Genomic DNA, 576716 nt, shown 5'->3' with positions numbered 1-576716 from the left:
CACAGCAACAGGGGTGCAGAGGGCAAAGTGGAGAGATTCCCACACAGAGGATCGGTACTGACCAGCACTCACCAGCCCGAGAGGCTTTTCTGCTCACCTGTCAGGGCGGGCGGGGGCTGGGAGCTGAGGCTCAGACTTCAGAGGTCAGATCCCAGGGAGAGAACTGGGGTTGGCTGCATGAACACAGCCTGAAGGGGGCTAGTGTGCCACAGCTAGCCTGGAGGGAGTCCGGGAAAAAGTCTTGACCTGCCTAAGAGGGAAGAGACCATTGTTTCCAGGTGCGCGAGGAGAGGGGATTCAGAACACGGCCTAAACAAGCTCCAGAGACGGACCCGAGCTGCGGCTAGCAGGGCGGACCCCAGAGACGGGCATGAGACGCAAAGGCTCCTACTGCAGCCACCAAGAAGCCTGTGTGCAAGCACAGGTCACTATCCACACCTCCCTTCCTGGGAGTCTGTGCAGCCCACCACTGCCAGGGTCCCGTGATCCAGGGACAACTTCCCCGGGAGAACGCACGGCGCGCCTCAGGCTGGTGCAACGTCATGCTAGCCTCTGCCGCCGCAGGCTCGCCTCGCATTCCGCACCCCTCCCTCCCCGTGGCCTGAGTGAGCCAGAGCCCCCTAGTCAGCTGTTCCTTTAACCCTGTCCTGTCTGAGCGAAGAACACATGCCCTCAGGCGACCAACACGCAGAGATGGGGCCAAATCCAAAGCTGAACCCCAGGAGCTGCGCGAACAAAGAAGAGAAAGGGAAATCTCTCCCAGCAGCCTCAGGAGCAGTGGATTAAATCTCCACAATCAACTTGATGTACCTGCATCTGTGGAATACATGAATAGACAACGAATCATCCCAAGATTGAGGCGGTGGACTTTGGGAGCAAAGATAATTTTTTTTTTCTTTTTCTATTTTTGTGAGTGTGTATGTGTATGCTTCTTTGTGTGATTTCGTCTATACGACTTGGCTATTACCACTTGTCCTAGGGTTCTGTCTGTCCGTTCTTCTTGTTGTTGTTGTTGTTTTAAGTATAATTTTTAGCGCTTGTTATCATTAGTGGCTTTGTTTTTTGGTTCGGTTGCTCTCTTTCTTCCTTTTTTTTTTTGCCTTTTTTAATAATACTTTTTAATTTTTTTCACTTTTCAAAATTATTTTTTATATTAATAACTTTATTTTTTTATCCTTTCTATTTTTCTCCCTTTTCTTCTGAGTCGTATGGTAGACAGGGTCTTAGTGCTCTGGCCAGGTGTCAGACCCGTACCCCTGAGGTGGGAGAGCCGAGTTCAGGACATAGGTCCGCCAGAAACCTCCCAGCTCCATGTAATATCAAATGGTGAAAGCTCCCCAGAGACTTCCATCTCAACACTAAGACCCAGCTCCACTCAACAAGCAGCAAGCTACAGTGCTGGACGCCCTATGCCAAACAACTAGCAAGACAGCAACACAACCACACCCATTAGAAGAGAGGCTGCCTAAAATCATAATAAGGTCACAGGCACCCCAAAACACACCACCCGACGTGGTTCTGCCCATCAGAAAGACAAGATCCAGCCTCAATCACCAGAACACAGGCACTAGTCCCCTCCACCAGGAAGCCTACACAACCCACTGAACCAACCTTAGGCACTGGGGACAGACACCAAGATCAAAGGGAACTACAAACCTGCAACCTGCGAAAAGGAGACCCCAAACACAGTAAGTTAAGCAAAATGAGAAGACAGAGAAGCACACAGCAGATGAAGGAGCAAGGTAAAAACCCACCAGAACAAACAGAAGAAAAAATAGGCAGTCTACTTGAAAAATAATTCAGAATAATGATAGTAAAGATGATCCAAATCTTGGAAATAGAATGGAGAAAATACAAGAAACGTTTAACAAGGACCTAGAAGAACTAAAGAGCAAACAAACAATGAGGAAAAACAAAATAAATGACATTAAATATTCTCTAGAAGAGATCAATAGCAGAATAACTGAGGCAGAAGAACGGATAAGTGACCTGGAAGACAAAATAGTGTAAATAACTACTACAGAGCAGAATAAAGAAAAAAGAATGAAAAGAATTGAGGACAGTCTCAGAGACCTCTGGGACAATATTAAACACACCAACATTCGAATTATAGCGGTTCCAGAAGAAGAAGAGAAAAAGAAAGGAACTGAGAAAATATTTGAAGAGATTATATTTGAAAACGTCCCTAATATGGCAAAGGAAATAGTCAATCAAGTCCAGGAAGCTCAGAGAGTCCCATAAAGGATAAATCCAAGGAGAAACATGCCAAGACACATATTAATCAAACTACCAAAAATTAAATACAAAGAAAATATATTAAAAGAAGCAAGGGAAAAACAACAAATAACACACAAGGGAATCCCCATAAGGTTAACAGCTGATCTTTCAGCAGAAACACTGCAAGCCAGAAGGGAGTGGCAAGACATATTTTAAGTGATGAAAGGGAGAAACCTCCAACCAAGATTACTCTACCCAGCAAGGATCTCATTCAGATTCGACAGAGAAATTAAAAACTTTACAGACAAGCAAAAGCTAAGAGAATTCAGCACCACCAAACAAGTTTCACAACAACTGCTAAAGGAACTCTTCTATGCAGGAAACACAAGAAAAGCAAAAGACCAGCAATAAAAAACCCAAAACATTTAAGAAAATGGTAATAAGAACATACATATTGATAATTACCTTCGATGTAAATGGATTAAATGCTCCAACCAAAAGATTCAGACTGCTGAATCGATACATAAACAAGACCCATATATATTGCTGTCTACAAGAGACCCACTTCAGACCTAGGAACACACAGACTGAAAGTGAGGGGATGGAAAAAGATATTCCATGCAAATGGAAATCAAAAGAAAGATGGAGTAGCAATTCTCATATCAGACAAAATAGACATTAAAATAAAGACTATTACAAGAGAAAAAGAAGAACACTACATAGTGATCAAGGGATCAATCCAAGAAGAAGATATAACAATTCTAAATATTTATGCACCCAACATAACAGCACCTCAATACATAAGGCAAATGATAACAGCCATAAAAGGGGAAATCGACAGTAACACAATCATAGTAGGGGACTTTAACACAAAAGATCCCGAATAGCCAAAGCAATCTTGAGAAAGAAAAATGGAGCTGGAGGAATCAGGCAACCTGACTTCAGACTATACTACAAAGCTACAGTAATCAAGACAGTATGGTACTGGCATAAAAACAGAAATATAGATCAATGGAACAGGATAGAAAGCCCAGAGATAAACCCAGGCACATATGGTCACCTTATCTTTGATAAAGGAGGCAAGAATATACAGTGGACAAAAGACAGCCTCTTCAATAAGTGGTGCTGGGAAACCTGGACAGCTACATGTAAAAGAATGAAATTAGAACACTCCCTAACACCATACACAAAAATAAACTCAAAATGGATTAAAGACCAGACACTATCAAACTCTTAGAGGAAAACATAGGCAGAACACTCTATGACATAAATCACAGCAAGATCCTTTTGGACCCACCTTCTAGAGAAATGGAAATAAAACCAAAAAATAAACAATGGGACCTAATGAAACTTAAAAGCTTTTGAACAGCAAAGGAAACCATAAACAAGATGAAAAGACAACCCTCAGAAGGGGAGAAAATATTTGCAAATGAAGCAACTGACAAAGGATTAATCTCCAAAATTTACAAGCAGCTCATGCAGCTCAATATCAAAAAAGCAAACAACCCAATCCAAAAATGGACAGAAGACCTAAATAGACATCTCTCCAAAGAATATATACAGATTGCCCACAAACACATGAAAGAATGCTCAACATCACTAACCATTAGAGAAATGCAAATCAAAACTACAATGAGGTATCACCTCACACCAGTCAGAATAACCATCTTCAAATAATGTATAAACAATAAATGCTGGAGAAGGTGTGGAGAAAAGGGAACCCTCTTGCCCTGTTGGTGGGAATGTAAATTGATACAGCCACTATGGAGAACATATGCAGGTTCTTTAAAAAACTAAAAATAGAACTACCATACAACCCAGCAATCCCACTACTGGGCATATACCCTGAGAAAACTATAATTCAAAAAGAGTCATGTACCACAATATTCATTGCAGCTCTATTTACAATAGCCAGGACATGGAAGCAACCTAAGTGTCCATCAACAGATGAATGAATAAGGAAGATGTGGCACATATATACAATGGAATATTACTCAGCCATAAAAAGAAATGAAGTTGAGTTATTTGTAGTGAGGTGGATGGACCTAGAGACTGTCATACAGAGTGAAGTAAGTCAGAAAGAGAAAAACAAATACTGTATGCTAACACATATATATGGAATCTAAAAAAAAAAAGTGGTTATGAAGAACCTAGGGGCATAACAGGAATAAAGACGCAGACATAGAGAATGGAGTTGAGGACACCAGGAGAAGTAAGGGTAAGCTGGGACGAAGTAAGAGACTGGTATGGATTTATATATACTACCAAACGTAAAATAGCTAGCTAGTGGGAAGCAGCTGCATAGCACAGGGAGATCAGCTCGGTGCTTTGTGACCACATAGAAGGGTGTGATAGGAAGGATGGGAGGGAGACTCAATAGGAAGGAGATATGGGGATATATGTATATGTATAGCTGATTCACTCTGTTATAAACCAGAAACTAACACACCATTGTAAAGCAATTATACTCCAATAAAGATGTTTAAAAAAAAAAAAGAACATCATATGTTTGCACCAAGGCGGGTAGCAAATTTATGAAAACAATATGGGTGAAATGACAGGTTTGCAGGATGATTTTGGTTCATCTGCATGTGAACTCTCACTTGGCAGGAACTGTGAGGACAAAGTGAGAAGAGAAAAGTAAAAATTCAGTTCTTACCCAGAAAGCTGAAACTGCTGTAAAAGCCGAAAGAAATTTGGAATTGAGTGTAGGGTGTGTATGTGTGTGTGTGTGCATTTTCTCCCCCAAAACAAATCAAGTACAAAAAATTACTTTGTTCTTACTTGTGTTCAAAATTGACACTGGAGTAACTGTTGCTAATCATGTGTGGCTGCAGTTTTGAAATAAGCACCTACAGAAGTTTACTTGATAAAAATAAACTTACGTGTTGACCTCTTTTTTCTTTTTAAAAATTTATTTATTTATTTTGGTTGCGCTGGGTCTTAGTTGCAGCACATGGGATCTTTAGTTGCAGCATGCGGGCTCTTAGTTGCGGCATGCATGCAGGATCTAGTTCCCCAACCAGGGAGCGAACCCAGGCCCCCTGCATTGGGAGCACAGAGTCTTACCCGCTGGACCACGAGGGAAGTGTCTTGACTTTCGAATATTGAAAGAATTTCGTCAGATAGATGAATTACTAGTGAGTTTTACAAAAATGATTTCAGCTAACAATATATTCTAATATACAGACAGTCTGTTTCTTTGGATCCTTCTCCTTGTGTCTGGGCATTCAAAAACTTAGGATTAGAGTAAAAATAAAGCTATCCTATCTAAAATTTCTGGCAATGTTATTTTTCTAGTCTACAGCTACCATCCCCTCCCTCCCTTAAAAACCATTCTATAGATGTGCCACTTATCTTAAACCTTTTAGTGGTACTGCAGCATTCCTTACAACTGAATTTTTGCAACTGTGGTTCCACTATATAGCAAGAACTTAATCCAGTCTTTCAACACACACATTCCAACCAGCAATGCTCAGTTACAGGAGAGTATCTGGTCCCATAATCTTCTTAACAGAAGTTGTAGTTCAGTCAGGTTGATAGTATGCAGTGTGGATGAAGGAATAGGAAGAAGATTCTGTCATAATCTGCTCTACCGTTTTAAGGGCAATGTAGCAGTAATTTAAAAACCGATATTACTGAAATGTTCCCATTTTGGCCTTGTGATTCCATTTCTATGTATTTATACAAAAGTCCACATTTTGTACAAAGATGGGTTTAAGCAGGTTCATAGTAGATATGCTCAACACAGTGAACCATGGAGGTATTCCAAATGTCTAGTAATTGGGAAGCAGATAAATATGTGATTATTCTACCAATCATTCTGTGAAATACTATGCAGTCTTTAAGAAAAATATGCTCATGTGCCTGACATTGAAAAATCTGTAAGATTTAACTTAAGAGTAAATTGTGTGGTAAAATATGTACCTTATAACAGGTATATATCTATGTTTAAATGCAAAGAAAAATGTCAAGAGTGCACACCAGGTTAACAGTGGTAGAGATTACCCTGGGAAGTGAGCTGAGACAGCACAAATGCGCATGTGTGTGCATGTATGAGAATTCTTTATCCTGTATTCTTCCATTTTATTTGTTTTCTTCAGTAGGAGTATATTCCTTTAATTTTCGTGTACTTGGAAATAAAATGTTATGTGTTTGTAATGAGACACTTCATATACACAAGCAACTACTAGAAAACAATACATAACAAAGAACACTGACGCCAAACAAACAGAATGTGAACAATTACTGTGCTAACATTCAGTAACAGGTTTTCAGAGAGTAAAGAGATCATTTACAGTGGAAAAAAATACTTCCTAATGTCAAAACTATAAGGAAATTGGAAATAATTCAAAACTAAATAGAAACAATTAAAATTCCTAATATCTAGCACAGTGCCTGGCACATAGTAGCTATTCAATAATCATTTGTTAAATGCCAGTAATTGTCATGAGATCCTGGATAGATTACATCTCTGCAGCAGAGTTCTTGTGTTTTTCAAATAAACTGGTTTTCCTAGATTATCTTAAAGATCCCATTAAGGTATAAAAATCTTCACTGATGAATTGTATCATTTCTATGCCAATCTATTACATTCTGAATTTGTAAGAGATTTTCTGTGACTTTCAATTTTTAAAAAAATCCATCCCGTGGTCTGCAGAAGTAGAGATAAAGGAGTTCGATTTCTTGTAATATTTAATTTACAAAAATCTGACCAATGTATGTATGCCTTCTACTGACAAGGTACATAATTTCACTGACAAGGCATCCACTTCAGGCCTGCAAACTTAAAAAAACAATTCTCACCAGCTACCACCAGACATAGGCCTAGGAATTACCACTCTAGAATTGATTCTAGGTTTTTTTTGCGGTACGCGGGCCTCTCACTGCTGTGGCCTCTCCCGTTGCGGAGCACAGGCTCCGGACGCGCAGGCTCAGCGGCCATGGCTCACGGGCCTAGCCGCTCCACGGCATGTGGGATCTTCCCGGACCGGGCAGGAATCCGTGTCCCCTGCATCGGCAGGGGGACTCTCAACCACTGCGCCACCAAGGAAGCCCTGATTCTAGTTTTAATAAGGCAAAAAATCTCAGTAAATCAATAGAAAACTTAAAAACCAGTATTTGTCTACATTAAAATATTAAGAGAAAGTAATGCTTCCCAGAAGAGAAGTATTTCTTTGAAAACGGACTAGATATAAAGAACACAGCAATAAATATTGGAGGGGGTGTTAGGATTATATATGAGAATCTATCAAACGAAAGCAAGATGCTATACAAGGTAATTGCTAAATTTGTGAATTGTAACTGATTTTTTCCCCAAGTGGAAATCAGTTGTAACTGCAAGAAAAGAAATACATGTACTTTGCTTTTTAATAAATAATAAATCACAGAAAAACAAAGGAAAGTAGATATTACACATAAAATGCATAATCCCACCATCCACAACAGATGATCATTGCTAACATTTTGTTCAATATCCTTCCAATAATTTTTTTCCCAAAGCACACACATCATACACTTTACATGATTGAATTTATAACATTTTATAATCTTCTCTTTCACTATAAAATATAGCATTATACACATATACACTATTGATACCATGTATAAAACAGACAACAAATGAGAACATATCATATAACACAGAGAACTCTACTTAATGCACCGTGGTGACATAAATAGAAAGGAAATCCAAAAAAGAGGGGATATATGTATATGCATGGCTGATTCATTTTGCTTCAGAGTAGAAACTAACACAACACTGTAAAGCAACTATACTCCAAAAAAAATTAACTAAAGGAGGGACTTCCCTGGTGGCGCAGGGGTTAAGAATCCGCCTGCCAATGCAGGGGACACGGGTTCGAGCCCTGGTCCAGGAAGATCCCACATGCTGCAGAACAACTAAGTCCGTGTGCCACAACTACTGAGCCTGCACTCTAGAGCCCGCGAATCACAACTACTGAGCCCATGTGCCACAACTACTGAAGCCCATGTGCCTAGAGCCCATGCTCCACAACAAAAGAAGCCACCACAATGAAAAGACTGCGCACCGCAACGAAGAGTAGCCCTCGCTCGCCGCAACTAGAGAAAGCCCGCGTACAGCAATGAAGACCCAATGCAGCCAAAAATAAATTTATAAAAAAAGAAATTAACTAAAAAATAAAATAATTACAAAGATGAAAAATACAGCATTATAAAAATAACATAACCTGTCATAATATAATAATCTTCTATCGGTGAATGCTTAAATTCTCTCCAACTTTTCACTAGTGAAATATGTTACAATGAAATATCTAGAAAACACCTTTTTACGACCGTTCTAAATTCCAAGTTAAGAATCTAAAAAGTAAGATAGAAAGTACTTCTCTAAGGATGAGATTGTTGAATTTCCTGTAGAAAAATTAAAGGAAATAGAAACAGAGCAAAGCAGAGAGCTTCTGTGGAACATTCCATTTGGCCATTCCTCCAGAAGAGGGGTGGATGTAGAGAGAAGCAAATAAGCACACATAATCCCTGCTTTACTGCAAAACACTTGTGCAGTCAACTAATCAACACAGCTCTGGAGATGTATCTGGAGGTACAAAGGATTTCAAGGAAGAAGGTAAAAAAGATTGGCAAGTCTCTATAGGCATAAATAAAATGCTGATTAACATTTATTGAGGTATAACTGATAAAAAATTGCACATATTTAAGGTATACATCATGATGAGTTTGGACATATGCATACACCCATGATACCATCACTACGGTCGAAGTACTAAACATATCCATCACCTCCAAAAATGTCCTTACGTTCTTTTGTGGGCTTGTTTCATTGTGTTTTGGGGTTAAGAAAACTTAACATGAAATCCGTCCTCTTAACCTGTATTAAAGTACACAATACCATACTGTTAACAAATGCTGTACAGCAGATCTCTGGACGTATTCATCTTCCATAACTGGAAATTTCTCCTCCTTGAATGACACCTCCCTCCTCCCAGCAACCACCATTCTATTCTCCGCTTCTATGTGTTTGACTATTTTAGATACTGAATTTACGTAGAATGATGCAGTATTGTCCTACTGTGACTGGCTTATTTCACATCATATAATGTCTTCTAGGTTCATCCATATTGTTGTATATGGCAGGATTCTTTCTTTTTTAAGGCTGAATAATATTCCATTGTGTGTATATGCCATATTTTCTTCATACAGTCACCTGTTAAGACATATGAATTATTTCCATATCATCGTTATTGTGAATATTGCTGCAATGAACATGCGGATGCAGGTATCTCTTCAAACTCCTGATTTCAACTCTTTTGGATATATACCAGAGGTGGGATTCTTGGATCAAATGGAGTTCTATTTTTAATTTTATAAAACAGAAAAAAATTAAGAACAAAAAGAAATTGTTTCAAGGGTAACTAAAATGGGAATGCTTATAAACATGTAAATGAAACATATTCCCAGGGGGATAAACCACGTCATGCAAGAGGGTAATAAAAGAGTTGATAAAGGAAAAATGAAAATTTCAAAGCAATGAATTCATGGAAAATCGATTTGCAGTCTGTGAAGATATACCTTTGCTTTATTTGGTGAAGAAAGAAGACTAAAACCATAACTGTGTAATCATATTCTGTAATTAAAAATCATTTAATGTCAAATGAATTTGGGTGAAGGCCTCTTGTGAAGTGTTAATAGTAAATATGTCACATTTTCCTTATTTCTATGGGAAATATCATAGGCCCACAGGGCTCCTTTCTTGAAGAAGAATTAGGACCAAGCACACATAAATAAAAAATTTGTGTCTGGATGAAACTGAAAAATAGAGAGCAAAGAACATATGAAATTTAGAAAGCCATGAAAGCTTTCTTCCACATGTTGCCACCTCAGCCACTTCTACACCCATCAAAATAAAACATCCTGTACTCTAACTGTGAACCTCATCAAAGAAAATGCCCTCACATAAAATTATTGATACCATCAGGTAGAAAAAACATACAATGGAATTAAGCGTAGAAAAAACTTTTAAGTGTCTGACCTAACATCTTTTACTGCATCTTTCTTCCACGGTCTTTAGAAGAATAAAAACTTCCAAAACAATGACAGTTCAGAACACCTCTTTGAATTGTCTGTGTAGTGCCAACTCTACTCATCGTTTGGAGACAAAAGACAGGTGGACACAAAAGCTCTGATGAGCAGTGATAAGATCTAAATTAAAACGTATTCTATAAGGAGGGCTTCTGAAGTGTATTCCAGTGATTTTGAAGAAGCAGTGCTTCAATTGTTCCTGTGCCTAGAAATAATCTTATTGAAGGTGAAGTTTCCCTGTGTCCGACAGCTCTTCACAAAAATGAAACATTTTCTCTTTGAGTACATCCAAAGCAAGGTAGTGAGATTTAGGCTGGGTGCCAGAGTGACTATAATAGACCTCAAAGAGAAAGCATCTATTACCCAGTTTTCTTTCATCCAAATTCTTCATTATCCCAAATTTGTTTTAAAGAATTTTTCTTAAAGTCCTGCAAACAATGTCAGCAATGACTAAACTTCCACGTCACCAGATAAGCTTGGACAGTTATATGAAAACTATGCAAAAAATAACCAGGCTGCTAGCAATAGTCTGATCCCTGGTAATACTGCATTTTTAAATTATCAGCTTCATCCTCTTGTTGCTTCACTTGTTACTAATCATATTAGTTGGTACAGAAAATTCTTGTTATTTTCTTTTCCTTTTTATTAAAAACATTTTTCCTTATGGGAAATACAAAAAAAAAAAAAAAGTTTCCATGAACAGACACCCATGAAAATGAATTAAAACCATTTACACTCAGATTGACTTCATGCTTACTTTGCCATCTTTTACTCAGATTAATACATTTTTTAAAAAAAATCTGTGGTAGGGTAGAGGTACTCTTGCCTTTGTGGAGTAGAATGGATTTGAGTACATTATGCTCAGAAAAATGGAAATGGCTCCATTTCAAGTCCTTTAAATATGCTTATTTCTAAAAAGTTTGTGAATGGATTTTCCATTAGGCAATTATGTATCAAAGAAAAAATATGCAATTAGTTCTTCAGTTAAACCTCTTTCTCAAGAATGCTTCTGTTTCACCAAGTCATTTCATATTTATACAAGATATTGTTAAAAAATTAATATTTAGCAAATTTAGAGTCATTCCATCATGAGGGTCTTCAATTAATTTGCATGTTCGTTTTTATTAATTTCTTCATCCTTTACAACAATGTATTTGTTTCCTATTGTTGCTAGAGCCAATTACCACAAAATTAGTGGCTTAAAACAACATAAGTTGGGCTTCCCTGGTGGCGCAGTGGTTGAGAGTCCCCCTGCCGATGCAGGGGACACGGGTTCGTGCCCCGGTCCGGGAGGATTCCACATGCCGTGGAGCGGCTGGGCCCATGAGCCATGGCCGCTGAGCCTGCGCGTCCGGAGCCTGTGCTCCGCAACGGGAGAGGCCGCAGCAGTGAGAGGCCCGCGTACCGCAAAAAAAAAAAAAAAACAACAACATAAGTTTATTATCTTATGGTTCTGGAGGTCATAAGTTTAAAAAGAATCTCACTGAGCTAAAATCAAGGTATCCACACAGCTGCCTTCCTTTCTGGAGGATCTAGTGGAGAGTCCATTTCCTTAATTTTTTCAACTTCTAGAGGAGGCCTGCATTCCTTTGTTGGTGGTTGCCTTCCTCCATCTTCAAAGCCAACAACATCTGGCTGAGCTCATCTCATGCTGCCATCTCTTTGGTTCTCTTTTCAGATTCCTTCTTCCACCTTAGAAGACCCTTGTGATTATAATCTAGGATAATCTATTTTACGATTACTTGATTAGCAACCTAATTCCATCTGCAACCTTAATTCCCCTTTGCCATGTAACTGAGCATGGAAGTTACTAAAAGAAAAACTACTTGTAGATCAAAACTGCCTTTCTATCAACTGTTCATCCTAAAAGCTGAGAGAGTTAGGTTCATTTAAAATCCCCCAAACAGTAAAAATGGCAAATTCAACAATAATCAGAGGACTTCCTAAATTCTATACTACTTCAGAAGCCCCCACTCCTTCCAAGGAGAATAGATACTTGTACTAGAGAGATGATCTGCTTACTAGGCATGGTGAATATTGGGGGCAGGCAAATTTGCAAGGACAGTAGTCGTCAACCCAGAGTAAATTCTTCTGTACAATAAGTTGTAAGAACTTTGAATGCCCTTGCCTACTGGGGATATCAATATGAAAATGAACAGGAACTAAGTGGGCTATTGCCAAGTGCTGTGACGATGTGGTGAAGAGAATCACCATCAGTAACAAGAGAGAAGGGAAACTTGGAAGAAAAGATATATTAATAAGCAATGGTGAAATCCATGACATCTATAAGAAAGTTGCTCTAGAATGCAGAACTCATTAATCGGTGAATATCTAGTTCCCAAGGTCGAGGCTAGGCATTATCTTTCCTATTAAGTCACCTTCTGAATGGAATTCTGGGAAGCTGTTTTTTGCGTTATCCCTCCCCTACTTCCTCTTTATCTAAACCTTTGGCATCCCATCAGTGCGAAGCTTCAAGTCCTGTTCTCAGTGCTATCTATGTGTAAGAGTGACCTCGAAAACTTTAAAACGTATCTGTGTCCTGGGCCCACACAAGACCAATTAAAGCCAGGGTTTTTGGTCATGAGGCTGGGCATCACTGTTTATTTTTTACAGCTGCTCAGATGTTTCTAGTACACAGTCAGCGTTGAGACCTATAACCCAAGGGGCAGCAGCAGGTCCTTGCTGCTCCTCATGGGAAGGGTGGCAGGTCTTTCAGATTCTTCAAAGCAAAGCATCAACAAAGAAGACAAGGTGTAACTGGCAACCAAGTCTCCTAGTATAACTGAATATTCTACTTCTTTTTTTCTGTTTTCACGAAGAGTGGAACTGGAAAGAGGGAAGTCAAGAAGAAGGTGAGATAGAAGACACCTGCTCCTATAACACCTCCCCTTGTTGGATATGAATTGCCCCCAAGAGGGAAGGAGAGCTCTCTCCCTAATTAGTGTGCTGGGAGAAATTGGAGGCTACCCCTGCAACCTATGTCAAAGGAGAAATTTGACTGCTCTCTCAGACAACCCTAAGAACCCAGGAAGTTTGATGACTCTCTCAAGCCTTCTCAGCCTAGACACCCCACTTAGTGCTACATCTGTGTCTTATGATGGAGGAAACTCTTTCAGGCAGACCCATCCCACACTCTGAACCTCAGCAAGGCACAGTGTCTTCTCTGGGATGATCCAGAGGTTGTCTCAGTCTCCTCCAGTTGGCCAGCAGAAAGTAAGAACAAGAAAAAAGAACATCAGTGGTCTCACTTTGATTTCAATCTCTGATTTCTGGATTTGGAACCTGGTCAAGACATGGAAATGAAGAGGGACTTTCCCTGTCCTAATACATAATCTCCCCAGAGCAAATGATTATATCAAATATGTATTCACAGCCTTAGTTTTTGATTCACAAGTCTTTTCTATCAAAATATAGGAGCCCATTCTATGAGTTTCAACAAGAGAGCTGAGAGAAAAGGGCAAGGAGGGGATCATAAAAGAAATAACACTTTTGCCTCTATGGGGACCTAGCAGAGGCCACTGGATTTGTCTCTGTGGAGAAACTACAGAATGAAAAGACAGCATGGATTTGAAGAAATACAAAATAACTATGAGACGTTCCTGAGGAGATCAGAGATTGCTGTGGGTCGTACTGTATCTCTATATGAGGGTATGTGTGGTATGGGTAGGTATGGGGGCTTTGATAGATACAGCCTGGGCAGAAGACCATGAGACTAGAGCTTGTAGGAGAACTTTGGAAGCTCTGTTTTAGTCTCCATCCATCTTCACCTCCTCCCCTACACATGGTGCTTTGGAACCACCTTTACCCGACATTGCTATCAGGAATCCCAGTGTTATCAGAACACTATGAGAGCAGAGCACCAATGAAAATACATATGGGGTACTGTGCTGCCATCTCCCATTGATTCGTCCATTCTCTAGTCTAAAACCCTAAACTCCAAACCAAAGGAGGTTCCTACTCCCTAACTTGAGGGTTCACCTTGGGGAGAGAGCCTTTCAGAGTTGGGGACAACGGTTCTATGGTGCCTGCAGCTGTCCATCGGGGAGCTCATCCATTCCCTTATGTCCAAACACACTGGTATAGGCACAGGCCAGGACCTGCTCCAGCCCTTCCTACCAGACAGGGTGGCTAATAATCGGGGGGGGGGCACATAAGCAACCCACAGGCCATAAAACTGGGGTGGGGGAGAGCAATGTAAACACAGTAAGAAACACAAAAGCTGAAAAATACATATTATCTGAATTATTGAAACATATGGACCAAGAATTTTAAGTAAATACAATAAATACCCTCAAAGACAAAACAGAGAATGGTAGTAACATGAAAGAGGAACAAGAAAAAAAGTCCCAAGAAGGGGTTAAATGGGGTTAAACTCATAAAATAATTGCATCATTTTGGAAATCTAAAAGGTATTCATTTAAAATAAATGTTAATAAGTCAAGGATAAATATTGCAATCAACTTAGTAACTACTAAAAATGAGAAAAGAATGGGAATAACAAAAACACTTGATTAATCCAAAGATATGCAAGCAAGCGGAGAAAAAGAAACAAGGAAAGAGAAGAGGGAAACAGAGAAAAAGCAAGGTAGACTTAGTAATAAATAATTACAGTAATAACTAAATTAAATGTTAATGGAAAAAACATTCTATAAAAGGCAAAGATTTTCAGGTTGGATAGAAATAAAACCTTACTATATGCTGTTTACAGGTATATGTTTTAAATGACAAAAACTGTCTAAAACGAAGGGATGAGGAAAGATACACCAAAAGATCACTAACTAAAATAAAGCTGGTGTAACTATATTAATAACAGAAAAGAAGACTTTTAAGCAACCAACAGCACTTTATAATAAAAAGACATCTCTTAAGGACAGAAAGGTCATAAGGATAGAGTTTAACTGAACTTAGTCACAGTAAATTTATTTTTAATACACTGCCAATTTCTAATGTTCTCTTTAGAACTTATATATGCATAGTCATATGAGAAACTGGGCTGTTGAATAGTTTTCTTTATTTTTTTCTTTTTGTCAATTAGTCAAGCTTCACAATGGCATAAACAGGGAGGCCTGTAGCAGCCTTCTCTGGAATAGTATTAAAGAGCACTAGGATAATAAAAACTAACATTAAGCTCCTTTGGTATGCTTGCCAAGGCAATGAATGTTACATGTACTGTCTCATATAATGGGGGAAAATATTGCTATTCACACCTGGAATCTGAAACTGAATTGAGCTTCACACTCTGTTCCTGACTAATTTTTGTTTCATTATTAATCCATGGATCCCAGAGGAGCTACAGGCATTCCTTGCTTGTTTTCCTTACAAATATGCAGGTGTTAAAGCTATGCATCAGGCCATTTACAGTGCTGAATGTCAGCAAAACAGTAAAATGTAACAGTTGTAATAATAATAAATATGAATATTTTCTGAGTTATCATCAATAAGTAGAATTATCAAGCCAATACGATCCTCATTGTTTTTAACTAATAATCTTGAAAGGAAAAAAAGGACTATTTATCTGACTTGAAGAATTATTTCAAAGGATTTTACTGTACTAAGAACCAATTTTAATGGATTGAAAAATCTTAAACTCTTTGTTTTGAAAAATATACATTAAACCAGTGGTTCTTAAATTCATGCATTCCCCAGACTCCCCTGGTAGGCTTGTGAGAACAAATTTCTGGGAGCCATGGAGGAGTTTTTGAATCAGTAGGTCTGGAGTGGGAGTCGATAACTTGCATTTTTAACAAATTTCCAGGTTATGCTGATGCTACTGGTCCCCAGAACACACTCTGAAAGAGCCACTGCTTCAAACAAATGAAGAGACCCACCTGGGACTTCAAACAAATGAATAGACCCACCTGGGAATTATCTAATCTCCAGTACCTGAGTGACTTTTTTTTCTCCTCTAAAACACTGAATTAGTTTAATGTGCATGAGATTTCTTCCACACGAAAAGTTAACAATCACTTAATTGGACATTTTCCATAAAACGATGGCTGGTACTGATCCAATATCCAGAGACCTTCCATGTTTCTCTACTTCACACCTGCTCAGGGACCTGCAGTGCTTCAACACAACAGTGTTCCATAACGCTCCTTCAAAGTTCTAGAAGTCCCAAAGGCAAATTTTATTGTGGTGTTTGGCCTTTCAAATTTGTTCGCATCATTGCATTTTATGCTGCGCCCTAGTCCCATGAACACTGGGTCTCATTAAAGTAGGAAAACACTGCAATTGAAATCACCCAAAGAAACCAAGGGTATCCACGAGACACTAGTATTTGTCTTCTCCCTTTTTATCCGATGTTTAGTGCGTCTAACTTACAACAAGGAATGGATGTAAACAAAAACCTTAAAAGCAGCAATAAGCTGGGAAGGAAATCAAGTGGGACATCAGACACAGTCTCTTGAGTTAGGCTGGCATTCAGGGCAGCAGAACAGAAAGAGATGAGTTCCTGTAGAGGTGTATCTGATAGGTCATGTGCCGTACAAAGAAGTGTCCGTAACAAGAGAGGAATCAGAACAATCAGCAACACTGCTCCTAGATCACTAGAGGGCATAATTATAACAGCACTGACCAGGACAAATTAAATACGTTCTAGAGATCTGCTGTACAACATTGTACCTGGAGGCAATGATATTTTATTGTATACTTAAAATTTTGCTAAGAGGTTGATCTCATATTAAGCGTTCTTACCAAAACAAAATTTATTTAAAATATATATATATGTGTATGTATAAATATAAGACATCAGCATGAAACATCACGAATTCTGTTTTGTAGATGAAATCTTAGCAATGGCAAATGTAGTTGTTTCACTTACAGAAAGTTTGTGTTCTGTGGGGCTGAGAAGGTGGAGAAATGATAAAGACAGGAAGAAAGAAAGGGCGCCATGTGAATTTGATTGCTTTGGGGAGAATCTGTGAAGAGGATATGTGTGGCTAAACTTTTGTGCTACAGGGTAGGCCCTCTGCACATGCACACACTAGGGACTGCCTTATTTAAATTCAAGTTGTCTTGCTTTTCAGCACCTTTGAAATGATGCAGGTCTTAAATATTATTAGCTCAGTTTCCCCAATTTCACACTGGTGCCTTTTCAGGTGCTTCGCTGAACAAAATCACATATGATATAATTGTTTTAACGGCACTTTGTAAGGTTTGCTTAAAATAAACTAAATCAGGGGCTTCCCTGGTGGTGCAGTGGTTGAGAATCTGCCTGCCAATGCAGGGGACACGGGTTCGAGCCCTGGTCTGGGAAGATCCCACATGCCGTGGAGCAGCCTGCCCCGTGAGCCACAATTACTGAGCCTGCGTGTCTGGAGCCTGTGCTCCGCAACAAGAGAGGCCGCAATAGTGAGAGGCCCACGCACCGTGATGAAGAGTGGCCCCCGCTCGCCGCAACTAGAGAGAGCCCTCGCACAGAAACGAAGCGCCAACACAGCCATAAATAAATAAATAAAAATTTTTTAAAAAAAGCAAAATCCCTTTAAAAAATAAATAAATAAAATAAAATAAATCACTCTGTGTATCTACAACCTCTGAGTGAGGGATGAGAAAATATTTTCAAAATAAATAGGTATAACAAATATGATCATTTTACTTGTCATTACAAGTTATTTAAATAAAGAATTTGGAAACTACCACTTGCAAAAGGAGGTGGGATCATTTTTTCCCTCAGCATTGCTAAAAAAGTTTTAGAAAACTTGGTATTTTGACAATATTAAAACCATCAGACAAATCCCACTACTGGGCATATACCCTGAGAAAACCAAAATTCAAAAAGAGTCATGTACCAAAATGTTCATTGCAGCTCTATTTACAATAGCCCGGAGATGGAAACAACCTAAGTGCCCATCATCGGATGAATGGATAAAGAAGATGTGGCACATATATACAATGGAATATTACTCAGCCATAAAAAGAAACGAAATTGAGCTATTTGTAATGAGGTGGATAGACCTAGAGTCTGTCATACAGAGTGAAGTAAGTCAGAAAGAAAAAGACAAATACCGTATGCTAACACATATATATGGAATTTAAGAAAAAAAATGTCATGAAGAACCTAGGGGTAAAGCAGGAATAAAGACGCAGACCTCCTAGAGAACGGACTTGAGGTTATGGGGAGGGGGAAGGGTGAGCTGTGACAGGGCGAGAGAGAGTCATGGGCATATACACACTAACAAACGTAGTAAGGTAGATAGCTAGTGGGAAGCAGCCGCATGGCACGGGGATATTGGCTCGGTGCTTTGTGACGGCCTGGAGGGGTGGGATGGGGAGGGTGGGAGGGAGGGAGACGCAAGAGGGAGGACATATGGGAACATATGTTTATGTATGACTGATTGACTTTATTATAAAGCAGAAACTAACACACCATTGTAAAGCAATTATACCCCAATAAAGATGTTAAAAAAAAAAAATCATCAGACAGATGGACCTAGAGATTATCATACTAAGTGAAGTCAGACAGAGAAAGACAAATATCTTTTGATATCTTACTTGTGGAATCTAAAAAAAAAGATACAAATGAAGTTATTTACAAGACAGAAACAGACTCACAGACTTTGAAAACAAACTTATGGTTACCAAAGGGGAAAGGTGGTGGGGAGGGACAAATCAAGAGCTGGGGATTAACATATACACACTACTATATATAAAATAGATAATCAACAAGGACCTACTGTATAGCACAGGGAACTCTACTCAATATACTGTAATAACCTATATGGGAAAAGAATCTGAAAAAGAATGGATATATGTACATGTATAGTTATTCAGTTGAATCCCTTTGCTGTACACCTGAAACTAACATAATAGTGTAAATCAACTATACTCCAATATAAAATAACACTTAAATTTAAAAACAATCAGAACCAATAAAATTCTTAGTTTGCTTAAATTAGTAGAGCAACTATAAGTAATATGTTTTGGAAATTGTATTATGTACATCTCACAGGTAGGTAAAATTCACAAAGAGTGAGATACATTTACCAGAATGGTACTTTAACACAAAATTGAAGCACTCCTCTTTTCTTGTCATTGTATCTGAACAATGTCTAAAAATTTTATATGGGCTCCAAACGACACCCAGACTTGATGTGATTATGTCACCATGTCTTCAAGTCCTCAGACATAAAAAGTACAACTCTTTCACTTATCATCTTTGTGTCTATCGTGAAATACTCATGTTCTCCTTTTCACTATGCAAATTTTCAAACATAGCAAGAAGTACAGAAAACACTCTAATCAGCCCTCATATACCATTACCCAGCTTTAACATATGGCCAGCCTTAATTCAACTACTGCCCGCATATTTTAGCCAGAATATTTTAAAGGAAATTCCATACATCATGGCATTTCAACTATAAATACTTAGTATGCTTCTCTAAGACTATTTTTAAACAATCAACATACTTTAAAAGTCAATAATTTCTTAATACCATGAACATTTCCTGTGTACTTGATTTATCTGAATCAAGATCCTTCAATGTCCACATATTGTATTAAGTTGCCATAACCCTTAAGTTTTATTTACTCCATTAATATGCACTATCAAATGTCCCACATTCTGCACTGGATTGATTACTTCCTCATAACATGTATACTAACTTTCCTCTCTCTCCTTTATTTCCTATAAATTGACAGGAAGACTTTGGAGGACTTAAGATAGTCAGGCTCAAGTATTTTGACAAACCTACTTCATATGTGGTGCTTTGTACTTCCTGTTACTTCACATCACTGAGACTCCATGATATCTGGCTGCCCCATATATAATGATGTTAAGATTTATCTGTGAATTCAGATGATGTTAGCCTGTCCTCATAAAATTTCCAGTCAAGTTTTCCCCTAATTTTAAGATTTACTGTGCTTGTTGCCTAGAATTGCAAAATGCAGCTTTAGAATTCTATCACTCTTTCATCCATGTACTTACTAGCTGAATTTTTATAGAGAAGACCTTTCCTTCTCCCAACTTGTTGTTATGTTCCCTTTCAAGATCATTTTCCTTCTTCTAACTTGAAGAATATTTTTTTATCTATAGGAGTCAAAAATATTTTCTTGTCCTATTTTTGGATGTATAGCCATGATCTACTTGAGAGCCTGGGGAATGTTAAATAATGCCAATAATGAGCTAGATCATCCCAGTGCATAAATTATCCTCAGGCTTACATCCCTTACTTTAGAAGCTTCATTAATTGCTCTAGTTGCATTAACTTTTAAAGGCCACTGGGGTCCCATTAAGTTACAATTATCTTATGACTCCATCTGAGATGCTATCCCCAGGGAGTAGTTTGTATGTTAAAAGAACTTGGGGTGACAAAAGAGAGAAAGCATTACATTTAGCTGCAAGTTAACTCAAAAAGAATAAGCTCTGCAATAATAACCATAAAATCCATTTATTTAAAGCGTCATAAAATTTGACTGAAGTACTCTTAATAGGCTAGCCACACTCTTTTAAAAATGTGGCCCTTTTTTGCAGCTTGATGAATCACAGTGCTTGTGAGGCCCAGGTTTGCTCCCAATTAGATGGGCTGGTTAATATCGTGAGAAAAGAACAAACAACTCTGGAACTTCTGCATCTTGACTCTGGTGCCTATCTTGAAAAATGCATATCATTAAACTTGGAACAGTAGAGAAAGACAGTGCATATTTCAGCAAAATAACTGCTTGAAAGAGATCTGACTATTGGAGAAAAGAAATGCACATATTTAAACAACAACAGCAAAGATCTGAAGGCACAACAGTAAGTAAAATACATTCAGTGTAACAGAATGTGCCTTTAGCTCCCATGAAGCTACACCTCTGGAGGATTCATATTTCTTTCAAATATTTCCATATACATCTTCCCTCTCTAAAAAAATATACTCCCTCCAACTCACAGTATAACTTTAACATCACACCACCTCAAAACGCAATTTACACAAACACATGGAGGCTAAACAATACACTACTTAATAACCAAGTGATCACTGGAGAAATCAAAGAGGAAATCCAAAAATATCTAGAAACAAATGACAATGGAGACACGATGACCCAAAACCGATGGGATGCAGCAAAAGCAGTTCTAAGAAGAAAGTTTATAGCTATACAATCCTACCTTAAGAAACAAGAAACATATCAAATAAACAGCCTAAACTTACACCTAAAGCAATTAGAGAAAGAAGAACAAAAAAATCCCAAAGTTAGCAGAAGGAAAGAAATCATAAAATCAGATCAGAAATAAATGAAAAAGAAATGAAGGAAACAATAGCAAAGATCAATAAAACTAAAAGCTGATTCTTTGAGAAGATAAACAAAATTGATAAACCATTAGCCAAACTCATCAAGGAAAAAAGGGAGAAGACTCAAATTAATAGAATTAGAAATGAAAAAGGTGAAGTAACATGAAGTAACAACTGAAACTGCAGAAATACAAAGGATCATGAGAGATCACTACAAGCAACACTACGCCAATAAAATAGACAACCTGGAAGAAATGGACAAATTCTTAGAAATGCACAACCCTCCGAGACTGTACCAGGAAGAAATAGAAAATATAAACAGACCCATCACAAGAACTGAAATTGAAACTAATTAAAAATCTTCCAACAAACAAAAGCCCAGGACCAGTGGCTTCACAGGTGAATTTTATCAAACATTTATAGAGCTAACACCTATCCTTCTCAAACTCCCAAAATATAGCAGAGGGAGGAACACTCCTAAACTCATTCTACAAGGCCAACATCACCCTGATACCGAAACCAGATAAAGATGTCACAAAGAAAGAAAACTACAGGCCAATATCCCTGATGAACATAGATGCAAAAATCCTCAACAAAATCCTAGCAAACAGAACCCAACAGCACATTAAAAGGATCATACACTATGATCAAGTGGGGTTTATCCCAGGAATGCAAGGATTCTTCAATATATGCAAATCAATCAACGTGACACAGCATATTAACATATTTAAGGAGAAAAACCATATGATCATCTCAATAGATGCAGAGAAAGGTTTTGACAAAATTCAACACCCATTTATGATTAAAACCCTGCAGAAAGTAGGCATAGAGGGAACTTTCCTCAACATAATAAAGGCCATATATGACAAACCCACAGCAACATCATCCTCAATGGTGAAAAACTGAAACCATTTCCACTAAGATCAGGAACAAGACAAGGTTGCCCACTCTCACCACTATTGTTCAACATAGTTTTGGAAGTTTTAGCCACAGCAATCAGAGAAGAAAAAGAAATAAAAGGAATCCAAATCAGAAAAGAAGAAGTAAAGCTGTCACTGTTTGCAGATGACATGACCCTATACATAGAGAATCCTGAAGATGCTACCAGAAAACTACTAGAGCTAATCAATGAATTTGGTAAAGTAGCAGGATACAAAATTAATGCACAGAAATCTCTTCCATTCCTATACACTAATGATGAAAAATCTCCAAGTGAAATTAAGAAAACACTCCCTTTTACCATTGCAACCGAAGAATAAAATATCTAGGATAAACCTACCTAAGGAGACAAAAGACCTGTATGCAGAAAATTATAAGACACTGATGAAAGAAATGAAAGATGATACAAATGGAGAGATATACCAGGTTCTTGGATTGGAAAAATCAACATTGTGAAAATGACTCTACTACCCAAAGCAATCTACAGATTCAATGCAATCCCTATCAAACTACCACTGGCATTTTTCACAGAACTAGAACAAAAAATTTCACAATTTGTATGGAAACACAAAAGACCCTGAATAGCCAAAGCAATCTTGAGAAAGAAAAATGGAGCTGGAGGAATCAGGCAACCTGACTTCAGACTATACTACAAAGCTACAGTAATCAAGACAGTATGGTACTGGCATAAAAACAGAAATATAGATCAATGGAACAGGATAGAAAGCCCAGAGATAAACCCAGGCACATATGGTCACCTTATCTTTGATAAAGGAGGCAAAAATGTACAATGGACAAAAGACAGCCTCTTCAATAAGTGGTGCTGGGAAACCTGGACAGCTACATGTAATAGAATGAAATTAGAACACTCCCTAACACCATACACAAAAATAAACTCAAAATGGATTAAAGACCTAAATGTAAGGCCAGACACCATCAAACTCTTAGAGGAAAACATAGGCAGAACACTCTATGACATAAATCACAGCAAGATCCTTTTGGACCCACCTCCTAGAGAAATGGAAATAAAAACAAAATAAACAAATGGGACCTAATGAAACTTAAAAGCTTTTGCACAGCAAAGGAAACCATAAACCAGACAAAAATACAACCCTCAGAAGGGGAGAAAATATTTGCAAATGAAGCAACTGACAAAGGATTAATCTCCAAAACATACAAGCAACTCATGTAGCTCAATATCAAAAAGAAACAAACAACCCAATCCAAAAATGGACAGAAGACCTAAACAGACATTTCTCCAAAGAAGATATACAGATTGCCAACAAACACATGAAAGAATGCTCAACATCATTAATCATCAGAGAAATGCAAATCAAGACTACAATGAGATATCTCACACCGGTCAGAATGGCCATCATCAAAAAATCTACAAACAATAAATTCTGGAGAGGGTATAGAGAAAAGAGAACCCTCTTGCACTGTTGGTGGGAATGTAAACTGATACAGACACCATGGAGAACAGTATGGAGGTTCCTTAAAAAACTAAAAATAGAACTACCATATGATCCAGCAATCCCACTACTGGGCATATACCCTGAGAAAACCATAATTTAAAAACAGTCATGTACTAAAATGTTCATTGCAGCTCTTTCCACAGTAGCCAGGACATGGAAGCAACCTAAGTGTCCATCAACAGATGAATGGATAAAGAAGATGTGTCACATATATACAATGGAATATTACTCAGCCATAGAAAGGAAGAAAACTGAGTTATTTGTAGTGAGGTGGATGGACCTAGAGACTGTCATACAGAGTGAAGTAAGTCAGAAAGAGAAAAACAAATAATGTATGCCAACACATGTATATGCAATCTAAAAGAGAAAAAAAATGATCAGAAGAACCTAGGGCCAAGACAGGAATAAAGATGCAGACCTACTAGAGAATGGACTTGAGGCTACGGGGAGGGGGAAGGGTAAGCTGGGACAAAGTGAGAGAGTGGCATGGACATACATATACTACCAAACGTAAAATAGATAGCCATTGGGAAGCAGCCACATAGCACAGGGAGATCAGCTCAGTGCTTTGTGACCACCTAGAGGGGTGGGATAGGGAGGGTGGGAGGGAGGGAGATGCAAGAAGGAAGAGATATGGGGACATATGTATATGTATAACTGATTCACTTTGTTATAAAGCAGAAACTAACACACCATTTTAAAGCAATTATACTCCTAATAAAGATGTTTAAAACAATTGTAAAATTTAAATAGTAATATATTTTATATTTATAATTAAACAACTATCCATGTGTCAAGATTTCCACTGAGGGCTTCCCTGGTGGCACAGTGGTTGAGAGTCTGCCTGCCGATGCAGGGGACACAGGTTCGTGACCCGGTCTGGGAAGATCCCACATGCCGCAGAGTGGCTGGGCCCGTGAGCCATGGCCGCTGAGCCAGCGCGTCCAGAGCCTGTGCTCCGCAACGAGAGAGGCCACAACAGTGAGAGACCCACGTACCGCAAAAAAAAAAAAAAAAAAAAAGATTTCCACTGAGAATGAGGATGTTCCTTAGCCCAGTAACTAGGAATTTCAAAGAGGAAGGACACCCAGGCAGACAGGGTTTGACCTCATATGTTCATCAGCTTTATATTTCAGGAATTATAGAAGCTAAAGAGTTTCACATCAGTATGCATTTAGGATATCCATCTTCAGTTTACATTATGCAAATGCATGTTAAAGAGAGTGAGGGCAGGTTTTATAGAAGTATACTCTGAAGAAAGAGGTAAATCAAGGTATTAAAGTAATATTTGCAAAATGTCACTGCTAGTAGAAAATCCTAGGAATTTCAGCTCAGATATGAATTCAGAGAAGACATTTGTCAGTGGATTATCTGCAAAGATCAGTAGTCTGGTTCTCATTATGGGCTTGAGTGAGTCACAGGGAAATGTTCGCTACAGCATCAGGATATAGCCATTGCTATGCTCTAAAGAGGGCCCTCACCCATTCATGCTGGTACCTCAATCTCAGACTTCCACCTTCCCAGACTGTGAGAAATGTTTCTGATTTTTTTAAGCAACCCAGACTGTGGTATTTTGCTATAGCAGCACAAACAGACTAAGACAGCCACTATAAACTTCAGCATCACCATCTACCTGAGATCTGCCCACTCAAGATAGGACCATGTATTAGAAACAGTAAATTTTCTCTGACAAACTAATGCCTTCAAATGCTTCCACTGACTTAGATCCTTCTGATGAGTTAGATTTTAGTTATTTTGACTCAGTGCAAAATGGAGTTGACACGGCACAACACAATAATGCTAATTAAAATCGTAATTATTACCAGAATATGTGTAAACAATCTTACATGCAGACTCTCTTCTGAGTTGTTTTATCTGTGTTTATTAGGTTATACTTTCTCTTTAAGAAAGTGATCGTTAACTGGAAATAGACGGACTTCTTGTTTCTCTGCATTAGTTTGTCATCGAAATTGAAGTTTTAAAGAGAAATTGTGGCTATTATTTTAGAGATCTGTTCAAGTTGAACACAGACAACTTCCAGAAACCGTCTGCTTGCATATTTCCCTTTATGGTTCTCCCTCTCTTCCCACCAACCAACCTGATCCGTTTAACAGGACCCAGCCTCAACCTTCAGGACAAAGAGTCTCATTACACTTGCAACGGCTAATCCCAAACTTTCCTGTTCTGCGGTAGCTGTGATCACCACTTCTAGAGTGTGTCTGTCTGTAAGTGTCCTCCATTAAGTTATCTTTACCCATTGAAAAACCTAAACTTCTATCTTTGAATAATTTCTAGGTTATTGTCACCTTGTCTCTTATCTTCTCAGACTGTGAACAATTCCCCCTCCATCTATATGTGTTTCCCCTGAGCTTTCTTCTTTGTACCTGATGATTGCCTTGCTGGAGGGAGGCGGATGGAAAGGAATCATGTATTCTTCACCCTTTAAAAAGTAAAGCAACTCAGATTTAAGATGTCACACTGTTTTATTGGAAAGTATAAAAAGAAACTGTTTTACGGTGTCATTACAATGACACAGTGCAAGGGCTGGCTCTAAAAAATACCTCTGCCTTGAGAGACCAAATAGTTTCAGGTAGAAACTATCAAACGATCTCATGCTAAACTGTTTATCCATCAATGGAGAACAGAATTGTTTTCTCTAATGGAGCATATTGTCTTGTTATACATTTATTGAATATTGAGATCACCACTGTGGAAACTAATACTGAGGGGAAAATTCGTGTGTCATTTGATAATCTAGTTAAGGACACATGTTCCAGATTGAACAAAGTTTAATCTCAACAGTGAGAGACAAAAACATTATTGAAAGATTTTATCTCTATGCTAAGGGTTTAGCTGCCCCCAAATGCAAAAAATTAATAAAATATGTTTTACTTACTTCTGTTTTACTTAATAATTACTCTCTTGGACTGACCAATCAAAAATCCAAACAAACAAAAACTCTTAATTCCCAATAGTTTTTACCTAAAAAAAAAAGACATTTTCTTGGCTTTTTTTTTAACACTACCTTGATTCATCATATACAACTAGATCCTTAGAAACACCTTTTATACATGTGTCTTTACATAGTGTATACCATGCACTGAAGTGTGGTAAACACATCCTTTCACTGAAATAACACAGCACTTATTCACATAGATAACCAGCATTCTAAAAGCAAAAATAGACAAGTGAGAGCACATCAAACTAAAAAGTTTCTGGACAACAAAGGAAACAATCAACAGACTGAAACAACCTAAAAAATGGGGAAAATATCTGCAAACAATATATCTGATACGGGGTTAACTTCTAAAATATACAAGAAAGTCCTACAACAACACAGCAAAAACAGAAAAAAAAACTTAAGTGGACAGACGACCTCAATAGACATTTCTCCAAAGAAGACACAGAAATGGCCAACAAGTATATGAAAAGATGTTCAACATTAATCATCTCACACTCGATAGGATGGCTATTATCAAAATTGGAACCCTTGTACACTGTTGGTAGGAATGTAAAATTGTGCAGCCACTATGTAAAATAGCATGGAGGGTCCTCAAAAAATTTAAAAAAGAACTACGGTATGATCTGGCACTCCCACTTACTGAAAGAATTGAAATCAGGATCTCAAGGAAGTATCTTCACTCCCATGTTCACAGCAGCATTGTTCACAATAGCCAAGATCGGGAAACAACCTAAATGTCCATCAATGGACGAGTGGATAAAGAAAATGTGGTATATACACACAATGGAATATTTTTTAGCCTTAAAAAACAAGTGAATCCTGGGCTTCCCTGGTGGCGCAGTGGTTGAGAGTCTGCCTGCCAATGCAGGGAACACGGGTTCGAGCCCTGGTCTGGGAAGATCCCACATGCCGTGGAGCGACTAGGCCCATGAGCCACAACTACTGAGCCTGCGCGTCTGGAGCTTGTGCTCCGCAACGAGAGGCCGCAACAGTGAGAGGCCCGCGCACCACGATGAAGAGTGGCCCCCGCTCGCCGCAACTAGAGAAAGCCCACGCACAGAAAAGACCCAGCACAGCCAAAAATAAATAAATAAATGAAATTAAAAAAAAAAAAAAAACAAGTGAATCCTGCTATATGTGACAACGTAGATGAACCTGGAAGACATTATGCTAAGTGAAATAAGCCAGTCGCAGAAGGACAAATACTGCATGATTCCACTCATATGAGGTATGTAGAAGAGTTAAACTCATAAAAACAGAGAGAAAAGGGATGTTTGCTAGAGGCTGGAGGGAGGGGGAAGTCACTATTCAACAAAATGAATACATTTAGTTATACAAAATGAATACATTCTAGAGATCTGTTGTACAACATTGTGTATAGTTAACAATACTATAGTTAACAATACTGTATTACACTCTTAAGAATTTGTTAAGAGGGTAGAACTCATATTGTGTTCATACCACAATAAAAAATTTTCACTTTTATTTAAATTTTTAAAAATGTTTCTAAGAATGCTCGTTGTATATATGAATAAGGACAGTGTTAGTTCAGTGAAAAAATGTGTTCAACATGTTGCAGTGCATGGAATAATAGACATTTCTGAAGCAATATGAAAAATGAAGATAGTTTTTTTTATTGACATTTTCATGGTCAATAATCAGGGAACATGATATTCTTAGAATCCAAACTGGATCACTGCTAGAAATTCTTCGGTGGTTTCTAATGCACTCAGAACAAAATTCATCTTTCTACCATGGTTTATGTTTTTTGCATTGTGTGGGTTCAAGTCACTTTTCCAGCTTCCTCTGTTGGGCCTACTCCATCCCACCCCACCCAAGCACACAGTGCCCTTATGACACTACTCCTCTCTCAGCTGCTTCCAGATATCAAGCTCTTCTTCCACCTCCAGGCACTGGCACATGCTGTTCCCTTTGCCTGGAGTGCTTCCCCTCTCCACTCTTCCAAAGGATTGGCACTTTTCTCTGAGCCCTTAATTAATCTGTCCATAGCTTTTAAAATTTGTATTTAACTTTACTTTTTAATTTTATCTTATCTTATTTAATCTCTTATATCTTATATGTGCCCCTGATACACAAGTACAGGAGCTCTGTGTGTTCCCAATTATTTCAACACCACCCAGGACAGTATGTGTAGGCACACAAGATACATATAAAGAATGAATTAATTAATTATTTTAGGGAAATTTTTAAGGGTGAGTCTTATTCTTTTCCTCAGTATATAAACTCACAAGACCATGTGTAAAATTGTATGTTCTAATAAGTATTCAGTTTCCATCCATAAAAACCAATAACCACGTACTGTTCTTTTCCATAAAATAAACATGCAATCCCCTCTTTCCCTCCTCCTCCTCCATCTCCTCTTTCTTCTTCCACTTCTTCTTTGAGCAGCAGGAAAATCTTAAAGTTTGTGAAGGGAAACAATCATTTCATGAGCATGTGATAGGCATATTTACATTACATATCACTTTATTCCACAAATGAGGTTTTTTCTACAGTCTGTCCCATAATAGCAGGTTTTGCCTAATGCCAAATATTTGGATCACGATCCTCACAAGGGGGACTAGATAGAGGCGTGAAGGAGATTGTGCAAATCAGTCCTTAACACTAGCAGCACAAAGGAGTGTGCTTGCTCATTGATTTGATAGAGAGCCAATAATTATCCTAAGGTAGGTCAGGTCTGTAATCAGAAATCAGAAATTTTATCTTTAGAAATCTTCAATTCAGTCTTCTAAACTTCAAATGGCATTCTACTTCAGCAAACTACTTCAGTGAAGCTGAAGAATGTTTTTACATTGATCTAAAAAGATGTATCCTAGCTTATAAGCCCTATTCAAAGCTGTATCTTTTTGATTCCAGACTACTAGACACTTTAGTAGATTCCTTTTAATAATAAGTGCTTAATTACACAGCTAATAACTTAATAAATTTCTGTAACAATATTTAAGTTAAAATAGGTGAACCAAATTAATTCGTTTTCTCCAACCCACAACCTCAGTCTCCCCTGTCTCAGAAACCATTGTTATCCCTTATCCCTGCGATGTGTGTCCTACAAGACATTCTATACTATTTAGGAATGCACACATCATCCTATACTAAAACAGAATTCATTTGTCCATTTTAATGCAATACTTTGCATATTTTCACCTTGCTTTTCTCCTATCATAATATATCTTGCAAATCAGTCTGCAACAAATGTCATATTTGTAACTCTTCCTAGTCATAGCAATATGGTTGCTCCTTAATTACTTTTTTATGCCCTGCTGCTGGACATACAAGTTAATATCAGAAAGAAGAATGGCAGTGTCATAAAGCATGCATATTTAAAACTTAAATGCTACCAAACTTCCCTCCATAGTGTCTATACCAATTAATAACCCCACTAGGATTCAAAATATCTGATATATACCTTTACCCTACTTGATATTAGCAGTATGTTTTAAATTGTCATTCTATATAAAAATTTGTCATCCTATTTAGGGAAAATTTTTCAATTAATTTTTATTATAAAATATATGACTGAAATATATATTTACTATACATATGTATTTACTGAACTTCAGTGTTTCATCTTTTGTGAACTATCTTTTTCTATTCTTTGTCCATTTTTATTGTGTTATGGATATTCTTCTTAAATTTTCGAAATGTTTCTTTTTGGAAATTCTAGATGTTACTCTTTTATCTGTTAACACAGTAAAGGATATCTCCCCCACCCTCTGCTGTCACTTACATTTAACTCTGTTGACCACATTTTCATATATTATTTATCTTAACAGAATCAAATTTACCAGTGGTTCTTCTCATAAAGGAACGTGCCAAATTCTATTTAAAAATCTATTAGGTGTTTTGTTGGGACCACACTGAAATTATCCTTTAATTTATAGATATATAATGCATCTTCAAAATACTGAGTCTTCAATTCAGGCAAAATGACATATCTTTACATTATTTGGCATGTTTCTATGTCCTTCAGAAATTTTTTTAAATCACAACAATGTCTATGTGACTTTGTACAATAAAAAAAATACAATATATGAATACAGGTAAGTGCAGAATAGTTATTTTTTTTCTTCAAGAGGTTATGATTCTCATTTTTAGTAAAAATAGACATGAGCTGCACACACAGAGGAAACAGCTTGGTCAATAGCTTAATAATTTTGACTCCAAATGACCAACAGGTGCATTCTTTTCTGATCTTTCATAAAGTCCGAAAAGATAGCTAAAGGAAAACTTTACTCTCTGGTTCCAACTATCTGAAATATGTTATAGTCTACTGTAGTACAGCCAATATATGGGAAAATGCCTATATTAAACATTATTTCAAAAATGAAGCAGTAATGATCATCTTCCTGTTAAAGAGGTCACTGCATGAGAATAATATATTTTTTATAAATTCAAAATGATAAAATGCTGTTATAAAAACCCTCTGGGTACATTTTATGCATATAAATGCTTCCTTTATTGTGTATATTTTTAAACAGTAGAAGTCTCAAAAAATAGACGCAACTGTTGCAGACTAAACTACATTATTTTATATATTGCAATGAATAGAATATTTGAATTGTAATTATCCTACAAAATATCAAATTACATCATAGTAGGGAACTACATCCCAATTAAAATATTCTAGTATATTTCTGTTTTGGAATATCATGTAAACAACCAATTACCCAAAACACACAAGTTTAAGTTATAGAGTAAAATGTGCTTTTGCATTAAATTGAAGACATTAATTTAATTAAAAAAATAAAAAGAAAGGAAAAGTAGAAATGGTATTTTGAGTGTCACTTTCTAAGTTCACAACACCAGAAAATTCAAGGTTTCTATTTTCCTTATGAACAACATCAAAAGCAATAATATCAATAAATTCAGCCCTAAAAAAGAAAAAAGAAAGAAATCTTGCCACATGTGATTACACAGATGGACCTGAAAGACATTATGCTAAGTGAGATAAGTCCATCACAGAAGGACAAACACCGTATGATTCCACTTATATGAGATATATAAAATAGTTATAGAAACAGAGAGCATAATTGTGGTTGCCAGGGACTGACTGGAGGAGAAAATGAGGTTTCTGTTCAACAGGTATAAAATTTTAGTTAGGCAATATGGATAAATTCTGAAGATCTGCTGCTATACAACCTTGTGCCTATAGTTAACAATACTGCATTGTGCACTTAAAAATTAGTTAAGAGGATAGATCTCAAGTTAGGTGTTCTTACTACAATTTTTAAAAAAACAATGATTACAAATTTTAAAGGTGCAGATCTTCCTCAACTAATGATGAGGTTACATCCCAATAAACCTCTCATAAGTTGAAAATATTTTAAGTCTAAAACACATTAAATACACCTAACATACCAAACATCAAAGCTTAGCCTAGCCTACCTTAAACATGCTGAGAACACTTACATTAGCCTACCGTTAGGTAGAATCATGTAATACAAAGGCTATTTTATAATAAAGTATTGAATGTCTCATGTAATTTACTGAATACTGTACTAAAAATGAAAAACAGAATGGTTGTCTGGGTACAGCATAGTTGTAAGTGTATCACATGTTCACCCTCATGATTGTGTGACTGACTAGGAGCTGTGGCCCGCAGCTGCCTCTGCCCAGTGTCACAAGAGAGGATCAGACTGCACATCACTATCTCAGAAAAAGATCAAAATTCAAAACTGCAAGTACCATTTCTACTAACTGCTGCCACTGTAACACAATCCTAAAGTCAAAAGTTCGCTAAGTCCAACCACGGTAAGTCAGGGACCATCTGATATAATAACCTATTTTTTAACCCATTAGATAAGCACAAACTTTACAAGGCAATAACACTCATAGCTAATGAGGATAAGTCATCCTCCGACTTTGTTTACTTGAGTGTGAGCTGCTACAAACTGAGGGAATTAATCTAGAAATATGTATTAAAATGTAAAATATGCCCATTTTTAAACTAGCAATACTACTTTGGGGATTCTTATTGTGATTTTAAAAAACACATATATAAGATAAACGTATAAAGGTGTTTGTTACCACATTGTTTGCCATAGTAAAAATACAGAACTTTTTTAAAAAAGTCTTGAGATTCACTGTGATTAGATTGCCTTGGGTTGTATTTTTATTCCTTTATCAAGACATCATTTATCTTGAGATCAGCTTCTCAAGAAACAGATAATCTGGGGGCCAGTATAGATGCCTAGAGAAAAAGTCTGGGTACCATTAGAAAGTGAAGACACGGTTGGATAGACAAACAACAAATACACAACAACAGCACCAACTGGCCCTTTGAAAACAGTAAGAGCAGAGGGAAAGCACTACGTATACTATAGCTGAGCCCTGAGAATCTGACAGGATCTTTTCAGTGGAGAGCTTAGAAATGCTTTCTCTCGGGGAGCCCAGTAGATATCTGCAGAATAATGGAAAAGTGGGAAGGACATTCAACTTTATTAAGTAACTCCTATGTACCTAAATATTTAACATACATTTTTCAACTTAATATATGAAAAACTCTATGCAGATATTACTATTAGGTCCTCCATTAAAATTATTAGATTGAGAAACTTAAGTTTGGAGATCTGGCCTAAGGTCACATGGCTTGCTAAGGGCAGAGCTGAGATTTAGAAGTTGTGAGGCAGGTCAAGGGAGGGGGAGACTTCAGGGTAATTCCACTTGCTGCGTGAGTCCAGATCACAAGCACTGCTCCTGCACATCAGGCATGGCTATGCCTTCTACAATGCACAGCTTTCCTGAAACAACAAGCTCACACAGAACAGCACTGGCAATGTGGAATTTATTACATATCTAGACAGGGAGATGAGGAGAGAATATTCACAGAAAATAATTTGAAATCCCCTCAGGTAATTCTCCAAATCCCCTTCAGCCAAGTGTCCAAAAGCCTTCCTCTCTCCTTTTTTTCCATCTGAGCTCTATTTCATTAGCTCCACCTGGCTTCCTCCAGGATTTCCTCACTGAAAACCATATTTCTTTACAATTATTCATGCAAAATGGCATCCCTCCATCTGGGAGACCTGGGTATGGGTGGATCTCAGCCCTAGAAGCTCAGGCTCTGCCTCTGAGGATCCTAGCCGAAGCCACTCTGAACATAGGAACAGCTCTCCTACAAGGAACTCTCATGCTAGCTGGCAGGAGAATAAACCTGTCTCTATAGGTTGCTTTCATGCTATGTTCTCTAAAGAGAAATTTTACAAGAAACATTGTGACCTTAGAAGGGCGTGGAGGGGACCTGAATGTGAAGGAGGGGTATAGCAATTATTGAAAACCAGTCTCTTCTCCTAGACCATAACAAAGACATAAAAATAAAACAAAACATCTCAAAACCCCATGTGAGACAGAAAAGTTAAACCCGCCACAATGGGGCTGTTAAAATTGGTTCATTATTTCACCTAGGATAAGCTTTACTGTTCAAGTATTTCAGTCAGTATTTCAGCTTTTTCCCACTAGATTGTTTCAGGTATCTTTTATAGAAAAATTATTAAATGCAAAACAATCCAATGTCTGAGTGGAACAACTAATCCCATGAAAGTTACAGTCCACTTTTATGGTAAGTCAAGCTCACTAAGAGATAATTCCAAAATGGATACTGAGGGTAGAAAGCACTCAGCAAATTTTAGCAACTACTACTATTATCCTTAGTAGCATTATTCTTATTGTCCTTAGCCTTCATATTGCAGATTTAATACTTTAGTGGTGCTTTGACGTGCTAGGATATAGACTAATAATATGTAAGTATTATAATCACTCCTACAAGTGAAAAGTAATATAGTTTTGGAAATTTTAGAGGCATTTCTTAATCATTTGATAAATGTTTACAGACATGATATGTCTTCTGTGGTCAGAAAGACATTTGATCTTGTCTCAAATTGTGAATTATTTTTAATAGGAATTAAGCATGGCATGTGTGCTTTATAGTTATATCTGAACTCCCCCATTCTCTTATTCATTCTATCACCTACACATACTGTCTCAATACAAGTTCTTTTGGGGACCTTGTTTTTCAGTTTATTACTGAAAGCACATAGAACTCTGTTTTCAATATCGTGGACATCCTCTATTTCCCAGGGAATATGAAATCCTCTGAGAAACCTTTGAACCTCCCATCTGATTTAGATGCTTTTCTTTGTTGCTCTCATGGTAACCTGTGGATACAATGGTGTTGTTTTCCAAACCGTGGATTGTGACTAATTAATGGGTTATGAAAACAACTTAGTGGGTTATAACCAGAATTCAATTTTCAATGGAAACAGAATATTGTAGAAAATATCAAATAATATCACATACTCTAAGGGTAAGTGTAGGTTGTGTGAAATTTTTGTTTCAATTGCATATGCCTATTTATGTATATAAATATGATTGGACCAGATGTACATCTTATAGTATGTCATGGTCAAAAAAAGACTTTTAAAAATACTAATGTATGTATAATAAGTTTTATTTTTCCCTGCTGGTAAGGCTTCTTCAAAAAGCAGGCCTCTGGGGCTTCCCTGGTGGCACAGTGGTTGAGAGTCCGCCTGCCGATGCAGGGGACACGGGTTTGTGCCCCGGTCCGGGAAGATCCCACATGCCGCGGAGCGGCTGGGCCCGTGAGCCATGGCCGCTGAGCCTGCGCGTCCGGAGCCTGTGCTCCGCAACGGGAGAGGCCACAACAGTGAGAGGACCGCGTACCGCAAAAAAAAAAAGCAGGCCTCTGGTTCTCATAACCAACAACGAATGACATCTGCCTTCTACTGACTTCTATGGACTTCTATATGTACGATGATATGTGTTCTAATTTACAACACAGATAATTCACAGATAACCCCAAACTGACCACATCCCTCCCAAACTCCATTTTCCCCCAAAGGAGGAGGAATAGTGCTATATATCGGTTAGCTTCAAGGAAATTATGAACAGTCCTACAATATGGAGCTTTCATCATTCTGGCAGAATGGGAGATAACGACTCAGAGTTCAAATAGCGATGACCTCTTGTGGCATTCTTCCTTCAATGTGGGAGAAAGACAAAGTTTTCTCTTGAGTGTTTGAGAAACAGAAAGTAGGCCAATGTGCCTGGAGAACAGAATAATGGGAAGAGTGAAAAGAAAGAAAAGATGTAGATAAGAGCTAGATCATCTAAAGCTTGGAATGGGAAGTGCTTAAATGGTTTTAAGCAAGAGAGTAATATAATGTAAGACTATCTTTAGAAAACTCTCTCTGGCTGCTGGTTGAAAACTAAGTTGCAGGAAAGCAAGATTGGAGAGTATTCAGAAGACTGGTACAGTGGTCCAGGTGATTGACAATGGTGGCTTAGACTAGAGTTATTATACATAAGATGGTAAAAGTTATATCTTAAATTTATTTTGAAGATTGTGATGTCTGAGCTTACTGTTAATAATCAAGGATGATTTGTAAGTGTTTGTACCAAGCAACAGATGAATGATGGTACCATTTGCTAAGACAGGGCAGACACAGTGATTGAGAATGTCAGTTTGGAGGAGGGCAACGCAATAGTTCATTGTGAGCAATATGAAATACAGCATAGCTATATAAAGACTCCCTAACCTACAGATGGGATTGGGTGAGATAATCTACAAAAAGCGAGTAGATGAGAGGAACCCTGAGGACAGAGACTAGAAGTCCTCCAAAGCTCAGACTGGATGAGTAAGAGCAGATTAAGAAGGAGCAGCAGGTGAAATAGGAAGAAAACTACTAGGTGAGTGTGATGTTACAGAAGTCATTCAGAATAGGGTTTCAAGGGGGAAGATGAAGTCATCTATGTAGGACCTTGAACAGATTCATTACAGTGAGAACTCAAAACTGACTACACATTTTGTCAAGACTTAATTTACTAATGATCTTAAAAAGATGATTTTATTGTATTTGTGGGGGGTAGAGAGCTTGATAAGAGTGGGCTAATCAATGTACAATCAGAGTCCATTGGATCCAATTTTCACTTTTAAGTTCCTCTTTTGAACAGTTCTGTTTGTGAAGATTAACATTTCATTACTTTTAGTCTTAGAGATTTTCCAAAAATAAACAAAAAGTTCATGTTTAATAGAATAAACCCATTCCATTTTAATTACCGTACTGAATTTGACCTTTTATAAATCTAAGGTATATGATGGGATCTTAGTGATCTTATGTTTCCTATATCTAGGAACATTTTGATACTTCATAATCCTAGAATTTATTTCTTTACTATTTATCAATTATTCCCATGTATGCTAAGAAAAAGAATAAAATAGAAAGATGGGAGAATATTAAACTCACCTAAAAGGATAATGCGATAGTAAAATAAATTATCATCCAATTTTTTATTCTGTTACCCAAAGTACTACATCATCTTTCAAAAAGGTACTTTTTAGAAAACTGGACAATCTCTGTAGCCTGTTTTTACTTTTCATTGAACACAGCTGAGAATTCAGATTTTTTTTTCTTGCCTATAATGGCAAAGAAAATATACAAGACATTTCACAATTATTAGAAAGATGAGTACAAAGGAACAGCAGCACTCTGGACACTAATGATGATGAAATTGATCATATAAGTGAAATATATCATATATGAATCTTCAGATGATGTAGATGATTTTCTCAAACTCAAGAATCATTGTGTGAACAATGTACTTCTAAGGACAAAAAGAAATACAGTATTTTCATCCAATTAGTTATTTAATAAGGAAGAACGCCATCATACAATTTTTTATGACAAAAACCGGACCATGCCTTTTTGCTAAGAGAACATATGACAATATTCTTTAGTCCTTAATAAGGTGCAGGTATCAGAAATTACTTGATATAGAGAGGTTTGCTATGTTTAACACTTATTACAATTTTGAATAGTAATTTTCACTATCCCTTTCTTCTTCTTTAAATTATTTGCAAAAAACTAATACATATTTTAAATAGATGATAGCCCATTAGACCCCAATGATAAATGACGATGACTGTTTTTCCTGGTATACTAAGAGTTAAGAAGAAATGTGAGATGAGTAAATGAAGACTATATGTTTTAAGCAATATTTTTAGGACTATTGCTGTCAGGAGGAGCAGAGAAATGGGCAGTAGCTGGAGAGAGATGTGTGTTTAAGGGATATTAAAGTGGATGCTGTTACTCAACAAACAATGCTGGGTGATACTAGAACTCAGCATTGGGAAAAAGCCTGTACTTTGACCTAGCAAGGCCTCTTGACTATTATAATACAAATGTAGGCTTAAGTGGCCATGGGGTAATGGCCCTCAATCCTAGCTGCTGAGGCTCAAGGGGAACACCTATGGGAATCAAGGCCCTCCAAGCTTAAGGAAATTCTCTGGGAAATTACTATAATTTACATCAATACGCTATGATTGCTCTTGCCCCCAGAACAGGTCAAAATCAAATCCTGGGATATAGTTAGTAGGAATAGAAACTATTCTAAACACCACTGTGTCTTCCCCATAGGCGGGAGTTAAGCCCTACTATGTAACAACACAAAATGGAAACCAGTCTCAGTACAAGCCTGTGCAATGAGGTTGTCCTCAATTAACTGGGAACCCAGACATAAATGAGTCATGGCCAATTGTAATGGTGCTTGTTTTTAATAATATCTTGTATACGGGCAATGGTAGATTCTGTTGGGAAGGAAAAGCAGACACCTTACTGATTCTTACATATTCTTACTGATTTGCTCTGTAATGAAACTGAATGATGTCATGATCATACCATTATGGTATAATAGTGGTGGTGTTGGTAAGACTCAACTACCTCAGGTATCAATAAATATATCTTATGATAATACTGACCTCAGTGGTCAAATGTATTGGGAGAATGAGTTAAAGCTTCCTCAGTATGTAATACTCATGGAAAATGACTGGCCTGAGGAAGAACTGCATCAAGCTAACCATTATCTGATTTCTGCACTAAATAGTTCTGTACAAGCTTATCATAAGGTACAAACAGCAGTCTATCAAGGGGTGGGGGGAGAATAATTAAATTGTACAAGAATGTAAAAATGTCTGTAATGCTTTTGTAAGACAAATTAGTTGTTTCTTTAAATCTATCCCTATCTCAAACAGGATTCTCCAGACCTTAGGCACATTCACGTTGGTACTACTGCTACATCTGTTCTATAAATACTACACCAAATGTAAAAGCTCTGAAAGATAAGATCATTCTGCTGTAAGGGGTCCATGGCCTGAGACTAGAGGGTAGACTATGACATAATAGGAAATATATATTTGGTCTCTGTCCCTGGCTCCAGACACATTTTGTACAGAGCTCTTAAATCCTTTGGAATTTTCTGGGTGACAGGACCATCCTTTGTTCTAATAAGGCAACTCTTGATGGGCTTCTGAGTGGGGGCTGGTCACCAGAAAGATCAAGCATGATTAGAAGCTTGGAACTTTCAGCTCCATTCCCCATCCTACCAGGAGGGAAGAGGTGCCAGAGACTGAGCTAATAAGCAATCATGCCTACATGAGGAAGCCCCCATTAAAATCCCTCAACCAGGATGCTAGGAGAATTTTGGGTTGGTGAACACACCCATGTGCCAGGAGGGTGGAGCACCCCGACTCCACAGGACAGAAGTTCCTTTACTCAGGACCCTTCCAGACCTTGCCCTATGTACCTTTCTCTGGCTGTTCATCTGTATCCTTTTTTATATCATTTCTAATAAAACAGTAAATGTAAATAAATGTTTCCCTGAGTTCTGTGAGCCATTATAGCAAATTATGAAGCCTGAGGCAGGGATTGTGGGAACCCATGATTTATAGCTGGGTGGTGAGAAGTACAGGTACAACCTGGGACTTGTGACTGGCATCTGAAGTGGGGACACTCTTGTGGGACTTAGTTCTTAATCTGCGTGGTCTGCAGTAACTCAAGCTTGTTATTGTCATAACTGAATTGTGGGACACCCAACTGGTGTCCAGAGAGTGGAAGAATCAGTTGGTGTGGGGGAAAAAAATCCATCACATGTGGTGTCACAGCGCTATGAGTATAGGAAAATGTTTTTTTCCTTTAGGTAGATAGACATTCCCATGGATTTATAAATAGGGAGAAGAGGTAGTGCTTGTCTGATTGCATCTCCCTTCTCTAGGAATTATGAAGCAATCCACATAAAGGAAGTTATTAAAGGTCACACAGCTAATCAGTGGTTGAGAAGACTTGAAAGTAAACCTGATTGCATAGTTCAGATGCTTAACTACTGTACCATGAAGGCAACTACTTATCTTACAGTAATCCAGTCACCTATGCTCAAGGTTTCCTTCATATTTTTGTTATAGCACTCACCATATTGTTTTGTGACTTATTTGTTTATTGTGTTTTTAAACTAGATCTCAGTTCCCTCTGTGGCAAGCAATGTGCCTGTCAAATGGATGTGCTTATCCAATATTTGGTGAATGAAGTCAAGGAAGGAAGGGAAGGAGAGAAAAGCAAGAAGCAGGGATAAAGAGAAAGGAGAGAGGCAAAGATGGATAAAGGATATACATAAATACATGGTCCTGATTCTGCCATGGACTGGCTTGTAACTGGGGAGAGAGAGATAGATAATAGATAGATAGATAGATAGATAGATAGATAGATAGATAGATAGATAGATAGATAGATGATAGAAAGATATAAATGTTCCATGTGTCCTAGTTTCAGCATAAGTTGAATGTTTTGTACCAAGTCAACAGTTTTCAAACTATTTTTCTGTGAAAAATTTCTTTAGATAATACCTGATCCAGACTGTAAACAAATGAATTATTTAAATGCTGTTGTGGTTGATAAGGTATGAGGAAAATCTAGTCATTTCCCTCTGCCCTCAGCTCACCAGAGTGACTCTGTAGAGCCACATATCTCTAGAATTCTGACAAGAGCATTGGGGAAACACTGAATAAGGTGGGTTCCATCTTTAAAGATTGGTCAAATCCCCACAGATGAGTTTGGCAAACCTCAGAGTTATGGGGAGAGGAGGTGTTTCTTCTGTAAACTGTTCATTTCTCCAGGCCCAACACTATCAACGCTTTCCTGAATGATACATTATTTTAAAGGGCAACAAAAAGAAATGACACGGCGAGCCCCAACTAAGGAGCCCACATGCTGCAACTAAGATCTAGTGCAACTAAGTAAATAAATATTTTTTTAGAAGTTCATAAGCCATGTGATTATATTTTTCAGAGAATATAAAGTATGCTATACTTGATTATTACTGTTATTGGGGTTTTTACCTTTTTGTTTATTTCCATATTCCTATATGTTTTCTATATACAGATAACTTTATGAGTAAATAAAATTTCACAACAGGGGATATGGGGAAATATGTATACATACAGCTGATTCACTTTGTTGTACTGCAGAAACTAACACAACATTGTAAAGCAGCTATACTCCAATAAAGATATTTAAAAAAAGATGCGTGCACCCAAAAAAATAAAGATAAATAAAATTTATCATTCTTTACTCTTTAAAAATGAGAAAATAAAGAGCAATTTTTCATTATCTTTCCTTTTTTCTGTTATCAGTTTTTACTCTGTTAAGAGTTCTGAGTATAACTTTCTGTTAAAGCATCAAATCAAACTAATTACTCAGAGACAGTTTAAAGATAAACTGAATAATTCCAAAGATAAAAAGCACACCCACATTCTCTCAAGAAACCTCTGTTGATCAGATTTGGACTGACTCTTAGCAATAACAAAACAACATCCTGAAACAGCAACAGACAAGAATATAAAAGAGAGCAGGTCATTCATGGTAGGGCCTTCCTGTGAGGCCACTCTCAATTTACTTCCAAAGCTTTAGGCAACAATAAACCTCTTTCTCCCCACATTTGCAGTAGCATTAGCTCCAAGTCCCCATCACAATAGGATGCTCTTACAACCATAAATTCTTTTCATTAAAAAGCTCTGATTCTGCTCTGTGGGGGAACACACTGTAGATATAAGCTCAGTTCTCAATTCTCTCTCAAAAGAAATATAGCAGGTTCCAAGGGCTTTTCCTGGAATCATTAGCTGAATAGTTACAAAATCTGCTCTATTCACCATCTTAAGATATAGGTAAAAAGCAAATAGTATTCATGATAAACCTCTACTTATGGGTGAGACACAGGACCATGACTGGCAGTGATGTGTGATTTTGTTGAGGTATATACCATTCAAGTACAAAGGAATGGGTCATTCTCCATCCATCACTGGACCCATAAGTTGTCATATGAAGTGATTAAAAGTTTGTTACTTCATCTGAAAAGTGACTCCATGGGAAGAGAGAGAACCAAAATAAACATTTTGAAGCAGCTATTTGTGAAGTAAAGATTATAGAGAGGTGGGCTTCCCTGGTGGCACAGTGGTTGAGAGTCTGCCTGCCGATGCAGGGGACACGGGTTCGTGCCCCGGTCTGGGAAGATCCCACACGCCGCAGAGCGGCTGGGCCCGTGAGCCATGGCCGCTGAGCCTGCGCGTCCGGAGCCTGTGCTCTGCAACAGGAGAGAGGCCACAACAGTGAGAGGCCCGCGTACCGCAAAAAAAAAAAAAAAAAGACATGCTTGGAACCGAAAAGCATAAAAATACAAACTCGCCAAAGACAGGGAAGAACTTTTTAGTCAGAGTTTAGAACATCAAGATGTGGAACTGTAAAATTATGTCATCTATATAAAGACATAGTTTGTTGTGGCAGGAAAAATATGCATTGACTTCAGATACACAGACCTGGTTCAAATCCTGACTTTCCAAATCTTACACTGTGACTACTTTCTGAACTGTGACTATATACAAGTCAATAACTACGTTTTTTAATGGAATTTCATCTTTCATGTGACATACTTGCGGCATGAGAGAAGACGGGTGGAAAACATTCAAAATTTTTGCAGCTTTACAAAATGCCTGTCCACTAACCCGAAGCAAATGTGATCTTTATTTTTTAAATCTATTGGGAAAGTGACCTTTTCTAATGAAGTAAATACATTTAAAAGTAATTTAAAGATATCAATTCCTTCAAATGCCTCTCCCCACTTTATACACAAATCTTGGAATTTTCCTTGCTTGACACAGTATCAGTACTAACTTCCTCCCCTAGATTAGTTTAGAAAGCTATGAAAAAAGTGTGAAAATTATAATAATACATTTAGTTTTAATTTACTATTCAGTGATCAGATACATAGTGCAAACATAGGGTGATATGCAACTACACGATTGATAAGAAAATGCTAAAAAAATAGGTCTGTCTTTAATTTAAATAAAATCAAAACTGAGCCTTGGCTACTTTGTTCATTTTTTTTTAATCCTACTGCTTTGTTTCACCAAAAGAAATGTAATTACAAAATGTTGATTGAAACATTAATGTTGATCTAACCATTAAAAAATAATGCATTTTCTATCGCTAGCACAGTGATCTAAACCATCTTTAAATTATTCTGCCCTCCCCATTATTTTCTGAAGTATTTATGTTACAAGTGTCTCAATGAATCCTTATCATGCCATTGCCCTATAGTTGAAGACAAGTATTTCAGGCTTGAATCCATTTCCAATTAGTGAAACAGAGACAGTGAGCAAGATTGAGGATAGTTTTGCGCGATGAGTATTTAGAACCATTTAATGGACAGTGGCTGTTTACAGAAGTTGTTGATCTCAGTGTAGGATGGTAGTTGTTCTGAGCTGATTTTCCAAGGAGTTCAGGAAAGTTTGTTTTCTAATAGATATATTAACAATACACCCAACTTTCTATAAAGGAGCTAGAGTCCAGCTTAGAAACAGCACTGTCCTTTGCTTACCACGCAGCTAATTTGTCTACAACTTCGTGGACAAACATTGTTGAGAGAGGATGCAATGTGCTGACCTCTCCCTAATCTAGTTCTCAATTGACCTATTCCTGCAAAACTTTCCATAATGCACTGCTCTCCACATCCTCTCTGTGATCAGTAACTTTCTTCAACCTTGAAATATTTATAGAGTGTTTTTAACCTGCTTTCTCTTACTGAAACCCAGCTCCTCCCTGGGACTCCTCTGCAACACTCTCTACCAGGAACTGGTTTTTGTCACATGCTCTGCATAGCTCAGTCCAGTCCAGTCTTCATTCAGGTGTCCTCCTAGCTGCCCAGACTTTTTTCACCCCACACTTTGCTTTCCTCTCGTTCCTAGCATTCATCTTTGCAGCTACAGCATCCTCTCTATTCCCACCACACCCTCTTCTCATTGCACTTCCTTGCTAATCTCCTAGACATTCTTCATTAACTAAAGAAGGAAGGTCCTAACTCAGGCAGAGTCTTCTTCATTCCCCCAACTTCTTGCCAATATTCCCAATGACTATAGGTGTCCACATTGATGGGCTAACATCTTACTTTTGGTACTTTGATCTCCTTCTCCCCGAACTTCCATCTCCCACACTACCTCCTCGCATCTTGTCTTCACCAGACTTGACACCATTTCTGAAAAGTGGATTTTAAGCATCCAGTTTCTGATCACACCAGTTCACTTGCTCAAGTATGCCTCCACCACTGGCCCATCCCACGAGCACCTGAGACCTCCAGTCCATTGACGTGGCATTCCCACTGCCATTAGTCCCACCCTAACACTGCTCCTTGGTCCGTCATTTTAATCACTCCTTTAAAATGCCCTTGACTTGATTCCCTTCACTCTCTTTCACTCTCCCTGGGAATAATCACAGCTTATTTGCTGAACCTTAATATCAATCCACACAGCACCTCAACCAACAACCCAGCTGATTGCATTCCCTTTACAGTCATGATTGCAAGCTGCAAACTGGCACTTGTTACTTCTCACTAATCCTATTATTTTCTAGTAAGCTTACTTTCCCACCCGAGAGGAATATTTCATACATTTTCCTATCCGGCAAAACCCTTTCACTTTTCCTCCTCACAACTGATTTTTCTTGCCTCATATTTCCTTGAGAAAATGAAAGTAAACGTACATGAGTATACTGATTTTTCACCAACAAATTTATATACCTATCCTTGAATACGTTTCCTTCTTCCTTCCTGTCACAAGGCAGTAAGTACCCCATACCCCCACAGAATTCTTAATACCTCCCCCTACTTAGTACCTAGATTCCACCTCCTGGACCCAACTTAAACCCTTTACTCATGTGGTTATTCACTCCCTATCTTTCTTTAAACTGGATTATTTATTTCAGCAAACTCATGTAACTTTCTATTACCTAAAAAGAAATAAGGGACTTCCCTAGCAGTCCAGTGGTTAAGATTTCACCATCCAATGCAGGGGGTGCAGGTTTGATCCCTGGTCAGGGAGCTAAGATCCCACATGCCTCATGGCCAAAAAACCAAAATGTAAAACAGAAGCAATACTGTAACAAATTCAATGAAGACTTTAAAGATGGTCCACATCAAAAAAAAAAATCTTAAAGAAAAAATGAAACTAAACTAAAATAGCATAATATAAAATTATATATACACATATATATAACACACATATACTCATACTCCTATAGCTTATGCCTCATTTTTTTGTTCCCCTTTACAACAAGACACCTCAATAGAGTTATCTCTAGAACTTCCCCAATTCCTAACCTCTAATCCACCCCAGTCAAGCTTGAATCCCCACTTCTCAACAGACACCACTCTTGTTAGGATCATCAGTGACCTAACTGCCAAACCCAACCTAACAAGCAACAAGTGTTACTGGAAATCTTCTCATGCCTTAGTTGCCAAGTTGACCATTCACAGTGATCCTCCAAAGAATAGGGAATGGACAATAGTACAGAGTCACAAGTTACTCTGCAACAGAGTTGAGACAGACAGTGGCTCAGAGTCAGAGAAAGAGTTAGGAGGAAGTAAATAGAAAATGGAGGTCAACACAAGGCCCCAGTCAAAGCCAGGAACATGGTCAGGAAGACATAAAGGTAAAGAGTGGGCCAAAGACAAGCAGGTTTGCAATGATAACAAGACTAAATCCACTGACTGGTTCTGCAGAGTCCAGGGGCACACTGGACATGGACATAGAAGTCAGTTGCCATTAAGGTATAAGAATACATATATTTGTGACCTTTTGAAAGGATACAATCTTTTATAAATTTATCAACTCTTCTGTAATAATTACTTGCTATATTTATATAAAATTCTATGTTTATAAAAGTGCTTCTTTTCAAACACACATACAAGTTAGGTCACTGCAAGTACAGTATTGAAAAAAATGAACTTTGGTGCACTTGTATCTCTCTATATATAAATGGAATGTTTTGGATAAATAAATACAGTTCTATCTACTGTTTGTGAAAATGTAGCAGTCTCTACACTGGCACTGTTGTGTTTTGTGTCAAGCCCATCTGTTGTAATTATCCAAATGTCTATTTTTATTATTCAATTTCCCAATAACATGTGTCTGCCTTCCTTGTCCCATTAACTTTCTATTCTTTTATGTGCTTCCTATAAAATAATCAGCTCTATTCACTATATTCCACTGGCAAAAAATATTTTAGGAAAGAAGAGGATATGAACAAAGGGCAACTTTACATAGTGCTGATAATTTGATACACAACACCTATTTACCCTATAAACAAGACTGACCCAGACAGAATAATCTTTTCCTAAATTTGTATGTAGTAGTAATAGGAATATTAAAAGTAACTATATTGATCACTGTATCTAATTGGGTTAAATTATATTGTACAATATAACACCCCCCAAATTAAAATGCAGATGAATAGAAAGACCATTACCGAAATGTGGGACTGCTGGTGGTTGTCACAGATTTCTCTTCTAGATAGAACTCATGCTTCCTCTTCCTTGGGAAAGCTATCTTGGTGTATGTAATAAAGTCCCCACACCAGGTAATGAGCAAGCTCTTGCATACTTTCCTGGGTTCTTCCTTATATTCTGAGTAGGAGACAAAGAGGTATATTAACCATCAGCCACTCTGCCCACCCAGTGATCCCAGACTCATTGCTAGTTTCAGGAAACAATGCTGAGGAATCTCACAACTGGATCTAGCCTCAAGTCAAAACTGACTTGTAACCTAGTGCTGCATTTGCCAATCCTGTGTGCTTGTAGAGCCCTATAACCAGAGCAGAGTCTTTGATCTGACTTACAAAGTGCGTCAGCAGAACACTAAGGATCCAAGGACCACTTTTAAATAATTTCACTAAAGAACAAGTGTTCCTTTAGCCAAGCATCAACCATAAATAACATTCTATAGAGCATAAAAGCAACATCTCTTAAGCTACATGTTATTTTTCTAATAGACAAAAAATAGTTTCATTTCCCATAGGAGCAGAGATTATGGTTTTAGGTCTCCTTAGCACTTGTTTAAAAAATTTTGCAAGTTTTTTTTTTCAAACTGTACTGAAAAGATATCATAATGTCCCTCTTTGGAACAAGCTACCCACAAGCAGAAATTAGGGCTTGTTTTCCATCGATACAGAAATACTTTCACAGGAGAAAACTTCTCTCAAAATAAATCAAAGAGTTTACCACCAGATCATATCAGTGCTAAGGAAAGCATAATAAAGACATATAACTAATATCATCTGGTTTTCTAGTTGGCAAATATATTGCCTCTCAAGAATATAACCTATCCCTTCAGCCAATTATCCTGGCTCAGTGACCAAGGATGATTTGATAAGCTAAAGAAATCTTTATTCTCATTCCATTAAACATAATTTTAAACCACTTTATTAAGGTATAACTGACATACAAAAAGCTGTGCATATTTAATGTATACAACTTACTGAGTTTGAAGTATACGCCCATAAAACCACCGTGAAACATGACTGTGAAAACAACTGTTTCCTGGATCTTGAACCATCTCCTCATCTTTTATCTTAGAATGGGGTAGCTTAGAAAAGAAAGTGCAAATTCTAAGTCATAAAATATAAATATCTGCATCAAAAGGGCTAATAATTCCCCTATAAATGTATTTTGATGTCAATTCTTGAATTATTTGCATAAGTATAGAAATGATGCTCTTCAAGTTAGCAGTTAGCAAATAAATCTCCCAAATTACATGATGATGTAGAAATGATATACAGAACACACCCACTCTGGGCAGGTAATGCTCATGGCATTTGGAACAAAGACTTTCTAAGCCACATGCCAAGAGGAATAATAACAAGGCAAATTAATAACAAGGTAATAATTCTTCCAACTTTGTTCTTCTTCAAGACTCTTGGCTATTCATGTTCCTTTGCAATTCTGGCTATATTTTAAAATCAACTTGTCAAATTCTATCAATAATTTTGAGGGTAGGTTGATTAAATCTATAATTTTTTTTAGAAAATACCACTTTATAATATTGAATCTTCCAATCCCATCATTTATTTCAGCTTTCTTTAATTATTCTTGTAAATGTTTTATAATTTTCTTTTAGATGTTCTATGCATGCTTTAGCAGATTTATTCTGGCACTTAGTGTATTTATTTTGTTCTCAATAGTATTTTTTACCATGAGAGTTAACATTTAATTTACAACTTATATTCTAACTCATCTACATTTGTGAATCATAAAATAGTCCCTATTTTTGCACTAACATTTTTTCTAATATATGTACTAAGCAGAAAAGATCATAGCTATGAGCACAAACACATTTACCATAAAATTGTTTTGTTATTTTGGGTTTATCAGTCCATGTCTGACTATGATGGAGGAACAAAAGAAAGTTGGGATTAATCCACAAGACAGATACTCAGGGAGGCTTGATCACCATTACTTGGACTTGAAGGGGAAAAGAATGGGCACGGTAGCTCAGAAGCTGAAATTTTGGTAAATGTAAAGATATAACTTTCATCACTAATGTCATAAAAGGAAATTTTCCAAAATCCACATCCTGGAAAATTCTCACTCAGTGTAACTGGAGATTTACCCAGAGGGCAGTCCATGCTCAGTGCTGGCCAAAAAATAGCTTTGTTGAGGGGGGACCTTGAAGATGGCGGAAGAGTAAGACGCGGAGATCACCTTCCTCCCCACAGATACACCAGAAACACATCTACACGTGGAACAACTCCTACAGAACACCTACTAAAGGCTGGCAGAAGACCTCAGACCTCCCAAAAGGCAAGAAACTCCCCACGTACCTGGGTAGGGCAAAAGAAAAAAACAGAGACAAAATAGGGACAGCACCTGCACCAGTGGGAGGGAGCTGTGAAGGAGGAAAAGTTTCCACACACTAAGAAGCCCCTTCGCGGGCGGAGACTGCGGGAGGCGCAGGGGGGAGCTTCGAAGCCGCGGAGGCGAGCACAGCAACGGGTGCGGAGGGCAAAGCGGGGAGATTCCCGAACAGAGGATCGGTGCCGACCGGCACTCACCAGCCCGAGAGGCTTGTCTGCTCACCCGCCGGGGCGGGCGGGGCTGCGAGCTGAGGCTCGGGTTTCGGTTTCCGACGGGGCGCAGGGAGAGGACTGGGGTTGGCGGCTTGAACATAGCCTGAAGGGGTTAGTGCACCATGGCTAGCCGGGAGGGAGTCCGGGGAAAAGCCTGCACCTGCCGAAGAGGCAAGAGACTTTTTCTTCCCTCTTTGTTTCCTGGTGCGCGAGGACAGGGGTTTAAGAGCGCTGTTTAAAGGAACTCCAGAGACAGGCGCGAGCCGCGGCTAAAAGCGCGAACCCCAGGGTTGGGCGCGAGCCGCGGCTAAAAGCACGGACCCCAGAGACGGGCGGGAGACGAAAAGGCTGCTGCTGCCGCCACCGAGGGGCCTGTGTGCGAGCACAGGTCACTCTCCACACCCCTCTTCCTCGGAGCCTGTGCAGCCCGCCACTGCCAGGTTCCCGGGATCCAGGGACAACTTCCCCGGGAGAACGCACGGCGGGCCTCAGGCTGCTGCAACGTCACGCCGGCCTCTGCCGCCACAGGCCCGCCCCGCACGCAGTGCCCCTCCCTCCCCACCCGCCCGGCCTGAGTGCGCCAGAGCCCCCGAATCAGCGGCTCCTTTAACCCCGTCCTGTCTGAGCAAAAAACAGACGCCCTAGAGCGACCTACACGCAGAGGCAGGGCCAAATCCAAAGCTGAGCCCCTGTGAGCTCTGAGAACAAAGAAGAGAAAGGGAAATCTCTCCCAGCAGCCTCAGAAGCAGCGGATTAAAGCTCCACAATCAACTTGAGGTACCTGCATCTGTGGAATACATGAATAGACAAGGAATCATCCCAAATTGAGGAGGTGGGCTTCGAGAGCAAGATCTATGATTTTTTCCCCTTTTCCTCTTTTTGTGAATGTGCATGTATATGCTTCTATGTGAGATCTTGTCTGTATAGTTTTGCTTCCACCATTTGTCCTAGGGTTCTATCTGTCCATGGTTTTTTTTAAAATTTTTTTCTTAATAATTAATTTTAATAATTTTATTATACTTTTCTTTCTTTCTTTCTTTCTTTCTTTCTTTCTTTCTTTCTTTCCTTCCTTCCTTCCTTCCTTCCCTCCTTTAGACAACGAATCATCCCAAATTGAGGAGGTGGTCTCTGAGAGTAAGATTTATGATTTTTTCCCCTTTACCTCTTTTTGTGAGGGTGTATGTGTATGCTTCTGTGTAAGATTTTGTCTGTATAGCTTTGCTTCCAACATTTGTCCTAAGGTTCTATCCGTCCCTTTTTTTTTCTAAATATTTTTTAATTCAATAACTTTATTATACTTTATTTTATTTTACTGCATCTTCTTTCTTTCTGTCTTTTTTCCTTCTTTCCCTCCTTCCTTCCTCCCTCCCTCCCTCCTTTCTTTCCTTCTTGCCTTCTTTCCTTCTTTGCTTCTTTCTTTCTTCCTTCCTTCCTTCCTTCCCTCCTTTCCTTATTTCTTTCTTCATACTTCTACTAATTCTCTCTACTTTTTCTCCCTTTTATTCTGAGCCGTGTGGATGAAAGGCTCTTGGTGCTCCAGCCAGGAGTCAGGGCTCTGCCTCTGAGGTAGGAGAGCCAACTTCAGGACACTGGTCAACAAGAGACCTCCCAGCTCCACATAATATCAAACAGTGAAAATCTCCCAGAGACCTCCATCTTAACACCAGCACCCAGCTTCACTTAACGACCAGCAAGCTACAGTGCTGGGCAACCTATGCCAAACAACTAGCAAAACAGGAACACAACCCCACCCATTAGCAGAGAGGCTGCCTAAAATCATAATAAGGCCACAGACACCCCAAAACACACCACCAGACGTGAACCTGCCCACTAGAGAGACAAGATCCAGCCTCATCCACCAGAACACAGGCACTAGTCCCCTCCACCAGGAAGCCTACACAACCCACTGAACCAACCTTAGCCACTGGGGACAGACATCAAAAACAGCGGGAACTACGAACCTGCAGCCTGCAAAAAGGAGACCCCAAACACAGTAAGATAAGCAAAATGAGAAGACAGAAAAACACACAGCAGATACAGGAGCAAGATAAAAATGCACCAGACCTAACAAATGAAGAGGAAATAGGCAGTCTACCTGAAAAAGAATTCAGAATAATGATAGTAAGGATGATCCGAAATCTTGGAAATAGAATGCACAAAATGCAAGAAACAGTTAACAAGGACCTAGAAGAAATAAAGATGAAACAAGCAACGATGAACAACACAATAAATAAAATTAGAAGTACTCTAGATGGGATCAATAGCAGAATAACTGAGGCAGAAGAACGGATACGTGACCTGGAAGACAAAATAACTACTGCAGAGCAGAATAAAGAAAAAAGAATGAAAAGAACTGAGGACAGTCTCAGAGACCTCTGGGACAACACTAAACGCACCAACATTCAAATTATAGGGGTTCCAGAAGAAGAAGAGAAAAAGAAAGGGACTGAGAAAATATTTGAAGAGATTATAGTTGAAAACTTCCCTAATATGGGGAAGGAAATAGTTAATCAAGTCCAGGAAGCACAGAGAGTCCCATACAGGGTAAATCCAAGAAGAAATACGCCAAGACACATATTAATCAAACTGTCAAAAATTACATACAAAGAAAGCATATTAAAAGCAGCAAGGGAAAAACAACAAATAACACACAAGGGAATCCCCATAAGGTTAACAGCTGATCTCTCAGCAGAAACCCTACAAGCCAGAAGGGAGTGGCAGGACATACTGAAAGTGATGAAGGAGAAAAACCTGCAACCAAGACTACTCTACCCAGCAAGGATCTCATTCAGATTTGATGGAGAAATTAAAACCTTTACAGACAAGCAAAAGCTGAGAGAGGTCAGCACCACCAAACCAGCTTTACAACAAACGCTAAAGGAACTTCTCTGGACAAAAAACACAAGAGAAGGAAAAGACCTATAATAACGAACCCAAAACAATTTAGAAAATGGGAACAGGAACATACATATCGATAATTACCTTAAATGTAAATGGACTAAATGCTCCCACCAAAAGACACAGATTCGCTGAATGGATACAAAAACAAGACCCTTATATACTGCTGTCTACAAGAGACCCACTTCAGACCTAGAGACACATACAGACTGAAAGTGAGGGGATGGAAAAAGATATTCCATGCAAATGGAAACCAAAAGAAAGCTGGAGTAGCAATTCTCATATCAGACAAAATAGACTTTAAAATAAGGATGATTACAAGAGACAAAGAAGGACACTACATAATGATCAAGGGATCGATCCAAGAAGAAGATATAACAATTGTAAATATTTATGCACCCAACATAGGAGCACCTCAATAAGGCAACTACTAACAGCCATAAAAGGGGAAATCGACAGTAACACATTCATAGTAGGGGACTTTAACACCCCACTTTCACCCATGGACAGATCATCCAAAATGAAAATAAATAAGGAAACACAAGCTTTAAATGACACATTAAACAAGATGGACTTAATTGATATTTATAGGACACTCCATCCAAAAACAACAGAATACACATTTTTCTCAAGTTGTCATGGAACATTCTCCAGGATAGATCATATCTTGGGTCACAAATCAAGCCTTGGTAAATTTAAGAAAATTGAAATTGTATCAAGTAACTTTTCCGACCACAACGCCATGAGACTAGATATCAATTACAGGAAAAGATCTGTAAAAAATACAAACATATAGAGGCTAAACAATACACTACTTAATAATGAAGTGATCATTGAGGAAATAAAAAAATACCTAGAAACAAATGACAATGGAGACAACGACCCAAAACCTATGGGATGCAGCAAAAGCAGTTCTAAGGGGGAAGTTTATAGCAATACAAACCCACCTTAAGAAGCCGGAAACATCTCGAATAAACAACCTAACCCCGCACCTCAAGCAATTAGAGAAAGAGGAACAAAAAAACCCCAAAGCTAGCAGAAGGAAAGAAATCATAAAAATCAGATCAGAAATAAATGAAAAAGAAATGAAGGAAACAATAGCAAAGATCAATAAAACTAAAAGCTGGTTCTTTGAGAAGATAAACAAAATAGATAAACCACTAGCCAGACTCATCAAGAAAAAAAGGGAGAAGACTCAAATCAATAGAATTAGAAATGAAAAAGGAGAAGTAACAACTGACACTGCAGAAATAAAGAGGATCATGAGAGATTACTACAAGCAACTCTATGCCAATAAAATGGACAACCTGGAAGAAATGGACAAATTCTTAGAAATGCACAACCTGCCAAGACTGAATCAGGAAGAAATAGAAAATATGAACAGACCAATCACAAGCACTGAAATGGAAACTGTGATTAAAAATCCTCCAACAAACAAAAGCCCAGGACCAGATGGCTTCACAGGCGAATTCTATCAAACATTTAGAGAAGAGCTAACACCTATCCTTCTCAAACTCTTCCAAAATATAGCAGAGGGAGGAACACTCCCAAATTCCTTCTACGAGGCCACCATCATCTTGATACCAAAACCAGACAAGGATGTCACAAAGAAAGAAAACTACAGGCCAATATCACTGATGAACATAGATGCAAAAATCCTCAACAAAATACTAGCAAACAGAATCCAACAGCACATTAAAAGGATCATACACCATGATCAAGTGGGGTTTATTCCAGGAATGCAAGGATTCTTCAATATACGCAAATCTATCAATGTGATAAACCATATTAACAAATTGAAGGAGAAAAACCATATGATCATCTCAATAGATGCAGAGAAAGCTTTTGACAAAATTCAACACCGATTTATGATAAAAACCCTGCAGAAAGTAGGCATAGAGGGAACTTTCCTCAACATAATAAAGGCCATATATGACAAGCCCACAGCCAACATCATCCTCAATGGTGAAAAACTGAAAGCATTTCTACTAAAATCAGGAATAAGACAAGGTTGCCCACTCTCACCACTGTTATTTAACATAGTTTTGGAAGTTTTAGCCACAGCAATCAGAGAGGAAAATGAAATAAAAGGAATCCAAATCGGAAAAGAAGAAGTAAAGCTGTCACTGTTTGCAGATGACATGAAACTATACATAGAGAATCCTAAAGATGCTACCAGAAAACTACTAGAGCTATTCAATGAATTTGGTAAAGTAGCAGGATACAAAATTAATGCACAGAAATCTGTGGCATTTCTATATACTAATGATGAAAAATCTGAAATTGAAATCAAGGAAACACTCCCATTTACCATTGCAACAAAAAGAATAAAATATCTAGGAATAAACCTACCTAAGAAGACAAAAGTCCTGTATGCAGAAAATTATAAGACACTGATGAAAGAAATTAAAGATAATACAAATAGATGGAGAGACATACCATGTCCTTGGATTGGAAGAATCAACATTGTGAAAATGACTCTACTACCCAAAGCAATCTATAGATTCAATGCAATCTCTATCAAACTACCACTGGCATTTTTCACAGAACTAGAACAAAAAATTTCGCAATTTGTATGGAAACACAAAAGACCCCGAATAGCCAAAGCAATCTTGAGAAAGAAAAATGGAGCTGGAGAAATCAGGCTCCCCGACTTCAAACTATACTCCAAAGCTACAGTAATCAAGACAGTATGATACTGGCACAAAAACAGAAATATAGATCAATGGCACAGGATAGAAAGCCCAGAGATAAACCCAGGCACATATGGTCACCTAATTTACGACAAAGGAGGCAAGAACATACAATGGAGAAAAGACAGCCTCTTCAATAAGTGGTTCTGGGAAAACTGGCAGCTACAGGTAAAAGAATGAACTTAGAACATTATCTAACACCATACACAAAAACAAACTCCAAATGGATTAAAGACCTAAATGTAAGACCAGACACTTAGAGGAAAACATAGGAAAAACACTCTTTGACATAAACCACAGCAAGACCTTTTTTGTGGGTTTTTTTTTTAATACCCATCCTAACAGGTATGCAGTAATATATCATTCTGGTTTTGAGTTGCATTTCTCTGATGACTAGAGATGCTGAACATCTTTTCATATACCTATTGGCCATTTGCATGTCTTCTTTGGAAAAATGTCTATTCAAACCTTAGCCCATTTTTTAAACAGGGTTTTTTTGTTTGTTTGTTTGGGTTTTTTTTTTTTCTTTTTTGGAATCAAGTTCTAGAAGTTTCTTACCTATTTTGGAGATTAGCTCTTTAACAGATAAATGGTTTGCAAATATTTCCTCCCATTCTGTAGTTTGCCTTTCCACTCTGTTTATTGTTTCCTTTGCTGGGCAGAAGTTTCTTAGTTTGATGTTGTCTATTCTTACTTTTGTTGCTTGTGCTTTTGATATCATATCCAAGAAACCAATAACAAGACCAATGTCATGAAGCTTTTCCCCTATGTTTTCTTCTAGGAGTTTTACAGTTTCAGGTCTTATATTTAAATCTTTAATACATTTTGAGTTGTTTTTGTGTGTGTGTTACGAGATAAGCGTCCAATTTCATTCTCCTACACGTGGATATCCAGTTTTCCCAACACCATTTACTGAAGAGACTATCCTTTCCTCATTGTATATCTTGGCACCCTTGTAGAAGATAAGTTGACCATATATGTGTGGGTTTATTTGGGGGCTTTCTATTCTGCTCTACTGTTCTATATGTCCTTTTTTATACCAGTACCAATAAATTGCTGTAGTTTTGCAATACAGAACTATGATGCTATCAGCTTTGTTCTTCTTTCTCAAGATTGCTTAGGCTATTCTGGGTCTTGTGTGGATCCATATGAATTTTAGGGTTGTTTTTTCTATTTCTGTAAAAATGCCACTAGGACTTTGATAGGGATTGTATTGATTCTATAGATTGTGTTGAATAGTGTAGACATTTTTACAGTATTAAGTCTTATAATCCATGACAACGGAATGTCTTTCAATTTATTTGTGTCCACTTTAATCATCAATGTTTTATAGTTTTAAGTGTACAAGTATTTTACCTTCCTAGTTAAGTTTATTTTGTATAATATCTATAACCCATTTTGAGTTAATTTTTGTGTATGATGTGAAGTAGGGGTCCAAATTCTTTCTTTTCCATATGGATATCCAGTTGTTGAAAAGATTATTATTTCCCCCATTGAATTTTCTTGGCATCTCTCAAAAATCAACTGACCGTAGATGTACAGATTTCTTTCTTCCTTCTCGATTTTATTCCATTGTTCTATATGTCTATCTTTATGCCAGTATCACAATGTCAATCACTGTAGCTTTGTGGTAAGTTTTGAAATTACAAAGTGTGAGTCCTCCAACTTTGTTTTTCTTTTTCAAGATTGTTTCGGCTATCAGGGTCCCTTGCATTTCCATATGAATTATAGGATCTGTTTGTCCATTTCTGCAAAACACCAGCTGGGATTTTGATAGACATTGTGTTGAATCTGTAGATCAATTTGGATAGCATTACTATCTTAAAAACGTTAAATCTTCCAAGCCATGAACATGAAATAGCTTTCCATTTATTTGGGTATTCTTTAATTTCTTTCACCAGTGTTCTATAGTTTTTAGTGTATAAGTCTCGTAATTCATTTTTAAAATTTATTCTTGAGTATTTATTCTTTTTGATACTATTGGAAATGGAAATTTTTCTTCATTCCCATTTCAAATTATTGATTGCTAGTGTAAAAAACTACAGCTGATTTTTCTTATTGATCTTATATCTTGCAACCTTTATGAACTTGTTTATTACTAGATGCTATATAATTTTATCTCTGTTTTCACAACAGTGGTTATTACTTTCACAAAGGGTTATTATGCCATCTTTACAGATGCTCCTGGGAATAGGAAAGAGGAATTCTGAGACTCAGAGAACTTAAGAAAAATGCATGATAAACAAAGATAGGAAGTTGTAAAGGCTGTAAGCCAATCCTATAGGTTCAAATGACCTCTAATATCATCTATTTTCTAATATGTCATGCACCTTCCAATAAGCCTGTTCTCTTTACCCTTAACAAATTATTCTTAACATCACCTTACAAGCAAATAGTTTTGTCTATTTGTGCACCTCAAGTGTGCCACATCTCTTTGTTTTACTAAGTATATATCTGCAAAATAATAACCACTTGGATTATCCTAAAATGACCTCATCCTTAGTAAAATGTCCTATATGATAGTTCTTACTCTTGAATAATGAATCAATTACTTTATAAGAAAGACATTTTCTCTTTTTCCAATTATTTAATTCTCTTTGAAGGTCTAAATATACATAATGCTTGAAAATTAGGGAAAAAAAGAGGGAAGGAATTATTTTACAATGTTTACAGTCTTTTTAATCTGTTATTGATTTCATTTGCTCCACATTAAATAGAATTCTGGACACCAGGGAAGCTTATAGAATTGTGGGAGTGTGGCACACCAGAAACATGAAAATTAATGAAAGTCCAAATGATAACCTTCATAGGAACTAAATACAACTTTTGTTTTCTCAGTTTTTATTGCAGGCAACTGGTTGTCTCAGACTCTAAAGTCTAAATAGTATTATAGACTCAATAAACTAGTGAAATCAGTTTTCAAATACTTTTTTTATTTCATTGGATTTCAACAGCTCTTTAAAGCAGCCCCTTTTATCTGGAGTTCACGTGGGAAAGATGGTGCGCCACCACTCAGAATAACAAATCTCTTGGCTATATTCACTTCTACATTGTATTCTGACTAAAGTCCTCTGGAAAAGGAAATGTGCTGCATTACAATTTCAAAAATAGCCAGAGATTGAAAATTAATGCACCACAGAGCACGCTGTTTTGGCCTTTTGTCTAAAGGGCAAATGCAGACAAACCAGAGTCTAGAGCTGTGTGCCATATATAGGGATTTGTTTCCTGCACAAAACTCCAGAGAAAACAGTGCATTCAAATGGTAATGAAAAGAGGGCCTGCGTGCAGATAATGGTATATTAAACTTGGATGAGCTAACTGTGCATTTTCATGTGAATCAGCCTCCTGGTAAGACTCATTAGGAATGCACATTAAAGATATAGACAAGTGTGCCGCCTTTTAATCAAGTGTCTTATTTCTAACAACACTATTAGTATTGTGAACATTCTGGTAAGTGGAATTTTTGACTGAAATTTAATTGTACCGCCTGGAAATGTGATTCCATTTCAAAGCTGCATGTGAGGGTAGAATGAGAAGAAGTGGGGAGGAAAAAGAGAATGAACTACAATAGGAATTGATCGATTACTTTCTTTTCTCTTAAAAACTAAATACGCTAGCCTGCTGAGCTTGATTCTTACTCGGAATCCATACAGATCCTCGCAAAATATCAATATACAGATGGAGCTAAGGAAATGATACTCAAGACCATAGCAGCAATGCTTAGGAAAAGTGAGAAGCATTTCGGCAAGAGGATGATAGAACACATGTGGAGCCTCAGAGGGAGAGATGCTACGTACAGGGCAATCTGCATCTAGAAAAGCAGAAAAATACTAATATGATTATGATTAGACATGTAGCAGGAGAGAAAAACATGATTTAGCTTATTAAGAAACAAATTCAAGTGGGTCAGCCTTGAAATTCTGAAGTTCCTTATAGAAGAATGTTCACTTTTCTCTCAATTGACATTTACCACACTTGTAGGAGGCAAACACTTAAAATCTGGTTGCATTTGATTCCAAAGCGTGTTAAAGGGAGAAAAATAAAGAAAAAAGACCACTACATAAGATTTCTTTTCTTACCAAGATACATCTAAACGCTGAGGTCATTTCTGTGGGATTCTGGGATAATGGAATGCTAGTCACTGTACTTTCCTTCCCAATACCCTCTCTAGAGAAGGTGACAGACCCAGGAAAGCATGCTTCTGGTAGACTTTGGAGGATGCATCAGAGGCCACAAGTCCTGCTGGGATCTCTAAGGAAGGGAATGGGCTTCCCTCTCCAAGGAGCCTGGAGTGAAAGATAAAGGTTTGCCTCTCCTCAATCTTGGGAAAATGTTCATGAGTGGTCCCAAGTGGCTGAAGCTTTGTGATCTCTGGAGGATGAGCAGCAGATGTCTGTCTACTTCTTGTGTTCCTTAGAACGGCTACTGGTAAACCCTAGTGGTCCCTGGTGGAAGGAAGTAGCACTTATAGTCAAGGCCTGCATCTGGGACATAGCAGTGGCCCCTTAGAAAAAGAGAGCAGAGAGGCATCCTCCCCAAACCATAGCAGAAGGGTTAGAGTCTACAAGCTTACCCACTCTGAGCACACAAGGAGAACTGCCATGCCTTCCAACACCTGTTAATTTGCCACAGTAGAATATGACATGTCAAGGTATACAGTTAATGGGATACACAATCATGACTAGGTTTAGGAAATGCGTAGATAGTCTTTTATCATATGACTTAAGAAAAAGAAAGAAACTGAAGATATATAAAGTTGAGTTTATGAAAAATATACAATCTCATAAGGAATTTAAAATGTAAGAGCAACAGTGAGACACTAATTAAAATCCTGAGGAAAACTATGAAATTTGATTCAAGAGACAAATAATCTCCACAGACACACAGTCATAAAGTAAACCATTAATTAAACTACCTTTAAGATGACCTCACTCCAGATTGTTTTATAGCTGAATTCTACTGAATTTTAAGTAACACAATACTATTTCTTTCCAGGTCACAGGAAAATATGGAAAGAATTTCAAAGCATCATATAAAGCTAGCATTTTTTTTTTGCAAATGAAATTAAAGAAAACTTAACCCCAATCTCATATAAAGTATAAAAATAAATCTCCTGGTAAAAATTATGAAAATTTTTCTGGAGAAAAATTTTATAACATGCTATATTAGTCAATGTTCTCCAGAAAAACAGAACAAATAGGATAGATAGAGAGAGATATATAAGAAGAGACTTAGGATAGGAATTTGTTTATGCTGCTGTGGAGGCCAAGAAGCCCACAGTCTGCTAGCTGGAGAACCAGGAAAGCTGGTAGTGTAATTCAGTCTCAATCTGAAGGCCTGAGAATCAGGGGGCTGATGGTATAAGTCCCAGTGGAATCTAAATGCTTGAGAAAGTCTAAGGACAGAAGAAGGTGGATATCTCAGCTCAAGCAGAGAAAGCAAATTCACCCTTCTATCTTTTTGTTCTATTCAGGTCCTCAACAGATTGGATAATGCCCACCTGCACTGGTGAGGGTAATCTTTAGTCAGTCTACTAATTCAAATGCTAATGTCCTCCAGAGACACCCTCACAGGCACACCCAGAAATAATGCTGTACCAGTTATCTGGACATCCATTAGCCCTGCCAAGCTGACACATAAAACTAACCATCACATGTACCTGAGGGGATTTTCTTAAGATAACCCTATTTTAGGACATAAAAATAACCATTTGCCAAAACCTCTATAAACAAAAGCAAAGGATAAACAACAGACTAGGAACATGACAAACAAAAAGATAGTATCTTTAATGTACACAAAGTTCTTTCTAACTAATAAGAGTAAACTAAATAAAAAGCAATAGAAAATTTAGCAATGCACATTAGCAGGCAAGCCACAAAAAAGGACACACAAATGGTCATTAAACACGAAAAGATTTTCAGTATCACTAGGCATCCAAATTATACATAATGAATGAGACATACTTTTTCACTCAACAGATTAGCCAAAGTTTAAAATATTTATGGTATGGGGGCTTCCCTGGTGGCGCAGTGGTTGAGAGTCCGCCTGCCGTTGCAGGGGACACGGGTTCATGCCCCGGTTCGGGAAGATCCCACATGCCGCGGAGCGGCTAGGCCCGTGAGCCATGGCCGCTGAGCCTGTGCGTCTGGAGCCTGTGCTCCGCAACGGGAGAGGCCACAACAGTGAGAGGCCCACGTACCGCAAAAATATATATATATATTTATGGTATTCTGTGATAGAGAGAATTTGGGGGGAAAGGGCATGTCCACGATTATTTTGAAAGTGTGGCTTGCAAAATTTTTTTGCAAAATAATTTCCATAAATTCAAAACTAACACACCATTGTAAAGCAATTATACTGCAATAAAGATGTAAAAAAAAAAAGCAACTGTTACTTGAACAAGCTATCATACAAGCTATCAATGGAACTGTAGAAATCAACTCCAGGAGTTTCAGACTTTAAACTTTTTTGTTGAAAAATAAAAGAATGAAAGACAGAATAGGAAAAGAATATGTGTAAACACAGAGAATGGTTTAGAGAAATATTCTTACAAATTGTTAAAAGGCTGTGTTGGGTGAGGGGGTACTGAAAAGATGATATTAAATGTATATATATTTTTTATTTTTATTTTTATTTATTTTTGGTTGCATCAGGTCTTAGTTGTGGCACATGGGCTCTTCGTTGTGGTGCACGGGCTTCTCTATAGTTGCGGCGAGCAGCCTCCAGGGCACATGGCCTCTGTAGTTTGCAGCACACGCACTCTAGCTGAGGCACACGAGCTCAGTAGTTGTGGCACGCAGGCTTTGTTGTTCCACGGCATGTGGGATCTTAGTTCCCTGACCAGGGATCGAACCTGCATCCCCTACATTGTAAGGTGGATTCTTTACCACTGGACTACTAGGGAAGTCCCTAAATTTATTTTTAAACATTTCTGTATTTTTTATTTATAATTATAAATTTGTACTTTTTTTCTTTGTGGTTAAAAATATATTACATATACATACACATATGTATCTTGTGTAGATTGCATATATCATGTATGTCATACATATATATTGTATATATCATTCATATATACATATATACACTTGAAAAGTACTAAATCTCTACCATTAGCTCATTAGTTTACAGTTTTTTTTGTTTTTTTGGCTGCATTGAGTCTTCATCGTTGCATGTGGACTTTCTCTAATTGCAGTGAATGGGGGCTACTCTTTGCTGTGGTACGTGGGCTTCTCATTGCCGTGACTTCTCTGTTGGCAGCACACGGGCTCTAGGTGTGCAGGCTTCAGTAGTTGTAGCACGCGGGCTCAGCAGTTAAGGCATGCAGGCTCTAGGGCGTGTGGACTTCAGTAGTTGTAGCTTGCAGGCTCTAGAGCAGTGGCCCCCAAACTTTTTGGCACCAGGGACCGGTTTCCTGGAAGACAATTTTTCCACTGACAGGGGGAGGGTGCGGGATGTTTCAGGCAGTAATGCAAGCAATGGGGAGCAGATGAAGCTTCACTCGCCTGCCTGCTGCTCACCTGCTGCTGTGCGGCCCAGTTCCTAACAGACCATGGAATGGTATTGGTCTGCAGCCCGGTGGTTGGGGACCCCTGCTCTTGGCACAGGCTCAGTAGTTGTGGTGCACGGACTTAGTTGCTCCATGGCATGTGGGATCTTCCCTGACCAGGGTTCGAACCCATGTCCCCTGCCTTGGCAGGCGGATCCTTAACCACTGCGCCACCAGGGAGGTCCCTAGTTTACAGTTCTTGAATTACAGAAATATATGGTCATAAGAAACTTTATAATTAAACATTCCTTAGACTCAACTGAAGATCTGGGGAGTATGAAGATGCATCAGTGCATTCTTTCTTGAGTGCTGACAAGGCCACTCTGCCCCATGCTAGATGAGATTTAGAGAGGCCTGCCTCTTCTAGCAATCTGACTCTTAAATCTGATTTCAAACTGTTCCCCAAAATTACATTCTCCAAAGGAGGATTGTACTGGTTATTTCCACAACCCCCAAAATCAACTGCTTTAAAAGGACAAACAGATTTGAATAGTGCAATTTACTCAGAATAATATAGCTAATAATAAGGCATGTGCTTGCAATTTATATAAAAGAGTGTGGAACGAAGGATTTATAGTCAGACCTGAATCTGGGTCAGCTTGTGCTCCTTAAATAAGGTGACAGCTCCTGTCAACTGCCAAACTTGGAAAACAACAGTAATAATCTTGTTGGCTGCAGATATATATTACCCTTGTATGCATTAGAAATAATGTACATAAAATCCATAGTTCATGATTTTGTGATTATTTATTCAATATAGGGTAGTTACTACTATTAAGGCAATAACTATTCATGTATGGGATGGTGTCTAATAATGTCGCCCCATCTAGGTAAAAACTGATGATATTTTATGGTATTTGTATTAAATATTTAAGAAATGTTGAGCAGAAGAAAGATTAGACATGTCCAACAGTATGGAGATTCCTTAAAAAACTAAAATTAGAACTATCATACGATCCAGCAATCCCACTCCTGGGCATAAATCCAGAGAAAACCATAATTCAAAAGGATACATGCACCCCTATGTTCATTGCAGCATTATTTACAATACCAGGACATGGAAGCAACCTAAATGTCATTGGAGGAATGGATAAAGAAGATGTGGTACATATATACAATGCAATATTATTTGGACATAAAGAAGAATGACATAATACCATTTGCAGTGACATGGATGGACTTAGAGATTGTCATACTGAGTTAAGTAAGACAAAGACAAATATCATGATATTGCTTATATGTGGAATCTAAAAAAAAAAACAGTACAAATGAACCTATTTACAAAACAGAAATTGAGTCACAGATGTAGAAAATAAACTTATGGTTACCAAGGGGGAACGGGTGAGAGAGATAAATTGGGAGATCGGGATTGACATACACACAATACTATATATATAATAGATAACTAATAAGAACCTACTGTACAGCACAGGGAACTCTATTCAATATGGCCTATATGGGAATAGAATCTAAAAACAGCAGATACATGTGTATATATATAACTGACTCACCTTGCTGTACAGCAGAAACTAACACAACATTTTAAATCAACTATACTCCAATAAAAAAACTTAATTAAAAAAAAAGAAAGACTAGACATGTCCCACAATGGCTCTGGAGGACAACATTAGGAACACTGTTAATGAACTGATTCTAACTTAGTAAAAGAAAACTTTGTATTTGCCTAAGGATGGAATGAATGATTCTAGAACTCAACGGTTTTCTTTAATGGAAGGTATGGCACCAGATGATGTAAGCCTTAGCTTATTTCTCTTCCTGAGATTCTGATTCTCCGCCTTTGCACTCTGCTGGCAGCGAGTCAAGGAGACAGCTAAGGCCAAGGGTGTAGTGTACGGGTAAGACAGCCATAAAACAATGCTCCTAAATCAGAATAAGATTACTGTCACAGAGAAAATCTGGACAACAATTAAATACAGTAGCTGGCTATTAGCTACCATATTGGATAACACAGCTTTCATGTGTTTAGATCTAGTTAAATCCCATAGTCCCGTATAAATCTTTATCTTTTACAGATTTTGTTTACACTTTCTTTAGCAGTTTTGTCACTTTCACCAGGATTTACTAAAAGCAGCTCAGCCATTTGTTTTTCCAAATCCCTCTGTCTTAGTCTAGACTTTTATGGACATTTATTTCATAATGCTTACAACCATAAAAGCTAAAATTATGGCTTATCTCCTGTCTTGAGATATAGATTTACCTACACATTTTTAGCTAGACTTTCACATTTTCAAAAACTCCAAGTCTGGGCTTCCCTGGTGGCTTAGTGGTTGAGAGTCCGCCTGCCGATGCAGGGGACACGGGTTTGTGCCCCGGTCCGGGAAGATCCCACATGCCGCGGAGCGGCTGGGCCCGTGAGCCATGGCCGCTGAGCCTGCGCGTCCGGAGCCTGTGCTCCGCAACGGGAGAGGCCGCAACAGTGAGAGGCCTGCGTACCGCAAAAAAAAAAAAAAAACTCCAAGTCTGCTTTACTGATTCTTCCCAGAAGACACTTGTGATTTGATAGAAAATATAAACAGCAAGAATGAGATTGGAATGCTCATTGTTCTTCATGATAAATTTCATTTCCATAAAGCTTGTTCATGCTATGGCCTGTTTAGTAAAGAGGAAACAAGGCTAACATCTTTGCTTAATCCACACAGTGTCAGATTCAAGTATCATACAGAGACTCAAGTAACTAGATACTAAGAAAGGGAAATGTCTGATTAATCATAATGACTCATTAACTTAGAAGTTCTCTATCTGAAGCAGCAAACTGAATGAGACATGGATACAATATGATCAATAAAATAGAAGAAAATTAGGACCTCTAATCCAAGGAAACAAGTATAACTAATTATGCTTTATCATCAAAATTGTTCCTTAACTTCTTTGAATTCAGGATAGAAGTCTCAATTTTAAAACTGAGAAACCACTGGAAATATTCACATAGGACCTAAAGGTATTGGAGAATAAGTAACATTCCTGACAATATCTTCAATAGCAGATTCATGATAACCACTTAAACATTTTAAAAATTACGTTTCTTTCATTTTAGTTTCTCTTCATTTATTTTTATTTAATTTGAGGTCCAGGAGTAGTTTTGCTTCTTTGTCAACTAGGAGAAATTCACTCAGGCATGCCTGGGTAGAGTCTGTTTTACAGTAACAATGGAATGTAGACAGAGTAGATAAATGCAGCAATTATACAGGTACAACCTACAAAGAGGAAAAATCCTGTTTGTGTTTATACCCTTATGCAAAGATCATTACAATTTTCGGGCTTCCCTGGTGGTGCAGTGGTTAAGAATCCACCTGCCAATGCAGGGGACACAGGTTTGAGCCCTGATCTGGGAAGATCCCACATGCCGGGAAGCAACTAAGCCTGTGCGCCACAACTACTGAGCCTGAGCTCTGGAGCCCGCGAGCCACAACTACTGAGCCCACGTGTCACAACTACTGAAGCCCACACGCCTAGAACCCGTGCTTTGCAACAAGAGAAGCCACCTCAATGAGAAGCCCGTGCACCACAATGAAGAGTAGCCCCCACTCGCCGCAACTAGAGAAAGCCCGTGAGGAGCAACAAAGACCCAACTCAGCCAAAAATAAATAAATATATAAATATTTTTTAAATCATTACAATTTTCACAAAAGTATTCTTTAGTAAGGATTGGAATGAAAGAATAAAGCAATGGCTTTAATGACCATTGGACATAGGTTACGAGATTATAATTTTAGTTCCCGATTTAAAATATCCATTAGTCTCCCACTAATGATAAAATAAATTCCAAACTGACCATATACAAAAAAGCATCATTCTATTATACTGTTATCCACTCCTCCCAAGTACGTAAACACTGCTAGAGTAGACTTTATGTCTCTGTTATATGTACTGAGAAACTTCCCTTCTTTTAGCACTTATCTGTTAAGAATTTACATGGATTTGTACTCATTTGCTTAATGTCTGACTCCCCATTAGGTGGTAATGGCTAGATCTATTTCTAGTCATCATAGTAGCCACAATACCTGACATCCAGTAGGTATCTAATATATCTTTGCTTTAAATGAATGAAGTAATAAATCTTTTGCATCATCACCTTTTTGTTTGTTTTAATTTTTTTGGCTGTGTTGGGTCTTCGTTGCTATGTGCGGACTTTCTCTAGTTGCAGTGAGCCAGGGCTACTCTTCGTTGCGGTGCACAGGCTTCTCACTGTGGTGGCTTCTCTTGTTGCGGAGCACGGGATCTAGGTGCACAGGCTTCAGTAGCTGTGGCTCGCGCGCTCTAGAGCGCAGGCTCAGTCATTGTGGCACACGGGCTTAGTTGCTCCGTGACATGTGGGATCTTCCCGGGCCAGGGATTGAACCCATGTTCCCTGCATTGGCAGGCAGATTCTTAACCACTGCACCACCAGGGAAGCCCTCATCACCTTTTTTTGATTACTATATTCATTTCTTCCATTATTTTTCATGTTACATAAACTCCAATAATATTTAGTTTCACATTCCTCAAACTATTCTGAATACTATTGTCAGTTAAGTTTTCCCAAAATACAGCTGTATCAAGACACAGTTTTAACTCACATATTTTCCATGTTTCCTTATTATTTAGAGTCTAGACGAGCCTTTCTCAGTGGAGGTTCCCAGAGAGAATTAAACCTAAATGTTCTGGGCACCAATTCTATGTAATGAATTAACTTCCCTCCTATGCATTTAGACTGGTGATAGCTATGTAGTAACTTTGGGAGGATTGAGAAAATAATCACTCAATTTATTTTATGTAAGGCCTAATTCTCTTGTGGAACTCCAGTTGGGAAAGACTAATTCCAGGAAAACAATATGGACCTGCCTTACTTTTCTGGTCTATTCTTCTGTAACTCGTCTTCACATTCCCTTGACATTATTCAAATTGGATGCAATAATCATCAGGCATTTCTGTCTCCACCAATTAGCATTTCCACTTCCTTGAGTATCCATTGTGCATTTCTTTGCATGAAATCTCACCCAGTCCTTAAGATTAATCACAAATAATCCATGAAGATTTCTTTTACTTGCATCAGTAGATTTTTTATTTCTTCTTTGGCCTTCCTGGATTCTGTTGCACTTACTACATTTAATTTACCATTACAGATAATTTTTGTGTATTTTTTTTAACCTCTCCTATGAGTTCTTTGAAAGCTGAACTTTTGTCCATAAAAAAGAGCCTCATGGCTTTTGCAGATTAGATGCTAGGTTCAGAGGGCAAACCATCATGCTACTGGGGGAAAAGATCTAAGCAGAGCTACAGAATTATGGAAAGATGTAGGAGAACATGAAAAAGACCTCTGATAGGAAATGTCAGCTTTTCACCACTGCCTGGCATAAAGAACCAGTGCTCATAATGATCAGCAGCATGGCAAGGAGTTAAACATCAGAAGAAAGTATCAAGGAATTATTATTCATACTTCCTTTGCATATTTGTGTTCTTAATTAAAACACAGGACCACACACACATACACACACCCATGAACTTTCTATGTTATGGAGAGAATAAGTTCTACACTTAATCACTATCTATTCCTGGGAAAGTGACTGGCATAATTGAAAAGAAGGTGAGAAGCTTCCTTTCAAGATCTGATAGTAACACTGTCCTTCAAAATTCAGGATGTTCTCTCTGACTTTGGTTGAGACTCACTTTCTTGAGCACATTATCTTTCCCTTTATTATGCAAATATTAGTCTTTTGAGCAACTATTTACTACTATTATATGATCATATAATAATTTCCACATTATTATAATGTCCACATACACTCTTGTTCTAAACATATTATATATGTATATATGCATACACAAAACATATATACATATACATACATACACACACATACGTATATATGTACCTTTGAATTTAAAGCCAATTTCCACATCCTATATTAAATTGCCAACTTTCACAAAATTCACTGCAGTATATACATCCTGTGTCTCTGCAAAGGTGACTGTGATACTATTTTATTACAAATGTCTTTCTGGCACATTCTCATTTATAATATTTAATACACTATTGCTGCAATATGCTAAATAGCCCCCCCACGGTTACTGTAAAAAGGTGAATATGCACTTTTAAGTACTTAGAGAATCAGAGTGTAAATTAATTACTGAAAGTACATAACAGTCAATGTTTTATTATAAAATTGTGCTGTTGGCTTAGAGGTTGTTTACTAACCATATTTAGAAAAGTGTCTATTATTTGGAAATCAATTCAATTAAAAGCTGTCTACTTTTAAGCCTGAGACTAACAGAAATCAAAATAAACATGAAAATTTGAAAAGTGTGTTTTAAAAGGTCATTATGAAAATCAACTCTGTTGGTGCCAGTTATTCTGGTAGAGAGTAGCTGTTAGTCTTCAGTTTGCCAAGAGTAACTTGTCTACCTATAAAATGATAAATTGGAAGCCATCATGTAATTTCTGCCATATAACTTCTTTAAATTTAAAGTTAAAACAAACATCAATAAAGATATAGAGATAAGTGTATAAGTATGTGTGATCATAATTTAACATTACAACAATTAACATTGAAATAATTTGTTTTTAAAGGTCATGTGAAGACCCCAACTTTTTTTTTTTTCATTTTTCTGGCTGCGTTGGGTCTTCGTTGCTGCACACAGGCTTTCTCTTTCTCTAGTTGCAACAAGAGGGGACTACTCTTCGTTGCGGTGCGAGGGCTTCTCATTGCGGTGGCTTCTCTTGTTGCAGAGCACAGGCTCTAGGTGTGCAGGCTTCAGTAGTTGTGGCACATGGGTTTCAAGAGTTGTAGCACACGGGCTTCAGTAGTTGTGGCTCACGGGCTCTAGAGCGCAGGCTCAGTAGTTGTGGTGCATGGGCTTAGTTGCCCCGCAGCATGTAGGATCTTCCCGGACCAGGGCTCGAACCAGTGTCCCCTGCATTGGCAGGTGGATTCTTAACCACTGAGCCACCAGGGAAGCCCCAACATCAAAATAATTTAAAACATATTCCCTAAATCTTCAAAATTATTATAAATGGATGAACACAACAAAGACAACAAAAACCATATAGCATAAGATATCAGAGAAATATTAAAACAGAAATTATACAGTTTATAAAATTAAAAAGCAGAATAAGTGATTTATCACAGTAAGTGGAAATAAGATAAATTCTCTATTAAACCCCTGACTAAGAAATAGGTAACACCAAGTGTCACTCTGCCCATCCAGGCAGCTTAAAACTAAGATCTTTATTGAAAGAAACCCATTAAAATTATACCAAGAGCAACTCATATTAGCCCCAACAACAACAAAAGAAAAAACCTTTTTTTTGCAAGGGGAAATGGTATTGCACTAGAAAATGGGTAAATCTTCAAGATACTATGTGAAGGTCCCAAGATGGCAAGTACCAACCACCTAGTTTTAAAAAACAGCTAAAGGACTTCCCAGGTGGTCCAGTGGTTAAGAATCCATCTTGCAATGCAGGGGACACCGCTTCAATCCCTGGTCAGGGAACTAAGATCCCACATGCTACGGGGCAACTAAGCCCATGCACACTGGAGCCTGCATGCCACAACTAGAGAGAAGCCCGCGCAGCTCAACGAAGAGCCTGCATGCCACAACAAAAGATCCCACGTGCCGCAACTAAGACCCAACACCAAAATAATAAATAAACTAATAATAAATAAACTAAGACCCAACAGCCAAAAAAATAAATAAATAGTAAATAAATAAAAATCGTAAATAAATAAAATAAATAGTAAATAAAAACCAGCTCAGAAACCAAGCAGCTACAGGAAGAAAGCATGTAATGTAACAATACCTTGCAGTTCACAATATTACCAAAGTCCTAGCTCTTGAGAAAGCTGGAAAAATAGAAAATAGATGACAGAAACAAGTAAAAAAAGAATACTCTTCATACAAAGAACGAGAAGCAATATGGCTCAAAATGCTGTCTGCTTGTAAAGATTTGTTAACCCTCCAATCTTCAGTCATTTCATTGTAAATATAATAGAAAACCATTTTTATTACTTTCTCAACTTCCATCTTTTTAAAATGTTACATTCTGTAGGCTGGCATACAAGACACACTTTGCAAATACTCAGTAAATGGTGGTCATTACTTTCACCATTGGCTCCTAATGCCATGAGCAGCCATGTGAAATGCAGAGGGTAAGGCTCCAGCTGTGCAAAAGAACAGTGGATTGTTGTCATTTGTACATTTGACTTATTCAAATTCAAGTGAGCTGTTTGAAGAAAAGAACAGGAGCAAGTGTTGGCAATCCACTCTCCATTCCTCTCACTGAACAGATGCCACAGAGCAAGTGGGACCCCAAGAACAGAAGCTGCTGTTTCTTCAGTCAGCCCATCTGCCTCCAATACTGTGAATATCTCAGCTCAGAAGCATGATTCTGGGGTTAAATATACATATTTTCCCACATAGCATGATGTCAAAACATAAGCGAAAACATTATCTGAAACTCAGTTGAAGAAATGATGGTTGGCTCAATGCTTCAAGGAAAGCTGCCTGAATTTGTTGGTCTTACTGAGGCTCTCCATGTCCATATATTGTACACTTTGATTCATTTGTGGAAATTTTAAGGGGAATAATTTACTAGATTTCTGTTCTGTCTTACAAGAAGACCCTAAACGCCTCCTCTTTGTAGGATGTAGCTCCCCTTTATAAATATGAGAGGGGAAAAAAAACCCACAGGGAAAAAGATGAGAAATATTTTTAATGATCCCACCAAATCTGAGGTTTGCAACAAAACTCAAATCCAATCCAGAAACATAAACCCTGAAGATGGCTGGATCAGAGTGAGCCAGATGAAAGTTTACGTAGTTAATTTTTACCACATATTTCACGAGTATGGAGCAGAGCTGTTGCAGGCATCAAAACCAAACTTGATCCCTAACCAGAGGATGGTTCAGAGTGGAGTCCTGGGAAATGCTAACAACATCAACCCATGGACTAGAGACCTGGCTAAAGACTCAGGAGACAGGAAAAACCTAAGAAGTAGTGGTGGTTATTTTGCAGACAAATGTCTCTTCGTGTGTGTTTATGAAGGATGTGTGGGAGTTGGTGTGAGTGTACACACATGTACTAGCTCATAAGAGAAGGAGAGCGATTGAAGTGGCAGGTAGTAGGGAGACTTAAAAAGAATACCAGAACCTGCTGCTGCCAGAGGATGCAGCACCGAACATGTAAGGGTTCTGCTGCCTGGGGATGACAGCCTGGGCTATATGGTCTCCTGTTACAGGAAAGGAATCATAAGCACCTCTTTGGCTGGACTCCACTGGTCTTGGTTAGGGGGTCACTTGGATAATTACTGCAGACATTTAGGATTCATCGGTGTTGTGACCATTAAATTAACATTTGTTAAGTAGAGCCCTGGGATATCAGATACTGAACTGAACTGAGAGTCTTAACAAAAGACTATAACGGGATTGAAACAGAGGAATTTACTACTCACAGGTCCTGGAGGAAGTACAGATAGGTCTTAAGGGGCCACAGGCGGAGGTCAAGGCAGGATGCAGGCAGAGAGTCCTGCAGGACCTAGGACACATGCCTTTATTAGGGTCCACAGGTGGAGTGCTTTGGGGTTCCTGGGCTAAGGCCAGATTAGTCAATTCAAACCAAAAAGAGAAAAGTTTTGGTAAGCTTCTCAGGGGGGTTTATCTAGGGGGCCACACAAGGGCAAGGCCGTGGGAGGCAGGGGAGAATGTTTATTACAAGGGCCACTGAAGGAGTCTTATCAGGAATTCACATTTACTTGTGACTCTGCAAGCTGTTATCTGCTTGGGGGAGGGACGAGAGTCAGTCCAAAGCCCTCGCAGGTCACTTGGCCACACAGAACGGATGCCAAGGCAGGGATGTATGGAATAGTTTAAACTCTCAACAATGAGGCAAGACTAATCTGTCAAGAATGGAAAAGTAGGAAACCAAACGAATGCAATCCTTCTTCCCCAGTCATCTATCAATAGTTTAAAAGTTTGCCTTGCTCTCAGTGACACACATGATGTGTGTCAGATAGTCATGAGAAGAAGTGACGGGGCACCCTGGACGCCTGAGATGTTCCTTTACAGGAATCTGTGATGACTACCAGCCCTGGGCTATACTGTTAAATATAGGTTTAAACTCTCTCTGGAATATTCCTCTGCCTGATAGTTGCTGTTGCTCTATTGGGGCTAGGGTAGGAAGAAGATGAATGTGAGGCCCCTTGAGTGACACTGGCTGTGAGGGTAAAGAACTTGACAGAGGCAGAGACGTTTGATAAGCATCCATTGTTCCTCCATCAACAAAGGCTTCAGGCTCAAAGCAAGAGAGAAAGAGTTACAAAATCAATGTGGTGAAACTGGCTGCATCTTCATGAAAAGGATTGAGGATGTGACTTTTTATCATCTTCAGTTTTTGCAAATACCGAGGTAGTGAACACTGCCAATAGCCCTCATACTCTATTAAAGGAACACCAATTATGTCAAAACAAAAATATATTATCTATTCTCAACTAATGTTATCTACTTGATATCCATTGCTGGCAAAAAGATACAGCAGAAAATATTCAATAAGAGAACTGCAAAGCAGCTGGCCAATCATGGACTATGCAATTATTATATTTTCATTCTGGCTCTGAAAAAGAAAAAGCTGAAAATGAATGAAATATGCATCAGTGCTTCTAGCAATGAAATTAAGCCACCTAATTAACTGTGCAATTTTTACAAAGGTTTTGAGAAACATTCATTAGGACTTTTGTTTGAAGTGAACTTCATCTCCTGCCTCATCTTAATTCCTAGAATATAAAGCAAGTCTACTTAAACACCTTGGTTTTTACTGAAAGATGATAAATAAAATACTCTGAAATTTTGGAAATAGAAACATATTTTTAAAAGGACAATATTAGCTGTTTCATACTGTATTTAGTTTGTTCATTATAGTGATGAACTTATTGTTACTATTATTATTCATTATTATTATCACTACAAACTATTATGCTATGCGCTTATACAATATACCATTAATACTTTAAAAAATTAGGCAAGACAGGAATTACCATGATCATTTCCTAGGTAAGGAAAAAGTTTCTGAGTATAATTAACTTTCTGAAGCTCTCATTGCTAATAAGTCCCAAAGCCTCTATTAAATCTCATACTAGAACAATTCCAAAGTCTATAAATATCCATCCCATCAGTCATGTTTCTATACAAAAACTTGTCAAGGATCGATGAGAAAATGCATAATTGATATTTTACTACTATATCAGTCAATCTAATAATACTAACATAATGAGATAGTTTCATTAAATATTAGCTATGTTACCCATAAAGTTTTATAAATATTAATATCAAATTATTGAAGTCTAAATACTTAATATTAAATGCTCACACATTATTATTGCTTCTTCATCTTTAGGAATTCATCCAAGGAAATAGTCATAAAATGAGAACTTTATTGGAATTTTTATCACCCAGTTTTTAATCACTTTAAAATGATATTTGGCATTCTCAACTAGGAGAATGGTGCTATATATTCAATTGAAGAGATTATGACTAAGAGGATTAACAGTAAGTCCACAGGAAAGGAATAAGCCACCTAGAAATTGTGTTTGATTGCAGGAATTTTTTCAACTCCCTCTCACATCCTATATTAACAACCAGGAAAAAAAAGGAAGGAAAACTAAAATAGGTATAAAAGAGCTACCTACACAATTAAATTAAAACCAAAACTCCTACTCTGAATAATAAGTATTAATTAATTCATCTACTTCATACTATACATATCTTCATAAAAATCTTCTAAACCACCAACACCCTCCATGCCTATAAACAAAGAGTCTTCAAGTAGAACAAAAGATCAAATCAAGGCTACTTAATTGCTCTACCACTGAATGGGTTGGATTCCAGTCAGCTAACAGGTTGACAACATCCTCACCATGGATGCTAATACCTGCTCAAATAATCCTTTTGGTTGAAAATCTCAACCTACATAATCCCATAAAGTTACTTACAGAACTCATACAAATTATTAAAACATTGAGCATATACTCTCTTCTACAAATATACAGTGTGAACCAGGTTCTCATGTCGTATTCATTTGGGGTCAATATTATCATTTGCATACTTTTGAAACTGGAGGGTTCCTTTCCACGATGTCCACTTTTTGCTTCTGGACACAATTTCAAAGGCTATTTCTAACAGAGGTGAATCACTAGTAATTAAAAATAATAGGAATCTGATATGATTACTTCAGGCCTGGGCATTGACAAATCACTCACATTCAGGCACAAGCTAAAAAACAAGAGACAAGAGCTTGGAAGAAAGAAAAATGCAGGTCTATAGAATGTGCTTGATTGAATTCACCCTATTCAGGTACTCATAACTTAGTAGAAAAGAAGCAACAGCAGGCGAATTACCCAAGTAATGGGTGATCAGAAATCCTCAAGGGGTAATGGAAGACACTGGATTAGGAACTAGATTTTTTTTATAGTCTTGGCTTTGACACAAACTATTTTTGTGAGCTTAGGCAGGTTGTGTCCTATCTTTAGGCTTCAATTTTCTCATCTGTAAAGGGACATTCAGAGAAAGTTGGTCTGATAAATCTGGTTTAGGTTCCAAGAAGCTCAAGTTCTGAAATTCTCAAATGTCAGAGAGCACAATAGGTAGTTTCCTTGAGCTCTCTGCTTCAGCCCAAGTTTCAGTGGCCTGGGTGCAAAGCATGGCAGAATATCAGAAAACCACCCCTCATTACAGTTTGCTGGACCTGTTCAGACCTCTATTTCTTAACAAAGAGGCCAAGGGGGGGCTGATGTGATTTCTACACATTCCTTCACATATGGACTGGTTTCCCCAAAATGAAGATGGTAGGGTTATACAAGGTTATGCAGGCATAGCTACCACACACCTGTTCAGTTGTTCAGTTGCCCTGGGCTGGATGCAATTGGAACATGCCATATACTTGTCTAAATTAGATGTGGAACAAATGTTCATGAAATAAAAACCTACTACATAAGGACCAGTAAAAGGAAAAGCATCACGTGGAACCATTGTGACTTTAGCTATAATCTTAATGGGAGTTATATTTCACTGATGACTATTAACTCTTTTTTTTTTTGAAATTTATGAATTACCATGTCTTGAAGGGAAAGGTTAAATTTATAACTTTATATGTGCATTGCTGCCCCAAATGCTTTTAAGTTTAATCAAACACCTAAAGAGAAAATTAAGGGTTGGTATGAATAGGAGCATTTAGTATATTTCAAAATTAAATGCATAAAATTTAATTTTATAAATTCCTAGAAACATATAGTTTTCCAAGACCAAATCAGCAAGAAACAGAAAATCTGAACAGACCAATTACTAGTAGTAAAATTGAATCAGTAATCAAAAAACTCCCAACAAACAAAAGACCAGGACCAGACCACTCTACAGGTGAATTCTACCAAATATTTAAAGAAGACTGAATACCTATCTTCCTCAAACTACTCCAAAAAATTGAAGAGGAAGGATCACTACCAAATTTGTTCTATGAGGCCAACATTACCCTGATACCAAAACCAGACAAGTATATCACAAGAAAAGAAAATTATAGGCCAATATCCCTGATAAAGATAGATGCAAAAATCCTCAAAAAATACTAGCAAACCAAATTCAACAATATATTAAAAGGATCATACACCATGATCAAGTGAGACTTATCCCAGGGATGCAGGGACTTTTTAACACCTGCAAATCAATCCATGTGATACACCACAATCACAAATTGAAGAATAAAAGCCATATGATCATCTCAACAGATACAGAAACAGCATTTTACAAAAACCAGTATCAATTTATGATAAAAACTCTCAACACAGTGGCTACAGAGGGGACATAGCTCAACATAATAAAGACCATACATGACAAAACCACAGCTAACATAATATTCAATGGTAAAAAGCTAAAAGCTTTTCCTCTAAGTTTAGGAACAAAATAAGGATATCCATTCTTGCCATTTTTACTCAACATAGTATTGGAAGACTAGCCACAGCAATCATACAGAAAAACAAATAAATAAAAGGCATCCAAATTGGAAAGGAAAAAACTAAAACAGTCACTATTTGCAGATGACATGATACTATATAGAGAAAAACCCTAAAACCTCCACCAGACGTCCCTGGTGGTGCAGTGCTTAAGAATCCGCCTGCCAATACAGGGGACACGGGTTTGAGCCCTGGTCCAGGAATACACCACATGCCACGGAGCAGCTAAGCCCGTGCACCACAACTACTGAGCCTGCGCTCTAGAGCCCACAGGCCACAACTACTGAAGCCCGCACACCTAGAGCGCATGCTCCACAACAAGAAAAGCCACCGCAATGAGAAGCCCATGCACTGCAACAAAGAGTAGACCCCACTCGCCACAACTAGAGAAAGCCCGCACACAGCAAGAAGATCCAACACAGCCAAAAATAAATAAATTAAAAAAAAAAAACTCCACCAAAAAACTATTAGAATTAATAAATGAACTCAGTAAAGTTACAGGATACAAAAATAACATACAGAAATTCATTGTGTTTCTATATATTAATAACAAAGTATCAGAAAGAGAAATTAAAAACACAAGGTCATTTACAATTGCATCAAAAATAATAAAATTCCTAGGAATAAATTTAATCAAGGAGATGAAAAACCTGTACTCTTAAAACTGTAAGACATTGATCAAAGAAATAGAAAATGACATTAAAAAATGGAAAGATATACCATGCTCATGGACTGGAAGAATCAGTATTGTTAAAATGTTCATACAACCCAAAGCATCTACAGATTCAATGCAATTCCTATCAAAATACCAACAGCATTTTTCACAGAGCTAGAATAAATAATTCTAAAATTTGTATGGAACCACAAAAGACCTCAAAGAGCCAAAGCAATCTTGAGAAAGAAGAACAAAGCTGAAGGTATCATGCTTTCTGATTTCAAACTATAGTACAAAACTATAGTAATCAAAACAGTATGGTACTGGATAACACACAGATAAAAACCATGCTTATATGCCCAATTAATCTATGAAAAAAGAGGCAATAATATAAAATGGGGGATAGAAAGTCTTTTCAATAAATAGTGTTAAGAAAACTGGACAGACACACACAAAAAATTGTCTGTCTCACATCATATACAAAAATAAACTCAGAATGGATAAAGACTTAAATGTAACACCTGAAACCATAAAATCCTTGAAGAAAACATAAGCACTAAACTCTGTGACATCAATCTTAGCAATACATTTTTGGATCTGTCTCCTCAGGCAAAGAAAACAAAAGAAAAAGAAAAAATAAATAAATGGGACTACATCAAACTTAAAAGATTTGCACAGCAACGGAAACCATCAGTAAAACAAAAAGGCAACCTACTGAATGGGAAAAGATATTTGCAACTGATATACCCAATAAGGGGTTAATATCCAAAGTATACAAAGAACTCATACAACTCAATATCAAAAAAACAAACAAACAAGCAATCCTATTAAAAAAATGTAGAGGACATGAATACACATTTCTCAAAAGAAGATATAGATGGCCAAAAGGCACATGAAAAGATGCTCAATACCACTTACTATTGGGGAAATGCAAATCAAAACCACAATGAGATATAATCTCACACTTGTAAGAATGGCTATTATCAAAAAGACAACAAATAACAAGTGTTCGCAAGATTGTGGAGAAAAAGGAACACTTGTACACTGTTGGCAATGTAAACTGGTGCAGCCACTTGGAAAATGGTATGGAGGTTCCTCAAAAAATTAAAAATAGAACTACAATATGATTCAGCGATTCCAATCCTGGGTATCTAGCCAAAGAAAATGAAAACATTAATTCAAGAAGATATACACACCTCTGTGTTCACTGCAGCATTATTTACAATAGCCAAGATATGGAAGCAACCTAAGCATCCAGTGATAGGTAAATGGATAAAGAAGATGTGGTGTGATGGCATATTACTCAGCAATAAAAAGGAATAAAATCTTGCCATTCGCTACAACATGGATGGATCTAGAGAGTTTTATGCTAAGTGAAATATGTCATACAGAGAAAGACAAATACCTTATGATCTCACTTATATGTGAAATTTAAAAAAACAACAAATGCACAAACAAAACAAAGCAAAAACAGACTCAAAGATATACAGAACAAATGGGTAGTGGCCAGGGGGAGAGGAGTGGAGAGTTGGGTGAAATAGGTGAATTAAGAGGTACAAACTTCCAGTCATACAATGAATGAGTCATGGGAATAAAAAGTACAACATAGGGAATCTAGTCACAATATTGTAATAACTTTGTATGATGACAAATGGTTACTAGACTTATTGCGGTGATCATTTCACAGTGTACATAAACGTTGAACTAATATGATGTATGTCAACTATACTTCAGTTAAGAAAACAAAAACTAAATAAAAATTAAATACATAAATAGTTCTATTTATTCGCATCCATGTTCAAAGGGAGCTAAATCGCAGAAGTTTTACCCCTCAATATTACTGAAAATAATACAGTGTAAAAAGAAAAGTTCTCCATACGCCAAATAAAATAGAAAAATTTCACAATGCATTTTAAATAACTAACTATACCTCCATATGCATCTGGGAGTGTGAATACTGTGTGTGGATGTGTGCAGTCGAGTGTGAATGCATGTGAGTTTGTGGACTAATGTGTATGTGTGAGTGTATGAGAAAGAGAGACAGAGAATAGATGATTTTGCATGTTACTATGAATGTGTGTGCATTTCCTAATGTGTTTTTATTCAAGGTGGATATCACTCAAAGATCATATATCCTTCTATAATCAGAAGCACACAAAAATCTTCAGTTTCATAGGAATTTTTCCCACTGAATAATGAATTATGCCTGTGCACACAGTAAGAATTTATTCTTGGTGATTTATGGAAGCAATTTAAACAAAGCATGGAAAGATTTAGGTATTTTACCATATACATGTAGATGGTAATTCCTTAAAAGCTTTGATATGAACCTAGAAATACAAAGGGCAAATAGAGGCCACCACCACCCTGATACCAAAACCAGACAAAGATACTACAAAAAAAGAAAATTACAGACCAATATCACTGATGAAAATAGATGCAAAACTCCTCAACAAAATACTAGCAAACAGAATCCAACAACACATTAAAAGGATCATACACCATGATCAAGTGGAATTTATCCCAGGGATGTGATGATTCTTCAATATATGCAAATCAATCAATGTGATACACCGTATTAACAAATTGAAGAAGAAAAACCATATGATCATCTCAATAGATGCAGAAAAAGGTTTTGACTAAATTCAACACCCATTTATGGTAAAAACTCTCCAGAAAGTGGGCATAGAGGGAACCTACTTCATCATAATAAAGGCCATATATGACAAACCCACAGCAAACATCATTCGCAATGGTGAAAAACTGAAAGCATTTCCTCTAAGATCAGGAACAAGACAAGGATGTCCACTCTCACCACTATTATTCAACATAGTTTTGGAAGTTCTAGCCTTGGCAATCAGAGAAGAAAAAGAAATGAAAGGAATACAAATTGGAAAAGAAGAAGTAAAACTGTCACTGTATGCAGATGACATGATACTACACATAAAGAATCCTAAAGATGCCACCAGAAAACTACTCGAGCTAATCAATGAATTTGGTAAAGTTGCAGGATACAAAATTAATGCACAGAAATCTCTTGCATTCCTATACACTAATGATGAAAAATCTGAAAGAAAAATTAAGGAAATACTCCCATTTACCATTGCAACAAAAAGAATAAAATACCTAGGAATAAACCTACCTAGGGAGACAAAAGACCTGTATGCAGAAAACTATAAGACACTGATGAAAGAAATTAAAGATGATACCAACAGATGGAGAGATATACCATGTTCTTGGATTGGAAGAATCAATATTGTGAATATGACTATACTACCCAAAGCAATCTACAGATTCAATGCAATCCCTATCAAATTACCAATGGCATTTTTTATGGAACTAGAACAAAAAATCTTAAAATTTGTATGGGGACACAAAAGACCCCAAATAGCCAAAGCAGTCTTTAGGGAAAAAAACGGAGCTGGAGGAATCAGGCTCCCTGACTTCAGACTATACTACAAAGCTATAGTAATCAAGACAATGTGGTACTGACACAAAAACAGAAACACACATCAATGGAACAAGATAGGAAGCCCAGAGATAAACCCACACACCTATGGTCAACTAATCTATGGCAATGGAGGCAAGGATATACAATGGAGAAGAGACAGCCTCTTCAATAAGTGTTGCTGGGAAAACTGGACAGCTACATGTAAAAGAATGAAATTAGAACACTCCCTAACACCATACACAAAAATAAACTCAAAATGGATTAGAGACCTAAATGTAAGACCGGACACTGTAAAACTCTTAGAGGAAAACATAGGAAGAACACTCTTTGACATAAATCACAGCAAGATCTTTTTTGATCCACTTCCTACAGTAATGAAAGTAAAAACAAAAATAAACAAATGGGACCTAATGAAACTTAAAAGCTTTTGCACAGCAAAGGAAACCATAAACAAGACGAAAAGACAACCCTCAGGATGGGAGAAAATATTTGCAAATGAATCAATGGACAAAGGATTAATCTCCAAAATATATAAACAGCTCATGCAGCTCAATATTAAAAAAACAAACAACGCAATCCAAAAATGGGCAGAAGACCTAAATAGACATTTCTCCAAAGAAGACATACAGATGGCCAAGAAGCACATGAAAAGCTGTTCAACATCACTAATTATTAGAGAAATGCAAATCAAAACTACAATGAGGTATCATCTCACACCAGTTAGAATGGGCATCATCAGAAAATCTACAAACAACAAATGCTGGAGAGGGTGTGGAGAAAAGGGAACCCTCTTGCACTGCTGGTGGGAATGTAAATTGATACAGCCACTATGGAGAACAGTATGGAGGTTCCTTAAAAAACTAAAAACAGAATTACCATATGATCCAGCAATCCCACTACTGGGCATATACCCAGAGAAAACCATAATTCAAAAAGACACATGCATCCCAATATTCATTGCAGCACTATTTACAATAGCCAGGTCATGGAAGCAACCTAGATGCCTATCGACAGATGAATGGATGAAGAAGATGCAGTACATATATACAATGGAATATTACTCAGCCATAAAAAGGAAAGAAATTGGGTCATTTGTTGAGACGTGGATGGATCTAGAGACTGTCATACAGAGTGAAGTCAGAAGGAGTAAAACAAATACCGTATATTAACGCATATATGTGGAACCTAGAAAAATGGTACAGATGAACCAGTTTGCAGGGCAGAATTTGAGACATAGATATAGAGAACAAACGTATGGACACCAAGGGGGGAAAGCGGTGGGGGGGTGCTGAATTGGGCAATTGGGACTGACATGTATACACTGATGTGTATAAAATTGATGACTAATAAGAACCTGCTGCATAAAAAAATAAAATTTTAAAAAAAAATTTAAAAAGGGCAATTAAACACAATCTCATAAAGGAAAAAAATCCTAAAAATTAGATAATATAACTTTATTTTTATGTAAAGCATTGTTAACTGTGTGATTTTTATTTTATAGAGACACTTAGCTCACAAATAAATCATATAAGTATAGGCCAAAAGTCATAGTAATACAAAAGGCAAGTGATTTGCATCATTTTGTAAAGATTAAATGCTTTTAGAAATGACAAAATTATTATTGTGAGTAGTAGGGTGGCAATGATGCAGCTCTAATTTTTCAATGGTGATTGAGAAATTAGGCAGTTAAATGTTAATGGTCATACTAAATTCGTATTGAGGAGGCAAACGACACATTAACGCATACCGTATGTTTACAATAGTTTTGCTACAGTTACTCTGCCATCTCTAAAGGCAAAGAAAAAGTTCAATTTAAATTGAGGGGAGAAATAAGAGTATATTCAACGCTGAAGCCAAAAATACAAGAGATTCTATCTTCTCCTTTCCACCAGGAACCTCAACGTCTCCCTCCTTTGCTTCTTATTTTCTTAATGAGCCATTAAATTCTCTTTACTTCTTTAGTTTATCCGCTCTTCCCTGTCTCCTCCTACATATGATCAGCTCTCTTCTCTCACCCTTGTCATTCTTCTCTCCTTGTCCTCACTTCACCTGTCCCATATCTGCCTTTTCCTCTTTGTGGCTTAGCTTAACCAGTTTAAATCCCTGGGCCCCACCATTCTTCTCCTGTACGTTGGGATGCATGGACTCATTCACAATGTCACTCACAAGTCACACCTACCCTCCCTATTCACCCACACTCATGTGTTTAAATTCAAAATAGTACCTTCATGAAGCAGTTTTCTTCCATTTAATTACCACCCCCCAACATGAACTCCCAGAACTCTACACAATCTACACACATGTTGAAGGACAAAACTTATAAGCATCTTTTGAGTTTTTTAATCTAGTTTGGAAAAGTGCTCAGTCATGTCTCTATAACCATGACATAAAAATGACGTAAGAACAGTAGTTATTATTAATTAGTATCCTTTCTGTTGATGACAGCTTCTTTTGACTGAATCCCTGTCATGTGACACACAGACTTACGCTGTACCTAATACTCAGAGCAGCCCTGGGAGGTCTATGGTATCACTTTACAGATTAGGAAACACAGAATCAGGCAAAGGAAACAACTGCAAACCTGGAATTCCCACTCAGGGATGCCTGATATTGACACCAGTGCTTTATTCACTATGGCACCAACTATGTAAAGCCATTTTTAAAAGTCTACAGAGGACTTCCCTGGTGGCGCAGTGGTTAAGAATCCATCTGCCAATGCAGGGGACACGGGTTCGAGCCCTGGTCCGGGAAGATCCCACATGCTGCGGTGCAACTAAGCCCATGCACCACAACTACTGAGCCTGCGCTCTAGAGCCTGTGAGCCACAACTACTGAAGCCCACACACCTAGAGCCTGTGCTCCACAACAAGAGAAGCCACTGCAATGAGGAGCCTGTGCACCACAACAAAAAGTAGCCCCCACTCGCCGCAACTAGAGAAAGTCTGCGCACAGCAATGAAGACCCAACACAGCCAAAAATACATACATCAAATAAATAAATAAAAAGTCTACAGACTAGCCACATTTGATTTTAACCCTCCTCTGTTTTCAGTCATTGTTGCCATTTATTTCTTTGTTGCCCTTTTGTTTTTAATAACAATAACCAACTGATATGGTATAAAGCTACCATGGGCATGTCCTCAGTGAAAAATATGTGCACATATTAGGGAATAAAAGAGGGGCAGTGCCCCTTTTACCAGCGTCTAACTGGTACATTTTTAATACTGTTAATATAGCCATCTCACTTTGATCAAAATAAATATCAAAGAGGAACTGAAAAGGTGACATCAGTGAAAATGACAGAGTAAAACCCTCCAAAAATCCTCTCCTCCATAGAAGACTACCTTTTTTTTAATGGTCAGAATCAACAGTTCGGAACCCTGGAATTAACCAATGGCATGCAGCCATCTGGAGAGTGTTATTTCAAGGAAAATTGCTAAATCTCAATAACAGGAGCTTTGTGGCATTTTTAACTTGCCCTATTCCCATTCCCTCGTACCAGCACAAGATAGTCTTGAAAACTATTACATGAAAATCAACAGCTTGGCAGCAACTGGAAGGAGAATGGAGCTCCTTCAAAGCCCCATTCAAGACAGTTTTTATTATTTAATGAGTCTGCTAGTTCCCTGGAAGACTCCACTTGCAAAGTTGTCTTTTAAGTGACTTTCTTAGTCTACTCAGGGTGCTGTAACAAAAATGCAATAGGCTTGGTGGCTTCAACAACAAATATCTACTTCCCAGAGTTCTAGAGGCTGGGAAGTCCAAGATCAAGGCACAAGCAGATTCAGTGTGCAGAGAGAGCCTGCCTCCAAGTTCAAAAAACAGCAGTCTTCTCGCTGTCTTCACACAACAGGAGTGAGGGAGCTCTCTAGAGCAGGGGTTCCCAACCCCAGGGCCGTGGACCGGTACCGGTCCGAAGCCTGTTAGGAACCGGGCCGCACAGCAGGAGGTGAGCGGCGGGCAAGTGAGCAGTGGGCAAGCAAGTGAAGCTTCATCTGCCGCTCTCCATCACTCCCCATCCCTCCCATCGCCTGAACCATTCCCCCCCCCCCGCCCCCATCCATGGAAAACTTGTCTTCCACGAAACCGGTCCCAGGTGCCAAAAAGGTTGGGGACTCCTGCTCTAGAGTCTCTTTTATAGGGGCACAAATCCCATTCATGAGGACTTTGCTCTCATAATTATCCCCCAAAGACCCCACTTCCAAATATCATCACTTTGGGGATTAGGCTTCAACATACAAATTTGGGTGTTGGGGGAGGGGACACAGACATTCAGTCTATAGCACTGACTCAGAGCTCACTCAGTGCAAATAGACTGGGAGGGGGACTTGGGAGTAGAAATATTTGTCAAAAACAATTAGAGGCAACTGTTTAATAGCATGAATGCCTGAGGTAGTAGATAAAATTCACACAAACAATAGGCTAATCATTAAGCTTAAAAGGAAAAGCTGAGGGTGACCTCCCTGGTGGTCCAGTGGTAAAGAATCTACCTTCCAATGCAGGGGACGCAGGCTCGATCATTGGTCGGGGAACTAAGATCTCACATGCCATGGTGCAACTAAGCCCACATGCCACAACTACTGACCTCACACGCATCAACTAGAGAGCCCATGTGCTCTGGAGCCCACGCACCACAACTAGAGAGAAGCCCGTGTGCAACAACGAAGACCTGAAGCAGCCAATAAATAAATAAATAATTGAAAAAAAGGAAAAGCTAAGAATGAAATGTCCACAGGAGTGATGGGTTGAAAAGCTCCAACACATTTCTGGAAATCTAGAAAGCCATATCCGTAGATAGGGCTATGCACACGCTCAAGAAAGAACTGACGACATCCTAAGTTTTCACTTCTGGTTAACCTGGAGGCTACACACAAGCAAGCAGTGAAGGCTAGGTAGCGTTACAAAATGCCTACTGAGTGTTGATGTTATGCCTTAAGACACTCCCTTATAAACAAAACTGAGAGAGTTCATGCTAGCAGATCTGTCCTATAAGAAATACTGAATGGAGTTCTTCAGACTGAAATGAAAAAACACTAGGCCATAATTCAAATCCATATGAAAAACTAAAGAGCAGAGGTAAAGGTAATTACCAGTGACGCTTTAAATCTACACAAGAGTCTCAGTCACCTGCCATTTGACACCTCACAGCTGAGATAAGGATATTTACAATATGTTTTAAACCAATTCAGATGCATTTTCTCTTTTTTTTTTTTTTTTTTTTGCAGTACGCGGGCCTCTTGCTGTTGTGGCCTCTCCCATTGCGGAGCACAGGCTCCAGACGCGCAGGCTCAGCGGCCATGGCTCAAGGGCCCAGCCGCTCCGCGGCACGTGGGATCCTCCCGGACCAGGGCACGAACCCATGTCCCCTGCATCGGCAGGTGGACTCTCAACCACTGTGCCACCAGGGAAGCCCCTCTCTTTTATTTTTTATTAAGGTATAGTTGATGTATAATATTATATAAGTTTCAGGTGTACAACAGAGTGATTCACAATTTTTAAAGGTTAAACTCCATTTATAATTATAAAAAGTTGGCTATATTCCCTGTGCTATACAATATATCCTTGTGGCTTCTTTATTTTATACGTAGTAGTTTGCACCTCTTAATCCCCTATCCCTGTCTTGACCCTCCCTCCTTCCTTCTCCCCACTGCTAACCACTAGTTCGTTCTGTGAGTCTGTTTCTGCTTTGTTATATTCACTAGTTTTATTTTTTAGATTCCAATTACAAGTGATATCATACGGTATTTGTTTCTCTGACTGACTTATTTCACTTAGCAATATACCATCCAAGTCCATCCATGTTGTTGCAAATGACAAAATTTCACTATTATTTTATGGCTGAGTAGTATTCTATTTTATATATATACATATATATACCATATCTCTATCCATTCATCTGTTGATGGAGACTTAGGTTGTTTCCACATCCTGGCTATTGCAAATAATGCACTATGAACATTGGGGTGCATATCTTTGGATATATACCCAGGAGTGGAATTGCTGAATTATATGGTAGTTCTATTTTTAGCTTTTTTTTTTTTTTTTTTCAGTACGCAGGCCTCTCACTGTTGTGGCCTCTCCCGTTGCAGAGCACAGGCTCCGGACATGCAGGCTCAGTGGCCATGGCTCACGGGCCCAGCAGCTCCGCGCATGTGGGATCTTCCCGGACTGGGGCACGAACCCGTGTCCCCTGCATCGGCAGGTGGACTCTCAACCACTGCGCCACCAGGGAAGCCCTATTTTTAGCTTTTTAAGAAATCTCCATACTGTTTTCTACAGTGGCTACACCAATTTACATTCCCAACAACACTGTACCAGGCTTCCCATTTCTTCACATCCTTGCCAACATTTGCCTTCTGTGGTCTTTTTGTTGATAGCCATCTTGACACGTGTGAGGTGATATTGTGGTTTTGACTTGCATTTCTCTGATAATTAGTGATGTTAGCATCTTTTCATATGCCCGTTGGCGATCTGTATGTCTTCTTTGGAAAAATGTTTATTCAGGTCTCCTGCCCATTTTTAACTGAGTTTCTGATGTTGAGTTGTATAAGCTGTTTATATTTTTTGGATATTAACCATTTATCAGTCATATCATTTGCAAATATTATCATCCATTTAGTAGGTTGCCTTTTCATTTTGTCAGTGGTTTGCTTTAAAAAGCTTTTAAGTGGAATTAAGGTCCCATTTGTTTATTTTTGCTTCTGTATCCTTTGCCTTAGGAGATAAATTCAAAAAAAAATTGTTAAAATTTATGTCAAAGAGTGATCTGCCTATTTTCTTCTAGGATTTTTATGTTTTCTGGTCTTACATTTAATTCTTTAATCTATTTTTCAGTTGATTTTGTATATGGTATTAGAAAATGTTCTAGTTTCATTCTTTTACATATAGCTCTCCAATTTTCCCAGAACCACGTATTGAAGACTGCCTCTTCACCACTGTATATTCTTGCCTCCTTTGCCATTGATTAATTGACCATAAATGTCTGGCTTTATTTCAGCTCTCTATCCTGTTCCATTGATCCATGTGACTGCTTTTGTGGAAGTACAATACTGTTGTTATGGTTTTTTACTATTTTTTTGATGTGGACCATTTTTAAAGTCTTTATTGAATTTGCTACAATATTGCTTCTGTTTTACGTTTTGGTTTTTTGGCTGTGAGGCACGTGGGATCTTAGCTCCCTGACCAGGGATCGAACCCACACCCCCGGCATTGGAAGGCGAAGTCTTAACCACTGGATCTCCAGGGAAGTTGCCACCATACTGTTTTGATGACTGTAGCTTTGTAGTATAGTCTGAGGTCAGTGAGCATGACTTCTCCAGCTCTGTTCTTTCTCAAGATGGTTTTGGCTATTCGGGGTCATTTGTCCTCCCATACAAATTTTAAAATTATTTTTCCTACTTCTGTGAAAAATGCCATTAGTGTTTTTTCATAGGGATTGCACTGAATCTGTAGATCACTCTGGGCAGTATGGTTATTTTTTTTTAACATCTTTATTTGATTATAGTTGTTTTACAATGGTGTGTTAGTTTCTGCTGTATAACAAAGTGAATCAGCTATACATATACATATATCCCCATATCTCCTCCCTTTTGCATCTCCCCACCCATCCTCCCTATCCCACTCCACTAGGGAGACACAAAGCACCAAGCTGATCTCCCTGTGCTATGCATCTGCTTCCCATTAGCTATCTATTTTACATTTGGTAGTGTATATATGTCAATGCCACTCTCTCACTTTGTCCCAGCTTACCCTTCCCCCTCCCATGTCCTCAAATCCATTTTCTATGTCTGCGTCTTTATTCCTGCCCAGCCCCTAGGTTCTTAAGAACCTTTTTTGTTTTTTAGATTCCATATATATGTGTTAGCATACAGTGTTTGTTTTTCTCTTTCTGACCTACTTCACTCTGTATGACAGTCTCTAGGTCCACAAACCTCACTACAAATAACTCAATTTTGTTTCCTTTTATGGCTGAGTAATATTCCATTGTATATATGTGCCACATCTTCTTTATCCATTCATCTGTCGATGGACACTTAGTTGCTTCCATGTCCTGGCTATTGTAAATGGAGCTGCAATGAACATTGTGGTACATGACTCTTTTTGAATTATGAGTTTCTCAGGGTATATGCCCAGTACTGGGATTGCTGGGTCATATGGTACTCCTATCTTAGTTTTTCAAGGAACCTCCATACTGTTCCCATAGTGGCTGTATCAATTTACATTTCCAACAACAGTGCAAGAGGGTTTCCTTTTCTCCACCCACTCTCCAGCATTTACTGTTTGTACATTTTTTGTTGATGGCCATTCTGACCAGTGTGAGGTGATACCTCATTGCAGTTTAGATTTGCATTTCTCTAATGATTACTAGTGCTGAGCATCCTTTCATGGGTTTGTCGGCAATATGTGTATCTTCTTCGGAGAAACGTCTGTTTAGGTCTTCTGCCCATTTTTGGATTGGGTTGTTCGTTTTTTTGATATTAGCTGCATGAGCTGCTTGTATATTTTGGAGATTAATCCTTTGCCAGTTGCTTAGTTTGCAAGTATTTTCTCCCATTGTAAGGGTTGTGTTTTCATCTTGTTTATGGTTTCCTTTGCTGGGCAAAAGCTTTTAAGTTTCATTAAGTCCCAATTGTTTGTTTTTCTTTCCATTTTTCTAGGAGGTGGGTCCAAAAGGATCTTGCTGTGATTTATGTCATAGAGCGTTCTGCCTATGTTTTCCTCTAAGAGTTTTATAGTAACTCACCTTACATTTAGGTCTTTAATCCATTTTCAGTTTATTTTTGTATATGGTGTTAGGGATTGTTCTAATTTCATTCTTTTACATTTAGCTGTCCAGATTTCCCAGCACCACTTATTGAAGAGGCTGTCTTTTCTCCACTGTATATTCTTGCCTCCTTTATCAAAGATAAGGTGGCCTTATGTGAGTGGGTTTATCTCTGGGCTTCCGTCCTGTTCCATTGATCTATATTTCTGTTTTTGTGCCAGTGCCATACTGTCTTGATTACTGTAGCTTTGTAGAATAGTTTGAAGTCAGGAAGCCTGATTCCTCCAGCTCCGTTTTTCTTTCTCAAGATTGCTTTGGCTACTCGGGGTCTTTTGTGTTTCCATACAAATTGTGAAATTTTTTGTTCTAGTTCTGTGAAACATGCCATTGGTAGTTTGATAGGGATTGCATTAAATGTGTAGATTGCTTTGGGTAGTATAGTCATTTTCACAATGTTGATTCTTCCAATCCAAGGACATGGTATATCTCTCCATCTGTTTGTATCATCTTTAATTTCTTTCATCAGTGTCTTATAGTTTTCTGCATACAGGTCTTTTGTCTCCCTAGGTAGGTTTATTCCTAGATATTTTATTCTTTTTGTTGCAATGGTAAATGGGAGTGTTTCCTTAATTTCTCTTTCAGACTTTCCATCATTAGTGTATAGGAATGCAAGAGATTTCTGTGCATTAATTTTGTATCCTGCTACTTTACCAAATTCATTGATTAGCTCTATTAGTTTTCTGGTAGCATCTTTAGGATTCCCTATGTATAGTATCATGTCACCTGTGAACAATAACACCTTTACTTCTTCTTTTCTGATTTGGATTCCTTTTATTTCTTTTTCTTCTCTGACTGCTGTGGCTAAAAATTTCAAAACTATATTGAATAATAGTGGTGAGAGTGGGAAACCTTGTCTTCTTCCTGATCTTAGTGGAAATACTTTCAGTTTTTCACCACTGAGTATGATACTGGCTGTGGGTTTGTCATACATGGCCTTTATTATGTTGAGGTAAGTTCCCTCTATGCCTCTAAACCCCACTTGATCATGGTGTATGAACCTTTTAATGTGCTGTTGGATTCTGTTTGCTGGTATTCTGCTGAGGATTTTTGCATCTATGTTCATCAGTGATATTGGCCTGTAGTTTTCTTTCTTTGTGACATCTTTGTCTGGTTTTGGTATCAGGGTGATGGTGGCCTCATACAATGAGTTTGGGAGTGTTCCTCCCTCTGCTATATTTTGCAAGAGTTTGAGAAGGGTAGGTCTTAGCTCTTCTCTAAATGTGTGATTGAATTCGCCTGTGAAGCCATCTGGTCCTGGGCTTCTGTTTGTTAGAAGATTTTTAATCACAATTTCAATTTCAGTGCCTGTGATTGGTCTCTTTATATTTTCTACTTCTTCCTGGTTCACTCTCAGAAGGTTGTGCTTTTCTAAGAATTTGTCCATTTCTTCCAGGTTGTCCATTTTATTGGCATATAGTTGCTTGTAGTAATCTCTCAGGATCCTTTGTATTTCTGCAGTGTCAGCTGTTACTTCTTTTTCATTTCTAATTTTATCAATTTGAGTCTTTTCCCTTTTTTTCTTGATGAGTTTGGCTAATGGTTTATCAATTTTGTTTATCTTCTCAAAGAACCAGCTTTTAGTTTTATTGATCTTTGCTATTGTTTCCTTCATTTCTTTTTCATTTATTTCTGATCTGATCTTTATGATTTCTTTCCTTCTGCTAACGTTGGGGGTTTTTTGGTCTTCTTTCTCTAATTGCTTTAGGTGTAAGGTTAGGTTGTTTATTTGATGTGTTTCTTGTTTCTTGAGGTAGGATTGTATTGCTATAACCTTCCCTCTTAGAACTGCTTTTGTGCATCCCATAGGTTTTGGGTCATCATGTTTTCATTGTCATTTGTTTCTAGGTATTTTTTGATTTCCTCTTTGATTTCTTCAGTGATCTCTTGGTTATTTTGTAGTGCATTGTTTAGCCTCCATGTGTTTGTATATTTTACAGATTTTTTTCCTGTAATTCATATCTAGTCTCATAGTGTTGTGGTTGGAAATGATACTTGATACGATTTCAGTATTCTTAAATTTACCAAGCTTGATTTGTGACCCAAGATACAGTCTATCCTGGAGAATGTTCCATGAGCACTTGAGAAGAAAGTGTATTCTGTTGTTTTGGGATGGAATGTCCTATAAATGTCAATTAAGTCTATCTTGTTTAATGTATCATTTAAAGCTTGTGTTTCCTTGTTTATTTTCATTTTGGATGATCTGTCCATTGGTGAAAGTAGGGTGTTAAAGTCCCCTAGTACGACTGTGTTACTGTCAATTTCCCCTTTTATAGCTGTTAGCATTTGCCTTATGTATTGAGGTGCTCCTATGTTGGGTGCATAAATATTTACAACTGTTATATCTTCTTCTTGGATTGATCCCTTGATCATTATGTAGTGTCCTTTTTTGTCTCTTGTAATTTTCTTTATCTTAAAATCTATTTTGTCTGATATGAGAATTGCTACTCCATCTTTCTTTTGATTTCCATTTGCGTGGAATATCTTTTTCCATCCCCTCACTTTCAGTCTGTATGTGTCCCTAGGTCTGAAGTAGGTCCCTTGTAGACAGCATATATACGGGTGTTTTTGTATCCATTCAGCCAGTCTATGTCTTTTGGTTGGAGCATTTAATCCATTTACTTTTAAGGTAGTTATCAATATGTGTGTTCCTGTTACCGTTTTCTCAATTGTTTTGGGTTTTTTTATTGTAGGTCTTTTCCTTCTCTTGTGTTTCCTGACTAGAGAAGTTCCTTTAGCATTTGTTTTAATGCTGGTTTGGTGGTGCTGAATTTTCTTAGCTTTTGCTTGTCTCCAAAGGTTTTAAATTCTCTGTCGAATCTGAATGAGATCCTTCCTGGGTAGAGTAATCTTGGTTGTAGGTTTTTCCCTTTCATCATTTTAAATATGTCCTGCCACTCCCTTCTGGCTTGCAGAGTTTCTGCTGAAAGATCAGCCATTAACCTTATGGGGATACCCTTGTATGCTATTTGTTGCTTTTCCCTTGCTGCTTTTAATATTTTTCCTTTGAATTTAGTTTTTGATAGTTTGATTAATATGTGTCTTGGCATATTCCTCCTTGGATTTATCTTATATGGGACTCTGTGCTTCCTGGATTTGATTGACTATTTCCTTTCTCATACTGCAGAAATTTTCAACTATAATCTCTTCAAATATTTTCTCAGTCCCTTTCTTTTTCTCTTCTTCTGAGACCCCCATAATTCGAATGTTGTTGCATTTAATGTTGTCCCAGAGGTCTCTGAAACTGTCCTCAATTGTTTTCATTCTTTTATCTTTATTCTGCTCTGTGGGAGTTATTTCCACTATTTTATCTACCAGACCACTTATCCATTTTTCTGCCTCAGTTATTCTGCTATTGATTCCTTCTAGAGAATTTTTAATTTCACCTATTGTGTTGTTCATCATTTTTTGTTTGGTCTTTAATTGTTTGGCATAGGGTGTTCAGCACTGTAGCTTGCTGGTCATTGAGTAGAGCTGGGTCTTAGCATTGAGATGGAGATCTCTGGGAGAGCTTTCGCCGTTCGCTATTACATGGGGCCAGGAAGTCTCTGGTGGACCAATGTCCTGAACTCGGGCCTTCCACCTCAGAGACAGGCCTGACACCCGGCTGGAGCACCAAGACCCTGTCAGCCACACAGCTCAGAAAAAAACGGGAGAGAAAAAAAGAAAGAAAATAAATAAATAAAATAAAATAAGTTGTTAAAATTAAAAAATATTATTAAAACTTAAAAAATTAAAAAGTAATAAAAAATAAAGAAGAGAGCAACCAAACAAAAAAACAAATCCTCCAATGATAGCAAGCCCTAAAAACTATACTAAGAAAAAACAAAACAATGGACAGACAGAACCCTAGGACAAATGGTAAAAGCAAAGCTATATAGACAAAATCACACAAAGAAGCATACGCCTACACACTCACAAAAAGAGAAAAAGGATAAATATATATACATTAAAAAAAAGAGAGCAACCAAATCAATAAACAAATCTACCAATGGTAATAAGTTCTAAATACTAAACTAAGATAAACATAAAACCAGAGACAAATTACATGCAGAAAGCAAATCCCAAGTCTACAGTTGCTCCCGAAGTCCATCATCTCAATTTTGGGATGATTCGTTGTCAATTCAGATATTCCACAGAGGCAGTGTACATCAAGTTGATTGTGGAGATTTAATCTGCTGCTCCTGAGGCTGCTGGGAGAAATTTCCCTTTCTCTTCTTTGTTTGCACTGCTTCTGGGGTTCACCTATGGATTTGGCTTGGCCTCTGCATGTAGGTTGCCTGAGGGTGTCTTTTGGGAAATCTGGGGTCTTCTGCCAGTGTTCAGTAGGTGTTCTGCAGGAGTTGTTCCACATGTAGATGTATTTGTTGGGAGGAAGGTGACCTCCACGTCTTTCTCCTCCGCCATCTTCCAGGAGCCACAGTATCTCCTTGGGGAGGGTGGCAGCGGCTTGTGTTTGGCAGGCGGCAGGCAGCCAGACAGGCTGCAGCAGCACCTGACCCTCTGTCACTGGCACCGCAGGACTCAGTATGGTCATTTTAATAATATTAACTCTTCCAATACATGAACACAGAGTATCTTTACATCTGTTTGTGTCATCTTCAATTTTTTTCATCAGTGTCTTATAGTTTTCTGAGTACAGGTATTTTACCAACTTAGGTAGGTTTATTCTTAGGTATTTTATTCTTTTTGATGCAATTGTAAATGGGATTATTTCCTTAATTTCTCTTTCTGATAATAGCTCATTGTTCGTGTATAGAAATGCAACAGATTTCTGTATATTGATTTTTGTATCCTGAACTTTACCAAATTCATTAGTGAGCTCTAGTATTTTTTGGTGGTGTCTTTAGGATTTTCTAAATGCATATTCTCTTCATTTTGTAGAAGTAATTACACTACCTTTACAACATTTGGCAGGTACACTAGTCGCAGCTTTTTTTAAGAAAATTGAAAACATATTTATAAAAATATAATAAGTTTAGTAAATCATACTGCATAATGAGTTTAGCAAATCATATATATACAAATGTATTTATATTTAAATTGGTGAGTATATATTTGCTTAAATTATCAGATAAATTGATGAGATGATTTTAAATAGTTGACTTTCTTTCTAATTTCCATCTGATGGGAATCAATGAATTTCCATTTTATAAAAATATACTCAAGTAATCAAACATCTGGCACTTTAGAATATTTCTCTAGGCAGTAATGTTCAGGAACATAGTCTGTGAAACTATTTCATTTGTCAATTTAGAGATAAGTTGATTTGTGTTCTATATTATTTAGTGATAGAAGCTTTACATAATAATATATTTTATTTGTATTCTGTAGAAAGTGTGTACTTTTCAAATTATTAGCTCCAAGATTAGGTTAAAGATATATTATATGTTTAAATTAAAATACTTTCCTAGGTTTATGTCATGCTAATATCAAATGCTGAAAAACAAGGAGGTATGAGTGGAAATCAACAGTCAGGGAAGAGAGAAAAGGCACCCATAGTATTTCCATGATACAATTCTTCACCCTTGGTAAGGACAGAGATTATGAATTGGTAGGTACTAACATCTGTGGCCAGCAGTGGTAGGCAACCTAGCAGTAAGTAGGTTTAAATAAGATAGACAATTATATTGAAGCATGGTTGGGATTTTGCCAGGTAAACATGATGAAAGGACAACCAATCAAAAAGTGAACAGCAGGCTTCCCTGGTGGCACAGTGGTTGAGAGTCCGTCTGCCGATGCAGGGGATGCGGGTCCGTGCCCCGGTCCGGGAAGATCCCACATGCCGCGGAGCGGCTGGGCCCATGAGCCATAGCCGCTGAGCCTGCGCGTCCGGAGCCTGTGCTTCGCAACGGGAGAGGCCACAACAGTGAGAGGCCCGCGTACCGGAAAAAAAAATAAAAAAGTGAACAGTACTTCTAAGAAGAACTGAAGTTGAACTGAAGAAGAAGTTGGAGCTGGGTATGAAAGGCAGTAAAGCAATAAGGGCCTGATGATTCCCATATGTGCATAATCACTCTTGTGACAGCTTATCTAATTTATTCATGAAAATATGAAATTATAAACACTTTGTATCCTAAATCCCAAAGCAGTTCCTCAGAAGTTCCAGCTCTGTTACTAGATAGATGTATGTTCTTATCAAGTCATTAAATCAGAATAATCCTCAGGATTATGTGTACATGAAAGCATTCTATAAACTATCATTGCTATTACTTTGAAGGAAAAATATATAAATGTATGACAATTTTATAAAGATACTAAAGAACCTAATTTCCTTTCCTTGGGAAGGATCAAGATGACACAAGAACAGCTTAAAGGATTACAAACCTTTCCACAAAATTTAAGATCATGCTACATGAACTTTAGTGATGTAAAGTAGGAGTAAAGCCTATGACATTAAATATATTCATTATAAATTGCTTCTGGGACTATCAAACATTTCAGCTTAGTATTTGTTTTTTATTTAAGCACCTGAAAATATATGTATTTGTTTAAATATTTTTTGGCTTGCTACATCATCTCTAAATAATAAATATCATTTTGTATCATCTCCATCCTGCTGCACAGAGAAACAGAGCTTTGTGATAAGTGCATTACAGCAATTCAGATAATTTTATCTGTCATAATTCAAGGTTTAAGTTACAAATTCAAGGATTTTCAACAGAACAAACTTTGTCTCTTTGTATATACATAAGGATATACAAACAGTAATACAAAATTCAAACACATAACTTAGAATAAGATGACAGCAGATGAACTAAAATCATACACTCTGTCACTCATTTTACCTAGGTTGTTTTAATTCCTTGTTTTGGAGGAATAGAAAAAAGAAAAACACAAAGTAAGATCCATTGGACATAGGTTGCAGAATAGAAGTATTAAAATTCACAATCTTAAAAGTTATTTCTGTGTTTTGTGGTTTCTAGCCTGAGAAGCAGTATACCTGAAACTAACATAGTATTGTACATCAACCATATTTCAACTAAAAAAAAAGTTTGAGGGCTTCCCTGGTGGCACAGTGGTTGAGAGTCCGCCTGACAATGCAGGGGACACGGGTTCGTGCCCCGGTCCGGGAAGATCCCACATGCCGCGGAGCGGCTGGGCCCATGAGCCATGGCCGCTGAGCCTGCGCGTCCGGAGCCTGTGCTCCGCAACGGGAGAGGCCACAGCAGTGAGAGGCCCGTGTACCGCAAAAAAAAAAAGTTTGAGTTACAATATTTCTGTAAACAAAGTCAGTATTATAATCTTAATATAATACTAAGATATTATAATATCTGTTCGTCAAACTGTAGAGAGTAGTGGAAGTAAATCACACTTCAGTTAGAAAGTGTTGAAGCTCTCAGCCATTTTCTTTCTCTTATTTGACACAAGCCAAAGCATATTATCAAAGCTTGCTTTGGGTGTTCATATAAAGCTCTGTGTGGGCAAGCCAATGGAAAGGAGGTTTGTACAACACCTATTTAAACCAAAGGACCTGGTTCCAGCATTGGAGGCCTAGAGAGTTGTAGTAAGCGGGGAAAATGTAGGGGGGAAAATGGAAAAAGAAAATTTTTTTCAAATATAACAAAACCGCAATTTTTTATTGAAGTATAGTTGATGTATAATATATATAAATTATATATGTACAATATAGTGATTCACAATTTTTAAAGGTTATACTCCATTTATAGTTATTATAAAATATTGGCTATATTCCCCATGTTGAACAATATATCCTTGTAACTTATTTTATACATAATAGTCTGTACCTCTTAATCCCCTACCCTAATATTGCCCCTTCCCCCTTCCTTCTCCCCACTGGTAACCACTAGTTTGTTCTATCTGTGAATCTGCTTCTTTTTTGTTATATTCACTAGTTTGTTACATTTTTTTAAATTCCATTATAAGTGACATCATACAGTATTTGTCTTTGTCTGACTTATTTCACTTAGCATAATGCCATCCAAGTTCATACATGTTGCTGCAAATGGCAATTTTTCGTTGTTTTTATAGCTGAGTAGTATTCCACTGTGTATGTATACCACATCTTCTTTATCTGTTCAACTGCTGATGGACACTTAGGTTGCTTCCATATCTTGGCAGTTGTAAAGAATGCTGCTATAAACATTGGGATGCATGTATGTTTTTGAATTAATGTTTTTGTATTTTTTGGATATATATGCAGGAATGGAATTGCTGGGTCACATGGTGGTCTGTTTTTAGTTTTTTTGAGAAACCTCCATATTGTTTTCCATAGCGGCTGCATCAATTTACATTCCCACCAACAGTGTACAAGGGTTCCCTTTTCTCCACATCCTCACCAACATTTGTTCTTTGTGTTCTTTTCAATGATAGTCATTCTGATGGGATTGAGGTGTTATCTCATTGTGGGTTTGATTTGCATTTCTCTGATGATTAGCAATGTTGAGCATCTTTTCATATGCCTATTGGCCATCTGTATTTCCTCTTTGGAAAAATGTCTATTCAGTTCTTCTGCAAAGTGGCAACTTTTAAATGATAATACCCAATGTTGTGCGTTTTTATCGGCAGTTGTTTTTACCCAGTTTAATTCAGAGGTTCTGCGCTTTGACTCTAGACACTTTCTATGTCAATTTTCAAGTCATGTCCCACCAGGAGTTACTATTACCACTTCTAATCACTTCCCAGGAGGCTTAATGTTGAGACATTGGTTTTTATACACAAGAGGTAGTACATTTATATGCATTTGTTGTTAAAGATGAAGTGACTAAGTTGAAGATCCTTTACTGCATTTTCATGGATAATACAATAGCATAGTGAAATTCATTCCTAATATAATAAAATACATTTCAACCAGCTCAATAAAACCAGTTCAATGGCAATGGTCTAAAAACTTGATACTGAACTGCCAGACAATGCTGAGTTTCAGGAACAAAAGCTGACAATAGGGAGGGCCCTTCTTGTGTCTAGCTGGTGCAACAGAAGTCATGGGGAGTCTCTCAATGCATGTAGTGTTGGTTCAGGAAAACAAATAAACAAACAAGCCACCTCTGCTAGGTGAATTTCTCCTTACTAGACATTGACTGGAGGTGGTCATGATAAACAACCCTCCCCTACTGACAAAAAGCAGTACTGTTTGAAAAATGGAAGAGTTATAAACACTATGTGAGTACCTTGGTACTATAAAGAAACTTATCAGACTTAAATGGACACGCCAACAGTGATGAGGGTTGAGTTCTGGCCAAATGGGAAAGACTGTTGGTGAAACAAATACAATCAGAATACTGAAATAACCAAGAAACCAGTTATCAAGAAAATATGATCCTCAGAAAAAATACAAATAGTATTCTCTTATAAATTGTTTATTTTTTCAGTGTCTGTGGTATTGTCAGTTATGCTTTATATTGTGTATTTACAATTATCTAATTATTGAATATATATTTTAATTATTATATCTTTTCATATTTTCCATAATCAAACATGCCAGCAGTTTGCTTTTTCTAAAGGCCCATATTTTGGCATATATTTATTCTTTCAACTATATGTTTCTTCTATTTCTTTTTTTAATTCACTCACAATATTATATTAGTTTGGGGTATACAGCATAGTAACTCGTTATTTTTCTGGAATACACTCTATACAAAGTTATTATAAAATACTGATTATATTCCCTGTATTATACATTATATCCTTGTAACATTTATTTTATACCTAGTTGTTTGTACCTCTTACACCCCTCTGCCTATTTTGCCCCTCCCCAACCACTCTCCCCTCTGGTAACCACTAGTTTATTCTCTGTATCTGTGAGTCTATTTCTGTTTTGTTATATTTGTTCATTTATTTTATTTTTTAGATTCCACATATAAGTGAAAATATACAGTATTTATCTTTCTCTATCTGACTTATTTCACCAAGCATAAAAATTCTCCAGGTCCATCCATGTTGTCACAAATGGCAAATGTTCATCCTTTTTTATGGCTAAGTAATATTCCATTGCATATATATTCCATTGTACATATATTCCATTGTTTATTGTAAGTGTATGTATATACTTCTTCTGTTTCTCTAATTTTATCCTTTATATCAGTAATTATTGCTACCTTCATCCTTTCATATATTATACCATGCTTTTTTCTAGTTTCTTAACTTAGTCATATTTTCATGTGGCTTTCTTTTAACATTAATAATAACTGTTTCTGAATAAAGCAATGGCCATGTCACATAAGCTATGATATAAACTGATATTTTGGTATTTACTTATCTAGATAATTTGTGATATTCTAAATTTCTTCTTTAATTGAGGGCTTGTTTTAATTTTAAGTAATTAAGAATTGTACAGTAATTGTAGTGTTGGTTTCTAGTTTTATTGGCCATAATTAGAAACGTGACCTGAAAAATCTCTACATTTTTATTATTTTATGGTCTTATTCATGCCTGTTAATCAAAAAATAATGCTTGCTTTTGCACATAGCTAAAATGTTTCTTTAGAACACATTGCTTTGAGCTTTTAAGTACATGAGTGAAATGGAAGGTAGCCTGTTTTTTATTGCACTGATCACTAAAATTTTTCTAACGGGTTATATCAAAACCTACTGCTACTATCATTTTATTTGGTCCAAGTCATTCTTGTTTTTTAGAGCTTCATCACAGGTTCAGTGCATTCAAGTAAATACCGTCTTGACTGTACCAATAGTTACTCGATCTTCTTTGTGCACTTTGCATTTTAACCTCCTACAAGAGCTTCTGACTTGTGTTATGCAAATTATTTCAGTATTATGAAATAATTATTATTATGTCAGTATTTCTCATGTACTGTGATAATGTATATATTTGGTTTTATTCTTATACTTTAATCTCATTTGATTTATTTATCATTTCATTTTTATCTTTGTTGTTCTCATTTTTACTCTTTCTGGCAACTTTTTTTTTTTTTGTATTATTCCTCATACCCTCCATCCATATGCCTGATTACTTTGGAAAGATAACCATAGTTTTCAACACTGATTATATATCCATTCCTAATAGTTATGATGAAACCTACATTCCTCTATTGATAATGCTAGATTAAGCAGTCACGCAGCCAACCAAGGCAGTTTCCTTGCCCACTGCATTTCCCTGGCACCAAGTGAAAATATTAGAATGCTTTTACTCCCAGTCTGTCTCCACTTAGCCAACCACCCCCATCATATATTCATACTATATTACCCTCAACACTTTTCTATTATACTTGAATAATTTCTTATCCAAAATGGATGGGTAGCATGCATATTGAATCCTGCATTCTCCCAAAAAAAATATTTTTCCTAAGAGGAAAATGATCCTTAGAGTTCTGACCTTAAAATATATAATCAATTATATGTTCCTATATCCCCACTTGACATTTGAGGCCTTTATTTTCAAAGCTATTTGGGAGCCATTGAGCCTTTCTAAATTTTACATTTAAGTCATTCTCCCACTCAGGAAAAGGTTCTATTATTTCTTTCATTATTATCTATCCGCTATTTATTCTTCTTCCCTCTTAGTCATCAGTTAATTATCTTTCACTTCTGACTTCCATTTCTTTTTATCTGTCTTGTAAGCTACTTATTCCATTAGATTTTCAAAGAGAATAATTAAGTTCTCACCCAGTGATGTATTTTTTAAATTCTTTAACTGTACTGTGAAATTCAGAATTTTTTCTTTCAGAAAGTAGTTTTTTGTTGTTGTTCCATTTCAACTACTTGAAAGTTTAATTCTGTGTTAAGGCCCCATGTTATTTCTCCATTGGTTTTCCCTCAAGGTTAATCACCTTTTTTAACTAGTGAGTGTGCTCATCCTGAGTCATATTAAATTAGTCATTTGCAATCTAATGTAGCCATACCTTAGAAGCGCTTGAGAACATTTTAAGATATACTGGTACCTGAGCCACAGTCACAGCTATTCTCATTTCATGGTCTGCATAGCATCCAGGCATAGGTATTTTTGGAAATTTTAATGTGTATCCAAAGACAGAAAGACTCCCTGGAGCTGTTAGGACACAAGATGGCCCCTCCAGGCAGGGGGAAATGTTGTGATTCAGGCCCCTGGGCCAGGTGCTCTGTACCTCTGTGCAGATTTAAACAATGAGAAAGCCCATCCCAAGGACCAGAGGCCACAGGGAGCAGACAGTGGCAGCTCTTTCTAAGAAGATCTGACCTATCTGTTGGCAGAGCAGAGGCCTGGGCCATCACTCCAGATAATCAAGTCCCCTGCACCTGCCCTCTTTCAGAAACATCTCAGGAAATCTCACCACCAGAAACACACCCTCGAGGCACCATCTGCGTGCACTGGGTGGATCCCGCATGGGAGCTGTGAGGAAAAGAGAGTCGGGTACGCACGTGCAGGCCATCATCTTCCAGATCCCTCTCCTTGGGCTTGGCTGTGCACTCCACATGCTGTAGCACAACGCCTTGCCCAAGTGCCAAATCTCTGGTAGTAAATGAGGTTTGAGTCATCCCTGCCCTACAATCCTTAAACCCTGGGAAATCTTCCAACTCTAAAGTGATATAGTGACTGTTTTAAGAATGCCTATCTACAAATCAGTTATGCCTAGAAATCAACACTGATACTTCTTTGTTTATACTTACTCTCCCTACTTATTACAAACACTATTTTTTCCATGTACAGGTTGGTGATCCACCCTCTCTGTGAGATTGCAGAAAACATGTCTTAGCCATTGGTGAAGTCCCAATGTCCTGCACAATGTCTGGCACATAAGTGGTCAATAAATGCTTGATGAAAAAATATGGTGTTTTCCATAAAGCACCTCCTCACAGGGGCATCGAAGGATTAAATCTGAGAATATATGTAAAACACTTAGTTTCCTGCACAGATTAAATAATAATAAATAAACCATAGCCCTTGTTTCACTTGAATCAAATTCCTGCTTCTTTCAAATAGACCTATATAATTCATACCATTTTCTCTTTGTCACTCCATCTTCTCTCTCACCGATGATAATAGTAGGAAGTTAATCACAAATATATATTAATCATTTTATTATTTGACAATAGTCCCCTGTACTCTCTTCCCAGCTCCTTCCCAATCTACACTGTGTAAGTGCAATATTGTTATTTAAGAAGAGAAAAATGCTTTCCACTTCCAAGTCAATTATTTGTACAATGGGCCCTAAATTCCCGATTCATTAAGAAAAATGACTGTGTCAGATTAAACTATAGGGTACACATGCCACACATGAACTGTTCTACAGTGATTGTGCAGAATGTCAAGAGCACCAAGGTTGAGTGTAATTAGGTAATTCACAAAGCTCTTATTCTAAAAGCTAATGAACTATGCCGAAACTCTCTTACAGTCACATCCTCCTGTGCTAAGCGACATGGGATTTGAAAAAATTAAAACAAAAATAAATTTCATACAGTATTTTTACTGGCTTTCTGTCTGTTAACATCTTGGTAGAAATCTTGAAGAGAACAAAATAGCCAACTCAATTTATTTATTTTCCAAATATCACTCCGGCACTCTGTGATAATTACATAAAGTACTAAGAGCATTTAAATTTTATTTAGTCATTAGACCTCTTTAGAGTTTTAGCTCCAGAATCCAAAGTGCCTTATGAAGAACTGATAAGCCCCATTATCCAGAAAGTAAGGAGCAAAAGAACTCATTAATTATACATAACTGTGTGATGTTTTTGCCTATATTTATAGAGGGAAGAGGTCAGAATACCACTAAATTTAATGTCAGCAGAAGCAGCAGCATTATCATCATCATGAAATAATAATACAATTGTTGGGACTTCCCTGGTGGTCCAGTGGTTAAGACTCTGTGCTCCCAATGCAGGGGGCCCGGGTTCGATCCCTGGTCAGGGAACTAGATCCCACATACCGCAACTAAGAGTTGGCATGCCACAACTATAAAGATTCTGCATGCCGCAACAAAGATCCCATGTGCCGCAACTAAGACCGGGCGCAGCCAAATAAATAAATATTTTTTTAAATACCATTGTTTATTGAGCCCTTACAATATGCCAGACACCATTCTAGATGTTTAACCTCAGAATAATCCTATGAGACAATGATCATTAATTGCATTTTACAGACAAGGAAACTGAAACTCAGAGAGTTTTAGTAACTTGCCTAACATTGCACAGCTACTGAGTACCAAAGCCACTGCTTAAACTGAGGTCTGACTCCTACACTTCTTATACTAGCACATGCTATTCTAACACAGGTCCATGTATATGACACTTACTTGATGTCCCTAAAGCTATGGCACCCTGGGAAAATCACAATGCCCGATCCCTTTCTATCAAAAGTTTTTATGCAAGGCTGCCCAAGCATGTCTGGGCTCGTGTGAAGAGATGTTTCCTACTGCAATAACAGGGAGGGAAGTCAGGAAGAGGCAGCTAATGGAAGGAAAGATATGAAAAGTAGGAAATGCTTTCAAAGACAAACATTTTTTCACAAGTTCACAAGAACTTCAACTGGCCAAACAGTTTTGCCCATCGAAGGCCACATTTCAAAGATTAATCAGTATATCAGTTTATGGTAAGTGCTTCTAAAAGAGTTCTAAACAATTTGTATTTTTAGGTCAATCAAAAGGTCTCATTGCAGGACTGATTCAATCAGTAATCTCCTCAAGAAAATCTCTTTGTATAGTTGGTACAAGGACCACCTGTTTGCAAGCTTCTTTCCAAGGGAGCACAAAGTTCAAGTCATCAGATTTGGCAATAATGCATTGGGGGAGGGGTGGAGATGACCTACCAGTTCTACTTTTGGGGATCATCTCCTAGGAATGTTGATTGGAAAACCAAGGTCCTTATGACTCATATCGTTTATACAGTTGGTTTTATGGGGTGAAGGCTGGGCCTCTTGAACCAGACCAGTCAGTTGTTTTGAAGTGGCCTTAACTCCCACCTGTATAAGACATATGTTGTCAGCATGTAGAATGTTCCCATGTGTCCTTCCCAGGCAATATCTACCATACCAAGAAGTAACAGCTACTCCAACTCTTCTGCCTCCTATAACTGTTGATTAGTTTTGCCTGTTCTTGAACTTCACATAAATGAAATCATACATTATTGACTAGATTTACAACTGGATTCTTGAGCTTTTCATCACATCTGTAAGACTCATCCATATTGTCCTGTGTAGCAAAAGTTCATTTTTCTTTCTGTTACATTCTTTTATATGAAGATACCACAATGTCTCCATTCTCCTGTGGATGGGCATTTAGCTGCTTTTTAGGACTGGGATATTTTGAATAACACTGCTGTGGATAATCCTGTACTTGTCTTTTGGTGGATTCAGTTCTCTGTGGTATGCACTACGAATAGGTATACTGGTCCACAGGGTAGATGTAAGTTTAGCTTTAATAGGTACTTCCAAATAGGGATGCCGATTTACGCTTCTTGAGATTTATTTTATGGCTCAGTATATTATATATCTTGAAAGTTCCATGCCACTTGAAAAGAATGTGTATTCTAGTTATAGAACATTGTGTTTTATTAAGCATCAGTTAGATCAAGGAGGTTGCTAGTGCTGATCATGTCATCCATTCTATTGATTTTTTTTGGTCTAAGTGTATTAATTATTAAGATGACGTGAATATCTCCAACTATGATTGTGCAATTATCTATTTTCCCTTTAATCTTAACTATTTTTGCTTCATGTATTTTGAAGTTCTATTATTAGGCACATATGTATTAATAATTGTTATGTCTTTGTGATGAGCTGGCATTTTTTCATGAAAAAATGTCCCTCTTTATCAATATTCTTGTCTTGAGGTGTATCTTGTCTAATATTAATATAGCTATTGCATCTTTCTCATGTTTATTGTCTGCATGGCATATCTTTTCCCATCCTTTTGCTGTCACTCTTTATTAGTTTTTATAATTAAAGTATGTTTTTGTAGATAGGATTTAATTGGATCTTGCTTCTTTTTTTTCCTCCTGCTTGACAATCTCTGTCATTTAACTGGCATATTCATTCCACTTACATTGAATATAACTTTAGATATAGCTTGATTTTTGGTTTACCATTTTGCTGTTTGATTTCTAATTGTCTCATCTGTTTTTCTTTTCTCTATACCTTCTTTTCTGCCTCATTTTGAGCTAATGAAATACCCTTAGTATTTCATTTAAGTTACTTTATTGGCTTTTTAGCTATTATCTTTGCACCTTTTTCATGTTAACTTAGAGGTTACATTATGAATAATAAAATTATCACAATCAATTCAGTGTTAATAGTGTACCATCTGGCATGAAATGTATAAATTTTCAAGTGTAAGTCTATTAACCTTAAATCCCCACTCTTTGGCTATTGTTGTGATACATATTCTATCTTCATGTGTTATAAATTGCACAAGTAGGATATGTTATAAATGGCACAATTTAGAGTTGTCATTTTTGCTTTACATCGTCAAATCTTAAAGAATGTCATTGCCTCTTGCGTGGACCAGTACAGTAGCCTCTCAGCTAACTTTCCACTTCCATTCTTTCCTTCCTTTTTCATGTCATTTTTTACACAAGAGCCAGAGATATTTGCTTTCAAAGGTAAAATGGACGATGCCACATGTCCCAGGCTTAATTTGCCTCAAGGACTTCCCAGGATGAAATGCAGACTCCTGAAGTGGTCTTGTGTTAATCTGCCGAGGCTTCTATGACAAAATACCAGAGGCTGGAGGGCTTAAACAACAGAAATTTATTTTCTCACAATTCTGGAGGCTAGAAGTCCATGATCAAGGTGCCGGTAAATTGGGATTCTAGTGAGATCACTCTTCCTGACTTATAAAATCCTCATTCTTGCTGTGTCATCATTTGGTCTTTCCTCTGTGAGTGCTGGGAGAGAGAGAGAGAACTCTAGTATCTCTTCTTCTTATAAGGACATTAGTCCTATCATATAGAACCCTACTCTTATGAGCTCATTTAACCTTAATTACCCCCTTAGAGACCCTATCTTCAAATATAGTCTCATTGGGGATTAGGGCTTCAATATAAGAATTGGGGGGCAGGGGCACGACTCAGTCCACAACAGGTCTGAAATGCTCTGCCTGGGGCTAAGGAGGAAAAGATCTGACTGGCTTGTACACAACCCAAAACAACACACAGGCACAAACACAACAGTTTAACCCTATTAAGGAGTCTATATCAATGCAGGATGGACCTCACAAGGCCTGTCTGCATATGTATAATTTTTATGGACTCAGACCCTGCCTCTCTGAGCAATTTGAATTCTGAAAAAAGGAAATCATATTTTGAACTAGTGAAATTTCAATACAATTTAAACCTAGGTATGATCCAGGCATGGTCCATCAGAACGCCCCTGTGCCTCCATGTTACATCTCTATGTGAGTCCTGAGTACACATGGATAGAGTTCTCCATGCTCAGGAGGATCCCCAACATAGGGTCCTAGTAACAAGTAGCTGGTGCTCAAGGAGCCCTAAGAAGGCGGCCAGGGAGAAGGAGAGAAGTTGAACCAAAAGTAAGTGAGCTAAAAAGATAAGAGTTGACCCTGAACAACACAGGTTTGAACTGCACAGGTCCACTTACACGTGGATTGTTTTCAATAGTAAGTCCTACAGTACTACACCACCTGAGTTGGTTGAATCAGAAGGTGCGAAACCATATATACAGAGAAGCTGTGTGTGTGAAGGAACCATGAATTTGAAGGGTTGACTATAAATTATACACAGATTTTCAACTACACAGAAGGTTGGTGCCCCCGATTCCCCCAGGCTGCTCAAGGGTCAACTATATACTCAAGCACTGATATTGTAAAAGATTCAATTAATTGCAGAGAAAAAGCAAAGAAGTTGGTATAAAACTTGACCTAATTGCTGGCTACATCATTTTTCCATGACAAATGATTGATTGTTATAAGAAGCTTGAGCAATTTCAGTTGACCCTTTACCCAGAAACAAAAAGAGAAATAGTTCACCAAAATAATTTGGAAATTATTTTTTAAGACCTCAACAAAAAAGCTATGTCTCCTATCTCCTAAGCCTGTGTGAAAATGAAGTTATCTTCTGTGGTAACATATAACAAGTCTGACTCTTGTGTAGATGTGCCCTTTATTCATTATTTTAACTGACCTGAATGTTTGCCTGAGCTGTCAATAATGGGTGCTTTCAAATGTAAGAGCAAATACAGCTTCGCCTATTCCACGTGGCAGCTCGTTCCAAGTGCTGAAACTGATGGACCCAAAGAAGACTCCACTCTTAATGTTTTTCATTCATTCGCCAATATTTATATTAGTTTCCTATCACCACTCTAACAAATAACCACAAACATAGTGGCCTACAGTTTTGTAGGTCAGACAACTGATATGGGTCTCATCCAGCTACAATTAAGGTATTGGAAGGACTGTGTTCCTTTCTGGAGGCTCTAGGGGAAGATCCTTTTCCATGGTCATACAGGTTACCAGTGTTTCGGTTCCTGTATTTGTAGAACCAAGATCTCTGTTTCCCTCCTGGCAATCAACTGAGGGCCATTTCCAGCCTCATAGGAGGTCCACACTCCTTGGCTCATTGCCCCCTTCCTCCATCTTTAAAGGCAGCAATGGTGAGTCCTCCTCATACTCTGAATCTTTCCCTCTTCTTCCATTGCTTCTCTCTGTGACCAAGCCAGATTAGATTGGGTCCACCTGAATAATCCAGAATAAGGTCCACATCTCAAGGTACATACCCTTAATCACATCTTTGAAGTTCCTTTTGCCATGGAAGGTAATATATTCACAGGCTCCAGGGATTAGAGCATGGGCATCTTTAAGAGGGCCATTATTCTGCCTACTACACCATTGCAAGAAGGTCTTTAGGTCCATATATTGAATGTCTTATTGCTGCAGTATTTTTAGGCTCTCTCCTCTTCTTCCCCATTATCATGCAGAGAAAGTCACTGTCACATGCACAAAGGTTATCATTTCCACTTGCACTGGATTTTTAGCCTCTCAGATTTGGTGGACACCTGAATGGTGTCACTTAGACTCTGTTCCTCAGTGAAGACCAGCCTTGTCATCCCTCCAGCTGCAGAGTCTCTGCAAAGCATCCAATTCTATATTTATATTCTCCAATATTCATGCCCAACACTTGCAAAATACAGCCCTTTTGTGAACCATTAATGTTATCATAAAATGAAAAAGGTGAGAGAACATAGCAATAACTCTTAGTATTGATCACGTCCAGGAAAGGTGCTTCAAAATGACTTCAATTTAAGACCAAAAAAATATATTAATGACTAAATGAACAAAAACAAGGGGAAGGAAGGATTCCTCTTTAAAGTTAAATAGATTTAAATTAAACAATTTGTTAATTGATCTACCACTTGAATCTATTAAAATCACGTACAACGATTTGGCTTTTGTATTGAAAAATAAAGCTAATAGATATTCTTTCTTATGTCTGAATCCTTTCTAGATACTAATAAAAATAAATGATAATTCAGTTAAAGAAAATGGGGTCTGATTATGTATTCATTTATTTTTGCACAATCTGCATTAAGACCAAGTGCATGTAAAAGGGGCGAATGTCTCGTCTCCATAGCTGTGACCCCATTTTCTTAATGCTGGTGGCTTTGCCTGCATCTGTTCCGTACGCTGCTGTTTAGGACGTAACTTGCAAACCTGGAAAGTGTATTTAAAATAAATCCCTATGGCTGTCTAAGGCTACTCACCTATCATCAAGATTACCTCTCCTCCTTTCCTCCCTTATTTTTCTTCTTTGCGCTTATCACTTATACTATATAATAAGCTCATTCATTTGTGTATAAATAAAATGGCTATATTGACATATAACAGTAGCTGTGAGGCACCCCACCCTTTGAAGCAGCATCAGCAGTGCGGGTTGCACAGTCCAGAATATTATATAAATAATAGTAATGACATCATAGAGCCAAGGCAAGGGATATGACATTTATTATAAATGAATCATTATTCTTAGAAGGTTTTATTTGAATCCTTCTCTTTCCTTTTAGCCTTAGGGGAGGAAAATGTTTATTTGATTTTTTTTTTTTATTGTCCACGTATCTTCTGTTGCTCAGTTCAATTTTTCCCCCCTCAGGTGAACTAAAAACAGCAACAGCAAAGACCTGGGTGATGGTAGGACAATTCTGAGTACCAACAGCCATGAGAAAGTGATTCAGCATGTGTTCTGCAGAAACCAAACTCACAGACTAACTTCCCTGCCTGGCTGGCTTCAGTGGCAGCATCTAGTCATCTCTGAAAAAGAATGCAGGCTTTGTTCAGAATGTTCTGCCTTAGATAAATGCCCAGGAAATCAAGTAACTACCTCCAAATCAAGGTCTAATATCATGGTAGAGCACAGGAGCTATGAATTTCCTTCCCACATGAGCTGACAGCTCTGAGGTCTGAAGTAAGTCCCTAAATTCTCAGTCCCCACTACTTATCTATATAATGAACATTCTCTAGCAGAATTAGAGGCTTCCTTCCAGCTAGAACGGATGTTCTATAATTTTAGTCATTCAGTGGAATAACCATCCTCCAATGACATAAAACATGCTTAGAATTCAGAGGCACAAAAGGATCGTAACCTAGTTCAGAAACGGGTTTTTTTCCTTGAGGTCCAGTCTACATCCACTTTCAAGGACAAAGAGAATAGCTGATGAGGAGTCCTATTTCAGCCTATCATTCATTCTATAGATAAAAGGGAAATCTGAAAGCAGCACAATGGCAATGCCCCTTCCCATGCAGCCTCAGGAATTAATATTTAACTCACTTCAACCATCATTTGTTGAACTCCAACTATGTGCCATGATGTGCTGGCTGGTACAATCACAATGAGAAACGAGACAACAGCTATAATATTAAGATTAATTTAAAAATATTTTGTAAGACTACCTGCAATACAATATGCTAAGGGTGATAGTAAGTGCTGGCACAAGAAGTGTAAGGTCAAATGAAATTTATTTTGACACAATGCCTGTTTGTCCAAGGAAACAGTATCTGTGTACTAAAACCATGCACTAAGAGAAGATAAAATTAACTGCCTCTGAAAAGCTGACATTAAAACAGGACCGATGCTTTTGTGCTAAATAAAGACATCCATTTGTCCACTCTTCATACGTAGGGTAAAATCACAATGGAATGTAAAGGGAAACAGAAGTTAATGAATTTGGAAGAAAGTTGCGTGATGCAAATGCTCCCTTGGGAATAAACAGATGCGGAGCAAGTTAGAGTGTTCTGTGAGATGATGGTCAGTTTCCAGCCCATTCTACAGAATCAATACAGTGTCTTGGACTTACAATAAGACTCACAAGTCATAGATTGACTTGGTCATGTATCAACTTCCACTCAGCACGGCTCTCAATGCCTCTCATCGACAAGCATTGCTGAGCAAAAACCTGTGATCAGAATCTGCAACTGGAGTGTATTACTGCCCACACTTAGACTGGCAGGGAAACGGAGCAGACAGCCAACAGCAAAAAAGCGTCATCACTTTCAGGAGACTATATGTCAATTCCAGAATTGATTTCCAAAGTCAAAACTGAAACTGCCATCAGAGGCTTCCTCTGAAATTCCATTTCATAGATGAGGTTTGTTTCAATGAAAATTAACATTCTGCACGAATCATAAAGGTCCAGAGAATCATGTTAATGTGCAACCTTCTTTTTGATGTGCCTTTCTCATGGGAAAATATGTGAAGAAATAGAATAAGAAACAAAGGGAACGATAAGCACTAGGAAATATCATTCACTCCTCCTGTATTGACTGAGCTAGGCACTCTTCCAGGTGAACAAAAATGGTCAAAAATCCCGGCCCTCCTAGAGCTTACATTCTACCAAGAGGAGACAGAAAATAAGCAAATAAGTGTGACATGTACAGTATATAAGAAGGTGTGATATGCAATGGAGAAAGAAAGCATAGAAGGCAAGGAGGTATTTGGGGGAAGTGGGGCTGCATCAGACAAGCTGATGTTGCAATCAGGTAGAAAAGTGTGCTTTATTAAAGCACAGTTTTCTGATGTCATCATTCCAGAAGCGCTTGCCATCCGGGCAAAGGGAAGACAAACAATTGGCATCCAATTCCTGTTTGTGTTTTGACCTCTTTGAGCTAGTAATCAAAAACTATACAAAGCAGGATGCTTGGGAGACATTCCCCAGGCCCCTGCCTCAATCTAGGAACTTATTTGATGAGCCAGAAAGATAATACTCTGACTATAAGAATAGCTAACATTTACATAACTTTTTCTGTGATCATCAGGCACATTCTAATAGCTTACACATGTTGATTAATCTAATCCTCATGTCACATCAGTAATGTATGTCTATCATCCCATTTTTAAGATTAAAAGACCAAGACAGTGAGGTTCACATTCTGGCTCCACAGACTGTGCTCTTAACTACCACTGTACAGTACAGCAGCATATGCCTGCATCTAATGCTCTAACTGATGTTTCCATTTGGACAGCAAACAGGCAACATGAAATTAATGTGCTCAAAATAAAACTCTGGATCCTTAATACATCTTCCCTCCCCTCCTTTTCCACCTCTGCACACCTGTTCCTTATCCAGGCTTCCAGAACTATCTTTATAAATAGCACACCCTTCACACAGTTGCTCAGACCCAACACGTAAGCCTTGATTTATCTGTTTCTTTCACACCCTTCATCTGATCTGTTTAAAAAGCCTGCAAAATATTTTTCAAAACCAGCGACCTCTAATCACTTCCAGGCCGCTGTCAGGTCTCACCTACAGGACCAGAACAGCCTTCTAGCTAGTCTCTCTGCTTCCCTCTTGCTGCCAAGAGTCAGTCTCCCTCCCTGAAGTAACAGTGATTTTTGAAATGTAAATCAGACCATACCATGCCCTTGCTCAAGTAAGTCAGATGGCTTCTATATTAGTCAGGGTTCTCCAGAGAAACAGAACCAAAATGATGTATGTATGTATGTATGTGTATGTGTATGTGTGTGTATGTGTGTGTATGTGTGTGTGTGTGTGTGTATGTGTATGTGTGTGTATTTATATATATATGAAGAGAGAGAGATGAGAGAAAGATTTATTTTAAGGAATGTACTGATCAAGTTGTGGAAGGTGGCAAGTCCAGAACCTGCAGGGTAGGCTAGCAGGCTGGAATTTCCAGCAAGAACTGATGTTGTAGTCTTGAGTCTGAAGGCTGGAAGCTCAGGCAAATTTCTATGTTTCAGTGTGGAGGAAGAACCCCTTCCTCTTCAGGGAATCTCCATCTTTTCTCTTAAAGCTTTCAACTGATTGGACGAGGCCCACCTGCATTATGGAGAACAATCTGTTTTACTCAAAGTCTACTGATTTAAATGTTAATCCCATCTAAAAGATACCTTCACAGCAACATCTAGACTAGTGTTTGGCCAAACAATTCGGCACCACAGACTAGCAAAGTTGACACATAAAATTAACCATCACAGCTTCCCATTACATTCAGAACAAAACCCATGGCCTACAGTTTTTTTCCTATCCTTACTCTCTCACCTTCTCCATTTTTTGGATCACCTGGCCTTCTTTCTATTCTGGGTACCTGACGTGCTCCTTCATATCTGCAAAATAAATGCTTCCTTTTGTTGTCACTGTTGTTCCTTGTACATGGAATGCTCTTCCCCTAGAACTCCAGGTGGCTCCCTCCTTCACTTAATTTAGGCCTCTGCCCCAACGTCACCTCCTCAGGGAGGCCTTTGCTGACCTGCTTATCTCAAACAGACCAGGGCTCCTCTCTCTATCTGCCTTCATAATACTTCTCAGTGCCTGGAAGCATGTTATGTGCTTGTTTACTGTCTCCCTCTAACCTACCAGCGTGTTTTACTTAAACATTTAAAGTGCTCATTTTATTCATCATATGGTCAAATAGTTTCTGCCATATTGTAGGTGTTCAATGAATGAAGCTGAATGAATGATGAACATCGTGAAAGTACATTTTTTTATCCTTTGGTAGAAAGGAACTGTGGAAATATCAAGAAACATTAATATCACTTTTTAAACATTTATAATGTAAATAAAACTATAAAAGATATTACTTTTTCGCTGTAATTTATACGCTATGTAACATTCTTTTTTTTGTTATAGTTGTTTTTATCTAAGGTTCTTGCCAATTTTTTGTTAGTGATTTTTTTTTTTTTGAATTTGAGGCCACAACACTCAATGTTCTTTTCCTCCTAGAACGTTATGCTTGGATCAACCCACCTAATCAAAACACCCTGTACTGAAAAATCACACTTTTAAAAATCATACAACACTAAGTTATACAGCAGCTCTCTAGAACTTATTCATCTTATATAAAACTCTAGAGTATATAGTTAACAATACAGTACTATGCACTTAAAAACTTGTCAACAGGGTAGATCTCACACAAAGTGTTCTTACCACAAAGAATAATAAAGCAAGGGAATACAAGAGTGCTTTTGGAACTAATAGATATGTTTATTACCTTGTTTATGGTGATGGTTATCACAGGTGTATGCATATGTCCAAACTCATCAAATGTATACATTTAAATTCATGCAACTCTTTGCATATTAAGTATATCTCCATAAAATTTTTTTAAAAATCAGTAACCTCCATTCCTCCACAGAACCTTGACCTCCACGCTGGCTGAATTGCAGCTCTGCCTGTGTACCACCCACCCCTTTCTTTGTCTGAGTATTGTCAATTGTTGTAGCCCATTATATACCTTAAAAACAGCATTCAAGCCAGGATTGGTATTTAGAAAGAAGGATGGGAAGATCAGTGGAGTCAATATTTAAAACTTATTTATATAGTGACTAATAGTTAATGTTTTCAAGGAAATTGCTATCATCTCATTATGTGAGTCATCCAAGAGGATTTTGAGTGTCCTTACTCCCAAGTCTGCAAATTAGATAACAAAGAAAAAGTTAGTGCTATCACTTTCTGCACTGAGTCAAAGAAATATCTTCAGAAATTCGGAGGGAAATATTTAAATTTACTGTTTGATTCCTCATTGTTTGGCAGAGAAGGCCATTACTGGGAATTTTATAAGCCAGATGTCTTTTCCCTCACAATAAATAGAGATACAGAGACTTCAGTGTCTGTTTATGGTCACAAAGATGGTCCCTTTGTAGAGTCAAAATTCAAATTCAGGATGTTCTGACTCCAAGCCTGTGTTCTTCTCAGTGACTCAGCCACCCCGGGGAAAGAAGCCCCACAACTCCAGGGACTCAATCCAAGTTCCACAAGTGGATGCTGAACACCTAGTCAGAATCTGCAACCTCTCACTCTCAAGAACATTTTCAGAAGGGTTTCTACCACCAGCTTATACTGCAAGAATCTCCAGCATCCCAGGGAGGCCCTTAGATTCTATGCCTGTAAGATGACGGAGGAGTAAGATAGGGAAGTCTTTGGGGAGCCCAGCAGTTTCCCATGTCCCTGCTACCAGGGCTGTGGCCACAGGACAGAGCCCTCTCCCCACAGGGCCTAAGGATTGGAGCCTCAGTGTGCACTTAGACAAACCACTTGTTGCTCAAGGAAGAGCTCTGATTTCCAGCATGTCACTCATCCAAAATCACTCGAACATTTTGTGAATATTATGCTTTCATGTTTCCTCCAGGAATAGAAAAAAATACGTATATAAATAAATGAAGTGGGCATTTTATTTATAAGTGGGCATTTAGTTTATAAAATAAATTACAGTTCCAGAAAGAATTCCACCAGCAATCATGTGAACCATGTGAATTTCAGGCACCAACCTCTCTGAGCCTTACTTTCCTTAGTTATAAAATGACAAGATTGGGATTCTATAAAATCCACACCAGCTCTAAGAGTCTGTGAACTAAAATCAATTAAAGCCCTTTTGTTTTCCTCTCAAATTTCACTTCACCTTGTTCACTTCAATTGTTTCTCAGTTAAATACAATAATATTCTACTGAAAATAAGATCTTACCCCACCTTTAAAAAAAATGCATCTTGTCTTCCCATTTTGTGTCTCCTCTTTGTACATCCCAGCAGTTGCCATTCAAGTGCTGCTCTATTTTGTGCTGAGTTTTATTTCCTTCAGCTTTCCTCTTTCTTGGAACAGCAGGTGCCAGAATAACAAGGCAGTGTGAAATTTATGGAAACAATGTGTTTATACACTAGGCTACCTTGTCTAAAATGTAACACTCTTGGACTCTAAATCAGATGTCTTGCCATATGTTACAAGGTACAAAGAATACTGTACAGGCTAGTACCTACCATTTTTTGCACAAAGGTATGGGGTCCCAAAATTACTCTTGTGAAATACAAAAATTTCTATGAATCCTTTTGCTGTACCTTTATGGCAACCAAAACACTCAAACTGAGATTATTCCCTGTTTACATTACAGAGTATTTAATAAAGTCCCAAATAAAAACTGGTCACAGCAATAAGAATCCTTTAATTTAAGCATATTAAAACATTTGAATCATACTGTAATTTCTCATAGAGGTGGACTATAAATTTCAATTCTTTTTTGAACAAATAAGACATTTCAAGATTACCACATTTCCTTGAGAAATTTACTTTGTGATTGTTTCTGTGAGAGCCCTCTCTCAGATAAATTTGTTTTATTTTAATTAAAGTTGAACAGAAAATTTTTTGTTTTAAGCTACATATCTGACCATATAGATATCTCCTGTTTGATTCTACTGAAAGATATGGTTTAATTTCTCCTGGATTTGAGATATTAGCCATTGTTTGCTACCCACCCACAATCAGTATTAGGAAAGCTGACAAGGTAATTGTATTTTCCTGTTTTCCTACATTTGACATTTCCACTTCTCCCTTCCTTGTGAAACCATTAAGTTTGCATGTTCCAGTGAGGGCATAATAGAAATAGTCACTCCCTTCAACCAATGCTCTTACAGTGTAGATGGATTTATTTTAAATCTAATTCCTGGACTTCCCTGGTGGCACTGTGGTTAAGAATCCGCCTGCCAATGCAGGGGACACGGGTTTGAGCCCTGGTCCAGGATGATTCCACATGCCATAGAGCAACTAAGCCCGTGTGCCACAACTACTGAGCCTGCGCTCTAGAGTCCACGAGCCACAACTACTGAGCCCACATGCCACAACTACTGAAGCTCACGTGCCTAGAGCCCATACTCTGCAACAAGAGAAGCCACTGCAATGAGAAGCCCATGCACCACAACAAAAAGTAGCCCCTGTTCGTCGCAACTAGAGAAAGCTCGAGCGCAACAACAAAGACCCAACACAGCCATAAATAAATAAATAAGTAATCTTTAACAAATAAATAATTCTAATTCCTGCATCATGGGCTTCTTATTGGCAATGGTAACATAACGAATCAAGTTCTCTACAAGAACTTAGCCTTGGGTGCCACCCACAAAGCCTGCATAATGCATCAAAATCAGTACATTTACTATCAGGTATTTCACACTAGGCACACTGGTGAACACCAGAGGTAAAGCTGGAAAAGACACATTTCTTGTTCTCCATGAGTTTGTTATAATTGTAGGACCTGAAGAAGCCGTCTCTATTCCAAAATATTCCTCCAAATGTCCTGACCGTGGGTCTGAGATTCCCATGCTCCTCGTTCTTCTGGAGTGAGGCATGGAAAGCACTGTGGGGGACACCAGTACACAATCTCCTTAACACTTGATATGACCCTTGTAGACTAGGGCCCAGGAGGATCAACCTATGGACAATCTCAGTATTCTCTAACCCAGTTATCCCCAACTCTGCTAATGATTAGAACCACCAAAAAGATTTTTATTAACTCAGGAAGCTGGACGTGGAGCCCAGGGATCTACACTTTTCAACCAGATCTGACTATAGCTCTCTTGCTGTTCTCTGGCTTTCCCTCCCCCACTTCTCCTCCTCCTCCTCCTCCTCCTCTTCCTCCTCCTCCTTTCTCTTCCTTCTTCAAATAAATAACAGAAAGAAAATATGAAAAAAGTGTTCTCCTAAAATATCTTACAGGTGAAGATTCTGAATGTGATAGCCAGAACTGTCCTGCACTTATACAGTTTAACTAATTCATTCATACACATCTTAGTCACTGGGAATATTCAGATTAAATGTGTAAAAGGCTCAAGAAAACCTGGTAATTTTATTTTATAGAGATGCTAAGCAAAAGCCTTGACTGTCTTCATGTGAATGCCTTATCACAAGCAGACACAGGGGATGTGGAGTGCTTAGGTAGTCCTACACACGGGTAACTTGAGATATTTGTAATACTCGTTACATTTACATTCTAACAAATAGTTATGGCCCTTTAAATATCTTCTCTGTTATTTCAGACACAATTCACTTACATATATATGTGTGTGTGTGTGTGTATGTGTGTGTATGTGTGTGTGTGTGTGTGTGTGTGTGTGTATGCTTGTGTATTTCTGAGAGGTCTAAAGGGATTTCTCAAGGATTTTTTTTTAATTTCCATATAATTCTTTCAGCAACTGCTTGGTTTTTAATAACATTTCTTAAGTCACACTTTACAAAGGTTTATGACCTTTAACCCAGATTTTAAGGTTTTATGACTTGAATATACATTGAATGAAGGCATCTGGGATTTTGTTTTATTTGCTTTGTCTCTCCAGAAAGCAATATATGCAGGTAATTATTTTAGGAAACATTCTACTGTCATTTATTTTATTGCTTACTTATTTCGGCTTTGTCATATTGCTTCCATATCTTCAAGTCTAACTGCTAATGATCCTTTCCTCAAATATCTTAGGATTAATTTAAAACAAAGTTGATACCTCATTCCCTTCCATTTCATGTACTTTCTTTTGCATAGCAAATATTTATTCCATTGATAAGTATTATACTCAATCTAAATCAAATTGCCATTACAAACTAGGTATGCAAGTCTACTATCTTAAGATTACTCTGAATTATTTTTCTCTTTTATAAAAGAATGTTTTTCATCTCTCCAAAACCTGTCAAATCATATTGTCTTAAACACTTTGGAATTTTTTTTTTGGTAGTCATTAACACTTTGCAGGAATCTTATCATGAAAAGAGCTCTCTCCTGATCTGGGAATAATCTTAATCAATTACTTTGATTAAAAGGTAATTTAATCAATTACTTTGATTAAAAGGTAATTAAATCAAATTATATTGCTTTTTGCCCCCTTCAATTTCTTTCAAATATTTTTTCTCATCCAATTACTAAAAGTAATGTAATGTAAGTATAAGGAATTGTAAACTATTTTGTCCCATTATTTTGAGATCAATAACAATAGGCTAGACATAGCAACAGGTTCATATTTGTTTCTTTTAAGTGAAATGCTCTATTGAAGTATAACATATATAGAAATGTCAACAAATATAAAGTGTATTGGGACACTGATCAAAAAATATAAAACAAGAGGGCTTCCCTGGTGGCGCAGTGGTTGAGAATCCGCCTGCCGACGCAGGGGACGCAGGTTCGTGCCCTGGTCCGGAAAGATCCCACATGCTGCGGAGCGGCTGGTCCCATGAGCCATGGCCGCTGAGTCTGTGCGTCTGGAGCCTGTGCTCCACAACAGGAGAGGCCACAACAGTGAGAGGCCCGCGCACCGCAAAAAAAAAAAAAAAAAACTATATATATATATATATATATATATAAAACAAGAAAGGAACTACAAAATAAAAAACAAAATGTGTACTGGTTGATGGATTTTCAATCTCAAATGTAGTGTTCAGTACACTATCAGGTCCTCAACAAACACTGGCAACTCCCTGTCCTTTAGCCACACATTTTCTCTGAACTTTACATTAACCCAGTAAAGACATGCTTTCTACTTGGGAGAGCCATGTGCAGAGACTGAAAACGTGAAAGAGTGTCTTCCTGAATTAGGCACTATGGTCATGTTGCCCAAGTGTGAAAATCACTTTTTTAAAAACCCTTTTGGGGACTTCCCTGGTGGTGCAGTGGTTAAAAATCTGCCTGCCAATGGAGGGATACGTGTTCGAGCCCTGGTCCGGGAAGATCCCACATGCCATGGAGCAACTAAGCCCATGCGCCACAACTACTGGGCCTGCGCTCTAGAGCCCACGAGCCGCAACTACTGAAGCCTGTGCACCTAGAGCCCGGGCTCCGCAACAAGAGAATCCCGAGCACCACAACAAAGAGCAGCCTCCACTCGCCGCAACTAGAGAAAAGCCAGCGCGCAGCAACGAAGACCCGACACAGCCAAAAAATTAATTAATTAATTATTTTTAAAAATCCTTTTGTACAGCTCCTGGCTGTGAGAAGACAACAGCTATAAGAGCTGGAATCCGGGTCTTGAATCCTCTATAGGAGTCCCCCCTGAAATTCACTGAGTTTAGAAGAAATGGTATTGGAGTACCTACTGGAAGCCAGGTCCAGTGCTAGATAATGGGAATACATTTCCCTTGGGGCCTTTTAGAGTTAGAAGGAATCCAAACCACATGGGGGTAGGAGGGATACTCCACAGCAGTGTTCAAGTTATGCATGGAGCAGAGAAAAGGGCACTTATGCTTGACTGGAGAAGTCAGAAAGATTTGCTGAGGGAGGAAACTTGTAGGGGGCCTACAGCGTCATCCACCCCACCAGTGATAACTCCTGAAAGGCTTGCAGCCTCTCAAGCGAGGCCTACCTTGCTCACCAAACCACAACGGACCTCTAGATTAAAAAACCCAAATTCTTCCAATGGTAACTGAACACCCTAGTTAGCATTCAATGTGGTTCTGATGATCTTTCCTTCAAGCAACACTAGTTTTCATCTCCTCTGCTTATTCTTTCTTCTGTGTTGCCACCTAAAATACCTTCCTTTCCACTAGCCACTTACTCAAACCCTCTATTTTTTATCACAGTCCGGCTCTAAACTTACTTCCTCCAAGAAGCATCTGTCTACATACAAATACTTCCTTCCCTATGATTTTCTCGTCTGTGACACTGTCATAAATGTGTTCAGATGTTATCTTGAAAGTCTCTGTTGTCTAAGAGCACCTTATCTCTCTACAGGGATTAAATTTCAAAAGGCAATGAAAGTAGGGTTCTAGAAGACTGTTCAAAAAGCAGGAGGTTGTGAGAGCAGTACTTCCCCTCCCTTACCCTCAACTTTCCCTGGGTAGTGTAGCAGCTACTGGTTTCTTGTTTTAAGTGAAGATACGTTCCCTCTATCCCCAGAATCTATGCTGGGGAGGAGCCCTCCAGCCTGAGGCTGTGAAGCATTTAATAAAAGAACATCAGGAAGTCAGTGGCTCCATTTAACAGCCCAGGTTCTCCAGATACAGGGAGGGTGGTCTCTGGGGGACTGTCCAGAGCTAAGCTGTATTAGTTTCCTAGGGCAGTAGCAACAAATTACTACAAACCTGGTAGCTTAACGGAAATATCCTCTCTCACAGTTTTACAGCCCAAAAGTCTGAAATCAAGGTGGACTCCCTCCAGAGGCTCCAGGTTGATAATCCATTCCATGTCTCTCCTAGCTTCTGATGACTGCCAACAATGTACAGCTTGTGGCTGTATCACTCTAGTCCCTGTCTTCGTGGTCACATTGCCTCCTCCCCTCCTCCCTGTTTCTCTGTCGAATCTCTCTCACAGGTGTTTCTTACAAGAAATTTATCACTGCATTTAGAGACCACTTGGATAATCCAGAATGACCTCTTCATCTCATGATCCTTAGCTTAATTACATCTGCAAAGACTCTTTTTCCAAATAGGACTACATTCACAGTTTCTGGGAATTAGTTCTCGGACAGCTTTTTGCAGGCCACCATTCAACCCACTGAGAGTATCAGGATAACCTAATTATCTAGATGATTACCATGATAACCTAATGTTGTCACTAACAGCGGTGGTTTACAAAGCATGCTCATCATTTAGATGAAGTATAGCAAATCATTAAGTTACCTCCTGCTCCTGAGCTATTGAAATTGTTCAAGGAGAACTGCTAAGTGCTTTGAGGAAAAAAGATGAATTAAGTCTTCTTTCAAGGATATTATAATTCAGTAGGAAAAACAAACATGTACACAAGTGCAGGGAAGTTGAACGAAGGTGAAAATGCAATGCTTTGCAAAGAAGAGTAGGGGGAGAGTAAAGACCACTCGTTCCTTTTTCCTCTATTTCTTCCTCAACATTACTCCTTCTCACAAGCACTCAACACCTTATGTATATCACAAATGCCCCATTAGCTGATGTTTTGGTTCATTTCTTTCATGGACACCAAAGGCAAGTGGACACCTTTGCTAAATGTAATATTATGGAGTTCTCATGAACCCAAAATCTGTCATATTTAAAATAGAGATTACATTAAAAAAATACAGTAACTGCCCGATAAACTCGCAAATGAAAGCTATATATACGCTTTAGTATTGTTTCAAACTTATTTTCTTTAATAACGTGAGAATCTACAGACTATATACAGTTGACCCTTGAACAACACAGGGATTAGGGGCACTGACCTACCATGAAGTCAATGCAAAGAGAATATCTATCCATTCTATACCTTGCCCCCCCCCCGGCTCCCCATATACAGAGAGCACTTCCTAAGTGGAAAAATGAGCACTTCCTAAGTGGACATTAGCGAAATTCCAGGAATTCACCATGAAGTAGGGGGTCACCAAAAGTCTAAGTCAAGCAAAGGCTTATTAGCAGAGATGAGGTCTAATTAAAGTGAAAAAGACAAATGAAATTGTGAGATATATATAAACCATTTCTATAAATTTCTTACAGCAATTTATCTAGACTCCCTGAGAATAAATATTTACATACTCTATGGTTGCTACGAAGTCTTTTCCTGAAGTTATTTTTTCCTATCACCACTAAGAGGACGTGACGTGTTCCAGAGAAATAAACTCGAGAATCAGGCATAGTTCTCTTGTATCAGGCATCTAATTTAATGCTATCAGGAAAATCTAAGAAATATGAGGTTCTCTTGAAACATTAGGGATACAGAAGAGAAGATGCCTGTTTCTCTTCACTTCTGTGTTTAAACACAAACCAGTGGACGAAACTGTCCTCCTTAAAGTGATCAAAACACCAGCAGGATGGGACGCTGGCTTGTCAATCAAGATGCCAATATCTTGATACCAATGCCCCTATCTTGTACTACAATCTTTTGGCCCACTTTTGGTTTCAGTTTCCTACTAAAAGAAATAACCACAGTGGAACACAGAACGTTCAGGAAAATCTTACTAAGGAGATTCCAGTCCAAGCCGGTGACCTACACACCAAACCTGCAGCTACATATGGAACAATTTCCTCTTGGAAAAAAAAAAAAAAAAACCTGAAACCTGGCTGAGCAGCGCCTACGCCGCAGGCGAAGGAGAAAAGGAGCAGGTGGGAGAGGCCAGACGCGGATGGCCATAAGGACCGCCCCTGGGCGGCAACCCACAGTCACAGGAGGGAGCTCAAACCCTGAGCTTCTCCCTGAGGAGTGAAGGCTCTGAACCCCACATGGGACACCCCCAACCTTTAAGACCTGCACCTGAGACATGAGCCCCCAAAACATCTAGCTTTGAAAACCAGTCACTTCACGATACCTGCCCTACAGTCCGAGAGACAGCTGTGGAAGGCCCGCGCTCAGACTCACCAGCCCTGGGTCCAGCGCGGAAGCCGCCTCCAGGGATGCCCCAACGGCTGGGGGAGAGGCTCTGTTTGCTGGTCCTGAAGCACCGGCCTGAAGGGCAGGCCTCTGATTTAACACATTTGGGAGACTGCTGGTGTTCTCTGCGAAGGAGGCTGGCAGGCAGCATCTCTGTGCCCTCCTTCCAGGGCCAGGATCTCTCAGGAGGGAGTTTTCACACGTGTCAGGTACCCGGTTTTACGTCAAGGGCCCCAGTTTTATGTCAGACGCCCGGTTTTACCTCTGGTGCCCCAGCATTATGTCAGGCGCCTGGGGAGTCTGGTGCCCAGGTTTACATCGGGTGCCCGGTTTGACACAAGGTGCTGGGTTTTACATCCGGTCCCCCCGCTTTACAACTGTTGCCCCTGCTTCTCGTCAGGTGCCGTGGATTTACGTCAAGTGCCCCAGTTTTACGACAGGTGCCGGGTTTTATACCAGGCACCCGGTTTTTACCTCAGACGCCAGCTTTACGTCAGGCACTGGTTTTACGTCAGGCGCCCGGTTTTACGTCAGGCGCAGAGCTTACGTCAGGCGTAGGGCTTATGAGAGGCGCCCGGTTTTATGTCAGGCTCCCAGTTTAACGTCGAGTGCCCGGGGTTTACATCAAGTGCCCCAGTTTTATTGCAGGTCCCAGGTTTACGTCAGGCACTCAGTAATACGTTAGGTGTCGTGGTTTTACATCAGGCGCCCGGGCTTACGTCAGGCGCCAGTTTTACGTCAGACGCCCGGTTTTACGTCAGGCGCCGGCTTTACGCGAGGCACCGGGCTTACGTGACGCACCGGTTTTACGTCACGTGCCCCTGGGGTTTACAACAAGTGCCCCAGTTTTACGACAGGTCACAGGTTTACAGAAGTAACACGTCAGGTGTCATGGATTACATCAGGTGCCTGGTTTTAGGTCAGGTGCCCCAGCTTTACATCTGATGCTCCGTTTGTTTGGGGTTTCTTTCTTTTTTTTTTTTTTGAAGTAAAACTTTTATTATTTGCAGTTTACGAGAATATTTAAAAATAGTCAAAAGAATCTACATACAAACTAATAGAATTAGTAAATTATTTTAGCTAGGTAGGTCTCTGGATAGATGAAGAGACAAAAATTGTATTTTCATACACCAACACCAAAAAATTTGCAAGTGCAGTTTAAAATGAATTCCATTACAGAGCATGAAAAAATATTGGATATCTAAGGAAATAAGTAGATCCCCCTTATTTGTGGAGAATATGTTTTAAGACAGCAGTCCCCAGCCTTCTTGGCACCAGGGACTGGTTTTGTGGAAAACAATTTTTCCACAGATTCGGGGGGAGGATTCGTTCAGGCAGTAATGCCAGCAATGGGGAGCCATGGCGAGTGGCAGATGAACCTTCACCCACTCACTCACCCGTTGCTCACCTCCTGCTGTGCGGCCCAGTTTGTAATAGGCTGTGGACCTGTATCACAGCCCGGGGGTTGGGGACCCCTGGTTTAAGACCTCCCCCCTCCAGTGGATGCCTGAAATCAAGGATAGTTCGAGACACTATGTATAAAGTTTTTCCTACACATATGTACCTCTGATAAAGTTTAACTTATAGTTACAGTAAGAGGTTAACAACAGTAACTAATAATAAAATACAACAGTTATAACAATATACCATAATAAAAGTTATATAAATGTGGTCTCTCTCTCTCTCTCTCTCTCTAAATATTTTGTTGTACAAATTTAATACCTTTTCTGTCTTTTAACTAAGCACTTACACACTGTGGCTGTATCTTTTGCAGTTTGAGGTGTGACAGCAAAACTAGCACAAATTTCTTTTTCCTTCACAACTTCTTAGACAGAACATTTGTTCTTACTAGATCTTAGCAACCTCAGCACTTAACTTATTTTTTCCTTTATTAAGTCAAGAGCTTTCACCTTTTCACTTAAAGGAAGAACTTTATGGCTTCTCTTTGGTATATCCGAATTGCCAGCATCTCTACTCGTGCGCTTTGGGGCCATTGATAAGTAAAATAAGGTTTTCCTGAACACAAGCACTGTGATGCTGTGGTAACCAAGCAGGACCTACGGGGCCTTCCTGGGAAAGACCCCTACCCCTACCCCCAAGTCCCCTGCTTTGGGTCCTCTGTGAAGTACCTAATAACAGTATCAGATGAACATTTCCTGAGTTGTTTTACAGATGCTAAAACCACCACCAAGTGGAAGAGGTTAACTACTTGATGACCATGATGAGCATGTAGCCCCCAGACCTACTGGAGCCTCGGGATTAACAACGTTAACCCCTGTGACATCACCTTCTTACCTCACCATCAACCTTTCAGAGAATTGTGCCTGAGCTGATCACATACCCTGAGTGTCCTCTCCTTCACCTTGCCTTTAAAAATGCGCCCCTGAAACTCATCAGGGAGTTCAGGTGTTTTCGAACATTAGCTGTCCTGGACTCCTTGTCTGGTTCTTTACAGTAAACAGGGCACTTTCCTTCACCATAACCCGGTATCAGTAGATTGGCTTTACTGTGCATGGGCTAGCGGACCCAAATGTGGTTCAGTAACATAGTAACAGTTGATTTGATAACCAAGAGGGCTACTAGGTAAATAACAGGTGGGACAGAGCAGGAGGGCATGAGATTTCATCATGCTACTCAGAAAGGCATGCAATTTAAAATTTATGAATTATGTCTGAAATTTTTCATTTAATATTTTCAGACTCTGGATTGGTGCCCCAGTTTTACATCTGGTGCCCTGGGTTTTGTTTTGTTTTGTTAAGATCTTTATTGGAGTATAACTGCTTCACAATACTGTGTTAGTTTCTGTTGCACAACAAAGTGAATCAGCTGTATGTATACATATATCCCCATATGCCCTCCCTCTGGAGCCTCCCTCCCACCCGCCCTATCCCACCCCTCTAGGTCATCGCAAAGTGTGCCCTGATTTTTGAGGCTGCCTCCAGGGGACACCTCTACATCACCTGGCTCTGGTGGCCATGGGGCCTATGCTTTCGGCCCCACAGCACTGTTGATATTTGCATATTTTAAAATCTACTGCCTGAGGGTCTGGCTTCCAATCAGCCTGAATCTAGGTACTGACTGAGATTCCCCCACTTTGTAACACAGACTGGTCTTGGCAAACCCTCATCTACTAGGAGCCATTAAAAATAAAATAGGCTGTTTGGACAATCACTAAGGTTTGAGAGACAAGGGTGAGGCAGGATTGAACGATCAGGCTCATCTCCTGCAGGAGGCCACTCCTTTAAGTCTGGCTGCTTTATCTAATGCAACAGAGAGTCAAGCAAAAGGAAGAAACAAAAGAATATGTTCCCATCAAAAGAACAAGATAAAACCTCAGAACCAAACCTTAATGAAACAGAGATAAGTACATTATCTGATAAGGAAAATCTTCCTGAGCACTGGTCAGTGGGATGAAGAAATGGGGGTGGCCAACACAGGCAAGATGGAGAAACACACCAGGAAAAATAAATAAACAAGAAAAATATTAGATACTGAAAAGTACTATGAAGAGTACTACTTATAATAGCATAATAAAATAGTAGTATTAAAAAAGAGCTGATATGCAAGGTTTCTAAACCTTGGAACTTGATACTTTGGACTGGATAACTCTCTGTTGGGGGGGTGGGTTTCTTGTGCATGGAGGGATGTTCTCCAGTGTCCCTGGCTTCTACCTATTAGATGCCAGTAATATGACCCCTTCAGTTGTGACTCAAGACATTGCCAAGTGTCCCAGAGGGAGAGAGAAATCGCCCCCAGTTGAGCACCACTGCAATGGAGCCACTAGATGATACCTTTCAGCTCCAAACGTTTATCCTCATAATGAAACCAGAATACTGTACATAATGAACCTGCCCCATCCTCTCTTTTCAACCAACCTTTGTAATGATAGATGCCATCCTCTTCTGTACCTAACTGTAAAGCTTGCAGAACCGTTTGCCTCAATAACATTCCAAACCTGTATTGTAGGAACTGAAAACACCATCAGACCCTGTAAAAAAGATGACAAGGTGTCCTGCACTATTGACATAGTTAAGAACCTCCATGAATAGCGCTTCTAAGCTATTATCTGGAGACCAACAGGAATGTTGAAGAGTTTCTCCACATGAAAGCACTTATCTGCACAGTCATAAAAGATATCCCATTACCATGGAAGGAAATTAAAACTGCAATAAATTTCAAAAGAGAAGAATGAAGAAGAGTAGGTATAAAGGACCAGTAGAAAATCTCAAGTGAGAACATGCTCAACACAGAAAGGGGAGGAGGGCTGTGGAGGCCATGACTGCATTGTATAGAGAGTGACCTGGCACTGCCGGTGAACATGGACACACTTAGAAAACAGATGCAAATACATCAAGAGGGTCTAGAGAGTACTGTTTAGAGAAGGCCTTCTCTCCGTCATCCAAATCATATTCAAATTAAGTTGAAACCATGACAAAGAAAACCTTTGTATTTGATTCTGGCCACTGAGAAATTCCATTTGGAAGATGTTAAATAGCTCATGAAATTAAAACACACACCTGAACTAAAAGTCTCCATCTTCCTTTGTTTGTGCTAAAATTTTAGGGCCGATCCCATAATATATTTTTAGGACAGAAACTTCAAAAACTCTAGGAAACATGTTTAGTGAGCATAAGAAGAAATCATTGAGCTATAGATATTTATGGCAAGTAAAAATTGGTTTTCATTAGTTACCTTTTCTAAATAATACTCTTACAGATTAAACTAATTTTTAATAGAGAATTGACATGACTCTACTTATCTTACAAGTTTCTCTATTTTACTTCTCTATTATATTAATACAATTTAAAGAAATAAAACACAGGAATCTTGAATTTTTTTAAATTTTATTTAATTTTTGGCTTGTTGGGTCTTCACTGCGGCACGCAGGCTTTCTGGCTTTCTCTAGTTGTGACAGCAGGGGCTACTCTTCCGGGGGCTACTCTCTGTTGTGGTGCACGGGCTTCTCATTGCGGTGGCTTCTCTTGTTGCGGAGCACGGGCTCTAGGCACGCGGGCTTCAGTAGTTGTGGTGCACAGGCTTAGTTGCTCCACGGCATGTGGGATCTTCCTGGACCAGGGATCGAACCTGTGTCCCCTGCATTGGCAGGCAGATTCTTAACCACCGCACCACCAGGGAAGTCCCAGAAATCTTGAATTTAAAAAAATATATAATGTTAGACCAACTGCTTCCTCTGTTTTTCAGAAGAGCACAGATTTTATCACAGATTTTATCACAGATTTCCCTTAAATAAGAAGTATGAGTTGGAAAGGGCACAGGAGTCAGATGCTTTAAAACACCTCTTCTACCCTTCGCCAGCTACATGATTCTGTTAATTCATTTAATATTGCTGAGAACCAAGTTTCTCATATAGAGATTGGATATAACAATTATATACTATTCATGGGGTGGCTGTGAAAATAAAAAGAAATGGCCTATGAGAAAAGGCTTTGCAAACCGTAAAGTTCTATCAAGTGCTGTTTTGTTATCATCTTATCATTGAATTAACATAAAATGTGGCCACAGTGTGGTTTACATAAAACATTCAAGCCTGCAGATGACCAAGAGGTCCAGCTTGAAGAAACTTTAGTCAGGCTTCTTCCAGACTACAGACCCTGACCTCCCTTTCCTCAGAGGATTTTCTTTAGAAAACTTATAAATTCTTTCTTTGCCTATTTGATATGTAAATCCTTTTAAAAGCCTCTAACTCCTTGTACCTTCAAGGAATATCTTCCTCCAGGAGCTGGGAGCCATCATTTTGAAACAATAACATCAAGCCCCCCAATCTCCCAGTTTCTGTGGTAGGGTAGGAGCCCAACTTCCATGAGCACTTTGCTCCAAGTTGTAAAACTACCTTCTGTCATGAAGATAAGAGAAAGTTTACTTTTCCTTTGGGAAAGACCCATTAGCAAATACAGACAGCCTATGATCCCCCCATTCCCCAGCTATTCAAAACTCACCCACCCTTTGTTTCAGCAGAGTTAAGTTCAGACTTTAGTTCTGGCCCTTCTCCTCTTTGCAACAGCCTTGAATAAAGTCTTCCTTGCCTGTTAAATTTTGTCCTGTACAATTTTGGTTTTGACGCGTTTGCAAAAGAATGAAGATATACCCTAGGATTCATTTGCAGCAAAACTTAACAGCCCCCAACTCCACTTGTGACTCACCCAGGTTATAGCTCGCATTAGTCTCTTACAGACTGAAACCTCCTGGAGGTGAGGAACTAACCAAGTAACTGACCGCGTCTAACAATGTCCTCTCTATATAACCATGTATTTATGTATGTGGATCAACATGTAGTTATTACTGTTTTCAGTCCCTGAATTAGTATACATATCAGAGTTTAACTTCTCAGAAGCCAGAGCACTTGAAATACTTCCACAGGTGGTAGATCTGGTGATGCTGCAAAGCAGATTGCAAGAGAAACACATTTTTAAACCACTTTATTGAGGTATGATTGACATACAAAAAGCTGTACGTATTTAATGCACATGACTTGATGAGTTTGAAGATAAGTATACACCCATGAAACCATCACCACAATCTATGCCATAAACCTATCCATCACCTCCAAAAGTTTCCTCACACCCTCCTTACTTATCATTATTTGGGGATAAGAACATTTAACATAAGATCTATCCTCTTACCAAATTTTTAAGTATATAATACAGTGTTGTTAACTATAGGCACTATGTTATACAGTAGATTTCTAGGACTCATTCATCTTGTATAACTGAAACTTTGTACCCTTTGACTAATACCTCCGCATTTTCCCTAACCCCAGTCCCTAGCAACCACAGTTCCAACTCACTGCTTCTATGATTTACTTTCCTCTTGCAAGTGGTATCATGCAGTATTTCTCCTGCTGTCTGGCTTATTTCACTTAGCATAATGCCCTCCAGGTTCATCCATATTGTCACAAATGGCAGGATCTCCTTCTTTTTTAAGCTTGAATAACATTTCATTTCATGTGTTTGCCATATTTTCTTTAGCTATACATCTTTTGATTGCATTTAGGTTGCTTCCATGTCTTGGCTATCGTGAATAATGCTACAATGAACGTAAGAGTGAAGATCTCTATTCGAAATACTGATTTAATTTCCTTTTAACATATACCCAGAGTGATATTGCTGGATCATAGGGTAGTTCTAATTTATTTTGAGAAACTGCATACTGTTTTCCACAGTGGCTGCACCAACTTACATTCCCAGCAGTAGTGCACAAATCTTCCCTCTTTTCATTCTCCCAACACATATCTTTTGTTTTTTGGTTTGTTTTTCTTTTTTTTAATTTTTTTTAATATTTCTTAAAATATTTATTTATTTACTTGGTAGCATCGGGTCTTAGTCGGGCACCCGGGATTTTCATTGCCATGTGCAGCATCTTCCTTCTGGCATGTGGCATCTTTCGTTGCGGCATGCAGAATCTTTAGTTGCAGCATGTGGGATCTTTTTTAGTTGCGGCATGGGAACTCTTAGTTGTGACGTGTGGGACCTAATTCCCTGACCAGGGATCGAACCCTGGGCCCCTGTGTTGGGAGCACAGTCTTAGCCACTGGACCACCAGGGAAGTCCCCCGTCTTTTTTTTTTTTTTTTTTTTAGTTAAGAGATTTTATTCTAATAGCTTGTAATTACAGTGCTTGTTTGTCAAAATGAAAACTGAAAACAAGTATACAAAACACTTGATTACTAACTGTGTTTTGAAAGCAGTAAGAGGCTCCACAACACCAAATAAACCAGTTCTGAGGTTTTCCCCAAGATAAAGTTTAACAGCTCCAGCTTCTTCAGTGTTTATCAAAATACAAAAGATAAAAGTAGAGGTTATCATTTTTCGATGGCAAATCTGACCGTTGCAGGCTGAGGGAGTGAAAGCACATGTAGACAGGGGCTCCGAAGGGCTGGGGCTCAAGGATGACCACCCGCGCTCCTGCTGGTGAGACCCCAGAGAGCCCAGAGCAGGCAAGCAAGGGGACTGCAGGGCTCCCGCTCAAACCAGAGCATTCCAACCTAAGTGCCCATGCTGACCCAAGAAAAGGCTGGGGATCCTCCAAGGGGTCTGAGAGCGGCTGCTGCAGCCTCCAGCCCATCTCCTGGGCGGCCATGTAAGAAGCACAGATGCAAGCACAAACGCTATGGGGTGTGGGATGACCCAAGACAGAGCAAATCACATGGACCCTATTGTGACCATGCAGAATGGATCATGGCTGGTTCTGCCCCGTTTCATGTTCCCAATGGGAAACAGACCACTAGTGGACTGGACTCAGGCCATTACAGCAGAACCTACACTAGGCACATTTCTCCCTTCTGTGTGTTCAAGTGTTCTCCTTATCTTGTACTTGTAACTTTTTTTTTTTCTTTTGTGCTACGTGGGCCTCCCACTGCTGCGGCCTCTCCCGTTGCGGAGCACAGGTTCCGGACGCACAGGCCCAGCGGCCATGGCTCACGGGCCCAGCCGCTCCGCGGCATGTGGGATCCTCCCGGACCGGGGCACGAACCCGTGTCCCCTGCATCGGCAGGCGGACTCTCAACCACTGCACCACCAGGGAAGCCCTACTTGTAACTTTTTTTAAATGCACTGAGTTTGGGTTAAAAACCAACCACCAAAATGGATCTCAACACAGATCTAAAGCCCGGAGGAGAAGCATCGGGCTTGTCTGACACGGCGACTCCTGGATGACCCGTGTGCCTAAAATCCCCTCTCAGTACTAAACAATGGGTTGGTTTTCTTTTTATAATAAAAAAAAAAGCTGAGTAATATTGCATAGGAGTACCAGAAACTGCCTCATTGGAAACAAAAGCTATTTACATTAAATAAAAACCCAGGTGCAGGCCGCGTCTGCACGTTTACAGCGCGGTGAAGCACACGGTGACCGACCATGGAGACAGCTTCTGGCAGTCACACCCCAGGGGCACGTTTGCCACATGAGAGTAAAGCGAGGGTAGAAGGAGGGAGTGAGAGGGGAGGAGAGAGGAGTACAGCTCACTTCTGGTTCTGGAGCTGATTGGACAGCCAGTCCAGTCCCTCATAGAGCCCATCCCTGCTGGTGGCACAGGTGGCCTGAATGTACCAGTTCCTGTGGCACAGAGAGTGCAGACCCAGCTTGTCTGTGATCTCAGCTGCATTCATGGCATTGGGGAGGTCCTGTTTGTTAGCAAACTCTGAGCAGAACGGCATCCCTGAGCGCGTCTTCTGCCAGCATCCTCATAAGCTCCTCTCGGGCCTCATTCACAGGCTCTCTGTCCTTGCTGTCAACCATGAAGATGAGACCTTGTGTGTTCTGGAAGAAGTGGTACCACAGAGGCCGGATCTTGTCCTGGCCTCCCATGTCCCACACAGTGAAGCTGATGTTCTTGTATTCCACGGTTTCCACGTTGAAGCCTAGAGTGGGAATCGTGGTCACGATTTCACGCAGCTTCAGTTTGTACAGGATAGTGGTCTTTCCCACAGCATCTAGGCCCACCATGAGAACGCACATTTCTTTTTTGCCAGAAAGGCCCTTGAAGAGGTTTGCAAAGATATGCCCCACGCTGTAGACCCATGGGAGCAACACGGGCCAGAGAAACCCTCGGCGGCGGCGCAGCTGCTACCCCGACGCAGGCGCTGGTTTCACTCCCACAAGATGGCGGCTCTGACGGCGGCCCCCCTGTTTTTTTTTAATTATAGCCATCCTGACAGGTGTGAGGTGATATCTCATTGTGGTTTTGATTTGCATTTCCCTGATTACTGGTGATGTTGAGCACCTTTTCATATACCATTTGGCTATTTGTATGTCTTCCTTCAAAACCGATGCATTTCAATGCAACTTTAGAAAATAACGATTTGAAGACGGATTATAGATGTGTAAATATACAAATCTCAAGCAATATCAAACATTTGTCAATATTAAACATAATTTAAACCTAGCTAATTTAGCTCTAAAATGTTCTACTGAAAGATGCAGAAAGAATAGATGTGGCACAGGTACAAGACAAATGAGAAGAGTACAGTCTCAGGAAAAAATAGAGAAAATAAAGCTCCGCTCTTAAAATCCTTCTATAGTTTCCAATTACTTAAAGCATAAAGTAAAACACCATAATACATCAGAAACTTTGGCCAAATCTGGACCAAATCAAATTTCTCCCCTTTCTCTCTTTGCATTTGCTTCTCCATCCCTTATACTCAGTGTCTCCTTGTGAATGGAGAGGAACTTCCCCCTACATCTCAGAAGCTGAAACAGCCAAATCTATTACTACAATCACCTAAAACCTTTTTTTACCTAAGAGGGTTTGCAAATGGGTCACACAATCACTGTGTCACACCCAAATCCAAAAGCCCTATGAAATCTCCTCCCATCTCAATATGACTAGGCCTCTACATTTTTCAAGGCAAGTTCGTCTATTACCTTTACCATCACTAGCAGTGAGTTTATTATTATTAAGTGCACTTTATTTGTGAGAAATCTGATGTTGATAGAATTTATTTCTTGCAGCTTTATGACGTATACAAAAACTTCACGTATTTGATATGTACAATTAGATGCTGAGAGACTGTAAATTTCTTACTTGTGTCAAGATACGACTTAAGAAAGTCCTTCAGCCCATTTCTATGTGGGATAATCAGATCCCAGGAGTTATAAAAATCAATCTCTAATTCCATACAGCCTGCTGTATGTTCCCAGAAGGGTGCTAGGACTGAAATGCACCCAAAGTGATAAAAGATGGACATAACATCCCCAGGACAACCAACAGGGTTAACTTAAGTTTCTCCTGATTCCCCAGAGCAGCAGGTAAACACACAACACAGACTTAGAATGACAGGTGCTTCTCTGTATAGTCACAGGAACATAAAGGCCAGAGGGGCAGAATGGCCTTCCTCCCGGACCCAGGTTGCGCTTCCTGAAAAATCCTGCCTGCCTATGGAGCGCCTCTCCACATACAGGCTGTGTCATTATTGTCTAAGGCTGTGGAAACTGCCCCTCCAAAGGGAAGAATACTCCTGAGTCTCCAACTTGGTATAGCCATCACCATGCTGTTAAATCCTTTATCCTTTACCTACTTTAAAGGGATTTGTGGGGCTTCCCTGGTGGCGCAGTGGTTGAGGGTCCGCCTGCCAATACAGAGGACACGGGTTCGTGCCCCGGTCCAGGAAGATCCCACATGCCGCGGAGCGGCTGGGCCCGTGAGCCATGGCCGCTGAGCCTGTGCATCTGGAGCCTGTGCTCCGCAGTGGGAGAGGCCCCAACAGTGAGAGGCCCGCGTACTGTAAAAAAAAAAAAAAAAAGGGGATTTGTGCCTTTTGCGTGTGTCTCTTGATACCTCACTATCAATCACTTTCTCCCTTGTGAAAAACATGCAGAGAATCACAAAATAAATAAATAGATTTGGTAGTTCAGAAATTCCAATTACATGCCCAATACCCTTCTACTTTCTGCTTAATATGTAAAGGAATCCTGTAATACAAACCTTATAAATCACAGAACTGATCCCAAAGTCTAAAATCAGAAAATAATAAAGGTTTTACTAGTGGGAAGCAGCCACATAGGACAGGGAGATCAGCTCGGTGCTTTGTGTCCACCTAGAGGGGTGGGATAGGGAGGGTGGGAGGGACACACAAGAGGGAGGGGATATGGGGATATATGTTTATGTATAGCCAATTCACTTTCTTATACAGCAGAAACTAACACACCATTGTAAAGTAATTATACTCCAATAAAGATGTTAAAAAAAAAAACCCTATCAGTGAGTGTCAAGTGACAATTAAGCTGCATCTGTTGGCAGGCTTTATAGTGGCAAGTGAGTTGATGTACTTCAATAGTACAGCTGCATCTGGTGGCAGGCTTTAAGTCAGAATCGGACACTTATTTTAGTCCATGCATAGCCCGCCCATTATTTTATTTACCACCTCCGTCCGCGCCTCTTTCCCACACTGTGCACTTGTCTCAGTCAGTTTTGGTAAGCCCACGAGCTAACCCTAGCCAAAATGAGTAAAAAACAAATGTCTCTGGAGAGCTTCTTTGAAAAGGGGGAAAGACCCAATGATGAGACAGCAGAAGACTCTAAGACTGCATTTATAAGAAATCTGCATTTACAAGAAAATACCAAAAGTCCTACTTAAATTCATTGCAACAGGTGATTCACATTACCCAAGCCCACTTTGTATAAAATGTGGCTACCGGCTATCCAACAAAGCCATGAAACCTTCAAAACTACTCACCTATCTCAGCTTTCAAAAGAGTTTGAGCATTACTTCCCAATCACAAAAGACCCCTGAACTGGGAAGGAATGGATCCATGACCCATTTGTGAATAAGCCAGGTGAATCGATTTTGTCTGTGCTAGAAGAGGATCAACTGCTTGAGATCCCAAATGACGGTGGCCTTAAAAGTATCTTTGAGACAACTTCAAATCTCCATACGTTCTGGATTAAAGTCCAGGCAGAATATCCTGAGATTGCCACAAAAGCACTGAAAAGCCTGCTTGCATTTCCAACGTCCTATCCTTGTGAAGCAGGGTTTTCTGCAGTGACAGCGACCAAAACGAGATCACAGAGTAGACTGGACGTAAGCAACACACGTCAGGTATCACTGTCTCCCATCGCCCCCAGATGGGACCATCTAGTAGCAGGAAAACAAGCTCAGGGCTCCCACTGATTCTGCATTATGGTGAATTGTATAATTATTTCATTATATATTACAATGTAATAATAATAGAAATAAAGTGCACAATAAATGTAAAAAAAAGAAAAGAAAAAAAGCTGTAAAGTTGTTGACGGAGTTCTGTTTCTGATTAGGATGTAGAACAGTGCAAAAGACCATCATCTCCATGGTAACAACAAGAAAAACAAAATTACTTTTCTATAAAGCTATCAAAGAGCCGTGACAAAAAAGCAAAGAAGGCTTAATGAACTATGTTACAGAGAGACAAGCAAAGAGCCGCAGATGCTTCCACACTTAGCAGCAAATTCCAATCTGACTTTGCAAATTCCAAGCAAAGTTGCCAGAGATGGAAGGGAGAGGGATTAGGAGAAACCAGCAGGTTTTAACAGTGAGGACAGGCAAAAGACAGAATCTATGATAGCTCAAATACAAAAAGAACTGTTCAGGCCAACATATCTCCAATCTCCCACACACTAGGAATTTTTCTGAGAAAGGAGCAGAAATAATTATGAGGACAGGGCTAGCTAAAAGACAGAAAATTTTTTGGCCATTTCATGGCGCTCAGATCCCAGGACCCTGTAAAACTTGAATCCATAAGTAAATCATAAGCAACTAAGCTAAAAATCAAACGCTTTCAAGTTCAAACTTGGGAAAATCAAAAGGATTAATTTGTCCCTTAGTTGTAGCAACAGTAGTAAAGAACATCGGGGGTTTCCCTATCTTGGCTATTGTAAATAATGCTGTGATTAACATAGGAGTGCACATATCTTATCAAATAGGAGTTTTCATATTCTTTGGATAAATATTCAGAAGTACAATAGCTGGACCAATGATACTTCTATCCTTAATTTTTTGAGGACTCTCCATACTGTTTTCCATAGTGGCTACACCAATTTACATTACCACCAACAGTGTAGGAGGGTTTCCTTTTTTCCACATCCTCTCCAACACTTGTCATTTCTTTCCTTTTTGATGATAGCCATTCTAAGGGGTGTGAGGTGATATCTCATTGTGGTTTTGATTTGCATTTCCTTTATAATTAGTGATGTTGAACATCTTTTCATGTGCCTGTTGGCCATCTGCACGTTTTCTTTGAAAAAGTGTTTGTTCAGCTCCTCTGCCCATTTTTTAATTGGATTGTTTGGTTTTTTGTCATCGTATTGTATGAGTTCTTTACATATTTTAGAATACTAACCCCTTATCTGAGATATGATTTGCAAATATATTCTCCCATTCAGTAGGTTGTCTTTTCACCTTGTCAGTGGTTTCCTTTGCTGTGCAGAAGCTTTTTCGTTTGATTAGGTCTCACTTGTTTATTTTTTATTTTGTTTCCCTTGACTGAGGAGACATGCAACAAACATATTGCTAAGACCCATGTCAAAGAGCGTACTGCTTCTAGGAGCTTTATGGTAAGCATACAACCTAAGTGTCTATCAATGAATGAATGGATAAAGAAGATGTGATACATATATATACAATGGAATACTCCTCAGCCACAAAAAAAAAAAAAAAAAAAGATGAGATTTTGCCATTTGTGACAACATGGCTGGACCTTAAAGGTATTATCTTAAGTGAAATAAGTCAGATGGAGAAAGACAAATATAATATGATTTCACTCATATGTGGGCTATAAAAAAATTAAAGTTTTTGATTAATTTTTATTGGCGTATAGTTGATTTACAATGTTGTGTTAGTTTCTGCTGTACAGCAAAGTGAATCAGTTATACATACACATATATCCACTCTTTTTTAGATTCTTTTCCCATATAGGTCATTACAGAGTACTGAGTAGAGTTCCCTGTGCTATAGAGTAGGTTCTTATTAGTTATCTATTTTATATATAGTAGTGTGTATGTCAATCCCAATTCCCAATTTATCCTTCCCCCCTTTCCCCCTTGGTAACCATAAGTTTGTTTTCTCCCTCTGTGACTCTAATTCTGTTTTGTAAATAAGTTCATTTGTACTGTTTTTTTAGATTCCACATATAAGTAATATCATATGATATTTGTCTTTCTCTGTCTCACTTACTTCACTCAGTATGACAATCTCTAGGTCCATCCATGTCGCTGCAAAAAGAAATAAATGAACAAACCAAACCAAACCAACAAACCAAAAAATAACAACCACATAGAGTTGTGGTTACCAGAGGGGAAGGGTGGAGTGGGCGAAATGGGTGAAGGGAATCAACTGCATGTTGATGGATGGATTTTTGGTGGTGAGCACACTATAGTGTACACAAAAGTACTGGAGTCAGACAAGTACAACAGTCAGACAAGAAAAAGAAATAAAAGGTATTTAAATTGGAAGGGGGGACTTCCCTGGTGGTCCAGTGGATGGGACACCATGCTCCCAGTCCAGGAGGCCCAGGTTCGATCCCTGGTCAGGGAGCTGGATCTCACATGCATGCCGCAAGTAGGAAATCCACATGCCACAACTGAGAAGTCCACATGTCACAATTAAAGATCCCACATGCCGCAACTAAGAAGTCCACATGCTGCCACGAAGATTCTGCGTGCTGCAACAGAGACCTGGTGCAGCCAATAAATAAATAAATAAATTGGAAGGGAAGAGGTAAAATTGTCATTATATGCAGATGACATGATACTATATATAGAAAACCCCAGACTCCACACAAAAACTACTAGAACTGATAGATGAATTCAGCAAGGTAGCAGGATACAAGATTAACATTCAGGAATCAGTTGCATTTCTTTACACTAACAATGAAATATAAGAAAGGGAATGTAAAGAAAATACCTTTTAAAATCACATCCCCCAAAATAAAATACTTAGGAATAAACCTGACCAAGGAGGTAAAAGACTTATTTGCTGAGAACTATAAAACATTAATAAAGGAAAATGAAGATGACTCAAAGAAATGGAAAGATATCCCATGCTCTTGGATTTGAAGAATCAATATTGTTAAAATGACCACACTACTGAAAGCAATCTACAGATTTAATGTAATCCCTATCAAATTACCTATGACATTTTTCACAGAACTAGAACAAATAATCTTAAAATTTATATGGAACCATAAAAGACCCAGAATTGCCAAAGCAATCCTGAGGAAAAAAGAACAAAGCAGGAGGCATAACTCTCCCAGACTTCAGATAATACTACAAAGCTACAGTAATCAAAACAGCATGGTATTGGCACAAAAACAGATATATGGATCAATGGAACAGAATAGAGAGCCCAGAAATAAACCCACACACCTACGGTCAATTAATCTTCAACAAAGGAGGCAAGAATATACAATGGGAAAAAGTCTCTTCAGCAAGTAGTGTCAGGAAAGTTGGACAGTCTCATGTAAACCAATGAGGTTAGAACACACCATCTCACCATACACAAAAATAAATTCAAAATGGCTTAAAGACTTAAACATAAGACCTGACACCATAAAGCTCCTAGAAGAGAACATAGGCAAAACATTCTCTGACATAAATCATACCAATTGTTTCTTAGGTCAGTCTCCCAAGGCAATAGAAATAAAAACAAAAATAAACAAATGGGACCTAACCAAACTTACAAGCTTTCACCCAGCAAAGGAAACCATAAACAAAACGAAAAGACAACCAACTGAAGGGGAGAAAATATTTGCAAATGATGCGACCAAAAAGGGCTTAATTTCCAAAATATACAAACAGCTCATACAACTCAGCAACAACAAAGCAAACAACCCAATCAAAAAATGGGCAGAAGACCTAAATAGATATTTCTCCAAAGAAGAAATACAAATGGCCAATAGGCACATGAAAAGATGCTCAACATTATTAAAGAAATGCAAATCAAAACTACAATGAGGGACCACCTCATACCAGTCAGAATAGCCATCATTAAAAACTCTACAAATAACAAATGCTGCAGAGGATGTGGAGAAAAGGGAACCATCCTACACTGTTGGTGGGAATGTAAGTTGGTGCAGCCACTATGAAAAACAGTATGAAGATTCCTCAGAAAACTAAAAATAGAATTACCATATGATCCAGCAATTCCATTCCTGGGCATATATCCAGACAAAACTCTAATTCAAAAAGATACATGCAGCCCTATGTTCATAGCAGCACTATTCACAATAGCTAAGACATGGAAACAACCTAAATGTCCATCAACAGATGAATGGATAAAGAAGATATGGTACATATTTACAATGGAATACTACTCAGCCATAAAAAAGAATGAAATAATGCCTTTTGCAGCAACATTGATACAACTAGAGATTATCATACTAAGTGAAGTAAGTCAGAAAGAGAAAGACGTATTATATCACTTATACGTGGAATCTAAAATATGACACAAAGGAACCTATCGATGAAACAGATTCACGGACATAGAGAACAGACTTGTGGTTGCCAAGGGGGAAGGGGTTGGAGGAGGGATGGAGTGGGAGGTTAACAACAAGGTCCTACTGTATAGTACAGAGAGCTGTATTCAATATCTTATGATAAACCATAATGGAAAAGAATATTAAAAAAAGAATATATATATATATGTATAACTGAATCACTTTGCTGTACAGCAGAAATTAACACTATATTGTAAATCCACTATATTTCAATAAAAAAATTAAATTAAAAATTTGGGGTGGTGAGCACACTATAGTGTATACAGAAGTAGAAATATAATGTTGTACATGTGAAACATAATGTTATAATATATACAATGTTATACATATAAATTTATATAATGTTACTACAATAAAATTTTAATTAAAATTAATTAATAATAAAGTAAGTTGGTGGTTGAGCTGAAGGACAAAGTGAGATCTCCTAAATTATAATTGAATCAGCTATAAACTAAAACTAACTGCAATTGTAATCCAGCTCTGACCCAGATTGAAGTAAGTGGAATCTAAAAGAATAGACCTAGGGGCTTTCCTGGTGGCGCAGTGATTGAGAGTCCGCCTGCCGATGCAGGAGACACGGGTTCGTGCCCTGGTCCAGGAAGATCCCACATGCCGCGGAGCGGCTGGGCCCGTGAGCCATGGCCGCTGAGCCTGCGCGTCCGGAGCCTGTGCTCTGCAACGGGAGAGGCCACAACAGTGAGAGGCCCACGTACCGCAAAAAAAAAAAAAAAAAGAATAGACCTGGTATTGGCTGCCTGGTTGAAGGAAGTTCTTGCACTCTCTGAGAATAGAGAAAAGAAGTAAAATCATCATATTTCACTTATGACTGTTCTTTAATGACTGGTATACAATAAAAGTTTATAAGACATGTAAAGAAGCAGGTGAATTGACCCATAATCAAGAGAAGGAAATTCAATAAAGAAAGACTTACTGGGACTTCCCTGGTGGCACAGTGGTTAAGACTCTGCACTCCCAATGCAGGGGACCCAGGTTCAACCCCTGGCCAGGGAACTAGATACCACATGCATGCCACAACTAAGAGTTCGTATGCCACAACTAAGGAGCCCACATGCCACAACTAAGGAGCCCACCTGCCGCAACTAAGACCTGGCACGACCAAATAAAAATAAATAATTTTTTTAAAGACTTACTAATGACTCTGAAATCTACAAAGACTTTAAAACAAGTGCTATAAATATGTTAAATAATTGAAAGAAAAAGATTAATCGAATGAGTTTAGAGATAGTGGATTTTATGAGGGACCTGTAAACTTAAAATAAATAAAATTCAAATTATTGAGTTAAAAAAAACAATTGTTTTAATAACTGAATACCGCTGGAGGCTGCAGTCCCTCTCTGCCTGGGCTGCATGTGCTTTTGCACAGTATGGTCATCATATTCCAAGAGTAAGTGCCCCAAGAAACAGGCAGTAGAAGCTTCCAGTTTCTATTGTCAACAAGCACAGAACCCAGATTCAAGGATGGAGACACAGACCTCAGTTCTCAGTGGGAGGAATGTCACAGAATTTGGGGGCCATTATTGAACCCACCACAACAAGAGAATGGATAAACAAACCACGGTCTATTGATGTGAAGTATTTCTACTCAGCAATTAAAAAAGGATGGACTATTAATTCACACAACGTGGATGTATTTCAAAAACATTATGCTTAGTGAAAGAATCCAGACTCATAAGGAATAAATACCAAATCATTCCATTTACATAAAGTTCAAAAACAATCAAAACTAACTTACAATGAGAGATATCAGAAGAGTACTTGCCTCTTGGGGAGCAATGGACTGAAACAGGGTACTCAGAAGCTTTGAAGGTGATGAAATATTCTATATCTTTATTCCCACGTTGGCTTCATAGGTTTATAGGGGTGTCAAAGCTCACTGAACTGTACACTTAAGACCTTTGCATTTTACTGTATATAAATTAGACTGAAATAGAGCTATTCAAAACTCAAATAAAAAATTATTGAATGGACATATATACACTACCAAACGTAAAATAGATAGCTAGTGGGAAAGAGCCTCATAGTACAGGGAGATCAGCTCGGTGCTTTGTTACCACCTAGAGGGGTGGGATAGGGAGGGTGGGAGGGAGGGAGACGCAAGAGGGAAGAGATATGGGAACATATGTATATGTATAACTGATTCACTTTGTTATAAAGCAGAAACTAACACACCATTGTAAAGCAATTATACTCCAATAAAGATGTTTAAAAAAAAAAAGAAATTTTCATGGCAAAAAAAAACAATTATTGAAACACAAGCACTTAGTGGTTCTGGATTGGATAGTGATTTGTACAAACCAGCTATAAAAAATATAACTGGAACACTTGGAAATAGTTTATCATGTTTCAGATACTAGGTGAGATAAAATTTACTCATCTGTAGAGACCAAGATAGTTAACTGAAAAAAACATATCATAAAACAATGTGTACAGTATCACTATGGTTAAAAATACTATAGAGGTTTATTAGGGAAGTGAAAATGCTCTCTATCATACTGTCATGGTGGATACGTCATTATACAGTTGTCTAAACACATAGAATGTACAACACCCAGAACAAACTCTAATGTAAACTATGGACTTTGGTTGATAATGATGTGTCAATATAGGTTCATCAGTTGTAACATATGTACACACTCTGGTGGGGGATCTTGATAGTGAGGTAGGCTATGCCTGTGTTGGGAGAGGGGGCGTATGGGAAGTCTCTATATCTTAATTTTCTGTGACCCTAAAACTGCTCAAAAATGTCTTAAAAATATAGATAGACACATAATATTACTCCCATATATTCTTAGGGAAAATGCAGGTGGAGTGTTACTAGAGTGTTACTGTGGTAATCTCTGTGCCGTGGGAATGTATGTTTTTATTTTATATTTTTGTTTGCATGGCATTTCTTCTAGAAGTACTGCTTCTATAATAATAAAGGTTTACATAATTAACTTGCATTTTGTTTGTGAAAACAATGTTGAAAATTCTTTTCTAAAACTCTGTTCCCAAAACACGTCATTTTTACCTAGTATAATTTCAATTAGACTATAGTATGTGCAGTATTTAGTATAAGATTGAGTAAAGCATAACAGGTAACCTTTATGAAACCCTTAATGTATGCCAATCACCATGTTTTGCTCTTGCATTTAAACCTTGCAACAGCTGTGTGAGAAAGGTGCTATTACTTTTCCCATTTGCAGATGAGGAGCCTGAGGCCCAACACAGTCACCAAACTAAGAGAAGTCAGAGTCCCCCCTGTCATCACGCCTATGCAATCAGTCACAGTGTCCATGCTACACGTGCATAATCGCCTTCATTCTCAAAGCACTATTTTGAGATTGCAATGGCTCATCTGGTGAAACCAAGGATCCTAAGAAGTGGAATAACTTGCCCGAGGTCACAAGCCAGCCACTGGCATAGCCAGTGATATGAAAGCAGGTGTGTCTGCTATTGACCAGCAACTGCTACACTGAATCCCTGGCTTTATCAGCAGGACACAGTGTTTTCATGTGAAGCCCTAGCAGAGACTATAATGCCATGCTTCCACTGCACAACTTGTAAAATGCCCAGAGAAGAGAAGATTTTTTTTTTTTTTGGCGGTACGCGGGCCGCTCACTGTTGTGGCCTCTTCCGTTGTGTAGCACAGGCCCCGGACGCGCAGGCTCAGCGGCCATGGCTCACGGGCCTAGCCGCTCCGCGGCATGTGGGATCTTCCCGGACCGGGGCACGAACCCATGTCCCCTGCATCGGCAGGCGGACTCTCAACCACTGCACCGCCAGGGAAGCCCAGAAAAGAGATATTTATAAATGGTTGTTGGAAGCAAATGCGTCCATCCATTTCTTTATAATCTAGAGCTAAAGCCCGATCATCAGAACATTGCATGTTCAGAACATATTATCCTGGCCTGCTGCAAAATTGCCTTCCCTGATTTCAACGTTCTGTCCTCAGCACCTACTGAGGGATGAGTCAAGAAAACATTCCACAAATCCCACAAACGTGTTTGCGACAAAGAAGTCATAAGTGAACATTGTTACCTTGTCTCTCTTACTCTCCTGTTGATAAGGCGAAGCTCCCAACGAGAACTAGCCTTTAAAATTAGGTACTGGGTGAAACTTTACATTCCTTGAGAATTTTCCTTAGCATTTATTTTATTGTTTTATTTTAAAGACACTCAAACAGCGCTTACGTGGGCCAGCCACTGCTCTAAATGCTTTACTATACTGGCACGTTTGATTTAATCCTCATCACATGCCTCTATAACGAAGTTACTTCTATCATTCTTATTAAGCTTATGAAGAAACGGAGGCACAGGGTGATTACTTAATTTGCCTAAGGTCATACGGTTAAAAAACATTTTTTTTTCCTTACTTACAATTTGAAAACAAATGTGTTTTCTTTCTCACTGGGCTTGCTAAGAGGCTTGGAAGAGAATTTTTACTGAACCCTAGAATTTTTGGAGGATTCTTTACCTGTAAACATGCATTTTGTTTTCCTTTGAAGTTCTAATACTGCATTGTATGTTGCATTTTCTTTGTTCCTGGATGGATAGATACAGAAATAAGAATGGAGCCAAAGACTGAGATCTAGATAAAACTACAATTATGTGTGCAATTCCTATATGCTAAGACAAGTACTTTGTAACATTAAGTCAAGGGGAAGGAATCATTTCTGTATTTGATTAAAGGTTTAATATAAGTTCAAGTTAAATTCTGAAACAAAGATATAAAGGTAATTCAAATAAGAGACTAAATATGTTTAGGCAAAAGGGAGGAGAATGGTAATTTTTAATATAATTTTTAACAAATAATGGTAATTTTTTAATGCACAAATTCAATGAGTTCAGAAGAAAAGGTAAAAGTGTATACAGGAGTTTGTCATACTGCCCAGAGCTTATCGTTTTTTAAAGCAATTTTTCTTGTACAAGGTCCAGAAAAGCAATAAATTTAACAAGGCACAGGAAAGCAATCGGGAGCCCAGGTATAAAGACCACATACTAGAACACAGTGACACTACGAAATACCTGTTCTTGTCTTTTGTTGCAAATAAGATCCTTCAGCAACAACAGATTTTCATTTGTAATCATTCATAGCCAATTCCAATTTAGTGCAGATGTGAGTTTAACTCTGCAGCTGAACCAAAGCTCCTTCACATGGGGAAGTATTTTTCAATTTTGTCTCTATGATATTCCTTTGTCAGAAAAGGGATGAGAAGAACTGTTCCCATGGGCAGTGGAAGGCGTCTGTGAAAAGAAACACCCGTTTATTTGGATGCTATTTCTTTATCAAGTTACTTATTCATTGCTCATCCCCTCTAGGAAACGTGCTAAAGATATTGCCAATATTATTACATCAGCATAGGAGTTGAGAAACCAGGTGAACATTTCTCTGACCAAAAGTATTACATTTTCCAGGCAACAATCTCACCTGTGTATGGGAAGTGGTGAGAGTCTGCTTCCAGGGATACCTGTGTGTTTTAGCCTCCTCAGGCTGCATTAACAAATACCACAGGCTTGGTGGCTTCAACAAAGCAGTTTTTCTCACAATTCTGGAGGCTAGAAGTCTGAGATCAAGGTGTCAGCAGGGTTGATTTCTTCTGAGGCCCCTCTCCTTGGCTTGTAGATGGCCACCTTCTCCCTGTGTCCTCACATGGTCTTCCCTCTATATGTGCCTCTGTCCTAATTTCTGCTTCTTATATTGGGTTAGGACCCATCCTAATGACCTCATTTTAACTTAATTGCCTCTTTTAAAACCCCATCTCCAAATACAGTCACATTCTTAGGTACGGTTAAGACTTAAACATGTGAATTTGAGGAGATCTAATTCAGCTCATAAGACAATGTGGACACACGTGCTTCCTCATCTCTCTACCATGTTTTAAACAGACTAGGTATTTTGCGGCCGAGACATCAATCACAGCAGCCCCATTTCTCAGAAGCCACATGAGTAACTTAAAAAGCTGATGATTTTCTGCCAAAAGCCAGAAGACTTAAGATTTTGACTATAAAATAAAGAGCTCAGTTTTTTAAACTCATATGTGACATAAATATGAATTGAGAAAATATCCCAAATTAGAAAATCAGAATAATAGTAATAAAAGTGACATTTTAATTTCTGAGGCCCCAGCGAGGCATTAAGAGAGCACTCAAAGGAGAACAGACCAGGAGTTGAGAGGTGAAAAAAGGGAGGCACTACTCCTTCAGAAAACTTAAATTGTGTTCTCTCTCTGTTTTAACACAAAACTTCCCGTTACAACACCCTCGTCAAATCAAATCAAATCAAATCAAAATAAAATTGAAAAGGGAAGATTACACCTGAATAAATGCAGCCTTCCTAAAAGCCAAAGAAGATGCTGGCGATGGTGTCGATGTTGTCTATAAATAAAACAAAAGGACCGTGAGCCACAACTACTGAAGCCCTCGCGCCTAGAGCCTGTGCTCTACAACAAGAGAAGCGACCACAACGAGAAGCCCACGCACCGCAACGAAGAGTAGGCCCCGCTCGCCACAACTAGAAAAAGCCCATGCACAGCAACAAAGACCCAACACAGCCAAAAATAAATTAATTTTTAAAAAAAATTTTTAATTAAAAATTTTAAAATAGAGGCTCACCAGCCTCCCTATCGTCACTGCGTACTGTGAATATTCCAGGTCTCCTCACTGTTTGCACAGTTTGAGCCAAAGCACCTCAGCCTCCTGAAAGATGAGCCATTATTGCATTTCACCAAAGCCAGATCTTTCTAAGGATATCTATAGCATGTTGGAGCTGAAGAGGATATTATACTCATCAAATCCAGTATCCTCCAGGTGGCCCATATGACGCTAACAGCTTTCTCAGAAGAGGCTTTGTAGTCAAAAAGTTTGCAGAATGCAAACTTTGTATTGTCTGTGGTTTGTTGTTCTTTTGACCCCACATGCTTCTCAGAGCTTCGTGGTTGCTAAAATGTATACTTTTATAAATTTATAATATTAATAGAATATATATTTAATATAATATATAATAAATATTATATATAAACTTTAATATTATAATATTAGATTTTATATGCATCATATAACATATGTAATATCTAATGTTGATATATTACTTATATTAGGTATTATATATATATAAACTTTAATATTATAGTTTGAATACCCCATGGAGTATTCAGTTTTTTTAACAATTTTCCTGACCCCAGAAGCACTGTTACAAAGACAGTTCTTAGAGCACTTTGTGAAATGCAGATGTAGTCCAATTGCCTCGTTTAACAGATTGAGAAACAGAGACACAAGATTGATGCTACTTTCCCAGGGGCAATGCCAAGATCAGGATATAAATATCCTAATTCTCAGTGCCCTTTCTTCTATGCCATTGAACTTCTCCCTAATGAATACTGATCTCTGGACTTGGTCAGAAGGCCTGTGCAGATATCCATTCAGGAAATCTGAATCTTCAGGTTGGAATGTAACGTCTGACATAAATGATGTATTTAATCCTCATAAAATATATACCAAATACTATGTAAAATTTTGGATTTTAGGGGGCTTCCCTGGTGGCGCAGTGGTTGAGAGTCTGCCTGCCGATGCAGGGGACACGGGTTCGTGCCCTGGTCTGGGAAGATCCCACATGCCACGGAGCTGGCCGCTGAGCCTGCGCGTCCGGAGCCTGTGCTCCGCAACGGGAGAGGCCACAACAGTGAGAGGCCCGTGTACCACAAAAAAAAAAAAAAAAAAAAAAAAAAATTTGGATTTGGCCTATAATTGGGGTATTCAAATAAAGAAAAGAAGTCTGTCTTATCATGCAACTCTATTTGGTCACTTGTTAGCTATAGATTGGTCCAGACCACACAGAAGGAATGTGGCAGTGTATGAGCAACAGTCTAGAATAAATTTTTGATTTGTTCATTTGGAAAAAAAAAGAGAAAAGAAGTCTTATAAATTGAACATGTTTAAATTCTCACATTGACAAAATTCTTCCACAAATTAAAAGAGTCTGGTTAGTACAGATTATCATGAAGAGTAGCTCACAAAAGTGTGAGCGAGGGCATGGACAAAGAAAATCTATAGAAAACACCAAATTCTCAGCCAGAATATCTGTCTCCTTGTTTTCTGACTACTTATGAAAAATGCAATTTCAACTTTATTTTTTTCTTGCCCTAAGAATAGGATTGCCAGCTAAATACAGGATGCCCCATTAAGTCTGAATCTTAGATAAACAACAGATTTTTAATATAAGTAGCTCTCAAATATTGCATAAGATATACTTACACTTTATTTTTATTTTCTAAATCTGGCAATTTTGCTTATGAAGGATACTCACACTTATTGAAAAGGCCTTCAGTAAAGCAACAGATTAAAATGTCAATAGAAAGTAGAAGTTGACAGTAAGGAAAAGCCAGAAAGGCTGATTATCATTCAATAACTGAAGTTCGATTCTGAGATTTAAACTCAAGTATCAAAGATGAGAGATTAAGGGATACATTTATGCCTTAAATTACATTTCCTACATTCCTGATTTGAGCCTCAGTGAAAACTACAAAAAGCCAACCTGTGTTTTATTTTTTTAAATGTAATACAATTTACTTCAAAATGTTTTTTTAATAGATCTTTATTGGAGTATGATTGCTTCACAATGCTGTGTTTCTGTTGTACAACAAAGTGAATCAGTCATATGCATACATACATATATCCCCATATGCCCTCCCTCGTGAGCCTCCCTCCCACACTCCCTATCCCACCCCTCTAGGTCATCGCAAAGCACGGAGCTGATCTCCCTGTGCTATGCGGCTGCTTACCACTAGCTATCTATTTTACATTTGGCAGTGTATATATGTCGATGCTACTCTCACTTCACCCCAGCTTCCCCGTCCCCCTCCTCCATGTCCTCAAGTCCACTCTCTATGTCTATGTCTTTATTCCTGCCCTGCCACTAGGTTCATCAGTACCATTTTTTAAGATTCCATATATATGTGTTAGCATACAGTATTTGTTTTTCTCTTTCTGACTTACTTCACTCTGTATGACAGACTCTAGGTCCATCCACCTCACCACAAATAACCCAATCTCATTTTTTTATGGCTGAGTAATATTCCATTGTATATATGTGTCACATCTTCTCTATCTATTCATCTGTGGATGCACATTCAGGTTGCTTCCACGTCCTGGCTACTGTAAATAGTGCTGCAATGAACATTGTGGTACATGTCTCTTTTTTCTTTTGATTTTTTTTTGAACTTCTGAATTTTATTTTATTTTTTTACACAGGAGGTTCTTATTAGTCATCCATTTTATACACAGCAGTGTATACAGGTCGATCCCAATCACCCAGTTCATCACATCACCACTCCCACCCCCTGCCTCTTTCCCCCCTTGGTGTCCACACATTTGTTCTCTAAATCTGTGTCTCAATTTCTGCCCTGCAAACCAGTTCATCTGTACCATTTTTCTAGGTTCCACATATATGCATTAATATACAATATTTGTTTTTCTCTTTCTGACCTCACTCTGTGTGACAGTTTCTAGATCCATCCACGTCTCAACAAATGACCCAATTTCGTTCATTTTTATGGCTGAGTAATGTTCCATTGTATATATGTACCACATCTTCTTTATCTATTCGTCTGTCGATGGGCATTTAGGTTGCTTCCATGTCCTGGCTATTGCAAATAGTGCTGCAATGAACATTGGGGTGCATGCGTCTTTTTGAATTATGGTTTTCTCTGGGTATATGTCCAGTAGTGGGATTGCTGGATCATATGGTAATTCTATTTTTAGTCGTTTAAGGAACCTCCATAGTGGTTGTATCAATTTACATTCCCACCAACAGTGCAGGAGGGTTCCTTTTTCACCACACCCTTTCCAGCATTTATTCTTTCTAGATTTTTTGATAATGGCCATTCTGAACGGCATGCGGTGGTAACCTCATTGTAGTTTTGATTTGCATTTCTCTAGTAATTAGTGGTGTTGAACATCTTTTCATGTGCCTCTTGGCCATCTGTATCTCTTCTTTAGTGAAATGTCTATTTAGGTCTTCTGCCCTTTTTTTTTTTTTTTGCGCCATACGCGGGCCTCTCACTGTTGTGGCCTCTCCCATTGCGGACCACAGGCTCCGGAGGCGCAGGCTCAGCGGCCATGGCTCACGGGCCTAGCCACTCTGCAGCATGTGGGATCTTCCCGGACCGGAGCACGAATCCGTTTTCCCTGCATCGGCAGGCGGACTCTCAACCACTGCGCCACCAGGGAAGCCCTTCTGCCCATTTTTTAATTGAGTTGTTTGTTTTTTTGATATTGAGCTCCGTGAGCTGTTTGTATATTTTGGAGATTAACCCTTTGTCCATTGTTTCATTTACAAATATTTTCTCCCATTCTGAGGGTTGTCTTTTTATCGTGTTTATGATTTTCTTTGCTGTGCAAAAGCTTTTGTTTCATTAGGTCCCATTTATTTATTTTTGTTTTTATTTTCATTACTCTAGGAGGTGGGTCAAAAAGGATCTTGCTGTGGTTTATGTCAAAGAGTGTTTTTCCTATGTTTTCCTCTAAGAGTTTGGTTTTTGTTTATTTTTTTAAGTATTTCTTTTTTAAAAAAATTTATTTATTTTATTTTTGACTGCGCTGGGTCTTCATTTTTGTGCATGGGCTTTTCTCTCATTGCGGTGAGCAGGGGTTACTCTTTGTTGTGGTGCGTGGGCTTCTCATTGCGGTGGCTTCTCTTGTTGCAGAGCACAGGCTCTCGGCACATGGGCTTCAGTAGTTGTGGCATGTGGGCTCAGTGGTTGTGGCTCGTGAACTCTAGAGCACAGGCTCAGTAGTTGTGGCACACGGGCTTAGTTGCTTCGCGGCATGTGGGATCTTCCCAGACCAGGGCTTGAACCCGTGTCCCCTGCATTGGCAGGTGGATTCTTAACCACTGCGCCACCAGGGAAGCCCCCTCTGAGAGTTTTATAGTGTCTGGTCTTACATTTAGGTCTTTAATCCATTTGGAGTTTATTTTTGTATATGGTGTTAGGAAGTGTTCTAATACCATTCTTTTACATGTAGCTGTCCAGTTTTCCCAACACCATGTATTGAAGAGACTATCCTTCCTCCACTGAGTATTCTTGGCTCCCTTGTCAATTATGAATTAACTGTGTACATGTGGGTTTATTTCTGAGCTGTCGATTCTGTTCCATTAGTATATACCTGAGGCACAGGCAGGCATCACTCCTGCTGGATTCTGTAACAAATTTGTGCTGGTGGCAGGACCACGGCCAAAACGAGATATAATATCCACAGGGGAAGGAGCTGTTTCTGGGTCTAGCTGGGACCACAGTTGGCAATTCAGCAGCCTGGGCATGGATCTGCCTTCTCAAAACAGCCCTCACTGGGCTTGGGCTCTAGTAGGATTTAACAATCTCCTACCTGGATTCCAAATCTCCCACTAAGGCACTTCTGTCCAAGATGGCTGCCAACTTATTATTGCTGAGTAGGGATACAAACAGGAGACTCCTATTCTGCCATCTTGCTGACATCATTCCCTGTGAAAATATTATTTGTTAAAATTTGATTTCACCTTTTAGAATTAGTTTGTGTGTGTCTGTGCCTTTCTGCCTGATTTAACATCTAACCAGATTTTACCCAAAGAAATCCCTCCAGGGCAGGTTTATAAGAGATTCTAATCAAGATTAAAATAAGCATTCTTCACTATGAAGAACATGTTTCTTAACTTTTCTAAGACTTCTAAAACAACTAAAACTTGTATATACCAGAAAACAGAAACCTCTGCAGACTAGCATCATCTAAAGCAAATCTTTAAAGATGAGGGTAGGGCAGCAAAGGGGTAATGAACCATGCAGAGCTTGCTTTGAGAGGCACCCAGTTTGAAAAGAGCATTGTCAAGCTGACAGAAGCATTTGTCTCAGTAAATATTCTTCTTCATTCCTAAAGCATTCAACCATGAGAAGGTGAGCACAGACAGCAGTCTACAAGTCTCTAATGAATACTTGTAACACACAAGCTGAAAAATTCTTGATTTGTCTGCCCTTTGTGAAAAATAGCAAGAACTGGAGATGGGGGTTAAAAATGAGGGAGGCTTTCACTTCCCATGGTAGGCCAGCCTGTGGCAAAAGGAACCTCTCACCAAGAAAATCTTTAAAAGATGAATAAAATACAGAAAACTTCAGGTTGAAGATATCAGAGAGCTACCAAGGCAGCCAGGACTCAAGGAACACATTACTGGAGAGGAATGAAGCCCAGAGAAGTGAACTTAACATTCTGGGCCCCTTTTCCTTCAGGCATTTGATAGTTCATGTGATACACAGGTCAGAAGGATTTTTTTAATCCAAAATAAGGAGGACATATACCCCCAATTTATGCAATGAGGCCAACCTAACTTTCATATTAAAATCTGGAAAGGACATTGCAAGAAAAGTGAATTACAGACTAATAACCATCATGAGCATAGTTGCAAAATTGATTTCAATATAAGCCATCGATATATTAAAAAGGTAATAAATACATCACAATCCATTGAATTGGATCCAGGAATGCATCACAATCCATGAATGCAACGTTGTTCCCACAGTTGAAAGAAAGAAAGAAAGAAAGAGAGAGAGAGAGAAAGAGAGAGGGAGAGAAAGAGAGAGGGAGGAAGGGAGGAAGGGAGGAAGGGAGGAAGGGAGGAAGGGAGGAAGGCAGGGAGGAAGGGAGGAAGAGAGGGAGGAAGGAAAGAAGGAAGGAAGGGAGAGGGAGAGGAAGAAACAGAGGGTGGGAGGGAGGGAGGAAAGAGAAAGGAAGGAAGAAAGAAAGAAAGAAAGAAGAAAAGGCGGGAGGGAGGGAGAAAGAAAAGCCAAACAATTCACCACACTGGAAGAAGAAAAGAAAAAAAAAAGGTCTTTTCAATAGATGCCAGAAAAAGCACTTGAAAAAGTTCATTACAGAAACTTAGCAAACTAGAAATAAAAGAATCTAACATTAGTTTGATATTGAGGCTCATCTACAAAACACCTACAGCAAACATCATACTTAACGGTAAAATATTGAAATCTCACCTCCTACGATCAGGAACATGACAAAACACCCTCTATCACCTCTTCTCTTCCACATTGTAATAGTTTAGGTCCTTGGCTACGCATGTGGGTAAGTAAAAGAACTACCAAAGCATAAAGAATGGAAAAGTAAATATCCCTATGATTGGTCACAGACCACACAGTTGTTCATCTGGCATATCCAAAAACATTCCACAGAAAAACTATTAAAATGAATAAGTGAACCTAGCAAAATTGCTCATTAAAGTCAGAATGAAAAAGTTTCATTATTATCTACCGGGAAGAGGTAGAAAATGAGTTTTTTAAGTGATAGTTACAAAAGCATAAAGAATACTTAAGGATTACCCTAACAGAATACATACAACACTTCTTCACAGAAAACTAAAGACATTATTGAGAGAAAATATAAAAGAGTGAAACAAACAGGACAAATGTCTATGAATTTCAAGACAATATATTATAGAGATAATACTTCCTTCTAAACTGATATATTCATTCAACACAATCCAAAGGAAAATCCCAGCTGTATTTTTATATTGTGGAAATTGAAAAGTTGATATTAAAATATGTATGTGAATTAAAAGTCCACAGATACCTAAGATAATTTTGAAAACAAAGTTGAAGGGTTCACATTACTAGTTATTAAGACTCATTATAAAACTATATTAATTATGACAATGTGACATGGCACAAAGATGGAAAAATATTCCAGTTAAACAGAATAGAGGGCTTCCCTGGTGGCACAGTAGTTAAGAATCTGCGTGGCAATGCAGGGGACACGGGTTCAAGTGCTGGTCCGGGAAGACCCCACATGCAGCGGAGCAATTAAGCCCGGCGCCACAACTAGCCTGCACTCTAGAGCCTGTGAGCCACAACTACTGAGCCCACGTGCCACAACTACTGAAGCCCGGGCACCTAGAGCCCGTGCTCCACAATGAGAAGCCACCGCAATGAGAAGCCCGCGCACCGCAACGAAGAGTAGCCCCCGCTTGTCGCAACTAGAGAAAGCCCGCACGCAGCCAAATATTAATTAATTAATTAATTAAATGCAATGGCAAGTCACCAGAGGCTCTTAGTGGAAAATGCTATGAACAAATTTATATTATAAATTTATAATTTACAACAAGAGTGACAACTGGGTGGAGCAGGGAGGAGGCAGTAACCCAAAGTTGTTGGTGTCTCCAATCAAGATGATAGCTGTGGAGCTAGAATAAAATGGGATGTTGTCAAACTGGTGTGGTGCCATGGATGCCAGAAGGAGAGATCGCTTTAAGTGAGGAAATTGCTTTAAGTGGCAGGTGTTCCCTGAAGATGGAGGGAGGTGTAGACTAAAGAAGTATCATTGCATTTAATGGCATGGAAGTCCCCACTAACGGCAGAGAAGGAGAAACTTTGAGGCAACTCACAGAAGACATGGTCTCAGGAAACCAACCTGACAATACCTGGGAAATCAATACTGTAGATAACTTGGCTTTGAGAAGAGATGGCGAGGGTTTTTAAATCAAAGGTATATTGATCTCACATGGAGTTTGGGGGAAATGGCTGACATATCAAACCCTGTTCCCTTCTCATGCCATCTTACAAACAACCCTCAGTCCAATTCCACTCTTATTCTCAGCAAAGTGACCTTGAGAAATAGGAAGTAGATTAACCTTCCCTAGGCAACTCATTCTACTGTTTAACCCTAGCTTTCCACACTAATGCCCTTAAATCCTAGGTAAATCCTCCAGACGGGCAGGCTATTTTGGAACCATAATCTCTTCTCACCACTGGATCAAACTAACTACCTCTTCAAATACAGCCAGGTTTTGTTTTGCCTTTTTAGTACACTGAATGTAAAAGTTGACATCAGAGTCTGAAAGGGTAATTGTACGTGATTATATTTCTTTATCACTAATTTTAAAAGCCTGCATAGACCATAATTTGCTGTGTCTTTGCAGATGTTATCTTGTATGGCTTATAATCCATTAATTGCTATGTTGCTCAAATGTTCTTGTGAATTTTCTGGGTCTGCCTACTTATCTCATTTGAAAGTTACTCTCAGGTACACTTTTTTATAACCTTCAGTCATCTTCTTGAGTTTTGATGTTATTAAATAATAGCTTTTCAGAAAATGAAAGAAGAAAATCAATAAGCAATGGTAGAGGTGCTCTGACATCACTGATCACTATACTTTCCTATTTTACATTCCTTGCCCATATTTTATGCTGTATTTGTTACTTCCCAATTGTGCCATGTTAGGAAGCTGAACATTAATTAATTTGCTCCCCAGTAGAAGGCTTAATCATTGGAATACCTAAATTGTTTTAACAATACCTAACAATACCTAAATTGTTTTAATTAAATGAGAATAACATGCATGTCCTTTTTCTATCTTCTTCATTCCTGTGTCTGGCACATATTAGGTACTTAATGAATATGTGCTGTATGAGTAAATGAGTGAATGAAAACATTTCACAGACTCTTGGCAGAATGTGCAATGGTCTAAACATGCTGCTATTAAAGGGGAAAGGAAATTACTATGTGCATTTAGAGGTATGGGATTCGTCAAATCAGTGCTCTCCTAGAGAAACTTCTAAGATGAAGAAAATGTTCCACGTGGTGTTGTTCAATTTGGTGTCCGTCAGCCACATTCAGCTACTGAGCACTTGAGATGTGACTAGTACACCTGAGGAACTGAACTCTTAATCTGATTTAATTTTCACTAACTTAAATTAAATAGCCACATGTGGCTACTGTAGTGGACAGTGCAGCTTTAAATGAATCATACATGCCCAGTCCCGTCCTTTTGAAAACTAGAGGCATTTTCCTGATACGCCCATACAATGTTAGAAACAAACTAATTCAAACGCCAGTGTGAGGTGTTTATACCAGTTTGAAACATCAGCATCAAAGACTAAGGCAGGGATGTAGTGGAGCTGGCTGGAGAAGTACAGCCGTTGACGGCATCTGCCCCCAGCACACACACGCTCCTCCACCTCAGTCATCTGTACCTATCCCTCAGGATTTACCACGTTCACAAGATACGGTTTCTGCAAGCCCTGGGGCTGAGTCTCATTGAACTCAGTATATCCATTTCCCAGTGTGCCTGGCACAGAGTAGCCACTGAAGTGAATGCATATACAGAAAGGCATATATGTTGATTTTTTCACTTAGGTACAAGTAGGTCTATGTAGCACAAAGCCATATATTACACATACATAGACATAACCATGATTAGGGTTACCACATATCCCAGTTTAACCTGGGCAACGCTAAAACTTACTATCCCAATGTCCCCATTTAGGTTCTCATCCTCTTAGATTCTCAAAAGTGCCACTGTTTGAACTCTATCAAATCTCTACTCTTTATCAACTCTCCAGAGCTCTATTTATGTGGATTGCTACATTTTGGAATAACCAATTTATTATTGTTATTATTATTATTATTAATAAATTCTCCTTCTTGGTCTGATCATTGTAAATGTACATTAGAGGTATTTCTTGATTAACTACAGTATGTTCTTTTTTTTTTTACGTCTTTATTGGAGTATAATTGCTCTACAATGGTGTGTTAGTTTCTGCTTTATAACAAAGTGAATCAGTTATACATATACATATGTTCCCATATCTCTTCCCTCTTAGTATGTTCTTATTAAGTAAAAGAAAATAATATTGAAATAGAGCCACTTGGTTTCCATAAAAATTAAAGACTTAAGTCATAATTAAAAGGGAATTATGTACAAAATTAAGACTGAACAGTGAAATTAAACCCCTGCTGCCACCCCACGTGTTGCAAAGAACACTAGAACGAGTTGAGAAACCACTCAACCAGCCAGGGGTGGCTATGGCTCACCGTGGGGACGAGGAACAGTGTGCTTATTCTTCAGGACACCCATAAATCTGCCCATGCCAAAGTTACCTGGCAGACCAGAACGGAATTAGAATTCCTGTGTTGAACATTATTCAAGCTAATTTGAAATGTAATTGCATAATCACATCAATATAGTCAAAGAAATGTGGCTTTTACTGAAAAGGTATAATCATTTTCTAATTACCAATTAAGAACTCTCCACAGTTTATTAGAATTGGAGAATTACAGTATGTGAATTAACCCAATTGCCCTCTGGAAGTCCTCAGGTGACAGAAATATAAATAATTCACTGTGAAACTCTGGCTGTAATTGGTATCCTGAAACCAAAATTCATGCCCCCATGCTTTTTACCTTCTCATCTTCAATACCAGTTTATTTAATCCAAGTTCCAAGGGAGAATAATATTGATCCCAGTGGCTCTGAACAGTTTGTTTGTTGTAACTGCCAGTGAAGGATCAACTTTTGTAAATACCAGTTATTCAAAAATGGTCCATTTGCACAATGAAATTTAAAGTACAGCTAAGAGGGACTTCCCTGGTGGCCCAGCGGTTAAGACTCTGTGCTTCCACTTCAGGGGGCACGGGTTCAATTCCTGGTCGGGGAACTAAGATCCCACATACCACGCAGTGCAGCCAAAAGCTAAAAAAAAAAAATATATATATATATATATATATATATATATATATAAAGTACAGCTAAGAGTTCCTGAGTAACCGGTTAAAATAGTTGCCTAGATGTCTATAATGCATGGCCACTGGATGAGCAGTCAAAACACCTGCATTCTACCCCAGCTCTCATTCTTATTACTGAGCCTCCCTCTTAAACTGTCTGAACCCCAGGTTCCTCCTGTACGGAATCAGCATAATTACCCCACAACTACATATCAGACAAGGTTAGAAGGGCTCAAACAAAAGAAATAAAGTATGTGGAAGTTCTCTATAAAATTAGTCTCACTATGCACATGCAATCAAATATTTTAAGGTATGCTTTAAGTAGAATTATAATGATAGAAGTCCTTTCTCTAGGAATCAAAATGCTCAATGAAACTAATAAATATCACTTGCTAGCCTGAAGGGTCTCTGTTTCCTCAGCCCTGGAAAGCTCTGTGAGAGACCCATCTCTGCTTTCAGAGTTTCCAGTCCAGCCCTCTACCTCCCACCTCTACTAGTTTCAAAATCTGCCCCCAAAAATCTTACTGGAAAGACCAATTTTGTGTTTTCTCCCAGATGGATCTTTATTCCCTACGTACCTCAAGGCTGCAGGATGTTTCATTCTACCTCTCAAAACATTTTGACCAAGACCCCTAGCTGCCATTATATACAAGGATCAGTGCAAATTTTCCATGGAAAAAATGCCTGACATTGTTATTGTTATATCAGCCCTGCATGACCAGGAAAATCATTGTTGTTTATTCTCTCCCCCAAGATAGGATTTCTGTCTGTGTAAGCTCCTAGTTCACACCCAGAATCAGGAAATGCCCCTCCCCCAACTTAAAAAAAAAAAAAAAGCTGGAGATCACTACCTCACCTCTGATACTTTCTCTCCTCCATGGAATTTTGGTTCATCTAATCCCTGTGCCTCCACAGCTCTCTGATATTTTCAAAAAAATTTTTTTATTTTATTAGGCATTTCTTTTTGCAATGGACACACTTGCCTGCTGTGTCTATTACATCATTCCTGGGAGTAGAAGTCATAACAACATCTTTTTAATTCTGAACTAATATATTTTGCACATATCCTTTAAGTAAGTTTTAAAATTAAACCTTGAGGTCCAATTTTCTAATGAATGGTATATTTAACCTTGAATCCTAATTGATGTTTTTTTTCAGAAAATGTTATCATTTGAGCAGATTCTCTAGCACAGGTACAAGGAAACTGACACCAGAAGTGTTTGGCTTTGTTCTTACACCTCGCAGAATGGCCACTCATGGGATCACCTACAAGCTTCTTTTTGACCTTGCCTTAGAAAAGATATTAATCATAGGATTATCTTAAGATTATATGATACCTTTTCCATAGAAGTGAAAATAAAATTGAACATATTGCTTATGCATTAAGTATTGTGTGGTATAACACTCCATGCATCTAATAAAGATATATATACACAAAGGTAAAGTAAATTGCCCAAGAGTACAGAATTACCTGGTGGAAAAGTTTCAAAATAAATTAACCTGAATTTCAAGGATTGTCCTTCTTAGAGAATTGACTCCTACCTCTATTTGATACAATAAAAAAATTAATAATTCCCTCACAAAAAAATTAATAATTCAATCCTTCTAGTGTGAATAAGTAGTGGCTTTTGGTCAGTTCTGTCAAATTATTAATTTTAAAACTGCAAGTATGGTTTGCTGAACCAAGATGGCTAAGTAGAAGGAAGTGCTTTCACTCCCTCTTGTGAGAACACCAGAATCACAACTAGCTGCTGAACAATCATCAACAGGAAGACACTGGAACTCACCAAATAAGATACCCCACATCCAAAGACAAAGGAGAAGCCACTATGAAACGGTGGCAGGGGCACAATCACAGTAAAATCAAATCCCATAACTGCTGGGTGGGTGACTCACAGACTGGAGAACACTTATACCACAGAAGTCCACCCACTGGAGTGAAGGTTCTGAGCCCCACATCAGGCTTCCCAACCTGGGGGTTCAGCAATGGGAGGAGGAATTCCTAGAGAATCAGACTTAGAAGCCTAGTGGGATTTGATGGCAGGACTTTGACAGGACTGGGGGAACCAGAGACTCCATTCTTGGAGGGCACACACAAAGTAGTGTGCACATCAGGACCCAGGGGAAGGAGCAGTGAACCCAGGGGAGACTGAACCAGACCTACCTGCTAGTGTTGGCAGGTCTCCTGCGGAGGCGGGGGTGGCTCTGGCTCACCGTGGGGACGAGGACACTGGCAGCAGAAGTTCTGGGAAATACTCCTTGGAGTGAGCCTTCCCAGAGTCTGCCATTAGCCCCACCAAAGAGCCCAGGTAGGCTTCAGTGTTGGGTTGCCTCAGGCCAAACAACCAACTGGGAGGGAACACAGCCCCACCCATCAGCAGTCAAGCAGATTAAAGTTTTACTGAGCTCTGCCAACCAGAGCAACACCCAGCTCTACCCACCACCAGTCCCTCCCGTCAGGAAACCTGCACAAGCCTCTTAGATAGCCTCGTCCACCAGAGGACAGAGAGTGGAAGCAAGAAGAACTACAATCCTGAAGCCTGTGGAACAAAAACCACATTCACAGAAAGATAGACAAGATGAAAAGGCAGAGGGCTATGTACCAGATGAAGGAACAAGATAAAACCCAGAAAAACAACTAAATGAACAACCTTCATAGGCAACCTTCCAGAAAAATAATTCAGAATAATGATAGTGAAGATGATCCAGGATCTCGAAAAAAGAATGGAGGCAAAGATCGAGAAGATGCAAGAAATGTTTAACAAAGACCTAGAAGAATTAAAGAACAAACAGACAGAGATGAACAGCACAATAACTGAAATGAAAACTAAACTAGAAGAAATCAATAGCAGAGTAACTGAGGCAGAAGAACGGATAAGTGACCTGGAAGACAGAATGGTGGAATTCACTGCTACAGAACAGAATAAAGAAAAAAGAATGAAAAGAAATGAAGACAGCCTAAGAGACCTCTGGGACAACATTAAATGCAACAACATTCGCATTATAGGGGTCCCAGAGGAGAAGAGAGAGAGAAAGGACCTGAGAAAATATATGAAGAGATTATAGTCAAAAGCTTCCCTAACACGGGAAAGGAAATAGCCACCCAAGTCCAGGAAGCACAGCGAGTTCCATACAGGATAAACCCAAGGAGAAGCATGCCCAGACACATACTAATCAAATTGGCAAAAATTACAGACAAAGAAAAATTATTGAAAGCAGCAAGGGAAAAATGACAAATAACATACAAGGGAACTCCCATAAGGTTAACAGCTGATTTCTCAGCAGAAACTTTACAAGCCAGAAGGGAGTGGCATGATATACTTAAAGTGATGAAAGGGAAGAACCTACAACCAAGATTACTCTACCCAGCAAGGATCTCATTCACATTCGACAGGGAAATCAAAAGCTTTAGAGACAAGCAAAAGCAAAGAGAATTCAGCACCACCAAACCAGCTCTACAACAAATGCTAAAGGAACTTCTCTAAGTGGGAAACACAAGAGAAGAAAAGGAACTACAAAAACAAACCCAAAACGATTAAGAAAATGGTCATAGGAACATACATATCAATAATTACCTTAAACGTGAATGGATTAAATGCTCCAACCAAAAAACAGACACTGGCTGAATGGATACAAACACAAGACCCATATATATACTGTCTACAAGAGACCCACTTCAGACCTAGGGACACATTCAGACTGAAAGTGAGGGGATGGAAAAAGATATTCCATGCAAATGGAAATCAAAAGAAAGCTGGAGTAGCAATACTCATATCAGATAAAATAGACTTTAAAATAAAGAATGTTACAAGAGACAAGGAAGGACACTACATAATGATCAAGGGATCAATCCAAGAAGAAGATATAACAATTATAAATATATATGCACCCAACATAGGAGCATCTCAATACATAAGGCAACGCTAACAGCTGTAAAAGAGGAAATTGACAGTAACACAATAATAGTGGGGGACTTTAACACCTCACTTACACCAATGGACAGATCATCCAAAATGAAAATAGATAAGAAAACAGAAGCTTTAAATGACACAACAGACCAGATAGATTTAATTGATATTTATAGGACATTTCACCCATAAACAGCAGATTACCCTTCCTTCTCAAGTGTACACGGAACATTCTCCAGGATAGATCACATCTTGGGTCATAAATCAAGCCTCAGTAAATTTAAGAAAATTGAAACCATATCAAGCAACTTTTCTGACCACAACACTATGAGATTAGAAATGAATTATAGGGGAAAAAATGTAAAAAACACAAACACATGGAGGCTAAACACTACATTACTAAATAACCAAGAGTTCACTGAAGAAATCAAAGAGGAAATCAAGAAATACCTAGAGACAAATGACAATGAAAACACGACAATCCAAAACCTATGGGATGCAGCAAAAGCAGTTCTAAGAGGGAAGTTTATAGCTATATAAGCCTACCTCAAAAAACAAGAAAAATCTCAAATAAATAATCTAATCTTACACCTACAGGAACTAGAGAAAGAAGAACAAACAAAACCCAAAGTTAGCAGAAGGAAAGAAATCATAAAGATCAGAGCAGAAATAAATGACATAGAAACAAAGAAAACAATAGCAAAGATCAATAAAACTAAAAGCTGGTTCTTTGAGAATATAAACAAAATTGATAAACCATTAGCCAAGGCTCATCAAGAAAAAGAGGGACAGGGCTCAAATTGATAAAATTAGAAATGAAAAAGGAGAAGTTACAACAGACACCACAGAAATACAAAGCATTCTAAGCGACTACTACAAGCAACTCTATGCCAATAAAATGGACAACCTGGAAGAAATGGACAACTTCTTACAAAGATATAACCTTCCAAGACTGAACCAAGAAGAAATAGAAAATATGAACAGACCAATCACAAATCATGAAATTGAAACTGTGATTAAAAATCTTCCAACAAACAAAAGTCCAGGACCAGATGGCTTCACAGGCGACTTCTATCAAACATTTAGAGAAGAGCTAACACCCATCCTTCTCAAACTCTTCCAAAAAATTGCGGAGGAAGGAACACTCCCAAACTCATTCTATGAGGCCACCATCACCCTGATACCAAAACCAGACAAAGATACTACAAAAAAAGAAAATTACAGACCAATATCACTGATGAATATAGATGCAAAACTCCTCAACAAAATACCAGCAAACAGAATCCAACAACACTTTAAAAGGATCATACACCATGATCAAGTGGGATTTATCCCAGGAATGCAAGGATTCTTCAGTATACACAAATCAATCAATGTGATACACCATATTAACAAACTGAAGAAGAAAAACCACATGACCATCTCAATAGATGCAGAAAAAGCTTTTGACAAAATTCAACACCTATTTATGATAAAAACTCTCCAGAAAGTGGGCATAGAGGGAACCTACCTCAACATAATAAGGCCATATACAACAAACCCACAGGAAACATCATTCTCAATGGTGAAAAACTGAAAGCATTTCCTCTAAGATCAGGAACAAGACAAGGATGTCCACTCTCACCACTATTATTCAACATAGTTTTGGAAGTTCTAGCCTTGGCAATCAGAGAAGAAAAAGAAATAAAAGGAATACAAATTGGAAAAGAAGAAGTAAAACTGTCACTGTATGCAGATGACATGATACTATACATAAAGAATCCTAAAGATGCCACCAGAAAACTGCTAGAGCTAAACAATGAATTAGGTAAAGTTGCAGGACACAAAACTATTGCACAGAAATCTCTTGCATTCCTATATACTAATGATGAAATATCTGAAAGAGAAATTAAGGAAACACTCCCATTTACCATTGCAACAAAAAGAATAAAATATCTAGGAATAAACCTACCTAGGGAGACAAAAGACCTGTATGCAGAAAACTATAAGACACTGATGAAAGAAATTAAAGATGATACCAACAGATGGAGAGATATACCATGTTCTTGGATTGGAAAAATAAATATTGTGAAAATGACTATACTACCCAAAGCAATCTACAGATTCAATGCAATCCCTATCAAATTACCAATGGCATTTTTTATGGAACTAGAACAAAAAATCTTAAAATTTGTATGGAGACACAAAAGACCCCGAATAGCCAAGGAGTCTTGAGGGAAAAAAACGGAGCTGGAGGAATCAGACTCCCTGACTTCAGACTATACTACAAAGCTACAGTAATCAAGACAATATGGTACTGGCACCAAAACAGAAACATAGATCAATGGAACAAGATAGAAAGCCCAGATATAAACCCATGCATCTATGGTCAACTAATCTATGACAAAGGAGGCAAAGATATACAATGGAGAAAAGACAGTCTCTTCAATAAGTGGTGCTGGGAAAACTGGACAGCTACATGTAAAAGAATGAAATTAGAACACTCCTTAACACCACACACAAAAATAAACTCAAAATGGATTAGAGACCTAAATGTAAGACTGGACATTGTAAAACTCCTAGAGGAAAACATAGGAAGAACACTCTCTGACATAAATCACAGCAAGATCGTTTTTGATCCACCTCCTAGAGTAATGGAAATAAAAAGAAAAATAAACAGATGGAACCTAATGAAACTTAAAAGCTTTTGCACAGCAAAGGAAACCATAAACAAGACGAAAAGACAGCCCTCAGAATGGGAGAAAATATTCGCAAGTGAATCAACGGACAAAGGATTAATCTCCTAAATATATAAACGGCTCATGCAGCTCAATATTAAAAAAACAAACAACCCAATCCAAAAATGGGCAGAAGACCTAAATAGACAAATCTCCAAAGAAGACATACAGATGGCCAAGAAGCACATGAAAAACTGCTCAACATCACTAATTATTAGAGAAATGCAAATCAAAACTACAATGAGGTTACCACCTCACGCCAGTCAGAATGGCCATTATCAAAAAATCTAGAAAGAATAAGTGCTGGGAAGTGTGTGGTGAAAAAGGAACCCTCTTGCACTGTTGGTGGGAATGTAAATTGATACAAGCACTATGGAGAACAGTATGGAGGTTCATTAAAAAACTAAAATTAGAATTACCATATGGTCCAGCAATCCCACTACTGGGCATATACCCAGAGAAAACCATAATTCAAAAAGATGCATGCACCCCAATGTTCATTGCAGCACTATTTACAATAGCCAGGACATGGAATCAACCTAAATGCCCATCGACAGCGAATGGATAAAGAAGATGTGGTACATATATACGATGGAATATTATTCAGCCATAAAAAGGAACGAAATTGAGTCATTTGTAGAGACATGGATGCACCTAGAGACTGTCATACAGAGTGAAGTAAGTCAGAAAGAGAAAAACAAATATCGTATATTAACGCATATATGTGGAACCTAGAAAAATGGTACAGATGAACCGGTTTGCAGGGCAGAAATTGAGACACAGATATAGAGAACAAATGTATGGACACCAAGGGGGGAAAGCTGCGGGGGTGTGGGGGTGGTGGTGTGATGAATTGGGCGATTGGGATTGACATGTATACACTGATGTGTATAAGACTGATGAATAATAAGAACCTGCTGTAAAAAAAAAGATAACATTATTTTCTCCCAGTTTAAAATATATATATATATATATATAAACAGTCTGGAAAAGGCAAAAAACAAAAAATCTGCGAGTATGATCAGCAAAAGAGAAAGGTAAGAAAGACCAGTTGATGCTTGAACTTAGTAGGAAGTCAGATGAGTAAAATCCTGAAACCACAAGAACACTCACTATCCAAGGTGCTAAAGCATTTCCCACCAATTGAGAATAATGGAAAATTTACCAATTCATAAAGAGTTACTTGTACAAAGAATCCCTCCTCTTTAATGTTGGGAGTATATTTGAAGAGTCCACAGATGAATCCATGTGCGATGCCCCATGGGCAGGGACACAAAAGGAACCTCAAGTAGCTACAGACATGCGGGGAACCAAGGGCACCACTTAGCCTCAAATACAGCTATTTATTTAATGAGACAAAATAAATACCAGATCATGATAAAAAAAGATAATGCTCTTCACTTTGTATTATCTAGGAAATTGCTTGGGGAAATAGCACAAAAGAAAGCCAGATAACACAGTTTTTAATTCCAGCTTTGTCGATGTTACCAATCTGAAACAACTTGTGAACTCTGTACCACTACACGTAAATAACATGTAAATATAGGAGAAATCCATTATTTTAATAGAATTGAGAACCAGTCCAAAACCAAGTCACTTTCATTTGTGTTGATTTTTCCTCCTCTGTACTACAAATGTATTGGGTTGGCCCAAAATTTCGTTCGGGTTTTTCCGTAAGATACAGAAAAACCTGAATGAACTTTTGGGCCGACCCAATACAAGTAGGAATAAAATCAAAGGGAATACAGAGATTTTTAAAGGGGTTGGTCGCTCCGGCCAGTTCCTCTTTTCCTGGCAAAGAGAGTTCCCTTGACTAACACCTGGATTTAAACATTTCACTAACGGCAAAATAACTTGTTTGCAGGTAATGCTAGATCAACTATGTATAAATACATACATTGAGAGGGACATGGCTGCTTTATGGTATCAAATGTAACTAAAGTTCTTATAGAAACCATAGTTAGTCTTTGTTGGAATAACAAAAGGACAGCAGGACATTAAGAAGATAAGAGAGGTGAGGTAGTTGGCAGCTAAAAATAGATGCTGTTTCCTTTCAAAAAAGCAAAACAAAGGTAAGAATGGAGAAAGATACTGCAGCAGTAACAGCCTAGGGGTTCGGGTGAGGGGCAGACAGTAGTCTTACTTTTAGGTTCTGCTAACAACCGGCATGAATTACCTTGGAGTAGAGTTCAAACCATAATAACCTAGCACATTTTCCCTCTAAGAGGATTATTGAAGTTTTACTGAAAACCTTACCTGTTCATAGCATGCTGGCTATTCTGTCTTTAGAGTCTCAGACCCAAAAATGAGGCAAAAAGAATTTTTTTTTCAAGAAAATCACTTTGATATTAGGCAGGAAGATAAAAAGTCAATTCATACGGCTTTACACTCGTTTGTGATTATCAAAATAAAGTGAAAACAGTTGATTTCTGAGGCAGGCATTCTCTGATACCTTATTCTCCAAGCCTTAGAAATTAGAACCAGCTGTCTGGGTTTGGTTTGGGAGCTTGTTTGTGTAACTTCTTGGTGGAAGAACTTAATTTCTGAAGCTCATCTTTCCAACAGTTTTTGCTGCCTACAGGGCTTGTGAAGGTGCCAGGCTGAGCCGTGACATGGAGGCCAGTCGCTCTGGAGCGTTCCAAACTTGCAGTGGGAGTTTGTGTGAATGAAAAATAAATGCTTGCTCTTTTAGGCCATTGGAATTTGGGGGTTGCTTAGCTTTTCATCTGGTTCTTCAGGGGTCACAGCTAAAATCCTTAAAATCTAAATCTTAGTAGAGCCTTGGTTTAGAGAATAAGCAGTAAGGAAAATTATATTACAAACTGGAAAGATGGCAAGCCATATTATGAAATAGCAAATTATTTGGTAAACAATCATGTCTCACAATTTTTGAGACAATTCATGTACCTCATCATATTGTAGCTCTACAGAAAGTAATTGGAAAACAGAATGTTAAGAGCATGAGTTGGTTATTATTGGATGCATTTCACAAAGTGCTTTAAGAGATTAAATGCTCAGAAAAGAATTTACATTTGTAAGAAGGAAAAAAAGGGAATAGAAAGAGTCCAAAAGTTCTAAGATTTGCAAAGTCAGAAGAGGCAACAGCCCCTCATACCCAGCTGTGTTTTAAACGCATCTGTATGCTATGATCAGAATAGATACTAGGTGGCTGGTAAGCCAGGAAGGAGGGAGAAAAATCAGGAGCCAGTGGGAGTAATTCTGGAAACAGATGAGGGTACTCACACTGAGGTGTTAATGGAAGAGGTACTGAGAAGAGGTCAGATTCTTGATGTAGTTGGAAAAATAGAGCTAATTGGGTTGCTAATGGATTGCATGTGTGCTGTGAGGGAGAGGAGACAAGCAGGGCAGCAAGGTTTACAGCACTGAAACTGGAAGGATGGGATTTCCATATGCTAAAATGAGAAGCCTGTTGAAAGAGCAGGTTTGGGGGACTAGATATTTGTTTGTTTGTTTGTGGAGGATGAATTCAGTTTCTGACCGAAAGGTTAAGATGTCTATTTGCCATCCAAGTAGAAACGTCAAGAAGACCTAGAATTTGGGGCAGAAGTTGGGAATTGTCAGTTTACGTGTGGTGTTGGAAAGCCTTGAGGTCTCCAAGGAGTGAGTGTACACACGGATGTGGAAGATGCCCATGGACAAGGTACGGTGGCCCTAAACTGTTAGCAGAGAAGATATCAGAGACTGAGTTCAGGTTCCTCACAACTAGATGATATCCCGAGGCAAGCGAGCTTGCCCAAGATTGCACAATGTCTGTGGGCTAAAGCACAGAGACTGCCTTTGAAGCCATAACTCCAGGGCTTTTTTACTTCATTCAAAGCACTACATACACACACACACACACACACACACACACACAACATACACACGTGCATACATACACACATATGTGTATACACACATATATGTATATGCATATATTCATGTGTGTGTGCACACGTGTATGTGTGTGTATCTAACTGGTTTCTAAATACCTTAAGAATCAACTTGCCCTGAGTGACCCTGCAACAACAGGCTGCAGACTCTCAGGTCCTTGATTTCTTTATAAACTCAATATAGAGGCTAGAATCAATAATACCTAAAAATACCGAATTTTCCTTCCAGGACTAAAGAATAAGATATCTATTTTATATTCCAGCACTGGCTTCAGAGTTCAATACAAGGATAGGATTTGCACCCTTAGCAAATAACACTCTTTGGATCACCATAAACATGTGACGAAGCTTGATTTGGCTCAGCAAATCAGCTACTAATGACCCTGCTTTTCCTGCAGTGTTTTTTCCTGATACCAGGAAAAGCATTCTTCCTAACGTTTCAAGATTCCCCACACTCATGTTTTAAGATGTTTTTGCAAATTGTCCTGTACTAGTTTTAAGATTAGATTTCCATTTCAGTACTCATGTTGCAGTTTAATGAAAACTAAATCCTCTTACAAATCATGTGTCAACAGTCCAAATACCACCATGGCTGCACGTAACCAACCCAGAAAGATACGTAAAGTATATGCTCCTACAACTCAGTCAAACCGCTAACAGCACCTCGTAGATGATACGCTCTGATAGGTAACTAACGTTACTTGGAAGATCTCAATCTTAAAGCTTATCTTTTTGCTAACAGACTCCCTCACAATAAAATTGGAAACAGAATTCAGAACTAAAGGAGACATTTTAGTCACTCCTTCTCTTGCTGTTCATAAGAGATGTGTTTTTCTGTGTGCCAGTTCAGTATATGTTTGGCTTAATGTACCTGGATATCAGTAAATCCAAACACAAGCGTAGTTTTCATTAGCCAGGACGCTACCTGGAGATGCCCAGGCTTCATTTACAGTTACCCACCCAAGCAGACCAAGGCAGAGTCTATCCAGTTATGTTGGCTGTCCTGTATTTAAATCCCCCTTTATACACTGTTTGCCATGAACACTGCTGTGCTGGAATCAGTGGCCTAGAAATGCACATCCATTACAAGCAAGCTGAAATAAGCAAACCTCACTTGTACCCTGTACAGTAGTTGTTGGTGGTATGTGCCCAATGTACTCATGTCCTAAGAAGAAAATGGGATGTGAACATCCATTTATCTCAATTCCAGGCTCCATCAAGGTAATTATAAATCAGTTCCCCTGGTGTGAATGGAATACACGATGCTCAAAATGATGCTCATTTTGGGGAGACATTATATTCATTTATAACCGCCCCATCCACATAAAGAAAACATCCTTCCTCTCATTAGTCTGAGAAAAAAAGCTGTCAAACTCTCCCTCAGTTGAACTAGTGGAAACATTTTACTCTAATACACTGTCTTGGTGTTTCCACCTTTAAAGCTTAAATATTTTCCTGCTATGTGCATTCATGCACTGCTGGCATCCACATCCTTGTGTATCTCTTTGTCATATCGGGGTCATGGCCGCTCACCTTTTAAACAATCTACAGAGATGCAGCAAGTTTGGAGAAACAAACGGATACAGCAGGTAAACAGGAACTGAGAAGTTCATTTTCTGGGAGCTAGTGAAATCCATGTAATGCTTCATTTCCCTTTTACTATTCTCAATCATGTATTTTACATATCAAACACAAACTGGTTTGCTGCATTTCTCTGGTAGCTGGAAAGAAGTTAATATACAAATTACTCCATTATTTCACTGCCTTCGCCTATGTCTCTAGGGATTGATCCCAGGAGATTCAATTCTGGGAATGTTACTAGATGTGGTCCTAAGAGGAACAATCACCCACGGTCTCACTTTGTGTGTTTGCCTTTTTTCATTTTATAGACAAGCTAATCCACAAAGAAAAACTCCTTCAGAAATGAGTGAGCTTTTTCCATGGACCCAGTAGTGTCCTGCAGCATTTTAAAGACATTAAACCCTTGGCTTCTTTTTATTATGATTTAATCTTATACATATGGAATTAGTACCTCCATTTAATTCTAGTGTCTTAAAGATATTTGGTCATTTTGTTCCCATAATGTCTTCTTCAGTGCAGAGCGTTGAGTAGGGGTTACATAAATATTGAAAGAATGAAGGAATGAGAGAGCAAATGAGTGAACAAATTGTGTCTTTGTTGACTTCTGGGATGTTCTATTTCTCGTTTTCTTCAGAGAATACTCTGCTTTATTCACTGGTTTTGTATGTGTGTGTGTCTGTCTGTGTGACTGTGTGCATGCGCACACACATATATATGTAAATTATTTCACATTTTTGCCTCCTGCTGTAGTCTGTTTCTAATCTGCAAGACTCCGTGCATCTTCTCTTGAGTGGCAGCTTGCCAGCGTCCTCATCCTCAGCCCTGGTTCCAACCAGCCCCTTCTAGAGTCACTACTCATCTTCTGCACAGGTTCCAAAAGCAGAGGAAGCCAAGTCCTGGATAACTGGAGATTCAAGTACAGTATGACATGAACTCTTAGATAAGGAGAATGAAAGCACTGGAAAGAGCAAAAGATGGCTATAAAAATAGTTTCTATATGACTTTTATTAGTAGAGCAGTCATCACTATACTAATACTTTTCCATTGTATAGCCTTTTTATCTCCAAATTATTTTTGTAGACCATCCATTAATTAACACTCACAGTGTTTTGAGTCATATCACTTGATTAATTTTGTGCTGCCTTGAAAATTGTCATATAAACTAAATACTGGAGTTTCACCAGCCATATTTCTGAAGCAATTTGAGCCAAGTCTCAAGTTCTCACTTCCAGAATTTCATCGCTATTAATAGAAGACATGCATCACAAGAGTGGAGTCGGGAGAGAAGACACACTTCTATTCTGCATGTGTCAAAACCGGATCCAGAGTCCTTTAAAGCAATGAAAAAGGACAAAATGCTCAGGTGTGAAAATTTAAAACATTTTTATTCTCAAACAAATACGAAAGGCTCTTTTCCTTAAAATGTAAGGAAAGGAATATAAATTTTTAATCTTATTTTCAGATAACTATTCCATAATAACAATTATACATTAACTTCCAAATGTCTTGCCCGCCCCCTACCATGTAATAACCACATTTAATTAAAGTTGTTATTTATTTTTAAATACTTTTTTTAAGAAATAGAAACATGAACCCAACAAATAAATAGCCAAATTTGGATGATTCGAATGTGTTTGGGATGTTGACAATCTATTTACATTTTAATAAGATATTTCCTCAGTGCAGGTATTAGATAAATCTCCACAGAGCTGGGGCTAGGACACAGAATTAAGAAGAAAGAAGCGCCCTTGACAATTTGGAGAAAAGGAAAGATAAGCAGAATGGTGTTTAATAGAAACAGATGTGGATGTAATCTCTTTAGGAAGAAAAAAAGCTGTACAAATATAACGTAAGAGATGGGGAAATGGCTTTAGACACAAAGAATGGAAAAACCTGGGGAGTTCTGAGAAACGCAAGCTCAGAATGACTTCATGACTCAGACTCTCTTCCAATTCACAGCCTAACAACGGGTGTGATATGCGGATAACTTAAAGAAAGACATGGTGTTAAGCGCAAGATGTTATTTATAAGAAAGATTAACACGCGTTTCTGAAGTGGCAATGGAGGGCTGAAAAAAGGAGGATTAATCAGCCTAAAATGTATACATCATATATATAGTCACAGATATATATGCTGGTTGGCACGTCTCTAATCTATGACCAGTGACAATTGTTTTCTATTCCAGCAAGAAGAATTTGAGTCAACCTTAAGGAAAACCTATTGACCAAAGGTAGAACATTAAAATATGTTAATGGAGGCTTCCCTGGTGGCGCAGTGGTTATGCAGGGCACATATGCAGGGACATTTCCTGGTCCGGGAAGATCCCACATGCCACAGAGCAACTAAGCCCGTGCACCACAACTACTGAAGCCTGTGCACCTAGAGCCCGTGCTCCACAACAAGAGAAGCCACTGCAAGGAGAAGCCTGCGCACCACAACGAAGAGTAGCCCCCGCTCGCCGCAACTAGAGAAAGCCTGCGCACGGCAATGAAGACCCAATGCAGCCAAAAATAAATAAATAAATGTATAAAATATGTTAATGGGAGTCAAGAATTCTATTAACTCCTTTTTCTTTTAAAAATGACCACCTGTACTTGTGCAATGCTTTGCATAGCTTGCAGGAGTATAAAATAGGTTTAGACTTACAATCCCACCATCAGCTGATAAACGGTTAACAGTTAAGTGATAAGGAGAATTTTGTGGCAAGTTGGGTAGGAGAAAATGTCTCCCGGTACACATTGAGTCAGAACAGCACTCCCTCACTCTTCAAAGATATTCTCTCCACCTCTGAGAAAATATTTCCATTCCTTATGTTTTATGTTGTCCTCAATTTTAAGGAATTGAGACTCTGTGACTCCTCCACCTTCCTCCTTAAAGAAAATGAAATGAACAGAGATGCTGTCACGGAAAACCTTTACTGGGGAGGACTCAGAGACACAGGTATCCAAATCTGCCTTCCTAAAAACAAAAAATAAAAAGTAGCAATTCTGACTCCTCTAAACCTTGATCCTTCACCCCTACATCTCAAGCTGGAACTTGGACAGAACTCTAAACACACTTCTCAAAGCCACACCACATCACTGATAGTCATTACAAAATACTGTGAACAGTATTACAGTGAATCAACTAATCTAAGGCTGTGATTGCTTTAAATAATTCTCCATAAATGTTAAGTAAAATTTCTCCACCAATAAATGTGTTGTGCATAGTTGTGGCTATAACGTGATACAAAAAAGCAGCATCCTTCAGCTAGTAGAGTCACAGGGAGAGTAGCAAAGCAGCACAATGTAGGATACGTTCTCCATCTGAATCCACCAGTAAGCTACGCTTTCTGCCTCTTAATGCAAGAAAAGAGTCTTTAGAAGAGGAAGACAGAAGCAGGGCCAAGCCAAACTGAAACGTTTCCTGAGCTAACAAGTAAAGGATCAGCATTTTGTGATGCATATTATAGATCAGCAAAGACATTGGTATAAACAAATTTTTTTTAAATATTTATTTATTTGGCTGCGCCGGGTCTTAGTTGTGGCGCGCGGGATCTTCGCTGAGGCATTTGGGAGCTTTTAGTTGCAGCATGCGGGATCTTTAGTTGCAGCATTGGAACTCTTAGTTGTGGCATGCATGTGGGGTCTAGCTCCCTGAGCAGGGATTGAACCCGGGCCCCCTGCATTGGGAGCGCGGAGCCTTAACCACTGGACCACCAGGGAGTCCCGACAAATTTTTTTAATCATTCATCAAGTTAACTTTAAGTATAAGTAGATTCAGAATAAATTCTCTACACATGATAATTATTACTATGATTAGTATTGTAAGAAGGTTCACAAACTCTAAAGAAATTATTTCAACATCATCATAAAATCTTGCATTAAAAACATCCTCCATGCTTTTTAAAATAGACAGTGGATGTTATCTATGATAAAGTGAGATACGGGTACCCAGGGTGGACCAAACTAGGCAAAGAGCACCTTTTCTAAGATCTGTATTAACAGCAATTCTCTCTCTCATATAATTTTTTTACTTAAATATTCTGAGATGCTTTGAGCAGGTCTTCATATTTCCATGGCAGTTTATTTAATTCATGGTATTGTATATCTGCTGTGCCTAGCACTTCCTACCTACGCCTAAGCTAGGTAGGAAAAGCAAAGGGCATTTCAGAGTCTACCCACAAGAGCCTAGATGGAGACACCTCAAACACACACAAACACACACCAGTGGTGTGCGTGGCTGTAATAATCCAAGTGTAAGGACACTACTTATGCCTTGGGGGATAGAAGTAGGAATGGGAAGCGTTCCTTGGGTAAGGCACATTGTAAAACAAAAGGCAGGAGGTGGGGCAAGAGGAAACAGAGAGATCAAAGGAGACTTCTGTGACCCCTGTGACCGGAAACAGGAGCCGCCGCACTGGGGGAAGAGGTAACAAGGTTGGTTTTGGACATCATTAGTTAGTGGCTGGACAAGGAGCTACCACCCAGGGGCCTTGTGCTGCCGTTCTCTGATCAACGGTAAGCTCTGAGCTGGGAGCTGAGAGGCGCCTGCAAACAGAGGAGGAGTGCTTGAAGCCATGAGTGTGTCAGCCCAGTGGGTTTGTTATGTCACAAAACGAGACATCACGGCATCATCGTTGCTACCACATAAAGAGATTTTCCTTCGTGTTTACACAGTAGGGAAATCTAAACATTTAACGCTTGACTGCATATGTGCGACATCATGCACCTTGGATTAGCCTATTCAAGAAACTATCATTTCCAGTTGCAGCTCTTTTCCACTCCTTCCTCTCTGTTTGCAATAATAATCTCATTCTGAAGCTCACCCCCAGAACAAGAGCTGTGCCCAGCAGACTCGCCTGATTCATATTCTCCACGTAGCTTGTGGGAAAGTGTCTGGAATGATTGAAGCTTATTAAATACCTGTTGTGGTCTTTAGAAATCACCAGGAAAATATCACATCTAGAACTACCACCAAATATTTCAATTTAGTATTTATAAATACAGGCTTCTTATCAAAATGGATTTTCTCTTCCTAGAGAGATAGTTAAGCCAGTATTCCTAATTCATATTCATCTTTCCTCGAAAATTAGTTGCTCTTAGGGCTTCCCTGGTGTCACAGTGGTTAAGAATCCGCCTGCCACCGCAGGGGACACGGGTTTGGGCCCCGGTCTGGGAAGATCCCACATGCCGCTGAGCAACTAAGCCCGTGTGCCACAACTACTGAGCCAGCACTCTAGAGCCCGGGAGCCACAACTACTGAGCCCACATGCTGCAGCTACTGAAACCCACGCACCTAGAGCCCGTGGTCCTTAACAAGAGAAGCCACCACAATAAGAAGCCTGTGCACTGCAACAAAGTGTAGCCCCAGCTCGCTGCAACTAGAGAAAGCTCGCGCGCAGCAATGAAGACCCAGCACAGCCAAAAATAAATAAAAATAAAATAAATGAATTTATATTAAAAAAAATTAGTTGCCCTTAATAAGCGGTGCTGATCAAGAGGGAAAGGACCTTGTATGTGGGCTAGCTCCTTCCTGCCCTTGCCACCTCTTGCCCAGGTCAGTGGAGAGCTGAGTGAGTGCTATGTTGCTAGGCAACTCTGAAAAGATTTATGAATCTTGTTAATTAATTAAAGAGCTCTGAAGGGCTCTTGGACAACATGGACGTATCCTGTCCAGACAGGACAGGGGAAATACTTACAAACAACAGCAAGACACAGTGTGAAAACCAATCACAGAAGGAGCTTGATGGACACAGTTTACACAAGCAAGATTTCCTGCCATTTTTGACAACATGGATGGAATGTGAGGGCATTATGCGTAAGTCAGACAGAAAAAGATAAACACTGTATGATATCACTTAGATGTGGAATTTTAAAAAGCCGACCTTGTTAAAAACAGAGAGTAAGATGGTCGTTTCCAGCAGCTGGGTTGTGGGGGTTAGGGGGTGGGGGGGATTGGGGAGAGTTGTTTGAGGGTACAAACTTGCAACTAGTAGATGAATAAATCCTGGAGATTTAATGCACAGCATGGAGATTAGAGTCAACTATACTGTATCATAAACTTCATAGTTTCTGAGAGACTAGATCTCAATTGTTCTCACCACAAAAAAAGAAATGGTAATTATGTGATGTGATAGGGATGTTAGCTAATGTTGTGGTAGTGATCACATTGCTATACATAAATGTATCAAATCAACACGTGGTACTCAAACTTACACAATGTTATATGTCAAGTATATCTCAATTTTAAATTTTTTAAATAAAAAATTAAAAGAGATATTGAACCAAAGGAGTAAGAAAAAGTCAAAGCATACATAGATACCGCATACCACATACCCTGTAGAGAGAGCATAGTAGCAACTGAATTCTCCTGAAAATGTCTCATCTCGGGGGGGAGTAAAAACTCAGATATCCCATTTATTTCTGAAACTTTCCAAGCTTTGTCATTTTTCAGCAAATACTTTGAGTAGATGAGTAGACTGAACTGGCAGAAGGAGTGTCCTGTAGGTAGGCTCTCTCTCCAGTCATTTTTTTTTTTTTTTTTTTTTTTTTGTGGTACGCGGGCCTCTCACTGCTGTGGCCTCTCCCGTTGCGGAGCACAGGCTCCGGACGCGCAGGCTCAGCGGCTATGGCTCACGGGCCCAGCCGCTCCGCGGCATGTGGGATCCTCCCGGACCAGGGCACGAACCCGTGTCCCCTGCATCGGCAGGCAGACTCTCAACCACTGCGCCACCAGGGAAGCCCTCCAGTCACTTTTCACTCTCCTCATGCTGTCTGAATTCAGTGAGTGCATGCTTACTCTTTTTGTTGTTGTTTCGTTTTCGTGGGTACCTATTTTGTGCTTTACTCAATTAGAGTAAATGTATATCACAATACTTCACTGATAAAAGTAGAATCAGTTGTTTTAGTTTCCGCTTCTGTCACTGTTAGTGAGGAATCACCATCATTTTGTGCGTCAATTTCACTCATTTTTTTTTGGCATCTTTGTGTGGATACAGTTCTCCGTCTGCTCTTGTTTCTATTATACTTGAAGAACTTCCTTTAATATTCCTTGTAGTACAGGTCTGCTGGTGACAAATCCTATACATATTTGTCTTTAAAAAGGATTTTGCCTTCATTTTTTACTTTTGGCCAACTTAACATTCTAAGTTAACAATTCCATTGTCCTTTGACTTATATAGTTATTGAGTAGACATCTGAAATTATTCTTATCTTCTCTGCCCAATATGTGATGTATCTTTTATTTCTGATTGCTTTTAAGACATTTTTTTAAGCACTGGTTTCCAGAAATTTTATTATGATGTGGCTCCGTTTGTTTTCTTTTTCTGTATTTACCTAGCTTGGCTGGGTTCATTGAAAACTTTTAGATCTGTGGGTTTATAGAGTTCATTAATTTTGGAAATTTTTCTGTCATTGTTTGTTTAGAAATTTTTCTGATTCCATATTTTCCACAACAGCAATTAAATGTAATTTAGAACATTTGATATTGTCCCACAAATCACTAAGACCAATCACTGTTCTTTTCTTATGTGTTTACTTTTCTCTGTGCTTCATTTTATACAATTTCTTTTTGTACATCTTCAGGTTCACTGATCTTTCCCTTTTCAATGGCTGCTCTTGGTTCCATCCAGTAAAATTTTCATTTTGTATACTGTCTTTTTATGTTCATCAGTTCATGGTTTATTTTTATATCTTCCATTCCTTTCCTAATTATGTCTAAAGGGAAGATTTTAAACATAATGATTTAAAATAACTGTTTTAGGGCTTCCCTGGTGGTGCAGTGGTCGAGAATCTGCCTGCCGATGCAGGGGACATGGGTTCGAGCCCTGGTCTGGGAAGATCCCACATGCCACGGAGCAACTAGACCCGTGAGCCACAACTACTGAGCCTGTGAGTCTGGAGCCTGTGTTCCGCAACAAGAGAGGCCGCGACAGTGAGAGGCCCGTGCACCGCGATGAAGAGTGGCCCCCATTTGCTGCAACTAGAGAAAGCCCTCACACAGAAACGAAGACCCAACACACTCAAAAATAATAAATAAATAAATAAATAAAATAACTGTTTTAAAGCCCTTGAGCTAATTTCATCACCTGTGCTATTTCTAAGTACATATCTATTGCCTGATTTTCTCTTAGTTAACCATAATGTTTTATATATAAAATATATATACACACATATACATGTATGTATATATGTTTATATACACATCCATATAAAATATATATAACTGTACATTTTATTATGGATAATATGATCATATATTGATTTTAATATGTATACATTTCTTTGCATGTTTCATAATGTTTTATTAGATTTTAAGTGATATGTTGTTGAGTGTCAGATTGAGCGTTGAAATTTGGGCAAGCTGTTGAGTAACTTTCAGATCAGTTTATTTTTAAGCTTTATTAGGGCTGAATTAGCCTTTATTCTAGGACTAAGTTAGCCTCACTATTAAGGCCTAATCTTTCAGCCATCTCTATTGAATAATCACCCAGGTTTCAAAGAGATTTCTCTACTCTGGCTGGATGGAACTTGTCTCCCAGCACTGCGTGAGTTCTAAAGTTGTTCTTTGTGTTGCCTCATGGAGTTTCATCCTACATATACATATTCATCCTGCATAGTACTCAGCAACAGATTCAAGAGGACTCCTCTTCTGATTTCTGGAACCATTTTCTATAGGATTCCCTCTTCTCTAGTACTCTGCCCTGCAAATTCCACCCACTTCATTCTCCCAAAACTCTAATCTCTGTCTTCTCAACTCAGTGAGAATGCTGAACTCTGCCTGGGTTAGCCTTTCCTATGCCATGGTCCACTAAGGATTTCCAGGTGATTGTAGCCAGAGCAACTGTAGTGTTCACATCATTTATTTTCCATTTCCCTGGATTACAGTCCTTCACTGCCTATTGCCCAATTTACGAAAACTGTTATTTCATACGTTTTTCCAGTTTTTAAATTCTTTACAGCAAGAGGACAAATCTAGTACCGCTTACTTCAACATGACAAGAAGTGGAAAATCTACAATTTTAGTGGGTAAGGTATTCAGAACAACCTGAATGGGTATTTCTGACACAGGGTCCCTCATAAGGTTGCAGATGACTTGTTGGCCAGGACTACAATAATATGAAGGCTTAAATGGGGCTGGAGAACCAATTCCAAGGTGACTCGCTAACATGGATGGTAAGTGCTACTGCTGTTTGCAGGAAGTCTAGTACCTCACCTCCTGTACTCTGCTTGAGTGTCCTCCTAGTACAGCAGCTGGCTTCTCTCAGGGCAAGTGATTCTAGAACAACCTATGCTTTCTATGGCCACCAAAACACATAAAGCACAGGGATAAAGCACCTTTGATTCTTAGGAAATGACCAACCATTGATATTCTCTTTATTTTTTTAATAAATGTATTTATTTATTTTTGGTTGCATTGGGTCTTCATTGCTGTGCGCAGGCTTTCTCTAGTTGCAGCAAGCAGGGCTACTCTTCGTTGCAGTGCGCGGGCTTCTCACTGTGGTGGCTTCTCTTGTGGAGCACGGGCTCTAGGCATGCAGGCTTCAGTAGTTGTGGCACACAAGCTCTATAGTCGTGGCTCGTGTGCTCTAGAGCACAGGCTCAGTAGTTGTGGTGCACGGGCTTAGCTGCTCCGCGGCATGTGGGATCTTCCTGGACCAGGGCTCGAACCCGTGTCTCCTGCATTGGCAGGCGGATTCTTAACCACTGCACCACCAGGGAAGTCCCTGACATTCTCTTTAAATCAAACCACTCTGGATTGCATTCAGCACACAGAAGAACCATAGCTCTCAAATTCTTCAAAGAATTACTTATGAAAAAACCAACCAAAGTTCAACTTGGTTAAAATGAGTGCAACCCGCAAGGAAGCTGAGCAGCCGCTCAACAGTCACTGTCCTCCCTTCCTTTCACAAGAAGGTCTTCCTGTTATTTCAGAGATTCTAGAGTAGAATGCCCCCCAAGAGCCCCAAGAGGGCATGAGGGAATTTTGCGTGACACACAAGGTGAGGATCCCCCACATAACTAGAGCCCTGACACAACATTCCGTTGGCACATCTCAGTGTACTGGGCCACCCTCGCTGCTCATTTCTACAAGGCTAAAGCCAGCAAGTTCTGAGAGTTCTGCCGGTCCATGCCACCACCTCAAAAAATATAATAAGAAAAGAAGAGAAAGCCCTTTCTAGTGAGAGGTATGCCAAGGACTAAGGAAAAGATGACCAAGCAGATGCTGCTTCACTATAAAGGGTCAATTCAATGATGGGCAAGGCTGCTTTTCCTTCTAACTGGAGGCAACTTGCAAGTCACATTTTTAAAGGTATGCATTTCCTTAGACTTTATGTATTCATTCCAGAAAATCCACTTTTCTTCCAAGCGCATAAGACTCATAGCTCTTAGCAATAAATTTAGCATTTAACATGCAGAAGACTAAGCCGGGAAGTCAACAGAGGGGAGAGATTCCAACTGAACTTTTCTGGCTCACACAAAAGTGAAAGCATTTTTATATATATTCATATTCGTATCATACATATAATTTCCATTTAGCTTTTCTAGATAAGAATTAAAGGAATAAACAGGTACAAAGTCTAGCAGTCAGTTCACAAGCATTTACTGCTACCTGCTCTGTACCATTCACTGTGCTAGAGACAGATGTTGAGGGGCTTGCCTTGAAGAACCATAGACTGGGCAACACACAGACAACTAACACACTTTCAACTATTCAGTATATATAAATCTGGTATATATAAATTCCAGCCCCTACGTGATAGACCTTCTGTCAGACTCTGAGGGTTCAAAGAACAAAAAGAGAAAGATTCTGACATTAACATGGTCCAAAAAGAATAAGCCAGAATTGGAAAGGGGACATTGGGCGAGACACTGATACCATTTCTATGACTGTCCAAAATTTTAAATTAATTAATTAATTTAAAATAAAAATAAAATGTTTGTATAGCATGTTTCTTGGTTGATGGTCTGAGATTTGATAATCATGAAATACCATACAGATTCTATGCTAAGATGTTTTAAAAAGAAAAAAAGAATGTCATCATTTCTCAGCCTTATTTGTACTCTCATTAATGCACTCTGGCATTTTCTAATGGCAATTTGTAAATAATCTTCTAAACATCTAATGATCCAACCTTCTTTTAGTGTCTTAATTTTCACCGTCCATAGCTGTGTTCTCTAATATGGCAGCCATATGTGGCTATTTAAATTCAAATTTATATTAATTAAAAGTGAAAAATAAAATTCACTTCTTCAGTCATACTATTCTCATTTTAAGTATTCAGTAGCCACTGTATTATAGAATATTTCCATCATTGTAGAAAGTTCTACTGGACAGAACTAGTTTATTGATTTCTAACATAAGAAAATAGTCTTCCAACTCAAATCATATTGTTTGCCAAACAAGTTTCCTTTTTTTTTGGCGGTATATGGGCCTCACTGTTGTGGCCTCTCCCGTTGCGGAGCACAGGCTCCGGACGCGCAGGCTCAGCGGCCATGGCTCACAGGCCTAGTCGCTCCACGGCATGTGGGGTCTCCCCGGACCAGTGCACAAACTCGTGTCCCCTGCATCGGCAGGCGGACTCTCAACCACTGCGCCACCAGGAAAGCCCCATTTGTTTATTTTTTATTAATAAGTTAACTTTTTTCACTCCAGTGGATGACCTCAATGCTATTCATCTTATTATTATTAAAATAGTAATTGATTAATAAATGTTTCCTATGCTAAGTCTATTCTCTACCCAATGTCATCGCCATTTGAAGACATCATATTAAAAGTAACAATTTTGTATAAAAAATAAATTAAATTCAAAAATTCAAAAAAAAAAAAGGGCTTGCTTTTTTGTCCACCTGTTCTCCACTCAGCCAAATCTCTTGAAAGAGTCTTATCTCCATGTCCTCTTTTGTCCCCATTCCCCATTCATTATTCAACCAACAATCAGGTTTTCAGCACAACACTGAAAAATAATAATAAAAATTTTTTAATAAATAAAAGTAACAATTTTATGTCCATTAACAGATGAATGGATAAAGAAGATGTGATATATAAAGAGATATACACACACGCACACACACACACACATACACACAATGGAATACTACTCAGCCATAAAAAAGAATAACATTTTGCCATTTGCAGCAACATGGATGGACTTGGAGGGCATTACACTAAGTGAAATAAGTCAGACAGAGAAAGACAAATACTGTATGGTATCACATATGTGGAATCTAAAAAATACAACAAATTAGTGAATATAACAAAAAAGAAGACTCTCAGAGATACAGAGAACAAACTAGTGGTTTCCAGGGGGGAGAGGGAAGTGGGGAGGCGCAATACAGGGGTAAGGGATTAAGAGGTACAAGCTATTAGGTATAAAATAAGCTACAGGGATATATTGTACAAAACAGGGAATATAGCAAATATTTTATAATAACTATAAATGGAGTGTAACCTTTAAAAATTGTGAATCACTCTATTGTACACCTGTAACATAATATTATACATCAACTATATTTCAATTTTTTTTAAGTAACACTTCTAAACTTTTAACATCAAATTTGAAAATACCATTAAAAATTAAACATCAAGGACTTCCCTGGTGATGCAGTGGTTAAGAATCTGCCTGCCAAATAGAGACACAGATGTAGAGAACAAACGTATGGACACCAAGGGGGGAAAGTGGGGGGTGGGGGGGGGTGGGATGAATTGGGAGAGTGGGATTGACATATATACACTAATTTGTATAAAATAGATAACCAATAAGAACCTGCTGTATAAAGTAAATTAAATTAAAAAAAAAAAGGAATCCACTTGCCAGTGCAGGGGACACGGGTTTGAGCCCTGGTCCAGGAAGATCCCACGTGCCACAAAGCAACTAAGCCCGTGCACCACAACTACTGAGCCGGCACTCTAGAGCCCACGAGCCACAACTACTGAGCCCGTGCACCATAACTACTTAAGCCCACGCACCCTAGAGCCCACACGCCACAACTACTGAGCCCATGCACCACAACTACTGAAGCCCATGCCTCTACGGCCCATGTGCTGCAACTACTGAGCCCGCGTGCTGCAACTACTGAAGCCCGGGCGCCTAGAGTCCGCGCTCCGCAACAAGAGAAGCCACTGCAATGAGAAGCCTGTGCACTGCAACAAAGAGTAGCCCCCACTCACTGCAACTACAGAAAGCCCGCGTGCAGCAATGACCCAACACAGCCAAAACTAAATAAATAAATAAATTTATATTTTATAAAATTAAAAATTGAATACATTAAAAATTAAATCAACTACTTATTTTCTTGATGAAACTCTCTGTGGAGGACACACTGAAAATACATCCCCCTTCCTTCTTGGAAACTTGCAAACTACTTGCTAATGAAAATTATGCAAATTCTGAATCTTGTACAATATGCTTCTAGATTTTGTTTTCCACAGTGAGACTGGAAGAAATGGATCTGCATATACTTCTTCAATTAAAGGAACTTTCAGATTGCTTTTTTTTTTGCAGTAAGCAGGCCTCTCACTGCCGTGGCCTCTCCCGCCACGGAGCACAGGCTCCGGATGCACAGGCCCAGCCGCCATGGCTCACGGGCCCAGCCGCCCCGCGGCACGCGGGATTCCCCCAGATCGGGGCACGAACCCGCGTCCCCCGCATCAGCAGGTGGACTCTCAACCACTGCGCCACCAGGGAAGCCCTCAGATTGCTTTTTAAAACTCAAACTGATATAACATTAAATACAGTGATAATTTACTTGTTATTGGACAAAGACTTATTAAACAATGATATTTGGACTCAGAGCTCCTCCTTGGAAATTTTATTATAATTGTTCATATTAGATAAGGGAAAATTCAACATGATAAATTCAAATATTCCACCAGACAAGGAGAGCTAAATAATACTGCATGCCATGGCCTTTTTTTGTGAATAGGCTTTTTCTCTAGCTTTACCCACAAGAACATCTTTCTGTCAAGGATTTAAGATGACCTCACCTAATTTCCTTGGCAGATAAAGGCAGTTTTTCTGTCTTGTGTTGGATCTCATGTTTGCTTAGATATTATTCTACATTTCCAAGTTCCTCAGTTAAGTTTGGTGATATATCTGCTCTTTGGGGATATTGCAAAATATTTTCCCTAGTATGGAAGACTACCCATTCTCCCCAAATTCTATAACCCACAATTAGATTAAAAATTTAAATAAACTATCAGTATAACTAACTCTAAGAGGAAAAGACCCTCACTACTCAATATGGGACACCTCAGAGTTAATTGTGGCTCAGCTGAACACAAAAATCTTGGAAAGAGACATGTTTCTTGCCTGGGGATTTATTTCTTTATGATTACACTATTCTAATTTTCAGTAAAAATTAGTTTACTAATATCTGAAGAAGTCTGTCTACAATCCTGGGACCTTTGCTTTCCCAACATTCTCATCATACACTTTCTCCTCTTCAGATCCAAGCAGATACATGCAGAGATCAAACACCAAACCCCTTGATCAAAATAGCTGTCATTCTCTTGGTAGAATGACTTTCCCCTTCTCTCTACCAAAGGGCTGGTATGATTTTCCTGTCAAATATGTCAAGGGAGTCTTTAAGGTGTCCGTCAGTTGCCAACATGTGTTCTGCTCAGACAAGAGTGCTGCCTTCAGGAAGGAAGCAGAAACTTTCAGAGTTACACTGTAAAAGGCGGTGAGTCTCTGGGTATCCAGGGAAGAAACACTTCTATTTGAATCTCAGATCTGGATTTTCATAATATGTGGACACATAGGAAAACAGTTTTCTACAAAAGCTTTGTAAGGGAGAGATATTCCTTTATTTCCAAAACAAGACTAATGGCTCATTAAACTCAATGTTCTATATGGGGTAGATAAATTCAATGAATTTAAATGTTATTTCTTATAGATTTTCAGGGAACTGGAGACTTCTACTAGGATAACCTATTGATATCCTTTTTTATAACCTACTGAAGTCAAAGCTATAAGAACCTCCTTTTCTTTTCTCATCTCAACTAGATAGAAGGCAAGCCTATATTTAGGATGAGTCACTGAATATGGGAAGGGAGTTTCTGAAGTGGTCTAGAGACTTCTCGACAGCTAGATGTCCCATACTATCATTTCTTAACAGGGAGGGCTAATAAACAGTTACCTCAAGTAGTTGGTCTATTCAAGCCTCATTTCAGCTCAGCTGCTGATTCATCAGATACATCTCTTGCTGTGTACAAGGGCTTTCCATCTGACAGAGTTTGGCTTAGAAACCAGAGTTCTGGTTGCTGTGTTTTCTGCCTTTCATAATATGCTCTCCTAAAGATCCTGCAATAAATAAACCAACTCTTCTTGCTGTCATCCTCTTATACTTTCTAGCAGAAACTAGAGAGGCACATAGCTGAGCTCTGTATCAACTTGATAAAAAGCTGAGAAAAAGAATGCAATGAATTTAATTTTAAAATAACAGATAAATGATAATTTCCAAATGGTCTAGAGTATGATTAATAAAAACTGACAATAATAGAATATGTGGGAGAAGTATTACTGGTTTCTTTTGAGATGATAATGGGATAGATAGATTACTTACTCAGAAAGTGTTCAAGGATTTTTGGTTGCTTAAGAATCAATTAAGGTAGAATGCATCCTTTATGAAGTAAAAATTCAGATGATTATCTGAAAAGTATTATGTACTTGAATAAGTGAAAAGAAACTGTATATTGAAGAAGAAGAATATAAAGTCACATCACTCTGTTTATATAACATTACTCTTAATAATAAATATATTTAAATCAAACTAATGCCTAATAACAGAAGAAGAAAGTGATTTTATATATATAACAGAAGAAGAAAGTGATTTTATATATATACATACACATGATTCTCTATACACAAATATGCACGTATGAATATATTCCAATTATATATACATAGTCTATATTTATAAACATATATATTCCATGGATGTATGTATAATTTATTTGGAATTAAACTATAAATCTAAAATACTACATTGGAATATTTTTTTATGATATCACAAAACATCAATATATTAAGTAATAAAGGTATAAAAATATTTTTAAGTCACTCAATAGAATAAAAAGTATTAAAACTCATATATATCATACATATTTGTGATTATATAATATATAAATGTATTATGAAAGCAAAACTGGAAATGACACTTCAGCACAGATTTCAAAAGCCTTCTGTAACTTTTGTCCCTCATTATGAAAATTTTTAAATGTCCGTCTTAACAAAGATAAAAGTAAGTTTTTCTCTTAGAGGAAAACATAGGTAGAACGCTCTATGACATAAATCACAGCAAGATCCGTTTAGACCCACCTCCTAGAGAAATGGAAATAAAAACAAAAGTAAACAAATGGGACCTAATGAAATTTAAAAGCTTTTGTACAGCAAAGAAAACCATAAACAAGACAGAAAGACAACCCTCAGAATGGGAGAAAATATTTGCAAACGAAGCAACTGACAAAGGATTAATCTCCAAAATATACAGGCAGTTCATCCAGCTCAATATCATAAAAACAACCCAATCCAAAAATGGGCAGAAGATATACAGATGGCCAACAAACACATGAAAGGATGCTCAACATCACTAATCATTAGAGAAATGCAAATCAAAACTACAAGGAGGTATCACCTCACACCGGTCAGAATGGCCATCATCAAAAAATCTACAAATAATAAATGCTGGAGAGGGTGTGGAGAGAAGGGAACTCTCTTGCACTGTTGGTGGGAATGTAAATTGATACAGCCACTATGGAGAACAGTATGGAGGTTCCTCAAAAAACTAAAAATAGAACTACCATACTACCCAGCAATCCCACTACTGGGCATATACCCTGAGAAACTCATAATTCAAAAAGAGTCATGTACCACAATGTTCACTGCAGCTCTATTTACAATAGCCAGGACATGGACGCAACCTAAGTGTCCATCGACAGATGAATGGATAAAGAAGATGTGGCACATATATACAATGGAATATTACCCAGCCATAAAAAGAAACAAAATTGAGTTATTTGTAGTGAGGTGGATGGACCGAGAGACTGTCAAACAGAGTGAAGTAAGTCAGAAAGAGAAAAACAAATACCGTATGCTAACACATATATATGGAATCTAAAAAAGAAAAAAAAAAGGTTCTGAAAAACCTAGGGGCAGGACAGGAATAAAGACGCAGATGTAGAGAATGGACGTGAGGACAGGGGGAAGGGGATGGAGAAGCTAGGACGAAGTGAGAGTGGCATGGACATATATACACTACCAAATGCAAAATAGATAGCTAGTGGGAAGCAGCCACATAGCACAGGAATATGAGCTTGGTGCTTTGTGTCCACCTAGAAGGGTGGGATAGGGAGGGTGGGAGGGAGACGCAAGAGGGAAGAGATATGGGAACATATGTATATGTATAGCTGATTCACTTTGTTATACAGCAGAAACTAACACACCATTGTAAAGCAATTATACTCCAATAAAGAAGTTTTTAAAAATCATAAAAATTAAAGCCAAAAAATAAATAAATAAATAAAAGTAAGTTTTTAATTAAGTTTTATAAAGTAGATTACAATAAATTATTTTAAAGAAAACAGCTACCACCCAAAGACCATGAGCATAATTTGATATACAATCTTCCAGTCTTGGTTTCAAAATGTACCCTAATGTGTTCCTATTTTCTGAAGGGTTTGTTTATTCACTGTGGTTCAAATTCAGATAAGTAATCACTTGCATGTTTAGAATATTCTCTTTCAATATTTCACATTGTATTAGTTTGGTTTTTTTTAATTTTGTATTGTGTTATCTCCTATTCCACTCTCCACAAACTACTTACGTCCACATGAAGGAAGAGGAAGAGAAGAAAGAGCAGAAACTGCTACAGAAGATCAACTTTGAAACCACCGTTCTGTATACACTTGTGGTTTATAAGAAGTAGTTCATAGAGTCTCTATAATCAGAGGTCAGTGTGTTTTATTTCCATGTTGCCCATTTCAATAGGCCTATTACTTAGCAATCAAGGCACATTATACATATGATTACAAACACATCTGGAGACTATGAGGTTCCAGGTAACCCAACATCTACAGCATGCGGAGAGGTTTCCCCAGGCTGGATTTTTTTTTCATGAAATAACGCATGTTTATTTACATTTATGCTGCTGCTGTGTTCCTGTGTTCTATGTTTTGGTTCCCCTGTAAGGAGAGGATGTAAACAACATTTAACATATACGAACACGATGGAAAAGTGAAGGTATAGTTAGTATGCACGTTAGTAGCACAACGCCAAACCACTCTGTTTGAAGTCAGCACTTCTTTTTCAATAACTGAGCATCAAATTTTTTTTATCATAGAAAAATGGAAACTGTTCTTGGATGCTTTTCAAATCAGTCAATACCACACACACTGATTGAATAGCATCTATATATGTGCCAAGCTACTGTTGCTGGTACAGGCGCTTATGGTAAATTATTCTATCTCTGCAACATGTTATTTGGAGGAAAATTGGCACTATTTGCAAGGAACTTTGGGTTTAATTTGCATCTAAAAATTTTAAATACCCGTAATTGTATATGGGCAGGAACATTACCCATGGTTAATTTGCATATTGTTCCTATTGTCCCTAAGATGCAGGACATTTAACAATGACTACTTTATGCCACATGACGTTGCACACCAAAGTGAGAGCAAAGATCACTCAGGGCTGATGAAACTTGGCATTGAGGACTTTTGGGGTCATGATGAACCACCAAACTCTTTAACACCCTTTCATCTCATGCCCACTGAATTTCCCTTTCGAGCATACCTTCTGCCCAGGCTTTTGCAGACTCATCCCAGGACTGTCTGGCTCAATTATCTTGGTCCTAGGTGTCTGTAAGCAAAATCATACTTCAGAGGTTCAAAGGGCTCAGGGGCTATCCATCAGGCCAGTTCCATTTCAAATATAAAAAAATCTTGTGCACTCTGATCAAATTGATGTTTCTCCTTCCTTACGTATCAGTAGCACAAAAGCTGACGCTCCCTTCCATCTTGAGAGTCTGAACTTCATTCTCCTTTAATGTAACAGTCCTTTCACTAAATCCTTTCTCAGGCTCATTGGCTGCTTCTGTTGAAAATACTCTAACCTTGTATCCCTTTCTTGTTATGAATAAAACAGTTATCCAAACCCTAATGCTGAGAAATTTTCACAGTTCTCCAGCACTTTCATACTGCAGCTCTGTCAACAGTGGAAAATGAATCAAGGCTCTGGAGGGGAAATTTTGTGCTTCAAAGGAAAAACTATGTGTTATCTATAGCATGTCTCCATATTATCTGTTTATGATTCTATGGCAGCTATTCTATATCTCTTTAAATTACAGATAACTGATAGCAGTGAAAAATAATTCTTATCTATAGTTATACAAATCTGCGCTGTCCATAGAGAGTTAATTGACCTCCCTCCGTCACTGTGGAGAAGCCAGGATTTTCTTTTGAACTGTTAAACATCTACTTGATTTCCTCATTGATTCACGAGTTAAATAAAATCTTTAATAATTATTCATTTTATATCTGCATGGAAGTCACATATTTATCTTTTTCTAATTACCATTTAACAGCTGAAAATGAGGAAAAATAAGCATAATGAGGTTACTGATCAGGGAATTTATAAAAATGAGTTGGTAAAAGAGGACATATCCAGCAAGAGGGGATCAAGAGTCATATTCTCTCATGCTTTTCTTAGCATTAACATCCCATAATTTAGGGGGGATGAAAATAAAGTGTTATTTAATAAGTTTCTCTAAAAGTAATGTCACATTTGCATTCATATTGGAGAGTCTTGATGGAAATGATTAAAGGGTGATGTTTAGTATCTGAAACCACTGTCAAGGCAAAAATTGCATCAGACAAAGTTAAGCAGGTAAGGAAGGCTTTATTCAAGGCTATTGAAATAGGGAAGAGAGACAGTCTGAACTCAACTCCACCGAAACAATGGGCATGAGAGTTTAAAAGCTGGGTCGGTAGATATCATAGATCATCTGTGTTTGCTAATTGGCCTTACCCAAGGAAAAGGGAGGCAGAGGGAGATTCAACACACAGAGAGGAGAAGGCAGTGTAAAGACAGAGCAGCGAGAGATTTGAAGATCCTGGCCTTGAGGCCTAGTGTGATGCAGCCACAAGCCAAGGATTGCCCAGAATCCACTAGGAGTTGGAAGAGACAAGGAAATTATTCTCCCCTAGGGCCTCCAGGGTGAGAACAACCCTGCCCACACCTTGATTTTGACCCAGTGATACTTATTTCTGACTCCCGGCCTCCAGAACTACAAGAGAATAAATTTCTATTATTTTAAGCCACCAAGATTGTGGTAACTTCTTACAGCAGCCAAGGGAAACCAGTACTGATTTTGGTACCAAGGAGTGGGGTACTGCTGTAACAAATACCTAAAAATGTGGAAGTGGCTTCGGAGTTGGTAATGGACAAAGGATAGAAGAATTTTGAGGCACATGATAGATAAAACCTAAATTGCTTTAAACAAACTACTGACAGAAATATAAGCATTAAGGACAATGCTGCTGTGAGCTCAGGAAGAAGGGAGAAGCACAAAAGAGGAAACCTGTATCATCTTGGAGAATAAGTATATTGTCACAAACAGAATACTGGTAGAATGTGAACATTAAAGGTGCTGCTCAAGGGTCTCAAAAGGAAATGAGAAACATCCTAGTGGAAAATGGAAGAAAGGCAATCCTTGTTATACAGCGGCAGAGAAATTCACTGAATTGTGACCTACAGTTCTGTGGGAAACAAGAACTTATAAGCGATGAATGCAGATATTAGCTGAGGAGATTCCCAAGCATAGCCTTGAGATACAGTCTGGTTTCTCCTTGCTGCTTGTACTAAAATGCTAGAGGAAAGAGACATATTGAGGAAAGAATCACTAAGCCAAAAGGAACAGGACTTGTTGATCTGGGAAATTCCCAGACTGCCCAGATTGCAAAAGATGTTAAAATTAGGAGACTCACTGTTACAAAAGCGTACTCTGGAAAGAAGTCCAGCAGTCTGGCTGGAGAACCTTTCGTTAGTGGGGAAGGGATTAAGCATGAGTGAAGGGGAGCACAGTTGGGGGACTGGACAATCTGGGTGAGAGATAATGGTGCATTGATCTGCGAAGTACATGTGGCGGTCTGGCACTACAAGTGATGAAAAGTGGTTGGATTAGAAGTGTATGCTGAAGACAGAAACGATGATATTTTCTGACTGACTGTATACACTTTGTGAGAGAGAGGGTTGAGGATTATTCCAAAGCATTGGGTCTCGGTAACTGGAAGGATAAAGTTGACATTTCCTGAGATGTAGGAAAATACCAGGAGCCCAGTTTTTAGCATAATAGGTTGATATTTCCATTGGGAAAAGCAAGTGGAGATTCTGGGAAGGTAATTGAATATAGGACTCCAGAGATCAGCACCTAGATCCAGCCTACAGCTATAAGTTTGGGGTCATCCAAAATATACAAACAACTCATACAACTCAACAACAAAAAAACAAATAACCCATTGAAAAATGGGCAGAAGACCTTAATAGACATTTCTCCAAAGAAAACATACAAATGGCAAGTAGGCACGTGAAAAAATGTTCAGCATCACTAATTATTAGAGAAATGCAAATCAAAACTACAAAGAGGGGCTTCCCTGGTGGGACAGTGGTTGAGAGTCCGCCTGCCGATGCAGGGGACACGGGTTCGTGCCCCGGTCCGGGAAGATCCCACATGCTGCAGAGCGGCTGGGCCCGTGAGCCATGGCCGCTGAGCCTGCGCGTCCAGAGCCTGTGCTCCGCAACAGGAGAGGCCAGAACAGTGAGAGGCCCACATACCCCAAAAAAAAAAAGAATCCGCCTGCCGATGCAGGGGACATGGGTTCAAGCCCTGGTCCAGGAAGATCCCACATGCTGTGGAGCAATTAAGCCCATGCGCCACAACTACTGAGCCTGCGCTCTAGAGCCCATGAGCCACAACTACTGAGGCCACGTGCCACAACTACTGAAGCCCACATGCCTAGAGCCCGTGCTCTGCAACTAGAGAAGTCACCGCAATGAGAAGCCGGCGCTCCGCAATGAAGAGCAGCCCCTGCTCGCCTCAACTAGAGAAAGCCCGCATGAAGCAACAAAGACCCAATGCGGCCAAAATTAATTAATTAATTTTAAAAACTACAATGAGGGGCTTCCCTGGTGGCACAGTGGTTGAGAGTCCGCCTGCCAATGCAGGGGACACAGGTTCGTGCCCCGGTCCGGGAAGATCCCACATGCCGCAGAGCGGCTGGGCCCGTGAGCCATGGCCGCTGAGCCTGCGTGTCCGGAGCCCGTGCTCTGTGACGGGAGAGGCCATGACAGTGAGAGGCCCGCGTACCCCAAAAAACAAAACAAACAAATAAACAAAAAACTACAATGAGGTACCACCTCACACCAGTCAGAAGGGCCATCATTAAAAAGTCTACAATTAACAAATGCTGGAGAGGATGTGGAGAAAATGGAACCCTCCTACACTGTTAGTGGGAATGTAAATTGGTACAGCCACTATGGAAAACAGTAAGGAGATTCCTCAGAAAACTAAAAATAAAATTACCGTATGATCCAGCAATCCCACTCTTGGGAATATACCCAGACAAAACTATAATTCAAAAAGATACATGCACCCCTATGTTCATAGCAGCACTGTTCACAATAGCTAAGACATGGAAACAACCTAAATGTCCATCGACAGAGGAATGGATAAAGAAGACGTGGTACATATATACAATGGAATACTACTCAACCATAAAAAAGAATGAAATAATGCCATTTGCAGCAACATGATGCAAATAGAGATTATCATACTAAGTGAAGTAAGTCAGAAAGAGAAAGACAAATGCCGTATGATATCACTTATATGTGGAATCTAAAATATGGCACAAATGAACCAATCTACAAAACAGAAACAGACTCATAGACATAGAGAACAGACTTGTGGTTGCCAAGGGGGAGGGAGAAAGGGAGAGGGATGGACTGGGAGTTTGGGGTTGGTAGATGCAAACTATTACATACAAAATGGATAAACAACAAGGTCCTAATGTATAGCACAGGGAACGATATTGAATATCCTGTGATAAACCATAATGGAAAAGAATATTAAAGAAGAATGTAGGGCTTCCCTGGTGGTGCAGTGGTTAAGAATCTGCCTGTCAATGCAGGGGAAACAGGTTCGGGCCCTGGTCCAGGAAGATCCCACGTGCTGTGGAGCAAATAAGCCCATGCGCCACAACTACTGAGCCTGTGCTCTAGAGCCTGCAAACCACAACTACTGAAGCCTACATACCACAACTACTGAAGCCCGTGTGCCTAGAGCCCATGCTCCGCAACAAGAGAAGCTACTGCAATTAGAAGCCTGCGCACCGAAACAAAGACTAGCCCCCGCTCGCCGCAGCTAGAGAAAGCCTGCCTCAGAAATGGAAATAAAAACAAAAAGAAACAAATGGGGCCTAATGAAACTTAAAAGCTTTTGCACAGCAAAGGAAACCATAAACAAGACAGAAAGACAACACTCAGAATGGGAGAAAATATTTGCAAATGAAGCAACTGACAAAGGATTAATCTCCAAAATATACAAGCAGCTCATGCAGCTCAATGTCAAAAAAGCAAACAACTCAATCCAAAAATGGGCAGAAGACCTAAACAAACGTTTCTCCAAAGAAGATATACAGATTGCCAACAAACACATGAAAGGACGCTCAACTTCACTAATCATTATAGAAATGCAAATCAAAACTACAAGGAGGTATCACCTCACGCCAGTCAGAACGTCCATCATCAAAAAATCTACAAACAATAAATACTGGAGAAGGTGTGGAGAAAAGGAAACCCTCTTGCACTGTTGGTGGGAATGTAAATTGATACAGCCACTATGGAGAACAGTATGGAGGTTCCTCGAAAAACTAAAAATAGAACTACCATATGACCCAGCAATCCCACTAGGCATATACCCTGAGAAAACCATAATTCAAAAAGAGCCATGTACCAAAATGTTCATTGCAGCTCTATTTACATTAGGCAGGTCATGGAAGCAACCTAAGTGTCCATCAACAGATGAATGGATAAAGAAGATGTGGCACATATATACAATAGAATATTACTCAGCCATAAAAAGAAATGAAGTTGAGTTATTTGTAGTGAGGTGGATTGACCTAGAGACTATCACACAGAGTGAAAAGTCAGAAAGAGAAAAACAAATACCGTATGCTAACACATATATATGGAATATTAAAAAAAAAATGGTTCTGAAGAACCTAGGGGCAGGACAGGAATAAAGAAGCAGATCTAGAGAATGGACTTGAGGACACGGGGAAGGGGAAGGGTAAGCTGGGATGAAGTGAGAGAGTGGCATGGACATATATATACTACCAAATGTAAAATAGCTAGTGGGAAGCAGTCGCATAGCACAGGGAGATCAGCTCGGTGCTTTGTGACCACCTAGAGGGGTGGGAGGCAGGGTGGGAGGGAGGGAGAGGCAAGAGGGAGGAGATATGGGGATATATGTATATGTATAGCTGATGCACTTTGTTATAAAGCAGAAAGTAACACACCATTGTAAAGCAATTATACTCCAATAAAGACCTTTAAAAAAAAAAGACCCAACTCAGCCAAAAATAAAAATAAATGAATAAAAAATTTTAAAAAAAGAAAGCCTGTATGTGTATAACGGAGTCACTTTGCTGTAGAGCAGAGATTGGCACAACATTGTAAATCAACTACACTTCAACAAAAAAAAATTTTTGATAAAATAAAATAAATTTGGGGTCATCAATATACAGATAATATCTAAAGCCATGAAGCTGGAGGAAGTCATCAGGAAGGGACTGTAGATACAAAATAGAAGAGGTTTCAACAGTGAGTCATGGGAGCCTCCAAAATTATAAGGTCAAGAAGAGGAGAAGAGAGCAGCAGAGGAGACTGAGAAGGAGTGTGATAGGAGAAAAACCAGGAGAGTGTGGACTTCTGCTGAGTCAAGTGAAGAAAGCGCTTCAAAAAAGGAATGATCAAAAGTGTCAAGTACTGGGACTTCCCTGGTGGTCCAGTGGTTAAGACTTTGCGCTTCCACTGCAAGGGGCACGGGTTCGATCCGGGGCTGGGAAACTAAGATCCCACGTGCCACGTGGCCAAAAAAAAAAAAAGCGTCAAGTACTGCTAAGAAGGTAAGTAAGAAGAGGATGAGAAGTGTCCATGGTACTTACCAGCCTGGAAGTCATTGGAGATGTTGACTACAGACGTTTTGTTATGATATTGACATGATGATTTCAGTGGGGGATAAGAGAGAGAATTTAAGGACAGTATATATAGGAAATGAAACGAAATGAACTGCAAAGTCAATTAATTTTGCTTTTTAAAAAATCCACAAATTTGGCCAGAATAAGCTCATTACTAACTTAAAAGAGTTTTTGCTGAGAGGTACCAGGTGGCTAGAGGTACGGAGGAAATGAGTAACCAACATGGATCCTTCAGTTAGAGAGTTCGCTAATTAAAGAAGGAGGTAGTAAATGCATGGTAATTTCCAAGAGCTAAGGGGAAAAGCAAATGTGATTGTTTTAATCTGTTAAATCTGTTAAGCCTGTGAAGTTAAAAACAGAGAGAGAAGAGACTGAAGGGGGTTCTTGAAGAGTCGATGGCAATAAAAAAAGCAAAGGTGAAGGAACTCACTTTAGAAGTGAGTAATTTCTTCCTGAGACATATTAGGGACAGATGAGAAGGGAACTGCACACCAGGCTTTCTCAATCTCAGCACTATTGACATTTTGACCTGGATAATTCTTTGTTGTGGGACGGCCTCTCTGTGCATTATTGGACACTTAGCAACCCTGATCTCTACCAACTAGATGCCAGCAGCACTTTTCACCTGTCATGACAGCCCCAAATTGTCTCCAGACATTGCCAATGTCCCCTCAGGGCGAAATCACCTTGGTTGAGAACCACTGATAGAGAGATAAATTGAAGGGCAGAGATTGCACTGTGGGCGTTCTGAGTACTATGAGAAATTGGAATGGTAACTGCATACAAGGTATTAGAATGAGCTGAGTGATTAAGAGAATTTCTGGGAAGAATTCTTAATAACAATAGATACTATGGTGGCTTTGTTTTGTGTCAGCTCGGCTCACTGGAACTGTGTCTGCCAGAATGCCCGTCCCTATATAGTTCTAGACTCATGTGGGCCACAAGAGACATTTTACATGAGATTTGAAGGTGGAAGGAAACAGCCACTACATTCGTTTCATAGTCAGAAGGCTACTGTAAGGCACCAGGCATGACTGCAGCTCACACACATTGTCACTAATCTGCTGGCTCACCTTGGAATGAAGCAACAACCAGGCCACGGCTCCTCCAGCCCCTCCCACTCCTGTACTAGGTGCCTCTTTAGCTCTGTGCTGAAGGGTGCCAGCTGCCCCAGCAAGTCATCCATCTCATCGAAGTGGGAGGCCTGGAAGCAGTGAGACACCCCTGTGGGTTCCGTTTCATCTCTGAGGGCTCCAGGCCATCCCTCTAGTTTCCAGTTTGTGCTTACTCTCCCCTACTTCTTGTCCATCTTTCTTCCCAATTGCCAGTCCTGCTGACTTGAAGCTGCAGCGTCCCACACAGAAGCAATAGCTGTATATAAACTCTTCAATGCAATCTCTCAATTGTCTAAGGTCAAATCCCTACAACAAATCCCACATTCCATACCATTTATTTACTACTGCCTGTATGTCAAGTATAACAACACCATAAACTACATTGTAGTATCCTTATTTTATAGGTGAGGAAACAGGAGTCAGAAAGACTAACTCTATCAAGGTCCCACATTTAGTAAGCGATAGACATGGAGTCTGAACAGCATCCACCTTCCTTTAAAATGCTCTCTCTTTCCATTCTCCCAGTCTACAGTGCTGGCAGTTAGCGATTTTAAGAAATAAGGAGGCGTAGAACTTTTTAAAATTAATGACCTTGGCCTATTGGTAAATGATTCTACACTGTGTTCTAATAATAGTGGGAAATAAATAAAAGCCCTTTTCAAGATAGCACTTAATGACGTTTTAGAGGTAGGAGGCACAAAAGTTAAAGATAAAATCTACTTGCTCTTCCCGGATATGAAATAAGAAGAGTTTCAGTTTTCCATTTTCTATTACTGCATAATGCTTCTGAGACACTAACATTTGGCGGCAGCAGATGTCCTGAAAGTTTAGAAGGAACCTTAATCAATCTATCAACACTCAGTTTAATCAAAACTAGCAGAGAGTGATCAGGGAGTTTATGACTATTACTTGTGCCACGGCCAATGTCCTGGCTTCTCCTTTCCTGTCTCTCACCTCCAAGGCAGAGCGTCTAGGCCTTCCCACACCAGCTGACACTGACAGTAACAACAGCAGCCATGTTCGCAGTACACATGGACTGTGGCAACAGACCAAGATAGAATAAGTCTGGCTTTTTACTTGCTGGTATTTTTAAAAGCAGCATCATAACCACAAAGGCATTGATGAAAATGTATTAGGTTCGCTGGGTGAACAATCTTATGTGTACATATCTCCGTGTCTACTATAGCATATAAAGTCCTGAGGTACCGGGATCAAATCTATGAATTACTTTCCAAAAAGGCTAGAATGATAGAATATCAACATCTGAAGGGATTTTTTTTTCTTCAAGTCACCTAATCCATTCCCCTTCCAAGTGGATGAATCCATTCTAAAACTAACCAAGTAGTCATCCATGCTCTTCTTTCACTCTCCAAATACCATGCCATTAACCAATTCAAAAGGGAGCCCATGTTATCCTCTGATAGTTAAAAGCTAGACTATGCCTGCCTGTGATTATGACCCAAGGGTGTTGGAAGAGTCATTTTGCATCATCCAGAGAATGTCTCCTCCACCTATCATGTGCCATATTTATTAGTTAATGCATGTTCTATTGTTATAATAATGGCAATAATAATGAGATTGATATTAAAGCAGCTACTTTCTAAATCATTTTGTTCCATTAGTAAAATCTTTGTTAGATCGATTATTGGAAGCACAAATGATTATTGCTTTTGCCACAATTTTTTTTCATTTTATACCATAGTAGCACTATGATTATATTAGCTCAAAAGGTAATAATTATTTTAGTAGTCATTTTGAAAAGCCTCTTTTTCGTGATTTCCACAGAAAATTATTCACTTGAACAAAGTTTTATTTTTAAAGTTATATTAAATGTAGGCTATGTGGGAGTTTATCTTATAAAAATAAGCTTTGTATTGAAGCTCACTTTAAGATCACAGTTTTATTATCTGAGAAAAGGATAAAATTTTGAAATAGAATATCTTCTTCAAAACTTGGGAACAATTTCTACAGAAATTGTCAATTAACTCTTGCATATTGTCTGCAGGTTTCTATCAGCACAAGATGGATCTTGATACATGTTATACCCGTTTTAAGAGCTGGAGAAATCAAGTCACAGGTAGTTCTTACTGTTTATGAGATCTCACAGCCATCTGCCAGAAATAGAAGGAAGGGCTTGCGGTGATCATTCTTCTGCTTTGTAACTAGAGCGTAGACTCTCCAGGAACACCTTATATTTCACCTCATCAGAGTCTATCTCCACTAAGAGAAAACAGATAGCGCAGATATTGACAATATGAACGACCTCAAGAAAAAAATTACAGACACTGCCGACATGTGTTAAAGAGTTTATCAGGATTAAAAACTGATTCATCAGGGAGTTCCCCGGTGGTCCATGGCTAGAACTCCACACTCTCATTGCCGAGGGCCCTAGTCAGGCAACTAAGATCCCACAAGATGCGCGGTGCAGCCAAAAAAAATACTGATTCAACAGTTTAATTTCTCAGTAACTGGATTAGTATCTGTCCTCTAAATAAATCTGCTTCTAGGGTGACTGTGCTCTGATCAGTTATAGGTAAAATATGTTCAATAAAAAAATTGAGGTGGGATTGTTTCTTTCAGATAAAAGAGTGGAAAAGTCCTAGAGGCAAAAGGCTAGATATAATAGGAAGCTAAGTTTGATCATTCAACTTTATATGGCAGTACTCTATGGGAAAAAATACAATTTAGTAGGATTCAATAAATAGTCTTCTTAAATTAAATTATTTGTTAGAATTAAGCTGTGTTCTGGGTTTTTAAATCAAAATGAATATGCTGTAGTAATTGGGGATATGAGAAAAAATACATTAACACTACTTGGAACATAGTTAACGTGTCTGAATTTGTGCCAATACCTGTTTGTAAGAGAGAACAATTTCTAGTAGATGAAAGTTGCCAATTATGTTTTAATAGGTTCATATACAATGATAGTAGAATTGTAATACTGATTTTCTTCTGAATACTCCAATTTGCACTGTTTTCCTCCAATAATTTCTGCTTCAATGACTGTATATTGATCTCCACTATGTATTATTTTTCCTTAAATTAAATACTCTGTTTCTAAGTTGCAGGGGAGGGGGAGCACACACACAGAGACTGATCCAAATTCTGGTGAAACCACCTGATCTTTCATCAGTTTGCCACTTCATTTTCAAACTAATTCCCGTGACTTTTTTGCCTTGAATGTTCAAGAATTGGCTATCCAATGTATTTGTATTTATTCACCTTGCTTTCCTTCATATTTGATCTTTGTTTCTTGCTTTGAGTCATTTCACGACTAATGAATTCCTCTACCTTCTATGTGAGACAAAGAAAGACAAAATAACATAAGTTACTGTAGTAGTGTCAAAGGAGAAAAAAAATAGAAAGGTACTAAACTGTTGCTCCAAAGGTCAGTGCCAGCTAACCCCAGGTCCGTCGACTTCCTTCAGCACTGCCCCGGGTATGAAGAACCCTTGACACGCAGCTCTACCCCTGCCCGACTCAGAGATGGAGCCACTTCTGCCAAGCCTGGCTGTATATGTGGAAATAAACGCAGGCGCACCATGCCTGTGAGGTTGCAGGTAGTCTTGCTTCCCCAGGACAGGAAAGCCTTGGACACAGCCTGATTACTGAGCATTCCCTTCATTCCCTCCAAATCAATTTCTTCTAAGAAATACAGCTCTGCCTTCTTTTCCTCACTCATAATCTGTCCCAAGAGGGTCTAGATTCTTCCTCCCTTCCTGCTCTCAAATGGATAGATTTCCAACAACATACCCAGCCAGCTCCCACTGCCACTCTTGCCTGCTCCCGTCTCCCAGGGCCTAGAATTTACACGTGTACCATCAGGCACTGTTTCAGAGAAGACATACCGGTGGGAAATCTGCACCATCCACTCACTACAACTATTTCCACCACCTAGAAATCCCGAGAAGGCACCCTGTGGAACGCCATTGCTGGCTGGTGTTACCAAACCAGGTTTGTTTGCCCTGCTCGCAGCAAGCTGAGTGCTGAGATGCCGAGCTTTGCAGCAGAGAAAAGGTTTTCTCACAAGGCAGCCAAGCGAGCAGATGGGAGAACAAATCTCAAATCTGCCCCCCCCAAGGTGAGGGGCTCGGGATATTTATGGGATATAGCTGAGGTGTGGAGAATGTGGGGAACGGTGATTGGAGATAAGAAAAAGATGAGGCACTCCTGTGCAGGCACCACTAAGCTACGTGTTTCTTCATGGGACACGTGTTCAGAAAATAGCAGAGTTAGCATGCTCTGAGGGTGGAGTTTTGGGCCCTCTGATGTCAAAAGGTCACCAATCAGACACTCACGAATGCCCAGTTGGAGGGTTGGTGGTCCCAACTAGTCTTAACCATCTCGAGCTCAAACTGGACACAGCTGACTCCAAGTTCCCAAAAAACAACTGGGGCAAGCATCTTATTATTTAAGCTACATGAGGCTTGGAGGACATGCAAGCTTTTTGTGGCAACGATTAAAGCCAGCTTGATCAGTGACGGCAGCTTACACGTTTAGTGGATCTAACTGATGACTATCCTCAGTTTCACTAGAATACTCTTCTCTTCAGTCGTTCCCTCAAGGACAATACTCTGGAGACGTAGCCACTTCATTGAAGGCAACACAGCCTTGGGTTTGTCCTACTAATTACCCCCTGTCCATTCCTGGTGCTCTCTGCACCCCTCAGCAGCCAACTTTCACAGTCCCGTAACAGCTTATACATTTTAGGTTGATTTAATTTCACCTTTTTTGTTGCTGTTTCTTATTATTCCAGATAATCAAAATGTGTCAGCAATTATAGTAGTCGCTGAGAACTGATGTTAGGTTTCTCTACAGTAAGTTTCTTTTTAGCAAGGTTGATAAAATATGCAATAAAACTGTGTACAAAATATTGATCCAGCCTCTCTATGGGTCTACGAATGCTTTGATGAATATGAAGAAGGCCTGGAGGGATTGCAACTATCAGAAAGAATTAACCATGCATTGATGTCTTACTTGGTCCTGTGATAAGGAAATTGGGGATCCAAAAAGAATGCATAAGGTCACTCTGTCTTAATCGTTGCTGCATCCCAAGTACCTGTCACAGTACCTTGCCATAGTGGGTTTCCATAAACATTAGTTGAATAAAAAATGAATGGATAAATACAGGATCTCATGCCTGAATTGAAGTTATCAAAAATAACTGAATAAACATCAGTTATGGGAGAATAATGAAAAAATAGTGAGGTGATGCCTAAACAAGTACTATAAAAGTGAAAAGAGAGAATACGGTATAGTGAAGAAGTTAGAAAAGAGTACATTGAGAATTTAGAACTTATTCAGCCTTAAATTTGGGACAAGGTTTAGCATCAGGGAAGAGAATACATGCATATGTGCAGGTGCATAGGAGCATGGATCAATGAGAAGAAATGCTCTGTTGGAGTAGAAAATGTGTGGGAAATACGGATAGATGGGTGGATTGAAGCCAGAACATGGAGATCATTAAAACTCAGTCTGACGAGGACTTGGAAAAGCACCAGAGAAGTCTGAGTCTGGTCAAGCAAGATGTTTTTTGTATGTCAGGACATTAACTTCCTCTCTATTTCACTAAGTCCATTTTTCCAAAAGACGCGTATTTCTTTCTCATGCTCTGAGTTTGACAGAAGACCCCATGATAGGTGGGGCAGGGCAGGGGGTAAAGAGCTCATGGTAAACCAGGAAAAGAGAGGCACAATCAAGTAGAAGACACAGTAACTTGGACAATGATGCTGTCAAATCCTGGTTCCCCAAACTATCACCAAAGTATCTACTAACAAAACAGCACAGTTAATTTCTTACCATGGTAAGGGAGGACACTAGGTCAGCAGGGTCTTAATAATGTCCTGGAGAGGGAAGGACAAAGTCGGTATATTTATTGAAATTTTGAAGTCTGGTTTAAAGCAGGTCTTACAATGTGGAGGCTTGATTACTACTGGGCAGGAATCATGACATAAGAGTTTAGGATTAGTAATAGTTAAGGACGTAGCAATGCAAGACTTTCGAGGCAGGGATTCAAAGAGTCTAGTGTAAACTGTCCATGGATGCTTTCTATTAATGAGTTGATGGAACTCTCTGGGAGTCCTTGGAATGAAAAGTAAACTTATTTACAGCTTGTATCCTCCAGGGAAAGAGTCTCATGAAATACTAAAGTTAAGTCAAAGACAGTGGGATAATAAAGTCATGTTAATGTACATGGTAGGGTGCATAGATGGCTTCTATTCTGAGTGTACATGCATGCAAAGAACACAGGAAGCAGAACCAAGGGAAGAGGGCTGAGACCTGCTCAGTAGATTCAGAAAAGTCTTCAAAGAAGAGGTGGCCTCTGTGCCATGAGCTAAAAAATGAGCAGAGTTTGATCTGTGTACAGAAGGGAGAAGGGATTCAAGGAAAGGGCATAATGTAGTGTAAGAAAAGGGGTGAAAGAATGTGTCCGGTCTGAGGGACTATCTATAGATTCCACAAGCAGAACCCTTCACTATTGTTCTAAGTTAGAAATTGATGCACTTCTACTGTGTTCATTTTAATGATTCAGAGTATTTTGTTGGGAAAGAACTTTTTGTATAAGTTAAGGATGTTTTAAATTTTCCTGAAACTACTCTTGTGTTTTGAGATGAGCTTAAAAACAAATAATGATTTGGGGATGTAAACTTAAAATCATGTGGGATTTTTTAAATATACTTTTTTAATAAACAAATTGTTGAAACACATAGAAACTCATTCCTATCTAGAGAGAGTGAAAAAGAAAGGAAGCACGGAGCTTCCAGCAGTGTTTGTAGTTTCTCTGAGGTAGTGTAATAGCATTCAAATCCTCCAGGAAAAGAAAGGAAATTTTCTATATTACCAAAAGCCAGAGTCGAGACCATTTAGCTCTCTCTTGCATGTCAGGGAAATTTTGGTAAATTAACCTAGAAATAAATCCAAAGGGATTATGATTGCTGTGCTTTATAATAAAAGAGATGGCCTTAAGGAGATTTAATCAGAAAATAAATTTCAAAATCTAAAGCATGCTTTGATGCAAGAACACCGGGAAACCAATCAGCATTTGATGCTGTTGTGTAGCCTTTCCTAGAAAGCACCTTATCCCTTTGGTGCCTTTGTCTGATAAAGGTCAGGACACCCCTATGTGGCCCTTTCGTGAGTTGGTCAGACCCAGGTCCCCCAGTCAGTGATGAGCACAGCTCAGATTCAACAAGCTGCAAGCCTGCTAACCCCACACCTGAGAGCCCAGACAGATTCAAAACAACCAGCTAATTAAACCTGGAGCACCAAGCTATCATCATCCAAGATTCATGGGCATCCAACAAGCAGAAGAACTAGCAACACGGCATTCGGCAACAGCTGTCACCTGCTATAATATTCTTTAATTATCTTCAAATCTCTAAGAACTGACAAATGGGTGACAAAATGCAATTTTCTGTGTCAGGAAGCGAGAGACAAGCCTGTGTTACTTTGATGAGAGGAAATACTGTAAAATCATCACTCTCAGCTCTTCTTATTGGGGAGAAGGGGACTGTTGTCACTCAATTCTTGTCTGTAAACACGCTCATTACAGGACTCCTGGAGGGACACGTTTTCTTCTTTACAAAGATTGAAGAAGAGGAGCCAGAATGGGTTCTGGGCTATGCTGAGCTGTCCCCCATAGGTTTAGCACATCTTTCAAATTCAGCCCCAGCTCCAGCGCTAGCCCCACCATGGTGCTTATGTCCTGTGGACATGCATTCCTAGTGTGGACCCCTAGCAAAGCCAATCCAAGTTCCCTGGAATCAAGTCATGCCTCTTCCCACAGATTCCTCCCGGTGCCTGTCCAAATTGTGACCCAATCCCTCTACATTGCAGTGATGTTTATTTCCATTAGTCGCTAACTTCTGGTCATTACATTCTACTAAATGTTTGTGATAACATCCTTTGTCCCCTTGAGGCACGTTTGCTTCTATCACCTACACAGCTTTGCCAGCCTTTGTGTGTCACAAATGTCCATGAGGACACAAAATAAATTGCAGAAAGAAGGTCACTATGCAGTAAATAGCTCTTAACAACATCAGCTAGAAAAACTACATCATCTGTATAGAGTAGTAGGGCACTCATAAGCTAAGAGCACTGTACCACTCATGGTTCTAGAACATAAAAATAGAGAAAAATATGGGCTAGCTCACATTGGCTGAAAGTATAAGACAGCCCCTAGAGTTTGAGGAAAACGTACATTAACAGTGTGCTACAACAAACTGTTATATACAATTAAAACTGATACATATATATAGGGTTTTTTTTAGTATTTGAGAGACAAATGACCACTCAACATGCTGTTACCAGGTGCTGACAATCTAAAAGGATAATAATTCTCAAAACATAAAGTGTTTGTGACTTGTTCTTAAAATGTGCATAAATATATTAACACAGGGAGAAATGATTGAAAGCTCTGGTTACATTTCTGAACCATCCAAACAAAATTTTTATATTAAGATTTAAATTAGAGTGTCAAAAGCTGATCAGTGAACGTTCCTGTCTACTAGTTATAGTATAATCATTTAAATTTTGTATTTAAAATTATTTTATGCAATTAGCATATTATTTTAAATGTCAATTAATACAATAGTTAAATTAGTCTGTTTTTATGATCTGTGAGATGTAAGTTCTCTGGGGATAAGGACAAGATCTTGTTCATGGTACTCTGATAACCAACATTTGGTATTTGATCATTTTAATAATAAAGTCAAGTGTTTTCTCCAAGGCCATGAAGTCAAATTAATTTTTTTCTTCTTTATTTTCAATCTTATTATCCACACCATCAATGCTTCTCACCTTATCACTTCAGAGCCCACAGGTCAAGGAATCTTAGTGTCCAGTACATGATTAAACCCATTAACTGAAATGGCACCTGAAATGGACATGCCACTAACCTAAAGAGATAACAGGGGGCTTCCCTGGTGGTTCAGTGGTTAGGAATCTGACTGCCAATGCAGGGGACATGGGTTCGAGCCCTGGTCTGGAAAGATCCCACATCTTCATTGCCATGGAGCAACGAAGCCCTTGTGCCACAACTACTGAGCCCACTTGCCACAGCTACTGAAGCCCGCGCACCTAGAGTCCATGCTCTGCAACAAGAGAGGCCACCACAGTGGGAGGCCCGCGCACCGCAACGAAGAGTAGCCCCCGCTCGCCACAACTGGAGAAAGCCCATGCACAGCAACGAAGACCCAAGGCAGCCAAAAAGAAATAAATAATTTTTAAAAAAAAAAAAAGATAAAAGGAGATCATTATTTTCTCCAATCAACTTCCACTGAAAATGCAGGGCAAGGCAGGAAGTTGATCTAGAAGAAGGTACAACATCAGAATGCTGCCCAAGCTACCACCCAAAAAAAATCTATATTCCCAATTTACCTATTTTACTTAAGGCAGAAAAAACTTCTGGGGATTAACATACCCATTTTATACATTTAATGTAATTGGAGAATATTAAAGCTAGAAGAAACCATCGTTTCATCTCTAAAAACAAGAGCGAAAGTATAAGAACCCTGATTCCCAAAGAAACAAATTGCAGCTTCTAAAACATGGACATTTAAATTACATATCACAGCCCCTTTGGTTCCTTTCAAAATAGACTAAATAAGAGGAATGTGACAAGGGTCATATACCTCCCCTCTCCCCATCTCTGCAAGGGTGGCCTTCAGTGGAACTTGGCCATAGACAGGGAGCCCAGACAATGCTGATAATCTAACAAGACTGAAGAAAGATTAGGGACTTCCCTGGCAGTCCAGTGGTTAAGACTCCACACTTCCACTGCAGGGGGCATGGGTTCAATCCCTGGTTGGGCAAATGAGAACCCACATGCCCCACGGCTCAGCAAAAAAAAAAAAAAAAGAAGAAGAAGAAGAAGAAGGATTAGATGGTACAAAAGATATTCTTTCACCATGTGTCAAGTCAGTCTCAATAAATTTATGTTGTTTTCCATTGTAATTCATTCATATTTGTGAAATAACAATGTCAAATATTGAAAACAACTTCACAATTTACTAAACATTTCCATAGACATTCTTCAGCACTGACAGCAATTGAACAGAGGTAATGGGCTGACCAACAGAGATCCACGTTCCTCATTCATAGTGCAAAGTTGGTGGAAAGAGGTGGCCCAGCTAGGGACCATGTGATGGAATGTGAGCCAAAGTGATGTGTGCCATTTCTGGGCTCAGATGTTAAGTACTAGGTGCTCAATCCTCTACACTCTCACTCTTCACTACCTAGCCAACTAAATGCAAAGGATCCAGTAAAAGACACCAAGGAGGTCTTAAGAGATAGAAAGAGTCACAGCTTAAGAGGAGATTCACAGATCTGGGATGTGAGCAGGAAATTACAGAGATCTGAAGATTTTTTGTTTTATTAGCTAGTGAAAACAACAGTGCAAAAAGAAGTGACAATGCAGGTACCAGTCAGTGCCTAACTCACATCAGGCACTCAACAAATGTTGGGTGGACGGATGGATGGATGGATGGGCAGGTGGATGGACAAATGGCAGAAGCATTGTAGTCTAACCTATTAAATCTGAAAATCATAAAGTCCTGCCACAAATATAACACTAGGTAGTGATGTTAATTTCTAACGCATGTGAACTGGGCCAATGATTATTTTTAAAGAAATATGGATGACCTCTAAAATAGTAATGTACTTTCCAGAGGAATATCAGAAAATTTGTAAATGGCACTAATTAGAGACTAAACTAAATAATGTGATTGTCTCAAATCATCTGAAGACTAGTAACCATGACTTTGCCAAATAATTCAGAATAAATGGGGATTGGAGTACTATTACATAGGTTTAAGAGCATTGGGCTTTGAGATTAGGGAGATGTTAATTCAGATGAAGGCCACAGCGCATACTAGCTGTGTAACTCGAAATGAGCAGTATCCTCCGTAAGCTTCACTTCCCACATCTGTAAAATGTGAAAATGGAAGTAGAAACCTTAGCACAGTGTCTGGCACATAGAAGACGCTCAATACATGCTAGGCTATTATTCTTGAGAGTGAATCTACATGCTGTTTTTGTTAATTAAAATATATTCAAGTTACTCTGTCACATGGCATGTAATTTCAAAGATACTAAACCATAGAAATCTTTAAAAGATTCCTCCAATTTTCAAGCATGGTTAAAAGACAGTCAATAACTAACTCTCATATTGCAGAACTGGAAGCTTTTCAAGGGTGGCTATCAGTGGCTGGAGTATGATTTTATAACTGCTGGGCTATTCTTTCTAAAATACAAATTTAACTTGTCCATCCAGTGGTTGCTAGCCTCTACTGGATATCAAGGTCCATATTCATGACATTTTCATTCTCACTCATTTGTTTCTTTTCTCTCCAAATGTGCTTCCCAGTGCTCCTACCACCATCTTCCAGACAAGCCACAATTTCTGCTTTTGAGCCTCCCCAGTTCTGTGAACCACTTTCCTCCTATTCTTTAATCTCCTGAGCAAATATCAGACTCAAGGTCACACTGATAAAGCCTCTTGCAAACTTTATATACTCAGCAAATGTCAAGGCTCTTAGCTCTCTCCATCTACTTCTATCACAATGGATCTCTCCTCTCTTTGGATTCCTAGAGCATATATAATCCACATAAAATAGAGTATTGGATCCTATACTCTTGTATATTGATATTTAATTATTTCAAGTTTTTTTTTAGTCCTCTTAAATAAATAAGATTGTCAATTTCTTGGGGGCCTTAGTATCCTCATCTATGAAATGCGGGTATTGTATTAAAGATGTCTTGGCTTCTTCTTACTCTCAAATTCTTATGATCTCTCGGGTCATCTTGTCTGTGAAGCCCAAAGCACTGAGCACAAATATGGGTACATCTTAGCTCAGTCACTACAAAAAGAGTTAAGAGAAAAGATAAGCCATACTTAACAAAATTCAATCAAGGTCAGATCTAAAGTGAACCTTTTTTTGTATACATCGGCATATAGAATAACATGCACAAAGATTTTCTCTTGACAGGTTTAGCTCTAAGGTAAGAAAATTCATGGGATTTCTTTTCTTTATTTTTGCGAAATTGAGAGGCAACACAGGGCCAGGCAGCCTGGTAGAAACTTTCTTGTGCCTCCGGAGGAAGTACCCTATTTTCAAAGGCTTCCTCGAATGCTCCGGGATTTCTGCTGCCCTCACAAAAACCGACTCAGACAGAATTCCGCTTTCTTCTACTTTCCTCATGCTCAAAATTGATTTACCGCGAAACGAATAAGACTGAGCTTTCAGGGGCCCTTATTTGAGAGAATTCTAGCAATGTGTCCACGTGGTCCAATGTTGTACAGTTTGCAAATGTAAGATATTTTATTCATAATTAAATGACTGCTGTCTCTTTCTACCCTGATTTTTCCCCCTTTTAGTTCCCTTTGCTGAAGTGGTAGTGTTGTGCCCGTGGGCACATATGAAGTCCAGGTAAAAAGATGTAAGTTTGTGATAGGTAGTTGGGAACACCGTCAACTTTTGTTTAGTCAAATGTTTTCACGTGGTTCACCATCACTTCCATAAAGTTAAGCTCTAGCTTGTCAAGTAAGTGGCAAAGCTAAGATTCAAACCTAAGTTTGTCTGATTCTAACGCTACCATATCATATTATTTACTCCTTTCATATTCTTTGGGATGTATTAACAAGTCTTTGATTCCGTAATTTAAGATATGATGCTCTATGCTGAGCAACTTAGCAGCATCTGGCACTTCCTCCCATCTCTCAACCTGGCGCCAACAGACTTTCCTAGCCCTAACATCCACCACTGTCCTACCTGTACAAACAATTCTATCCACGTGGGATTCTTCGTTTACAGACCGTGCTTTTGTTCATGATCTTTCCTTAGGCTAAAATGGTCTTGACCAATCGCATTTATGTAAATTCTTATTAATTTTTCCCTAAATTGACATAAACCACTGACATCAATGAAAAGAATATATAACTCATATTATGCCACTACTATAAAGGCATCAATGAAAAACTGGGTCATGATTGTTGTCAAATTTAAGAGCTGTCCATTGAAAGAATCTGGAGACAAAGATCAAGCCGGTAGTACTAAACACCTCTAGCACCCAGGTTTTGCTCTCTAAATGTAAGTAAATGTTATTTTTTAATTTAAAAATTAAAGCACCTTGGAAAAAATTACTAATTACAGGTCAGGGCAGGAAATATACAAAACTAGATAATCTTTTGTCATAGCTGCAAGCAAAAAAGATTTCTAACACTGCAGTTGTCCCCCCTTATCCAAGGTGTCACTTTCTGTGATTTCAGTTACTCCCATGGTCAACCACAGTCCAAAAATATTAAATGGAAAATTCCAGAAATAAACAATTCATAAGTTTTAAATTGTGCAACGTTCTGAGTAGCATGATGAAATATCGCACCATCCCGCTCCATCCTACCTGGAATGTGAATCCACCCCCATTGTCCAGCATATTCTCCCCTATGCTGGTCACTTAGTAGCCATCTGGGTTATCAGATCGACTGCCCCAGTATTGCTTGTATTCAAATAACCTGTATTTTACTTAATAATGGCCCAAAAGCACAATAGGTAGTGGTGCTGGCAATTCAGATATGCCAAAGAGATGCTGCAAAGTGCTTCCTTTAAGTGAAAAGGTGTCTCAAGTTAATGAGGAAAGAAAAAAATCCTATGCTGAGGTTGCTAAGATCTACGGTAAGAATGAATCTTATATCTGTGAAACTGTGAAGAGGAAAAAGAAATTCGTGCTAGTTTTGCAGTCGCACCTCAAACTGCAAAAGTTATGGCCACAGTGTGTGATAAGTGCTTAGTTAAGATGGAAAAGGCATTAAATTTGTGCACTAAGATATTCTGAGGGACTTCCCTGGCAGCGCAGTGGTTAAGAATCCGCCTGCCGGGCTTCCCTGGTAGCTCAGTGGTTGAGAGTCCGCCTGCCGATACAGGGGACGCGGGTTCGTGCACCCGTCCTGGGGGATCCCACATGCCGCAGAGCGGCTAAGCCCGTGAGCCATGGCCGCTGAGCCTGCGCGTGCTGAGCCTGCGCGTCCGGAGCCTGTGCTCCGCAACGGGAGAGGCCACAACAGTGAGAGGTCCGCGTACCGCAAAAAAAAAGAATCCGCCTGCCAATGCAGGGGACACGAGTTCGAGCCCTGGTCCGGGAAGATCCCACATGCTGCAGAGCAAATAAGTCCGTGCACCACAACTACCAAACCTGCGCTCTAGAGCCCGCGAACAACAACTACGGAGCCTGCATGTCACAACTACTGAAGTCTGTGCACATGCTAGAGCCCGTGCTCTGCAACAAAAGAAGCCACTGCAATGAGAAGTCTATGAACCGCAATGAAGACTAACCCCCGCTCCCCACACCTAGAGAAAGCCGGCGTGCAGCAACGAAGACCCAACACAGCCATAAATAAATAAATAATAAAAAGGAAAAAAAGATATTTTGAGAGAGAAACCATATTCACATAACTTTATTACACTATATTGTTGTAATTGTTCTATTTATTAGTTATTGTTGTTAATCTCTTACTGTGCCTAATTAATCAATTAAACTTTATCATAGGTATGTATGTATAGGAAAAAACATAGTATAATATATGTGACCAAAAGTGGGGGTCTGGCTGCTTGCCACTCAAAAGCCAATAAAGAGGCAAGTTTGGTGGAAAGGAAAGTTTGCTTTATTTTGGATGCCAGCAACTGGTGGGGGAAGGGCAGATCCCTGTCCAAAGGCCAATTCCCCCCAACTACAACCAGTGGGCAAGAGCATTTATAGGTTGAGGGAGGGGGCTACATGCAGAAACATCACAGTCAGCTCTGACAATCATATTGAAATTGGTCATGCAGGGGTCTGACCAGCGTCATCTTGATTGTTTTAAGTACTGATACTATTAATCTTCAGTTCCAGGGTCGGTTTGTTCCCATTTTCTTGAGGCCAATTCTCAGAATTGTGGCAGCTTATGTCATGGCTACAGTCTGGTCATCATGTAGTTAACCTCTTCCACCTGGTGGGGGTGTCAGTATCTACAGGACACATCCCAGGATGTGGCTCAGAATATTATCTATAGCCCTTGAGGAGGAACTAAAGGTCCTTAAATGTGCTTAATGACTAAAGTATTCTTATTTAGTTTTGTTGGACTGTTTTCCTTTGTTTCTGCATTTTCCCACTTCTCTGATTAAACTTATTCTTTGGCTAAAGTTTTTCCACAGACAAAAGGCAAGCAGAGCACATGGGGGTGGGGAGAAGGACCATAGGGTCCTGCTCCATTTCATATATATACAGAGAGTTTGGTACTATTCGTGTTTTCAAGTAAACACTGGCGGCCTTGGAATGTATTCCCCATGGATAAGGAGGGATTTCTGTATTGAGGTTATATCACAAGAACAGAGGAGTCAATTTGAAGAGGCTCCAATTGACCAAACAAAGTACTGATAAAAATAAAAATACATCAGATATGTTAAACTGCAAAGAATAAAAACACTCCAAAAATGTTAAAAATTCATAAGTTTGAAATGTTACTAAAACAGAAAAAAGTAAAACCTTCATTAGTCACCTTTAAAAAATGCTAAGGAATCAACTCTTTTTTCTGAAAACTGGTAAATAAAGCAAATAAATTAAATATTGAATCTGCTTTTCTTTTTTTTTCTTTTTTTAACTTTTTATTTTATATTGGAGTATAGTTGATTAACAATGTTGTGATTGTTTCAGGTGTACAGCAAAGTGATTCAGTTTTATATATACATGTATCTATTCTTTTTCAAATTCTTTTCCCATTTAGGTTGTTACATAATATTGAGCAGAGTTCCCTGTGCTATACAGTAGGTCCTTGCTGGTTATCTTCTTTTTTTTTTTTGGCTGTGTTGGGTCTTCGTTGCTGCACACGAGCTTTATCTAGGTATGGCGAGCGGGAGCTACTCTTCGTTGCGGTGCGCGGGCTTCTCATTGTGGTTGCTTCTCTTGTTGCGGAGCACGGGCTCTAGGCACACAGGCTCCAGTAGTTGTGGCATGCAGGCTCAGTAGTTGTGGCTCCCAGGCTCTAGAGTGCAGGTTCAGTAGTTGTGGCGCATGGGCTTAGTTGCTCCGTAGCATGTGGGATCTCCCCGGACCAGAGATCGAACCCGTGTCCCCTGCATTGGCAGGTGGACTCTCAACCACTGCGCCACCAGGGAAGCCCACCAGATACTTTATTAGGAAATTTTTCTCTCTATGGAATCACTCCAAGTACTATAGGAAGAGGAAATGATTGAATAGGAACATTTGCAAACTCCTAACGAAGACAGGCAATGGTCATGAATGACTTCAAGCAGTCCCAAAGAGAAGACAACCAGACACCTTGTACCTGATGACAAAAATACATAACACCATTTACGAAATACTTTTGCCAATAATATCAAACCTAAATCAAATCAAGCTTCTCAATATAATTATTAATGTTCTGGAAAAAGAGTAGACAGAAGAAGACACTGTGTGACATCATTAAAATGCAATTTGTAAAATCCAAACAATAATAAGGACAATAGATAAGTGTATTTTTACACCATTTTTTTACACTTGTATAACCAACAAAAAATAAAGATGTTTTGAAAATATAAAAAGGTAATATAACAAAAAAGAACCTTGGTTTACGTGTGATATTATTATCACCTTAACAAAGAGATTCTCTCCTTGAAAGATTATTCACCAAAAAATATCTTGAAGAATGAATTGTATTGGTGCATTTATACTTAGTCACAGATTATATGCTCCTTGACTTAGGGTCCTACGAACGGAGAAATTCAAGAATGAAGTCTTAAAGGCTATTGTCAATGGAAGACCTGATAGTAATAAGTAAAAAGTGTCTTTAAATTTATATCTGAAAATGTTACACACTGAAAAAAACTTATAAATTTGCAAAACTCTCATTTAAATTTGATATATACATGTTTAAAATCAGGTCCAAATGTATTTGTGCTAGCCCAGCTTCCTGCAGGTCTCTATGGAGTGCAAGTCACTGCTGAGCATTGTCAGGGCAAATTCACCTTCGTATACAGCAAGGAAGCAGCACCAAAGAGCAAAGGCAATGGATCTGAGTCCTAAAGCAGGAGGCTAAAAGTCGTTGGCAAGATGTAAATAAGTGTCATGCATGCTGACTCATGTTAGGACCTTCTGGTTTTTTATTCTATTAATTCTATTTCATTATTTAACTCTTTTGCATAACCAAAAAAAGATATCTTTGTAAGTCTTTGGCACCATCTTTTGGACAACGTGATTATTTCAAAACTGAAATTTGTTTCAATGAAAAGGATTTCTGAGTACTTTATAGGCAAATTGAAATCAGACATATTTTTATGCATTTTTGGCTTTTTCTATAATTAATAGACTTTACTTTTAGAGCAGTTTTAGATTTGCAGAAAAATCCACCAGATAATACAAAGTCCCCATATACTCCCCTCCCACACTTAGGTGGTGCAGTGGTTAAAAATCCGCCTGCCAATGCAGGGGGACACGGGTTCAATCCCTGGTCCAGGAAGATCCCACATGCCACAGAGCAACTAAGCCCATGTGCCACAACTACTGAGCCTGCACTCTACAGCCCACAAGCCACAACTACTGAGCCCGTGCACCACAGCTACTGAAGCCCACGCACCTAGAGCCCGTGCTCCACAACAAGAGAAGCCATCACAATGAGAAACCTGTGCACCACAACGAAGAGCAGCCCCTGCTCGCCTCAACTAGAGAAAGCCTGCGCACAGCAACGAAGACCCAATGCAACCAAAAATAAATAAATTTTTAAAAATCCCTTGTGCTTCATCCTTCCTCCCTTCCCCCCAACCCCTGTAACCACTAATCTTTCTACTGTCTCTATAGTTTTTTGTGTCTCTGTAGTTTTTCACAGTGACAAATAGTGGATAATAAAATATGTATCCTTTTCAGACTGCCTTCTTTCACATAGCAATATGCATTTAAGAGTCTTCCGTAACTTTTTGCGGTTTGATAGTTCATTTCTTCTTGTCACTGAATAATACGGATTCCATTGTATGGATGTGCCAACGTTTATCCCTTTCCTATTGGTGAACATCTTGATTGCCTCCAGCTTTGGTAATTATGAATAAAACTGCCATAAACATTTCTGTGCAGGTTTTGTGTGTGTGTTTATGGAGTTTTCATTTGGGTAAATGCCAAGGAGTTTGATTGCTGGATTATATGGTAAGATAACGTTTAACTTTGTAAGAAACTGTCAAATTGTCTTCCAAAGTGATTGTACCATTTTGCATTCATACTAGCAATGAATGAGAGTTTCTGTTGTCTTCATTCTCACCAGCTTTGTATTGTAAATTTTTGGGATTTTAACCATGCATATTTGGGACAAATCCTACTTGGTCATGATGTATAATTTTTTATTCATTGTTGGATTCAATTTGCTAATATTTTGTTGAGGACTTTTGCATGTTTGTTCAGAAGTGATACTGGTCTCTGGTTTTCCTTTCTTATAATGTTGTTACCTGGTTTGGGGGATTAGTGTAATGCTACCTTCACAGGATATATTAGAAAGTATTCCCTCTGCTTCTATTTCCTGGATGAGGTTGCAGAGAATTGGTGTCATTTCTTCTTTAAATGTTTTGTAAAATTCACCAGTGAAATCATTTAGAACTATTGCTTTCATTTTTGGAATTTTATTTATTAGTAATTCAAAATCCTTAATATATATAGTCCTATTCAGACTATCTATTTCTTTTTGAGTTTCAGTAGTTTCTGTCCAATTGGTCCATTTTATCTAAGTTATCAAATTTGTGGGCATAGAGTTATATATAATATTCCTTTATTATTCTTTTATTGTCCATGAGATCAGTAGTGATCAGTTTTATCCATTTTTTACTTCATGTATTCTGATGCTCTATTGTTAGGAACATGCATATTAAGGATTGTTAATGACTTCTTGGAGAATCAACCGTGTTTGAATTATGTAATACCTCTTTTTATCCCTGATAACTTTCCTTGTTCTGAAGTCTGCTTTGCTTAAAAGTAACATAGTTATTCCAGTTTTGTTTTGATTGATGTTAAGATGGTATAACTTTCTATACCCCTTTACTCTTCATTTATCTGCATCTTTATATTTTAAAGGGCTTACTTATAGACAATAGGTAGATGGGCCTTGTTTTTTTATCCACTTTGACAATTCCTGTTATTTTAATTGGTATATGTAGACCATTCACATTTAAAGTGATTATTGATATAGGTGGATTAAAATCTACCATATTTCTATTTGTTGCACTTTTTATTGCTCCTTTGTTTTAATCTTCCCCTCTTTTTCTGCCCCTCTTGTTTTTGGGGGGTTTTTTTAATTTATTTACTTATTTTATTTACTTATTTTTGGCTGTGTTGGGTCTTCACTGCTGCATGCAGGCTTTCTCTAGTTACGGCAAGCAGAGGCTACTCTGTTGCAGTGTGCAGGCTTCTCACTGCGGTGGCTTCTCATTGCGGAGCACGGGCTCTAGGTGCGCAGGCTTCAGTAGTTGCGGCACACAGGCTCGGTAGTTGTGGCTCACGGGCTGTAGACCACAGGCTCAGTAGTTGTGGTGCACAGGCTTAGTTGCTCCACAGCATGTGGGATCTTCCCAGACCAGGGATCAAACCCGTGTCCCCTGCATTGGCAGGCGGATTCTCAACCACTGCACCACCAGGGAAGCCCCTGCCTCTCTGGTTTTAATTGAGCATTTTATATGATTCCATTTTCTCTGCCCTCCTAACATATTATACTTCTTTTTAAAAAATTTTTTCTGGTTGCCATAAAATTTACAGTATTCATTTACAACTAATCCAAATCCACTTTCAAGTGACACTATACCACTTCATGAGTACTGCAGGTATCTTGTAACAGAATATTCTCAATTCCCCCTCCCGTCCCTTATAACACTGCTATCACTTCACTTATCCCTATCTACAATCGCCCAATATGTTGCTATTACTTGAACAGCTATTTATCTATTGGATCAATTAAGAATAACAAAAACAAAAGATCCTATTTCACCCTCATATATTCCTTCCCTGATCCAATTCCTTTCCTTATGTACATCTGAGTGCCTGACCTACATCATTTTCCTTCTCAGAACTTCCCTTTAACATTTCTTGTAAGGCAGGTCTACTGTCAACAATTTTCATCAGCTTTCTTTATCTGAGAAAGTCTATATTTCTCTTTCACTTTTGAAGGATGATTTGTCTAGATACAAAATTCTAGGTTGGTGGATATTTTTTTTAACACTTTAAACAATTTCACTACATTCTCTTCTTGTGTGCATGGTTTCTGAACAAGGAGTCCGATGTAATCCTTATACAGCTTCCTCTATAGATTAGTCCCCCATCCTCCTGACTTTGATTTTCTGTCGTTTGAATATGATATGAACAGGTATAAACTTTTTGATATTTATCCTGCTTGGTGCTATCTGGGCTTGTTGATTCTGTCATTTGGTGCCTGTCATTAATTTGAAATATTATCAGCATTATTACTTCAAATATTTCTTCTACTCCTTTCTCATTTTCTTTTCTATCCGTTACTCCCATTACATATGTGCAGCTGTCCCCACAGTCCTTGGATATTCTCCTCCATTTTTTTCCTTTTTTTTTTTTTTTTTTGGTTTTTTCAGTTTAAGAATGGTGAGTATGTTGTTTGCTAGTATCCTATTCTTTTTTTTTTTTTGAAAAGAAAATGATTCATAGATTTCAAATTCATAGTCCTAATCCCCAGTATCTCAGAAGGTGACTCTATTTGGAGATAGGGTTTTTAAAGAGATAATTAAGTTGAGGTCATTATGGTGGTCCCTAATCCAATGTGATGGGTGTCCTTATTATAATAAGAAGTTACAGAGGGAAAGCAATGTGAAGACACAGGGAGAAGAAAGTCATGTACAAGTCAAGGAGAGAAGTCTTGGAAGAAACCAATCCTGCAGACACACTGATCTCAGATTTTTAGCCTCCAAGACTGTGAGAAAATAAATTTCTATTGCTTAAGCCACCCAGTCTGTGGTACTTTGTATGGCCAACCTAGCAAACTAATATAAACACCAATCAGTATTAAGGCTTTAAGGACCTTAAAAACAAGTGCTTTCAATGTACATTCATATAACTACACTTCAGCCCAAAACTTTTATTTTGAAACCAGTGTTTTCTCTTTGACTATACAGAAGCCATTCTTGAGGTTATTTGATGCAGTAATGAACAGGGAAATTTAGACAGAAATGTATCCCCTATCACACAGGTTTCACATAGCTCAAACTGCTGGCTGCTTCTTGGTGACTAAGAATTTTTATAATCCCCAAATAATACCAAGGTTAAAACAAGTCCATGAGAATAGCTGTGGGGCTATGCATGGGCCTTATGGTATCTCAATATTTTCAAAGTCTCCCAGGGACTGGGCCGAATGCCCACACAAAAGGGAAATAATGTAGAGAAGCCTGGGTGATAAGACTCAGGAGAATTGCAAACAAGGATTTTACTGAGTATTTCTGTTATAGCTCTATCCTGCAGTTTAAAGACTTCAGTTCTCCTCTAGACTCAACTACCAACTAGAGGAAGAAGCCAGGCAATTCCCTTCTCTTTACAAGGGGTGCTCATGTGTTTTCTCGTGTGTGAAACAAAAGGATCAATCCACTAGCCAATCTCTAAGGCTGTTTATAGCTCCCAAAATTTATAAATCATAAAAGTTTAAGAGGATGATATTCAACGAGGAGTTCCATGGTGATGGACTTAGAAGAAGCCTGAGTCAATCTCTCCATGGCATCCATATGACTAGACAAGTGTGTATGAAAAAACCAAAGGCAAAGCAGTCATCCCACTGTAATACAAGTCATGCAATTGAGGTGATATCAGTGAAAATGTCAGAATGAGAGCCTCTGAAAATGTATCCCTTCATAAAAGTAATGAAAAAAACTGGAAAAATTTGTCAGAATCAACTTTTTCAGACCTATGGATACTAACCAAAGAATTGTAGTAACCCAAAGAGCATTTGTTCAAGAAAAATGGCTAAGGACTTCCCTGGTGGCACAGTGGTTAAGAATCCACTTGCGGGCTTCCCTGGTGGCGCAGTGGTTGAGAGTCCGCCTGCCGATGCAGGGGACACGGGTTCGTGCCCCGGTCCGGGAAGATCCCACATGTTCCAGAGCGGTTGGGCCCGTGAGACATGGTCGCTGGGCCTGCGCGTCCAGAGGCTGTGCTCTGCAACGGGAGAGGCCACAGCAGTGAGACGCCAGCGGACCGCAAAAGAAAAAAAAAAAAAAAGAATCCGCTCGCCAATGCAGGAGACACGGGTTCAAGCCCTGGTTCGGGAAGATTCCACATGCCACGGAGCAACTAAGCCTGTGTGCCACAACTACTGAGCCTGTGCTCTAGAGCCCATGAGCCACAACTACTGAAGCCCACGCACCTAGAGCCTGTGCTCCGCAACAAGAGAAGTTACTGCAGTAAGAAGTCCATGCACCGCAATGAGAAGCCCGTGCACTGTAATGAAGACCCAACACAGCCAAAAATAAAAATAAATAAATCTATTAAAAAAAAAGAAAAATGGCTAAATAGTCATGAAAGCAGTCATGAAAGCTTATTTTGTGGTGTTTTAACTTGCCCTAGTACCATCCTCCACTGCCCATCTCAACAGTAGCCTTGGAAACCAACAGTCTGCATTCCTATTGCCGGATGGAGCAAAAGACACCATCATGAAATACAACCCACAGTAGAAAATATCCACAAATCATATATCTAATAAGGATATAGTATCCAGAATATATAAAGAACTCTTACAATTCATAATGAAGGACAAATAAACCAAACAAAAAATGGGAAAATGTTCAAATAGACATTTCTCTAGATAGATACATAGGTAGGATGGATAGATAGATAAATAGATAAGCAGATAGATAGATAGGGCAAATAAGCATGAGTGCTCATCATTCATTAGAGAAATAAAAATCAAAACCATAATGAAATACCACTTCATACCCATTAAAATGGATATATATATATATTTTTTTAATGGGAAATAACAAGTGTTGACAAGGATGTGGGGAAATTGGATTCTTATATATTGCTGATGGGGATGAAAAATTGCACAGCTGTTGTGGGAAACAGTTTGTCTATTCCTCAGAAGGTTACCTGAAGCTACCATATGACAGCAATTCCACTCCTGGGAGAATATACTCAAGAGAAATGAAAACAAATGTTCACACAAAAACTTGTGCACAAATGTTCACAGCAGCATTATTCATAATAGCCAAGAAACGGAAACAAAGCAAATGGTCATCAACTTACGGATAAATAAAATGTGGTATAACTACCTATACAGTGGAATACAATTCAATGAAAGGGATTGAAGTACTGATACTTGCTGCTGAATCTTGAGAAAGTTTTTGCTAAATGAAAGTAGTCAGACACAAAAGAGCACACATTATATATCATTTTATGTGAAATGTCCAGAATAAGCAAATCCATAGAGACAAAAAGTACATTAGTAGTTTCATCTTTTCTGGATTAATGAAATATTCTGGAGTTAGTCATGATAGTGGCACAACCTTATCAATGTACTCAAAACCACTGAAATGTACACTTTAAAATGATAAATTGTGGGACTTCCCTTGTGGTGCAGTAGTTAAGACTCCACACTCTCAATGCAGAGGGCCCAGGTTCCATCCCTGGTCAGGGAACTAGATCCCACATGCATGCTGCAACTAAGAGTTCACATGCCACAACTAAGAGGCCTGAAAGCTGCAACTAAGGAGCCCGCCTGCCACAGCTAAGGAGCCATCGAGCCGCAACTAAGGAGCCCACGTGCCACAACTAAGGAGCCAGCAAGCTGCAGCTAAGGAACCCATGAGCTGCAACTAAGGAGCCCATGAGCCACAACAACTAAGACCCGGTGCAACCAAATAAATAAATAAATAAATTTTTTTAAAAGATAAATTTTATGGTATGTTAATTACATATCAACAACAACGAAACAAGACACACAATTAAACCAAATATTGCTACTGATTCCAAAAGATTGGCCTTAAACATGGGGCAAACAAGCTACATCAATAAGAATGAATAAGGACACCAGCACTGTGGCTTCTCTGGTTTTGACACATATTCCCAATCTTTCCAAAGTCCAATAGTGTTGCCAATAAAGCATTTTCATTTTAAGCTTCATAATAAGCTGGTCCATTGTTATCATTATTCCTTTCCTGACATGTGATTTTATTTTATTTCCAAAACATAGTAACTTTTGATACATCACAGTAATTTCAAACCATGAGGATCTTTCAATGTAGGAGTGAATTAGAAAGATATTTTTTGTCTATTTGAGATAACAGGTCCTGGCACCATGCTTTGGGCAAAATACATCAAAAGAATGAACTGAAGTTTAAGGTTCCTTTTAGATCACAACTTTTATAACATCAGAAAAATTCTTGCCTAAAAACAATCCGAATTATTCAACTGTAAGATATTCCACATTCACCTCATTCAGCCTGAGGGAAAGAACAAAGTCAGTAGCTGGAGAAACTTCTAAGTTTGAGGCACATTCATCTTCTCATTATGCCCTTCTAAGTCACCAACGCCTGAATTCAACATCAACACACTCAGAGAGAAAACGCAAGTAAAAGGTTTCTGAAAACCTTTCTATTATGTCGTATTTGCAAAGGTAATTCTCACGTGGAAAGAAGCCATTAAAAATTCAAGTCATGAAATTTAAATACCGTGTCCAATAATTACTACCATTCTATCCTACGCGTATCAGTCAATTAAATTTAACTAACTCTCCAAATTAGCGTTAGATAACACTTAATCCCAATTTGATAAAAAAAAATTTTACTTTGTGTATATCCTTGTTTCTATGGAAAAAAAGTTTCTTGCTCTGATTACGAATCTTAGAGAATCAAAAGATTCAAAGCTCTTTGCCTCCAAAGCTGTTTATTATAGAGCAAGGTTTGTATTCAGTTTAAGGTGGCTCCATGGGAGTATTTACCCAAAGGGGTTTATTTACTGAACTATCCAGAGATTTTCATTATGAGATGACTTCAAATATGGAGGAAACCACTGACATTATCCATGAGCAACGTTGGTAACAAGTTTATATTTAATCAGGTCTTTCTTGGCTTCAGTCTCTTTTGTGCAAGGCCTGACCCTTGACACACACACAGAGCCCACTGGGATTTTGCAACACTGTGGTCCTGCTTAATAAATGATTCTTTTCTTAGTCTTTATTGAGATATAATTAATATACAAAAAAATCACTTCATTAATATTTATATCTTGATAAGCTCAGACATATACTTACACCTGTGATACTCACTACAACCAAGGCTTTAAACATATCTTTCACCTTCCAAATTTTCTTTGTGTTCTTTTGTGAGTTTCTTGTTTATTTGTTTGTTATCAATTTAGGGAGTTAGGAGATCTACCCTCTTAACATATTTTAACGTACATGCACAATAATGTATTGTTAACCATAGGTACTATATGAATAAATGCTTTTTTATATTGATGATGACAATGTACATGACATCAGGTACTATTACCCACATTCATGCATTCACATAACCAATGGTTTTGTATCGATCACTCAATTTGTGCCAGGCCCTGTCTTGGCACTGGTGACAGGATGATAAAGAAGGAAAACACAGCCCCTGACCTCATGCAGTTTTTTGTTTGTTTGTTTGTTTTCTCATGCAGTTTTATACTTTAGTGAGAGGAGAGAGAAAATACACATAGCTTGAGTGAGTAAGATGACTTCAAATACTGCTAAGTGCTATGGAGAAAATACAGTTGAATAATGAGACAGGAAGTGACAGGGCAGGACAATTCACAAAGGTTCACTGAAGTGAAGAGAGAGTGCTCAGCTCATCAGGCCGTCCTGCCCCTGCAAAAACCAGTGGAGCTCCTACACAGAGAACACTGTGGGAACATGAAATACTCAAGTAGCAGAGGCCTGAAGACCAGGTAAGGAATCAGTGCCCCAATAAAAACATTCAACTCACATCAGGTTTACGCCGGGATCTGCTTCCAAAAGTCTCCCATTAGATTTGGTACACACGTAGCTCTATCTTGTTTCAGCTTTCAGAAGGTATCCGCCTAGGGCTTCCCTGGTGGCGCAGTGGTTGAGAGTCCGCCTGCCAATGCAGGGGACATGGGTTCGTGCCCTGGTCCGGGAAGATCCCACATGCCGCGGAGCGGCTGGGCCCGTGAGCCATGGCCACTGAGCCTGCGCGTCCGGAGCCTGTGCTCCGCAATGGGAGAGGCCACAACAGTGAGAGGCCCGCATACCACAAACATAAAAAAGATTAAAAAAAAAAAGAAGGTATCCGCCTACAGACTAGCCCCTATTCTGATATCTCACACTGAGAAAAACCACACTTGCTATTTTATCTGGAAGACAGAATTCAAGAACTGTGAATTCTGAAGTATCCCACTGAACTGTTGAGATCACCATCATACTCAGAAGTAAAAAGTGGAATGCAATTTTTTTTTGGTAGAAATTTACTTATTTTAGGGGCTTCCCTGGTGGCACAGCGATTAAGAATCCTCCTACCAATGCAGAGGACACAGGTTCAAGCCCTGGTCCGGGAAGATCCCACATGCTGTGGAGCAACTAGGCCCGAGCACCACAACTACTGAGCCTGTGCTCTAGAGCCCGTGAGCCACAACTACTGAGGCCCGCACGTCTAGAGCCCGTGCTCTGCAACAAGAGAAGCCACCATAATGAGAAGCCCGTGCACCGCAACGAAGAGTGGCCCCTGCTCACTGCAACTAGAGAAAGCCTGCACGCAGCAACAAAGACCCAACTCAGCCAAAAATAAATAAATTAAATAAATAATTTTTTTTTAAAAAAAGAAATTTATTTATTTTTTATTTATTTACTTTTGGCTTTTTTTTTTAACATCTTTATTGGAGTGTAGTTGCTTTACAATGTTGTGTTAGTTTCTGCTATATAACAAAGTGAATCAGCTATACATATACATATATCCCCATATCTCCTCCCTCTTGCGTCTGCCTCCCACCCTCCCTATCCCACCCCTCTAGGTGCACACAAAGCACCGAGCTGATCTCCCTGTGCTATGTAACTTCTTCCCACTAGCTATCTATTTTACATTTGGTAGTGTATATATGTCAATGCTATTCTCTCACTTTGTCCCAGTTTACCCTTCCCCCTCCCCCATGTCCTCAAGTCCATTCTCTACATCTGCATCTTTGTTCCTGTCCTGCCCCTAGGTTCATCAGAATCTCTTTTTTTTTTTAATTTCATATATATGTGTTAGCATACGGTATTCATTTTTCTCTTTCTGACTTACTTCACTCTGTACGACAGACTCTAGGTCCATCCACCTCACTACAAATAACTCAATTTCGTTTCTTTTTATGGCTGCGTAATATTCTGTTGTATATATGTGCCACATCTTCTTTATCCATTCATCCGTCGATGGACACCTAGGGTGTTTCCATGTCCTGGTTATTGTGAATAGTGCTGCAATGAACATTGTGGTACATCACTCTTTTTGAATTATGGTTTTCTCAAGGTATATGCCCAGTAGTGGGATTGCTGGGTGAGATGGTAGTTCCATTTTTAGTTTTTTAAAGAAACTCCATACTGTTCTCCATAGTGGCTGTAACAATTTACATTCCCACCAACAGTGCGAGAGGGTTCCCTTCTCTCCACAACCTCTCCAGCATTTATTATTTGTACTTTTTTTTTTTTTTTTTTTTTTGCGGTACGTGGGCCTCTCACTGTTGTGGCCTCTCCCGTTGCAGAGCACAGGCTCCGGACACGCAGGCTCAGCGGCCATGGCTCACGGGCCTAGCCGCTCCGCGGCATGTGGGATCTTCCCAGACCAGGGCACGAACCCGTGTCCCCTGAAACAGCAGGCAGACTCTCAACCACTGCGCCACCAGGGAAGCCCTGTACATTTTTTGATGATGGCCATTCTGACCAGTGTGAGGTGATACCTCATTGTAGTTTTGATTTGCATTTCTCTAATTATTAGTGATGTTGAGCATCCTTTCATGGGTTTGTTGGCAATCTGTATATCTTCTTTGGAGAAATGTCTATTGAGATCTTCTGCCCATTTTTGGATTGGGTTGTTTGTTTTTTTTTGATATTGAGCTGCATGAGCTGCTTGTATATTTTGGAGATTAATCCTTTGTCAGTTGCTTCACTTGCAAATATTTTCTCCCCTTCTGAGGGTTGTCTTTTCGTCTTGTTTATGGTTTCCTTTGCTGTGCAAAAGTTGTTAAGTTTCATTAGGTCCCATTTGTTTATTTTTGTTTTTATTTCCATTTCTCTAGGGGGTGGGTCAAAAAGGATCTTGCTGTGATTTATGTCATAGAGTGTTGCAATTTTCCAATCAACAAATTAACAAGGTCAAAATGCAATTTGTAAGGGGAAAATTAGCTGCAAATTGTCTAGGTATAAATTATTTATAATCATTACTTTAAAGACATCTATTTTAATACTTCACATGATATTGAGATGAAACTTCTCTGAATTTATGTAATATCTTCCATGTAGTTGATGCAATTTACCAACAGTAGTTTATAAATTCAAACAAGAAAGGTATCTGCAGAAATGGAGCAGAAGATTTCCCTGGTGGTGCAGTGGTTAAGAGTCTGCCTGCCAATGCAAGGGGACACAGGTTCGATCCCTGATCCAGGAAGATCCCACATGCCGCAGAGCAACTAAGCCCATGCACCACAACTACTGAGCATGCACTCTAGAGCCCATGAGCCACAACTACTGAGTCCGCGTGCCACAACTACTGAAGCCCGCGTACCTAAAGCCCATGCTCCACAACAAGAGAAGCCACCACAATTAGAAGCCCGCACACCGCAACGAAGAGTAGCCCCCACTTGCCACAACTAGAGAAAGCCCATGCATAGCAATGAAGACCCAACACAGCCAAATAAATAAATAAATAAAACCTTCATTAAAAAAGAAAAAAGTGAAGCAGAACGTGTGATACTCCTTGCTACACTTGGAAAACTCAGTATCTTGAGTTAAGAAGCCACATTCATCTGAAGGACTAGTGGATGGCAAAGAAATGGAGAGACGGGTGCCAACTCAAGTCTTCTCAGGCATCTTCGACAACGCAGTGGCAGATAACACAGGTCAAATACTCCAGTTTATCTTTGTTCTTTGTCCTTACTCCTTTTGAGCTGCTATAACAACAATACCACAGACTGAGTGGCTTATCGCTAACAGAAATTCATTTCCCACAGTTCTAGAAGCTGGAAGTCTAAGATCAGGGTGCCCCAGTGGTTGGGTTCTGGTAAAGGCCCTCTTCTGGGTTGAAGACTGCCAACTTCTAGCTGTGTCCTCATAGTTAAAGCACCTTGTCCTTTCTCAGGTGTTGGGCTGAGAATCAGTCCCAAAGTTTTCTTTCTGAGATAATTCTAATCCATCTTCACTTGTGATACCAGAACTTTTTAGAACATAATTGCTCTTTTTTTAAAAAAAAGATTGATCCATTGATTGATTGATTTGGCTGCGCCGGGTCTTGCAGCACGTGGGATCTTCGCTGCAGCGTGCGGGATCTAGTTCCCTGACCAGGGATGGAACCCGGGCCCCCTGCATTGGCAGCGTGGTGTCTTAACCACTGGACCACCAGGGAAGTCCCCATAATTGCTCTTTTTAATGTCTTTGCTTTGTTCATTTACAAGAGGTCGAAATGAAATACATATTTTTTTAACTGGACTGTAACTATTTATCTCAGTCTTAATTGAGTCTAATTCATTATCAACAGACAAGGTCAGGTATGGTGTCTGTGTGTTGGGCTCCTGCCTACACTCTGTTATCTCTTCATGCTGCAGTCTTAGCCACCCAACCCAGAAAGCCTATGAAAGGGCACATGAATCCCAGCGTGCATAGAATGGTCCATGGGGAGCAAATAAAATAGCATATCTCCATTAGCATTTGTTTTATACTAATAAATAAGACAGAAATTAGACCTTTAATATTTACTTGGGAGAGTAATCTTGCTCAGTTTATATATAAGATGGTCGTGCTGCATGTGCAGTGTGCCAGGCTCAAAGAAATAGTGGACGTTCACCAAGATGTTCGCATTTTCTGAAGTGAACAAGAGAACGCCAAGACTAAAATGTCTTCGATTCCACTTAAATTAGCCTCATTATGACAGAAAACAGTGATCTAATCAGACCTGACATTATCTGCAAAAATTTCTAAGTTGCCAATGCAATTTCATTATTAGCACAAGTGTCACAGTTTTGTGTATATTTTGTAATCTATACAATTGCATGGAATGTATGACATAGGTATAATTCATAAATAACTAGATATAAATATATTGGATGTTTACTAAACCAATATTTTATTATAAAGTCTGTTCATTCAAAAGAGTTTGGAGACTCTAGTCTAAAACACCCTTTTAATCATATCAATCACTTAATCGAAAATTGTCATTTAATCTCCACCGGCTAAAAGGTATAGTCCAAATTCTTATTGTAGTAAATTTAGCGCTTCACAAAGTGGCCCCAAGCCCATTTTTAATTCTTGCTTCCTGCCACTCTTCTCATGGATTCACTCAGTGTTCCCTGATCTTGTCATGATATTCTGAGCACCTCTCTCCTTCTACTTTACGTCACATTTGCACTGTTGGGGATAGACAGTTATTTGCCCCTTTCTCAAGTGGAAAGCTTACACATCTTTTGAACACTGATGGATGGTCAGCTACTCTGTGAAGCTTCTCAGACTCCCCCTGACAGGGTTACAAAGCACGTTGCCTTGTGCTGTCATTAGGGGTCTACATCTGTGTCTCCCACCCCCGCAAAGACAGGAGCCCTCTGAGGCAGAGTATAGTTGCTTTACAATGTTGTGTTAGCTTCTACTGCACAGCAAAATGAATCAGCCATACCTATACATATATCCCCTCCATTTAGGACACTACAGTGCATTAAGTATAGTTCCCTGTGCTATACCGTATTAAAAGAACCTAGAAATGCTTTGGGCTCTGCTGATTCTGAAAAGCATCTCAGCTGTATAACATTGCCACCTAGTGGTAGACTTCAAAACATTAACTCAAAATAATTCTGTTTCACTGTTTCAAAGCTAAGTACAGTAAATCCCTTACATGCGAACGCGTTCTGTTCCAAGAGCGCGTTCATAAGTCCAATTTGTTTGGAAGTCCAACAAAGTTAGCCTAGGTACCCAACTAACATTGGCTATATAGTACTGCACTGCAATAGGTTTAAAACACTTTTCACACAAATAATACATCTTAAAAAATACAAAAAGGGCTTCCCTGGTGGCGCAGTGGTTGGGAGTCCGCCTGCTGATGCAGGGGACGCGGGTTCGTGCCCCAGTCCGGGAGGATCCCGTGTGCCGCGGAGCGGCTGGGCCCGTGAGCCATGGCCGCTGGGCCTGTGCGTCCGGAGCCAGTGCATCCAGAGCCTGTGCTCCACAACGGGAGAGGCCACAGCAGTGGGAGGCCCGCATACCGCAAAAAAAAAAAAAAAGAAAGAAAACATTTTTTGTCTTATAGTAATCTTACAGACACATGAACTAACTTACGTGGTTGGACATGCGAACACAGGTTAGCATCTTTGAAAGTTTGCAACGTGAAAGTTCGTATGTAGGGGATTTACTGTACATAAATAGGAGGTTAGCTTCTGGCCATGATGGAATAATAGGGAACATATTTTCCCTTCTACCAAGAAAAAAAGGAAGACAAAATATATCACATAATGGTTTGCAAGACACTGAACAACAGGCAATAGAGGAGAGTGGCTCTGTGAAACCAGAGACAAGGTCAGCCCTACAATCTCCCCAGATTGCTGCCTTGAAAGAGATCGCAGACCACAGAGCAAGTATGGGGTGGGGGTGGGTAGTGGACTCATTACTTCTTTTTAAGTTAACCACTTTATTTATTTATTTTTGGCTGTGTTGGGTCTTTGTTGCTGCACGCGGGCTTCCTCCAGTTGCGGCGAGCAGGGGCTATGCTTTGTTGCGGTGCGCAGGCTTCTCATTGCGGTGGCTTCTCTTGTTGCGGAGCACAGGCTCTAGGCACGCGGGCTTCAGTAGTTGTGGCATGCGGGCTCAGTAGTTGTGGCTCACGGGCTCTAGAGCGCAGGCTCAGTAGTTGTGGTGCACGGGCTTAGTTACTCCATGGCACATGGGATCTTCCCGGACCAGGGATCGAACACGTGTCCCCTCCATTGGCAGGCAGATTCTTAACCACTGCGCCACCAGGGAAGTCCCTGGACTCATTATTGATCATGTATCAATATTTGTTCATCAATTGTAGGAAACGTGCAGCACTAACGCAAGATGTTAATTATAGAAGAAACTATATGTTATAAATTGCATCTTTATAAGAACTCTTTGTGCTCAATTTTTCTGTAAACCTGAAACTGCTCTTCAGAGTGTGTGTGGGCAAGGCACGCAGAGCGCTGGGGGTGCCATGGGCCAGTTGGGGGTATCCGCGGGTGAGGCGTTCACAGCAGCTCATGAGCTGTCTTCTTGACGGAGTCTACGATGCAGTTGGTACGATCCGCCTCCCTTAATGCCCTCTGAGAGTCCTCTCTGCCACTCTCCCAGCCTCTTCCACACCCAGTCACGTAGCCCATATTCAGCCTTCTTGATGAGGTGAAAGAGGACTCTTCGGCAGTGTCCTGTGTTCCTCCGCGGGAGATCACAGGCCAAGAAACTTTCTCGTGGCCCTAAGCTGTGCTGTTCTGGGGAAGGAAAGATGTAGGCAGAGTCAAGCTATTCCTCTTATCCACTCCAATGCATCCAAACTTGTTTCCCCTCCAACAGTGTGCTGGAACTTCTCCTCTGGAAACTCAGACTTCCACAAAGGCTCTCTTTTCAATGTCTTTTAGAGGCTCCCTGGTCTGAATCACAGATGGGCTGGAGCTGGTTCACAGGCCACTGCAGGGTCCATGACCAGGACTAAGGTGTGTGTGCCTATTACCCAATGCACAGGTGGGTGAGACGCCTCCTGGGTCACTTGGCATATGGTGCTGGATCCCACAGATCCCACAAAGGCAAGTTGTCTGTGGATGAATGCCAAACCTTTGTTGTTGGGGGGGAGGCGGTGACAAAAACGAGTGACATCTTACTCTGCCATGATGCTGACATCCTGGAGACATGTTGATTGTCATGGTGGGGAAGGATGCCACTGACATCTAGTGGGTAGAGAAACCACTAAACATCCTACACTAAGACGCCTCCCACAGAGAATGATCCTATATAAAAATGCCAATAGAGACAAGGTTGAGAAATGCCGATGAATAATATCCAGTTTTGAAAAGGAAGAACAAAGTCAGAGGACTTAAACCACATGATTTCAAGATGTAATATAAAGCCACAGTGACCAAAACCATGCAATTGGTGTACAGATAGACAAATAGATCAATGGGACAGATTAGTGAGTGCAGAAATAGACTCATACATATAAACTGATTTTCCACCAAGGTCCCAAGGCCATTTGATGGGGAAAGGATAATCTTTCAACAAATGGTATTGAAATAATAAAATATATGTGTAAACCTCTACCCTTAATCTCACACCATATACAAAAATTATGTTGTGTCATAAACCAATTTTAGGAGCTTAATCTATAAAATTCTAGGAGAAAACATAAGCAGGGCTTCCCTGGTGGCACAGTGGTTAAGAATCCACCTGTCAATGCAGAGGACACAGACTCGAGCCCTGGTCCGGGAGGATACCACATGCCGCGGAGCAACTAAGCCCAAGCGCCACACCTACTGAGCCTGCGCTCTAGAGCCCGCGAGCCACAACTACTGAGCCCACATGTTACAACTACTGAAGCCCGCATGCCTAGAGCCCATGCTCCTCAACAAGAGAAGCCACCGCAGGGAGAAGCCCGTGCACTGCAACGAAGAGTAGCCCCCGCTCGCCGCAACTAGAGGAAGCCCGTGCGCAGCAATGCAGACCCACTGCAGCCATAAATAAATAAATAAATAAATAAATTTATCTTTAAAAAAATAAGCAAAAATCTTAGTGATCCTGGGGTTGGCAAGGTTGCTTAAATACAACACAAAGAGCACAAAGGTTTTTTTAATGTAAAAAATTGGACTTCATCTATATATATTTTGCCTTCCCAGGAAAAGGTCTCCAGGAAAATGTTATATGCATTGTCTGAAGTCAGGATACCCAGTGAGGGGAGAAGCCAGGGGCTGTCAGGTAGGTCCCCACCAGCCCAGGACCCTGAAAGCCCCACGTTCAGACTGCACAGGGGCAGCCTCACTCTGCCACCAGCGTCCCCCCAGTGCAGCAGAGGGTGGAGTCCACGCTTCCACCTCCCACAACCAGGGCCTGTGTTTGTTCATCTTTGGAATGGGGGGAGTGTGAGCCAGGCTAGTGTCCATGGCACTCTCATTCACGGTGTGATGGTGCAGCTGTGTCCTTGGTGCAGGGTCACTCACCCTTGGCTAAGCTGTTGGGTGCACGTGGATTTCCACCTCCCCTGCCTGGAACCAGCTCAGTCCAAGCAGCCAGATCAGGCTCCTGGCTTGAGTGCTGTGACCAGCCCTGGCTCCAAACAAAGCCATGTCCCACATAAAGACAAAGCATATTTCTGTGTGGAGATGGCGAGTGTGGAAACAACAGGCACTAGGGGATGGCAAGAGAGCTTGAGTTTGTGATCTGTCCTGGGCCAGGTCCTGACTGTGCTCCCACCTCCCTCATTCCCACCTCAGCCTGAAGCCCCCTCTCCCAAGGAGGGACAGGATCAGAAATGAAAGGAGGGGCTTCCCTGATGGTGCAGTGGTTAAGAATCCACCTGCCAGGGCCTTCCCTGGTGGCACAGTGGTTAAGAATCCGCCTGCCGGGCTTCCCTGGTGGCGCAGTGGTTGAGAGTCCGCCTACCGATGCAGGGGACACGGGTTCGTGCCCTCGTCCGGGAAGATCCCACATGCCGCGGAGCGGCTGGGCCCGTGAGCCATGGCCACTGAGCCTGTGCATCTGGAGCCTGTGCTCTGCAAAGGGAGAGGCCACAACAGTGAGAGGCCCGCGTACCACAAAAAAAAAAAAAAAGGATCCGCCTGCCAGTTAAGGGGACAGGGGTTCGAGCCCTGCATGTGCCGCGGAGCAACTAAGCCCGTGCGCCACAACTACTGAGCCTGAGCTCTAGAGTCTGCAAGCCACAACTACTGAAGCCCGCACACCTAGAGCCCGTGCTCCATAACAAGAGAAGCCACCGCAATGAGAAACCCGCACACCACAAGGAAGAGTAGCCCCCACTCGCCGCAACTAGAGAAAGCCCGCGCACAGCCACAAAGACCCAACACAGCCAAAATAAATAAATAAATAAATTTATTTTAAAAAAAAAAAGAATCCGCCTGCCAATGCAGGGCACACGGGTTCGAGCCCTGGTCCAGGAAGATCCCACATGCTGCAGAGCAACTAAGTCCGTGCACCACAACTACTAAGCCTGTGCTCTAGAGCCCACAAGCCACAACTACTGAGCCCATGCACCACAACTACTGAAGCCCACGTGCCTAGAGCCCGTGCTCCACAAGAGAAGCCACCGCAATGAGAAGCCCGCTCACCGCAACAAAGAGTAGCCCCCACTCGCCGCAACTAGAGAAAGCTCACATGCAGCAACGAAGACCCAACGCAGCCAATAAATTAATTAATTAATTTTTTTAAAAAAAGAAATGAAAGGAGATGAAGAACAAGTGTCAGGAAATATTGGACATGAGGGTTCTTAGTGCAGTGATTGAAAGGTTCTAAAGCACATTAATGCTGATTGTTGCACCAGTCAGTAAATTTACTTAAATCATTGAATCATACATTTGGTAGGGGCAAATTTCTTATCTGTAAAATGTACCTAAATAAAGCTGTTTGAAAAAAGAGCATTGGCCAGGGATTACTGTATTTGTCCCTCTCCCTCAGCTCAGCTGAGGTCTGCCTGGTTGCCAGGCACTGGTGTGGTTCCAGACACGATGCTCTCAACATTCTCTGAAGTCTGTTGTGAGCAGCAGCGTTCTGGACGTGAGGTAGCGCTGCAGTATCTGTGATGCTCTGTGTCCTGCTGCTCCAGGAGATGTGGAGCTGGGCAGTGGCGACACTATCAGGGGACCTCAGACCAGGCCTAGCTCTCCGCTCATTGCTGTATTTGATGGCAGTCGAGATGGTCATGGTCGCAATGATCAAGGTCTGACTTCTTCATTCAAATAGAGACAAACTAGACACTGGAGACTCTGCCCCTCTGGAGGAACGACAACATATCTTTACGCTTTGCCTAACTGAAAATGAATTTGAAGGGCATGAGTCAACTTCAGAGGAACCCCTTTGGGAGACCACAGCATCAGTAATAAGAAAATTAGAAGCCATGAATAAAGACCTAGAAACATCTAACCCTTTTCTTAGGTGTAAAGTGGACATTCCAAAAACTACCAAAAGAGGACAAATCTCAAAATGTAAAACAAGTTGAGCTAATGGCTGGCATTACCAGAAAAATCTGGTCCTTAACAAGGCACAGCAGAGGACACACAAAATTCAAGTAGTTGCTACTGTTACATCCTTCAAAATCCATCAGGCAAATGAAGAAGAAATTCAGGTATCTCTATAAGGAAAAGTCTCATCTTCAAGGAAGCCTAACACTGTTTTCAAGAGAAGCTGAATGAGTGAAAAGAGTGAGCACATTTACTCTACAGAATAAAAAGATATTACAAAACTTTTTTTAAAAAGCCAGATCAAGCTTCTGGGTGAACTTCAGGGAAGAAGGAGGACTGGGCTTCTGCTCCTGGAGAAGGCACATGGATGGTGGGAGCTTGCAGTTGGATGTAACAAGTTCACCAGAAAACAGAGACCACATGGATGACAAATCAAAGGGAGTTTTGAAGACTATGACTGATGTGACTGAGTTAAATACTTATTTTAAAACTCTTGAAGAAAAAAGAAACCAACTGCATACTAACTGAACTGAGGAATATGAAATAATTGATGCCCTTAAATTTCATATGAAATGTCTCCAAACTGGGAAAGCTTCACTGCAGTCAGAAAAACAGCACAGTTAGAAAGGGACATGTCACAGTTCCAGTGGAAACTTAAAGTCCTCCTTGAACCATATCAGGAAAAAAATAATGTTCACCAGACACCTGATTTAGAGGGAACATACCTGCAAAGAAAGGTACGGTGAAATCTTTCAAAAGCAGACGACAAAACCAGCCATTAATGTGAAGAGATGGACATCTACAGAATACAAGCCAGAATTCTCTTTTTTTGGGGGGGGGAGTGGTGGGCACAGCGCTGCGCAGCATGTGGGATCTTACTTCCCCGACCAGGGACTGAACCGGGGATCGAACCCAGGCCCTTGGTAGTGAGAGCGAGGAGTCCTAACCACTGGACCGCCGGGGAATTCCCAAACCAGAATTCTTTCAGGAAAATGTGGAAAAATCACACATTATCATCAAAGCCTATTTAGAGAAAAGTTCATGACAATGAGTTGAAACCTCTACTGGCTGAATTCTGTGTAGTGTCCCTCCATAGCTTAAGAAAATGTACACCTGAGACAAATAAACTGAGGAAGAATGTAAGGTTTTGTAAAAGATCCTTATGCCCCTGATGTTTCAAATAGGACAGGGGAAGAGGACGGAGAGGGCTATCAGGCATCCTCTGGATGTCCAGATCCTGAAGGAAGGAGCAGCCCCAGGCTGAGGCTGGTTGAGGATCCAACGTCCCTCCAAGGACCAGGACCCCAGGGCACAGATGCCTCCAGGAGGGCAGCTTCATCCTGACAGAGCAGATCTTTCTCAAGATCAAAAGAAAGTGTGCCCTGGTGCAGACAGCAGCTATAGGGACTTTCTTTTGATTCAACAAATCATGGGATCGGAATTGAACTGGTCCGTGCTCTGATTCTACACCTTATCCCTTGTCAAACTTCAGATGTTTTAGAAAGGCTTAAAGGAGCAGCTCAGGAGAAGAGAACTCTCTGGTCTTCCCCCTGTTCCAGAAATTCAGGAAGAAATTGCCTGGGAATCTTCTCCATGGAGGGACTTCCCTGGCCCTGCACATCTCGCCATCTTCCATCAGCCACAAGAAATGATTTTATACCAAAGGCTGTCTACACAGCCTGAAAGCAGAAGTGAGTCACCTTGGAATTGATCCCACTTTCTATTGAGCCTGCAACTGTAGAACCAGAACCACAACCAGACGCTCTTTCTCTCTCTGCTAAAATAATTTTCTTTTTCTCTATTTTAGTTTTATTGCTATTAAGCGATTATATAATGTTTAAAATGAAAACCACATGGGATTATGCTTCTATGCCTGTATATTATTTCAGTGTGACACTAAATTAATTGCTTCCGTTTTATTTTATTTGCAAGCAGTGTAATTACAGTTGTTGTTGTTTTTAACAGGTGTTCTAAAATAATCTAGGAAACCAGCAAATATTTTATTTTGACTTCCTTTTAAAATAATTTATGCTTCTTCTCTACTGGGTTTTTTTGGGGGTTTGTTTTTTTTTGTTTTTTTTTTTGGCTGCCTTGGGTTTCTGTTGCCATGTGTGGGCTTTCTCTAGTTGCGGTGAGCAGGGGTTACTCTTCGTTGCAGTGCACGGGCTTCTCTTGTTGCAGAGCACGGGCTCCAGGTGCACAGGCCTCAATAGTTGCAGCACACGTGCTCAGCAGTTGTGGCCCACGGGCTCCAGAGCACAGGCTCAGTAGCTGTGGTGCATGGGCCTAGTTGCTCCACGGCATGTGGGATCCTCCCGGACCAGGGATCAAACCCGTGTCCCCCACACCAGCAGGCGGATTCTTAACCACTGAGCCACCACGGAAGCCCTCTCTATTGGTTTATTGCCATTATATAAAGTGACACACACATCTCAAAAGGAGACCTGATAGGTTTATAATGTTTAGGATTGTGTTGTACCTGATGTGAAAGTGAATCACATTTAACACTGAAACCACAGCTGCTTTAAACTCCACAACCTAAACTCCTTAGGGTGTTGACTACAAGCAACCTTAACCTTGACCCTGAAAGCTGCCCTCGGGGAAAGGGAGGACTGACTGAGTTCACAGGTCAAACCCAGCCACTCTTCACCCAGCCCTGCCCCAGACAAAATTATGAAGATGACAAGCTTTTTTCGGGACCCCTGATTCCCTTGCCTGTCCCTGTCCTGTGTGCTATACCACTCCGCCCCATCATAAGCCTGGATTTGGGATTGGGAAGGACCTCAGAAGCCAGAGTCAACCCTCACCACTCCCTCCCTGAGCTTTCTCACCTTCACAACTGTGCAGTCAGTGGAACATTTAAACACCCTAAATGAGGGCTTCCCTGGTGGCACAGTGCTTAAGAACCCGCCCACCAATGCAGGGGACACTGGTTCAAGCCCTGGTCCGGGAAGATCCCACATGCCGTGGAGCAACTAAGCCCATGTGCCACAACTACTGAGCCTGCGCTCTAGAGCCCACGAGCCACAACTACTGAGGCCACATGCCACAACTACTGAAGCCCACATGCCTAGAGCCCGTGCTCCACAACAAGAGAAGCCACCACAGTGAGAAGCCTGCATACCACAATGAAGACCCAATACAGCCATAAATAAATAAATAAATAAATAAGACCCTAAATGAGACCATGAGGCCACCCTGCTGAAAGCCCATCAATGCCTCCAAGTCACACTGAGACTCAAATCCATGTTTCCATGACCCCCCACCAAGGTGGTGCATGTCCTGGTCCAGGCATGTACACGCCCAAGCCTCTCCTAACAGCCACTGGCCATCCTTCTGTTCCATTAGCATCTCAAGTTCACTTGTGTCATTCCCTCTATCAGAAGCACCTTTCCACTGATAAGTGGGTGCTCCCTCCTTCATTTAGGTACCAATTCTGATCCTGTCTTCTTAAGGTGGCCTTTCCCAGCCACTGTAGCTTAGTGATGGCATTTCATCCGCCCCTCTCTATTCCTTTGCCCTATTTACTGCCTCCTAGCAGTCATCCTTCCTGAAATCGTTTTATTTCCATGTTTATTCACGTCTACTTTCTGCATCACCCTCTGCACTATAAACAGCCAATAGGACAGAGAGATTATCTTACTTCCGCTGAGTCCTCTCCTGTCTGGCACATGACAGGAGCTCATTAAGGATTTGAGAAACTGAGCAAGAAATTAATGAGTCCAGTGGGAAGACCCATGAGATCTCAGACCTGCCCAAACATCAGAGTAAGGCCATTCTGGGCCTCCAGTACAGGACCTCCTTGGAGCCTGACCTGGGACCCAGCTGCTCCCACTACCTGAATGTTCCCAGAGGAACAAAGCTTATGTCCCAGAAACTGCTCCTCTCTCACGAGTGGGTTTCAGGCCAAAGACTGTGCATTCACACGGTCCATGTGGAGGGCAGGGGAAGCTCCAGGTTGCAGGGAAACAGGGAGGTGGTATTAAGGAAAGAGACATGGTGGGGTGGCCACTGCCTCCTGTACCGCAGTGTTGAGCAGGAAAGAGCTGGGGTGCCTTTGTGGTAAAGGAAAAGCCACTGGGCCTCAGGGGCCCAGATTACTTCACTGGTTCGGACAGTCAGTCCCTAGCGAGGAGGGACCTGCAAGCATTTAACACCCAGGTCCTCCTGGGAGTCATGACTAATATCTGCGAGGCGAGAAGTCACAAAGCACAGACCTTCATCAGAGCTCCATGCTGTCTTCTACTTCATCACCTGTAAGCCCCCCTGATGGCTCCCCTCCAGTGCAAGGGTTACATACAGAGATGAGGAAACAGGTTCAAACAAGCTCCAAATTATGAAACACTGAGAGGTGGTTATCAGCTCAGAAACTTAAACCCGCTCCCTGGAATCCCTCAACTCTAACACAGAGACATGCAGGTTAAATGAGATGAATTTAGGCAAAACTCTTAGCACATGGTAAAATAAGTTGCTACTTTTATCATCACACTCATAACTGGCATTGAATCTGGGACTTCCACCCCCAAATCCCATTCATTTTCCACTCTCTGAAAAGCTGTTTTGCCTCTGTTTACGCTTTTTTTTTCCCAATTATTTTTTTTTAATTGAAGTACAGCTGATTTACAATGTTGTGTTAGTTTCCAGTGTATAACAAGGTGATTCAGATATAGATATTCTTTTCAGATTATTTTCCATTATAGGTTATTACAAGATATTGAGTACAGTTCCCTGTGCTATACAGTAGGACCTTGTTGTTTATGTATTTTATATATAGTAGTGTGTATCTGTTAATCCCAAACTCCTAATTTATCCCTCCCCCACCTTTCTCCTTTGGTAACCATAAGTTTGTTTTCTGTGTCTGTGAGTCTATTTCTGTTCTGTAAATAAGTTCATTTGTATCATTTTTTTAGATTCCACATATAAGTGATGTTATATGATATTTGTCTTTGTCTGGCTTACTTCACTTAGTATGATCATCTCTAGATCCATCCATGTTGCTGCAAATAGCATTATTTCATTATTTTCTATGGCTCAATAATATTCCACTGTATATATGTACCACATCTTCTTTATCCATTCATCTGTCAATGGACATTTACATTGTTTCCATGTCGGCTATTGTGAATAGTGCTGCTATAAACATAGGGGTGCATGTATCTTTTTGAATTACAGTTTTGTCTGGATATATGCCCAGGAGTGGGATTGCTGGATCATATGGCAACTCTATTTTTAGTTTTTTGAGAAACCTCCATACTGTTTTCCATAGTGGCTGCACCAACTTACATTCCCACCAACAGTGTAAGAGGGCTTGCTTTTCTCCACATCCTCTCCAGGATTTATTATTTGTAAACATTTTATGATGGCCATTCTGACCAGTGTGAGGTGATAGCTCAAAGTAGTTTTGATTTGTATTTCTCTAACAATGAGCGATGTTGAGCATCTTTTCACGTGCCTGTTGGCCATCTGGATGTCTTCTTTGGAGAAATGTCTATTTAGAGCTTATGCCCATATTTTGATTCGGTTGTTTGTTTGATATTGAGCTGTATGAGCTGTTTATGCAGTTTGGAAATTAAGCCCTTGTCAGTCACATCATTTGCAAATATTTTCTCCCATTCCATAGGTTGTCTTATTTTGGTTTTGGTTTCCTATGCTGTGCAAGAGCTTGTAAGTTTGATTAAGTCCCATTTGCTTATCATTTAAACTTTTACGGGCTGGCGAACTGCATCAAAATGTTTAGGGTGAGAGGACCTCTCATGGAGGGAAATGGTCATTTACTCAGGAGGAGGGCCCCCAGAGATTGTGAGCATGCGCATGCTTGGGCCAGGTCTGTGCAGCTTGGAAGCGTAAGAGCACATCTTTCCAGAGGCAGATCCAAACATCAGTGGGCGCAGGTGGGAAAGGGGTTCAGCCTTGAGTTCAGATCACAAGAACAAGGGAAACCAAGGGTAAAGGGGGTCATTTCAGGCTCACTGTGAGTGGGGAAGAAACAATGGGAGCAGAATTAGCAAATTCAATCCTAATTAGAACCACAGTGGGGATTCTTTCTGGAACTGGGCAAAACCTTTTGGAGGGAACTATGGGAATAAATGTGAGAGGGTAGTAAAGTCAGTAGTATAACACTGGAAATAAACGTGTGTGCTTCTCTGCAACATAACAGCTGAAGCCTAGTGAGTGCTCGCTCTGCCTTGCTCCAAGCCCTGACATCCACCAACCCGTGTCACCATCTGGTATCACCATCATTTGAGTATGTGCCTCTTTTCAAGTTCAGAGTGTGGAGTTGTTCCTGCCTCATTCTCAGCCATCGGTGACCTGCAGAGCTTTCCACAGACCACTAACTGCTTCATGTGGGAACTTAATAGGATTGTAATTCTTAGATAATGCTCCATAACTGTAGATTATTTCCATGTGACTCTTGGATGTCCGTCCTTGTTATTCTATTTGTAGGTGGTATAATGACAGTATTTTGTGGCTACCAAAAGACCACTAAAATCATCAGAAACACAGAATTTTCTTTTTTCTAAAATGATTTAGCTCTTTTTCTCTTCTATTTTTATTGCTAGTATTTAAGTAAGGGCAAAATTTTGGTTGTTTCTGTTTAACAGGGCCTCGTAACGTGAACACTAAGGGAGGATTTTACATGAGTGGACTCACAACTAGAAAGATGTAGAAGGCAAAGTTTATTTCAATGTAACAAGAGCTGAGTTACTCTAGTTACAGCACTAATATGTTTAACAAAACTGATTTTTGATTTAAGAAAAAGTAGGTCGTGAAACATTTTATATGGCCCAGCATCCCTTTCTTCAGCATTTATCACATGTAGTTTTGTTTGGGTTTTTTTACTTTTTATTGGGGTAGAGCTGATCCACCATGTTGTCATCATATATAGTTTTGTACTAATGGCCCCTGTGAGCTGTGCCACCTTCCCCCTTCCCCCTCAGAATGGAGCTCTGGCCCTGGATTAGCAGCCCAGAGTGGGTGCTTTCCTCCAGAGGCAGCCCAGTTTCTCACTCTCAGGAGGCAATGCTCTCCACCCACCCCCTAGCAGCACCATAACCCTGATTAACATCTCCAACCAGCCTTTCAAAAAACACGTTTCAGTTAAGTTTCGTGTAGAAGAAATAGCGTTATCCAAATATGTAAGAGGGACACTGAACTTAGATTTAATCCTAAGGCTCAAGCTGAACTCCCCAGGACGATCCTTAAGACATAACCTTAATCCTAACTCTGAAATGTGCCCCAGTTGGGCCCCTACCCAGTTCACAGGTCAAACCCAGCACTTTTCAGCCAGGCCAGCCCATGGCAAGAATATGACTGTAACAAAGATTTTTTTCAGGACGCTGATCCCCTTCTCTTTTCTTTGTCCGTCACCGCCTGTCCTCACCACAAGTCTGGACCTGGGGTTGGAAAGGACCTCAGAGGTCAAGGTGCCAATCCTGCTCCTCCAGGATTGTCACCTGCATCCTCTCAGTGGCTGCCTAGCCAACCCAGTGACAGTTAGAACCGATGTCCATGGACAGTTTACAACTGTGCCTTCCATCAGGGAAGGGCTTCCTAATGTTCCGTTAATACGTCAAGATCAATTTTTTCCTCAGAGCCTTGCACTGGCTATTTCCTCTGCCAAGAACGCCCTTCCCCAGACAGGTGGGTGGCTGCCTCCTCCATATAGAAACCAGTTCTTCTCCTGTCTTCTTAAGGTGCCATTTCCCAACCACCAAGGGCTAGTGACTGTGCTTACTGCATCCCTCTCTACTCCTCTGCCCTATACATGGCCTCATAGCACTCATCCTCCCTGAAATCATTTTACTTCCATGTTTGTTCCTTGTCTGCATTTTCCTCTGAATTGTAAAGGTTGTTAAGACAGATATCTTACTCCTGCTGAGCCCTCTCTCCTGTCTGGCACATGTGAGGCATTCATTAAGGCCCTGGGGAATTGAGTAAGAAATGAAAAAAGTGAATCCAGTGAGAAGACCTGAGACCTCAGATCTGTCTAAACTTCAGAGTAAGGCCATTCTGGGCCTCCCAGTGCAGGACCCACACACCTGCAGATGCCTCCTTAGAGCCTTACCTGGGACCCTGTTGTTCCCCGCTGCCCACACATCCCCTGAGGAACCCTGGCTTTGCCTTACAGACTGCCCCACCTTCATGTACAGGTGATGGGCCAGCCTCTTTGAGGTCCACCCCTAACAGTGAGTTCTATGACTCCACATTAACGTAGGTCATGGAGATGGCTGGGAATCCCAAGGTTGTGGGAAAAGAGGACAGAGATGCTAAGGAAAAAGTCATGGTGGGGTGGCCACTGGACTCCTAAACCACAGTTGAGCAGCAAAGAGCTTGGGTGCTTTTATGGTAAAGGAAAAACCACAGGACCTTGGGGACCTAGACGGTTTCACTGGCTTGGAGAGTCCCTAGCGAGGAGGCAGGAAAGTACCAGCACTCACCAGGTCTTCCCTGAGTGTGGTAACTAATGTTTGTGGGCGAACAACTCAACGAAGCACAGAGCGACATATAACCCCTCATGGCTATCTTCGAGAAAGGGAATTGTATTGTACGCAGAGGTGAGGAAACCGAGGTTCAAACAAGCTCCAGATCACACAGTATTCACAGTTGGTGTACAGCTCAGGCTCTAAAACCAGACTGGGGACCAGTCTCACCTCTGCACCTTCCTAGCTGGGTACTCAGGACATATTCTTGTAACTCTTCATCCCCTCGACTTCCTTAACTCTTAGCTTAGCTGAGGGTTGTTGTACAGGTTAAATAAGATGAAGTTATGTAAAACTCTTGGCACATGGTAAACCCTCGTGTAAGCTGCTCTTTTTATCATCACAAACTAAGCTAATGACATACCTGGCATTGAATCTGGGACCTCTACCACCAAATCCTATTCACTTCCCACACTCAAAAACATTTTGCCTGTGTTTAAACTGTGTTTGCCTTATAGACTGCTTTAAAGTGTTGAGAGTATGAGGATCTTTCCTGGAGGGAAATGGTAAGCATCATTCACTCAGGAGGAGGGACGGAGAATAAATCAGCTGGGGCCAGGTGTGTGCAGGTGGGAAGCACAGGAGCGCACTCTTCAGGGGCAGATTCAGCCATCAATGGGGACATGGTAGGAGAGAGGTTCAGCAGGAAGCTTTGAGTGCAGATGGCAAGAACTGCCCCTGGGGTGAGGGATACCAGGGGTGGAGGGGGCATTTCTGGCTCAGCATGAGAGGTAGAGAAATGTTGGAAAATTCACTAACACATGTGATCCCAACTAGTCCCCTAGGAGATACTTTCTGTACATGGACAAAACTAGTCCCCTAGGAGATACTTTCTGTACATTTGAAGCTTACTATTGAAACAAATGTGAGTGGATACCTTAGGTAGTATTAGAATAAAACACTTGGGGACTTCTCTAAAATGATAGCAGATAAATGTCAGTGAGTGATTCCCCCACCACTGCGCTGCCCTGAACACTCACATTCACTAATTTGTGGCACCATCTGATGTCACCACATTTGAGTTTGAGCCTCTTTTCAAGTTCAGAGTGTGGAGATGTTTCTGTCTCACTTCCAGCCATTGGTGACCTGCAGAACACCCACTGCTCCATGTGGGAACTTGATAGGATTATGATCCTCAGTACTCTAAAACCATAGATTACTCAACATGAGCCTCAAAATTAAGTGTTCTCTTGGCACTCTATTTGTAGGTGGTATAATGACAGCATCTTTGTTCTTGTTAACAAGGCCACGAAAGTAATCAGAAACACAGCAAGAACTTTGTCTTTCTTCTGAAATAATTTTTCTTTGCTTTCCTGCTATTATTTAAGTGATCACACAATGTCTCAAATGGAGAAGTAATACGATTATAACGTATAGGGTAGAGTTTTGTAAATGTTCATTATATAAAATATGAATTATACGGGTAATTTGTCCTCATATTATCTGCTTTCTGGGCAGCACAGAGAGAATATTTTTGTCAGTACTATTTAGTCTAGAGACACATTTTTTTCTCTCTTTTGATGTAATTTTGGACTTTCTTACCATTGTTTTCACTACTGTTGCTAAGTAACTGTACATTTGCTCAAGTTGAAGCTTGAGAGAATTATAATTTCTAAGATGGTGCTTCAAAAATGGATTTCATTAGGGAGTAAATTTGGTGAGTGCCTTGTTTTCTTTTCCTCTATAGCTAGACTGTGTAAGGACAGTATTTTGCTGATGGATATTTATTAATGTCCCGTAACTAGTGAGAGTTTATCGTGAGTGGCCTTACGACGACTAGAGAGATTTGAAAGACAATGTTTACTTCTGTGTCCCAAGAACTGGACTGACTCTAGTTATAAGACTAATATAGTTAACTAAGTTATTTTTGGTTGAAAAAGAAAGTAGTCTGTGAAAACTTTTAGAGGCCAAGCCTTACTTCCTTCCGTACCCATCTATCCATCCTGTGTTTAGTGTATAAACAGCATTGAGGAGACCTGCTCTGTGGATTCAGCCACCTTCATCCTTCAGCCTCAGAATCCAGCTCTGCACAAAGATTACCAATATGGAATGGGAGGTCTCACCCAGTTTCACAATTTTTTTCCTACGTCACCCTATTCCATGCCCCCCACCCACTGCTGACCCACCGTAACCCTGATGAACATCTCTCAAAACCAGCCTTTCAGGGTGCACACTTTAGTGAATGAGAATGTAGGTGAAACAGAGTCACTGTGATGCATAAGAAGGACTCTGAACTCAGATTCAACCTTGAGATTCTTCACCCTCCAAACCCAGCCAGCCCAAGGCCAAATTATGATGATGAAAATACTTTTTTAGGCCCGCTGATTCCCATCTCTGTTCTAATGCCCTTCACCTCTCCTTCGCCACCCCAAGTCTTGTCTTGGGAATGGAAAGGACCTCAGCCAAGCTGTCGACCCTCCCCCACTTCCCAGTGGCCATCTCCATCCTCAGCCACTGATTGGCCAACCCAGTGACAGTTGGAGCTGATGTTCACAGACAGTTTAGAACTCTGCCTTCCACCAGGACAGAGCAAGGGCACATGGTCCAGGAGGCACAAGCCCCCGCTGAGGACCAGCCTGCCATGACTGGGCCTTGGGAACCCCTACCTCTCTCGGGATCATTTTCCACTCGCCACAGCAGACTGCCATGAGACGTAAGCAAGGTTGTGTGCAGCCAGCTGCCCTTCAAACCTCACAGCATTGTCGGTGCCCAGGTCATCCATGTCACAGGCAGAGACAACCATGTACACCAGCTGGGCTATAGCAGGCCCCCTTCCCAACGACCTGAGGTCCTTCAGAATGGCTGATCTGAATGAGGTGGTGGAATCTAGGAATAAATGTATTTTGTTGTTCAAATTAACAGAATACAGACCACTTCCTGGTCTTGTGGAGAAGAGCATAAAGCATGCAGTAGTGCATGTCTCTGACCTTGGCCACGGGTGAGTGAGACTACTATCAATTCTACTTTAAAAAATAAAATTTCGAAGTGTCTCTTATTTGGTTTTGATGGAAAAAATTTTCATATATTGAGGTATGGGGAAGTCATTCTGTCTTTCACATGATTTAACTTGAACCTTATGCTAACTAGAGTAGCTTGTTTTGTGGCCCATCGAACATGTACGGTACATCTGCTTTAACCATTAAAGAAAAAAATGCATTCAAAAATCAGAATGGAGTAAGTGTGGTTCAGGCGTCCAAACTAGAGCCAGGTGGCCATTGTGGATGTAGTTTCAGACAAGTTCCTGCATCACTGAGAACTCGAAATTTCTGAACTGGATGAATTCAAGGACACCACCAGCCGTTCTCAAAACAGTATCTGCTAGCAGCTGCCGGCTGCAACCTTGTGGTCTCAAGGTCTTCACTTGTACGTATACAACTATTTCAGACCCCAACCAATCCTTACTTGACGAGCACCCTTACTTCTTGCCAGCTTCAGTCCTAATTCTTGACAAACAACTTATGTAGTTTTGTGAGTTTTGCCTTTATAAGCCTCCCCCATTCTGTAGTCCAGCAGAGCACAATTCAAGTGCTTCTGGAATCTGTATCTCCCAGATTATAGTCCTCAGTTTGGCTCAAATAAAACTCTTTTCTATTCCCTTTATAGATTGTTTGTTGATTATTTCAGTCAACAGTTTATTATTTTTTGTCACACGGTTATTATTTGGGGTGGGGGTGGGAATAGTAGACCAAAGAAAGCACCCTCCCCCCACAGCCAAAGAAGCATTGTTAGTTTTTAGTTGTATCATGACATTTTGCCTGATCATACAACTGAAGTTTTTCTTTGATCACATTGAATCATGAATGCTTCTGAGTTTGGCAGATATGTCCCCAACTAACCCAAGTATATGGGGTCTCCATCAGTTGATGCATTTTCATCCTAGGTGATGTTCTAGGATGTCTCTGCCTAGAGGCTTCCTGATGCAGCCCGCACCTAAACGGGTTTCCCATATAGGCTGGCCCTGGCCCTCTGCTCCCCTGACATGACCCAAGATGAGATCTGACCCCTGGACACATCGCTGAGTATTGATTTACCTGAAGTGTCCCTCAATGTTGAATGTGCCTGGGTGACTTCATGGTGTCCAGGACAAGCCCAACTCGGGTCCAGGCAAATTACCTCCCAGCAAAGATCTGTCTCTCAGCACACTGTTCTGGGCACCATGTCCACCATTCTCTTTTTTATCCTATTTGCAATTTTGTCTTTCCTTATAACTGTGGTTTTTATTCCTCTTGATGTAATAGGCATAAGTTTATGAATTTTGAATTATGGTTGACTCCAACTTAGGGATGTCTTAGAATTGGATCTTGTGGGGGAAAGGCATGTAGCAAATGAATATACATTCCATAGTAAACTGAAAGCTATTCAGCATGATTTCATGGTTTGTTCTAAAAACACACAAAAAAATCTTTTTTCTGTTAAATAAATAATTGTGCTAACCATGGAACCTTAAAACAAAATCTGGAATCTGAGTTTCAGCGACAGCCTTTTTTTTTTTTTTTTTTTTTTTGGCTGCGCCAAGCGGCTTGTGGGATCTTAGTTCCCTGACTAGGGATTGAATGTGCCACGGCAGTGGAAGCACTGAGTCCTAATCACTGGACTGCCAGGGAATTCTCCAGACAGACTTCTCTTTAATGACACTTTTGTACTTCCTCAGTAAAATGGAAGATGTGTGAATAATTAAGAAAAATAAAATTAGAAAAGAGGAGAGAGTTTAGAATTGAAGGTAGATTATTTGGATAGACTATTTGTTTTGTATTCCTTCCAACTGATAGAATATTTAGGACACATCAGGTTTCAGAAAGGCAAGTGGTATTTTTCTTAGACAAAATAACAGAAGAATATTATCAGGATATATAAGTGTTCTGTAAATAAATATACATGCATCTATATTCATATTCATATACATAATGTGTTATATCCTTAGGAATATTAAGAAAGTGCTACACTTGATTATTTCTCAATGTGAAGTGTGTGCTATAATGAATACAAGGTTAGAGATAAGAATATGTGATCTGACATAAAAGTTGGTAGTAAAGGAAATCTTAAGGTCTAAATACCATTACGAAGGTTTTGGCTACATATGTCAAGTTTTCTAGGTTTTAGCCTAAAGTAATATTACCCAAGGATCTGAAATTGTCTCCCAGGTCATTAGCATCCCAGCCATGGCAGCTTAACCAATTTATTCCTGGGAAAATGCTGCTAGTGTGTCATGATTATATGCATATGAAACAGTTCTGAAAAGGATCCCAGGACTGAATGAGAAGAAATATATTTCACGTGTACTCAGTTTCATTGTATTAAAGTCTCTATTCTTGGGGATTTCACATTATATTTGAACTTCTTAATTTGAATGTTAGAAATAAAATATAGGGAAGGATAAATTAGGAGTTTGGTATTAACATATACACATTCCTATATATAAAATGGGTAACCAACAAGGACCTACTGCATAGCACAGGGAACTATACTCAGTATTTTGCAATAACCTATAAGGGAAAACAATCTGAAAAAATATATATATAATATATATATAAAATATATATAACCTACTGTAACCCTGATGAACATCTACATTCTCATTCCCTACATGTACATATATAAAATATATATATATAACTGAATCACTGTGCTGCACACCTGAAACTAACACAACATTGTAAATCAACTATACTTCAATTTTTTAAAGTAATAATTTTTTGAATAAAATATAATTAATATATTAAAACCTACTTACATGTCTTCCTGAAGCACCCAGACAGCAAGAGGCCTCAGATTTTAGAACAGCAGAATTCAGGGGTATGTTGATTTTTATCAAGTCTGGGAGTCAAGAGGAAAGTAGCATGAAGATCTTGGAAAACCAGAATGATGTTAAAGCATTAGAAGAATAGAAGGGTAGATTTAAATGATATAATAATTATAATTTTAATGAGTAAATAATTAACTAAAGTTAAACATGAATTATAATTTAATGTTCTAATGGTAAACATACAGTAAATTTCAATTTTCTTAACATTATATCATCTGGGCTTATAATATTGATATTGGGTTATGAAATAATTATTATTTCTCTAATCATAAAATCTATTTTATGAATATAATAAATATGTAGTACTATTAAAATATTAACAGAAACTTAATTTTGAATATAAAATGTTTTATTAACACCAATATTACATTAGTGATTGATAAAATATTATATTTTCATATTCTTTTAGGGCAATACTTTCCAAGTTTATAATTAATACTTATATAGAATCATATATAGTATCTGTTGGCCAATAAATAAAGTGATGTTCCTTATACTGATGTCATTTTCCATTTGACTGAACAAAGAAATTTAATGTACTCCCTCTGGTGAGAGCACCAGAATCACAACTAACTGCTGAACAATCATCGACAGGAAGACGCTGGAACTCACCAAAAAAGATACCCCACATCCAAAGACAAAGGAGAAGCCACAATGAGACAGTAGGAGGGGCGCAATCACAATAAAATCATATCCCATAACTGCCAGGTGGGTGACTCACAGACTGGAGAACACTTATACCACAGAAGTCCACCCACTGGAGTAAAGGTTCTGAGCCCCACGTCACGCTTCCCAACCCGGGGGTCAGGCAATGGGAGGAGGAATTCCTAGAGAATCAGACTTAGAAGGCTAGTGGGATTTGATGGCAGGACTTTGACAGGACTCGGAGAAACAGAGACTCCACTCTTGGAGGGCACACACAAAGTAGTGTGCGCATCGGGACCCAGGGGAAGGAGCAGTGACCCCATAGGAGACTGAACCAGACCTCACTGCTGGTGTTGGAGGGTCTCCTGCAGAGGCGGGGAGTGGCTGTGTCTCACTGTGAGGACGGGGACACTGGTGGGAGAGGTTCTGGGAAGTACTCCTTGGTGTGAGCCATCCCAGAGTCTGCCATTGGTCCCACAAAAGAGCCTGGGTAGGCTCCACTGTTGGGTCACCTCAGGTCAAACAACCAACAGGGAGGGAACCCAGCCCCACCCATCAGCAGACAAGTGGATTAAAGTTTTACTGAGCTCTGCCAACCAGAGCAACAGCCACCTCTATCCACCACCAGTCCCTCCCATCAGGAAACTTGCACAAGTCTCTTAGATAGCCTCATCCATCAGAGGGCAGACAGCAAAAGCAAGGAGAACTACAATTCTGCAGCCTGTGGAAGGAAAACCACATTCACAGAAAGACAGACAAAATGAAAAGGCAAAGGACTTTGTACCAGATGAAGGAACAAGATGAAACCCCAGAAAAACAACTAAATGAACAACCTTCATAGGCAACCTTCCAGAAAAATAATTCAGAATAATCATAGTGAAGATGATCCAGGACTTTGGAAAAAGAATGGAGGCAAAGATCGAGAAGATGCAAGAAATGTTTAACCTAGAAGAATTAAAGAACAAACAAACACAGATGAACAGTACAATAACTGAAATGAAAAATGCACTAGAAGGAATCAATAGCAGAATAACTGAGGCAGAAGAATGGATAAGTGACCTGGAAGACAGAATGGTGGAATTCACTGTGGCAGAACAGAATAAAGAAAAAAGAATGAAAAGAAATGAAGACAGCCTAAGAGACCTCTGGGACAACATTAAACACAACAACATTCACATTATAGGGGTCCACAAGGAGAAGAGAGAGAGAAAGGACCCGAGAAAATATTTGAAGAGATTATAGTCGAAAAGTTACCTAACATGGAAAAGGAAACAGCCACCCAAGTCCAGGAAGCACAGAGAGTCCCATACAGGATAAACCCAAGGAGAAATACGACGAGACACATGGTAATCAAATTGACAAAAATTAAACACAAAGGAAAAATTGAAAGCAGCAAGGGAAAAACGACAAATAACATACAAGGGAACTCCCATAAGGTTAACAGCTGATTTCTCAGCAGAAACTCTACAAGCCAGAAGGGAGTGCCATGACATATTTAAAGTGATGAAAGGGAGGAACCTACAACCAAGATTACTCTACGCTGCAAGGATCTCATTCACATTTGATAGAGAAATCAAGAGCTTTACAGACAAGCAAAAGCTAAGAGAATTCACCACCACCAAACCAGCTCTAAAATAAATGCTAAAGGAACTTCTCTAAGTGGGAAACACAAGGGAAGAAAAGGACCTACAAAAACAAACACAAAACAATTAAGAAAATGGTAATAGGAACATACGTATCAATAATTACCTTAAACATAAATGGATTAAATACTCCAACCAAAAAACACAGGCTCGCTGAATGGATACAAAAACAAGACCCATACATATGCTGTCTAAAAGAGACCCACTTCAGACCTAGGGACACATACAGACTGAAAGTGAGGGGATGTAAAAAGATATTCAATGCAAATCAAAAGAAAGCTGCAGGGGCTTCCCTGGTGGCACAGTGATTGAGAGTCTGCCTGCCAATGCAGGGGACACAGGTTCATGCCCTGGTCTGGGAAGATCCCACATGCCGTGGAGCGGCTGGGCCCGTGAGCCATGGCCGCTGAGCCTGTGCGTCCGGAGCCTGTGCTCTGCAACAGGAGAGGCCACAACAGTGAGAGGCACGCGTACCGGAAAAAAAGAAAGCTGCAGTAGCAATACTCATATCAGATAAAATAGACTTTAAAATAAAGAATGTTAGAAGAGACGAGGAGGGACACTACATAATGATCAAAGGATCAATCCAAGAAGAAGATATAACAATTATAAATATATATGTACCCAACATAGGAGCACCTCAATACCTAAGGCAACTGCTAACAGCTATAAAAGAGGAAATTGAGAGTAACACAATAATAGTGGGGGATTTTAACACCTCACTTACACCAATGGACAGATCATCCAAACAGAAAATTAATAAGGAAACACAAGCTTTAAATGACACAATAGACCAGATAGATTTCATTGATATTTATAGGACATTCCACCCAAAAACAGCAGATTACACTTTCTTCTCAAGTGCCCATGGAACATTCTCCAGGATTGATCACATCACGGGTCACAAATCAAGTAGCTTCAAGATGGTGGAAGAGGGCTTCCCTGGTGGTGCAGTGGTTGAGAGTCCTCCTGCCGATGCAGGGGACACAGGTTCGTGCCCCGGTCCAGGAAGATCCCACATGCCGCGGAGCGGCTGGGCCTGTGAGCCATGGCCTCTGAGCCTGTGCGTCTGGAACCTGTGCTCCACAACGGGAGAGGCCACAACAGTGAGAAGCCCGCGTACCATAAAAAAAAAAACAAAAAAACAAAAAAATATATATGCAAATCAATCAATGTGATACACCATATTAACAAATTGAAGGAGAAAAAGCACATGATCATCTCAATAGATGCAGAGAATGGTTTTGACAAAATTCAACACCCATTTATGATTAAAACCCTCCAGAAAGTAGGCATACAGGGAACTTTCCTCAACATAATAAAGGCCATATATGACAAACCCACAGCCAACATTGTCCTCAATGGTGAAAAATTGAAACCATTTCCACTAAGATCAGGAACAAGACAAGGTTGCCCACTCTCACCACTCTTATTCAACATAGTTTTGGAAGTTTTAGTCACAGCAATCAGAAAAGAAAAAGAAATAAAAGGAATCCAAATCGGAAAAGAAGAAGTGAAGCTGTCACTGTTTGCAGATGACATGATACTATACATAGAGAATCCTAAAGATGCTACAAGAAAACTACTAGAGCTAATCAATGAATTTGGTAAAGTAGCAGGATACAAAATTAATGCACAGAAATCTCTAGCACTCCTATAAACTAATGATGAAAAATCTGAAAGTGAAATTAAGAAAACACTCCCATTTACCATTGCAACAAAAAGGATAAAATATCTAGGAATAAACCTACTAAGGAGACAAAAGATCTGTATGCAGAAAATTATAAGACACTGATGAAAGAAATTAAAAATGATACAAATAGATGGAGAGATATACCATGTTCTTGGATTGTAAACATTGTAAAAATGACTCTACTACCCAAAGCAATCTACAGATTCAATGCAATCCCTATCAAACTACCACTGGCATTTTGCACAGAACTAGAAGAAAAAATTTCACAATTTCTATGGAAACACAAAAGACCCCGAAGAGCCAAAGCAATCTTGAGAAAGAAAAATGGAGCTGGAGGAATCAGGCTCCCTGACTTCAGACTATACTACAAAGCTACAGTAATCAAGACAGTATGGTACTGGCACAAAAACAGAAATATAGATCAATGGAACAGGATAGAAAGCCCAGAGATAAACCCACGCACATATGGTCACCTTATCTTGGTGAAGGAGGCAAGAATATACAGTGGAGAAAAGACAGCCACTTCAATAAGTGGTGCTGGGAAAACTGGACAGGTACATGTAAAAGTATGAAATTAGAACACTCCCTAACACCATACTCAACAATAAACTCAAAATAGATTAAAGATCTAAATGTAAGATCAGACACTATCAAACTCTTAGAGTAAAACATAGGCAGAACACTCTATGACATAAATCACAGCAAGATCCTTTTCGACGCACCTGCTAGAGAAATGGAAATAAAACCAAAAAATAAACAATGGGACCTAATGAAACTTAAAAGCTTTTGAACAGCAAAGGAAACCATAAACAAGATGAAAAGACAACCCTCAGAAGGGGAGAAAATATTTGCAAATGAAGCAACTGACAAAGGATTAATCTCCAAAATTTACAAGCAGCTCATGCAGCTCAATAACAAAACAACAAACAACCCAATCCAAAAATGGGCAGAAGACCTAAACAGACATTCCTCCAAAGAAGATATACAGATGGCCAAGAAGCACATGAAAAGCTGCTGAACATCACTAATTATTAGAGAAATGCAAATCAAAACTACAATGAGATATCATCTCACACCAGTTAGAATGGGCATTATCAGAAAATCTACAAACAACAAATGCTGGAGAGGGTATGGCGAAAAAGGAACCCTCTTGCACTGTTGGTGGGAATGTAAATTGATACAGCCACTATGGAGAACAGGTTGGAGGTTCCTCAAAAAACTAAAAATAGAATTACCACATGATCCAGCAATCCAACTACTGGGCATATACTCAGAGAAAACCATAATTCAAAAAGACACATGCGCCCCAATGTTCACTGCAGCACTATTTACAATAGCCAGGACATGGAAGCAACCTAAGTGCCCATCGACAGATGAATGGATAAAGAAGATGCAGTAAATATATACAATGGAATATCACTCAGCCATAAAAAGGAACGAAATTGGGTCATTTGTAGAGACATGGATGGATCTAGAGACTGCCATACAGAAGGAAGTAAGTCAGAAAGAGAAAAACAAATATCATACATTAACACATATATGTGGAACCTAGAAAAATGGTGCAGATGAACCAGTGTGCAGGGCAGAAACTGAGACACAGATGCAGAGAACAAATGAATGGACACCTAGCGGGGAAAGTGGCGGAGGGGGGAGGGTGTGATGAATTGGGAGATTGGGATTGACATATATATACCAATATGTATAAAATGGATAACTAATAAGAACCTGCTGCTTTTTAAAAATTAAATAAAATTCAAAAAAAGAAAAGAAAGTGAATAACTTGGAAATGAATGGATGTTTTTGAGATATTTTTTGTTTTGTTTTGTTTTTTGTTTTTGCGGGACGCGGGCCTCTCACTGCTGTGGCCTCTCCCACCACGGAGCACAGGCCCCGGACGTGCAGGCCCAGTGGCCATGGCCCACGGGCCCAGCCGCTCCGCGGCATGCAGGATCCTCCCGGACCGGGGCACAAACCCGCGTCCCCTGCGCCGGCAGGAGGACTCCCAACCACTGCGCCACCAGGGAAGCCCTGGTCTTCACGTTTTAATAAACAAATAGATTAGAATCTGGGTAACTAAATCCAGAAAGGTCATTGTTTTACTTTCTTCCTAAAGTACAAATAAACATCTTCTCCAGGATTAAGGAAACACTTGGACAGATTCACTCTTTTCTCCCACACGCAGGCAACATCCCAAGTCTCTATCCCCTAAATCCAAGAGATTCCTTCATTTTCTGCACATCAGATGACCACATGAGCAAACAGCTTCCCATGATTTTCATCATGGTGGGTCCTGTCCTATGTACGGTACCTCCTTAGGCTTCACACCTGACACATGGACAAGTCCCTTGGAATTCTTCATTTAGAAAATGGATTTCATGCCCTTCTAAATTTCACAAAAATTTACTGCAGTTGAAAAAAACAGGGTTGGGGGAGGCTATTAAACAAAATTATAACAAATGGGTTTCTGGAGATGTTCAGATAATTGTTTTTTTTAAAAAAAAGACAACTCTGGTCATAGAACTTAAAGATACAAAAAGCAAATTTGTATATCCATCACCTTAGTCTCAATTATGTCATTGTAATACGTGACCTTAAACACTAATGACCCACCTATTTCTCACTCATCCTTCTGGGATTCAGGTTAATGGTATCATTATCTAGGACCAAGAAGGCGCATGGTAGTGAGAAGAGAACGATGGCCCCAAAGATGGAGGATTCTGCTCAGAGATGGCACAGGCTGCCTCATTAAATCCATTCATATTTCACTGGCTGAAAGAAATCACAAGGCAAAGACTGAAATCAACAATTTGGAAAGTATAAGCCTTTTGGAAGACATGGCCTGATTGGGCTGGTGCCATGAAATATTCAGTCCCTATAAAATATATTGCAAGGGGGCTTCCCTGGTGGCGCAGTGGTTAAGAATCCGCCTGCCAATGCAGGGGACATGGGTTCAAGCCCTGGTCCGGGAAGATCCCACATGCCACGGGGCAACTAAGCCCGTGAGCCACAACTACTGAGCCGGCGTGCCTGAAGCCCGTGCTCCACAACAAGAGAAGCCACCGCAGTGAGAAGCCCCTGCTCCCGCAACTATAGAAAGCCCGTGGGCAGCAACGAGGATCCAACGCAGCCAAAATAAATAAATAAAATTTATTTAAATAAATAAAATATATTGCACGGGACTTTCCTGGTGGCACACTGGTTAAGAATCCACCTGCCAATGGAGGGGGCACGGGTTCGATCCCTGGTCCAGGAAGATTCCACATGCCGCGGAGCAACTAAGCCCATGAGCCACAAATACTGAGCCTGCACTCTAGAGCCTGTGAGCCACAGCTACTGAGCCCACATGCTGCAATTACTGAAGCCCATGTGCCTAGAGCCCGTGCTCTGCAGCAAGAGAAGCCACAGTAATAAGAAGCCCACGCACCGCAACAAAGTGTAGCCCCCGCTCACCACAACTAGAGAAGGCCCGCACGGAGCAACAAAGACCCAACACAGCCAAAAATCAATCAATCAATAAATAAAATTTTTAAAAAAAGAAATGACTTTTTAAATTTTTTTTTATTTATTTATATTGCAGTCCATCTATTTGGTCAAAATTATTGGCTTCTATCCCTAAAGTACACAGAATAATCTTACCCTTCTCCACCAGGCACAGTATGAAAGATTTTTCCAAACACAGTTAGGACTCAAAGCCCAACACCTCCATTCACACTCAAAGCAGCTGAAAGATCCAGATATAACTCTTCCTCATCAAAATATCAAAGAACAAAAGCCCATGCTATGAGCTAGTTGGAACATGGACTGGATCAACGTAATATCCTGCCATGATATGGAAGAAGAGGAGGGACACTGCACCCATTGAAACGTAGCAACAGCAAGATTCAGATGGGGGGATGTTTTGAGGAAGAGCTCCCTTTAGCTGAGAATGCTTTTCCCCCTAGTTAGGTCAATGTCTGATCCTAGATGAAGTCCTTACACCAGATACTTGGATGTCTTCTATGTTGCCTGGCCTCATTTGTAGGGGCATTAGAGGCTATAGCTCTTTGAGGGTTTTACCATCTGGATATAATATGAGGGGGTGCAGTTCACAAAATATTGTTTTTATCCAAGCTAAGTTTCTTTTAGTTAAAGCATGTGAATTTTCTGGTAATCCCACACATATATGTCAACAAAGAAAAACACACACAATTAAAGATGAATTAACCTATCTAATTATATCTATTTCCAGGTGCAATTAGCCCATCCCCCAATTCATTGTGCCTAATATTTCTGTTTCTCATCTTAAATATCTTGAGCTTATCAGTGTCTGTGGCAAAAGCACATACCATTTTTTTTCTGGTGGCAGTTTACAGTAATGCTGTCTTAAATAATAGAATGATTGGTAGAAGTTATAATGCAATCACTGCTTTAAACCAAAGGTTTTAAGCCACAACCCAGGTTTTATTTTTGCTTTTTTTTCAACTGTGTAAACTTTTTGTTAGAAAATATGTCTCCAAGTTCGTATTTCCTCATATAAATGATACAAAGTCTGCCTGTGCACGTTATCTTGCAGTTCATACAATCTTTCTATCCCCTTCCATTTTTCCTGTTAAGGAACACATTTCTTTCTGAGCTCATTTCTCTCTAGCTGTTCCCAAGGCAATAGTAGCCAAGAGCACATGAGTCTTGACAGAGATATTCTGTTGTCTTTAAGTCAAGGCATAGAGTATTTGTCGCATTTCCTGCCTTCCAGTTTTTCACAGCTGACGTTTACCAGAAAAAAATTACAGCAGCAAAATTTACAGTTGCCATCTTTTCAGGATTCAATAAATTTTTCCATCACCCACGGTCTAGCCCCATGACAAATCCACATATATATTTTTTTCTTGTTAAAGTCATCACTTCAAAGTAAATAATTTAATAATTGTATCAGATGATTGTATTCAACCAGAGAAGCAGAATCAGTGTGTATGTGGAGATTTATTGCAAGGAACTGGCTTACGTGACTTGGCAAGTCTAAAATCCGTAAGGCAGATTAGAACTCTTGGGCAAGAGCTGATGCATCTATCAATAGGCAGAATTTCTTCCTCTCAGTGAAGCCTTCACTCAGTCCTTCTGGCCTCTCAGATGATTTGACTTAGGCCCACCCAGATTATATAGGATAATCTCCCTTAGTCAAGTGATTATGAACTTTAATCACATCTACAAAATACCTTCACAGAAACTCCGAGTAGGTGAGTGTTTGAATTACTAGGGTCTGTAGCCTAGCCATACTGACACAAAACTGACCAGCTCTGTCCATACCTTGTCAACCTGGAAACCATACACATCTCCTGAAACAATAAATAATTTCCAAATAAAGATAATAACAAAGTGGTATTTCTGCCTAATATGGTGCAACTATCATGCCTACAAGAGAAACATGCTAATCTTTTCCCCAAAGAGGATGCAACATCCTTGGCTGATGTGAATACTTCTCTTTTGATGCCCCTTAAATACGGTGATTTAATGTTAACTATTATTAACACATCTTATATTGGATCATCAGGGAATAAGAGCAGGAAGAAAGCAAAATATTTTGTTAATATTTATACAAACATATTCATAATGCAATCCTCATAATTAGTATAACCTCATTTATGCAAATGGTCACATGGTAATAGCTGGTATTTGTAACTTTTCTTCTGTTAGGGAACCGTTGACCAAAACTGCCCGCCTTGGCCAGGTATGATAACCGCTTACCTGAGTTGTCTCACAATAGGAGGTCCTGATAAAGAATGAAGTGCAACTAACCAGAATTCAGGCGGGGCCAAAAGGAGGAGGGAGGAGACGATGTGTCCTGCCAACCTCCCAGAAGCCCTCACGCTGAAATCCATCTTGACTGAGAGATGGGTGCGCCACCAGGAAGGACCCTGAGTCAGACGAAACATGGGCCAATCAAGATGACTGGCCAGAGATAACCTGGAAACTAACCCCATTACCATAAAACCTGAGACAGTGAGCCCCACAGGGTCCTGTTCAGTTTCAGTACCAACATCTGTATCATTTAGTGTTCAATCAGAGAAACAGAATCAGTAGCATTCTGAACTCAAGTCACACAGGGAACTTGTGAAATTATATACATACTTGTGTGTGTACATACATGCATACACATACACAAATAAAGACATTTATTAAATGGAAATGGCTTATACAATTGTGGGGACTGGCTAGGCAAGAATGAGATTTCTAGGGTAGGCCCTTTGGAAGGGCAGGCTGAAAGTCTCTGGCAGGAGATGAAGCTGCTGTCCATAGGCGTGATTTCTTTTCCTTTACGAATGCACCCAGATTCGCTCTTAAGACTTTTCGCTGATTGCATCAGCCCCACCCAGATTATCGAGGATAATCTCCTTTACTTAAATCCAACTGATTATATAATTCAATTTATAGAATACCTTCACAGCAACACCTAGATCAGTGTTTTTTTTTAATAACTGTGGAATATAGAATAGCCAAGGTAACACATAAACCCTACTAACAATAATGGAAAGAAATTTGTTTCAGTAAGGGCTAAGGAAAACAGGGAGCCTACAAAGTGAATAGGAATATCGATCTAATATTAAAATAATATCATCAAGCCAAAATAACTAAGAAACAGGAGTACTAAAAATTATAGAGAACAAAGCATATATTATAATATATATTGATACATACATATGTACTATGTAAAGTAGAAAGCACAGATTCTAAGTCATATTTGGGGAGATATAATAGATGCAAAATTAGAATCTGGTAGAATCTGTATTTCCTCTTAACCTGATTACTTCAACCCTCTTCTGAAAAGTGTTATTTAATGAAGGGATTAAATAGGAGGGTATTTAAGAATTGGGTGGGTCGCTCTGGGTGTTTTATAAATCCTGTGTCTTGCTTAGTTGTCCACTCATCTCTGCAGAATCTGGATACCTCTTCCCAAGATGGATTTGAACAGCACTGCAAGTGGTAAATTCCCATCTGTGTTTTGCTCTCTTCTTTGATAATGCCACATGCTATGTTTATTTTCCAGAGTTTATAAAAAGTAAAATCCCAATTATGATTAGAGGAATAGGTTGTTGAAGCAGGGGCTGTTTTGCAGTGATAAGTTGTATCAGGGGATTGATGGGTGCTTTGAAGTGAGAGAATGCAATTTCAAATTTAAGATACAGCTGTGAGTCCCATATGTGGGTTTTCAAAAGTCTTAAAGTTAACACTTTAAATGGAGAAAAATATATATGGAATACATAATATTTTACATTTAGTTTATATCTAATAATTTAACATTTTATATTTATTTAAATGTATTTTATCATAAAGTATCAGTTTTGTGTATTGTATTTAATTTATCCTTTTAATGTTTTTCTTGTTTTTGTTTTAATGTTTTACTTGTTTCATTTATTTCCATTTATTTTCCTAACTCCTATTTTCTTTGCATGTAATTTTGTGGATTTCTAGTAACTTCTTCGTTTGGTAACTCAGAGATGACAGACTGTCATTTTTTCTATTATATATATATTTGACCTGTATGTCTCCAATTTTTTCTTTTGGCCACGCCGGGCTGCTTGTGGGATCTTAGTTCCCCAACCAAGGATTGAACCCAGGCCCTTGGCAGTGAGAGCATGGAGTCCAAACCACTGGACCACCAGGGAATTCCCATGTCTCCAATTTAGAATGACTTTAGGTATATCCCTAAAGTAAAAATACAGAATAATCATTGGATTTACAGACTTTCAACCTGAAGTAAGATATATGCTCACCCAGTTTTTAATCCATAAACATATCTTTCATAATTCTCCCCATTTTCTCTTCATCAGACATACTATTACAAAAAGAAACCTGGCAAGGCAAGATTATTTACAACCAGAGTCAAAAGAATATCCTCCAAGCATGGTTTGAACATGACCCTTACCCTGAAAAAGCTAACAGGAAACAACTGGCCAAGGAAATTGGCATTCCAGAATCTAAAATTCAGGATAGTATCAGGTTTCTATTTCATTATCTGTCAGGTTCAAGGTAAAGAGAAAGGCCAAGCTTAGCACTGGCAGGTGATTCTCTTATGTTGGGTATGTTTCCTAAAGGTTTTTCCTGTTAAATAATATTTAAAAAAAAATAAAAACAAGAATTACCTCTTTTACCAATGGTAGAAAACTGTTACTTCTTTTACCAATTGGTTGGGGGCATTCACTCTTGGAGAAAAGAATATACTGGTTGAGGCTCTCCAATAGGAGATAATTAAATCAACTTCTGAGATTTAGAGATTATAGGAAATTGGATCACTATGATAATGATATGGTATCAAGTACTGGAATATATACTGCAGAATAATGATTAATATATAATTATGAGGAAACTGTGGGGTAAGCACTCATGTAAATTCCCAATTCTCAAGCTAGTTTTTTTTCACTAATATCTGAAATGTGATTCATACACCAGAGTGTATGAAATAAAATCCCATATTGTATCATTTTGAATAGAACTACTGATGTAAAAATAAAAATAAACTGGATTTCTTCAGTCAGCAAAAAGATAGCTGTAAATAATACAATTATACCAACTGAAACAGTATTGAAATCAATAAAGGTCAATAAAAAAGGTGCTTTCAGAGGAGAATAATGAGTTCAGATTTTTGTTATCAAAAAGTCTCCAGGGGCTTCCCTGGTGGCACAGTGGTTGAGAGTCCGCCTGCCGATGCAGGGGACACAGGTTCGTACCCCGGTCCGGGAGGATCCCACATGCCGCGGAGCGGCTGGGCTCGTGTGCCATGGCCGCTGAGCCTGCGCGTCCGGAGCCTGTGCTCGGCAATGGGAGAGGCCACAACAGTGAGAGGCCCGCGTACCGCAAAAAAAAAAAAAAAAAAAATAGTCTCCAATAAGTCACTATATATAAGGGCAGCAGTCTGAGGGGACGCTGGGGAGAAGAAAAGTTCCCCTTTTCTTAATGCATTTGTTTTAGGTGTAGGAAACAGTTTTCCCAAATCCCAGAATAAAGTGCACTTTGGGGGACTATCTAGTGATTAGCTGCATGAGAGGTACTAGGCCCATTTGAACTGAGGTGGAGGATGGCAAGTCCAGGAAACAATGTAGGATGAGGTTGGTTCTGCAACTGTGTTCAGTAACTTACTCATTAGTTTCCAGTTTCCACTTGGGCTTAAGACTTCTTATTGGAAAATATTTTTATTAATTAATTTAAAGAATAGATATAACCTTTTAGCACAATGCCTGGGATATGAGTGCTACATCAGATATTGGTTATAACTGACACCCTAATCTTACCATGAATTATCAAATTATCAAAATAAAACACTCAGAAATACTTAGAAAGCATCTTGCAATGTCAACTCCAGTAATGAGGAAACAAGCAGAATACAATTGGCTATGTTAGTGATAATAGTTTTAAAGCAAGATATATGGGGTCCCTAGGAGTTTCATTATCTATTGCTGACTATGGGATGAAATAAGTAAAAGTGTAGGTGAGTTAGCCCTGCTCTTGACTATGGCTAATTCTACTGCCCTACATAAAGAAATTCTTTTCTAAGATCAATCCCATATGTATTGTGTATTATGAAATGGTATTCTAATGAAAAGTTGATATAACACAAGGGGGGAGAGAGAGAGAGACAGAGACAGAGAGAGAGAGAGAGAGAGAGAGAGAGAGAGAGAGAGAGAGAGAGAGAGAGAGATTGATTGACTTCCTTTGAGAGAACTACACTGTTTTTCTTAAATCAGGGAAATTTATTTTGGATACCCTGAGGATGACCATACAAGAAATGCTAACTTGAGTTGAGAGCAGATTGTATACCATCCTGAATTGTATGCTAATAATAGCATCAATCCCAGGATAATACATCGTCTTTCTCTTAGGGATATTATCCCAAGAGCAGTTGATCAATTCATTTTGTTTAACTGCATTGATATTTGGAATGACACAGACTGAGTTACATGACTTTCACATCGTCTTTTCCCACTCAGATTTGGTTTAAAAACCACAGAGCAAGACAGAGCCGATTGGGGTTCAGCTCCTCCTAGGAGAAGACCAAACCCATGGACAGAACCAGCCTCAGCCTTATACTCAAGGTAAGAACCCACCAGTCCAAATGCAGTTCATCAGTGGGTCCCATTGAGAGGGGAATCAATTCTGCATGTTGTGCCCAAATTCTCCACAAAGAATCCTTAGTTTTGGAGCCAGTTACAGCTTGTTTTGAGTAACCTAAAGTCATCAATATAAGCATGGTCCCACAGTGGCTGGGACAGACAGGTTCTGAGCAAGAAAGGCTTTGGACTTTTTGGTCCTGCTGCTCTGAGCAGGGCAACATCCTCCTCTTCTGTCATCTCAGGGGGATTCAGAGGGAGTAAGAGGTCAGCACTATCTTCCCAAGTTTGAGTTTCCAGCTTGAATGCAAAAATGTCCTAAAAACCCTATTGTCCCTGCGTTCTCTTTTAGAATACTTACCAAAAGGAGCCACACAAGACCACACATCGGTTCCAAGATCTCAATCAAACATTCTAGTTCAAGCCTTCAAGAGGAACCAATTCTTTGATATTGCAAACAGGAAAACACTAGCCAAACAGGCATTCCAGAATCGAGAATTCAAGTAAGTTTTATGTCTATGGCAGCAAATATCCCTAACCCATTAAACGATGTTACCCCGAGTGGTTGCTGGAAAACCTTGACTAACCTAGATTACCACAGCAATCAAGGACAAAGGCCTGGGATAGTAAACACCTGGCATTGCAAGTCACATTCCTGCAAAAGGAAGAATTTTCTAATCAAATTGTCAGTGGTGCATCTATTCAGAATCACCAGCAGCAAAACTGTGGGAAAATGTGAAAATTAATGCCTATTTTGAGAACACTCTCGTTAGGTTTTCTAAAGCTTGGCACTGCTGTCATTTTGGGCCAGACAATTCTTTCTTGGGAGGGGCAGTCCATGCCAGGTATAGTGTTTTTCAGCATTCCTGGCCTCTACCAACTAGATATCCTGCCCATCTCTCCTTCCCCCACTTTTAACACCCCCAAAAAATCTACAAGCATAGTCAAATAGGGGAACAAAAGCACCCTCATTAGTACCTTCTTCTACCTAAGCTATGGGGATAGTGGTTCCGTACACATTCAACGCTCATGACTAGGAAGCATGTTCATAGGTCTATCAGCACAATGACCCTCATAAACACTTATCTGTGTTTATTAATCCTTATTCAGATTTATACACGTTTACAAGGTATGTATTCCTATGCAAACACTGATTAATAGGAGGAAAATGTCAACCTCGTCAAGAGACCTTGTTTCCTGATCCATCATTGAAATTGAAGGGTGGATCCTAAAGCATATGCCTTTTTAGCCAGTTTCAATTCATCTACAGTTGATTGCTGAATGTGCTATGACCTAAATCTATGTGTTTGTATGTATGTATATGTATACATATACACACATAAACACACATATATATACACACATACTTATGCATATGCACATATATACGTGTCCACACACATATGTACATATATACACATACTGAACACATGAACAAGGGCAATTAATTTCATATATATGTATATATATATGTATAGACACACACACACACACACACCTCTTGAGATTTGGGCCTATATAATAGGCCCTTTGCTTTACACAGTTTGAGAACAGCCAGAATCGCTTGTCTTATGATATCCATGTCTCTGTTTTTCTCACGGAGATGTGGTTTCAGGACCCAAGATCTCTGTACCCTGGGCAGAGCACAAGTGAGCCTGTGAATTCCTTGGTATATGGCCCAAATGGGAGACCTGGTATGACTGCTCAGCAGCACGAAATTGACCTATGTACTCTCCCAGGCAGATCTCATCATTTTGCTTCCTCCAGTTCTTTCAGGAGGAACCAACCATTTCTACCTGTTCTTCTCCCATCCCACGTATTCTCTGTCCCTTGTGTGATCCAAGGACAAAGTGTCATGATGCAGCCCATGCAGGCTGTGCAGAGAGGAGAGAACTCTCCCGCTATTCTAACACTTGGGAATTACGTGCCAGCACTGCTGACTATGGGAGGAGACCCAGATACTCAGTACCCCTTCTGGCCCCAATACCAAGAACGCCAGGATCACCAAGAACAGGCTGACATGGGAGTACTGCAGTTGGAAGACTATTCTCAGCCTCAAGCTGAGCACAAAAAACCACCACCACAGGATCTGAGCCAGGTGGACATATCTTACTTTCTGCAGTGATGGGATGAGTGCTGCCAGGCTCTGACTGCAGAGCGGGATCCTCAAAAAGGGACCCACTGAGACAGACTGGTGGCCACACCACACAGAGTCAGCTGGAGAACCATCTCATGCCCTCAGCCAACCGCACCAGCAATATATAGAAACCTCAAGAAGCCTTTAGGTCAACTCCTGCCATCCACAGATTGTCAGTAAAAGGTACAAACTTTTTTGAATCCTGATCCACAGGAAGAGGACCCTCCAGGATTTTCAGGTTCTTCTGAACACTTTGCAAAGCTCACCAGGGCTTGAGCTTCAGGAGGAAGAAGATAGCATTCTGAACCTGATCCAGTCCTCCTTTCTTTTGATGCAGATCACAGCAATTTAAAGAACAATGAATAAGGAGGTCATCCTGTCAGAGGCAAAACTAAAGCAGGGGGAAGGAAAAACCACTTGGAAACCCACATGGAGGTTGTTTTTCTTGTGGGCAGTGGTTATCTTCTATACTCCACTAAGTGAAGGATTGTTTCCAAGCTCCACACTGCCTATGGAAGCACCATGGGCACTAGGTGGTGGACATGTCTACTGAATGCTTCCAGAAAAAAAGTATTTTACTCAAGAATATGACCTTCTCTCTGTAATCACCATGTCCTCCACGGTCTGGAAAACCCACAAACTGTAACCTAACTCAGGTGAGAATAGATCTCTGAGGGACATATTAGAACTTCTTTCCCTCCTGGCATCATGAGAGGGCAAACTTGAAATTAGTTGACTGTGTAGAAAACGAAGGGATGCTGTACTTCTTGATGATGTGAGCTCATAAAAGTGAGCTTTTCCCCAAAGCTCCGAGGGTTTAAACTGGGAACTAGATACTACCTCAGCATCCATCATTACGGGAATGATTAAATGGATTTGGACAAATCCATAATACTGAGTAATCTTCACTTAGAAGTGTATTTCTACTTTGACTATTTAAAACATACAAAAAATTACAAGGAAATTATAATAGCAATACCATATCATCACTGAACATAGTCTAATGATGCTAATATTTCCACTTTTTTAGTTTTTTGTATATATTTGCATATATGTATATATATATGTCCATAATATTTCTCCTCTTATTATAAATACATTATACGTTCATCTAAAACCTGGGATAACCATTCTCATTCTCAGTCTTCCCCCCTCTTTTGAAAAGGTAAATTCTGAAAACAGATTTTGGTATATGTGGGTTTACCTTGGCAATAAAAATGTCTTTAAAAAATATCACTTCTGGGCTTCCCTGGTGGCACAGTGGTTGAAAGTCCGCCTGCCGATGCAGGGGACACGAGTTCGTGCCCCAGTCTGGGAAGATCCCACATGCCGCGGAGCGGCTGGGCCCGTGAGCCATGGCCACTGAGCCTGCGCGTCCAGAGCCTGTCCTCCACAACGGGAGAGGCCACAACAGTGAGAGGCCCGCATACCGCAAAAAAAAAAAGAAAAAAAAATCACTTCTTTGTTCATTTTATCAATTTGCTTTCTGTTTTGTCATATTTGCTTTGTTTACTTTCCATATGAAGGTGTTGAAAGAAGATCAGTACGCATACCATCTAGTTCTACAAAGATACCAGTTTTGCACAAATATAGTCGTGAGGTGGACATCCTTCTGGTATCTGGGTGCGTTACATGCAGGAGTTCTCTAGATGTTTATACACTGAAGCACAAGTGCCAGAATATTCCAACATCAGTATTTATGGCCAAATAACACTTAGCACAAGTTATTTTTCCTAATATGAGCTGTATCTTCATTAACCACTTAGGGAAATAAAAGTCACATGCGTATGTGCAGTTATTAGTGGCACAAATCTACAAAAAGAACCTGATATATTTAACAGTGTTGATACCATGCCTAGTTTGATTTTTAAATTTCTCCCCCACATGATTCTCATGTGGTCAGAGATGAGAGGTCCTAGTATCTTTCCTGTACTTCAAACACATACGTGGACAGAATTCTCCAACTTATGAAAACAAGTCTGATTATTTGTGAAGGGAAAACTATACATTTGTGTCTATAATCTACTTCTTCATTTATATGCATATCTGTACCTCCATGTTTATATGTATGGATCTATGTAAATATATTATCTATTGTTCATCTACATTGTCTCTACAGCTCCCCTCCATACTCTTTATGCCTATCTCTATATCTACACGTCTAACTATAGCCTCTGGAGGGAGACAGATGGGATGACCTTCTCTAGAGAAATAGGTAAATTTTCACTTCTGAAGCAAGCAGTGGGATTAAGTCTCTAGAGAAAAAGGTAAGGAACAGTATCTGACCAAGAGAAACACGTTGACCAGTTCAGAATCTCCTGCAAGTCAAATGTCCCTTTCATGGACTGGGTGACCAGACATCCTATTCTTATAACAGATTGAGGTGACCATGAATGTGCACTGGGCTTACAGCCAGTGGAGGCCTTAAAGGTTGTCATGGTTGAGGCCTCTACAGCCTGAAAGCAGGGCTGAGAACATGGATCCTGCAGGGTGGCAAGTCCAGTGGACCTTGCTTGGTGCCCACGGCTAGAGCATCTGATTGCCCCATCCCAGCTCTGCCTCCGATAAAAGGCACCTGCCCTCTTCCTAGAGGCCCCTTGGGTCCCAACAACCTGGTCCCTTAGTTCTTGGACCCCTTGGGGCTGAAAACCTTTGGACGGGAGGGGCCGTGGATGAGGTCATGCATCTCGCAGGCCAGTCCTGGTCCAGGTTGTGTCCACTGTTTGGGTGATGGCCAAAGTGCAGACTTCACCTCTGGAGCAGAAATCACTGTATATCCTCTGGAGGGGGCATTGGGGATTTAGTCACTAGCTGTGCTGCCTGCTCCTGGGTAGAATATTCTTGCCCCTGAAGAAGGTGACTCGTCCGTACAATGGAAGTTCTTAGCAGACCCTAAACTCCCTGACTTTTATTTGGGTATACACCCTCCCCTTTCAGGCCACATTCCCAGGGAAGGATACACAATCCGCAGCCCAAGGAGTATAGATCTTAATCACTCTCAGTCAATTTCATTTACCCTGCAGAGACGTGGAGTTAGGAAGGGGCACGTGTCACAATTCTGGCCAGTGAGATGTCTATGAGGGGCTTCTGAGAAAGGCTGCCCACCAATAAAGGAGACACTTAGGAGGAAACCCTCCCTCTTCAGCTGCTGGAGCTGTAGCTGCCACCTTTCAACCACAAGGGGAGAAGCTGACAGAACACGTTAAGGATGGCAGAGCAGAAAAGTAGAACCTTAAAGCCACCCAACCTCAGGGCTTCTTGTTATATATACAAAATATAAATCCCCTTATTTATTAAAGTCCTTTAGAGTTAGGTTTTCTGTTACGTTCAATGAAATACACCTTATTGCTATAGCCAGGTAGGCATATGATTCAGCCAAAAGCATTAGTCCAAAAGCAAGAGGATCAGAACAATTCAAACAGCAGCTTCAATTTTTAAAACTCAACTGCACCCACTTAAATGGAATAGGGAACAGAGGAAAATAATGAATAGCCTCATTGTTGCAGAGAAAGAGAAGACAGAATGTTTCTGCCACTAATGAAGTTATGGAGGTTATTTAAGGTCTAGAAAAATTTCAAAAGCTGGAGTAAGGGGGAGCCAAGAGGGAATAGTGAGGAAGGCCTAGAACTCAAGAGCTAAAATGAGTATGAAATAACATTATCCCACATCATAAGCAGAAAAGCCAAACTCACGAAGTCAAGGAAAGAAAACCCAAAGAACAAGAATCTGGCAGCACAAAGTAGAAGTATCTCAATTCAAGACTTGAACTGCTGGTCTCTGGAGTAGATACAGCCATAGCTCAATGCCATTAACCATTAAGATCCAACTCATTTTCCTTGCTTAGTTTTGTGCTCCCCAAAATATTTCTGATAATTTGTTTCCCCACATATATCCCAGCCCAAGAGATGAAATGACCAGAGAAATTACAAAACCAGATATTTGAAAATTACTGGTTTATAATGAGCACTAGAAGTTGGTGTGTGTTTAGATTTAAACATGTCTTCTGGGAGTCTGGGTATAATAAATCAGACCCTTTTGCACATGACTGACAAAACTGGAACTTCTAGCTCTGTAAAGCCAATAGGCTGTGGTAACTTTATTGAGATACAGACATGCTAGATGACATTTCCATTTCATATCTAAAGCAATGATTTTCAACCACTCTAGGGTCACATCACAATGGAGGAGAACCCATTTTAAACAAATATCCACCACCCAACCCCTCCCAAGCCCCATTTAAGAATCACTACTGTGGGGACCTCCCTCGTGGTCCAGAGGTTAAGACTCCATGCTTCCACTGCAGGGGGCGTGGGTTCAATCCCTGGTCAAGGAACTAAGATCCCACATGCCGTGCACCACAGCCAAAAAAAAAAGAAACACTACTGTAGTGAGCTACGTTTACTGCTGGGTGTGTGTTGTATCCTTTCAACATTCTAAGGAGGAGTAAAAGGTTAAATGCATTGCTTTAGGCTGGGTTCTCCCAGAAGCAGACTCTAAGGAAAAAATGTGAATTTAACTGATGATTCCAGGATGCACTAGTAGGGAAGTGGGTATGTAAAATAAGAGGAGGTCTATGCAGGTGCGTTCATACCACTGTGGGCAACTATGCTTTCTTCTACTGGCGGCCTCGGATGGTATGGGGTAACTCCACTCGAGGGGTAACTCAAATATTCAGCTGTCAGTTCTCTGGTGAGCAAGGAAGCTGGGATGCATCCTCTGATTCCTATTCACCATTAGCTGAAAGCTGCTCTCAGGGGCATTAACTCCACAGCACTTCAAGCAGAGAGGGAGCCTTAGGAAGGTGATTGCAGTAGGACTCCTGATGGTGGCAAGTGCTGGAATGGTGAGTGCTCAGGCATTTGGGACAGGCACTGACACCTTCTATTACACACCGGATGGTTCCTTATTGGCTTCTCTTCCCTTTTGACTCTCAGCAGTTCACCTTGTTATGCTATCTTTCACAGTCCCTGACACAGATCTTCTCTTTGCTCCACCCAGAAGAAACAGTTTCTTTCTAATAACCCATTAGTCTTAAATGGAACTCTTTATTAGTTCTAATTACTAAGAGCCAAAAATGTTAGTTCCTTTATGGTTTTTATACCTAAAAGGTTTTGTGAACACAATCAAAGAAAACACTTTGTGGAGACTCAAATACAAAGTTCTATTTATTTTCAATAATGAAATCAACACAACAAAGAGGAATTAATCCTCTAATTTTTAAATCTAACACTATTCTTAGCACAAAACTATCCTCAATAAATAAAAACACATTCCTAGTAACCAAGTAAGACTTTTCCCAAGACTCTCTAAATTTTTGTGTTTTAAACAAAACTGGATGGTAGATAAAGAAACACATGGTAGAGACTTAACTGACACAGACTTGAAGAAAAGAACAGCCAACGAACAGGCTCCCCAAATATAAGTTGGCAAAAGGAATATGGGGTTTTCAAAGCAGCCCAGAAATCAGAGTTCACTGGGGGATGCAAGGGTTTGGGACAGTCCATGTTCAAAGGCCTTGTAATTAAATCTTTCCACATTCCTAGATTCTTGATTTGGAATCTATCATAATCTAGAGAAGCTTCTGCCAAAGGATAGGAGGCTCTTTATTTATGCTTTCTGAAACAACCCATCTAACTTTCCGCCTTTGACTTTGTCACTAGCTCCTCTCACCAATACAGCAGGGATTCCATTCCAGAAAGCGGTTATTACTATGTAAACCAACCTCTCTGTTTTTGATTTTCCTTGTACAAACACATTGATACTGCCAGGAACAGCTCTAAATATATCCAATTTCTTTTATTTTCATCCTCCAACTTTGCTTGGCTACAAAATCTAGGACTCACAGAGCAACAATAGCATTGGTCAAAAGATGAGTGTCAGTTCCAATGTAAAAATCTCTGAAGTTCAATAGTCACAAAAAAAATTTTTAATGCCTTATGTGCCAAACCTTTTTTTTTCATTATCTTGCCAATTATTTCTTTCGGAATTCAATCCTCCGAGCTACATTCTGAGCACCAAATTTTTTGACCAGTGCATCTCGGGTACCCTCATCATCTTTTTGCAAATCTAAGTCATCCTGTCGGGACCAAATGGGATACCCATCAGCCCTCTGACCAGACTCTAAAAAGGAGGAAGTAGCCTCCAGCTCACCACTATTTTTTAGGAAGGCCTGTGTAACTGTTGACAGATCCAAGTTAAACTTTTCCATTAACTGCCGGATGATCTTAATGGCAGCTCCCACCTCTGGTGCGGAAACTTTTTCTTCTTCTTCTTCCTCATCAGGCTGTGTTTCTGAGTCTTCCTCAGGTGTGGGTGGATCATCATCACACATTGTTATATGTATTTCAAAATCAGGGCTCTCATCCACCTAGAGAAAGTGATGAATATGACCAGTTACTAATTACCAAGTCATGAATACTTACTCTTAAAATATCTGGTCTCTCCCAGCTACCACTTCCTTGCCCTTTTCACCCCAATCACACTGGACTTCCTTCAGTTCCTCTTACGTGCTATGTTCCTTCTTACATTTACTCATGTTGGATGTGTGCATATGTGTATGTATGTGTATATATATGTATGTATATGATAGGGTAAGGAGAAGTGTGAGTGTGGATGGAGTGTGTGTGTGTGTATGCATGTGTACATATGTACGTACGTGTATGTATATGGTATTCCAACAGAACATTAGAAGCTACACTGAATGTGAAAAATAAATGTTATGTGCATACACATATATATGTATGCACACATGTATGCACTAGATTATTTGTTAAAAATTTGACTTCACTCTCAGATTGTAAGCTCCATAGGGCAGGAAATGTTATGTTTTGCTCATCACTACATCCCCAGTGCCTACCAATGCCTTCACATGGTAAGTACTCAAAAAACATTGCTGTATGAATATATTAGGGTCTCCACACTACACTATATTTAGGCACGTTACGAAGCGTGTTATGTGAGAGGAGACCTATGTAGGCCATGTTTGAGAGTTGTTGAGAGTATTTGAAAGTTTACAGAAAATGAACCAACTTTAAATTAAATGAACTTTAAATTATTTTCCTGTTTTAGACTGATACATAACCATTTTTCTTAGTGTTAGTAAGAAAAGTTAATTAACAAGATCCTTTTTCTTAGAGAAGATATGCACATATAATTTGGATTTTTTTATTACTCATTATTTTATGGTTGCCTTTCTCTATAACTATGATTAAATATGGGATTCCAACAAAGTTTTAGAACTTAACTGAATATGGAAGAGCTAAAAAATTCTAAAAAAGCTCTAAGTATACAAAGAGCTAAAATTGCTTGATAAAAAATTAACCTCTTTAAAAAATTACTTTTACCTGAGAATAAAAACATTTTAAAAAGATAAATCCGCAAACTTAACTTAGAAAAACTTACAGATGAAAGTACTCAAAGTAAGATGCTTTATACTGCTTAAAAATAATTCTCCCCCATCTTTCTCCCTCCCCTCCTCCTTAAATCATCCTACCAAAAACTAAAAGTACATGCCCAGAACCTTGATCAGTCTCACCTTCCATTTTCCTCCTCCATCTTGAATTTCTCTCTTACCTTTCTGGGCCTCAGGTGTATAAAAAGAACAGATGGGAAGACCAATTTCAAAGGAGGAGAATGGACATAGGAAAAAAACATGAGTTAAATCTAGTTAACATACCACAATCTCTTCAAACTCCCGGGTGGCTTCTACAAGCATCTTTTTGACTGCTTCTTCATTCTCCTTGATCTCTTCCTTTTCAAATTCTTCTTCAGGCAAGTCTGGAGTTCTCTTATTCTGTGGTTCTATTAAACAGAACAGCACCAGATTAGAATTAGCCTTTTTTACAGAAACCAAAAATATAGTAAATGCTCTGTGAGCTCTGGGCCAGAAGTGAGCCTGCACTTTTTTCCTATTAGAAAATATGTTTTTGATCAGAAGGGTAAGAAAAATATGACATGCATGTTCAATAATTTCTACTCTTGCTTCTGAAAAGTTGTACAATAAAAATGGTGGTAATTTTCCTAGGTTCTGATACGTAAAATAAAAATACTCTTCAAGTTTAATTCATTTTTCACTTTGTATTTATAGATCTTGCAAATTAACAAAACTGTGCCATAAATTGGGTTGTCTGGGAAGTAGGTTCTGAGATGGAGATTAACAGGTAAGGTGTTGATTAAGGAGTGTTCACTGGGCAGAAAGAAGCTGAGAGCTGTGAGAGTTCCAACAAGGCCGCAACTGAAACCATGTAGAAGTCTGGAGCTAGGAAGGCCCTACAGAGTTGACCAAGTTGGGGCAAGGGAGCCAAGATGTTATTTTAACCGCGCATAGATTAGTCATTGGATGCTAGCCTAGAATGACAGAACCTTGGGTAAGGCAGTTCTCCCAGGGGAAGATAGATCTGGGGGTCTACCACAATCCACCACATACAATCTACAGAAAGGAGAGCCTCCTAAAGCTAAACATCCTCCTATTTCCCTTTTAGTCTTTGTTCTCTGAGGACTTAACTCTGCTATTTTCCACTTAACAAAGACTGACTACTAAGGGGCAACACGAGAGAGATTTTTTGTGATGGAATTGTTCTGTATCCTGATTTTGGTGGTTACATCACCATCTGTACATGTGTTAAAACACCTAACTGGAAAACTGTATGGCAGTTTCTTAAAATATTAAACATATAATCACCATATGATCCAGCAATTCCACTTCTGAGAATACACCCCCAAAAAAAAAAGCAGGGTTTCAAACAGGTATTAGTAACCCATACTACAGCAGCATTATTCACAATATCCAAGATGTGGAAACACTAGGAACAAAATTCTCACACATGTTGCAACATGGGTTGGTGTTTAATAGGTACAAATTTCAGTTCTGGAAGACGAAAATGTTCTAGAGATGGATCGTGGTGATGACTGCATCACAATGTGAACATACTTAGTGCTACTGAACTAAACACTTAAAAACAGCTAAAATGGTATATTTTATCTAATGTATATTCTACCACAATAAAAAAAATTTAAATACATAACTGTACACCAAAATAAGTCAATTTTATTTTACATAAAATTTTAAAAAGAAGCCTTACATTTTAGAGATACTTGCTGAAACTGATAAAAAAAAAATGGGATAATGCCTGGCACTGGCTTCAAAATAATCCCAGAAGTCAGGATGAAAGGTGTAGATGAAAAAACTGGCCACAAACTATAATCAGGTGAAGTTGGGTGATGGGTACGTGCATTATACTATTCTCTTTCTACTTCTGTAAATGTTTGAAATTTTCCATAATAAAAAGTGTAAACAAATTATGGCTCACATAATGAAACACAATGCAATGAACAAGAAAGGAATGAAGCAAACAATGAGCAGACACACAAAAGCTTCAAGATCTATTAAGTTAAAAAAAGAAAGCAAACTGCAGAACAAACTTCTGTCTAGTGTGCTAGTGTTACTATGAGCAAAAAGGACACAAACAGGGGACAACAACAGTGGTTGCCTCTGGGAGAGGAAGCGGGGGAAGGGGTACGGAGCAGTGAGACTCACTTTTCACTATGTACTCTTTTACACTTGGAGTATATCTGAGGATAAATTCCTAGAGGCAATAATTACCATGTTTAAGGGAACATGTATTTTAAATGTTGTCAGATGGTGTCAAAATTCCTTCCAAAGAAATTGCACCGATTTCCTTCTATTAATAATGTAGGAGTGTACTTGTTTTCATATACCTCGTTAACTCTGGGTATTACCCATTTTGTTAGTTATTGCCAATCTAACTGATAAAATATGACATTGCCTTGCTCTGATCTACTTTTCTAAAAAACACACCAGACACACTTATTTCAGTTTCCATGGGCAGAAGTCCAGGCATGGCTTGTACTGGTCCTCTGCTCAGGGTGTAATTTTTTGTTTGTGGGGCTGCGCCTTATGGCAGGGGGGGGGGGGAATCTTAGTTCCCTGACCAGGAATCGAACCGTGCCCGCTGCAGTGCAAGCACGGAGTCTTAACCACTGGCCAGCCAAGGAAGTCCCCTCAGGGTCTAATTTATTTTTATTCAGTAACAATATTTCTGCATTTGTTTATTTGCCATTTATCTATTTCCTTTTCTGGAAACTTCCTGTTCCATTTCCTTTGCTCACTTTTCTACTAGTTTTTCTTTTACTTACTAACTTCTACAAGCTCTTTGGATATTAAGGAAACTCACTCTGTTACAATGTATTGAAAATACTTTTCCAGTTTGCCCTCTGACTTTATCATGAGAAGCTTTAAATTTTAAGTAATCAAATATATAAAGTTTTTTCTTAGTCTTCCTGGTTTCAGAACTATCAACATGTAACTATTAAAAGGGATACTCGGGGACTTCCCTACTGGCGCAGTGGTTAAGAATCCGCCTGCCAATGAGCGGACACGGGTTCAAGCCCTGGTCGGGGAACATCCCACATGCCGCAGCAATGAGAAGCCTGCGCACGGCAATGAAGAGTAGCCCCCACCCTCCGAAACTAGAGAAAGACCACGTGCAGCAACAAAGACCCAACGCAGCCAAAAATAAATAATAAAATAAAATTAATTAATTCAAAATAAATAAATAAATAAAATTTTAAAATAAAAAGGATACTCGGGAATTCCCTGGCAGTCCAGTGGTTAAGACTCTGTGCTTTCACTGCCATGGACCTGGGTTTGACCCCTGGTCAGGGAACCCTGCAAGCCGCGGCCAAAAAAAAAAACCACAAAAAACAAAAAAGGATACTCATCCACATTTTCTCCTGGTCATTTTATGATTTTAATTTTTACATTTAAATGCCTGAATATCAAAACACTGAGTAGGGTGAATCCAGCTTAATTTTGTCCCAAGTTCCAATTGGTCTACCAGCCATCTCCACACCACTGATTTAAAATCAGGGCCCTACATGATCTCCTTCACCCATACACACAGCCCAGTCTCTCCAAGAATTCTCCCTCTTGCTTCCTCCATCCCAGCCACACAGGTCTCTGTTGCTCCAAGAACACACCAGCTATACTCCACCTCAGGACCTTTGTACTTAATACTCCCTAAGTCTGAAATACTCTTTCTCAGATAACCAACTGCTGAGTTCTTTCATTTCCTCTGGTCTCTGCTCAAGCATCAGCTTACAGTAGTGACCTTCCCTTCTCATCCTGTAGAAAACCTCCTCCTCTCCGGCCCTTACCCTGATTTATTTTTTTCTGTAGCACTTCCCGCTGCCCAGCTAGCATTTTAAACTCCATGACTGAAGGGAGTTTTATTTACTGTTATATCCCAGCAGGATAAAGGTCTGGCACTCAAACATCTGTTGAATGAATGAATCTCAAATGTCACTTTTACCAAAAACAAAATTCCTACTAAGCATACTGAATAGGATTAACAGATTTGCCTTCCCAGATTTCAACTGTTATGCAGAATAGCCACATAAGGAAAGAGAAGCTGAGAAAGCAGCATGACTCTTTAAACAAAAGGGTCTATCAGTTTACGCTGTCAATACCCGTTTTATCAGAAGTGAAGCATCTCAACAGCTATGCACTGTGTCCTAACCGGCCCTGAATCCCAATATTCTGTTCAACTGCGTTAGAAATACACTTCACCTGAGCGAAACGTGGAAACGACTTCCCACTGAGAACCTTCTTATGTGAATATGCAGTCATTTAAGCCAAGAAATTAAAATAAGCTGGTCTGGCAGGCGTGACTTTAAAACGTCTTATACTGAATGTACCTGAATACAGAAGAACTATTTTTTAAAACGAGTCTAGGAAATCTCTTAAAAGATACCCAAGAAGCTGGTTCCCCGTTGTCTCTGGGGGGAAAAAACTAGGTAGCTGGTGGGAAAGGAAAGGGGGGAGAATTTTCCACATACTCTTTCTGCACCTTTTGAATATCGGACCATGCCAATACCCCAGTTATTGGAAAAGTGAATTAAGAGAGACCTTAGAAAATGGCGCAATATTACCCGGCTGTCAAAGGGGGGGTGAGGAGGGGGCTGGACGATGCTCCCCAAGACGCCAACATGGACGCCCAACAGAAGAGGAAAGAGGCCGACGCCCCCGCCTCACACAGGGGACAGCAGAGGGCTCGCGCGTTCGCAGCAAGCCTCACCCCCGCTATCAGCATCCTCGGGGTCTTGCTCAGTTTTCCGCTTGAGTTTCTGGGAGGAGGGGCTCACTGGGGCCTCCCCCAACAGGTATTTATGCTCCTGGCCCCGCAGGCGCTTGAGGTAGCGGTCCTTCATGGACTGCCACGAGTGCTGGGTGAGCGAGCTCTTCTCCATCGCTTTCCACAAGGCGTTGCCGGTGACGGAGCTGGGCGAGCGGGCATGTTCCTTCACGTACGTCAAGATGGCCACGTCGTCCGCGTCCGTGAAGACGATCCGCCCCGCGTGCGGCTGCAGCTCGGGCTCCGTGGCGGCGGCGCCCCCAGCCTGAGCCCCGGGCTTCGTCTCTGGGGCCTGGTCGGCCCCTAGAGCCGGGCCCAACCGGTAGGCCTCCAGCTCGAGCCTCTCGTTGCGCTCCACGCAGTCCAGGATGTACTGCGTGGAAATGAAGTCGCCCGAGGCCTCGGCCGCCGCCTCCCCGGGCTGAGCCAGCAGCACGGCCCCGGGCTCCTGCACGCGACACAAGGTGCCGCCGCCGTGCAGGATGAGCGTCGAGAGCCGGCGCTTCGCCGGGCTGGGACGCACGTAGAAGGACATGGAGCTGCCATCCTCCCTCACGAATAGAGTCGAGGAATGGGTTGGCCCATTGGGGTCTTTGCCCAAATCCATCGCCTCAGCCATAGCTCAGGCCGAGCACCAAAAGAAGGTGCCGTCTTGCCAGCGCGCGGCGTACAGAGCCCCAGTGCCTGAGGTAACGCTCCAGACGCTACTGCCGCCGCCCCACAACCCCGTACTACGCCTGCGCTGCAGTTGCACAGAGCAGTGCCCGCCCCCTTTCCCCGGAAGAGGCGGGGCTTCTGAGCGTGACCTGGAAATTGCAGTGCGACCCTCGTCCTCTTTAGGTCCGGCCCTCTGGGAAGATGGCTGCGGTGCAGGGACCTGAAGTTAAAGTGGACGACTGCGAGCCGAAACTGAGCAAAAAGTAAGTGTCGCAGCAGGTCATTAAAACCTTTGCTGTCGGAGAGTCTGAACTAGAAGGCGCCTCGAGGCTCCGGCCGAGGCGGCTGTTCCTGGGGCCTTCCTGCTGGTTCTCGTGGGTATGAACATGCTGGGACGTAGTCGCTGCGCCCCGAAACTACATCCCCCAGGATGCCCGGGGGCCCCCGCTGGTTGGGTCCTTCCTCCTCGTACTCTTGGAGTAAGAATGCGGAGAACTGGGCGGGGACAGAGAAAAGCGAAATTTACTCCTTCCCTTTTCTCCGAGAAATGCGTTACTGAGCCACACCCCGGTAAAGAAGTTGGAGAAATGTTAAATACCCTAGCTTTTCAGAAGCACCTTCAACGTTCGAACTTTATGTATCAAAGGCCATTCTGAACCCTTTGTATTAAAGGGATCAGTTCTTAAACTGTGTCGTACACCTCTCCATATGGGTTAGAGCATTGTGAGTATGTCTGGCAGTAGAGACTGTCTTATTTAGCCGGGTACACCAAACGGCACTTAGCTCTGCTGGATGTATCTTTGTTAATCACCCCAAATCCTTGGAGTATGAAGGTGAATATAAATAAGTTAAGATTAGCCGCCCTTTCACTGACTGTGTCTTGTATTCTCTTAATACTACACTCCTTCTCAACCGGAGTTCTTCATAGAACATAGGTAATGATCTGAGTGACTAGTTCCTCAGTACGCCTAAGGAGAGTACATAAATATAGGACCGTTCCAGAGGCATCGGAGAGAAGTTAGTTTATTGCATATAATGCCTGCTTTAGTGCATTTTTTTAGTTCTGTTTCTTAATTGCTCTTGGAACTTCCTTGGTGTGAATCTTTAGTGAGCTCCATTGTATGCCAGTTATTTTCTCCAAGTTTAAAAACAGATAGGCTCCCTGCCAGGTGATTCATTCAAGGCCACATTTATTTTAAGGCAATAAAGAACATGATCTCTGTCGTTCTGTTGCCTTCCAGTGTTAATGTATAAACTTAATGTAGTCTAAGATTCTTTCTGAATTTCTTCTTTCCTCCTTGCTCCTGGAGCTCCAAACAAGGCTTGTCTTTGATTCAGGTGCTTTTGTGTGGCTTGTTTTTAGCTTCCTCTAGAGTTTGCAGTTGATGGTGATGTTTTGTACGCTTCCCATTGCCATCTTTGTGGACAGGTATTTCATCACCAAGAGAGAAACTACATGTCAGGGGCTTCAGAAACACTCCCATTTTCTAGACTGTTATGAGCATTTCTACCCATAAACCATTGACTGACTTGCTGTTGACCCTAAATAAGCACCATCTTACCATAGCCAGGAATGAGAACACTGTCAGTTAATTTGCAGCACAGTGAGTGTTACAGGGTTGATGTCAGTTGAGAGGGTCTTATGTAAAACGGGACACTAAAAGGTTTCCTAACCTCGCCTTCTCCCCGCACCCAACCCATAAGAGTAGGAGTGCTGGCTGGGAGTATGTGTACTGTCTGTCCCATCTGACACCACATCTCTGTGTTTCCTGTTAGGTGGTGGTAATCATTAGTTCCAGGGTAATCTGCCATGTTGACGCAAGCTGCTGTAAGGCTTGTTAGGGGGTCCCTGCGCCAAACGTCCTGGGCACAGTGGGGGCAGAGGGAGCTGCGCCTGTGTCAACTTGCTCTTTTGACAACGATTCACAAGGACAAGCCACTTTTTGATAAAAGAAGGTTGGTGCCCATTACCTTCTTTATTGCTCTGGGAGCAAAAATCCTTCCCTTACTTGGTTTCTTATCTGTTAAGCCTCTGGCTAAGTCTTTGGACTTGCTAATGAAACAACCCTGCTACCTACCAAAACCAATAGTCCTTTCTCAGTTTCTCTTTAATAAATTCAAATTCTCACTCCATAGATTTTTGGGATGACTTTTAGGTCTTATTCTAGAACAGTGCTGAGAACAAAACCTTTTATGAATAAAGAATTTCTAATGCAGGTTATTTTCCTTTCCCTGTCTTTCTGGAATTTCTTTGCTCCTGAGATTAACTTGGTTTCTAGTGTTAGTTCTTACTCCTAGGACCTTTTTGGATTATCCTTATTATTGATTTGACTTAAAGAGCAACATCCAGTTGAATGGAAAACAAGTTCATTATGTTAATGCCAGGAAGAACCAGAGAGGCTTCAATGCCCACTGACTGAATGACAGCACAATAAGTCTAGCACACTGTTCTAGAAAGGTGGCTTCACAACTGCTACAAAACAGATTTTATCCAGAGACACTTACTTTGAGGCCCTCAGAGTCAGTTTTCTTACTTAAAAGATAATCATTTCAAATCTCCAATTAAGTTTTTTTAATTGAGTTATTCTAAACTCATAGATAATTTAAAATGGACCCTGAAGCCAAACAGTATGCAAGCCTGACTAAGGATCATTTGCCATGGTTCGTTATGACAGGATATTCAGTTAACATTGGTGGTTTAAAGGAATGATCAAGTCTATTTGAATAATGAGGGTATCCCTCTCTACCCAAATCTGTTTGGTTTCTGGGTTCAGATAGCAAGTTTTCAAGTTATTTAAACCAAGTTGTACCAATCGCTTTAGTTTTTGAGTCTCAGGTGACGAGTATGAAGAGTTTGAATAGTGAGAGATTTGACAAGAAATTTATCCACATCTGTAAAATTTCTGTCCTTGAGGCAGAGTGTGAAGGGTTAAGATAGGGATACCTAGAATGGTTCACATTTTGCATGGTTACTAAAATGCTAGGGGTGGGGTCATCTCTTTATGTATATTATCTCAATCCTCACAACATCTGGGGAGGAGGGTGTCTATTATTATTTTACAGAAGAAATTAAGTTACTTGCCCAAAGTCACGTAATTGGTAGGTAGGCGTGTCAGGATTTAGCCCCAGGCAGTCTGGCTCCAAAGATGGTATATTATCCCCTGTGCTATGCTGCTTTGTACACTATTCTACCCAATTTGTTGTCAAAGTCAGGCTCCATTGTGGAGAGTGAGGCCAATGCTGAGGGCCATTGTCAATGCCTTGATCAATGCTGGGGGAGAGATTGTCAGTGGAGTGTCTCCCTGAACTCTGAAGAGCCCCCTCTTCCTCACCCTACCCCAGACTAACCCACTCCCTTCAGTAGGGGAGGGAGATGACAGACAAAGCTAGAGATGTCACCTTATCACACATCAGATCTGATGCTCTAGGAACTTCGTATTCTGCAGAGGAATCCAAACAACTAAGATTCAGTCCCTGGCCTCAAGGAGCTCCCAGCCTGATTAGCTTGAGAAAAGCCTACCTTGCTGATTTTCTGGAAAACCTTTTTTCCTATTCTAAATATAAATTAATATGTAGGGTTTTCTTTGTCCTTGTCTATCTTGATTTTAGTTGGGATCTAATGCCAAGGACCTCAGACTGGAAAAAAGAGACTGAGAAAGATCTTTCACATCTTTATTCTAAGTTTATTTTTTTCCCTTGTCTGTTTCACATATAGAGTTCAGTGACTGAGAGACTAACAGTGGGCATGTAGAACTGGGCATGAGTGTTTCCCCAGGTTATTCATATTTTTGATAAGTAGCTATGGGGCAGATCATAGAGGACTCTTCAGGCACCTGTCACGTTGAACATTTTCATCTTCCTGACAGTGAGCTAAAGAGACGCCTGAAAGCTGAGAAGAAAATAGCAGAGAAGGAGGCCAAGCAGAAGGAGCTCAGTGAGAAACAACTAAGCCAGGCCGCTGCTGCTGCCACCAGCCACACTGCTCATAATGGTGTGGGTGCGGAGGAGGAGAGCTTGGACCCAAACGTGAGTCCTCGGGACCACTGCCCTGGCTGGGCATAGGGAAGCTTCTAATGCGGATTATGGCAAATTCCTTGGGACCAGTGATTAAGGAGATAAATAGGAACTGAAATAGGCACAGGGATGGATGAGGGTGGGCCCACCACTCCATCTGGTTAAAGGCACAGGCCCTGCGCATTCTTCTTGTCGACTACTTACAGATATTTGGGAGAATCCAGTACTTCCAAGTGACTGATCTTCCTTGGAGCTAGCTGGGCCTTATAGCAGCCCCAGAGAAAATGTCTCCCTAAAAGTGGGCTGGGGTTTACTTTAGCCCAGAGATTGGCAAACTATGGCCCACAGGCCAAAGCCACCACTACCCCAATCCCTCCTCCCTGGTTTTATAAATAAAACTGTGTCGAAACACAGCCATGCCCATTTGTTTATATATGTCTAAGACTGCTTTCACACTGCAGTAGAGTTGAGTAGTTACATCAGAATAAGTTTGCTGACCCCTGATATAGAATATTCCTTTTACACATCCTCCAGGCCCATGGGCCTGCCTTGGGGAAAAAGTCTGGTGTGTGGCCAGGGGCAGGAAAGTAGGAAGATAAATGAGTCACCAAGCAGATGTGTCTACAAAAGTGGTAACCAGGGCCATCTGTACCAATTAAACATTATTTTAGGCAGAGATTTGATTTTTCTTTTTGTTGAATCTTGTATTTTGGAATTCTGGCCTTTATTCCCAGCTGTGGATCTGGCCACCCTGCATATTTAAGTGCAAATCTCACTCCATATTCCAAGCCTATGATTTCAAGGATTCAGGGGGGTTGGTTAAAGAAACCTCACTGTATTGGGGCCCCTCTGAGGCAGAATACAGAACTCCGTTAGACAAGCCTCTGGACTGACCATGTTCAACTTCTCAAAAGCTCTTTTGTTTTTTGTTTTTAACAGCAATACTTCAAAATCCGCAGCCAAGCAGTCCACCAGCTGAAGGTCAGTGGGGAAGACCCATACCCACACAAGTTCCACGTCGACATCTCGCTCACTCACTTTATCCAAGAATACAGTCACCTGCAGCCTGGGGAGCACCTGACTGACATCACCTTAAAGGTGGCAGGTAGGAAGATTCCCTGGCAGTTTGCTGAGCTCCCACAGCAGGCAGGCCTCTCCAGTTGCACAAAGGAAGGTCTGGGGTGGTCTTGCTCTCAAAAAGCTTAAGTCTGAGGCTACATTACTAGAGATGGCACCAGTATGTCTATTCACAGAAAGTAGAGCAGCCCTGAGGCATGAGGTCACATTCCAGTGGTGATGCTACAGAGGAAGGGGCATTCTTTGTGGGGGACTCCTGGCCTGATACTGCTACTCATTCACAGTCCTTTATGAGGACTTCCCTTCGTCAGTGGGAGCCATGGCCCTGAGCTCCTAAAAACTGCAATCTGTGTTCCTAGACTACTTTACACCAGGCTATTTTTCTAGAGCACTGTTATTTTGGAGTTCACTGTCTTGTGTGGGATCTTCTCCTTAATTTAAAAGATAATTAAATCCTGTCTTTCGTTTATACCTTACCCCCCAAAAAATATATAAAACTATTTGTTGTAGAAAATTTAGAATGTTGAAACATTCAGAAAGGCAAAGAAAGAAAAGTTTGATTACCCATAATCCCACCACCCAGAGAGAACCCCTGCCAATACTTAAATGCTCCCCAAATTTCTTTTTCTTTAAAGTCCAGTGTTTTCACTAAAATATGTCTTGACGTTAGTTATTCTGGGTCAGTATTCTCAGGTACACAGTGTGCCCTTTATTTTTTCTTAAAATAAATTTATTCATTTTATTGATTTATTTGGGGGGTCTTCGTTGCTGCACACGGGCTTTCTCTAGTTGCGGCGAGCGGGGGCTACTCTTCATTGCGGTGCGCCGTTTTCTCATTGCGGTGGCTTCTCCTGTTGCACAGCACGGGCTCTAGGCGCATGAGCTTCAGTAATTGTGGCACGAGGACTCAGTAGTCGTGGCTTGCGGGCTCTAGAGCACAGGCTTAGTAGTTGTGGCGCACAGGCTTAGTTGCTCCGTGGCATGTGGGATCTTCCCGGACCAGGGCACAAACCAGTGTCCCCTGCATCGGCAGGCGTACTCTCAACCACTGCGCCACCAGGGAAGCCCCTGGGGCTCCTTTTTATCTCTTTTTTTGTACTTTGATTTTTAAATTGTATCCTCCTTTCCAGTGTAATTCTCTTAAGGCATTATTTGTTGTATTTATTCACTCTTATTTCCTTCTAATTTAGGCTTCCTTTCTGAGATGATTTTTTTCCTTTATTTCTAATTTTTTCAACGTGTCGTCTCATTTCTTAGTTTCTTCTAATTCTAATTTGTGTTCTTTCACATTTTGTGTCATATTCTTAATGTCTCTCAGCTCATGAAATATAATTTTTTGCTTTTTCCTGAGCATGTCTTTCTAGTGCTTTTGTTGCCTGTGATGATGTTATTCTCCTTATTCTCTTTTTTTTAATTTAATAACTTTGGTATTTGACCTCACTACTTTTATGTTGTTTATTTTCATGTGAGATTAATTTTCTTCAATGTTAAAAGGAAGCTTGGTTCAGATAGCTTTTCCACCTTCACTGGCTCCCTCTTCTGTTGTTTTTGTGGAGCATTCAGAAATACAGCAGCTTGCTTTCTGGGATTTTCAGGCTCTTCTCCTTTCTCGCTTTTGTTGGACCTTCTCTTTCCTTTGTCTCTGTTTTCTTGGTCTTGTTCAATTTTGTGGGGCCTTGTCCTCGGAGAGATCCCTTGCTGTTAAATTTAGAGAGTTCTTGGGGACTACACTAAAGGGCTTCATCCCCTAGACCTTCTTAATGCAGCCAACTATATTGACTTGTATGTTAGTAAGCTGCTATCCTCTCAGTGTCCACTGCTGTCTTCCACTTAGCCCTGCCACATTTTCCAGTGAATACCTATGGCTTTTTGGCAGACTTCCAGTTCTCAGACCTGCCAGAGACTCCATTGCTTCCCATAGCTTTTTCCCATATAGAGGTCTTGGGGCCCTTAGTGGTTTTCCCCAGTGCTTGTATTTGGGGATTCTTGGGAATATCTTCCCACATAATTTTGTTGTAAATTTTGTCCATGGCTTTTTGGGCTTGCCTGTCTAATTGTGCTTTCTTTTTTTTTTTTTTTTTTTTTTTACTATTTATTTATTTGGTTGCACCAGGTCTTATTTGTGGCATGAGGGATCTAGTTCCATGACCAGGGATCAAACCCAGGCCCCCTGCATTGGGAGCACAGAGTCTTAAACACTGGACCACCACGGAAGTCCTTGTGCTTTCTATTTTTATGTGAAGATTTAGGAAGATCCCACAACTATGCTGCCATCAACATTCCAGGAATCCATTGAACACCTTTAAAAGCCAGATCTTCCTGCACATCTTTTAACTGGTTTAAATGGGGAGCCAACTTTGTCATGAAGAAAATGGCAGGACTTAGGCCTCAGGCTAAAATCGAATTGTTCTAGTTTATATTCTGCCTGGGTGTAAAAACTGCAGAGGGAGCTTTTTTGGCACTGATATCATGAAACAGCTTCTGCGTCTGTCATTATTTTTGCTGTTCTCTAGGTAGGATCCATGCCAAAAGAGCTTCTGGGGGAAAGCTCATCTTCTATGACCTTCGAGGAGAGGGGGTCAAGTTGCAAGTCATGGCCAATTCCAGGTATATAGAAATACCCAGTTACAGGCCTTTCTAGTTTGGCCCAGAGCAACATGACTACTGGGGACAAAGGCCCATATAGTCTTCTTTTCCCATAGGAAATTAAAGTTAAAGGGAGTGGTATATGGTTGGGAAAATAAAAGGGCCATCTGGTCACCTGAAGAATAAAGACTGATCTTGGGTTGTGGAGCAATTAAAAATAAAAGATAATACTTTTTAACAGTTGACCTTGAATCTGAGATTCTTCTTGGGTACACATTAACACTTTAGTGAGGGTTCCACGGTAAAACCAGTGGTCAGTTTTAATTTGGGATATTGTATACTGAATTATGTTTTCCATTTATTCAGGAATTATAAATCTGAAGAAGAATTTATTCGCATTAACAACAAACTGCGCCGGGGAGACATAATTGGAGTTCAGGGCAATCCTGGGAAAACCAAGAAGGGCGAGCTGAGCATCATTCCCTATGAAGTCACACTGCTGTCTCCTTGCTTGCATATGTTACCTCATCTTCACTTTGGCCTCAAAGACAAGGTAGGGGCTTCCCTGGTGGCGCAGTGGTTGAGAGTCCGCCTGCCGATGCAGGGGACACGGGTTCGTGCCCCGGTCCGGGAGGATCCCACATGCCGCGGAGCGGCTGGGCCCGTGAGCCATGGCCGCTGAGCCTGCGCTTCCGGAGCCTGTGCTCTGCAATGGGAGAGGCCGCAGCAGTGAGAGGCCCGCGTACCGCAAAAAAAAAAAAAAAAAAAGACAAGGTAATTTCTCATAGCCCCCTGGCTCTAGTTTATCATACCATTTAATCAAACACATCAGTGATTTCTATCTGTTACTTTTCATTTAGGAAACACGGTTTCGTCAGAGATACTTGGACTTGATCCTGAATGACTTTGTGAGGCAGAAGTTTATCATCCGCTCTAAGATCATCACATACATAAGACATTTCTTGGATGAGTTGGGATTCCTAGAGGTGATGGAAAGTTCTTACCTGACATGATGAGCTGCATTCTGTGCTTGCCTCTTACTCTTCTTCCCTTCCCTTCTCCACAGGGACATCCTGTGTCAGCGTCCTTCATGCTCAGTGAAAAGTCCCCTTTCTTGCCAGTGTCTTTGTTCCACCTTGTTTATTTAGTACCCTGATTAGGAAGGTAGGACAGGACTTCTAAGATAATGGACAAAGTAGAGGGCCATCCACATGCTAACAATGCCATGTTCAATGTGTTACCAACTCATTTTGCTTTTTTGTAGCATTAAAAAATATTTTTCTTGATTTTTATTCAACTTATTTAAACTAAAAAATGTTGTTCAGGAAAATTTGTAGAGCAAAAAAAAATTTTTTTTTTAATTTTCTAATTTTATGAGAAAGGTGAGTACCTATTACCATACAACAAATTCAAACAATAAAGAAATAAATAGAAGCAAAACTGAAAATCCCCTTTCATTTTTTCCCAGCTAATGTCCCTCTCCAAACTTGAATTTGAGGTGGCACAGTGGTTAAGACTGCGCTCCCGATGCAGGGGTCCAAGGTTCAATCCCTGGTCAGGGAACTAGGTCCCACATGTGTGCCGCAACTAAGAGTTTGCATGCCACAACTAAGGAACTCTCGAGCCTCAACTAAGGAGCCTGCGTGCTGCAACTAAGACCCAGCGCAACCAGATAAATAAATAAATAAATATATTTTTTTAAAAAAACAACTTGAATATGTATCCTTCCTCGCCATTTGCTCTGCATATTTATAATACCTCCACTCCTGTGCCTATTGCAGGTGGGGTACATGTGTAAGTGTTTTAGCAGGGTTTTATTTTTTGCTTTAAACATAAATGAAGTCACATCGTATGTATTATAATGGACCTCCCACACACACACACACACACACACGATATATTCTGGGACCCTTTGCATGTCCATATATATGTGTGTATGTGTATTCCTTTTTGATGCTTTACAATTATTTCCCCTATTGATAGTTTAAGTTTCTGATTTTCTTCAGTAATGTTTTAGTGAACATCTTTGTACACATGGACAGGTGTTTCTGTAGGATGGATTTCTAGAAGTAGAATACGTCAAAAGGTATAAGCAGTTACAATTTTTAATAAATACTGCAAACTGAACTCAAGAAAGGCTGTACCCATTTAGAGTCCCACTAACAGCTTGTGAAAGTTTATGGTACTGTGTTAATGGTGTTTGGTATTAATAGAGACTCTATTCTAGAAAATCAAGCTATCTCTACTTTTTTTGTCAAGCACCTACACATTATTATTGAACTTAACTTTTACTTGGGATATAGTAGGCTTAGCCTATCACATTCAAAGCCTGAGCCATTCCCAAGAACTCTAGTTTGAGGACCTCTGTCTGTGAACTAAATGTTTTTCCTCTCTTTTAGATTGAAACTCCCATGATGAACATCATCCCAGGGGGAGCTGTGGCCAAGCCTTTTATCACCTACCACAACGAGCTGGACATGAATTTATATATGAGGATTGCTCCAGAACTCTACCATAAGGTAGTCAATAAGAAGATGCCCTGTGTCCTTAGAGAAGTAGAAGGCTGAAAAATACTGGCTAGACAGGTACAGTCAGAAATAAGAGGAACATTGAGGGTAGAACAACCAGGAGAGGGTTCTAAATTGTCAGGCTTCTGAGTGTTACATTTCTGGAATTTATCTATAGGATCAGTAGAGCATTATAGGGCAAAGGGGGTATCTTTCCTAGGTGTACCGATCCTCTTAACGTACTTTGTTTCCCATAATCTCATAATACTTTTAAGTTTATAATCCTTGGATTAAATTTGATTTTAGTCTTTTGTAGAAGAATGAGTTGAATCTCTGTCTGAAAGTTGGAAATATCCTCAAATCACCAGAATAAATATCGAAGACTGTGTCGTTTAAGATTCTTACTTGCAAACGACAAAACCTGTTAATGGTGTTTAAGCAAAAAAAAAAAAAATGTATTCGAATATATAAGGAAGCTTACAATTTCCAGGAAGATCAGAGAATCAGGCTTGGAGGCCACACAACTGAAATGATTCTGAATCATATCACTGGGCTGTTCGCATGAAGAACCCAGTATCTTCCGGTCAGGACTGTTACCACAACTCATAAGCTTGGCACTAGGCACAGGTCATTGCCATTGGGACTTCTGCAGTTACTGCCTCTATAAGCCAGATATCTCTGGCCCCCTTCACCAGAAGGGATTCTGTGCAACACTGCATCTTCTTTGCATGTTGAAGTCTCACAGGTTGGGCAACTTACGTCACATGCCTACATCCTAACCCCAGAAGAGGCTTCTTTCTTGGGGAGGCTCACACTCACAAGATGGGGGACACCCCAGACAAAGGACGAGAGTTCAGTGATCCTGGACAGCCAGAATGATGACTATCCACGAAGGCCTAAAGAGAGTAGGGCACTCAGCATTTGGCTAGAGACCTGAAAGCATACCTTGAGCTGTGAAATCCAAGTTACAGCTTTTGTAGGCAGACACTTTCCCTAGCCAGTAAGACAAGATTAGCTGCCATGACCACGGCCGTGTGTTGTTATTAGATGCTGGTGGTTGGTGGCATTGACCGGATTTATGAAATCGGACGCCAGTTCCGGAATGAAGGAATTGATTTGACTCACAATCCTGAGTTCACCACCTGTGAATTCTACATGGCCTATGCAGACTATCATGATCTCATGGAAATCACAGAGAAGATGATTTCAGGTGACCCCTCCTGTCCCTTTGTCTTTCACACGTGTCTGCAGGGCTGGTGTGCCTCTTTCAGTTGGACTTCCTGTTGGTCCTCTTTAAATGACACATTTCTTTCCCAGGGATGGTGAAACACATTACAGGCAGTTACAAGGTCACCTATCATCCAGATGGCCCAGAGGGCCAAGCCTGTGAGATTGACTTCACCCCACCCTTCCGGAAAATCAGCATGGTCGAAGAGCTGGAGAAAGCCCTGGGCGTGAAGCTGCCAGAAACTAAGCTCTTCGAAACGGAAGGTAAAGTGATGCACTCCTTCACTCTAGGGCCCTCCTTCCTGTTCAGCTCTGAATTAGATTAGGTCAGGGCTAGAATCTCCCATGTTATTCTCTTTATATACCTCTTAATGGGGTAGTGTGATGTCTTCTGTCCTAACTTGTATGTTTGTATTACAGAAACTCGCAAAATTCTAGATGATATCTGTGTGGCAAAAGCTGTTGAATGCCCTCCACCTCGGACGACAGCCAGGCTCCTTGATAAGGTGAAAGGCCGTGCACTTCTAGTACATGCCCTCATCCAGTGGTAACTCCCCTTCCTCCCTATGAAGGTGAACTCCACTGTAGAGAATGAACTTCTACAGCTTCACAGAGGAAAGCTCTAATGAGAGAACAAGTTTTGAACTCCTGCTGTACTAAGCTCTGTGCCAAATAGTTATGTTCGTTACCTTATTACTAACCATTGAGAAGCTTAGGATAAACCCCTATAGCATCAGGTATAGGGTTGGGGTCCGAGGCCTCTACCACCAAGACGGAGACGATCAAAATGCCATTTAGAAGGGCTCTCTAACTCTGCTTTCTCCTTAAGCTTGTTGGGGAGTTCCTGGAAGTGACGTGCATCAATCCTACGTTCATCTGTGATCACCCGCAGATAATGAGTCCTCTGGCCAAATGGTAAGATAAAGCACGGTGTTGCAGTTACCTGTTGCTGCATAACCTCAGAGCTTAGCGGCATAAAACAGTTTATTCTCAGGAGTTTGTGGGTAGTCTTTCTGCTCTACGTGGTGTTGGCTAGGGTAACTCAAGTGGCTTTTTTCAACTGGGAACTCTGCCAGGGCACCTTGCATCTCCTCCACATGGGATCTCATCCTCTGGGGCCTCTCTGGCAGCATAGCCAGGGTTCCAAGTGGAAGCATTCCAGAAGAATAAATCCTGATGTGCGAACACATATCAAGCCTCTGCTGATGTCCCATTGGCCAGAGCAAGTCATATGGGCAGCCCAGAGTCGGTGTGGCAGGGACTACAGAAGGGCATGAATACAGGGGGTATGATTCAGTGTATCAGTCTATCACACAGCCTGTTGTGAAGATAATTAAAGCTTCTTTGTCTCTAACCCTCCTCACTAATGTACCAAATGATTTGGTGCCAAGAATGCATGCAGGCTATGGGTCACAATCAGTAACAATTTTGAGTCAACTAGATTTCAGGAATCCTTGTTTGTACCAGATGTTCTTGCTGAACCTGCATATTCACCCTCCCCTTTGGTCTCCTGTCCCCAGGCACCGCTCTAAAGAGGGTCTGACTGAACGCTTTGAGCTATTTGTCATGAAAAAGGAAATATGCAATGCCTACACTGAGCTGAATGACCCTGTGCGACAGCGGCAGCTTTTTGAAGAACAGGCCAAGGTAAGGAAGGAATGTGTGCCCACTCACCAGAAGATATCATCCTTAACCCTGGTCTGTGTCTTGTCTGCAACTCCTGGTGACTTCAGCACAATGAAGGATGAAAGCCACAGGCTTCACTGGAGGAAGTCACATTTCAAGATGGAGAACTTGACTAGTTTGGGCCCTAGAATTTCTATATAAATAGAAGCTTTTCTATATAAAAGGAGCTTAGGCATGAATATCTGTTTGAGGAGTGTGACACCTGACAAGAACATAATTTTTCTTAGATGGTACATTTATTGAGGGGGCGTGAGGATGAGAAGCCACAGCACCCACAGGCTGCCTATACTAGCACTGCCACTGATGGGTGGTTCAGGAAGTGGGAGAAAGACTGTTGGGAACCATCAGAGTCTCTGAAAGAAAATGCGTTTCGCTGGACTCGAAGAGCCCCAGGCAGTAGAAGTATTTTCATTTCGCAGAGAAATTTGCATGTGTTCTGAGGTAGAATTCATCAGTCCTGACCTCCAGATCTTTGAAAGAAATGACTCCATCCTGGAGTTACTGGGAAACCAATTCCCAGCAAGTGCTGGGTGTCCAGAGCATCCCTGGAATGATAACGCCTCTGGACATTTTCACGTGCTCACTCAGACACTGAGAGAGCACAGCCTAGAACGACGTCGCTGTGTGGTTCTCCTCTTCCAGGCCAAAGCTGCTGGCGATGATGAGGCCATGTTCATAGATGAAACCTTCTGCACTGCCCTGGAATACGGGCTGCCCCCGACAGGTGGCTGGGGCATGGGCATTGACCGCGTCACCATGTTTCTCACAGACTCCAATAACATCAAGGTACGAGGAGACCCTGAAGGAGCACCACTGTGTTGGAAGCGAGGTGTGGTGGGCCTGGAGCATAAAGAGAGGGCTTTGGGCTAGGAGGAGGGGCAGGCAGAGAAGTTACAGGTGACTTCACAAGAGGAGGGGCAGAGCATCTGACCTTACAGAATTTGGGGGGTTTTCAACCTGAGGCAGAAGAAATACTGATCACATTTCTTAAGGATCCAAGGAACCTGCTAAGCCATCTACATGCATTACCTCATTTAACTTAAGTCAGCTTATGATGTGTAGAAACTGTTGCTATCCCATGTTTATGGTTGAGGAAATCATATTTGAAGAGAACCTCTCTGTTTATTCCTTCTTTTGACATTGTACCCTAGGCAGCGCTGTGCATTTCTTCTTTTCCATCCTCTGTAACTGAGAGGGACTGAATTGAAATAAAAGAACACAGATCTCCGGGTTTTGGTGATAACAGTAATGAGGGGAGAAAGGAGTAGGTGGATAGCCAGGAAAAAGTGTGTCTTAGCTTCAGAATGCATTCTCTCTCCTGTAGGAAGTGCTTCTGTTTCCTGCCATGAAACCCGAAGACAAGAAGGAGAATGTAGCCACCACTGATGGACTGGAAAGCACAGCAGCCGGCACTTCTGTCTAGAAAACAATAACAGCAAGTCGTATGACTTGGGCATCTTTGCGTTTGTGCAGAAGATCAAGGACTGCGAGGGAATTCCTGTGTGTGTTGCTATCTGTTTGACTATCACATTTCATGTCAGCCATCAAAAGAGAGAAGAGGAATTAAGAATTCCTTTTTACTCCTTGTTACCAAATAAACCATTTGTCTCTACTCCTGTCTCATCACTCTTTTTACTTTTGGAATGTCATCTTATTTCTCAGACAGCTGATATAATGAATGTTTAGGATTATACCACTTTATTCATTCAACAAATTTATATTAATGTCTGCTCTGTGCCAGCCATTGTTCCAAGGGATTGGGGACACACCAGTGAACAGAAGCCAAGTTCCTGCTTTTGTGGAACCTATACTCTTGCTTTAGGGGCAGGAGTTTGGGGGGCAACTAAACAAATAAGAAACAAGTAAATCCATATTTGTGATAGTGATGCATGCTAAGAAGAAACATGAAGCAGGGAAAGGGGACAGAGGTGCTATTATATTTTATTTTAAAGTCTTTATTGAATTTGTTAACAATATTGCTTCTGCTTTATGTTTTGGTTTTTTGGCCACGAGGCATGTGGAGTCTTAGCTCCCCGACCAGGGATCCAACCACCCCCTGCATTGGAAGGCGAAGTCTTAACCACTGGACCTCCAGGGAAGTCCCCAGAGGTGCTATTTTAGAAGTGATGGAGGCAGTGCTACGTTGCATATGTGGTCAGGGAAGACCTCTTCTAGGTGACATTTAAGTAGAGATCTGCAAACAGATCTGAGTGGAAAAGGGTGATTCAGACTACAGGGCTGCATTTTTGAGGAACAGCAAAGGGGTCTGGTTTGGCCGGAGAGGAGAAAGTAAAGATCAGTAAGGGGCCAGATCATGCAGGCATCTGTAAGCCATGCAAAGGAGTATGTATTTTATTATGAGTGAGGTGTGAAGCCATTGGAGGGTTTTGAGCAGTGTTGTTTTGTTTGTTTGTTTGTTGACCACACCACGTATGGCATGTGGGGTCTTAGTTCCCCAACCAGGGATCGAACCCATGCCCTCTGCATTGGAAGCATGGAGTCTTAGCCACTGGACCACCAGGGAAGTTCCCTTGAGCAGTGTTTTTATTTTTTATTTATTTATTTTTTTGAGCAGTGTTTTTAAAAGATTGTTCTAGTTAGCATGTGGAAAGCAAGAGTGAAAGGGAGACAGTTGCACTGCAGCAGTGGGCTGAGGAGAGATGATGGCTTAGCCTTGGGTGGTATAAAGTGATGGTGATGGTTGAGCCATTGGACTTTGCCTGTGTTCCTGAGGTCAACAGAATCTGCTGTCAATGTGGGTTATAAGAAGAGGAATCAATGATAATTTCAAGGTTTGGGGCCTGACCAACTGGAAAGTAGAGTTGTCATTGACTTGAGATGGAAAAAACTTGAGGAAGTGCAGGTTTGAGAAGGAAGGTTGAGTGTTTGGTTTTGGACATAATTAAATTTAACATGCTTGTTAGATATTGGGTGGGAAGAGTGAATAGGATGCTGAATAGTGAGTCTGGTGTATTCTCATTTTCAGCACAGTTCAATTGAGCTAAGAATGTGACAAGGATACGGCTAGGGACCTGCTGTTAAAAGAGAGCCCGTGACACAGGGAGGCAGCTGGGGGAAACTTTTCTCCAATGAGACAACAAAGGACTTGTCTTTTGCACTTCAGCAAAACCTCTGCAAGCGTCTCGGCTTGGGAGTTGCCAGTCTACTTTCACAGAGCAGGTTTTTACTTTGCGGTTGGTAAAATGATCTAAGCACGCAGAAATTACCTAACTGGGAACTACAGGGAGTGTTGAGAACCTCAGTCCTTGCTGGTGTTGAACATAGGCTCCAGGAGCACTTGGCAGTGCTGGTTAGATGACCAGGTGGTATTTCAGAAGAAACGCATCATATGGCACATCCTTCAGCAAGGTGGTGTTAATTAAAATGAAAAGTCAACTCACCAGGATAAGGGACTGGACTTCAGGCACCACTGTACCGTCAATGTGGACCATTGGAAAAGGCAACAAGGATTAATGAGGTCACAAGTGATCTTTCAAGAGCTGTTTAGTAGTAGGCTGGGGGCAGATGCCAGCTGTCTGGCCTCAAAGAGCTTGGGGATAGAGGAACTGAAGCAGCAGTAGACATCTTGTCTTGCGGTTTAGCAGGAAAAATGACAGAATGAAAGCTGGAAGGGTACTTCCCTGGTGGTGCAGTGGTTAAGAATCCTCCTGCCAATGCAGGGGGCATGGGCTTGATCCCTGGTCTGGGAAGATGCCACATGCGGCAGAGCAGCTAAGCCCATGTACCACAGTTAAGCCTGCGCTCTAGAGCCCGTGTGCCACAACAACTGAGCCCACGTGCCTAGAGCCTGTGCTCCACAACGAAGAGTAGCCCCTGCTCGCCACTAGAGAAAGCCCGCGCGCAGCAATGTAGACCCGACGGAGCCAAAAATAAATAAAATTAAATCTTTAAAAAAAATCCTTTAAGAAAATAGATATTTAATAAATCATCCCCCAAAAAACAAAAAATGGCAACTCTGGAAAATGCTTTGAAGGAGAGATCCATGGGGTATTGAGAAACTCTTAACAGACCTAGTTAAGGAAGGCTTCCCTGAGGACATCAGATCTGAGATCTGAAGGAAGATAGAGTACTAACTAGTCAAAGAAGGGAAGGAAGGGCTTTCCATAGCATGGCAACAAGTGCAAAGGCCCTGACGAGGAAAGAACAAGGAGAAGACCAATACCACTAGATATAAAAACCCAAAGAAATATGCCAACAGATGAGGCAGGAGGGTGCTGATCATACAGGGCTGTGAGCCCTACTATGGCACTTTGTCTGCATTTTAAAAGTGCTGGGAAACCACTGAAGCATTTAAGCAGGAGAGTGACATCATATATGCATTTTGAAAACATCATTCTGGCTGCTCTGTGAAAAAGAATTGGAGTTGGGCAGAAAGAGGTTAAAGTCCAAGGTTAACAAGCAGTCCAAGAGGGAGACAACAGCAGTTCACACTAGGGTGTTGCCATGAAAATGGACAGAATTGGATGGACTCAAGAGATAGAAAGCTCAACAGGACTTGGTAATGGATTATATATTGGATTATATTATGGGGGTGAAGGGAAGGGAAATGACAAGGTGATTCACTTTTCAGTTTATGCAACTAGACAAATGGTGGTACTAATCCCTGAGATAACCCTGGAAGATGATTCCCCCACCAGGAGTCTTTAAAGACAAGGAGTCAGTCGCAGATTAAAAATGCTGGAGGGACTTCCCTGGCGGTCCAGTGGTTAAGACCCCCCGTTTCCAATGCAAGGGACGCAGGTTCGATCCCTGGTCAGGGAACTAAGATCCCACATGCCGCACGGCCAAAAACAAAAAACAAAACAAAAAAAACTAAACATGTTGGAGAGAGGAACGAGGATCAGGGTCCTGCCACTTGGAGGAGGCCTGTGGCCCTTTTCCTCTGATCTAGAGAGAAAGATGGGGGTCAAGTAAGTTGCACTTCTTCTCTAGCTTTTGAGGGGTAGTAAGAAAAGTGAATTCTCTCATCTTTAGTAATTGAGGTATAGAGCTGCTGAATGGTACAGGCTCCTGAACTATCCAAGACAGCTATACTACCTATACCTGACAATCTGAAGGTTTAGAGCTGTCCAGTATGGTGAGCCACTAGCCACATATGGCTATTGAGCATTTGAAATGTGGCTGGTCAGAACTTAGATGTAGTGTGAGTGTAATATACACACCGGATTTCTTAAACTTAGTATGAAAAAAAGAATGTAAAATATCAGAAATTTATTTTAAAAATATTGATTACACGTTGAAATATGTTGAATATGCTGGGTTAAATAAAATATATGGTTAAAATTAATTTCACTTATTTCTTTTGACTTTTTAAAATGTAGCTACTAGAAATTTTTTAATTACATATCTGGCTCGAATTATATTTCTACTGGACATCGCTGTTTCAGACAAAAATTCAGACTAGTGTTTCAAGATACGAAATCATTCTACTATTTGGATCTATCCTACCGGGGAGTCAGCTTCCCTGAGCCCGTTTAACCGCTACCTAAGCACAGCGCCGGAAGTCGCTAGACTAAGGATCAGCACAGCCGCCCCTGGCTCCGCCCCCTTAACGACTACAAGAGCCAGCGTGCACTGCGCCCCGCCGGAGACGGACCTGAAAGAGCCGCCTCTTTGTGACGTCACGCCCGTTGCGCCGCGCGGGTTCTGTTCTTTCCCTTCGAGAGCTCGCGTTGTAGAGGTGGGAGGGGAGCGTCTGTGAAGGGGGTGGCGTCGTGCGGCCGAGGGCGCGCAAATAAGGGGGACATTAGGGGTCCTGGGTGAGGTCTCCTCTGTCCGACTTTCCGGAGCCCTTTTTGTGTCGGGAGAGGATATCAGGACCGCGCCTCTCGCACCGCGCGTCCGGTGGGAAAATGCGGCTCCTTTCAGGGAAATGCCAATGTCCCCCCGTGCAGAGAGCTCCTGCTGCGGACGAGAGCGGGGCGCGTGGCCTCTCGGCAGCATCCCACAAAGCCCAAGGGGGCAGGCACGCACGTTGTCCCTGCTGCAGGGGCGTGGAGTCTCCTAATGGGCCCCACCCGGGCCCCTGGAGGATATTGAGGAGGGGGTCTAAGGGAAGTAGACTTCACTTCCAACCCCTCTAAAGCCTTTTATCCTCTGGCAGCCGAATTACCTTAACTTTTTTTTTTAATTTAATTTATTTATTTTTTGGCTGTGTTGGGTCGTTGTTTCTGTGCGCGGGCTTTCTCTAGTTGTGGTGAGCAGGGGCTACTCTTCGTCGTGGTGCACGGACTTCACATTGCGGTGGTCTCTCCTGTTGTGGAGCACCGGCTCTAGGTGTGTGGGCTTCAGTAGTTGTGGCACACAGGTTCAGTAGTTGTGGCTCACAGGCTCAAGAGCGCAGGCTCAGTAGTTGTGGCGCATGGGCCCAGTCGCTCCGCGGCGGGTGGGATCTTCCCGGACCAGGGCTCAAACCCGTGTCCCCCGCGTTGGCAGGCGCATTCTTAACCACTGTGCCACCAGGGAAGCCCAACATGCTTAGATCTTGGTTTGCTTAAATAGGCCACCACAGCATTAGAGCCTCATCAATCTAATGGCTTCCTTGTTTAATCAATTTAACACAACGCAATTTTTCTCGTTGTAGAAAAGTCAGTTGTCTGCTGTATGCATTGGGGTTCAGTAGAGCCTTTTTTGTTTGTTTGTTTGTTTTTGGTGACATGTCTGGCTTTGTCCATCACCATATGATCTTATTTTCTACTAGGAAGCTTTTCATACATTTGAGTCCAAATGAGGTCACTGAGTGAGCATCCATAGAGTCAAGAGTGAGAGAGTTTCCAGGGAAGTACTCTAGGCCTCTTTTAGGTCTGATCTGCTTCATGGTTTCTTACTCATGGTTTTACGTGTCCATTACAGTTCCACTACCTGATAAGGAGCCCAAGGCAAATCAATCAGGAAATTCAAGTGTTCTTTTTTGTAATATTAATCTCAGTTGACATTAATTATGCTCAACGTTGTACCAATTGCTTTTTGTAATTATTTAAGCCTCGCAGTAACTCCAGTGGATTACATACTACTGTCTCTATTATCAGATGATACAGAAAGGTTAAGTAATCTACGCAGTATTGCACAGTTACTTTGTAGCAAAAGCAGGATGAGAATCCGGAAATGCTAACTCCAAAGGACTCACTCTGAGAAGCAGAACACTTGACTGGTGAGAAACCACTAGACTCTTGTCACTTCTCCCCTCTGCATCATAAAACGCTGTAGAAGAAATTACAGGGTTGCTTTCCTGATGGGGGCATCAGTGGAGGTTTACTAGAGGGAGGTAAACTATCTGCTATGACGGAATGACAAGTAAAACGTCTGAAAAAGAGGACGGAAAAGAAAAACCTTCTCCCCGGAAAGATAAACTTTGTATGGTGAGGGTCTGTCCAAAGCAAGCTGAGGTCTGCAGCCTCAGCTATTTTACATGCTATTTCCAAGTGAAAATTGAGTAACAAGGATACTTCCCTCTCATATGCTTTCATTTTGAGTAGTTAGGTTCAGATTCATTAGAAGCATGTCAAATATATAACATTAGAAGAAGAAAAAAAGCAGCTTGAAGAAATAGGGTATCTTCTGGTGTTGTGAGATTTGGGACTTCTTTAGTCTTTCATTAAAGATGAAAAGTAGGCAGAGGGGTAGTAGGAGAAGATGATACATAGGGTTCTGAACTGAGAAACCTCAGTATGAACATGAATGGGCTATATCTGAATGCCTGTTGAAGCACCGGTGCAGGGTTGTAGCATCTTGCATTCGTTCTCCTTTCTGCCCTTCTGATGGTTGTGGGTTTTGATCAGGGCCTCAGCGCCAGCTCACACCATGTGGACCGCGGATGAGATTGCGCGGCTCTGTTATGAGCACTATAGGAGCATGCTGCCCAAGCAAGGGAAGCCCGAGCCCAACCGCGAGTGGACGTTGCTGGCAGCCGTGGTGAAGATACAACCTACAGCTGACCAGGCCTGTGACCGCCCTGACAGACCGGTGCAAGGTGAGACCTTTTCTCCCTGGAACGCTGTCTCTCCCTGTAGGAGATGGTAGAATTACACAGGGCTAGGCAGGAACGATGGCGGTTGGGTGTAAACCGCGATGTTGGGCATGTTCCGCTGCTCCCCGCCAGGGGGCGGGGTACTTCTGGTGGTGGTAGATGGCCGTGCTGGAAACGCAGTGCACAGTTGAGTCAGCCTTTGGGGGACTCAATGTGCAGACTTATTAAACCTATAGATCATTCAGATTCTGAGAGCACACTTAATGATTTTTTTTTCCCCCTCAGTGAGAAAGGAAGTTGTCTCAATGGGAACAGGAACCAAATGCATAGGCCAGTCCAAAATGAGGAAGAGCGGTAAGCCCCGGTGGGGTCTGAACAGGGCCTGTTAGGGAGCTTTTGGAAACCCGTGTGCATGTCATCCGTTCCTCTTCTCGGCAGAGCAAAGGGGCAATATCGCTAGGTGGCTGACCTTTCACTTCCCACTGACTGTCGCTCCACTTGAAAGGACAGAACTCATTTAAAGAATGGAAATAAGCTGTGGAAGCAAAGGCCACCAAGAACATCTTTCTGAGTGGCTTGGAAGTTGGCCAGTGTTTTCATGCTCAAACCAAAAGTTGCCTGGGCTTAGCTATTCCATATTAGATCTGAAGCCCCACAAAGCAATCTTTAATTAAATGGAGATTTTGGCACCAGAAAGAATATGGAAATCCCTTAGAGGTCTGGCATCTTCACCTTCTGGTTGCCAGTTAACAGATTCCTCCTCCAGTTTGCTTTCCTCATTCTCCTAGCCTTTCCTCCTGGATATGGTGAAGCTGTTCCAGGACCACTATTGATAGAATTCGGTGGAATTTTATCACTATGAGCACAAGTATGGCATGAGGGTACAAAAGATCTGGACTCTTCTCCTCCAGATAAAGATTTCCCTATAAATCAGGGGTTCTCAGCTAGGGGAGATTTTGCCCTCCAGGAGACATTAGGCAATATGTGGAGACATTTTCGTTGTCAAAACTGGGGAGAGGGGAATATGCTAGTGGTCTCTAGTGAGTAGAGGCCAGGAATGCTGCTAAACATCCTGCAAAGCCCAGGACAGCGCCCCCCTGCCCCATTCAACAAAGCATTTTCCAACCCTAAATGTCAGTAGTTGAGGAAACCCTGCTGTAAATGCTTTGCCAGTAATGATTGTAAAACTTTCAGGCAAAGCCCTCCAGGAGCTACGTGGTCATTCTGGGTGCTGGGAGAAGCTACTATGTTCTGCTTTTAGGAACCAGGGAATCTCCAGGTTCCATATGTTTTCACTAATGTCCTGTCTTTGCCACAGGAGACATCCTCAATGATAGCCATGCTGAGGTCATAGCCAGAAGGAGCTTCCAAAGGTAAAGCTATATCCCGAAAGAGTCTGATTTAGCTTGGGTGGGGGCCCCAGAATATGCATTTCTAAGAAGCTCCTAGGTAATACTGATTATGTAGGCCTCTGAACTGCACTTAAAATAGTGCTCGTCTAGACAGTGGTTCTCATGCTTGATGTGCATCAGAATCACCTAGAGGGTTTGTTAAAACCCAGGGCTTCCCTGGTGGCGCAGTGGTTGAGAGTCCACCTGCCAATGCAGGGGACGCGGGTTCGTGCCCCGGTCCGGGAAGATCCCACATGCCGCGGAGCCGCTGGGCCCGTGAGCCATGGCCGCTGAGCCTGCGTGTCCGGAGCCTGTGCTCCACAACGGGAGAGGCCACAACAGTGAGAGGCCGCCAAAAAAAACAAAAACAAAACAAAAAGAAAAAAAACCCAGATAACTGGGCCCATCCCCAGAGATTCTGATTCAGCAGATCCGGGTGGAGCCTGATAAGTTGCATTTCTAATAAATTCCAGCTGATGCTGATGCTGCTGTTTCAGGAACCGCATTTTGAGAATCACTGGGCTAGGTCATTCTCATAATTCCAAATCGCTACCAGTCCCATTGGTCTGCAGTATCTCTTTCTTTCTTAGTAATCACGCAACCAGAGTCTTTCCCTTTACCACAGAGACTGGTTGTTCGTTCTGATAACATCCTGCACCCCATTAGGTACCTTCTCCATCAGCTCCACTTGGCAGCCACCCTGAAGGAGGATTCCATCTTTGTCCCAGGAACTCAGAGAGAACTGTGGAAACTCAGACCAGACCTCTTGTTTGTGTTTTTCTCCAGCCATACACCCTGTAAGTATATTAATGTCTTTGGATTCATGTTACATTGTCTGCTTCCTTATTGTTGTCTTATCCATAGTTTCTCAAAAAAACACCTTAGATGAAGTGTAGCTACAACCATTTATAGTGCCTTTTTGTGAACAGCCCAGTGTGCCTAATCACGTCTCTACCAAGGAAAAGTGGAGGGAGCTTCACTCATACTATTATTCAGTTCTCAGTTCCCAAGCAGGATTTGAAAGCTTAAAGCTGAGACCCCACAAGGTCCAAAACCAACAAGACGGCTTAGAGGTCCAAAGCCCTGAGTTCTATGGTGATTTATCCTGAAACTCATTTCATTCATTCATTAAACATAAATTTTCTACTCCTTGTCAGGCAGTGTGACATACTGGTTATGTAGCAGTGAATAAGACTAGTCCCTTGCTTACCCTTTAGTTTTTTAGGAAATGTAGACAGTCATGGTTAGTTAAGGTAAATTTTGATGAGTTGTAAGGGGATGTTCAGGTGCTCTGGTTGCCTTAGGCAGGAAGACCAGACCTGGCTGATTTTCTCTCTTTTGTTTTTCTGTCTTGAAAATTGGGAATAATTTCTACCCTTTGTAGACAACAGTTCAGGGATGGTAGTAAAATTTCGTCACCCTAAAAACTTTGAAATAAGGATATAATATTGTCCCCTGAGTATTAAATTTTAAAATTAACTATGCAATTGGAGCAGATAGGTGATCACTCTTAAGAGACAATAACTGAAGATCATAAATCAAAAATATAATATAGCTTATGAAAGAACAGGAAAATGACACACAGAGGGAGGGAGGACTCATCCATACTCTATTCTTAGCAGTGCCCTGATAGGTTGTTTCCTAACTCAGTGCTTATCAAACTGTAATATGCATATAAATCACCCAGGGATCTTGTTAAAATGCAGATTCAAATTCAGTAGGTCTGGGGTAGAGCCGGAGGTCTGCATTTCTAACCAACTCCCAGGTGGTGCCAGTGGTATTGGCCCATGTATCACATTTTGAATAGCCAGGCCCTGGCTGATCCCAGTAGGAGGTGTAGCATTCCTGTGGAGAGAGATACATCTGGAGATCACAGCTGGCCTGACCGCCTAATCAGAGGACATAAATCAGTGGTCTACAGGCTGGTACTGCTTTGTGAGAGTGTACTGGTCCATGGCCAGATGAGAAAAATCAGGACTACTCAGTGAGTTTTTCAAAACACTAATTTCTTTCATTTTAAGGTTATGAGATTTTTATGCATTTTTAAAATAATGATAAATAGGATTTTTAAAGATCTTACTTGGTGGAATAAAAAGTTGTCAACACTCTAGTCGTCTTAAAATCTTCTGGAGATTTTACTGGTCTTTGAAATCAAAATTTAGAACCACTGATCTAACTCCCAGGGTGATGGGTAATCTTTTACAGTGTGATGTCCACCGATGGTTTGTCTGCAGGGAGAAAGAACACTACCTAGAGAATGTGACTATTTGGCGCCCTTGGCATTTATTCCTCATTACTAATTGATAAGTTGGTGCCTGGATTGGCTACTTCAGACTGGTACTTGTGAGCTGTATTAGCATGAGTCAGCCTCTTGAGTTCAGGCATCTGTCAAGATCAAATCTCTGAGCCTTCAGAGTGGGAGGTGGGCCCTGGGGAATTCTCCAAAGTCACTGTCACCTTGTGAGGTCTCTGGAAGCCTGCCAGCCAGCCTCTCTGGCAACACTCCCACTTCTGCATCTCTTGCCTTTCCCACTCTTAGGTTATAAAGACCACAGACGTATTATTTACACACTTTAGAAAAGCAATACACATTAGTGTTTGAAGAAGAAGCTCCCTTCTCACAGGGGCGGTGTGCTTTTTACTGACCTCTGGTTTTCTTTGATTACCTGTAAACACAGAGTGGGTCAGAAACCTCTAAACCAGCTTGGGGAAACACCAGTTGTGTAATTTACTGTGAGTCTTTACTGTGAGGATATGCAAGATGGGGAAATTGTGAGCATTATTTGCCAAACTTATTTAACCCTGAAATCAACCATCCACTTTTGTTTTCCAAGGCATCTTATGGAATAATATTCCATAAAATGCACTTGAGAAACTGTGCTCATTCTAAGCCAGGGGTTCCCAACTCAGGATCATTCTGCTGCCCAGGGGACATTTGGCAGCATCTGCAGACATTTTTGATTGTCAGACTCAGGGGTGCTATTGGTATCTAGTAGGTAGAGACCAGGGAGGCTGCTAAACATCCTGTAATATATAGGGCAAGCCTCCGTGGCAAAGAATTATCTGGCCCAGAATGTCAACGTGGAGGTTGAGAAGCCTTGGTCTAATCTAGTGTTTCCAAAACTTCTGTGGTAAGAATCACCTGGGATCTTTGTTAAACAATTCAGTTTTCAAGACTCCTCCCACTGAGAGAGGCTAGCTCACTGGGTCTAGGATACGGTCTTCAGCAAGAACCTCAGAGAATTCTTGTTAGGGAAATTTGGCCAAGTGTTCTTAACTCATCTCAGGTAGCTGGGAGAATAGAATTAAGCTTCATTTAAGTCAGTGGTTCTCAAGCTTGACGTTGCATCAGTATCACCTGGAGACCTTGTTAAAACAGACTGCTGGGTACCACCTCTAGAGTTTCTGATTCAGCAGGGCTACTGTGGGTCCCAAGAATTTGCATTTCTATCAAGTTCCCAAGGGATGCTTATGTGGCTGGTCTGGTGGCCTCACTTTGAGAACCACTGGTTTAAGTGATTTCTTCTCCTACAGGTGGGGATGCCTCCATCATTCCAATGCTTGAGTTTGAAGATCAGCCTTGCTGTCCTGTCAGTAGAGATTGGGCCAATAATCCATCAGTAGAAGCTAGTGGTAACCTAGAAGCTCCTGAAGATAAAAGGAAATGTGAAGACTCAGATGGTCCTGTGACCAAAAAGATGAGGCTTGAGCCCAGGACTCCTGATGGTATGGCTCACCATCAGAGTTTTGGCAACCAGGAAAGTGGCCCTAACTCACCAGATGTCAGCAGCTCTAATCTCACTGCAGAGGAACTAGCCACTGTCACTGGAATGGCCCCCGGTGGCACCAAAGTGGTGGACGTTTATAGAACCGGAGCCAAGTGTGTGCCTGGGGAAGCTGGAGACTCAGGGAAGCCTGGTGCTGCCTATCACCGGGTGGGGCTGCTCCGAGTGAAGCCAGGCCGGGGGGACAGGACTTGCTCCATGTCCTGCAGTGACAAGCTGGCACGGTGGAACGTCCTCGGATGCCAGGGGGCACTGTTGATGCACTTCCTAGAAGAGCCCATCTACCTGTCAGCTGTGGTCATTGGGAAGTGCCCGTACAGCCAGGAGGCCATGCAGAGAGCACTGATTGGGAGGTGAGAGGGCAGGGAGGGAACAGTCTTTCCAAAAAGCAGTCTGAGAATATGTGCAAAGAGCCTGGACATACATACATACGTACAAAGAGTTAAGAATTTGTTTTAAGGAAATAATTAAGAAAGAGCTCAAATATTTAGCTTTGTGTGTACTAATTTAAGGAAAAAAAAGAGGAAACCACTGAAATGGCCAGCAATAGAAGATTGTGATTTTTGTTACAACTAATATTGATGAATATTTAACATGGAAAGATGCTCATAATGTTTAAAGAGCAATTTAGAAGGTAAAACGAGTTCGTTTTGGTCTTAAAGTATATATGCCCATAGAAAAAATTTATAGGAGGATATAAACCAAGGTATTAATATGATTACCACTGAGTTGTGGTATTATGGGTGATTTTTTTTCTTCTTTGTGATTATTCTATTTTCTGATTTTTCTGCAGTGTGCATATATTGCTGTTATAATGTTTAAAAACCTTCAGACATTAGTGTTAATTTTTTAAAAAGAAAAAAAGACAAATGATGACCACTCAAGCGTGGTCTCCCTGAAGAAGGGCAGCCAAACCTGATTAATGCTGTAGTAACTGAGGGCAGATAAGGCCATGACCAGAGGAGGTCTGTGGGCCCTTGTCAAATGTACCACTCCTAAAGCTGACTCTTGGAAGCAGCCCCAGGATATGACCCACTAATTCCACTCCCGGGTACATACACAAGAGAAATAAAGACATACATCCACATAAAAGTTGTACATGAATGTTCATAGCAGCATTAGTCATAATAGCCCAAATGTGCAACAACCCAAATGTCCATCAGCTGGTGAATTGATAAACAAAAGGTGGTAGCTCCCTGCAGTGGAATGTTACTCAGCTGCAAAAAGGAATGAAGGACTGATACATGTCACAACATGGATGAACCTTGAAAATCTTATGCTAAGTGAAATAGGCCACATGTTGTATGGTTTCATGGAGTGAAATGTCCAAAATAGGCAAATCCACAGAGACAGAAAGTAGATTCATGGGTGCCAGGGGCTGGAGAAGGGGATGGTGAATGACTGCCGTTAGGTGCAGGATTTCTCACTGGGGTGACGAAAATGTAGATTGCAGTGCTTGTTGCACAACTCTGTGACTATACTTAAAAAATTGAATTATAACTTTAAATGGGTGAATTTTATGGTGTATAAACTATATGCCAATAAATATGTTAAGAAAAAAAAGGCAATCCTAGGCACTGTGCCCAAGACATTTTCTGTTTTCCATGTTTTCTTGATTCCAAGACTTTAAGTTGCTGTCTGCTCAGCTCTAGACCCACTACATGTTGGCATCTAGTTTGTGTGAAATATTCAAGAGAAAAAAATGAAGCTTTTATATTATAGTATAATTTTGCTTTCTGGCCTGTTTTAAGGACTCCCTAGGAAGCTGATGCCGACAGGTTAGTATTTCTTCTTAAGGTTTTCAAATCTTTCACAGCCAATATGAGAAATGGAGTTCGGTGTTACTGAAGTCCCTGAGGGGTGGTGACTCAGTTTATAGCTGTCACTTCAGAGTGATGGAAGAGATCTTTCTTCAGCCATAAGGTTCATAGGATCTGGATTCTATTCTGTCACAACCTCCTATACCATCCTCCCCATAAATCAATCAATCAATCAATCAATCAATCAATCCACACACCTTCTAAGGCCTTTGCCTCCCACTGAGACATGGGTGGTGATGTGGTCCACAGTCCAAGATACTCTCTTTCTCGATGAGTGAGCCTAAACTACATGCCTTTCCCCTCACGTTTAGGTGTCAGAATGTCTCAGCTTTACCTGAAGGCTTTGGAGTTCAAGAAGTGAAACTACAGCAGTCAGATTTACCATTTGAACAGAGCCGCTGTGCAGTACAGGCAAAAAAGGCTGAGAACCAAGGCCGACTTGTTCCTTGTGGGGCAGGTAAGGGATCCATGTTCCACTTGCTCTGGAGTAGCTTGTCCCTGGACATTAGAGTGGCCTGGAAGGGACTGCATCCTCCCAGCCTGGGGTAGCAGTTTACCACTCAAGTGGCCAATAGCATGGGCTCGGGAGATACCCACACTGGGTCAAGTTCATACTCTTTATGACCCTGGGCAACTTGTCCTCTCTTAGCCTCAGTTCCTTCATCTTCGGATAAGAATATCATTTGTCAGCGTTGTTACGAAGAATAAATGAGAAATCCTGTTTCATGCATTTACTGTGTTCATCATATAATAAATACTCAGTGATTGTTAGCTATGATGATGATGATGGTGGTGGTGGTGATGATGAATCATGAACCACTTATACTATTGTATTCTGGAGGCCAGGCATCAGGGTGGCAGCCACTGTCTCTGGCATCATATCCAGCTCTCATGAGTCTTCAGTGGTAGGGGAATATTTTTATTAAAATACCTCTGACATTTACAGAAAACTGAACAGTTTTAACCCCAGAATCTTATCTTTTCATAGCCATCAGCTGGAGTGCAGTTCCTGAGCAGCCACTGGATGTCACCGCCAATGGCTTTCCACAGGGAACAACAAAGAAAGGAATCGGACGCCTTCAAGCCAGGTATAGCATATTGGGGCAGAAGGAGATGGTGGCAGTGCATTCACACCTCACCACCCTCTAATTCCAGAACATTTCCTTTTTCTTTTTTTTTTTTTGGCTGCGTTGGGTCTTCATTGCTGCACGTGGGCTTTCTCTAGGCGCGCAGGCTTCAGTAGCCGTGGTTTGCAGGCTCTAGAGCGCAGGCTCAATAGTTGTGGCACATGGGCCTAGCTGCTCCACGGCATGTGGGATCTCCCCGGACCAGGGCTCGAACCCATGTCCCCTGCATTGGCAGGCGGACTCCCAACCACTGCACCACCAGGGAAGCCCCTATCTGTTCATCCTTTGGTGGGCATTTGGGTTATTTCACTTTTTGGCTATTATAAATAATAATTCTGCTCTGAACATTCATATACAAGCTTTTGGGTGGACATTTGTTTTCAGCTCTCTTGGGTATACCTAGGAGTGGGATTGCTGGGTCATGGGATAACCTTATGTTTAACTTCTGAGGAACTGCCAAACTGTTTTACATAACAGCTGCACCATTTTAAACTTCCATCAGCAATGTATGAGTATTTCAATTATCCTGCATCCTTTCCAACACTTGTTATTGTCTGTCTTGTAATCATTTTAGTGGGTGTTAAGTTCTATTTCGTTGTGGTTTTGATTTGCATTTCTCTAATAACTAATGATGTTGAGCATCTTTTCCTGTACTTATTAGCCATTTGTATATCTTCTTTAAAGAAATATCTGTTCAGATCTTTTGCCCATTTTTTAAATTGGTTTATTTGTCTTTTCATTGTTGATTTGAGAGATTTCTTTATATATTCTGGATATGAGTCCTTTATCAGATATATATTTCAGATGATTTCTCCAGTTCTGTGGATTGTCTTTTCAGTTTTTGAAAGTGTCCTTTAAAACACAAAAGTTTCAAATTTTAAGGAAGTCCATTTTATCTATTTTTGTAATTCATGGTTTGTGCTTTTAGTATCATATGTAAGAAACCATTGTCACAAAGATTTACTTTGTGCTTTCTTCTCATGGTTTTAGCTTTTATGTTTAGGACTTCAATCCATTTTGATTTAATTTTTTATAAAGTGTGAGGTAGGGATCCAACTACATTCTTTTGCACGTGGATGTCCTTGTCTCAGCATTTCTTGGAAAGACTGTTCTTTCCCCTGGAAGATTTTGAAAGGAACACTTTCTTGGGCTTCACCACTAGAGATTCTGGTTTAGTGGGTCAAGGCTGGAACCCGAGAATCATTTATGAAGCTGCACAGTGATCAGACTGGCAAGAAGGGTGCCATGAAAACAAGACTTTGTATCTTCAAATTGGCTTTTATTGAAATGTGGAGCATATGATCTGTTGGACATGAGACTTGGGTTTCATGATTGTGTGTTTGGAGTTTCATGTATCTGCCTTATTGGTTTTTCTTTTGTTAAATGTTCATCTTGCCCCCTCTGCTTTTCCCTCCCAGTGAGCCACAGAGGGTCTGCAATAACACGAGGGTGGGTGGGGCTATGGGGTAGCAGCCTCCCCACCAAAGGCACTTCCATCTGTTTGGATTGAGCTGCCTCTGAGTGACTGTTGTAGGACTCCCACAATTTATAGGTAGTTCTTTTCATTCTAAGTGGCTTTTCCATTTCTTTATTATGCCCTTATAAAAAGTTGTATTGGGGCTTCCCTGGTGGCGCAGTGGTTGAGAGTCCGCCTGCCGATGCAGGGGACACGAATTCGTGCCCCAGTCCAGGAGGATCCCACATGCCGTGGAGCGGCTGGGCCCATGAGCCATGGCCGCTGAGCGTGTGCATCCGGAGCCTGTGCTCCACAACGGGAGAGGCCACAACAGTGAGAGGCCCACGTACTGCAAAAAAAAAAGTTGTATTGTAATTAAAGTTCACAGGTGGATTTGTTTCTTTTCTTTTTGACATGCTTATTTGTCTCCCTCAATGGAAATAATAATAACTTACATCTTTTTAGACTTAAAAAAAAAAAAGTTTTTTTCTTCACAGACACTAAGCAGGGTTCAAATGGCCTATACAGCAGACCCAGCCTGCCTCTTGGTGGCCTGAGCTGTTGAATTGAGTAGTATTTACAAAATTGTTAGGGGTAGAAATTTTTTAACCAGTTTTTTCTCAAGGGCCTCCCTGCTTCAGGCCATTGTCTGCATCTCTCCAGGAACCAGCAGTTAACCACAGGCCACGATGTGTGAGCAGAGCAGGTCACAAGGGACAGGGAGCACACTTCCTGCTGAGCTCTGCCTTTGCTGTAAGTGACAAGCTAGCAGCAACCCATACTGGCCCCACCCACCTGCCTGTGGCTTCAGTTTGCTGCTTTGCTCAAGTCTAAATGCTCTTCACTGTGAACCTACACCATCTTTTACCTTAAAAGCTTTCCTTACGACTTCTTTCTGGTTCAAAATTACCATCTTTTCTCCAGATTCCTAAAGTGCTGTTTTCCAGTTTATCCCAATATGTCAGTGTTTTATGTGTGATTGGGAGTGCCCCGTGTTCTCACCCTGGCTCCGTCTCCAGTTGTCAGGTGACTTTGGACAAGTCCAGTAGCTCTCTGGGCCTCAGTGTGTTCATATCTGTAAAACAAGGATATTGGAGTAGATGATCTGAGGTATCTGACATGTTGTGGATGTCTCTCCATTTAGAAGGCAGACTCCATATAGGAGTAAGTTCATGGTGGAAAGAGCAGAAGCTTTGCAGTTCAAGAGACTGATGTTTAATTCCTGGCTCCCTTTCCCCCCAAGTGTGTGAATTGGGCAAATTACTTTACCTCTCTGGGCCTCAACTTCCCTAACAATAAAGCAAGGGTAACTCATAGTATCTGTCACACGGGAATGTTGTGAAAATTGAATGACAGGGCTTGCAGTAGACATCTTGTTAAGATAGATTTCTTCTTCAGTCATCAAATGAATCTGCACATTATGTGTTTTGGGTTTTTTTAAGACACTTTTTTTTTTTTTTTTTTTTTGGCTGTGTTGGGTCTTCGTTTTTGTGCGAGGGCTTTCTCTAGTTGAGGCAAGTGGGGGCCACTCTTCATCACGGTGCGCGGGCCTCTCACTATCATGGCCTCTCTTGTTGCAGAGCACAGGCACCAGACGCACAGGCTCAGTAGTTGTGGCTCACGGGCCTAGTTGCTCCGTGGCATGTGGGATCTTCCCAGACCAGGGCTCGAACCTGTGTCCCCTGCATCGGCAGGCAGATTCTCAACCACTGCGCCACCAGGGAAGCCCCTGCACATTATGTTTGAAAGGGTCAAAGTTACTTTAATTTTAAAGACCAACAGCTGCTGGGGAGAGTGGGTTTTTCTCACTTCTCATTCCTGAGTGCTATCCTGGAACCACCTTTTTTAAAATGATCTGGAGTATGAACTCAAGACTGGGATGTTGGAAACATTTAAAATACTAGTGCGACACTCAAAGGTAATATTTTATTTTAAGTCTTTGTGTTTATTGCAAACAATGAGATAATAACAGGAATCAGATAAAGGACCCTCATTTTCAAGAAGCTTAATTTTTTTTGCGTTACGCGGGACTCTCACTGTTGTGGCCTCTCCCGTTGCGGAGCAGAGGCTCCAGACGCACAGGCTCAGCGGCTACGGCTCACGGGCCCAGCCGCTCCGCGGCATGTGGGATCTTCCCGGACCGGGGCACGAACCCGTGTCCCCTGCATCGGCAGGCGGACTCTCAACCACTGCGCCACCAGGGAAGCCCGGCAAATCCTTTTAAATTCTCTTTGCCTGAAGAGGCATATTCTCTTCCCTTCCCAGATGAGCTACCAGAGCATCCTGGAGAGATCATTACGTGGCTCATTGGATTATAAAAGAGAAGGGTAAGAGATTAAAAAAAAAAAAACTAAGCGTGTCTAAGTATGTTAGAATAAAGATAGGGCTAGGCTGAAATGTGAATGTGTAATCTTTAAAAAATTATGTATGTATAGCTTTCCTAGCTCTTTGATACACCAACCAGTAGTGTTAACCAGCTCACCAGGAAGACTAATATCTAAGAATGTAATCCTCACTGTTAAAAGGAACTAGGGCTTGTTGGAGCATAGCAGCTAGCGGCCACCAAGATTATTTTGCTCCACAGATGACATCATTGGTTATTTTTGGGTGGGCCTCTTTGACAGAGGAATTACTATTATGGTCACTCTGTTCTGCTGTTGAACAAGTCTTGAGAAAGGTCTTACTTCTCTGGAGGGAGATATAACACCTTAACATTACTCATGAGGTGACTTAGACCAAAAGCATTCATAAGAGAAAGTGCCATTTGCTCCTCCAGAGGGAATAATGTTGAAAACATTTTACACATCTGGTCTCAAGAAGCTGTTAAGCTGTCACTGATGGCTTTTCACAGTGACACTGGAGGCCTTGACATTTCGCCCAGTGTTGGTGGTAAATAGAATCCAGTGTGCCACCTTCCAGTGAGGTTTAAGTGTTGTGTTTCTTTAATGAACCTTGAGTGGACCCCATCTCCAGACTACAGATCATGGCATGGTTGATTACTAAGGCTTGTGAATGAAATGCCTTGACATAGTTCATTAATGCTCTGTAATAATATAGCCAAATTTTCTCTCATAGTTGTACATTGGTAGCCACTGGGTTATAGCAAAAGTCTCATGGGCTCACCTATCAGTATTTCAAAGGGAAATGTGAGCACCCCGGGCAAGATATTAGTTTATTTTTTGATGTTCCTCTTTTGCTGATTCTGAGTGATGTGGACAGTGGAAATGTTGAGTCTGTAAGACTCTCTGGACTTCTTGAGCAATAAAATGTGTGGTCATGTCACCAAAAATTTCAGAGTCTTGAATCTGGAGATGAAATCTTTGATTCTGAGTAACAGTGAACATATCAACTTATCTACCTGAAGACATACATACAATAAAACAAATAATGTTTGTTTTCAACTGGGTAAAATGAATCCTGATATAGTGCTAGTTGTCTGAAAAGAAAAAAATTCTAAGTCTCCCTTTTTTGAGGGTCATGGCCTCCTGGCTCTACTCTTAATATGTTTCTATTAGCTATAAACTTCATTGTCTCTCTTTTTATGCTTAGGCCTAGAAAGCATAGGGAGCTGCCAGAGAGCCTCGTTTCTTTGTCCTGTATGAGATTTTCCAGGACCATCACTTCCCTGCTCCAATATATAGAATAATTTCTCTTCAAATTGCGCTGGTTCTTTTACAGGAGAATAACATCAGCATCTAAACTCCATGTTCGAAGCATGTATGTTTGATGGTTTCTTACAAGTCCTTGAGGTGTTAGCTTCATATAAGTAGTTGGTGCACCAGTGAATGAGCTACACAAAATATTATGTAAAGCTGTAAGGCTTGGGTAAAAGTAATTAATTGTCTAATCAGTCAATATGAATTAGTCAGTATTATTCACACTTAAACTACTAGATGAATAAAAGATTTAACATTACAGTTGCCTTTGGTGACCACCCTTTGGATATATTTTCACTAATATTGAACAGTCAGATTATTTTCTTCTTGAGTAATAATTTTCAGTTCTAGTGCAGTCATATAAACACTTGCACAGTATTTAGTTCTATAATTTAAGTTCATTTTCAGTTCAAGGGGATTGATATTTCAATCTGACAGTTCTTACTTAGTGGCAGCTTTAGCTACAACTCCTTATTAGCTCTACCAGACCACTTTATTAATTGAATGGAAAAAAAATATGAGAAATATCATTTCTCTACCATCTTTCTAGTCCACCTGCAATGACCCAATACATAGTATGTATAAAAGACTCTCATATACAATACAAGCTCTCTGTCAGAGAAACTCATTTTATTTTCTACTCTTGATAGAAAAAGAAACTGTAGTAATTTTATTGAAATCTACATGTTTTAAGTGAACACATATCAAATGTAGAATATCTGTATGTATCTGTATTATATAGAATAGCTGTATTTTATAGATAGATAGATAGATAGATAGATCTGTTTCTGGGCATTCTGTTCTGTTCCATTGGTTGGTTTGTTTTTCCCTGCACCAAAACCATACTCTTAATAACTGTAGTTTTATAATAAGATGATATCTGTTAGGGAAAGTTCTCTTGCCTTGTCTTTCAAGAGTGTCTTGGCTTTTCTTAGACTTTTAAATTTAAAGTTCAGTTTGGGGAGAATTGACATTTTTTATTGTTAAGTCTTCAAACCAGGAATATGGTGTATATCTTTTTATATAATGCTGGTGCCAAATTGGCAGTTGTGCCCCAAATTTAAAACAAGCAGTTTTGAATGTTCACTTATTTAGGTCTTCTTACATATATTTCAGTAAAGTTTTATGATTTTCTTCACATAAATTTTCACATCTTTTATTAGATTTATTTCTTGAATGATGTATTAGTTATCTGTTGCTGTGTAACAAATTACACCCCCCCCCAAAAAAAAAACCTAGTGGCTTAAAAAAACAATTAACATTTATTATTTCACAGTCTCTGTGCGTCAGGAATTTGGGAGGAGCTTAGCTGGATAATTCTGACTCAGGGGCTTATGAGGTTGCAATCCATTATGTCAACCAAGACTACAGTCATCAAAGGCTTGACTGGGGCTGGAGGATCCAGTTTCAAAATGGCTCACTCATGTGGCTGCAAGGTCAGTCAGTGCTGGCTGCTCACAGGAGGCCTCAGTTCCTCTCAATTTGGGTCTCTCCATAGTCCTACAAGTATTCATCTTTATAACATGATGGCCGGTTTCTCCCCAGAGCAAGCAATCCAACAGAGCAAGGCAGAAGCCACAGAGTCTTTTGTGAGTAGCCTCAGAAGTCACACTCCAACCCAATCTCCTAATGGTTATTCACATAACCCCTATTCGGTGTGGGGCGGGATTGCATAATGGCATGAATTCCAGGAGGTAAGAATCACCATTCAGAGATTGGCTACCACAGATGCTGTTTTAAGTAATTTCCTTTCATTTCATTTTCTGGTCATTGCTACTGCAATCAACTTTTTTGTTGTTGTTTATTTCTCTTACAATTAATGTTTGTATCCAGCAGCCTTGCTAACTCTTATTATTCTACTAATGTATCTGGGCATTCTTTCGGAATTTTTGAACATAGTCTATCTTTTGCAAATAGTATTTCCTTTCCAAACCTCCACTCCTTTTATTTTTTTTTCTTGACTTATTGTGCTGACCAGAACTGACAATATCACAATCATCTACGAATAAAGACTTGTTTTTTGCTTTTCAATCTTTATTCCTTTTATTTCTTGTCTTACTGGCCAGACCTTCTGTATAATGTTGGATAAAAGCAGTGATAGCAAGTATCCTTGTATTATTCCTGATTTTTTTTTTTTCTTGGCCACGCCATGTGGCATGCAGGATCTTAGTTCCCCGACCAGGGATGGAACCGGTGCCCCCTGCAGTGGAAGTGCAGCCTTAACCACTGGACCGTCAGGGAAGTCCCAAAGCTTTGTAAGCATTGTTACCCAAGGGGCCAGCTCCCTTGAAAGGAGGAAGCCAAACATAGCTGATGGGTATCCTTGGGGGCAAAATTTAGTAATCCCCTCTGTCTTTACCCCATTTCAGCCCGTCACCTTGATGATTTCACTGCTGGTAACATTTCTTGAGAGTTTTGGGGTTTTTTGTTTGTTTGTTTGTTTTGGCTGCATTGGGTGTTCGTTGCTGCACATGGGCTTTCTCTAGTTTCAGTGAACGGGGGCTACTCTTTGTTGCGGTACTCAGGCTTCTCATTGCGGTGGCTTCTCTTGTTGCGGAGCATGGGCTCTAGGCACGCAGGCTTCAGTAGTTGTGGCACGTGGGCTTAGTTGCTCCATGGCATGTGGGATCTTCCCGGACCAGGAATGGAACCCGTGTCCCCTGCATTGGCAGGTGGATTCTTAATCACTGCACCACCAGGGAAGTCCCTGATAACATTTCTTAAGATGAGAATCAGTTTTGTCCCTCAACCTCATCAGACTCTTGGGTCTGGATTTTTCTTCTTGCCAAGTGCAAGAAGGTGAAAATGGGGGCTCAGGACCTTCAGACCTAAAAAGATACCATGTGAAACCCAGTATCTTTGATAGGGGCCTGATACATAGTAAACACTTAATAAATCTTCTTGGTCTTCTTTTTCCAAACAGATCCCGAATCAGCAAAGTAGAGCTCTTTAGATCATTCCAGAAGCTGCTAAGCAGTATTTCAGAGGACAAGTGGCCAGACTCCCTCAGGTGATGCCATTGACCTATGTTTTTTCATATTTAGGAAGACTTCTGGTTTAATTCTGCTTATGGATGGCAGGAAGCTTTGGCAGGAATGGTGGTTCAGTAGGCGAGTGGGTACTTATTACTAACCACATGCTCTTCAATCCCCATGGCCCCATTTGCAGATATGTGTATGATCTGAGCTGTGGGAGATGGGTAGTTGGTAATACAGAGTCACACGAGCCTAAGGGCAGAATTGGGGCCTGGGCCATTACAGGCCCTCCTCTTGTTCCACCTCCAGATGGACAGCATTGTGGAAATGTGAGTGCTTGGGGAGCAATAGATTCTGTTGGGAATATCATTCTCTTCTCTTTTTCTTTTGTTCACATCACTGCTTGTGAACGGAAGCTCGAAGACTTAAATTACTTTCCAAACAGGAATGTAGAGAACTATAAAACCACTTCTGGGGCAGGTGGGTGGGTGGAATTCAGATACTAACTACCCAGAGTTAGGCCAAATCTCACAGGGTAGGGGCACAGCCCCCACAAACTGACCTCACTTCAGGACACCAGCCACATACTGGGGGGGCCCCAAAGCCACTTACACTTCTGACCAACTGACTACAAACTCAGGTTCCTACTTCCCCCTCAGGTTCAATAATTCACTAGAAAAACTCACAGAATTCAGGAAAGCACCATACTTACAATTACCTTTTATTATGAAGGATACAAATAAGGACCAGATGAAAGAAGGGACACATAGGGCAAGGTCTCCAAGGGTCCCCAACCTGACACTTCTGTGTCCCCAGGATGCATCACCCTCCCAGCATGTCACTCTCTGTCACCAACCAGGAAGCTGACCTGAGCTTCAGTGCTCAGCGTGTTTAGTGTGGTTTCATCAATAAGCATGATTAATAGAATTGTTGGCCACATGATGTGGTTGAACTCAGTCTCCACCTTCCAATATCCCCACCCCAGGAGGTCAGACTGATATCAGATGGCTCAAAGCCCCAACTTTCTAAACTCATGGTTGGTCTTTCTGGCATGGCCAGCCCATCCTGAAACTATCTAGGGCCCACCATGAGTCATCTCGTTAAGCAAAAACTTAGGTGTGATCTGAGGGGTCCACCATGAATAACAAAGACATTCCTATCATTAGGGGAATTCTAAGGGCTTAGAGGCTCCCTGCCAGGAACTGACAACAAAGATCAGCCAAAGTCTTTTTTATACAACAGTGGGGAAGCGAAGGCGTAGCTATATGCTTCCATATGAAGAGGCTACCACCTGTTTTCACCATCATGCATCCTACAGTCAGTATTGATGCCCTCCCGTCATCCATGGTCAGTTTGCTTGTTTCTTGTCTGGAAGAATGAATCAGACTGGAACTGGGTGGGTTTCCGTACATTCTGTGACTTAAAAACAAATCTGGACTTAGGTAAGGAGAGACTTCATTCAAAAGGATTATTGTAATAAGAGAAAGGACCTGTTACAATAGGAGGAGGACTAACGCAATAGCAAGGGCACTGCAATCTTAAGATCTGTAAGCCTCTTGAAGAGCAGGTGCAAAGGAATTTTCTTTTATACGGAGAGAGAAGCAAAGTTAGACAGAGCCGGGAATGGGGGAGTAGGACGAGCCGGTAGTGTGATGGAACAATTGAACAGGAAGTGTTGATTCTCAGGAGGGGCTGTTAAAAGAAGGGCTTGTTACACATGCTGATGCTGGCTCAGGCTGAAAGTGGCTCAAAGTTCAGGGGTCTGGGGGAAGGAGAGAAGCATAACTAATTGGTCAAATTAGCAGGCATGTGGTTGAGATTTTGTCAGTGGGTACAGTTCAGCTAATCATTATGAGGCAAAGAATGGGGTCTGTGTCTGGCCTTGTTAGAGGTAAGCGAGGGGGGCATTCATGAGTCTGTCTAAGCCATGAAGAAGGGTGGTTCTTTGCAGTCAGCCACTTCCCACAACACAGAAGTGTGGGATGGAGATTTCTTAACCATAGCTTGTTTGGGGAACTGAGGGCTCAGGTAAAGTTTAACATTGTCATGTGTGTGGTTCCCATCCATTAACCACCAAAAAGCTATGGGAAATTGATCAAACAATGAAAATCAGTGTTTGCTACCATTAGCAACTTTAATCTTTGCTGAAGTGAGTGAAGAAACAACTTGGGTCTCCTCAGATCTTGGCAAAGAACGAAAGAGTAGAAGCAGGATAAAACCTGATTCAATGAGACATGAGGCTCAGTTTCTTCAGCTATGAGATGGCAAGGACAGAGCTCAAGGTCGGGGCTGGATCGAGAAGAGGGCTCAGAGGAGCCTGACTCAAGTTTGATCAAAGGAAAGAATCTTTGTCACAAGAAAATCTTTTGATCTGGGCGTGAGTATTATAGATATTATTCAGCACGTCGGCCATTCTTCAGCAGTCAGAGACACTAAGGGATTTGGGAAGGGGTATTGGCTGGCAGTACATAGGAGAATATGATTAAGATGGAAAGTGCTTTGGGAAAATGCAGTTGAGAAATTTCTAACAGCTAGATCCTAATGGTGGAAATTATAGACACATAGAAAATTTTAAACCAAGTAGTAGATACAGTTATTCTTGTTTATCTGATTCCACCAGGACCAGACAAAACTAGCATTCTGTTTATTCTTACCTGTTTTAATCCATGCTGTTTTCTAGTGAATTCCCTACAAAGGAGGTAAGAGTCAGCATAGGACAGCATAACAAAATCCTCCTGCTTCCTAAGTCTCTTGTAATAAATCTGTCCAGCCTATTGCTGAGGTGTCTTGCTGGCCACGGTGGTGAGCTGTCCAGTGAGAACTTGTGTGCTTGGTGGTGTGTGTGCATTAGGGTGCAGAAGCTAGTGACGTACCATGAGTACAAGGAGGCCGCATCCACTTACCAGCAGGCCTGGAGCGCACTCCGAAAGCAGGCATTTGGATCCTGGATCAGAAACCCACCGGATTATCAACAATTTAAATGAGCAAAGTTTACTGGCAGCAGGGTGTTTTCCATTCATTCATTCTGGACTGCCTTCTTCCTACGTACTGGATAAGCCTTAGCTTTTCTTGTGGCTGATCAGGAAAAAAAGACTGCCATCTACCAGAGTAAAATATCTCTTCTGTGTGAGATGGATGGAATTCTGGACATGGAACAATCTATACTTGACTGAAGTAGCTCACTGCTAAAACAGCATCTTGCTAATGACCTTGGTATGTGTCCTGTGTTTTATTGCTTCTCTAAGAATAAGAATTTGGAATGTGATGCTTTAAAAGTACTCTGCAATAGCTCCATTTTGTCTGTTCCTACATTGACTTGGCAAGTACTTATTGGGCTGAGATGATGTTTGAATCTCTGCAAGTTTTAGAGTTTCGCCTGTCATAGTGGACATGTATTTTGTATATCCAGTCTTTTTTCCTTTGGAGAACCACCCTTTCCTGCTTTACCCATGCTTGGATGAAGTGAACTTTACTCCTTGGCTCCAGGAATGTGAGCCAGCCCTGAACAGTCCTGGAACTAGTGCCAGAGTGATCAGGTAAGATTCTCTCTCCTTTTGTATCGGGAGCTATAAACGCCACGTAATCTTGGGATTGCCTGTGGTTGCCGTTGCCTACTACATAGAGACAGCCAGCTTGAGAACAAAGGCAATGAAGGAAACAGCTGAGAGAATCAGAGCTCTCGTGACCGTGTCTGGATGCCTGAAACTAGTGCCTACTCTGGACTTCAATTATGTGAGATAAATTCCTATTGTTTTGAGTAAGCCTGTTTGAGACCGTTTTCCTATGACTTTCAATGGAAAGAGTTCTGTCTAAAAGGCCAAAAGTCCCTATAGTAATTCAGCAGCAGAGCTAGCAATCAATGCTGTTTTTACTAACAACTAATGTTTAACTTTCAACCTCTTCACACTCTAATTTATTGACTAAAAGTGGAAGTTCTCCATGTTGGGATTACTCAAGGTCATTGTTGGTTCTTCAGTATTTCCTTATACCTTTAAATATTTTAAATAACAGCTTTATTGACATATAATTCACATACCATAAAATTCACCCATTTAAAGTGTACAGTTTGGTGGGTTTTAGTATATCCACAAAGGTGTGCAAACATCACCACGATCAATTTTAGAACATTTTTGTTCTCATCTGGGGGAGGCGGGGGGATGCTGTTTGACCCAGTACAGTATCCATTAGCAGCCGCTCCTCATTTCCCCTCAACCCCCTCAGCTCCAGGGCAAACAGTAATCTACTTTGTGTCTCTATGGATTTCCCTGTTTTGAACATTTCATATAATGGAATCATACAATATGTGGTCTTTTGTGACTGCCTTCTTTCACTTAACATGATGTTTTAAGATTCATGATGTTATAACGTGAATTGGTAGCATGAGTCAGTACTTTATTCCTTTTTATGGAATAAAAATAATATTCAGTTCTATGGATATACCACATTTTGTTTATCTAATCATCAACTGATGGACATTTAGGTTGTTTCCACTTTTTGGCTATTGTGAATAGTGCTGCTATAATCATTCATATACAAGTTTGCATGTGAACATATGTTCTTAATTTTTTTTTATTACAGAAGTAATACATAAGTTTTTCTTTTTCTTTTTTTTTTTAATTTACCATTGTAACTTTTTTTTTTTTGGCTGTGCCGTGCGGCTTGCAGGATCTTAGTTCCCTGACCAGGGATTGAACCCAGGCCACGGCAGTGAAATCACTGAGTCCTAACCACTGGACCACCGGGGAATTCCCCCATAAGTTTTTCATAACAAGTTATCCTTGAACTTTTTTCTATAAGGAATCCTTTTAGATAGCAGGAAAGAAAGACAAAAACATCACTACCTGAAGGCCAGACCCCTACCATATGCTGCTTCAATCAGAGAGATCCTTTTGCCTGACCCCAAATCCTATGATATGAGAGCAGTTAAGATACCTCGATTGGCAGAAGATTTTTTTTTTTTGTGCTATGCGGGCCTCTCATTGCTGTGGCCTCTCCCGCTGCGGAGCACAGGCTCCAGATGCGCAGGCCCAGCGGCCATGGCCCACAGGCGCAGCCGCTCCGCGGCATGTGGGATCCTCCCAGACCGGGGCACGAACCCATGTCCCCTGCATTGGCAGGTGGACTCTCAACCACTGTGCCACCAGGGAAGCCCTGGCAGAAGCTTTTATCCACAGAAAATTATGCATCTCTCTCTCTCATGAGATTCTTTTTTTTTTTAATATTTTTTTATTTTGTCTGCGCCAATTCTTAGTTGCAGCATGTGGGATCTTCGTTGTGGCATGCGGACTTCTTATTTGCAGCATGCAGACTCTTAGTTGCGGCATGAGGACTTCTTAGTTGTGGCATGCGAACTCTTAGTTGCGGCATGCGAACTCTTAGTTGCGGCATGCGAACTCTTAGTTGCGTCATGCATGTGGGATCTAGTTCCCCAACCAGGGATCAAAACCAGCCCCCATGCATGGGGAGTGCGAAATCTTACCCACTGGACCACCAGGAAAGTCCCGAGATTCTATTTTAAAGGATAAAGATTTATATGAGAATGTAAGGAGATAGTCTTTTTATTCCTAAATTTTATAGTGTTCATCACATGTGCACCCAAAAAACTAAATATTAAGAACACTCCTGAATTTACGCTTCAGAACAGAGACTGGCAAAACCCTGAAAGATAGAGACCAGAGGCAGCTTCACCTTGGACTCTGCCTGTTTTCTCAAGAGCTAAAAGGGGAGCTTAGACAGCCAACTTCCAACATTTTGCTTTAATCTCTTAAAACCCAAGTTTAGGGACTTCCCTGGCAGTCCAGTGGTTGGGACTCCATGCTTCCACTGCAGGGGACATGCGTTTGATCCCTGGTCGGGGAACTAGATCCCACATGCCACGTGGTGCTGCCAAAAAAAAACACCCCAAAAACAAAGCCAAACAAAACAAAAACCCAAGTTTAGAATCTCACCTATGCCTTAAAATCACATCTCTGCAATATTGGCAGTTTCTCGGACTTCATACATTTAGATCATATGTTTTTACGGATAACTGCTTCCAATTTTTAAGTACCTTTTTAGACACTTGTTATAGGACATCCCTGGTGGCGCAGTGGTTAAGAATCTGCGTGCCAATGCAGGGGACGTGGGTTCTATCCCTGGTCTGGGAAGATCCCCCATGCCAGGGAACAACTAAGCCCATGCGCCACAACTACTGAGCCTGTGCTCTAGAGCCTACGAGCCACAACTACTGAGCCCACGTGCCACAACTACTGAAGCCCCCACAATGAGAAGCCCGCTCATTGCAACAAAGGGTAGCCCCTGCTCACTGCAACTAGAGGAAGCCTGCATGCAGCAACGAAGACCCAACGCAGCCAAAAGTAAATAAATAAATTTATAAAAACTTGTTATAGAAGTTTTTAAATAGACAAAAAGTAGAATAGCACAATGGGCCTCCATGTACCCATCACCCAGACTTAACAATCATCAGCTTTATGCTGTTGTTATCTAATCTATTCCCCCCTCCCCTCCAATTTTGTTTTTCTTGGAATATTTTAAAGTGAATTCTACCCAACAAAATTAACAATCATTCCTTAATATTTATTATGCAGGCTGTGTTTTATTTCCCCTGTTGTCTCAAAAATGTCTTCTGACTATTGTTTTGTTGAAATTAGGATCCAAACAATGTCCACACAATGCATTGGATTGACGTGTCTTTTTCTCACTAAATCTGTAGCAGTTCACTCTCCTTTTTATGTGCTTAACAAATGGGTTATTTGTCCTGTAGACTGTCCCCCATCCAGGATTTGGCTGCTTATTTCCTCCAGTGTTGATAGCAGGTTCTCTCTCCCTCATATTTCCTATAAATTTGTGGTTACGTGGAGAGGCTTGATTACATTCAGGTTCAGTTCTTTTCAGGTGGTTCTGCACAACATAGGGTTGTCCCGCTTTCAGTGATTAATCAGTGGGTTCATTGGTATCAGCCTGATCTATCCCATCACCCTTTTACAGAATGGTTTTAGCAACTGTGTCACGAGGTCCCCAAGACCACCCTTAGGTTGATTCACTAGACAGACTCACAGAACTCAGAAAAACTGTTAGTTACCATTTATTACAGTGAAAGTCAGCAAAGGGAAAGGCACATGGGCGAAGTCCAGGAGACAGTCTGCACAAGCTTCTAGTTGTCCTCTCTGCTAACCTTGTGTCTCTGATACTTTGACATCTTTGCCTTGCTGACCCTGGAGAGACTGCCCCTCCCAGGGATAGCCAGTTTCTAGGGATAGCGACTCATCTCTGAGCACACCTTTTGTACGTATACCAACCAATCCAGAGCCCATACCCCAACCACCTCCTTTCTGGGGCTCTCACATTCTGGGCCACTATCCACCTGCCCTAATCACACCAGGGCCAGGCACCAGAAAACCAGGGGCAGTCACTGTGCCTCCAGTCTACTGAAATTAGTCAAACCAGCCAATCCCAAGCCTGTTTACCTTGCCCGTCCCGTCCCTTCCCCTTCACAGTAATGGCTCTTGCCCACATTTCCTCCTTCCTCCCTGTGCCTCCTGACCCACCCTGGTGCTTCCCCAGGTGGCTCATCCTGCTGTGTCATGCTCCCTCCTCCTATATTTTAGAACATTCTCCCAGGGCAATCAATATTTAGTTTTTTGGGTGCACATGTGACAAACACAGCACTTAATTCTCGGGGCAACGATGTGTGACTGTATGTGCAAAATGTTGCCAATCAGGGAAGTTCACCTGAGCCTTGGGTGCTGACACCCTATGGTGCACAGGACAACCCCCCGCAACAAAGAATTATCCAGCCCAAAATGTCAGTTGTGCTGAGATTGAAAAACCAGATCTAGGGATTGTGAGGTTTTTTGATTTTTTTTGTTTTTGGCCTCGCCTCGCGGCTTGCAGGATCTCAGTTCCCCAACCACGGATTGAACCTGGGCCACAGCAGTGAAAGCCCCGAATCCTAGACCACCAGGGAACTCCCAGATTGTGAACATTTTAAAGTCACTTGAAATAGTTTCTCTGTAGTTAGTGCTTCAAATATATATAGTTAATTTTGTCTCCTTTCGCTTTCAATTTTTAGGGGGACTTTTTTAAAAATTATGTAAAATATTTAAAACAAGTTTTGGTTTTGTTTTGTTTTGTTTTTGCGGTACGCAGGCCTCTCACTGTTGTGGCCTCTCCCATTGCGGAGCACAGACTCCAGACGCGCAGGCTCAGTGGCCGTGGCTCATGGGCCCAGCCGCTCCGCGGCATGTGGGACCTTCCCGGACCAGGGCACGAACCCGTGTCCCCTGCATCGGCAGGTGGACTCTCAACACTGCGCCACCAGGGAAGCCCCAAGTTTTTTTTTTTAAGGTACATTCAGAGAGGTCTTACATCCTTGTCCCCTCACCTCTGTTTCTTCCTGCCCCCAGCAGTAACCATTTTTATTAGTTGGTGGACATTTCATATTCTTTCTTTTTGAAATACTCTGTGAATAGCCTACATAGAATATTTTATATTTTTGCCAATGTATATTTTGGATAGATTCTTAGAGGTGGGATTCACTGTGTCAAAGGGTAAATGAACATATAATTTTTCTTTATTGAAATATGTCTTCAAAATTCTGTTTCTAAATACAATGAAGTGCAAAAAAAATAGCAAAATGTAGGACACCATTATAACATTCCATTTCTTAAAAAAAGAAGGATGAAAGGTATATATCTATGTTTTGCTAAACTAGCTCTGAATAGATGCACAGGAAACCACTAACACAGGGCCTATAGGGTGGGAAAGGGAATGGCTGGGGCCTGGGAGTGGGAGGGAGACTTCTTATTTTTAAAATTTTGAACCATGTTAATATAGTGTCTATTTTTAAAAGTAAAATTTAGAAAATGAAAAAAAATAGAAAAAGTTTAAAATATCAATAGTTTTAAACTGTAGAAAAGCTGCAACATACTCAGAAGTGACATTGCATAGGGAAGAGGGATTCAGCATGCTTTAGGCAGCTAATTCCGCAGAATTCTCTCTTTACTAACAAAATGTCTTCTGAAATTTGGCTCTTTCAGAGAAGTTTACATTTTCAGCACTGCTTCCTCTTTATTCTGTGTTCACAAGTGGGTTCCAATGTTATGACTATGTGTGCGTAATTTTTATTCTCTTAGAATTTTTAAAAGTTGTCTTGATTTAAATAATTTTGTGTATATATTCCATTTAGTCATTTCTGCCTCAAAACATGGGGTTAAATGCCTTTTTTTTTAATGGTGTTTTTTGGTGCCAAGCATTAGCTCACTGTCTGGGGAGACAAGCTGATGCGGAGAAAATGATCCAGGCTGGCCGTCAGCGCTCTGCTTAAAAGAGAAGCAGGCCCCGTATGATTTGGTCGTGTCTGTGGCTGGTGGAAAGCTGCCTTCACCTGGACCTTGCCAACACTTTTTGGCCTTAAGACAATGTTCTGAGCAAGCCTTAGCCAAAGTTTTCCAGTTTCTAAAACCCAGATCCCTTGCTGACTAAATAGCTTAGGACAATGTTAGGTTTTTAACTGCCTCTGCCCTCCTGTAATGATGTCTGGGGAAGTCAGGGGAGCTGCGAAGAGGAATCCCACTGCAGCAGCAGGTTACCGAAACTAGGAAACAGCTTCCAAGTAGAAAGATAATGCATATGTGCTCACTTTCAAGGGCTCAGGCAATTCTTTCCATAGGAACAGAGGCAGCTACTCTAAAGGAGTGGTGTGTTACAGAAAGAGCCAAGAAGGCAGATATTTTGGAGATAGCAACTTTATTTTCCAGAAGGTAGAGTTCTTTTTATACCACATATTGAGGAATCATAGTTGGCCTTTGCTTCTTATAAACGTGGATGCCTTTAACCCTAAATATGTCTGTGCTGGGGCTAAGGCTGACTTTCTGGAAGAATGTCCAGATGGATCCAAAACAAATCTTAAGTAGTACTTGCGGTCCAAAAGGGAGAGGAAAATTCTGCAAAGAGACATTTCAGGGCTTCAGGCAAATTCACATGCATTCAATTTTTATTTCTTAAAACTGGAGCCCCGAAACTTAATCAAAAGGGATGGAAATCAGAGCAGGGGTTGTTGCTGGGTGCAGGAAGATGGGACAAGGGAGTTGAGTGGAAAAAGGCCCAAGGGAACTTTCTAGGACGATGGAAACATTCCATGTTTCGACTGGAGTTTTGATCACATGGGTGTAAACATTTGTCAAAATGTATTAAGCTCTACACTTAAGATCTGTGCATTTTATTGTGTGGAATTATATCAGTATAAAAATGTTAAAAAAAAAAAAACAACCCCGTCCTTATTAGTGACTTGGCATAGTAGAATAAACTTTGGTCTGGATATTCAAGTAATTATGTTCTAGTACCAACTCTGCCACTACTTCCTATGTGGATGTGGGGAAAGCATTTAATCTCTTCATTCTGTCACCTGACCTAGAAAATGAGGCCTCAGGATAAGGATGCTCAATTTTTTTCCACTTGTATTAGGATTTCTCATAAAAATTCTTAACTCGGTAGATAATACAAAGAGAAATTTTCTCCAGGAAACTAAGCCCATTGATGCTGTGAGATATGTATGTCCTCAGTCGTGTTGGTAACAAGGGAGGGATGGAAATAATTTTTGTCTTTGTAACCTGGGCTCTGGATTTTGGTGTGAATTTTTTGTCCCTCATCCCAGTGAGCTAGCAGGATGAGGAACAAGCTTTTAGAACTAAGCGTGTTCAGCACTGCTCTTCAGTCTCCAGATTCAGGAACTGTCTTGATGGGAAAAAGGCAAAGGCAGAAAGTCGCTCCAAGTGGGGACCCAGGCTGCCAAATGTTGGTCGCAAGCACATGTTCCATGAACTTGGGCTTGGCTCCAGACGGAGAAGAGCTCACAATGGAAACAGTGATGGCTGTTTGCTCAGGCAGCCAAGAGAATGAAAAGCACATTGAAACCCAGCAGTGTCTCCATGGGGAGAGGCATGGTGGGCCCCTGGGTGGTGAAACCAACCTGACAACAGAGCAGGATCAGAGAGCCTATTCCCAGCATCTTTCTTCAGTTCAACAACAGACCTTTATGTGCAACCTCTCAGGAAATCTCTGAGAAATTAAACCGTGGGCCATGCCACAACTACTGAAGCCCACGCGCCTAAAGCCCGTGCTTCACAACAAAATAAGCCACTGCAATGAGAAGCCCTCGCACCGCAACGAAGAGTAGCCCCCACTTGCCACAACTAGAGAAAGCCCGTGCGCAGCAACGAAGAACCAATGCAGCCAAAAGTAAACAAATAAATTAAAAAAAAAAAAACGGAATTAAACTGTGGGCAACCCGAGCTTTGCCCAGCAATAGAGGCACCCTCAATCTAGTCTGCCCCAGTTTTAATTGAATTAGCTTCTATTAATTGAGAGAAAGCAAAGAGCTCTTCTCAGTGTATGTTCCCTGTCCCTCCCCCCAAAGATTTCATCAACTTCCTTTTTTATTGCTGCTACTAGTGGACTATTTTGACCTCTAGTGAGTACCTTTTCAGTTGGTATTTTCATGCTATACTTTTCCTCATTTCCCCAGTGGTATGTGAATGCCCTCCTATCCCAGCACATCAGTAACTGCTGGGCTGAGAAAACAGCTGGCAGCGGGAGAAACCAGGCTTCGGGGCGGGGGAGCAGGAGTACAGTCTCAACAGGTCCGGATGACACCGTTCGCTCACCTGTGCTGACGCAGGCAGGTCATGCAGCCCAGCTCTTTGCCTCTCCCATGAAAGATGGGGTTGACCAATGTGGGTTAGTATTTTGCTTACATATACTTTGGAAGAATTCTGTTCTAAATAAAGGATGGCACGTAAACTATGGTGCAAAGGTTGTAAGCCCAAAGATATCCAGGAATAGGAAACGTTTAAAAAATAGGTGGCGTGAGTGACTTCCCTGGTGGTCCAGTGGGTAAGACTCCACGCTCCCAATGCAGGGGGCCCGGGTTCGATCCCTGGTGGGGAACTAGATCCGGCATGCATGCCGCAACTAAGAAGCCCACATGCCTCAACTAAGACCCAGTGCAGCCTAAATAAATGGATAAATAAAAATTTTTTTTTTAAAGTATGTGGAGTGAACTGGCAAGTTCCTTGTCCAAAGAGGAGCCATTATTTTGTTCTGGCTGATTGTTGCCAGATCTTCAGAATTTTTTGAAGAGAAGCAAGAAAGTTGTGTTTTTACGTACATGTCTAGGGTCCACGTAGACACAGGCCTTCAGCTTCTAACCTCTGGTCTAGAAGAACAAGGATGGACTTTGGCCATAGACTTGAGTTTGAATTGTGACTCCAGGATGGACTGAGTGTGTGATCTTGGGTGGGTAAGTGCATTTTCAGAGCGTCAGTATCCTCACCTTTGACATGAGGGCAACACCACCCCGGCAGTGGGGTTGTGGCGATGAGATGAGATACTGTTCAGCACAGGCATGAGGAGGGCTGCCTACCGCGTGTGCAGTTCCTGCCTTGGTCTGTCACTGCCGCTTATAAGGTACTCTACAGTTTACTGATCCTGATTTCCAGAACTTTTGCTAACAAACGTTGAGAGATCGTCCTTAGGAGAAGCGTGTTGGGCAGATGTTTGTGGAGCCGCTTGCTGTGCACCAGGCGTTTGCTTGCGTGCACCACCCCATCCCACATCTGGAAGCAGCAGCCTGTCTCCAGCAGCTAAGGAGGTGAGGAAGCAGAGCTGTTGATCACAGAGAAATATGTAGATCCTCCTACCTAACTCCGTGGCCTCGCCTTCCTGATGTCAACCACCAGGATTGTTTTTTTCTCCCTGAGGAAATAAAGATGAAAGGGGTAATTTAAAATCCACAATTGAGTAAGAGGTGGGCGGAGGGCACGGGAGGTGGTAGTCGTTGTGCGTGTTGCCGGCCAGAAGGGGAACTGCGCGCTTGAGTTGACCAGGGACTGAGCGTTTCCGATCGCTTGGTAAACCTGGTGCACCACCATGCTGGCCGCAAGACTTGTGTGTCTCCGGACACTACCTTCCAGGGTTTTTCCACCAGCTTTCACCAAGGCCTCCCCTGTTGTGAAGAATTCCATCACGAAAAATCAATGGCTCTTAACACCCAGCAGGGAATATGCCACCAGGACAAGAATTGGAATTTGGCGTGGGAAAACTAGCCAAGAACTCAAGGAGGCAGCTTTGGAACCATCATTGGAAAAAATATTTAAAATTGATCAGATGGGAAGATTGCTGGAGGGGCTGCTGTTGGTCTTAGAGCTTTGTGCTACTATGGCTTGGGAGTGTCTAATGAGATTGGAGCTATTGAAAAAGCTGTAATTTGGCCTCAGTATGTGAAGGATAGAATTCATACCACCTATATGTACTTAGCAGGAAGTATTGGCATAACAGCTTTGTCTGCCCTGGCAGTGAGCAGAACTCCTGCCCTCATGAACTTCATGATGAAAGGATCTTGGGTGACAATTGGTGCAACCTTTGCAGCCATGATTGGAGCTGGAATGCTGGTCCAGTCGATATCATATGACCAGAGCCCAGGCCCAAAGCATCTCGCTTGGTTACTACATTCTGGTGTGATGGGTGCAGTGGTGGCTCCTCTGACGATATTAGGGGGCGCCTCTTATCATCACAGCTGCATGGTACACAGCTGGTATTGTGGGAGGCCTCTCCACTGTGGCCATATGTGCACCCAGTGAGAAGTTTTTGAACATGGGAGCACCCCTGGGCGTGGGCCTGGGTGTCGTCTTTGTGTCCTCACTAGGATCTATGTTTTTTCCACTTACCACTGTGGCTGGTGCCACTCTGTACTCACTGACAATTTATGGTGGATTAGTTCTTTTCAGCATGTTTCTTCTGTATGATACACAGAAAGTAATCAAGCGTGCAGAAGTAGTACCAGTGTATGGAGTTCAAAAATATGATCCCATCAATTCGATGCTGGGAATCTACATGGATGCGAGTTGCCAGTATTCTGGCAACTAGAGTCAACAGAAAGAAATGAAGTGACTCAGCTTCTGACTTCCTTAATACATCAGATATCTGGCTTGTTTAATAGGGGCAGATATTCTTTTTTTTTTTTTTTTTCAGTACGCGGGCCTCTCACCGTTGTGGCCTCTCCCGTCACGGAGCACAGGCTCCGGACGCGCAGGCTTAGCGGCCATGGCTCACGGGCCTGGCCACTCCGCGGCATTTGGGGTCTTCCCAGAGCAGGGCAGGAACCCGTGTCCCCTGCATCGGCAGGCGGACTCTCAACTACTGCGCCACCAGGGAAGCCCGGGGCAGATATTCTTTAAATAGTTTGTGCAAGCAGCTTTCGTTGAAGTTTAGAAGGTAAGAACTTGTCAACATTTCAGGTGTTCCAGTAATGTGATGCTTCAGGTCTGCTTTTTCTTCTGGAGAATAAATTCAGTAGTTCTCTTCCAAATAGCACACACATTTTCAATTCTCATGTTTGAGTAATTCGAAAATGTTCAAATGAATATGAAAACCAAGTTTTGTGTTGCAGGAATTTAAGTATTTTATCTATTTTTAAATTTATTTGGTTAAATGAAATTTAGCAAACTTGTGTACCTGCATTTTTCATTTTGGATTGCAAAATATTAACAAGTAACGTCATAAGTGATGTAGGGGTTTGGTAAAGGGACCAGAGAGAAGTAAAGCGACACCTGCAGTCTTTCTTTGAATACTTAGAACTTAGCACTCGTGTAATTGTGGTGAGCCAGTGAGGGGGTCTGGATGTTTGGAAACAAGTCATGGCCGTACATCTGCTGAACTTATCAGAAGCACTGAGCAGAAAACAAAGACATAGGTGATTCTCCAGGCTCTCCTTACGATATGGATGTGATCACGTTTGGCTTCTCATTGTTTGACACTGTTAGGAGAGTCCACAATGCTAATCATGTGGAGAATTCCTGTTGTATATATTATGTGTGTGTGTAAGTCTTACTTTTGAATTGTCTAGAACAAAACATGCTTAAAACACTCAGGAAAAAATATTCGAAGCATGAAAATTGTTGCATTTTTAAGTATACAAATAATACGTGCATAGTTGCTGAATATTTTTGCAAATTTATTGAAATGTTTAAAGGAATATATGCTTGCCTTTCTTATCTCTTCAGGCTTTAAAGCTTTTATCAGAAAAGCCTATTCGTGGTTTACACTTGAGATTATGAAAGCAGTTTTCCCCCTCAGATTTAGTTTCTTGCATTCCCTCTCAGAGGAATCACTAAAAAAAAGGAAGGCAAAGCGAGGCTTCTTTCATGAACTATATCAATCAAAAATGTAATGGAGAAAATGCTTCACTAGAGTTTCCCCTAGCAGAATTTTCCTTCTCTCCTCCATAGACCATTATTTATAAGTTTTTTGACACAGAAGAGTTATTTTTGTAAGTTCTTATGAATGAAATGTGTATGATTATTGAGATACTTGGTGTTTTGACAAATATTTACTACAGTAATCCATAAATAACTATTCTACCCACCTCAAGTTACATAGGATGCCTATTTCTGAAATAATAAAGGTTCTAGCGAGAAAAAATTTAAAAAATAAAAAAATAAAATCCCCAATTGTGCTTTTTAAAGCATTCTACCATTCAGCCTAATGAAGAGTGAGGCTTTTGAGAATAAGAACATTTACATGGCCTCCTTCTAAATTCTCCTTGAAGGAGATGCTTGGGCCCCCTTTGGAATTGGTGCCCTGGTGCACATACCTGCCCCATGCCTTCTGTGTGGCTACAGTACATACTTTACGTATTTCAGCCACTGCTGCAACATTAAGATGCATTAGCACTTGTTAGGTAGGCTCTCAGTCCCAGGTGGACCTGTCATATATCTTCTGAAACCATCAGTATATCAGGCTTTGTGCTGTGCACCTGAAATACAAGGAGGGGGGTTAGTCCTCTTGTTAACTCCTTGACTGATAGGGAAGGTGGGAAAGTGACTTTGCAGGGAACACAAGGATGGCCGTGATAGAGGTCTAATTCCCAACTTGGGAGAGGAAGGGGCACAGGAAGATCTCATAGGCCCAGGTATACTTGCTCAGAGGTGAAGGGGAAGCAAACAAAAAGAAACTGGTGGCGCACATAGGGACAGCTTTGAGAGAAGGGTATTTGAGGTAGAGAATCAACGTATGCAAAGGCCAGAGATGACAGCACTGCGTGGCTGGGCTGGGGGAGTGTGGGAGGGGTTGGAGAGGCACTCGGGGCAAGTCGGTGAGGACTTTTGAGTCCTCCAAAGGAGAATGGTTTTATCCCAATGACTTGCCACTTAAAGGATTTTTGAGGAAAGGGTATTGGGATGGAAGTTGCATTTTAGCGATATCGCTCTCCTCTGTAACAAGGAGGATGGATTAGTCAGGGACAGGGATGGTGGCAGGGAGACCACAGTTGGGGGATTACTGTAATAAGAAGAAGAGAAATGATGAGGCCCAGACAATAACAGTTTTAGGAGCCATTGGGAGGGGACTGACTTGAGAAATATGCAGAGGCTGGTAAGGCTGATTGGCTGATTGCGGTAGAGGATGAGGATTGAGGGAGCATTGAGGATGGCTCTCAGGTTCCTGTGTGGGTGAGAGGAGGGAAGGGGGTGCTGTATATGAGGAAAGGGGATCCAGGAAGAGGAGCTGCTCTGGGCTGGTGAGGGGGTCAGTGGCAGGAGTTGCAGGCAGGGGACGATGAGCTCAGGCAGTTGGGATTTCTGTGATACTGCTGGCCAAGGACCTAAGAAGGGACATTTGGAAGGACTGGCTTGGGGCTCAGGAGAGAGATGGACTGAGGATCAAGATTTTGGAGTCATTTATAGGAGGTCTTTAAAGACACGGGTTAGGATAAAACCATCCAAGGAGAATGTGTAGAGAATGAGAAGAAAAGGGGACCCTGGACTGAACCCTGGGGAACATGGAGAGTTCAGGAGTAGGTGGAGAAGCACAAGAAGGAGTGTGACCAAGAGGCCAGAGGAAAATCAGGAGAAAGGCAACTAGGAGCTTCAAAGAGGGAGTAATCTGGAGTGTAGAATATATTAAAAGAAAGAGAGACAAGGAAGGTAAGAATTAAGAACCTCGTGGTTCCCCTCCAGCCCCTCAGCTGGGCGGACAAGGTTATTTTTGGTAACCTCAGCAAACGCAGGGTCAGGGAAGTAGAAGCTGGCCTCTCCTGGGCTGAGGAGTGAAGGGGAGTGAGAAATTGGAGGCACCCGTGTGCTGTTCTTTGAGAAGGACCCAATCCCTGTTCTCACTGATGTAACTTAAAAAGTTATTTAATAGTTCAAACATAACAATAAAAAGAAAGAACAGCAGTAAATATTTTGCTATATTTGCTTCAGGTTTTTATTTTCTGGAGAAATAAAACATGACTAGCTATATTTGAAACCCCACATTGACCCCTCCCTGATACTGTTCCCCTCCTTCCATTAGGTAACCACCACCCTGAATTGCATGGTTATACTTTTATTACATAACTTTATATCTGTGAGCAATACTTAGAATTGTTTTCCATGTTTTTAAACTTTATAGAAATGATATGCTGAATATACTTCTGCATCTTGCTTTTTTCATTCATCAGCACCATTTTGGAGATTTATTTATGTTAACATATGTAGTTCTAGTGCATTCATTTTAACCACTATATAGTATTCCTTTGTATGGCTATACCACATATTATCCTTCTGTTCTCCTGTTGCCAGACATTTAATCTGTTTCCAATTCTTGGCTCATGTAGACAAGGCTGCAGTGATCATTCTTGTACACGTCTCTTGTACATGGGTGGGGATATTTCTAGGATATATACCTAGACATGGAATTTGCTAGGTCATGGGTTATCTGCATCTTCAACTTAACTGAATATTGTCAGATTGCTTTCCAGTGTGATGGTACCAGTTTACACCCACACAGCAGTTTATGAGGATTCCAGATGTTTCATATCCTCCCCAACATTTTATATGTTGAAACTTTAGCCAATCTGATGAGTGTGAAAAAATAAACCAGAGTTTACTTTCCTTTGCATTTCATAAGGCCACCAACTGTACAGTGCAAGTCTGCATCTTTTAGTGTAGAGGTTGTACACTGCACAACTCTAGGGGGCACCGTTCATATTGTAGTCTTTGTGAAAGGCACTCGATAGAGTTAGTGCATGGACAACATATACAGTGGACTGAAGTTAAGGATTCTTCGTCTTTGCCCATTGTTCTCTTGGGTGGTTTGTCTTATTGGAAGAGTTCTTTATTTATTTTGGATATTAATTCTTTTTTGGTTTATATTTGTTACAAACATTTTCATCCAATCTGCAGCTTCTATTAATTTTGTTTAAATAAAGTGTTTAATTCTTTAAAGTTATGAAGCTTTTTCAAATTCCATAATATATGTGGTCACCTTTTATTAAAGAGAGGTGGAGTGATATTCCCATTTAATAAGACAAATCTTTTGTGACATCAAAACAACTTTTCAGCATGCCCTCAGTAAAAATATTACTGAAGAATAATATTGAGGAAATAAAAAACATAATTTTTAAAATTTTAATGTGATAGACCTAGAGTCTGTCATACAGAGTGAAGTAAGTCAGAAGGAGAAAAACAAATACCGTATGCTAACACATATATATGGAATCTAAGAAACAAAAAAATGTCATAAGAACCTAGGGGTAAGACGAGAATAAAGACACAGACCTACTAGAGCATGGACTTGAGGATATGGGGAGGGGGAAGGGTAAGCTGTGACAAAGTGAGAGAGTGGCATAGACATATATATACTACCAAACGTAAAATAGATAGCTAGTGGGAAGCAGTCACATAGCACAGGGAGATCAGCTAGGTGGTTTGTGACCATCTAGAGGGGTGGGATAGGGAGGGAGACGCAAGAGGGAAGAGATATGGGAACATATGTATATGTATAACTGATTCACTTTGTTATAAAGCAGAAACTAACGCACCATTGTAAAGCAATTATACTCCAATAAAGATGTTAAAAAAATTTTAATGTACTTAAATTTAACCTTTTTCTTTATTGTTTGTATTTTTGTAGCTTATCTTAAGAACTTCCTCCCAACTCTTTTTATTTTTTATTTTTTTTGCGGTACGCGGGTCTCTCACCACCGTGGCCTCTCCCGTTGTGGAGCACAGGCTCCGGACGCGCAGGCTCAGCGGCCATGGCCCACGGGCCCAGCCGCTCCGCGGCATGTGGGATCCTCCCGGACCGGGGCACGAACCCGCGTCCCCTGCATCGGCAGGCGGACTCTGAACCACTGCGCTACCAGGGAAGTCCCCAACTCTTTTTATTTTGAATTTTTATTTTATATTGGAGTATAGTTGATTAACAATGTTGTGTTAGTTTCAGGTGTACAGCAAAGTGATTCAGTTATATATATATACGTATCTATTCTTTTTCAAATTCTTTTCCCATTTAGGATATTACAGAATATTGAGCAGAGTTCCCTGTGCTATACAGTAGGTCCTTGTTGGTTATCTATTTTAAATATAGTAGTGTGTACATTGTCAGTCCCAAACTCCCAATTTATCCCTCCCCCCTTACCTTTCCCCTTTGGCAACCATAAGTTTGTCTTCCAGGTCTGTGAGCCTGTTTCTGTTTTGTAAATAAGTTCATTTGTACCACTTTTTTTTTTTTTTTTTTTTTTAGATTCAGCATGTAAGTGGTATCATGTGATATTTGTCTTTGTCTGGCTTACTTCACTTAGTATAATAATCTCCAGGTCCATCCATGTTGCTGCAAATGGCATTATTTCGTTCTTTTTAAAGTTTTGCTTTTCCAGCTTTAGATGTTTAATTCACCTTGAATTTATTTTATAATCCTGTTATATAGTATAGGAATCTATTTTCATGTATATATAACCAATTTTAAATAATGGATTAACTAGTTCATCATTTCCCCTTTGATTTTTCACTCCAGATACTTTGAAGTACTGCCTTTTTTTTTTTTTTGGCCATGCAGCTTGCGGGGATCTTAGTTCCCGGACCAGGGATAGAACCTGTGCCCCCTGCAGTGGAAGTGCAGAGTCCTAACCACTAGACTGCCATGGAATTCCCAAAATACAGCTATGTTTTAAACATGGATCTGTTTCTGGGTTTCTGTTGTGTTCCCTGGTTTATGTGTCTGTCTCTTTGCCATATGGCACAGTCTTAATTACTTAATTACTGCTAATACAAATCTCCCTGGCCTGTTTTTCTTAACACTTCTTGGTTATCCTTGGCTTTTGCTCTCCTACATGGATTTTACCATCAATTGTCAGATACCACACATACACACACATACCTGATTGGGATTTTTATTGAAATTGCATTAAACTCACAGATTAACCTGGAGGCAATATGCATCTTTACCATATTGGATGTTCTCATCCTGGAATATGGTATATTAGTGTATCTTATATTAAGTTTATTCCTATGCACTTATACATTTTGCTCCTATTGAAACTGAAATTTTTTCCTGTAATATTCCCTAACTGGTTACAAATGGTGTGTAGAAACATCATCAATATTTGTAACTGATCTTGTATCCAGCAACTATGGAGAACTTTCTTATTCTAATTTGTATAGATTCTCTTAGATTTTTCTATGTGGATTATCACTGTCTGTATATTATGGTTTAGTCTTCCTTTCTGATTCTTATGGCTCTCATTTACATTTCCTCATTATATTCGTTTTATGCCAGGACAAAGTTGAGTAAAAGCACTGATCGCAGACTTCAACAGCTTCATTGAGATATAATTCACATACCATAAAGTTCACCCTTCAGATTTCCTTTTTTAGTTCCTGTTTTTAATAGGAATGCCTCTGAAATTTTACCATATAAGTAACTAATTGCTGCAGTCCCATTTGTTAACTGGTTCATCATTTCCCTGATGACTTGTCATGCCACCTCTGACATGTTTTATACACAGATCTATTTCTGGGTTCTGTTCCATTAAAGTATTTGTCTATCCCATTGTCAGTACCACACTGCCATACTCACCATAGCTTTATATACTAATGTACATATTTGCTATAGAGTTTTTATGAATACCCTTTATCAAATTAAAGAAATCTTAATTTGCTAATAAGTTTAAAAATAAAAAACTATAAATAGGTTTTGAGTTGTTTCAGGTGCTTTCCCTTCATCTAGGACATGATCATATAGTTTTTGCCATGTGATCAGGCCATCCAGGATGCCTTGTTCTCTTGCTCTCTGTACATCCCCTGCTTAACCAGTCCCTGCTTCACCTACACCCTACTCACATGGCTGACCTTCCCTCTTAATCATAGAGCCTAATCAGTAACTGCCTATGTACTTGCCCCCAGCTAGTGATTCTTCTAATCTTTATATCAAAACAGCTCCACCCTGCTAGTTTTATCAAAGGGGGTTTGAGGGACATGCCTCTCTGATGGTTTCCCTGGTAATGGATGAGCCAACCTGACATCAGTTCCCCGTAACAGGTAACCTTCCCCCCCACAACAGGTAACCTTCCCCCCCACACACAGCTTCCTGGACTTCTGCCATGTCCTGCCTGCTGTCTGCCATCCACAGCGGAGTGTCACTCCAGGACCCTTTTGCTCCGGATGTGTAAGATCCCCTATCCATTAAACAACTGATGTCTCTGTCACTGACTCTGGGCTCTTTCTTCAGTCTGAGGCTGGGCAAGTACAGGCCTTGAAGGCCTGCGGGGTACAGCCCAACATTCTCCTTTGTTAAATTTGGTGTTTTAGGGCTTCCCTGGTGGTGCAGTGGTTGAGAGTCCACCTGCCAATGCAGGGGACACGGGTTCATGCCCTGGTCCAGGAAGATCCCACATGCCGCGGAGCAGCTGGGCCCGTGAGCCATGGCCACTGAGCCTGCGCGTCCGGAGCCTGTGCTCCACAACGGGAGAGGCCACAACAGTGAGAGGCCCAAGTACCGCAAAAAAAAAAAAAAAAAAAAAATTGGTGTTTTATTAATAGACATAATGATGAACTATATAACCCATTCTTGGGCTAAGTGCTACCTGGTCATGATTGTTTTGGTATACTACTGAATTTTATTTACTAATATTTAGGATTTTTCTATGTTGATGAGATCAATGTATAATTTTTCTCATAAAGTTTTGGCCATTGAGATTTTGTCTCAAAATTAATTTTTGATTATTCCCTTTTCCTAATCTCTGAAATTTTAAGAAAGGATTAAAGGTTCCTTACATAGTTTGATAAAATTCATCTGTAAAATCTTACTAGTGTCTGTTACAGACTAGAGTCGGGGGAGACTACGTGCAACTTTTTTTTTTTTGGCCACACTGCGTGGCTTGTGGGATCTTAGTTCCCCGAACAAGGATTGAGCCCAGGACCTCGGCAGTGAAAGTGCAGTCCTAACCACTGGACTGCCAAGGAATTCCCTTTTTAAAAAAAAAAAACCTTCACTCATCTGTTGCATTTTAAAAGCAGTATTAACATATCCATTTTTATTGACTGATATTACAAATAAGGCTGCTTGAATAGTTTTTATAGGTAACAGTTATTCTCTCCTCTGTTCCAATAATACTTTCTACATACCACTTAGAACAGTGCTTTGTAATTGTTTATGTGTTGGTTAGCACCAGACTGTAAGCTTCTGGAGTAGGGGGTAATGCTTTATTCATATTTTCCCCAGTGTCTAGCACAGTGTGAGACATACTGTAAATAGGAAAAAAAAAAAATCACAAAATGACACTGCCAGCTATGTCTTTTCCCTTAAATCTCAAGTTTGGAGTCTCAGTTCTGCCACTCGTTGGCAGTGTGGCTGGCTGCAAGAATGACACTATCTCGTAAGGGCTTTTTGAAGATTAATTGCAACAATGTATGTAAATTATCTGGTATATCTAGTGAGTGCTCAATAAATGCTAACTATAAACTACTTTTAAAAGAAAAACAGTTGGCTTTCTGATCCCATCTGGAAAGCTGACATTAGTAGAGTACTTGGAGGGATTGCTTACATAATTTGGTAAAGATGAAGTTAAATCTCTTTGTTCCTTCCCCAGTAGAAAATTGGATAGTCATTTTAACTACATGTTCTTAGATCCCTGGATGATACCTGGTTTCTTTATTCTGATGATCTGTGTAATGGCTTTAGCCTCCAGCCACAGTCTGGGGAAGACTTAGAGAAGTAAATAAGCATTTCCTTTTAGATGCATCTGTGTAGTGGCAAGCCTACACATCTAATTTGTGAGAAATCATAAAATGTATGGCCTGGAAAAATCTGAATTTTCATTTGTAGGAAGTGGTTGTAAAGCAGCACCATGAATGCATGTAGATATAACGTGTATGGTTATCATTCCAACACGGTATGTAATAATAGTAAAAGACTGCAAACCACCCAAATGCCGTTAATAGGGCACTAGTTAGGAATGTTGCTGAAAACTCAGCCTCTGTGCACCAGTGCTGCATTCAATCTCGGAGACAAGAGTTTTGGGTGAAGCAGAAAAGCTTTATTGCTTTGCCAAGCAAAGGGGGACACAGTGGGCTCGTGCCTCAAAAACTGTGTATCCCAACCCCGGGGGGATTTGGTGAAGAGTTTTATAGCAATGGGCAGAGTTGCCCATAAGATTAGGGTGTGTGCAGGGCCTGCATCCCTTTAATCTGGCCCCAGGTGGTCTCCTCCTACTGAGCTTCTCTGTTTCCCTTAATCTGGCCTCAGGTGGTCTCTTTTTTTTTTTAATATTTATTTATTTGGCTGCCTGGGTCTTAGTTGCAGCACGTGGGATCTTTAGTTGAGGCATGGGGGAATCTAGTTCCCTGACCAGGGATCGAACCTAGGTCCCCTGCGTTGGGAGCAAGGAGTCTTAGCCACTGGACCACCAGGGCAGTCCCAGGCCTCAGATGGTCTCTTGATAAGCTTCTCTGGTTCCTTTAATCTGGCCTCAGGTGGTCTTCTCTGGAATGAAGAATGCTAACATCTTCCATTTGTTGGGAGTTTTAGTTCTGTAAAGAGCTCAACGGTGTTATGTGTACCCCTTGACCTGGAACCAGGACCTGCCCCAAGGCTACACTGTTGTTTCTTGGCTGCTCCTACCACCTTGTCTCTGCATCCCCTCCCTTCCCTGATCAGCAGCTGTTTGAATCTGCCCTTCGAAACTCAGGGAAGGTCATGGAGGCTGGAGTCTATTCCCTACAAGAAACGGGGAACACGTAAAGGCTTCTGTGCCCATGAGCCCCACAGGGTCCTGTTCAGTTTCAGTAATAATGATATATCCACACAATGCGATACTAAAATAAATTTAAAGGCTTTCTATGAACTGATATGGAAAGATCACTAGGATATACTGTTTTTAAAAAAACCAATGTACTTAAGTATAGATATAATGTGTTCTCTTTTGTATAAGAAAAAAACATTTTGGACATATATTCATATTTAACTGAACTTGCAAAAACAAACTCTGAAAAGAAATAAGATGCCAGTACAAGTAGTTTCCCAAAAAGTGGAGGGTTAGGGTAATCAGAAAACAGTGGTGGGAGAAGGACTTCTCCATGTATACCTTTTTAGAGAGACTTGACATCTGAATCATGTGAATATATTAACCACTTAAAAAAAAAGTTCCCTCCTCATGACACAGACCACTGCTTCCTGTGCCCAGCTGTGCTGCCATAGGCCCCACAAATCCTCCTCCTATCCTGGCAGATGTAGGAGCTACTTCTCTGACCCATTTATAAGAAGGTGAATAAAGGACATGGTCACACTGCAATGCCTTTATAAGAGGAAGTTTTATTGTTAATTATTTACTTTAACAGTTTCAGAAAGAGGAACAGATTAGCTCAGTCCAACATGATTGGCAGTTGGCAAAATCTAGTGAAGCAAGTGTTCTGATTGCTAAGGATTTAATTTGGATGCTTTTAATACTTAGCCATCTAACACCTCAAACATAATCGAGAATAAATGCATCATCTCCCTCCCTTTCATTTTAATTCCCACCTACCTCTCTTCAATATGGAAATATCTTCGTTAAATAAGATTCCCAGAGGAACAAGTTCCCTGGAGAGTATAGCCATGAGGACAGTGCACAAAAAGAAAAACTCAAAATAAAACTCTGTATGATAATTTACTAGTCTAAGGAAACAATACCTTCCAATATATTAAGAAATAAATCCAGTTACAAATGCACTGATAGGTCTATGTTAAGAGGTTCTGGTATAGTAACTGAAAATGGCCAGCTATTTACAAGATACACAAGCAGGAATGGTGCACCCAGCCCAGCACTGGCCCTCAGAAACCAAAAGTGTTTTCTCCACTGTAGGCCACATACAAGAATCCATCTTCATCTTTTTCCTTCTCGTAAAGCTGTCCCATAGTTAGGCTTGAAAGAGAAAAACAAAAAACAACATTGAGAATTGGGTTTGATTACTGAGTCTACGTGTTGGGAGAAAGATGGCTTGAGGATAAGGAATTTCACTACTTAAACTAGCTACTGTCACACCTTTGGTGGTAGGTGATAAAAAGTAATTCTCTGGGAATCGGTAGATAAGACTAGAATCAACCTCCATCCTCCTGTCCCAGGCAAGGCCATTTGACTCACCCTTACACCAAGGTATTCCTTCAGAAGCCAGCTCTAGCTCCTAGGGTGGATGTGGTTGGTTAGTACTGGTTAGTGCTTTCGCAATGCTTTCTGAATGGGGGGGGGGGGGCCTAGGGAGAAAAGCTAATAAGCAAAGTAAGAGTCTAAGAGGCCCATCCCTGTGTGGGTGAGAGACAAAGGTAAGGACGAGTACTTGTGCTTTCCTCTCCTCAGGGCTGGTCTATTTGAAGATTTATAATTCGTACCTAGCATGATAAAGAATGAGTGGGCTGATTCCTGTGGAAGTTCGCCCGCCAGAAACCCTGTGCCCCAGAGATCTGCATCGGCGTCATCGAAGGGAAGTTACTTTCCTCACATGTAATGCAAAAAGCTCTCATATTATATCTGGGATCCAAAGAAGTTTTGCCCAAGCTTCCTAAGAACCCTCCAGAAATAGATATTGCTCAAACTAAACATGTGTGGGTGGGAGAGCTGGCTTTCCCTCAGCAGTAAAACAGACTGCAGCAGGGGAGACCTAATCTAGTTCTCTGCTGAGGTGCACTGGCTCCAGAGTAAGACTAGTAACACCTGGAGCCCCAGGTGAGCTCTGGCCACATGACTGCTCTATTAGAGATAAGCAGGAGGTGCAGACATGTGCTAAACCTCAGCATGACCATGCGTGGTGGGGTCAACCAGAACCAGCACTGACAAAGCAGTCTGAGAGCCGGCCCCCGAGGTGACAGAGGTCACTAAGCCCGGACAGGTCTTAACAGATGCTTAAATGCAGGACTCAGGAGAACAAGGGCCAGAGGGTAGATAAAGAGGGGTTGGAGGCCTCAAGCTGGTGAAGCAAAGACTGCGCCATGCTGCTGCTTTGCTCCTGGCAGCTGTATGGGACCACCATGTAAACAGGAATGCAGACCACATTTACTTATAAAGGGGAGTTTTTCTCCTTTCCTACTCTTCCTGCCCATTTTCAAGCTTAGCTGGTTCGGCTGTGTGGGTAGATGAGAACTAGTAATAACGTAGGCGTGGATGAGTATGAATACAGAATGGCCTGTCACTGGCAGGCCATTGTACAATAAAATTGTGCTTCCTGTGAGGATCTAACTGGAATTTGTAAAATAAGGACTCCCTGAAACAGCACTGTCCACTACAAATTTCTCCTGTGATAGAAATGTCCTATATTTCTGCTGTCCAGTGCAATCGCCACTATGTTCAGCACTTTAAATGTGGCTCATCTGAATTGCTATGTGCTGTAAGTGTAAAACATACACAAGATTTCAAAGTATCAGAGTATGAAAAAAAAGATGTAAAATATCTCAATTTTGACTACATGTTGAAATGATGCCATTTTGGATATACCAGATAAAAAATATACTATTAAAATTAACTTCACCTGTTTTTCTTTTTTTTAATGTGGCTACTAGAGAATTTTAGATTGCATATGTGGTTCACATGCCATTTCTATTGACGACACTGCCCTGGAACATGTGAGGACTTGGGGGGCAGTGGGTAGAGGGAGGAACCCGTGCCCATGAGAACACCTGTGGTGGGTGGTAGGTCTCAACCTCAGCTGCACAGCAGAAACAATGGGGAGCTTGAAAGACATGCCCCACCCCAGACCAATTAAATCAGAATCTCTGGAGGTAGGACCCAGGCATCAGTAAGTTTTAAAATGCCCAAGATGGGGACTTCCCTGGTGGCACAGTGGTTAAGAATCCGCCTGCCAATTCAGGTGACACGGGTTCGAGCCCTGGTCCAGGAAGATCCCACATGCCGCAGAGCAACTAAGCCTGTGCGCCACAACTACTGAGCCCACATGCCACAACTACTGAAGCCTGTGCGCCTAGAGCCCATGCTCCGCAACAAGAGAAGCCTCTGCAATGAGAAGCCTGCGCTCCGCGATGAAGAGTAGCCCCCACTCACCGCAACTAGAGAAAGCCCGCCCGCGCGCAGCAAGACCGAACGCAGCCAAAATAAATTAATTAGTTTTTTAAAAATGCCCAAGATGATTCCACAGGCAGCCAAGTTGAGAAACAATCCCCTTGCCAGAGGGAGAGATGCTTGTCTGTCTTTTTTTGTTTTGGAGATGCTTATCTTTAAAAGCATGGGATTAGGAAGTAGAGTGAGCCAGGAAGTGGAGTGAAGAGCCAGCAACTAGCAAAGGGCTTGAACAAGTAGCGGGGGTCTCTCAAGAAGACTTTTACCCTGGTGGTTAGGAATGCCCTGAGGAACCCAGCTTTTCCCTGAGAATCCTCAGAATGAGGCAAAGGGGAAAACAGCTACCGCTACTGCCACAACTCTCTTGCCCCGCTTGGTACAAGTGTCCAGGGTGACCGTGATAAGACCTGAACTACAGTCTCCCCACTATCATTACCAAAGGGGTTTGGAAGGAGCGAACACTGCGTGCAATTCAAAGGCGGCAGCCACACCTTGATGCCTATGTCAAGTTTGGTTCCATCTGCCAGACTAAGTTCTGCTCTTCTCCTAGCAAGTTACAAGCCCAAGGGCAGTGACTCTAAGTTGTGCTGCTGAGTTAGAAATACTTGAGGAACTTATAAACCCCAGACTCTGAACGTTGTCTGCAGTGAACAAGACCACGGAACGACTACTGTCTAAGGCAGGCTCTGAGACTGACGGGGTTGGGGGAGGAGGACCCATAATCATGTGGCTTTCTGTCTTCAGATTCCATTGTCTTTTAAGTAAAACTTTGGTTTATATATTTAACAGTGCCCTAGCAGCTATAAAGGCTGATCATAAAAATTCTAATTATAATAGCAAACACTATGTGCCAAGCACTTGTTTTAAGTGCATTACATGTATTAACTCTTTACCCTCAGAACAATCTTAGGAGGCAGGTACAATCATAATCCATAGTTCAGATAATAAAAGTGAGGCACAGGGCTTCCCTGGTGGCACAGTGGTTGAGAGTCTGCCTGCCAATGCAGGGGACACGGGTTCGAGCCCTGGTCTGGGAGGATCCCACATGCCGTGGAGCACCTAGGCCAGTGCGCCACAACTACTGAGCCTGTGCGTCTGGAGCCTGTGCTCCGCAACAAGAGAGGCCGCGATAGTGAGAGGCCCGCGTATCGCGATGAAGAGTGGCCCCGCTCGCCGCAACTAGAGAAAGCCCTTGCACAGAAACGAAGACCCAAAACAGCCAAAATAAATAAGTTAATTTAAAAAACAAAGTGAGGCACAGAGAGGTTAACTAATTCATGCCAGATCACAAAGCTAGGAGACATTCTTACCACCAAGTTGTGCTGCCTCCATGTGAATACACAACTAGATCTAATGACCTAACGTCAGCATTCTTGTACCTTTTGTGAAGACCTCCCTTAGAATAGCACTTCTCACACATACAAACATGCATAGGGAATCACCTGGATGTCTTGTTAAAGTGCCTGTTTTGATTCTGAAGGTCTGGGTCAAGGATGAGATTCTACATTTCTGTCTAACAAATTCCCAGGGAAGGCCACTGCTGCCAGCTTCTGTATCACACATTGAGCAGCAGGTCCTTCAGATCCTGTAATTTTACAATTAGATGGCTGTGCCTAATGATTTTAAGAGCCCTTTCACTGTTCTCCTTTTCTCTGCCACGCAGTGTCATGTGGAAACTCTACTTAGTTGGCAGTAGCACAGTGTCCTTATACTCAGGGTATCCCTTGGGCAGGAACTTGAAAACTGACAATGCTCAACACTGGGAGCTAAATGCTCCAGTCAGCAGCCCGTGACTGAACGCCTGATTCCAAGGCTTCTCTAGGTGACGAGAAAGAAGACTGGCGCATCTGTACAGTATAATTCAAAAACAGCACGTGTGGGATCAGGCCACACATACAGAGTCAGAATAACTTGGTCTGGAGCCAAAAAAGAGCAGGGCTACAAATACAGTTTAAAAATACTTTTTTTAAAAGTCCCATTAAGGGGCTTCCGTGGTGGCGCAGTGGTTGAGAATCCACCTGCCAATGCAGGGGACACGGGTTCGAGCCCTGGTCCAGGAGGATCCTACATGCCATGGAGCAACTAAGCCCATACGCCACAACTACTAAGCCTGCGCTCTAGAGCCCGCATGCCACAACTACTGAGCCCGCAAGCCACAACTACCGAAGCCCACGCACCTAGAGCCGTGCTCCACAACAAGAGAAGCCACCGCAATGAGAAGCCCGCGCACCACAACAAAGAGTAGTCCCCGCTCGCCGTAACTAGAGAAAGCCCACATGCAGCAACGAAGACTCAATGCAGCCAAAAATAATAAAATAAATTAAAAAGAAAAAAAAGTCCCATTAAAAGAATAGCCAAGGCGGTTAACCGCTGTCTGGTGCAGCGACCTGGCGTGGGGAGCCGTGGGAGGGGAGGAGAGGGTGTCGCTGTCGCTGATGGCTGAGGCGGCAGGAGGGAAGCTGGATCCCGGGCGGTGGGAGGGAAAGCAGGAGAGAGGGTCTGGTGAGGCGGCAGCACTCAAGGCCACGCTGGGTCAGGCTTGGTTCTTGTGGAGTGGGGTGCAGGGTGCCAAGCCAAAAAAAAGAAGAAAAAAAAAAAGAATAGCCAAGGGCTTCCCTGGTGGTGCAGTGGTTAAGAATCTGCCTGCCAATGCAGGGGACACGGCTTTGAGCCCTGTTCCGGGAAGATCCCACATGCCGCGGAGCAACTAAGCTCGCGAGCCACAACTACTGAGCCCACATGCCACAACTACTGAAGCACCCATGCTCCGCAACAAGAGAAGCCACTCCAATGAGAAGCCCGCACACCACAAGGAAGAGTAGTCCCCACTCACCGCAACTAGAGAAAGCCCGCACACAGCAATGAAGATCCAACACAGCCAAAAATAAATAATTAAATTAAATTAAATTTTTTAAAAAAGAGCCCTCTTTAAAAAAAAAGTCATGAGGGACACAAAATAATTTAAAAAAAAAAAAGTATAGCCAAGTGGAAGGGCAGGGATGCAAAACGTGCCCGTTTTCAGCAGGCAGCATACAGCAGAAGGCTGGTGTGTTCCTTTAGGACAAGTTCTGTACACCTCTGAGAAGTCGGGCTCCCCTCTCAGAATCCAGAGGCCCAAGCCACACAGCACCAGATGGGCCACTACTGGAGCAGCCGAGGATCTGAAAGCAAAGAGACACTCATCCAAGAAGAAGGCTGCTGAGCAGTGGTGGTAGGGGACTGCCACCTTCAAGCTCTGAGTCTGACAAGGGAAGAAATGGGAAAGCCAGTGGCAGTTTTAAGCCATGGAGCCAAGCTAAAGGTATGGTGGGACCCTGAAGTACTGAGTGAAGTGAACCTAAATTGCCCCCTAAAACCCTGTCCCCTACACTTCCATTCAAGATAAACTGGTCTAGACAAACTAACCAATAATAAAGGCACTTTTCAGAAGGATCCACACCCAGGAATGGCCATGCTGCTGAGGGCACGCCAGTTTCAAGCTGCTCACCAGCCTACGAACTGGGGGAGGCTGACCTAGAACTGTGTGGATGCCCTATCCCTGCACAGCCTTCCCCTGGGCCCAGCCAAGGCCAGGCTGCGGAGGCTGTGGGGTCCAGCCTGACTCAGGAATTGGCTGGGCTGATGGGCCACCCGGCCATCCATCTGCTCTGCGCCCCACGTGCTTCCACTGTATCTGGATTTATCTCTTTCCCAGCAGGGGGAGGGTGGGTGGGGCGAACTGGGAGGACAACGGCCACTGCTGTGGATCCTGGAAAGGCACAGGCCTCAGAGTGAACGTTAACATGGCCCTAAAGGCTGCCCAAGATTCTAAAATACAAAAATTAACTACTGCTTATTCCTTTTATCAGATTTTTCTCTGATATAAATAAACTCTATTCCACTGTTAAGATAAACCCTGCTCTTGAAGAGGTATTTACCCAGAAATGATCAAATGTGCTTCATTTAAGCACCTTTCTAAATGAAGTCTGGACTGTAAGACATCACAACTTCTTTTACTTAGTACCTCTTTAAGAGCCAGGAGCAACTAAACACCATAATCTTAAACAGCACGGATTTCCCAATGTAACATTCCCAAGTTATAACATCTTAGATCTATTTTATTTAATAATATACTCCTGTTTCTATTTTAGACAGGGGATTAAGAAGACTCTTATCTGTGCTCTAAACAAAGACCAAAGGTGGGCACCACTGCCACGTCTGGGTTCCCCTCTAAAGCCGTGACTGGGAAACATACACTGATATTCTTTCTCAAGTCCTGTCTGCACCAAGGCATAGTTTTCCCTTCGTTTCTGGCCCAATTCTGGATGCAGGCACCTAGGCAGAGAATTCAACTTTTCAATGGGAAATGGGAAAAGGCAGTTGAGATTTCCCCTTTTTTAAAAAAGAGAACTCAGAATTTTGAAAGTAAAACTCTTACAGACTTGCTTCTGTCTCTATTTCTAGAATCAATATTTAATACTAACTACTCAAACAATAATCACGTTATTTTACGTGATGGTCACCTGCAAAGTTCCGCTCCAAGGCAGGAACAAATGAAGTTACTTTCGCTCAGCCTCAGACGTAAATTATCCTTGTGTAGATCTGTCTGTTATGGTATGGGGGAGGGCTCCTCCTCTCTCAACTCTGATTTCCCCAGCCACTCTCCAAAGGCTGCAAGCACTGGCTGAAGGTTAAAGGAGGCTCCATGCTTCCCTAAGGAGGCTGAAAAGTGCTACGAAAGAGGCTGCTACTGCCTTGGGGAGGAAATGGCAACACTGAGTCAAACAATAGCTTTAGGAAGGAGACTGGCAATTTTGTTTGTGAAGCCATCAGTTGCATAAAGGCCAATGATGTCACATGCCTCTTTTATTTATAAGCAAATTTGTTTTTAAGAATAAAACCAAACAAACAAAGAACTGGTACATTAAATATGGGGCAGGAAGTCATTAACTGGGTCCAAGGGCGCTGAAGAGCCTGGGCAGAGGGGCTGGTTAGTGACTTGGGTCACTGGTGTAATCTGTTTCAGGGAGGATTCTTACCAGGTTGGAAAGGCAAATAAAACTTAGAAAATGGCCCTGAAGCAGCCTCTGCCGCCCTGAGAATCACTTTTCATTTCCAATTCTATTTATATTTCAGGGATAATGGGGGAGAGGGCGTTAGTTAAAATCTTCAGCCATTTTAATTGCTAGATAACGTAATCTTAATGTCTCCAGAAGCCTGCTTCCTTTCAAGAAGTATCAGAGGATTAGAATCAAGGAAAATAAAACTCAATGCCACAGATCCTAGTCACCTACTTCCTCCCATAGGAAGCCACCACCAGGAAGGAGAAAACATAGGGCCACCAAGGAGCTGCAGAAGTTGCAGGTGGCATGAATGAAGATTTACCTCCCCCACTACCTGAAGGGAAGCGGAGAGTGACCACAGATGCCCAGGGCTTCACCAGCCTTCCCTGGTGAAGAGTGTGCCTAGCACCACACTGCCCAGAGGCCTGCGAAGGAAGGCTGGGAGAGCCCAATGGGATGACCAGGTCACCCCTGGCAACACCGCAGCTTCCTGAGCTACAGCTGTAAGCAGACCAATGGCACCCATTAGGCAGGACCTGGCCTGTCTCCTCAAGCAGAACCTTGGCCTAACGGAAGAACCTTCCATTTCTCCCTTATACTCTGCCAAACACCAAGAGGTGGAGGTGGTAGAGACTGGGAAAGAGAAAATCAGACCAAAAAGTAGCCAGAGTTGTCTACCTTTCATAGGAAAAGGACTAGAACTTGGCTTAGGCCTCTTCTGGAGCTTTCAAGGATTTTCAAAAGAAACATATTTTGGCCACATTGGGCTAGTTCCCAGGAGTTCTTAAAGCCTTAGCTTCAGAAGTACTATTTTTGGGGGGATAACAAATGAAACTTAGTTTGGGTCACTAAGATGAGACGCAGCCAGGAATTCACATTCAGAGGAGGGGCCTAGAAGTACTCAAATCAGTAATAGGAAAGGACTGACCAGGGATACAGACTGAGCCAGAAAATTTTCCTCTTTCCACAGAGGACTAAAGTCAGACTGTCAACTACCTAGAAGGGAACTGTAATGCCCCTGCCTAGATTCAGGCCCCAAGTTATCCCAAAGATTGCTTCCAGGCAGCACAAGAGCAAGAGCAAGGGGGTGGTTACTCTGAAAGTCAGAGCAGGTGGTACCAAGAGAGGTGTAAGTCTGTAAAGAGACCTCAGAGCCCTTTGCTGGCCAGCAGCCATTTCCACGTACTTGAGGATCAGACAGCTGCTCTCAGGGTACTCTCACAGTGGCCAGAGCTGAGCCTGGAAAGCGAGCAAGTAGGCAGGGTGATTAACTGAAGCTGAGCCTCAGCAGAGACCACAAGCTCCTGGGGAAGAACGACAGGACTTATTTCATGGATCATTTGGAGAAAACCTCATTTCAGGCTTCAGTTCTACTGATAGCTTAAGCCTAATTAAGTCCTGAACTATTTAAAAGGATTCTTGGGTGTTTGAGGATAAAAAAAAAAAAAGAAATGATGATATTTAAGTCCAGGCCTTGTTCTGTTTTTTTAACCCAAAGCGCACACCCACCTATTGAAGCCCTTTCTTGTTTTCCTTGAACTCCTGATGTCAGGGAGCACAAAAATCAGATTTCTCGTCAGGACCTCTAAGAGTTTTCAGACCTCCAAAGTTTTGAGTTCTGTAAGCAATCAAGCAGATGGCCAATAGCAGTAAACAGCTCTCACCTGGACTGTGGGACTGTCTTATCCACAAACAGGAATATTGCCTTTTCAGAAGGAAGCTGGATCCTTTTCCTGATGATCCACATGAACTGAGCCACAGTGATGTCAGATGGAACCAGATACTTCCGTTTGTCAATGTCAACAATCTGAGAGCCTGAGACTTTTTCCACAATCACCTGTGAAAGCAAAGAAAGGTCAGGACTAGATTTCTAATGTGAGGCTCTGGCCCTGCATTGTTGGAGAGCTGATGAACAGTGTGTGGGCAAGGAGGTGTTTGGGAAACTGCATAACATGAGAAAATATGCCCCTGATTTAATAAACCACACACTCTGGAGGTTAAGAACTGATATAAATGTGTTATAGGGAAACGGTAAGTGCTTTTCTGTGGTCAACTATTATATTTCTCATCCCTGATATCAGCACGCATAAGAGAAACACAGCCCTCACTACAAAGCTTTTCAACATTTTGTCTGGGCAGACTCGAAAATATCTGGTGAGGGTTTCCTCTACAGCCTGTCACTCCAGGCTGGACCACAGAATGGATCTGCCTTCACACTACAGAGGAATTAAGATCTCAAGGAACACAGGAAATGAGAATGGATGGACTAATGGGAATGACTGGCAAGCCCAGCCAGCCAAGAACGAAGCTCTTCATTTGGCCTGTTGCTTCTCTCTGAACTAAGTTGCAAATTTATCCCTCCTGCCCCCTCCCCAAAGGAACTGTTCACAAGCAATAAGCTACAATAACAGGCCTGGATGTCCTTAAAAATAAATAAGGGTTACAGAAACTATCTCCCCTACCATAGGATAAATACAGGATAAGTATCATTGATTAAACACAAGCCACTAGAAGTGGCTTCTCAGATTTTTTTAGTCAGGAAAGGATGTCAAGATCAGAGTGAGAAAAGGGAACTAGAAGTCAGGTAAAGATGGAGGCTCAAAGTTAAAGATCAATGTCCTGAGACTAAAGTACCACTTCCAAGACCAAAGTGAAAGTCTCCCTCCACCACCATTCCCAAAAGTGGCTGTGACCTGTTGCCCTGTCCTAGAACATCGTTTATTACATAATTGTCTAGGGAAGCCCAGAGGCTTCTGACAGCTTGTTGGCCTAGATCAGGAGATTCAGCACTGAGGCATCCTGAACAGCATCAACTCAAGCCCCTCACGCCCCGGCCCCAGCTGGTCCCTTACCCAGTCTGGCCCATCTACTACTATAACTGGGACTGGAATCTAAACTTGTCAACTGTTGAATGGCCTGGGGCCCTATCACGCGTCCTAAACAGCAAGGGTGACAGCGAGGTGAGGGGGCGGGGAGTCCACTCACCGGAACCCGGTCGGGATATTTCGCTCGGATCTTCGCAGATTCCACGCATCTGTGTTCTATGGGAGAAACGCACCGGGCTGACTGTCGCGCCTGACCGGCCGGCCGGGTCCCGAGCCCCCGGCCCTCCTCCCCACCGTGACCTGCGAACGCCCCAGGTCCTCGTTCAGGCGTCCCGGCAACCTCACTCCCCGGTCCACTGGCTCCGGAAGGTCCCGCAGAGGTCGGCGCGGGGTGGGTGGGCAGCCGCCCGGGGTGCCGGGACCTCGGCGACCCGAGACCAGAGTGCGGCATCCGCCCCACCCGGCCCAACCCAGGGCGGCCCGAGTGGGGGAGGGGGCCCACCCGCCGCCCCAGCCCCCACGGCGGGGCCAATGGCCGAGCGCTTACCCAGCGAGTGGTCCTCCTTGAACATCCACTTCATGGCGGCGGCGGCGGCAGCGGGGAAAGGATGCAGCCGGCTCTCGGAGCCGCGGAGCTCAGCGCACCAACCACAACAACAACGACGGCGGCGGCGGCGGCGGCGGCGGCGGCAGCGGTAGCGGCGGCGGCGGCGACTACACGGCAGGCGGGACTTCCGGCTACCGGAGTCTAGCAACCTTCAGAGGGCGGAGCTTCCGGCGCCGCTCGCTGGGACGCCGCGCCAAGGGGCGGGGCCTCATGTCAAGGGGCGGGGCCGCATGTCAAGGGGCGGGACAGGAGAGGGCGCTGAGAGGGGCTGCCGGCGGAGTGGGGATGACAGAGTTGGTGACAGATGTCCGTGAGGGATATTGGTGAATGGGGAGGGGATATTCGAGAACTGGTAACAGGAGTGGGGTCTCGGTGGACGTTGGTAAGGGGAAGGGGTGAGTGGGGCTCTGGCTGATGGGATAGGGCTCTTATAGAGGACTATTCATTAGGGAAACCTGCCTGGGGCGTTGGTGACAACAGGGGGATTTTGTAGGTATGGATGACAGAAGAGGGTTCTCTGGTGGTTGGTGATGGCAGGGGGTCTATTTAGGGCATTGGCACTTTGGGGAGTATTGTTTGGAGTGGCTACAGATTCGGGGCTCAATCTGGAGGCTGTGACTAGTTTGAGGGGACTGTGTGGGGTGGGGTACTGATGACAACCCGGGGGTTCAGTATTGGGGACAGCCATAATAGGTTGCATTGGACCTAGAAATTGAATTTAAACAAATCCCATTTCCTTCCCTTATTCACGAATAAATGTTTGAATAAGCATTTAAGAAAAGCTATCATAACTACGCATTTGAGGAGTGTAACATCACACTTATCACAAAGAGCCCCCTTCGCCTTAACTGGCAGAAGAGTTAGAGGTGACTGTTTGGCTCAGAGAATTCCCCTGATAGCTGGTCATGAGACGGGTTTCTTTGCCATTCAGCATGGGGTTCAGCAATCACAGCCTAGGCTGTGTGTGTGTGTGCCATCTGCCTGAGCACAGGCCTTCAGGTCTCCAGTGATGTCATTCCTTTCTTCCTCCAAGAGTCATCAGGGCAGTCTGCTCTGGTTCATCATCTGTTTATGAGCTGGTGAATACGGAACAAGATACTCACTTAATTGGGACACATGATCCTTGCCACGTGCTTGTGATTCTGATGCATCTGACAGGCCTGTTTGTTTGAACATTGTCATTCATCATTTCCTCAGTTGAAACTCCTGATGGATGTTGTGGAATCTAGCTTTATTCTGAAATTATTTTTGATATTTTAAGACTGTGTGTCTGAGCAGCTAAAATCCGTGTTTGTTTCTTGCCTGTTTTAAATGAAATGAAAAATCCTTTGAATTTCATACCTAGAAATTATTGTCGTTGCATATAGGAGCACTGTTCTAAGTGTTGGGGGAAAGCAGTGAACAGAACAGACAACACTTGCAGTCTTACGGAGTTTGCATTCTAGTGGGACAAAACAAAAAAAAATATGTTGGGTAATGATAGGTGCTGTTTAGAAAAATAAAGCATGGTGCTTGACTAGAGAGTGATGTGTGGGATCAAATGCATATTAGATAAAGTGGTTTGGCATATTCTAGGAACAGGAAGGAACCCCTTGTGGCTGGAGCTGAATAAATAAGAGGGTGTGTGTTAGGAGGTGAGATCAAAGGGATCTAGAACAAAAGTGAGTTGAGCTTTGAATTCCATTTGAAGAACTTTGGATTTTATTTAGAATGAAATGAGAAGTCAGTGGAGGGTTTTTGTTTTTGTTTTTGTTTGTTAGTATTTATTTATTTGGCTGCGCCGGGTCTTAGTTGCAGCATGTAGGATCTTTAGTTGTGGCATGTGGGATCTAGTTCCCGGACCAGGGATTGAACCCAGGCCCCCTGCATTGGGAGCGTGGAGTTTTAGGCACTGGACCACCAGGGAAGTCCCAGTGGAGGGTTTTAAGAAGTGTGACAGGCATGAAGAACCTAGGGGCAAGACGGGAATAAAGACGCAGACCTACTAGAGAATGGACTTGAGGACATGCGGAGGGGGACGGGTAAGCTAGGACAAAGTGAGAGAGTGGTAGTGTATATATGGACATATATACACTACCACATGTAAAATAGAGAGCTAGTGGGAAGCAGTCACATAGCACAGGGAGATCAGCTCGGTGCTTTGTGACCACCTAGAAGGGTGGGATAAGGAGGGTGAGAGGGAGGGAGACGCAAGAGGGAAGAGATATGGGAATATATGTATATATATAACTGATTCACTCTGTTATAAAGCAGAAACTAACACACCACTGTAAAGCAATTATACTCCAATAAAAATATTAAAAAAAACAAAGTGTTATGATATGACTTTCCTTTTTTTTTTTTTTTTTTGTGGTACATGGGCCTCTCACCGCTATGGCCTCTCCCGTTGCGGAGCACAGACTCTGGACGCACAGGCTCAGTGGCCATGGCTCACGGGCCCAGCCACTCCGCGGCATGTGGGATCTTCCCGGACCGGGACACGAACCCATGTCCTCTGCATCGGCAGGCGGACTCTTAACCACTGTGCCACCAGGGAAGCCCTATGACTTTCCTTTTTAAGTGATCAGGCTAGCTTCTGTGTAGACAATAGACTATAGGGGGTTGAGGATGGAAGCAAGGGAAGAGTTAAGAGGCTATTGTGATAATCCAGGTATATGATTTTGTTGGTTTAGACCAAGAAGTTATCTGTGGGGGTGGTGGGAAGCAGCTGTGTTCTAGATATATTTTGAAGGTAGATCCAACAAAATTTGCTGGTCAATTGAATGTGAGATGAGAGATGAGTCTAAGTCACGGTTTTGGAAGAAAGGAGTTGCCATGTACTGATGTACTGGAATAGGGTGGAGCCAGCGGGGGGGTGGGGGAGCAAAGCAAGGCTTTGGTTTTGGTTATATTAAGATGCCCAAGAGACACATCCAAGTAAAGATGTAGAGTAGGTAGATGGATCTATGAGTCTCAAATTCAGAAGAGAAGTATTTAAAGCTATCGAACTAGAGATCCGCTAGAGAGTGAGTATAAAAATGAAAATACCTATTTTGCGAATAGAGCTAAACACTGAGGAATGAAGATGGTTATTCACCATCTGATAATGAATCAGTGAAGGAGATAGAAATTGGACCGAAGACCCCCTGCTTCCCTTTACAGAGCTGGCCATTGAGTCCTAGTTCAAAGCATGTGTACACCAGCTTGCACCTGGAAGAACTTAGTACACTTCTCAGGGGAGAGATCCGCTGCTCACCAGCTTACAGGCATGTATGTCATCTGATGGTCTCAATGATGTGCAGTGTCTATCTTCCATCTTTACCTACCTTCTTGATGTCCTTTTCCAGTTCACCATTCTAACTGGTGTCTCTGATCCACCTTGATGATATACATCACCTTCTTTACCTATTGGGTCATTATATTTAGCTTACTGAATGTTCTAAGGACACTGGATCTCTTCCTTGAGAGGGTTGTTAGTTGATGAGGTGAGTCAGAAGGAGAAATAGGATAATACATATATGCAATTACACATTCACCAACTTGTGAAACATGGAGAGTAAATTTCAAAGGTATGTGAACATGGATACTGAGGGATGGCTAGGACAATGGGGGCTGACACAAAGCCAAGTGTGGCTTATCAAGAAGGACTTCACAGAGGGACTTCCCTGGTGGTCCAGTGGATAAGACTCCACACTGCCAATGTAGGGGGCCTGGGTTCAATCCTCGGTCGGGGAACTAGATCCACATGCATGCTGCAACTAAGGAGTCTGCATGCCGCAACTATGAGCCCACATGCTGCAGCTAAAGATCCCACATGCTGCAACTAAGACCCAATGCAGCCTAAATAAATAAATAAAAATTTTAAAAAAGACTTCACAGAGAATGTGAATTTTATGTTTCAGAAAGAAGGGTGCATTTTCCAAAGTGTAAACTTTCCTTAACAGATAGAAACAAAGCCTGGAGTTGGAAGAGGGAACTGGGAAGTCAAAGGTTTGGTGATATAAATGCCAAGGTGAAAGAAATGTTGGAAAGTGTTGAAGCAAACATTCAGGAGTTCTAACCTGATTCAAGAGACCCTGAATGGGCGCTTATAGAAAGGAGTAGAATACTATTTTTTTAAATTTTATTTTATTTATTTATTTTTGGTTGCATTGGGTCTTCGTTGCTATGCGCGGGCTTTCTCTAGTTGCAGCGAGCAGGGGCTACTCTTGGTTGCTGTGTGTGGGCTTGTCATTGCCGTGGCTTCTCTTGCAGAGTACAGGCTCTAGAGTGCAGGCTCAGTAGTTGTGGCGCAGGGGCTTTTTTTCTCTGGCGTGTGGGATCTTCCCGGACCAGGACTCGAACCGGTATCCCCTGCATTGGCAGGCAGATTCTTAACCACTGCGCCACCAGGGAAGCCGTAAAATATGATTAAAATGCATAGTTTTTAGAGAACGACTTTCTTTGTCCTTGGAGGTAAATTGCATAAAACACGAGAAAATTATGGAAATGGAAACTGAGACGTCAGTTCTTAGTCAAGAATGTGTGAAAATGACACAATATAGACAAATCTTTAGCATTTAAAAAAATTTAATATTCTGTCAAGAATTGAAATAAAACCACAAAAAGTAGTTTCCTCAAATCAGGGGAACAAAGAGTAAATATCAGTATCTGTTATTATTAAACACTTTTGCAAAGCTCATGGCATCTCAGAGGAGGCTGAAGCACTTCATACACCCAAATTCTTAGTAGTTACCTCCGTTTCAGCAGTGACTAAGCTGACACCAGCTACAGCATGTGTTTCCTTCTGAAAGAAGGAGCTTTGGAGGCAAACACCTCCTTCCTCACAGCAGAGCCACCCTCAGGAAGCAACATCAGAACCATCTATTCTAAATTTTATTTTAATGAGTTTTTTTTAATATTTATTTTTTTATCTTGGCTGCACTGGGTCTTAGTTGCGGCACTCGGGAGCTTCCTTGTAGCATCTTTAGTTGCGGCATGCAGGATCATTAGTTGCGGCATGTGGACTTCTTAGTTGAGGTGTGTGGGCTTCTTAGTTGCGGCATGTGAACTCTTAGTTGCAGCATGCACACGGGATCTAGTTCCCCGACCAGGGATTGAACCCCAGCCACCGATCTAGTTCCCCGACCAGGAATTGAACCCCAGTCACCGGCATTGGGAGTGCAGTCTTAACCTCTGGACCACTAGGGAAGTCTCCTGGTTATTTAAATAAATGAAAGACATTCACTTAAAGCATAAGTACAGTATAATGGCAGAATCATAACATAGATTTAAGTCTAACAGTTGTTGTATTTAAGAGCTGTGTTGCCACCCCAGAAAAGATTTAAAGCAAAAATGAATGGTAATGGACCAGATATGTCAAAAAAATGACATGGCTGATTACATTGTCACCTTGGACTGTGGTAAGGGCCCTGGATAGTTTCCCCTTATGGGACATCTTGACCTCTTTCTGTGTTGTTAGGATCTCGGCTGTTCTCTTCATCTGAAACCCACTTCTAGGTTATGGTGACTAAACTTATCATGGTGACCATTTTGAAATGTATAGAAATATTGAAACACTACGTTGTGTAACAAGAACTTACATAGTGTTGTAGGTCAATTATACTTCAAAAACAAACTCATAAAAAAGAGATCAGATTTGTGGTTATCAGAGGTAAGGTGGAGGGAGGGGGGAATTGGATGAAGGAAGTCAAAAGGTACAAACTTACAGTTATAAGATAAATAAGTACTAGGGATGTAATGTACAACATGATAAATATAATAAGCACTGCTCTATGTTATATATGAAAGAGTAAATCCTAGGAGTTCTTATCAGAAGGAAAAATTTTTTTCTATTTAATTTTTAATCTATATGAGATAAGCAATATTCACTAAACTTATTGTGGTAACCATTTCATGATGTAACTCAAATCATTATGCTGTACACCATAAACTTATACAGTGCTGTATGTCAATTAAACCTCAATAAAACTAGAAGGAAAAAAATCCTTCTAGGTTGCCTTCAAAATAGGAGCATCTACTACTGGACTCCATTCTGAGCACAAACCTCACACTATCTCTTGGAACTGCAATGTGATCCTTTTGATGAAGAACTTGGCTATTGACCATGTTAAAAAAAAATTCCTTCTGCCATGTTCGAAATACTATGGGGCGGGTGGAGTGGGGGGAAAGCATTCAATTAAGTGATACTCCAACATTATCTTTGGAGAGGAGCATAGCTTCCCCTAAAACAGGTAGCCAAGCTTGTGCCCAATTAAGGTAACAAAGTATAGCAGAGCTATATAGTAATTATCCTTTCTCTCTCTCGAAGAGCAGGGAGATTTGTGTCCTGTTTCTGTCCGGCTATGGAGTATAATAAAAGCGATAGAAAGTTTGGAGACAAAGAGACATGGTTTGGTCTTGGCGCAGGATCACGTCCAGGACCACGGCCACGTTTATGTTCTCTGTGTTTTCCTTCAATGTAGGGTGTGCTGTGACTGGTTGGACTTAAGTACACAATGAACCACATTGGGGATTAACAGATGACACATATGCAAGTATTTACTTTAAGTCAACATTTATGAAAATCTTATTTTACAAAAATGTTAACACAGGCGATGGCTACGACTTTGGTACACAGAAACAGTCCGCCTTTGGGAAAGCGCAAGTAATGCGTAAAGCGACGACTACACTTCAGTTGCGGGCGCCGCCCCGTTAGCCCCACCCCTACCGAAGCCCGTCTCCTTGCTATTGGTTCCTTTCCCTGCCCCGTCGGTTGCCGTGGAGACCAAGGCTATGGCAACCAGGAGAAGCCAAAGTTTGTCGAATCTCTGGAACCGCCGAGGAATCCCGAGCTCTTGGCCCGACTCACCGCTGCCCTTATGGCGCTCTACGAGCTCTTCTCTCACCCAGTGGAGCGGGGCTACCGCGCGGGGCTCTGCTCTAAGGCCGCGCTGTTCCTGATGCTGTCCGCCGCGCTCACGTACATCCCGCCGCTGCTGGTGGCCTTCCGGAGCCACGGTGAGCCTGCCCCCCGGCCGGTGCGCGACGCGGCTCTCCGCGGCGACCGCGCTGGCTTCCCTGACCTCGGCCCCTCCGCCCCTCCGCCTCCCGCCCTTTTTACCTCAGGGTTTTGGCTGAAACGGAGCAGCTATGAGGAGCAGCCGACCGTGCGCTTCCAGCACCAGGTGCTGCTCGTGGCCTTGCTAGGACCCGAGCACGGTGGTTTCCTAGCCTGGAGCACGTTTCCCGCCTTCAACCGGCTGCAGGGGGATCACCTGCGCGTCCCGCTCGTTTCGGTGCGTGGTTCCCGCCTGGGCCCAGCCGCCCGCCGGTACTGGGCTGCGGTGGGGATGGGGGAAGGGGTGGGAGGGCGCGCCGCGGCCGGAGCCCCGGCCCCTGTGTCCGGGGGAGCCCGGCTTGGGTCTGAGGGAGTCACGAACCCACGGGAAGTTCTGTACACAAGTTCACTGACCCGAGCTTATGTTTAATTTCCTGGGGAGCAAATTTGTTGTTTCATTCGACTTCTCCAAGCCGTCTACCACCCCAATAAAGTTAGCTACAGCTGTCAGCGTCTGTGACCTATACAGAGGCTAGAAGCCTGGGGGGCAACCTGTGTCCGACCCCGTCATTTCCGTGGGCCTGCCCCTTCCTAATGGAAGGGTGGTCGCGAAAGTTGCCTTATGAGTCGTGAAGGCCGAGTGGTGGTCTAGTTAATTACCCCGTCGTGCAGCTGCAGTAGTGTATCAGCACTCGGTAGGAACGGAAAGGTCAGGCACTTTTAGGCAGACTGACACGCGGAAGCCAACGTGCTGGTTGGTTAAGCAACCTCCGCAGAATGTGCTGCTGGCCCAGGCCCGCCTCCCTGGGCTCGCCTCCTTAGATGCCGCTCCATCCTGCCGCTGTCTGGGATGAAAATGAAGCATTTTACTGTCTGTAATCTAGTATCTGGTTCAAGATAAGTGAGGGCTTCCTATACAATCACCCCCTTTACACTCATTTTGTGAAAACATTTTCCTTTAGAAGTAGGAAAAATCTGGATTTCCTTCTTCCAAAGTTGAATCTCTTTAGACATCTCTGAGATGATTGGCCTACAGTCAAATTTGTGCAGCGGAAAAAAAAAATTGACTTTTTGCCCAGCAACTAAACAAAATGACAAAAATTTTAAAATCTGATTGGTCATATGAATAACCGCAAACAAAATATGATTCCGATTATTTTTATGATTACTTTAAATTTCCTTTTTTTTCCTGACTATAAAAATGCATGCTCATTGTAAAATATTAAAGAGTTACAGGTACGTATAATGACATAAAATTAAAGGCTCAGTTTGGTACATGTATCAATACTTGTTAATTAACCTTCGTTTTAGGGTCTGCAAAGTATTTCATGATATGGAAAACTGCAGTGGATTTAACAGTTGCCTGTTGGTGGATTTTTGATTTGCTTTTACTTTTTCACTAGTAGAATACTGCAGTGAACAAGATTTTGAATAAGTCATACACCTTTAGACATCAAATTGTGAGGAATTGGAATAGAAGCTGTTTGTTGAAATTGTATAAATACATAGAAAACTAAGCAAGCAAATAAAATAATTATTAACTCCAGAAAAGTAAGGAAAAGCAATCAGAGTTATGAATAGGATTTACATATCATAATTTGGTGAACACTGAATGTTAACTAACCAGAATAAGACTTTAACGCTACTGGGGGGATGGGAAGGCGGCAGTGCTGGCTGGAAGGGAGGGGGAAAGAAAACTAAATCATCCCTCCTTGTGGGAAGACAATAGAGGATGCCTGAAATGGAAGTTGAGAAGTGCCAGCCAATGCCAAGGTTGTGTAAAGACATGGAGATACATTTCTAAATAATAAGGTAAATGAGGCAAAATTAGTTGCCCTGTGGGTGGAAGCCTGCAGGTTTTTGTAACAAACATTGTTGAACACTTTGATTCTTTAAATGATCAGGTCTTTTAAATTTATTTAAAAATAGAAGCGGAGTAGAGACAAATTTATTTTCGCAGCTCCTCCCTAATCATGACATATTGCCCATTTTTTCTCAAATCTCATTTGAGATTATAATGCCTCTGGGGAAGGGTGACTGCGGGGGAGAGTCCAGCATCGAGGTACCTTTCCTTTTCCCTGTAAACCCACTGTACTTCTGTTCCACCTGTGTTTCCTTTCCAAAAGTGGAAACAAAGGTTGTTGTTCTTGTTTGTATTATAAACACACAAAAAATTAACTTGTTAGTTTTACTTTAGGTCAGCATTCCTTATCTTTTAAATTTTTGGTAGAAATTTTTTCTTTACCTTTGTTTATTCCTATCTGTCATACTTTCTGGTTACTTGAGTCTAAGAAATAATCATGAAAACTTAAAATAATCATGAAAACAAGGATACAGCATTAGGTTTCATTCATGTGTTCTTTTCACTTGTTCATCCACCATGACCTGGGTTGGCTTCCCAGTTGGATTGCTAGTTAGCCTCTTATCTCTGTAAACAGAAACCACTCCCTTGAGAGCACTGCCCACCAACCCCCTACTTCTGGTGTGTGTGTGTTGCGATTTTGTGAAGCCAAGACTACCTCTTGTTTTTATGGTGTCCAGAGCTATCAATCCTCTTTAATACTGGGCAGTTTTACACTGTAAAACATAAAGCCAAAGCTCCTTTTTCTTAGTCTTTTTTTTCTCTCCATTCTAAGCCTCTATAAGTAATTTATGACCTTGTCTACAGCCTTTCTCAGTAAGTTATTTGCTTCCTTGCTGGCTGAGCTCTTAGTTTGAGAACAGTTTGAAATCATGAGATACAAATAAATAGTTAGAAGATATAAAGGAAGTACAGAAAAAAAGTAAGCAAAAATTCTAGGAGAAAAAGGATAATATCAATACAAGGGAAAGAGGTCTACCAGATATTAAAGTATACCTTAAAGCTCTAATAAGTAAAGTAGTGTGGTTTGGGGAATTATATAAAAAGTATGGAAATGGACCCTAATATGACAAAGGTGGCATTTTAAATCAGTGTGTAAAGATGGAGCTAGTCCTCAGAGACTGTACAGCAGAATTAAAGTCCAGATAGATCAAAATTAAATTTAAAATCATAAAAGTACTGAAACAAATGAGTGAAAGCTTTTTTGTTTGTTTTGTTTTTTGTTTTTTTGCGGTACGCGGGCCTCTCACTGTTGTGGCCTCTCCCGTTGCGGAGCACAGGCTTCGGACGCGCAGGCTTAGCGGCCATGGCTCACGGGCCCAGCCGCTCTGCGGCATGTGGAATCTTCCCGGACCGGGGCACGAACCCGTGTCCCCTGCATCAGTAGGCGGACTCTCAACCACTGCCCCACCAGGGAAGCCCCCAAGAGTGAAAGCTTTTAAATCTCTAAGTATGATGTAAAATTTAGAAGGCATAAAAGAAACTTTTTTGATAAATGCAAGTATATAATTTAAAAAATCATTGGCCTGGTGAAAACCATAAGCAAAGCCAAAATACAAATGACAACAAGGAAAAAAGTTTTACTATTTGTATCACTTGTAAAGGGCTAATTTTCCTAACATAAAGTGCCTACAGATCTATAATTAAAAGACCAACTACCTAGTAAAAAAATGGGCAAAGAATATGAACAGTTTATAGAAGACAAAACACACTGTGAACTAAAAAAACATATGCACAGCCTAAAAGTTGAGAGTTATGTTTTATTAGGCAGACATACTGAGGACTTCAAGCCTAGGAGGCAGCATCTCTAGTAACCCTGAGAAAACTGCTCCAAGGAGGTGAGGTAGGATATACAGGAGTTTTGCAACAAAGGGCAGGTAGTAGGAACAAAAGATTACTGTTAGTAAAAGAAAACTAGATCTCAAGTTAAGGAATTTAGCGCTTTGCTATGTATGGGAAGATGCTAGAGTTTGGGCTCACTGAAATCATTCCTTTGATATGCACCTCAGCTGTCTGGGGCCAGTATCCTGTGTTTTCACATCCTGAATTTCCTCAGGGTGCACCATGGGGAGTGGCTGCAGTCTGATGGCTGCTAGATGGCAGGTATTCTTTGTTTCTGTCCTGAGTTCCCTCAGGGCTCGCCAGCTCACCATCAGCGTGGGTGTAATCGCTAATGACTGTGACATCCTTTGTTTACTGATGTGGCAGGCAGTATTCTATTTCTCAACACATAACTCTTAAACATATGAAATCGTGCTCGTAATTAGATGCAAATTAAGAATAATTGAGATATCATTTTTATCTATCAAATAGGCAAAAATTGAAGTTTCGTAGCACGGTTAGCAAGATGTAGGGAATTGTGCATACACTCCTGTATATCTCTGGTGGGAGTGTAGATTGATAAAACCCTTTTAAGGACCATATTTGTTTGTCCATATATGTCAAAATTACCAATTCATGTGCCTGCTTCTACTTCTAGTAAGGTATCCAAAGGTTTGTGCACACATGTGAAATGACATATGTAAAAAGTTGCTCATTGCAGCATTGTCTGTAGCATCAAAAGATGGTAAACAGGGCTCCCCTGGTGGTGCAGTGGTTAAGCATCTGCCTGCCAATGAAGGGGACACGGGTTCAAGCCCTGGTCTGGGAAGATCCCACATGCCGCGGAGCAACTAAGCCCGTGCGCCACAACTACTGAGCCTGCTCTCTAGAGCCCGCGAGCCACAACTACTGAGCCCGAGTGCCACAGCTATGGAAGCCCACACGCCCAGAGCCTGTGCTCTGCAAAAAGAGAAGCCACTGCAATAAGAAGCCCAAGCACCACAGCAAAGAGTAACCCCCGCTCGCCACACCTAGAGAAAAACCCACGCGCAGCAACGAAGACCCAGCGCAGCGGAAAATAAATAAATAAAATAAATAAATTTTTAAAAAATGGTAAACAACCTATGTAGCAATAGAAGACTCATTTAAAAAGTTGTTACATCTACCTAGTGGAATGTTACATAGCTTTTTTTTTTTAATGAAGTTGGATTTATATCTATTGATGTGGAATTACCTCCAAGAGAAATTGATAAGTGTAAAAAACAAAAATTGTATATAATATGCTTCCATTTGTATAAAAATAGGAAAAAAAACCCAAAATATACGAATGTGTGTATTTACATACACACACATGCATGCTTCAGCTATCTCTGGAAGAATTCAAAAGAAACTGACAACATTGATTGCTCTGGGGAAGGAACTAGGTGGCTGAGGTTAAGGTGGGAGAGAAATTTTTCACTACATAGCCTTTTGTACCATTATAATTTTGTAACATGGGAATGTAATACATATTCAAGATTTTAAAATTACAATGACAACAATTTTTAAAGGAAAAATTTAGAAAGCGCCGTGTAAAACAAAAGCAAACCAAAAAACCAGTAAAATTTTAAAAGCAGGTAAGTATATAAAATGCCACATAGTTGGCAGTTCCTCAAAAAGTTAAGCATAGAGTTATCCTCGCTCTTCTAGTCCCCGCTTCGCCGCGCATTTAACATTCCTCTGGAAGCCGAAGCTGCGCTTTTGGCGTGGCCCCTCCAGCCAGCCGGGCCCCTCAGATGAGAACCGGGCTCCTCAAATGAGAACCGTGCCCAGGCCAGCGCCCACAGCTCAGCCACCAGCAGCGGCTCCACTGTCTGCTGTTGGCTCCCCTGCTGCTGCTCCCCGGCAGCCAGGTCTGATGGCCCAGATGGCAACCACTGCAGCCAGCGTCGGCCACACTCTGGGTCATGCCCTCCCTGGTGGCTTCAGTAGAGGAAGTAATGCTGAGCCCTCAAGGCCTGACGTCACTTACCGGGAGCCTCAGGGAACCCAGCCGGCACAGCAGCAGCAGAATGGCCCATGCTTTTTTCAGGTGAAATAGTTTTTGGAGTGTGCACTGAACCAGGGTGACCTTAAGCTTTGTGAAGGTTTCAGTGAGGTGCTGAAACAGTGCAAATTGGCGAACGGGTTAGCTTCATCAAGAAGTTCCAACTGAAGACATGAAAAATCATCTCTCATGACCATGTTGATTTACCATTAAAAATATAATTGATAGTGAAGATATAAAGTGTGAAGCCACCAGTTAAGCCTCTCCTCGATCATTAATAGCTTTTGTGCTTCAGAATTGCAGTGGAAGAGGGTATTCTCACCATGTAGAAGCTCATGAGATGGTATTCAGTTTGGGGCTGGGCGGATGTTTGGCCTCTTAAGCAAGCTTTTGTTTGTGAATTAATTAGAATAAAGTGATTTTCTTTCCAAAATAAAGAAAAAAACATAGAGTTATCCTGTGTCCCAGCATCCCTACTCCTAGGCATATGTGTACCCCCCAAAATTGAGGACACATGTGTACACAGAAACTTGTGCACAAATGTTCATAGCAGCCTCATTCATAAGAGCAATAACAATTCAAAAAAAAAGTCCAAACAACCCAAATGTCCATCAGTGAGTGAATGGATAACAAAATATGTTATATCCGTACAATAGAATATTACACAACCACAAAAAGGAATGGAGTCATGATGTGTGCTACAACATGGATGAAACTTTTTGCTAACTAAAAGAATTCAACCACAAAACAGCACATGTTGTATGATTCCATTTAGATGACATGTCCAGAATAGACAAATCTGTAGAGACAGAAGGTAGATTAGGGATTCCAGGAACTTGGGGAATTAATTGGTGGAGAGGAGAGATGGGTAGTGACTGCTAGTGGGGATGGGTATGTGGTTTCTTTGGGGGCTGATGAAAATGTTTTGAAATTGGAATCAGTGGTGATAGTCACACAACTTTGTGAATATACTAAAATCTACTGAATTGTAGCAAAAGGGTGAATTTTATGGTATGTGAATTATGTCTAAATTTTTTAAAAAGCAGGTTGGTGATATCCTGGTGATGTGCTTACAAGCCATAGTAATAAAAATTGCTATTGGGAATTTCCAGGTTAGGACTTCGCGCTTTCACTGACTAGATCCCTGGTCTGGGAACTAAGATTCCACAAGCCCCACAGCACGGCCAAATAAATGAATAAAATTGAAATTGCTATTGATTTACCATGCCTCTGGCATATGCTAAGCATTTCATCATTAGATAATACATTTAAATTCCTGTATGTGATACTTGGCCTTTAACAATCACTTAGTAAAGTGTTAGCCATTGATATTTTACATATATTATCTCTTTAAGCCTCACAGTAACCTTGTGAGGTAGAGGTTATACCCCCATTTTACAGATGAAGAGAACGAGACTCAGCTAAGTGACAGTTTCTAGCTCTCAGCTAAGCAGTCAGGACTACAGCTCAAGGGTTTCTTGGGGGTTTTTTAAGATTTATTTTTATTTATTTAGGCTGCTCCAGGTCTTAGTTGTGACACACAGGATCTTTTTTTTTAGTTGAGGCATTCATGCAGGATCAAGTTCCCCCACCAGGGATCTAAACCCTGGCCCCCTGCATTGGGAGCGCAGAGTCTTACCCATTGGACCACCAGAGAAGTCCCCAAGGTTTCTTCTTTTGTGTCTTATACTCTTAACCTTAGTGCAGGAAAATACTCTTCTAACTCTGAACATAAAGCTAGACTGACTATGACCTGTCCAAGAAACTGCCCAGAGAGCCAAGGAAGCAGTGGTTTTAGGTCAAAGTTTGACCAAATGAGGGCCTCGCTGGTGGCGCAGTGGTTGAGAGTCCGCCTGCCGATGCAGGGGACACGGGTTTGTGCCCCGGTCCAGGAAGATCCCACATGCCGCAGAGCGGCTGGGCCCGTGAGCCATGGCCGCTGAGCCTGCGCGTCCGAAGCCTGTGCTCCGCAACGGGAGAGGCCACAACAGTGAGATGCCCGCGTACCGCAAAAAAAAAAAAAAAAAAAAAAGTTTGACCAAATGCTTGGAGGTGGCTTTGCGGGTGCTAATTTGGGAATATGCCTTAGAAGTCAGAAACGGCCTTGTTTCTGCTTTAGTCAGCTCACTTTGGACAGCGTCTCTAAAGTCCCTATGCTTTTAATGCTTTAAAAGTCAAGTTTCTTGTTTCTAATGAAAGAAGAAAAAAGCACAGTGACCTTTTTCCTCAATGAGCCTGACTTGGTTCTTTAAGCATGTGTGACCCAGAGAATATGGGGGCTGAAGACTACAAGAGGATGCAAGAAGATGAGTGGAGAGTATTGTGTGTCCGAGACATGTTTTTTCTCCTCTCCGAAATCAGAATGTGTCTGCCTGTCAGTGGTATCTTTTTTGTTTTGTTTTGTTTTGTTTTACGCGGGCCCCTCACTGCTGTGAGGGGGGCCTCTCCCGCTGCGGAGCACAGGCTCCGGACACACAGGCTCAGCGGCCATGGCTCACGGGCCCAGCCGCTCAGCGGCACGTGGGATCCTCCCGGACCGGGGCACGACCCGCGTCCCCAGCACCGGCAGGCAGACTCCCAACCACTGCGCCACTAGGGAAGCCCTGTCAGTGGTATCTTACAATAGCTGTTGTCCAGAAGACAGGCTTGGCTAGTCCTCATTGACTACATATGAAAACTCAAAAGTACCAGCACCAAAACTTGCAGAAGGGACATCAGCAACCTGAAAGAAAACCCCAGAGACAATAATAAAACATTTTAACCCTAAGAACCAAGTGATAAGCAGGTAAGGGAAGGTTCAAGAGGCACTTAATAGTAGGATAACTCCACAGAATTTTAAAGCCTGCTTATGAACCCAGACCAGTGAATTTTAGTTCCCTTAGTGAATGTTTTTTAAATGCTGTAAAAAAGCACCAGTGTGCTTCATGGCACAAAGGACAAACTTGTATAGAAAAGTATGGATAATACTGAGTCAAAAAATTATTCAAAGAATCATGATGTAAAGAAGTTTTAAGAATCCCTGGATCAATTTATTTTGCATATATTTTTCTATGTGCATAAATAGGATATCTGATATTAATATGCCTAAATCTAAAAGCTCTTTCAATGTAAGTATAACATAAATACCCTTAGTGATTAGAAAGCATTGTGTCATAGTTTAATTGGAAATATTTTTGCTTTCTTACTGGTATATAAAATATGGGTACGTTTTATAATTAATGGTATCTTAGGTTAATTGAAATACAGGTAGCAAGGATTTTATATGTCTAGGAGACATGGAGTAGTAGTTCCTACTTTGCTGGAGACCTAAAGACTGGTGTCAAAGAGTACTATCAGCTTAAAAAGAAAAAATGGGAAACCCCAATGATGACAAGTATATGGTAAAGTGGACACTGGTATAAACTAGGACATTAACCTTCAGTAAAAGAATATGACTCTAGGGAATTCCCTGGTGGTCCAGTGGTTAGGACTCTGTGCTGTCACTGCCAGGAGCTGGGTTTGATTCCTGGTCAGGGAACTAATACCCTGCAAGCCACGTGGCACAGCAAAAAAAAAAAAGAAAAGAAAAAGAGTATGACTCTAGAGAATAAAAGATATGAAAACAAACAGGAGCCAAATAAAATTCCAGCAAACTATCAAATACTGTAGAATCCCTGATGAGAAAAATGTTGCAAGTCAAGGCACTGTGGAAACAATGGCACTAGTTAAATATACAGCTACTCTTACTGTCAGATGCTGTGCTGGTTATTAGGTCTTGTCTCAGCTCCAAACCTACCCTCCTATACTCTCCTTTGTGATGCTCATGCTGAGATACTGAAAACCATATTTTCCTCTGCCTACTGGCTCCCTGTTAGATTCTGCCAGTAGGAGGCATGGTGAGCCTTGTTCTGGGAGTGGCAGAAAACCAGAAATTGCAACCAGGGTGAAGAACCATTGCTGGGGTGATGCAAACAGCAAGGAGTACATCTTTCCTCCTGCCTTATTGACTCCCTCATGGGTTCTTCATCCTAGCTCCAAAGGTACCAGTACCAGCTGACAGCATTCCCTTTTTGAGGTCTGAGTCCTAGCTCCTTGAGGTAACGCCAGCCTCTTCCTTTTCTTCTCCGGCCCTAGGTAGTTATCCTGCAAAAAGTGTTCCCTGTTTGCTTTTTTAGTCCACTAGTGCCTGTGTTATTAGTTATCCCCTATACTACATTCCCCTGTTAAAATAACTGTTTATTTTCATTTCTTCCTTCCTGATTGGACCCTGATTGATACAGGTGGACTGATGGGCATTGACTAAATCCAACGATGCCTGTATTTATCTTATCTAGTATGTTAGTATTGATTTCACACATATCTGTAAAGGATTACCTGTTTTAACTCCAGAAATCTTTGAAATTAGGGTTCTTATGGGCTATTATAGAATCAGGAGTCAGTAAACTTAAGTTCTAACCCCAGTTCTGTCATTGGGTTCCATACCCTCTCTTGGCCTCAAAGTAATTATATAAAGAGGATGACAGTACCTACGTCTCTAACTATTGCTAATTATTACTAGTAATAATACTTCTCTCCTGAGGTATGCAGAGGGACGAGACAGGATGAACCGTGGATATAAAAATTGCTCCAAATTGTACATATACCTTATAGAAATAAGGTGATGGTGTGATTTATGAATTCTCTTAGCCAGACACACCCATTGGATTTTAGTTACTAATCCTAAACTTGTGTTAAAGAAGTATTAGCTCATTGAGGGGACTTCCCTGATGGCGCAGTGGTTAAGAATCCACCTGCCAATGCAGGGGAAATGGGTTCAAACACGGGTCCGGGAACATCCCACAGGCCTCGGAGCAACTAAGCCTGTGCGCCACAACTACTGAAGCCTGCACGCCTAGAGCCCGTATTCCGCAATGAGAAGCCCACGGACCACAACAAAGAGTAGTCCCTGCTCGCCGCAACTATGTGCAGCAACAAAGACCCAACACAGCCAAAACTAAATAAATAAATATTTTAAAAATGTTTTAAAAAAAGTATTAGCTCATTGAACACCTGCCTTTGTAGCTGTTGCATTTTGTGTTAAGCTTGGTTTGAAGTAAATGGAATTAGCTAATTGATTCCATCAGTGGTCCAAGTGATAGCACAGCGATGTAACTCACCTTGCCAGCCCCAAAGGAGCGAGAGTCTTACTTGGTGACAGGTCCTCTGTGGGAGATGCACCATTCGCACCATCACTCATCCCCATGGGCCTGTCTGGGCCCTCATCTTCCAGTGTCTCCAGCTCGTGCACTCTGCTCAGCTGCACTGGCCTCATCTCACTCCGTTAAACACTGACCTGCTTTCACCCAGAGTGTGTGTGCTTTATTAGCTTGGATCACTCTTCCCCAAGACATTTATATGTCTTATCACCTCACTTCACCTGACTTCTCGGACAGTCAGGTATTCCTGAATACTTTGTATAAAAATTTTTGTTCTGTCCTGGTCATTCTCTAATTTTAGTTTGCTTCATTTATCTTTGTGACACTTAGCACTACCTGTTAGCACATATCTGTTTGTTGATTTACTTTCTGCCTCCCTGGCTGGGAATGTAAGCTCCATTAGGGTGGGGACTTTGTCCATTTTGTTTGCCATTATATTCCCAGAACCTGAAGCAATGCCTGGCACATAGTAGGCCCTCAGAAAATATTTGACAGGTTGGGACTTCCCTGGTGGTCCAGTGGTTAAGACTCCACGTTCCCTGTGCAGGGGGCCTGGGTTCAATCCCTGGACAGTGAACTAGATCCCGTGTGCCGCAAGTAAAAAAAGATCTCACGTGCCGTAACTAAGACCCAGCACAGCCAAATAAATAAATGTTAAAAAAAAAAAAGGAAAATAAAATATTTGACAGGTTAATGAATGGATTTAACAAGTAGACACCAATTATGGTGCTGTGCTGGATCTCTGTCCTCTGTGAACATGGCGTAAAAATGTGCTGGCTTCTTGCAAAAAGATCTTTCTTAACCGACATCTTCTCCTTGAGTTTAAGTCTGGACATTTTAGTCCTGGAAAGAGGATCAGATTTGAAGTCAAAGATGTGGTTTCATATCCTGTCTTTACCAATAGTAGCCATACTCCATAAATCCCTTAATCTCTCTGAGCCTTGGTTTTCTCATATATACAATGGGGATAGTACTTGCTCTGCTTACCTTCGCCTTATTGTAAAGGTCAAATGAAACGTGTTTCTCTCCCTCTCAGACTGTGTTAGAGTCTGGATTCTTCTGGTATTTCCCTCCTGGTCACTCTCCTCTCTTGCAAGTTGTTGATCTTTGTCTTCCTATCCAACCCTAAAGATCCAGAAAAGCCATGGATCCACTACAGAGAGTTAACCTGATTTGTTTTCCAAATCTTCCCAGTTACCAACTGAAAAAAATTCACAGGAAGACAAGCCTGTGAATTCACAGACTCTTTTCCATCCTACTCATAATTGCTAATACATAATTGCCTCGGTAACCTGATCGTCAGCCATGGTAACAGATATCCCTCGCCTACACCGGCAAAGCTGATGTAACAGGACAGAGAAAATAGTATCCAACAGAACAGAGAGGGTAGGTTTCTCTATAACAAGGCCTAGGATAAGGACATTATTGTCTAGAAGGAAAGAAATGATTGAAAGGTTCTGAAAACTGAGATATCTCCATCTCAAACGACCTTACTAGCCTGAAAAAGAACAAAGAATCTCTTCCCCCACATAAAGATATGGTGGAAAACCAAATGAATCAGTACATGGGGAATTCAGATGGGAATGCTGATACCCCATAGCAGAATCCTTCTGGGAACCTACAGTGGAAAAGGATCAGTTGTAGTAACAAGATCCCGAGTTGTGGCAAGGAATCATGTCACCAGTGATCACATTTCAGTGAGTCTTTCCTGCTAGTCATTTTAGGGTCATTTTAGGGTCACTATGAGGTGAGACTGGATTCTGATGTTTTTTAAGGATCTGTGATTTGTGTTTTTCCCTCCTTGGATCTCTGTTTTCCCTACTTTTTTTTTAGTATTTATTTATTTATTTTTGGCTGCGTCGGGTCTTAGTTGCGGCACTGGGGCTTCTCTCTAGTTGTGGTGTGCGGGCTCAGGAGTTGCGGCCCAAGGACTTAGTTGCCCCGTAGCATGTGGGATCTTAGTTTCCCAACCAGGGATCAAACCCACGTCCCCTGCATTGGAAGGCGGATTCTTAACCCCTGGACCACCAGGGAGGTCCCTTCCCTACTTTCATGGCCATAATTTATAAAGTACCTGTGTAATTTTAATGCCTCACTGATTTTACTTAGCTTTCTTTTTCATTGTATTCATTGGTACTAAAAGATGCACTAGGCTATAAAGCCCTGACATCAGTCCAACACTGAGAATCTGAATCAAAGCACTGTGGTTAAAGAATATATAAATAGAGCTTGGTGTTTTTCTGCTGAGTCCGTTTGGGGAATGCATAATGATTAGGATTCTTTCTTTTCTGTTTTAAAAAGTTGACTTCTAGAGAAGTAGAAGTCTGTTTTGATATGCTATTTAAATGTTCCATACAAACTCAGGCATGTTTCTAAAAAGGAAAGAAAACACCAGCAATAAAACCAAAAAAGCAAATGAGGCAACTGAAAAAGAACAATGCATCCAGATGTTTACACTGTCGTTACTGCCACTTCCAGGTCTTCTTCAGTTTGGCCCTAGAACATTTGAGAAGCCCAAGTATGCAGTTTAGGGGCCATGCATATGTGTCTCTTTCACCACGATTGATCCACTTATACCTATGTATTTTTCTCTTTTCTTTTCTTTCTTTTTTTTTAAAAAATAAATTTATTTATTTATTGGCTGCGTTGGGTCTTCATTGCTGTGTGCGGGCTTTCTCTAGTTGCGGCCAGCGGGGGCTACTCTTTGTTGTGGTGTGCGGGCTTCTCATTGCGGTGGCTTCTCTTTGTTGCGGAGCACAGGCTCTAGGCACGCGGGGTGCAGTAGTTGCGGCACACGGGCTCAGTAGTTGTGGCTCGCGGGCTCAAGAACGCAGTCTCAGTAGTTGTGGTGCACGGGCTTAGTTGCTCTGCGGCATGTGGGATCTTCGCGGTCCAGGGCTCAAACCCATGTCCCCTGCATTGACAGGTGGATTTTTAACCACTGTGCCACCAGGGAAGTCCCTTTTTCTCTTTTCTTCCGGTGAGGAAGATAATGCCTCTGTGTGGCAGAACTATGAGTCACTGTGTACGTCCAACAGTGAGATGGATTCCTCCCAGACTTATTAAGGAGCGAGGTCACTGGCCTCTTTTGGCTTTCCTAGACTAGAGAAGAAGACAGGAACCAGGATGGGAAAATGGACATGTTACATTTTAAACTGGAGCTTCCCCTGCAGTCCACGGAGCACGTTCTTGGTGTGCAGCTCATCTTGACTTTCTCCTACCAACTGCATGTGAGTCCTCTCCCTTTTGTCTTTCAATAGAACAGAGCCCCCTTTCTGATTTCTGGGAAAACCCACACTGCAGAAGACTTTTCAGAGGTGTCGTTTGGGATTTCACTGCAGAAGTTAAATTTGAATGTTTTTCATTGAGGTCACATTAATTTACATGAGCTATTAATAGGTCAGAGGGTTCTGGGCAGAGTGCTTCCTGCATGGCTGAGTGAGGCATAGGAGGGATGGCTAGGCTTCAACTACAGACAGGTGACACTTAGAACCCAGAGCCCCTTGGATCTGGCCGAAATTGATACTGTCTCTCCTTCTAATGACTTCAGAGGATGTCGACATTCGTGATGCAGAGCATGGCGTTCTTCCAATCCTCCTTCGCTGTTCCGGGGTCCCAGTTATATGTGAACGGAGACCTGAGGCTGCAGCAGAAGCAGCCCCTAAGCCATCGTGGCCTAGATGTTCGGTACAACGTAAGGATATTGCTTACTGTCCATCTCTTTTCTTTCTGTATGTTACTGTTGTGTGTGTGCGTGTGTGTGTGTGTGTGTGTGTGTGTGTGTGTTGGGGTTTTTTTTTTGGCCGCACCACGTGACATGTGGGATCTTAGTTCCTGGACCAGGGATCGAGCCCGTGCCCCGTGCATTGGAAGCGTGGCGGCTTAACCACTGGACTGCCAGGGAAGTCCTTGTATGTTACTGTTTGTCAAGTTCTTTGAAGAGGGAGAAAGGAACGTTGGAAATAGCATGTCTTTGTGGGTAGCATAGAAAAGGATTTCTGAGGAATTCTTACCATGAGTTATTTTAAAATATGGAGACAGATTCCCCTGTATTTACATGTAAAAAGAGAGGAAAAGAATATGTCTTTGTTTTTAAGAATTGAATTGCTTATAGTTTTTGGGTGCGCGCACGCGTGGGCACACACACACGGTATATTTATTTCAGTTGATCTTTTTCAGTTCATGTAAAATATTTGAAAAAGAACACTGGGACTTCCCTGGTGGGGCAGTTGTTGAGAGTCCGCCTGCCAATGCAGGGGACACGGGTTCGAGCCCTGGTCCAGGAAGATCCCACATGCCGCAAAGCAACTAAGCCCGTGCACCACAACTACTGAGCCTGTGCTCTAGAGCCCACGAGCCACAACTACTGAGCCTGAGTGCCACAGCTACTGAAGCCTGCACTCCACAACAAGAGAAGCCAGCGCAATGAGATGCCTGCACACCGCAACGAAGAGTAGCCCCTGCTCCTGGCAACTAGAGAAAGCCTGCGCGCAACAACAAAGACCCAATGCAGCCTAAATAAATAAATAAATAGATTTATTTTAAAAAAAGAAGAAGAAAAGAAAAAGAATACTAACCACCATTTGTTAAGCATATAACATGCCAGCCTGAGTTAAGAGGTTTAAATGTGTTATCTCATTTAATCATTACAGCAACCTCATGAGATGCCTTCTCTTGCAACTTCCCTGCTCTCCAGCCACTGGTCCTGTCATTGTCCCCCTATGCTCCTTTCTAGGTTGCTTATCCTATTGCCCCATTCTGGTCCCTGTTCAAAGCTCCTGAGCACAGTCCTTCCCTGGCACTCCTTCTAAAGAACATTTACCTGTCCCTCCATCATTCCTCACCCAGGTTTACTCCCCTTACCTCCACCCGAAATATGAAAGAGAGGTTTTCAGTTTGTTCATTTGCCATCTCCCTCAGTGGTAAAAGCGCTGCCGTCTTCTGTCTTCTCTCACCCCAGCGCTTGAAACAGTGCCTGCTGCATTGTAAGCACTCAGAGCTGATGTGAGAATGAACTCTCATCTCACACATGAGGAAACTGGAGCTTACAGGGGTTGATTAATTTTCCCAAAGTCCCACAGCTTGAAAGTAACGGAGCCATGGATTGTCTCTCTGAGGCCAAAACTCATGCATCTGATCACTTTTTACTAACCTTTACATTGTCACAGGGAGGCCCATAGAAGTTGGGCTGGGCTACTTTTTTTTTTTTAGTATTTATTTATTTGGCTGCACTGGGTCTTAGTTGCAGCACAAGGGATCTTTGTTGCCACGTGTGGGATCTTTGGTGTGGTATGCGGGATCTTTTTTTTAGTTGCAGCATGCGCGATCTAGTTCCCTGACCTGAACCCAGGTCCCCTGTGTTGGGAGCACGGAGTCTTAACCACTGGACCACCAGGGAAGTCCCTGGCTGGGCTACTTTAGAAAATGAATATGAGATGTTATCATTTGTTATAGGCATAAGCCAGGACTGTTCCAGATAAATTGGGATTCGTGGTCACCTAGCTATAATCAACATACATTTTGTTTTGTTTTAATTAATTTATTTTTGGCTGCTTTGGGTCTTTGTTGCTGCATGCGGGCTTTCTCTAGTTGCGGTGAGCGGGGGCTACTCTTCGATGTGGTACGCAGGCTTCTCATTGCTGTGGCTTCTCTTGTTGTGGAGCACGGGCTCTAGGCACGCGGGCTTCAGTAGTTGTGGCTTGCGGGCTCTAGAGTGCAGGCTCAGTAGTTGTGGCACACAGGCTTAGTTGCTCCACGGTGTGTGGGATCTTCCTGAACCAGGGCTCGAACCTATGTCCCCTGCATTGGCAGGTGGATTCTTAACCACTGCGCCACCAAGGAAGTCCCAACATGCGTATTTTAAAAAGGAGGAGACTATCAGATGTAAACTTAATGTAGCACTTTTTATTTGAAGGTTTGTATATTACATTACATCAACAGGAATATGATATTAGAGGGCAGATCTTTCTTTTCTTCAAAGGATTATGTGCTTACTGTTTGCGCTTTATCCTATTTCCATCTCTGTATTTCAAAGAGATCAATTAGAGAGAATCCAGGCAAGAGCAAGAAAAAGACAAAGGAGTTGAAAATGTGGTCTCTTAAAAAAAATTAATCATTTCTCCCATTGGAATAGAAAGGGGTATTTTATAAATAGCTTTTAACGTGTAGAAGGTGTAAAAGGTGGATATCGACCCCTTGTTTCCATCCCTGCAAAAAGAAAGACTGAGAGTAAATGACTTAAATTATTGCAAAGGAGTTCATTCATCCTTGAAGAAAAGATTATCAATACTGGAATGGGCCACCAAGCAAAAGAGGGTTGTCTCTGAGGTCAGCCTGGGTGGGCAGGAGGGTAGAAAAACAAGAGGGGAGGGCTTCCCTGGTGGCGCAGTGGTTGAGAGTCTGCCTGCCGATGCAGGGGACACGGGTTCGTGCCCCGGTCCGGGAAGATCCCACATGCCGCAGAGCGGCTGGGCCCGTGAGCCATGGCCGCTGAGCCTGCGCATCCGGGAGCCTGTGCTCCGCAACGGGAGAGGCCACAACAGTGAGAGGCCCGCGTACCGAAAAACAAACAAAAAAAACACCAGGAAAAACAAGAGGGGAAGCCGCTTGGGTGCTCACATCACATCCTCCTGTCGAATCCCAGGTATCTGTAATCAACGGGACCAGCCCTTTTGCCCATGACTACGACCTCACACACATTGTTGCTGCCTATCAGGAGAGGAACGGTGAGTCATGGGGAGAGTTCATTCAGCTGCTTCTCAAGGACTTTGCAGGTTAATGGCGTTATTGGAGAGAAACAGAATTAGAGCCCACGTCACATGAAAGTATCAAAACCAGTGAATGCTTGGGACTTCCCTGGTGACGCAGTGGTTAAGGATCCGCCTGCAAATGCAGGGGACACGGGTTTGAGCCCTGATCTGGGAAGATCCCACATGCAGCGGAGCAACTAAGCCCGTGCGCCACAACTACTGAGCCTGCATGCCACAACTACTGAAGCTCTCGCGCCTAGAGCCCATGCTCCGCAACAAGAGAAGCCACCACAATGAGAAGCCCACACACCACAACGGAGAATATCCCCTGCTTGCTGCAACTAGAGAGAGCCCTTGCACAGCAATGAAGACCCAATACAGCCATAAATAAATAACTACATTTATTTATTAAAAACAAAACAGTGAATGCTCAGTTATGGAAGGTGAACAGGTTGCTCAGGGCTTGTCCTTTTTCGCCTGATCTAAAGACCCACACGCTAACCATCCCCTCCACTGCTCCTATGGTCTGGCAGGTTAGTGCCAGTTAACTGCCATATGTATCCCACCGCTGACTTGATGGGTTTATATGTATAGATATGTGAGTTCCTCCCCACACCATACCTGTAAAAGAAGCCAAAGACAAGTTGCTGTCCATAGTTTTCAGATGGAAATAGGGACTGTGCATGACTCACCCCATGTCAGCAGCTGCAGTAGGAGAAAGCACCCAAGGTTCTAGCTGGAAGGCCGAGGGTATCCATCCCTTTCAAGAGGTGGGCTCTCAGGCTGTCCCTGAGTGTGTGCTTGACTCAGCACATCTGGCTGCTTGGTGGTCTGAGGTTTTCTCTAAAGGCATCTAAAGCATTACTTGGCAACCAGACATCATAGATACTATACAGAGACATTTAACAAGTGAGGGGACTGCAATTCCAGTATTTCTTTCTGATTTTATGTAATACCCTAGCAGCGTTATTCCAAAAATAAAGAATTTTAGAACACAAAAACGTTTATCTACAAATCAACTTTTCTTTCTTAATTCCTTCCAGTCTTTGTACATGTGTAGATTTTTTTATACAGCTTCTATCATAGTTTATTATTTATTTATTTTGGCTGCACTGGGTGTTAATTGCTACATGCAGGATCTTTTTTTTTTTTTTTTAGTTTCAGCACGCGGACTTCTTAGTTGCGGCATGCATGTGGGATCTAGTTCCCCGACCAGGGATCTAACCCAGGCCCCCTGCATTGGGAGCACGGAGTCCTCCCCACTGGACCACAAGGGAAGTCCCAGCTCCTATCATAGTTTAGAGACACTTTATGATCTGTCTTCTCTTTTGTACTTTGTAATATAAATATTTTCCCACACTGCTACAAAGTTCTAATTGGTTTTCTTTTCAGAGGTAGCAGAGTATTCTTTTGCTTAGCCGTTCAACAATTGTAGAACACATAGACTGTTTCCAAGTTTTTAACTTATTTTAACAAGTATTTTAACAAATAATATGTGAGCAACTTTGAACATTCAGTTTCTCTTTCCTTTTGAATTATTTCTTTGCTATGAGTTCTGAAGTGCAGAATTTGCCTGAGAGGTCAGAGTATTTTTATAGCCCTCAATATTTTATTGCCGAAGAGAGTGTTCATGGATTAACTCCCCATTGTGTTGCAGTAACCACCATCCTGACTGACCCCAACCCCATCTGGCTGGTGGGAAGGGCTGCAGAAGCTCCATTTGTGATTAAAGCTGTCATCCGATACCCCATGGAAGTCATCTCATATCCTTTCTGTTAAAGGGCCAACAGTAGCTGGGTTTCAAAAAAGGAAAGGATTCCTCAGTTGTCCCAGGAAGGAACAGATGTGGGAAGCCTCAGACTGGAAATTGCTGCATTTGTAGCCCCCACGCAAATGACTGTCTGTCTGCAGTTCATACAGGAAAAAATATTCATTTCCTGTTCATATTTCTTCTTGAGTAATTCTTCTAGATCAGAATCATCCATATTTATATCTTAATAATCTTTTATTATCTCTTTTATCTTAAGGGTATTTGAAACATTTTTGCCATTTTCTGTCTAAACTAACCCTTTGGTTTAACATTTCCTTAGAAAATGTCATCTGTGATTCCTTAACTGTTTGTACTTATCTACCAGGATTCTGGGAAATGATAAAGTTTGCTTGGATCCAGTATGTCAGTATCCTACTTATCTTCCTCTGGGTATTTGAAAGAATCAAAAGATTTGTGTTTCAAAATCAGGTGGTGACCACAATCCCTGTAACAGCAGTGCCCCAGGGAGAACTGTATAAGGAGCATTTATCTTAAGAAGACCCTGTCTGAAAACTCTGAGCTACCTCACCGTTGTCTTCTGAGGACTGTCATCTTACGAAATTTCTGAAAAGAGCCTGTGGACACTTGCCCAACTTGCCCACGTGTGTGCTTTTCCTATCAGAGACAAAGAACATTCCTTTCTAATTTCCCTCTACACAAATTCTATATTTTCTACGCGCCTACAAAAATAATCACGGACTAGTTTGTGGAAATGTTTCTGAGGGTTCCTGAAGGCTATAATTTGCTTTTGTTTTTTGTCTCTGACTTGAATTTCAGGAGAAAACTACAGTCAGTTCAGAGAGCTTGGAAAGAGTCCCATCTCTGGTCAAGCAAAGACTTTTCCTCTCTTGAACTGAGAAACATGCTATGTATTTCTTCCCCCTATTGTAAACCACGTTTTACTCTTTTCAGGGCTCTCTGGTGATAGATATGCAAATCATCAGCACTTTCCACTCCTGGGCATCTAAATTTCCCATTCAGAACTGATTTCCAGCACTGAGAGGCCTTTAACTGGAGATCTGGAGAGTGAGAAAGGGAGCGCTCCAGAGCACATGTGTGCACGTGCGGGAGGGTGGGCGACTTGAGGACACTAGGACCATCCATCCACCTGCCCCGAGTCTAACAGACAGTCATCTGTCAGTAGCTCAGCTGAACAGCCCTTTATCCCTGCCCTGCTGTGGCTGGCTCTTTGCCCTCTGTCTGGGCCCCTGGAATAGCAGGCTGCAGTCAGAAGTGCTGTTCCTTTCACAAGCCCCTCAGCAACAGTGGGGGAAGTAAGGAGTGTAACAACAGGTTCTTTCTCTTTGGCCCTCACCCAACACCCTGGACGCTTGCCACTCCTTCTCCTTGACAGCCCTCCCCCTTCTTGAAAAGGACATGGGTGACAGAGGAGCTGTTGTTGGTATTGGCTCTCACTGCCTGACAACCACAGAGTTTACTTGGAGGGCTAGCGGGAAGCCCAGCTACTTGTGTTTCCCTCGACTAAGGAACAGGGTGCCCATCAGAGTGGGCCGCTTTGGAGAGGACACACAAGGAGCAGGGAGGGGATAAAGAGGATGCTAGCCCAGGCAGCCCAATCCGGGCCTGGCCTTTAGCAGAATGACACGCAGTCCAGCCAGATTACCCTCATGACTAAGTGAGTGTCTGCCGAAGAGACCGCTGGAATGGGCCTCTGTTGCAGAGAATTCTCCATTCTCGCCCTAAGGACACCTGGACCTGCTTTATGATACCGAGATATCACTGGCACTGGAAGGACACGCCCTCTGTGATCCAGGCTTCACTCCCATCCACACACACACTCCTGAGTGCATGCCTCAGTTTACCCTGGAGACTCAGTTTTTATTTCCAAAGCACCTTTTCAGTCAGGCTGACCAAAATAAGAGTTTTGGAAACAAACCTGTTTTGAAGTATCCAAGCACAAAAATATCCTAATATCGACCCCTCTGCTTTTTCTTTTAATATTTTGGGCTGTTTATATGCCTAAAGTTTTTTTCTTGAGATTTAAATTAAAAATGGTTTCTGGTTTGAATCACCAAAAGGTAATGAGTATGGAAAGATAGCTGAAGATGTGTATAAACATGGCTTTGCATTTTATTACATTATTTTCATGCAAAATGTGTATAAAGAACCGTGATGTTTTGTAACTTTATAATTAAAATGTTCAAACTGGAAGGTTGCATGTGGCTCCTTAGAGGGAGAGTATTTGGAAAGGGGAGGATGGGGAGGGCAGAGGTTGTGCACACTTCTTGGGGTTACTCACCAGCAGCCTTGCTTTGCCAGGGCTCTGCCCAAAAACCTTGGAGCTTTTGTTAGCTCTTCGCAAAACTCTTGTGGCCCTGCCCCAAGTAAATGCGAATTTTTGGTGAAATCCACATGGCGTGTGGAAACCACAGGCTGGAAAATTACAACTGCGTCTGGTGAACATTAGATTATTTACAGATCAGATGTTGGTAGCTTCTGAACCTGAATCACACCTTATAGCTGAAAGAGGGGAAAAATGGAAATATACAGGATATTATTAATTGGACTGTAACCCATCACTACATCATGGTTTGAGACAATATTTGGCAGGGGGGAATCCCTTATTTTGCCAAATGATTTTCCAGTTTCTGTTTGAATCAGGTGAGTTCCCATCATGTAAGATTGATAAAGCAATTAATAAAGCTTTCTTCCTTTCTCTTCATGTTCATGCTTTGTAAAAGAAGTTTTGGTTCTTTGTGACCACATAAGTTCTAAATGCCTATTGGGGGAAATGTGTAATTACAGAAACCTAAAGAAAATAAGTTGTCTGTAAATTGCTCTCTAGAAGTTATCACTGTTGGCTTTCTGATACACATCTTTTTAATCTTTTGTTTCTAACATTTTTTGCTATCATAAACAACACGTCTATGAACCTTGCTTATAAATCCTTTTTGCTAGTTTATTTTCTTTAGATCCTAGAAAGAAATTATGAATTCAAAAGCTTATGATGTTCTCAAGGATTTTTTTTAATATATTTACTTTATGTATTTAGTTTTGGCTGCGTTAGGTCTTTGTTGCTATGCGGGTCTCCTTGTGGTGAGCGGGGGCTACTCTTCGTTGCAGTGCTCGGGCTTCTCATTGCGGTGGCTTCTCTTGTTGCGGAGCACGGGCTCTAGGTGCGCGGACTTCAGTAGTTGTGGCTTGCCGGCTCTAGAGTACAGGCTCAGTAGTTGTGGCCCAGGGGCTTAGTTGCTCCGCAGCATGTGGGCTCTTCCCTGACCAGGGTTCGAACTCATGTCCCCTGCATTGGCAGGCAGATTCTTAACCACTGCACCACCAGGGAAGCCCGTTCATAAGGATTTTAATTCATCTTGCCAAACCGCATCATGGAAAGAATGCACTAATTTATACTTCCAGCGGCAGAGATTTCTTTTAGATCCCACAACGGATCACAAGAGGTCAGAATTCTCTTTCTTTTTCAGGTGCTTGGACTCTGCTCCGTTATTTGTAGGAGGAAATAGCATCTTTATTTATTGAAACATACCCTGTATTTATCGGGACCTGCTATCAAGTTGAGGCTAGAGCAGGAAGGGGACAGAAAGAGGGGCACAGCCAGCTGCAGGCCTAGCTCCTGAGGGCCACCTGGTGTCCCGGCCCCCAGCTCGGCTACTACCCGGGGAGGCCGCGCGGATCTGCCTGGCATCACAGTGCCTGGTTTAGGGCTGGTTTAGGGCTGAGGCTGGGGGCTTGGGAAGCGGTTTGGATTCCAAGTCCTTTCGCTGTGAGGATGCCACCGAGAAGGAGGAGGGGCAAAATTAAGATTCGATTTCCTTCACAAGGGCCTTTTGTGTTCCCAGTAGCCTCCCTTCTCTGGGGATTGGAGGGGGAAGACAACTTTTTGGTCAATTAGTGGGATGAGAGCTGACTCTGCGAGCGCCCTCTGACATCCTTGGCCAAGCCGGGCGCCCCCGGCAGCCCCCCGGGCCCACCTGTGCCCTCCTTCCCCGGGGCTCGCCCGCCCCCGCCGCTGGACGGCCGCCCCTCCCCCGAGGCGTGGCCCCTCCGCCCGAGGTGGGCAGGGTAGCCGGAGCCGGGGGCCAACCGGCTTTTTCCTTCCTTCCCTCCCGCTCCGGCTCCCGCCCGCCGGCTCCGGGACCGCAGCCACGTCTGAAAGCGCCTCATTGTGCGCGCTCCGCTCGGGCCGGCAGCGCAGAGCAGCGCCGCGAGCCTCCGGCGGCCGCCCAGGTAGCGCGGGGCGCGGGGCCGGGCACCCAGGGGGCTCCGGGGCAGGAGGGCCCGAGTCTGTTTCTTGTCCTTGCCCCGGGACTGCTCCGCCAACATCGCATTCTTACGACACCTCTCTTTTTTCAGGGGGAATCCTGCCCTGTTTGCTGGTTCCCGCCGCCTTGGGTCTCCAGGTGCCTCCAATATCTTAGTATCCGCTTCTCAAGTCCATGCCTCTTGGAGCCCTCTCCCCGGTGTCACTGGGTGCCCCTTCATAGCCTTGGAACCCTGCGGAACAAATCAGCCGCAGCGGACTCTCCCGGCGAGGAGACAGAGCGGCTGTGGAGAGGAGCTTGGAAAAGACGTCCAGGAGCCTTTGCTGAGACTGGGGCCAGAGGCGTCTGCCTCCCGCCGCGCCCGTAGGGCTGGGACGCCTCGCTTGGGGTACGTTGGTTCGTCCTCTCTCCGCTCGGGATGCCCACACCCTGCGCGGCCTGGGCCTAAGCCAGTGTGGCACAACTGGGAAGGCCCTGATCTTGCGGCCGGGTCGGCTGTGCGAGTTGGAGCTGAGGGTGGTGGTTGTGGTTTTATCAGAACGTGAAAAGAGCATCGCCGCCCCGAGTGCGGGTTGGAAAGTGTCTTCCTGGGGCTTCAGCTGCCCAGGAGATCACTGCTTGGGGATCCCTTGTCTCTTGAAATTTGAGTTTCAAAGGGTATGGCTTTAATCTAGAAAATTCTCCGAGGGCTTTTTCCAGGGAACTCTGGAGGAAAAGCAGCTCGGTGAGTGAATTTGGAACCAGATCCAGCTGAATGTGAGTCTGGCGGCCCCTGCTTCTCGCTGCTGGGTCTTGGTCAGCAATAGAGACCTCTCTCGGCCTCAGCGTAGGTGCCCAGCAAATGTTAACTCTCTTTCCTCTTCCCTCTTGTACTGGAGGCATGAGGATGGGAAAACTGAGGCCTCAAGAGCAGAAAGGACTTGGCTGAGGTGAAGCCATGAGCGAGTGAGCCAAGTACCAGAGCATAAGAGCATGCTGCTCAGGGAGCGTTGGCTATGCTAAGGGTTGGATTGTTCCATTTACTCCTCCCGGACCCGTGTGGTAGGCGCTGTTAGAGCCTCGTTTACAAAGGAGCCAACTGAAGCACAGAGAGGTTAGGAGTGACCTGCTCAAAGTCACACACCTCACTGGTGGTAGAGCGAGATTTTAACCCAATCTGGCTTCAGGAGCCAGGCTTTTAGCCATTATTCACTGTCTTCTGTTTTGTATGTAATGCCCCTGCCTAGGCTTGCCACTTTCTGCGGCTAGGGTGCTAGGGTCACTTGGACCTGGTTAGGCTATTGTCCTTGAGCTTTGCTTATGAAAAGGCTTTCCCTTGGATTCACAGAATATAGTTGTGACCCAGGATTTGGGAGATTCCTGAACAAATACTTATAAGTGTACTATGTGCCAGACATTGTTCTGAGTGCTTTATAAATATTAATTCATTTACTCTTCAAATCAAGCCCATGAGTTAGGTTATATTATTTCCCCTATTTATAGATTTTTCTTAAAAAGGCACAGAGAGGTTAAGTCACTTGCCCAAGATCACACAGTAAGTGATCAAGTGGAGTTCACACTCTTAGCACCTGTGCTGCTCCTACGCCCTCTAATGAGATAGGGTCCCACTTCTAGTCTAGTAAGGGGAGTTAGGTACAGAAATGCATGAACAAGAGTATTCTGGGTGGTGATAGTAGCATTAACAATGATTTCCCCATATCACCTAATACTTAGTCCACATTAAAATGTCTCTGATTACCTCACAGATATCTTCTTGCACTGGGTTTGTTCGAATCAGAATCCAAACAAGGTCCACATGTTGTCTTTGGCTGTTTTGTGTTTTGAGTTGTTTTCTTCTAAAACAGTCCCTTCCTTTTTTCATTTTACGTCATTGACTTGTAAGAATGATTTACTTTTTAAAAATAAATGAATCAAAATAAGAGATTAAAAAATAAACCAGAGGACACTCCAGACTATCCCTGTATATATAAGAGAGCTCAGTCCACACCTGGGGGAACACAAAGGAATGTGCAAAACATGCACCCTCTACACTCATTCCCTGTGTGTGTTACTGCAGAGAAGAGGTGGGTGCCCCAGACTTTAGGGTACTTCAGCCATCAGGTGCTGTGATTTAGACCAACTTAGGTGCTGTGTAAGGTGTGCTTTGAGAATCCCCAAAGCTCAGAGCCAGGGAAAAGGGATTTATGCGTTGATATCTGCTCATCTGCTCTGAAATGCCCCCGGGGTGGCTCTGAGCCAAGGAGGCTTGAGGCTCCTTTCCCAGACTAATTTGATTTCATTTCCCAATAGATTCTTGCAGGCAGATCTGTTTTCTCCAGCAGCATCCGGGTGTGCAACTGTAGCCTCCCTGCCTCTGGCTGATGCCACACAGCTGCTCCTCGGGGCAGGCGCAGAGACGGCAGATGTGGCCAGGGCTTAGGGCCAGGCACGTCTCCTGCCACAGCCTGGCCCAGCCCACAGCCCTGAGGCTGAGTGTGGGCTGGGGGCCCTTGACCAGCCCCTCACGTAGTTCCTTCCCATGCCCCTCTCCTCTGGCCACCTGGGTACTCAGGTCAGGTGGGAGATGGTTTGCAGGCACCTCTCTCCCTGCAATGAAAGCTGAAGTAGGCAAACTCCACCCATGCCTCCTTGAACCAGTGAAATAGAACTGATAATTTATGATTGACAAAGTAATAAAAGTCTCTTGGAGACCACCTGGAAAATGCAGCAAAGCAATAACGAGAAAAAAAATTACCTGTAATCTGGCCATAAAAAGATAGCCACTGATATTCAGCATGCATCCTTCTGGATTTCTTTCTATACATAGTCATGACTTTTGTTTTTTAATAACAGCTTTATTGAGATATAATTCACATAATTTAAAGTTCACCCTTTTAAAGTTTCCAATTCACTGGTTTACAGTAGATTCAGTGTTGTGCGTTAATCACCTCAAGGTTCATCCATGTTGTAGCACGTATCAGTATTCATTTTATTGCCAGATAATATTCAATTATATGGGTACACCCCATTTTGTTTATCCATTCGTCGATTGATGGACATGTAGGATGTTTCCACTTTGGGGCTATTATGATTAATGCTGCTGTGAAAGTTCATGAAGAAGTTTTTGTGTGGATATATGTTTTCAGTTCTCTTGGATTTATGGTATTGTAGAGTGGGATCACTGGATCACATGGTAGCTCTATGATTATCTGAGGGACTACCTGTTTTCCACAGCAACTGCATCATTTTACATTCCCACCAGCAGCATATGAGGGCTCCAGTTCTACCATGTTCTCAGTAACACTTGCTATTATTTGTCTTTTCTCTTAGAGTCAACCTAGTGGATGGGTATCTCATTGTAGTTTTTGTTTTTGTTTTTGTTTTTTGTTTTTTTGCGGTACGCGGGCCACTCACTGTTGTGGCCTCTCCCGTTGCAGAGCACAGGCTCCGGACGCGCAGGCTCAGCGGTCATGGCTCACGGGCCCAGCCGCTCCGCGGCATGTGGGATCTTCCCGGACCGGGGCACGAACCCGTGTCCCCTGCGTAGGCAGGCGGACTCTCAACCACTGTGCCACCAGGGAAGCCCATCCTTTCAGTTTCTTGATGGTGTTCTTTGATGTTCATGTATTTTTAACACAATTGGATGTTTTATTGTGTTTTTTCCACTTGATATTATATAGTGAAGTGCTCTAAAGTTAGTTGGGGTTCATATTCTGACTTTGCTGCTGTGTGGGTCCTTTAGGCAAGTTCATAAATCTTTCTAAGCCTCAGTTTCCTCTTCTGTAAAATAGGGATGAGCATCAGATGCACTTCATAGGGTTGTTGTGGGGTAATCCTGATTTCATAATCAGAAGATGGGTGGGAAAGGCTTGGCATATAGGAAGCCCTCAACAGGTAGTATTAACTGGTGTTCCATGTTTCCCACTCCACTGTAGACACCCATCTTTCTCCTCCTCTCCCCTTTTCTCCCTTACTGCTTTTCCTTTGTCTCTTGCTTTTCTTTTCTCTTTCCCTCTTCGTCTTTCCTCCTCTTTCTTGCCCTCCTTGTCAGCCTTCTCTGTAACAGATGCCTTGGCCTCCACTAGAGCTGATTTGCCTACAGGGATAGCCCTTGATGCCTAGAGTCCACGCATCCCTCATCCGGAATCTCTTTTCTTTAGCCTTTGGGATTCCTGAACAGGGATGGCCTCCAGCTGATGCCAAAATGAGATAGATCTGAGCCAGGGATTTGTACCTAGTATTACCTTTCACTCCCTTAGATTCTGTGCCAGGGCTGGGAGAGGCTGGTGACCAGAGGAGCTGCTGAGTCAAGGGCCGGTAGAGCAGAGCTACAAGTGAGTGCTGCCCAGAGAGCTGGATCCCTGGGCTCCCGCTCGGGCCCTGCTGTGGCAAAGCCTCCCCTGTCCTGTAGCTCAGTGTTCCCATCTGCACATCAGGTAGGACAATAGCACCTTCCTGTGTCTCTCAGGCCAAGAATTAGTCAGGGATGGTTAGAAGCTATCGAAACTTTAAGATGCTCAGCAGAAAGAAATACGGGACAAGTGGGGAGTTACTCCCTTTGGATTTGGGTAACAGAGGACCTGATATCAATTCAGCAAATATTTATTTTTATTTTGTTTATTTATTTATTTATTTTTGCCTGCGTTGGGTCTTCGTTGCTGCGCATGAGCTTTCTCTAGTTGCGGGGAGTGGGGGCTACTCTTCCGCTGTGGTGCGCGGGCTTCTCATTGTGGTGGCTTCTCTTGTGGCGGAGCACAGGCTCTAGGTGTGCGGGCTCAGTAGTTGTGGCTTGTGGGCTGTAGAGCACAGACTCAGCAGTTGTGACACACGGGCTTAGTTGCTCCAAGGCATGTGGGATCTTCGTGGACCAAGACTCAAACCCATGTCCCCTGTGTTGGCAGGCAGATTCTTAACCATTGCGCCACCAGGGAAGCCCCAGCAAATACTTATTAATATCATCGACTCACTCACGCTTTGGGACAATCCCTGACATGACACTTAACTATCTTATCAGATTCTTTTTTTTTTTTTTTTTTTTTTCCGGTACGCAGGCCTCTCACTGTTGTGGCCTCTCCCGTTGTGGAGCACAGGCTCCAGACGCGCAGGCTCAGTGGCCATGGCTCACGGGCCCAGCCGCTCCATGGCATCTGGGATCTTCCCGGACCGGGACACAAACCCGTGTCCCCTGCATCAGCAGGCGGACTCTCAACCACCGCTCCACCAGGGAAGCTCCATCAGGCAGGATTCTTAACTTTTTTTTTAAAGCAATCCAGTGATTTTAGTGTTAGGTTGTTTTTTGTTTGGAAAAAATAAGAGGTTACTTCACAGTCTCTGCTTCCTGAAATGTGGCGTCAGGCTTAAATAGCTGGGTCATTTTTTTTTTTATTTTTTATTTTTTTTTGTGGCTACGGTGGGTCTTCATTGCTGCACACAGGCTTTCTCTAGTGGTGAGCAGGGGCTACTCTTCGTTGTGGTGCGCGGGCTTCTCATTGTGGTGGCTTCTTTTGTTGCGGAGCACAGGCTCTAGGCACGTGGGCTTCAGTAGTTGTGGCGCATGGGTTCAGTTGCTCCGGCATGTGGGATCTTCCCGGACCAGGGCTCGAACCCATGTCCCCTGCATTGGCAGGCGGATTCTTAACCACCGCGCCACCAGGGAAGCCCCTGGATCATTTTTTTTTTAATTGATCCCATTCTTTGAAAGCCTTATAGTTTGTAGGCACTGAATTTATGACTATACAGCTAGTGTTTCTGAAAGGACAGGAATTAAAAAGCTGCAGTGACCTCCCACCAGTGCAGGACCAGTTCCATATTCTCCCATGTGCCAATGGGCAACGTGTCTTAGTGGCCTGAATACACAGGATCCCAGCTCTCTACTATGGGAGACCTAATCTTGCTGGTCTTGGATACAAAACAAGGTCTCCAGGCCTTTTGATAAAATTAATTAGCATTTCTCTCTGCCTTATCTTGTTAATTGAGATTTTACAGGCTATCATATTGGCCATTATTATAGAAAGCAGGACAGAGCGCTTTTCCTTCCTCTCAGTCCCTTTTCCTTCCCTCCAAATTACTGTATTTACAGAAACAATATGCTTTAGTAAGCAGGACACTTTCCTCTTTTTTTTTTTTGGCTGCGTGACTTGTGGAATCTTAGTTCCATGACCAGGGGTTGAACCCGGAACCCGGGCCCTCGGTAATGAAAGCACCCAGTCCTAACCACTGGACCACCAGGGAAGTCCCGACACTTTCCTCTTCACATACTTCTTACTGAACCAAATCTGTTTCACGTTCCTTGAGGCAGGTATTGTTTTTCTAATTATAATTTTACACAGATGATGTTCTATGTATAGTGAGGGCGAGGGAATAAAAGAGGTTTGGGGAAATTCAAGGAGCAGTTCTGGGTAGATTGTATAGAATAGGGCAAGTACAAGTTGAAAATCCTCGGCTGTGGCCCTGTCAGCAGTGTCTAGCTGTGTGAGATCCAGGAAAGCATGTATCACTAGGTTTTGCTTTCTTTAACAGAAAATCTGCAATGAATGGGACTGGGTTCAATGGGATGATTTCTTTCTTTTCTTTTTCTTGAGACACTGTACGTACAGCCTGTTTGGCCTTCCTTCAGACCTTTGAACATGAAATGCTTCTTCTCAGAGCCTTTAGAGATGCTGCTTCATCTAACTGACTACTCCCAAACCCTTCTCTCTGCCCGTTCCTCACACAGCCCTTCCCATGGTTAATTCCTACTCATCCATCAGCAAGTACTTCCTAAGGAAAGATTTCCCTACTCGCCCTTAGCTATGGGCTCCCATAGCACTGTACTTCCCCTCCATTACACTTATTATGCTTGTGGTTAAATGGTCACTTGTTTCATGGTGACCTTCTCAGCTAGAAATTAAGCTGAAGGCAGTGGCCACATGTCGATATTTAGTTTCATACTTTGCACATAATAGTCATGTAATAAATGTTTACAGAATGAAGTAGTATATGTAAATACACTAAAGAATTTCATATAAAATTTCAGGACATTTACAGATTTTCCAGTGTCTATATACTTTACTTTTTCTTTTAGGTCCTATATATACTTTTTTTTCTTTTTTTTTTAAATTTTGGCCATGCCGGGTCTTAGTTACAGCACGTGGGCTCTTAGTTGCAGCATGCAGACTCTTGGTCGCAGCATGCATGCAGGATCTAGTTCCCCAACCAGGGATCGAACCTGGGCCCCTTGCATTGCGAGCACAGAGTCTTACCCACTGGACCACCAGGGAAGTCCCATAGGTCCCATATACTTTAAAATTATTTATTTATTTATTTATTTTTATTAAAGTACAGTTGATTTACAATGTTTCAGGTATACAGCAAAGTGATTCAATTATATATATATTATACATATTCAGTTATATATATATACAGTAGGTTATTACAAGATATTCCCCGTGCTATACAGTAGGTCCTTGTTATTTATCTATTTTATATATAGTAGTGTGTAGCTGTTAATCCCAAATTCCTAATTTATCCCCCCCCTTCCCCCGGTAACTGTAAGTTTATTTTCTATGTCTGTGAGTCTATTTCTGTTTTGTAAATAAGTTCATTTGTATCATTTTTTTAGATTCCACATATAAGTGATATCATATGGTATTTGTCTTTCTCTGTCTGACTTACTTAGTATGATAATCTCTAGGCCCATCCATGTTGCTGCAAATAGCATTATTTTATTCTTTTTTATAGCTGGGTAATAGTCCATTGCATATATGTACCACATCTTCTGTATCCATTCATCTGTTGATGAGCATTTAGGTTGCTTCCATGTCTTGGCTAATGTAAATTATGCTGCTGTGAACACTGGGGTGGATGTATCTTTTTGAATTAGAGTTGTTGTCTTTTCGGATATATGCTCAGGAGTGGGACTGCTGGATCATATGGTAGCTCTATATTTAGTTTTTTGAGAAACCTCCATTGTTGTGGAGCACGGACTCTAGGCGCGCGGACTTCAGTAGTTGCGGCACGGAAGTTTCAGTAGTTGTGGCTCGTGGGCTCCAGAGTGCAGGCTCAGTAGTTGTGGCGCACAGACTTAGTTGCTCCGCGGCATGTGGGATCTTCCCGAACCAGGTATCAAACCCGTGTCTCCTGCATTGGCAGGAGGATTCTTAACCACTGTGCCACCAGGGAAGTCCTTTTCTAGGAGTTTTATAGTATTCAGTGTGACATTTAGGTCTTTAATCCATTTTGAGTTTATTTTTGTATATGGTGTTAGAGGTTTCTTAACTTTTTATTGAAATATACATGCAGAAAAGAGCACAGTTCACATAAAAGTGACTTTTCACAAGTTGAACATGCTCATGTACTTAGTACCTCCATCAAGAAACAGGGCATAACCAGCCCCTAGAAGCTCTCTCTGCCCATGCTCCCTTACAGTTCTACCCTCAACCCATCCCACCAAGGGGATCCACTATCTAATCAGAACTCTTGGTTGTAAGTGACAGAAACTCAACTCATGCTGGCTTAAGCAAAAATGGAGTATTTTCCCCAACTGAAAAGTACATGGGTGAATCTTGGCACAGCTGGATCTGGTGCCGTCAGCTTGCTCACGGGCTCCCAGTCTTCCTTTTCTCTGCTCATTTCTCTCCTATATTGGCTTTATACCCAGGCAATTTCCCTCTTCCCTTCAGATCTGCAAAAATCCTGGGATTAGACTTGGGGCTGATGTCCGTTCCTAAGCCAGTTGCTGTGGCAGGGAGATAGTGTGTGGAATATACAGATGAACCAGACTTGAGACACAGGACTCCCTAAGAACCAGGGGGTGGTGGGTCAGCCCTACCCAAACCACACGTGCTTTATGTGGGTGAGGGGTGGTTCCTCAAAGAAAAATCTAGAGGCTGTTACCAAAAGAAGGGGAAATAGGTTCTGAATGAACACAGACAGCCCTGTCCAATGCACCTGTGCAGTACCGAGCCCACACTAGGTACCTGAGAACAGATGCTCCCTTGCAAAAACCCACCATCCCAACCCTCAAGTTGCTCACAGGCAAGAAGGAGAGGCAAAGTGTCACACAGGGCAGAACGATGTGTGCCTGGAGAGAGGCAGGGATGAGGTGTCTTCAGAGATGCTGAGATGACTTCTGGTGGGACTCAGTGCTGGCTACTCACAGTGGAGGGGTAGGAGAGCGTGGAGCTTGCTGGAGGAACAGTAGTGATTCCAGATTATCTGAAATATAAGATGCTGGCTGGGAATAATGGGAAGTGAAGTTGGATAGCTGAAGGTTGCTGAGTAGGAGAATGGCATGATCAAATGATCAAATGTAGGGACTTCCCTGGCGGTCCAGTGGTTAAGACCCCACGCTTCCACTGCAAGGGGCATGGGTTCGATCCCGGGTTGGGGAACTAACTGCATGCCAACCGGCTGGCTGAAAAAAAAAAAAAAAAAGGGATTTATTGTGAAATATCTTTTCCCAGCTATTTCACTCCCCTCCCAGGGGAAGCTAATATGGTCACTGTCTTCTATAAACTTCCAGGGATACCTAATGCTTATTCAAGCTCTGTGTATTATTTTGACAAAAGTAAATTTTAAAAATGCTTTATGACAAAAAATCTTCAGTGACTTGAGAAAGACAACTCTGTAAGGTGGTCCTGGTTATCAGGGTAGGAAGAGGAATTTTATATTCCTTCAGTGGCCTCTTGCACTTTACTCCTACCCGTCTCCCTTGAAATATATAATTAATTTAAACATCATCATCATCACCGTCAAAGACTTTGCGGAAATTGGAGACAGGGCTGCCTCTGAGGTGGGCTTGGGGGGAGGCAAAGGGGACAGAGAACATCACTTCCTGTTGACTGAATGGCCCTTTGCTCTCTGATGTGGGGCTGTGTCTGCCGGAGGATGGGGCCCCTTTTCTAATTTTGACAAATAAAACCTGAGCCCACAACTCCCTCGCCTGTACCTTTCAAATTTTATGCGGCCTCTTTGTATCACCTTTTCCAAAAATTAGACATATAATTAATATAGACCCACAAAAAATTAAAAAGAAAAGAATTCATATCAGAGGCAGATGGCCCTTCCAGGATGGGGGACTTCATTGAGCAAATGCTTAGGAGAGGGGCCACCCAGAGCCCCACGCTGGGGGTCTGGCACTTGGATTTAAACCCCTGCCCTGCCCATTACCAGCTGTATATTCATGTCTCTGAGCCCCACTACCTCAACTAAAACAGACAGGAATAGTTTCTACCTCCTAGGGATTTGGGGAGAAGAAAATTCAATCATGAAGATGAAGTACCCATCACAGTGCCTGCCTGACATGTTCTTTGTAACTTGAACCCTGGGGCAATTGGTGGGTGCGCTGAATATAAGGCACGTTCTCAGAAAACTCCCAGCTGAGACCTGGACTTCTCTGGACACTCTGCGTGGGTAGGATGTTTCCATCCCTTTTCTAGTTCTTGAGTTCCAATCACAGGATCAGATAACAGTTCCCGTATTGTGTGAGTCACTTAAGAAGACCCCTGGCATCCCTGGAGTGCATGTAACAAGCACCTTGGCCTGGGATCAAGATCCTCCTTACCCAGGGGAGGGCAGGGCTGGCTTGGGCAGCTGTGTTTGGGCCCAGGAATCAGGGTCCTGTGTTTTGCAGGGATCTCCCAGGGATGGGAGAGGCCAGCAGTCTATGACAGAAAGTGCCAGGAACTTAGAAGTCCTGGGTTGGGGTCCCAGCTTCCCTGCTGTCTCTCCAAGCCTTGGGCCCTTCGTCTAAAAAACTGAGATCATAATGCCCACCTCAGGGGCCGTTGAGTTAAATCACCTAGCACTTGAGGTAATTTATATCAGCAAATATGTGTTCGAGTTTCCTCCCTCTCCTGCACCCTGTTCTCAGGAAGCACACCCTCGAGGAGAGGAGGTGACGTGTGCAGAGCAGGTGGGTGGCTGCTGTCCTCGTCTTCAATGTGATCCAGGAGTGGGCGAGGTATCCAGGAGGCAGTTCTGGACTCGGCAGGTGACAGAGCTGTTGGGCATCCTCCACCCGATCCTGCAGCCTCCTGATAAGGGGAAGAGGTAGATATGGGCTCTGCTCATGGTTTAGATGCCAGCTTCCCTCAGTGGTGAGGTGGACAGTGAAGGTGGCTTGGTGGGGAGCAAAAGGAAAGAGGAAAGAAACTTCCAGGTCCTTTCCTTCCAGCTTGGCTCATCCTTGAGATCATTGCAGGAGCAGCAGTGCAAAGAAGAGAAAACTCTGGGGCCTCAGGGTGTGGGAGCTGGGCTCAGTGTTCCTTTCACTCTGTAGGACACTCTGTGGGACACTTTTTTTTAATTTTTATTTATTTTAACATCTTTATTAGAGTATAATTGCTTTACAATGGCGTGTCAGTTTCTGCTTTATAACAAAGGGAATCAGTTATACATATACATATATCCCCATATCTCTTCCCTCTTGCGTCTCCCTCCTACCCTCCCTATCCCACCCCTCTAGGTGGTCACAAACCACCTAGCTGATTCCCTGTGCTATGCGGCTGCTTCCCACTAGCTATCTATTTTACGTTTGGTAGTGTATATGTGTCCGTGCCACTCTCTCACTTCATCCCAGCTTACCTTCCCCCTCCCCGTGTCCTCAAGTCCATTCTCTCATCTGCGTCTTTATTCCTGTCCTGCCCCTAGGTTCTTCTGACCATTTTCTTTTTTTTAGATTCCATATATATGTGTTAGCATATGGTATTTGTTTTTCTCTTTCTGACTTACTTCACTCTGTATGGCAGTCTCTAGGTCCTTCCACCTCACTACAAATAACTCAGTTTCGTTACACACTTTCTTTTTAAATTAATTTTTATTGGAGTATAGTTGATTTACAATGTTGTGTTAGTTTCTATTGTACAGCAAAGTGAATCAGTTATACGTATACATATATCCACTCTTTTTTAGATTCAATTTCCATATAGGTCACTACAGAATATTGAGTAGAGTTCCCTGTGCTATACAGTAGGTCCTTGTTAGTTATCTACTTTTTTTTTTTTCTTTTTGCGGTACGTGGGCCTCTCACTGTTGTGGTCTCTCCCGTTGCGGAGCACAGGCTCCGGACTCGCAGGCTCAGCGGCCATGGCTCACGGGCCCAGCCGCTCCGCGGCATGTGGGATCTTCCCGGACCAGGGCACGAACCCGTGTCCCCTGCATTTTCAGGCGGACTCTCAACCACTGCGCCACCAGGGAAGCCCTAGTTATCTACTTTATATATAGTGTGTATACGTCAATCCCAATCTCCCAATTCATCCCTCCCCCCCCCCGCCCCGGGGAGGGTGACATTCTTAAGATCCACTGAAGGACTCAGGGGTGGTTGGGGGCTACAGGGGGCCTGGGAGAAGCTGGGATTCCAAGCGTAGGTGACCTCAGGGGTCTTATCTGGGTGGAGACTTCCCATGGTTCCTCCTCTCCAGACACAGCTGAACTCTACAACAGTAACACGGGGCATGCATGGCACTTTACCAAGCCCTTTCCTCGTATGTCTTTGTAGCAGCATCTCTCACAAGAACCCTAAGGTCAAATGTTATCATCCCCGTTTTACAGAGGAAGATATTGAGTCTTGGAGTAGTTAAGTCATTTGCTCCAGGGTTCACAGCTTCTGAGTGGCATCAGAGGAACTCAAACCCAGCAGGAGAGACGGTTATTTCACTCCCATCTGGAAAAATGTATCCAGCTGCCTGCTGGTCTGGGCCCAGCTCCAGCCAGGGGCAGGACAGCTACACTCCCACCCGTGGGGAACTTTCTGTCAGTCTGGGAAGGCAGAGCCCTCCCAGTGTGCAGGGCCATCTCCTCCTGTGGGACTCTGACCCAGCTTCCCTCCTGCTTTCCCAGGCCCTGAAAAACCTCCAGGCATCTCCCATGGATCTGTGACCGAGGTGGGCAGCTCTCCCAGCAGCCCTGGACAGCAGTGAGTAACCTCAGCATGGAAAGGGGTCTGATTCTGCCCTCATCTCTCCCTATCTCTGTCTCCATCCTACCTCTCCCTTAACTCATTTCTTCTGCAAAATTACACGAATCCAGAAGGATATCCTCCCTTGGGAATCCTGCAGCACTTCACTCTCCATGGGTGAGAGCAACAGTTGCTGTTCTTTGTCTATATGTTTTTTTTAATAACAAAAGTTGTGTCTGCTTGTTTAAAAAGTCAAACAATGCAGAAGCACACTACGTAGAAAGTGCAAGTTTTCAGTTATGAGAAATACCCCACCCCTCCATGCTCATCCCAATACTCCAGAACCAGAATTAATCCCCTTTTTACAGATGGGTAAACTGAGTCACAGAGAGATGAAGCGTTTGGTCCAAGATCATAGGCTAGGAAGTGGCGGAGCCAGGGAGGGTTCTGCCAAATCACCCATCAAGCTATTTAGCTAAACTACCTACAACTTTTCCCCTAAAAGGAATTTTAAGTGAAAAGCAGGAATTCTGTTTTAAATATATTTCCCCCTCTGGATAGAAAGAAAAGGGGACGTGGGGAGAGAAAGAGAGAAAAGGGAAAAAACACTGCCCCATAGTATTGTGCAACTGGCCTTTAGCTCTGTAAAGGCTGGATCATGGCTCATGTCTTAAAGTCACATTCCCGGAAGGGCGCCCAACTGAGATGGCCGTGGCCTTGGGAGGCCTCCACAGGTGGGGTGGTCAAGTCCCGGGGCTGCTCCCTGGCAGCACCAGACAGGAGTTGGGGCGTGGGATGGGTGAGCGGGTCGCGGTCCCTGACGGCTGCACTCTCCCTCCGCAGGCCCCCGGCCGGCGGCATGTGGCTGCGGCGCATCTCCAGCACCGCGGTGACCGCGCTCCTGCTGGCGCAGACTGGCCTCCTGCTCTTCCTAGTCTCCCGGCCCAGGCCGCCGTCCCCGGTGGGTGGCGAGGAGAGGGTGCACGTGCTGGTGCTGTCCTCGTGGCGCTCGGGCTCGTCCTTCGTGGGCCAGCTCTTCAGCCAGCACCCCAATGTCTTCTACCTGATGGAGCCTGCGTGGCACGTGTGGGCCGCTTTGTCGCAGGGCAGCGCGGTGGCGCTACACATGGCGGTGCGCGATCTGGTGCGCTCCGTCTTCCTGTGCGACATGGACGTGTTCGACGCCTACCTGCCGTGGCGGCGCAACCTGTCGGACCTCTTCCAGTGGGCGGAGAGCCGCGCGCTGTGCTCGCCGCCCGCCTGCAGCGCCTTCCCGCGCGGCGCCATCAGCAGCGAAGCAGTGTGCAAGCCGCTGTGCGCACGACGGCCCTTCGGCCTGGCCCAGGAGGCCTGCCGCACCTACAGCCACGTGGTGCTCAAGGAGGTGCGCTTCTTCAACCTGCAGGTGCTCTACCCACTGCTCAGCGACCCGGCGCTCAACCTGCGCATCGTGCACCTGGTGCGCGACCCGCGGGCTGTGCTGCGCTCGCGCGAGCAGACGGCCAAGGCACTGGCCCGTGACAACGGCATCGTGTTGGGCACCAACGGCAAGTGGGTGGAGGCCGACCCGGACCTGCGTGTGGTGCGCGAGGTGTGCCGCAGCCACGTGCGCATCGCCGAGGCCGCCATGCGCAAGCCACCGCCCTCCCTGCGCGGCCGCTACCGCCTGGTGCGCTTCGAGGACCTGGCACGGGCGCCTCTGCCCGAGATCCGCGCGCTCTACGCCTTCGCAGGCCTGAGCCTCACGCCGCAGCTTGAGGCCTGGATCCACAACATCACCCACGGGGTCGGGCCAGGCGCCCGCCGTGAGGCCTTCAAGACTACGTCCAGGGACGCGCTCAACGTCTCGCAGGCGTGGCGCCACACGCTGCCCTTTGCCAAGATCCGCCGCGTGCAGGAGCTGTGTGCGGGCGCACTGCAGCTGCTGGGCTACCGGCCAGTGTTCTCTGAGGACGAGCAGCGCGACCTCGCCCTGGACCTCATGCTGCCGCGCGGCCCGAGCAGCTTTAGCTGGGCATCGTCCACTGCCCAGCACTCCGGGCCGTAGCAGAGGCCCCCAGCTGTGGCTGGCGGTTGCCAGGAGACTCACGCGTGGTGGGGAAGGAGCTGGGGCGCACGAGGCCGGGAGTTTGGGAGGTCCCCCACGTAGTAGGAAAGGACCGGGTCCGCAGACTATGTTTCTTTCTCCCCACTTCTTGTTTTTCCTTTGAATCCTCTTTAGGAGCTAGATTCCCGCCACACACACTCTTCATGGAAAGCAGACTCGTGCCCCCACTTCCTCTGGGCGCAGGGAATAAGTTCAGATGACTTGGCTCCTACTCCAGCACTTTCTTTCCCCTTAAGTCTCTGTTGGGATGCCTCATCCTGCAGCTGAGAAGGCTGTCCCGGCCCTGCCTGGGAGTGGAGGGACGCTGTGGTGAGCTGGTCCCTGAAGTCGGTACATCTCCCCCTATAACACCCCGTGCCTCTGGCACCACACACCACCAAAGCCAGTGCTTTTATATTCACCTGTATCTTCAGTAAGAAATCAGCCAAGGTGCCTCTATCTTGTGGTCTCCCCTTAGTCTCTCTCTACCCCAATCTCCTGGGAGCCCACATGCCCCCATCACCTGCCCAGGGAAGGTGAACTCTGATTTGTCCTGACAGGAAAGATCCTACCCACAGAAATAATCGTAATTCACCTGTATGATACAGATTAGAGTTTACAGCCTGTAAAGTTTGACAATCAAAACGCAAAAGCGAAGGGACTTGTCCAAGGCCACACGATGAGAAGGAGGATGAAGGGAGGAGGGGGGGTTTGCTCCGGGCCCGCAGTGGGGAGGAGAGGGTGAGTCAGGCTTGCAGAGGCCTGTCTCCTGGACGAAGAAGGGTCAGGTGTTCCCATCTTATTTGCTCAAGGGATCAGCTAGCAGCCATGGCTAGGGCCGCAGCTGCGAGGTGAGATGTGGGAAGTGGTGAGCTCTGGGTCCAGGGTGCAAAATCTAGGGAGCCTCCTAGATAAGCCTGGAGGGAGGCAGTGAGGGGGAAAAGTGGAGAGAGAGAAGGCAGGGCAGGCCAGGGCAGCAAGCCAGGCAGAGCGTGTGGCAGAGCAAAAGGTTGGCAGCAAGATCAGTGCCTGGAGGGCAAGTCACGGGGTGAATGTAACTGGATAAAGCTTGCCAGGAGCTTGGAAGAAAAAAGGCCCTGGAGGGGTTGTCTTCCTGTGGTCCTTATGTGCCAGGCCCTGGAGAAGAGCAAAGTACGATTCCTAGCTGCGAGCCACAACACCTGGCTCTAGTGGCAAAGCGTCTTATTAAATGGATGCTGGATTTAAAAAAAGGGGGGGTGGGTAGGGGGATGCCGGATGTGTAGAGGGCTAGTCCTGAGCTCAGGAAATGAAAGCCAGCCATGCTTTAAAAATGTTTAAAAGAAAGGGGGAAAAAAGGTCACAGCACCTCTAGGAAGGACAGAGAAGCAGATTTGAGTCCACACAAATAGAATACCCCAAATCACACTGGGATACAGAGTTGGTCTGGGGACTGACAGTTGCCACCAGAACTCCTGTGCCCATTACCTCTGGAAGTGAGGGAGCTGCCCTCATCATTGCCATCAGTCACCGGAAGGGATCCTGGAGGTCTGGCTTCTGATTCTCAGCCTGGGTGTGGCCTTGGATTGGTGGGACCTGGATGGTAGACCCACATCCTCGCTGCAAAGCAGCAGGTCGAGGGCAATCTGGCACTTTTCATTTCTTTTCTTGCAGGGAGCAGAGGTATACTGACCTTGAAGCTGAAGCTTCAGGATGCCTCAGTTGGGGATCCGTCAAGCTGTAGAAACTTCAGGCCCCATAAAGCCCCCATCTGCCCCTGCTCACAGTAGCATGGAGAAGGTATTTAAAACCCAGAATTTATTAATGGAGACTTTGGCTTAGAAAAACTAAGGTCACATAGCTTAATATATGGGCTGGAACTCAAACTCATATCTTTGACTTCAATACTTATGGTTCTAACAAGGAAACTGAACTGGGGATGCAGCAGAGGACTCCATCACAGGCTTGGAAAGCCAGATCATTACCCAGAGACGCGGGTCTCTGGGTCAGGGAGTGGTCCTGGCATTTTGTTTGTTTGTTTCCAGTTTTATTGAGAAAGAATTAACATACATCACTGTATAAGTTTAAGGTGTACAACATGATGGTTTGATTTACATGTATTGTGAAATGATTACAACACTAGGTTTAGTTAACATCAGTCATCTCATTTAGGTACAATAAAAAGAAAAACACAATTAAAAAATTTTTAGGGCTTCCCTGGTGGCACAGTGGTTGAGAGTCCGCCTGCCGATGCAGGGGACGCGGGTTCGTGCCCTGGTCCGGGAGGATCCCACGTGCCGCAGAGCGGCTGGGCCTCTAAGCCATGGCCACTGAGCCTACGCATCCGGAGCCTGTGCTCCGCAACGGGAGAGACCACAACAGTGAGAGGCCCGCGTCCAGCCAAAAAAAAAAAATATTTAAGTTTATAACTGTTATAAGAGATGAAGATTTAATACCTCCATCTCACCTCATCTTCTGTCCAAACTTTTATTATACTTTTAATTATATAACTGACCTACAGTACTGCATTTGTTCCAGGTGCACAACATAGTTACTTGATGTTTCTATATGTTACAAAATGATCACCACCATCCTGGCATTTGTCTGCAGACATCTCAAGGACCAGAATGATGAATGGTGGGCAGTTGGCTGGGACAGTGGGGCCACTGGGGATAAAAGCAGCCTGCTGGCCCTGCCTGGAAGGAACGCATTGTTAAGTGGAGGAGTCGGCTAGGAAGTCTCCAGCAATGTAGTATGTTCAGGCAAAGAAGGTTGAGCAAGAGGTTCATGGAGCCAGAGGTTAAGAACAGGGAGACACTGATCCCTAGTGGGGTTCAGGAAGGCATTTGGGGTGGGGCTTAGAGCCCAGCCTGATAGTAGCATCCCACAAGTTTCATTTGCTCCTGCTTGGGTCACCTATGACACAATTAACGGCCTTTGCTATGTGACTCATCCGTTCTCACCTGTCTCCCAAGGTTCCATGATAGCGATGGATGTGGCTCCCTGCATATGGGGCCCTCTGGGCAAGCCTCTGCATGAGCTACAGGGCGCAGCAGGTTCCGAGCAAGCCTCTAGGTGAACCCACATCAGGTTTCAGGACAAAGATAGGCAGTGCCAGTCCAGTGTTTCAATGAGTCAGTCCAGGGCTAAGCCCTGGGGACATAGTCACAGCCCTTGCTCTTGTGGGGAGTGCAGATGTTAAATAAATAGTCCTACAGATAAATATGCATAAGTGTCGCTTGTGCTCTAAGAATAAATAAGAATGGGTAGAGGGTGACCTACTCTAGTATGGAGAGTCAGGAAAACATTTTCGAAAAGGAAACGTTAGGTTTGAATAGATAGGGACTTCCCTGGTGGTCCAGTGGGTAAGACTCCGCACTCCCAATGCAGGGTGTCCAGGTTCAGTCCCTGGTCGGGTAACTAGATCCCACATGCATGCCGTAACTAAGAAGTCCGCATGCCACAATTAAAGATCCTGTGTGCCACAACTAAGACCCGGCACAGCCTAAATAAATAAATAAATATTTTAAAAAATAGGTAGGAGTTAATTGAGCATAGGATGAAGAGGCAGAGAGAGACTGAGGGTTTGGTCTCTTTGGAATCAAGGTTCCTTGGCAAAATAAAAGAATCAGTCCTGGGAATCCAAGCTCATGGGATGGGAGAGGCCCCAGGACGTGACTGAGTTTGTGTGTCTATGGTAAAGAGGACTAGAAGTAGAACTGATGGATCAAAGGGCATCCATGTTTTAAATATGGAATTGCCAAATGGAGTACTGACTTACGTTCTCTGGAATGGTGTCAGGAAGGCCCTTGTCGCCCTTTTCTATTGACCCCCTCCCCATCATCTGTACAGGGTAAATCATTTTCATTTTTACCTACCTGATGGAATATTATGCAGCAGTAAAATGAAATGAACTATCAAACCATGAAAAGACATTCAGGAGGGAACCTGAGTGAAAGAAGCCAATCTGAAGAAGCTACATTTAGTATGATTCCAACTATATGACGTTCTGGAAAAGGCAAAACTATTCAGACAGTAAAAAGATTAGTGGTTGTGAGAAATGGAATATTTCCTGCCATATCAGTAAGCAAAGGATGTCACAGCCACCAGCGATTGCCACAGAGCTGGTGAGCCCTGAGGGGACTCAGGAAGGAAAGAATACCTGCCATCTAGCAGCCATCAGACTGCAGCCACTCCCCATGGTGCACCGTGAGGAAACCCAGGATGTGAAAATACAGGATACTGGCCCCAGATAGCTGAGGTGCATATCAAAGGAACGATTTCAGTGAGCCCAGGCTCTTGCATCTTCCCATACATAGAAAAGCTCTAAATTCCTTAACTTGACATATCTGGTTTCCCAATTAACAGTAATCTTTTGATGTTCCCGACTACCTGCCCCTTGTTGCAAAACTCCTATGTATTCTAGCTCCACTCACCTCCTCAGAGCAATTTCTCAGAGCTATCTGAAATGCTGTCTCCTGGGTTGCAGTCCTCATTTTGCCCCAAATAAAACTTAACTTGCAGCTCTCATGTTGTGCTTTTTTTTTTTTTTTTTTTGAGGTACGCAGGCCTCTCCCTCTTGTGGCCTCTCCCGTTGCGGAGCACAGGCTCCGGACGCGCAGGCCCAGCGGCCATGGCTCACGGGCCCAGCCGCTCCGTGGCACATGGGAGCCTCCTGGACCGGGGCACGAACCCGCGTCCCCTGCATCGGCAGGCAGACTCTCAACCACTGAGCCACCAGGGAAGCCCTGTGCACTTTTTTAAGTCAACAGTTGCCAGGGGTTGTGGGTGGAGGGGAGGGATAAATAGATGGAGCATAGAGGATTTTTAGGGCAGTGAAAATGCGCTGTATGGTGCTCTAATGATGGACATATGCCATGGATGACATGTACATATAATGATGGATATACATTTGTCCAAACCCATGGAATGTGCAACACCAAAACTGAACTCTAAGGTAAACTATGGACTTTGGCCGATTATGATGTGTCATTGTAGGTTCATCCTTGGTAACAAATGTACCATTCTGGCGGGAGATGTTAATGGAGGACACTGTGAACTGTGTGAGTGCAGAAGGTATATGAGAAATCTCTGTAGTTCCCTCTCAATTTTGTTGTAAACCCAAAGCTTCTCTAAAAAATAAAGTCTTTAAAAAACAAGACAAAACTAGAGCAAAAGCCTTAGTAGCCTCAGGAGGGTATAGGAATGCTGCTGAAATGGGAGGAGTTGGCCAAGAACACAGAGTCCACCACAGCCCGGACTTTGAATTTTCCCAGGGTGGCAAGCCCTTAGAGCCAGCTGAGTATTTTCTCTCTTGGGGTTAAATCTGGAGAACCTGGTTGGCCATGCAAATCTGGTGCTGTCCTGATCCCAGTCTTCAGATCCTCCACATCTCCATTCATTCATTCAACACACATTATGGATTGAGCCCCAGCCAGTTTTTTTTTTTTTTTTTTTTTGGCGGTACACGGGCCTCTCACTGTTGTGGCCTCTCCTGTTGCAGAGCACAGGCTCCGGATGCGCAGGCCCAGCGGCCATGGCTCACGGGCCCAGCCGCTCCACGGCACGTGGGATCCTCCCGGACCGGGGCACGAACCCGTGTCCCCTGCATCGGCAGGCAGACTCTCAACCACTGCGCCACCAGGAAAGCCCCAACCAGTTTTAAAGGGAAGGATCATGGGGATTAGGAATGTCTGCGTGCAGGGTGTGAGTTGCAATTTTTAATGGCGTGATCAGTTTAGGTCTCATTGTGAAAGTGACATTTGAGCAAAGTCTTGAAGGAGGTAAAGCAGTTAATTTAGGGATAACTATGGGTAAATTGTACTGTAGAAAGAAATAGGTAACACAAAAATCCTAAGGAGGGAACATATCTGGAATATTGGAAGAACAGCAAGGGGCTACTGAGTCTGGTGTGGTAGGCCAAAGGAAGAATTCTAGGAGATGGGGAGAGAGGGGGTCAGATTATGTACGACCTTGCAGGCCTTGTGAGGACTTTGGCCTTTATTTGGAGTGAGATGAAGGGTGTCCAAAGCCACTTTTGTTCTATGGCCCTCCTTAGTTGAATAAATAAATATAAATATAATGTTATATATATGTGACATAATATATAATATTTAAAATGTCATAGATATTAAAAAAAATAGAACAAATACCCAAAATATTTCATTATAATTTTACTGCCTTTGTTAATATCCTGAATTAGTATATTGTTAGTTTTGCAAGTTTTTGAACTGGATTTAAATTGAATCACAGTGTGGGCTTCTTTTTTCTGCAACTTAGATTTTCCCCTCAAGTTTACATTCCTGGGATTCATCATGTTGTTGCTTACAGCTTTACGTCATTTCTTTCCACTACTCGATAGTATTTTATTGAAAATAATACAATTTTATTTATCCATCTCAATGAATACTTGGCTTGTTTTTAGTTATGTACTGTTACAGTGCTACTAGGAACAATCTTGTCTGTATCTCCTTGTATGAATGCTATAGGATATTTACCTGGGAGTGAAATTGCCAGATCATGAACATCTCCATTCAACATTATTCCAGATGGTTATATCTGTTTACACCTCCAGAGTTCCAGCTGCCGTGCAACCTCAGTAACAATCGAATTCTCAGACTTTTAAATTTTTGGCTGTTGGGTGGTTGACAAATGATACCTCATTGTGATTCATTTTGTGTTTCACTGATTAATGAGGTTAAGCATGTTTTCCTGGGTTTTTTGGCCATTTGTATTTCTCTTTGATGAAGTATGTCTTCAGGTCTTTTGTCTCTTCATCATTTGCTTATTGATTTTTAGGAGTGCTAAATGCTATTCCTATGTCAGTTATACGTATTGCAAATATCTTCTTCCAGTTTGTGGCTTGTCTTTATACTTTCTTTGTGGTAACTCTTGAATAATACAAGGTCTTAATTTAAAGTAATTAAATTTATCCATCCTTTCCTTTATGGTCTTTGCTTTTTGTATCTAGTTTAAGAACTCTTTCACCATCATGAGACATAAGGATATTCAACATTGCCGTCTAAAAGTTTTATAGTTCTGCATCTCACTATAAGTGAAACAAGGAGGGTGTGGATGTCTAAAAAACAAACAAAAACACCTAGTTTTTGTTTGCTTTATATTTGCTTCATAATTTTCTTGCAGGTTTGTGTCTTTCCTGGAGTTTGTATTGTTTTTCAGTGTTTTCCCATTGAGAGAAGAAACAGGTACCTTCTTCACCGTGTCCCTAAAATTTTGAGATTAACGATTTTGTCTATAGCTGAAATCAATTCCATTATTTTTCCTGAGGATACTCTTTCTTCTGTTCTAATCTGGTTAGGTGGCTGCTAAGACTTGCACAGAAGTCAATCTAACATTCCCGGTTAAATCCACCATTCCTTATACTGCCCATCTTTTTCTTTCTTAGTCATCACTCTTTTACTTCGCTGGAGTACATACTCAGCTCCCTTAGAAAGGGTACATGTGGGACTTCCCTGGTGGCGCAGTGGATAAGACTCCACGTTCCCAATGCAGGAGGCCCGGGTTTGATCCCTGGTCAGGGAACTAGATCCCACATGCACACCGCAACTAAGAGTTCACATGCCGCAACTAAGGAGCCAGCAAGCTGCAACTAAGGAGCCCACCTGCTGCAACTAAGATTCAGCACAACCGAATAAATAAATAAATATATATATTTTTTTAAAAAAAGGGCACATGAAACATACATTCTCTGAGTCCTGCAAGTCTAAATGGCTTTTCAGAAATTTCTCAATTCACAATCGGACTGAGGATAGAATTCTAAATTAAAAATAATGTTTCCTAATGTGATACATTATTGATGGTTATATAAGCTTAAAATAATTGGTTTTTCCACTTCTTATACACTCTGCTAGTCTGGGAAATGTACCAAAAGACAGCATTGTTAAATATTTCATGACTTTTTGAAATACTTACTATTTTTGTTTTAGAAAAGTTTCTTGGTTGATGCAAAATCCCAGTTGTAGGGTTAAAGAACTGGCATTAGAAAGCTTCCAAAACAAAGGCTTTCAAAAGGGAACTCTAATAAACAATGTTGCTAATGTTCTTGAATTAAAAGGAAATATTACATATTTTGTGCACGATGCTTTTTTAAAAAAAATTTATTTATTTATTTATTTATTTATTTATTTTTGGCTGTATTGGGTCTTCGTTGCTGTGTGGGGGGCTTTCTCTAGTTGCAGCGAGCGGGGGCTACTCCTGCGGTGCATGGACTTCTCATTAAGGTGGTTTCTCTTGTTGCAGAGCACGGGCTATAGGTGTGAGGGCTTCAGTAGTTGACACGCGGGCTTAGTAGTTGTGGCTCGCGGGCTCTAGAGTGCAGGCTCAGTAGTTGTGGCACACAGGCTTAGTTGCTCTGCGGCATGTGGGATCTTCCCGGACCAGGGCACGAACCTGTGTCCCCTGCACTGGCAGGCAGATTCTTAACCACTGCACCACCAGGGAAGTCCCAGGATGCTTTTTTTTTTTGCGGTACGCGGGCCTCTCACTGTTGTGGCCTCTCCCGTTGCGGAGCACAGGCTCCAGACGCGCAGGCTCAGTGGCCACGGCTCACGGGCCCAGCCACTCCGCGGCATGTGGGATCTTCCCGAACCGGGGCACGAACCCACGTCCCCTGCATCGTCAGGCGGACTCGCAACCACTGCGCCACCAGGGAAGCCCCCACGATGCTTTTTAATTAATTATTTTTTAATTGAAACACAGTTGACCTACAATATTATGTCAGTTTCAGGTGTACTACATAGTTATTTGACATTTGCTTACATTACAAAATGATCACCACTGTAAGTCTAGTAACCATCTGTCCCCAGTTATTACAATATTATTGACCATATTCCTTATGTCGTATACAATGTTTTTAAATTTAAAGTGAAGTTTTCCCCCAAAATCATTTCCTTCCAAATATTGAAGGTATTGCTGCATTGTCTTCCAGCTTCTTTCACCTGACTGCTGAACCATCTGATTCTCATTACCAGATGCATATGTATGTACGTATTTATCTTCCTACCTACTACCTACCTACCTACCTGTCTACTTGCATACCTACCGCTGTCTACCTATCTACCCACCCACCCACTCACCTTCCCGTCTATCTCTTCCTCCCTATCTATACCTAATTTCCTTTACTTTCCTATAGGTGGCGCTGCAGAGGAGGGCAGAGCAGAGCGCGCCGCACTGTAGCAGGAGAGACTTCCCCAGTAGGGGGCGTAGGCCATAGGCGTTGGATCTCGGAAAGCCGTACGCAACGTCAGGGGCGGGAACAACTCTCGCCCCGCCCCTGCCATCTGAGGCGCCCTATGATTGGAGGGAGGAGCCATCACTTGGCAGTGCCGTTGGGGTGGAGGAAGAGGGCTTCGGCCGAAGGTGACGCTGAGGCGACGGAGGTGCGGAGAGCAGAGTGGGCCGTGAGTGAGAGTGAGCCACGGCAGCACTTCAGGCGCTCTCCCCCACCTCTCTGCGGTGAATGGCGGCGGCATGGAGCACGAGGGGAGCGGCGACAGCGGGGGGTCGGCTGGGCTCCTGCAGCAGATCCTCAGCCTGAAGCTCGTGCCGCGCGTGGGCAACGGGACCTTGTGCCCTAACTCCACTTCTCTCTGCTCCTTCCCAGGTACCGGCCCCGCCCCGCGCCTGCGCACTGCGTGCCACGCCGCGGCCCCCCGGCTGCGCGGCGGCGCCCCTTCTGTAGCGAGCCGACTGGCACCCCGCCGTCCCGCCCGCTGGGGGCTGTTTTCCTCTTGGAAGAAGGTTCCCTCTCCCACGGCCGAGAGCTGGGGGCCTTAACCCCTCCCCCCGTCGCTTCCTTGCCGGCTCCTCGGGCCAGGCCACCCCGAGCTCGCGCTGGGGACCCGTCAGTGAAGGGAGCTCAGTCACCGCCCGAACTGATCTTGCTCTTAGGAGTTTCCAGACGCCCCAGGTTCAGACATGAACTCGGCGGCAGAGCCCTGTAGGCGGCCGTCCCTTGTTTGGGGCACTGGAGGCGGTCATCCTCGCCCAGCCCCTTTCGTCCGCGCGGGCCTCTCGGCTTTCCCAGCTCGGACAGCTCATGGTCCCGGCCGGGCTGAGGGCCGTCAGTCAGAACTCACACACCCTTTGTTTCTAGCGTAGCCCAACCCCTTTACGCGGGGAGGTGGTCTGCCGATCGCTACCGCCCAAGTTCAGATCCACCCCCTCCACCAGCGTCTCTTTCTAGGAATCATTTTCTGAGACCTGTTGCCGAGCCTCGCACTCATGCGTTCGAGGTCTTTGATGCAGCTTCTTTCTGACTCTTACCCACACTGGCGATTCTGCTGGGCCTGAGAGCAGAGTTTTTAAAAATTAGAAATCGAGATAGAAAGCTGTCGTGCTCAGAAAACTGAGAGGAGGAGAAAGTACTTGGGAAGGCCGAAAATAAAGCCTTTGCCGGGAGAGCACGGTTGTGTGTTGGCCCTTTAAAGGCAGGAAGGCTGAGATAGGGGTGATTGAAGGGTGAGGTTGGGCTCTCCCGCAAAGCTGGCAGATACTTTGACTCAGTAAACAATGAGAGAACCGGCCTGAGACCTGCAAAGGAAGGAGGGTTGGATTACTGACTGCAGTTGTAAACAAGGCACCTGTGATTTCTCTTTCGCTGGGCAGCGACTGCCAGGCGCCATTCAGCAGACACCAGGGACTTGATATGTATTACCTTCCTAGTATTTTCCCGGACAGGTTTGTGAAATAGTTAATAAGATAACCGTGTTGGGGCAGATGCAGATGTTAGCTTGAAATCATGCCTAAAACGATAATCTGGCAAAAGGTATCAAAAGTTACTAAGATCACATCTGACAGTGACAACAGAAATATATGGCATTCTGGAGACTGTCCAAAAAATGAAATGTTCATGCAGTCTGGAGGCAGTACTGTACTGGATCAGTCTGTTTTCATTGTTTCCTTACTTTTCCCACAATTCTTTATTAGGAAAATTTTTAAACCTACTGAAAAATTGAAATGATAGTATAAGCAATATCTATATGCCCTTTACTTAGATTCATTACTAACATTTTGATTCTTTCGCTTTCTCTCTAAATATATATATGCATACACATAACATTTTTACTTTCTGCGAGCCTTTTGAAAGGAAGTTACAGAAGTGACGATGCTTGACGCCTAATATTTCAGCACGTATCATTTAAAATGAAGACATTTTCTGCCACAACAAAAAAAAAACACATCACACCCAAGTAATTTAACATTGATAGAATATTATCTAATGTATTGGCCTTATTGAGATTTTACCAATTTTCCCAGTTGTTCAAATAATGCCATTTTTAGCTTTTTTCCTTTATTATTTATTTATTTTTAAATTTTGGTTGCGCCGGATCTTCATTGCAGTATGTGGGACTTCTTAGTTGCGACATACAAACTCTTAGTTGCGGCATGCATGTGGGATCTAGTTCCCTGACCAGGGATCAAACCTGGGCCCTCTGCATTAAGAGCATTGAGTCTTACCCACTGGACCACCAGAGAAGTCCCTCCTTTGTTTTTTTAAAAATTCCAGGATCTACTCAAGGTTCCCACATTGCATTAAGTTGTCATGTCTCTTTAATCTTGTTGAATCTAGAACAGTTCCTCCATCCTTGTTTCAGTTTCTTGAGACAGACATTTTTTTTTTAAGTCCAGGCTAATTGTTTCATAGAATGTTCCATAATCTAAATTATCTCATTTTTTCTTCATGATTAGATTCAGATCAAATATTTTTGTTCAGAACGCTGCCTACACAGGTGATGTTGCCCACTTCCCAGGGCACCTCATCAGGAGACATTTAGTGTCAGTTTGTACCTTTATTGATAACGCTAGGTTTAATCATTTGGTGAAGATGGTGTTTATCAGATCTGTCCACTGTAAGGGTACCTTAATCCTTTTGTAATAAATCATGTGAGGTGATACTTTGAAACTGAATATTCTGTTCAATCTGTTTTGCTTTTAGTTGCCTTTTCCTTCTCTAAGAAAAGATTGAGATAAGTGGATTTGGAACAATAGTTTTAACATGTCATAGTAGAGAATCTGTAGCTAAGTGAATTGTTTTGCTTTCAACAATTGTTCTGAAATATTCAACTGCAGTATGTATTTGAGTTTATGGGAACTTCTTTGAATATATAACTTGGGGGTGGTGATCACCGAGGATCATTCATTTAGCAGGTATATGTTGGTCAAGTGCAGGCTCTGGGCTGGGGGTATAAACATGCATGAGATAAAGCCCTTGACCGCAGCAAGCTGATCAGAATGGGATGGGTAAACACAGTGGGTAAACACACAACCTCCCTGCTGTATCTCTTCTTTAGCTGGAATGGACAGTAAGTACATGAACTGTAATCCCTTTGGAGGCACCAAAGCCTGCTGACAGTGAATGTCGTTCACTGTCCTGATTCTGGAATTGTTTCTATTTTGGCCCCACAGAAAAGGTTCCTTGCATTTTATGCCAACTCGATATGGCAGAATCATTGCTCTGAAATAGTCTGTGGTTTCTCACTGTCAGGAAGCTTTGAATTGATTTTTTTTTAAACCTGCATTTGCAATTTGGCTATTTAGGTTTCTGCCTAACCCTCCTTATTGCAAGTTGTTCAGATTTCTTTTGTTGTTGTTGTCATTTTTAACAAATCTGAGTGCTATGAAAGGCAGAATTTTTTTTTCCTGTATCAGGAATAACATTTACTTTCTGAAGGTATGAATTTCATTATACCTTCAGTGTCAAAGTGTATCTTCTGATAAACTAAAACCCACTAATGTTTTGGTTGTGCCGTTGCTGGAATCAAGAATAGGTCACACTTGGATCAGTCATTTACTCATTCAGTCAACAAGTATTTACTCAGTGTCTATTGTGTATTTGTTGTTTTCTAGGCACCAAGTAAAGGTGTGTTAGTAAACAAAAGAACTTTCATTCTAAAGGGGAGAGAGAAAACAAAATTTAAAAGTATGGAAAAGACTAACATAACATTGTGAAGCAACTATACTCCAATAAATTTTTGTTTTTTAAAGTATGGAAAGGAACAGATGGTGGTGAGTGTAAGACAGGGTAGGGGGATAGTAAGTGGCAGGTGTTGTGTGTCAAGTTGAATGCTGTTTTACTTAAGGTCACAAGGAAGCCCTCTATGATGGTGCCATTGGAGAAGAAATCTGAAGGGAATGAAGAACAAGCCATGCAGCTGTTGGGAGAAGAGCCTCGTGGGCGAGGGGCAGCAGGTTCAGAGGCCCTGGGACCAGAGCTTGTTAAGCAACATGAAGGAGGCCAGTGCAGTGGGTGGAATGGGGTGGGCAAGGCAGGGAGAGGAAGTGAGGTCAGATCCCAGAAAGCCATATTAGAGGATTTTGAGCAGAAGAAGGATGATCTGACTTACTTTTTTTTTTTTTAAGTATACAATTTAATGAATTTTTGCAGTTTGCAACCATCACAAAAAGCAACTTTAGAATATTTTCATCATCCCAACAAGAAACCTTGTTCCCATTAGCACTGACTTTCTGGCTTTGTGTCGAGAATAGGTGGAAGGCCAGATCAGGACAGATAAGATCTAGCTAGGCTAGGCCCAAGAGACCATTGGGATTGAGACAGGCCAGAGGGGCACACAGAAACAAGGGATGAGTGGGCAGTTAGGCAGTGGCCTCAGGAGAGAGGTGGCAGCCCACTGCTGGTAGTCCTGGTGGGCAAGTTATCATTGTTAGGAGAGGAAGGGTGTCTAGGAAAAACTCGCTGTTTTCCTTTACTCTTACACTGCTGCTATACTCACAGCACTTCTGGCGCCAGATGTGTGGTTTTTCCGTGCATCAAGCAATTCTGGGACACCAGTTGGGTGTCCTACAATTCAACTCAGTTCTGACACTGTCTGCCTGGAGTTAGCATCCAATCCCACAGGTTAAAGGCTCAGTTCCACAAGCCTGCCCCAACCCCCAACTTCAGATGCCAGTCAGAAGTCCAGGTTGTCACATGTGCTTCTGACCAACTGAGCTTCCCGTGTCCTCCTCGTTCAGTTATTTTGCTAGAGCAGCTCATAGAATTCAGGCTCCGGACGCGCAGGCTCAGCAGCCACGGCTCACGGGCCCAGCCGCTACGTGCGGGCTTTCTCTAGTTGCTACGTGCGGGCTTTCTCTAGTTGCGGCAAGGGGGGGACTGCTTTTCGTTGCGGTGCGTGGGCTTCTCATCGCAGTGGCTTCTCTTGTGCGCTCTAGGTGCATGGGCTCAGTAGTTGTGGCACACGAGCTTAGTTGCTCCGTGGCATGTGTGATCTTCCCAGACCAGGGCTGGAACCTGTGTCCCCTGCATTGGCAGGCAGATTCTTTTTTTTTTTGCTGTACGCGGGCCTTTCACTGTTGTGGCCTCTGCCGTTGCGGAGCACAGGCTCCGGACGCGCAGGCTCAGCAGCCACGGCTCACGGGCCCAGCCGCTCCGCGGCATGTGGGATCTTCCCAGACCCAGGCACGAACCCGTGTCCCCTGCATCGGCAGGCGGACTCTCAACCACTGCGCCACTAGGGAAGTCGCTCTCCTTATAATCTTTTATTTCAGATTAATAACCTGATTTATTCTTCAGCATAGGGAAATGATGTGACTTTAGCTGCCAGAGTAAACAAAGCTGAAGATAATGCACTTTATTTGAAACAGTGAACAAGGAAATACTGTAAGATATGTAGACAAAGATTTTTGACCGTGTGTTGACCCAGGAGAAAGAAAAGTACTATATGATAATCAATAAATAGCTATTAAATAGATGGCAAATTAAGGCGCAGTAGATTAAAGGGAAATCACTTAGTTTTTTTTAAATGTTTTATTAATTGAGGTTTGCCTTAGCTGTTATAGTCCTGTAATAATCCCATCCATCTGAAAAGTGTTTTATAAATTGTACTACTCATCTAATGTAATACAGCCTTTTTTTCCTACTTTGAGTGACTTAAGTGATGCGATATAACATTGTAGGCACCGCGTTAGCGGTGGAGGTAGCTCAGGGCTATAGGAAGGTGCATACCGCTTCTCCTTCTCAGAGACTCAGGGAGGACCTGGGCTGCTGTGCCAGATCTTGTTTGCAAACAGATTCCTGTCAGCTTTCAGGAAAGTCGAGATGTGAGTTGATAGCCCAGCAGGCCTCCTTGGGCAGGTGCTGTGCTCCAGAGAAGTGGGAACAAGTGAGCGTTGATATCTGCTAGGGCTGCTAGAACAAAATACCACAGACTGAGCAGCTTAAACAACAGAAGTGTATTTTCTCACAGTTCTGGAGACTGGAAGTCCCAGATGAGGGTGCCGGCATGGTCAGGTTGTGGTGAGGGCCCTCTTGGGCCACCTTCTTGATATGTCCTCACATCATGGGGAGAGAAAGAGAACAAGAGAGAGAGACATCTCTCTTCCTCTTATAAGGCCACAGTCCTGTCGGATTAGGGCTGCCGCACATGAATTCAGTCCATAGCAGTTGAGTAGAACACCCGAGTGTCCAGACCTACATTTACTGAAGTTACCAACTTAGTGTGTCTCTGGCAGATCAAGGCCTCACCTGCCAGTTCACTGCCCCAATGGTTCTGTGGCAGCCAGTAAGAAGCCAAGCTCCAGCAGTGCCTTGAGTTGCTGCGGAAATCAGTGCTTGTCTCTTAAATTTGGGGTGCTCCCGCAGAAGCCCCGTGACGGCAAGGCCCAGGAGTGGTCTCATGTCATTGGTGGCAGACAGCAGCCAGGACGGCAGCTGCTCTGGGGTCTTGGGAGGCAGGTTTGTATCCCGTTTGTCCACCCCTGGGTAGTGGCATTCCTGGTGTTCTTATAGAGTTCTGTGCACAGTGGGTGGTGTAATGGAGTTCAGAGTCTCTTAAGTGATTTGGGGAGGAGCTGGGAAGGACTGTGGGATTGAAGACGGGGTTACTGCTTTAGCAGGGAACTGCATGACGCTGTCCTGTGGCTTGGGGATGAGCTGGCAGTGGGTGGTACACAAGGGGGCCTTGGGTGGGGGAGGCCAGGGTTCAACAGCAGCAGCCCAGGCAGGAGGGATTTATCAGGGAGGGGCAGTACCTGAACACCAGACTCTGCAACCTCTGGAGCTGCTGCCAAGAAGAGAGGGCAAGTCTCCTGGGCCATGGAAGCAAGAAGGGCTGGTGCCCGAGGCTGGAAAGGAGCCTGCAGTGGTATCTGGTAGAGTAAGTCCCTTACGTACAAATGAGTTCCGTTCCGAGAGCACGTTCTTCTTAAGTCTAATTTGTTCATAAGTCCAACAAAGTTAGCCTAGGTACCCAACTAACACAATCGGCTATATAGTTCTGTACTGTAATAGGTTTATAATACTTTTCACACAAATAATACATAAACACAAAAAATAAAGACAACATTTTTAATCTTACAGTACAGTACCTTGAAAAGTACAGTAGTACAGCACAACAGCTGGCATACAGGGACTGGCATCGAGGGAACAGGCAAGAAGAGTTACTGACCGGAGGAGGGAGAGGAGGTGGGAGATGGTAGAGCTGAAGGATCGCCAGCAATAGGAGACTGGAGGGCAAGCTGCAGTTTCACTCACGCCTGACGTTGATGGAATGCATGTTCGCATCTTTGAAAGTTCGCAACTTGAAGGTTCTTGTGTAGGGGACTAACTGTACAGGTTTGTTCCTGAAGACGATGGGGACCCAAACCCTGAGGACTGAGAGCCCTGCCCACAACTTCTGATAGACGCTATTGACTGGGAAGGGTTTTTTTGTTTGTGTGTGTGATTTTTTTGGTGGAGGAAGAGCAGTGGTTAGTATACATACATTTTTTTACATATTATACATATATGTTTATGTTATATATATTTAAGCTTGGGACATTACTGTTTAATCACTTTATACTCCATATTGCATGATTTAGACTTGGTTTAACAATTTGCCAAACACCATCAAACAAAATAGACAAGTTTTGACAGTATTGTAAAATTATTCTGAAGGTGTATCTTGTTCAGCAGAAAGGAAAAGAAAACTTATACCAGTGGTTTGAAACCTTTTGTAGCTATCTGATAATTTGTCACCAGAACAGAAATACAAAAACACCCTCAGTCGTTTGTTATTTTTAATAAGCATTGAGCCCTAGATGAGGTGTCCCTGATTTTTTTATTGAAAGCCTTCCATCCAAAACAAGAGCGAGGGACTTCCCTGGTGGCCTAGCAGTTAAGACTCTGCGCTCCCAATGCAGGGGGCCTGGGTTCGATCCCTGGTCAGGGAACTAGATCCCACATACTGCAACTAAGAGTTTGCATGCCGCAACTAAAGATCCCGCATGCCGCAACAAAAATCCCACATGCTGCAACTAAGACCTGGAGCAGCCAAATAAATAAATATTAAAAAAAAAAAAAAAAGGACTTCCCTGGTGGCGGAGTGGTTGAGAATCCGCCTGCCAATGCAGGGGACACAGGTTCGAGCCCTGGTCCGGGAGGATCCCACATGCCGCGGAGCAACTAAGCCCATGCGCCACAACTACTGAGCCTGCGCTGTAGAGCCCACAAGCCACAACTACTGAAGCCCCTGTGCCTAGAGCCTGTGCTCCACAACAAGAGAAGCCACTGCGATGAGAAGGCCGCGCACCGCAACAAAGAGTAGCCCCACTCACCACAACTAAAGAAAGCCCGTGTGCAGCAACAAAGACCCAACGCAGCCAAAATAATAAAAAAAAAAAAACAACAACCAAGAGCGAGACATCCTAATCTTGGTATATGTATAATATGGTATTAACTGAAACTTTGACTTAATATGTGCAGAGAATTAGTGCAGTCATCAGTGAGAGTGTGGAGGGTGCCTGGTGGGGATTTGGCCCCACATCTAATCACCCGTGGCTCCCTGACCCCTCCTCCCCCTGCTCCCAACAAGAGTAAAAATAAAAAGAAATTGATTTGGGAAAAACCACACACTACAGTGTGCTTACAACTCAAATGCAACTTCAAGAAAAGCCCCTGGCCCTCCCCTTTGCCACTCTCCCCTCTCCCCCAGCTCACTGATGCTCCTCACTGGTCGCTCTTCCCCCCCCCACCCCGTTTTTTGGCTGTGCCCCATGACATGTGGGATCTTAGTTCCCTGACCAGGGATTGAACGTGCACCCCCTGCATTGGGAACGTGGAGTCTTATTCACTGCACCACCAGAGAATTCCCAAGCTTTTTAAAAATTTTTTTAAATTTTTATTATTTATTTTTGGCCGCATTGGGTCTTTGTTGCTGTGCGCGGGCTTTTTCTAGTCACAGCGAACAGGGGCTACTCTTCATTGTGGTGTTCAGGCTTCTCTCTCACTGCGGTGGCTTCTCTTGTTGAGGAGCACGGGCTCTAGGCACGAGGGCTTCAGTAGTTGTGGCACACAGGCTCAGTAGTTGTGGCTCGCGGGCTTAGTTGCTCCACGGGATGTGGGATCTTCCCGGACCAGGGCTCGAACCCATGTCCCCTGCATTGGCAGGCAGATTCTTAACCACTGCGCCACCAGGGAAGCCCCCGCTTTGTTTGTTTTATCAAAGTAAAAAGTGAATGGTCATAAACCCTATTCCCCAGAAATAACAGTTTTCTATATCTTAATATATATAAGAGGTGGCACAGAGGATGAGGGCATTGCTTCCAGCATGGGTCAACCCAGCCTATCCTATTCCCCAGAAATAACAATTTTCTATATCTTAATATATATAAGAGGTGCACAGAGGATGAGGGCATTGCTTCCAGCATGGGTCAACCTGGGCTCTGCCTCGTGCTGCAGTGTGGGCTCCAGCAAGTTTCCTCACCTCCCTCTGCTTCTGTTTCCTCAACCAAGAGTCAGAGATATTAATATGTGCTTCATAGAGCTACTTTGAGAATTACATGAGTTAATATTTGTCAAGCATTTAAAACAGTGCCTGTGCATGTTGTAAATATTTATTAAATAAACATATGTCCAGACTCTTCTGAGTAGACAGAAGCATTTACACACATTTGTTTCTTTTGTTTTTTGTTTTCACAAAAACAGGATCTTATTCTGCATATTATTCTGAAACTTAAGCTTTTTTACTTCGCACCGTGGGTTGGGCATCTTACCCCATCAGTATTTAAAGAGCTGCTCCTATTTTTATTGATTGTGTAACGTTTCATTATGCGGATGCACCATAACAGGTTTCACAAGTCCTCCATCAACAGACATGCAGTTGGTGTCTAGTTTTTGCCAGTACAGACAGGGCTGCCAGGAACCTCGTGACCTTGTCCTTGCCCTTGTGTATTCCTGGAAGTAAAATCACTGTGGCAAAGGGTATGCACAGTTGACTGTTTTGGAGACACACTTCCAGTTTACCCTCCAGAGATGGCTTTCTAGTTTGTGTTCCTACTGGGAGTGTAAGGTGCCACCTGTGAAGTACTGTGCTGACAACCCTTTACTGCTCAAAAAACCTTTGATGGTACCTTGTAGGGCTTACATGTTGAAGTCCTTAGTTTGGCCTTCAAAGCCCCCCCGTAATGTGACCCCATCTATCTTTGCATCCTAACTACTGTTACTCTTATAAACCCTTTGCTTCAGTCAAGTCATCGGTTTTTAACCAGGGTAATTATGCCCACAGGGGACGTGTGACAATGTCAAGATATTGTGGTTGCCACAATGGGAGAGAGTGCTATCAGCATCCACAGGGTAGAGGCCAGGGGTGTTGCTCCACATCCTACAGTCGACAGCTTCCCACAACAAAAAGTTAAATGGTCCAGACGTCAATAGTGCTGTGGTGCAGAAACCCCAGTTGAGCTGTTGAGTGATCTTTAAAATTGCCTGGTATTTACCTGCCTCAAGTGCAGGGATGGACAACAGATTTCATCTAGTGTGACACCTTCATTATATCCATATATGGGTAAAGAGCTCTCTTGAGAATTCTGAAGCCATGCCTGGGCCCACTGGGGGAAAATGTATGTCTGCTAAATCGTAAAGTCATGAGGGCAGGATGGTATCTCCTCCTGTTTTTGTATTTTCCAAGATATCTCATGCATAGGTTTGTATACATAGTTGTTGGACAAATATCTTAATGTTTCCTGAGTTACTGTCATCCTAAGAGGGATAGAGGTTCTCTAAAGGAACCAGCTCCTCTTCTAACCTGCCCTCTCACTTGCCATTTGTCTTTAAGCGAAACATTTACATATTCTGGTATTTATTTCATGTCTTAAAGAGCTTTGATACCCTAATAGGAGGTGAGAGGTTGATATTTACTGCATTGTCTTGAAAATGATTGTTGAATGAATGTAATTGTATATAGAGCTTTTCCATTTGAGATGACTGAATAATCAAGAAGGCAGGGACGGTCATTAGGCATTGACTGCATAGCACCCTGTCAGTGGTACTTACATATGTCCTTATGGGAGGGAAATCATTTAAGTGAATTTTCAAATCTGGGTAAACCTTTTCTTCAGTGTTTGGGAGTACAGGTAGCTTGTCAGGGGTTGGCCAACCTTTTCTGTAAAGGGCCAGATTGTAAATATTTTAGGCTTTGCAGGTCCTATGGTCTCTGTCACTGTTTCAGCCCTGCTCTTGTAGCTTGAAAACAGCCATAGGCAAGACTTAAATGAATGGGCATGGCTGTGTTCCAGTAAGAGTTTATGTACACAAACAGGTGGTGGCCATAGTTTACTTATCCCTCGCAAACCATCAATGTTTGGATATTTGACTGATGAACCCCCATTGCAACTGAATGGTTTTGAAAATGAAATAACTGGGCATAGTGACTACCCCTTTGTAATGATTGCACTGGGAAAGGCAGTGATGTACGACCTTTCTTTGCTTTCCCTTGTAGAGATGTGGTATGGTGTGTTCCTGTGGGCACTGGTGTCCTCTCTCTTCTTTCATGTCCCTGCTGGATTACTGGCCCTCTTCACCCTCAGACATCACAAATATGGTAGGTTCATGTCTGTAAGCATCCTGTTGATGGGCATCGTGGGACCAATTACTGCTGGAATCTTGACAAGTATGTTAGACATTAAAATACAGTCAAAATGTTTCATTTGACTAGTTAGTTAATTTTAGGAACCATTTTAGAAACATGTCTCAATGAGATGAAGAAGAAAGAGTGATCTTTAACCACAGATCCTGTTTTTTTTCTCACCCCAGTCCCCCCTTATTTGGCTAACATCTTTGACTTACTGAGTCAGATTTTGTCTCGCTGGCTTCAGGGAAGTCATGTTAAGCTTTCTGAGATAGATCTTGTGAAATAGGTCACTAGCAAAAGAAGATATTTGTCTTTTTGGAAGCTACTGCTCCTTTCTCTTCAGCTGTCACTTCACTGATTTGTGACCTTGCAAGCTGGTTAACAAATCACTTCCACTCATCCAGGTGTAGTTATTTTAAGGATGGAAGAAGAATTCTAATGACAAGAATTATTGTTTAGAAAAGTACCTGGTTGTTTTTTCCTCTCGGGACTTTCTGAATAAGAATTGGAGTAACATTCATAATTATAAATTATTTTTACCTGTCTGGTGTTTTTTTGGGGGGAAGGGTGGCTTTTGCTCATGTCAAAGGGATGAGAATAAGTTTAAATCATTTTTAAGCTCATAATGAAATATAAATAACATGTATATTCTATATAAATTAAAAATTATAAGAAAGCAAAATTAAAAATCCTCCATTACTGCATTCCTAAGTGGTATCACAGTTTGCATTTTGGTATATGCTTTCAGACTTTTTTCTAGGTATACATGTAAACATAACTTTTTTTCACTGTGAATTTAAACCTTGAGCTTCAAGCAGAAATCTCCCTCTCTCTTTGACTTGAGGGATTTTTTTGGGGACAGGGTGGCCTAGTTTCTCTGTGTTCCACAGATGATGAAACCTTTGTGATAACACGGGGGAGGAGGCCAGTTTTCTCCTGTTTGCATTTAGGAGTTTCCATAACGGGCCTTAAAAAATATTTTTAACTGTATCACCTACTGCTATCTTTAGAGACCCTCTGCTCCAGTTTCCTTGCTGGATTACTGGCCCCCAGGACCTGTTTCAGATTTCTCTTCAGTAAAATAGGGATGCTGTGTGATGACTAAATGAAAAAATGTGAATATAAAATACTTAACCAGAATATCTACCATATAGTAATTGTGCAGTCAATGTCGTGTTCATGTCCTTCTTCGACTCTAGTGCATACAATCTGTTCCCTTCCCATTCTGCTGCTCCTTCTGGTTTGCTTTTTCCTGTCTTCCCTTAATCATCCAAATCCCACTTTGGGACCCAGTTCAACTTCTTTAAGCTTCTTCCGACTCAACCCACTTTTTTTGGAGACAAATTACAAAGAGGCCCAATGGAACATGTGCCTTTCAGATGTTAGTAGCACAGTGTTTGTGCATTGCCTCTGGCGGTGGGCATTTCAAAGTCACTAATGTTCCTGGCAACCAACACAGATATTGATTAGTATTGTTCTTTCTTCTCCTTAAAATATGTCAATATACCATCACATCACATTTGTAAAAGGTATAGACACTTGATTGAAACACTATATTTCATCTTGCATTATTCAAAATCTACTTCATGTTTGTGTTTCTGTCTTGTGTCTCCAGCTAGCTTCTGTGACCAAGGAGAATTCTGTTTGGAGCATTTTGAGGTGGGGCGGGGGGCGGCAGGGCGGTCATCTGAGATGTTTGGATCTGTTATTTTCAAACTATTGAAATCTTGACTTTCTTTGTACAATGCTGAGTCCCTGTGAGCAACTCAGGGTACCTGGGTAGAGAGAGATGTTAGTTTTGTTTTGTTTACTCAATTTCTAGGAAGTTATAGTGACTAACATAATAAAAAAGATTAATGATTTGGGTAACAGAAAGGACTCCCCAAGTATCCCTTGCCTCTTGCCCTTTGAATGAATAGCAACTTGATAGGCTTAGGGTCCCCCTCTTTTCCTTTTCCCACCCCTTTCTCCATCCGTTTCTTGAGGGGAGCTCTGAGTATAGTACACAGTAGAGTGGGGTTTCCCTGTGGCTGCTCCTGAATTATTTCTTGCTCAGTCCCACAGGGAAGATTCTTTGTCATTTATTGCCAAGAGTTTGTTAGGTACCTGTTAAATGCATGCGGAATAAGAGATGTTTTTGAGTTTGTAATCAGGTTATGTGGAAATCACTGTCTTTGTGATTTCAGCTATGACTTCCAGGTGGTTTTATTCAATAAATCTAGGAGACTCAGTTTAAAGGAGTCACTTTTCAACACCTAAAAACACTTGTCAGTGATTTGCAAACCATATAAGGAATACTTAAAACCTAGTCAGCAAAAAGAATAGACAGAACAAAACATTTCTGTAATGTCTAAATTTTAATGTAAAAAATTTAGAACATTCTACTGGTAGAATTTTAAGTGCTGTATTTTCCTGATTATATTAACCTTTTTTTTAAAAATATTCTTGAATTTTTGAACAGGTGCAGCAATTGCTGGAGTGTACCGAGCAGCAGGAAAGGAAATGATTCCATTTGAAGCCCTCACCTTGGGCACCGGACAGACATTTTGTGTAGTGGTGGTCTCCTTTTTACGGATTTTAGCTACTCTATAGCACATACCCTTGTGCTATGATGGTGAACCTAAGTTTCATAGAATCCTCAAAAAGAATACAGTATGGAATGTGTTTTCTTAGTTCTTCAAACGGGAAGCAACTTGGATGAAAAGGTATATGAAGAACAACATTTCAGTCCTTTCTTCAATTTGAAGCTCCAGGAATTAAAGATCTTTTTGGACTCATTGTTCTCAACCAAAACAAATCAACTTTCTTTTCTTTCTTTCTTTTTTTTACATATGTAATTCAGGCAGTTTTACGGGTGTACCTTTACGCAAGCTAGGTCAGCAGTGCTTCTGGGTTGGCATCCTTCACACTGAAATTTATAATGTTCTGTGAGAAAATGCAACGTTGCATATTTCAGAAAAATTATGGATCATATTAGTTTATTTCTGAGCAGAGTATACTGTACTAAAATCTAACTTGATCTATTCTTGATTAAAATTTGGCAAACTCATCTCTTGCTACATCTTCATGACAGTAAGTGCCAAGTAGGTTTTGGTTGAATGTCGTGTTGAGAACAAATTTGGTGAAATCTGTTGCACACAAAAAAATCTATAACTCAAGTAGTGGCTTCGATTCCTTTGTTTAAAGAAAAAGGAGCTAACTACTGAATGATGTGACATTTTTATGGATAACTATCTTGACTTCTGATTATTTAATATATTTTAAGAGATGTGAATTTGTTTTTTGGTACATTTTATCAAAATAAGCTAGGTAATTGAGACTTTTTTCCCCTAAAGCTCCTGTACCACCTCTTCCTATTACTTTTATTCTATTGTTTTTATTTAGTTTAATTGGAAACATACCCTATTAAAGAGTTGGGAGTTGAAAATTTTCACCCAGATTGTTTAGGACACTCTTTGAACATTGAGGCACACGCACAAAAAGATACTTTAAACGTTCTGTTACTGTTTTTCTTAGTGACTTTGCTTTACTCATGGCTCTTGAAAAATTGTATAAGTGCAGCTTAAACTAGAGTTAGTGGTTATGGATTTCCTAGTCTTAATGTGGTTACCTAGTGGTGGGTCTTCAGCTCACTTTCACAGTATTGGGTATCACTCCCAGAAAGTGCCTAAAGTTTAATTTTCAGATATGCCTTCCACTGTGCCCTTTACATTTTCCTTCAAGAGAATTTATATCCTTAAAGAGAATTAAATATCGGAGTTTTTTAAAACCCAATTTTAGCTATTTTAATTTTTCTTCTAATGCCTAACTTACTTTTTCATTTAAAGGCCTGAAAACTGTAACCTTCAAAAGAAAAAGGATTGCAAAAATTATCTAACTTTATCCCTACCACCTAAACTGTTCTGTATGAAATACAATCGATGTTATCTGTTTTCAAAATAGTTTCTGGTAATTAAATCTGACATTTTTAAAGGAAAGTTTTCATTGTGAGTGTAAGGCTAACTGCCCATGAGGTCGTGTGCAATTCTATTTGATTTAAAGCAATATGCACTCTGGCTTCTGATTAAAAACAGCCAGGAGGACCAATTTACCACGGATAGTCAAAGGGAAAAATTACAAAGGATCACAAAAAGTAACTGGACATTTTCTTTTAACTAATCGGCCATTAGACCACTTATCAAAATTATAGTGTTACATACACATAGACTAGGTGGAAAATTACAGGAGTTGGAATGTAGGCAAATGTCTTTACAAATTCCCCAACAGGATTACTCTCCAATGCTCAAATCTTTCTTTCAAGCAGATTTTTAAGTCTTTAGTTGAAGACTCCATTTTTCAGTTCAGTGAGCTGGATTTGGAAAAGTAGCCCTTCAGTTTAAGAAATTTGTTGTAGGAAATGATTTTAATCATCTCTATTGAAGGATGCCTCTTAGCATTCTCACCTAAAACATTCCTTTGGATAGAATTTCACAAATTGAACACGGGCCAGTGGTCAGTGGGCTCCTCCCCCTAAATGCTAATTTTTGAACATACTGATCCATGATTTATTTGGTTTATTTTTCTTTTAGAGCCAAGACACAAAAATTAATGCATTTCGAAAGTTGTGTTTGTTTTCATCTGTTTCTTGTTTTATTATCCACTCTTTTTAAAAACTTCAAATATAAAATGTATCTTCAAATTATTGAATGTTTCATTCATCCCAGTATGTGAACATTCTCCTGTGAATAAGTGTATATAGACTTTACATAGCTTGAGCTTTGTGGCTTGAAATGTTTTCAGGGAGAAACTATTTGAATGATAAGGAATGTCTATTCCTCCTTAGAGTTTATTTTTCTTTTTAATTTCTCATCTCAAATACACAATTAGTTGGGGGTGGTTGCCCAGATGAAAAAATATCGGCATTTGTGTTGAACATTTTATCTTATCACATACAGCTTCTGAGAAGTTTTGCCAGCTACTGACTTTCCTAGAGACAGGTGCAACCACCCCTCCCTTAGCTGCGCATCCACTTTTCCTTTTTTTTATGAGTGGGAAGGAGGCAGCCCCAACCATAAAAAGCTGATTTCTGGATTCTTTAATATTGAGGTTTTAGGGTAAAGGTGTTTCATGTAAACTTAAATCCATATACAAATGAGGAATGAATATTCCAAGATAAAGATGTCTCTTTGTGCTGTTAACTCATTTTTTTTTTCAGCAAAACATTACCTAGGAAATGTCTAAACTAGGTGAGAAAAAGCTCATGCAAATAATTATCTTTAAGCCCTTATGTTTTCTAAGTCTTTAAATTGTATGTTAGCTTTTGATTCCAAAAGCTGCTCTGGTTTGAATTAAGTTCTTATTACAACTGCAGTGCATACCAACCTTCCCTAGGAGACCATTTCCTGGAATGTGAAGTCCTGGTGCCATTAGCTGTCCACATGCAGAAGGTTCTGTGTACGTGCATTTCTTTTTTGTGCACTCTGTCAGGCTGGTTGTGGCTAAAATCAGCTCAGCTTTTTTGTATTAGATTATTTCACCAAATGCTACAGTCAAAATGATCTAATCTTTGTACCATAGAAAATTATTTAAATTTTATTTTTCTACTGACATTTCTAATTCTGGTATATATGTTTATCAATAAAGAGTTACTTTTAATTCTGTGAACTAGAACTGTTATTTCTTTTTCAGTGGCCAATGAGTTTAATCTTTTGTAATAAGGTTTTCCAACTTGATTTTTTTTTAGTACATAACATATATGCTTAACTGTATTTCTTTTATGTTCAACTCACTAGTTTATGGTAAAATTTTTGTCCAAAGATCTGATTAAACTGTACTGACATGTGAACTTGAGTCTTACTAACTCCACTTTGTGAGCTATATATTACCATCAAGAAGCTTTTGTATGATTACGCACTGGGATGGCTGAAAGCTGATATAGTTTGTGAAAAACATGTATTATTTCAGTAGTAAGTCCACATGAAGAGAGGCTCCGAGGTTGGTTTAGTATTCTGTGACATCATAAATCTTTTTCTGCTTTGCCATTTTCAGTAAATTGGATTGTCTGATTTGGGTAGCTTACCCCTGTTCACAAGATAACTGCTGCAGTTCCAGGCATTGCAGACAGACATACAATGTCTGGTAGGAAACTACCCATCCATTCTCTCTCTAATTTTTTTTTTAAATTGAGGTGTAACGTACAGTAAAGTGCACAAATCTTAAATGTATAGCTTGATGAATTTTATGTATTTATACACTTAATGCGAAGTGGTAGCACTTCGATCAAGATACAGAATGTTTCTAGCACCCCTGAAGGATACATGCAGAGTTCAGCCAGAAGCCCCCAAGATACGTATCCAGGACCAAACAGAGGAGGATCTTTTCAAAAAGGTGATAACCCAAGACAGTGGAAAGAGACTATGGTGGATGAGGGGCTAAAGATGCTGAGTTTGGCAGGAAGGACCCCATAAATTATTACCAAGACAACACGGTAATAGTGAACCAGGAAACTTGTAGGGAGTTGGGATTTGTACTGTGGCCAGCTGGAGAGATTTGTCTAAAGGAATTGCTCAGTTCCAGCCTATTTCTATTGATATTTTGTGGGATTATGTGCCCAGTGTTGCCAGATTCTCCAGTTTTTCAAAGGAAATTGGAAATTAGATTATTTGAAATCTCTTAATTTTTAAGTGCTGGTATATTGGGAGTTCCCCAAACCAACAAACAATTCTTGGACACCAGCAGTGTGTCCAACAATTCAACTCAATTCTGACACTACCCAGAGATAGCACCAGATTCTACAGGTTAAGGGCTCAATCCTACAAGACCGACTCCCACTGCACCCCCTGATTCGAGATGCCAGTTGCAAGTCCAGGCTGTTACCTGTGCTTCTCACCGACTGGCTATAAATTGGGTTCAATTAATTTGTTAAAGTGGCTTACAGAACTCAAACATTTTACATACTAGATCACTGGTTTATCATGAGGATGTAACTCAGGAACAGCCGGATGGAAGAGATGCACAGGGCAAGGTACGAGGAAGGTGAGTGGAGCTTCCATGCCCCCTCCAAGGGTGCCACTCTCCCCGAATTTCCACGTGTTCACTAACTGGGAAGCTCTCAACCATGTCCTTTTGGGGTTTTATGGAGACTTCATCACATATGCATGATTCGTTAAATCACTGGCCATTGGGAACTGATTCAACTTGTTGCCCCTCCCCCCTCTCCCCAGAGGTGGGGCAGGGGAGGGCTGTGTGGGGATGTGGGGACTGAAAGTTCCAATCCTCTAATCACACGGTAAGTTGTCCTGGCAACCAGCCCCATCCTTAGGTGCTTCTAAAAGTCATTCATATAACACAAGACACCTTTACCACTCTCAACACTTAGGAAATTCCAGGGGTTTTGGGAGCTGTGAGCCAGGAACTGTGGATGAAGGCCAAATATATATGAGAAACACATTTTGGTCATCTGAATGACCAAAATGTATATGAAATGTATATTTCTGCGAAATCATAATATCACAGCTGGCTGCTAATTTAACTTCATGTAAAATGCTTTTCAGATCGAACAATGCATGTCTTTCTGCTGGATTTGGCCTGCTAACCAATTTTTTGACCTCTTTGCTAAACTATTTGACACAACAGAAAATAGTTCCCTGGTTACCCATAAAGTGGTCAGAAACTTTGTAAATTTGAACAAATGTATGGAGTGCTAGTAATCTGTAAAGAGGAGAGTGGGAGAAGTAGGGTAAAGGAGGAGAAAGTCTGCTGAAGAACTCTGGGGTATCCTTTTCCCCAGACTCAGACCCCAGGGATGGGGCAAAAGGCGACATCCCAGTTTGTCACTGTACGGTTTATTTATGCTGTCCAAAGAACACGAGGCTGAGAATGGTGAAGTCCCAAATACTGGGTCCTAATTTCACATCTATTTTTCTGTTATTCTCACATGAGAAAGATTTACTGAAATGGGTCATAGACCTAAATGTAAGAACTAAAACTATAAAACTCTTAGAAGAACACAGGAGTAAATTTTGTGATCTTGGGTTAGGCAAAGCCTTCTTAGATACAACCCCCAAAGCAAGAGGGACATTAGACTAAAACTAGATAAACTGGACTTCATCAAAATTAAAAACGTTTATGCTTCAAACGATGCCATCAAGAAGTGAAAAGACACCCACAGGAGGAAATATTTTCAAATCATACACTTTATAAGAGACTTGCGTTTATAATATATAAAGAACTCTCTCTTACAACTCAATAATAGAAAGACAACCCAATTTAAAAATGGGCAGAGGGGGACTTCCTTGGTGATCCAGTGGCTAAGATTCTGCACTTCCAATGCAGTGGGCGCGGGTTCAATCCCTGGTCGGGGAGCTAAGATCCCACATGCCTCGCTGCCAAAAAACCAAAACATAAAACAGAAGCAATATTGTAACAAAGTCAATAAAGACTTTAAAAATGGTCCACATCAAAAAAGTCTTTAAAAAAATGGGCAAAGGATTTGAGTAGACATTTTTCCAAAACAACATATACCATGACCAATAAAGACATGAATAGATGCTTAACATCATTAGTCATCAGGGACGTGCAAATCAAAACTATAATGAAATGTCATTTCACACCCACTAGTATGGTTATAATCAAAAAGATAGAGTGTTGGCAAGGGTGTGGAGAAATTGGAGACTTCAGAAATTACTGGTGAGGGCATAAAATGGTTGCTTGGGGAAACAGTTTGACAGTTTCTTGAAAGGTAAAGCACAGAGTTACTATGTGGTCCAGCAGTTCCACAGGTATATGCCTAAGACGAATGAACTTTGAAAATGTGCTAAGTGAAAGAAGACAGTCACAAAAGACCACATCTTGTATAATTCCATTTATATGAAATGTCTGGAATAAGAAAATATAGAGAGACAGAAAGATTAGTCTAAAGCTGGGGATTGGGGAGAAATGGGGAGTGACTGCTAATTGGTCAGAGGTTCCTTCTTGGGGTGATGAAAATCTTCCAAAATTGACTGTGGTGATGGTTGCGCACGTCTGTGAATATACCAAAATGATTGAACTATGCACTTTAAATGAGTAAATTTTGTGGTGTGGGAACTATGTTGCAATCAGGCTGTTTTAAAAAGCTTGTTGGCATAAAGCCACCATAATGTCCTTTTAATCACAGACATGTTTCATCTATTCCTTGATTTAGATAACACTAGACTGGGTGACACAGACCCTAGTCCAGAGTATCAACAGGGAGCAATTATCAGCTGAAAAAACCCAAACCTGAACAAATAGGATGTTAGTCAATGATATCTCATTTGCATCTGATTACTGCCTCTCAGAGTTGGATTATAATTAAAATTTTTTAATCTGACCAAATGACAAGGATTATATATGGTTGTATTTCCATATGGATTAACTTGACTTGAAGGAAGGACTGGTGTGGATGATGTCTGAATTCTAGAATAGAGCTGATCCTTGTCGTTCGCAGTACTTATAACTGTAAGGTCACCGTGCACACTCAATTAGCAGAAATACAGGGCTGAGTTCCTGTGGGTCTCTGGTTGTACCATTTTTGTCAACTGATCAGTACATAACCTTGCTTTATGTGTGTTTCTGTTCAAAGACACTGAATTTAATATCTCTTTCTTACAAATAATGATATGCAGTGTTTATAATGAAACAATTATTTCAATGACAGCATGTTTGTGTAATGTACAAAACAGATTGTACTACTTTAACTTTCCCCCTCAGTCATACACACACACAGACACACACTACACATATAGTACTCATGTACAGTAAATGCATACAGTACTGTAAACACATACTATATAGTGTGCAGTAATGCAAATAAAGTCCTGAAAAAATGAAAGATGAAGCGTTTAAAGTTTTATAAAAACGTTAACTAAAATCTTACTGTTGATAGAGCTGCAGGCTGCATGATGGCACAGTGCACAGTGTGGTTAAACCTCTCGACCTTGGCTTGCCCCACAAAAAGCAAGGGAGAGGTTGGTGGAACTCATTCTGCAGAAGAGGAAGAGGGTGGCAGGTTGACATCCATCAGTTCAACCTCAGAGGTCTGGCTCTCACCACTTGTTGATGGAGTCGGCAATTTTCCCTCCCAAACTGGCTCCAAAAATTGGGTCAACCCCGTCTGCCTGGCTTTTTGCCTCAAATCTTTAAGCATCTCGGCATAGGGGGCAAATGCACAGGAGGCTAAGCGCTTAAATTTGAGGCTGCGATCAAGCATAGGGTCACACTCTTCCATGTCACTGAAAATTGTTTCCAAGGCAGAGTTCCATTCTGATATTTTGGCCGCTGTAAGAGGGACAATTCCTGGACTCTTAGGCTGACTTTCATCACCATCTTCATCATCACTGACTCCAACGCCTTGTTTTGCCATCTCGTCCAAGTCTTCGTTGGTGGGTTCTACTGCCTTCTCTGCCAAAATTTCCTCCACGTCTTCTTCTCTCATGTCATCAAAGCCTTCTCCACTTATTTGCCATGCGATATGCATTATGTTTTTGACACTGTTCCTTATACTTTCTGTAACACCTTCAAAGCCTTCAAAATTTTCTACGCAGTCCGGCCAAACATTTTTCCAACAATTATTGATAGTAGCCTGCTTGATGTTGTCCCATGCTGTGCCAACATAATCAATAACGTTGCGTATAGTGACTGACTTCCAATAGTCCATCATGGTAGTTTCCTTGTTGGCTTTGAGAGCCTCAAAAGCCTTGCTATAAAGCTCCCTAGTATAGTGCGCCTTGAAGGCTTTTATTATGCCCTGATCCAGGGGTTGGATGAGAGACGTAGTATTTGGGGGCATGAAAAGAACTTCTACGTTGGGGTGGGCATTTTTGAGTTCTTCACAGCAATGGACTGGGGCATTATTCAAAATTAACAAAATCTTGAAGGCAAGGTTTCTGCCCTGGAGATAGTATTCAACTTCTGGTATGAAGCAGCTGTGGAACCAATCAGAAGTCATCCATGCTTTTTTGTTCCACCTCCAATGGACCGGCATATGATTCACGCTTTTCCCTTTAAGTGCTTGTGAACTTGGAGCTCTGTACACCATTAGGGGTTTGCACTTAAAGTCGCCCTTGGCATTGGCGCACAAAAGCAGGGTTGCATAATCCTGGAATGATTTAAAGCTAGGGGCTTTGGAGGCCATTTGCGTTATATAGGTTCTTTTGCCAACGTCTTTGTAAAATAGGCCAGTCTCATCAGCGTTGAAAACCTGCTCTTCCACGTACCCCTTTTCCTGAATAACACTTAGCAGGTATTTTTTAAATTCTTCCGCAGCCTCCTGATCTGCAGAACTTGCCTCACCTGCAAGCTTAACATTACTCACACCATATCGCCTTTTGAAACGTGCAAGCCAGCCAGCGCTAGCCGAGAAGGGTTTCACGTTTTTCTGACCCTGGGTAACGTGACCGTAAATTTCTTTGGCTTTCAGCCTCACAACAATGCTGTCCACCACACCTTTTTTATCGGTTGTCATCTCATGAATCCACAAATTGAGCCGCTTTTCCATCTTTTCCATAGCTTCCTCACGCACTATAGATGTCACTTTAGCACTTTCCGGAGCAGCCTCACGTACAGATCGGCGAATTTCCTTTTCCTTTTTCTTGATGTACCGGATTGTTGACTCATTAACGTTGAACTCACGGCCAACAGCACTACAACTCATGCCTGAACGAAGCTTATCTAACACACGTATTTTCTCCATAAGGCACATCACAGCCTTCTTGCGCTTAGGAACACTAGGCAGCACCGCAGCACTACGCTCAGGGGTCATTTTAAACAGCGAAATCACCAACAAAAAGCACAAAAAATGCAAAAAACCGCGGCACTAAACAGATTGCGAAGAGGACACTTATTTAGAGTACGAGAGCCGAAGCAAGATAGCGGATCATCTGCCTCCAACGTCGGTACAAGCCACCACTGGTTGACTCAAAACTTTCACTCTCTGCGCATGTCCGCGAATAACCCCAGAAAGCATCGCGAATATTGATTTCTGGGGTGACAGTAAATTTTAACAAGTAAGCGAATACAAAAATACCAACCGGTGAATAACGAAGGTCACCTGTATTCCCGTGGACAAAACAAATTTCGTTTAAGCATATTTACTAAATCAAAGCGTCTGGTAGCACCGGGGACTACAAGTTCCAGCATGCACCGCTTCAGCACGGAGCCCGTGTTCCGCCGACTGCCACAGCAGCGTCAAGCCCGGGGCTTTGGCCCGGAAGTGTCGCATTTGGATCACGTAGCACTCTTTGCGCCTGTGCACAAGCTGCGGGGGCCGCCCGAGCTACCGCCGCCCCTGCAGCAGCTCTATCTATGGTCTCTCACTAGAGCTTTGCCGTTGTGGGTAGCTGCTGCGGCTGTGTTCGCCCCGCGCGGCAGTGACATGGAGGAATTCGATTCCGAAGACTTCTCCACCTCGGAGGAGGACGAAGACTACGTGCCATCTGGTGAGCGATATCACCTGAGGCGAGGGGCGGTTTGCCCCGCCCCGCGCCTCACGTGAGGCGCACTTTGCCCGGCGTTCGTGGGCCCCGTGGCTCAGTGGCCGCGTGGCGCGGGTCTCAAGCGTCCCCGCCCCGCGCCCTCGCCCGCCTGCTTGCACCGTGCGGGCCCCATGGCCCAGGAAGTGTGCACGGGGACGTCTCGCGCAGCTGCTCCTCACGGCCTGGTTTCGGCGGCCACCGCCGCCTCTCGGAGCGCGGGAACCGGCACGTGAACTCCGCTCTGCCTCTGGTGAAGCTGGCGGTGGTCGGTCATCGCGTACCCTTACCAGCCCTGAAATCTTCTGAAAGGCAGTCTTATCGCCAGGCCTTCCGTCCCCAGAGAATTGCTAGCTAGCATCACGTTCCAGATAGGTCTCTTCACTTGCTGTTCTCAAAAGGGATCTGGTTGTTAAAAAGTTCACATAATGACGCCCTTTGCCTCTTTGCAACGTCTATACCCATTGCTCTCTGATCAGACTTTGGATTTTTTGTTTTTGTATAGGCTTCTAAAACCGAACCGGGTCAAAGTAAATGTCACCCAAACCTACCCCTTCCACCCTCCTGCACCTTCCTCAGGCTTCCCCATCTCATTAGAAGTATCTGCCCGTACAGTAGCTCAGGTTAAAAACAAAACAAAACCTTGGGAGTTGTCCTTATTCTCACTGTTTTGGTCTAACCAATCATTAAGTTCTGTTTGCGTCTGCGTAGAAGGTTAATTTCTGATCAGTTCCTCACCAATCTCGCTCTTACTGAACTGCCATTAACACTAAGACTCGCCATAGCTTCCCAGTTGGTTTCCTGGGTTCCATTCTTGTCCACCAACGTTGGTCTTCGGTATCGGCCAGTGTGATCTTTTGAAAACTAGTTTTCATTTTAATCAGAGTTATGCATGCGCCTGTTTCAAAATAGTCAAATATTTTTGAAAGGCTTATTTTTGAAACAACCGTTTCCATCACCCCTCATACCTGTCAATCCTCCCCAGAAGAAACTGCTTTCTTTTTTTTTTTTAATTTATTTATTATTTATTTTTGGCTGTGTTCGGTCTTCGATTCTGTGCGAGGGCTTTCTCTGGTTGCGGCAAGCGGGGGCCACTCCTCATCGCGATGCGCGGGCCTCTCACTATCGTGGCCTCTCTTGTTGCGGAGCACAGGCTCCAGACGTGCAGGCTCAGTAGTTGTGGCTCACGGGCCTAGTTGCTCCGCGGCACGTGGGATCTTCCCAGACCAGGGCTCGAACCCATGTCCCCTGCATTGGCAGGCAGATTCTCAACCACTGCGCCACCAAGGAAGCCCATGAAACTGCTTTCTACGTTTAAAATTTGGTACTTCCGTTGTCCGTTGACTTAACCCATCCATGTTAGGTGTTATTTTAACACCCTTTTTAGTCTCACCGTTTCACCTTCAGACCCTCCCCAACTCCCCAGCCTGCCAGTGTTCCTATGTGAAATTTGGGTTAGACTGGTATTGTTTCCTTTTTTTGTAATTACTTTGTGGACATCTTGTTCAGGCCTGACCATGTGGTATATACAGTTAGTTATTGCTTTTCCTGCACTAGTTTTCTCTGGAGTTAATAATTGCCATTTTGTTGTTGTTGCTTAGTCTATGTACTTACTACTGATTTGATCCGGAACTTTCAAAATTGTCTAAATCATCTCCCAAGATATTTAGATTCATTAGATAATCTTTCACTTTTTGAAGTCCATCTTTGCCGTCTGACCTGCTCCAATTTGTCTTGGTTTTACCACTTTGAAACCTAAGATTTTCCATCATCACCACCACTCTGGATGTTCCTTTTACCTCCATTTTCTCTTGGATTCCCTGTTCCTTGGGTCCCATGATGTCTTCTTTCTTGGTGTGTTTCACCAAAATGAGAATAAATCCTCAAGTAACTTCTTGAGGAAAGATGCATTTTTTTAGAAACATTTTTTTTTTGAGACCTCGACTATCTAAAAATAGTGAAATATTGACCCTCAGGCATGATTACTAATTTGGTATAGAATTCTGTGTTCTGTAATAGTAATTCTGCATTCTATAATAATAATTTTCTATCTGAATTTTAAAGATATTCTTCCATTATTTTCTAAGTTTCCAGTGTTTTTATTAAAAAGTCTCTTGTCGGTAATTTTTCCTCATTTATATAAAATTGGTCTCTCTTTGTTTCTGATATTTCACAGTGATATACTGTACCTTGGTATGAGTCTGTTTTCATCCATTCTGCTGGGCCTTCTGGAACTTTTTTTTTTTTTTTTTTTGGCTGCGTTGGGTCTTTGTTGCCTCGCGGGTGCTACTCTTTGTTGTGGAGTACAGGCCCTAGAGCACGCAGGCTTCAGTAGTTGCGGCATATGGGCTCAATAGTTGTGACTTGAGGGCTCTAGAGCGCAGGCTCAGTAGTTGTGGCACCCCGGCTTAGTTGCTCCGCGGCATGTGGGATCTTCCGAGGCCAGGGATCGCACCTGTGTCCCCTGCGTTGGCAGGCAGATTCTCAACCACTGCGCTACCAGGGAAGTCACTTCTGGAACTTTTTAAATTTGGGTGGGACAGTTTTCTCCATTTTATTTTTTTGGAATCATCATTATTTATGTGTTGAATCTTATGTTAGACCTTATGGACTGGTTCTATTTTCCTGTACTTTTTATTTTTTTGATAAACTTTAAAAAATTTTTTATTTATTTATGTATGTATGAAGTATGTATGTAAGTATGTATTTATTTAGCTGCGCCGGGTCTTAGCTACAGCACATGGGATCTTCGTCTCTGGGTGCGGGATCTTTTAGTTGTGGCACGTGGAATCTTTCAGTTGCAGCATGCGGAGTCTTTAGTTGCGGCATGTGTGATTTAGTTCCCTGACCAGGGATCGAACCCAGGCCCCCTCCATTGGGAGTGGGGAGTGTTAGCCACTGGACCACCAGGGAAGTCCCTTCCTCTATTTTTATTCTCTATTTTCTAACCCTTTGATTTCTTTTTCACTTTATGGGAATGTTTCAGTATTTTACCATCCAACTCTTCTGTTGAGTTTTTTTTGTCTTTACATATTTTTCCGAGAGTTTTATGGCTTTTATTAATACAAGTGCAGTGTGTACACGAGCTGTCTGTTCATTTTCTTTGCTGTGCAGCCTGGCATTGGGATTGGTGACTCAGATGGCCAGGTGGGCGGCTCTTTCCACAGTGACTTTGGGGTTCTTGGAGGAGATATTGGGAGTAGTCTCAGCACCGTAGGATTTGTTGCCCATCAGCAGCACTTCAAGCTCTTTGACCTAGTGGACCAGGAACTTCCAGAAGCCACTGGGCAGCATGTGCTTTGTTTTCTTGTATCAGTGTTGAATCTGGCCCTTGGATGTTTTTAATTTTGAATAACTTTTTTGTTTTTTCACAAATTTTAAATAGCATCATGTTCTTGTTTCATGCGTGCAGTATCTTATTGCTCTGTGGATATTATTAATGCTTTAAGGCCTCTTCCCTTCTCAGCTGGCCCACACTCTGTGGAGCGTGTTTCTCCCATGACTGCTCTCACTTTCCAAGACGACGCCATGCCCTGGGACCGCTCTTGCCTTTAGAGACGGTCCGCATTCTTCCTGTGGAATGTGTATCTCTCTAAATAAATCCACTTCTTACCTATCAAATAATAATAATAATAATAATGCTTTAAATTTTTTTACTTTTAACTTATGCATGGTAAAATTCATTCTTCTTTATACTGTTCTATGAATTTTTGACAAATGCTTAGAGTTATGTAACTGCCGCTAAAATTAACAGTTCCAAGGCCACCTTTACCCTCCCCTCCCCCCCAAATTAGATCATATTGTCTGTGTATAGAAACAGTTTTATTTCCTCTTTTCCAATAGGCATACCTTTTATTTCTTTTGCTTGCCTTATTGTACTTAGTATAGACTTCCAATGTAATATTGAATAGGACAGGTGAGAGTGGATATCCTTTCCTTGTTCCCAGTCTTAAGGAGAAAGCATCACTGTTTCACCATTTGGTATAATGTTAGCTATAGGTTTTTCATAGATGCCTTTTGTGTGTGTTTTAAGCACTTTACATTGTCTAACTCATTACTAACTCAATCACATAACATTATCAAGTATGTGCTATTGTGCTCTCCATTTCACACATGAAGAAACTGAGGAACCCAAAGTCACTCAGCTAGATAGTAGCTGGGCTGGGATTTGAATCCTGGCAGTCTGCATATACTGCCCCTAATGTGTTTTATTAGGTTAAAGAAATTCCCTCTATTCTTAATCTGCTGAGAGGTGAATTTTGTCAAATGCTTTTTCTCCATCTGTTGATTGTGTGGTTTTTCTTCTTTTATCTGTTAATGTGATGAATTACAGTGATTGATTTAAAATTTTTGAACAGCCTTTTATTTCTGCAATAAAACTTACTTGGTCCTGATGTATTATTCTTCTTCTACATTGCTGAATTTTGTTGAGGAGTTTTGCATCTGTTTATGAGGGATGTTGGTCTGTAGTTTTCTTGTAATTTCCTTGCCTGGCTTTGGTATCAAATAATGCTAGCCTGATAGAATGAGGAAACAATCTCTTTCCGCTAAGGTGATACTTATTCACCCTGTACATTTGTGTTGGGCATTGTTATGTTAGACACTTTCTCAGATTTTTTTGGTGATTCTTAGTTGTCTGACTCATATTTAAATTAAGCATGGGGGACTGAAAAGGTGGTGGAAGCTCTGAGTCTTTGGAGTTTCAGTTAAAAAAAGATTTGTTCATTTTGTGCTTTCTTTGTCTATAGGGTTGTTACTCTGTTTCTTACTCTTAGAGTAACTGCATGATTTTTGTGGTTGTTTGTGTAATTTAAAATTTGCTTTTTTCTTATCAGTGAGATTGAGCATCTTTTTTCATGTTTAAGATCCAGAGCCATATGCATCTCTTTGTCTGAACTGTCTACAACATTCACCCATTTTTATGAAGAAAAATAGCTATATATTATTACAAAAGCAGTGCATGAACTTTGTAGAAAATTAGAAAATGCAGGCAATTAAACATAAAAAATCAGAATCATTCCATTCCTACCACCCAGAGATTATCAGTATTGGTCCCTTAGTGAAACCCACTCTGATCTTTTTTCTATACCCGAGTGTAGTTAATTGTAATTTTCCCCAACCAGAAATCATAGTTTTTTCATGTTACTTTGTAACCTGCTCTTTTCAGTGAACATTCTGTCCCTGTCCATTTCAGTAAACTTTCAGCTCATCTAATATACAAACCATATTCAAGTTTTCCTTGTTGACTCAAAAATGGCTTTAGCATTTTTGTTTAAATCACCGTTGAGTTCAGGACTACATGTATCATCCAGTTGTTCTATCCCTTAAATCTGTTTAAAGCTAGCACACTCCTGTTTCTGTGACTTAGATTGGCTTAGGAGATCAGGCTGTATGTCCTGCAGAATGTCTCACCTTCTGATTTTGTCTGGTTGCTCCCTCATGGTATTAGGTTGTTCCTTCGTCCCTTGAATTTTCATCAAATTGGAAGTTAGATCTAAATGCTTGGTGGATTCAAATGAAATAATTTTAGCTAAAATAAATTATAGATGACTTGAGTGTTTCATAATGCATAACATCAGAAAACACAAAATACCTGGTTAATTCCCATGCTTGTGACTTCTGGATCAGAATGATGAGAGTTTGGTCCTTCTATTGTGTAATTATTTTTTCTCTTAGAATTGGAAAGTATCCTGTGTGGCAGTATACTTAATCGTTAAAACTTAAATTGTTTTTTAACATTACTTGATAATCCTTGCCTAAATTACTGCTATCATTAGAGTGTGAGAGCGATGGTTTTCTAATTTTGTGGTTCTTCTACATTTATTGGTTGATGTTCTTCTGAAAGTGTAGCTCTTCCTCATCAGTGGGGCAGGATAAATGTTTAATTCATTTCCCTTAATTTCCAATTTTCAAAATAGGGAGTATTCTTAATAGTAACCTAAAATGGTGCAAATAATTTTTTAAATTAATTAATTAATTTATTTTTGGCTGTGTTGGGTCTTCGTTGCTGCGCATGGGCTTTCTCTAGTTGCGTCCAGCGGGGGCTATTCTTCACTGACGTGTGCAGGCTTCTCATTGTGGTGGCTTCTCTTGTTGAGGAGCACGGGCTCTAGGCGCACGGGTTTCAGTAGTTGTGGCACGTGGGCTCAGTAGTTGTGGCTCGCGGGCTGTAGAGCGCAGGCTCAGTAGTTGTGGTGCACGGGCTTAGTTGCTCCGCGGCATGTGGGATCTTCCTGGTCCAGGGCTCGAACCCGTGTTCCCTGCATTGGCAGGCGGATTCTTAACCACTGCGCCACCAGGGAAGCCCTGGTACAAATAATTTGTTCTGTCTTTTAAAAAAATACAAAGGTGTCACAGTTTTTTATTGATTCAGTGTGTTTCAGTCTAACAGTTACTCGTTTTAATGGTCAGGTCATCACTTTTGGCCACTAAAAGTTCTTTCAAGCTGGATCTTATATCCTTTTAACGTGACCCATTATTCTTAAATAACTACCTTGCTTTCCTTGGGGAAACAGCAAAATGTCCCCATTTCACCTTGTGCTTTCCTTCCCTCAGACCTGAAATTAGCTGGCCTTTTCAGGGAGCCATTTTTGTTTTGAGTCATATCAAAGAATACAATCTGAACTTTAAATCTGAACTTTAAAGAAATGCTCGTTGCTACTAGAGTGGCATTGCTTCTATGCCATTTAAGTGAACAGAGCTAGAAAATATTTATCTTAAAAAGAGTTAAGAGTTCTGAATTTTAAGTTCAGTTTTAACATTTGTTTTCACTTAATTTCTTAATTTCTTTGGTTTTATAATTGTGTGTCATTTCTTACTCTGAAGTTCTGGATTCCTAACAAGATTAGTATAACTACTTAACTTTCTTTTACCTATAATAAAAGGAACAGTTTCAAAATACCAACACCAATGTTACTACTAGGAATAGAACTTTTTTGGTCTTTAGAATGCATCTTGCTAAGGATGAACAGTCAAAATACTCTTTCTAAAGTTCTTGGAGGCGCTTCCCTGGTGGCGCAGTGGTTGAGAATCCGCCTGCCAATGCAGGGGACACGGGTTCGATCCCTTGTCTGGGAAGATCCCACGTGCCACAGAGCAACTAAGCCCATGTGCCACAACTACTGAGCCTGTGCTCTAGAGCCTGTGAGCCACAACTACTGAGCCTGCAAGCTGCAACTACTGAAGCCTGCGTGGCTAGAGCCCGTGCTGTGCAACAAGAGAAGCCACCGCGATGAGAAGCCTGAGCACCGCAACGAAGCGTAGCCCCCGCTCACTGCAACTAGAGAAAGCCTGCACATAGCAATGAAGACCCAACACAGCCTAAAATAAATAAATAAAATAAATAAATTCATTAAAAATAAATAAATAAATAAAGTCCTTGGAGTAAATCCTTTCTTTGTGGCTTGTGTTATCAGTTTGGTTATGTTTGTTTATTTAAACTTTGCTCAGTTTAAGGGATTTTTAGAATTCTGCGGAGCAATAAACACTGAGAACTCTTGCTTCTGCTGCCCCTGCTTACCCCACTGTCTTCTGCCTTGACCCTTACAGATAGCGATTTTCATTAGTTTTCATGGTGTGTGGAGCATAGCAGAAATTGCAAGCATTAAATATAAGTGGGGTGCGTTAAGGAGGGAAATATGGACTGCCCTGGAGGCCTAGAATAGGGGAACTTAGCCTGGTCTTCAGGAATAGGGAAGACGTCCCTCAGGAAATGATATTTTAGTCTGGAAAGTACTACATTTTTTTCTTAATGAAAATGTCTCATCTTGATGTGAAAACCTTTATTCCTGTCTGTCTGACCAACCCTGTTATGTGATTTCAGGTGGAGAGTATAGTGAAGATGATGTAAATGAATTAGTGAAGGAAGATGAAGTGGATGGTGAAGAGCAGACACAGAAAACCAAAGAGAAAAAAAGAAAGTCTCAGAGCATTCCGGCCAGGTGATGCTGCCCTCAAGGCCCTTAGAAGTCAGGGGCTGTTGTCATAACCTTCCAGATTGCTGGGATTGGTCTCATGATAGATTTCTTACTGCCATGGTTTCTAACCTTTTTCTCATTGAGGGAAATATTTGGTGACATTTTAGGATTAAATTCTTATTCTCTGGCAAGCTTTAAAATTTTTTGAGCTTTAATTTTAAAAAGTTAATAGGTAATATGTGCACCTGGTTTAAAATTGAAAACCCGGGAATTCCCTGGCAGTCCAGGGGTTAGAACTCTGCCTTTCCAATGCCAGGGCCTGGGTTCAATCCCTGGTCAGGGAACTAAGATCCCACAAGCTGCGTGGTTCGGCCAAAAGAAAAGAAAAAAGCAATTGCTACAAAAAATATGTACCCCATCTCTAGCCCTTGTTGCTTTGTCTCAGAAGAATTATGTTACCAGAGATAATTCTGTGTATGTACGATCATGTATATATGTATTTCCTACTTTTCCTTTTTTTGGCCATGAGGCTCGCGGGATCTTACTTCCCTGACCAGGGATCGAACCCACGCCCCCTGCAGTGGAAGCATGGGAAGTCCTAACAACTGGACTGCCAAGGAATTCCCTACTCTTAAAAAAAAAAAAAATGAATAGTAGCATACTCTGCATATCATTTCTCACTTTCCTTATTTCACATCTTGGAGATGATACTATGGCAGTATATTTAGCTATACCTTTTTCTTTTCAGCATAGTGTTACATTACTGGACAGACCTTTATTTAAACATTCCTTTATTGAGAGACCTTTAGATTGTCCTCATCTTTACTACATCAAATAAGACTGCAGTGAATATTCTTCTTATATGTCTTTGTACACATGTATATTTGTAAATTAGATCTGTAGGAGTAGAATTGTTTGACCCAGTGTTATATGTAGTAAAAAAAAAAAATTTATAGGTATAGACAAATTACCTTCTATAAGCCTGGTACTGAATTGCACTCCCACCAAAAATTATGAAAATTCTGACAAGTTATTTAACTCAAAAAGGGAGTCTTTCAATACAAGTCTTTTATTCTCTTTGATTGGTGTTTCTGTCTTCCTGGACATTGAAGCAAAAATCAGATTGTAGAAAGAGAATTTTGAGAATTAGGTGATTCACTTGAAGTCAGAATAGTCTTAAGAAGCAGTTTACTCTTTTAAGTCTTGGACCCAGTTCTTTTATCCTTGGCTTTTGTATATTCCAGCTTTCATATCTTCAGAAGGTGGGAAGAAACATGGATTCCCCACTCCCCACCCCCTCAGAACTCTGGGAAGAAACAGTGCAAATAAATCTGAGGCTCTCTTCAATCTCTGTTCCCCACATGGAGTGACTTTTAAAAAGTCAAAAATACCAGGAGTATGTATGTTATTAGAACCCTCTTTCTGAACAGATTGATTCTGTGAGGTGATTTTGGGTATTTTCTTGGTGAAAACAGCTGGTCCTAACTTAGAAGTAGAACACTGTATTTTGATTCTAAATGCTTTGGGAAAATCCTAACTGTAAGAGCTCAGTTCTTTTTTTCTTCCACAAAATCTCAGCTTACCTCTCCCACTTCCCCTATCAGGCGTGTTAACCAGTAGTCCCCAGATTTAAAAGTTTTCTGATATTTGCAACATTATGTTTGGAATTCAGGAAGGGATAACTGAAATTATTTTGCCTGTTTGTCTTGTCTTTCCTTTTCCTTGTGACTGTTGGTGATTAGGAAGAGAAAACAAGGTGGCCTCTCATTAGAAGAAGAGGACGAGGAGGATGCCAATGAGGAATCTGGAGGAAGTAGTAGTGAGGAGGAAGATGGAGCTGCAGAGCCAGAAAAAGGCATTGAGTCAGAGGATGCAAAGAAAAAGAAGGAAGATGAACTATGGGCCAGCTTCCTCAATGACGTAGGACCACAATCAAAAGTGCCTCTGCGTACACAAGTTAAAGTAAGTTAATAGATGAATGGGATGAATGCTTTGCCAGAAATGCCGGAAGTTCCCCAGATAGATTTTTTAAATTTGGAAACTGAGATTTGAGGCTTACAACAGAAATCAGACTAGATGCCTTTTAATAGTAGCTCTACTAAGTGAAAAGCAAAGCATTCCCTATGGTAGGAAACACAAGCCTTTCTAATTAAATAAAATTTCAATAAGCATTTAACTGTTTAGAGATGAAATATTTAAGGATAGCTGGAAACAACATGTTTGGATGGATCTTTTAGTTTTCATCCTTATATGAAACTGATTACACTTCTGTTTTCATAGAGAAGAGAGGAAGCTGAAGAGACAAGTTCAAGTAAATTGTTGGTCAAAGCAGAAGAGCTAGAGAAACCTAAAGAAACAGAAAAAGTTAAAATTACCAAGGTGTTTGATTTTGCTGGTGAAGAAGTCAGGTAAGATGACATTCACAAACTTCAAAACTAGTACTTTTAAAAAGGAGCATCTTTCTAAATGGTGTTAGACATCTGTCTTCATTCCACCCCATCTTAATATTGTGGAAGATTTATATTTGAACTCAAGGAAAATAGTGGTTCCATTGATTATCAGGGAATATGAGAAAGGTCCTGTTACATATGGTAATGTAGTTGGGGGCACTATGAAGTGGTTGGCTGAACAGAAACAAGAAAATGTAAGAGTTAAGTATTTGGTTTCACTTACTCATGCCTTGCTTTGTGACTGGCTATTTCTCCCTTTACTACTTCCCTTAATTTTGATGTATAAGCCCCAGTGAAACCTTTGAAATCAGGTGAGAATTGAAAGTACCTGGAGAGAAATTTGATTCTGATATTATTTCCTCATCTTAATATTATTTTTTTAATTGATTCATAGGTTTGTTACTAGTTTAGAAAAACATTATAGGCTTAATACTCTTAGCCGTTCTAGATGAGAGCCACATGACCGGAATTTCTTTTTCCCCATTTATTTAAAATTTTAATATGAAAACAGCAGATCTGTAATTTAGAGCTGGACAAGAACAGATGAAGTGCCTGCCAATCAATTTTATAGATGGCCACATTTATTTTCCTTGACAGTAATTAATTAGACTTGTTTACTCTCTGTAAGTATAATTTCCCCTAAAATTGATACTCTTAAAAATAATTTCCAGTTTCCAACAGTTATTTCATCTAGTGAAAATATATCTAAGAAAAAAGTTTGGCATTATTTGTTTGTTTTTAACATTTATTTATTTATTATTATTATTTTTTACATCTTTATTGGGGTATAATTGCTTTACAATGGTGTGTTAGTTTCTGCTTTATAACAAAGTGAATCAGTTATACATATGTTCCCATATCTCTTCCCTCTTGCGTCTCCCTCCCTCCCACCCTCCCTATCCCACCCCTCCAGGCGGTCACAAAGCACCAAGCTGATCTCCCTGTGCTATTTATTTATTTATTTGGCTGTGCTGGGTTTTAGTTGCGGCATGGGGGATCTTCATTGCAGCATGCGGGAATTGGTTGCAGTGTGTGGGAACTTCAGTTGCGGCATGTGGGATCTAGTTCCTTGTCCAGGGATCGAACCTGGGCCCCCTGCACTGGGAGCACGGAGTCTTAACTGCTGGATCACCAGGGAAGTCCCGGCATTATTAGTTTTATAAATGATGTGAAGCAGACTTTTTATTATTGTTATTATTTGTTGTTGTTGGTGGTGGTGGTGGCTTTTTTTATTTTTATTTTTTTATTGGAGTAGAGTTGATTTACAGTGTTGTGTTACTTTCTGCTCTACAGCACAGTGAATCTGTTATAGATACACATATTTCCACTCTTTTAGTCTTTTAGTATTACTTTTTAATCTCCCCCAATTTTTTTTTTTTCTGAAAAATTTTACACTTATAAAAATGTTGTGGGCTTCCCTGGTGGCGCAGTGGTTGAGAGTCTGCCTGCCGATGCAGGGGACACGGGTTCATGCCCCAGTCCGGGAGGATCCCACGTGCCGCGGAGCGGCTGGGCCCGTGAGCCATGGCCGCTGTGCCTGCGCGTCCGGAGCCTGTGCTCCGCAGCGGGAAAGGCCACAGCAGTGAGAGGCCCGCGTACCGCAAAAAAAAAAAAAAAAAAAGTTGCAAGAATAGTATTACACTGAACACCCATATACCTATCATACTGATTCACCACTTGTAAATGTTTTGCCCCTCTCTCCACCATCTGTTTCCATATTTCTCTCTTTTTGTTTTGGCTGAACCATTTGAGAATTGTAGACATCATGACACTTCACTCTTTTTTTTTTTTTTGGGTTCGCGGGCCTCTCACTGCTGTGGCCTCTCTCGCTGCGGAGCACAGGCTTCAGACGTGCAGGCCCAGCGGCCGTGGCCCACGGGCCCAGCCGCTCCGTGGCATGCGGGATCCTCCCAGACTGGGACACGAACCCGTGTCCACTGCTTCAGCAGGCGGACTCTCAACCACTGCGCCACCAGGGAAGCCCGACACTTCACTCTTAAATACTTCATAACTGTTTCCTAAGAACAAGGATCTTCTCCTTTGTGACACAATATAACTCTCATATTCGGTAGATTACGCATTAATGCAGATTGTTATCTAAATTCTCTGTAGTGAAGGACCCTGATTTTAAATTTTCAACCTGTTGCAGACCAATACTTTTGTAAAACACAATTAATAGGAATTATTAGAAAAGTAAATTAAGAAGAGATACAAAATACAAACGCAAACTTAAAAAAAATATTTATTTAGGCTGTGGCGGCTCATGGGATCTTTGTTGTGGCATGCTGGCTCTTAGTTGTGGCATGCGGACTTCTTAGTTGGCAGTATGCATGTGGGATCTAGTTCCCTGACCAGGGATTGAACTCAGGACCCCTGCATTGGGAGTGTGAAGTCTTACCCACTGGACCACCAGGGAAGTCCCCAAGCTCAAATTTTTAACAATAAGATTTAACAGACAGACGTAGAATTACATTTCAATAAATACAGTCAAAATGAGCACAAAATAAGAAAAGGAAAAGAATTACATAACTATCCTTTTTTGGGAAGGGGGCAGCAGGCACACCCTGCGACTTGCAGGATCTTAATTCCCCAACCGGGGATTGAACCTGAGCCCCAGCACTGAAAGTGCCGAGTCCTAACCATTGGACCGCCAGGGAATTCCCTATAACTATACATGTTGATCATTGAAAGTGTGAGTGTAAGTGATTAATAAAAGGAATCACCTTTTAATTCTATAATTGAAGCAAAAAACTAGAAGTATCAATTCCCATTACTTAACATCTAGACACATACTTTGAATAAGTGCTGTTTATATTAATTTTTAATGGGTCAAAATAGCTTATATCTTTCTTGTTAATTAATCTAAGTGGGATTGGTGACAGCCCTACTCCTGGAGGATGATGTATATGTAAATTATTTCTGTGTTAGTGCTCTTCCTCTTCTTTTTAATTTTTTAAAAAATAATACTCATCATAAACCCATCTCAAAGGGCTGTTTTTGTACCTCTTTTATTTATTTATTTAAATTTATTTGTTTATTTATTTATTGGCTGCATTGGGTCTTCGTTGCTGTGTGTGGGCTTTCTCTAGTTGCAGCAAGTGGGGGCTACTCTTCGTTGCAGCGCGCGGGCTTCTCATTGCGGTGGCTTCTCTTGTTGCGGAGCACGGGCTCTAGGCGTGTGGGCTTCAGTAGTTGTGGCATGTGGTCTCAATAGTGGGCTCATGGGCTGTAGAGCGCAGGCTCAGTAGTTGTGGCACACGGGCTTAGCTGCTCTGTGGCATGTGGGATCTTCACAGACCTGGGCTCGAACCCGTGTCCCCTCCATTGGCAGGCAGATTCTTAACCACTGCACCACCAGGGAAGTCCTGTACCTCTTTTTAATTTATTTTTCTAATAAATTCTTTCTATTGTGTTTTACAAAAGTATTGGTCTGCACCAGGTTGAAGTTTTTAAATCATGGTCCTTCACTACAGATAATTTAGACACTGATCTGCAATAATGTGAAAGTAATGAGGATGGAAATGTGGATTTTAAAGCAGTTTCATTAAGTTCAGGATTTTCATTTTTACTTTTTCCAAACGAAGCCAGTACTAACTGCATTTTCTTTTTTTTTCCTTCCAGTTTTATTGAGAAATAATTAACATACAGCACTGTATAAGTTTAAGGTGTACAGCAAAATGATTTGACCTAGGTACCTCATGAAATGATTAGTAGTAACTGTATTTTCAGAGTTCATCTTCAGTGCTTCATAAGTAGTCAGTTCCAGTAATTTATCCTGTCAAGTTATAATTAAATTTAAGTTATATTGGGCTTCCCTGGTGGCGCAGTGGTTGAGAGTCTGCCTGCCGATGCAGGGGACACGGGTTCGTGCCCCAGTCTGGGAAGATCCCACATGCCGCGGAGCGGCTGGGCCCGTGAGTCATGGCCGCTGAGCCTGTGCGTCCGGAGCCTGTGCTCTGCAATGGGAGAGGCCACAACAGTAAGAGGCCCGCGTACTGCAAAAAAAAAAAAAAAAATTTAAGTTATATTTCAGTGAGAAAAAGGAATTCTGGATGCATGAATTTCCTATGTGTGGATTTTTTTTTATGGAAAATATAATTCAAAACATTCTGTGAAACATGTTAACCTATAGGAACTGTTCTTCAGGCTTTTAACTTGCATTTTTACTCTTAGAGTTTATTTGTTTCTGAAGAATATGTTGAATTACTTCCTTGTGTGAAAATACTAAGATTTTTAAAAACACCAAACTGGGAATTCCCTGGGAGTCCAGTGGTTAGGACTCCACAGTTTCACTGCTGGGCCTGGGTTCAATTCCTGGTTGGGGAATTGAGATCCCGCAAGCTGCTCAGCATGGACAAAAAAATACCAAACAAAGCAGGCAAATAAGCATGTCTTACTTGTCCAATTGAGATCTTTAAAATTGGGGACCATATGGTTATTGTTTTTCTTTTAGAAGTACTAAGTTTATTCTGTAGTTCATCATTCTCAAGGCACTTTCTTCTTCATAACCATTGTACTTCAGCATGCATTATAACATATGCATATTTATGATCAACTTTCAGTTTATCAAAAATAGTCATTTAAATTTAATGCATTAGCTTTACATAATGCACAGTTTTTACTACTGTACTAAGAACAGTGGGGGTTTTTTTATGTAGTAAGAGTTTTCTCAATGAAGGAAGCAGTGTATTAATTTATGTTCTAGCACAAACTCCTTAATGTAAACTGTTTCCCTGTTTTGCAGCTGTGCCATTGGAACATATTCTTCCAAACACGTAAACTTCAAATCTCATCTGTTGACATGTGATCCTACTTTTATTACACAGATCAGTGTCAGTTAATGTTTGTCAGCAAAAAACTGATAAAAAAGAATCTTTATATCGCCCTCGTGATTAAATCACATATACTAAAATAATTTTCATATTAGCAATAATCTGTCGTTCTTCAAATTGCATTGAAGAAACACTTTGCTAACTTTGTTAATAGTTTCTGCATCATAAGCCAGATCCTGAATACTTTAAGCCATGGTGTCATTGGAAAGTTGTACTTGAACTACCTTCTTTGTCAAGATTTCCAAGCAGACACCTTTGATATAGTCTTTTACTAATGTCCTGGGAGTGGTATATGTTTTTCTTAGTTAGCAACCAAAAGTACTCCTTTCTCAGAAGGCCACAGTGCTAACGTAGGGAATTTTGTATCTGTTTTTATTGACTTTTTAGTTCAGTACTCTGTCTTTCAAATAATTCTTTTGATTTTGAACTTATTTCTTCATGTTTTATATGTAAATGCTGCAGAAGTTTTGGTGGATTTGTTGCTTTATTAGCCAAAACATCTCTGCAAAGAACTCACTGGTTTTAGCGCTGAGTGATCAAAACCCAAGCCCAGTGTATGAGGGCTCATAGAGTAAAAGCGGTTTGACCTTGGTTGTCCTTCATTTCTTCGGAGTCACTTCCATTATCATCATGTGGTTTACTACTACTGATGCATTCAGGAAACGTGGGGTTTTTTTGCAGAAGCATACAGTGTGGGTTGTTTTGCCATCAGTAAATGAGGATTAAAAAATAATACCAAATTTACTTTTCTTAATTTAGTTATTAAACTATAAATTTTAAAAGTCACACTTGGTCAAAAATTAAAATGATTGTAAAAATTTATAAAAAGAAGTGCTTAAATTTTATCACATTTTGGGGTTTTAATTGATAAAATAACCCTAAACTTTCATACACAATGTAATGTGGTCTTACTGCACAAGACTAATATCACGTGTGACCACCTTGCAAGTTTGACAGTACCTGAATTGGTCTATGTTCTGTTTAATGCAATGAGTCCATCATTCATGTCTTGAATATTGTGACATTGTCAAATTGCTAAGCAAGTTTCTAAATACTTATTCAAAATTTTAGTACCTATCTTGTCTTAGACCAATAACAGGTAGTTTCGCAGGCCACATTTTTGGTAGCTACAGTTCTACGCAAATCTTTCCCTAGTTATTCTAAAATGTTCTTTTTTTTTAAATAAATTTTTTAATTTTAATTTTTGGCTGCGTTGGGTCTTCATTGGCTGTGCGTGGGCTTTCTCTGGTTGTAGCGAGTGGGGGCTACACTTCATTGAGGTGCGCGGGCTTCTCATTGCAGTGGCCTCTCCTGTTGCGGAACACGGGCTCTAGATGTGCAGGCCTCAGTAGTTGTGGCACGCAGGCTCAGCAGTTGTGGGATGCGAGCTCTAGAGCGCAGGCTTAGTAGTTGTGACCCACGGGCTTAGTTGCTCCGTGGCATGTGGGATCTTCCCAGACCAGCGCTCAAACCCATGTCCCCTGCATTGGCAGGCAGATTCTTAACTACTGTGCCACCAGGGAAGTCCCTGCATTTAGTCTTTTTAAAAAAAATTTTTTTTATGGCCTTTATTATGTTGAGGTAGTTTCCTCTATGCCCACTTTCTGGAGAGTGTTTATCATAAATGGGTGTTGAATTTTGTCAAAAGCTTTTTCTGCATCTCTTGAGATGACCATATGGTTTTATTCATCAATTTGATAATATGGTGTATCACATTGATTGATTTGCGTATATTGAAGAATCCTTGCATCCCTGGGATAAATCCCACTTGATCATGATGTATGATCCTTTTAATGTGTTGTTGGATTCTGTTTTGCTAGTATTTTGTTGAGGATTTTTGCATCCATATTCATCAGTGATATTGCTCTGTAATTTTCTGTTTTTGTAGTATCTTTGTCTGGTTTTGGTATCAGGGTGATGGCCTCATAGAATGAGTTTGGGAGTGTTCCTTCCTCTGCAGTTTTTTGGAAGAGTTTGAGAAGGATGGGTGTTAACTCTTCTCTAAATGTTTGATAGAATTCACCTGTGAAGCCATCTGGTCCTGGACTTTTGTTTGTTGGAAGAATTTTAATCACAGTTTCAATTTCATGACTTGTGATTGGTCTGTTCATATTTTCTATTTCTTCCTGGTTCAGTCTCAGAAGGTTATACCTTTCTAAGAATTTGGCCATTTTTTCCAGTTGTCCATTTTATTGGCATAGAGTTGCTTGTAGTAGTGTCTTAGGATGCTTTGTATTTCTGTGGTGTCTGTTGTAACTTCTCCTTTTTCATTTCTAATTTTATTGATTTGAGCCCTCTCCCTCTTTTTCTTGATGAGTCTGGCTAAGGGTCTATCAATTTTGTTTATCTTCTCAAAGAACCACCTTTTAGTTTTATTGATCTTTGCTATGGTTTTCTTTGTTTCTATTTCATTTATTTCTGCTCTGATCTTTATGATTTCTTTCCTTCTGCTAACTTTGGGTTTTGTTTGTTCTTCTTTCTCTAGTTCCTTTAGGTGTAAGGTTAGATTGTTTATTTGAGGTTTTTCTTGTTTCTTGAGGTAGGCTTGTATAGCTATAAACTTCCCTCTTAGAACTGCTTTTGCTGTATCCCATAGGGTTTGGATCATTGTCTTTTCATTGTCATTTGTCTCTAGGTATTTTTTTATTTCCTCTTTGATTTCTTCAGTGATCTCTTGGTTATTTAGTAACATATTGTTTAGCCTCCATATGTTTGTGTTTTTTACGTTTTTTCCCCTGTAATTCATTTCTAATCTCATAGCATTGTGGTCAGAAAAGATGCTTGATATGATTTCAATTTTCTTACATTTACTGAGGCTTGATTTGTGACCCAAGATGTGATCTGTCCTAGAGAATGTTCCATACGCACTTGAGAAGAAAGTGTAATCTGCTGTTTTTGGATGGAATGTCCTATAAATATCAATTAAATCTATCTGGTCTGTTGTGTCATTTAAAGCTTCTGTTTCCTTATTTATTTTCATTTTGGGTGATCTGTCCATTGGTGTAAGTGATGTGTTAAAGTCCCCCACTATTATTGTGTTACTGTCAATTTCCTCTTTTACAGCTGTTAGCAGTTGCCTTATGTATTGAGGTGCTCCTATGTTGGGTGCATATATATTTATAATTGTTATATCTTCTTCTTGGATTGATCCCTTGATCATTATGTAGTGTCCTTCCTTGTCTCTTGTAACATTTTTTATTTTAAAGTCTATTTTATCTGATATGAGTATTGCTACTCCAGCTTTCTTTTGATTTCCATTTGCATGGAATATCTTTTTCCATCCCATCACTTTCAGTCTGTATGTGCCCCTAGGTCTGAAGTGGGTCTCTTGTAGACAACATATAGATGGGTCTTGTTTTTGTATCCATTCAGGGAGCCTGTGTCTTTTGGTGGGAGCATTTAATCCATTCACATTGAAGGTAATTATCAATGTGTATGTTCCTATTGCCATTTTCTTAATTGTTTTGGGTTTGTTTTTGTAGGTCTTTTTCTTCTCTTGTGTTTCCCACTTAGAGAAGTTCCTTTAACATTTGTTGTAGAGCTGGTTTGGTGGTGCTGAATTCTCTTAGCTTTTGCTTGTCTCTAAAGCTTTTGATTTCTCCATCGAATCTGAATGAGATCCTTACTGGGTAGGGTAATCTTGGTTGTAGGTTTTTCTCTTTCATCACTTTAAGTATATCATGCCACTCCCTTCTGGCTTGTAGAGTTTCTGCTGAGAAATCAGCTGTTAACCTTATGGGAGTTCCCTTATATGTTATTTGTTGTTTTTCCCTTGCTGCTTTCAATAATTTTTCTTTGTCTTTAATTTTTGCCAATTTGATTATTATGTGTCTTGGCATTTTTCTCCTTGGATTTATCCTGTATGGGACTCGATGTGCTTCCTGGACTTGGGTGACTATTTCCTTTCCCATGTTAGGGAAGTTTTTGACTATAATCTCTTCAAATATTTTCTCAGGTCCTTTCTCTCTTCTCCTTCTGGGACCCCTATAATACGAATGTTGTTGTGTTTAATGTCGTCCCAGAGGTCTCTTAGGCTGTCTTCATTTCTTTTCATTCTTTTTTCTTTATTCTGTTCTGCAGCAGTGAATTCCACCATTCTGTCTTCCAGGTCATTTATCCGTTCTTCTGCCTCAGTTATTCTGCTATTGATTCCTTCTAGTGTAGTTTTCATTTCAGTTATTGTATTGCTCATCTCTGTTTGTTCTTTAATTCTTGTAGATCTTTGTTAAACATTTCTTGCATCTTCTCGATCTTTGCCTCCATTCTTCTTCCGAGGTCCTGGATCATCTTCACTATCATTATTCTGAATTCTTTTTCTGGAAGGTTGCCTATCTCCACTTCATTTAGTTGTTTTTCTGGTGTTTTGTCTTGTTCCTTCATCTGATACATAGCCCTCTGCCTTTTCATCTTGTCTGTCTTTCTGTGAATGTGGTTTTTGTTCCACAGGCTGCAGGACTGTAGTTCTGCTTGCTTCTGCTATCTGCCCTCTGGTGGATGAGGCTATCTGAGAGGCTTGTGTAAGTGTCCTGATGGGAGGGACTGGTGGTGGGTAGAGCTGACTCTGCATTTAGTCATTTAGTCTTAAGAGTCCCTCTGTGTTGTAGAGTGTCTCTCAGTTTGGGTTGTTGCATTGCTTCCTCATGGTTAACTTCATATTAATCACTTTAGACAAAAATACTACATTGATGATGTTTTGTCCTCGTCAGTACATCACATCGTTAACACTGATTATTGGTGGCAATAAGTTAGACTACTTAGGCAATATATGTCAGAATTCTCCATTGCAAAGACACCCTTTTCCCATATAATCATTTTAGAGATCCATTAAATAAATCTTGATGATGTGAATTAAGAATGTATTTTGCTGGGCTTCCCTGGTGGCGCAGTGGTTAAGAATCTGCCTGCCAATGCAGGGGACATGGGTTCAAGCCCTGGTCTGGGAAGATCCCACATGCTGCGGAGCATCTAAGCCCGTGCGCCACAACTACTGCGCCTGAGCTCTAGAGCCTTCGAGCCACAGCTACTGAAGCCCACGTGCCTAGAGCCCGTGCTCCGCAACAAGAGAAGCCACCGCAATGAGAAGCCCGCGCACAGCAAGGAAAACCCAACGCAGCCATAAATAAATAAATAAATAAATAAATAAATTTTAAAAAGTAAAAGGGGGCTTCCCTGGTGGCGCAGTGGTTGAGAGTCCGCCTGCCGATGCAGGGGACTCTGGTTCGTGCCCTGGTTCGGGAAGATCGCACATGTTGTGGAGTGGCTGGGCCTGTGAGCCATGGCCGCTGAGCCTGTGTGTCTGGAGCCTGTGCTCCGCAACGGGAGAGGCCACAACAGTGAGAGGCCCGCGTACCGCAAGAAGCAAACAAACAAACAAAAATAAAAGGGAAATCTCTTTAAAAAAAAAAAAAAAGAATGTGTTTTGCTGCCAGAAATCATACTGGGAAGTATTGAGCTATCCAACAGAGGTTAGTAGAACACTGATAGTGAACTGAAGTCCTACAAAAATAATACAGAAAGTGTTTAATATACCGTTGGAAATATAGGTTTTAAATTTTTGGAAATTTTTCTTGGCTTGTATTATTTCCCATGTGTCATATAGGATATCTAAGAAAGATTTATTATAACTTTACCATTGACTTTACATAGAGAGTAATAAGAAAAGATGGTGAATAACTGTTGTTATGATAAATCATTAAATTTCCTGATCAAATTAAATTTTGTGGATTTATTAATATTTATAAATATAGTTGACTGACACAAATTTTCTATTTTTAAATTTTTTTCTCTTTCATTTTTTTAAAGCAAATGGATGATTGTTTTAAATACTGGAGAACCTGCTGTTTCTATCATTTGTCAGAAGAGGGCAGCACCGTGTCTATCAAAAAAACAGCAGTATGAATAAAGAAACTTTTTTTTCCATAAATATACACACTCACGCACGTATGTTTTATACTCAAAAGTAATATATGCTTATTACTTTAAACACATACGTGCAGAGATGTATAACGTGACAAGTGAAAGTTCTGTGTAACGCCTTCTCCTTAAAAAAATCAAAAATTCTGTTAATAATTGTCATGTTGCCAGGAATTTTTTAAGAAGTTCAATTATTTATACTTAAATTTAAGTATTATAAGGAGCCCTCATGTAGGAACTTGAAGGGCCTGAATTTTGACAATAAGATGCAAAGTTGGTAAATGGATTTTGAGCATATCTTTTAATCTCTTGATGTCATTATTCTGCTTTTCCTTTTTGTCTTTGTATCAAGTTAAGACATGTGAGAAAGAGCTACTGATGACTGGGAGGAATTTGTAAGTATAAGCATAAGGTAGTGTTAGCACAGTTAGTCTTTTGGGTTTTTTCTAATTATGTTTTAATTGTTAAATTTAGGATTTTTACCTTTTTGTTTCGGTTTTCTCCCACTTGAAAGATGTGTAGCTTATTAACCTTGGTGAATGAGGAAATACAGTATTTTTTATCCTTCCCTATCATATAACCAGCTGAGCCAGTTAGCTCAGAATTTCCTAAATGATTCACCTTTTGGAATAGGCCAGTCATGGAAAGTTTCTGCATAAATAAAGACTTTTCAGGAAGTTCTGATTAAGTGAAAATGAAGTTAAGATGGAATTCCTTCTGCTAGCACTTGAATTAACTGTTGCTAATGATGGGCCTTTTCCTGTCAGGGTTCCCTCTTGTACATTAGGAGTGGTCTATAATTTAACTGTTCTCCTACTTGAAGATATTTTGATAGCGAATTCCCCCCCCGCCCCCCACCCCCCCCCACCCCCCCGGGTCTGCATCTAGGTCAACGCCTAACTTGCAGGATCTTAGTTGCCTGAACAGGGATTGAACCCAGGCCCCGGCACTGAAAGCACCGAGTCCTAACCACTGGACCGCCAGGGAATTCCTGCGAATCTGTTTTTATTGCTTGTTAAAAGTGGAGTTCTTCTAGGCGTATTTTCAATATACAGTAATCTGCTTATTTTTACTTTGTGTCATTTATCAAAGTCCCTGAGAGAGGTATTCCAGTTTAAAGAACTTGTTTCCTAGTGAATATGAATAAGACTTTTTTTTAAAAAAATTAATTAATTTTATTTTTGGCTGCATTGGGTCTTCGTTGCTGCACGTGGGCTTCCTCTGGTCGCAGCGAGCAGGGGCTACTCTTCGTTGTGGCGCGCAGGCTTCTCACTGCAGTGGCTTCTCTTGTTGCGGAGCAGGGCTCTAGGGGCGTGGGCTTCAGTAGTTGGGGCTCGTAGGCTCTAGAGCGGAGGCTCAGTAGTTGTGGCAGATGGGCTTAGTTGCTCCACGGCATGTGGGATCTTCTCGGACCAGGGCTTGAACCCGTGTCCCCTGCATTGGCAGGAGGATTCTTAACCGCTGCGCCACCAGGGAAGTCCATGAATAAGACTCTGGCAGTAAGAAATTAATAGAGATATTCCCACAATTTATACTTTTTTCCATGCTTCCTTTATGCCACTTACTATATATCATGTTTTGTTATGATTTGTTTTCATGGTTGGCTGTCCTGATGGACTGTGAGCCAGTCAGGGCAGAGACAATGTCGTATCTTTTTATATGTCTCATGTTCAACACAGTGCCTGCATCTAGGTCGCTTTTCAGAAAATCTCCACTGAATTGTCTTAGGTTGCTGGTAGAAAAGTTTTGTTGGTACTGTGGTAAAACAAGTAAACAAAACATACTTTGCATAAAGTCTTCTTTTACTTTCCCTATGACTTGGGCTACTTGATCTTTATCTTCTCTCATCACCAGCATTCTAAAGTTTCATAATGATATGCCTTTTTGTAGATCTTTTTTTTTTTTTTTTGCGGTATGTGGGCCTCTCACTGTTGTGGCTTCTTTCGTTAGCGGAGCACAGGCTCCGGATGCGCAGGTTCAGTGGCCATAGCTCACGGGCCCAGCCGCTCCGCGGCATGTGGGATCCTCCCGGACCGGGGCACGAACCCTTGTCCCCTGCATTGGCAAGCGAACTCTGAACCACTGCGCCACCAGGGAAGCTCTGTAGATCTTTTTAAATTGTTGGGTCATGGGAGTTCCTCGGTGGCCTAGTGGTTAGGATTCAGCACTGTCACTGCTGTGGCCTGCATTCGATCCTTGGTCGGGGAACTGAGATCCCGCAAGCTGCGTGGTACGGCCAAAATATTTTAAAAAATAAATAAATAAAATAAATTGCTGGGTCACATATCCTGTGGAACACTCATTTTGTGGAAACTTCTGGGAAATTTTTCTTTTTGTTCATAACTTCCCATATTTTCTTATTCTGAAATTCCTATTAGTTAAATTGATGTAATAGTAAGGCTCTGCTAGGCTATGCTGGGGTAACAAATAAACCCAGAAAGTCCGTAGCATAACACATATTTATTTCTTACTGGTATACAGTCCAACATAGGTTGGGTAGCCCTACATCTTACAACTCAGCCGTCTGAAACACGTAGGAAACACATAGCCCTTGAGATTGCTGTGGCAAAGGAAGAGCGAATAGATACATCTTCATTTAATTTGTCCGTTTTGAGAAGACTTTGGCCCTGCCATCTGAGTCTGGAACTTATGTGATTTTCATTTCTCCAACGAGTAATGGGTTCTGGGTTGGGTAGGGGTCAGTAGCCTGTGGTATAAGGTAGAGAAGGGGATCTGGGACCTAGACGCTCCTGATACAAACTTTCAACTAGTTTTAGCCCCACTCCTCTCCCCAACCTTCAAAGTTTCCTGGTATCTCCATTTACTGAGCCTTTCTAGGATACTGCTTGCTTGCTGGCCATTTCACATGGCTACCAGCTTGAGAGATTAGAGCAAACAAAGACTTAAGTCAACTTTTACTTGTGTGTTTGCTTTCTACCTTCAAAAAATTTGATTGACATCTTTCTCCTGTTATACCTGTTCTTATCCTTGTGTAGTTCTGCCTTTGTAAATTTGTTTACCACTGTTTGGCAGGGTTTTGGCAGGGAGTAGAGTTCAAACCACCATTTCCAAGTGGAAGTTTCCACTTGTTCTTCACAAGCCATCTCAGTTCTTCTCCAGATTCTACCCAGGGCAAGGAGATTTAAAGCAACTTTCTAGGCCAGTACTCTGGGACTCTGCATTAAGCCTCAGGTTTGGATGTAGGTTTATGTTGGTTGTCTCTGTAGCAGTGTAAGGAATCACCCCAAAATTCAGCAGCTTAAAACAGTTGTTTTATTGTAATTTCTCCTAGTTCTGGGGTGGCTGGACTCAGCTAGATGGTTCTTGTGCAGAGCCTCTCATGCAGTTGTAGTTAGTGGCTGGGTCTGGGGCCATCTTGAAAGTTTATTTACTCCCATGTCTGGTGCCTGGGCCAGGAAGAAACACCTGGGGTCTGGAACGGGCTCCTTAGGTATCTCTCTCTCAGTGGTATTCCCATGTATTCTCTCCAGCATGGCGGCTTTGGGGCAGCCAGACTTCTTGTGTGGTAACTTGGGGTTTCAGAGGTACATTCTTGAGAGAGAGCCACCTGGAAGCTCAATCACCTTTTCTTAGTGAGCCTTATAAGTCATGTAGTGCCCCTTCCACTGAATCTTGTGAGTCGAGGCAGCCGCAAAGGCCCACCCAGTTTCAAGGCGGGTGACATATACTCTCCCTTTCATTGGGGTAGTGTCAGGTTCTGGAAGAGCATGGAGGTTGGGAAATTTGTGGCAACCATCTTTGGGAAATAGAATTTACTGAAGGGCTCTCTGTAGCATTGCTACTTAACTTGACCCCTTAGATAACTTAACCCCTTAGATATCAGTGTTCTCACTCATGAAATGTAAATGTGTTAGCGGCTTCTACAGAAATGCTACAGACCATCCCAAAACACAGTGGTGTACACCAATAAGAATTTATTTGTTGAACATGTGTTCCTGGATATCTGGGGTTCAGCTAATCTAGGCTGGTCTCCAAGCTGCTTGTTGGGTTCAGATCTGCAGCATGTGTCTTTCAGCCATCTTAGACCAGCAGCTCCCTGAGGCATACTGTTCTTATGGCTAAAGGGAGGAACTCAAGGGACAAGTGAAACAGCACAAATACATTTAAAGCTTCTTTTCCTGTCAAATCAGCTAACATCTCATTGACTGTTGAAGCAAGTCATGTATCCAAGCTCAGCATCGGTAGGGTAGGGGAGTATCTTCTTGGTCCACAGGGAAGGTGTGAATATTTGCCGAATGGTGGTCTAATCTATCATATAAATTCTTCCTCTTGTTTTTGACTCTTAGTACTGAGAGGTTTACTTAGGAGAATAGAGGGACACACAAATTAAGCCCAATACAGAGTAGGACCAGATTTGGGGGGGACCTTGATTTGGGGGGTTCAGCAGTTTGTATTTGAGCCTCTGAGTAATAGTGAGCCATCATAAGAACTTGAGTAGGGGAGTAACAGAGTATTCGTTTGTTTGTTTGAAGTCATCCTTCAAGATTAAGGTGGTCTTTGCCAGTGAAGATTCTTAATGTAAAACCCTCAACCTCTTATTTTGTGCCACTTGTGTGGGTGACACAGTACTGAGTGCAGGAGTGAGATGGTTCTTAAAGAGAAATTTTGGTTTTGGTCCTAAGAAGCGTAGAAGGAAGAAGAGAAAAGATAGAGACTTCTATTCCTGCAAATCTGGAATTTATAGGATTCATCTGTCATTATGCTGAATGACCTGTTTGAACACTCGTGATAACACAGTGACCATAATCTTGGACCCTCCGACAGACAGATTGGCATTTAAACAAAATTCCTCAAATGTTTTTATTGACTTGGCAAACCTAGGCCGGCATTAGGCATTTCCCTTCTTTATCTGAAATTTCAGGCACCATTAATACTTTTATTTGTTGCTTTAGGACTCAGTTTTGTTTTTTTTTCCCCGGAGAATTACGTTTTATTTGACGGACTTGATGAGGACTTAAGCCTGGAAGACAACCTCTCAGATGACTCTGAGGGACTGCTCTGAAGAGGTCAGGGAGGAGCCAGGATATATAGGAGTTTTTGCAAACCACGTAGTAGGAACATCAAAAGATTATTGTTAACTAAAGAAAAACAGGGACTTCCCTGGTGAGGACTTAGTTTTATTGAGGGCATTTTTTCCAGTTTTGAAACTGGACAGGATTCTCAGTCGTGTTGCTTTCTTCCACCCTTAAATCACTGCCTATTTGGCGGTTTTAAGGAATTTTGTTTCATGTTTGGGCAGTTAGGTATAGAGCAGGAGCCTTCTTTAGAGTATTCCCAATTGTTTATACTGTTGCTTTTCTCCTTGAAATAATGCCAGTGTTTTTCTCCCAAATATTCCATCTCCCCATTCCAACTTCTACTTAAGTGTGAGCGCTCATCTGCGTGTGAGGTGCAGTGGAAGAGCCCTTTTCAGCCTTCACATCGGTGACCCACGTGGACTGTGATTCAGTGGTGACTGTCATGCTGACAGAAGTAATGGAGGGGACTTGAGAGACATCAGACTTACATATGCTGTTGTTTCATTTGTTAAATTAATAAGGGGAAAATGTCTTTATCTAGAACTGTTACAGTACACTTTAATCATAAAGCTCAGCAGCCAGAATTTATAGAAGCCCCGTGTGTTTTTCCTTGTTGTTATTTATGCCCTTTTCTTAGATTTTGTTTCTTTCTTTTTATTCCTCTTGTAAAGTTGGTGTCTCCTTCCTTGGTACAGGGTGACTAAGGAAGTGGATGCTACATCTAAAGAAGCCAAATCCTTCTTCAAGCAAAATGAGAAAGAAAAACCCCAGGCTAATGTCCCTTCAGCTCTGCCATCACTTCCTGCCGGATCAGGGTGAGTAGTCTAGTCTCAGGTCCAGGTGTACCTGGCACGTTGGAGAAGCTGTTTTCAGTACAAGGACACCCTTTACCTGTAGCTCTCGTGACTCCTTTCCTGAGAGAAGGAATTCTGCTGCTGTTGTGCCTTTGCTGAAATATTTGCCAAAACGGGGGAGGCAGAGGAAAATTAGCCACAGGCTTCTTGTTTGATGCTGAAAAAAGTCCTGATATACAGTGTTGGCCACAGAGGTGAACACATAGTAGACTTTACATTTAAAAAATAATTTTTTTAAAAGCATGACATTTATTTATTTATTTTTGGTTGTGTTGGGTCTTTGTTGCTGCGCACAGGCTTTCTCTAGTTGCGGCGAGCGGGGGCTGCTCTTCGTTGCGGTGCTCGGGGCTTCTCATCGCTGTGGCTTCTCTTGTTGCGGAGCATGGGCTCTAGGCACCCGGGCTTCAGTAGTTATGGCACATGGGCTCTGTAGTTGTGGCTCGCGGGCTCTAGAGCTCAGGCTCAGTAGTTGTGGTGCATGGGCTTAGTTGCTCTGCAGCATGTGGGATCCTCCCAGACCAGGGCTTGAACCCGTGTCCCCTGCTTTGGCAGGCGGATTCTTAACCACTGTGCCACCAGGGAAGTCCCTAAAAAATAATTTTTGAATGAAAATATCAGCAGATCATCAGAACTTGTAATAAAGATTTGGGTTGAGTACTTGCTTCCACTCCCAAAGACCTCATAGGAACAGAAAAAGGTCAAAGCTGACTTGCAAATAATTTTGTTAACACATCATCAAGAACTTAATAGTTTTTCTCCCTTTATATTTTCCATACTACATGGGTTATTTTTAGCTGAAGACTAGAATTGTTTCTTTGGAGGAAATAAAAATTCCCTTCTTCTTAACCTGTATGTAAGATGGAAAGCATCACAGTTAGTATGAGGAACCAGGGCACTAGCCTACAGAGAAGTGAACATGGACCACACCCATTGTAACACTGATCACCTGCTGATTCCTGAGGGGGAGCTCTCTGTCCTTGAGGTGTTTGGGGTAGAACAAGTCATCTATAGGGGCTTCGCTGATCCTTAAGTCAGTTTGTTGCTTCATCCTTTCCTCCCAAAACAGTGAAGTTTTGTTTTGTGTTTTTACATTAAAAAAAAAAAAAAGTCATTGGTTTTCCTGTCAGGTTACGAGCTTTTATAGGACAGGCCTTTCTCATCTTTGCAGACCTGGCTCCAAACGACACTGTGTTACACTGGTGTGCATTTACCCAAAAGCAAACCCTGAGACAAAGGTTTGAATGCAAGTCATTAGTGTGGGAGGTGATTCCAGGAAGCCTGAGCAGGGAAGTGAAAAGGTGTGGGAAGGTAGCCAGTGCAGGGTGTATTTTCCAGCCGCTGCTGGTGGTGGCTGCTAATCAGTCCTGCTGGTGGACTTGGCAAAGGCAAGGAGGCTGGGATATTTATCCTCCAACTCCCATCTGTGCTGGCTCAGCTGCTTCCACGGCGCTCAGGCCATGAGCTGCAGGTGTTTGCAGTGACGCTGCTCTCAGGGTGTCATGGCGGTGAGTACAGGGACGTGTGGATGGCCTGTGTCCACATCTGCTCCATACTTTTTTTCTGCTTCTTAATCCATGCATTTCTCTCCCACTGGAGCAACTAGGTGGCAGAAGTCATGTAGTAGTTACACAGGAACCTGAGAAGGAAAAGGTTTTGAGTGCTTGCTACCACCATGGAAATTAGGTAAACACCGAGGAAGGCATCTGTGAGAGGAACAGAGTAATGTGAACAGAGTTCTCCAGACTGACCCTCTTAATACTCTAGGCCAGTACGTTTCAAGCTGTGGTTTGCAATCATCATTTAAGAGAAATGAAATAGAATACATGTCATAGTACATCATGTGGTAAGAATAAATATTGTTTTCACAAAATTTTTATTTCAGTGTGGGTTTTGTTTGTTTGTTTTCGGTTGTGCCCGCGGCTTGCAACATCTTAGTTCCCTGACCAGGGATCGAACCCGGGCCCCCAGCAGTGAAAGCACCGAGTCCTAACCACTGGACTGCCAGGGAATTCCCTATTTCAGTTATAAAAGTGCTTGTACAGGGTGATGAAATAAACTATATTTTTTATGAGGTCTGAGATAAAAAATATGAGGCTCTTGGCTGAAGGAACATGCTTTTAGCCTTCTAATCATATTGTTTGAAAGGGATTTTCTTCATACCAATGACTTTCAAACTTTATTGACTGCAACTCACAATAAGGAATACATTTTACATCATGACTTAAAATATAGGTATGTTAAAAAGTGAAATAAAAATTTGGTGAAATTATGTTTACCTTTACTATGTATGGTGAACTCTTCTCTTTTATTTCCATTATTATGTAATTATTATGTGTAGTATGTGTCATTTAAAAAAATGTTATGACCCCTTGAATTGATTTCACAGTCTGTTACAACCTGAATTTGACAAATACTGCTCTAGATTACTTACAGAAGTAGCCTTCTGCAGGCTTGTCTTTGGGTTACCAGGCTTGTATCTGGTATTATTAAACAGTGTCTCTTGGCATTTATTGGAAGTGTTACTGTAAATTAAGTACTAGATTAAGTACTAGATAGAAATAAAGGCAGAGTTTCTTCTGCCTTAGGTTTCTAGCATAGTTAGTTTCAACTAGCATAATTTTTACTTCTAGCTTCCTTGGGTGTTTCTTTTTCCTTTTTTTTTTTTTTTTGCAGTACGCGGGCCTCTCACTGTTGTGGCCTCTCCCGTTGCGGAGCACAGGCTCCGGACGCGCAGGCCCAGCTGCCATGGCTCACGGGCCCAGCCGGTCCGCGGCACGTGGGATCCTCCCGGACCGGGGCACGAACCCGCGTCCCCTGCATCGGCAGGCGGACTCTCAACCACTACGCCACCAGGGAAACCCCTTGGGTGTTTCTTAAAATAATCCCTATTAATGCTTAGAGATTCTACTTGGAAACAATGTGTTTCAGAAAACACTGTTACCGTAGTTATGAAGATAACCAGAGGAGGGAGAAGTGGTAGCTTGGCAAGGTCACCTTGTTTAAGTCACTAAGTCACTCATGGAAATCTCACTGTATTCTGTATTCATGCCTTCTTTTCTTAGAAAGAGCTAATAGCCTTTAGAAGATAAGAAATCTGCTATGATGATATCTGTATTAGGAGAAACCAGCAGGAAACAGATGGCATCCTCAAATTAGGATACCTTGAGGAGAGTTTAATATCTCACAAAATAATGAAAAACCACAGGGAGAGGGACAGTATGGTATCTCTGGGCCTAGTAATAATGCGGCTCCATCACCAACCCTAGACCTGAAGGGGCAAGACAGGGAGCAGTTTATGGCAGTGAAGATAGGGAGGGCCTCCTGTCAGGAGCTGAGAACTTCACTTGAGTGATGGGCCATCTAGGGGGAAGCCAGGGGAATAAATATCCAAATATTCCATTCCTCCTTCCATCCCATCTCTTGCTAGGGCACTCCATTGGCCATTGAGGCTTATGAAAGAAAAAAAATTATTCTGGTACTTGTTAAAATGGTAAGGAAGACTTATTCAGGATTATTGCAGTAGTTGTTAATGACTATCACAATAGGGGGGAAAGGTCAGACTTAACTTTGAATACAGCAAAGACAGCTGGGGATTTATAGCTAGGGAACAGAATTGAGGGTGAGAGGATGATCAGTGGATGGAACAGTGCTAAGGGGAGACATGAGAAGTAGGGAGATGCTTTTTTTTTTTTTTTTTTTTAGCAGTACGCGGGCCTCTCCCGTTGCGGAGCACAGGCTCCGGACTTGCAGGCTCAGCGGCCATGGCTCACAGGCCCAGCCACTCCGCGGCATGTGGGATCCTCCCGGACCGGGGCACGAACCCGTGTCCCCTGCATCGGCAGGCAGACTCTCAACCACTGCGCCACCAGAGATTCTTGCTGAACTGACCTAACAGGGTTCTTGCTGAAGGCAGGCCAAGGACTTATACATCAGAGGTGGCAAATGAAGAACTTGATCATATGTCGAGAGTGATCAGATATGAGTGGGCAGTTCTGTTTAAACTGATTTAGCAGGATTCTTACTGAAACTGAGCTATGCAAGCCCATCAAGGATGGGGCCAAGATTGAGGCTTAGGCGAGAAGAGGTCTCAAAGGAGCCTGACTAAGGTTGGATAAAGAAGAGAGTCTTTTGTCCGTACAGGACAGCATCTGGGGCAGAGAGAGCAGCGTGGAGGACATAGAGGGAATCTAGAGGGGTCAACCAATGACATACCTTTTAGTAGATCAATGAACTACTGATTCCTTTATAAAGGGGTGAAGTGAAATTTGAGCAAAATCAGTTTCTTTGAAAGCTATAATGGAACATAACAGATTACAAGGATATGTCTGCCTCAGTAAAAAAGTCCTCACAGTTTGTACATGCAAATGGGGACACATTTAGTTGTGATACATGTACCTTGAATTTCTGAATAAATCCAGAAGATGACCTTCAAGGTTGGCATGATCGTTTTTCTGAAATTCATCTCAGAAAGCTTCCACAGTTGTAGTTGTGCTTGGGAAAAGACAGGCTCAAGAGGAATTCATTTGATCTGGGGTGTCTAAGTGCACACATTTTATCAGTGCAGACATTAGTATGTGCTGCAGGCTGCACATGCGTGGTATGCAAAGTTTTCAGGGGAAGAATCTACAGGAAATATCTAACTTATTAAAAGAAAATTATTTTAATGCAGTAAAATATTGTTTCCACAGACTTTTTTCATTTTCATTTTTGGAGTTGCTTCAGTTTATAGAAATTGCCCAGCAGAAACACTTTGTTTATTTTTCTTCTCTCTAAACAGATTTAAGCAATACAGGAAAACCAGAGCAGGAGAGTAAAACATCCTGTCCCATGTCCTTTGCTAGCAAATAAGAATCACAGGAGGGCTTCCCTGGTGGCGCAGTTGTTGAGAGTCCGCCTGCCGATGCAGGGGACACGGTTCGTGCCCCGGCCTGGGAAGACCCCACATGCCGCGGAGTGGCTAGGCCCATGATCCATGGCCACTGAGCCTGCGCGTCCGGAGCCTGTGCTCCACAGCGGGAGAGGCCACAACAGTGAGAGGCCCGCGTACCACAAAAAAAAAAAAAAAAAAAAAGAATCACAGGAGCAAATGTTTGTAACTGACAGTGCATTTCCGCCACATGTTTAAAATAGCACACTGCTTTGGCTATAAAAAGCCAAAGTTTATGCTTTGGGGATGGAGTAAGCAAAACACCCAATTTCATTGGCGGCCGGAGTCAGAAATGCCAGGAAACTACGATTGGTAGAAAAAAACACTGTGCTCAGCATAATGTGTCTGAATTCCTGTAGTTCTGTTAGTCTAAGCTCTCGATCCACTTCTCACCCTCCACTCCCCTCCAGCCCTTGCTACCAATACTGTTGGCCACTTGAATCCAGCTTCTACCAGTGTTTGTGGGGGTCTGGCTGGTACATTTACTGCTTGCCTTCAACCCAACATTTATTACTTACTTTATTCCAACAGTGGGTGGCTGTTAGTTCCATTCAAATTTATAATCCTACCCATAAGCGTTAACTTGTTTAATGAAGGGCTTACTATTTAGTTGCCTCCTTATAGATTGAGAGTGACCTAAAGCAATAAAACCTAAGGGTGAAAAACATCATTTTCCCGTGTAATTTTGTCTTGTCTTCTCGGTCTATTGAGCAAAAAAAAAAGAGGCTTTATTGTTGAGTCTCAGACAACATCTTGGGTGGTGTCAGTTTAGCAATGTTTGCCCCAAAGATAGAAGAGATAGAATTCCTTACAGTGTCACACTGAAGGTAGAAGACCTGTTGGTACTCAGTGTATTTGAGCAGTCAGTCCCCAGGACCTTTAATTTGTACAACAGAGTCTTGCTGTCTGAGCAGTTGATCTGATGTCTCCCAAGCTCCTCGGACATGAGTTAATATGACTTTGTTGGCTTTTGAGTTTCAATATATAGTCTTTTTTATACAGAGATCATTGAGCATTTCACTTGAAGTAACAAAAACCAGGGCTTCCCTGGCAGCGCAATGGTTAAGAATCTGCCTGCTAATGCAGGGGACGTGGGTTCGAGTCCTGGGCTGGGAAGATCCCACATGCTGCAGAGCAGCTAAGCCCGTGTGCCACAACTACTGAGCCTGTGCTCTAGAGCCCGCGAGCCATAACTACTGAAGCCCACATGCCTAGGGCCCGTGCTCCGCAACAAGAGGAGCCACCGCAATGAGAAGCCCACGTACCGCAACGAAGAGTAGCCCCCGCTCACCGCAACTAGAGAAAGCCCACGCACAGCAATGAAGACCCAAGGCAGCCAAAAATAACTAAATAAATTGATTTAAAAAATAATAATAAAAACACTGACGAGTATTGCATACACAGCAGCCCTTTAAAAAAAAAAGTAACAAAAACCGATATAGCCACAGTACTGGGTGGAAATGTTTCTTTTGTTTGTTTGTTTGTTTTTTGGGTTCGTGGGCCTCTCACTGTTGTGGCCTCTCCCATTGCGGAGCACAGGCTCTGGACGCGCAGGCTCAGCGGCCATAGCTCACGGACCCAGCCGTCATAATTAATGTTAGAAGTAAGGAGAGGGAGTTAAGCCTTTTGATTTGTTCCCACAGCCAGCTCTAAGTTTTCTACTTTAGTGAGATTTCCTGTTTGATGATAATTTGGGGTTTTAGTTTAGTTGACTCAGGGCTGGCCCTGTCCTTATTTTGTTACTGTTTGTAAGTAGATGTTCATGAGTCTCATTAACTTTTTTTTTTAAGAGATACACTTATTTATTTATTTTTTTGGCTGCATTGGGTTGGGTCTTCATTGCTGTGCATGGGCTTTTTCCCTAGTTGTGGCGAACGGGGGCTACTCTTCATTGCAGAGCACAGGCTCTAGGTGCACGGGCTCGGTAGTTGTGGCTCACGGGCTTTAGAGCGCTGGCTCAGTAGCTGTGGCGCATGGGCTTAGTTGCTCTGCGGCATGTGGGATCTTCCCGGACCAGGGCTCGAACCCGTGTCCCCTGCATTGGCAGGCGGATTCTTAACCACTGCGCCACTAGGGAAGTCCTCCTCCTTAACTTTTGAATTTAACTTTGTTACTCTTAGCGAATGTGGTGCTGCCAGTAGGAGGTGTTCAGAAACGTGTGGTGAGATATTTTGGTGTCACATGACTTGAGACCATTGGTACTTAGTGGGTGGGTTTCAGGGATACTAAATATCCTGCAGTGCTTAGGACAGTTTGTACAGAGAATTTGCTTTTCCAGAATGCTAGCTTTGTGACATGCTGTTTTAAGGGAGCTGGGGTCCTTCAGTTTCCAGTTTGAGACTCTGCTCCAGGTTAGACATTCACAAACTGGAAGTTGATGGATCAGATCTGTCCTTGGATGTTTTTATTCAGTCAGTATTTAAAAATCAGGAGAGTTGGCATAAACTCTGGATTACTGGTTTTTCTTCAGAAATGAGAAGTTGTGCCACTGCCCTTCCTCTTTCCTTAGAGCATTAAGGAGCTGGAGCAGAGTAGATGGGTTGTGCCTGTTCCTGTCCCTGCTCCTCATTTATGCTACCCACTTGCTTCCTGTAGTCAGGTGTTTCTCACATGCTAGAATGCCATGTTTCCCTCTAATGACCAGGTTAATTTCCTTTTGGAACCAGTTTGTTCTCTAGATTAAGTATGACATGCTATCTTCTCATGCTGTAGGTTAAATGTTTCTATATCCATTTTAAAAGAATAGTTTCTGTTTATTGACAGTTTGCCAAATTTAAGGCACAGTGCTAAGTGTTTTACATGTATTATTTCATTCATTCCACATAAACATTTCAAGAGGTAGGTGCTAACTTTGTGCCCATTTCACAGATCAGGAAACTGAGGCTCAGGGAGGGGCCCTTAATTTGTTAGAATTGTATAGCTGATGGATGGTGGAGCCTGGATTCCAGTCCAGTTCTCTTTGAGACCAAAGTCTGGGCTCTCAGCCCCTGCGCCTTACAACCACTCTTTCTTACCCTCCTAATTGGCCTTTTTTGTTAAAAGTATCTCTTCAGCTTTATAACCTATGAAGGACTGTTTGAAAGCTATTTTGTGTTTTGTTATTTTTGAAGGAAGTGAGATGACTATTTACTCCCATTTCCTTTGTAAGCCTTTTCCTCATTAACCATGGCTAGTCTGGGTTTCCTGTACTTTCTTTTTTTTTTCCTTTTTTTTTTTTTTTTTTTTTGCGGTACGCGGGCCTCTCACTGCTGTGGCCTCTCTGGTTGCGGAGCACAGGCTCCGGACACGCAGGCTCAGTGGCCATGGCTCACGGGCCCAGCTGCTCCGTGGCATGTGGGATCTTCCCGGACTGGGGCACAAACCCGTGTCCCCTTCATCGGTAGGCGGACTCTCAACCACTGCGCCACCAGGGAAGCCCTCCTGTACTATATTTTAATCTCATCCTTATCTCATGAAATTGAAGGAGCTAGCACATTTAAAAAATTTTTTTTACTTTTTAAGAAATTAATTTATTCGAGTTGAGATAGTTTTGAAATATAAAAATTGGTTGTGTTTTGAAAAGGTATAATTCTTGTAGACATTCTGTGGTTAAAAATTTTTAAAATGCTTTTTAAAAATGGTCGTCTATGTTTTGCACTTGAGATTTGTGAAAAATAAAGTTTCTGTGGGAAGGTGACCTCTGGTTTCCTGATCATGGGAGGGAGGTGCTTGTCTGGCGCTTGGCAGCTCGGGACTAGGTTCCTGGGCCACCTGCCCGCCCCAGGTTGGGGGAAGGGGACCTCGTCTCCCACCTGTCCAGGTGCTGAGAGCGGACTCCCACCGAGCTGGGTGGCACCTGAATAGACGCGTCTCACTTGTCATTCTGATTGAAAGCACAGCAGAAGCACCAGGATGCTCCCTCCTCATTTGTGAAGGTCATAACTGAATCCTCCTTTGGCGCCCACCAGGGAACAGATAGCAACGGGCAGCTCTTCCAAGCTCAAACTTGGGTACTTCTGTCTGCCGCAGCAAGTCGGGGAAGCCCAGGGACTCTTAAGAGCAGAGTAAAATTACTGGCATCCTCCCTGTAGCCCTGCCCTCCACCAGTCTGGATAATTAAGGCTGAATGGCTAAATTGTATTTCATTTTTCCAGAATAAATGTATATGTAGCTGTGAGAAAATGAGGCTCAGATTTAAACTCCTTAATAACTTGTCCCAGAATGACTAACAGGGAACCTTAAATAAATGTTGATTTGTGAAGAAGGTTAAAAAAGTAGCAAAGTCCAAAAATAGCACATTTTAAAAATGAGTTCGAGGTGTGTTTGTACTTTGATAATCTGCCAGCAGTCAACAGTGAAGCTGTGGACAACATGTGATACTGGGGAGTAATGGCTGTTACCATTTCTATCTGGTAATGGAGTCTTTTTTTTTTTAAGCCCTCTTTTTTTTTTTTTTTAACATCTTTATTGGAGTATGGTAATGGACTCTTACTGAGGTCTGAATTCTACGTTGTAGAAAGCTTATGTGAGGGTGTTGCCAGGGGACTCAAATAGGAAATATCCTTGCCCAGCTTGTTTTAAGGTCATTTCTTCTAGCAGCCATTTGTTCCAGAATAAGACTAGCTAGAAATAGCTTTTAAGAGGAAATGATTGATTCTGGCAGCCTCAGTGGTACTGCTGTTACTTTACTTATCAGCTCCAGAATGATGCTGTGTGTTGGGGCAAGAAAACCCTGTACTGACTTTCACCTTCATGTTCTTCAATGGATGCTTATACTCTGCCTCATTTGGTTTTAACTTATTCTTTTTATTTTTTTACTTTTGGCTGTGTTGGTCTTCGTTGCTGTGTGCGGGCTTTCTCTAGTTGCGGCCAGCGGGGGCTACTCTTCGTTGCGGTGCGCAGGCTTCTCATTGCAGTGGCTTCTCTTGTTGCAGAGCACAGGCTCTAGGCACGTGGGCTTCAGTAGTTGGGGCACATGGGCTCAGTAGTTGGGGCTCGTGGGCTCTAGAGCACAGGCTCTGTAGTTACGGTGCATGAGCTTAGTTGCTCCGCGGCATGTGGGATCTTCCTGGACCAGGGCTCGAACCCATGTCCCCTGCATTGGCAGGCAGATTCTTAACCACTGCGCCACCAGGGAAGTCCCTTAAATTATTCTTCAATTGTTTTTTTTTTTTTTTTTCCTTGGTATGCAGGCCTCTCACTGTTGTGGCCTCTCCTGTTGTGGAGCACAGGCTCCGGACATGCAGGCTTAGCGGCCATGGCTTACGGGCCCAGCCGCCCCGCGGCATGTGGGATCTTCCCGGACCGGGGCACGAACCTGCGTCCCCTGCATCAGCAGGCGGACTCTCAACCACTGCGCCACCAGGGAAGCCCTCAATTGTTTTTTAAGTATACCTCTACAGGTGTTGCAGGTACAGAGTAAGTGGATTTGAAATTGAAATTAAATAATTCTTTAAAGATTTCCCCATGAATACTTGGAATATTTTGAATTTATTAAAGGTAATCTCATCTCATTTATTCTTTTTTAAAAAATTAATTATTTTTGGCTGTGTTGGGTCTTTGTTGCTGTACGGGGGCTTCCTCTAGTTGCAGCGAGTGGGGGCTACTCTTCGTTGCAGTGCACAGGCTTCTCACTGTGGTGGCTTCTCTTGTTGCGGAGCACGGGCTCTAGGTGCACAGGCTTCAGTAGTTGTGGCTGGCGGGCTCAGTAGTTGCGGTGCACGGGCTTTGCTCCGCCGCATGTGGGCTCTTCCCGGACCAGGGCTCGAACCCGTGTCCCCTGCATTGTCAATCGGATTCTTTTTTTTTTTTTTGCGGTACGTGGGCCTCTCACTGCTGTGGCCTCTGCCGTTGCGGAACACAGGCTACGGACGTGCAGGCTCAGCGGCCATGGCTCACGGGCCTAGCCACTCGGCGGCACGTGGGATCTTCCCGGACTGGGGCATGAACCCGTGTCCCCTGCATTGGCAGGCAGACTCTCAACCACTGCGCCACCAGGGAAACCCCTCATTCACATTCTTGATTTGAAGAGATTGTTCCAGGCCGAGCTAGAAAGTGAAAGAATTATGAATGGAGAGATTAGTGATTATTCCCCGCCCCCGCCCCCCCCCCCCCCGCTTTTTTTGGAGACTCTTTGACATTTGAATCAAGCAATGTAAGCGTCTAAATGAGATCCCAAACATAGAAGAGCTTTCAAAGTAAGAACATTTTTCATTTGCAGTCACCAGGATGGGATTGAATACCTACAGCAAATACTATGAATCTAGGAAATGTCCCTTTTGGTTTTCAGTGTTGCCCAGAGTTGAACAAATTCTAGTCTTTTTAGAAAATCCTATGAGGAGTTGAACTTTATTACACAGAGCAGCCTTCTTTTTTCCTTTGCCCTTACCCCTGAGTTAAAGTGCCAACAAGTTTCAACAATCTATGAGTTTAAGAGCCAGGTGCCTGTATGTGTTATAAAATTTTAAACTTTTATTTTGCTATATTCCTATACCCTTGGTTGTGCCAACTTTTTCTTGGTGTGAAATAGGTGTCAGGAAAGTACTTTGGGTGCTTCTTGGTAGTGTAGGGAAGAATGGAAAGAATAGGTAGCTGAAGCTATGACTTTCATAAAGTTTACTCAGTACGATAATAGGAGATTGATTTGGAAATAAGGATATGGAGACATTCATTTAAGGAGAAGATTGTGATGCTCTAGAAATGAAGTGGAAATATTTTGGTTATAACATGAATTTATTGATTTACTTTGAGTGCTTTAGCTTCTTTTAGTGTACACTAGAGGGCAGAGTCCCCCTGAAAAGATAGCTTGTCTTTGGCAAGATCCCAGGAACACGAAGCGTCCCTAAGATTTGGTATATAAGTGCTATACATTTTTCTCTAATTAGATTATTCTCTTGGTATGAGATTTCTATGTGTTATACAATTTCTACATCTTTCTTTTATTAGAATTTGTTTTGTTTTAAACTTTACCATTGTGCTTAGAAAGTGGAAGATGATTTTTCTTCTCTCATTTTTTTCCTTGAGATCTAAAAGCTTTTACCATTGTTGTTTGAATTACAAATAAGAAAGTAAAAAATGACCTATAGTCCTACCACTTAAATTTTTTTCAGGAAGAAGGAAGTGAAATTTCCTTGTTACCTGCCTGTTCTTTCATTCCCAGCCCCAGAGGCTAATAATTTTAGCTGGTTATCAGTTATGTTCCAGTCCTTCCCTTACTATGCTAGTATATTGTAATCATATAACATTAAAACAAAAATGGACTCACTCTTCTCCATTAATCTGCAACGTGTATTTTTGCTTAAACAGTCTATCTTGGGCATCTTTCCAGGTCCAGTATAAACATCTACATTTTTTTATGCCTGCATGATATTCTGTTGTGTGAATATTCTATAATTTGAATAACCATTCCCTTATTGGTGAACATTTAGTTTTCCAAATTTTACAGTTATGAATAGTTCCATAATAATCCTTGCACATATATTTTTTTATGTTCTCATGCTGTTATTTCTGGAGGACAGATTCATAGAAGTGGGATTGCTGGCTCATCAAATGTGTGCACCTTAAATCATAATAAATGCTGCCAAATAGACAAGAAAAATTTGAAATCTCTCCAGTGTTACATGAGAGGGAGGGCCCATTTCCGCACGCCATTACTAGTATTCAGGGTTTCTCCACAATCATTATGTTAACTGAGTCTTCATAACCTGCTGGTTTGCATTGTGGCTTAAAATTTCCCCTCCTTTGAAAACCTTTACCAAAAACATTTTTTTTCAAGAATTAATCTAGTGCTACATTTTTGTGCATTTGGCAAATGTTAAAGAATTAATTAAGGTTTGGGTATCACCTATAGGTAGTCTCCATATTGTATCAAATCATGAAAGTTAATTAATTCTCAGTCATTTAAGAGTTCAGGTAAAAATCTGAGTTTTATAAACACACTGAGAGCAATTGTGAGCCAATTTAGAGACTGTATATTATAGATTCTTTAAAACGCTGTGTGTTATTTCTCTCTTTATGTCCATAGTGTTGGAAGTTACTATCCCCCAATTTTTAAATTAAATTTAATTTAATTTAATTTTTTTTTCGCGGTACGCGGGCCTCTCACTGCTGCGGCCTCTCCTGTCGCGGAGCACAGGCTCCGGACACGCAGGCCCAGCGGCCACGGCTCATGGGCCCAGCCGCTCCGCGGCATGTGGGATCCTCCCGGACCGGGGCACGAACCCACGTCCCCTGCATCGGCAGGCAGACTCCCAACCACTGTGCCACCAGGGAAGCCCTATTTTTTAAACATCTTGATTGGAGTATAACTGCTTTACAATTGTGTGTTAGTTTCTGCCTTATAACGAAGTGAATCAGCTATACATATACATATATCCCCATATCCGAAATGTTTTAATGTCAGTAAAGCATGTCATTTGTCCTAAGTATAGCAGTCAGTGATTCTTATGTTCTGATCACATTTTTTTGTGTTTTTTTTTAACGTCTTTATTGGAGTATAATTGCTTTACAATGGTGTGTTAGTTTCTGCTTTATAAGAAAGTGAATCAGTTATACGTATACATGTTTTCCCATATCTCTTCCCTCTTGCGTCTCCCTCCCTCCCACCCTCCCTATCCCACCCCTCTAGGTGGTCACAAACCACCTAGCTGATCTCCCTGTGCTATGCGGCTACTTCCCACTAGCTATCTGTTTTACGTTTGGTAGTGTATATATGTCCATGACACTCTCTCACTCACTTTGTCACAGCTTCCCCCTCCCTATATCCTCAGGTCCATGCTCTAGTAGGTCTGTGTCTTTATTCCTGCCTTACCCCTAGGTTCTTCATGACTTTTTTTTCTTAGATTCCATATATATGTGTTAGCATACGGTATTTGTTTTTCTCTTTCTGATTCACTTCACTATGTATGACAGACTCTAGGTCCATCCACCTCACTACAAATAACTCAATTTCGTTTCTTTTTATGGCTGAGTAATATTCCATTGTATATATGTGCCACATCTTCTTTATCCATTCATCTGTTGATGGACACTTAGGTTGCTTCCATGTCCTGGCTATTGTAAATAGAGCTGCAGTGAACATTTTGGTACATGACTCTTTTTGAATTATGGTTTTCTCAGGGTATATGCCCAGTAGTGGGATTGCTGGGTCGTATGGTAGTTCTATTTTTAGTTTATTAAGGAACCTCCATACTGTTCCCCATAGTGGCTGTATCAATTTACATTCTCACTAACAGTGCAGGAGGGTTCCCTTTTTGCCACACCCTCTCCAGCATTTATTGTTTCTAGATTTTTTGATGATGGCCATTCTGACTGGTGTGAGATGATACCTCATTGTAGTTTTTTTTTTTTTTTTTACGGTATGCGGGCCTCTCACTGTTGTGGTTTCTCCTGTTGTGGAGCACAGGCTCCAGACGCGCAGGCTCAGCGGCCATGGCTCACGGGCGCAGCTGCTCCGTGGCATGTGGGATCTTCCCGGACTGGGGCACAAACCCGTGTCCACTGCATCGGCAGGTGGACTCTCAACCACTGCGCCACCAGGGAAGCCCTCATTGTAGTTTTGATTTGCATTTCTCTAATGATTAATGATGTTGAGCATTCTTTCATGTGTTTGTTGGCAATCTGTATATCTTCTTTAGCGAAATGTCTACTTAGGTCTTCTGCCCATCTTTGGATTGGGTTGTTTGTTTTTTTGTTATTGAGCTGCATGAGCTGCTTATAAATTTTGGAGATTAATCCTTTGTCAGTTGCTTCATTTGCAAATATTTTCTCCCATTCTGAGGGTTGTCTTTTGGTCTTGTTTATGGTTTCCTTTGCTGTGCAAAAGCTTTGAAGTTTCATTAGGTCCCATTTGTTTATTTTTGTTTTTATTTCCATTTCTCTAGGAGGTGGGTCAAAAAGGATCTTGCTGTGATTTATGTCATAGAGTGTTCTGCCTATGTTTTCCTCTAAGAGTTTGATAGTGTCTGGTCTTACATTTAGGTCTTTAATCCATTTTGAGTTTATTTTTGCATATGGTGTTAGGGAGTGTTCTAATTTCATACTTTTACATGTACCTGTCCAATTTTCCCAGCACCACTTATTGAAGAGGCTGTCTTTTCTACACTGTATATTCTTGCCTCCTTTATCAAAGATAAGGTGACCATATGTTCGTGGGTTTATCTCTGAGCTTTCTATCCTGTTCCATTGATCTGTATTTCTGTTTTTGTGCCAGTACCATACTGTCTTGATTACTGTAGCTTTGTAGTATAGTCTGAAGTCAGGGAGCCTGACTCCTACAGCTCATTTTTCATTCTCAAGATTGCTTTGGCTGTGCGGGGTCTTTTGTGTTTCCATACAAATTGTGAATTTTTTTGTTCTAGTTCTGTGAAAAATGCCAGTGGTAGTTTGATAGGGATTGCATTGAATCTGTAGATTGCTTTGGGTAGTAGAGTCATTTTCACAATGTTGATTCTTCCAATGCAAGAACATGGTATATCTCTCCATCTATTTGTATCATCTTTAATTTCTTTCATCAGTGTCTTATAATTTTCTGCATACAGGTCTTTTGTCTCCTTAGGTAGGTTTATTCCTAGATATTTTATTCTTTTTGTTGCAATGGTAAATGGGAGTGTTTTCTTAATTTCACTTTCAGATTTTTCATCATTAGTGTATAAGAATGCCAGAGATTTCTGTGCCTTAATTTTGTATCCTGCTACTTTACCAAATTCACTGATTAGCTCTAGTAGTTTTCTGGTAGCATCTGTACGATTCTTTATGTATAGTATCATGTGATCTGCAAACAGTGACAGTTTTACTTCTTCTTTTCCGATTTGGATTCCTTTTGTTTCTTTTTCTTCTCTGATTGCTGTGGCTAAAACTTCCAAAACTATGTTGAATAAGAGTGGTGAGAGTGGGCAACCTTGTCTTGTTCCTAATCTTAGTGGAAATGGTTTCAGTTTTTCACCATTGAGGATGATCTTGGCTGTGGTTTTGTCATATATGGCCTTTATTATGTTGAGGAAAGTTCCCTCTATGCCTACTTTCTGCAGGGTTTTTATCATAAATGGATGTTGAATTTTGTCAAAAGCTTTCTCTGCATCTATTGAGTTGATCATATGGTTTTTCTCCTTCAATTTGTTAATATGGTGTATCACGTTGATTGATTTGCATATATTGGAGAATCCTTGCATTCCAGAATAAACCCCACTTGATCATGGTGTATGACCCTTTTAATGTGCTGTTGAATTCTGTTTGCTAGTATTTTGTTGAGGATTTTTACATCTACGTTCATCAGTGATATTGGCCTGTAGTTTTCTTCTTTTGTGACATCTTTGTCTGATTTTGGTATCGGGGTGATGGTGGCCTCGTAGAATGAGTTTGGAAGTGTTCCTCCCTCTGCTATATTTTGGAAGAGTTTGAGAAGGATAGGTGTTAGCTCTTCTCTAAATGTTTGATAGAATTCGCCGGTGAAGCCATCTGGTCCTGGGCTTTTGTTTGTTGGAAGATTTTTAATCACAGTTTCAATTTCAGTGCTTGTGATTGGTCTGTTCATATTTTCTATTTCTTCCTGGTCTGATCACGTTTTGATACAGGCATCTTGCTGCTGTTTGGTGGAAGGTTATGATTATATAGAAAGATACATATTTGATAAATAATTTAATTTGGATTGGGGGATTTTTCTTACGGGAGAGGCTGAGAAGCTGTGTTCTGATTATTTTGGTCAGGGATTGAAAATCAGGCTGATGTGAGGTGCAGCACTTACTATATTCAGTTACTAGCTCTGGATTCTTGCCAAAATCCTGTTATCCAAAGAAACCTGTGATAAATTTCAGCTGAAATAATTTAAAATTTGTAACCTAGGCTAATATTTCTGTATCATTAAGAAAATGGAAGATTCTGAAAATCATTAATCTTTAGATACAGTAATTCTGGATGCTTATGACCATAAAAAGCGGTCACAACCTTTTGAATGTTAGACTTTAGTTGAATTTGCAATATTTACAATTAGTAGCTGCTTATTTAGAATGAGCAGGAAAAACCCACACTTTGCATTGGCTTTTGCTTTAAACCGGGATCATTTAGCCCCAGCTGCGTGCAGAATGGTGAACTATAGGGGGCAGGAACCAAAAGAGAAGAGTGTGACATAACTTATTTGGACCAGAAGTGAGAATTAGAAAGATCTAAGGGATCCCATGTACAAAACATTCTTGATCTTGGGCTCTTGTCTAGAGTAACTAGTTTCAAAGAAAAGATTTGAGGAAGTTCCCTTTAGAGCACAGTAACCACAAGCATCATGTCTGCTTCCCAGCCATGTTTCTGTATGTGCTGTGGGTTAACTAAATCCAAGTTTTTGATAGCCTTTCAGAAAGTTATTCTGATGTAGCTTACATTGGACCTGTTTGGACCTCAATTTCTCGGTCTTGTTGTGGTGAAGCCAACTTTCCTATTGGGCTAACTTGGTGGATTAGCTATGTGTTTTATAGTATCATACAAGAATGAGCCAGGCAGAATTTCAGCATGAAGGCTTAGATTATGAAGTATCTGTCTTTATAAAACTGGAGTTATATATACATTTTTTTGTTTTTGTTTTTGTGGTACTCGGACCTCTCACTGCTGTGGCCTCTCCTGTTGCCGGAGCACAGGCTCCGGACACGCAGGCCCAGCGGCCATGGCTCACGGGCCCAGCCGCTCCGCGGCATGTGGGATCTTCCCGGACCGGGGCACGAACCCATGTCCCCTGCATCAGCAGGCAGACTCTCAACCACTGTGTCACCAGGGAAGCCCCCGGAGTTATATATTTTTAAAACTCCTTTGAAATAGGACTTTGGTTAGCACCATAATGAAAGCAAAGGATCTGTGCTTCCCAGATAGTAGGGAAAGTTCATGATAAAGGCTTGTATTTTCCTTACATTTTATCAATCCTTGGGGAAATTGATTAGCAATGGAAAATGGCACACAACTTCATTCTCCCAGTATGGTATGTCATCTAATTATGATACACTATCTCAGGACACCCCTTCCTGATAAGACTCTAAGCTACCTTTTCTGCATTTGTGTGGAGTTTTCTCAAGATTCACAGGCCTCTTCTCTTTATGCATTTAAATAATGTCATTCATCTACTCCAACAGCTTTAACCATCTCTTCTATGTTGGTGGTTCTCTGTCCTTTCAGAACTGCCTTTCTCCTGAGCTCCAGACCCTCACTGCATATTTCTCACTGCTTGCTGAAAGTTTATTCTGAATCCCCTTGACACCACAGTGGTCCAACATTTAATTCATTTTCTCTTAACTTGTTCCATTTTACAGTGCTGGAGAAATGGAGTCTGTGTAGTTAAGTAGCTTGTCAGAGAGAGTACCTAAACTAAAGCTTCTTTGTATTCCAGTGTTCTTTTCTGCTGGGTCACACTGCCTGTCTCTGGAGAAAAAGTATACCACCACTATTTCCTGACTCACTCAGTCTCAACCTCAGTGCTGTCTTCTTCCCTTTCTTTTTCCTGCCCACTGCCCACCCCACCCCCACCCCTCTGCCCACTGCCCAGTCCTTGAAGTCCTTTTAATTCCACCTTCAAAATGTCTATAAATATTCATTTATATTCTTTCCCTCCCTCTCCTCCCCCTCTTCTCTCTATATTTCATCTTCATTCCCATTGCCTTTTTTCTGGGTCTTTCTGCAGATTCTCTCTGTGGTAATTGGAATATTTTCTAAAGTCTTTTGAAAAGCTTAGACTATTAGAATTGTTTCCTAAGTTTACTTAAAGGCAACAGTCCTTCTTCCTATATGCACCCGGAGTGCTGCTGCTGGGATAAGAGATTTGTGGCAGAAATTCAGTTTAGATCCTATCACTTGCTTAAAAATTTGATCCTTGTTACCTACTATTAAGTTCAAATGCTTTAGCCTAATATTAGTGAACAACATACTACTTTAGTTCCAGCCAGCCACACTTTTTTGTGTTACTCTGTTTGGCAGCCAGAAAGAAGTCCTTCCCTTTGCCCCATATTTTCCTCCCTCAGCTTATTCAGATAACCCACTCCCACCCCCAGGTGCCCTCATCTCTCCCCATCTATGGGAATCCTGCCTACTTTTCAAGTCCAGCTCTGCCCTCCCACACTCTTTCCTGATACAGGTCCTCTCTCTCTACTGCTGTTCCACTAATGGCCCTTTAAATATTGGACCATGAAGTATAGTTATTTTATTCTTTCTTATTCATGCCTTAAGAAGAATAAAGCTCTTTTAAGATCTTTTCTTTGACTTTGGATTTCTGCAGTTTCAATACAATGTAGATGGTATGGATTTAGTTTTGTTTCTTAAATCTGAGGCTACATGCCTTTTGAAAGTTCTGAAAATTTCTTAGGCATTATCTCTTTGAATATTGTCAGTTTGCATTTTATTATCTCCTTTTAGAACTCCTATATGTCAGATCTTTTCATTTAGTCCTCAGTATCACTTCACTTTTCTTTGGTATTTTTCATCTCACTATTTCTCTGAGTTGCCTTCTGGCTGTTTCCTGTGTTCTAGTTTTTTACTTTTTCTTCAGCTGTGTCTAATCTATTTTAACTTGTTCATTGAGTTTCATTTCAGTGACTACGTTTTTTATTTTTAGAATCTTTAGTTGATTTGTTTTCAAATCTGCCTGTTATTTTTTTCATGGTATCTCATTCATATGGTTTTGAGGTTTTCTTTTATATTCATAATCATTTTAAGTATACTTCCTTTATAGTGTCTGTCTGATGGTTCTTTTATCAGAAGTTCTTGGAGTTCTAAAGCTGTCTTTATTTCATTTGTTGTCTCTCTTATAGTGGATTATTTCCTTTTGTGTTTAGTATTCTTTACTCATCTTTAGTAAGGTTTTGTCTTGGAGTGATCTCATGGCCTAGTGAAGCTGTATTTCTCAAAAGTGGAGGTGAATTCTCTACTAGATGCCCTGGCTTGGGCTAATATTTATGTTAATTTTTTTTTGCTTTGAAGTTTCTAGAACACTCAGCTATTATAATTAAAGTAACTGTGAACCCCAACTCCGTGTGATTGCAGGCCAAGGGTTCCAGTTCTCAGGGGATACTTTTTTCCCCCTTTTCCCTACTGCCCAAGCAGAGAGATGTTTTCTTGTCTGCTCCATGGGCTGTTAGGTGAATTTTTCCTAGTGTGTCCTTTCCCTGAGGATAAAGTAGCTTCTACTTTATTTGAGGTTTTGGTTCTAGTGTTCCACCTTTTATAAGTCCAAGACCAGTCCTGTTATCATGTGGATAACAAAACCCAGGGCGGAAGTTATTGAAACTTCTTCCCCACCCCATTCACCCCCTTGTAGCCACTATATCAACTTACATGCTACCACTGTGGTTTTCAGTTCCTTCTTTGATCCAGGCACCCTGGGGGTTTCCCTTTCTTTCTTGTGGGTTCAGCTATACATTTAAAATAATTTTTGGTATATTTTAATCTAGCATTTCTAGGTCTTTATCTGGAAAATGTTTAGGTTATATTAAACATTCATCTTGCCTGAACTGAAGTGAGTTCTTTAAGGGCAGATACCCTGTATTGCTCTTTTAAAAGTGTTTCCCTGCAACTAGTACCAAGTTGTTCATTACAAGTGGTGAATTTGAGTAACTCAAAGGAAATATTTCTGATCACTCTGAGCATAGGAAGAAATACCCAGTACTCTTTAAAAATACATTTGATGACTTATCTTTCATATCAGATATGAACTGATGCTTCTCCTAAAACCTGTTGATTTTCACCATTAAAATACTTTGTATCTTGGGGCTTCCCTGGTGGTGCAGTGGTTGAGAGTCCGCCTGCCGATGCAGGGGACACGGGTTTGTGCCCCGGTCCAGGATGATCCCACATGCCGCGGAGCGGCTAGGCCCGTGAGCCATGGCCGCTGAGCCTGCGCGTCCAGAGCCTGTGCTCCGCGACAGGAGAGGCCACAACAGTGAGAGGCCCACGTACCTGAAAAAAAAAACAAAAAAACCTTTGTATCTTAAATATCTGATGCTTTTCTTTTCTCTTTTGAGCTATTTACTACATTGTTCCCATTGTTGGTTTTCCCTGTTCTGTTCAGAAACAAAATATCTGGGAATATTTTTTTATATAATTTCTAAAACATCCATGAATTTTCTTATGTGAAATTCCCTCATATCTATATCAGTTTATTTGTAACTCCCTGTTTCAGCTCCGTCTTTTTTTTTTTTTTTTTGGCTGCGTTGGGTCTTTGTTGCTGCACGTGGGCTTTCTCTAGTCGTGGCGAGTGGAGGCTACTCTTTGTTGCGGTGCGTGGGATTCCCATTGCAGTGGCTTCTCTTGCTGTGGAGCATGGGCTCTAGGTGCACGGGCTTCAGTAGTTGCAGCACGCGGGCTCAGTAGTTGTGGCTCACGGGCTCTAGAGCGCAGGCTCAGTAGTTGTGGCGCACGGGCTTAGTTGCTCCGCGGCATGTGGGATCTTCCTGTACCAGGGCTCGAACCCATGTCCCCTGCATTGGCAGGCAGATTCTTAACCATTGCACTGCCAGGGAAGACCCTGGACCTTCTTTTTGTCTGTCTGATCTGACCTCCTCAGAGATCTGCAAGAAATTTCATAAATGCCACCCTTCATGGGAGGCAAGGAGCTGAATATTCAAAACCCTTGATTTCCCAGCACCCTTTGTAGCTAGTTTTCAGTCAGGAACCTTGGCTTCATGAATCAGCTATGTGCCCAGCATTTTGAGTCCAGGCCTAGTGAGGCAGAGGCAGGGAACTCCAAAAATCTTCTTGGGCCTACGTAGGGGTGCCAGCTGCAGTATGTGGATGGTGTCCATGACGGCAGCATCCTCATCAGTCTAGGTTTGCAGTGTGATTTGAGGGCATTGTTTCTGGCCTCTGAACTTTGTTCTTGAATCCTCCTGGATTTTGATGAGTAACCCAATACCTTTTTTTTTTAATTAAACTTTGTAATTTGAGAGATTGTAGACTCACATGCAGTTGTATAAAATAACACAGTTTTCTTGACTCTTTGACCCAGATTCCCCTTATGGTAACATCTTGCAGTATCATAAATAAAGTTTTACAAATATTTGTGTACAGGTTTTTGTGTGAATGTAAGTGTGTGAGCTTGTGTGGGGTTTTTTTTGGGGGGCGGGGGTGGGCCTTGTCACGCATCTTGCAGGATCTTAGTTCCCCAACCAGGGATTGAACCCTATCCACAGCAATGAAAGCACTGAGTCCTAACCACTGGACCACCAGGGAATTCCCATAAGTGTGTCATTTTTGTGTGAACAAGTTTTCTATTGCTACTGTAACAAATTACTACAAGTGTAGCTGCTTACATAGCACAAGTTTATTGTCTTACAGTTTTGCAGACTGGAAGTCCAACACTGTGGTCTCACCGTGCTAAAATCAAAGCAGGTCTGTGTTCCTAGTGAGTGTAGGACTAAGGTCCTCATTTTCTTGCTTTCAGCTATGGACCTTCCCAGCTTCTAGAGATCATCCACATTCCTTGGCTCATGGCCCCCTACTGTTTTCAAAGCCAGCAGCAACTGGTTGATTCCCTCTCAAACTGTGAAGGTCTACTCCTTCCTTCATCTCATCTCTAACCCAGCTGAGAAGGGGTTTCCACTTTTAAGGACTCCTTTGATTAGATTGGGCCCAGATTGAGAATCAAGGATAATCTCCCCTATCTCAAGGTCCATACCCTTAATCACATCTGCAAAGTCCTTTTTGCATGTAAGGTGAGATAACTAATTCATAGATTCCAGGAGGGTAGGAAGTAAGTATTTTTTTGGGGGGGTGGTAGTCATTATTCTGCTCACCACAATTAAAATTTCATTTCTCAGAGGTAAATGTTCTGAGAGGGGTCAGTTGCTGGGTCATGTGGTAATTGAATGTATAGTTTTTATAAGAAACTGCCGAACTTTTCCAAAGGGGCTGTACTATTTTACATTTCCAGCAGCAGTGTGTAAGGGATTTTAGTTTCTCTGCATCCTTGTCAACATTTGGCATGGTCATTATTTTTTATTTTAGCCACTCCAGTAGGTGTGTAGTGATATATATTTCCCTAAGGTGTTAAATACCTTTTCATGTGCTCTTCTGCCATATATATATATCCTCTTTGGTGAAATGACTGTTCATGTCTTTTGCCCATTTTCTAACCGGATTGTTTGGACTTTTGAGTTTTAAGAGTTGTCTGTAAATTCTAGATATTTGTCCTTTATCAGATATGTGGTTTGCAAATCCTTTCTTCCAGTGTGTAGCTTGTCTTATCCTTTTAAGAGGATCTTTCACAGGGCATATATTTTTAATTATGATGAAGTCCAATTTATCAGTTTCTCCTTTTATGGATTTTACTTCCAGTGTCAAGTCTAAGAATTTTTGTATAAGGCATGATTTTTAATTATTTTATTTTATTTATTTTTTCCTATGCTGTCCTACTTCTAGCACCATTTGTTGAAAAGGCTGTCTTTGAATTGCTTTTGCCCTTTTGTCAAAAATCAGTTTGGCTTATGGTTCTGTTTCTGGGTTCTCTGTTCCATTGACATGTGTCTATCCCACAATCTTGATTACTGACCTATAAAATAAATCTTGAAATCTGGTAGGCTGATTTCTCCCACTTTATTATTTCTTTTCAGAAGTATTTTTTTAAACAATTTTAGTTCCTTTGCCTTTTCTTATGAATTTTAGAATAATTTTGTCTGTATCTACAAAAACTCTGGGATTTTGATAGGAATTGCATTAAACCTTATTATGGACTGAATTGTGTCCCCCTCCCCCCCAAAATTTATATTTTGAAGCCTTAACCCCCAATGTGACTGTATTTTGGGATAAGGTATTAAGGAGGTAGCTAAGGTTAAATGAGGTCATAAGGGTGGGTCCTAATCCAGTAGAACCCGTCTCCTTATAAGAAGAGGAAGAGGGACTTTCCTGGTGGTCCAGTGGTTAAGACTCCGGCTCCCAATGCAGGGGGCCTGGGTTCAATCCCTGGTCAGGGAGCTAGATCCCACATGATGCAACTAAGATCCTGTGTGCCATGCAGCTAGGACCTGGTGCAGTCAAATAAATAAATATTTTTTAAAAAAAAAGAGGAAGAGACACCAGAAACCTCTCTTTCCAAACATTCACAGAGAAGAGGCCATGTGAAGACACAGCAAGAAGGTACCTGTTTGCCAGCCAGGAAGAGAGGTCTTACCTTGATCTTGGATTTGCAGCCTCCAGAACTGTGAGGAAATGCCTTTCTGTTGTTTTAAATCACCTGTCTATGGTATTCTGTTATGGCAGCCCAAGCAGACTAATACAAACCTATACGTCAATCCAGGGGGAATCGATATCTTTACTATACTGAGTCTTCCAATCAGTGAACATTGTATGTATCTCCATTTATTTAGATCTTTGTTTTTTTATCAGCATTTTGCAGTTTTTAGCATTTAAGTTCTGTACGTGTTTTGTTAGATTTGTACCTAATTTTCATTTTCTTTTGATTGATTATAAATGGTATTGTATTTTTTAAATCAATCTTTATCTTCAGTAACATTTTTCTGTTCTACAGTCTATGTTGTCTGATAACAGTATAGCCACTCCAGCTCTCTCTTTTTAATTGACTTTATTTATTATTTTTAAAAATTTGGCTGTGCTGCGCGGCTTGCAGGATCTTAATTCCCCAACCAGGGATTGAACCTGTGCCCTCAGTAGTGCAAGTATGGAGTCTTAATCACTGGACTGCCCCGGGAATTCCCTGGTATTGTTTTTTTTTTAATATTTATTTATTTTTTTATATCTGGCTGCATCGGGTCTTAGTTACGGCACACGCGATCTTCCATTGAGGCATGCAGGCTCTTCGTTGAGGCATGTGGGCTTCTCTCTAGTTGTGGCATGCAGGCTCAGTAGTTGTGGCGCAGGGGCTCTCTAGTTGTGGCACTCGGGTTCCAGAACGCGTGGGCTCTGTAGCTGTGGTGCACGGGCTCAGTAATTGTGGTGCGCAGGCTTAGGTGCTCCGTGGCATGTGGGATCCTAGTTCCCCTATCAGGGATCGAACCTGCGTCCCCTGCATTAGAAGGTGGATTCTTAACCACCGGACCACCAGGAAAGTCCACTGGTATTGTGTGTGTTTTTTTTTTTTTTTTTGCGGTACGCGGGCCTCTCACTGTTGTGGCTTCTCCCATTGCGGACCACAAGCTCTGGATGCGCAGGCTCAGCGGCCATGGCTCACGGGCCCAGCCGTTCCACGGCATGTGGGATCCTCCCGGACCGGGGCATGAACTCATGTCCCCTGCATCGGCAGGCGGACTCTCAACCACTACGCCACCAGGGAAGCCCGGTATTGTGTTTTTAATTTCAGTGTCCACATGTTCATTGCTAGTATATAGAAATATAATTGATTTTTGTGTGTTTATCTTATATCCTGCAACCTGTCTGAACTTAAAAATAGACTCCTTGGGGTTTTTAGGTAGTTAATCATTATTGCAAATAGGGACAGTTTTATCCTTTATTCTCTCTGTATGCTTTTTCCTTTTCTTGCCTTATTACTCTGGCTCAAACTTATAGCGCTGTGTTGAATAAGAGCAATGAGAGTAGACATCCTTTTTTTGTTCCCAGTCTTAGGGAGAAACATTCAGTCTTTCACTATAATGTATAAGTTAGCTGTAGGCTTTTTGTAGATGCTTTTAATCAAGTTGAGTAAGTGCCCCTCTGTTTCTGATTTTTTTCAGGATTTTTATCCTTCACTATAGTGTATAAGTTAGCTGTAGGCTTTTTGTAGATGCTTTTAATCAAGTTGAGTAAGTGCCCCTCTGTTTCTGATTTTTTTCAGGATTTTTATCTTTCACTATAGTGTATAAGTTAGCTGTAGGCTTTTTGTAGATGCTTTTAATCAAGTTGAGTAAGTGCCCCTCTGTTTCTGATTTTTTTCAGGGTTTTTATCGTGGGTGGGTGTTAAATTTTGTCAATTGCTTTTTCTGTATATATTGATATAGTCAAGTGATTTGTTTTCCTTTAGCTTGTTAATATGGATAATGTTGATTTTTTTTTTATTGAGCCTTATTGTCATGCAATTCATATACCATACACTTCACCCATTTAAAGTGTACACATCAGTGGTTTTTAGTAGAGTCACAGAGTTTTGCAAACATCACTGTGACCAATGTGAGATAATTTTCATCTCCTCAGAAAGAAATCCTGTACCCGTTAGTTGTCACTTCCCATTTCCTCCCCCCACCCCCCATTCCTTCCACTTCCAGCTTAGGCAACCACCAGTCTGTTTCTTTCTCTATGGATTTGCCTATTCTGAACATTTCATGTAAGTGGAATGTATAATACATGGTCTTTTGTTTCTGGCTTTTTCACTTAGCATAATATTTTCAAGTTTCATTCATTTTGTAGCATATTTCAGTATTTCATTTCTTTTTATTGCCACATAATAGTCCATTGTATGGATATCCATTCATCAGTTGATGGACATTCACGTCAGTTTCCACTTTTTGGCAATTGTGAATAATGCTATAAACATTTGTGTACAAGTTTTTCTGTGGACGTGTGTTTTCATTTCTCTTGGGTGGGAGTGAGTGGGATCATATGGTAACTGTGTTTAACTATTTGAGGAGCTTCTAGACTGTCTTCCAAAGCAATTGCATTGTTTTACATTTCCACAAAGGTTCTATTTTCTACATCCTCATCAGCACTGTCTTTTTGATCATAGCCATCTTTGGGGGTGTGAAGTGCTGTCTTATTGTAATTTTGATTTGCAATTCCCAGGTGGCTAGTAATGTTGATCATCTTCATGTGCTTATTAGCCATTTGTATATCTTTTTTTGGGAAGTTTATTCAAATCTGTTCCCCATTTTTAAAAAAAATAAATTTATTTATTAAATAAATTTATTTATTAAATAAATTTATTTATTTTATTTTTTGGCTGTGTTGGGTCTTCGTTGCTGCGCACGGGCTTTCTCTAGTTGCAGCGAGTGGGGGCTACTCTTGATTGTGGTGTGCAGGCTTCTCATGGCGGTGGCCTCTCTTGTTGCGGAGCATGGGCTCTAGGCGAGTGGGCTTCAGTAGTTGTGGCACATGGGCTCAGTAGTTGTGGCTCGTGGGCTCTACAGCACAGGCTCAGTAGTTGTGGCACACGGGCTTAGTTGCTCTGCGGCATGTGGGATCTTCCTGGATGAGGGCTTGAACCCGTGTCCCCTGCATTGGCAGGCAGACTCCTAACCACTGCGCCACTAGAGCAGCCCCTAATAAATTTATTTTATTTTGGGCTGCATTGGGTCTTCGTTGCTGCACGTGAGCTTTCTCTAGTTGCAGTGAGCGGGGGCTACTCTTTGTTGCAGTGTGCTGGCTTCTCATTGCGTTGGCTTCTCTTTTTGCAGAGCATGGGCTCTAGGTGCACAGGCTTCAACAGTTGTGGCTCGTGGGTTCTAGAGCGCAGGCTCAGTAGTTGTGGTGCACAGGCTTAGTTGCTATGTGGCATGTGGGTGTTGTCTTTTTATTATTGAGTTGTAAGAGTTCTTTATATATTCTAAATACAGGCTTCTTATCAGATATATTATTTATAAATACTTTCCCTCATTCTGTGGGTTATCTTTTCACTTTCATGTCCTTCGCAGCATAGTTGTGTGTGTGTGTGTTTTTTTTAATGAAATCCTTAATCTTTGTTATTTTTTTGTCACTTGTGCTTTTGGTGTCTTAGCTAAGAAACTGTTGCCTAACCCAAGATCACAAATATTAATGCTTATGTTTTCTTCCAAAAGTTTTATAGCTTTAGTGCTTACATTTAGGTTTTGCATAATTTTGAGTTAATTTTTGTGTATGGTATGATGTAGGAGTCCAGCTTCCTTCTTTTGCCTGTGGATATCTAGTTGTTTCAGTTGTTACCATTTTTGAAAAAAGGTATTTCCCCTTTGAATTGTATTGGTACTTTGGTCAAAAATTAATTGACGTTAATTAGGTTTATCTCTGGGTTCTGTTCTGTTGATGTATATATCTGTCCTTATGCTAGTATACATTGATTAATTTTCAAATGTTGAGCTTTTATCCCTGGAATAAACCCCACTTGGTCATGGTGTATAATTCTTTATATATATATGTGTGTGTATATATATATATATAAAATATAATTGAATTCTATTGGCTAATATTTTGTTAAGGATTTATGAGGGAATGTTGGTGTTTGTTTTCTCTTCTTTACTCTCTTTATCTGGTTTTGGTATCATAAGGTGAATTTGAGAAGTGTTCCCTTCTTTTCTGTTTTCTGGAAGAGATTGTGTAAAACTGATGTTAATTCTTGTTTAAATGTTTGGTAGATTCTCCAGTGAAACCATCTGGGCCTAGAGATTTTCTTTTAAGTTCTATTTCCTTAATATTTACAGGGCTTGTCAAATTATCTCTTTCATAGTGGGTGAGTTGTGGTAGTTTGTGTTTTTAGAGGAATTGGCCCATTTTTGTCTAAGTTGTTAAATTTATGTGGGTAGGGTTCTTTGTGGCATTGTCTTATTATTCCTTTGATGTATGTGGGATTTGTAGTGATAACCGATTTCATTCCCAGTATTGTAATTTGTGTCTTCTGTTTTTGTTAATCTTGCTAGAGGTTTGTTGATTTTACGGATCCTTTCAAAGAAGTAGCTCTTTTTTTGTTTCCTTGATTTTTTTTCTCTATTGTCTTTCTGTCTTCAATTTCATTGACTTCTGCTTGTTATTATTTCCTTACTTCTTCTTGCTTTGCATATATATTACTCTTTTTTTTTGGCCACGCTGCACCCCTTGTGGGATCTTAGTTCCGCGACCAGGGATTGAACCCAGGCCCTCAGCAGTGAGAGCGCAGAGTCCTAACCACTGGATTGCCAGGCAAGTCCCTATATTACTCTTCTTTTACTAGATTTTTGAGGTGAGAGCTTTAGATTGATGATTTAGACTTTCCCTCTTTATAATGTATGTATTTAGTACTACAAATTTCCCTCCTGCACTGCTTTAGCTGTACCCCATGAATTTTGTCATGCTGTATTCTGATTTTCATTCAGTTCAATATATTTTTAAATTTCCCTTGAGACCTCCTCTTTGACGCATGCATTATTTAGAAGTGTATTGTTTCGTTTCCATGTGTTTGGAGGTTTTCCTGTTGTCTTTCTGTTGTTGATTCTCATTTGATTGCATTGTTGTTAAGGAACACACTCCTTTTGATTTCACCTCTTTTATTTATTGATTGATTGATTGCTGTTCTGATCTATCTATGAATCTATCTATCTATGTATTTAAGCCACGTCATGTGGCACACGGGATCTTACCTCCCTGACCAGGGACCTAACCCATGCCCCCTGCAGTGGAAGCACAGAGTCTTAACCACTGGACCGCCAGAGAAGTCCGTCCCCCTCACCTCTTTCAAATTTGTTGACATTAGTTTTATGGCCCTGGATATGGCCTAGCTTGGTATGTGTCCTGTGGACACTTGCAAAGCCCGGTATCTTTTTTTTTTTTTTTTTTTTTTTTATTTTTGGCTGCATTGGGTCTTTGTTGCTGTGTGTGGGCTTTCTCTAGTTGTGGCGAGCTGGGGCTACTCTTTTTTTTTTTTTTTTTTTTTTTTTTGCGGTACGCGGATCTCTCACCGTTGTGGCTTCTCCCGTTGTGGAGCACAGGCTCCGGACCTGCAGGCTCAGTGGCCATGGCTCACGGGCCCAGCTGCTCCACGGCATGTGGGATCCTCCCGGACCGGGGCACGAACCCTTGTCCCCTGCATCGGCAGGCGGACTCTCAACCACTGCGCCACCAGGGAAGCCCTGGGGCTACTCTTTGATGTGGTACGCGGGCTTCTCATTGTGGTGTGTTCTTTTGTTGCGGAACACGGGCTCTAGGTGTGTGGGCTTCAGTAGTTGTGGCACGTGGGCTCAGTAGTTGTGGCACACAGGCTTAGTTGCTCCATGGCATGTGGGATCTTCCCAGACTGGGGCTTGAACCCGTGTCCCCTGCATTGGCAGGAGGATTCTTAACCACTGCGCCACCAGGGAAGCCCCTCTCCTCTCAGTCTTAATCTTAAAAGCAGAGTGTTTTTGGTTCCACAAGCTTGTGTTCAGCAAGTAACTGACCCCGGAAACAGACTGTAATGTCTATTATGTGATTAGAATGACATTTCATTTCAGCTTAATCATGCCATACTTCAAGCATAGACATGTGGGAAGTTCCTTACTCATTACACAAAACTTATTTCACCACTCCTGCTATTTCCTTTATTTGAGGTTGACTTGTCCTCTTGTAGAAGTGTTGTTTCCACAGCAATACATTTCACAATGCACATCTTAAGGGAATATACTTTTTTTTTTTTTTTTTGGCTGCGTTGGGCCTTTGTTTCTGTATGTGGGCTTTCTCTAGATGTGGCAAGCGGGGGCTACTCTTCACTGCGCTGCGCGGGCTTCTCATTGTGGTGGATTCTTTTGTTGTGGAGCACGGGCTCTAGGCGTGCAGGCTTCAGTAGTTGTGGCACATGAGCTCATTAGTTGTGGCTCACGGGCTCTAGAGCACAGGCTCAGTAGTTGTGGCGCACAGGCTTAGTTGCTCCGCGGCATGTAGGATCTTCACAGACCAGGGATCAAACCCGTATCCCCTGCATTAGCAGCGGATTCTTAACCACTGCTTCCCCAGGGAAGTCAGCACAATGCACATCTTTGCAGAGTGAGCAAAAGCTCTGATATGTGCCTGGAAGCCTTGTTTTCTAGTCAAGAAGTACATGGTATTCCCTCAGCCTTTCCTGCACTTAACTTTGTGTTTCCTTTTGGATAACTGTTTGGTGGTTTTCTCCATTTAGTATAGGTGCTGGGTTAAAATGTACCTAAGGGATTTTGCTGTATAATATGCACCATTATTAAAGTGTTCAGGCTGTGGCTGGTGACTGCCAGCGAAGTTGCTGTGTGCTGCAGTAAATGGAGTAGATGTAGGAGATGTTATAGAGACATGAGCTAAACATTCTGTCACTTGGCACAATATCCAACTTATTGCTAAGACAATTTGGGGTGACTACCTCTTTGTTGCTTTCAGGGACTTTCTTACAGCTTTTACTGCAAGAAAAAAAAAAAAAAGAACTGAATGAACTGGGGATGGCCAGTGGGGAAAAGACTTTTTGAAAGATTTCCCTGACTTTCAATTATGAGCATATTTAATGGCTTCATGTTTTTCCTTCTTTCGAACTAAATTGACTAGATTGTACTTGAACACAGGAAGTCCTTTCTCTATCTTTTCTCATATTTAGTTTCTTCACTTCTTTGCCATCTTTTTTCTTTTCTTTTTTGTTATTTCAGCTAGATGCCTTATTATATGGATATACATTGAAAATATTCAAGAAAGGGGTGAGATATAAATAAGGCAAGATTGCAGAGAGATAGGATATCATTTTAGTTGTGGTTAGCATCCCTTCATCTCATTTATAAATAATAAAACTAGAAGAAAATACGTTGAAGAGATTCATGTGGACTCACATGAGGAATTGTAGAGAACATTTTAGTGATAATTCCCCGTATTCCAAGCTTCATTATTTCCTCAGTCTTCATCTATTCTGAAGATGTATTAAACGGCATCCATTGAGTGCTTTTTGGTTCCCCATAACATTTGACTTTTTTGACAGGGAATAGGTTAGTTATCACAGGAGCCTTAGTGTCAGTTCAGTGAGTTTTAATGATTGTATATATCCATGTAGCCACCACCTGAAATAAGGTGTAGTATGATTCCATCACCCCAGAAAGCTTCCTCATGCCTTTTTCTAGTTGGTTCTCTTCCCCAGCCCCCTCACACCCTCTGCCCCAGGCAACCACTCATTTTTATTAATGATGGATTAGTTTTCCTACTCCAGAACTTCATATAAATCAAATATGTTGTGTAACTCTTTTGTGCTTGGCTTCTTTTACTCAGCATAATGTGTTTTAGACTCACCCAAGCTGCTGTGTCATATTCATTCCTTTTTATTTCCATTGTATGAGAATATACCAGGTTATCCAACCTGTTGATGGGTTGTTTCCAAATCTTTTTGAAGACATATGTTTTTATTTCTCTTGGGTAAATAAATACCTAGGAATAGGATTTCTAGGTCATAGGATAGATGTGTGTTTAATGTAAAAACAGACTGCCAAACAGATCTCCAAAATGATTGTATTATTTTATATTCCTGCCAGCAGTGTATGAGAGTTCCACTTGGTACATATCCTGGTACGTGTTTGGTTTTGTCAGTCTTTATTTTAGTGGGTGTGAAATGGTATTTCCTTCAGTTTTCATTTGCATTGCTCTGAAAACTGATAATACTGACGTCTTTCCATGTGCTTATTGGCCATTTGTATATATTCTTTTATGAAATGTCTCCTCCAGTCTCATTTTTTATTCGGTTGTTTGTCAGTTTGTTGTTGAATTGTAGGAGTTCGTTATATATTCTGGATATGTGTGCTTTGTCAGATATAAATGCTATTATTGAGTATTTCTTTTTATGGTGTGTTTTGATGAGCAGAAATTTTAAATTTTGTTCAAATTTATCTCTTATTTTTTCTTTTATGGTTAGTGCTTTTTGTGTCCTAAGAAGTCTACCTATCCTGAGGTTGAGGTAATTTCTCCTTTCCTTCTTTCCTTTTTTTTTTTTTAAAGAACCCGTATCATTCTGGCTTGTATGTTTAGGTTTTTGATGTCTTGATTATTTTTATATTTAAACAGTTGCTTAAAAAATTCAAACAATGCAGAAAAATATAGAAAACAAAATGAAAGTTAATAGTTTGATGTTTCTCTTTCTAGGCCTCCTCTGTCCAGTACAGTCCTCACTAACCATATGTGGCTGCTGAGCATTAAAATGTGGCTAGTCTAAATTGAGATGTGTTTTAAGTGTAATGTATGCACTAATTTTTGAACAGTTAGTAAGAAAAAAATAAGCAAACTATCTCAATTTTTGTACCAATTTCATTATTGAAATGGTAACATTTTTAATTTATTGGGTTAAATAGAATAAATGATTAAAATTCACTTCACTTTTACATTTTTAATATGGATACTATAAAATTTTAAATTATACATGTGACTCTCATTTGTTGTTTCCATTATATTTCAGTTGAATAGCTCTGTTCTAGACTTTTCCCTAAGCATTTAGTAATCTTTGTATCTGTGCTGGGAATTTTTTTTTCACATATAAAAGGTAGTTTTACTTACAAAAATGGAGTCATCCAAGCTTGTTTTCCTGAAATTTGTCATTTTTGCTTAAAAACATAAATACCCACTGACACATATCATGTTAGTGCCTGTATTGATAGATTTATCTGATATTCCTGTTAATGGCTGCATAGTGTTCTGTATTGGATGTTCTGTAATTTATACAACCATTTCCCTATAGGGACATTTAGTTTATTTACCGTTTTGCTTTTTTTTTTTTTTTTTTTTTTTTTTGTGGTACGCGGGCCTCTCACTGTTGTGGCCTCTCCTGTTGCGGAGCACAGGCTCCGGACGGACGCACAGGCTTAGCGGCCATGGCTCACGGGCCCAGCCGCTCCGCGGCACATGGGATCTTCCCAGACTGGGACACGAACCCGTGTCCCCTGCATCGGCAGGTGGACTCTCAACCACTGCGCCACCAGGGAAGCCCTACCGTTTTGCTTTTTGGTAAATAGTGTGTTTGTAGACACTGCTTCATATTTAGAAAGGTGATAAAAACTCATTAGCGTTTTCTTCTCAAGTAGAAATGGTTATCGCAGCTAGGATGGGTGAATTGTGTAGAGGAAGTCAGGGTTCCCTTGTAAAGGACAAAATGGCTTCAGAGCTCTAATCAGAACAGTCTTAGGGGAGCAGACCCTTTAAATACAGTGTATTTCTCCTGCTGGAGTTCAAACTGCCTCTCTTTTGTTCATGATCAGTTAGTTACACAGCAAGTTTAGGCTGGATGGAGGGTCACAAAGAAAAAGAAGCCAGAATTCTGTGCCTTGGCTTAGGAGAGTTTTTAATGCCCACTGTGTAAAAGTTCTTTCGAAAAGCTCTTCTCTTCTGCAATTATTTTCCTTTTTTTCTGAGCAAAACAACGTTCCTAATATTTATAAAACTTAGTATATGGCCAGTCATTTTGTGGGAAGAAAGTCCCATAAGAGAACCAATTAGTAAGTGTTAGCAAGAACAAGTGAGATGAGATTATTTAAATATACTTTGGTCGGTTTAACATCTGTTTGTGAGTGTTGAAATGGGCCAGCATGTTATTTCCATAAATGTGACCTGGGAAATGTGCCTTCTTTTCAATTAGCACATGTAACTGATAAATCCAGACCTTGAAGTAGCTTTTAGAGGAAGGGAGGGAAGTGGACAGATGGGAGCAGCTGCTCCAGCAGAGGTGTGTCAAGCAATTCATCACCGTTTTATCTCCAGGCCAGAATTGTTTCAGTTCCTAAACTGGGAATTGAGTCTGTGATCTGACTCCATGCCTAGGAATTCCTTTAAAACAGCAAGGTCATGAACTTTATCTTAAGACTGGTAAAGTTAATTTCCCTTTTCAGTTAGCAGTTTGCCTTTAGAATTTTGGAACTAAAATGTTTCCTTGCTGAGGCTTTTATTTTCCCCTTCCCTGACAAATGTTCTGGCTTATTTAGGATTCAAAAAGCCTTTTGAAGGGTGTTTGAATGTGTGTGTTCTTTTAAATTTGTGGGGTACAGAGTGCCAGGAATAAAAGTTAGCACTCCTTGTGTTAAAATATGATGATTTTATTGTATTTTTCCATGAAACAAAACCTGGAAGGAAGTTTTTGTCTTGTTTTATTTTTTAAATTTCTTGGCTGCTCTGCACAGTGTGTGGGATCGTAGTTCCCTGACCAGGGTTCAGATCTGCACCCGCTGCAGTGGAAGCGTGGAGTCTTAACCACTGGACTGCCAGGGAAGTCCCTGGAAGGAAAAGTTGAATGAACTTTGCAAGCAGTTTAAAAAGTAGAATTATTTCCAGATCTTAAACCCTGGATTGAGGCACAACTAGAGTGCTGCTCTTAGATTTTCTGTTGATTCTTTCATGAAGTTATTTGATGCTCAGAGCCTGGTCTGAGTCGTTTTAAAATTTCTAGTTATGATTGGATTTTGGAACCATTTTGCAGGCAACTATATATTGCTTCCTTAGAGAACTGGAAAGTTCCACTGATCTGGGTCCTTTGGCAGTAAGTTGACACTTTGTTGAGGCTAGTCAGCACTCCTGGCTGGAGGCTTGAAATTGCCGGTGTGTGCCTCCTGCCAGTGTTGAGTTATTCGTGAACAAATATAAAAACCATATATATCTGAATTTTGTTACCACTAGATTGTGTTCACTTTTCTTTTTATTTATTTGAGGATTCTTAGCTCTTGGTCAGACTCTTCTTATAGCTTTTTTTTTGGCTGTGTTGCGCCTTCGTTGCTGCGCGTGGGCTCTCTCTAGTTGTGGTGAGCAGGGGCTACTCTTTGTGGCGGTGTGCAGGCTTCTCATTGTGGTGGCTTCTCTTGTTGCGGAGCATGGGCTCTAGGTACGCGGGCTTCAGTAGTTGTGGCACGTGGGCTCAGTAGTTGGGGCTCGCAGGCTCTAGAGCGCTGGTTCAGTAGTTGTGGTGCACGGGGCTTAGTTGCTCCACAGCTTGTGGGATCTTCCCGGACCAGGGCTCGAACCCGTGTCCTCTGCATTGGCAGGCGGATTCTTAACCACTGTGCCACCGGGGAAGCCCTATAGCTATTATTTTGAGCATCTTGTGTTTATAATAGAGAGAAGAAAATACTGTCATGAATATTCCTGTTGCTGGTTCCTTCTTTGCAAGTAGGTAGAGTATAATCATGTGCTTTTGACTTGGGCAGTTCTGCCATGAAAATGCAGTTTTCCGCTTGAGTTGTAGCCACTCCATGCCACAGGGACTGGCGCGTGCCCACAGGCAAAGCAATATAACTGGGCTCTCTCAGCCGCCTCCCTTCTTCTGGCATTTGACTCCACTCCAATGTCTGCCTGGTTTTTGTTGCTCTTCAGTGCCTTTAAATACTTGTTTTTCATGTTTTGTCCAGAGTTTATCATTGTTACCTGACTGTGGGAGGGTTAGTCCAAAAAAGACACTCCACTATTACTGTGTTATTTCATTTAAAAATAGCTTCTCTCTTTACTCTCCTACCACAGTTATGTGTTTAACCTTGCCATTCAGCTTCATCTATGACAGGGACTTCCCAGGCGGTCCAGTGGTTAAGGCTGCACGCTTCCAATGCAGGGGGTGCGGGTTCGATCCCTGGTTGGGGAACTAAGATCCCACCTGCCACATGGTATGGCCAAAAAAAAACAAAAAAGCAAAAAAAAAACTTCAGCTATGACATATACATTATAATTACTTTCTGAAAATTCTTTATGGGCTTTGAGTAGTACTACATACTAATACATTAAATGTTTAAGGTGCTATAGAAAAACAACTAGCCAGTAACCGTGGTGAAATTTGTGTTCTGTTGATGGCCAAATAACCCACAGCACATTGTAGCCACAAGTAAGTAACTTGGTTTCCATCTCATTGCCAATATACTCAAAACACACTGTAAAACATTTACCAAAATGATAAAAAAAAAAAAAAAAGATGGTATTGATGAACCTAGTGGCAGGGCAAGAATAAAGACGCAGACAGAGAATGGACTTGAGGACACGGGTGGTGGGGAAGGGGAAGCTGGGGCAAAGGGAGAGTGGCATGGACATATATACACTACGAAATGTAAAATAGCTAGTGGGAAGCAGCTGCATAGCACAGGGAGATCAGCTTGGTGCTTTGTGATCACCTAGAGGGGTGGGATAGGGAAGGTGGGAGGGAGACTCAAGAGAGAGGAGATATGGGGATATATATATATGTATAGCTGATTCACTTTGTAATAAAGCAGAAACTAACACACCATTGTAAAGCAATTATACTCCAATAAAGATATATTTAAGAAAAATGATGCAGTAGATGACCAGGGTTTAGTAGGGTTAAAAGTGAACAATTGACGTACATTTATAAATGCCTAGATTAGTGGTTCTCAAACTATTTGGTCTTAGGACTTCTTTACATTCCTAAAAATTACTGAGAACCCAAAGAGCTTTTGATATCTGTTACTGTATTAGAAATTAAAACTAAGAAATTTAAAACATTTATTTTCAAGTAGTAATAAACTCATTACATGTTAGTAAAACTAACATTTTTATGGAAAATAAGTATATTTTCCAAAACAAAAAAAAAGAATTCAGAAGAATGGCCTTGTTTTACATTTAGTTTAGTATTATCTCTAGAAAGATACTTAGGCAACTAATAACAGTATTTGTCTCAGGGGAGACAGGATTTGGTAACTGGAAGACAGGAGAGAGAAGGGAGGGAGACATATTTTCAAATACTTTTTGAATGTTGTGCCTTGTACATTGATTACCATTTTTTAAAAAGTAAATTATTAAATAAAGCCCTTATCTTCTGGCAGAAAGGTGCTTAAAATAATAGATTTTTTAAAATTATTTTAGGTACATTTATTTAGAGGGGAGAAGAGCCTCAGGAGACACTTCTTCAATCTAAATTCGGTTCCCACTGTCTTTATCTCTCATAGCCCCTTTTCTAACAAAAGAATCTTACAAAACATTCTTTTCTTTTGTAGCACTTACCTCAATTTGTAATTACATGGATTTTCTTGTATATTTTATTTTTTCACCTCTCTGCTCCCTCACTAGACTGTTAGCTCCCTGAGGGCATGAATCAAATCTGTTCACTGTTCTCAATCTAGTACTTGGTTTATAATGGTTTGTCAGTATATATTTATAAAATGAATGAATGAGGATCTGTGGGAAACTCACATCAGTTTCCCATTTGTCAATGCTGAGCAGTTCTGGACAGTTGCCAGAATATAGATATCCTGCCCAAATACCATTTTTGTGTGGGTAAAAAGCTTCCTGCATTTGTTCAGGCTCCTCATAGATTGTATACTAGATGAGCAGTAAGTATTTAGTAAGCATTTTAAAGGTGAGTGTCACAAGAGGGGGCCACAAAAAGTTTTTGTGCTCAGACTTTCATACGTGAAACCATTTTGCTATTTTAAAGATTTTCTTCTCCATCTCATTCTTTGATTTGTTATGTTTTTCTCTAAATAAAATAAACATTAAAAAAAAGACCAAATCTGACTCTAATGCTGGAATAAAGAGCATTACACCAAACATTTCTTCAGGCCTAGATGAAGTTGGCCAAATGTTTCCTTGTGGTGGTTCTTATAGTATTCTTAGCTCATTCACCGCTGGGTTGTCAGAGGCAAGCAGCTGGATTTCAAAGCCAGCAGTTTGTTCATACAGCTACAAGACCCTCCATTGCCGCAAGATCTCCCACTGCCATAGTGATAAGAGCTAGTGCTCTTGCTGTAGCCATTGAGGTCCACTCCTGCCCTTGCCTCAGGTTCCATGTAGTTACATTATTTATAAAAAGAATTATCACCTCTTCTGTGCAAAACAGTGGAGCAGAAGGTTTATAAGCATTACTAGGAAGATGCACAGTGAAGGGTAGTTTCATAGTAAAGTAATTTGTTTCCCTTTTATAAACAGATCTTTAGCTTAGGTTTGCTTAATAAGTATAGGAATGAAGAGCAGAGTGTACTCTTCTGGAAGGTACCTCAGCTCATAGCTTGTTTTATAGATTGTGCCAAACTTTTTTTTTGAGCTATGGTGAACATATTTTCCAAACCAAAAATCAGCATACCTACTCCGCCATTTTTTTTTAATTGTAGATTTACTTACCAGAAGAGTTGTACAGTGGTATAAAAAATAAGTCAACAACATGGATGAACCTGAAAGGCATTGTGCTACGTGAAATAAGCTTCATGGGTTTTTGTTTTCTTTTTTTTCCTAAATGAACACCTTTGCCCCCCCGCCAAAGAAAAGTCAAATGTAGTTATATTTTTTTTTTTTTTTTTTTGCGTTACGCGGGCCTCTCACTGTTGTGGCCTCTCCCGTTGCAGAGCACAGGCTCCGGACGCACAGGCCCAGCGGCCATGGCTCACGGGCCCAGCCGCTCCGCGGCATGTGGGATCTTCCCAGACCGGGGCATGAACCCACGTCCCCTGCATTGGCAGGCGGACTCTCAACCACAGTGCCACCAGGGAAGCCCTGTAGTTATATTTTAAGGAGTAAAGTAAAAGTTGGGATGGGATTGTTCAGGAAGATCCAGGACATAGGGATGCCTTTCCTAGAAGGAAGACGGGAGGTTGACTCTTCAAAAGAGTGGAAAGCTGTATTTTAATTTCCACTTTACTGATCTTTCAGCACAATGTTGGCATCAACACTCCTAGAGCTGCAGCCTGGCCCCACCTCTCTACCCAAAGTAGGATGCTACACCACAGACTAAGCAAAAACCATTGGTCCATATAGAGACTTCCTTTTGATTATGAAGATCATTTTTGCATTGAAGCCTGTACGGCAGAGAAGTAAAAATAGAGTATAGTAGTGACCCAGGACTGTCCCACGACTGTCATCACCTAATTTGTAGAGATCATACACTCTAGGAAATAGCAAGTGTTTGATGGCGGCAAAAGCACCTCTGGGAAAGAATAACTTCGTTGAATACTTGGGTTTTTCTGAGTTTCTTCATCTAATACAAATAACTTCCTGTAGGTATGGGAATTATTGGTCAAGACAGGCTCTTTTGCTTGTTTTTCTAGGCCTTGCTTCCAGTCCATGCCATAGTTGCACATTGCAGAATAGGAGAAGGAAGAGGGCAACGAAGTAACAAAAGTTCTGAAAACAAATACAAGGAAACTAGGGGAACCAAAGAGGAAACAGACATGAGAAATTCAGAAAGAACCCAGACTAGTAGAGAACATGCCCATGTGTTATTTTCCATGGTATATTTATGGAGGCTACAGGTGCCTTGGGAGTTCTATTGTGTATTGTAAATGTTTCATTCTCTGAGCTTTTCTAATCATTATCCCTTTCTAAGTCTTTGTAATATCTGACCTAACATTCTGTTTGAGATGGGATTTTTAGTTCCTGCTGGACCTCTTCTTGTCCCAAAGTAGCAAAGTCTAACACTGATAGCAGTATCACTCTGGGAGCATTTATGGGGACCTGAATCTATGACTTAAACCCAGAATTTCACCTGTGAAAATTCTCATTACTGGGTAGTGGTTGGGTATTTTCATTGTGCAGAGGGCCATGTTTATATGATGAGGTCATAAGCCCCAAGACAGTGGGAACCCAGTCTGCTTGGTTGACTCACCTCTGTATCAGCAGCACCCAGAAGAATTTATGTTAGAAATAGGCACTCAATAAATATTTGTTGAATTAATGAATGATTTTAGGAAGGAGATTAGGGAATGGGTGGTAGGATATTTGAAAGGACAGCCAAAAATGAATCTTAACACTAAAGAATTTGGATTAATATTACTGGAGACCATGTGGACAAACAACTGCTATTTCTTACTTTTTAATAAAGAAGTCTTAGGACTTCCCTGGTGGTGCAGTGGTTAAGAATCCGCCTACCAATGCAGGGGACACAGGTTCGAGCCCTAGTCCGGGAAGATCCCACATGCTGCAGAACAACTAAGCCTGTGTGCCACAATTACTGAGCCTGTGCTCTAGAGCCCGTGAGCCACAACTACTGAAGCCCGCACACCTAGAGCCTGTGCTCTGCAACAAGAGAAGCCACCGCATTGAGAAGCCCGCGTACCGCAACGAAGAGTAGCCCCCGCTCGACGCAACTAGAGAAAGCCTGTGCACCGCAACGAAGACCCAACACAGCCAAAAATAAATAAATAAATGTACTATTTTTTTTAAAAAAAGACTGCCATCTCTAGATCCTCTTAAAAAAAAAAAGAAGTCTTATATGTGACATTTTAACTATTTTACCTGTAATATTTCTGTGGTTTCATAGTAAATTATTTAATTTCTCTATTGACAATGTTGTTTAAATATTAAACGTTAACTAAAATTTAATGTGGCTTGTTCTTTTAAACACTTTAAACAACTTAACATAAAATATATTATAAATGTGATTATTATAAACTTACTGGGACTTCCCTGGTTACCCAGTGGTAAAGAATCTGCCTTCCAATGCAGGGGACGTGAGTTTGATCCCTGGTTGGGGAACTAAGATTCCTTTTGCTGCAGGGCAACTAAGCCCGCATGCCACAACTACTGAGCTTGACCACCTCAACTAGAGAGCCTGTGTGCCACAAACTACAGAGCCCATGCGCCCTGGAGCCCACACGCCACAAATAGAAGCCCACGTGCTGCAGCTAAGACCCAACACAGCCAAATAAATAAATAAAAACACCGAGATTTTAAAAAAACAACAACAACTTATAACTATCTGGTTTGGAGTAAACTGCTGGCTAATTTCCAGTTATCTTGATTTTTTGCACTTAATAGAAAACTAAGAAAGGGGGATTTTAATCAGCCACAGAGAAGTTATTGTCGTATCTGCTATTTTTGTCTTTACCTTACACTCCCTATGGGTGTTACTGAGAAGAAGGAAAGGGGTTACTACTATTCCTTTCCACGTACAGAAACCCATTTTAGACCCTCTGGACGTTCCATTTGTAATGCTAAATTATTTTTACAAAATTAGTTTGATTTATGCAGTGTCGCATTCTGGCTAACAACATAGTCTTTAAGCTGACTGTTTAATCCTTTCAGCACAACTCTGACAGACTTAAAAATATCCTTGCTTTCTGTCAGTGCTAGAAAGTACCAGAACAGTATTGACTGTTTTCTTGCCCCAGGACATGGAGTCATCTCCCATTCGGTCCTGGTTCTTTTTAGTGGAGAGTAATAGTAGAGATCAAAACCTGGGCTTATGAATGGTGGTGACCAGCAAAAGTACTGCTGTTGCTGTTACACTAATTTTAGTGACAGAGCTTTGTTTTCCTATTCATTGTAAGATATTGCCTGCATACAAAAAACATACGTAATGTATACCTAAGAAATACAAACAAAACAAACATCCATACACTCATTACCCAGCTTAAGAAAGGAAGCATTATTATTATTATTATTTTTTTTTGTGGTACGCGGGCCTCTCACTGTTGTGGCCTCTCCTGTTGTGGAGCACAGGCTCCGGACGCGCAGGCTCAGCGGCCATGGCTCACGGGCACAGCTGCTCGGTGGCATGTGGGATCTTCCCGGACCGGGACACGAACCCGTGTCGCCTGCATTGGCAGGCGGACTCTCAACCATTGCGCCACCAGGGAAGCCCAGGAAGCATTATTAAACTTTAGAAATTCCCTGTGTATCCTTCTGTTTTGCATCCCCTTTCAACCCCAAAGAGGTAACTACCATCTTAACTTTTATTTTTGTCATTCTCTTACTTTAGTTTTTTTTTGTTACCATGTATGTACCCTGAAACATTTATCATTTAGTTTTGCTCATTTTTGAACTTGAAATATGTTGTCTTACAGTATGTATTCTCCTTTGACTGATTTTTTTTCAGTCAACCTTACTTTGAGATCCACATTGATGTGGTAGCGTTAGTTCAGTCATATTCACTGCTTTATTATATTCCATAGTATGCCACAATTTTTGCATTTTCCTCTATTGTTTCCCATTTATTGCTCTTGGAAAAATATTGCTGTGAACATTCCCATACACGTTTCCTTATGCACGTGTGTAGGTGTTTCTCCAGGTCATTGTTTTGGGACATGTTTTTAACCATGACCCCATAGTAAGAAATATAATAAGGCAAAATGCACTATTTATGTGTAATGAGGTAAAAATATAACATTTTATTCCATTCACTTTCATTAAAATAAAATACTGGTTGTGACCCACTAAATTGATTCATGATCCATTGGGTTAAAACCAGCAGTTTGAGAACTGCCCTAAGAGTGAATTTGCTGGGTCTAGAATATGTTTAAATGTTAACCTAAGAAGATTATGTCTTTGTTTTTCTAAGTGGTTGAACCCGTCTAGCAGCAAGTGAGAGTTCCTATTGCTCCAATCCTTGGCATTGGCAAACTTCGGAATTGCCAGTTTCATGAGTGTGAAATGGTATGTCCTGTAGCTTTAATTTGCATTTCCCCATTACTGATTGAATTATCTAGTGGGGAGACAATTTTGTTTACTATTAGAGTGCACTTTGATGTTCATCTAAATATAAAGTACGTCTTCACCGTTCTTGGATCTTGAGGCTTTTGAAAATCTGATGAAAGTTAAGGACCTACCTCCTAGAAAAATTACACATATACAATTATCTGTAAATTTGACATACAATACCAGAGAGTTCTTGACCATTTTAGGACCTTTAGAGGAAGAGATAGCTGGTAAAAAGTTCCCAGGGACTCCCAGTAACACAGATGGCTGATTTCTCTGTTCCATCTGAGTCATTTACTGTGCTGGGTTGAGGCTTCCCTCCTCCACACCAACGCCCCCACCTCCATCCTGAGGCTTTCTGGAGAAGTGTGATATGGCCTGCAGCTTTGCATTGATGGCAGAATTTGTTGTTGTCCATCATGGGATACCAGCATGCGTAACACTGTGTGTATAGACAGTGTGTGCTAAAGATGAGTGACAGAGCAGAGGCTGTAAATTCAACACAACCCAAAAAATTGAAGCTGAAAGCAACTAATAATAGACTCTAAGAATATACAGAAGAGAGTGGGCGGGATACATGTTTTTTCTCTGTGAGATGATAGATTGAACCAATTTTATTTAAATCTTAATAGGATAGTCCAGTAGCCTTGAGGCTTTGGTGACGCCTTGGTAACTGATAAGAGTTACATGGACCCCACTTATAGTTAAAATTATTTGTATTATGACACAGTTAATAAGTGGATATAATTCTACATGTATAGATTGATCTTCAGAGAAAAATGGTTTTACTTCCCTTATCTTCCAGTACCATAGATATTTTTCTGCTTGATTTTCCCTAGGGCTTTTCTTACTCATCTAATGCAGGATTTAGAATTTATCCCACTACTTTGGCTCCAAGGAACTTTATTCACTCACTACCCAGCCATGTGCCTCAACACCCAGTCAGTGGTTAAGACTAATTAGATGCATTATGCTCTTCAGAGACACCGCCAGCTCTTCCCTGACTTCCGCTCCAAAGTCCCCAAGTCTGTGAAATAAAGCTGTCTTGTAGTATAAGGACACTTGTGTTTACTTTCAGAAGGGACCTCCTTCCAGAAGACATTTTTATTTGATTGGATAAGAGGTATGTGTGGGTAAGTCACAAAATGGCTATTCCAAGCTCTATTGGGAGACCAGCATCTGAAAAGGTAGAAAGTACACAAGATTCAGCCAAGTAGAAAACTAGTTCTCTCTCTGGCAGATCGTTTTCAGCTTTCTTTGGAATGTATCCGTTAGCAATGCAAACGTGGGGTTTGATAGCACAATAAACAAAACATTGAAAACTTTAGATGGTACTTATGAAATTGACCCTAGTCAAGTAGACAGTGAAGCACATCCCTATTAGGCCAGAGGTAGTTATCCCTTTATTCTGAATTCAAAACCAGTTACTTTTAATGGTCCTGAATATGTCTCCAAATTTGCTTAGGACTGTTATCCCCGGAGAAAAGATAGGAGAATCTGATAGAAGGCAAGCCAGTTGCCTTAGTACTAGGTGGAGGTGGTAATGGTCAGGGAAACTGCTAACAGGCTGCAAAGGCATGGAGTCTCAGGAAAGACTGGCTTCATGGTTTGGCAAATCCAAGGCATGAGATTTGGTGGTTTTGTTGTTTTGTCTTACTTTTTTGCTCTTTAAGAGTCTTTGGGCGGGGGCGGGGGGTGGAGGTTACTTCCCTGGTGGCGCAGTGGTTAAGAATCCATCTGCCAGTGCAGGGGATACGGGTTCGAGCCCTGGTCCGGGAAGATCCCACATGCTGCGGAGCAACTAAGCCCGGGTGCCACAACTACTGAGCCTGTGCTCTAGAGCCCACAAGCCACAGTTACGGAGCCCGAGTACCACAAGTATTGAAGCCCATGCGCGTAGAGCCTGTGCTCCACAACAAAGAGAAGCCACCACAATGAGAAGAACGCGCACCACAATGAAGAGCCCCTGCTCGCAGCAACTAGAGAAAGCCCATGCGCAGCAATGAAGACCCAACTCAGCCAAAAATAAAAATAAAGAAATAAAATTTTTAAAAAAGAGTCTTTGGGGGGAAAAATTAAATGCACGGACTAACTAAAACTTCAACGCTTGATTCACTACACAGCATATCAGCCTCTGCAGAGCTTTGCTATTTTGGAGCCAGTGGTGTGAATGATTCCCTGTTAATAAGAATCTGGCTTTTTTTTTTTTTCCCTATTGGAGAAAAGGAGCTTGTATGCATGTTACCCTACCTCAGCAGTTCTCAAGCTTTATGTTCTCAGGACCTCTTAGCACTCTTCAAAATTATTGAGTGCTAGTGGGGGGCGGGGGTTGAATCGGGAGATTGGAATTGACATATAAACACTGATGATACTATGTGTAAAATAGATAACTAATGAGAACCTGCTGTATAACATAGGGAACTCTACTCAATGCTGTGTGATGACCTAAATGGGAAGGAAATCCAAAAAAGAGGGGATATATGTATACATATAGCTGATTCATTTTGCTGTGCAGTAGAAACTAACACAGCATTGTAAAGCAAAAAAAAAAAAATTTACTGAGTTGGTTATAACTGCCATTTGTAGTATAAAAGGTTAAAACTGAGAACAATTTTAAATACTTATTCATTTTCAAATTCATTTTCAGAGTTCAATAATGAACTCTGATACATGTTAACATAATATAAACAAGTAACTACATACTACTATTAAAAATTGTTTTTATTGTGGTAAAAGACATAATATATAACATACTATTTTAACCTTATTTAAGTGTACAGTTAAGTGGCACTAAGTACATTCACATTGTTAGGCAGCTCTCACCATCATCCATCTCCTGAATTTTTCACCTTCCTATACTGAAACTCTGTCCCCGTTAAACACTAACTCCCCGTTCCCCTCCCCAGGGGGCACCTACCAATATACTCTCTGACTCTGAATTTGACTATTCTAGGTACCTTGTATAAGTGGAATCAAACAGTATTTGTCTGCACCTAATGTATATGGGAATGCGTTTTTAAGGTTAACTTAATATATGTCTTGCAAACAGATTGTATCTTCTTTTTTTTCCCCCTGTGCTATACAGTAGGCCCTCACCAGCCATCTACTTTGTACACAGTAGTGTACGTACATCAATCCCAATCTCCCAGTCCATCCCACCCACCCCCCTCCTTGGTGATCATACGTTTGTTCTCTACATCTGTGTCTCTATTTCTGCTTTGCAAATAGGTTTGTCTGTACCATTTTTTAAAATTACACATATGTGTTAATATACGATATTTCTTTTTCTGACTTATTTTGCTCTGTATGACAGTCTCTCAGTTCATCCACGTCTCTGCAAATGGCACAATTTCGTTCCTTTTTATGGCTTACTAATATTCCATTGTATATATGTACCACATCTTCTTTATCCATTCCTCTGTTGATGGGCGTTTAGGTTGCTTAATGAGTATATTTACCAACAGATTAGAGTCATGGTGTGATTTTCTCTCTTTAATGTCTGGTTTAATAGAAGATAGCTGGATTCTCAGGTCTGCTGCTCCATTCAGTCTTTTTTTTTTTTGACTGTGTTTGGTCTTCATTGCTCTCTGCAGGCTTTCTCTAGTTGCAGCGAGTGGGGGCTACTCTTTGTTGCAGTGTGCTGGCTTCTCATTGCAGTGGCTTCTCTTGTTGCAGAGCACGGGCTCTAGGCACGCAGGCTTCAGTCGTTGTGGCACGTGGGCTCAGTAGTTGTGGCTCACGGGCTCTAGAGCGCAGGCTCAGTAGTTGTGACGCATGGGCTTCATTGCTCTGTGGCATGTGGGATCTTCCCGGACCAGGGCTCAAACCCATGTCCCCTGTATTGGCAGGCGGATTCTAAACCACTGTCCCACCAGGGAAGCCCTGTTCAGTCTGTTTTAATATGTTATTTTGGTTGAATGATATGAAGAAAAGCCAGCCTCATACAGATACGTAGTTGGCAAAGGAAGGCGTATTTTAATAGCTGTTTAGATAATTTTGGATATCATTTTGTGGTACTACAGCAAAATATGAATGATGGTAGTTTTTCTTTAAGAAAGTTTATTACAACTTTTTTTTTGTTATAGCAAAACTGAAGAGTCTAAATACCAATCAATATGTGACTAATGAAATATAGTATATCTACACAATAGAATATAATGCAGCTATTAAACACTGAGATCAGTATGTACTTATGGGGAAAGCCTCTGAAGTACATCATTTAAAAAAATACAGGAGACTAGAAGTAGCAGTTTAATGAGAGGTTAAGCCAGCAGGAGCCTAGCTTCTTGGCTTCAAAGTCCCAATCTGCTACTTCCTAATTATAGAATACTGAGAAGTGTCTTAATTTCTCTGTGCCTCTCCTACTATGCTTTGGATGAACTCTCTAGCTGAGCCTTATTTTTCTGAGATCTTTAACTCTAAATAATGGTCTCAATTCAGTCATTTAAAATGTCCAGAACTCCCACATTCCCAGTACCTACAACAAAAGGAAGAGGGAGAGAAGGTTCTTTTGCCTTCAGTAACTAGGACATCATTGGCGACCTCCACCAGGTGGTTTCATAGGAGCAGTAAGACAGCCCAAATGGCAGTGGGAGAAGGAAGGAGTGAGGGCTGTGGAAGGGGTAGAGCAAGTGAGGTCAGACTTTTGGAGCAGCTACAGAGGGAAAAGCTAAAATAGAGGAAAGAGGTGTATTTAAACAAGTGACGTTGCTGAGGAGGTGGGAAAAGATGGATGGAATTCTCAGCTCAGGGGCGTGCATTAGTTTTGGAATAGAAGCTATGAGAATACACACTTAGAGCCTCCACGTAGGGAAGTGACCTGGAAGTTAAAAGGGTTCCTGCTTGATAGCTCCTATTTACTCCCTACAGGAAAGAGGAGGTGATGTTAGGGACTCAAAGAGTGTGGTGGTGGTTGGGATGGTCTCTGGGAAATGGGAAAGGGGAGCTTCCTAGACAGTCACTCCCTAGGGTTTCTGAGCGCCTTTAAGAGCAAGCAGGTCTGAGTTTGGAAATGATAGGTTTGTGGGATCTGTGTAGCTCTGTGATTTTCCCTGGAAGCCTTAGAAGCAGGGTTGTAGGCATAGAGCATGCCTTCAGGGACATGCTGCAGGCTGTCTCAGAGGAACTCCAACACCAAAAGGGCCAAAGACAACATCAGCCCTTCCTCCTTATTTTGCTGCAGGCATGCTTCATTAGGCAGCGCAATCCATCAAATAAAGAGAATATTTTATATAACTCCCCTCTTGAAAAAGCAGCACCTTGATTTCCCTGTTTAAAAACGTAATACTAAACATCGACTAGCTTAACAAAACACAGCCACTGGGTGGCTTTATGCATTAGCACCTAATTCATCAGCACACCAAATTCAAATACTTGAGTGTCTTTATTTAATACATGAAGTTCTCCAGTGGTAGTTTCTTATTTTTTTCCTAAGGTTGATTTGTTTGTTTTGTTTTCTTAATTTATTTTTTGGCTGCGCTCAGTCTTCATTGCTGAGCGCAGGCTTTCTCTAGTTGCAGCGAGCAGGGGCTACTCATCGTTGAGGTGCACAAGCATCTCATTGTGGTGACTTCTCTTGTGGAGCATGGGCTCTAGGCGCACGGGCTTCAGTAGTTGCAGCATGCGGGCTCTAGAGTGCGGGCTCAGTAGTTGTGGCGCACGGTCTTAGTTGCTCCGCAGCATGTGGGAGCTTCCCAGACCAGGGCTCAAACCCATGTCCCCTGCATTGGCAGGTAGACTCTTTTTTTTTTTTTTAATTTATTTTCGACCACGTTGGGTCTTCGTTGCTGTGTGCAGACTTTCTCTAGTTGCAGTGAGTGGGGGCTACTCTTCATTACAGTGCACGGGATTCTCATTGCGGTGGCTTCTCTTGTTGCGGAGCACAGGCTCCAGGCACATGGGCTTCAGTAGTTGTGGCACGCGGGCTCAGTAGTTGTGGCACGCGGGCTCTAGAGCACAGGCTCAGTAGTTTTGGCGCACGGGTTTAGTTGCTCCATGGCACGTGGGATCTTCCCAGACCAGGGCTCAAACCCATGTCCCCTGCATTGGCAGGCAGATTCTTAACCACTGTACCACCAGAGAAGTCCTGGCGGGCGGATTTTTAACCACTGGACCACCAGGGAAGTCCCTCCAATGGTAGTATCTTAAAGTTTTTTTTTTTTTTTTTTTTTTTTGCGGTACGCGGGCCTCTCAGTGTTGTGGCCTCTCCCGTTGCGAAGCACAGGCTCCGGACGCGCAGGCTCAGCGGCCATGGCTCACGGGCCCAGCCGCTCCGCGGCATGTGGGATCTTCCCGGACCGGGGCACGAACCCGTGTCCCCTGCATCGGCAGGCGGACTCTCAACCACTGCGCCACCAGGGAAGCCCATATCTTAAAGTTTAATTGCAATGTGGAATCTGAAAACTGATCAGATTTTGTACTGTTATATTAAAATCTTTGGTCTTGCATTTTGAATGAATTTTTTTTTTTTTACCAATATGCATGATTTGTAACACCATGCATTAGTTATTTGGAAAATACTAGTTCACTGGTTTATACAGTTCTAATGTTGACTGATTTCATTAACAAGTTATATTCATTAGTATCACCACCAATCTCATCAGAAAGCCTTTAAGTACCGGGAAGCTGTCCAGCTAACAGTGGTAGATACAAGTTTTCCAGAATTTTAAAGCTCAGAATTATCATTGGCAGCAAATACTGTCAGTTGTTCTCCTTCAAATGACAGACTTCTTTCATTTCTCAGAAATGAGAAGATGTCTGCCAAGTACCCAAGTATGAATAACCATAGTTTATCTGGGAAAGCAGATTTAGCTTGCAACTCAGTTGCACAAATGCTTTTCCTGGAGACCACCACTCTTGGCGGGAGAGCTTTATGCTTACTTCCCATTTCATAAAATAGAATATGAAAAGATATCTATTTAAGAATTAAGGTTTAATAAATTAACCTCATTTTTAATACAATTATATTTCATTACAAATACAATTATAAATACGGTATATAGAATATTTACTTCACTTAATTTTTATTTATTTATTTATTTTTGGCTGCATTGGGTCTTTGTTCCTACACATGGGCTTTCTCTAGTTGCAGCAAGCAGGGGCTACTCTTTGTTGCAGTGCGTGGGCTTCTCATTGCAGTGGCTTCTCGTTGCAGAACACGGGTTCTAGACACGTGAGCTTCAGTAGTTGCAGGACATGGGCTCTGTAGTTGTGGCACGTGGGCCCTAGAGCACACGGGCTTCAGTAGTTGTGGCGCAAGGGCTCTAGGGTGCATGGGCTTCAGTAGTTGTGGCTCGCAGGCTCTAGAGTTCAGGCTCAGTGTTGTGGCACACAGGCTTAGTTGCTCCGTGGATGTGGGATCTGGACCAGGGATCGAACCTGTGTCCCCTGCATTGGCAGGCGGATTCTTAACCACTGCGCCACCAGGGAAGTCCTCACTTAATTTTTTACTGCTTTGGGTTTTTTAATAAAAGCAAGGGTCTTATTTTAGAATAATTTTATAGTGAATAACCTGAATAGTTTATTTCAGACAAGTTGCTAAAATGATAGAGTTCTCATGTATTTTTCATCCAGCTTCCCCTAATTTTAACATCTTACATGACCATGGAACGTTTGTCAAAATTAAGATATCAACAGTGGGACAGAACTTTTAACCAAACTCTAAACTTTATTCCAGTTTTCCCTTGAGTGTCCTTTTGCTATTCCAGGATCCAATCCAGACTATCCCATTGCATTTAGGCAGCAATTTTTTAAATAATACTTTCTCCTTTTCTCTGCCACATTTAAGGAAATAAATAAACGTAAGATTTATGGAAGAGTTGCAGAGATAGAACAGAGAATACCATGTACCCTCCACCCAGGTTCCCCTAATGTGAGCATCTTGCATAATGACAGTGCGTTTGTCCAAAACTAATAGACCAACAAGGCCGCCATGTTTTTATACCATCATGGAGACACCTCCCCTGTAGATATGTCTTAGATATGGGGGGACCTCCACATCTGTGAGCTTCTCACTCTCATGATTTCAAGCTTGGAGTCAGGCAGACCAGGGCTTTGCACCCCACCACAGCCATGTCCTGGAGTGTGACCGCCCTAATTTCAGCTTCCTCCTCCACAAATGGGCAAATGTAGTGCTCGTGGCAGACTCTCAGCAAACTGCTGCTTTGTTCTTAAGTGAAACTGCCTTTTTTTTTTCTTTTCCTTCCTTCCTTCCTTCCTTCCTTTCTTTTCTTCCTTTTCTTTCTTTTTGTTCTTCCTTCCTTGCTTTCTTTTTTTTGAATTTTTATTTTTTATACAGCAGGTTCTTATTAGTTATCTGTTTTATACATATTAGTGTATATATGTTGATCCCAATCTCCCAATTCATCCCACCACCACTACCCCCCTCCCGCCGTTTTCCCCCCTTGGTGTCTATACGATTGTTCTCTACATCAGTGTCTCAGTTTCTGCCCTGCAAACCGGTTTATCTGTACCATTTTTCTAGGTTCCACATATATACGTTAATATACGATATTTGTTTTTCTCTTTCTGACTTACTTCACTCTGTATGACAGTCTCTTCTTTATCCATTCATCTCTTGATGGGCATTTAGGTTGCTTCCATGACCTGGCTATTGTAAATAGTGCTGCAATGAACATTGTGGTACATGACTCTTTGAATTATGGTTTTCTCAAGGGTATATGCCCAGTAGTGGGATTGCTGGGTCATATGATAGTTCTATTTTTAGTTTTTTAAGGAAACTCCATACTGTTCTTCATAGTGGCTGTATCAATTTACATTCCCACCAACAGTGCAAGAGGGTTCCCTTTTCGCCACACCCTCTCCAGCATTTGTTGTTTGTAGATATTCTGATGATGCCCATTCTAACTGGTGTGAGGTGATATACCTCATTGTAGTTTTGATTAGCATTTCTCTAATAATTAGTGATGTTCAGCAGCTTTTCATGTGCTTCTTGGCCATCTGTATGTCTTTTTTGGAGAAATGTCTATTTAGGTCTTCTGCCCATTTTTGGATTGGGTTTTTTTTTTTTTTGCGGTATGCGGGCCTCTCACTGTTGTGGCCTCTCCCACTGCAGAGCACAGGCTCCGGACGTGGATGCGCACGCTCAGCGGCCATGCCTCATGGGCCCAGCCGCTCTGCGGCATGTGGGATCTTCCCAGACCGGGCCACGAACCCGTGTCCCCTGTATCAGCAGGCGGACTCTCAACCACTGCGCCACCAGGGAAGCCCTGTTTGTTTTTTTAATATTGAGCTGCATGAGCTGTTCATATATTTTGGAGGTTAATCCTTTGTCCGTTGATTCATTTGCAAATATTTTTCCCATTCTGAGGGTTGTCTTTCTGTCTTGTTTATGGTTTCCTTTGCTGTGCAAAAGCTTTGAAGTTTCATTAGGTCCCATTTGTTTATTTTTGTTTTTATTTCCATTTCTCTAGGAGGTGGGTCAAAAAGATCTTGCAGTGATTTATGTCAAAGAGTGTTCTTCCTGTGTTTTTCTCTAAGAGTTTTACAGTGTCCGGTCTTACATTTAGGTCTTTAATCCATTTTGAGTTTATTTTTGTGTATGGTGTTAGGGCGTGTTCTAATTTCATTCTTTTACATGTAGCTGTCCAGTTTTCCCAGCACTACTTATTGAAGAGACTGTCTTTTCTCCATTGTATATCCTTGCCTCCTTTCTCATAGATTAGTTGACCATACATGTGTGGGTTTATCTCTCAGTTTTCTATCCTGTTCCATTGATCTATATTTCTGTTTTTATGCCAGTCCTATATTGTCTTGATTACTGTAGCTTTGTAGTATAGTCTGAAGTCTGGGAGGCTGATTCCAACAGCTCTGTTGTTTTCCTTCAATACTGCTTTGGCTATTCGGGGTCTTTTGTGTCTCCATACAAATTTTAAGATTTTTTGTTCTGGTTCTGTAAAAAATGCCACTGGTAATTTGATAGGGATTGCTTTGAATCTGTAGATTGCTTTGGGTTATATAGTCATCTTTAGAATATTGATTCTTCCAATCCAAGAACATGTTATATCTCTCCATCTTTTTGTGTCAGCTTTGATTTCTTTCATCAGTGTCATATAGTTTTCTGAGTACACGTCTTTTACCTCCTTAGGTAGGTTTATTTCTGGGTATTTTATTCTTTTTGTTGCAATGGTGAATGGGATTGTGTCCTTAATTTCTCTTTCTTATCTTTTGTTGTTAGTGTATAGGAATGCAAGAGATTTCTGTGCATTAATTTTGTATCCTGCAACTTTACCAAATTCACTGATTAACTCTAGTAGTTTCCTGGTGGCATCTTTAGGATTCTCTATGTATAGTATCATGTCATCTGCAAACAGTGACAGTTTTACTTCTTTTCCAATTTGGATTCCTTTTATTTCTTTTTCTTCTCTGATTGCCATGGCTACGACTTACAAAACTATGTTGAATAATAATGGCAAGAGTAGACATCCTTGTTTTGTTCCTGATCTTAGAAGAAATGCTTTCAGTTTTTCACCATTGAGAATGATGTTTGCTGTGGGTTTGTCATATATGGCCTTTATTATGTTCAGGTAGGTTCCCTCTATTACCACTTTCTGGAGAGTTTTTATCATAAATGGGTGTTGAATTTTGTCAGAAGCTTTTTCTGCATCTATTGAGATGATCCTGTGGTTTTCTTCTTCAATTTGTTAATATGGTGTATCACATTGATTGATTTGCATATATTGAAGAAACCTTGCATCCTTGGGATAGATCCCACTTGATCATGGTGTATGATCCTTTTAATGTGTTGTTTGATTCTGTATGCTAGTGTTTTGTTGAGCATTTTTGTATCTATATTCATCAGTGATATTGGTCTGTAATTTTCTTTTTTTGTTGTATCTTTGTCTTGTTTTGGTATCAGGGTGATGGTGGCCTTGTAATATGAGTTTGGGAGTATTCCGTCCTCTGCAATTTTTTGGAAGAGTTTGAGAAGGATGGGTGTTAGCTCTTCTCTAAATGTTTGATAGAATTCACCTGTGAAGCCATCTGGTCCTGGACTTTGGTTTGTTGGAAGATTTTTTTTTTTTTGCACTAAGTGGGCCTCTCATTGTTGTGGCCTCTCCCGCTGTGGAGCACAGGCTCCGGATGCACAGCCTCAGTGGCCAGGGCTCATGGGCCCAGCCGCTCTGTGGCATGTGGGATCCTCCTGGACCGGGGCACGAACCCGTGTCCCCTGCATCGGCAGGCGGACTCTGAACCACTGCGCCACCAGGGAAGCCCTGTTGGAAGATTTTTAATCACAGTTTCAATTTCATTACTTGTGATTGGTCTGTTCATATTTTCTATTTCTTCCTGGTTCAGTCTTGGAAGGTTATACCTGTCTAAGAATTTGTATGTTTCTTCCAGGTTGTCCATTTTAGTGGCATAGAGTTGCTTGTAGTAGTCTCTTAACGATGCTTTGTATTTCTGCGGTGTCTGTTGTAACTTCTCCTTTTTCATTTCTAATTTTATCGATTTGAGTCCTCTCACTCTTTTTCTTGGTGAGTCTGGATAAAGGTTTATCAATTTTGTTTATCTTCTCAAAGAACCAGCTTTTAGTTTTATTGATCTTTGCTGTTATTTCCTTTGTTCCTTTTTCATTTATTTCTGATCTGATCTTTATGATTTCTTTCCTTCTGCTAACTTTGGGTTTTGTTTGTTCTTCTTTCTCTAGTTCCTTTAGGTGTAAGGTTAGATTGTTTATTTGAGATTTTTCTTGTTTCTTGAGGTAGGCTTGTATAGCTATAAACTTCCCTCTTAGAACTGCTTTTGCACATCCCATAGGTTTGGGATCGTCATGTTTTCATTGTCATTTGTCTCTAGGTTTTTTTTATTTCCTCTTTGATTTCTTCAGTGATCTCTTGATTATTTAGTAATGTATTGTTTAGCCTCATGTGTTTGCGTTTTTTACGTTTTTTTCCCTGTAATTGATTTCTAATCTCATAGTGTTGTGGTCGGAAAAGATGCTTGATATGATTTCAGTTTTCTTAAATTTACTGATGCTTGATTTGTGACCCAAGATGTAATGTATCCTGGAGAATGTTCTGTGTGCAGCTGAGAAAGTGTAATTTGCTGTTTTTGGATGGAATGTCCTATAAATATCAATTAAATCTTATCTGGTCTATTGTGTCATTTAAAGCTTGTGTTTCCTTATTAATTTTCTGTCTGGATGATCTGTCCATTGGTGTAAGTGAGGTGTTAAAATCCCCCACTATTACTGTGTTACTATCAATTTCCTGTTTTATAGTTGTTAGCAGTTGTTGTATGTATTACTGAGGTGCTCCCGTGTTGGGTGCATATAAATTTAAAATTGTTATATCTTCTTTTTGGATTGATTCCTTGATCATTATGTAGCGTCTTTCCTTGTCTCTTGTAACATTCTTTATTTTAAAGTCTATTTCATCTGATATCAGTATTGCTACTCCAGCTTTCTTTTGATTTCCGTTTGCATGGAATATCTTTTTCCATCCCGTCACTTTCAGTCTGTATGTGTCCCTAGGTCTGAAGTGGGTCTCTTGTAGACAGCATATAGATGGGTCTTGTTTTTGTATCCATTCAGGGAGCCTGTGTCTTTTGTTTGGAGCATTTAATCCATTCACATTGAAGGTAATTATCAATGTGTATGTTCCTATTGCCATTTTCTTAATTGTTATGGGTTTGTTTTTGTAGGCCCTTTTCTTCTCTTGTGTTTCCCACTTAGAGAAGTTCCTTTAGCATTTGTTGTAGAGCTGGTTTGGTGATGGTGAATTCTCTTAGCTTTTGCTTGTCTATAAAGCTTTTGATTTCTCCATTGAATCTGAATGAGATCCTTGCCGGGTAGAGTAATCTTGGTTGTAGTTTCTTCCCTTTCATCATTTTAAGTATATCATGCCACTCCCTTCTGGCTTGTAGAGTTTCTGCTGAGAAATCAGCTGTTAACCTTATGGGAGTTCCCTTGTATGTTATTTGTCATTTTTCCCTTGTTGCTTTCAATAATTTTTCTTTGTCTTTAATTTTTGCCAGTTTGATTTCTTTGTGTCTCAGTGTGTTTCTCCTTGGGTTTATCCTGTATGGGCCTCTCTGTGCTTCTTGTACTTGGGTGGCTATTTCCTTTCCCATGTTAGGGGAGTTTTTGCCTATAATCTTTTCAGATATTTTCTCAGATCCTTTCTCTCTCTTTTCTCCTTCTGGGACCCCTATAATGTGAATGTTGTTGCATTTAATGTTGTCCCAGAGGTCTCTTAGGCTGTCTTCATTTCTTTTCATTCTTTTTTCTTTATTCTGTTCCGCAGCAGTGAATTCCACCATTCTGTCTTCCAGGTCACTTATCCATTCTTCTGCCTCAGTTATTCTGCTATTGATTCCTTCTAGTGTAATTTTCATTTCAGGTATTGTATTGTTCATCTCTGTTTGTTTGTTCTTTAATTCTTGTAGATCTTTGTTAAACATTTCTTGCATCTTCTCAATCTTTGCCTCCATTCTTCTTCCGAGGTCCTGGATCATCTTCACTATCATTATTCTGAATTCTTTTTCTGGAAGGTTGCCTATCTCCACTTCATTTAGTTGTTTTTCTGGGGTTTTATCTTGTTCCTTCATCTGGTACATAGCCCTCTGCCTTTTCATCTTGTCTGTCTTTCTGTGAATGTGGTTTTTGTTCCACAGGCTGCAGGATTGTAGTTCTTTTTGCTTCTGCTGTCTGCCCTCTGGTGGATGAGGCTATCTAAGAGGCTTGTGCAAGCTTCCTGATGGGAGGGACTGGTGGTGGGTAGAGTTGGCTGTTGCTCTGGTGGGCAGAGCTCAGTAAAACTTTATCCACTTGTCTGCTGATGGGTGGGGCTGGGTTACCTCCCTGTTGGTTGTTTGGCCTGAGGCGACCCAACACTGGACCCAACCGGCTCTTTGGTGGAACCAATGCGGACTCTAGGAGGGCTCACGCCAAGGAGTACTTCCCAGAACTTCTGCTGCCAGCCAGTGTCCTTGTACCCACGGTGAGCTGCAGCCACCCCCTACCTCTGCAGGAGACCCTCCAGCACTAGCAGGTAGGTCTGGTTCAGTCTCCTGTGGGGTCACTGCTCCTTTCCCTGGGTCCCGATCCCTCCAAGAGTGGAGTCTGTTTCCCCCAGTCCTCTCGAAGTCCTGCAATCAAATCCCGCTAGCCTTCAAAGTCTGATTCTCTAGGAATTCCTCCTCCCATTGCCTGACCCCCAGGCTGGGAAGCCTGACATGGGGCCCAGAACCTTCACTCCAGTGGGTGGACTTCTGTGGTAAAAGTGTTCTCCAGTTTGTGAGTCACCCACCCAGTGGTCATGGGATTTGATTTTATTGTGATTGCGCCCCCTGTACTGTCTCATTGCGGCTTCTGCTTTGTCTTTGGATGTGGGGTATCATTTTTGGTGAGTTCCATTGTCTTCCTGTTGATGATTGTTCAGCAGTTAGTTGTGATTCCGGTCCTCTTGCAACAGGGCGTGAGCACACATCCTTCTACTCCACCATCTTGAATCAGTCAGTGTCAATATTCCCTTTCCTTCCTTCCTTCCATCCATCCATCCTTCCTGCCTCCCTCCCTCCCTTCCTCCCTTTCTTTCTCACTCTCTCTCTCTTTCTCTCTTTCCCTTTTAACTGCCTGGCAGTGAAGAATATTTTTGGCAAAGTGTTGTGCTAGGGATACAGAGAAGGAAGAAAAGGGTATCTGTCCTCAAAGGACTGAAATCCTAGTGGGGAAAGAGAAGTGCCCCTACAACTAACTCTGTAACAAGTTTTTCTTAGTTGTTAATCTGGAGCAGTCATCTCTAGCCCAGTTAAAGAGTGACTTGGCTTGTGTACACCCCTATCTGCTCTTTCATCACAGGTCACCACAGTTCACAGCAGAGCTTCCCCATATTACTCCTCCGTAGGACTGCCTCTTAAAGGCAATAGTTTACTGTTTCTTTGTGGGCCAGTATGCCTTTCCCCAGCTCTAGTAGACATTCTGCCACCCCTCAGGTAGTGGAAGCGGTAATGGCTTTATATCCTGTGTTCCTTCAGCAAGCCTCAGGAGAGGGTGGTAATGATAGTTATCGTTTGGTGAACCCCCACCATGGCTGCTTCATGTATATCGTCTCTAATCCTAGGGAATTGTTTTATTTTACAGATAAAGAAACAGGTTTAGATAGGTTTGTTCATTTGCCCAAAGTAATAAGAGGCAGAAACCAGATTCCCACCCAGGTTTATCTGAGTCCAAAGTCTGAGCTCCTTCCACTCTATCATGATGCTTTTCCAAGGAGATGGAAGTGAAGAAGGAAAGACAAACAAGGGTGGCAGATAGGTTTCCTGACACCTAATAATACTAATCTGGTTATCATATTGCCATGAAGCTCTGTGGAGATTCAGAAGGAAAGAAGGAAAGAAGTGATTGATTACTGATGTCTGCTGTGGTTGCGGGAGGAGGGACCATGGACATGTTGTGAGGTGCCTGTTGTTCCCACAATAGGCAGGAATTTTCCCTTTGTATATTTGCTCTGGCAGTTTTCTAAATGGAGGCTTTCGTTCTGTCTGGACTTTAAATATTCTTTGAGAAACAGGAATTACATGAAGGCTAAGATCCACATTTAACTCTTATACAGTTGGCTCTCCGTATCCACAGGTTCGAAAATACGCAGCAAAAAGATTCCAGAAAGTTCCAATAAACAAAACTTGAATTTGCTTAGGGCCAGCAACTATTTACATAGCATTTACATTGTATTAGGTATTAAGTAATCTAGAGATGATTTAAAGTATTCAGGAGGATGTGTATAGGTTATATACATATACTCTGCCATTTTATATAAAGGACTTGATCATCCACGGATTTTGGTATCCAAAGAAGGTCCTGGAACCATTCCCTTATACTGAAGGACAACTGTATATTTAAACAGTTAACGTTTTATATTACTTCATTGGAGACATGATTGGTATAATTAAGATTCTTTAGAGTGGGTTTTTATGGTAGTTTCTGTGGAAATTCTTCTTTTAGACATAAAAATTAGTTATAGTAGAGGGTATAAGCATTCTACTTCAATTAAAATAGTCTCTTCTGTTCCCAGAAAGAGGCATAGGACAGAGATTCAGTAAAATGATAAAAATCTTCAAAACTGAAAAAAGAAAGAAAGAAAGGTTTAAGAACTTTGTTGGTAAGGAATTTTTAAATTATTATCTCTCTAATAGCATGGTCCATTTTTTTTCTTTTTTTAGCCCAGCTTCAATAATTAACCATTAGTACCCAGTCTTACTTCGTCTGTACCCCTGTCTAGGCTCATCATATTATTTTGAAGCATATCTCAGATATGTGAGTTTACTCATAAATATTATTTTATATATATCTCTAAAATAAAAATATTTACCGATAAATATTTCAATATGTTTCTCTTCTTTTTAAACAGAATCATAATACCATGTCACACCTGAAAAAAGTAAGTGTTTTCATAATATTACCAAATATTCGATCATTGTTTAAATATCCAGTTTGTCTCATATGTTCTAGTTTGTTTGAATCAGGATTCAGTAAGGTTCAGGCATGATAATTGGTTGATATATCTCTTAGTCCCTTTTATTTTATTTTATTTTTAAAATAAATTTATTTATTTGTTTTTAATTTGTGGCTGCGTTGGGTCTTCATTGTTGTGTGTGGGCTTTCTCTAGTTGCGGCAAGCGGGGGCTGCTTTTTGTTACGGTGCACGGGCTTCTCGTTGTGGTGGCTTCTCTTGTTGTGGAGCACAGGCTCTAGGCGTGTGGGCTTCAGTAGTTGTGGCACACGGGCTCAGTAGTTACAGCATGCGGGCTCTAGAGCGCAGACTCAGTAGTTATGGCGCACAGGCTTAGTGGCTCCACGGCATGTGGGATCTTCCCGGACCAGGGCTCAAACCCATGTCCCCTGCATTGGCAGGCAGATTCTTAACCACTGCTCTTCTTAGTCCCTTTTAATCTTTAGGTCTCCATTCCATCTATTTTTCTTATGTTTTTGTTGAAGAAACTAGTTTGTCCTGTAGAGTTTCCCACATCCTGTTTTATATTCAAAACTGTATCAGAGTGATGTTGTATTAGGAGACACATAATGTCTGGCTTTCTCTTTTTATGGTGTTATGATCCTAGATCCTAGATCCATCCACGATTGCAAACTGGAGACTGTTTTAGTCCATTCAGGCTGCTGTGACAGATTACTATACACTGGGTGGCTTATAAACATTTCTGGAGGCTGGGAATCCTAAGACGAAGACTCGGGCAGGTTCAATATCTGGTGAGAACCCGCTTCCTGGCTCATGGACAGATGTCTTCTCACTGTCCTCTCACAATGGAAGAGGTAAGGGAGTTCCCTAGGGCCTCCTTTTTTAAGTATACTAATAATCCCATTTGTGAGGGCTTCACCCTCATGACCTAATCATCTCCCAAAAGCCCCACCTCCAAATACCAACACACTGGGATTGTTTCAGTGTGCATTGGAGAGAGCAGGGAGACAAAGTCAACCTATAGCAGTGACGGTGTCATTCTCTCTTCATTTATTAGCTGTAATACTCATATACATATCAACTCTTCCTCATCTGTTTGGTCCCGATTCATATAGGAAAAACAGGATAAATGCTTGTTTCTTTTTTATGTACCCATTTTCAGTATGAGTTGATTCACTAACATCCTCCAGTTAAATACAAATTAGTATTTTTTATTGTGAACTCATGAATTTAAACATTTGATATTATTTCAAATCAATCAAGGGTATTACAGTCATTACCCTTATTGATTCCCACATTGTTTCATCTGGTCAGTGAGTACTTCTTCAAGTAAGGTCACAAGTCCTTTTGACAATAACCCTAATACTCTTTGATAGCTTCCGGGTTATCTGGTATGACAAAATATCCCAGGCTCATTTTGTACATTTGCCACAGACCTGGTGTAGGTTATCTAACCTAGGACCCCTGTTGCCTTTTAGTGGGAAGCATTATTTCAAGACACTAGGGATAAGGAATGTTAGTTGCTAGTGTTACAAAACAAAATTCAGCAGAGTAAATTTGAAGATCTTAATGACTTTATTAAGCAATTCATGAATCAAGCAGCATCCCATCTACCAAATATTGATAGAAAGGTGCTCCTTACAAAATGGAAAGTTTTTATAAGCAGAAAGAGGGTGGAACAAGGAAATTTAAAAACTGGATTTTTTTAGGTAAGGTATACCTTCCTTTAGGGGAAGGCAGGGCATTTTAGGTAGATTACCTCGCTAGTGCTGTCTAAGAAATTTCAGACTGGTTGGTTTATAATTCCACTCCTGGGAGAGGTGAAACTGCAGTTACGTTAGTAGTTTTAAGTTTTTATGGGGCTTAGCATAAGTGACTCCATTTTGGGTCTGTTGTTTCTTTTTAGCACTACTGAGTTGGTCGTTGTCCCAAGGACTTTTCAGTACACAAAGAGTTTTGTTTTGTTTTATTTTTATTTCCTTTCTGTAAAGGCAGTACTGCTCCGTCTGAAACAAATTTAGGACTCTCGGGTTATCTTAAATCTGAAACTTCTATCTTCTTAAACTGAGAACAAACAGCAGGATTGATAGAATATCACACAAATACCCATTTGCTTTATTTCACAATGTACACATAATAGTCTTAGTACCACCACCAAGTGGGATTAGTACAAATAGTGTAAGTTAGGTTTTTTGTTTTGTTTTTGCAGTTTTTTTTGTCCTTAGGGTATATTTCACTTGAAATGTATAGCTAAATTACTGTGATCTAAAGTCACCTGGAATAGTATTTCTTTTTGTGATGCTACCAAGTAGATACATATTAAGTTCATTTGTTTTATTTCATTTTTAGTTTTTAGAGATTGCTTTTGTTTCTACTTAAATTTTATTTTGTACTTAATGCAAAATCTATAAAAGCAAATTTTCAAATAAGTTCAATTTCTGTGTCTATTCCCTCTACCTATTCTCTCTTTATAGTGTAAGTAATCTTTTTTTAATGATTTATCCTTCCATTGACAAAAAAAGATACATTTATTTCTCTTTACTTAGATTAACACACACATAGTATCCTATATACAGTTTTCTCTGCCTTGCATTTTTACTTAGTACATTCTGGAGATCACTTGATAGTAGTACTTAGAGAGTTTCCTCTTTCATTTTTTTCAGATGCAAGGTATTTCATCGTATGAATGTACCGGAGTTTATTCAGTTAATTTTGTTCATTAAACATTTGGGTTGTTTCTAGTCTTCTGGGTTTTTTGTTTGTTTGTTTTAATCTTTTTATTTAGCTTCATTGGGTCTCCATTGGGGCACGGAGGCTTCTCTGTAGTTGTGATGAGAAGGTTCTAGAACGTGCAGGCTTAGTTGCCCTGTGGCATGTGGGATCCTAGTTCCCCGACTAGGGATTGAACACACGTCCCCTGCACTGGAAGGCGGACTCTTAACCACTGGGCCACCGGGGAAGTCCCTCTAGTCTTCTGTTATTATAAAAGAGTCCCACAATGAATAGTTTTATGCATATGTGTTTTCGTGGTTTCTGGCAAGGATTTCTACATGATTTAAGGCTATCCTTGCTTAAGTTGCATCCAATTAAATGTCTGCAATAATTTTAAAATAACATTTAGTTAAAAACTTGCAGTGCATAATTATTCATTAGGGACATGGAAATCAAACCACAGTGAGATACCACTTCACACCTATTAGTATGGCTATAATCAAAAAGATGGAAATAAATGTTGGTGAGGGTGTGGAGAAATTGAAACCCTTGTATGTTACTGGTGGGATACAGCATGCTATAATTGCTTTGGAAAAGATTTTGACAGTTCCTCAAAAAGTTAAACATAAACTTACCATTTAAACCTACAGTTCTATTCCAAAATATATACTCAAGAAAGCTGAAAACAATATGTCCACACAAAAACGTACACAAATGTTCATAGCAGCATTATCATGGTACCCAAAAAGTGGAAACAACCCAATGTCCATCAACTGATGAACAGATAAACAAAACGTACATCCATTCTGGGGTGTTTTCCAACACCAACCAATACTGTGATTCTCCAGACACCACCTAAGTGTTCATCAGTTTAATTCAGTTCTGCCACTGCCCGGAGTTAATGTACACCTCACAGCATAAGGGCTCAGTCCCATAAGAATAGCCCCCCTTGAGATACCAAGTGCAAAACCCGGGCTATCCATGCTTCTGACTAAATAATTATAAATCAGGGACTTCCCTGGTGGCACAGTGGTTAAGAATCCGTCTGCCAGTGCAGGGGACACGAGTTCGAGCCCTGGTCCAGAAAGATCCCACATGCCACAGAGCAACTAAGCCCGTGCGCCACTACTACTGAGCTTGCGCTCTAGAGCCTGCGAGCCACAACTGCTGAAGCCCGAGTGCCTAGAACCCGTGCTCTGCAGCAAGAGAAGCCACCACGGTGAGAAGCCCGCGCACCGCAACAAAGAGTAGCCCTCACTCACCGCAACTAGAGAAAGCCCATGCGCAGCAACGAAGACCCAACTCAGCCAAAAATAAATTTATTTTTTTAAAAAGATTTTTTAAAAAAATTATAAATCAGGGGTTACATGACCCGCTCCTAAAGTTTAGTAATTGGCTAGGATGGCTCACAGAACTCAGGAAAGCATTTTACTTATGTTGACCAGTTTAGTATTAAGAGTACAACTCAGAAACAGCCAAATGGAAGAGATGCATAGGGTAAGGTATTGGGAGCACTCGCCCGACACCTCAGTGTGTTTACTAACCCAGAAGCTCATCACATTTTGCTCTTTAGAGGTTTTTATAGAGCTTCATCTCTGTCCCTCCTCCCCTTCCCAGAGGTCGATGGCCTCTAACCATTTGGTCTTTCTTGTGACCAGCTCAGTCCTGAAGCTATCTGTGGGCACTATCCTAAGTCACCTCGTTTAGCATAAACTCCAGTGTGAACATAAGGAGCTCTTGCTATGAATAACAAAAGATGCTGTTAGCACTCAGGAAATCCCAAGGGGTTTGGGAGCTGTGTTCCAGGAAACTGGGGCCAAATACGTTTCTTATTATACTGTATCCATACAGTGGTGAAAAACAATAAAGGAGTGAAGTATACTCAACAAACTAAGAACAGAAGGGAACTTCCTCAACCCAATAAAAGGGCATCTATGAAAAACGAAACCACAGCTAACATCATACTTAATCATGAAAGACTGGCTGTTTTCCCCCTAAGATAGGAAGAAGTCAAGGATGTCCCCTCATGCTATTTCTATTTGGCATTGTGTTGGAGGTTCTATCCAGGGCACTTAGACAAGAAAATGAAGTAAGAGGCAACCAAATTGGAAAGAAAGAAGTTAAATCTCTATTCACAAATGACATGATCTTTTATATAGAAAATCCTCATTAATCATCTAAAAACTATGAGAAGTAGTAGACAGATTCATCAAGGTTGCAGGATACAAATCAGTATACTACAAAAATCAATTGTATTTCAATAAATTAGCAATGGACAATCCAAAAACAAAATGAAGAAGACAATTCTACTTACAAAAGCATCTAAAAGAGTAAAATACTTAGGAGTAAATTTAACAAAAGATGTTTAAGACTTGTACACTGAAATCTATAAAATATTGTTGAAAGAAATTAAAGATCTAAATAAATGGAAAGACATCCGTTTTCATTGATTGGGAGACTTCATATTGTTAAGGTGGCTGTACTCCCAAAATTGATCTACAGATTCAGTGCAACTCCTATCAGAATCCCAGCTGGCTTCTTTATAGAAATTGATAAGCTGATTCTAAAAATCATATGGAAACTTAAGGGACCCACAATAGCCAAAACAGTTTTGAAAAAGAACAGCAAAGTTGAAGGACTCGCATTTCCCAACTTCAAAACTTAGTACGGGGGCTTCCCTGGTGGCGCAGTGGTTGAGAATCTGCCTGCCAATGCAGGGGACACGGGTTCGAGCCCTGGTCTGGGAAGATCCCACATGCCGCGGAGCAACTAGGCCCGTGAGCCACAATTACTGAGCCTGCGCGTCTGGAGCCTGTGCTCCGCAACAAGAGAGGCCGCGATAGTGAGTGGCCCCCGCTTGCCGCAACTAGAGAAAGCCCTCGCACAGAAACGAAGACCCAACACAGCCATAAATAAATAAATAAAAATTTAAAAAAAAATTTATAAAAAAACCCCACAACTTAGTACAGGGACTTCCCTGGTGGTCCAGTGGTTAAGAATCCTCCTTCCAATGCAGGGTACGTGGGTTTGATCCCTGGTCAGGGAACTAGGATCCCGCATGCCACGGGGCAACTAAGCCTGTGTGCCACAGCTACTGAGCCCGCATGCTCTGGGGCCTGTGAGCCGCAGCTACTGAGCCTGTGCACACTGGAGCTCGTGCGCCACAACTACTGAGTCCTGCGCACCCTAGAGCCCGAGTGCCACAACTAGAGAGAAGCCCACATGCTGCAACAAAAGATTCCGCATGCTGCAGTGAACATCCTGTATGCCGCAACTAAGATCCAACACAGCCAAATAAATAAATACATAAATAAATAAATTTTTTTAAAAACTTACTACAAAGCTACAGTAGTCAAGACATTGTGGTACTGGCATAAGGACAGATGTATAGATCAGTGGAATTGAATTGAGAGTTCAGAAATACACCCTCACATTTATAGTCAATTGATTTTTGGCCAGAATGCCAAGACAGCTACATGGGGAAGGTGTAATCACTTTGACAGATGGTACCGGGACAATTGGATATCTCTTGTCCATACAAGTACATATTCATAGCAGCCAAAGGGTGGAAACAATCCAAATGTCTATCAACTGATGAATGGATAAATAAAATGTGTAAAACCCATACAATGGAATATTATTTGGCCTTGAAAATGAGTACAGTACTGATTTGGGCTACAACGTAGATGAACCTTGAAAACTTCGTGGTAAATGAAAGAAGCCAAATACAAAAGACCACATATTGTATGGTTCTACTTATATGAAATGTCCAGAATAAGCAGTTATAGAAACAAAGTAGGTTAAAGGTTGTCTGCGGCTGGACAGGATAAGGAAGGACGGGTGACTGCTAATGGGTACAGGGTTTCGTTTGGGTTTCTTTTTTGGCAGGGGGAGGGTCAATGGAAATGTTGTAGAATTAGATAGTGATGGTTATACAGCTTTGTGTCTTTACTAATAACCACGGAAAGGTACACTTTAAAAGAGTACATCTTTTGACACGCACATTATATCTCAATATCAAAAAAAGAGCTTGCAGTAAATTATTACCTCGGTAAAGGTTTTTTGTTTGTTTGTTTTGTTTGTTTGTTTGTTTTTGGCTGCGTTGGGTCTTCATTGCTGCGCACAGGCTTTTTCTCTAGGTGCAGTGAGCGGGAGCTACTCTTTGTTGCGGTTTGCGGGCTTCTCACTGCAGTGGCTTCTCTTGTTGCAGAACACGAGCTCTAGGCTCACGGGCTTCAGTAGTTGCAGCACGCGGGCTCAGCAGTTATGGCTTGCGGGCTCTAGAGCACAAGTTCAGTAGTTGTGGCACATCGGCTTAGTTTGCTCCGCGGCACGTGGGATCTTCCCGGACCAGGGCTCAAACCCGTGTCCCCTGCATTGGCAGACAGATTCTTAACTACTGTGCCACCAGGGAAGTCCCCTCAGTAAAGCTTTTTTTAATATATAAATTTATTTATTTTATTTATGGCTGTATTGGGTCCTCATTGCTGCGTGCAGGCTCTCTCTAGTTGCAGCAAGCGGGGGCTATTCTTTGTTGTGGTGTGCAGGCTGCTCATTGTGGTGGCTTCTCTTGCTGCAGAGCATGGGCTCTAGGCATGTGGGCTTCAGTAGTTGCAGCACGTGGGCTCAGTAGCTGTGGCTCGTGGGCTCTAGAGGCTCAGTTGTTGTGCCGCACAGGCCTAGTTGCTCCGCGGCATGTGGGATCTTCCAGGATCAGGGCTCAAACTTGTGTCCTCTGCATTGGCAGGCGGATTCTTAACTGCTGTGCCACCAGGGAAGTCCCACGCTCAGTAAAGTTTTAATGAAGGTAAGCCAAAAAGGAAAAAACAATGTACAGTTTACTCCAGTCTTCCACTTGTTCATGTTAGATGAGCATTTCTTTCCCACTTAAGACAAGACAGTGACCACCAAAGCAGAGTTGAAGAAATTTTAGGCTTTGGGCTTAAATTGTTGTTGTTATTTAATATTTATTTTGAAATAATCTTAGATTTACAGAAGAGTTGTAAAGACAGTACAGAGTTTCCCTGAACCCTTCATCCAGCTTCCTGTAATATTAAAACATCTTACATAACCCTGATTCATTTATCAAAATTAAGAAATTAATCAAAAGTGAATGCTAATGAGTCAAAACATATCTGGAAGGATAAACAATAATAACAGATCATAAACTCAGTGTCATGTGAGTTTAGGGAAGTGGGAGAGTGAAGGAGAAAAGAATCATTTGTGTATGTCCATATGTATCTGTTCAAATATTACTTAGGAAAAAAATAGAAGGGTTTATAATACCAATTGAAAAATTTAGGAAATCACTGGTAGAATTTAAAACATAGGGACTTCTCTGGTGGTGCAGTGTTTAAGACTCCGCACTCCCAATGCAGGGGGCCTGGGTTCAATCCCTGGTTAGGGAGCTAGATATCACATGCGTGCTGCAACTAAGAGTTCGCATGCCACAACTAAGGAGCCCTCAGGCCACAACTGAGGTACCAGTGAGCTGCAACTAAGACCCGGCATAACCAAATAAATAAATAAATAAATTTAAAACACACACACACACACACACACACACACACACGTTAGAAATTGATTAACAAATACAAATAAGAGAAAGAAATATGAGGATTGCCCATGAATTTAAAAAAAAAAAAAAGAAAGAAAACTTTAAGAAATTAACATTGGGGGCTTCCCTGGTGTCTCAGTGGTTGAGAATCCGCCTGCTAATGCAGGGGACACGGGTTGGAGCCCTGGTCCGGGAAGATCTCACATGCCACGGAGCAACCAAACCGATGTGCCACAACTACTGAGCCCGCATGCCACAACTACTGAAGCCTGCACTCCTAGAGTCCATGCTCCACAACAAGAGAAACCACCTAAGTGAGAAGACCACACACCGCGACAAAGAGTAGCCCCCGCTCGCTGCAACTAGAGGAAGCCCGCAAACAGCAACAAAGACCCAATGCAGCCAATAAATAAATAAATAAATAAATTTATAGAGGAAAAAGGAAAGACGTTAACATTGGTATACGATTAACTAAGAAACAGACATTATTTGGATTTCACCAGTTTTCCCACTAATTTCCCTTCTTTGTTCCAGAATCCAAACCTTGATTCTACCTTGCAGTTAGTTGCCGTCTCTACACAGTCTCCTCTAATCTGTGACAGCTTCTGAGTCTTTATTTTTCTTGAGCTTGACACTTCTGAAGAGTATTGATCAGGTATTTTGTAGAGTGTCCCTCCATTTGAGTTCTCTTCATGATGAGACTGGGATTATGGATGTTTGGAAAGACTGCCAGAGAGGAAACGTGCCCTTCTTATCACACGTGGTATTAACTTGTTGCTAGTGATGTTAACTTTGATCATTTGGTTAAAGGAGAGTCTGCCAGGTTTCTCTACTGTAAAGTTGCTATTTTTTTCTCTTTCTCTTTTTTTTTTTTTTTTGCGGTACACGGGCCTCTCACTGTTGTGGCCTCTCCCGTTGCGGAGCATAGGCTCCAGATGCACAGGCTCAGCGGCCATGGCTCATGGACCCAGCCGCTCCACGGCATGTGGGATCTTCCCGGACTGGGACACGAACCCGTGTCCCCTGCATCGGCAGGCGGACTCTCAACCACTGCGCTACCAGGGAAGCCCTCTTTATCTTTTTTATTTTATTTTATTTTTATTGCTTTGTTCTTTTCAGTTTTTCCAAGTCACTTTGGATTTGTGTTCTATTGATTAACAAAGGAATACTGACACCTGTTACTGAACTTGAGCTCCCAAAATGCATTGTGGCACCAACTACTTGCTGTTTACTCAGGAAGGATAGATGAGACCATCCGCATTTTTCCAAGAAAAGCTCAGTCACTTTTTGGGGGTGGGGTGGGGAAGTCCTGATGACTGACTGGATTTTCAAGTCTTTATTAGGCAGCAAAATACTACCTCAGAAGAGAGGAATGGAGCAGGGTTATTTCCAGAGTTTGGATGGCATACCAATCTCTTTCATAGGGAGTGTTGACTCTTTTTTTTGAGTGGAAGTTTTTAGAGTTATCTTGGAACATCAAAGTATGCACCGTGTAGAATATCTAGAAATCTTGTAGTTTATTCTTACTTCCTTCATCCTATCTGTACATTTGCTACTATGTGCAGTAGGGCATGTACTCCAAGAGAACTTTGGCAAATTAAAATTCCTGGTCCTTGGGCTACTTAATTTACATTTCACCAGGAGCTTTCATGTCAGAATCCAGGGCATAATCTCACTACCATTCTGTTCTTAACACTAGACAGGTACTAGTAAGCACTGTGTACAGCGGAATTTAAGCAAGGCGAGTCCTCATGGGAGATGCATTGTGAACACTGAACCTTTACATTTGAGCTATCATTCAGTGTTGCTCACACTATCATCCATTTCTGTTATTTTTCTCTTAATGGACATTTCCGCTTTCTTCTTGGGTGGAAACCCGGAAGCCTCCAGACCTCATCGCAAGAAGGCCTTGATTATTCCCTGGTGCAGCTTCAGTGCAGTCACTGATTACTTGACCAGGTCTTGTGGCAGCTGGACACCAACTTAGGACCAAATAACGTGTGTCTTAAAGAGATCTAACAGTTCCCAAGATTTTAAAGTTCACTCTGTCACATTCCTTATATTCCTACTTCCACATTTGTCTACCTCAAACCAGTCACAAGAGGGACAAATGATTTTAATCTCCTATTACCAAACTCTCTCACAGCTTTTAGGGATATTCTTTGTAAATTATATTGCTCCTGGGCTCTTCTTAAAGATCACTATTTTCATTCAGAGATTTACTTTGAGTAGTCTTTCATTCAGCTTTCCTTCTTTTTTTGCTATTCTTCTCATGTGAATATATGTCTACTATAAAACATCATCTGTACATGAGCTATAATATGATTGTTTGGTTCTGAATTGTATCATTAATGTTATAGGTATTTTTCTAATAGGCATTCTCTCCATGATTTTGTTTTCTAAAGTAATTAAAGTGGTTTAAGTCCTGATTCCTCTGTTTACTTATTGAGGTGAAATTCATGTAACATAAAATGAGACATCTTAAAGCATACAACTCAGTGGTATTTAGTACATTCTCATTTTTGTGCAGTCATCACCCTGATTCCTTTTTATGTTTGTGTATAGCAATGAAAAACCTTATATAGGCCCCAAAAGCCTTGTAAATACTGACAGGGCAAGCTTTTCATTGGCTTCAGAATTTGTGCGCCCCTGCTGGAGGTTAGTTAGTTTCCTCCAACAGCGAAGCAGTGGTCCATTGGGTTTTGTTTGTTTTTTGCGGTACGCAGCCCTCTCACTATTGTGGCCTCTCCCGTTGTGGAGCACAGGCTCCGGACGCGCAGGCTCAGCGGCCATGGCTCACGGGCCTAGCCACTCCGCGGCATGTGGGATCTTCCTGGACCGGGGCACGAACCTGTGTCCCCTGCGTTGTCAGGCGGATTCTTAAGCACTGTGCCAGCAGGGAAGCCCCCTTACTGAGATTCTTGAAATGTCCTTATAATTAAACAAATGCTTTTTTAAAATTCTGCAGAAAATGTCGCACACTCGTCTGTTGCCCAGTCTACACAAATATCAAATCATCCACCGAATTATTCCCTTTTCTTTGCCTTCTTAGGAAATTAACCTTGCATGAGCTGATCTTTCATTGATTAACGATTTAAAGTGATATAGCAGGAAGTAGTAGGGTTAGTCAATATTAGGATATTGATGATTTTTAGCTCATCAGGCCACCTTTGAGAATTCTACTTAGCGTATGTACTAGCTAAGGCAGTTCCAAAGCTTATTGCTTAGTGTCTATTTGGAAGCTTTTAAAATAATTGAACTAGTGATGAAGTCATGAACTCCCTCCCAGGCTTTCCTCATGTGCTCCGGGGCCTCATTCTTCCTTCAAGACTGTGGGAATTGCCCCAGCTGTTTTGTCATATACATATATTTTCTCTAAAATTCCTTTCCTTCTTGGAACAGTTCCATTAGCATTTGCTTCCCATCTACATGATGCGGATCGGCGCCTTTTTTGCTGGAGAAAAATGGAGTCAACACATTAGTGTGAAGGAATTGTAGCCAGGCTGTACCCAGGCCACTTGAGGACTGCTCAAAGGTAGAATCCTCAACAAAGGAACTGTCATGAAACAAGAGAGAACATGTGCACACAGAGAAAACTGGCTATCTAGTGCCACCCTTGTTTTGTTCTCTAACCAGCTAAAATGTGAAAGGGTTTTGCTGAATGTTATTTAGAAATGTTTAGTATCATGCAGTAGATTCTAAATTCAGTCTAGAGACTTTTTTGTTCTCTCAAGCGAGTCTCCATCTTCCCAAGAACAACCAGAAGTTAGAGCTCATAGGGAATGTTCACTGATGGACCAGATGTTAAATCTTGTATGTTTCCAAGGAGCTCAGTGCGCTGTGTCAGGGAGACTGCTGTCGTCGTTGCAGCAGAGCTGCTTCCTGGGATGGAAGGAGTGCTGTTTCACCTCTGGCAGGGCTTCTCAGCCCCTGCTCCCCTCACACTTGGGCTGGATAGTCCTTTGTTGTGGAGAACTGTCCTGTACATTGCAGGCTGTTAAGCAGCATCCCCAGCCTCTGCCCCCTAGGTGCCAGTCATACCTCTTCCTCTCTCCCCAAGTTATGACTACCCCGATGTCTCCACACATTGCTAAGTGTTCCCTGGGGGCAAAATTGCCCATGATTGAGAGTCACTGATCTTAGGTTTCTTCCAAAGGCAAGATGAGGTTCCTGACTCTTAACCAAACCACCTAACCGCAAAGTGTTTTTTCTTCTTCTCCCGAGTAAGAGCCTAGAGAAAGAATTCTTCTGCTTTCATGTGCAGATAGAGAAACAGGCACTCTGATACCATAGGAATCGGTCAGAACCTGAACTGCATTTGGCGTTGGCAGCCACTCGGGATGGCAACTGATGAGCCAGCAGTGACCTCCTTACTACCTGCCCCTCTTGTTCTAATTAAACAAACTTTTACTGTCTTTCTGTTAATGAGTCAGCTGGTAAAGAAAACACTCTTCTTTTGCCAAAGCTTTTAGGAAGCAGAGACATAGCAGAGTTTTGTACACATAAGTTCCTGTTGTACTGACTTTTTCCTCCTGGGGAGGGGGGAAGGATATCAGTGAAAATAGAAGTGCCAGCATGGATGTGTAGCTATAGTGAGTAATGTTTTTCCAAAATCCAAGATTTTCTTCCCAAAAATAACAATTAGAAAGCACCACTATTCTCTACATTTTATAATAAAAAGTAAATTCTGATGTCAATAGAGGATTATAAAACCTCTAGTGCAGCAAACTCCACAAATTGGTCCTGGCAGTGGATTTTGTGGCAGCGTGCTAGCAACTGGGAACATCCTTGGCATGGCCCGTGATATTCAGGCACCCGAAGTGCGTATTTGAAGTGTTTAGCGTGGAATTTGTGTGCTGTACAAGTATTAGCAATTAAGAAAACGCCAGTAGAGTTTTAGAAATTAAAAAGACCGTGGGATAGGGAGTTCAGAGAGGCTAAGGACCAGAGCAAAGTCCGAAGACCTAGAGCTTTTGATGCCTCCAGCCCGGTCTTTTCAGTTGTACCATACTGCCTTCCAGACTAGCTGCTGGAGAAGAGCAGTAGAACGAACACAGACGGGGAGCCTTAGAAATGGTGGCAGATGCAAAACGCTAGAGGTGGAGGGAAAGCACAACAGCTTTAACTCCTCCAGAAATGCTGTGGCTGCCTTTTCTTGGAGCTGTGGAAGGTATGTCAGCATTGCTGGTTCAGGGCTATGAGGGGAGGGTGAGAAATCAGGTCTTTTTTTCTTCCCCCTCTTCCCTGCTGCAACCTGCAGTTTGCAGCAAGCCTTCCCAAAGCTTAATTGCCAGAGCAGTGCCAAGTGCACAGAAGCTCTACTTACAGTTCCCCCACTGAGAGATTTTAGTTTGGAGTTTTGCTTTAAGCTCTCTGCTAATCCAACCAGTCACGTATTTTGGAGAGAAACTACCAGTCTTCTTTTGAGAGCACAATGATTGCTCAGTTTTTCATGGTTTTCTTCCTCAAAGTAGATGCCAACCTCAACGTTACAGAAGAAAGCCTTTCTGAACATTATAGCAAAACTAGTTGGGTTTCCATAGGGTTATTAATAGCTTTGAATCCATTGTGGGCTATGAACAGTAGTTCACAGTCAAGAACAGTAGCCACCGAAGAGAACTGTAGCTGATGGTATATGTGGTTCAGGTGGATGGGCAGGCAGTTACTGCTACAGCTTGCCTAATTTACAGATATTAACACTTACATAAAAATTCATTTAAAAACTAGTGCCTCGTTGGTGAAACCCAGTGAGGTTATACATAGCATCATTACAACGTAATTAACTGGGAACAGAAAAGCATTAGAAAGTGCTGTGGGAGTAGAAGCCCCACGCTTGCCCATTGTGCCTTTGAGCCAAATGTAACACCAGCCTGAGAAAAGAATAGTCATCATGAAAATATTTTCTTTCCTTCCAAGTCAGGAAACAGACTCACAATGGAGTCTACTTCTCCATTCTGAATTTTGAGATGTGCAGGAAACAACCAGCCATTACCAACTGAGGTTTTCCTGCTGATAAATGAACCCTGAGGCCACAGTGACCTGTCTTGTTAATGAGTTAATGAAGAATCTGGTCCTTGCATTGACCCTCTCCTTAAAAGCTTTCTTTGGAGCTGAAATAACATTCCTCTAATTTATGAGTTAACTCTTTCTTACTTAGCAAATGAGAAAGAGAAGGGGAGGAAAGAACCACGTGGCAGAGAAGTGGAGAATCCACCAGGGGGCTTTGATTTCTGAAATTTTAAAATTTGAACATTAACTTCACTTGCAGATAGAAATATCATTTAAAGAAATATTTTCCTCTTATTGAAGAACCTTAATAGAAGTGGTCTTGTATTTTTTATGTTGCATTTTACCCCAAGGCAATGACATTTTATTGAAGGATTTCCCACCCATTACTCTGACAAGAAACTGCTTTGAATTGAGCAATGGAAGGATTTGATTTTTGTGTAAACATTTCAGTATAGGGAAAAGCAAAGGAATGTTTACTTCTGTAAGTAAATGTTATGAACCCAGCATTTATTAACGGAGGCAGATCCTGTCTTCAACTTATTGGAGAAAGAATAGTCAGTCTCCTTTAAATTAGGTTATCTTTAAGAGCCAGACATTATTTCTTCCTCCAAATTATTTTTTCTTTTAGTGATTGATTGTGATGTTCTATGATTTGAAGGTTGTTGTAGATACCTCTGTTACAGGGTCATTTCTCAGCTTTGCAATTCTAGAAATGTGATTTTACTAGTTGATTAGATTCTGATGAACTGATTCATGACTCATTAGGCTAGTGTTACATTTGGTTTAGAAAACCAAAGTGCTTGTTGATTAACTTACAGTTATTATTTCATTAACCAGAAGAGTTTGTCCTATTGAGGCATCCCCAAACCAGTACCTGGAAAATCATAGAAAGTGATAGGAGGCTTTGTAAGGAGGTAAGCAAAGAAAAGAAAAGAGATCAATCGTCTTCTCCATATGCCACTTAGAGACTTCTAAGGAATCTCTCTTCTACTGTAAGGCATTTATCTGTCAGGTACTTGGTATTGGTGGTTCGTATTTAAACACTCTCTACCTGGTCAGTGCTAAATGGCCACTGCTAAGACGGCTCAGGATGGTAAATTGAACACATGCTGCCACACATTTGCCCCAAATTCCTAAATATATCAGAAAGATACATGTTTTTAACAATGTTGGAAAAAAAGAATGTTCTGGATAATCTGGAAGTTTGAGGAATTCCTGAAGGACAGAAGGCAGATGGAATCATATTAAAGGTAGAAACCGGAATCCAGAAGTCCTGAATGTCCCACCCCTCCCATGTAATTACTGGACACGGCTGTGGTGAATGGTTGCAGCATTTACACACTGGGGAGCTAGAACATCACTTGAACTAGCACAAATCAAGCCGCAAAAAAACCAGAGTCATGAGAGAAGCTCCAGACTCAAGAAATTGAAAAGCTTACATTGGAGGCTCCAAATACTGTAAATAGAATGTAAAGGAGACTTAAAGGGAAGTATGTTTATACCCTGAAAGGAATAAAAAGAAAATATTTCGGGCTTCCCTGGTGGCTCAGTGGTTGAGAGTCCGCCTGCCGATGCAGGGGACGCGGGTTCGTGCCCCGGTCCGGGAGGATCCCACATGCTGCGGAGCGGCTGGGCCCGTGAGCCATGGCCGCTGAGCCTGCGCGTCCGGAGCCTGTGCTCCGTGATGGGAGAGGCCACATCAGTGAGAGGCCCGCGTACCGCAAAAAAAAAAAAAATTCATTCATGAAACGAGAACAGACTCTTATAGGAAAGAATGAATTTTATCTCCTAGATCTTGGAAATAAAACATGATTGTTTAGCTAGAACCTCATTAAAGGGACTCCATAGTCTAATAGATACAGCTAAAGAGAATTAGTAGTGAGCAGAGGAAAGAGCCAAAGAATTTTCCTAGGTTATAAAATCATAAAGAGATAGGCTGACAGAAAAGTAACCATAACAAAGGGAGTCATTTCAGAAGTTTTGGGGTTCATAGAATATGAGTTCTGGGGGTAAGAGAGAAGAAATGGAGGGGGGAACAAATACCCAAAGAAATAACAGAAGAAAATTTCCCAAACAGAAGAAAATAAGACCCTTAGAATGAAAGGGCCCACTGTGAATATATCAAGTTAAGAGGGCTTACTTATATGTTTTACACATATAATTGAAGTCTCAGAAGACTAGGATAAGGAAAAATCCTAAAAGCTTCCAGATAGAGAAAACAGTCCAGCCTATAAAGAAGCAAGAATCGTGTTGGTATCAGAGTCTTATTGGCAACTCTGGATGCAAGAGGATGATGAAACAACATATTCATAGTTCTGAGAGAAAATACTGTAGAACCTAAGAGCCCATACCCAGGGAAGCTATCCCTCAGGTATTAAGGGCCAGTGAAGGCATTTTTCACATGTGCAAGAACTCAGTTTCCTGCTCATGATTCCTATTTTATAGAATTACCAGAGGGATGTTGTCCAGAAAAATTAAAGGGGGAAACAAAAGAAGCATTGATAAAGGGGGAGAAAACTCAGCAGAAAATGCCTTAGGTCAGTAATCTGGAACTTGAGCAGCTGTATGCTCCTGACAGCAGTGACATCTGTAGACGCAGGCGAAAGCAGCCGCCCAGAGCCCTCGGTCACGGTCTACTCTGACACCCACTGTGGATGCCACCACAAGTCCAGGCCTCCAGATTGCACTCATCTTTAAGATTCTTATCCCCACCACGTCCCTCCCTATCCTTTCATACCTGCATGTAGTTTGAGCTCAGTGACCTCCCTTCAGTTTTGTAGGAGTGGAAAAACTCTCCCTTCTTCCCTCCTAGATCCTTTGGCTAGTCTAATAATTAAATTGACATAAGACTGATTAACAGGAGAAAAACAAATCTAATTTTGTATGTACCAGTGCCCCACAAAAATATGAGACTCAAAGAAGTGACCAAAACAGGAAGCTTTTATACCTTTTAGATAAAGAAACAATAAATTTGTGAAGAACTGACAAGACAAAGGGGTTTGGGCTTGGGGTAGTAAATTGGTGAAGAAGTAACAAGGTTGGTTTATTCAGCATTCTTGGCCCTGGATTCCCTATATCTGGTGAGAAGGATGCCCTCTACCCCTCTGGTACCTTTCCCGTGGGAGGTTATCTCCTGCTGATTACCGGGACAAAGGAGGATCAGTGTCCTTCTTTTACTGGCTATTTCTCAAGTACCTTTAATTCAAAATATCAATAGGCCAAAGTGGCATATTTTGGGGTGATACATTCCGAGCCCCTGCTGATTCAACTTCCTTGATGAATAATCCCTTTACCTTATGCCTTCACTGAAACTGGGCCAAGTGGTCCCCTGGAAACACTGCTTCCCCTACAGCAACCTCAGGGGGCTGCTGTTTTTTCTCCTACACTTTTCATTTCCCAAAACCTGGAGTTGAAATAAATATCTTCCTTGTACCCCATCACTGCTTCCAAATTCTCTTTCCTCCTCCTTCCTGGATTTGCCATTGAAGTTAGTGGAAGTACTAAAGCATTTGAGCCAAGAACGGTAAGAGGAAATGATCAGAGAGTAGAACCTTTGAAGTAAAGGTTGTGGAGGTTTGTTGGATTGTCAGAGAAAGCCTATGCAAGTAGGTGGCTGAGTTGGACTAAAGAGAAAGTTACCTGACTCTGAGAAATTTGAAAAATTGAGAGAACAAGTTTGGATCATCTTTGGATATTGAAATCATCTGATAGAGTCTAAGAACAAACAAGCTGTCAGTGACAAGGGAGTGACTGGAGAAGGCCGTAGCTGGTGACAATAAGGAGGGACAAGGGGCAGTAAAGCCTCAGGACCTGTGCTTCAAAGTAGGACAGTTTGCCCCCCCACCCAAAAAAAAAAAAGGAGAAAGTTTAGAAGCAGCAGCTCTGCCATCTGTCCAGCGCCTGTACCTGTGGATCCTGCCCTTCCTAGTACCGTATTCGTCCCCCATCCACTGCGTGCCCTGCTCCTCTCAGTGACCTTGCCTGTTCCTGTGTTTATCCCCTTAATCCCGCACCGTCATCTTCTCACTTCAGCTGGATCATTCCCCTCTGCAAACAGACCATTCTGATGTCACCTGCCTTAGTAGGGAAGTCCATTTTAACTAAGACACAGCACAGTTGAAGTCTTTTTATTTTATTTTATTTTTATTGAGGTATAGTTGATTTACAATGTTGTGTTAGTTTCATGTGTAGAGCAAAGTGATTCAGTTATACATATATATGTATTCTTTTTCAGATTCTTTTCCCTTATAGGTTATTACAAAATATTGAGTATAGTTCCCTGTGCTTGTTGCTTATCTGTCTTATATATAATAGTGTGTATCTGCTGATCCCAAACTCCTTATTTATCCCTCCCTCCCTTTCCCCTTTGGTAGCTGTAAGTTTGTTTTCTATGTCTGTGGGTCTGTTTCTGTTTTGTATATAAGTTCATTTGTGTCATATTTTAGATTCTATATATAAGCCATACCATATGATAGTTGTCTTTCTCTGTCTGTCTTACTCCACTTAGTATGATAATCTCTAGGTCCATCCATGTTGCTGCAAATAGCATTATTTCATTCTTTTTTATGGCTGAGTAATATTCTACTATACACATATACACACACACCATATCTTTATCCATTCATCTGTCGATGGACATTTAGTTTGATTGAAGCCTTTTTAAAAGAATGCTGATACATTCCTAAAAAAAAAAAAGCCAAGAAAAACCCATGGCAAAGACCACCATAAACAAGGACAAAGAACAAACTAGGAGAAAGCCATTTGCAACTAAATCCAAACAAGGTACAAATTTCCCTAGTAAGAGCCTCTACAAATCAATAAGAAACATATCAATCACCCAGTTTTTAAAAGGGCAAAGAAAACTCACCAGAACGGAAATATAAATGGCTCTTACACATTAGAAAAGACGCTGAGTTTCCCTAATAAAAAGAGAAACAAATTTAAATGACAAGGAGATGCTATTTTTCACAAGATTGGCAGAGATCCCAAAGTTAGATAATAGTGCTTTGACAAGGATGTGGCTCTCGTGTTTGTAATGGTAAAAGATTGTCATTGAAGTCCATAGTAGTGACTGCCTGATAAATTATGGTTCTTCCATACAATAGAACAACACGCAGCTTGGAAAAGAGAAAGTGCTCTATGTACTGATACACAGTGATCCCTGGAATACATAAATAAGTTAAAAAAGCCAGGAGCAGGATAGTGTAGAGGTATACAGTCATTTATGTGCAGGATGGGGAGAGAATATATACAAATGTACACTGCTTGGATATGCATGAAATAGCTCTGGCAGGAAGAAGCAGATTTTAAAACTCTGACTTGCAGAGCTTTATTTCCAGACCACAATAAAAACTAAATATATGGAGATTTAAGTGTTCAGATAGGAAATTAGGTCCTACCTACAGCTCTAGGAAATCAGCTTCTGGAGGAGATAGCCTGTGGACTGTCAGTGATTGCATATGCAGAGAACACTGCACAAGGACACCAGGAACTGGTAAACAGTTGTTGCTTCAGAGAAAAAGAATCGGTGGCTAGGGGATTATTTTGGTCATTTTGTATTTTGACCATATGCATAAACTAAATTAAGGTTTTTTCCCCCCAAACGGCAAAGAGTCACTGACAAGACTTATGGCAAATACATCATGTTCTGATAGTCAACGTTTCATTGTAAATCAAGAGAGCTAGGAGTATTTGAAACCTGACTAGGGGGTAGGTTACAGCATTTATAAGATGGGAGGCCAACATGAAATAGATGGCTGGCTCCAGAAGGATCACTGAATTAGTTGAGTCCATGGAATGTGTTCACAGGGAGACTGATTTTAGGGGCAGCTGAGCCATTTCTCATCCTCCATACGCATTCCCTTAGCCCTTCAACTGACCTGCTGAATAGGAGGTCTTCTTTTCTCCAGACTTTTTTCAGTTTGGTGGGGTTTAGATTGTGCTGGGAGTGTTCCACCTTTTGTTTTTGTTTTTTAGCCTTATTTTTAACAGTTTAGTGAGAGTAATTAAAAAGTGGGTCAAGAAGCTTCTTACTGTGCTTTACCTGGCCTTTTCTCCCTCTCTCTCCTTCGTTCTGGTGGAAACCTCCTCCACCCACTGCACCACTTCCAGCCGATGGTTTCTCCTATACAACACCGGGCTAGGTCTGCTGGCCAGCAAGCAGCCTTTTCCTGGTATCTACATCCCAGGGAAATACAGATAGATGTTTTTCAGAGCATTTCAGGCTTGGCAAGATTGGCTGGACGGGTGGGATTGTTGCAACAGTTTGTCCTTATTATTACCCTCTTTCCTGTTTCTTTTCACATGTTTCTGTTGTTTTAAAGGGTTTTGTTTGGATTAATTAATTACAGGAGGAGAAAAAGCAAACCTTTCCACAGCTATGGTGGGCCAGGTGCTTTAAGAGGAGGCAAGTCATGGATGATTGTTGGCCTTTCCAGATGATCATGAGTAACTGATGCTGCAGTACCTCTCTCCACAGAGGCTCTTGCAGAGTATTAATGATTAACAATGTTCACGGCCTCTCACAGAGTTAAATTGGTCTACGTCTCAGTCACTGAAGTAAAAAATGTGACGGAGTGATTTATCCAGGGTGGGGCAAGCCCACACAGCAGGTGAATTAGGAGTGCAGCCCAGAAGTCAGACCATCTTATTAATGCCCTGCTCTAACCACCATAACTTCCTTTCTTATTTTTTTAATCAGCTTGTAGAGAGAGCGAAAGAAGGAATGGGCTGTATTAATAATGGCTATATTCTACCAGAATATAGAATGAAAGGCTTTAAAGACTTCCTTTCATCGCCTTTTTTACTTCCCTCCCCCTATTTAAAACAAACTTTCTGGCTTGATGACAATCTCAGTGACATTTCAGACTTCCCTTCCTAATTCTCATTTGACAGAGGCATGTCCCTTTTTAGCCATTTCCCCTGATTTTCTTTGACTCTGCAGCACAGCATATATCTGAAGGGGCAGGCATCTAAGATTTTTGTCTTTCTAAAATTTAACAGCGTACAAACCCTACTGAGAAATAAATATGATCCTGCAAAACCTTTTCTATTAAGTGCGGGAAGAGTATTCTAGCTTTCATCTCTTTCATCATTTCAGCAGTGCACTCACTGGGGAACAGATCATTTCACCAGCTTTTCCAATGGAGAAATAGCCAGACTGATGACTCCTCAGAAAAATTCCTTTCTTTTCTTTTTCTGCTAAAAGGCACATTAAGATTTATTAACCCAGGTTGGTTATCAGTTCAAAGTCATACAGATGCATAGTGTGAAAAGTCAAAATATATTAGGGCTTCCCTGGTGGCCCAGTGGTTAAGAATCTGCCTGCCAATGCGGGGGAACACAGGTTCGAGCCCTGGTCTGGGAAGATCCCACATGCTGTGGAGCAACTAAGCCTGTGCGCCACAACTACTGAGCCTGTGCTCTAGAGCCTGCGAGCCACAACTACTGAGCCCTTGCGCCTAGAGCCCGTGTTCTGCAACAAGAGAAGCCACCCCATTGAGAAGCCCGCGCACCGCAACAAAGAGTAGCCCCCGCTCGCTGCAACTAGAGAAAGCCCACGTGCAGCAACGAAGACCCAAGACAGCCAAAGATAAAATAAATAAAATAAAATTTTAAAAATCTATAAAAAAAAAATGTATTATGCAGTCTCCTGACCCAGGCCTGGGTCCTGCTTTCCAGAGGCAACCACTTTAAACTCTTTTAGCTAGTTCTTCTGGTATTATTTTGTTTGTGATTTAAACTACTGTGTTTAGTATACGGTTATTTATTGTTTTTTCAATATTAGACATTTTTAAAAAGACATCATTTATTAACTTCCTGTTAATTCTAGTCTTTAAGAAGCACCAACTCCTGTTTTGGAAGAGGAGGAATTAACACTCTTGTACTGCCCCTCCCCTGAGCCCAGGTGTGGACTACCCTTGTATTTCCTTTTATGTATGTATGTTATTTGTTAGTTTGCTTCATTTTCTGTGTCCCTATCACATTTTCCCCAAACTCTCCAACAAGGCTGTGAAATCCATCTCAGTATTTTTCTCCACTATGTCAGATAATCTGTCATTTACATCCCATCCCCAGTCCCTTCTGGAGCCTTCCATCCTCCTGCTCAGGTCTGGGCTCCTTGTTCTCTCGGCTTCCTGTGCAGCTGTTGTTCTGGGCCTGCCTTTCATCCCTCTTTGTGTGGCTCCCCTGTTTCTTGGATCCTTTGTCTTACTTTTTCTAGGTTTATTCCCTCGTTTTGATAGAGCTCATCCTCCAGTTACATCCTGAAGAAATGATTTATGGGAGATAAATTTTTGAAACTTGGAGTGTCTGAAAATGACTTTGTTCTGTCTTCACATTTTACTAGTGGTTTTGCTGGGTATAACATTATAGGTGGAAAATGATTTTCCTTCAGAATTGTGAGGACATTGCTCCATGGTCAGAAGCCATTTGGAAGTCTTGAATCTTCGTATATGACCTCATCCTCCCCGCCCCCCTCTGCCCCCCTGCCTTGGAAGTTTTTAGGATCTTCTCACCAGGCAGCCAGACCCCCAGCAGTGAGAAGAACCCACTCCTTTTTGCATCTTTTTCTAGGTGCTCTTCACCATCTGATCCCTTCCACTGGGTACACCAACTCAGTTGCCCACTGAACAAGCGAGAAAGTCGTATCTGCATGATTCTCTTACCTTGACATAGTTGGTTGTGACAGCTGGAGGGAGTGGTCATCTTTGCTGCAGCTCAGTTTGCTGCCTGTAGCAAATCTGTACACCTGAATAATTCTTTCTGGCAGCTTCTGACAAGAAGTTGTTCAGTTGGCTGATTATTGAGTTAGCTAATTGCTCCAATTACATCCATCCAGTATTGGTTTTAGCTTCAAGGCTGGACTCAGGCATTGCTTCTGGCTCATAACGTAGTAGAGTGTATGACTTTAAAACTAGCCCCCAAGAGCAAACAGACGAAAGTAGCCTGGCTGTGAGGTAGCCAGTGACAAGAGAAAAAGACTCATTTGCCACCCTCAGCTAAGTTCATCCTTAGGTCTCTTGACCTGGTTGTTCCAGGGCTTCATTATCACAAAATATGAATGCAAATATCACTTTTTAAAATTTTTATTTGTTTTATTTATTTATTTTTGGCTGCGTTGGGTCTTCGTTGCTGCGTGCGGGGTTTCTCTAGTTGCTGCGAGCAGGGGGCTGTTCTTCGTTGTGGTGCGTGGACTTCTCATTGCATTGGCTTCTCTTGTTGTGGACCATGGGCTCTAGGTGTGTGGGCTTCAGTAGTTGTGGCTTGAGGGCTCTAGAGAGCAGGCTCAGTAGTTGTGGCGCACGGACTTAGTTGCTCCGCGGCACGTGGGATCTTCCCGGACCAGGCTTGAACCTGTGCTCCCTGCCTTGGCAGGCGGATTCTTAACCACTTCACCACCAGGGAAGCCCCATTTTTTTTTGTCTTGCAAATTCTATTGTCATAGACCAAAAAAAAGCAAAGATTCATCCAGCATTCCCCTTAATTCTGTCCCTTATTTGCGTTTCAATTAGGACTTGCTTAGCCTGTGTACCCCAGATTACAGTTTACGGCAAGGATGTTGAGCATTCTGCAGGCTCTCATCCAGTGGTGCCGAGGCCAGCCTAAGACAAATTCCAGGCTCCTGACAGCCGTTCAAGGAGGGGTCTGCCATCTGTTGCAATGAACAAATGCTTTTCCTGTCCCTGCTCTGAAGTACTTACGTCTCCTGTAGAAGAAAACCCAGTGAAGGATGGACAGCAGCTATGAGATGAGCCAACATCAAGAGTTGTTATTTTAGTAGATATCATTATTGGAATCTATTTATAATATACGAAGTTGATACGTTTTCCCAATATTCATACATTCTTTTAACAAACGTTTACTGAGTACCTAACAAGTGCCAGGCATTGTGCCGGGTGTTTGAGTTATATCAGTGATCAAAACAGACGTTGGCTCAAGCCTTTGTGGAGTTTCCATTCCAGCAGGGAGATAGACGTTAAACGTAATAAATAAATTATGTGGTGTGTTAGAAAATGCTGAATGTTACGAAGAAAAGGAAATCCGAGGAGGGTAGGGAAATCAGGACTGTGGGGTGAGAGTTAAGTTTAGAGTATTGAATAGGTTAGTAAGCGTTAAGTGTCAGTGAGAAGTTTGAGATTTGAGCACAGACTTGAGGGAGGTAAGGAAGTTAACAAGATGTTATGTGGGAAGAGAGTATTTCAGGTGGAAGGAATGGCTTGCAAAGGTGTTGCACGCCTGAAGCGGAATGAGTCGGGCGGTTAGTTATGAGAGGAGATCGGAGAGGTAAGTACCTGGCGGGTGCTGTTGCCCTCTACTAAGGTGTGGAAAGCGGCTGCAGGCGAGGTCTACTGGGCATCCAAGTGGAGAGGCCCACTGGGCAGTTGAGTGAAATTCTGGAGTTAGGGAGAGAGGTCTGGGCTGAAAATAGGACATTTGGAGGTCAGAGGCAAATAAATGGTATTTAAGCTTTGGGACTGGGTGAAATCACTCAGGCAGTGAGTGTACATGGAGAAAAGCAGTCCAGGGATCGAGTGCCAGAAGCCTCCCAGATACCCTCAAAGAAGCCAACATTAACAGTCAGACAAGTCCGAATAGTGGGCCATTCTGTAGGCAAGGGGAGTGTTCTAGACAAGGGAGATCAACTTTCCTTGGTTTGAAACTTTTCAAAATTGGAAGTTTGTGGGGGAAAATGTCAAAATTTCAAATATACTTTGCTGCCAGAGGTGAATTAGCCTCAGGAAAAGATAGAACAAGCAACTCCTAAAGTCTCAGATCAATCATTTTTCTGTAGCAGCAGCAAGATTTTAATTTCTTTCTGTATTCTAGAGAAGCATCTTTTCAAGGACATGAGAGGGTAAGAGCAGGAACAACAGGAAGTGTTGACTTTCTGCTGTGTGCCAGGTATTATGCTGCTCAGTGCGCTCACATACGTTGAGCATGTAATTATCTCTTTCTGGACTTCCTATCCCACGTTGTCCCCTTGGCAAATTCTTTCTCATCCTTCACGTTTCAGACACCTCCCCCTCCCTTTCTACAGCCTTCCGCAGTTCACACTCTTAGGCTCCTACTGCACTTGCTGTGTAGCGCTTTTCTCATAATCTAATTCTTGTTTGCATATCTGTCTCAAGCAAGTGAATTAAATGAGGATAAGAAATTTGTGTTTCTATCTTCAGTGGCCAACAGAGTCTGGTACACTGAAGGCACTCAATGAATAAAGGCTGAGTTGATGAATATCTCATTTAATCATCATGCTTCAAGGTAGTTATTATTATCCTCATTTTATTAATTGGTTACTTGAGGCTCAGATGAATTTACTCACCCAGGGTTTTAAAAGAAAAAAAACCTTAAGTGGCAGGGGCAGGTTTCTGCACTGAATGCTAAGCCACTATGTCTCACTGCTTTAAAAACACAGTTCCAAAGTAGTACTGTTGATATGCGGGACTTAGCTATATAAGCAGTGCTCAGATATTCCAGTATTCCTGTCTGAAGTCTAGATTTCTGATTTTCCTCACCCTTAGGAAACTTTCATATGACTATCAACATAGGGGACAAGTTGAAAGTTTAAATGTATTTCTCATAGGAAGCTACAACAGATACCAACTGTATAATCTTAAACTTAAGATTTAAAAATATTAGCTGTCTGGGACTTCCCTGGCAGTCCAGTGGTTAAGACTCTGTGCTTCCACTGAAGGGGTCACACGTTCGATCCCTGGTCTGGGAACTAAGATCGTGCATGCCACGCCGAGTGGCCAAAAAAATAAAAATAATAGTAAATAAAACTGTTAATATTAGAATAGGCAGATCTGTAGAGACAGAAAATAGATTAGTGGTTGCCTGGAGCTAGAGGAATGGTGGTGACTGCTAATGGGTATGAGGGGGTTTTTTTTGAGAGGGTGATAAAATGTTCCAAAATTAGATTGTGGTAATGGCTGTACAACTGAATATACTAAAAACCATTGACTTGCATGCTTTAAATGAGTGAATAGTATATGAACTATATCTCAGTAAAGCTGTTTTTAAAAGTATTAACTGAGAATAAAAAATGATGTGTCATCAGATTTTCCAGCATTCTTTTAGAATACAAATCATTTTAGTAGCTTATATATTTGGGTTATCGTCTCTATTATCTTCACTCTTAGAGAAAAGCTCTTCCTCGTTACAACTAGGTAAATTTTCGTTTTGTGTGTTTTTGCGTGGGTGCCCTTTTAGTTTTAGTTATATCATTCACATGAGACCGTCAGTGTCGACACCCCTAGCTCCGAACCTCCTTCCTTCGTCTGGGCAGTGAGAATGGTGAACATGCTCACTCAGTCTTTGCTGAATTACCAGCTGGGCCTCACAGTGATGGGAGCAGCATCGTGAAGCCACTTGCCCCCAAGGAGAGGGCCACAGACTCTCCCAGGCTGCTCCTGGCTTCTGGGCAAGAAGCCACAGGTCAGAGGCCTTGCTCTCACAGCAGGGAGAGAGTGATGCCAGGTTTCCCAGGACACATGGTTAATATACAAGGATGAATCAGAGAACTGAACAGTCCACCCTTCACATCTTTAGTTGGTGGAATTTGCTTTGATTTGTTCTCATTTTCTTGAACCATCTGTGCGTGGCAGCATTGGCCAGCTTTGTTTCACCACACCTTCATCTCCCAGCCAGTAGTCGCTAAAGCTCCTTTTTCAGACTTATTGATTGTGACCCATAGTCATACATTTACGTTGTGACCCATTGTGGATCATGGTCATAAAGGCTCTGAGGGGATCCCAGCGTGCAAAGAAACTGGATTTGTTCAAGGTTCCTCCACCACTCAGCAGTAGGGTTGGATGACAGGAACCTCGTAGAACAGTCTACATTTCTGAATGAAAAAGCTACTTTAGCAACCCCTAGCTGGCAGATTAAGGAAAGGGACTCTACTTATCCTTATCATTTTTTTCTTGCCTTAGAGATGGAGGGTGGGAATTCTTTTTGGTAGTCAGTGATGCAGTGGGTAAAAATCTTCCACTTATTAAAGAGAAACTATGTTGTGGTTATACAGATTACCCAGCTGCGGTTAACATCTATGAAAACCATTTCCTGAGTGCAGTAAAAAGAAAGTTTTCTGCTTTCTGTACCAGACTCCGTGGGAACAGATATTTTTCTTTGTTGAAATCCATTGCATTGCTTTAGCAAAGTGACACCTAGGGCTCAGGCTTGAAACAGCCCCCTTCTTTTGATCATGCTTGTGCAGGTAATTGCTTCCCAAGGACTCTTTAAATCCTAGATTGTAAAGGGGTCCTGTGACAATGGGAAAACTGTGGATAATGGTGTGTCCTGGCTTTTTGAGGACAGATGGGAGCTGCCCTGGAGTGGGGCAGGTTGGGGTCTGGGCCTCGTTGAGTTGCCCACTGAGTTACCAGGATAGCGGCTTCTGGGAAGCCAGAGAAGATGCCCTGGCAAGCGAGCGAGCGACTGACAGTGCAGATGCCACCCTGAGAGGGATTTGGAGTCAGGGCCCCAGCAGGAGTGTCAAGTGCTGGAAATTACCTTTCTTACTGTTCAGCCCCATCTAATGAAAGGACCATAAAGTGCACATGCGCGCACACACACACACACACACACACACACACGCACACGCACGGCAGAACTGTGAGGTGTCGGGAATCACTGCATGCTTATTTAGTAGTGGTAAGAAGGTGAGGCATGGAGGGGAGTAATTTTGCAAAATGTGTGCTAGCTAACTCCTGTGTGTTCAAAGCCTTGTGGCTAATGTGCCTGCCCATTTCTAGAAAGGAGCGCAGGCATGACTCATCTGGTCTGACTGAGGACACCCCACGCATCCTGAAACTTCGACCTGATCTCAGCCTGGGAGGTGGCCAAGAATTTAAAAATGTATTTTATGTTGACATCCTCAGACATTTTCATGAGGAGATGGAGACCTGCCTGAGAAAAAGCAAGCCGGGAGTCAAACAACAGAATGAGGTTTGAGAAAACATGCCAACTCCTGAATCAGCAATTAGCCAAAACAAGCCAGTCGGAGCACATGTATCTTCTGGGCTTTGCTTCTCATGTTGGCTGGTGTCTCTGACAGATGTGCTCTTTTCCTGATGGGATCGATCAGGGTGAGTGTGGCTCCTGCCCTCAGACCAGGCAGGTCGTCCGCAGAGCCGCCCTGGCCTGGTGCAGTCACAGGACGAAACCAACAGAGCTCTCCTTCGGAAGGGCCTTGATGTGTTAGCCGCCAGATCCTGATTCTGCCTCATCTCTCCTTTGCCTCTATGGCTGTGATTGGTTGGAGCCCATATGGAAGCAGTATCAGGAAAAACAAGCTGTGCCTTCCTCAGTTGAGCTCCCAGGGTTCTGCATAAAGAAAAATGTCATTATGGGCTTTGTTAGAAGCTGTATTCAATAATTCCTTTAAAATTCGGTCTCAGAAATGTAAATGGCCTGTTTGTGTTGGTCAATACATTATTCTCCCCAACTCTGCCTGATCATACAAATTAAAGCAACAACAGTTTGCACCTCAAGGGGAAAGTGTCCCTCCCCTCCCCAGGCATAACCCTCATTCCCAATAAACTAAACATTTCCTCCTTGGAGAGCCCCCAGGCCTCCTTCACTCCCCAACTGCTGTGAAATGGTGGAGGCCCTTCCCTGCTTTGCCCTGAGCCCCCATCATGGGAATGGTGTGAGGAAGGAAGTTGCTGGAGCAGAGGCAGGAAGGGATGTGGCATTATCTCTTCCCCAGGGAATGAGATACAACCACAGGGGAGTGGGACAAAGGAGAAGGGAAATTCAGTAGTATTTCCTACAGGTCTGGTGGGTAGGCCAGAGGGTTTTGCTTTGCCACTGACTTCATGTCACTTAACCCTACGCATACCAGGCCTCCAGCCCTTGAGAAGAGTATCCAGGTATCGAGGTGAATGCTTCCGTGTTGGCCAGAGACCTCTGTGCTCACCATTGGCAGATCTAGTCTAGGGCTCTGCTGATGATCTCATAACCATTGGCCTTTCTCCAGTTACTGCTTTTTCCCTTTTTAGAGACTTTCTTACAGCCAGAGCTTTATGATCCCTTTGGGATTTTCTGCATATTTATCCTTCAAATAGGGTCCTTCACTATTCATTCACCCCAGTCTGTCCTTAGACATGGCCAAGGCATTATAGGTGAGGTATGAATTAAGCAGTCAGAACTTCCTGAAGGTATTATTCTACATATTACACATTAATTACAAATTAATCACAGAGAAGAGAATGTACATTTACAAATGAGAGCTCTTGCAGTCACCACATTACCCAAGGGGCCACACTTAGCATCATGAGTCCTGGGCTGACCTGACACTATGTGTCCATTACTATGTGATGGTGCAGTAAGAAGTACCCTACCTCATGTACATGGCATATTTGGTATAGGAAAGAGACAAATCGTAAATGAGCAATATTCTGTAAAACAACCAACCTAGACTCAAAAGACTATCAAAGACCAAAAAACAAACAAAACAAAAGGCAGAAGACTGTGCTAGATTAAAGGAGGCTAAGGGAACCCCAGATGTGGTGCCTGATTAGAGGCAATGGGGAACAAATGTGAAGGCCGTTGGGGAGGCACTGAGGGAAATGTGAATATGAACTTTAAGTTAGAGTACACCATTCTATCAATGTGAGATTTCTTGGGTATAAGGTGTTGTTTATGTAGAAGAATGTCCTTAGGAGACACACGCAAAGTATTTAGAGGTGAAGGAGCATGAATCACCCCCCCAAAAAAAGATAAGCAGATGTGGCAAAATGTTAATAATTGGTTAATCTAAGTGAAGAGTGTTTAGGTAATAGTCGTTCTCTGCTTTCAACTTTTCTGTCAGTTTGACATTTTTCAAACAGGAAAGTTGAGGGAAATTTCTCAGTAGACCACACTGCTGTTCTTGTGCCATCACATTCCATACCGCAGAAGCAGGAGTGCACTGGATGCTCGCATACCCTAAAGCTCACCCACCCACCTGGCAACGCAAGCCCTTTTGCATCTTCATACAGCATTTTTCTCTGCATTAAGTGTGTGAACCAAGCATTGCAGAGGCCTCACGTGCACCAAGGAATGGTGTGGGAAAGGACCCATTCTTTCCTAATGCTTGTCTAAATTTGAGCCTCTCTGAAAGGTCTGAACTAGGCAGATTAATAAAGACAAACAACAATAAAAACAAACAATTGCCTTCTGTGGCAAGGGGCGCAAGCCCACTGAGCTGGTTTCAGCAGAACAATAGACCAGTGGACGACTGTTCTTCACAAAGAGGGGCATTAACTTTCTCTTGGCATATGATGCAAATAAACTACTGCCCAACAGATCAGTTAGTTTGTCCCAGAGAAAAAGTCCATTTCAGTCACTTGAGAGTCCCTAACCCCAAGTTACTTGTCTCAAAAATAAATGACCTTTATCGCAAGAGAGACCAGAAACTGTGCAGTTAGAGGATCCCTGCTGCTCTGGGGAGAACTGACTGTGAATGAATGTCTTCTATAGGAAGAGCTGTCCATTTAAACAGAACCAAGTCAGCTAGAATAGTCCTCCCAGCAGCAGCTCAAAGGCCAAAGCAGGCAAAATAGACCTCTGTGCTTAACAGGTAGGGAAGGAAGAGTTGAAAGGGGCTTTTTCTATAATATAGTGTTTTAGAAGCTTAGAATTCAGGGCTTTTGCAACCAGAATCATCAGGTATGTTTCATAGACATGCTATAAAGATGCAGAGCAGCGGAAATCAAATCAGACCAACTTACGTTCCCTTCACTCTTTTTTTTTTTAATTAATTTACTTATTTATTTACATTTGGCTGCGTTGGGTCTTTGCTGCTGCATGTGCACTTTCTCTAGTTGCGGCGAGTGGGGGCTACTCTTCATTGTGGTACGCGGGCTTCTCATTGCGGTGGTTTCTCTTGTTGTGGAGCACTGGCTCTAGGCACACGGGCTTCAGTAGTTGTGGCACGCAGGCTCAGTAGTTGTGGCTCGCAGGCTCTAGAGCGCAGGCTCAGTATTTGTGGCGCACGGGCTTAGTTGCCGCGTGGCACGTGGGATCTTCGCAGACCAGGGCGCGAACCTGTGTCCCCTGCATTGGCAGGCGGATTCTTAACCGCTGCGCCACCAGGGAAGTCCCTCCCTTTACTCTTGGATTGGCATAAGATCAATAACTGAGTAGCAGATTGTTTTCTATTTGTACAAAAACGGAAGCTGCTGCTGTTTGCCAGCTTTTATTTCACCTTTTGCTGATAGATGCCTTTTTTTTGGCTGGCAGTGTATCAATGTCAATATTTCTGGTTTTCCACTTTCCTGAGTCCCGATGTCCCATAGAATACTGTCAATACAATGTTGGGAAGTGAATGGGATTTAAACTCTTTTCCTAATTTACCACTGGCTTCCAGTCCATTTCCTTGAGTCATCTTGTGTTGGGCTTTGTGGAGATTATTTAGAGACTTACACAGGTGGGGAGTGAAATTGGCCCAGAGACTAGGGCTTTACATTTCATTCTTTGGGATTTCAGCTTAATCCAAAGAAGATCTGAAAGAGAATAGTGGTTTCAATCAGACAGCTCTCACTGAAGAATTTCATCATAAACTCTCTTCCCATTTCTCAGGAAGTACCATGCCAGTTCCAGACCCTTGTATGGCTCTGGAAAATAGTCCATGGGTAAGCTACAAATAAGTCCACTCCTTACGAATGACTGTAAACAGATGACAAATACTAAGGAAACTGCATATCTCTGCCAAAGAATCTTTGTTCCAAATAATTTGCATGTTAGTGGTTAAACAGGTTGTGAGAGAGAAGGCGTAGGCTTGAGCTGGGCTCTGTATGTTGAAGTTCTAAGTAAAGGTCAGTAGTGCTTCCGTGCACATGTGTTGACCCTATCCTTGCTTGTCCAATTTTGGCGTTTCCTTTTCTTTCCTGTTGGTCCAAGTGCAGTGTTAAATCCTTCTGTTATAAGAGAAGATTCACTTGGATAAGTCCATTATCGAATCATATTAAACATGTAGTAGTCATGTACCATGGCAAGGCTTTGTACTACGCTGGGTGAGCCAAGAATGAGTAAGACATGGACCCTGTGTACAGTAAGCTCCAGGACAACAGGGAAAATAAGAATATCCTCCCCAACCCCAAAATCAGCAGTGAAATTGGTGTGTGGAAGGGATCTCCAAAGGTTATCTGTCCTCAGCTCTAGTATCAGCAAGGTGGAGAAGACAGGCCAGGTGTCAAAAGCACTGAGTACTAGACCCAAGTCTCCCACGGTGAACTTGGGCAGATTTCTTAACCTTCTTAGACTTTAGTTAACTCATCTCTGAAATAAAGAGGTTGCATTAAACAGCCTCTCAGCCGCTCCCTGTTTTGTGTCCTGATAGTATTTGGTCACAGTTTTTTTGGATGATGATCTCCTCTACTAGATTTTCTCCTGGAAGCCAAAGATTATGTTTTATATATTTTTGTATCCCCAGTTCCAAGCACATTGTCTGGTGTACAGTAATTTCTGATTAATCTTTGTTGGATGAGTCCAATGAACAAATGACTCTAAATTCATTCCCAAACCTCAAATTCTATTCTGTGAGACAGCTGGGTGCCTGAGGCCAATTTTAAAGATTATGGGAAAGATGTTCCCACCTTTTCTTCACAACCAGTTGTTGTGTCCTCTCATCCTTTCTGTTTCTGTTTAAGAAGTTATTTTCCCAGCTCCTTTCCAGTACCTCTCATAAATAAACAGCAGGATCCAGAGCATCACTGAGCATGGCCAGATAAAGCAGTGCTTTTGCTACGAAACAAATCATTTGAATGACTCTGTGTCCGTGCTCATGGGACTGGAGCAAAGAAAACATGTTACTTTAATATCTTTATAATAGACTCAACAGGATGGAGTTTATCATTTAGTTGCAGTGAATTTTGTTAAACTTCCATTCTGGGGGCTAAAAGGCGGCATAATTTCTAGCAAATTATCATTGTAAACTTTGAATTCAGCAAGGAAAAAGACAATGGTCATTTTGCCCTTTTTGTCCCTTTTACTCTTCTGAGATTCTGAATATGTTTTTGTGAGGTCTTGGTTGGTGTCTGGTGTTGGGACACGTCATCGGGCTTGGTACAGTGGGAAGGGAATTGGGATAATTGCTGATTGATGGAGAACAGGACAGAAAGCACAAGAAAAAAGGCTTAGTAAGAGGCTCTTTCACAAGTGTGTTGTGCACTCAGCCATACTCTCTGATGGCACGGAAGCCAGCTGCTTAGAGTGAAGGTCGTGCTCCTCAGACAGGATTAGTCTCACATCGAACTTACGGTCGTAAGATCAGTAGAGTAGGAGGAGGCGGTTGAAATGTCACTGTTACATTGAAAACACCTCGGCAGCAGTAGTCTGGATATGTCTGAGTATAACCTTCTGAATGCAGTCTGTGAGGGAGCAAGTGCAGGGTGCCTTCCTGTGGACTTTGACCTCTAACAGGTGGGTGAAGGTTCTCTTGAATGTGGTTTCTGTGACACAGCTCACCCCACTTTAGAACCAAGACTGGAAAATCTGCAGCTGGGGGAGGGGTTGGGCTGTCAAAGCCGACTTTCTGGTAGTCCCTTGCCATTATGGCTTAGGATCCAGAACAAAGAGAAGTCAGTGTTGCTATTGCTCTGATGCCTGAAACTGCACTGGTTCCTGCTGACAGCAGAGAGGTCTCCAAGGGAATTCGGACCTTCCCCTTTCCCCTGTTTTCCAGTGTACACACCTGCTAAATGCCTGTGGGATGCCAGTGCTGAAGTTGCTCCCTCCTGGCCTAGCTGCAGTTCTGAGAGGGGGAGCCGTAGGCCGAGGCGCTCTCTGCAGTTTCCTTCACAGCAGAATAGAGACAGCCAGCAGCCACTGCCCAGAATCTGGCTCTTTCCTGCCTGCCCCAGCTTTCCCGAAAGCCTGGTGGATGAACTTTAACAGCAGAGATGTGTCCAAGGTCAGGGTAAATCTGCCTTCCTGACAATTGCAATGGAATGATGCCAGGATTATGCCACTAAAGCCCCATTTCAAGGTGGAGAGTGAGTGTGAGACCCCACATTCCAGGTTCCAGGAACCAAGTGCTGGTCGCTCCGTGATGATGAACCTCCGCATGTTTTGGCTGCTACTATAAATGTGTCGTTCACTTTGATTTAGCCTCAAATACAAGAGGGGTAATTTTGCTTTTGAGGCCATCAGATTAGGAAATCATACACCGTGTTAATGATCCAGTGCAAGCAGACATAGAAGCTTTCTCCTAAAGCATAATAGCACAGGTGAAATTTTGCTGATATTCATTTAAAGGGGGATTACAACTTTTCCTTTTCTAGAACCTTTTTCGCTGGTATGCGGCAAAAATCATTTTCCCATAGACTTCTCGAAGTGACTTTTTGAAAAGATGGTATATTCTGGTAATACTGTCAGAGCTGTAGGCTGTCGGGGAGAGATGGTGTACAGAGCCGTGGTGCTGCCCAGATAAAATGGGGAACCCTGAGTTGCTGAGAGCTGATTGGCAAATATAAGTGGAAATTCCTCCCCTTAGAATTCCCCAATTTAGAAGTGTTCTGAACACCTTTATTCTACAAAAATCTGATTCTCTCCTACTAATTGGTTCTGTGATCCAGGTGACATTGTTGAGTTTATCGAGTGTCCACTGTTTACAGAACTATATCCATGTGCTAGAGAGAGATTTGGAGACCCAGAACTTAAGTATCCACACAATATAGAGCCTGCAAAGGGAAAGTCATGTTTCTCCTCAACATCTTTGCTAGATTCCCCTCAAAGCAGAACCTTAGGTAAGGCTTTGAGTGCAGGTGGTTTAGTTGGGGAGGTGTCCCAAGAAGCAAGAGTTAAGGGGGTGGGAAAAGTGAGGCAGGGAAGGCAGAAAAGCCAATACAAGAGTGCCCGCATTTCCAAGGCCACGAGCCATCAGGACTTCTGAGAAGCATTCAGTGTACCTCCCAGGACTGCCTATGTGAGGACAAGAGGTTGGGCCATTTAGCCACCAGCTCCTGTCCGCCACAACCACTCCACCACAGTGCTTCTGGCATGTAGGCGGGGTCAAAGGACACCCTGCGGCCAGAAATGGAAAGCCTCCAGGTGCGTGGTTTTGGTGAGATGTTGTCCGCAGTGGTTCTGAGCTTCCTCAGAGCTGAGCAGTGCAGCAGCAGCTGAACGTAGAGCCCTCAAGCACCTGTTACGGAGAGGAGCAGTGCCGTAATGGGAAAAGAACAGGGGTGCAGTAGAAACACTAGCAGGAGGTATCTAGTTCAGAGACTGGCGGAAGGGTCTGGGAAAGCCTCCTGCAGGAAGCGGTTTCTAAGCTAAGGCAAGACCAGATGAATGGGAGGGGGACCAGGAGAGGTGAACTGCAGGTGTGGCTGGAGTGTAGGTTGCAAGGGGAGATGTGGCGAGAGAAGATCAGGAAGAACTCTGCGAGCGAAGGAGTTTAGACTTTATTGTAAGAGTAGTTAGGGGTCAAGGAGGAGACATTAACCAGAAAGACGTGATAAGCTTCATATTTTCAAAAATTCACGGTGAAGGCAGCATGTAGGATAGATGCCAGGATGGAGCAGGTGAGTGATGGTGGGACAAGACAGAAGTCAGGGAGACAAGTGAAGAGCCTGCTTAATCATCCAGGTGAGAATATAAAAATGAGAACCAGGACAGTAGCAGTGAAGCAGGTGAGAAGGGGAAAGATTTGAGCCATATTAAGTTTCTGCCTCCCCACTTATGCTCTGTTCCTGGTAAAATATAGTCTGTGTGTGTTGATGGAGAGATTGTTGTAGGGACCGTTATCCGGAAAAGAATTAGAAGATATGAATCAAAAGCTCATAAAGAGCTCTTTGGAAAATCCTTAAGCAAATTGGGAATAAAATAGCCGTCAGAAAATCTCTCAAGTAACTTCTCACGTTAGAAGTGAGACAGCACAGTGCACCACACTGAGGGTCAGAAAAGCCTTGTTTTGCCCTGGATCTGCATCTTCTGTTGGTTTGACCTTTGTTGTATCATGTAACCTCTCTGCACTTTATTTGTCCAACTCGAAATGAGGACAGTGATGCCTGTCCAGCCTCTTGTGAGTTGATCTTAAGCTGACAGCCTGTAGTAGGGTATGACCACAACAGGGAAGCTAATGAGAGTGTGGAGGGTAATGGTTCAGCCCCAGGAGTCTCATGTTCAGTGTGGACACTGGCCTATCGGCTCGTTCCAGGGCAGAGGTAGTGAGCCACCCCTCACTGGCCCTGTGCTGCAGGAAGGTGGGATTTCAGAATGGTTGGTGAGACACAAGATCATCTTGAAGTTCCTCCTCCAACTCTGAGACTCAGTGGTCCTCTTTCACGGCACTAGGGAGAGTAAGATGAGAAATGGCTATGAAACACTTGGGTAATGAGCCTTCTAGGCAAGTGAGAGGTATTAGTATTGATGTTGTCAGTAGGCCTTGTGTTGTTAGCTCAGAGAGGTTTTAAATGTTTTAACCGTCTTGCATATCCCAGTAAAGCAGAAAATGACTTCTAGTTTCCTGTATGCTGGTATATAACTTGTTTTACTTTCTAAAGAGACCAAAAGCCATGTTCATTCCATACTTCCTTCCCCTAGTACCACCTTCTTACTAGCTGCATTCTGTCTTGCTTATTTTATCTCATACATTTAACATTGACTAGAAACATTTGACCTGCCAGGACTTGAACTTGGACGTATGGGGTTTCTCCCACCATCCACGACAGCATAACCAGCAAGTAGAGCACAGGCTGTACATTCCCTGCTTTCAGGATGAGGAATGTTCTCCACCTCCTGGGAAAAACCAGGGTCCTGACTCACAGGAGTTGAAAGGAAACTGATCTTAGGGTCTTTTTAAGATCCTGTAACTCTTGCTCATCAGTGTTGGGATCTGGTTCTCTTTCTCTTGAAAGGATTCCCTGGGGCTTTAGTGCACAGATGATGACAGTGATTCAGGATGGATAACATTTATTGCCCCGTTGCTCTGTGCCAGCTCCTGTTTTAAGCACTTTATATAGAGGATACGCTACAGCCCTGTGAGTAAGCATTCACTTTGTAGATTAGGAAACCGAGGCAGATGTAGTTAAATACCTAGCCTAAAGTCACAGGGTTCGCGCTGGAATATGAAGCAAGGCATGTGATTGTAAAACCGTGTCTGAATCATGCTGCACTTCTCCCTCCTTGCAAGCAGAGACCTGTCTGTCATACAGAGCAGACAGAGGTCTTCAGGATTTCCTATCCCCAGGTCGTTAGAGTGGTCAGAGGTATTGAGCAGGAAGAGTGCATTAGGATTCTGGTCTCCATACTGTGCTCTCCACAGCGACAGGAAGTACCCTGGATGCAAACATGGCTCCCATTAAGATAAATCGCTTGAATGTAGGGAGGCCCGTGCCAATCAGAAAAACCATTAATCAAGAGATTAGAGTTTTTACCTGCTACATGTTTCATGTTTTTGCTTTCCCTAGGTTAAAAAGATCGAGTGGCATGAGCAGCCTTCTGGGGAAAATAGGAGCCAAGAAGCAGAAGATGAGCACCCTAGAGAAGTCCAAGCTGGACTGGGAGAGCTTCAAGGAGGAGGAGGGCATTGGCGAAGAACTAGCCATCCACAATCGGGGAAAGGAGGGGTAAGAAGCAGTGCATTCTATTCTCTGAAAATCCTCCAAACCCTGGGCTAGTTCATTGCACATGCGCCACCCAATTTAAGTAGGCAGGAGCTTTTCACGGTAAAACAAAAAACATGAGCTCTCTGGTTTGTTGTTGAAGCTGTGTTCTAATGTGGGCAGGTCCTGTCGGTGAGGAAAACATTGGGGTGACAGGAAGGGGGTGGGGGGGCACGTGAGCAGCACTTCTCTCGGGGAGAGGCACGTCTGCCAAGCTGAATTTGCTGAATTGCAGCTCCCATGAACTGTAAGTCACCTCGTTTGTTCATGTGGTCAGATCTGGCTCACCGTATCAGCCTCAGTCTCATCTGAATTATTTGGCCTTCTGAGAAGCCAGACAAGCTCAGTGCATCAAACGCAGAGTCAACAGAGCGCCTAGATGTTGTCGGGTATTGTGGGATTTTTTTGTCCGTGTCATTGTGGCCCGGGGTGGGGCTTCACCTTTGGCTTCAACCTATGTGACACACCAGCCCTCAGACAGCATCTGGGCTATCACATGCACCCTTTTCCTCTTCACTTTGGAATACAAAGAAGGTGTCCATAAACTGTGTACAGGAATGTCCTGAGAGAAACGGTGTTCACTGAGTACTTAGGAACCTCAGAAGGAGCCAAGAACAAAGTTACGACAGAAGTGGGTCCATGGCTCAAGGTCCACACTCCCCACCCCTAACAGTGAAAGGAAGTGTGCATGGCCCATCAGACAGCCCTGGTACTCCACATGCCTGCCCCTCTCCAGCAGGGGCTCTCCCTGCAGTCGCTGTGCATCCCTGAGGCTCAGCTTCTTCACCAGTAAAACTGAGATAGAAATACCACCCTTAGGGTGGTTGTGAGGCTCTCATGAGACAAAACATGTGATATATATATCATGCATATATGTATATAGCACAGGCAGACCTCAGAGATATTGCAGGTTCTGTTCCAGACCACTGCAATGAAGCAAATATCGCAATAAAGTGGGTCATGGGAATGTCTTGGTTTCCCAGTGCATATAAAAGTTATGTTTATACGATACTGTAGTCTATTAAGGATGCAAGCATTATATCTAAAACACAATGTACAAGCCTTAATTAAAAAATACTTTATTGCTAAAAAATGCTGACAATCATCTGACAACACAAGATTGCCACAGTCCTTCAATTTGTTAAAAAACTTAGCATCTGCAAAGTGTAATAAAGTGGAGCACAATAAGAAAGGCATAAAGCCCTGTCCACATAAAGCCCTTTGCAGAACTGCCCGTCACTGTCACTTAAAGGTGTGTATTAAGTGGTAGTCATTCAGGTTACTTATAAGCTAAATTATAATAAAGATAGGTGAGGGATTTGTTTGGGGGGGTCATTTTTCTAGATTAGGTTTCACGAGTATTTGAATGAACGTAGAAGCTGATCAGTAGATTTAAAAAAAAATGCCTTTAATGACTTTATGAGCTTGTTTAACTACCAGACTTCTAAGTCCATCTGTCAAAGATGGTTTGCCACAGGACAGAGGTAGAAGTACCATAGCCATCTGGGGAAGGGCCCACAAGAAAGCACAAGCAGGAGTCAGTGTTACCTGCAGAAGGCCTCTGATGCATGCCCTGAACCTCCCCACTCTGACTCAGCTCTAGTAACTCAGCCCCGCCACTTCTCCATGTTTGCCTGGTGATCTCAGGCAGCAGAGGAACTGCCAGTGCGTGCCACACTTTACTGCTTCTCTGAGGATTGATTATATGGGTTAGACAGTGTTCGTTCTGTTAATAGAGGTCTTATAAAAGTAAGGAGTGGTGCTGTTGAAGATAAGGGAGAGATAAGAAAATGTAGGCTGGAAGAGAAAACAAGATTAAAAAGGACATCTGCCCAATGAGGACTTTTCAGGCAATGGAAAATCACATAACTGGGTTAGGGAACAGCTAATAGCATACAACTTTTAAGCTCTTTGCTTTTCCCTCTGTCTCTGAGCCTTTTCCGCCTGGCCAGATGATTCCACGGATCTGATTGTATTTTTCCAATGCAGATCTGATGACTTCTGTGCTCTGCCTTTGGCTCTCCTCACCTGCCCTCTCTAGTGCCCACCCCATACCTCCACTCACTGCCTTTCCTAGCTCCTGGCAGATTAAAGGGCCCAACCCCTAGTCCAGGGAGGGAACTATTACTCTGGTTCTTACCTTGGCTAAGCATGAGAATCTTCTGGGGGTTTTTCCAGAGTTACATGACAAGGGCATCCCTGTGCACCGCTGAATCAAGAGTCACAGGTATCTGTGTGGTGTGTGTATACACACACACACACACACACACACACACACACACACACGATGGAATATTACTCAGCCATAAAAAAGAATGAAATTTTGCCGTTTGCAACAACATGGATGGACTTGGAGAGTATATGCTTAGTGAAATAAGTCAGACAGAGAAAGACAAATGTGGAATCTAAAAAATACAACAAACGAGTGAATAAAACAAAAAAGAACTTACAGAGAACAAACTTAGTGGTTACCAATGGGGAGAAGGAAGGGAGAAGGGGCAAGACAGGAGTAGAGGATTAAGAGGTACAAACTACTACGTATAAAATAAATAAGCTATATGGGAATATAGCCAGTATTTTATAACTATATGGAGTATAACCTTTAACAATTGTGAATTACTTGGGAATTCTCTGGCGGTCCAGTGGTTAGGAACTCCATGCTTCCATTGCAGGGGGCATGGGTTCAATTCTTGGTCAGGGAACTAAGATCCCACAAGCTTTGCGGCTGGGCCAAAAAAAAAAAAAAGAATTGCGAATTACTACGTTGTACACCTGAAACTGATATAATATTGTACGGCAACTATACCTCAATTTTAAAAAAAAGAATCACAGATACCTGTATCTTTAAATCACTCCTCAGGTGCTTCTCGTGCACAGCCTGGATTGAGACTCACTAGACCATAGCAACTAAATTCTAGAAATGAGAGCAAGACAGTCAGCTGCTGGGTGAGCCTATCCAGCACGTATGTAACTTAGAGAGCTGACTTCAAAACAGGGACTGTCGAGAAGGGCAAGAAGATTTCTACTGAGAAGTGTGCCCAGTGCCACAGTGTCAGAGGGTGGGAAGCACAAGCCAAACCTGAAAGGTCTGTTTGGTCAGGCCCCCAAATTCTCTTACACAGATGCCAACGAGAGCAAAGGCCACCTGGGGAGAGTCTGCTCTGAGGGAATATGTGGAGAATCCCAAGAAGTATTACCGTGGAACAAAAGTGATCTCTGCTGAAACTAAGGGGGAAAGGTCCTATTTGATAACATCTCAAAAAAGCTACTTATGAGTAATGGTTGGCCTCTACCATATTTATTATGAGACTGTGACATTTTTACAGACACCATATTTAAATTTTTCTCCTATACAAGAATCCAAATCATGGATAGTGATAAAAAATATTCCTGTAATACAGTCCTGACTAAAATAAGATGGAATTGAGGTTAAAAGATTATGTTGTGCTTTTTGTGTTTTGATAGTAATTCTACTTCAGTAAGTGCTATCCCATCTTTCCTCTTGTAAAGCTCTAATAGAATTTGAAGCTACATTGGTCAATATTGGATTATTATTGTCCAATTTTTAAATTTTATTTAGTTTATTTATTTTTGGCTGCATTGGGTCTTCGTTGCTGCGCGCGGGCTTTCTCTAGTTGTGACGAGCGGGGGCTACTCTTCATTGTGGTGCGCGGTCTTCTCATTGCGGTGGCTTCTCTTGTTGCAGAGCATGAGCTCTAGGCACATGGGCTTCAGTAGTTGCACTACATGGGCTCAGTAGTTGCAGCACGCAGGCCCTAGAGCATGCAGGCTTCAGTAGTTGTGGCACACAGGCTCAGTAGTTGTGGCGCACGGGCTTAGTTGCTCCGCGGCATGTGGGATCTTCCTAGACCAGGGCTGCATTAGCAGGCAGATTCTTAACCACTTGGCCACCAGGGAAGCCCTACTGTCCAATTTTTTAAAAGCAGTTTTGCTGTGTGAAAATATTCACATAAAGAAGCAAAGCACCTTAAGAAACAGCAGGCACAGGACCAGATCTGCAAAGAATTTAGACAATGGAAATATCAGAGACAGGTTTTGATACAATTATGCCTACTGTATTTAAAGAAGTAGACAAACTTGAAAATATTTTCAAGAAGAAGAAACTATAAAACGTGGCCTAAAAGACCCAAACAAAATTTCTAGAAATGAAAAATTTAATAACCATAATTAAAAATGAGAGGGATAGATTTAATAGTAGTTAGACCAGCAGAAAAGAGAAATACATGCACTGGAAAAGAGCCAGAAGAAATCATCCAGAATATTGTTCAGAGAGACAAAAAATAAGGAAGAGGAAAGTTAAGCCTCCTGGAGGACAGCGTGGGAAGAGATGAGAGACACCTCTTTACAGACTTTTCAAAACTCAAAGAATCCCAAGATAAATAAAATAGAAATCCACACTGCAGAGTGAAGTTGCAGGAAACCCGTGACAAAGAGAAAAATCTTAAGAGCAGCCAGAAAAAAGAGATTTCTTTGAAAGGAGGGGCAGTTAGACTGACAGGTAGCTTCTCAATTAACAGTACTTTTCATAACATCCCCAAATTGGAAACAACTCCGATGTCAATTTGTAATAGACAAATAAAGTGTGATGTGTTCACACACTGGGATACTCTTTACCAATTGGAATGAACATGGGTAAATTTCAGTAACATAATAACACAAAGAAGTTCATGCAGTATGGTTCCATGTATTATATTTATTTGTTTTAATTCCATTTATATGAAGGTCAAAAATGGGCAAAAACAAAAATGGGCAAAAACAATGCGTCCATTAGGTCAATTTGTGAAGAAGCAAGCCACAAAAGAACGCACACAGTGTATGTCTCTTTATGTCGAGTTCTCGGGCCGTCACCAGGTCAAGGAGCCGAATGCTGCCAGCCTTCAGGAGGCACGTTCATAACTTTCACCCAACACCCACACCCAACACCCAAGCCCAGCCAGGTGTGAGCCTGCCCACATTTCCACTTCCCTTTCAAGTTTCTGTTCCTCTGACATTACAATCTAGTTGTGCCTAATTGCGAATCATTATAAAGCAAGCTCTCCCAGTACAGCTTGGACTTCTCTAGGGCGCTCATCTTCTGCTTCTTGGCTTGCTATATAATGATTCATCTGCCTTGCCCATTTTATACTCTGTGTGTGTGCGTGTTTGTTATATTTTACAGTAAACTGAAGTGCAGTTGAATTCAAATCCTGGCTCTTCTACCAGCCTGCCATGTGCTCTAGCCCCAGTTTCTTCATCTGTGAAGTAGAAACTCTTCAGTGTACTCCCAGGTTTATAATGGGAATTAAATAAGTAGGGGAAATGTCTGGCATGTTTATAGGTAGGATTCCCCCCCACCCCAAGTCTCCGCCCCCTCTTCTTTCTTCTGTCTGCCATTACTGACCACGCCAAGCTTAGGGCCTTACTGGAAGGCTAGGTGCTCTATTCCTCTAAATCCCTTCCTGGTGTATTCCTGCCAAGCCTTCAGGAACACTTCCCACAACTGTGGCCAGTACAGCTTGGGGGCATCTCCTCTCTGTCTCCCAGGCTGGCCTCTCTTCCTTCTCTGGGCTTTTAAAGTAGGGAAGTCCCAGGGCTGAGTGATGGGCAGCCGTCGGTCCTCATATTCTCTCCCCCAGGAAAGCTAATTCCATGGCTTAAGTACTATTTTCTGCTGACAACTCGCAAAAAAGCTCTCTCCTGCCTGACCATCCCACTGAGCTGCAGACTCCCGTAGCAGCTGTTTAGTTGACATCTCCATTTGCATGTCCAAGACATTACATCAAACTTAACATCCAAAACCAAATACAGACATCCCCCACTGTTCAAAAGCTTGCTTATACCACTTTGCTTTTGCGAAAGACCTCTACATTTTCTCCCTAACTGAAAGAAATCTGAAGAGGATTTTCGTTTTCACCAAAAGGCAATTGCTTCTTCACTTCACGCCATTTCAGCTAAGAGAGGTGTTATAGGGACGCTCTACTTTCAGATAGCTTGAGATACCTCTGCTTGCTTTCTTTCCATAAACAGACTCCTTCCTCAGACTTCTCAGAAAACGGCACCATCACCATCCACCCAACTGATGAAAGAAAGCCCTCGGAGCATCCTCTTTCCACTCAATCCTGAAAGTCCAATAGACAGTTCTGTCATGAAGTATTTTGGTCCATCCCAGCTGCCTGCAGTCCGGTACAAGCTCTGCTCCCTGCTTCTGTATCTGTACTTTCCCTCCATTCTTCTCTACATCACAGCCAAAATGATTTTTTGAAAGTACAAACCATTTTTCCTCTCTTCCCTGCGGATTTTAAGTAGCACTTAAACGAGTGTTCACCTCCTTACCCTGGCGTTTGCAGCCCCCCCGAGCCGTCCCCTGCCCACCTCTGACCCTCTCCCCTGCTCCAGGCGGCCCAGCCCCTGCACTGCTCCTCCGGGTCCTCCTCCACGGTGGGCTCTTGTTGTGTCACTCAGATGCCACTCTCACTCTCTGAGTAGCCCCACCTTAGGAACCCTCCATCAAATCACCCTCTTTGACCTTCTTCATCACATTTATTGTCAGTTGATACATGTTGTCGTGTTTTGTTTCATGTACGGTAAGCCCCGAAGGGCAGGGTCTGGTTCACCACCCTGCCACCAGCGGGGTGCTAGAAGAGCATCTGTCCCAGAGCAGGCGCTGAGCCATTGCACTGTCTAAATGCACATCCCACTAGCTGTCAGGCAGCCATGGCTTTGTTTTGGAACCTAGTAAGATGGACATTAACCACCCAGAAAGGAAGGGCATGACAAGTCAGAATGACATCTCCACCTAGGCATCATTTTCAGACAGCAAAGTTGGTTAAAATGCCTGTTCCAAAGAGGTCAGCTGCACAGCAAAGAATCACTGCCTTTCCTCTGAGCCATGGACTCCAGGGCACAGTCCAGCATTTCAGGATCAGTGTCACCAGTCAGCACTCAAGGCCTTTAACATTGCTTCCCTCTATTCCTATAACTGATCGCACTAGGTTCCCTGGCAGTGTTCGCCATCAGCAGTGCGTCTCTCCAACACTGCTGAGGTAGAGGCCAGCAGGTTTGGGGGGAGGGATCAATGCAGAGAAAATGAGAGGAATACGGGCTTGGTCTCGGCTGCTGCTGGCAATCAAATTGAAGGTCATGGAGCTCGATGATTGGAGACCAGGTGTGCTTGTGATTTGGAGAGGCGTGAAGGAGAGAGAAAATAATTTTCTTTCTCCAAAGAATCTATCTCCGTGACCCTCAAGAGTCACTCTTTCAGAACGAGCACAATCTTGAGGTGAGATGGGAGGAAAGCAGTGGACAAGAAAATTAAAATCACCACCCTTTCACTTGGGCCCTCGAGGTGTTTGCGAGTCATCCTCTTGCACAGGGCTGTGTGATGTTGAGCAGATTGCTTCTTTCACTTGCACTTCTCAGGGCAAAGAAGTGCACCTCCTAGTACTTCCATCACAGAGCTTTATTCCAGCCTCAGACGGCCTGCGCTGCCTGTGGCTTTCTGGTGTTGGTCCACTTTCCTTCTCAGGTTTATGCTGCACAGAACACCTGCTGGCTCTGCTGGGGGCATAGTGATAACGCAGCCCTGAAACGTCCTCTGTTATGTGCCTGCTTCGGATTTCCCTGCACCTCCCTGTGCTCTTTCTTTTCCTGACCAGTGGGCAGGACGCCTCTCGTGGGCGGTTGTGACTGTTTGGTGGAGCTTTGGGGGATCAGCTGCCCCACAGAACTCTGCCTTCTTGTGGGGATGGATGGGCGTCCTTTCACTTGCCGCCTGGTTTCCCAGAAGTAGGTACTAACGTTCTCTGGAAGCATTTTCTACCCTTCTCGTCCTCTTCTTCTATTTTTCCTTCCCTCCACATTGGCCTAGATCTCAAGAAAATTGGTGGCAGAAAAGTAATTTGGGTTGCAGGATCAAAAAGATGACCGAGCCTATTGTGTCTAACCTGGTTCTGAAAGGGAAAGCTTAGAAAATCCCTTAGGTTTTGGTGCTATTAGCATATTTTATTAATGACAGTGAAGAGCTGCAGCCTCTTAAATGGGCCACATAAGGCAGTAGTGGTGGGAAGGGATGATCCCCTCTGCCCTTCCCAGTAGACTGGGCTGAATCAGTCTGGGTCCCCAGGAGTGCTGGGCACAGACCAGAAAAGAAGCCTTGCACTTGTCAGCTGGTGGTTCTCTTCTGGGACTGTAACCCGCTTAAGGTGCCTGAAAACTTTCTGAGGCTCAGTTTAAATAGGTCGTCCACTCGGGCCACCTTGGAGGAGGCAGCCTTCCCCACAAGCCCTTCCTCTTTCTGGGGCATTTGGTCTCTTGGTCCCTGTTCCAGCTGTCCCAGTTTCTGAGGCTTTATAGTGATACAGTCAGGTCAGAAATGGGAAGCAAGAACCACACAACACTCATAGGCATTTTTGGTTTTATTGTTTACAAAGTACTTCTCACAGTTTCATTGTACTGTCAGAGGGGTGTTGTAATTTTTATTCCTGTTTTACAGAGAAGAAAAATAAAGTATCTTGCCCACAGTCACACACATAGTAAATGTCAGAGCCACCCTCATCCTTGGCACCTTTTCTGTCTTGAGGGTGGGAGGAGGATGTCGAGTAGAAGTGTTGTTCCTGGTCAGCTCTTGGCCGCAAACCAAAGCCATCACAAGGATCCTGTTAGCAGCTGCAGATGCTGTGAACGGGGGAATGAAGTCGCCAAACCTGCCTTGATGGCCTTTGTCTGGGTTGCCCTTGAGAATTGCATTCTGCATATGTGCCCCTCTTTGCTGCCTGAGGCGTTCCCTAAACCTGAACTCTGCCTGCACCTGCTTGTTTAGCACCCAGCGTGGCTTCGCTCTTGATAGTCTCAAAATCAGCTGGACCTGGCACCAGCACCGCTCCTGGGAACCTGGAAGGCATTATTCATGCTCAGTGAGCATCTTAATTTAAGTATCACTTCCTCTTCTTTAAAGGAAAGTCAAAAAGACAGACCACAAATGCTCCAAGCCACATACTTCCTCTTCTTTCCGCCCCCAGGCCCGCTCTCTCAGGTATCCCTGGGTAATGGCTCTCTTGAAACATGCCCTAAAGTTGTTTTGAACCATGGCTCCCGCATTTGTTCTTTGGGAACTTCCAGAGAGGCAGTTAAAGCGCAGGCTGTCAGAACACTGATCTCTGTTGTGGTCTTCACCAGGGCCTGTGGGCTGGGGTGGGGAGGGGTGACGGTTGTAGTGTGACAAAGCCCGTCAGTGATCTCGGTTAACAGTCCCCACTGGGGAATCATGGGTCCCTTGGTGGTAGACAGAAGATGAATTTGTTCTGTCATGTGTCTACTTACCGGCCACAGTCTCTCCTGCTTTCACACTTTATCAAAAGGGGTCCACAGTGTCTGTGGCTTCCCCATCTGCCGGGGAATCTGAAATTGAAATTTAACCAGGCATCCTGTATTTCATTTGCGAAATTTGATGACCTGACCTTGAGGGCTTATGTCAAGCCTACAAGCAGGCCCTGCCCTTGTGTTTCCAGCCATTCTGGCCCCTCCTTGGCAATTTTGACACAGCAGCTGAGTTCCTGATCCCAGACCAGGTGGTAGCTAGTAGTTGCTGATAACGTGCGTTAAGAGAGCTGACTGTTCCCCTTGGATTGATTGTCCTCAGAGCCCTGACAGAAGCTGGCTTCCCGAAATGATGGTGACAACTCTGCCATTTTATTGAGCACCTGCTCTGTGCTAGGCATAATATGTACACTATTGCATTTAATCCCCACAACAGCCCTTCAGAGTAGGAATGATTAAGGATGATTACCTTTTTTTGGGGGGCAGGCAAATTAGGAAACAGAATTAGCAAGGTTACGTGGCTTACCCAGAGACACAGCTAGCAAGCCGCAGGGTCGGGATTCAAGCTGAGAGCTGCCACCCTGTCCGTAGTGAGGTATAGGGTTAGTGGCCGCAGGCCTGGCTGGAGAGCGGATGGGCTGGACTGGGTTGCTCCTCACAGGGTGCTGTGGGCAGGCAAGCGAGGCTCTGAACTCAGCAAAGGAACACAGGGTCCTGAACCTGCTAACGTTCTCACCCTAAACGTAATGACCTTGTAATGACAGATGCACATTTTCCACAGTGCAACAAAGGAAAGATTAGTGCAGAGATTCAATTCTGCCTCCCGTTTTCAGTGGCAGTTTTGCTCTCTCAACAGATTAATTAGCAGCAGAGATCCCCTCCCCCAAGGCAAGCAGCAGCACAGTTCAGGCCAGAAGGTGCACGAAAATGCAGCTGTGTCTCATTCAGCGGCCAGCCTTCTCCTCGCAGTGCCTGCTGCTTCAGCCCTGTGCTTCCTTCTCACCCTGCCTGGGAGGCCGACGGAAGCCTTGTCTGCTGAGCCTGGCCAAGATGAGGGGCAAACCACCAGCTTTTAGGGGACCCTGTGTGTGAGCCGTGGGTGGCAGAGGTGCTTGACCTCGTTCCCTTGGAGGAATTTAAGGAAAGGCCTCTTCTGTCGTCCTCGCAGAAGCACCCTGGCTGCATCTGGGTGGAGGACACAAGGAGAGGTGGGAAGGGTGAGGGGAAGGAAGGAGCTGCAGGTAAATACCTTCGACGGTGAGCGCTCTGCGCACCTCAGCCCACTTCACCTTCCCTGCAGCCCCAGGAGGTAGTTCTTACTGGGTTTCTTCCATTTGTAGAGGCACCTTTTCCCACATTTTGATGCGTGTGTGCAGGGTACATAGCTTTCTCTCCCCACCAACTCAGCGCACCACCAAGGCCAGGAAATGTGGTGTCACTATTTTGCTGCTGAGAAAAGCAACGCTCCTTGACCAGCATGGTCTGCTAATGTCTAACCAAGCCAGGCTCTGAACCTGGGCTTGAGGGAGCCCCTGTTCTTTCCTTAAAACCTGGTTACAAAATTGCAACATTTTCTTGCCTTCAGCCTCTAATGTACTTCCCCTTGATAAGTTGTTGGTTTCTCTTTTTCATTCTATTTTCACTCACATCTGAACCAGAAACGTGCTTGTTTAGACTAAATGGGAGTGGTCTGGATGTTCCTGAAATAGTCGTGTTGTCCACTCTGGGCACCACCTGTGGTCATCCGTTTATGTTTGCTGTAACCCAATAATCCCACAGGCCAAGTAGACCCCTTTACACCGGGGTGAGGGATGCGGGGGACAGGACAGGACAGTGCAGGGGAGGCATTTTCTTTTACTGCATCTGCTGACAGATACCTTCATTTTCTTCCAGGTACATTGAACGGAAAGCTTTTCTAGACCGAGTGGATCACAGGCAGTTTGAAATCGAGCGAGATCTCAGGCTGAGCAAAATGAAACCCTGATGTGATGAGGAACCTACAGCAGCTTAATCCTGTTTACAACGTGAGCTTTTTGTGCGTCTTTGAAATGTTTCCCGTGTTTCCCATTGACTGTTTCCCAGCAAGGTCTTTTTTTCTACATTGAATTTCTGTCTTTGTATCTTGATCTCATGTGATTTCATTCATTTTACTTTTAATAGTTTGTCTTTTAAAAAATAAAAATAAAAAAGTACAGGTTGGTCCTGTGAGAGGCTGGTGAAGATGACAGCACTCACCTTTCCTTTGTTCTGCTACAAAGTCCACCAGGCCAAGCCAGCACCTCCCAGGCCTGTCCTGGCCACCATGGTGGAGAGAGTGACCAGCCTGCACACACGTGAACCCCCAGAGGCTGTAGGGCTCCCTGTGAAGAGGCTCGCCAGTGTTGGTGGAACACCAAGTCCCCGGGCAGCTCTGTTCTCAGTTCCACTCCTGCTTCTCTCCTGATCTCTTTCTCTCTCCTGAATGGGATTCCTATTTGCTGGTATAATGTGAGGCTGAAAATAAGGATACACTATTACTGCATTAGGGACTTTTCTTTTCCTTCAGCCATTTTCATGTTCTCAAAGTCAACTTCACGTGTGCTCTCACCTCAGTAATGCTTTAATTTTTGGTTTGTCAAAGAAGACTCCAAAGGACTTTTTTTTTTTAACTCTTTAGGAAAATTTAAATTCCAAACTTCATATTAATAAAGCAGTAAACAGGACATCCTGCCCCTGTGGGCTGGTGGTGGGGATGTCCTGAGTAACACGGACAGGTTTGGGGGAGGTAGGGTTCCAAAGACTGGAATTCAGAATCCTGCCTGGACATCTACCAGCTCTGTGACCTTGAGCACAGTTCAGCTTTCTGAACCTTCATTTTCTGGTCTGTAAGTGGCCTGAGTAATACCAGAACCTCACAGGGTCGAGATGAGCCAGTGACATGTGCAGGGAACATGCACAGGTCTCCCCCTCCAGTCCTCTAATATGTGGGCAGAACCTCATGCAACCAAGACCTGATTGTCAGCCCTGCATGGCCGTGAGGTTATGACCCTCATTACTCACTGAGGCCAGGTCGGGCTGATTAAGGTGTGTGCATCTTCAGTTGAGAATCATCTTTTCTGTCAGAGTCTTCTTTGAACCATAGCCCACAGTTTTTAAGAACAGGTGGATAATATTTTATCTAGCTCTTCACATCCACATTTAGTGAAAACTAATCTGCCTGACTCCCAAAGGAAGTGACATCTCTTTATCTAGGAGTCGGGAATTGCCAAGGAAAATGTTTGCAGGAAGTGGGGGCCTGAGTCAGCGCCGGGAGGCAGCTCGGTAGCCCTTTGCCGGGCACCGTGCGCCTCCCTTGTCCGTGGCATGGATGACTGAGGAGGGCAGCCAAGGATACTTCCTGCTGGTCTGTGGAGTCCAGAGAATCCCTGAGAGATGAGTTTCCTGGCCTTGCTCCTGCCATCAGTCTTTGTCTTCTTGTCCCAGATAAACGCATCACATTTCCAGAGCATCTGTTACCTTCCCATTACTGAAAAAAACTGCCCTATAACAGCATAAGGTCAAAGAATAAAAACAGCCTTCTCTATGTGTTCTGTTCACCTATTTCCCAAGGAACACAGTCCTCTAATTAGGAGCGCTGCATGAGGTCCCTAGGGGAGAAAGGCCGCATTAAGAGCTAAGTCTTGAGTGAGGCGTGCGCCACTGGGGCTGAGGAGGGGAACAGGACTAGGAGCCCAGGGCCCGATTTCATGAGAACTGACAGGTCCAGCAGGCCAGCTGGTAGCTGCTGCTGCAGGAGGGTGCAGAAAACCTCCCTAGAGAAGAGTGGCGTGATGGTGCTGCTGATAGCCAGGCAGGGACCAGGAAGGCCAGGTGACAGGGCTCTCCAGGTGCTGTGCTGCCTCTTGGCCTCAGCAGGACAGAGGAGGTGTGTGCGGCGTGGCTCTCTGGAGTGCGTCTTCTTCTGGTATTTGGTATCAGTCTTTAGCCAGAACTGGAATTACTCAGGCATGTTGGGTAAGAGTCCATGACTCTTTTTTTTTTTTAATTACCAAAAAACCAGTAAACAGATAGGAATTGGTGTAAGATGGCGGACTCCTGGGGAAGGATTCAGAAGCTCTTAGCTTCATCAATAAATGATGCAGTGGTTCCATGTGCCTGGTGCTTCCTCACAAGTTATCTGACCAGAAGAGGAAACTTGCCTGAGGTCAGACTGCGAAACTGCCAGCGGTCACACCTGTGTCTTATGCCTAGAGGACAGAAGGCGGGGGGCCCTGCCGGCGAGATGAAACAGCCTCTCTTCGCCTTCTGGATCCCAGCTCCTAGTTGGAGGATTCACGTTGGAGAGGAAAGATTTGAGTGCGAGGGGACAGAGCAGCCGAAGATGAAGCGATGCTTCCAGTTGAGGAGAATGGCAGCTGGCGCACGCCGGTGCCACAAGCTTGTGTCAGAAGTACACCAGAGGCTTGGGCACACTGGCTTCAGCTTCCAGTCCTTTGTGCCGTGGGGCGGCGTCTGAACCTCTCTGTGGGGAAGAGTGTGCTGCCTCACCTAGACACACTCGGGCCTTGGGCAGACAAGCCGGTGGGGAGGCATAAGCCCTGCCCCAGAACCAAGTTTCTGTGCTACACGGTGTAGGCAGTGTTGCCCTCTCCTCTTTGGGATGCTGCCTGGTTTCAGCGAGTGAGGGGAGGAGGGGCTGGTGCCCAGGTGACAGTACCTCGGAGAGTCGGGGTATCTTAAATGCCATCCCACTGCACCTCCTTCCTTGGGCACACAGGTGTACCCAGGGTTCCTGCTTCAGGCCTTCCTGCGAAGTCTTTCCTTTTTTTCTGCAGCTTTTTTTTCATGCCCTCTTAAGGCAACTTAGATCCAACAGGACCACCAGATGCAATCTTTGTGCACACGAAGTTGACCACAGAGGGAGAGTGGGCTGTGGAAGTCTGGAAGATTCCACCCTGGTTCCCTGCGGCCTGGACTTGCCCAGTCCCCAGAGACTCTCCTTTCCAGAGCCCCTCTCCATGGTCTGCCGGTGAGCTTTCATTGTTGTACCCTCAGAAAGCTGATGGTGTAGACAGATCTCCGCTCAGGTAAGGGACAAGGTGGCTGTGTCAGGGAGGGAAGGGAGAAATGTAACATGAGGAGAACACTGGCAACATCTTACAGTGGGTTTGGCGTCCTGCCTCTAACCTTAGATTGTAGCCCTGCCATCCGGGTTGAGTCCCTCCCTCTGTGTCTCAGATTCCTTGTCTTCAAAAGGTTTCTGAGAATGCTTAATAATCCTGCTCTGCCTACCTCACAGTATTTTGTTAAATGAAATACATTATCCAAGTGTTAAGTTACTCTAATTAAATTGCACACTAAAGGCTCCCAGCTCCCCAAGACAGCCAGGCTTCTGTGAGTATAAATTAGCACCGCCTTGAAGAACACTTTGGCGATGTCTCATGAATCTGGAGCTGCACTCGGCCTGTGACACAGCAGCTCTGCTCTTGGCTTGACATCCTAGAGAAGCACCAGCATGTGCACAAGGAGGCAGGCTCATTGGTGATAGTAAAAACCTGGAAACCACCCAGTGCCCATCAGGAGAAGGGGCCAATTGTGAAATAGCCACACAGTGGAGTACAGTACAGCAGTGAAACGACTGGGCCAGGGCTACATGCCTCAACACAGATGAACCTCTTAAGCAGCATTGATGCAAGACACCTAACGTACAGTCCCAGTTATACAAGTTCAAAAGCATGCGAACGTAGAGGTGATGGTTGCCCAACATTGTGAATGCAGTAAATGCCACTGAATTGTACACTTTAAAATGGTTAATTTTATGTTATGTGAATTTCACCTCAATAAAATTTTTAAAACATGAGAAAGATATTGTCCTTTGACTCAGAATAATATATATACTATATAATTATATATATTCATATATTCATTCAATATAAACATATGTAAACAAATGGGTGATAAACACTAAATTCAGCATAGTGGTTACCTCTCATGGGATTGGGAAGCTTATACAATAAAAGAAAGATAACAGAGGAGCTTCGTTTAATGATGTGGGTTTATATCTTCAGTTGGGAGTTGGGGACAGATATTTCTTACGTTATTCATTATACCTTTCTACTCTATTTATCTGTAATATTTCAAGATAAATTTTTTTTTTTTTTTTTTTTTTTTTGGCTGCATTGGGTCTTCGTTGCTGTGTGCAGGCTTTCTCTAGTTACGGCGAGCGGGGGTTGCTCAGCAGTTGTGGCGCAGGGGCTTAGCTGCTCCGCAGCATATGGGATCCTCCCGGGCCAGGGCTCGAACCCGTATCCCCTGCATTGTCAGGCAAATTCGTAACCACTGAGCCACCAGGGAAGTCCCAAGATAAATTTTTTTGAAAGAAAGACAAACCCGCTTTTAAATTTGCATCACCTCAGTCAGTCTCCTTAGGGAGAGATAGCCAAGGGATGGGGCAGTTCAGGGATGGAGGGTTGCCATGGTGATGAGCTTGCTGGGTGTCGAGGAGCTTTTTCTGCCTCGTCTTCTGGGCCAGCAGGCATTCCAGAATGATCCCTCCAAGCTGCTTTTGAGACATTCTTCAGGAGATGAGTGATTCACATAGGTGAACTACTACATGCCCAACCCCTCCAGCCCCAGCTCCCCTTTCTCTGAAAAGCAGGTTGGGTGGCTGGGGGAGCTGAAGGGTCTGTACCAGGCCACGTGCCCTGTCCCAGCACAGCTGATGGTGTGATCCCTGCCGATCAGCCTTCCCCTCACCCACAAGGCTGCACAGGTGCACACAAACAGGCCATATGTTAGAAAGATGCTACCGTAGGCCTTGACTTGTTAGATGCAAACAAATGGTTCCTGACCTGGATAAATGAGCTTGAAATTTAAAGACACCAAAATGAATTACAGTCAATGTCTGAGTTTTCTAGTGGAAGTTATGGAGCTGCCTGTTTTCAAACTCTGCCCAGCATCTTGAGCTCACCCCCGGGGCCCTGGACCACAGCTGTGACATGAGGTCGCTGTGGAGGTGTGGCCATCTCCTCAGGGTGTGGAGGAGTGTTGCTGGGCCTCTGCAGGGAGGGAGGGAACTATCCTCTGACTAACCCCACTAATCTCTGGTAATGATGTAATGCCTTACTTCTTCCAGTTAACACCTCTACATTAATAACCGAAGCCTGCCCGAGTTTGAGGCACCCTGACTGACAAATAAGAGACTTCTTTTTAAAAATAAATTTATTTATTTGCTTATTTATTTTTGGCTGTGGTGGGTCTTCGTTGCTGCGCTTGGGCTTCCTCTGCTTGCGGTCCGTGGGCTTCTCACTGCAGTGGCTTCTTTTGTTGCAGAGCACGGGCTCTAGGCGCACAGGCTTCACTGGTTGTGGCACGCGGGCTCAGTAGTTGTGGCGTGCAGGCACTAGAATGCAGGTTCAGTAGTTGTGGCTCACGGGCTTGGTTGCTCTACGGCATGTGGGATCTTCCCGGACCAGGGCTCGAATCCGTGTACCCTGCACTTGCAGGCGGATTCTTAACCGCTGCGCCACCAGGGAAGTCCCTGGGAGACATTTTTTAAGTCTGGAAGCTCTTTGGGTGCCTGAGGTTGCATCTGTGGCAGGGTGGACCCTCTCTGTCCCAGACACCTCATCAGATTGCCTCATCTTTGCTGTTGTCTCTAGCTGGACCTCACAGTTCTGTTACAGCCCTGCCACTGAGCTCCATTACAGGGCCTTTGAATTTGAGGTTGTTATCCTGAGACACAGGGAGGGGAGCCTGCCCATCCCCGAGTCACACACACACACCCAGCCCTCCTGCACCAACAGTGTCTGGTGTGACCTGTGTGTGCCCTTGAGACCACTATAGACAACTGGGGGTAGAAATGATGTGAATAAGCATCATTGTAGAGGCCTATTCTGTCTTTGCAGTACAACTGTATTTTTTAAAATATTGCAAATACCCCACGTGGTACAATAAATACATATTTTGTTTTTTGTGCAGTTCCTGGCACAAAACCCTTGGAATTTACTCTCTTTGTGTGCTAATGAGAGGACTCCTGGGGGAGCCCGAGCCCAAGTGTTGGGCTGGCCAAAAAGTTCATTCGGGTATTTCCATAAGATGTTATGGAATAGCTTCCAACTCAACAGCTTCAGGACGGGATCTGGTCACCAGGAAAACCACACCTTTGACCCCTTAGAACTTCCAGCCCCACCCTCCACCACCACCCACCACCCATCCCTCCCTCTGGAGAGGGAGGCCAGAGATCAATCAATCACCAATGGCTAAGGACTTCCCTGGTAGCGCAGTGGTAGGAATCCACCTGCCGATGCAGGGGACACGGGTTCGAGCCCTGGTCCGGGAAGATCCCACATGCCACGGAGCAACTAAGCCTGTGCGCCACAACTACTGAGCCTGCACTCTAGAGCCCACGTGCCACAACTACTGAAGCCCGCGCATCTAGAGCCCGTGCTCTGCAACAAGAGAAGCCACCGCAATGAGAAGCCCGCTCACCGCAACGAAGAGGAGCCCCTGCTTACCGCAATTAGAGAAAGCCCGTGCACAGCAGCAACGAAGAGGAGCCCCTGCTTACCGCAATTAGAGAAAGCCCGTGCACAGCAACAAAGACCCAACGCAGCCAAAAATAAATAATTTAAAAAAAGAATCACCAATGGCTAATGATTTAATCAATCATGCCAACATAATGGAACCTAAATAAAAACCCCATAAGCAGAGTTTGGGGAGCTTCTAAGTTGCTGACCACATCCACTTGCTGGGCACAGAGGCTCCTGCTCAGGACCCCTCTGGACCATTTTCATTTGACTGTTTGTAGCCTTTATAACATTTTTCGTAAGGAGAGCATCTTCCTTAGTAGATGAGTTCTAGCAAATTATCACACGTGATGGGTGGTCGTGAGCTGGGCGGCAGCATGGGCAGCAGCCTCGGCAGCCCGTTCTCAGCTGGCGTCTGAAGCGGGGCGGTCTTGTGTGGCTGAGCCCGTACTATGGGGTCTGCGCTAACTCTGGGTAGATAGTGAATGAACTGAACTGAGTTGTTGGACATCTCGTTGGACCCCACATTTGTCTAACTCTAACGTTAACGCCAAGCATCTGCCACAGGTGACTGAGACGCAGTGCGATATAGTCAAGACACCCTTGCTGGAGAATCAGGACACCCTAATCCCAGCTCTGCTGACCAGCTGGTGCCCTCAGGCATGTGGCTTGGCCTCCTCTGCCCCCATTTCTGCATCTGTAAAAGGAGGGGGGTTAATAACTGTGGGCATTTAACACTAGGAATCTGCGTTTTGTTTTGTTTTTTTCTGGGTTTTTTTGCGGTACACGGGCCTTTCACTGTTGTGGCCTCTCCCGCCACGGAACACAGGCTCCGGACGCGCAGGCCGAGTGGCCACGGCTCACGGGCCCAGCCGCTCCGCGGCATGCGGGATCTTCCCGGACTGGGGCACGAACCCGTGTCCCCTGCATCGGCAGGCGGACTCCCAACCACTGCGCCACCAGGGAAGCCCGGAATCTGCATTTTGAACAGGCAACCCCATGATTGTATGCACTCTGAAGTTTGAGAACCGCTGCTTATGGCCTCCCTACCTAGAAAAAATGTAAAAGCCTCCAGCTACGTATTAGGAAAATTCCATTTCCTTTATTCTTACCACTTCAAATAATTCAGACTCCTGAATTCCTGACGCACCAGCAAACCATAATGAGTAAGCCCAGGTTTCCTCCCTGACATCTGCTGAGACCCACCTGCAGGAACTTTCTCCTACCTTCAGAGGCCTTTGCAGGGAAGCCCCTTAAAGTCATCAGTAACTTGGAGAAGCAGCTGAAGTAAGGCCTGGGAAACAAGCGAGAAATTCACACAACAAAATCCACCCACGTCCCAGCAAACACGTCTGAAGAGGCAACACTCAGCTGCCAGGTTGGCAACAGATGGCAGGACCCATGTGCGCGCGCACACATGCTCACCCCGGCTAAGCCGAGCGTCTAGTGTGTCAGCGAGGTTGCCCGGCAGCTTGGAGAAGACCCAAGTCACCAGAGGCACACCACTTCTGTCAAATCAGCCCTGCACGAGGCAGATGGCCCCAGCTCCCAGGCCAACTCGGCCAGCCCGAGGCCTTCCTGCCAGTGGGAGCTTTGTCTGCACGGGGCTTGACCTCTCTCTTCCCCCTCCTGATGTACCTCTTTTTTCTTCTGATTATCGAAGGCAACCATTCATTGTTGGAAAATGTGGAAGCAGAAAAATTAAAACTTAAATCTCCCATAGTCTTACTAACAGAGAAAACTGCTGTGTTCATTTTGGGATACTTTCAGTCTATTTCCCTATGTTTTTACATAGTTTTTCTTTCTTTCTTTCTTTCTTTTTTTTTTTTTTTGTGGTACGCGGGCCTCTCACTGTTGTGGCCTCTCGCGTTGTGGAGCACAGGCTCCGGACGCGCAGGCTCAGCGGCCATGGCTCACCAGCCCAGCCGCTCCGCGGCATGTGGGATCTTCCTGGACTGGGGCACGAACCCGTGTCCCCTGCATTGGCAGGCGGACTCTCAACCACTGTGCCACCAGGGAAGCCCTACATAGCTTTTCTTAACACTACTGGAATTATACTCTACCCGTGAAGCTCAATACAGAAGCTAGTGACCACATGTGGATATTTTGATTTAAATTTTAAATTCATTAGAATTCATAATTCAGTTCTTTGGTCACACTAGCCAAAGATTTCAACTGCTCAGCAGTCACGTGACCAGGGACTACACTACTGGAAAGTGCAGGTATTGAACGTTTCCATCAGCACAGAATTCTGTTGGACCGCGCTGGTGTATGTAGTTTTGTATTCTTTTTTTAACCTATGGTATGTACTATGAGCACATCCCCATTCAAACATTCTTTGAGAAAACGATTTTTAACAGCTGCATAATGTACCATTACATGCTTGTACCACAATTTGTTTCATCAGTCCTCAACCATTGGCCACTAAGGTTACCCACTTTTTGTCATTATACATGATGCTGTGGTGAACTGCCTAGTCCTGAGATCTGGACCTGCATCCCTGATCATTTCCAGATCACTGCTACAAGTGGAATTGTCATGTCAGGGAAGGTGACATTTTCAAGGCCTTGAAATATAATGCCCAGTTACCTCCCAAAAGGGTCTTCCTCCGTCCAGCAGGGCGGTTGTGCCCCTCTCTTCCTATGTAAACCCTCTGAGAAGACAAGATTCAGCAAGGAAGCCCTGTCTGCCTGTCTCTGAACACAGAGCCCAGTGCTTTGGGAGAGACATGTCCGGAAGTAGGAGGAGAACGCCACCCATGGAGAAGACTGGACTAGGTCATCCCTGAGACCTACTAGCATCTTCTGCAGTACCAGCCCAGGGCTCTGTCTCTGGAAGAAGCATTTGGACGGGGCAGGTGTGATGGTTAATTTTTCGTGCAAACTTGACTGGGCTAAGGGATGCCCAGGTAGCTGGTAAAACATATCTGTAAGGGGTTTTCTAGAAACAGCATTCGAATGGGTAGACTGAGAAGAAGATCATAGTCACCAATGTCGATAGGCATCATCCAACCCACTGAGGGCCTGAATAGAATAAAAGTTGGAGGAAGGGCGAATCTGCTCTCTCCTTAAGCTCAGACACCCATTTCCTCCTGTCCATCTGCACTCATGCCTGCAGGCTTGGACTGGGACTTACACTGTCAGCTCCCCAGGGTCTCCAGCCTGCAGACAGCAGAACCCTCAGCCTGTCTATGTCCGACTGGTTCTTCTTCTCTGGAGAACCCTAATGCAGCAGGAATATGCCCCAATGCCCCTTGATTCATCTAAACCTGGATTAATCTGTTTTGTATTTTTTTAACCTATGGTATTTAACCTATGTGATTAACATCACATTAATCTGTGAGTCCCTCTAAATGTTTTCTGAATCCATTTATCCTCTCCCTGCTCAGGGTAAGTGAGTTTTGTTCAGTTAGAGGTGGGGCTTCACTTCACTTCTCTCATGCTTCCCAAGTCGTTCTGAGGTTTGGTAACATTTTCGTTCTGAGGTTTGGTCTACATTCGTCTTAAATTATCATTCACAACCACCTAGCCTCCCATCTCATCCCCTCTCGGTCGGTCTTTATCTTTCCTAACAAGGGCTCCTCTTGTAAGCCTTTCCATGGCTTGCCCATCCCCTTTCTCATGTCAGTTGCCCCTTTGTGTGTCCTCCACGTCTCCCACGTCAGCCCTGACTTGGGCAGTCAGACCTGCTCACGGGATTCCAGACTTGTGGTTCAGACCTCAAGTGTCAATTCTGGCACCCCTCTCTCGTTTGCAATTTGGGCGGCTGCTTGCGGCCTCACTTTTGCTCTCTATAAGATGGGGGTTGACAGTTATGAAGCAGCACAGCCAGACTGGACTTGGTGGCATCTGCTCCATTCAGTGCATCCTTAGACAAAGGGGAGCCATTAAGGATGGAACCGTGTGAGAGCCAGAGCTGGCCTGGCTTCTGTGCTTGCAGATGAGAACTGGTCCCTGCTGTCAGTTACAGCAAGACCCCGGACCTCCTGGGATGAGCTGGGCTTAGGTCACCATAGGCCTCAGGGTTGGTGAAGACTCCTACCGTGGAGATGGGTGAAGGGATTATCTACGAGGAAACCACTTAAGGCCAAAAGTTACATCCTTCTGGAGAGCCTGAGACGCTGGCCGCAAGAAAAACACCCCACGACGTTCAAAGCCTCTGGGGCAGCTGCCCTGGCCTCTTTCCAAGCTGAGTCATGGCATTTAGTGTATTCAACAACCACCCTAAACCAATAGGCCCAGAGGCCAGAGAATAAAGAAGTGAGCCTGCGTCTGTTCACAGAGGGAGCTTTCCCACCCTCACCCCTCTTTACAGTACATTCTGTCATGGGCTGTCTCAGAAGACTGAGGTCCTAGCTGCAACTCTGTGGTGCCTTCGTGAAGCCTCTTCCTCTCCCCTGGGGCGCCTTCCTGAACAGGGAAAGGTTTGGGCCTCCAGGGAGGAGCAGCGGCTCCTGCCTCAGGGGAGCCTGAGAAGTAGAAAGCTGGGGCCCAGCAAGGCAAGCTGGTAGGTGGAGGGTGGAGAGACTCGAGTCAGCGATTCTGACAGCAACAGCGTATAACTGCTGTAACTGGGAGTCACACCAGCCCTTCTAGCCCAGCCTGACATCCCAGTCCTTCCAGGACTTTTGAATCAAGGCCACGGCACTGCATGACTCTGGCGGGGGAGAGGGGCTGGTCACAAGAATAAAATAGGGACGGGGCTCCGCTTTATTAATCCCCATTTGACAAACTGGGATGAAAACATGCTTAGAGAGTATAGATGCTGTGCTGAAGTTCACACAGCCAGCCTGGTACCCAGACCTGGCCGCCCCGCCCTGCCACTGGACGTCAGAGGTGACAGGGAGTCCAGTTCTGGCCAAAGTACAGACCTCCCTCCCTACAGTGAGTTCCTTCCGTTTCCATGAGAGTCAGCCTCGCTCCCTGGGAGCAGGGAGACTTTCTCAGTGCCCCTGGTGCAGACCCTTGGCCTCCGGACAGCACAGCAGTGATGGGCGTGGGGGCCTGGTGTGCCTGCCGCGCTGAGAACCGAGCTGCTGCTCTGGGGACTCGCACTGGTGACCCCAGTGTGGCAGCATCTGTTTAATAATTTAGAGAATGTATACTATTCAGCCGGGCGGCTTCATCCCTGGGTCCAGAAACACAGTGCCCTGGGGATTGTTTCCAGTGGAGAGTGAAATTCCACTTGTCACGGGCACTGAGAACACAGGCCTGTTCCTGGAAGGGGCTCTGGTCCCTGGGTGTTTACAAACATCCTAGGAGACCAGGAGGCCAGCAGCCAGGGCCCTGGGGCTGGGGTGGGGCTGCGGGTCTCCCAGCTCAGCTGTCTGCTGCTGGGGACCTGTGAGTCCCTTCCCCTCTGTCTCCTGCCTGCTCAGAGGCGACGGGACTGCATGGGAACCTGTTCAGGGTGGCTTTGTATTTCCTAGAACTCGGCGATTGCATTTTCCCCTCCCTGGTGGCGCAGTGGTTGAGGGTCCGCCTGCCGATGCAGGGGACATGAGTTCGTGCCCTGGTCCGGGAAGATCCCACATGCCGCGGAGCGGCTGGGCCCGTGAGCCATGGCCGCTGAGCCTGCGCGTCCAGAGCCTGTGCTCCGCAACGGGAGAGGCCACAACAGTGAGAGGCCCGCGTACCGCAAAAAAAAAAAAAAAAAAAAAGAAGGTGTTTTTATATTTAAAAAAAAACCAAACTTAACACTTGAAAACGTTTTGCTAAGTGCAATAAGCCAGACCCAGAAGGATCAATATTGTATGATTGCACTTATGTGAGGGACTAGAATAGGCAAATTCATAGAGACAGAAAGCATGGTGGTTGCTGTGGCTGGGAGGAGGGCAGGGGAGTTATTGTTTAATGGGTGCAGAGCTGTTGAGATGAGAAAGTTCTGGAAATGGGTAGTGGTAATGGTTACAGGTCACTGCGAATGTACTTCTTGCCACTGAATTGTACACTTAAAAATAGTTAAAACAAACAAACAAAAAAAATAGTTAAAACAGTAAATTTAATGTTATGTATGTTTTACCACAATTTAAAAAAGTGTTTACTATAAAAAAAAGGGTTGCACAAATAATGAATGTTCACTCAAGAAACATTAGAAAATAGAGGAAATAATTTTAGTTAACCAAAACCCCCTCTTTTTCTCCAAACAGCAAACAAACTAGTCTCCTGTGAAATTTTAATCTGTAAAGACAGAAAAAGCTCTACTTATTAATCCGTAGAGTACCAAGCACTGAATAGGCCTTCCCTAAATATGACACAATGGTGAAAAAAATCCTACCCCTTCCCCAAGATAACCACAGCTGATATTTGGTATCTATCCTTCCACACTTTTCCCAGTGCAAACATATGACATAAATATAAATATGTGAATTTTTATGAAAATGGGATCCATCTGTACCTATTATTTGGAAGCCTATTTTTCCTTGCTTTACAGTATATTGTAAACGTGTTTTCATGTCATTCCGTATCATTTGTGGTGGAGCCCAAGATTGAATTCCGTCCTGGGAATGTTGCGTGCATTGTTTCACTAGTGCCTATTACTGAACTCGTAAGTTGTTCCCATGTTTTCCTGATCATAAGGAAAGCTGCAAGTCACACCCTTGCACGTGTATCTTTGGCTACGTGTGAGTGTATTTTTCTAGGATACGTTGGTGGCATTGCTGAGGCAAAGGTCCCTGCCTGTTGGGAGCTTTTGCCAGACTGTGTGCTGGAGCCGCCCATCCCCTATAGCTGCTCCCGTGAACAGTGAGAGATGTCTCTGAAACTGAGTGAGAGGATTCCCGGGCTGGCCAAATGCAGCCATGGCGGAAGTTTAGGCTGTAGTGCCCAGTGGGGGAGCAGCTTTGGGGGGCCCAGGGTCCCCCCCATACACATCTGAATCCCCAGAATTTATGACTAGGTTACCTTACAAGGCAAAAGGTGCTTTGCAGGTGTGATTAAATTAATGATCTTGAGATGCAGAGACTTTCCTGGGTTACTTGAGTGGGCCCAACGTAATCACAGGCTTCTTACAAGAGGGAGTCAGGAGAAGGAGATGTGATGTGATGATGGAAGCAGAGGTTGGAGTGATGCAGGGCCACAAGCCGAGGAATGCAGGTGAAACCGCAAGAAGGTGAAAAGGGCAAGGAAACGATTCTCCTCAGAGCCTCCGGAAGGAATGCAGCCCTGCCAACCCATTTTGGACTTCTGACCTCAAGAACTGTAGGGTAATAAATTCACGTTGTTTAGCCACTACGTTTGGGGTAATTTTTTTTTTTTTTAATGGCTGTGTTGGGTCTTCGTTGCAGTGCGTGGGCTTTCTCTCTAGTTGTGGAGAGCAGGGGCTAGTCTTCGTTGTGGTGCACGTGCTTCTCATTGCAGTGGCTTCTCTCGTTGTGGAGCGCGGGCTCAGTAGTTGTGGCTCACAGGCTCTAGAGCGCAGGCTCAGTAGTTGTGGTGCACGGGCTTAGTCGCTCTGCAGCATGTGGGATCTTCCTGGACCAGGGCTCGAACCCGTGACCCCTGCATTG

General features: G+C 41.6%; 11 protein-coding genes, 1 long non-coding RNA gene, 1 other non-coding gene and 2 pseudogenes across 29 annotated transcripts; 10 read left to right on the top strand and 5 right to left on the bottom strand.

Moving 5' to 3' along the window:
- Positions 1 to 105941: 105941 nt before the first annotated feature.
- On the bottom strand, positions 105942 to 275278 carry TERF2IP (TERF2 interacting protein). 6 transcript variants are annotated; one of them, XR_009536932.1, is made up of 5 exons: positions 274464 to 275277; positions 270044 to 270168; positions 268610 to 268735; positions 246100 to 246213; positions 105942 to 105959 (listed from the first exon to the last, which is right to left on the bottom strand). XR_009536932.1 is itself a non-coding variant. In XM_060129912.1 (4 exons), the coding sequence occupies exons 1-4, from the start codon at positions 275137 to 275139 to the stop codon at positions 127602 to 127604; spliced, it is 1059 nt and encodes a 352-aa protein (XP_059985895.1). In that variant the 5' UTR covers positions 275140 to 275278; the 3' UTR covers positions 127449 to 127601. The 6 variants fall into 6 exon arrangements, 3 of the variants coding, with proteins under 3 accessions (XP_059985895.1, XP_059985896.1, XP_059985894.1); XR_009536930.1 differs by lacking the exon at positions 105942 to 105959 and adding an exon at positions 127596 to 127733; XR_009536931.1 differs by lacking the exon at positions 105942 to 105959 and adding an exon at positions 144089 to 144105.
- On the bottom strand, positions 131312 to 231631 carry LOC132510163 (ADP-ribosylation factor 1-like; annotated as a pseudogene).
- On the top strand, positions 255317 to 262416 carry DUXB (double homeobox B). The gene is given in 8 exon segments (XM_060131944.1): positions 255317 to 255365; positions 257958 to 258108; positions 260105 to 260169; positions 260172 to 260216; positions 260584 to 260700; positions 260703 to 260734; positions 261835 to 261925; positions 262076 to 262416. Coding segments are annotated over 8 exon segments (891 nt in total).
- Positions 275279 to 275287: 9 nt separating the features above from the next.
- Positions 275288 to 289886, top strand: KARS1 (lysyl-tRNA synthetase 1). 3 transcript variants are annotated; one of them, XM_060129907.1, is made up of 15 exons: positions 275298 to 275440; positions 276954 to 277133; positions 279044 to 279203; positions 280131 to 280296; positions 282782 to 282875; positions 283221 to 283407; positions 283715 to 283840; positions 285254 to 285373; positions 286409 to 286571; positions 286679 to 286852; positions 287009 to 287094; positions 287418 to 287503; positions 288109 to 288235; positions 288917 to 289060; positions 289599 to 289886. In XM_060129907.1, the coding sequence occupies exons 2-15, from the start codon at positions 276988 to 276990 to the stop codon at positions 289695 to 289697; spliced, it is 1878 nt and encodes a 625-aa protein (XP_059985890.1). In that variant the 5' UTR covers positions 275298 to 275440; positions 276954 to 276987; the 3' UTR covers positions 289698 to 289886. The 3 variants fall into 3 exon arrangements, with proteins under 3 accessions (XP_059985891.1, XP_059985892.1, XP_059985890.1); XM_060129908.1 differs by lacking the exon at positions 276954 to 277133 and having other exon boundaries at positions 275288 to 275440; XM_060129909.1 differs by lacking the exons at positions 276954 to 277133; positions 279044 to 279203 and having other exon boundaries at positions 275296 to 275440.
- A 5443-nt stretch (positions 289887 to 295329) lies between these two features.
- ADAT1 (adenosine deaminase tRNA specific 1) lies at positions 295330 to 316879 on the top strand. Of its 2 annotated transcripts, XM_060132012.1 has the most exons (11): positions 295330 to 295445; positions 296074 to 296264; positions 296547 to 296615; positions 297580 to 297634; positions 298319 to 298449; positions 301187 to 301790; positions 303569 to 303714; positions 304246 to 304345; positions 310995 to 311085; positions 311866 to 311892; positions 312420 to 312806. In XM_060132012.1, exons 2-11 carry the CDS (start codon positions 296096 to 296098, stop codon positions 312447 to 312449), a joined length of 1422 nt encoding a protein of 473 aa, XP_059987995.1. In that variant the 5' UTR covers positions 295330 to 295445; positions 296074 to 296095; the 3' UTR covers positions 312450 to 312806. The 2 variants fall into 2 exon arrangements, with proteins under 2 accessions (XP_059987995.1, XP_059987994.1); XM_060132011.1 differs by lacking the exons at positions 310995 to 311085; positions 311866 to 311892 and adding an exon at positions 315323 to 316879 and having other exon boundaries at positions 312420 to 312506.
- Positions 316880 to 325328: 8449 nt separating this feature from the next.
- On the top strand, positions 325329 to 326413 carry LOC132509465 (growth hormone-inducible transmembrane protein-like). Its single transcript, XM_060130548.1, is given in 4 exon segments — positions 325329 to 325642; positions 325645 to 326027; positions 326029 to 326366; positions 326368 to 326413. Coding segments are annotated over 4 exon segments (1011 nt in total). The 5' UTR covers positions 325329 to 325398.
- Positions 326414 to 337078: 10665 nt separating this feature from the next.
- Positions 337079 to 348416, bottom strand: GABARAPL2 (GABA type A receptor associated protein like 2). The gene is made up of 4 exons (XM_060132022.1): positions 348244 to 348416; positions 347857 to 347912; positions 346536 to 346708; positions 337079 to 337687 (listed from the first exon to the last, which is right to left on the bottom strand). The coding sequence occupies exons 1-4, from the start codon at positions 348275 to 348277 to the stop codon at positions 337597 to 337599; spliced, it is 354 nt and encodes a 117-aa protein (XP_059988005.1). The 5' UTR covers positions 348278 to 348416; the 3' UTR covers positions 337079 to 337596.
- A 6620-nt stretch (positions 348417 to 355036) lies between these two features.
- Positions 355037 to 377451, top strand: TMEM231 (transmembrane protein 231). The gene is made up of 7 exons (XM_060132015.1): positions 355037 to 355281; positions 355390 to 355559; positions 369305 to 369433; positions 369754 to 369897; positions 372847 to 372928; positions 374610 to 374715; positions 375077 to 377451. The coding sequence occupies exons 1-7, from the start codon at positions 355143 to 355145 to the stop codon at positions 375255 to 375257; spliced, it is 951 nt and encodes a 316-aa protein (XP_059987998.1). The 5' UTR covers positions 355037 to 355142; the 3' UTR covers positions 375258 to 377451.
- Positions 369770 to 393906, top strand: LOC132510213 (carbohydrate sulfotransferase 6). Of its 2 annotated transcripts, none has more exons than XM_060132014.1 (3): positions 369770 to 369897; positions 391802 to 391877; positions 392703 to 393906. In XM_060132014.1, exon 3 carries the CDS (start codon positions 392719 to 392721, stop codon positions 393904 to 393906), a length of 1188 nt encoding a protein of 395 aa, XP_059987997.1. In that variant the 5' UTR covers positions 369770 to 369897; positions 391802 to 391877; positions 392703 to 392718. The 2 variants fall into 2 exon arrangements, with proteins under 2 accessions (XP_059987997.1, XP_059987996.1); XM_060132013.1 differs by lacking the exon at positions 369770 to 369897 and adding an exon at positions 379338 to 379391.
- Positions 386169 to 386241, bottom strand: TRNAA-CGC (transfer RNA alanine (anticodon CGC)). Its single transcript has one exon. It is a non-coding gene; the product is annotated as a tRNA-Ala (tRNA).
- A 1691-nt stretch (positions 393907 to 395597) lies between the features above and the next one.
- TMEM170A (transmembrane protein 170A) lies at positions 395598 to 420422 on the top strand. Of its 5 annotated transcripts, none has more exons than XM_060132018.1 (5): positions 395656 to 395724; positions 402872 to 402926; positions 403076 to 403398; positions 414657 to 414758; positions 417250 to 420422. In XM_060132018.1, coding segments are annotated over exons 2-5 (558 nt in total). In that variant the 5' UTR covers positions 395656 to 395724; positions 402872 to 402924; the 3' UTR covers positions 417381 to 420422. The 5 variants fall into 5 exon arrangements, with proteins under 5 accessions (XP_059988004.1, XP_059988001.1, XP_059987999.1 ...); XM_060132016.1 differs by having other exon boundaries at positions 414657 to 414827; XM_060132021.1 differs by lacking the exons at positions 402872 to 402926; positions 403076 to 403398 and having other exon boundaries at positions 395598 to 395724; positions 414657 to 414827.
- A 4345-nt stretch (positions 420423 to 424767) lies between these two features.
- On the bottom strand, positions 424768 to 426441 carry LOC132509179 (tigger transposable element-derived protein 1). The gene has a single exon (XM_060129816.1). It carries the CDS (start codon positions 426439 to 426441, stop codon positions 424768 to 424770), a length of 1674 nt encoding a protein of 557 aa, XP_059985799.1.
- Positions 426442 to 427024: 583 nt separating this feature from the next.
- CFDP1 (craniofacial development protein 1) lies at positions 427025 to 566545 on the top strand. 4 transcript variants are annotated; one of them, XM_060130502.1, is made up of 7 exons: positions 427025 to 427225; positions 435081 to 435198; positions 436917 to 437136; positions 437455 to 437582; positions 454104 to 454223; positions 551193 to 551351; positions 562596 to 566545. In XM_060130502.1, the coding sequence occupies exons 1-7, from the start codon at positions 427162 to 427164 to the stop codon at positions 562684 to 562686; spliced, it is 900 nt and encodes a 299-aa protein (XP_059986485.1). In that variant the 5' UTR covers positions 427025 to 427161; the 3' UTR covers positions 562687 to 566545. The 4 variants fall into 4 exon arrangements, with proteins under 4 accessions (XP_059986485.1, XP_059986488.1, XP_059986487.1 ...); XM_060130505.1 differs by lacking the exon at positions 551193 to 551351; XM_060130504.1 differs by lacking the exons at positions 551193 to 551351; positions 562596 to 566545 and adding an exon at positions 494489 to 494945.
- On the top strand, positions 509311 to 541592 carry LOC132509450 (uncharacterized). The gene is made up of 4 exons (XR_009536996.1): positions 509311 to 511094; positions 513265 to 513358; positions 513453 to 513482; positions 541548 to 541592. It is a non-coding gene; the product is annotated as an uncharacterized LOC132509450 (long non-coding RNA).
- On the top strand, positions 551767 to 554666 carry LOC132510161 (cytochrome c-like; annotated as a pseudogene).
- Positions 566546 to 576716: the final 10171 nt, after the last annotated feature.

This window comes from Lagenorhynchus albirostris, chromosome 19 (assembly GCF_949774975.1).
Source record: "Lagenorhynchus albirostris chromosome 19, mLagAlb1.1, whole genome shotgun sequence".
NCBI lineage: Eukaryota > Metazoa > Chordata > Mammalia > Artiodactyla > Delphinidae > Lagenorhynchus > Lagenorhynchus albirostris.
This window is presented reverse-complemented; position numbering and strand designations above follow the sequence as displayed.

Excerpts from the sequence above, each read along its gene's own strand:
- ADAT1 (XM_060132011.1), top strand. The coding sequence starts at position 296,096 with ATGTGGACCGCGGATGAGATTGCGCGGCTCTGTTATGAGCACTATAGG. Across the intron at positions 296,616-297,579 it reads GTCCAAAATGAGGAAGAGCG|GAGACATCCTCAATGATAGC; the intron begins GTAAGCCCCGGT and ends TCTTTGCCACAG. Across the intron at positions 304,346-312,419 it reads ATCGGACGCCTTCAAGCCAG|ATCCCGAATCAGCAAAGTAG; the intron begins GTATAGCATATT and ends TTTTCCAAACAG.
- TMEM231 (XM_060132015.1), top strand. The coding sequence starts at position 355,143 with ATGGCGCTCTACGAGCTCTTCTCTCACCCAGTGGAGCGGGGCTACCGC. Across the intron at positions 355,560-369,304 it reads TGCGCGTCCCGCTCGTTTCG|ACTAGAGAAGAAGACAGGAA; the intron begins GTGCGTGGTTCC and ends TGGCTTTCCTAG. Across the intron at positions 369,434-369,753 it reads CTTTCTCCTACCAACTGCAT|AGGATGTCGACATTCGTGAT; the intron begins GTGAGTCCTCTC and ends TAATGACTTCAG.
- LOC132510213 (XM_060132014.1), top strand. The coding sequence starts at position 392,719 with ATGTGGCTGCGGCGCATCTCCAGCACCGCGGTGACCGCGCTCCTGCTG.
- CFDP1 (XM_060130502.1), top strand. The coding sequence starts at position 427,162 with ATGGAGGAATTCGATTCCGAAGACTTCTCCACCTCGGAGGAGGACGAA. Across the intron at positions 454,224-551,192 it reads TCACTTCCTGCCGGATCAGG|GTTAAAAAGATCGAGTGGCA; the intron begins GTGAGTAGTCTA and ends TGCTTTCCCTAG. Across the intron at positions 551,352-562,595 it reads CACAATCGGGGAAAGGAGGG|GTACATTGAACGGAAAGCTT; the intron begins GTAAGAAGCAGT and ends ATTTTCTTCCAG.
- KARS1 (XM_060129907.1), top strand. The coding sequence starts at position 276,988 with ATGTTGACGCAAGCTGCTGTAAGGCTTGTTAGGGGGTCCCTGCGCCAA. Across the intron at positions 283,841-285,253 it reads ATGAGTTGGGATTCCTAGAG|ATTGAAACTCCCATGATGAA; the intron begins GTGATGGAAAGT and ends CCTCTCTTTTAG. Across the intron at positions 286,572-286,678 it reads CACAGAGAAGATGATTTCAG|GGATGGTGAAACACATTACA; the intron begins GTGACCCCTCCT and ends TTTCTTTCCCAG.
- TMEM170A (XM_060132016.1), top strand. Across the intron at positions 403,399-414,656 it reads CTCTCCCCCACCTCTCTGCG|AGATGTGGTATGGTGTGTTC; the intron begins GTGAATGGCGGC and ends TTTCCCTTGTAG. Across the intron at positions 414,828-417,249 it reads TACTGCTGGAATCTTGACAA|GTGCAGCAATTGCTGGAGTG; the intron begins GTATGTTAGACA and ends ATTTTTGAACAG.
- TERF2IP (XM_060129911.1), bottom strand. The coding sequence starts at position 275,139 with ATGGCTGAGGCGATGGATTTGGGCAAAGACCCCAATGGGCCAACCCAT. Across the intron at positions 270,169-274,463 it reads CGAGGATGCTGATAGCGGGG|AACCACAGAATAAGAGAACT; the intron begins GTGAGGCTTGCT and ends TCTGTTTAATAG. Across the intron at positions 268,736-270,043 it reads GGGAGTTTGAAGAGATTGTG|GTGGATGAGAGCCCTGATTT; the intron begins GTATGTTAACTA and ends CACTTTCTCTAG.
- LOC132509179 (XM_060129816.1), bottom strand. The coding sequence starts at position 426,441 with ATGAGTTGTAGTGCTGTTGGCCGTGAGTTCAACGTTAATGAGTCAACA.
- GABARAPL2 (XM_060132022.1), bottom strand. The coding sequence starts at position 348,277 with ATGAAGTGGATGTTCAAGGAGGACCACTCGCTGG. Across the intron at positions 346,709-347,856 it reads AATATCCCGACCGGGTTCCG|GTGATTGTGGAAAAAGTCTC; the intron begins GTGAGTGGACTC and ends TTGCTTTCACAG. Across the intron at positions 337,688-346,535 it reads AAGACAGTCCCACAGTCCAG|CCTAACTATGGGACAGCTTT; the intron begins GTGAGAGCTGTT and ends TTCTCTTTCAAG.